The sequence below is a fragment of the Aythya ferina genome (assembly GCF_964211825.1).
Source record: "Aythya ferina genome assembly, chromosome: W".
NCBI classification, from domain to species: Eukaryota; Metazoa; Chordata; class Aves; order Anseriformes; family Anatidae; genus Aythya; species Aythya ferina.
Genome location: NC_140313.1, coordinates 12,502,846 through 13,079,561, shown reverse-complemented (window position 1 = coordinate 13,079,561; position 576,716 = coordinate 12,502,846). Strand labels below are relative to the sequence as shown.

General features: G+C 44.5%; 1 protein-coding gene across 12 annotated transcripts; it reads right to left on the bottom strand.

Moving 5' to 3' along the window:
- Nucleotides 1-104,884: 104,884 nt before the first annotated feature.
- Nucleotides 104,885-508,756, bottom strand: LOC311426258 (SET-binding protein-like). Of its 12 annotated transcripts, XR_014686642.1 has the most exons (9): nt 495,559-495,640; nt 494,203-494,354; nt 492,663-493,323; nt 440,196-440,279; nt 339,467-339,538; nt 247,373-250,838; nt 115,763-115,930; nt 107,848-108,592; nt 104,885-104,932 (listed from the first exon to the last, which is right to left on the bottom strand). XR_014686642.1 is itself a non-coding variant. In XM_084502482.1 (7 exons), the coding sequence occupies exons 2-7, from the start codon at nt 493,152-493,154 to the stop codon at nt 108,051-108,053; spliced, it is 4,824 nt and encodes a 1,607-aa protein (XP_084358608.1). In that variant the 5' UTR covers nt 493,155-493,323; nt 494,196-494,255; the 3' UTR covers nt 107,856-108,050. The 12 variants fall into 12 exon arrangements, 3 of the variants coding, with proteins under 3 accessions (XP_084358608.1, XP_084358607.1, XP_084358609.1); XR_014686636.1 differs by lacking the exons at nt 494,203-494,354; nt 495,559-495,640 and adding an exon at nt 508,553-508,756; XR_014686637.1 differs by lacking the exons at nt 494,203-494,354; nt 495,559-495,640 and adding an exon at nt 507,961-508,243.
- Between the last annotated feature and the right edge of the window lie 67,960 nt (nt 508,757-576,716).

The following is a 576,716-nucleotide window of genomic DNA, read 5'->3' as shown; positions in this document are numbered from 1 at the left end:
TAATAACTTGCATTTAATACTACATTCTGTTAATCCTTATTCTGCAAAACATCATGGCTCTGCTGTTGTTTAGTATTTTTCTTCAGGTAGTTAATATGTTGTTTGTTTTTTTTTCTTATGGTGCCCAAGGCTTTTGCAGTCTTTTATTTACCTTTGTATATGGAAATCACATAATGTTAGGAGACAGGTTCTGTGGCTGGAGGACATAACTTAGGGAGAGGGGGAGATGCATAGATTATATCCTGAGGGAACTGGGGAAATCCAGGGAAATTCCACCTTGCTTTTTTTTTTTTTTTTTTTTTTTTTTTTTTTTTTTTTTCTCTTTTTCCCATTTTGCTGCCTGTCTCAAACTGTTGTGAAGCCAAGGTGTGGTGTTGGGTCTGTCTGGGATGGCGTCACCTTTCCACACAGTGCTGTGCTCTGCACTTGTAGCTGGAACAGCACTGATATCACTCCAGTGTTGTCTATTGCTGCATAGTGCTGGCACAACATCAGGACTCCTTCCAAGCCCCCAAGAGCCAGCAGGCTGGGGGTGGGCAAGTGACGGGGAGGGGACATCGCCAGGGCATCTGACCTAAACCAATCAAAGGGATATTCCATAACACCTGATGTCACACTCAGCAATAAAAAGGGGGGCTCTTGTGGAGGAGGGGGCTGTCCTCCTGAACAACCACTACGCGTTTTGAGGCCCTGCTTCCCAGGACGTGGCCGAACATCGCTAGTTGATGGGAAGTAGAAAATTATTTTTTTTTCCTTTTCTCTGTGCTTCTGTTCGGCCTTATTGTTTCTTTTGTTTCTTTTTCTCCCCATTCCCTTTCCCATTCCCATTCTGATCTCAAACTTTGAGCTCTTTGTGTTGTATTTTCTCCCCCTTCCTCTTTGAAGTTGTGGTGGAGCTCAACTGCCCACCTGAGTAAAACCACCACAGTCCTTTTTGGCACCCAACGTGGGGCTCGAGGGTTGAGATAACAGTAGAATTTGTTAAAGTATTTACAACTAATATACTGCTAGTCGCAATGTTTGGTTTTCTGTTAATATTTTTCTTTGTGACTATGTTGTATGTAGACTGTTATCTGTTCTCTTTTTTCCTCTACCTTCCTTATCATGTTGTGCTATAACATGCTGGCCTTCAGTTTCGTCTGGTACTCAGGCCCTTCTTCTTTTCTCCCTGTGGGCTAATTGCAGCAGCCTTTGAGCATTTTGGATACCCTTGGTTGGATGTTATCCTCCTATTACTAGTTCTAGTGTTTGTCTTCCTCCCTAAGGTCAAACAATTTATTAAGAATATCATCCAAGGACCTCCCTGAGACAAAGTAGTTGTGGGTGGCAAGGTGTGTGTGGGGATATGGACAAGTACCTGTCACGGTTTTCTCCGCCAATAGTTTTTCACTTCACCCCTGAACAAGTGCAAAATCAAAAAAAAATAATAAAATAAAAGGTAGAATATTTGAAAGACATGTGCCCTGACTCTGGCAATACCAGAGAACTCCACCAGCTTGCTGCACTCTGCTGGGGTCTGGCTTATGCCTATCAAATGGTAATTGACACCACCCAGCACCCTCAAGGGGATGGGGAAGTATTTGAATTTGATGACCAGATAACAGACTGTGACCACCTCAGGGGACCAACCATCCATGGTATCAGTCGCCCACATAGTCAAGACAAAACAATGGAAAGTCAGCTCATTTAGTAAGGAAAGAAGCTCCTCCTAAGGATGAGGGAGAAGAGGAAAAGGCTCTAAAGCAGCATCATCATGGCAACATCACGGAGAAGAGACTGAAATCATAGATCAATCAGAGACTACTCGATCTCTATCCTTGAGTGAGCTGAGAGAAATACAAAAGGATTTCAGTCACCATGCAGGTGAGCACATCCTCACCTGGCTGCTTCGATGCTGGGACACTGGGACCAATAGCCAACAACTAGAAGGCAATGAAGCCAAGCAGCTGGGATCCCTCTCTAGAGAAAGGCTCATTGACAGAGTAATTGGGAGAGATGCACAGGTTCTCAGCCTCTGGAGGCGACTCCTAACAGCTGTGAAAGAAAGGTATCCCCACAAGGAAGATATTGTATATCAAACAGGCAAGTGGACCACTATGGATAAAGGTCTCCAGCACCTGCGGGAATTAGCTGTGCTGGAGATGATTTATAGTGATTTGAACAATGCCCAGACACCTAAAGACCCTGATGAAGTCCAGTGCACAACATCCATGTGGCAGAAGTTTCTACAGGCTGCACCCTCATCACATGCCAGCACACTGGCAGCAATGGATTGGGAGGAGAGGATGGGGCCAACTGTGGATAATGTGTCCAATCAGCTTCATAAATATGAAGAAAATCTCTATGCCCCAGTACGGGCCTGCATTTCAGCTGTGGAAAAACTGTCCCAACGGTTAGAAGAACACATAACTTCCTCCTCACATAGATGGAGGAATCTTTCAGCCATTAAGTGCCAGCATTCTCACTCACCCTTTAATAGTCCTATATGGCCAGTGCGAAAGTCTAATGGCGAGTGGAGGCCAACAGTGGACTATTGAGGCCTGAAGGAAGTCACGCCACCTCTGAGTGCTGCAGTGCCAGACATGCTAGAACTCCAGTATGAATTAGAGTCAAAGGCAGCCAAGTGATATGCCACAACATATCGCTAATGCATTTTTCTCCATCCCTCTGGCAGTAGCATGCAGGCCACAGTTTGCTTCCACTTGGAGGGGCATTCAGTATACTTGGAATCGACTGCCCCAGGGGTGGAAACACAGCCCTACCATTTGCCATGGGCTGATCCAGACAACACTGGAACAGGTGAACGCTCCTGAACACCTGCAGGACATCGATGATATCATCATGTGGGGCAACAGAGAAGAAGAAGTTTTTTGAGAAAGGGAAGAAAATAATTCAAATTCTCCTGAAAGCTCCACAGGATGGATGTCGCCACATTCCAGTGGATGTGAGCAACAAAATAGCTGCTATGTCTCCGCCAACTAGCAAAAAAGAAACACAAGCTTTCCTAGGCCTTGTGGGATTCTGGAGAATGCATGTTCCAGACTATAGTCAGCTTGTGAGTCCTCTATATCGAGTGACTCGAAAGAGGAAGTGCATGACACAAAGGGGAACTGCAGGATGAGGGAGGAGGCTCCAGGTTTTCTGAGATCAGAGAAAACTGATCAACACATTGCAGTGCAGGATCCCTGGAAGGGCTTCCTGCTAAGAGTTCAGGAAGTCAGATAGGCAAGGGAGAGGCACAAAAGCATGCCAGGGACTGAAAGCTGGGTGTAACTTTTAGAGAATGGGGCTTAGATTAAATTGAGTCAGGACTCTTTTTACCAGATGTTTGGGTGCAGTTTTTCTTTGGATAGGACATTTGGTGAAGAAGCAGAGAAAAGAAAAAAAAGAAACTGTAAACTGTGTGTGGGGGAAGTTTGTACTGTATGAGAGGTGAAGCCAAAAATATGCAGAGAGGATGGGTGGACAATACTGTCCATGGACAGCATAGGTGTGGCAAAATGACCACACGGACACCAGGGTTCTTTTAGGATCAGTAATTGCTACTTTATTGATGACATGACTTCAACTCTCTCTTATCGAGGGCATAACTTCATCTTCCTTATTGAGGACAGGCTCCCTTCTTATACCCTTCCTCCCGGATCAAAGGGAAACAGATCCGGCTCCTTTTCAGGGCCTATAGGGCCTGGATCAAAAGGAATGTCCAGGTCACCAGGGGGCGTAACAGCAAAGGCCTGCTATGGCTGTAGTGGGGGGGGGGGGGAGGGATGGCATAGCAAGTGGATCAGTAAACGATCCTGCAGCTCCCTCACTATTTGGCAAACCACAGGTTTCTAATTGTGGTCCCACATAGCTCTTAAAGGCCTCAGAGACTACTGCTTGCCAGGTGCCGAGCAATCCCACTGCAACCTTGTCGTTTTTAGTAGCAGAGTCCCACACCTTGACCTCAATTTGGTCCCATATTTCAGGATCATATACTGTCTGATTCGTAATAAAGGGAATAAGCTGTAAGGTTACCAGGACAGTCTTTGTTTCTAAGGCCATATGATTCCCCATGGTGCGCAACTGCTTACCTTCGGCCAGTGAGGGGCAGTTGTGTGCGCGGGTCCGCTTCTCTCAGCTTGAGCTTCCTTCCAGCTCGGGTGTGCTTCCTTCCAGCGACTTTCAGTACGAGCTTCTTTCCAGCTCCAGTGCACTTCTTTCAGTGACTTGTATGTCAGAAGCTCAGTATGAGCTTCTCTGAACGGTTTGCTGAGTTTGGCCGAACCTATCTTCATGAGGCGATCGGTGTCCCTGTTCCTGTCCTGGTCCCTGTTCTGCTAGCCTGTCCCTGTTCATTCCTTTTTTGTTTTCATCCCTGTTCTGTAAGCTAGTCCCTGCTCTTCAGGTTGTCCCTGTTCGTTTTCTTCAAGTCCCTGTTCGGGCGCCATTTGTGGCGTAGTATTCTTCACGCCCCACATTGGGCGCCATTTGTGGCAAAATGACCACACGGACACCAGGGTTCTTTTAGGATCAGTAATTGCTACTTTATTGATGACATAACTTCAACTCTCTCTTATCGAGGGCATAACTTCATCTTATTGAGGACAGGCTCCCTTCTTATACCATTTGCCCCACAGCAGTACTTTTCCACTAGTTTTTCATTGGTCAAACAACTTTGCCCGGCAACCAGCAAACCCCCAGTAACTTCCATGCCTTAACTGGTGGAGAACAAGCAACCCGAGACAGCAAGGGGTCTCCTGAATCACCCTTCTTTGTTCCTTCTAAACTCTTTACATTCCTGATGGCCTCATCCTTAAGAGTCCGATGTTATCACCAACCATGGGGCTTGTCGACCCCCATGGCCACACTCCCACACATAGGGACAGCAGTTGTCAACCTGGTTACTGTGGAGAGGAGTGAAAAGGGATCATAAAACCACCAGCTGTTGTTGCAAGGAGGCAGGCAAGTTAGAAAGCTGGAGAGATTCTGGACAGCTGGAAAGTCCTGAAGGTGGAGTTTATTTAAGAAAACCTAGATACTCTTCCTAATGTGTGACCGACGTGCTGTGAGACCTTTTAGCTGTGATACATATTGGTTCCTAATAATTGCAGAATTCAGATTGCTCACAACAAGTAGAAAAGTGAGGTAAAACTATGCCTTTTTACAGGGCCATAACCAAGGGCCACAGACGCCAGTGCCCAGAACCAGGAGCACTTCCCAGGTGCAGGTTGAGGTGTGCCCCCCAACATTATCTCCCCTCCAAAATCTCATTCTTATTTAAGTGAAAATAAATCACAGCACAGAAAAGCAATATGCATTAGAGATTCAGTATCTTCAAAGGTCTGTTGGCACTTTTTATTTATGTGGTTTAATTTGAATAAAGATGGTGAACACCAGTGGCTCAGCATTCCTTAAGGCTCAGCTGACAACTCCTAAAAACATACATAGATTGAGGATAAGTTTCTTATAAATGGAGTGGTAATTCCAAGTGTCAGTGTAGAGACGAATCTCCAACTGAATGGTTAGACAGGCTGAGAAAAAGCCTTCAGATGTACTCGGGTATAGATCCTGATTCCCCTGCAGGAGGGGCACTGTTGAGAACCCAGTTTGTAGCAAAATCCTGGGAAGACATCCGAAAGAAATTGGAGAAACTTGATGATTGGCATGAAAAAGGATTAGAAGAATTATTGAGGGAAGCACAAAAGGTCTATCTGAGGAGAGATGGGGAAAAACAGAAGGCGAAAGAAAATGTTTTTATGGCAGCAATAAGGGAAAGTCAAAAACCAAGTGGACAGGAAAGCAGGGAAGGATCAAGGAAAAAACAGGGTGAAAGAGAACCCATGGATAAATGGAAAGGACAACAAGATAGAATCCCTATCTGTTACTATTGTGGCAAAAAGGGGCATCTTCAGAGGAACTGTAGAAAAAAGAAACAAACACAGGATGAAGAAATGTTTAAGGAAGACTAGGGGTGTCAGGGGCTATATCTTTTGGGGACCCGAACATCGAATGAGCCCTTGATAAAATTATTAATAGCTCCCCAGAGGGAAGAGGTGTATTCTTTGGTAGATACTGGAGCAGAGAAATCAACTATTAGAAAATTACCAAAAGGGGTTAAGGAAGGAAAGAGGAATACCACGGTTATAAGAGCGGAAGGGGAGCTCTTTAAGGTTCCTATATTGGAAAATGTAGAAATAGAATCAGAAAAGAAACTGTGTCTCAATGACCTATTGCTGGTGCCTGAAGCTGAGCACAATCTATTAGGAAGGGACTTAATAGTAAGATTAGGGTTGGAAATCAAGAGCCGGGGGGAGAATTAAAAATTCAGCGATATACCCTAACCCAAGAAGATGAGGGAGAAATAGACCCACAGGTATGGTATCAAGAGGGAGATTCAGGAAAATTAGATATGGAACCCTTGGTAGTAGAAATAGTGGATCCACAACAACCAATAAGGATTAGGCAATATCCCCATTAGGCAATATCCCCATTGGAGGGGAGAAGAGGACTCAAACCAGTTATAGACAGGTTGCTCCAAAAAGGAATGCTGGAACCGTGTATGTCCCCACATAGTACCCCCATTTTGCCAGTAAAAAAGGCTGATGGATCATATAGGTTGGTTCAGGATCTTAGGGCTGTGAATCAGCGAACCATAACCAAATTTCCAGTGGTGGCTAACCCATATACTTTATTAAACCACCTAACACCTCAGCATAAATGGTATAGTGTAATAGATTTGAAGGATGCTTTCTGGGCCTGCCCATTAAGTGAAGGGTCTCGGAATTACAGTTCATGGAAAAGGAAGTAAGGTACTTAGGACATTGGCTTAGCCAAGGAAAGAAAAAATTGGATCCTGACAGGGTATCTGGGATTTTAGCCCTGTCATCACCCAAAACGAAGAAGGAAGTGAGGCAACTGCTCGGGCTCTTGGGATATTGTAGGTCCTGGATTGAAGGGTTTAGTGAAAAGGCAAAATTTTTATATGAAAAACTGACTGGAGAAAAAATTAAGTGGAATGAGGAAGATGAGGAAAAGTTGAGGTTGATCAAGAAAACGTTAATAGAAGCTCCAGTGCTGAGCCTCCCAGATTTAGAAAGACCCTTTTATTTATTTGTAAATGTTTCTAAGAAAACTGCATATGGAGTACTAACTCAAGAATGGGCAGGAATCAAAAAACCTGTGGGATATTGTTCCAAGCTATTAGACCCTGTGAGTAGGGGGTGGCCAGTGTGCTTACAGGCAATTGTGGCTACTGCCTTACTGATTGAGGAAGCTAGAAAAGTCACTTTTAGGGCACCTCTGAAGGTATATACTCCACATAATGTTAGGGGAGTACTCCAGCAAAAGGCTGAGAAATGGTTAACTGATAGTAGGATGCTGAAGTATGAGGCCATCCTGATCGACTACCCTGATTTAGAACTAAAAGTAACTGCTGCACAGAGTCCTGCACAATTTCTATATGGGGAACCCCTAACAGAACTACAACATAACTGCGTGGAAGTGATTGAATTGCAAACCAAAATCTGACCCGATCTCGAGGAGACAGAATTAGAGACAGGAATAATTTTTTATTGATGGATCGTCCAGAGCAGTAGATGGAAAAAGAAGATCAGGGTATGCCATCGTAAATGGGGATATGGTCCTAATAGAATCGGGACCACTCAGCGCTGCCTGGTCCGCTCAAGCGTGTGAACTTTATGCGTTATTACGAGCCCTGGAACTATTGAAAGGAAAAAGTGGCACTATTTATACAGACTCTAAATATGCCTATGGAATAGTCCACACATTTGGGAAAATTTGGGAAGAAAGGGGACTCATAGGCACCCAGAGAAAAGGGCTGATTCACCAAACTTTAGTTACTCAAATATTGCAGGCATTGAGAGGACCTAGGGAGATTGCTGTGGTACATGTCAGAGGACATCAAAAGGGAACTGGCTTCCACATAAGAGGGAATAACCTAGCGGACAGAGAAGCTAGGGAAGCAGCTCTTAGGAAGCATGATGTAGTCCTAAACCTACAAGAAACGGATAACGGAAAAGGGATACAAAAGTATACAGAAGCAGAAATAAAAATTATAAAGACCATAGGAGCAGAACTGAAAGAAGGAAAATGGATTCTGCCTGATGGAAGAGAAATACTGCCAAAGGAACAAACTAGGCGTCTACTTTTACGGCTACACTGGGGAACAAAAGCATTGAGTGATCAATTTCTAAAATTTTATGGGTGTGTAGGAATATATGAGATAGTCAAACAAACCGTCCAATGATGCTTAACGTGTCAAAAGGTAAATAAGAAGGTGATTAGGCAAGCACCTGCTGGAGGAAGAAGAATTGCATATCGACCATTTGAGAGAATACAGGTGGACTTTACTGAACTACCAAAGGTAGGACGATATAAATATCTGTTGGTAATCGTGTATCAACTAACACATTGGGTAGAGGCTTATCCTGCAGCACGAGCCACCACTGCAGTGGTAGCTAAAAACCTGTTGGAGAATGTTATTCCTCACTTTGGTTTAATCGGGAGCATTGATTCTGATCAGGGGACACACTTTACTTCAAAGGTTTTAAAGGCTTTAACTGTGGCCCCGGGCATTAAATGGGAATATCATACGCCATGGCATCCTCAAAGTTCTGGATGAGTCAAGAGAATGAATCAGACAATTAAACACCAATTGACCAAATTGATGATTGAGACTCAATTATCATGGGTAAAATGCTTACCAATGGCATTGCTAAACATAAGAATCATGCCACATGGGGAGACTGGAGTATCACCTTATGAGATGCTTTACTGCATGCCGTATTCCCAAGGAATGCCCTTAGATCATTCTCTGCTAGAAGACTATGAGACCCAGAAATATGTGATAACTCTGGGAAAACAATTGAATGAACTTCGGGAGAAGGGGATGTTGGCTCAAAATGTGCCCTTGGGGTTCACAATTCATAAAATACAGCCTGGAGATAAAGTGTTGATAAAAACTTGGAAAGAAGAATCGTTGTCTCCACATTGGGAAGGTCCTTATCTTGTCTTGCTTACTACAGAGACAGCTATAAGAACGGTGGAAAAGGGGCAATCACATGCATCACGAGTAAAGGGACCCGTAACAGGAACCTGGAAGGTTGAGTCTACTCCTGGACATCTGAAAGTTAAGCTTAAAAGAACTTGAAGTATATCAGGGCATACCTACCCTTTGGATGCTAATTGTATGTATATTAAATCTTGTATTTATTAGAATATTAGCAATCATTGGAAACTCATATAAAGGCCCTAATAGAAGGATTTGGGGACCCCAAAATCCCATAGGGGGAGTACCACCTCCAGTAGAGATACCCACAACATCTTGAATTACCTGAAAATTTTAAAATAATAGGTGGGAAAATTTACCTATATGATTGGTTATCTGCTTTGAATCGAGCCCCCACTAACTCGTGGAAAAGTTGAACTCAAATAGAAGAACCATCGGGTGTGTAAGTCTGGACCATTTCCTAAGAAGCATCAGGGAGAGGGCAAGACCGGAGAAGGGACCAGTACTGCGGCTCAAGAAGGTTTACCAAGGGCTGCAACCCCTTAGGGTAATAACCACCGGGTAACATGGCCTTTACCAGACCTCTCCTAATTGCATGCTATTGGTCCCAGAATTGTAGTGAATGTATTGTTAACACCTGGAGGGGAAGAATTCAGGAACAAACACTACTATGCCTGTTAAACCTATGCTATGGAAACCAGAGTATGCTCAATGTAATGAAAGCAATAAGATAACCAGTTATGAGCCGAAAGAGGCCCCCTATCAATGGTGGATAGAGGTAAGAGCTAATAATGAAGGAGGGTTGATTGGGAAAAGTACAATTATTATACACCCTGCGGAATCATGAAATTGAAACATGAGCTAAATATGGGATTCCAACCATTGCTAAAAACTTGTTTATAAATCTTATTGTGAAAGCATTCTTTTATGGTTCAATTGGCTTTGGCCAAAATCGAAGCCAAGACACGAATTAATGACATTCAAAAGAAGAGGAGGGATTGTTATATATGGAGTGGTAATACGTGTCGAGAAAAATGGTTGATATTAATAAAGAAGGGGGAGATTTGGGAATGTGGCAATGGGGGTCGGAAAGCCTCCTGGTTGGTGATAACATCAGACTCTTTAACAATGAGGTCATCAGGAATGTAAAGAGTTTAGAGGAAATAAAGAAGGGTGATTGAGGCAACGCCCTGCCGTCTGGGGTTGCTTGTTTTCCCCTCTGTTAAGGCATGGAAGTTGCGGGGGGGGGTTGCTGGTTAGAACTGTTAACATTTATTGTTTAATGTTATATGATAATAATATTATTAGTGTGATTTCAAGGGTTAATGAAATGCCGGAAAAGCAATCACGTTTTGTTGCTTTCGGGAACCTTGTGGTGGGCAGAGCATGTGCAGAAGAAGAGGGAGACAGTCGAAGCCGCTCTTGCAGTCTGGAACAAAAGGTTGCTAATGGTGATGGGGAAACCGTGAGCCTTTCACCCACAACGACCACCACAAAGAGAATTATAATATGAAGCGGGGATAGGATATCCATATGTATAGGCGTACTTGGGTTTCTTGTAAATATGTAACAGCAATGTCCTATATATATTTGGAAAGTTCGACGGGTGCGTGTGCGTGTTGGTAGAGCATAGACTCCCCGCGCACCCAGCGCTGTTTACTTGCCTTTTATAAATATTCTTTTATGTTACTAAATTCAGAGTGAGTTGAGACTTCATTTATAACAAGTTCTTAACTTAATTGTCTTGTTCTCAACCAGTCTTTGCCTCATGTGTTCCAGCACAACTTCGCACCACTATTTGTTACTGTTTGCTTCAAATTCAGCAGATCCAGATGACTTTGTTCAGTAAACATCAAGAGAGATGTGGCCTAGTTGAAAACAGTCCAGAGCAGATCAGGAAGAATGATTAGAGGTCTTGAAAGTATGATTTACAAAGGGGGACTGAAAAACTGGGGTTGCTTAATTCAGAGAAAACTGAAACCATAAAACAATCACAAATAACGTAAAAGACTGTAGCAAAAAATAAAGATTTATAAAATAAAAGTTCTTCATTCCCCCTGTGCACAGAGCAAGTAACAGTGGGCTAAAAATGCAGCAAGGGAAATTTCATCTAGTCACTAGGTGAGGCAGTCATCTCCTTTAGGTGTTGGTGCCCAGCCTGATGATTTCAGTAAGTGGATGACTGACTGACTGAGCTGCAAAGACCCAGATAGCCTCCTCTCCCACCAGTGCTTCTGCAAAACTGGAGAGGGACCGGCAGGGTACTGGCAGGGAAGGCTCCCGTGTCTTTGCTGAATAATCTATGGCCTTTCAATACACTTAAGAGTATATCACCAGCTATTAGTGTAAACCAAGAACTGCACCTAAAATACATGCAAATGTTAGTGGTTAGGAAAGCGAGACAGATGAGTACTTTATACTACTGCGGGAATTCAATAGCTAGAAAAAATCAAGCATTTACTTCTAGACTCCAGCAGAGAACATTTTGCTTGCCCATTGTTTTGAAAATACTGCTTCCTTTTGTGTATCTTCATTCTCCATTGCTTCAACACAAACTTCTTTCTGCGAAGGCTTTTTATGTTATAACGCCACCATGTACAATATATCTTTGTATATAACCAGTAAGGTTGTTCCTTACTCTCTCCTGCTTGCAATGCCAGAGGTAAGACATTTTTTATTAAATTTTACAAGCAAGATATTTTTTTCTCACGTTCTAACAGTGCATGGAAAGCATTCCTTGAAAACTTCCTCAGAAACTGCTCTGTTCTTTCCTAAAAATTCTCCCATGATGTGACATCTGAACAAAAAAAGGTTGTGCTTACTAACATGTGATTTTTACTTTGCCTGTGGCTAATCATACATCTCAGAAACAAATCAATGTAATCATGCATAACATCTCATGTTTGTAGTGCTTTTTGAATGATTTCTTGAGTACCATTGATTGTCTTTTGGGCAGGTTTACTCTCACAAAATAATAGTTGTCTTTAGCAGTTCTTTCTCTGAACCGATTGTCTAGATTTCCTCTGTAATCAGTTACCGGAAACAGGCACTTTTAGGATAAAGCCCTTCTAGCCTGAATTAGCTAGGTCACCTGGAACACCATTTGGTGGTGATTTTCTCTCAGTTGTATCCAAAGGGATTTCATAATGAGTAGCTTAGATCAGTCCACAGTCAATATCTAAAGATTTCTGAGTTTAATTCTTACTTATATGCCTGTTATATTCAGGTCCCCAAAGGAACCTCTAGGAAGAGCTACAGAACAAATTATAATGACAGCTTGTAGAAAATTTCACCAGTATAATACTATAATTAAAACACTATTGGGAAAACAAAACAAAACAAAACAAACAAACAAAAAACAACCCACACTCTATGTCAATAATTTAGTGTCCACAAGTTGTAAGAAAATTATTTTGGCAAATGACATCTATAATGTTCTTTGACTTGCTGCCAACTGTTATTGCTACCTTATAATCAGGTGTTTTTTTTCAGACAGACTGTGCCTGATTCCTTGACGATAAGCAGTGTGTATATATTAACAGAAGTTACTAATAGATAGATCTGTAGAATGGGCAGGGTAAGAAAAGAATTGAACAGTTATATACATTTGTGTAACACTTATAACTGGCTTCCAGAAAGAGGGTTTGCTAGTCTTTAGGGGTGGAGGCAATAGTGTATGTAATTAGCTGCAGGAAAGGGAAAGAGCTTGGGAGTTGGAATGACCTTTAGGGTGGAGAAGGAGGGGTACTGCTGAAAGAGGCACAGATGTCAATAAATCTCCCTAAAGGTCAGCCAATGGACAGTGAAGGTAATTTAAAATAATTATAAGAGGATAAAAGATAAGATGAGGGGAAATGGCCTCAAGTTGTGCTAGGGGAGATTTAGGTTGGATATTAGGAGACATTTATTTACTGAAAGACTTGTGTGGCATTGGAATAGGCTGCTGCCCAGGGAAGTGGTTGAGTGACCATCCCTGGAGGGCTTCAAGAAACATGTAGATTGAGAACACTGTATCATGGTTTAGTGGTGGACTTTAGTTCTAGGTTAAAGGTTGGACCAAATGATCTTAGAAGTCTTTTCTAGCCTGAATGATTCTATGATTCTATGAAAATTTTACTCAAAAATACTAAGGTCTATATAAAATTTTATTCCGAGGTATTATAAATAAGCTTAGTGTGGCAAAGGAGAGGCTTGGAGATTTTGACATAGAGAAGATACAGATACACAGATATAAATGAGAGAGAGATATAGAGATGTAATTTTTTTTTTTTCATCTTTAGCCCCTCTGGCTTTGGAGGTTCCTCTATAAGCATGGATTTCAGAAAATTGTCTGAAGTTTTATTTACTTATATCACAATTTTAATTTTTGCTTTACAGAGCAAAATATTGCATGTCTTGAACATCTACTCCAAAGAATAAGGCAGTAGCTAAACAATATAGCAGTGGTTTTGTGGGGTCAACAACTACAACTGCAGGTTAATTTGTGTAAACCCCAAAGCCTTGGATTTACAAAAAGCAACCTCTTACTGATTATAAACTTACTGACTCAGTTAGCGCTTACTGACTCAGTTAGCGCTTACTGACTCAGTTAGCTTACTGACTCAGTGCGGCAGTTAGCACGGCAGTTAGTGCAGGCAGTTAGCACAGGCAGGGCGAGCAGGAAGGGCAGAGAGCGTTCCCCCCCCCGCCCATACAAACAACTCCTGTAACGGTGGTCTACCTCGATCTAAACTGCAATGGTCTCCACCAGGCACAGTGCTCTCTCTAGGAAGTCTGTACACACCCAGACTGACTACCCGCTCAAAAATGCAGCAGTTAAGGTCTCCAGATGCAGGGAGTGCCTCAGCCTGTTGCTACCACCTGCGGGGGGCAGAGAGACTGTGTGCGTGAGGTGCGAGCAGGTGGATGACCTGGTCCGCCTGGTGGCAGAACTCAAGGAGGAGGTTGAGAGGTTGAGGGATATCAGGGAGTGTGAGCGGGAGATAGACTTGTGGAGCAACTCCCTGAAGAGCCTGAAGGACAGGTACCAGGGTGAGACACCCCAAATAGGGGTGGACCCCCTGCCCTGTTGCTGTCGGGCAGAGGCAGGGGACCTAGGAGTTGAGGAGGAATGGAAACAGGTCCCTGCTTGACATCGCAGGTGATGCTCCCCCCCACCAGCCCTACCTTCCCAGGTGCCCTTACACAAAAGATTTGAGGCCCTGAAGCTTGAGAGAGCGGTAGCTGAGGAAGAGGTCGAAAGTGTACCCAGGAGGATGCCTAGGGCAAGGAAGTCGACTCCACACCTCAGGACTGCATCCACTAAGAAAGAAAGAAGGGTAATTATTGTAGTAAACATCAATCCTATGCCTTAGGATCGGCGGGAAGACCAACAAGGCAGGCATCCTGGTGGGGGTCTGTTACAGACTGCCAAACCAGGATGAGGAGACGGATGAGGAATTCTACAGGCAGCTGACAGAAGTTGCGAAATCATCAGCGCTTGTTCTCATGGGGGACTTCAACTTCCCTGACATATCCTGGAAGCACAACACAGCCCTGAGAAAGCAGTCTAGGAGGTTTCTGGAGAGCGTGGAAGATAGCTTCCTGACGCAGCTGGTTAGAGAGCCTACCGGGGTAATGCCCCGCTAGACCTTCTGTTCACAAACAGAGAAGGACTGGTGGGAGATGTGGTGGTCGGGAGCTGTCTTGGGCAGAGTGACCACAAAATGGTGGAGTTCTCTATTCTTGGCGAGGCCAGGAAGGGGACCAGTAAAACCGCTGTATTGGACTTCCGGAGGGCTGACTTTGAGCTGTTCAGGACACTGGTTGGTAGAGTCCCTTGGGAGGCGGTTCTGAAGGGCAGAGGAGTCCAGGAAGGCTGGGCGCTCTTCAAGAAGGAAATCTTAATGGTGCAGGAGCAGTCTGTCCCCACGTGCCCAAAGACGAGCCGGCATGGAAGAAGACCGGCCTGGCTCAACAGAGTTGCAGCTTGAGCTTAGGAGAAAAAAGAGGGTTTATAATCTTTGGAAAAGTGGGCAGGCCACTCGGAAGGACTATAAGGATGTTGCGAGGCAGCGCAGGGACAAAATCAGAAAGGCCAAAGCTCATCTAGAGCTCAATCTGGCTACTGCCGTTAAAGACAACAGAATATATTTTTTTATAAATCCATTAACACGAAAAGGAGGACTAAGAAGAATCTCCATCCTTTACTGGATGCGGGGGGAAACTTAGTGACGAGAGATGAGGAAAAGGTTGAGGTGCTTAATGCCTTCTTTGTCTCAGTCTTTAGCAGCAAAACTAGTTGCTCTCTAGATACCCAGTACCCTGAGCTGGTGGGAAGGGATGGGGAGCAGAATGTGGCCCTCACTATCCATGAGGAAATGGTTGGCGACCTGCTACGGCACTTGGATGTATGCAAGTCGGTGGGGCCGGATGGGATCCACCCGAGGGTACTGAGAGAACTGGCGGAGGAGCTGGCCAAGCCGCTTTCCATCATTTATCAGCAGTCCTGGCTATCGGGGGAGGTCCCAGTTGACTGGCGGCTAGCAAACGTGACGCCCATCTACAAGAAGGGCAGGAGGGCAGACCTGGAGAACTATAGGTCTGTTAGCTTGACCTCAGTGCCAGGGAAACTCATGGAGCAGATTATCTTGAGTGTCATCACGTGGCACTTGCAGGGCAAGCAGGCGATCAGGCCCAGTCAGCATGGGTTTATGAAAGGCAGGTCCTGCTTGACAAACCTAATCTCCTTCTATGACAAAGTAATGCGCTGGGTGGATGAGGTCTGTGGATGTGGTCTACCTTGAGTTCAGCAAGGCTTTTGACACCGTTTCCCACAGCATTCTCCTCAAGAAACTGGCTGCTCTTGGCTTGGACTGGTGTACGCTTTGTTGGGTTAGAAACTGGCTGGGTAGCCGGGCCCAAAGAGTCGTGGTGAATGGAGTCAAATCCAGTTGGAGGCAAGTCACTAGTAGAATCCCCCAGGGCTCAGTACTAGGGTCAGCCCTCTTTAATATCTTCATCGATGATCTGGATGAGGGGATCGAGTGCACCCTCAGTAAGTTCGCAGATGACACCAAGTTAGGTGCGTGTGTCTATCTGCTCGAGGGTAGGAAGGCTCTGCAGGAGGATCTGGATAGGCTGGACTGCCGGGTCCTGCACCTGGGGCACAATAACCCCAAGCAGAGCTACAGGCTGGGAGATGAGTGGGCGGAAAGCTGCCTGGCAGAGAAGGACCTGGGAGTATTGGTGGATAGTCGGCTGAATATGAGCCAGCAGTGTGCTCAGGTGGCCAAGAAGGCCAACGGCATCCTGGCTTGTATAAGAAACAGTGTGGCCAGCAGGGCTAGGGAAGTGATTGTCCCCCTGTACTCGGCTCTGGTGAGGCCCCACCTCGAGTACTGTGTTCAGTTTTGGGCCCCTCACTACAGGAAGGACATGGAGGTGCTTGAGTGAGTCCAGAGAAGGGCGATGAAGCTGGTGAGAGGCCTGGAGAACAAGTCCTACGAGGAGCAGCTGAGGGAGCTGGGGTTGTTCAGACTGGAGAAAAGAAGGCTCAGGGGCGACCTCACTGCACCCTACAACTTCCTGAAGGAAAGTTGTGATAAGGAGGGGGTCGGCCTCTTCTCTCAGATAACTAATGGTCGGACTTGAGGAAATTTATTTATATGTATTTATTAAAGATATAAAAGGCAAGTAAACAGTGCTGGGTGTGCAGGGAGTCTACGCTCCACCAACATGCACACACGAACATCAAACTTTCTGAATATACAGAGCATTGCTTTTACATACTAAACCCGAGTACACCTACACATATGTACAATCAGAAAAGGTAACAAACAATTCTTTAAGTTCCATGACTTAACAGTCTCCATTTTCCATTCCTTTTCTTGATTACAAGCAAGTCTCCATTTTCCATTCCTTTTGAACAATATGTCTTGCTTTAAGTTGTCAAGCAACTCAGCCTTCGGGCCTTATGTATCCTAATCTTCCCGGATCGAAGAAAGGCCTCTTTAAGGCCTCAGAGATTGCTCGCCAGGTGCCAAGCAATCCCACTGCAACCTTGTCATTTTTAGTTGCAGAGTCCCACACCTTGACCGCAGTTTGGTTCCATATTTCAGGCTCATAAACTGTCTGATTGTTAAAAAGGAGAATAAGCTGTAAGGTTACCAGGACAGTCTTTGTTTCTAAGGACGTATGATTCCCCATAATGCACAACTGCTTACCAGAGAGGGGCAGTTGTGTGCGCGGGTCTGCTTCTCTTAGCTTGAGCTTCTTTCCAGCTCCAGTGCACCCATTTCCAGCAACTTTCTGTACGAGCTTCTCTGAGCAGTTTGCTGAATTTGGCTGAACCTATCTTCTTGAGACAATCAATGTGCCTGTTCCCGTCCTGGTCTCCGTTCTGCTAGCCTGTTCCTTTTCATTCCTTCTTTCTACTTCTTTATTGATGACATAACTTCATCACATCGTGTTTCCTTTTTTTTTTTTTTTTATCTTGAGGGCAGGCTCCCCTCTTATACCTTTCTCTCCACAGCAGTTCTTTTCAAAACAACTTTTCATTGGTCAAACGACTCTGAATATAACAACAACAGCAAACACCCAGAAACTTCCATGCCTTAATGGCTGGAGAACAAGCAACCCTAGACTGCATGGAGTCTCCTGAATCACCCTTCTTTGTTCCCCCTAAACTCTTTTATATTCCTGATGGCCTCATCATTAAGAGTCTGATGTTATCATCAACCATGGGGCTTTCCAACCCCCATGGCCACATTCCCAAATCTCCCCCTTCTTTATTAATATCAACCATCTTCTTAACATGAATTACCACTCCATATATAACAACTCATTTGGAGAAACTTGAAAAGGCTTTGCCTGTTTATTCCTTTAGTTCCTTTTCATACTGAGAATGGAAGGCAGAGATCATTACCGATAACAGGAAATGCCAATTAACAAGTGCCAGTGTCTAAGGAGGAGTAAAGTCACTACCCCACTCCCACTGTTCTTCTGAGGTTGGATAAGTATTATCTTGGCACAACAAAGAATGGTCTGGTGTCCTGGTTTCACTTAGGATATTTTTCCTCTTAGTAGCTGGTATGGTGCTGTGTTTTAGATTTAGGATGACAATAATGTTGAAAACACCCTGATGTTTTAATTGTTGCAGAGCAGTGCTTACACAAGGACTTTTCAGCTTCTCACACTGTCCTGCCAGCGGGCAGGCTAGGGGTGCAGCAGGAGCTGGGAAAGGACAGACCCAGGACAGCTGTCCTAAACTGGCCAAAGGGGTATTCCATCCCATCTGAAGTCATGCTGAAAAATATATAGGGGTGGCTAGCAGGGGTGGGGGGGCTGGCTGCTCAGGGATAAGCTGGGCATCGGTCAGCGGGTGGTGAGCAATTGCATTGTGCATCACTTGTTTCGTACACATTATTCATAGTAGTACTATTATCATTATTATTATTATTGTTATTATTATTTTCCTGTCTTAATAAACTGTCTTTATCTCAGCCCACAGGCTTCAGTTTCCTTATTCTCTCCCCCATCCCAGAGAGGGAGGGGGGAGGGTGAGCGAATGTCTGTGTGGTGTTTAGCTGCCTGCCAGGTTACAGCACAACACCTGGCATTAGGTCTTTACAAGGAGAATTTGTTGGCCAATAGTCTGAGGAACAGCACTGAAGATTTTGAGTGATAAGAAATTACCTGGCCTGTGGAGCAATCTTCCCCTCTGAACTGGAAATCATCGCGCTGCTGGAGGCTGAGAGCAGCCTCACTGTACAGCCCTTCAAATGATGAATGGAAAGTTATTCTTTCTCCACAGCTTAAAAAAAAAAAAAAAAAAAAAAAAAATTTGTGAGGTTTATATACTGTCTGCTATCTCTTTCCCTATAAATTAAAAAAAAAATTGCAAGTTTCCCTCACCATTCATGTTAGAGCTATTTTTAGCTCATCTGTATGGATTTTCTGCTGTGTAGCTAAGGACATTTACAACAGATATAAATTTCATTATTGGGGTGTAATTGCATTTGTTTTGCCCTGCTTTGATGTTAAATATAAAGAACCCTGAGGCTACTTCATCTAACATAGGGTGTTAGCAATGACTCCTGCTCAGGGACGGCAGAGGACTGTATATAGTCTAATCTGGAGTGACTATGTATATCAGCTGAACGAGTTCCTAAATGAAAGCCCCACTCATGGGTTTATGTACTGATAGTTGTTATAAAAGCCAAAAGTTGTTTGTACTTATCAAAACAGAATTTATTAAAGCAAGCGGTCAAGCAGGCAAAACAGCACTGGGCAGCCGGGGAGTCTCTTGCTCCACCAATGGTGTGCCTTACCCCTGCCAGGGTCCCCTTTTATTGTCTAGTGGTCCCGGGTTGAGTGGCACATCCTGGTTTCTTCTGTGGTTGCGCAACCAGTTGCTAGGGGATCGTCATGGGCTCTCTGGTGGTCACAGGGATGAAGGTCATAGTCTTCTTCTGCCTTGCGGATTGATTGTCCTTTCCTTATTTGGGCATTTCAGTTATTGCAATTATTATCTTGCAGCAGGTAGTTATCACAATTGTCTCCTCAACAGGAAGTGGCGGTTGGACATAATCAAGTTACAGAGGTTAAACAGCTTATCCGGTTACCTGCACCGGTTTGATAGACAAATTCCTTATACAGTCTTTATTACAATACTGGTAACACATACGCCCCAGGATCTCCAAGCTCTTCAAATAAATCTGCACAGGGTAAAATGAGTGCATTTCCGTTCTGCCTCATTGCTTATTTAAAAATTACATCTCCTAGCAAAGTCAGTGGAGAAGCAAAATTGCTATTTCTTATGATTTTAATGATGGTGTTATACATGTATATGGAGTGGTAATTCGTATTGAGAAAATGGTGCTAATGGTAAGTGCTAATGGTAAGCATTTCGTTCAGGGCATTTGTGTCTCAATCATTAATTTAGCCAATTGCTGTTTTATTGTTTGATTCATTCTCTCTACTTTCCCTGAGCTTTGTGGGTGCCACGGAGTATGGTATTCCCACTGAATACCTAATGATTGACATAATAATTTTATTATTTTAGAAGTAAGGTGTGTGCCCTGATCAGAATCAATGTACTGGATTATCCCATATTTAGGTATCAGGTGTTCTAATAGAATTTTTACCACCATTTGTGCTGTAGCTCGTGCTACGGGATAAGCTTCTACCCATTGTGTTAAATGATCTACTATTAACAATAGATATTTTATCCTCTCTACTTTGGGCAATTCAGTGAAATCAACTTGTACTTTCTCAAAAGCCCTATAAGCTGTTTTGTTTTGTTTCTCCCTCCCGTGGCTGCTTGTTGAAACACTTTCTTTTTTATCTTCTGACAAGTTAAGCAACGGTTATGTAATTTGCTTTGCTATTTCAAAAAAAAAACAACAATGCAACCAAATTGTTTTAGTAAATGATCACTTAATGCCTTTGTACCCCAATGTGTTTGTGCATGCAAACGTCCCAATATTTGCTTCACATAAGCTTTTGGCAATATCTGTCGCCTGTCTGGCAGTGTCCATTTTCCTTCTTCTAATTTAGCCCCTATTTTCTCCAGTTTCGTTTGTTTGTTTTGTTTTGTTTTCCATTGCATTTCATAGTCGGTCTGTCCAAAAATTCCATAGGGGTTTCTTTTGGATCTTGTTGGAACAGATTCTCCATTCCCAATTTAACCAGATTTTGGTATTTACCGTTCATTATTTCCGGGGTGACTATAGTCTCAGTGTGGCGTTGGTCAGGGGAATGCAATCGTCAACAGTTCCCTGAGTGGTCCCATTGGCAATCTGAGCTCACTCATAAACTCAGGTTGTTTTAAGGGTTAACTGCTTTTCTGTTTCCATGACAACTCTCTCGGACCCATCATGGTCCCTCTGCCCCAAAGGGCTCACACCAGTGATTTTTGGATCACAGCCTCCTGTTGAGGCAGAACTATTAACATTCCTACATCCTCTTCCCTTGCTCATTCAACTTCAAACAGCTCTGTTAAATACTACATGCCACACCTTCAACAACCCTTTTAACCCTTCCTTTATCTGTCTCCAGCCTGTACTTTTCTCATGCCAACACCAAAGGCTTAGTCAGGGGCCAACTTAATTCCACTCTTTTCCTCTAAGATGCTGAAACAACAAATCAGTATGAGACATTTAATCCTATTTTCCTTCTCTCCTCAAAAACAACATTAATTGCAAGATAGTGTTATAGTCGATTGATCCATAAAGTGGCCATTTAGTTTATATAGTGGCCACCACTGACTGCAATACTTAGTGAAAGTCCTCTTGCTTTCTGTGCCCCCAGTTCTAACAATATCCTTCGAATGTGCCAATATGCACCCAAGGAGGCTTTCTTTAAAACGTCTTTGTTTTGGATATTACACATTTCCTTGATTTCCCATTCCCTTTTATTTGTTTATTTATTTATTACTATTCCTTACTAGTTACTGTCCTTTGTTTCGATTTCCATGTAAACCTTTTTACTGCAGGTTTTTACTATATTTTCCTAATCTTCTTCCCAAATGTCCCAATTCTCTGGGATTAAACTCTTCTTCCCACATACAAACTTTACTATTTCAAATACTAATGAGCCCCGTTTCAATCATAAATCCACGGAACTTTAGGAAAACAGCTGAAGCTCGCAGCCTCCAGTCTTCTAGACAAACATTACCACCTTTTCCACAAAAATTTACATTTCAACAGGACTGAATTTCAAGCCGAATGCCAATTTTTCTCATGCACTTTGTTAGTAAGCCCATACAAAACAAGGAATTACTCCTGTGTATCCGTCAATATGGGGGTTTAAAAGGTATTGATGCCTAAATAAACTCGCTCTCCCCCTTCTTACCAAATTCCCAGGGCTCAAGCCTGAACCACCAAAGAAATGACTCTCTCTGTTCTGCTTTGATAATCAGTCAGCCCCCTTCCTCCCCCCGCCAGTACTTGGGAAACTGACCAAACACTGCAGCAAATACACCAACACTTCTCAACTGTTAGTTACTTAGATAATGCTCCAGCCTTTTTCTTGTCACACTCAAAGCATTTAAGAGCAAAAACAGGATCACAAGATACACCGCCAGGCCTATATATTAGGCACCACCACTCAAAACTTGGATGAAACAGCACTTCTTTTCGGTCTGTCACGCACTTCGTTCATCTCCGCCCAGTCCCCTCGCGGAGAATACGGAACTGCGGATTAGAATTCCTCACTCGTTTTGCAGCCACGCTGCGTCTCACTCACACAGCACAATCATGCAATCACACAGAGAGGCCTCTAGCACATCTCATTCATACCACAAGAATATAATTTAGAATGATAATCAACCAAACAAGTATTGTCTCTGACTGTGTTCTTCATGAAGTGACTTGCACACTTTTTTTCAAACCCTTACACTTACACAAATACTTTCAACACAAAATACCTGGACATTTAAGAATAACACATACAATTATTAACACTCCAGTTAGTATCCCTCCAGCAGCTGAAAACATACCGTTTGTCTGCAGCTTCAGGAGGTCTTTGTCTGCTCCTGCGGTGAGCAGCTGAGAGTGGAGTCCCCTCCGAGCAAAACGCTCAGGGTGCACCTAAAAGCGTCCGCACCACAGACGATCCTGCAGCCGAGCAGAGTGTCTCCTGCCAGGCTCACCAAAATGACTCACAGAAAGCTGACTCCACAATCAGTAAGATTGTAAAGTAGGTATGTTTACTCAGCTCTGGGCGGCACGGGAGGGGGGGAGGGGGGAGGGGGGGGTAGTCCCCCCAAAGTTGTGCACGCCTAATGTGGCAACTTGCTTTGGTTATATCTAGTAAAGAGTTACATATACACGAAGTTTCCCAACATTCCTATACATATGCATAACCTGTCCCTTTGTGAACAGTCCTCCTTATCTCAGACCCCTTGATTAAAGTCTGAACCATGAGGTTGTTTTTGACCTGGTTCTCGGGGTCCGAGAGGCTCCTGTTATCTGGAGGTATAAGTGCAGCACAGGCACAGTACATCACAAATGTAGCACATATTCATTCTTAATTAATTGCTCTCTAATTTCTAATTCCAATGTTTCAGCTACAGCATACTTGCTCTCTTCCGGATCCACGGGTATTCTACTATTAACATTAATGTTCAAAGCCTGACAGACCCCGTCCTCCATGGACCCAAATATCAACCAAAATACATGGGGTCTTAAGGGTTCTTTTGGTCATTTTATCATATAATACTGGACCATTTTTAATTTACTCTTTCATTTTCTGGGGCCCCTATTGTTCCAATTTCTAATCATTATTCCTAATGGACTTTCTGGTATTTCGCTCCCTTTCTTCTGGTCCTTGGTCTTTGATTTTGACTGACCCATCTAGGAATTTTACTTATGGCAATTCCCACAGCCCTTGGTTACCTTAGTAAGAGTGTCTTGCAGGGGGTTTAGGACCTATCACCCACCCACGAATCCATGAATCCTATAGGAACCACTCTATAGGAATCACTCCCTTCACTGGCCAAGTCCCCCACAGGAGATTGGAACCCCTGTGAGAAAACGAGAAGACCTCCACACTGACTTTGGAAGTCTCAGTTATACTCTCACACACACACAGGCAACAGAACCCCACCCAACCCAGCGGCATATGCCTTAAACACTTACGATTCCGTTGTCTTTGTCCGGATCTTCGCGCGCAGAATTATGGGCAAAAAAAACAACAATGCTGCAGCCGGCAAGGGAGCTCATAAAAAAATCAAAATCTTTGCTTACCTTTATTCAGGTTCAAGATGGCATTAGTCCCGACCTGACTCAAACAGGGGCCACCAAATGGTGGGTAGCCTCTCCTAGATCAAATCGGAATTCAGGAACCAAAGCCATCCCAGACAAGCCCCCAAATTGTTATAAATTGCTCAGTCCCAAAATAGGATTATAACCAAAGTTTATAATTTATTAAAAGAATAGAGGTAAGCAAACAGCGCTGGGTGCGTCGGGAGTCTCCGCTCCACCTAGACACACACCAGTTACATCAAGTAGCTGATTTTTATGCTCCTAGGCTAATACATATTCATTACTACTTCTAAAAAAAAAACGGGTTATTATAATTAGCTTCCAGGATCCAAACACTCCTACTGGAGCATGAGCATCAGTCTCCTCTGGGGGTCTCTTCTGGGGGTCTGATAAATTGACTATAATGAGGGGGAGACTGGGACACTGGGAGGAAAGGGAAGAAACCACATCTGTGGAAGAATTAAATTGCCAGTGCAGGACCCAGAGACAGACAGAACTGCTCTCTATTGACACGAATCAGATGAACATATATCACAGACTCTTAAGGATGAGGCCATCAGGAATGTAAAAGAGTTTAGAGGGAACAAAGAAGGGTGATTCAGGAGACTCCCTGCAGTCTAGGGTTGCTTGTTCTCCAGCCATTAAGGCATGGAAGTTTCTGGGTGTTTGCTGTTGTTGTTATATTCAAAGTTGTTTGACCAATGAAAAGTTGTTTTGAAGAGAACTGCTGTGGAGAGAAAGGTATAAGAGGGGAGCCTGCCCTCAAGATAATAAAGGCAACACAATGAAGTTATGATGAAGTTACGTCATCAATAAAGAAGCAGGAAAAAGGAGTGAAAAGGAACAGGCTAGCAGAACAGAGACCAGGATAGGAACAGGCACATTGATCGCCTCATGAAAATAAGGTTCAGCCAAACTCAGCAAACTGCTCAGAGAAGCTCGTACAGAAAGTTGCTGGAAATGGGTGCACTGGAGCTGGAAAGAAGCTCAAGCTAAGAGAAGCGGACCCGTGCACACAGCTGCCCCTCGCTGGTAAGCAGTTGCGCATTATAGGGAATCATACATCCTTAGAAACAAAGACTGTCCTGGTAACCTTACAGCTTATTCTCCTTTTTAACAATCAGACAGTTTATGAGCCTGAAATATGGAACCAAACTGCGGTCAAGGTGTGGGACTCTGCAACTAAAAATGACAAGGTTGCAGTGGGATTGCTTGGCACCTGGCAAGCAGTCTCTGAGGCCTTAAAGAGACATGTGGGGCCACAATCACAAACGTGTGGCTTGCCAGACAGTGAGGGAGCTGTGGGCTCCTTTACTGATCCGAATGCTATGCCATGGGCCCCTTTGCTGCCACAGCCATCGAAGGCTTTTGCTGTTACTCCCCCTGGTGACCTGGACGTGCCTTTTGACCCAGGCCCTATTTGCCTTGAAAAGGAGATGGATATGCTTTTCTTCGATCCAGGAGGAACGGGATACATAAGGCCTGAAGACCGAGTTGCTTGACAACTTGAAGCAAGACATATTGCTCAAAAGGAATGGAAAATGGAGACTGTTGTTTGTAATCAAGAAAAGGAATGGAAAATGGAGACTGTTAAGTCATGGAACTTCACAGAATCACAGAATCACAGAATTTTCTAGGTTGGAAGAGACCTCAAGATCATCGAGTCCAACCTCTGACCTAATGCTAACAGTCCCCACTAAACCATTTCCCTAAGCTCTACATCTAAACGTCTTTTGAAGACTTCCAGGGATGGTGACTCCACCACTTCCCTGGGCAGCCCGTTCCAGTGCCTCACAACCCTTTCAGTGAAGAAGTTCTTCCTAACATCTAACCTAAAACTCCCCTGGCTCAACTTAAGCCCATTCCCCCTCGTCCTGTCACCAGGCACGTGGGAGAATAGACCAACCCCCACCTTGCTACAGCCTCCCTTGAGGTACCCATAGAGAGCAATAAGGTCGCTCCTGAGCCTCCTCTTCTCCAGGCTGAACAAGCCCAGCTCTCTCAGCCGCTCCTCGTAGGACTTGTTCTCCAGGCCCCTCACCAGCTTTGTTGCCCTTCTCTGAACCCGCTCAAGCATCTCCATGTCCTTCTTGTAGCGAGGGGCCCAAAACTGAACACAGTACTCGAGGTGTAGCCTCACCAGAGCCGAGTACAGGGGGACGATCACCTCCCTAGCCCTGCTGGTCACACTGTTTCTTATACAAGCCAGGATGCCGTTGGCCTTCTTGGCCACCTGAGCACACTGCTGGCTCATATTCAGCCGACTATCCACCATCACTCCCAGGTCCTTCTCTGCCTGGCAGGTCTCCAACCATTCCTCTCCCAGCCTGTAGCTCTGCTTGGGGTTATTGCGCCCCAGGTGCAGGACCCGGCACTTGGCCTTGTTGAACTTCATGCAGTTGACCTCAGCCCATCGGTGCAGCCTATCCAGATCCTCCTGCAGAGCTTTCCTACCCTCAAGCAGATCGACACACGCACCTAACTTGGTGTCATCTGCGAACTTACTGAGGGTGTACTCAATGCCCTCGTCCAGATCATCGATGAAGATATTAAAGGAACTTAAAGGATTGTTTGTTACCTTTTCTGATTGTACATATGTGTAGGCGTACTAGGGTTTAGTATGTAAAAGCAATGTTCTATATATTTAGAATGTTTGATGTTCGTGTGTGCATGTTGGTGGAGCGTAGACTCCCTGCACACCCAGCGCTGCTTACTTGCCTTTTATACTTTTTATGAATATTACTTTTATAAATATTACTAAATTCAGATTGAGTTGAGACTTCATTTATAACAATGGCCTAGCTTATGGAGATAGCAAGATAACTTTGATGTATTCTCCCTGCCATCTCCTTTCTCTAGGGCAATTCTAAACTTCTTGGTTACAAACCCTAAATGCTCCAAAGCTGTATAAATATACAAATAAGGAAAACTCTTAACTGTGTTCTTGTAAACTATACATGAAGAGGTTAGATTTTTTTTCCCCTCATCAAACATACAAAATTATTAGGGAAGTGCTTTGCATGGATAAAAATAAAGAAAGATTTGAACATACCTTTCAAAGGAGATACATAGGCCTGTCTCAAGAATCAAAGTACCAAGGAAGGAGAAAATATTTTTAAAAGGCATTGAAAGCAGAATGGAAGATATCTACCAATATCTCATTCAATCTGTGATCTGAATCTCATCTTAATTAATTATACTAAGATTGATTGGAAAACTGGACTTCTCATGCAAGTAAGAGTTACAAGTAGGAACATACAGAGATTTATGTCTTGCAACATGATGCTTTTCATATCAAATAGTATCTGAGTCATAGAATGGGTACAAGAGATAAAGCAGAACAAAGAGAATGTGTGAGGTCTATGTGTCTGGTTTTGGAAAATGGATTTTGCATTGATACTGTCTAACTTATTTATTTGCATTGTGAGATATGGACATTCAAAGGGACAGAAGTAGCTAGGCAAGAAGTAAATAATTAAGACAGCTCAAAAATCAGGATAAAGGAAAATGCTCATATTGGTTTAAAAAAAAAGGGAGAAGCAAAACAGGAAGTCGTTGTCTACAGTCATCTATCAACGTATTCTTTAAAGGGAATAAAAGTCATATTTTCTATGAATATTTTGGAAATTTTCTATAAAACTTTGGTTTTCCATTGGAAAACAAAAATAAGGAAGATCAAACATTACAATATTATTTCAGAAAAATTTAAGGTTATTTCCACCAAATGAAAGATAACTTTGTTTTTCATATGGACTTGGGGAACTCCCCTCACCTCTAAAATAATTAAAACTAAGGATCTTGGTCTTTCAAAAAAGAGTTTTCTGTTTCTTGGACAGTTTTACTGGTCAGTAATTTTGCCATGCTGTTTTGCCAGTACTGTCATACTGCAAAAGGTGAAACATGATTTATAATTATAATCATTAAGTGCTACTGTTGGGGAAGGAATAGCTAGATTCCCCCAGATCATAATGTTCCCTATATGTGACATGTCCTGTCCCTCTGGCTTCTCTACAACAGTTATGAACAGGTTATTTTTAGTCTTATTATTTCTTGCTGTCTGTGCTTTCAAGTTTCCCCCTTACTTTAATTAAAGTGTCCTTACATTTGTGTGTGTAAAAAGCTAACAAGTTCACGCAATCAAGATCTTTTATAATTACAGAGCAAAGTAGGAGTTCAAGTGGGGAGAATATCAAGCAATTTTTATGTGACATATGAGAAGTTGACACAGTATTTTGACAGACCTGTTGCAGAATACATGATGCCACTAAAATACATTTTATAAGCAATATCCCAGTTTATACGTCAGCCACAAAACAAGCTGGTGGTGTAGAGAGCAAGCTGTACAACATGCTGTATATAGAAAAAGACAGTGTGTCCTGGTTTCAGTTAGAACAGAATTAATTTTCTTCCTAGTTTCTAGTGGAATGCTGTGTTTTGGCTTAGGATGAGAAGAGTGCTGATAACATGCTGATGTTTTAATTGTTGCAGAGCAGTGCTTACACCAAACCAAGGACTTTTCAGCTTCTCGATCTGTCCTGCCAGCAGGCAGGCTGGGGGTGCAGCAGGAGCTGGGAGGGGACAGACCCAGGACAGGTGACCCAAACTAGTCAAAGGGGTATTCCATACCATCTGACATCATGCTAAACAATATATAGGGGTGGCTAGCCGGGGGGAGGGGGCCGGACTGCTCAGTTAGGATGGGCATCGGTCAGCGGGTGGTGAGCAATTGCATTGTGCATCACTTGTTTGTACATATTATTATTATTTTCATTTTATCACCATTGTATTATTATTATTATTATTGTTATTATTACTTTTGTTATTATTATTTTCCTGTCTTATTAAACTGTCTTTATCTCAACTCACGGGCTTCACTTTCCATTTCTCTCCCCCGTCCCAGAGAGGGAGGGGGAGGGTGAGCGAACGGCTGCGTGGTGTTTAGCTGCCGGCCGGGTTAAACCACGACACAGTGTTTGTGTGGTGGTTTTACTCAGGTGGGCAGCCGAGCTCCACCACAACCGCTCTCTCACTCCCCCTCTGCTCAAAGAGGAAGGGGGAGAAAATACAACACAGAGAGCTCGAGAATGAGCAGAATGGAAGATATCTACCAAATTACACCTTAGAGAAAAGTTTTGCAAAAATCAACAATTTATAAAGAAGAAAAGGGGGGAATTGTGGGAATAAAAATGTTGTTTTTGCAGAGTTATATTGTTTAGGGGGAAGGAATGTGGTATTGAGATATGCTTGCAGTGATAAGAAAGCTTAACAGACAACCTTGTAAAATGCAACCAGAATCCTTAGAGCAATTAGGCAGAAATCACGGAGTAAAAAACATTACCACCTCAAAGAGTCTGTGAATCACCAGATTGTGAACCTGGATTACCCACTCAGTGGGGAAACAGGGGAGGGTCCTGGTCGTGGAGAAAAGTATATAAACTGTGTTATGGAACTAGTAGGTGTGCTCTCCTCCTTATGGGAATCCCGCCATTGCAATCGCGAATAAATTACTACTTCACTGAGATCCTCGCCTGAGCCTAAGTTATTGGCTACAGAGTGTTTCTCGCAATTTGAGGGCTCATCCAGGATCCAGTCACCTACCGGGGAGCCCCGCTGCCGCATCAGCAGGAAGGCATGCCCTGCTGATTTCAGCAGTCCTGTAATAAATATTGTATAATAAGTTTGTTAATCAAACCGGTGGGAAAACTTGTGGGGGCTGTGACAACCCTGTATGGCTGGAAAGTTTCCATCTGACCATCCCGATAAGAACATGTATAGTGCTTGCTCAGCAAGATCGCAACCCGCAATGCAGAGGAAGACTACGGCCTTCATCCTCACAACCACCAGGAGGTCCGAGACGACCCCCTAGCAACAATACGCGCAACCGCAGGACATACCAGGATATGCCATGTTGTTGAGGGATTTTTGAAACAGTAAGGAGGCCATGACTTGCTGCAGCTGAGCAAACCAAGCTACCAGGGCAACTGTGAGAAGTTCCCATGACAGTGTTCCCACATTGCCCAATTGAGGAATTTAGAAAAATATTGTTACCAGTAGCTGGCTTCAAGGACGGGATCTACGTGACTGCTAATCACAAGGGGGTTGTTTTCTTGCAGGTGGGGTTGTTTTCTTGGAGTTGTTTGTCTGAGTGCTTTTGACCAATAATCTTGTGTGAGACACTATCCACCCCTGTTAAGTTCACTATAAAAGTTAGGCTATTCGGGCAATAAAATGGAGCATGATCTGACTCTACTGGTGTCTGTCGTGCTTTCGGCCGTGCTTCCTGCAACACCATGTACACCCAGAACAACCAAGCTATAAAAGAGGGACTCTGGTGGGGGTGAGGTGCGCGCCGTTGGTGGAGCGGAGACTCCCCAGCCGCCCAGCGCTGTTTTGCCTGCTTGAATGCTTGCTTAATAAATTTGGCTCTGATAAAGATTATTCTGAGAGTGGTTTTGTTCCAACCACTTATCACAGTCCTGTGCATCAAAGGTGGCGGTTCTGCGGAGAGCTGACAGAGGGCCCGAGACTGATTAAAGAGGCAGGATCCGTGAAGTAGTGGGGAAAGGAAGAAGGTAGGCACTCAGGGTTTAAGAATTGATCTGGTAACTCTGTGCACAGACCAAGGTAAGAAATATTAAGTATTGCCTTGGGAGTCGGGTGAGACTCTGTGTGACATGTGATTGAGACGTACTTTTGTACGAAGCGAGGGTGGAGTCCTGATCCGCGGCTCCATGGTGCGCAAGGATCTCCGCAAGGGGCATGGCTGGAGATGGAAGAAGCATGAGATAAAGAGAAAGGAAGAGTCTCGGGAAATTTGGTGTACGGTAAGCCTTTGCACAGGGAAGTGCTTGGAAGTACACCAGGGAATCTGGTAAACTCATAGGTGTGTAGTAGCCCTTGCACAGTGAAGTGCTTGGCAGTACACCCCCATTTTCCAGAATCGTAACGTTAGTGTGTGGTACCCTGCAGGAGGGAAATTTCTGTAGCAGCACACTGACAAGGGCTAGGAAAAATGGGAAATATGGGTTCCAGGGGATGGGGAGATATCCCTGGGGGAGTGCCTACCAAGAGTTCTTTCTGAAGGATGATAAGAAATTGGAAAAACAATCCCAAAATTAGAGGAGATGATAAAAGAAAAAAAAAAAAGTTAAATATTGTGTATCAGTCTGGACAAAAGAACCAAATAAGGAAACAGGAGTATTTTGGCCAAAATACGGGTCTGATGAAAATTCAGGCTTTAAGTTTATATGTAAACAATAAGATTGTTTCCTTTTTCAGAGAAGGAGCCAAGTTATGCTCCCTATAATCCTAATATTGCACCGGTGGCAGCAGCAGTTGCTCCAGGAAGGGAGACAGAAGACTTGTTGTAAGTTGAAATCGAAGAGAAAAATCTCATAGTGGACTCTGAGCAGGATAAGAGCTTACAATTGTAAAGTAACCTTTTATTTTCACAGGTAACTAATGAGCGTGGCTTGCAAGTGAGAGAAAGGACTGGCCTATAGCAAATCAAAGTGCTCCCAAGGGTTTTTTTTCTAGTACTACATATATCTTATTCTTTGTATTGATAATTATTTGTAAACCTAAGGTTTAAAGATAATTATAGGGAAAAATCAATTATTAATTTTGTTTCTGGTAATTGTAGGCCTCAGAGAAGGCCTTGGTCAATTGGAAACGTGGAAAAGATTTGACCAGATGATAGCAAAGACAGGGTATCCTGTTAAAATATGGGTGAATGTGTCAGAGAGTTATGAACCACAATCCATCACGTTTGATGCTTGTGAGGTGGTAACTTGTTGAGATTTAAATGCTCAACAACAGTTCAGCAAAGAGCACAAATATCTCTGTCCTGACTAACAGTATGTTTGAAGGACAAAATAGCATGGGCTGATGTATGGTGGACGACCAGTCCTAAAGGGTGGTCACATACATGAGAGGTTGACACAGTATTTTGACAGACCTGTTGCAGAATACATGATGCCACTAAAATACATTTTATAAGTAATATCCCAGTTTATACGTCAGCCACAAAACAAGCCGGTGGTGTAGAGAGCAAGCTGTACAACATGCTGTATATAGAAAAAGACAGTGTTTGTGTGGTGGTTTTACTCAGGTGGGCAGCCGAGCTCCACCACAACCGCTCTCTCACTCCCCCTCTCCTCAAAGAGGAAGGAGGAGAAAATACAACACAGAGAGCTCGAGGTGTGAGATGAGAAAGGTTTAATTAAAGGGAAAGGGAATGGGGAGAAAAAGAAACAAAAGAAACAATAAAGTCGCGCGGAAGCACAGAGAGAAGGGAAAAAAAATATTCTCTACTTCCCATCAATGAGCGATGTTCGGCCACGTCCTGGGAAGCAGGGCCTCAAAACGCGTAGTGGTTGTTCAGGAGGAACAGCCCCCACAAGAGTCCCCCTTTTTATTGCTGAGTGTGACATCAGGTGTTATGGAATATCCCTTTGGTTGGTTTAGGTCAGCTGCCCCGGCAATGTCCCCTCCCCATCACTTGCCCACCCCCAGCCTGCTGGCTCTTGGGGGCTTGGAAGGAGCCCTGATGCTGTGCCAGCACTATGCAGCAATAGACACAACACTGGAGTGATATCAGTGCTGTTCCAGCTACGAGTGCAGAGCACAGCGCTGTGTGAGCTGCTGCAGGGAAAAGGTGACTCCAGCTCAGACAGACCCAACACAGTTTGGTGTATTATTAATGTGTTATATAAACAGTGGTAAGATCCAGAACACTATGACTTCTGATTTGGCTTTTTCTTTATGATGGTATTTATAGATGAACCAAATCTATAGGGCATTTCTTCAAATCTAGGTGCCTTCAGAGTGGCTGCTTGATGAAAGATTAAGCAGTGGACCTTCAGCACTAGCAAACACAATCTGCCAAAGCACTAGCTAAACAGTGAAGCTTTTCCAGGCAGGACCAGAGTGTAACAACAGTGTTGGTTTTTTTCTGGCACAAAAGCAAAGCTGTAGTACAATCTTATTACACTAGGACTCTGTGCCCCAAAATACATGATTTTCACCCCAATTGCCTTCATGATAGCTGTAAAATGTAGGCTCACACTGCAGGTGCCTAGAAAGCCAGGCTCTGTGTCCAGCCATACTTTCAGGCAGCAGATCATCCAACCTGGATTGAAATGAGTCATGCCAAGAAGTTTCATTTTTCCTACTTCTTGTAAGAGGAGCCAAAGGTGACTAGCTTAGATGTCAACATTGCAAGCATCTGCATTTAGTCACACCTGTGTACAAATCCCTCTGTATTTTCTATGTTCCCTCTTGCAGTTTTAGCTCTCCAAGTTAGCATATAGTATGCAAATTAGTTGAGGAAGAAGACAAGCTGGGAGTGGGAGACAGGAAAGGTTTGATATGATTAATATGTGTTACCAGAGCCAAAACAAACAGACATTTTGTACTGAGAGTGTTTTTCTTTCCATGGAACATTTGTTGCTGTTGCTAAAGTTGGAATTTTATTGGAAAATATACTGTTTGGTTGAAGTTTTGAAATATTGCAAAAAAGATTGAGGAACAACACAAGATGTATGAAGAAAGTGTCAGTGAAAAGTATGCGAGGTTAATTTCCTGACCTTCAGCTCTAGTCATAACTCACCATCGTCAGCATTGCCGTGAGCACCCTACAGTCGGAGCTGGCACTACTGTAGCGGGAATGGGTGAGTCAAGTCCTGTGGGAGTGCAGATGACTGTACAGGACTCCTGCATGACGAGTACCTTTTATTTCACAACTCATGGTGCCACTCAGAACTCAACAGTGACCTATGCAGTTGCAAAATCAATACTCTGAATGAGAAGAGGCAGAGGATGGAGGAATGTGAGATAGATAAAGAGCAGAAACACATTGCAGGACAGAGAAGGGAAGTGAAGGAGTGGAATCCACAGTGTGAAAAGGACACCATTTTTTGTTTGTTTTGTTTGTGTTGTCTTTTTTTTTTAATTATTTTTTTGCCCCCTAATAATCGCACAGAGCTGATCACACAACTTTTTGGTCAAGGATAACACTTCTGAGAGATTCCCATAACATCACAGCTGCAATTTCTGCCTTTCGTTGTCGAGATGAATGCAATGTTAATAGCAACATTATTTCATAAATTATATCACAGTGTGAATATTTAAAGCAGACTAACTGCAGAACATCTGAACTGCCAAACAGCTCCTCATCTGAGCAAAATTTAGGACTGAACAGCAGAGGTATTATGTATTGTCTCACAATTCTGGCAAAAAGGAGGCAAAACCACCAAAATTTGCTTTCTGCTCATCCCTGTCTGAGGAAAGCAATTATTTCCTCAGAATTGGATGCAAGCACAAAATATGTTTGAAGGCAAAATAATGTGCAGAGACTAGAAACACAGTTAGAGCTATTAGAGCTCTAACTATCCACTATTAGAGCTGCATTTACCTGAATGTATTTCATTGTGAGTTGTCTTGTAAGGAGTACATGTAGACAGTGTTGTAGTTATCATAACAGCCACAGGGCCTGCCTGAATGGCATGGCACAACATACTGTACTTAATGTTGACACTTCAGTGAAACAATTATCACAATCAATTTGACTTCTAATGCAACTTCTCTTGTAAATCTCTGGGTCATTAACCTTAACAACATCAATGTACTGTCAGTATCCAATTCCATCAAATTAGTGTCCGAGGTAATAGGAGAAGGAATGTATTAATGCATTATTGGTGACTAATAAAGATGGTAACACTCTAATGTGCTATGAAGAACAGCTGAAGCATGCAAGGGAAGAGGAAGCAGGCAAAGTCAGGGCAACAGACACACTTGGTGGTATACATCAGGTCATCTGATTAGGTGTTAAACAGCTTAACCTCTTTACCACAGACTCGGGAGGACCAGGGATGGGACTGGCTCCACAGCATATGACAAATGAAGAACACATTGTATTTTGTGCTGATCAAAAGAGCCTTTGTTCATAAAGTATCACTCCATGTTCCAGAAGTTGAAGAGCACAATCAGGTACTCCTCATTATGAACAGATTTAATTTTATTAGCCCTCATTATGCTCCAAAGCATAGCTTGAACTTCACAGAACTGAAGTTACGCTGGGCTGATATAAATAGTTCTTTGCATCAGTGCCATCCAATTTATCTTCCAGCTGGAAGGCTCTAAGTAATGTCTTCTGATATTGTTTGAGACAGCAATTTACTGAGCTGATAGGTGCCACAGCCCATCACATCCACCACTGTGAAAGGAACACTGAGTGCTGACAGCACAGCAGAAAAGGTGCACCAAGGCTCTGGACGGAGCAATCAAGTGAGTGTTGGGAATCCCACTGACATCCAAGTGTTGGGAGAGCGCCATGTTTGGAGTTGACTCCTGCCAGCTTGCATTAGTGAAGAGAGTTGTGGTGGGTGAACGTGGCATGACACAGGCAGGATTTAGATCCCCTTTAATGCCCTGCAACATCAATCTTTACCTGTAATTACTGAGTGGCTATAAATTTCTCATCCAAGAAAAGTCATATTCAGATAGTTGATATAGCACAGAATAATGCTTCAACAGACATCCCTCAATAATAATAAAGAAAAGCTGAAATAACATATTTTCTTCCCCAAGTTCCCAAAGACCTTTATAGTTTATAATCCAAAATCACCAACTCAACACCAAAACAAATATCCTGTAAAATCAACCCTTTAGAGAAGAAGAGAGAGACATGAAGAATTAGTGACAAGTTTAATCGTGAGGCAACCTATCTTGAAAAAAATAGATTAGGCACTTCATTTAGAGATTGGCAGGATCAAAGAGTCAATAACTTTTCCTATAGAAAAAGTGCCATAGGATTTTAAAGTTTATCCTATAATTACAATTCCTGTCTTAGGACTGCAAATATCATTCTGTGTTCTGGTAGGGCACTGCTCCTGATGCTAATTTCTCTTCTCCAAATCCATAAAAAAGGTAAAGAAAATCAATACCAAGCAAACAAAGTAATCCTTATATTTGGATTACTTTTGGATTACAAAGATCACAAGTTCTCAAAACATAAGAAAGGAGAAAAAAAAAAAAGGAAAAAGGAGAAATTAAAGGGTTGAAGAAAAATAATTGTACATATATGAAGCGTTGAGTAGCTTGTGAACCAGTACTACTCAGCCAATGAGGAAACAGGGGAGGTCATCAGGTGTTGGGTAATAGGGAATAAAAGGTTATGATTTGTTTACTAAAATGCGTTCCTAATTGGCAGGATGCCCACCATTGCATTCACGAATAAAATAGCTTCACAGAAGATCCTGTCTGAAGAAAATTATTGATATTTTTCTCACAGTTTGGGGGCTCATCTGGGATCCTGTCGCCTACTGAAGAGTTCTTGCCACCACAGACAGGAAGGTGCACCCCACTGATTCCAGTGGTCCCATTGGGGGTGGTGGGTTGTCTCCGTACGGCCGGCAAAGGACCGTTAATCTGAAGACAGGCTCTGCGAAGCTCTGGGGAGAAGGAATGCCAGCACTGACATACCATAGACACAGACCAGACACAGACCAGACCAGGTACAGGCACAGGGATTACTGCTGATAACCCGGACCGGGAAGCCGTGCACGGACCAAGGTAAGGGAAACTTTACCGTATACGGCCTCGGGGTAGGTTCGGGGAGACTCTTGTGTGGAGTGTGAATGAGACGCACTTTTAGTGCAAAGTGAGTATGGAGTCCCAATCCAAAAGGTTCTGTAGTCCCGCGAGGGGACAAAGTCCCCTCAGATGGAGAGGGATGAAGCGAAAGAGAGTCTCGGGAGTTTGGGCCCTTAGGTGTACAGTACCCCGAGCACGGTGAAGTGAGGTGCTCGGCAGTACACCCTGCCTCAGTCCTAATCCTAGGTGAAGGCTTGTGGTACCCCGTGGGTGGTAAAGTCCACAGCAGCATGTCAGGAAGAGATGGGGATTAAGGGTTCCAAGAGTCAGCAGGGTGGGGGTAGAGACCCCGGGACTGTGCCTAAGGATAGTCCTTTGGAGAGAATGATAAGGATTTGGAAAAACAACCCAAAAAACAGGGGAAAAGAATTAAAATAAATAAATAAATAAATAAAGGTTTGATATTGTGTAATTGTCTGTCTTAAAAAGCTAATAAGAGGAACTTCAGTATTTTGGCCAAAATACGGGTACGATGGAAATTTAGGCTTTAAATTTATATGTAAACAATAAGGTTCTGTTTTCGGAGGAGGAATCAAGATATGCTCCCTACAATCCTAATATTGCACCGAAGGCAGCGGCAGCTGCTCCAGGAGGGGAGACAGGGACTGCAATTGATGCTGTCCCTGGAGAAGTTGCAACCGGGAGCACAGAGTGGCAGGAGCAGAGGCAGGGGGGCGGTCCCGGTGGGGCCTTGGGGCCGTGCAGGGCCGAGGCGGGGCCAGTGCCACTCCCCCCTTACCATCAGAGAGTTTTAAGAAGGAAATGAAGTCTTTAATTGAGGGCCTAGCAGAACAGTCAAACCCATTTTTAAGGCCTAATTTGTATTTCTGGGGGTGAAATGTGAATCTTGTCTATGTTGAAAAGAATGTTTGGGGGGGTGGGAAGATTTGCCAGGCAGCTATGCATGAATGGGAAAGAACTAACACAGCCCCCCCCCCCCCGGACCAAGAGTAATTCTGATAGAGCAGAAATATCTGCTTATCCAACTGAAATAATAACAGCCCACAACATAGAAATCCTATGAGAGACTCGGGGTCAGAATTAGAAAGTACTTGGGGATGAATATGAGGACCTGGTAGCCCAAGGTCTCTTGAAAGTTCATTTTGTGATTAAAGTCTGGCCAGATATGCAGAAAAAGCTCCAGAAGGTGGGAGGATGGAGTGAACAGTGTGGTAGTATGAAGGTGTATGCCAGGAGGGGAGATGAGAAGGAAAAGCAGAGAGCGAAACAAATGGCATTCGCAGCATACTGGGTAGTGAGGCAGAGGGGGAGATAGAGGGACTTTCAGGATGGACTGGGACTTTTGGGCCCAAGATGGAAAGGAGAGGAAAAGAGAGTGTTATAAATGGCTCAGGATTCAAATTAGGATTAAATAAAAAAAATAGGATTTATTAAAAGAATATAAAGGAATAGAGGTAAGCAAACAGCGCTGGGTGCACCGGGAGTCTGCGCTCCACCAGGACGCACACCAGTTACATCAAGCAGCTGATTTTTATGCTCCTAGACTAATACATATTCATTACTACTTCTAAAAAAATAGATTATTATAATTAACTTCCGGGGTCCAGTCCCTCCTACTGGAGCATGCGCATCAGTCTCCTCTGGGGGTCTCTTCTGGGGGTCTCTAGGGGTCTTTCATGCTGAAGGCTCGTAGTCTTCCTCTCCCCCTTTGTACTTACTTGGCACCATACCAAGTTTATAGAACATTCTCTTCAAGTCTTGTCTCCCAGCCGTCCTTCAGCTTCTTTCTCCTTCCTCTTTATCTCTCGGCCCCCCTAACCAGATACCAAAGATCCGCATAGTATCCCATAACAGTCACTAGTTGTTATCAGTTGTTCTGAAACTCCCAGACATCAAACACAAACAGCTTCACGAGTAATTAAAACATTCTTCCCCAGCCATTCACAGACACATCTATAGCAGTGTTAGAAATAGAAGTCCGGAATAACAAAAGCAAACAGGTTCATAAATTTAAGGAGTGATAAATTGACTAGAATGAGGGGGAGACTGGGACACACTGCATCTGTGGTTCAAGAATTGAATTGCCAGTGCAGGGCCCAGAGGCAGACAGCATTCAAACAGAATTGTTCTTTATGGACACGAATTGTTAAAACATTCCTCACAATCCCTTATCTTCTTTTTAATATCCCCAATTCGTGTCTCTTCTGTTATTAATAATTGGATTTCATCAGTTTGTTCTTGGAGGGTCCAATTCTTAAGCATCATAATTGACATATTCCCTTCTTTTTTTAATGAAGTTATTACCAATGTACTATTTATCACCTGGTGTATTAATAATGTAAGACAAGGTATCATACAAGGTATAAACAATAACATCATTACACCACATAACAATAAAAATAACACTCTTTTAACCCATGGTCCACCAGGCAGCCATGAAAATAAATCCCATTCCATATCCTTCCAGGTTTGTGTTTGCTTGCTCACCTCCCCCCCCTCCTTCTCTGGGATGGGAGAGAGAAATGGGAAAGTGAAGCCTGTGAGTTGAGATAAAAACAAGAAGATAATAACAATAATGATGATAATAGTACTACTAGTAATAATGTGTACGAAACAAGTGATGCACCATGCAATTGCTCACCACCTGCTGTCCGATGCCCAACCTAACCCCGAGCAGTCCGGCCCTCCTCCCAGCCTGCCTGCTGACAGGACAGTGAGAAGCTGAATTTGGCTTGGTCCTTGGCTTGGTGTAAGCACTGCTCTGTAACAATTAAAAACAATTAAAACATCATCATATTATTAACATTCTTCTCATCCTAAACCAGAACATAACATTCTATCAGCTACTAGGAAGAAACACCCTTTTTATCAATCTTTAAACAGCAATTACTAAAGCTAAATTTTCCACAGACTTCTCCTTCTTGTGCTAGTAAATAATCCAAAGCTAGGCAATTTTGATACAAAGCAGTTCTCATCTTTATAACTCATTTAGATCAGTTCTCATCATTTATAACTAGAAGAAGGAATGTCAGTCAAGGAAAGCTACCTGTGTTGTAGCCTAAATCCTAGCAGGGACAGGCTTTGAGAAGATGTTTTAAGTGTGGCCAAGCCAGCCACTTCAAATAGGAATATCTGGAGTGGAAGAAGGAGGAGAGATTGCTGTTATAAATTCAGAATAGGGGAGTCGGGGCTTTTTGGAAAGCTAGGTCCTTGATAAATGAAAAAGCGTACCTCAAGGGCTCCTCAAGTGTACCTCAGTGGGGATCACTCTACAATTATTGTTACCGGCAAAACAGACTTAGCATAGGAAGATTAATAAAATTTATTACCTATTGCTGACGGGCTGGAGTGGTGAGAAACAAAGAAACAAGCTGGGGGCACCTTCCCCTATCCACTCTCTTCCAACTCTTCCCTGCTCTGAGTGGCATGGGGCGGGGGGGGGGGGGGGGGGGCAGGAGTGGGGAAGGAGCGCAGTAGTTTTCTTTTCCTTTTCTTGGATGTGCTCTCACAGAGGCACAAACTATGTTGCTTATGGCTTGGCTCTGGGCAGCAGTGGGCCCCTTTGGATATGGCTGAAACTGGCCCTTATCTAACATGGGGCAGCTGCTGGATTCTTCTCACAGGGGCTACCACTGCAGCCCACTCCGCTACCAGAACCTTGCCATGTGAACCCAATACACTGAGACAGCTAGGTCATTACTGGCCTGTAAATTATCAGGGCTTAAATTAACTAATGAAACCCTAAATGTGATGAGGGTAGAAGGGACTGGGATAACAGTGCCACTTTTGGGGGACACCAAGCTGAGACTAGGGATAGAATGATCACTGGGCAATTATTGTATGCACCTGAGGCAGGGACTAACTTGTTGGGAAAGGATTTGATAATGAAATTGTGCATTCAAATAGTAAATTGTTAGACTGGAATAACCATATTATTAATGGGATGCTCTCAGACCCTGGGAGCAAAGATATATTTGCCTTTGAGTGGAAAGACCCTGAAATGGGGTGGAAGCAGCAATACAGATGGACAATTTTACCTCAGGGGTTTACAGGGCCACCAATTTATTTGGGCAAGTTCTAGAAGAAATTTTGGAGCACTTGTACTGTGTAAAACCACCACAGCAATTCCAACCTCCAAAGGAGGTGTTAGTGTTACAATATGTGAATGATCTTTGATTGTCAGGACAGGAGAAAACAGCTGTGAAGGAAGACACTAAGAAGCTATTCGACTTTCTGGAAAACAGGGCTTGAAAATATTGGAAAATACATTAAAATTTGTAGAAAGAGAAGTCAAGTATTTAGGGCATCTAGTGTCTGAGGGGGAATGAAGGATAAATCCAGACAGGATTCAGGGAACTGTTGAGCTACCCCTACACAAAACTAAAAGCAAGCAAAAGTTTTAAGAGAAAGAGGTTTTTAAGGAATGAGGAGTCACGAAGTCCAAAAGAAAATAGATACTCCCTGACGGGAGAGAAATGCTGAATAAAGTGCTAATGAGGCAAATATTAAGTGTTTTGCATCAAGAGGGTCATTGAGGAATTCAAGCAACGTGTGACGCTGTGCTATGGAAATATGTATGTGTAGGAATATATATACTTGGGCTGAACGAGTTTGCAGGAGTTGTGTAGTATGTCAAAAGGTAAATAGGAAAATTATTTGCAGTCAGAACAAGGAGGGTGAGAACCAGGAATTCAATGCTTCCAAAATGTACAGGTAGATTTTACAGAACTTCTTAGAGTAGGTAGATTTAAATACTTATTAGTCTTGGTAGATCATTTGTCAGGGTGGGTGGAAGCTTTCCCTTCAGTATCTGCTACTGTGAACGTAGTAACTAAGGTAATTCTAGAACAAATAACTCCCAGGTATGGAATTGTTGAAAATATTGACTCTGATCAAGAAAATCACTTTATGGCAGAAATATCGCAAGGGAAAATGTGGACTCCAGGAATTAAGTGGAAATTTCACACTCCTTGGCATCCTTCCTCTTCTGGAAGGGTGGAACGGATCAGACAGTAAAGAAGCAACTTGACTAAGTTCTGGAAACTCAGCTTCCCCAAACAAAGTGCTTACCTTTGGCACTTCTCCGAATTCAAACTGCACCAAGAAAAGATGTGGGAGCTGAATAATATATGAAATATTATATGAAATATTATTTGGATAGCTGTACATGGACAAAGAGAATGGATTACCTCAGTTTGAGACAAAAGATGCTTTTCTTAAGAACTTGTGGTGGTTTTACTCGTGTGGACGACGGAGCTCCACCACAACCGCTCTCTCACTCCCCCTCCTCAAAGAGGAATGGGGAGAAAATACGATGAAAAGGGCTCAAGGGTTGAGATAAGGACAGGGAGATCACGCAGTAATTATTGTGACGGGCAAAACAGACTCAGCATAGGGAGATAGTAAGATCTATTGCCTATTATTAACAAGCTAGAGAAGTGAGAAACAAAGGAAAGAAACCAAAAGCACCTTCCCCCCCCATCCACCCTCTTCCACCTCAACCCCCCGAGCGGCGCAGGGGAATGGGGGTTATGATCAGTCTATAGCGCTTCTTCGCCGCCACTCCTTCTCGGTCACTCTTGTCCCCTGTGCTGTGGGGTCCCACCCACGGGATGCAGTCCTTGATGAACTGATCCGGCGTGGGCTTCCCACAGGCAGCAGCTCTTCCAGAACTGCTCCAGATATGGGTCCGTACCACGGGGTCCATCCCTCAGGAGAAAACTGCTCCAACCTGGCTCCCCTACGGGCAGCAGCTCCTGCTGGGTCACCTGCTCCTGCGTGGGCTCCTCTCCACGGGCTACAGGTCCGGCCCGGAATCTGCTCCGGCAGGGGTCTTCTACAGGCGGCAGCCTCCATCGGTGCAGGTCCACCTGCTCCACCGTGGTCTCCTCCACGGGCTGCAGCGTGGAATCCTGTTCCACCGTGGTACTCCATGGGCTGCAGGGGGACAGCCTGCTTCACCATGGTCCTCACCACAGGCCGCAGGGGACTTCTGCTCCTGTGCCTGGAGCACCTCTCCCCCTCCTTCTGCACTGACCTTGGTGCCTGCAAGGCCATTCCTCACTGCTCTCACTCTCCCAGCTTCTGTGTGTGTCACAGCATTTTTTTTCCCTTACTTAAATATGTTCTCACAGAAGCGCAAAGAGCATCACTTATTGGCTCAGCTCTGGTCAGCAGTGGGGCCCTTACCTAACATGGGGCAGCTTCTAGATCCTTCTCACAGAAGCCAACCCTATGACCCCCTGCTACCAAAACCTTGCCACGTAAACCCACTACAGAACTATATACTCGGGCTGTCATCCTCTTTGTCATTTCTCAGGACCCATGGACTGTTAGCTCAAACCCCACCCTTGGAAGTCAAGGCGACTGAGAAGAAAAGGATCATACTTGGTTTTGAAATGACGTGAAGAAGCAGAGTGAATTTTCAGCGTGTATACAGATTATTTGTTTCATATTTCTGTCATTTAGACAAAACAGTTGTATTTTGTTCCATGAAAATATATAGCATGTTTTATTAATGCAACTGTTGGATTGGATTAATTGTTATTCCAAATGTCATAAATAATCCCTAATATCTGATAGCACTTTCCTTCAGTGTAATACTTCATGAACATTGGGTGTCATTTTTGCTGGATATTTAGGCTCTGCATTCAGGAGGTGCAAAAAGACCTGAAGCCATTAAAAACAACCAAATAATGCAAAACAGTAGGTTTGTAAATGCCAGTCTAAACTGGCATAAACCAACACTGCTGTTGAAAGAAGCAGTAACATCTCCCATCATTTATTCTTGCCCAGGACATATAATCCAGCCAACAAAAACCCAAACACTGAATGGATTAGTTTTGAATCATCTCTCTTAACCTGCTTGGTGTGTGGTTGCACAATGTTTGTGTTGGCACATAGAAGGAGGTGCTGTAGGAACAGAGGAGGATGAAGGCTCATTCTTTTATTGCGACGTTAGCTCATGCTGGCTTGAAGTTGAACATGAAACTATGACTGAAGATCACCTACAGAGAGAGATCCACCAATAGTGGGCACTACACTTCCATATATGATATGGATTTAGCACTGGGAAAGAGATTCAGCTGAGAACTTCTTCCACGCTATATATTGGCCAAGTTGCAAATTTGTTGTCTGTTCAGAAAAGAATTGGTCTCTCCCAGTACTGAATCTTCAGTGTCAAGGGTTCTAGTGAAAGAACTACATTAGTCAAACACAATTTATTAGACTCCATGCAGTGGTAACTGAATACTTTTTGATTGCCTGTATTATGCGAGAGTTCAGACTCAATGAGATAATCCTCCTTTATGGCCTTAATGTGTATAAAAACAGATAAAATTAATCCAGTAGACACTTTTGTGTCTCTAGATGGCTAGCAAGATATCTGCTCTATCTGACTTTTGGTATGTGGGGTAATTCTAATTCATGGGTTGTTACTTCTCTTCTATTATTGGATTTTCTGTCTTTTCAGCTCCCAGTCTTTATGGGTTCATAAGCAGAAACAATGAATGAGTAATGTGAAGAACATCTTTGCTCTCCTTGCCAACCTGGACCATAGTCACAGTCTTCTCAGTTTTAAGGGGTTTTAATGTTCTATAGCCATGAAGAATGTCATAACATCTCCTGAGCAGTAAGTTCTGTGAGTCTGCAACTCACAGGTCAGAAACCATTGCTCTCTGGCTTCTCTGGAAGAGGGGTCACTTGTAGGTATCAAGTCCATCTTTCCCATCTTGGACTAACAAGAAGGAGAAATTTTCATCTCTGTCATGGTTCAAAGAAGTCTGAAGGGTCAGGTCTGAGACAACTGTGTCCCCGGGAAAAGGCTGAAAGGCATTGCCTTGAGACTTCTTAAGTTATTTCCATTTCCACACAGAAAAGACATGTTTAATCATAAAGGCGTTTTTCCGTTTGTTTGTTTGCTTGTTTTTTAACATGTACTGAATTTAATATTTTGTTATATAGTTGTGCCTCATCACAGTAGCATTCAACAATAATGTTTCCTGACAGGTATTAGTAATTTTTACTTTGCAGCTCCCAGGGGACATGAACAAGTGCTTTTTTTTTTTCTTTTTTTTTTTTTTTCTTTTTCTCCTGGTATGGAAATGAAGGGATAAGTGTCTTGTCTCATAGTATACATTAAGTCAGTGACAGAGTTGGGAACCAACCATACATGAACTTGAATCCCTGTCTGGATCTGTAATCAAAGCACCAACTGTCAGTAAATTAAAATCTTAATGAAATCAACAGATGTGAAAAACATACATGTATAAAGATGGATGAAGCAAAATTTATCTTGAAGTTTCTGCACTTTTTAAAAAAAAAATCTTTCATCCAGAAATGCATGACCTGTTTCCTAAGTACAAAAAGAAATGTGGAGAGTCAATGAATACCAACTCATCAAAATAAACAGGAGAGGAGTCTTGGCTCTCAATTACACAGATCCTTTGTCACAGCTCAAGTGTGTTCTTTTGGCCTGAAACTAAGATGGTTTTCTCACTAAGTCATACACTGGCAGAGTTTTTATCTTCATCATTTTAACAGAGCAAGCCCATTATTTGATGAATTAATTTCAGAAAGGGGGCCAAGTTTGGAAAGATTAACTGCCAGATAAAGAAACAAAGCTTTCATGATTTCCTGCATATCTTGCTGGGGGGGGCGGGGGGGGGGTGTTAATTGATGCAGCTTTCTATGCGTATGCTCATTTCCAAGTGCCTTCATGAGACATGGCGTGACAAAGGCTGCCAAGTGTTTAGCACAATAAATGGAATCACATTTTAAACACAATAAAAACGTAATGAAACCAGCCTCTTTTAAACCTCCCACCTTTAGCACAACACATTAGAGGTTTTGTAAGAGAAAAGCAAAAGGAAACAATAAAAGACATTTCTTCTTATTAAAAAACAAAACAAACAAACAAAAAAAACCCACAACCCTCCATATATGCAAACAAACACGGGACCCTGAGTGGAAATAATAAGACCAGCAGATTTAAAGATATTGCTAAAAAGGCAGCAGTGTTAGTAGAAGATGTGTTCTCAAGGGAAGTGATCTCCACAGTGGAGCCAAAGATCTTGTGGAAGGACAAGGCAGCACCTGAAGGTGAGCCGTAGCCCTAGAAGAAGTATGGAGAGTCAGATTGGCGATCACCTCATTGGCAACAGAAGCCAATATTAGCCAATATTAAATGCTTACAAAGCAGCAAGGGAAGTCAGATATAGCCTCCCCCTCTGGACACTGTTTGGACTGGTCGAGCCTAGCATAGCTTCTCTTCACTCTCAACAGAGCTGGGTGTGTGGATATGGAAGGAGGGATAGGAGGAAAATTACATGAGAGAATAGGGTGAGATGGTCTTGAAGGGGGCTCTTCTAAGAGTATTTGGAGTCTTTGGATGGCACATTGTTGGGTTTAGCACCAGTTAGATGGTGGGCAGTGGCCTGAAGGAGCAGTGCTCCTGATGCTCATGGTTTTCACCAGAAATGAGGGGCAGGTATAATAACAGGAAGTTCCCAAAAGCTGTGGTGGGCTAGGAAAATTTAACTGATCACTGTCTCATTTCCTTCAGGTAGAATTACCTGAAAGCTGACTCAAGAAGCTAGAAATGTTCTGATCACTTCTGTCACTGATCAGAGGAGTGATGTCACTTCTCTGATCTTACCTTCAGCTAAAGGGGAAGGAGAGATGCTGCTGAGAACAGTACATTTGTCTTGATCTTCTACTAGTGAAAGGTTTCTCAGGGAAACTTAGAAACAATTTTGTGAGTTAAAATAGCTCCTATGCAACTCTAACATGATGCTGACGGCCCAGATTGGAGAGTCTTCTCCCACATGTCCAAAAGAGTGCAGGAAAGCTCTGAGGCACCTATTAAAAGCTTTGAAGATTATGTGGCTTCTAAAAAGAAGTACTGCTCCAGAATATGGCACAGAGTTTTGTGGTGAAGAAATGGCTTCATATATTCACAGTGAAGAAATGCATTAAAGTTTTTTAAAGCTGCCCTCCCTATACCTCCCTCTCAGGGGGCACAAGGAAGCAAATCAGGCCAGTGGGTGTACTCAGGCACTCTCCTCTCAGTAATTTCCATTGAATGCTGGCTTCAGAGCTCAGAGAGCAGAGGAAAATGTCTTTATTTGGGTGTCAAGTTTTTCCTTGCATCATATGCAAAAGGAATTAGTCAAATAACATGTAAGCCTGACTCCTAACCAGAAGATGTGATGATGATTTTGTCTGCTTTTTCTTCTTTTGCGGTAACCTATTTTTGTGTGGCCTGAGGGAAGCAGTAAGCAGTTAGCTCTCCACAGAAGCTTGTGATACATCAGAAGTTCCCAGACTGACAGACAGCTTCAGTCACATTCCTTTTGGTTTAGTGACAATGACATTTTTTGTTGTTGTTGAGGTAGCTCTAGCTTTATTCTTTTCAGAAGAACCAATTTCTTGGAAAGGACCAGGTTGAAAATAAATATAAATATAAATATAAATATAAATATAAATATAAATATAAATATAAATATAAATATAAATATAAATATAAATATAAAAAAAGAGTCCAAATATAATCACAGCACAGGGGACAAGAGTGACCGAGAAGGAGTGGCGGCGAAGAAGCGCTATAGACTGATCATAACCCCCATTCCCCTGCGCCGCTCGGGGGGTTGAGGTGGAAGAGGGTGGATGGGGGGGGAAGGTGCTTTTGGTTTCTTTCCTTTGTTTCTCACTTCTCTAGCTTGTTAATAATAGGCAATAGATCTTACTATCTCCCTATGCTGAGTCTGTTTTGCCCGTCACAATAATTACTGCGTGATCTCCCTGTCCTTATCTCAACCCTTGAGCCCTTTTCATCGTATTTTCTCCCCATTCCTCTTTGAGGAGGGGGAGTGAGAGAGCGGTTGTGGTGGAGCTCCGTCGTCCACATGAGTAAAACCACCACAAGTTCTTAAGAAAAGCATCTTTTGTCTCAAACTGAGGTAATCCATTCTCTTTGTCCATGTACAGCTATCCAAATAATATTTCATATAATATTTCATATATTATTCAGCTCCCACATCTTTTCTTGGTGCAGTTTGAATTCGGAGAAGTGCCAAAGGTAAGCACTTTGTTTGGGGAAGCTGAGTTTCCAGAACTTAGTCAAGTTGCTTCTTTACTGTCTGATCCGTTCCACCCTTCCAGAAGAGGAAGGATGCCAAGGAGTGTGAAATTTCCACTTAATTCCTGGAGTCCACATTTTCCCTTGCGATATTTCTGCCATAAAGTGATTTTCTTGATCAGAGTCAATATTTTCAACAATTCCATACCTGGGAGTTATTTGTTCTAGAATTACCTTAGTTACTACGTTCACAGTAGCAGATACTGAAGGGAAAGCTTCCACCCACCCTGACAAATGATCTACCAAGACTAATAAGTATTTAAATCTACCTACTCTAAGAAGTTCTGTAAAATCTACCTGTACATTTTGGAAGCATTGAATTCCTGGTTCTCACCCTCCTTGTTCTGACTGCAAATAATTTTCCTATTTACCTTTTGACATACTACACAACTCCTGCAAACTCGTTCAGCCCAAGTATATATATTCCTACACATACATATTTCCATAGCACAGCGTCACACGTTGCTTGAATTCCTCAATGACCCTCTTGATGCAAAACACTTAATATTTGCCTCATTAGCACTTTATTCAGCATTTCTCTCCCGTCAGGGAGTATCTATTTTCTTTTGGACTTCGTGACTCCTCATTCCTTAAAAACCTCTTTCTCTTAAAACTTTTGCTTGCTTTTAGTTTTGTGTAGGGGTAGCTCAACAGTTCCCTGAATCCTGTCTGGATTTATCCTTCATTCCCCCTCAGACACTAGATGCCCTAAATACTTGACTTCTCTTTCTACAAATTTTAATGTATTTTCCAATATTTTCAAGCCCTGTTTTCCAGAAAGTCGAATAGCTTCTTAGTGTCTTCCTTCACAGCTGTTTTCTCCTGTCCTGACAATCAAAGATCATTCACATATTGTAACACTAACACCTCCTTTGGAGGTTGGAATTGCTGTGGTGGTTTTACACAGTACAAGTGCTCCAAAATTTCTTCTAGAACTTGCCCAAATAAATTGGTGGCCCTGTAAACCCCTGAGGTAAAATTGTCCATCTGTATTGCTGCTTCCACCCCATTTCAGGGTCTTTCCACTCAAAGGCAAATATATCTTTGCTCCCAGGGTCTGAGAGCATCCCATTAATAATATGGTTATTCCAGTCTAACAATTTACTATTTGAATGCACAATTTCATTATCAAATCCTTTCCCAACAAGTTAGTCCCTGCCTCAGGTGCATACAATAATTGCCCAGTGATCATTCTATCCCTAGTCTCAGCTTGGTGTCCCCCAAAAGTGGCACTGTTATCCCAGTCCCTTCTACCCTCATCACATTTAGGGTTTCATTAGTTAATTTAAGCCCTGATAATTTACAGGCCAGTAATGACCTAGCTGTCTCAGTGTATTGGGTTCACATGGCAAGGTTCTGGTAGCGGAGTGGGCTGCAGTGGTAGCCCCTGTGAGAAGAATCCAGCAGCTGCCCCATGTTAGATAAGGGCCAGTTTCAGCCATATCCAAAGGGGCCCACTGCTGCCCAGAGCCAAGCCATAAGCAACATAGTTTGTGCCTCTGTGAGAGCACATCCAAGAAAAGGAAAAGAAAACTACTGCGCTCCTTCCCCACTCCTGCCCCCCCCCCCCCCCCCCCGCCCCATGCCACTCAGAGCAGGGAAGAGTTGGAAGAGAGTGGATAGGGGAAGGTGCCCCCAGCTTGTTTCTTTGTTTCTCACCACTCCAGCCCGTCAGCAATAGGTAATAAATTTTATTAATCTTCCTATGCTAAGTCTGTTTTGCCGGTAACAATAATTGTAGAGTGATCCCCACTGAGGTACACTTGAGGAGCCCTTGAGGTACGCTTTTTCATTTATCAAGGACCTAGCTTTCCAAAAAGCCCCGACTCCCCTATTCTGAATTTATAACAGCAATCTCTCCTCCTTCTTCCACTCCAGATATTCCTATTTGAAGTGGCTGGCTTGGCCACACTTAAAACATCTTCTCAAAGCCTGTCCCTGCTAGGATTTAGGCTACAACACAGGTAGCTTTCCTTGACTGACATTCCTTCTTCTAGTTATAAATGATGAGAACTGATCTAAATGAGTTATAAAGATGAGAACTGCTTTGTATCAAAATTGCCTAGCTTTGGATTATTTACTAGCACAAGAAGGAGAAGTCTGTGGAAAATTTAGCTTTAGTAATTGCTGTTTAAAGATTGATAAAAAGGGTGTTTCTTCCTAGTAGCTGATAGAATGTTATGTTCTGGTTTAGGATGAGAAGAATGTTAATAATATGATGATGTTTTAATTGTTTTTAATTGTTACAGAGCAGTGCTTACACCAAGCCAAGGACCAAGCCAAATTCAGCTTCTCACTGTCCTGTCAGCAGGCAGGCTGGGAGGAGGGCCGGACTGCTCGGGGTTAGGTTGGGCATCGGACAGCAGGTGGTGAGCAATTGCATGGTGCATCACTTGTTTCGTACACATTATTACTAGTAGTACTATTATCATCATTATTGTTATTATCTTCTTGTTTTTATCTCAACTCACAGGCTTCACTTTCCCATTTCTCTCTCCCATCCCAGAGAAGGAGGGGGGGGAGGTGAGCAAGCAAACACAAACCTGGAAGGATATGGAATGGGATTTATTTTCATGGCTGCCTGGTGGACCATGGGTTAAAAGAGTGTTATTTTTATTGTTATGTGGTGTAATGATGTTATTGTTTATACCTTGTATGATACCTTGTCTTACATTATTAATACACCAGGTGATAAATAGTACATTGGTAATAACTTCATTAAAAAAAGAAGGGAATATGTCAATTATGATGCTTAAGAATTGGACCCTCCAAGAACAAACTGATGAAATCCAATTATTAACAACAGAAGAGACACGAATTGGGGATATTAAAAAGAAGATAAGGGATTGTGAGGAATGTTTTAACAATTCGTGTCCATAAAGAACAATTCTGTTTGAATGCTGTCTGCCTCTGGGCCCTGCACTGGCAATTCAATTCTTGAACCACAGATGCAGTGTGTCCCAGTCTCCCCCTCATTCTAGTCAATTTATCACTCCTTAAATTTATGAACCTGTTTGCTTTTGTTATTCCGGACTTCTATTTCTAACACTGCTATAGATGTGTCTGTGAATGGCTGGGGAAGAATGTTTTAATTACTCGTGAAGCTGTTTGTGTTTGATGTCTGGGAGTTTCAGAACAACTGATAACAACTAGTGACTGTTATGGGATACTATGCGGATCTTTGGTATCTGGTTAGGGGGGCCGAGAGATAAAGAGGAAGGAGAAAGAAGCTGAAGGACGGCTGGGAGACAAGACTTGAAGAGAATGTTCTATAAACTTGGTATGGTGCCAAGTAAGTACAAAGGGGGAGAGGAAGACTACGAGCCTTCAGCATGAAAGACCCCTAGAGACCCCCAGAAGAGACCCCCAGAGGAGACTGATGCGCATGCTCCAGTAGGAGGGACTGGACCCCGGAAGTTAATTATAATAATCTATTTTTTTAGAAGTAGTAATGAATATGTATTAGTCTAGGAGCATAAAAATCAGCTGCTTGATGTAACTGGTGTGCGTCCTGGTGGAGCGCAGACTCCCGGTGCACCCAGCGCTGTTTGCTTACCTCTATTCCTTTATATTCTTTTAATAAATCCTATTTTTTTTATTTAATCCTAATTTGAATCCTGAGCCATTTATAACACTCTCTTTTCCTCTCCTTTCCATCTTGGGCCCAAAAGTCCCAGTCCATCCTGAAAGTCCCTCTATCTCCCCCTCTGCCTCACTACCCAGTATGCTGCGAATGCCATTTGTTTCGCTCTCTGCTTTTCCTTCTCATCTCCCCTCCTGGCATACACCTTCATACTACCACACTGTTCACTCCATCCTCCCACCTTCTGGAGCTTTTTCTGCATATCTGGCCAGACTTTAATCACAAAATGAACTTTCAAGAGACCTTGGGCTACCAGGTCCTCATATTCATCCCCAAGTACTTTCTAATTCTGACCCCGAGTCTCTCATAGGATTTCTATGTTGTGGGCTGTTATTATTTCAGTTGGATAAGCAGATATTTCTGCTCTATCAGAATTACTCTTGGTCCGGGGGGGGGGGGGCTGTGTTAGTTCTTTCCCATTCATGCATAGCTGCCTGGCAAATCTTCCCACCCCCCCAAACATTCTTTTCAACATAGACAAGATTCACATTTCACCCCCAGAAATACAAATTAGGCCTTAAAAAATGGGTTTGACTGTTCTGCTAGGCCCTCAATTAAAGACTTCATTTCCTTCTTAAAACTCTCTGATGGTAAGGGGGGAGTGGCACTGGCCCCGCCTCGGCCCTGCACGGCCCCAAGGCCCCACCGGGACCGCCCCCCTGCCTCTGCTCCTGCCACTCTGTGCTCCCGGTTGCAACTTCTCCAGGGACAGCATCAATTGCAGTCCCTGTCTCCCCTCCTGGAGCAGCTGCCGCTGCCTTCGGTGCAATATTAGGATTGTAGGGAGCATATCTTGATTCCTCCTCCGAAAACAGAACCTTATTGTTTACATATAAATTTAAAGCCTAAATTTCCATCGTACCCGTATTTTGGCCAAAATACTGAAGTTCCTCTTATTAGCTTTTTAAGACAGACAATTACACAATATCAAACCTTTATTTATTTATTTATTTATTTTAATTCTTTTCCCCTGTTTTTTGGGTTGTTTTTCCAAATCCTTATCATTCTCTCCAAAGGACTATCCTTAGGCACAGTCCCGGGGTCTCTACCCCCACCCTGCTGACTCTTGGAACCCTTAATCCCCATCTCTTCCTGACATGCTGCTGTGGACTTTACCACCCACGGGGTACCACAAGCCTTCACCTAGGATTAGGACTGAGGCAGGGTGTACTGCCGAGCACCTCACTTCACCGTGCTCGGGGTACTGTACACCTAAGGGCCCAAACTCCCGAGACTCTCTTTCGCTTCATCCCTCTCCATCTGAGGGGACTTTGTCCCCTCGCGGGACTACAGAACCTTTTGGATTGGGACTCCATACTCACTTTGCACTAAAAGTGCGTCTCATTCACACTCCACACAAGAGTCTCCCCGAACCTACCCCGAGGCCGTATACGGTAAAGTTTCCCTTACCTTGGTCCGTGCACGGCTTCCCGGTCCGGGTTATCAGCAGTAATCCCTGTGCCTGTACCTGGTCTGGTCTGTGTCTGGTCTGTGTCTATGGTATGTCAGTGCTGGCATTCCTTCTCCCCAGAGCTTCGCAGAGCCTGTCTTCAGATTAACGGTCCTTTGCCGGCCGTACGGAGACAACCCACCACCCCCAATGGGACCACTGGAATCAGTGGGGTGCACCTTCCTGTCTGTGGTGGCAAGAACTCTTCAGTAGGCGACAGGATCCCAGATGAGCCCCCAAACTGTGAGAAAAATATCAATAATTTTCTTCAGACAGGATCTTCTGTGAAGCTATTTTATTCGTGAATGCAATGGTGGGCATCCTGCCAATTAGGAACGCATTTTAGTAAACAAATCATAACCTTTTATTCCCTATTACCCAACACCTGATGACCTCCCCTGTTTCCTCATTGGCTGAGTAGTACTGGTTCACAAGCTACTCAACGCTTCATATATGTACAATTATTTTTCTTCAACCCTTTAATTTCTCCTTTTTCCTTTTTTTTTTTTCTCCTTTCTTATGTTTTGAGAACTTGTGATCTTTGTAATCCAAAAGTAATCCAAATATAAGGATTACTTTGTTTGCTTGGTATTGATTTTCTTTACCTTTTTTATGGATTTGGAGAAGAGAAATTAGCATCAGGAGCAGTGCCCTACCAGAACACAGAATGATATTTGCAGTCCTAAGACAGGAATTGTAATTATAGGATAAACTTTAAAATCCTATGGCACTTTTTCTATAGGAAAAGTTATTGACTCTTTGATCCTGCCAATCTCTAAATGAAGTGCCTAATCTATTTTTTTCAAGATAGGTTGCCTCACGATTAAACTTGTCACTAATTCTTCATGTCTCTCTCTTCTTCTCTAAAGGGTTGATTTTACAGGATATTTGTTTTGGTGTTGAGTTGGTGATTTTGGATTATAAACTATAAAGGTCTTTGGGAACTTGGGGAAGAAAATATGTTATTTCAGCTTTTCTTTATTATTATTGAGGGATGTCTGTTGAAGCATTATTCTGTGCTATATCAACTATCTGAATATGACTTTTCTTGGATGAGAAATTTATAGCCACTCAGTAATTACAGGTAAAGATTGATGTTGCAGGGCATTAAAGGGGATCTAAATCCTGCCTGTGTCATGCCACGTTCACCCACCACAACTCTCTTCACTAATGCAAGCTGGCAGGAGTCAACTCCAAACATGGCGCTCTCCCAACACTTGGATGTCAGTGGGATTCCCAACACTCACTTGATTGCTCCGTCCAGAGCCTTGGTGCACCTTTTCTGCTGTGCTGTCAGCACTCAGTGTTCCTTTCACAGTGGTGGATGTGATGGGCTGTGGCACCTATCAGCTCAGTAAATTGCTGTCTCAAACAATATCAGAAGACATTACTTAGAGCCTTCCAGCTGGAAGATAAATTGGATGGCACTGATGCAAAGAACTATTTATATCAGCCCAGCGTAACTTCAGTTCTGTGAAGTTCAAGCTATGCTTTGGAGCATAATGAGGGCTAATAAAATTAAATCTGTTCATAATGAGGAGTACCTGATTGTGCTCTTCAACTTCTGGAACATGGAGTGATACTTTATGAACAAAGGCTCTTTTGATCAGCACAAAATACAATGTGTTCTTCATTTGTCATATGCTGTGGAGCCAGTCCCATCCCTGGTCCTCCCGAGTCTGTGGTAAAGAGGTTAAGCTGTTTAACACCTAATCAGATGACCTGATGTATACCACCAAGTGTGTCTGTTGCCCTGACTTTGCCTGCTTCCTCTTCCCTTGCATGCTTCAGCTGTTCTTCATAGCACATTAGAGTGTTACCATCTTTATTAGTCACCAATAATGCATTAATACATTCCTTCTCCTATTACCTCGGACACTAATTTGATGGAATTGGATACTGACAGTACATTGATGTTGTTAAGGTTAATGACCCAGAGATTTACAAGAGAAGTTGCATTAGAAGTCAAATTGATTGTGATAATTGTTTCACTGAAGTGTCAACATTAAGTACAGTATGTTGTGCCATGCCATTCAGGCAGGCCCTGTGGCTGTTATGATAACTACAACACTGTCTACATGTACTCCTTACAAGACAACTCACAATGAAATACATTCAGGTAAATGCAGCTCTAATAGTGGATAGTTAGAGCTCTAATAGCTCTAACTGTGTTTCTAGTCTCTGCACATTATTTTGCCTTCAAACATATTTTGTGCTTGCATCCAATTCTGAGGAAATAATTGCTTTCCTCAGACAGGGATGAGCAGAAAGCAAATTTTGGTGGTTTTGCCTCCTTTTTGCCAGAATTGTGAGACAATACATAATACCTCTGCTGTTCAGTCCTAAATTTTGCTCAGATGAGGAGCTGTTTGGCAGTTCAGATGTTCTGCAGTTAGTCTGCTTTAAATATTCACACTGTGATATAATTTATGAAATAATGTTGCTATTAACATTGCATTCATCTCGACAACGAAAGGCAGAAATTGCAGCTGTGATGTTATGGGAATCTCTCAGAAGTGTTATCCTTGACCAAAAAGTTGTGTGATCAGCTCTGTGCGATTATTAGGGGGCAAAAAAATAATTAAAAAAAAAAGACAACACAAACAAAACAAACAAAAAATGGTGTCCTTTTCACACTGTGGATTCCACTCCTTCACTTCCCTTCTCTGTCCTGCAATGTGTTTCTGCTCTTTATCTATCTCACATTCCTCCATCCTCTGCCTCTTCTCATTCAGAGTATTGATTTTGCAACTGCATAGGTCACTGTTGAGTTCTGAGTGGCACCATGAGTTGTGAAATAAAAGGTACTCGTCATGCAGGAGTCCTGTACAGTCATCTGCACTCCCACAGGACTTGACTCACCCATTCCCGCTACAGTAGTGCCAGCTCCGACTGTAGGGTGCTCACGGCAATGCTGACGATGGTGAGTTATGACTAGAGCTGAAGGTCAGGAAATTAACCTCGCATACTTTTCACTGACACTTTCTTCATACATCTTGTGTTGTTCCTCAATCTTTTTTGCAATATTTCAAAACTTCAACCAAACAGTATATTTTCCAATAAAATTCCAACTTTAGCAACAGCAACAAATGTTCCATGGAAAGAAAAACACTCTCAGTACAAAATGTCTGTTTGTTTTGGCTCTGGTAACACATATTAATCATATCAAACCTTTCCTGTCTCCCACTCCCAGCTTGTCTTCTTCCTCAACTAATTTGCATACTATATGCTAACTTGGAGAGCTAAAACTGCAAGAGGGAACATAGAAAATACAGAGGGATTTGTACACAGGTGTGACTAAATGCAGATGCTTGCAATGTTGACATCTAAGCTAGTCACCTTTGGCTCCTCTTACAAGAAGTAGGAAAAATGAAACTTCTTGGCATGACTCATTTCAATCCAGGTTGGATGATCTGCTGCCTGAAAGTATGGCTGGACACAGAGCCTGGCTTTCTAGGCACCTGCAGTGTGAGCCTACATTTTACAGCTATCATGAAGGCAATTGGGGTGAAAATCATGTATTTTGGGGCACAGAGTCCTAGTGTAATAAGATTGTACTACAGCTTTGCTTTTGTGCCAGAAAAAAACCAACACTGTTGTTACACTCTGGTCCTGCCTGGAAAAGCTTCACTGTTTAGCTAGTGCTTTGGCAGATTGTGTTTGCTAGTGCTGAAGGTCCACTGCTTAATCTTTCATCAAGCAGCCACTCTGAAGGCACCTAGATTTGAAGAAATGCCCTATAGATTTGGTTCATCTATAAATACCATCATAAAGAAAAAGCCAAATCAGAAGTCATAGTGTTCTGGATCTTACCACTGTTTATATAACACATTAATAATACACCAAACTGTGTTGGGTCTGTCTGAGCTGGAGTCACCTTTTCCCTGCAGCAGCTCACACAGCGCTGTGCTCTGCACTCGTAGCTGGAACAGCACTGATATCACTCCAGTGTTGTGTCTATTGCTGCATAGTGCTGGCACAGCATCAGGGCTCCTTCCAAGCCCCCAAGAGCCAGCAGGCTGGGGGTGGGCAAGTGATGGGGAGGGGACATTGCCGGGGCAGCTGACCTAAACCAACCAAAGGGATATTCCATAACACCTGATGTCACACTCAGCAATAAAAAGGGGGACTCTTGTGGGGGCTGTTCCTCCTGAACAACCACTACGCGTTTTGAGGCCCTGCTTCCCAGGACGTGGCCGAACATCGCTCATTGATGGGAAGTAGAGAATATTTTTTTTCCCTTCTCTCTGTGCTTCCGCGCGACTTTATTGTTTCTTTTGTTTCTTTTTCTCCCCATTCCCTTTCCCTTTAATTAAACCTTTCTCATCTCACACCTCGAGCTCTCTGTGTTGTATTTTCTCCTCCTTCCTCTTTGAGGAGAGGGGGAGTGAGAGAGCGGTTGTGGTGGAGCTCGGCTGCCCACCTGAGTAAAACCACCACACAAACACTGTCTTTTTCTATATACAGCATGTTGTACAGCTTGCTCTCTACACCACCGGCTTGTTTTGTGGCTGACGTATAAACTGGGATATTACTTATAAAATGTATTTTAGTGGCATCATGTATTCTGCAACAGGTCTGTCAAAATACTGTGTCAACCTCTCATGTATGTGACCACCCTTTAGGACTGGTCGTCCACCATACATCAGCCCATGCTATTTTGTCCTTCAAACATACTGTTAGTCAGGACAGAGATATTTGTGCTCTTTGCTGAACTGTTGTTGAGCATTTAAATCTCAACAAGTTACCACCTCACAAGCATCAAACGTGATGGATTGTGGTTCATAACTCTCTGACACATTCACCCATATTTTAACAGGATACCCTGTCTTTGCTATCATCTGGTCAAATCTTTTCCACGTTTCCAATTGACCAAGGCCTTCTCTGAGGCCTACAATTACCAGAAACAAAATTAATAATTGATTTTTCCCTATAATTATCTTTAAACCTTAGGTTTACAAATAATTATCAATACAAAGAATAAGATATATGTAGTACTAGAAAAAAAACCCTTGGGAGCACTTTGATTTGCTATAGGCCAGTCCTTTCTCTCACTTGCAAGCCACGCTCATTAGTTACCTGTGAAAATAAAAGGTTACTTTACAATTGTAAGCTCTTATCCTGCTCAGAGTCCACTATGAGATTTTTCTCTTCGATTTCAACTTACAACAAGTCTTCTGTCTCCCTTCCTGGAGCAACTGCTGCTGCCACCGGTGCAATATTAGGATTATAGGGAGCATAACTTGGCTCCTTCTCTGAAAAAGGAAACAATCTTATTGTTTACATATAAACTTAAAGCCTGAATTTTCATCAGACCCGTATTTTGGCCAAAATACTCCTGTTTCCTTATTTGGTTCTTTTGTCCAGACTGATACACAATATTTAACTTTTTTTTTTTTCTTTTATCATCTCCTCTAATTTTGGGATTGTTTTTCCAATTTCTTATCATCCTTCAGAAAGAACTCTTGGTAGGCACTCCCCCAGGGATATCTCCCCATCCCCTGGAACCCATATTTCCCATTTTTCCTAGCCCTTGTCAGTGTGCTGCTACAGAAATTTCCCTCCTGCAGGGTACCACACACTAACGTTACGATTCTGGAAAATGGGGGTGTACTGCCAAGCACTTCACTGTGCAAGGGCTACTACACACCTATGAGTTTACCAGATTCCCTGGTGTACTTCCAAGCACTTCCCTGTGCAAAGGCTTACCGTACACCAAATTTCCCGAGACTCTTCCTTTCTCTTTATCTCATGCTTCTTCCATCTCCAGCCATGCCCCTTGCGGAGATCCTTGCGCACCATGGAGCCGCGGATCAGGACTCCACCCTCGCTTCGTACAAAAGTACGTCTCAATCACATGTCACACAGAGTCTCACCCGACTCCCAAGGCAATACTTAATATTTCTTACCTTGGTCTGTGCACAGAGTTACCAGATCAATTCTTAAACCCTGAGTGCCTACCTTCTTCCTTTCCCCACTACTTCACGGATCCTGCCTCTTTAATCAGTCTCGGGCCCTCTGTCAGCTCTCCGCAGAACCGCCACCTTTGATGCACAGGACTGTGATAAGTGGTTGGAACAAAACCACTCTCAGAATAATCTTTATCAGAGCCAAATTTATTAAGCAAGCATTCAAGCAGGCAAAACAGCGCTGGGCGGCTGGGGAGTCTCCGCTCCACCAACGGCGCGCACCTCACCCCCACCAGAGTCCCTCTTTTATAGCTTGGTTGTTCTGGGTGTACATGGTGTTGCAGGAAGCACGGCCGAAAGCACGACAGACACCAGTAGAGTCAGATCATGCTCCATTTTATTGCCCGAATAGCCTAACTTTTATAGTGAACTTAACAGGGGTGGATAGTGTCTCACACAAGATTATTGGTCAAAAGCACTCAGACAAACAACTCCAAGAAAACAACCCCACCTGCAAGAAAACAACCCCCTTGTGATTAGCAGTCACGTAGATCCCGTCCTTGAAGCCAGCTACTGGTAACAATATTTTTCTAAATTCCTCAATTGGGCAATGTGGGAACACTGTCATGGGAACTTCTCACAGTTGCCCTGGTAGCTTGGTTTGCTCAGCTGCAGCAAGTCATGGCCTCCTTACTGTTTCAAAAATCCCTCAACAACATGGCATATCCTGGTATGTCCTGCGGTTGCGCGTATTGTTGCTAGGGGGTCGTCTCGGACCTCCTGGTGGTTGTGAGGATGAAGGCCGTAGTCTTCCTCTGCATTGCGGGTTGCGATCTTGCTGAGCAAGCACTATACATGTTCTTATCGGGATGGTCAGATGGAAACTTTCCAGCCATACAGGGTTGTCACAGCCCCCACAAGTTTTCCCACCGGTTTGATTAACAAACTTATTATACAATATTTATTACAGGACTGCTGAAATCAGCAGGGCATGCCTTCCTGCTGATGCGGCAGCGGGGCTCCCCGGTAGGTGACTGGATCCTGGATGAGCCCTCAAATTGCGAGAAACACTCTGTAGCCAATAACTTAGGCTCAGGCGAGGATCTCAGTGAAGTAGTAATTTATTCGCGATTGCAATGGCGGGATTCCCATAAGGAGGAGAGCACACCTACTAGTTCCATAACACAGTTTATATACTTTTCTCCACGACCAGGACCCTCCCCTGTTTCCCCACTGAGTGGGTAATCCAGGTTCACAATCTGGTGATTCACAGACTCTTTGAGGTGGTAATGTTTTTTACTCCGTGATTTCTGCCTAATTGCTCTAAGGATTCTGGTTGCATTTTACAAGGTTGTCTGTTAAGCTTTCTTATCACTGCAAGCATATCTCAATACCACATTCCTTCCCCCTAAACAATATAACTCTGCAAAAACAACATTTTTATTCCCACAATTCCCCCCTTTTCTTCTTTATAAATTGTTGATTTTTGCAAAACTTTTCTCTAAGGTGTAATTTGGTAGATATCTTCCATTCTGCTCATTCTCGAGCTCTCTGTGTTGTATTTTCTCCCCCTTCCTCTTTGAGCAGAGGGGGAGTGAGAGAGCGGTTGTGGTGGAGCTCGGCTGCCCACCTGAGTAAAACCACCACACAAACACTGTGTCGTGGTTTAACCCGGCCGGCAGCTAAACACCACGCAGCCGTTCGCTCACCCTCCCCCTCCCTCTCTGGGACGGGGGAGAGAAATGGAAAGTGAAGCCCGTGAGTTGAGATAAAGACAGTTTAATAAGACAGGAAAATAATAATAACAAAAGTAATAATAACAATAATAATAATAATAATACAATGGTGATAAAATGAAAATAATAATAATATGTACAAACAAGTGATGCACAATGCAATTGCTCACCACCCGCTGACCGATGCCCATCCTAACTGAGCAGTCCGGCCCCCTCCCCCCGGCTAGCCACCCCTATATATTGTTTAGCATGATGTCAGATGGTATGGAATACCCCTTTGACTAGTTTGGGTCACCTGTCCTGGGTCTGTCCCCTCCCAGCTCCTGCTGCACCCCCAGCCTGCCTGCTGGCAGGACAGATCGAGAAGCTGAAAAGTCCTTGGTTTGGTGTAAGCACTGCTCTGCAACAATTAAAACATCAGCATGTTATCAGCACTCTTCTCATCCTAAGCCAAAACACAGCATTCCACTAGAAACTAGGAAGAAAATTAATTCTGTTCTAACTGAAACCAGGACACACTGTCTTTTTCTATATACAGCATGTTGTACAGCTTGCTCTCTACACCACCAGCTTGTTTTGTGGCTGACGTATAAACTGGGATATTGCTTATAAAATGTATTTTAGTGGCATCATGTATTCTGCAACAGGTCTGTCAAAATACTGTGTCAACTTCTCATATGTCACATAAAAATTGCTTGATATTCTCCCCACTTGAACTCCTACTTTGCTCTGTAATTATAAAAGATCTTGATTGCGTGAACTTGTTAGCTTTTTACACACACAAATGTAAGGACACTTTAATTAAAGTAAGGGGGAAACTTGAAAGCACAGACAGCAAGAAATAATAAGACTAAAAATAACCTGTTCATAACTGTTGTAGAGAAGCCAGAGGGACAGGACATGTCACATATAGGGAACATTATGATCTGGGGGAATCTAGCTATTCCTTCCCCAACAGTAGCACTTAATGATTATAATTATAAATCATGTTTCACCTTTTGCAGTATGACAGTACTGGCAAAACAGCATGGCAAAATTACTGACCAGTAAAACTGTCCAAGAAACAGAAAACTCTTTTTTGAAAGACCAAGATCCTTAGTTTTAATTATTTTAGAGGTGAGGGGAGTTCCCCAAGTCCATATGAAAAACAAAGTTATCTTTCATTTGGTGGAAATAACCTTAAATTTTTCTGAAATAATATTGTAATGTTTGATCTTCCTTATTTTTGTTTTCCAATGGAAAACCAAAGTTTTATAGAAAATTTCCAAAATATTCATAGAAAATATGACTTTTATTCCCTTTAAAGAATACGTTGATAGATGACTGTAGACAACGACTTCCTGTTTTGCTTCTCCCTTTTTTTTTAAACCAATATGAGCATTTTCCTTTATCCTGATTTTTGAGCTGTCTTAATTATTTACTTCTTGCCTAGCTACTTCTGTCCCTTTGAATGTCCATATCTCACAATGCAAATAAATAAGTTAGACAGTATCAATGCAAAATCCATTTTCCAAAACCAGACACATAGACCTCACACATTCTCTTTGTTCTGCTTTATCTCTTGTACCCATTCTATGACTCAGATACTATTTGATATGAAAAGCATCATGTTGCAAGACATAAATCTCTGTATGTTCCTACTTGTAACTCTTACTTGCATGAGAAGTCCAGTTTTCCAATCAATCTTAGTATAATTAATTAAGATGAGATTCAGATCACAGATTGAATGAGACACCTACATTTAGCTGTCTACAAATGAGATAATTGTTATCTCTGTACAATCCAAAACTCAGTTCTGTTGACTAAATGTAGGTACCAGGTGCTGAGATTTTCTAGAATATAACATAGTCTCTAACTTTTGATTGAGAGGAGCATGTGCCTCCTGTAGGTCCTGGGTCACATCTGCCAACTCCAGGCAAATGTCTCAAACAATATAGGGCATCTCAGATGGCATTGTACTGGGTCTGACTGGGATGGAGTTAACTTCTAGGCAGAGTAGAGCCAATAAGCCATGTTGTTTGCACCTCTGTGAGAGCAGATTTAAGGAAAAAAAAATGCTGTATCACAGCAGCTGGGAGAGCAAAGAGTGAGAACCAGCCCTACAGCCACCCAGGTCAGTACAGAAGGAGGGCAGGAGGTGCTCCAGGCACAGAGCAGAAGTTTCACTGCGGCCTGTGGAGAGGCCCCTGATGGAGCAAGCTGTCCCCTTGCAGCCCGTGGGTCCCACGGCAGAGCATATCTCCACGCTGCAGACTATGGAGGAGCCCCCAGTGGAGCAGGTGATCGATGGGGGACCCATGCTGGAGCAGTTTGCTCCTGGGGAATGGACCCAGTGGTACGGACCCATGTTGAAGCACTTCTTGAAGAGCTGCTGCCTGTGGGCAGCCCCCACAGGATCATTTCAGGAAGGATGGCATTCCATGGGAAGGACCCCTGTGGGCAGCTCCCACAGGATCAATTCAGGAAGGATGGCATTCCATGGGAAGGACCCCACATGGAGGAGAGGCAGAGAGTGACCATGAAAGAGTGGCAGAGATGAAGCATCAGGGACTGACTGCAGCCCCCATTCCCTGTTCCCCTGTGTTGCTTGGGGGGAGAAGGTAGAAGGTGGATAGGGGGAAGCTGTTTTTAGACTGTTTTTAGTTTTTCACTGCTGTAGCTTGTTAGCAATAAGTAATAAATCATATTAATCTCTCTATGCTGAGTCTGTTTTGCCTGTGATTATAATTGTTGAGTGATCTCCCTGTCCTTATCTCAACCCTTGGACCCTTCCTGTTGTACTTTCTCTCCCTTTCCCTTTGAGGAAGGGGACTGAGAGAGCAGTAGTGGTGGAGCTCAGCTGTCCAGCTGAGTAAAACCACCACAACGTTTCTGTCTCCACTCTGTAGTTGCACACCTCTTCTAAGAGCAAATATCTTTCTTTTACAGCTCATTCTTTTACACCGTGCATGTAGTAAGAGTTAAATCTGCTTACTTGCAGACCTCAGCAGGTACAGGTTGAGCTGTTTGTTTTCATCTGCTGTGTCCTGACTTGTTTAGAACTAGTTTTGGTTTGCAAGTTCAGGATTCATTTCCCTTTTATTTCTCTAAAATTCTCACTGGGGACATGTTTTAGCTCTTAGTCTCTTTGCCTTCAGAGGCAGTGTGACAGAAGCTGTGGCAGGTCTGTGGTGTAAATGCCTGAAGTAACTAGGAAAATAAAACTAACATTCACATTTTTAAGGAAAAGGTACAGCATTGAAGAGGTTTTCAGGGTAGGGCATAACTGCATTATCTGAGCGTTCCCTAGGCTCCCAACCTTTGATGCTATCGCACTGGGGAAACTTGGTGTGCTAGCTCTAAGGAACATCACGGAGCGTAGAGTGGAGTGGAGACACCACGGCTAGGCTCTGTAATCAGATGGGACCTCGATTGTTCTTGTGCACAAAGCTGCACTTTTTGTCACCCTGAGCCAAAGACCTGTCATTTTTTGACAAATGCTGTACCCTAGTGTACTTTTTGCTCATTATAATATCATTATAATACCAAAACACACCTCCATCCCAAAAGCTACCCGCCTCCAAGGTGCGACCACCCCTCACTGAGCATGCGCTCTGAATTTCTTGGAGCCTATTACTTTAAACGGAGACGGGAGAACTTTACACCAATCATAACTAAGATATGCTTGACTAGAGCCACTCAAGCTCCACCTAAAAGATAGAAAATAATATAAATTGGCCCGAGAGAGGGGATGTTAGGGAAGATACCACCGTCAGGGGAGATACCATCCCGAGGACAACATCCTTAGGACCTCCTGACTCCTGGGATCAGTTGACGGGCTGAGCCTCTCTTCCCCCCCCTATTGGGACGCCTTTGGGTGAGATCTGAATACTTGCTTATAAATCCCTATAGAGTCTTTGATCTTTTTAACGCGTTTATTTCTAGGCTGCACACCTGTGACACCTGTAAACACCTGTAACATCTATAACATCTATAACATCTATAACACCTGTAACATCTGTAACATCTATAAACACCTGTAACATCTGTAACACCTACAACACCTATAACACCTGTAACATCTGTAACACCTATAACACCTATGTATTTTATGCATACTAGCTTGCTTTTGCAGACAGTCACTATTGCCAGCAATCCAAAAGAACCTGATTATCTGTTGCTGTAATAAACCATACTTGATTGCATTGTGATAACTCTCATTAAGTGCAACAAGGGTGAGGGTGGTTATCCGTGATAGTTCTGTGTTCTGAATATAACCAGACCCCCAGGCGGTTAATGCATTTTTGGTGAATGTCCGAACAGACCCCCAGATGGTTAATGCGTTTTTGGTGAATGTCTGAACAGACCCCCAGACGGTTAATGCGTTTTTGGTGAATGTCTGAACGGACCCCCAGGCCGTTAATGCGTTGATGGTGAATGTCTGACTGGACCCCCAGACGGTTAATGTGTTTTTGGTGAATGTCCGACTGGTTCAGTACCCTGAATCTGACCGGGCCCGTAACGGTTAATCAGCTACACCCCTTAACGCGACAAGGTCACAATCCCAATCCCATCTGTTCACAAGAAAAAGTAACTGAATACATTCTGAGAGTACAAACAAAATGAAGACAAGGTTGCAACTGGCTGAAATACAATGGATTAAATACTTAATATGCTTTATCTGCTTTAATGATTTCCAGTACTTTCAAAAATATATTTTTATAGCAAATATCCACACAGAAATAGATTTAAATGGTTATTATTGTTATGTTTTATAAATTAAATGACTTCTAAGCTTCTCAAATGTCTTTTAATCCTTCATACCTCAACTCAATAATGGTCCTCCTTAAAATGATTACTTCATTCAGCTATTGTATATCTCAAAAAAACTGCTAGCCACCTATCTATGCTGAGAAGATGATATAGAGAAAGAGACTATACAGAGTGGCATAAATAAAGCATGGCTTACAGCATCAAGGAACCACAGAACATATGTTAAGCTTTGCATGAATGTTACTATGACCAACAGGAAGGTGTGCTCTTTTTTCAGGGAAGGGGAATTGTTTGAAGAAAATGGTTAAAATCCATTTTCAGCATGAGTGCAATGCATATTACTGAGCCAGAAGTGTCACATGCAATGAAATGAGAAACATAAAGTTGGCTTCTTATCCAGAAAATGCTGCACATTGAAAATATGAAAGTAAACTAGCATATGAGATTCTCAACTGGAGGAAACTAAAAAATAAAATAAAATAAAATAAAATAAAATAAAATAAAAACATGAAAAGATATGGAAATCCTCATATTTCCTTTTTTTTTTTTTTTTTGTCATTTCGAAGGCAAGTAAAAGATTTGGTGGTTATCTACCAGGAAACATATCCAGCTGTCAATGTACTATTCTGTTAGAATTGACAGTCACACAGAAGGCTAAGTCAGCTCTCAGAAATGTTGGAAGCATCACGGTGGGTGAATAAAAGACACATAGTACTATCACAGATGTAGTCACTTGAATTATAACACTGATCACTGAAAGCAGAAGCTATCTAAGGAATCCACAACAGAAGTCTACAAAAACAGTATCTTGTCCAAATATGTCCAAGGACATGAGAGACCTGGTGTGGTGGTTTTACTGTGCTAGGCAGCTGAACACCACAGCGGCTCTCTCACTCCCCCTCCTTAGAAGAGGAGGGGAAGAAATAAAGGAAAGAACAACTCACAGGTTGAGAGAAGGATAATTTAATTAAAGAGAAAAAAATAATTATTAAGTAAAGATAATTATTAATCAAACAATTTAACTAAAGGGAATAAAGGGAAAGGGGAAAGGGAGGGAGAAAGGGGAAAAAAAAACAACAACAACAACAACAAAAAACAGAACAAGTAAAGGCTATGTGGAAGTGCAGAGGAAAGAAATTACTCTCTACTTCCCACAAATGAGTGATGCTTGACCACATCCTTGAAGCAGGGCCTCAATGCACGTAGTCGGTATTCAGGAGGAGGACCGACATTTTCACAATGATAGCCCACCCCTCCCCTCTTCTTCCTGTTTCCACCTTTTATTGCTGAGTGTGACATCATACGGTATGGAATATCCCTTTGGTTGGTTTACGTCAGCTGCCCTGGTGATGTTTCTCTTCTCACTTTTTGCCCATCCCCTAGGAGGGTTAGAGCAAGTCCTGATGCTGTGCCAGCACTGCTCAGCAGCAGACACAACCCTGGTGTGATACCACTGCTGTTCCAGCTACAAGTGCAGAGCACAGCACTGTATGGGCTGCTGCAGGGAAAGTTAACATCCCAGCCAGACCCAGTGCAACCTCCACCCCTTATTCCATACCATTTGTGTCACTCTCAGATCCCACATACTTTAGAATATAAGTATTCTCATCACCATTATTCCTTGTCTTTTAACAGATTGATAGGTGATATATCTTTTCATTCTATAGGTGTTTCTCAAAAAATGTTCATAAGAACTGTTGACGATTTAGTCTTCATCTGCCAAAGTGGTCACTCAGGGCAGGCAGAGTTGGATGTCTGGACGCCAGCACCAGCTTAGCTCAAGTCCTTGTTGAATTTGCCCAGTTCGTGGAAAAGTTGACCTGTCGTTGATCCTGCAGCGTCTTCCTACAACATATAACTTAGATTATAGATTAGTTTTCTCTCAAGGTTAAACCTCCTTGAGGCACACACTTGATATCCCCATTCTTTTGCATGACCCACCATGTATACCCTGGTCCTTGGGTGAAGACAAGCCCACGAGTGGGTTTGCTTTTTCCCGAGGCAGGGGCAACCCACAACGCCTTCCCCATCCACTTTGCTACAGGCACTATTGCTTCTGGTAAATTTATGTCCCATTGTTTCCATGTCCCAGCACCTTATGCTCTTAACATAGTTTTTAACAGTCCATTGTACCTCTGAACCTTCCCAGAGGCTTGTGGGTGATAAGGGATGTGATACACACACGCAATGCCATGCCTTTTGGCCAGGAGGTGACAAGATTGTTTCAGAAATGACTCCCACTGCCAGACTCAATTCTCTCTGGTGTACCATGACACCATAGCACTTGCCTTTCCAGGCCCAAGGTAGCGTACTGGGCCGTGGCATAGTTTATGGGGTATGTTTCCAGCCACCCAGTAGTTGCTTCTACCATGATGAGTATGTACCGTTTGCCTTGGTGGGTTTATGGGAGCAGTCCGATGTAGTCAATTTGCCAGGCCTCACCATATTGAAACCCTAGCTACCTCCCCCTGTTCCAGGGAGATTTTACCTTCATGGCTTTCTTGACTGCAGCACAAGTCTCACACTGATGGGTAACCTGTGTGATGGCCTCAATGGTCAGGTCCACCCCTTGATCACGAGCCCATCTGTAAGTGGCATCCCTCCCCAGATGTCCTGATGTTTCATGGGCCCATTGAGCTACAAACACCTCACCCTTATGTTCCCAGTCCAGGACCAGCTGAGCCACTTCATTTTTTGAAGCTCGATCCACTTCTTCATTGTTCTGATGTTCTTCAGTATGTGATAGATGTTCATCTGATTCGTGTCAGTATGGAACAGTGCTAGGGCCGCATGGTATGATGAATGTGACCTTCTGTCTTACATACCCTTGTATAACCACAAGTCTAAGAAAAACAGAATGGTTAATGTATATAGTTCTTGTACCTTGCAAAGGAATATTTTAACATTTCGTGTCAATAGAGAGCAGTTCTGTCTGTCTCTGGGTCCTGCACTGGCAATTTAATTCTTCCACAGATGTGGTTTCTTCCCTTTCCTCCCAGTGTCCCAGTCTCCCCCTCATTATAGTCAATTTATCAAATCTTCAGAAGTATTCCTCAAATCCATGAGCCTATTTGCTTTTGTTTTTCCGAACTCTTATTCCTAACAGTTACAGCCTTTTTGCCTTCTTTGTGGTTGATTTAGCACTGCTACAGATGTGACTGGAGTGTCCCTGTGAATGGCCTGTGAGGAATGTTTTAACCACTCGTGAAGTGTCAATAGAGAGCTATTTGTGTTTGTATGTTCTTTCTTTGAAGTCTCTGATGTCTGGGGGTTTCAGAACAACTGCTAACAACTAGTAACTGTTATGGCTTCTGAATGGGACACTATGCAAGCCCCTGATATCTGGCCAGGTGGCCAGGAGATTAAAGAGAAGAAAGAAAGAAGCTGAAGGACAGCTAGAAGACAAAACTTGTAGGGGATGCTGTGTAAGCTTTTGACATGCTGCCAAGGAGTACAAAGGGGAAGGACAAGAAAAAAAAACTGAGAGGAAAACTACGAGCCTTCAGCATGAAAGACCCCCAGAGACCCCCAGGGGGACCACCGGAGACTGATGCTCATGCTCCAGTAGGAGTGTTTGGATCCCGGAAGCTAATTATAATAACCCGTTTTTTTTTTAGAAGTAGTAATGAATATGTATTAGCCTAGGAGCATAAAAATCAGCTACTTGATGTAACTGGTGTGCGTCCTGGTGGAGCGGAGACTCCCGACGCACCCAGCGCTGTTTGCTTACCTCTATTCTTTTAATAAATTGTAAACTTTGATTATAATCCTATTTTGGGACTGAGCGATTTATAACAAGTAGTGTGACTCTTGGGCATGTGGGCACATACAAAACGTACTTTCACATCCAGGTTTTCTACCTGGGCAGCAATATCTTGCCACAGGACAGCAGCCCAGATAGGTTTACCTCTGCGCTGCCAGTTGCTCTGTTTCCATTGCTGCAGACACCCCCATAGAGCATTTGCAACCATCCATGAGTCAGTGTAGAGATACAGTACCGGCCATTTTTCTCTTTTGGCAATCTCTAGGGCTAGTTGTATGGCTTTTACTTCTGCATACCAAGTCGACACGCCTTCTCCTTCCATGGCCTCCACAACTTGTTGTGTGGGACTCCACACAGCAGCTTTCCATTTCCGATGGCTCCCTACCACATGGCAGGATCTGTCAGTGAACAACACATACTGCTTTCTGTCTTCTGGTAACTCATTGTATGGTGGTGCCTCTTCAGCACGAGTTACTTCTTCTGTTGGTGCTCCGAAATCCCTGCCCTCTGGCCAGTCCATAATCTCTTCCAGGATTCCCGGGCAGCTGGGTCTCCCCATTTGAGCCCGCTGTGTAATTAACGCTACCCACTTACTCCATGTAGCATCAGTTGCATGGTGTGTAGTGGGAATTTTCCCTTTGAACATCCAATGTAACTCAGGTAGCCGCGGTGCCAAGAGGAGCTGTGCCTCTGTACCCACAACTTCTGAAGCAGCTCGAACACCCTCATATGATGTTAATGTTTCCTTTTCAGTTGAGGTGTAATTGGCTTCTGATCCTCGATAGCCCCGGCTCCAGAACCCCAGAGATCAAAATCGAGTTTCTCTTGGGGTTTTCTGCCAGAGGCTCCAGGTGAGGCCATGCTCCCCAGCTGCAGTGTAAAGTATGTTTTTCACAGCTGGTCTGGTACGGACAGGCCCAAGGGCCACTGCATGAGCTATTTCTTGTTTGATTTGTTCAAAGGCCTGTTGTTGCTTCAAGTCAGTTGATACAGAGGACTCACAAGCTGACTATAGCCTGGCACATGCATTCTCCAGAATCCCACGAGGCCTAGGAAAGCTTGCTTTTCTTTTTTGCTAGTTGGAGGAGACATTGCCATTATTTTACTGATCACATCCATTGGAATATTGTGACGTCCATCCTGCCATTTTACCCCCAAGAACTGGATTTCCTGTGCAGGCCCCTTGACCTTACTCTGTTTAATGGCAAAACCAGCTTTCAGGAGAATTTGGATTGCTTTCTTCACTTTCTCAAAAACTTCTTCTGCTGTGTTGCCCCACACGAGGATGTCGTCAATGTACTGAAGGTGCTCAGGAGCTCCCCCTTGCTCCAGTGCAGACTGGATCAGTCCATGGCAAATGGTAGGGCTGTGTTTCCACCGATTCCAGGTGTACTGGATGCCCCTCCAAGTGAAAGAAAACTGCGGCCTGCATCCTGCTGCCAAAGGGATGGAGAAAAATGCATTAGCAATATCAATTGTGGCGTACCACTTGGCTGCCTTTGACTCTAGTTCATACTGGAGTTCTAGCATGTCTGGCACTGCAGCACTCAGTGGTGGCGTGACTTCATTTGGCCCCCGATAGCACACTGTTAGCCTCCACTCGCCATTAGACTTTCACACTGGCCATATAGGACTATTAAAAGGTGAATGAGTCTTGCTGATCACTCCTTGGCTCTCCAGATGGTGAACTAACTCATGGATAGGAATCAGGGAGTCTCAGTTGGTGCAATATTGCCACCGGTGCTGAGTTGTAGTCACAATTGGCACTTGCTGTTCTCCAATCCTCAGCAATCCTACAGCAGAAGGGTCTTCTGAGAGACCGGGCAGGGCAGACAGCTGCTTAATCTTCTCTGTGCTCAAGGCAGCTATGCCAAAAGACCACCGGTACCCTTTTGGATCCTTGAAGTACCCTCTCTTGAGGTAGTCTATGCCGAGGATGCATGGAGCCTCTGGGCCAGTCACAATGGGGTGCTTTTGCCACTCATTCCCAGTTAGACTCACTTCAGCTTCCAATAAAGTTAGCTCTTGGGATTCCACAGTCACTTCAGAGATAGAGATGAGTTCTGCCCCTTGGTGGCCTGACAGCATTAGGGTACACTGTGCCTGTGTCCACTAAAGCTTTATATTTCTGCGGTTCCAGTGTGCCAGGCCATTGGATCCACACAGTCCAATAAATCCAGTTATCCCTCTCCTCTACCTGGCCAGAGGCAGGGCCCCACTAGCCCTGGTTGGAGCATCTATCAATTAATTCTTCCAAATGTGAAGCAGAGGTCTCTTCATCAGGGTCAAGAATAACATCAGCTCTTCTTCTGCCTGTGGGGAACAGCCCAACAGAATCTAGAGCAGCATTTTTCAAGAAGAGGAGTCCCTCTTCTTGCTGCTGTATTTCCTTTCAGTTCACATACCTGAGCAGCTAGGGTTGAAGTAGGTACACCATCCTATTTCCTTATATCTTCCCTGTGGTCACGTAAATAAAACCACAAGGTGCCACGTGGTGCGCGTCTTGGGTACTCTCTCTCGCGAGCAGGAAAATACTGATTCTTAGTGGCTGAAATATCACTCCATCTAGATGAGGAGGGATATGCTCGTTCTACAAGGTGTTCAAGTCTTTCGGACAGTTTCTTCACAGCTGAGACACAGGTCCATAGCAGAGCAGAGAGATTGTCTTCATATTTTTGAAGCTGGCAGGACAGATTATACACTGTTGGTCCCATACCCTCATCCCAGTTAATTACTGCCAGCGTACTGGCATGTGCTAATAGTGCACTCCGCACAAAGTTACGCCACATGGATGTTGTGCACTGGACTTCATCGGGATCTTGAGGTCTCTGTGTTTTAACTAAATTATTAGTTCAATTTAAATCACTATAATTATTCAAAGATTGAGGCTATGCCAATAAATCTTTGCAATATCTACTCCTTTTTAACAATGGCTACAGATGCAAAACTCATGTCTGAATCTGTATCTTATGTAGCCAGCCCTAAAATGCTTCCATGTCATTCCTCTCCAATACTAATATTTTAGTAAGGTGATTTATCCCTTTGTAACATTACATATTAAATATTATCACATTGTTGTTTAGATTATAAAGCAATACACTTATTTCTCAACCTCTCTCTAAAATGTTTAAAAAAGAATCACATTGACAAAGCTAGGCCTGAACTTAAAGCACAATCACAAAACTAAAAAACACCACAAATGAAATGATTCTTCTAGTCCTTCTTTAAGTCATCCCTTACTTGAATTCTCTTCAGAGCATATGCCATGTCAAATGTCCTGGAGGACAATGTGCTTATTATCTATCAGGCTTTCAAGCTTTTTTATCAGTTCTTTCAAGCTCTAAGGATAGGAAGGGCTGTCAGCTGAGAAGATCCCAAATTGTCCAGGTACACAGAGCAGGAATGAATTTCCCTACATTACCTAGTGGGATATTAATATATTTTTATATTTGTTTTCCATAGCATTAACATTTTATGTACCTCATAAAAATAGTTTGAAATGGGTCAGACTCTTCATCTGAATCTATTAATTCATATACCACTTTGGACACCAAGCATTGTCACTCAGCCATAATACAGATTAATTTGTTCAGAGACAGCTCAGAGTAATTTCACCCATCTATAAAGCAGAGATGAATGGGAAGAGACAGTAGTTTAGGACAAAAAAGCCAAATATCTAGAGCTCAGCAAATATCAAGCTCAGCAAAACATTGCAAATTTAAGCACCTGCACAGTCAAGGCCTAAGTAGCAAATATAAATGTTTAGCTAAAGAATTTGAAAATCTCAGATTTTAGGACATAAGATGAGCTTCTTAGGAGGGAGATATGAATCATATCTATGTAACAGCACTTTCAAACACTGCAATCATTGTTCCTAGTAGAAAAATGCTTCTTAATTTGAGGCAGATGTTGAAAATTTTGAGTTATATGAAAATGTCACAAGCCAAGTGTCTCAGTGAAAATAATAGGTTACTTGTTGGACTCTCTCTCTTTAGAAATAAAGAAATATAGAATTGATAAAATTACACTGAAAATTTATATTTATTTTCTGTATTCAGTAATGTTTGTTGCTTTAAGCTAGGCTGAAATAGAAGTCAAGAGTATAAGATTAAATGTAGTTTTGGCATATCTGGAAATCCTCTCTTGAAAACATTAATTTTATAACCAACTGAAAAACTGAAATGGACACCCACAAAAAGCAGTTTCTCTCTAATGCCTTATTCTTTTACCACATTAAATCCATACTGAGTGCTCCCCTTTGCAAGATAAAATAAAATAAAATAAAATAAAATAAAATAAAATAAAATAAAATAAAATAAAAATATTAATTTAAAAATCTATACATCTCTCCCACATGGTCTTTGCAGATCTGGCCACTTCTGTTTGAATGTAGTAAAGTGCTGCAGCCCTGGAGCAGTCCCTTCGGAAGAGATTGCTCAGGTTTTCACTTTCTCTCTCTCTTACCAGTAACACCTTTAGCCCCCTTTCCCCCCCCCCTCTTTTCCCCCAGGAAATAACCTCCTAGTTTTTAGAGTTCTTTAGATGAACTTAACAGAAAAGCAAAGAACTCTTTCTAGGGTCCTATTGAGATAATGTGTAATGCAACCAGTGCATAGTGTGATGTCATTGTCTTCATAGCATGACATCCTTACGTGACAGAATCTCTTAAACTATAGTCTAATGCAAATGCCATGGCTTATCCAACAAGGAGGTATTTAAACCTGTTTTACAACACTGAGATGTTAATGTACAGCAGCTCTGAAAGACAATGTCTCCCCTGCACCTGCATCAACAGAACAGCAATCCCTCATTCCTGCTTCTCCCTTTCAAATGTTTGGGTATCCCTAAATTTCATATATAAATGACTAGCATGAGAGATCACACTCTTCTCCCTACCTGCATGATCTATTGATACTGATTTGCTTAAACTCTGTACTATGTATTATGTCTCCAAACTATATGCAAAAGACTGTACTATGTGTCAATTTCGGTATCTGTAGGTACAGTTTCTTAGAAGTGCTTTATTTATGTGCAGTTGCGTACAAAGAGTGACTGTGAATTGATCTGGACATAGCAGGCACTGCTGGAGCTGGGGTATCTCCAGGACCATCTAAAATCCCCAGCTGGAGAGCTGCTGCACCAATTAGTCACTTTGCTGTGAAGATGCTAAGAGATGGCTAAGAGCTCAGTAAACAACCTTGTCCCCAGTCAGTCCATCACCTCAAACTAGTCTGTTGTCTACCTATGCAAAGACAAGCTGGGGACCTCCAGGGGAGGGGATTCATGACAAAGTACATGTGGTGTGCTCAGAGGCACACCCCCGAAGCCCTGCTATAATTATAGGGCAAGGCAAGAGCTTTTCCTTCATTTTTTTCTATGGAGCTGTTCTCCCTAAGTTAGTATTTAGCATACAAAGGACAAAGAAATCAGTACTAACTTTTGCAATCTATTTGCCTCCCATTCAGGCTCCATTTCTAAGCAAAGCATTCTGCTTTGGCAATATATGGGAAAATCTTCTCAGTATTCTTCTCCTCTAACAAATTAACCAGGCTCATGAGTGCCAGACAGGCAGTGGGAAACCTTTGTTTGGGTATTGAGATTGCTCTCTTGTACAAATGCTAGCCAAATATTTCCTTTGCCACTTCTGTGTCTAGACCAAAAGATTCTTATGTTACAAGAGGAAGTATTTGTGGTAAATTCAAGTCAATCTTTCAAGTCCTTTAAAGTCTTGCTAGCAAAATTGCCAACTTCAGCTAGTGAAATATCACCTTATGCCTGACATCTGATGCTCAAATAATAAGTGCCCTGATTCCCTGATGGCATTATCTCCAGGGAAATTAAGCCTAGGCACAGACCAGTGTGTTACTTAGAGGAAGAAACACAAGACTTCCCAAGATGACCAAGTCCATCTCTTTCCACAAACCTACCATGTAGTAGCCAGAAATGTCCATACCTGTGAAAGCTTCTTATTGATCCTGTATTTCTATTGGTATAATTTGCAACAAATGATAACATCACAGTGTTTCTGATATACTCTGGTGGTCTCCACAGAAGTACAGGTTAGAGTATAAAGATCTTCAAAAAATGTGTGTGACTGAGTATCTCTGTGCACTTTGATTCTAAAAAGCCCTGAGTGGAGTGGAGGATGCCACAGAATGAAAGCTGTGTGTGAACTATTACATGTTTTACTTCTGACTCTGAAACCATTTATCTATTATCTACTTTTCCTACTAGTAGGAGGTCATATGGCTACTTTTTAATAAAATAAATAAATAAATAGAATAAGAAAGTTTTTTTTTTTTCTTCTCAATTCATCAAAATTGAAGACTTCTTCAGGAACAAGATGGCAACAGTACAGGTCCTCCTGTTCTCAAAAGACAGAGAGGGGCTTCGTTAAAGAAGGCCTGAATCTGAAGTGCCTTCTCAAAGCTTTATATGAAAAAAGGATACTCCCTTCTGTTCTCTGAGGACTAACAGTAATACAACAAAAATCTCTCTGAGTGCAGGAGCTATTCTAAAGGGATTAAATAAGCATCTTCTGCAGCATACATGATGTAAACAGCAGCTCCAAAGGAACCAACCTCCACTTCAGTGCTCTCTCAGCTGTTTATTTCCTTTGCCTACTGATCTGAATTATCTCACTTGAAGTGAGAAGACAGCTGTATTCCTGTTTTTCTCATGAGCCTCTGTAGTTAGTGGATGCAGGAACAGAATGGCAAATAGAAAGAGATGTGTTTGTTCTAATTTTCTGCAAAGTGTTTGCACAGATTTCCTGACTGCAGTCTCTCACTCTAATTGATAGTTCTTCTCCAGCTTAATGACGATAGCTACCTCTCTTGTTTTACACACAGAAAATGTAGGCAGAGGGAAGCAAGCCATTGCAGTACTATCCACATAACAAGTACCTGTGATACAGCAAGGTTCCAGGGCCCCCTACTATAAACTCTCCATCCTTCCTTACAGTCAAGAATAATACTCCAGTCCCCAAAGTCAAAGCTGCTAAAATAGTCCATAAGGATTCTGCTAGAGCCTGAGCAGAAAACAAAACACTGCTGGTGCCAGACTCCTGGCCATGAAGCCGAGACAGACACCAACCAGATTCATCAAATTGTGAACTCAGAATTTTAAATCTGAAAGATCTTTAGTTAAAGACAGACAGGTGAGTTGTTTGTCTTAAGGCAGGTGAAGTCTGGTTTTGCTCCTTAGAATCCTCTATTCTTGTATGCATGTAATATCAGTACTATGAGAGAGTTAATGAAAAATTAAGGAAAAAGAGCTGGATACACATTTGTCTGATCACCAAAATACAATTTTTTTTCCTGAAAATTGCAGACAGATGGTGGAATTTAGTTCACTGCCATGTTTTAGCAAAGCCTATTTCAAGCACCATACATATTTAATTTCTATTCATGTTGCATAAGGAGGAAAAATGTATTGATCTTTCAAATGGAAAAGAAAGTTTTTTATTCACCCTCAGTATATAGACACTACTTTTGCCTACTATTTTTAGCTGAAAAATCACTGACAAATACTGAAAGGCACACTCATATGTGGCTCCCAGAAAAGCAGGCTGTTTTTCTGTTACAGTGCTAAGCTCCATGTCTTTAAGGCTCATATTTCAGCAAAAGGATTTTGGTGCTGGAAGTGGAATTGCAAGGTGAGGAGGGCCACTGTGAAGCTGCTGAAAGCCAGAGATACATTAACTTTGTGTTTGTACATTTAGGCTACTTCCTAGCTGTAAGACTTGTGTTAAAGTCTTTGAGTTTAGACACAGGGCAGCTAGAAAACTTGCATGAAAAATAGCAAGCCAGGTGGATAAAACCTTGTCACAGCAAGTGCAGAACAAATTGTTTAATGCCAACTACTCTTTAAATAGCAGTATTTCTACAGAAAGAAAGACATGCAGTGAGAGATGTGTGAAACATTTCCCTCGCAGTGGCAGTGATTTGGAGATGAACCCTTGCTGTGGGGACCATGTTGCTGGAAGGCAGGAGGAAGTATTTAATATTTCCTGGCCCTGTCTACTGATCCCACAGTGAACATTCCTTCACTTTGTTTTATAGAGAATAAAGGAATCCTTCTCACAGGAGGCATAGGAGTGTCAGCGTGTTACATTTCTTACAGTTTGGAGCTGCCTCTCTGCCTGCCAGGAGCCTGCAGAACTGAGAAACCTGCATTTTCCTCTGCTGCCTGCAACCTTCTGTGTTGGGTCTGTCTGAGCTGGAGTCACCTTTTCCCTGCAGCAGCCCACACAGTGCTGTGCTCTGCACTCGTAGCTGGAACAGCACTGATATTGCTCCAGTGTTGTGTCCATTGCTGCACAATGCTGGCACAGCATCAGGACTCCTTCCAAGCCCCCAAGAGCCAGCAGGCTGGGGGTGGGCAAGTGATGGGGAGGGGACATCGCCAGGGCAGCTGACCTAAACCAACCAAAGGGATATTCCATAACACCTGATGTCACACAGCAATAAAAAGGGGGGCTCTCGTGGGGGAGGGGGCTGTTCCTCCTGAACTACCACTACGCGTTTTGAGGCCCTGCTTCCCAGGACGTGGCCGAATATCACTTGTTGATGGGAAGTAGAGAATATTTTTTCCCTTCTCTCTGTGCTTCCGCGCGGACTTATTTTTTCTGTTGTTTCTTTTTCTCCCCATTCCCTTTCCCTTTAATTAAACCTTTATCATCTCACACCTTGAGTTCTCTGTGTTGTATTTTCTCCCCCTTCCTCTTTGAGGAGAGGGGGATTGAGAGAGAGGTTGTGGCGGAGCTCGGCTGCCCACCTGAGTAGAACCACCACACCTTCCCCCAAGGTTTCTCGCTGACAGCTGTTCAGCTCAGGCAACTGGGCATGAAAGAAACATGTATGCATTTTGTTTCTTTTCCCTGGAACTGACTGGCCCCAACAAACAGAGGAACCGAGACCAGGCTTCTAATCTGGGTCTCATTGTGACCCATCTCACTTGGCTTCCTCTATTCCACCCAGCACAACCCGTAGCACTGCAGCTATAGCCCTGGCTGTGGGGGATTTGGACAAAGTTATGGTCATGACAGCACAGAAGTTCAGAGCATTCAGACCACATGTGCCCTAAAGGACCACAAATCTGTTGCAGTCACTGAAAACTGCCCCCAAGGCTGTCCTCACTGGACAGCCCTTCTGCTGTCTGGAGAATGTCTTTCAACTTGTCATGGATTGGCATCCTTGGCTTCTTTCTTTTCAGATTGGGGCTGAGAGGAGCCATGTGAGATCTACAGGCTGGTCCTCCTGCAGAAATAGAGGACTGCACTCTTGCTGGTGAGAATGTAAGTACAGGGAGTGGCTTTGATGGGAAAAAAAAAGTCAGGGAGCTCATGAAGGATTTGAGTCTCCTTTTCACATAGACATGATTTAAAATCCCTGATGTCTTGGAAGAGACCTAAGGAATGGGGCTCAGGCAAAAATGATTCCCTTTTGTTTTATTCCAGAAGGCTATTTCTCTCTATCTCCTTTTTTGGAATGTGTAAATGCAGCCACAAGTATGTCCATCTTTCTGACCCAAGCTCTAAAACAGCTTTCGGTGTTTTTCAAAAATGGCACACATTTCCTCCCTTCTAGACAAAGATCTTGTCCATATAATTTTTTCATGGTATGGACAGCATCAGACCTAGGAGCACATCTTGTCTTGCATGTCACTTGCTGAAAGAGCTTGTGGGGATGATGGCATCTGATGAAATGGAGACTGGTTGGGCCTCTGAGGCAGAGAACTCTGCTGCAATACATATTTCTTTCTACATTTTTTATTTTTTGCCAAAGTTAATGACCTATTTTCATAGTTGATGTGAAATACATGATGAATATATCTTTTGCATATAAAATTAACAACCTAGATGAGGGTTTTGATTCTTTTGTTCACCATAACGGAGGAATCAAAATGGGTTTTCATCTTGACTTCAAGTTTTCTGTGTGTCTGTTCTATGAAGTCAGTCATATCTGATGCTGGTCAAATTTGTGCACAGGATCTTGAAAAGAAGTAGGGTATAAAGTCAGGTTGATTTCCGAGGTGACAGGTCTCCTTTGGGTGGCAATAGATTTCAGGGTAGATGAGATCAAAAGTTCTACAACAGCCAGAAATAAGCCATCTGAAAGTCAAATTTACCAATTTCTGAGCTACTCCAGTGGGATAATCCTGACTTTGTGTCTGTGGCCAGACTTGAAGGATGCTGGTTTTAGCTTTTGTTCTAGTCTACACTAAACAAACTGCTGTGTGAACTCACTTCCTTTCCCTGTCCCTCTTTTTAACATCTCATCCCTAAGAACATCATACCTTTGTGTGAATTAATCTCTGGGATATGTGCAATGATGTCTTACCTTCAAGGCACGTGTGGTAACCTGCCTCCTGTTGGGACACATATTCACTGCTGAGCTGGAAAGGATCTTAAGGATCTTTATTTCCTTTACTTTGTCAAACAGCAAATGCATAAAAATGGATCAATGAAGACTGGAAGAATAGAGGGATTTTATATTATTCTTTCTAACGTAAATAAAAGTAAAATGGAAAAAAAAAACATTGTTACATGGAAAGGTCTTTTGTAGGTTACCATCAAATTGCATTTTTAGAAGTTTTTTTTGTTTTTGTTTTTGTTTTTGTTTTTTTTTCCTCCCAAAGGAATTCTGTTCACGTTTGAGCTTAGCAACTTTTACCTTTCTTATTCTCTTTCTCCTTCTCTCCTGCTCTGTGGTTCAACTTCTCTGTGGTTCTTCTTCTTTATGCCTGTATACCAATGCACGGAGCATGGGAAATAAACAGGATGAGCTCGAGATCTGTGTTCAGTCACGGGGCAATGATCTCGTTGTGATCACTGAGACGTGGTGGGACAGCTCGCATGACTGGAATGCTGTCATTGAGGGCTATGTCCTTTTTAGGAAAGACAGGCTGGGGAAGTGAGGGGGTGGGGTTGCCCTTTATGTGAGGGAGCAATTAGAGTGTACCCAGCTCCAGCTGGGGGAGGGTGAAGGACAAGTGGAGAGCTTATGGGTGAGAATTAAGGGGTGGGCTGGTATGGGAGATACGGTGGTGGGGGTCTACTACAGGTCTCCAGATCAGGAGGAGGAAGTTGATGAGGCCTTCTACAAGCAGCTGCTAGTAGCCTCACAATCACGAGCGCTGGTCCTCATGGGGGACTCCAATTACCCAGACATCTGCTGGGTAACCAACTTGGCCAGGCACAAGCAGTTCAAACGGTTCCTACAATGCGTTGAGGACAATTTTCTGACGCAGGTGGTAGAGGAGACGATGAGGAAGGGGGTGCTCCTGGACCTCGTTCTTACCAACAGGGATGGCCTTGTTAGGGATGTGAAGGTCAGGGGCAGCTTGGGATGCAGCGACCATGAGATGGTGGAGTTCAAGATGGAACTTGGTGGAAGAAGTAAGGCTAAAAGCAGGATTGCTACCTTGGGCTTTCAGAGAGCTAACTTTGACCTCTTCTGGGTTCTGCTCGGGAGTATCTATGGGATAGGTTGCTAGAAGGCAAGGGTGCTTGTGAGACCTGGGCTACATTTAAGCAGCACTTCTTCCATGCTCAGTATTGGTGCATCCCTAAGAGTAGGAAATCGGGGAAGGAGGGCAGGAAACCTGCATGGATGAGCAAGGAGCTCATTGATAAGATCAAAAGGGAGAGGAAGGTCTATGAAATGTGGGAAAAGGGCCTGTCCTCTTGGGAGGAGTATAGAAGGGTTGTCAGGGCCTGCAGGGACGTGACGAGGAAGGCTAAAGCCCACCTAGAGATGAGGCTTGCAAAAGAGATAAAGGATAATAAGAAAGGTTTTTTTTAAGTATGTAAACAGCAAGAGGAAGACTAGGGATAATGTAGGTCCCTTGCTGAACCAGGGGGGTGTCCTGGTCACGGGAGATGCTGAGAAGGCAGAGATACTGAATGCTTTCTTTGCTTCAGTCTTTGCTTCAAGGACACTCCCCCAGGACTCCTCGACCCTGGCAATAGGACAAAGGGTCTGGGAAATGGAGGGCTCCCCCCGGTGGACGTGAGAGTGGTTTGGGAGCATCTGAGTGCGCTCAACACACACAAATCCATGGGTCCCGATGGGATGCATCCGCGTGTGCTAAGGGAGCTGGCAGATGTGATCGCCGAACTGCTCTCTATCATCTTTGAAAGGCCCTGGAGAAGGGGTGAGGTGCCTGAAGACTGGAGGATAGCCAATGTCACTCCGGTCTTTGAGAAGGGCAGGAAGGAGGATCCAGGAAACTACAGGCCAGTCAGTCTCACCTCTGTCCATGGAAAGGTGTTGGAACAGCTTGTTCTGGATGCCATCTCCAAGCAATTGGAAGAGAAGGTTATGAGGAGTAGTCAGCATGGATTCACCAAGGGAAAGTTGTGCTCGACCAACCTCGTTGCCTTCTGTGATGGCATCACCAGCTGGGTAGATGAGAGGAGAGCAGTGGATGTCATCTTCCTTGACTTTAGCAAGGCTTTTGATACTGTCTCCCAGGACATCCTACTAGCAAAGCTGAGAAAGTGTGGGATAGAGGAGTGGACGGCAAGGTGGGTTGAGAACTGGCTGACTGGCCGAGCTCAGAGGGTGGTGATCGGCAGAGCAGAGTCTGGCTGGAGGCCTGTGACTAGCGGTGTTCCCCAGGGGTCGGTGCTGGGTCCGGTCTTGTTCAACATCTTCATTGACGACCTTGATGAGGGAATAGTGTCCACCCTCCGCAAGTACGCTGATGACACAAAGCTGGGAGGAGTGGCTGACACGCCAGAAGGCTGTGCTGCCTTTCAGCAAGACCTGGACCAACTGGAGAGCTGGGCAGGAAGAAACCAAATGAGGTTTAATAAGGGCAAGTGTAGAGTCCTGCACCTGGGAAGGGACAACCCAAAGTATCAGTACAGGCTGGAGGACGACCTGCTGGAGGGGAGCTCTGAGGAGAAGGACCTGGGGGCCCTGGTGAACGACAGGTTGACCATGAGCCAGCACTGTGCCCTTGTGGCCAAGAGGGTCAGTGGAATCCTGGCTTGCATTAAAAGGAGCGTGGCCAGCAGGTCAAGGGAGGTGATCCTCCCCCTCTACTCGGCCCTGGTCAGGCCTCACCTGGAGTACTGTGTCCAGTTCTGGGCTCCCCAGTCCCAAAAAGACAGAGATCTCTTGGAAAGAGTCCAGTGGAGGGCCACAAAGATGATACGGGGCCTGGAGCATCTTCCCTATGAGGAAAGGCTGAGACCTGGGTCTGTTCAGCCTGGAGAAAAGACTGAGAGGGGATCTCATCAATGTGCATAAATACCTGAGGTATGGGAGACAGAGGGATTTGGCCAACCTCTTTTCAGTGGTTTGCGGGGACAGGACAAGGAGTAATGGTCACAAGATAGAGCACAGGACGTTCCGCACCAACATGTGAAAGAACTTCTTCACGGTGAGGATGACAGAGCAATGGAACAGGCTGCCCAGGAAGGTTGTGGAGTCTCCTTCCCTGGATATATTCAAGGCCCGTCTGGACGCCTACCTGGGCAGCCTGCTCTAAGGAGCCTGCTTTGGCAGGGGGGTTGGACCCGATGATCTTTCGAGGTCCTTTCCAACCCCTTCAATTTTGTGATTCTGTGTGATTCTGTGATATGTAAGTACTTAGAAAAATATTGTGTAAATGCGCAGTCAAATAGAATAGAGGAGTCTAGGACATCTTCCTCAGTAGGTTGAGACCTGGGTCTGTTCAGCCTGGAGAAAAGACTGAGAGGGGATATCCTCGGTGTATATAAATATCTGAGGGGTGGGGGACAGAAGGATGTAGCCAACCTTTTCCCAGTGGTTTGTGGGGATAGGACTAGGGGCAATGGCTGCAAGTTAGAGCACAGGAAGTTCTGCACCAACATGCGAAAGAACTTCTTCACAGTGAGGGTGACGGGGCATTGGAACAGGCTGTCTAGGGAGGTTGTGGAGTCTCCTTCTCTGGAGATATTCAAGGCCTGTCTGGATGCCTACCTGGGCAGCCTGCTCTGAGGAACCTGCTTTGGCAGGGGGGTTGGACCCGATGATCTTTCGAGGTCCCTTCCAACCCCTACAGTTCTGTGATTCTATCCTCACGAGGCGATCAATGTGCCTGTTCCCGGCCTGGTCTCCATTCTGCTAGCGGGTCCCCATTCATTCCTTTTTCCTGCTTCTTTACTGATGACATAACTTCATCATGTTGCCTTTTTTTATCTTGAGGACAGGCTCCCCTCTTATACCCTTCTCCCCACTGCAGTTCTTTTCAAAACAACTTTTCATTGGTCAAACAACTTTGCAAATAACAACAGCAAACACCCAGAAACTTCCATGCCTTAACCGCTGAGAACAAGAAACCCAAGACTGCATGGAGTCTCCTGAATCACCCTTCTTTGTTCCCTCTAAACTCTTTTACGTTCCTGATGGCCTCATCATTAAGAGTCTAATGTTATCATTAACCACGGGGCTTTCCGACCCCCATGGCCACACTCCCACATCTCCCCCTTCTTTATTAATATCAACCAACTTCTCAACATGAATTGCCACTCCATATATAACAAGTGTGTTATTAGCACTCTTCTCATCTTAATCCAAATCATACCAGCTACTAGGATGAAAATCGAACTCTGTCCGAACTGAAACCAGGACATATGCTCTGGTAAAGGAGGATAAAAACCAACCCTACTGGAAGAGATGTACAGAACCAGATGGACTCTTCCATCACAGTCCTACCTCTGTGACCTTACATTTTCTGTCAATTCATTTATGGTTTCTGGGTTTACTCCTGTTTTCTTTTTCTGCATGAGATCTCTTAGAACTCTTTCTTTCAAACTTTAGAGAAACAGCTGGGGCTGCTCAGGTTTAAGATCTGGTAAGGAAAGGTACATTCAGTCAGGGGCAGTTGAAGCACCAGGATATCCAGAATATGTGCAAAACTATTTCAAATCTTCTGAAATAATTAGATTTATTTTATTATTTTTCTGTGATCTCACGCAACACTGAGGTACTGCTGTGACAGGGAACATGCAGAAATGCTCCTGGATTATATTATATTCTAACCAGAGAAGGCAGGCAGTAAGTTAGAGGCAGCAGAAATACAATCAGAGTGATGAAGCAGCCCAGTATAGTTGGCACTGCATAACAGTGATGTGGGAGTGTGGCCATGGGGGTCGACAAGCCCCTTGGTTGGTGGTAACATCAGACTCTTAATGATGAGGCCATCAGAAATGTAAAGAGTTTAGAAGGAACAAAGAAGGGTGATTCAGGAGACGCCTTGCTGTCTCGGGTTGCTTGTTCTCCACCAGTTAAGGCATGGAAGTTGCTGGGGGTTTCCTGGTTGCTGGGCAAAGTTGTTGACCAAAGACTAGTTAGTGGAAAAGTATTGCTGTGGGGCAAATGGTATAAGAAGGGAGCCTGTCCTCAAGATGAGGAGGCAACAAGGATAATGAAGTTATGCCCTCAATATGAGAGATGAAGTTAGACCCTCAGTAAGAGAGAAATGAAGTTATGCCATCAATAAAGAAGCAGCAGTTACTGAGCCTAAAAGAACCCTGGTGTCTGTGTGGTCCTTGCAACACACAGTGACATAGCTGGGTACACAGTTTCAGTTTCATGAAGGGCTCCATAGTCCTTTGTCAACTATCCTTGGTCCTTAGTCAATTATCACTCCATTACATTATTTTACTAGCAAATTTTAGAGCAACTTTCCGATATAAAATCCAGATCCAGGGAAAGAAGTTCTCTGCTCACTCTTTTGGGGAGACAAAGAAGAATGTAGTAACTGGCACCTCTTATACAGGTAACAAGCAACTGCAATGTAGTTTCCCCCAAACTGAACTTTTAGAGCTTGCCACTGGAGAAATCATGATTTCCAGAGGCACTAAACATGATGTCCAAAGCAATTTGATTCAACAAGGAAGCAACTGCATTCTGCTTGCAAATCCATATAAAAGTCTATGAGATGTTCATGGCAGGAATCTTCTTGAGAAAAGACCTATCATGGATGAGAGAGGGATATCTAATTGTGGTAAAATCCTTGATACAAGAAAAGCAGGATTTTCATTTGTAGCTGGAGACAGGGATAATGCTCCAGTTAGAACTGGAGATAAATTTCTTGGAGAAATTCAATGGAAATGCATCATGCATCGTAGTTGGATGAAATGGTGGCAGTATCAAAAAAGTTCATCAGCATCAGCTGGGAGTTTGACATCATGGCTAAAGTTGATTTTTAAATTTAATAAATCATCTGTCAGGAAAGTACCTTCAGCAGTGTTTTACTTTTCTCTCTAACAATGAGGAGAAAAAAAAGGTAATCAGCATTCCTTTTTCTCCCAAAAGTTTCTTTTTAAATCTTTACAAAAGTGTATCAGAATGGGATTGGAAGGAGCATAAAGTAGCCCTGCAATACTGACTCAAAAGTCACACTTGTCCATTGCTTCGATGAAAAAAAAAGATAGTAGCCAATGCACTGAATTTTCTTAGCAGTACTGGTTTGCATATTTATGATTACAACAACAATAGGTACTGTAGATGATTTTTGAATTTGTTGACATTAACCCACAAAATGAGTTGTCATTACTTCTAATTTACCCATCTAGTCGATCAAGGGAAACCAGCTGATGTGATCATTTTGTACTTCAGCAAGGCTTTTGACACGGTTTCCCATAGGATCCTACTGGACAAAATGTCCAGCATAGAACTTAACAAAAACATCATACGATGGTTGAGCAATTGGCTGACGGGCAGGGCTCAAAGTGTTGTGGTAAATGGGGCCACATCAGGCTGGTGGACGGTCACTAGTGGGGTCCCTCAAGGCTCCATTTTAGGGCCAGTCCTCTTCACTGTTTTTATAAACGATTTGGAGGTAGGACTAGAAGGTGTTCTGAGCAAATTTGCCGACGACACCAAACTTGGAGGAGTTGTGGACTCAGATGAGGGTGGAAAGGCCTTGCAGAGAGATCTGGACAGATTGGAGAGCTGGGCAGTTACCAACCGCATGAAGTTTAACAAAGGCAAGTGCTGGGTCCCGCACCTGGGATGGGACAACCCTGACTATACGTACAGACTGGGCGATGAGATGCTGGAGAGCAGCCCTGCAGAGCGGGATCTGGGGGTTGTGGTTGACAGCAAGTTGAATATGAGCCAGCAGTGTGCCCTGGCAACCAGGACGAACCGTATCCTGGGGTGCATCAAGCACAGCATTGCTAGTCGGTCGAGGGAGGTAATTGTCCTTCTCCACTCTGCGCTGGTCCGGCCTCACCTCGAGTACTGTGTGCAGTTCTGGGCACCACAGTACAAGAAGGACATTAAACTGTTGGAGAGTGTCCAGAGGAGGGCAACAAAGATGGTGAAGGGCCTAGAGGGGAAGATGTATTAGGAGCGGCTGAGGTCACTTTTCCTGTTCAGCCTGGAGAAGAGGAGGCTGAGGGGGGACCTCATTGCAGTCTACAACTTCCTTGCGAGGGGGAGTGGAGAGAAAGGTGACCTAATCTCTATGAACACCAGTGATAGGACCTGCGGGAATGGTGTTAAGCTGAGGCAGGGGAAGTTTAGGCTGGACATCAGGAAGAGGTTCTTCACTGAGAGGGTGGTTGCACACTGGAACAGGCTCCCCAGTGAAGTAGTCACTGCACCAAGCCTGTCTGAATTTAAAAAGCGATTGGACTGTGCACTTAGTCACATGGTCTAAACTTTTGGATGTAGGACTAGAAGGTGTTCTGAGCAAATTTGCCGATGACACCAAACTTGGAGGAGTTGTGGACTCGGATGAGGGTGGAAAGGCCTTGCAGAGAGACCTGGACAGACCGGACAGCTGGGCAATTACTGTTATATATGGAGTGGTAATTTGTGTCGAGAAGCTGGTTGACATTAATAAAGAAGGGGAAGATGTGGGAGTGTGGCCATGGGGGTTGGAAAGCCCCGTGGTTAATGGTAACATTAGACTCTTAATGATGAGGCCATCAGGAACATAAAAGAGTTTAGAGGGAACAAAGAAGGGTGATTCAGGAGACTCCACGCAGTCTTGGGTTTCTTGTTCTCAGCGGTTAAGGCATGGAAGTTTCTGGGTGTTTGCTGTTGTTATTTGCACAGTTGTTTGACCAATGAAAAGTTGTTTTGAAAAGAACTGCAGTGGGGAGAAGGGTATAAGAGGGGAGCCTGTCCTCGAGATTAAAATAAAAGAAGGCAACACAATGAAGTTCTGTCATCAGTAAAGAAGTAGAAAGAAGGAATGAAAAGGAACAGGCTAGCAGGACGGAGACCAGGATGGGAACAGGAACATTAATTGCCTCATGAAGATAGGTTCGGCCACACTCAGCAAACTGCTCAGAGAAGCTCATACTGAAAGTCGCTGGAAATAGGTGCACCAGAGCTGGGAAGAAGCTGGAGCTGAGAGAAGCGGACCTGCACACACAACTGCCCCTCGCTGGTAAGCAGTTGTGCATTACGGGGAATCATATGTCCTTAGAAACAAAGACTGTCCTGGTAACCTTACAGCTTATTCTCCTTATTAACAACCAGACAGTTTATGAGCCTGAAATATGGGACCAAACTGAGGTCAAGGTGTGTGACTCTGCAACTAAAAACGACAAGGTTGCAGTGGGATTGCTTGGCACCTGGCAAACAGTCTCTGAGGCCTTAAAGAGCCGTGTGGGACCACAGTCAGAAACGTGTGGTTTGCCAGATAGTGAGGGATCTGCGGGCTCCTTTATTGATCCGACTGCTACACCATCGGCCCCTCTGCCACTACTGCCATCGAAGGCCTTTGCTGTCACGCCCCCTGGTGACCTGGACGTGCCTTTTGAACCAGGCCCTATTGGCCTTGAAGAGGAGATGGATATGCTTTTCTTCGATCCGGGAAGAACGGGATACATAAGGCCCGAAGGGCTTTTTCTTTGGAAAAGTGGGCGGGCCACTGAGGAGGACTATAAGGATGTTGCAAGGCTGTGCAGGGACAAAATTAGGAAGGCTAAAGCTCATCTGGAGCTCAATCTGTCTACTGCTGTTAAAGATAACAAAAAATGTTTTTATAAGTACATCAACACAAAAAGGAGGACTAAGGAGAATCTCCATCCTTTACTGGATGCGGGGGGAAACTTAGTTACAAGAGATGAGGAAAAGGCGGAGGTGCTCAATGCCTTCTTTGCCTCAGTCTTTAGCGGCAATACCGGTTGTTCTCTGGATACCCAGTACCCTGAGCTGGTGGAAGGGGATAAGGAGCAGGATGTGGCCCTCACTATCCACGAAGAACTGGTTGGTGACCTGGTACGGCACTTGGATGTGCACAAGTCGATGGGGCCGGATGGGATCCACCTAAGGGTACTGAGGGAACTGGCAGAGGAGCTGGCCAAGCCGCTTACCATCATTTATCAGCAGTCCTGGCTATCGGGGGAGGTCCCAGTTGACTGGCGGCTAGCAAACGTGATGCCCATCTACAAGAAGGCTGGAGGGCAGACCCGGGAAACTACAGGCCTGTCAGTTTGACCTCAGTGCCAGGGAAGATCATGGAGCAGATCCTCCTGAGAGTCATCATGCAGCACTTGCAGGGCAAGCAGGCGATCAGGCCCAGTCAGCATGGGTTTATGAAAGGCAGGTCCTGCTTGACGAACCTGATCTCCTTCTATGACAAAGTGACACACTTAGTGAATGAGGGAAAGGCTGTGGATGTGGTCTACCTTGACTTCAGCAAGGCTTTTGACACCGTCTCCCACAGCATTCTCCTCAAGAAACTGGCTGCTCTTGGCTTGGACTGGCGCACGCTTCGTTGGGTTAGAAACTGGCTGGATAGCCGGGCCCAAAGAGTCGTGGTGAATGGAGCCAAGTCCAGTTGGAGGCCAGTCACTAGTGGCGTCCCCCAGGGCTCGGTGCTGGGGCCGGTCCTCTTTAATATCTTCATCGATGATCTGGACGAGGGCATCGAGTGCACCCTCAGTAAGTTCGCAGATGACACCAAGTTAGGTGCGTGTGTCGATCTGCTTGAGGGTAGGAAAGCTCTGCAGGAGGATCTGGATAGGCTGCACCGATGGGCTGAGGTCAACTGCATGAAGTTCAACAAGGCCAAGTGCTGGGTCCTGCACCTGGGGCGCAATAACCCCAAGCAGAGCTACAGGCTGGGAGATGAGTGGTTGGAGAGCTACACCAAGGTGGATTTGGGTTGACACTGGCTTTGAGATACTTTGACACTTGTGGTTCAACAAACCTACATATATAACATGGAAGCTGACTTCAGAGTTGGTGTTTTTTTTTTTTTTCCTTAGTTTATATCTAACACTAAACTGAAACTAGGGGGGTCGTGATATAAATATATTCTTACAGCACGCCATTGTTCCCCAGTACTCTTAATTTCACTTCTTACCTCTTATCTACATTTATTCCACAAGACCAGTCTTATCAACAGCTCTTGCCCTTTCTTTCCATTCCTCTTACCAGCTCTAATTATTTGTTTAAATTAGTTCTCTGTAGTATTTGTGAAATATGCTGCAAAACAAGAGCAATCTGTTGCTCCCTGTGGTGTAGTGACCACACGGACACCAGGGTTCTTTACAGTTCCGTAACTTCTACTTTACTGAGGGCATAACTTCAACTCTTTTATTGACAACAGGCTTCCTTCTTATACCATTTGCCCCACAGCAATACTTTTCCACTAACTAGTCTTTGGTCAACAACTTTGCCCAGCAACCAGGAAACCCCCAGCAACTTCCATGCCTTAACTGGTGGAGAACAAGCAACCCGAGACAGCAAGGCGTCTCCTGAATCACCCTTCTTTGTTCCTTCTAAACTCTTTACATTCCTGATGGCCTCATCATTAAGAGTCTGATGTTACCACCAACCAAGGGGCTTGTCGACCCCCATGGCAATACTCCCACAGCTTCCTTGCTCTGGCACACAAGGTGAGTTTAAGCTAAGCAAAGAAAGGTGTTTATCTGCTATAGCTGATGCCCAAATTATCTCATTTGGTTCCTCTCTTCCATTTCTATAAGCAGGTTAAATTGGTAGTAGCATTTTTATAGGAATAAACATAATGCTATTTGGGGGAATAATTTATGACCTTTGAGAATACTTTCTTCCTTTCTTGTATTTTGAAGGAAAAAATGAGGGATTGTTGAGGGATTTTTGAAACCGTAAGGAGGCCATGACTTGCTGCAGCTGAGCAAACCAAGCTACCAGGGCAACTACGAGAAGTTCCCATGACAGTGTTCCCACATCGCCCAATTGAGGAATTTAGAAAAATATTGTTGCCAGCAGCTGGCTTCAAGGACGGGATCTACGTGACTGCTAATCACAAGGGGATTGTTTTCTTGCAGGTGGGGTTGTTTTCTTGTAGTTGTTTGTCTGAGTGCTTTTGACCAATAATCTTGTGTGAGACACTATCCGCCCCTGTTAAGTTTGCTATAAAAGTCAGGCTATTTGGGTAATAAAGGAGAGCATGATCTGACCATACTAGTGTCTGTCGTGTTTTTGGCTGTGCTTCCTGCAACATATGGCACACGAACAGGATGAGACCCGCAGACGCTGAGAGACCTGAGAGACGCTGAGACACGCTGAGAGACCTGAGAGACACGGAGACGCTGAGAGACCTGAGAGAGCTGAGAGACACTGAGACCTGACAGACGCTGAAAGACCTGAGAGACGCTGAGAGACTCCAAGCAGAGACCCGGACAGAGGTATCGCAGTGAGACACGGAGATAGAGAGATCCCATTGAGACGCGGAGACAGAGATCGCGGTGAGACTTGGAGACAGGATTGCGGTGAGACGCAGAGACAGAGAATCGCGGTGGAATGCAGAGCAGAACCGCGGTGAGACGCAGAAGAGTGAAGTATTGTGGTGAGACGTGGGACATCCGGAGTTGAGTTGCTACGGGAGATAGGAGGCGTCAGTGGAAACGGCAGATAACCGCCACCGTGTGGCGAGTTGGCACATAGCAGAGGGGTGGAGATCACGACCCTGCGGCTCATCTGACATAACCACGGAGGAGGAAGCGGCTATCCAGCTTCTCTCTAGTATTCTCTCTAAGACAGGTGTATCTTCCAATGTAAAAAAAAAAAAAAAAGATCAAATCCTTGGTGCACTAGGCTCAGAAGGAGGGTTTTCTGAAGGGAATCCCTCTAATGTTTAGTCCAGCTGAGTGGCGGCACGTAGCAGATCGCTTATGGGATAAAGCCATCTCAAGTGGACAGTTAGATAACGATGTAAGTGGGACGTTGCACACAGTGATTAACGTGCTGTGTGGTATGAAAACTGAACAGCAGCTTACTATGACAGCGGCGCAAGCTTTGTCAGTACCATCTGGGACTGACAGAACACCGAGTACAAAACCTGAGACCTCAGGAATGCGGCTGACACAATCTTTTTCGTCGGTTCCTGCACCCACCCCAGTTCGGGGTATGACCTCTCCAATAAAGCAATCAGCGGCAGAAATAACTAAGGGACTATCAGAGCAGAGTGCTGATGGGGAGTGGGGGTTGCCCTCCCCACCCCCCACACTGGAAAATCTTGATGAAGCTGTGCTGCCTGAATCTGTGCCGCTGCCAGGCAGCAATAAATCCACTCGGGATGCTTCGCCAATGAGAGGTGCAGCAGCAGCTTGCGAAAATCAACCTTCACTGGAGGAGCAGTTGCAAGAACTGCTAGAGAAATTGGAGAACTTAAAAATTACGGATTCGGAGGAGCTTCCTCTCTTGTCTGCCCCACCGGAGCCAACTCCCTCATTGTCCGTCGCTACACCACCGTTGGCACCAAGGAAGGACAGGTACTCCGACGTCATACGTCATGCCATCATAGAAGGGCATAGGCATGCTACATCCTTGGCCTGCCCTATTCTTATCGACCCTGTGCAAGGCACTGGGTTGTGGCAGCCGCATGATTGGAAGCTTTTACAACAAGCATGAAAAAATATTTTGGAATATGGCTTACAATCCCAGGCGACTCGACAGATAATTCAATGGATTTTCCAGGCAGAACTAATGTGTCCACTTGACTGTCAAAACTTGGCACGCTTACTGTTAACGTCTTCCCAATTGTTATTGTTTGAAAGGAAATGGTCGCGGTCAGCACAGTGGGAAGTGGGTCGACTGCGTCAACCAGGGGACCCTCTGTATGGGATTACTGCAGAGATGTTAACGGGGACGGGTCCTTATCTCAATACCCAGATTCAGTTGCAGTTCCCTGCTATTATTCACCAAACAGCTGCACAGCTCGCACTGAGGGCTCTTCTTAGTCTCCCAGTGGAAAAGAAAGCACCTCCATTCGCATTTGTAGTACAGGCCCCTGGGGAACCATATGCTAAATTTATCAACCGGCTGTGGGCAGCAATCCCTGACCATCCTGATATAACAGCGGAGTCTAAAAGCAGTGTGTTTAAAATGCTTGCGTTTGATAAAGCAAACCCAAAAACTCAAAACATCTTAGTTACACTGCCGAGAACCGTTCCGGTAGAGGACATGTTGGTACAGAGAGCTGATCAGTCCAGGCAACCAGATGTGATGGCACAGGACTGTCAGAGATTTCTTTTATGGTACCCTCCATTAACAAACAAGCCCCGGCAAAGCGCTATGAATGGCTAGTGCTTCTGCAGGGGATGAGGAATTCCCCTACATTATGTCAATTATATGTGGCCTGGGCATTACAACCAATTTGGACAGCGTGGTGTGACGTAATTATTTACCATTATATGGATAACATTCGGTTTTGTAGGCCAGAATGCTTCCAAGATTCTGATTTAAAGTTTATTCAGGAAATTTTGGAAGCAGAAGGGTTGAAGATAGCCCCAGAGAAGGTTCGACGGAAGCAGCCATGGCTATACTTGGGATGGAAAATATCAGACCCTATTATTCGTCCACAGAAAGGTGATATAACTATGCTGTTACATAATTTGATAAATGTACAGATGTTCCTGGATAATATTCAGTGGAGTTGCCACATTGTATGGATTACTAATAACGACTTTGCTATATTACTACCTTTATTGCGGTGCAGGAGTGCAGAGCCGCAGATTACACTAACAAATAACCAAAAGCAGGCTCTTTCACAAATAGCTTCTAAGGTTGCAGCTGTCTCTGCCTGCAGATGTATAGCACAAGTTGCACTCTCCTTCCTAATTAGCAATTATGTGTCTCCTCCAATTGAGGTGCTTGGTCAGTGGCAAAAAGAAAAGGGGAAGAGTAAGGGGCGACAAAGACAGAAAAAGTATCAGGAAGATGCCACTGACATTAACAGCATGGATAATAGGAATAGCATAAATGAAATAGATGATAGCAAGGGTGGAATGATAGGGCAGCATTTTTGAGTCCTGGAATGGATTTTCCTACAGATTCAGCCAAAAACGAGTATTCAAACATGGGCAGAACCTATTACAGAGATTGTACGTGAGGGTTGCTCTCTGAGTATTGAGATCAGAAGGAACCAGGAGATATTAGTCTGCCAATGACTCAGGATCTTTTGGAATGGTGTTTACAGCAATCCATACCACTACAAGAAGCTGTGTTAGATTACCCAGGATTGGTACATTCCCGAACTCCAAAGGGGCCTCTCTGGCAAGTTATAAGATCATATAAATGGCAGGTAGTACCACGGCTTTAGTCCCGACCAGTGGTGGGTCTCACTGTATACACTGATGCAGGTGCGGCAAGTAGGAAGGCTGTGTGTGTGTGGTACGAGAACGGAAGTTGGGAGAAATACATAATTCTGGGGGAGACAGGGGATTCATTACAAACACTGGCATTGTCTGTAGTTGTTTGGGCTTGTCAGTGCTGGATGTATGAGCCGATTAATATCGTCTCAGGCTCTCTGTATGTTGTCAACGTGGTAAAATGGATAGAGGATGCCTTGATACGGCACCCTAAGAGGGACAGATTATTTCTGCAGCTGCGAGATGCCATTCAGGGGAGAACTGCACCTTACCGTGTTACCCATATACGTAGTCGTCAGTTCTCGATTGGGTTAGCAGAAGGTAATTCACAAGCAGACAAATTGGTGAGTATAGTCACAAAGAGGCCTGAGAGTGATTTTGCACATGTGCGAGTGTCCCACGAAACGTTCCATGAGAATGAAAAGGGTCTTTGGAGAATGCTTGGATTTACTTGGGCAGAGGCAAAAGGAATAGTAAGAGTGTGCCCTTCCTGTAGTCATTATGGACCAGGGTTAGGTTTGGGTATTAATCCACGGGGTGTTAAGGCACTTGAGGTATGGCAAATGGATGTAACACATGTGCCGGAATTTGGTACTAAAAGATATGTGCGTGTGAGTATTGGTACTTTTTCAAGATTCATATGGGCAACGGTGCAGGGGGGATAAAAAGCACACCTTGTGTGTAGACATCTGATGGTGTGTGTTGCCATTATGAGGGTGCCACAGCAGATCAAGATGAACGATGGTCCAGCGTATGTTAGCGAAAGGGTTAGAAAATTTATGAAAATGTGGGCAGTAAAGCATATCACAGGTATTCCATGTTTTCCCACAGGCAAAGCGATGGTCGAACGATCACACCAGGTTTTAAAGGAACAATTAGTGAGATTAAAAGAGATCAAGAACATCGATGAGCGATTGTCTGAGGCATTGGTTGTCTTGAATCACTTATGTTTGTCTAGTGACCGAGAAGACCCTCCTGCGAGTATTCATTTTCAAACAATAAATATAGCAGCACCAAATGTGTTACTACAAATAAGAATGAATTATTGAGATCCTGCTACAGGAACTTGGAAAGGGCCATACGGGTACAGAAATACAAATAACACCTGTGGTTACAATGACACTGCTACGCAGGGTTAGGGGCTTATGGCACGGAGACAAGGGGTAACAACTATAGCGTTTGGAACAATTGTACAGCTATGGCCTTACCTCCTGATGTTTTTATGATTTGCAGGGATAGGGACTGGCAAGGTATCCCTGCAAATGCTATTGGAGGTCCATGTTACTTAGATATATTTACTATATTTGCTCCTAGCTTGTCACAGTTGTGTGAGATCAACAGACATAAATGGGCATTGCTCGCACCAGATTGCAATGATAACGTTGAGTTGCTTGGTGTTGCAGCTAGAGCGGCATTGGCAATTTTCGTGCCAGGAGTGGCATCTGCGGCCGCACTTAACAACTTAGAAAATTTGGTATGCTGGGCCGAGAAGCAAGCCCATGCCACGACAGAGATACTTGAGGAGATGTTACCAGATCAAAATAGTCTGCGACATGTGCTCTTACAGGATCAAGCTGCTATTGACTTCTTGCTTTTGGCTCATGGGTGTGAGGGCTTTGAGGGAATGTGCTGTTTAAACCTTTCTGATCATAGTGAGTCAATTCACAAATACATTACTTTCCTGAAAGAGCACATGAGAAAGATTCAATATGATATCAATCCTTTCAATCAATGGCTCACTGATTTGTTTGAAACGATGCATAGATGGTTACTGGGATTAGTCAAAGAGGGGTTAAGGATTCTGTTTGTTGTGGTGTTAATCATCATTGCGTGTTGTATTGTAATAACTGTGGTTAAAGGGTTACTTGCAAAACTGTTACATCGGGCTTGGTTTGCTCAAAAAGAAAAAGGGGGAATTGTTGAGGGATTTTTGAAACAGCAAAGATCCCACGGCTTGCTGCAGCTGAGCAAACCAAGCTACCAGGACGACTATTAGAAGTTCCCATGACAGTGTTCCCACATCACCCAATTGAGGAATTTAGAGAAATATTGTTGCCAGCAGCTGGCTTCAAGGGCAAGGTCTAGTTGTTTGTCTGAGTGCTTTTGACCAATAATCTTGTGTGAGACACTATCCACCCCTGTTAAGTTTGCTATAAAAGCTAGGCTATTCGGGTAATAAATGGAGCATGATCTGACCATACTGGTGTCTGTTGTGCTTTTGGCCCTTCTTCCTGCAACATCCCTTCTTTATTAATATCAACCATCTTCTTGAAGATAGGTTCGGCCAAACTCAGCAAACTGCTCAGAGAAGCTCGTACAGAAAGTCACTGGAAATAGGCACACCAGAGCTGGGAAGAAGCTCAAGATGAGAGAAGCGGTCCCGCACACACAACTGCCCCTCGCTGGTAAGCAGTTGCGCATTATGGGGAATCATATGTCCTTAGAAACAAAGACTGTGCTGGTAACCTTACAGCTTATTCTCCTTATTAACAACCAGACAGTTTATGAGCCTGAAATATGGGACCAAACTGAGGTCAAGGTGTGTGACTCTGCAACTAAAAACGACAAGGTTGCAGTGGGATTGCTCGGCACCTGGCAAACAATCTCTGAGGCCTTAAAGAGCCGTGTGGGACCACAGTCAGAAACGTGTGGTTTGCCAGACAGTGAGGGAGCTGCGGGCTCGTCCACCATGGCCACCATAGCCAGCATGGGTTTGTGAAGGGCAGGTCCTGCCTAACTAACCTGATTTCCTTTTATGATAAGATCACCCGTATGGTGGACCAAGGGAAATCAGCTGATGTGATTTTTTTGGACTTCAGCAAGGCTTTTGACACGGTTTCCCATAGGATCCTACTGGACAAAATGTCCACCATACAGCTAAATAAAAACATCATACGATGGGTGAGCAATTGGCTAACGGGCAGGGCCCAAAGGGTTATGGTAAATGGGGCTGCGTCAGGCTGGCGGGCGGTCACCAGTGGGGTCCCTCAAGGCTCCATTTTAGGGCCGGTACTTTTCAATATTTTTATAAACGATCTGGATGTAGGAATAGAAGGTATTTTGAGCAAGTTTGCTGATGACACCAAACTTGGAGGAGTTGTGGACTCGAATGAGGGTGGAAAGGCCTTGCAGAGGGATCTGGATAGGTTGGAGAGCTGGGCGATCACCAACCGCATGAAGTTCGATAAGAGCAAGTGCCGGGTCCTGCACCTGGGACGGGGAAACCCTGGCTGCACGTACAGACTGGGTGATGAGACGCTGGAGAGCAGCCTAGAAGAGAGGGATCTGGGGGTCGTGGTAGACAGCAAATTGAATATGAGCCAGCAGTGTGCCCTGGCAGCCAGGAGGGCCAACCGTGTCCTGGGGTGCATCAAGCACGGCATCGCTAGTAGGTCAAGGGAGGTGATTGTCCCGCTCTACTCTGCGCTGGTGCAGCCTCACCTTGAGTACTGTGTGCAGTTCTGGGCACCACAGTATAAAAAGGACATGAAACTGTTGGAGAGTGTCCAGAGGAGGGCTACGAAGATGGTGAAAGGCCTGGAGGGGAAGACGTACGAAGAACGGCTGAGGTCACTGGGCCTGTTCAGCCTGGAGAAGAGGAGGCTGAGGGGAGACCTCATCACAGTCTACAACTTCCTCGTAAGGGGGAGTCGAGAGGCAGGAGACCTTTTCTCCATTAACACCAGTGACAGGACCCGCGGGAACGGGGTTAAGCTGAGGCAGGGGAAATTTAGGCTTGACGTCAGGAGGGGGTTCTTCACAGAGAGGGTGGTTGCACACTGGAACAGGCTCCCCAGGGAAGTGGTCACTGCACCGAGCCTGTCTGAATTTAAGAAGAGATTGGACTGTGCACTTAGTCACATGGTCTGAACTTTTGGGTAGACCTGTGCAGTGTCAAGAGTTGGACTTGATGATCCTTAAGGGTCCCTTCCAACTCAGGATATTCTATGATTCTATGATTCTATGACCCATCCTTCTGCTACACCATCGGCCCCTCTGCCACTACTGCCATCGAAGGCCTTTGCTGTCACGCCCCCTGGTGACCTGGATGTGCCTTTTGACCCAGGCCCTATTGGCCTTGAAAAGGAGATGGATATGCTTTTCTTTGATCCGGGAAGAATAGGATACATAAGGCCCAAAGGCTGAGTTGCCTAACAACTTAAAGTGAGACATATTGTTCCCATGACTAGCCCTGGAATTCTCCGGTGTTTGTAATCAAGAAAAGGAATGGAAAATGGAGACTGTTATATGATATGAGAAAAATTAATGAAGTCATGGAAGGTATGGGAGCACTTCAACCAGGATTACCAACTCCAACTATGTTCCCCCAGTCATGGACATTAATAGTAATAGACTTAAAGGACTGTTTGCTAGAATTCGGAAAACTTTGCCATGTTTATGTTTCAATTGATACCTTTTCTGATTGTACATTTGTATAGGCGTACTCGGGTTTCTTATGAATTTGTAAAAGCAATGTTCTGTATATTTAGAAAGTTTGATATTATTGTATGCGTGTTGGTAGAGCGTAGACTCCCCATGCACCCAGCGCTGTTTACTTGCCTTTTATAAATATTACTAAATTCAGATTGAGTTGTATCTTCATTTATAAGAATGGTCACTAAGAATGCCGTGATGGTAGCTGTTTAATGAGTGCTGTGTCAGCTTAAAAAGCAGCAATAAAGTCATAGTAAGCAAGCAGGCTGCCTCCTCTGTCTTCTCTTGCAAGCTCCATTTTTATACTCTCTCCATGACCTAAATCTTCATATCCTCCAGCGTCTCCCTCTCCACCTCCCTCCTTCCAGTGAATGTCCTTTTGTGTTTCTGTGCTCATTGCTTCCCTTTCAAGTATGCTGCTTTTTTTTCTTTCTTCCAGAAAACTAAGCAGTGCCTTCCTTTGTCATTATCTTCATTACAGCTCTGCCACATCATCATTTGCTTCCTTCAGAGATCACTTTTCATCCCTTTTCTAATTGTGCTCTTGTACAATGCTCACCCACAGATGTTCTTCATGTTCTCTCTTCCTTGCCTTTACCTTGCAGAGGCTTTCACAATTTGTCCTTTTTTATTATTTCTCTGCTTGAAATACTTGTACTTTCAGTATATAAACAGAATATTGGGTGAGGCAACTAGAAGGCATTAAAAGGTATTTGAGGTCACAGATAATAGTATTGTGGCAAGCTAAATCAGGGAGATGCTTCAGGGAATTTTGTTCCCTTTGTGTTGATGACAAAACTTCTATTGATTTAATTGGAGTATTATTTACCAATAACATCTGTGGGGAGTTCAGGAACTGCCAGATATGAGCATAGGTGGGAGTAGAATGGAGAAAGACATTTTATTGTCTTTTCAAAGATACTCAAGGCCAATCAAATAATGATACCTCTCACTTTTCCCTTCTTCTGGAACAGGTTACCTGGAAAATGATGGAGAGATGACAGGGTCCCTGTTCTGAGCTTTGAATTGCTGGCTGGGGAGGGATTTTAGAAGGGGATAAATCCCTCCAAGCAAACAGATACCACACAAACCACATCTGTTTCAAGCACTACGGAAGAAACACTGTGCTTCCTCCAAGCTTGATTTATGCAGGGCTGATGTACTACATGATACCTAGGGCTTGGAGAATTTTTTAAGAATTTTTTTGAAGCACAGAAGGGTCCCAAGAAGAACTAGATCTCAGTACTTAAATATCTTCCTGCTTCATCCTTTTCCCAAGGACTTTCCACTTCTTTTCCCCACTTCTTTCAAGCACAGCTCTTATAAAACCATAGTGGTCTGACTACTACTGTTGCTGAACAAGTTTTCCAAACATTTGTTTTTTAGTACATTTTCAATATGACATTTCTTACAGGCAACAAACAACAGTAGTTTACATTACATCATATTACTAGAGGCACTCCAAAGCCACTTTGGGATGAATTGTTTCCATGAGGAACAGATCTTTTTCTCTTGCAAATTGCTTTAACACATTTGAAATGGATAGTGCTGATCTGCACAGGCTGAGAATGTGAAACACAGGGTCCTGCTCTGTGTTACAGAGAAAGTTAATTATTGTAATGAAATGACTTATGATGGCACTAACATTCTGTTCAACTCCTCTTACAGCTCCTGTGGTGGTTTCATGCCAGTTGTTCCTGTAGCTCACAGTAAAAATGCATAGATCGTTTGATACACCACACTTCACTGTGATTTCTGTACTTCCTATTAGCTAGGAACCCTCTATGTTACTGCAGTAATGATGCAGGTCATTAATTCATTAATTACTAATAAAAGGCCAAACATATATATTTTTTAGGTTATCTATGCTTTCCTTTGCTTTCTAGAACTTGCAGGATGATATGTACTGAAGAACCTTGCACAGGATCCTGTCATCCATCCCCTCAAAGTCACTGGAAAATTCTACTTGGTAACAGAAGAGTTGTTCTAAAATTATGTGCATGCTCCATATTACAGAATAGCAAATAACGCTGTCATGAGCTCACACAACTTGTATACAAGTTGCAGGCATCTCCACCAATTAAACTTCCCTTCACACAACGTAAGTTTGACAGATGAGATAGCCACGGAGTCCGGTGGGAAATGGCACCATGGGGGAGATCAAGGCTTGTCTCTGCCAACTGAGGCTGAGGGAAGGTCACCTTGGTCATCCTACTTGTCCTGGAGGACATGAATAACCTCCACTCTCAAAAGTGAATTAAGATACTTTGACCCTAGGGATACTTCTCATGTCCTTATCCATACCTTGTGGGTGGAGTGAGAAATTCCTTCCTAAGTTCAAACTCCAGTAATATGGAGGATGACCAAAGAAGGTTTGAACAGAGCTTCACTAATTCTGTGAGCAAAGGATGCTCAGAAAAATAAAAGGAGGATAATCAGGAAATAACATTGTTTCTAATGACAGTTATTTCTGACACACTTGGTGTTTTCATTATTTTTTATTATTTCAGGCAGAGATTAATAATGAAAGTATTAAAGTAAATTGGGAAAGCACTGGACTCAAGAAAAATATAGACATGAGAATAATACTTCAGTAAACAAAAGCTACCTAAAAAAAGCAACAACCTACCAAAGCCTGTGATTTTCCTAAGCTTTTTTTCCTAAGGTTTTCAATGTTTTTTGTTTGTTTGTTTGTTTTTCCTCAGAGGAAAGAAGCGACAATACTGGAGTAATTACCAGTGATGAAACAGCCGGGATAAACAGAGAGATCCTAGCAAAAGCCTGATTTTACCTTGAGAAAACCAACAAGGCTGTTGAACAAGGACTCCTTCCAGCCCAGGAGGAGACCAGAGAGGAGTATGGTGCTCTGACACTGTACATGGTGTCAGCAGTCTGGTAAAAAAAAGAGATAAGAGGCATGTATGCATGAAAAACTGACAGACAGAGGCCCTCATCCCTTGCCACACACACACAATGACAGAAACCGAACATCTCTCTCCCAGCAGATGCTCTCCCTGCCTTCTCCATCACCCCTGCAAGGTGATACCATGAAAGCACAGGTAGATCTCAGAAAAGAGCTTGTGGGAGGGGAGATCAGTACTCAGATACTACAGCAGCAAGCACAAAACTTGACAGTTCACAGATGCTTCTGAAGAAGTCTTACCACAGGCCTTTTACAAAAATGTGGTTACAGAGACCAGTGGCTTATACATCACAGAGCCCAATAAAAACAGTGAATAAAAATGTCAGCGCTTTTGCAAACTGTTGTCAAATGCTGGGGCTGTGCATATGTTAAAGATACAAAGAAGAGAAAGAAAAAAGACCCATTAAAATGAGATCTTTGGAGCAGCTCTACATGAAGTTGGACATAACCCTGGGGGGAAGCAATAGCTGTATAAGCAGCAGAGGGGTTGTCCTAGTGGTTAGATGAGTTTGTCCCATCAAGACAACCCATCCCAAAAAACTGAAGGGCAGAACATGAGAGGACACTGTCACCTATCCCACCTGAGCATCACTGCCTTCTTCAGGGAGTGGAATTTGCTTTCCATGCAAAGGTTGATGAGCCACTGGGGAAGGTGGTGGAGCCCCTGGGACTCCTCACCCTGAAGGAGTCTGGAGGCGATGCTCCATCTGCTTCAGGAGTGGGAGTCCCACCTGTGTGGCAGGTACCACTGTGCTTGTGCCTGGGGACACAGTTTGGACCATAGATGTTTCTGCTCATTTGATGATACACACAGCCTCAATGTGGGAAGCTCCCTTTTGTCCATGGGGACCAATGGCACAGTCCATTTTTAACTTTTAAGGATATTCTGGGAAAAAGGAAAGGGGAAAAAAAAAAAAAAAAAAGAAGAAGGGAAAAAAGAAACAGAATCAAAGCATGTTTTTTTCCATTACCATAAAGAGGGCTTGTGAATTCATGGTATTAGTATCCCAAAAGTTATTAAACTCCTTAGTGATGGGAAACAGATGGAAAATAAGACAAAAGAATTCACAACTCATGTTAGACTGAATTGAATTCCTTTAATTTCACACAATGAATAACACATGAATAGGATTAACTTTTTTTTCCCTTTTTTTAATTTATTTTTTAGTTAAGTGCTCTATACTGTGCTAACCTGATTTGGTAGTGAAAAGACTGAGCTCTGTTTTAGAAAAAAATGTTTAAAAACCAACATCTAAGATCGTGAAGGAGCATGACATTAAAGCATGCCAGATGTATCTAAGTCTCAAAGAACAGCAAGTCCATATCCATTTTTAAATGTACAAAAATGCTTCATGAATAAAAACTGTTACAAAAAAGAACATTTCAAACAATGTACAAGTTTTTTTTTTCTTGCCTTTATATTCAATAAAATACAAATGCATTTTTTGCTCTAAAATATGTGTACATACAATCAAAGTAGAACATGCAAATTACACTTTAAAAAAGGCTTTTAAAAAACACTTATGAACACAAACTAAAAATTAACCAGCACGACTTATAGAACAACCTTGTGCCCCATTTGTTTGATTTTTTTTTGAAATACAGTATATACATATTTAACTCTTAATGTGCACTTATTATTTAAGAAATAGCTTAAAAAATAAAGAAAAAGAAAAGTAAAACAAACCAACATGGGATTGAACTGCTTCTCCATGTTATCCAATTGGCAGCTCTTTTCATGCTTTTACATTTTTTTTCTTTTTCTTTTTTTTTTTTTTTTCTATGTAGTGGTTTATACAACCTACACAGGCATCTTAAGCAGATCTCAAATATGTGTCCTTTGTTGAAATGTGCTTCTAATTGTCTCAAAAGTGCTGCACCCCAGTTTTTGCATGATATGGAAGGAAGAGGTATTGCAAGGGCATGATGTTTGTTTTCTGAATTCAGAAAACTTTTTTTTTTTTCCTGTGATTTTTTTTCTCAGGATACTATTTAAATGCACTTAAGTCCTTAATCAGGGCACATGAAATTAAGAGTTGGGGAAATCCTTGTGTATGGAACAGATTACTGCTTATTCATCATATTGCTGTAGTGCTTAGAAACCCCTGTGATGAACCAGCACCTCATCAGACCAGACTGCCCCAAAAATGTGAGAACACAAACTGAATATTCTACATGGATGGTCTAAAGCATTGCTGTCAAGTGGAGAGGCATGGGCCATGCTGTAGGATACCCTAGTAGCTGATTACTACTATCACTTTTTTCTTTTTCCCACAGTTACCCAAAAACATGCAAGGTGCTTCACAGAAAATTTAATAATGAAGTGCTCAAGAAACTGACAGTATGAAGCTCTTGGAGACACAAGTGATCATTTATTTGTTTTTCCTTTCTTCCTGCACATTTGTCCCCTTTCTTTTTATACCGGGATGAAGAATACAGTACCCATGGAGAGGATGCAAACCTGTGGCCTCACTTCATATGGCTGCTTGCCATGTGATTTTGTTTTGCGTTTTTATTGAAGCATGCTAAGATGTGTTAATCTGTGACACGATGGACATGTTTGAAAAATATTTTTGATCTTAATAAGCAAAAGGGCTTTTGCCCCAGTTTTATACAGTCCTTGGAAATATGTGGAGAGAATTTAGAGAGTTCCTCAGTAAATCTTCCTAGTGGTAGAGAAAGAAAAAAAAATCAGAAAGCTCATTACTGGAATATTGTTGGGTAATAAACTGCAGGAGTGGGATTTTAGCCTTAAGCCCTAAAACTAAATCCTTTATGATCTGCATGCAGTACATCGCCTTATAATATTATTCTGTCAGCAACTTGCTTATTGTATTTATAGACTATGCAATATGCAGAACACAAATTATGAGTGCCATCTAACAGTATTTTCAGCCTGCTTTCACACAAGTTAACAAGCTAATCTTCCTGCCATCCAGGACTGGCTGCACCAGCTGGTGTTCAGACAAACAGCCCGGGCAGTACCGCAGTGCCATGCTCTCCCAGCACCTTCTCACTGAGAAAAACAAACCTTGGGCACCCAGGGTAGAGCCCATCCTAACTGGACAGCTTGCAGTTACCAAGTTTTGAATGCTACCCTTAGTTTCTTAACTTAGTTTCAAAAGTGCCTTTTTATTTTTTTCGCCATATGCAAAATGCTCAGTGAAGGGTATATGGGGTTGTGCTTTCCAAGTGGAGGCTTTGCCTCTAGCAGCATCTTGAATAGCACATTTCATAGAATCATAGAATCATTTATGTGCCCTTACTGGCACTCTGTAAGACCTGATGCATCTTGAAACCTCAACAGGCATTCAGTGACAGAATCTGGTCCTTTCAGACCTTTGTTCCACTTGCTACGTGTCGAAATGCCCTTCAAGGCTAATAAAGAGATCACTGAAGATGAAGCTAAGGATAGATGGCTTAGTTTCAGCTTATAGGCTACCTGGAATACAAAACCTTTTTTTTTCTTTTTCTTGCATTTTAAGAGATGCTGTCAGCTACTTGCAGGCCCAAGGGAAAGATGGAAATCCAAAGGTTTCTGAATCATCTAAAATTCCGTCCAATGCTTTTTAAGGAAGAAAGGAGGAGCTGGGGGAGGCATAAGCATTTTTTTTTCCTGCAGGCCTACAGCTTCAGTCAGTAACACTGCACTGATTCAAGAGAAATGAAAAGCAAAGTTGGTTGTAACAGAAGCAGCAACCAGTCGGTTTATTTCTAAGCTGCATTAATTGGAAAACAAAAAGCACAAATGAGTATGATGAATGATGCAAAACAAATCGGAAACAAAATTCTGCGATCCACCTTATGGTGGAGATAGGATCTCAACATTTGTTCCAGCCTTAAAAATATAAATTAAAAAAAAAAAACAAAAAACACAAAAAACCCTCTCCCAGCCCCCCAACCCCAGTCCAAACTCCAAATGCATTCAGTTTTAATAAGCTAAGGTGCTATCACAGAAGAAAAATCAGTCTCTAAGAATAATGAGCTGTATGTTTACAGTGTCCCTTTAACACCATAGTCTTGATATGATTTTTGTAAATAAATAACAGAATAAAAAAGCTTTTTCTTTTTTTTTTGGTGGGGACTTCTCTTCTCTTCTCTTCTCTTCTCTTCTCTTCTCTTCTCTTCTCTTCTCTTCTCTTCTCTTCTCTTCTCTTCTCTTCTCTTCTCTTCTCTTCTCTTCTCTTCTCTTCTCTTCTCTTCTCTTCTCTTCTCTTTACTGTCATGCTATGTCATGGGAATAACAGTTTACTTATGAATCATTGAATAATTCCACTCCCCACTCCCTTACCGGAATTTTCCCTCCCCCCTCCCAATTTTAATATCCATCTTGCCATGTCAGGTGTTGGGTGTACTGAAGGACTTTAAAAAGAAATAAAATAAGATGTACCTATTTCCCTATTTCAAATTTCAACAACCGACTTTTTTTTATTATTTTTTTAAAGCGTTGTTACAGTGGAACAGCTTCATGTTCAGTCTTTGAGTTAAACATTTTGATTGGGCTGTGGAAATGGAGCTCAGGTGTTTTACCCAAGTTAGATCAATGGTTAACGTACAACTCGAGAAATGTACAATTGGAACTGACCATTTAAAGAGACGATTTTTCACACACAGTTTGCATCCATGCAGACTGAGAGCTTTATAATTACATTATGTACAAAAAAAAATAATTTTTAGTTTATTAAGGCAACCACAACTTGGAGAACATGTCCAAAGTGGCATTAATACAATTGCAGCATTGATACCTTTGAACATTTTATTTTTATTTTCATTACTTTATTTTATTTTTATTTTCAGATAAGAACACTTATTCCTTTTCTTTTTTAAGAAATAATTGCCGAGAAAGAACCTATTTTCCATAGGGTTTTGTTCTCTATCTTCTTAAGACAATCTACTTTATCGATTTTCTTTAAAAGAACATATCAAGGCATTGCTATCCAATGCAAATAATTCGGATCCTGGGTTTCCCATAATTTGACTGGGAATTGCAGGTGGTAAGAACTGGTAGGGTTGGGCCCTATCTTTTTACTCTATTTTTTCTGTCCTACTTTTTTCTTTTCACTTTTTTATTCTTTTCTTTTTTTTTTTTTTTTGTGATTTTGTCCATGTTTACTATAACTCTATTCCCCAGAAGTGTCTTGCTGTTCTCTACTCATATGTACCGAGCATCAAAACAACTTTGTTGATGGATGACCCATTTTTCACATGCCATTGGAAATGCCAAGTTGCTTCATAGAAACATGCTATCATAACTGAATATCCATGTACACCTTATTTGAAATGCTGTGATATTCCGTCGTTCCTTGGGATAGCACTCAGAATGAGAGTGTGCACATGTAAGGCTCTACTTTTCTATTGTCTATATTGCAACTAGTTGTAACTAGGCAAGTAAATGAGAAAAATATATATCACAGAATCACAGAATTTCTAGGTTGGAAGAGACCTCAAGATCATCAAGTCCAACTTCTGACCTAACACTAACAAGTCCTCCACTAAACCATATCACTAAGCTCTACATCTAAACGTCTTTTGAAGACTTCCAGGGAAGGTGACTCCACCACTTCCCTGGGCAGCCTGTTCCAATGCCTAACAACCCTTTCGGTAAAGAAGTTCTTCCTAAGATCCAACCTAAAACTCCCCTGGTGCAACTTAAGCCCATTCCCCCTCATCCTGTTACCAGGCACATGGGAGAATAGACCAACCCCCACCTCACTACAGCCTCCTTTAAGGTACCTGTAGAGAGCAATAAGGTCACCCCTGAGCCTCCTTTTCTCCAGGCTGAACAAGCCCAGCTCCCTCAGCCGCTCCTCGTAGGACTTGTTCTCCAGGCCCCTCACCAGCTTCGTCACCCTTCTCTGGACTCGCTCGAGCACCTCCATGTCCTTCTTGTAGCTAGGGGCCCAAAACTGAACACAGTCCTCGAGGTGTGGCCTCACCAGAGCCGAGTACAGGGGGACGATCACCTCCCTAGCCCTGCTGGCCACACTGTTTCTTATGCAAGCCAGGATGCCGTTGGCCTTCTTGGCCACCTGAGCACACTGCTGGCTCATGTTCAGCTAACTATCAAACATCACTCCCAGGTCCTTCTCTGCCTGGCAGCTCTCCACTCATCTCCCAGCCTGTAGATCTGCTTGGGGCTATTGCACCCCAGGTGCAGGACCCAGCACTTGGCCTTGTTGAACTTCATACAGTTGGCCTCAGCCCATCGGTCCAGCCTATCCAGATCCTCCTGCAGAGCCTTCCTACCCTCAAGCAGATCGACACATGCACCTAACTTGGTGTCATCTGCAAACTTACTGAGGGTGCACTCGATGCCCTCATCCAGATCATCGATGAAGATATTAAAGAGGACCAGCCCCAGCACCGAGCCCTGGGGAACACCACTAGTGACCGGCCTGCAACTGGACTTGACTCCATTCACCACGACTCTTTGGGCCCGGCTACCCAGCCAGTTTCTAACCCAACGAAGCGTGCGCCAGTCCAAGCCATGAGCAGCCAGTTTCTTGAGGAGAATGCTGTGGGAGACGGTGTCAAAAGCCTTGCTGAAGTCAAGGTAGACCACATCCACAGCCTTTCCCTCGTCCACCCAGCACGTCACTTTGTCATAGAAGGAGATCAGGTTCGTCAAGCAGGACCTGCCTTTCATAAACCCATGCTGACTGGGCCTGATCGCCTGCTTGCCCTGCAAGTGCTGCGTGATGACTCTCAAGATAATAAATATATATAGTTCTATCAGGAGTCAGGCATTTGGGGTTATGCTGCCCCAAAACCTGGTAGGTACATAAAACCAAAAAAAAAAAAAGAAAAATTCAAACAGATTATAACCAAGATCACAGTTGAGAAAATTACACTATTTTTTTTGTTCTTTTTTTTTTTATTATTTTTTTTTCCTTTTTTTTACAGTGATTTCTACTATGGTATGGTTACTCGTAGTTTCACATGGCCTGCCAAACAGAATTGGAGTCGAGCATGCAGCCCTAGTGACAACGTTCAGCTCTCTGTGAGGATGACCTCCCACCTCTGGGTACGGTGTGAGCACAGCAATGCTGAGATGCTGATTAGTTTTGGAAACTCTGCAAAGTAGACAGTCTCCCCAACTTTGAAACCCCACCCCCCTCGCCCCCAACTTTCCAGCCCCTCACCCTTTCCCCCTCTTTCCTGAGGGGCCGGGGCCGAAGCGATGAAGATGTGAACCCCAGCTGGCACAGCTCTCCATGATGGGTTTCGGCTGCCCGAGGGACAAGTCCGGTGCTGTCGTGGGGGCAAAGCAGACTGCGTGCCTCCAGTCCGCCAGTCCCGGCATGCCCTGCTACCGGCACCCGACATCCAACAGGGTGTGCTGGCCTTATGGGAGGCCTTTGCTTTCACTTCCCCTGCCTTTCCGGTGCCGCTTCATTTTTACGTTCTCCTCCTCCTCCTGTGGGGACTTACTTTTCCTTTTCCCAAACCGGGGCGTCCGGGGCGGAGGGAGAGGGGGTGGCAGGGGGTGAGGAGGGAGTGGCGTCTCTCGAGCCATGTGTATTACAGCCTCGATGGTGGCCATGATCGTGTCTTGGGTGGCTGCTTGCTCCAATATCAACGGATTCAGTGCTGGTCTCTGACCTCTTTTGCTGGGAAGGTCAATGCATTTTTCCAGAATGGGCATTTGGTCTCTGGAGTCTTTGTCAAAGGAGAGGGGTTGCTTCCGGGGACGCCCCCTCCGCTTCTTGACGAAGTTATTGCCTGTCTTTGATTGTCTCTGCAGCCGCTTGGCTTTCAGGATCTTGTTCACGTGATCCAGATTCTTCTTTGTGGACAGGATCTTGGTGTAGTTGCACATCTTGCTCACCTCACACTGGATTGCTTCGATTTCATGGCGCTTGAACCTTTTTTTCAGTGGTGGGCTGGCTGTTGGGAGACAAGGACAGAAACAGGGCTGGGTCAAACAACAGTGAATGGAAACCCTCCTTTGTCTGCTTTCAGTATCATGAAGACTAGGGGTTTTCAAGACTGAGAGGCTGAATGTGACTACTGAAGAAGCAGTGGCTGTGAGAAAGGACTTTGCATAGACAAGCAATTAAAGAAAATAAAAATATAATTATTACACAGAATTATTACAGTCCCAGAAGAATTGCTGTTACCTCCTCTTTTACTGTTCTAAATGAAAACACAACTTTGTTAAGTTGTTCTCAGTGATCTCTCTCCAGTTCTCTTCTAAAGCAGCAAAACTTTCCTACATCAGTGCTTTACTGTAGGTTTGCTTCAGTCTCATTCCTAAGCCTCCAGGGGGAGGGAAGAAAGGGCTGCTTAGCACAGGTGTCATATTGGTCCACCGTAACTATTAAACTTTGTATACCCCAAACACATACTCCTGATGTCTTCACACTGGTCTTTAATGCTTACCTTGGATGTCAGATAGTATGAAAAGTGTTTGTTACTGAAAATAGTGGGCACTTGAAAGTTCTGTGGCTCACTTCACCTGTGGTAAATTCGTTAGTCCCACTTGGATTTCTTTACTATCATCTCTGCAGAAACTAGCTGAAACTATCAGTTGTATAATTGACATTAATGGCCCCTGAAGTAAGCTTACTCCTGCCTGGTTCAGATCACTTACTTTAGATCTGAATGAAGTCCAAAGTAGTTAAGTCTCTTGCCAAGGTCACATTGTGAGTCACTGTCAGAGCTGGAAAGAGAACCCAGCATTTCTTGGCTCTTGGGCCTTTGCTTAGGACACGAGACCTTGCTTGTTTTTTTTTGTCTTAAATTGTTTCATTGTCCTTTAACAAATGCGGCATTTGTTCTTAGTTCAAGATTTGCATGTGGATTATAAGTAACTATCCCTTTGTGAGTGAAACTGTATGTATTAATTCTGCTATTGCAATAACTGGTGCTCCCTTTCACTCCTAACATATCTATTCTGCACTGCTGGAAAAGAAATGATTGAGTTAGTGATTTCTTTTCAGTAAAGAATAAAACATCCCACTAAATTAACTTCAGCCCACATCTACTTGCAAACTTAATTTACACCTGACTATCAAGCAGTCATTTGGGTTTGAAATCTTTGAAGTTTCCAGAGTGGCCAAGATTTTGAGAAAAGTTCATTTGGGGGTTTTCATTCCCTTCATGGCTAACAGGGCAATTCTCTAGCTGTAGTACAAAATAAAGTTGCTGTTGTAGCATTTTCTGTAGATAAACAGAAGCTGTCAAGTGGCAGAATCTTCCCTTGCTCACTATGACAGATTCAGCATACAAACATCACTTACAGTCCTCCCCTCTTGGACAACATAAATTATTGGCTCTTATACCACCACGTTGTTTGGATTCAGCAAAGAGCTTGCATAAACAAATCCAAGTTACAATGCAAGAAGTAGGAGTGAGTCATAAACAAAACACAGACATATGCTCTCTTATAAATACAGACCTGGATGGCCAACTTCCCAAAGTCTGGTTTTCATTAATTGCAAAACAAAATACATTTTCCATATGTAACCCACTCCCCATACAAAAAAAAAAAAAAAAAAAAAAAAGAAAAAAAAAAAGAAAAAGAAAACCCACTTACAGTTTGTGATTCACAAAGGACAAAAGAAAAGAGAAATGCACTCATTTTGGTAGCAAAGAAAAAGAGAAAGGAAATGAAATGTCCAAACTACTAGGGAAAATCTAATTAGTTGCACAAAATTCCTCTCAAGTAGGTCACCCCTAAAAAGGGTGGGTATAAGAGCCCTAAGTGCAAATGGCCGCAAGCTCCTTCTCAGACAACTGATAAAAAAAATTAGATCCCTGTCACACAAAGCCATTACTCTGTGGCCTCACTGATGACCAACGTATAAAGTCCCAATATTTTCAGTCCTAAGCATTCAACTCTTTGGGGTTTCTCCTAGATTCTGAGAGTAGCTTCAGGTAAGAGGATTTAAGAAATCAAACGCTTTGCACAGCCTTCATATTTGCTATCCACATTTTGCCTTTTATCACTATTGCCAGGGCCCATTTTCAAGACTTTTTGAAAACACCTATGTTCAAGATGCATTTTTTTCCTCCCAGACAGTAAAGTTTAAATTTTTCAGTTGGTGATGGAAATCTTGTAGATGGGAATTTTAGTGAAAATACAGGAAAAATTGCAAGGTCCATGGTGAAATCTGAAGATTTGGCATTATTCTCATCTTTAATTGGAAAGACAGCAAGACAAAGGGCAGGAAATTAATTTGAAAAGAAGAATCTGCAAGATTTTATATCTATTAGTATCTGTTATTTCTGCATCTAGTATTAATAACCCATCGCTGTCAATGGTGATCTGCTCCATATAGTCAGTAGAGGATGTATTCCTACTCTTCTGTTTTTAAAATGGGAGTTTAATGCCTTTTGAGATGACCATGGACATCCTTCTGATCCCCAGATACTGAATAAGTAGGATGCAGGTCTCCTGGTGGTCCTGCCAGCCCTGATGGGTGTTTTAGTCACCCAAGGCAACCAGGACACCCAGGCTTAGAGATGGAATGGAGCTCAATGGCATGTAGACAGGGACTGAGTGGAGGAAAGGCAGGCATTTGCTTTCTGCCAAACTGCCTAGTTTTCTAAAATCAACTGATACACAGACAGTTAGTGGTAGATACCTAAACTTATATGTAAATCTGTGAGCTGTATACCCAATGACTTCCTTCATGTTGTTGAGATGACTTTCTTGCCATCCTAAAACTTTGCAAGCTGACAGACCCTTTCCTTTTGAACTGTAAGTCATTCTCTCTTAATAAAATAATGAAATGAAATGAAATGAAATGAAATGAAATGAAATGAAATAAAATAAAAGTTGTTCTGTGCTGGCTTACTGTAGTAATTTTTCTTTCATAAATGCTTTGGGGTATTTATGACTTTCCCAGGAAGCTTGTTAGAAGCTACTAACAATGCTTTTGCTTTTCTCCCTAGCAAGCCGCTGAACTTGCACGCTTTAGAAAATATTTGAATTGTGTTACATAATCTGCCAATAGTCAGAATACACGTCTTGAATAAGTAATATCCTTTCAAGTCAGGCTTTTTAAAGGCGATATTAGGAATCACACAGAATCACAGAATCACAGAATTTTCTAGGTTGGAAGAGACCTCAAGATCATCGAGTCCAACCTCTGACCTAACGCTAACAGTCCCCACTAAACCATTTCCCTAAGCTCTACATCTAAACGTCTTTTGAAGACTTCCAGGGATGGTGACTCCACCACTTCCCTGGGCAGCCTGTTCCAATGCCTCACAACCCTTTCAGTGAAGAAGTTCTTCCTAACATCTAACCTAAAACTCCCCTGGCTCAACTTAAGCCCATTCCCCCTCGTCCTGTCACCAGGCACGTGGGAGAACAGGCCAACCCCCACCTTGCTACAGCCTCCCTTGAGGTACCCATAGAGAGCGATAAGGTCGCCCCTGAGCCTCCTCTTCTCCAGGCTGAACAAGCCCAGCTCCCTCAGCCGCTCCTCGTAGGACTTGTTCTCCAGGCCCCTCACCAGCTTCGTTGCCCTTCTCTGCACCCGCTCAAGCACCTCGATGTCCTTCTTGTAGCGAGGGGCCCAAAACTGAACACAGTACTCGAGGTGTGGCCTCACCAGAGCCGAGTACAGGGGGACGATCACCTCCCTAGCCCTGCTGGTCACACTGTTCCTGATACAAGCCAGGATGCCGTTGGCCTTCTTGGCCACCTGAGCGCACTGCTGGCTCATATTCAGCCGACTATCCACCATCACTCCCAGGTCCTTCTCTGCCTGGCAGCTCTCCAACCATTCCTCTCCCAGCCTGTAGCTCTGCTTGGGGTTATTGCGCCCCAGGTGCAGGACCCGGCACTTGGCCTTGTTGAACTTCATGCAGTTGACCTCAGCCCATCGGTGCAGCCTATCCAGATCCTCCTGCAGAGCTTTCCTACCCTCAAGCAGATCGACACACGCACCTAACTTGGTGTCATCTGCGAACTTACTGAGGGTGCACTCGATGCCCTCGTCCAGATCATCGATGAAGATATTAAAGAGGACCGGTCCCAGCACCGAGCCCCGGGGGACGCCACTAGTGACTGGCCTCCAACTGGACTTGGCTCCATTCACCACGACTCTTTGGGCCTGGCTATCCAGCCAGTTTCTAACCCAACGAAGCGTGCGCCAGTCCAAGCCAAGAGCAGCCAGTTTCTTGAGGAGAATGCTGTGGGAGACGGTGTCAAAAGCCTTGCTGAAGTCAAGGTAGACCACATCCACAGCCTTTCCCTCGTCCACCCAGCGCGTCACTTTGTCATAGAAATAGGAAACAATATTATTTTGACTGTTGAGAGTCAGGGACATCTGATTCTACATTTGAAGAAGGCAGGCTATGTGGAAAGGAGTCTGATGGGTCTGCAGGGGGAAGATTTGATGAGATGTGCATATGACAAAATATCAGGGAGATCTGCCAAAATAAACCACTACTGAAGTGAGAGCCATTAAGTGTTTTCAACTCATCTGGAAGCTCTTGGTGAGCAATCTTTGATATAAAATATTTTGCTATATTGCCATGTGATATACTGCTCTGCTGAAAACCAAAGCTAAGTACTAATCTTTTCCATTTTATCCAGACAGACCCCTGCCCAACCCTGGACCCAAGTTGGTCTGCATTGTTTTTAGGCTTTGTTGTTTTCTTCCTGCACATAATTTACCGTTTGCACATGGAAACATTGCTCTGGGAGGAAGACGTTCCCCTATCTCTATTAGGTGAAATTCATCTTAAAAGGGATGAAGAGGAGGTTGGGAATAGTAACGCAGTGTCTGTATATGACATAGGAAGAAGGGAATATGTCTCTGAAGAGATGATTGCAACCTCCAGGTGATGGAGTACCAGGAAGAGGACTTTGCTGCTTGGGCATAGTTATCTCCCTTCACCTTCCCAGGCTGCAGGGCCACATGCTGCCTCTGTGAAGCCCTGAAGCTATTTGGCACAGTCTAGCCCAAAGTGGTCAGAAGCTAGAAATATATGTACTTGATGCAAAAGGCTGGCAGAAGAAGGAAAGTGACCTGATTTTTCCCTTACTCCATGGGGAGGACCTATTACGGAGGAAATCCTTCTTTCAGAGAGATCGCTAGAGAGCAATAGGAGAGAGAAGCAGTTTGGCCTCCCGAGACACAGGTAATTCAGATAAGCACCAGCATTTCTGGACTTCTGTCTGAAAATGGATGTCTGAGGCTTTCCACATGCTATCCAAGACAGGCACGCTGCAGTGTCCCCTGCAAACACTCTGTCTCAAATGCAGGCTATGAAAACAAACTGCAAAGTTACACATTGCTTCTGCACATTGCTGCTGCTTTCCGTCCAATCAAACTTTTATACTTTTCCTCCATCCCTTCCCTACTTTCCAGAAACAAACAACCTACCTAACTGCATCAAACAAGCGAGAAGCAGTGTTTGCATTAAAAACAAACACCTCTGCACGTTTAAAATAAGTCACACCGAGGCCGTGCATTTCTCCCCTCCCCGTGGTATGCAGATGTAGTGTGGCTCTGTCTCACAGGCAGAGACAAATCAAAATGAGTGCTGGCAAAGCTGGGAAGTCACAGAGGACTGATATAGCTGGAAATAGCTTCTGAGGCAATAAGAGAAATGTCTACCAAAAAATATGTGTTTCCAAAGGTAGCTTAAAGGAGGCTGAACAACCCACTCCACCATGGTGGTGTTGAACAAGGATATATCAGACATCTTGGAAGTTCTCCATTGCTCCTCTGACTTTATTCTGGACAGCTTTGGTATGTCTGCAGCACTAAAGATCAATCTTATAGCCTGTCATTCTCCATCCCTTCAGAGTTGCCTGAGGCCACTTGCAAGAACACAGCACAGAGAAGACTGTTTGCTCAACAGCTGAGCTCAATTTATTGACTTCACTTGAATGAAGGAATTTTGAAAGAGCTCTCCATTAATTACAGGAAACCCATAGCACTGTCCTATTTTCCCATTAACACAGTTTCTTTCAGTTTTCACTAAATTATTTCAACATCTGGGCTACAGATAAACCAACAATTTAATTAGACTTCTGAAAATGGAAAGAATGAACTATGCAGTTAAGCATACACTTTCATCTTGAAACTGATGATAAAATATTTGTGTGCTTTCAGTCTCCATTGCATTAAAAATCTATCCTTAGTTTATATATAGGAAAGTATTAAAGACTAAACAGAGACTCTTGATTTTTTTTTTTTTTACATAAAAGTTTATCTTTATAGAGGCCATGTTACAGCATGGTTCCCTTGTTTTCACTATTTATTCAGGAAACTAGAGGAAAATCAAAAAGAGTGCACTGAAACACCACCTTCAATTGCATATGTTATCATTCCATAACTCAGTGATACAAATACCTTTTTGTGAATATGGAATCAGAGGTTTGACAAGACTAAGAAACTCCTAATGGCTGCATGTAGGGTAATGTACTGTGGGCATTCACTGGAAATTAAGACACAGTGCAAGATTAACTTCTCTATCCATACCCCCAAAAGGCATGATGATGACTGAATGGCTTGGCTCAATTTTTGACTGTATAAAGCTATCACCTTCCAATCTGATTCCAAATAGAAGCACAAAATATAAGTTGATTGAAAAAAATGCTACTACTGCTTATTTATTTCCATATATTTTAAATTACTGTTCATTGCCCCAGACGATTTCACATTTGCAAGACAGAATATTATGTTAAAATCATTGAAATATGCAGAAAGAAATCTTAGTTTCTCCTTAGCTATTCACTGTGTATTCAGCATGTTCATACTACAGGGATGGGAACATTCAAATAAATGAACAACAGGGCTGAGAAAGCAACCCAAGAGCCTTGCTTCAGAGTCCCCTGTTAGACCATATGGGCTGGTGCTACTTGTATTCTCATTATTGCACAAGTGGTGGTATGTGAATAAAAGAGATTTGATATGCCAAGATATGATCATGATAAGAAAGTGTTAGAAAAAATTACAGCCTGATTATCATATCAGATATGCATATTTGCAACTACTACTCAAATCAAGAAGTACAAGCACATAGGGTTCAGTGCAGGGAGGAAGAAGGTGAAGAAGAAATAGAGGGAACGGAGAAAAACAACTTCACCTGCTTCAGATGCTGCTTCTGTTGAAGGTAAGAGAGATAATACTGGAGTTGGCATTGCAACACTGTCAACAGCTGCTGGTTTCCTTCTGGTCATCATGTTACAGGTAGAACTTTCCATTTTACTGTGAAGTAAAGTCTGGTCTGCTTTTAAGTGGGGTCCTACAGTTCCTGGGGAAGGAAACAAAATTTGGATGAACATTGATGAATTAATTGAATCAGACTGGGGAATATCTGGAGATGAGTACTCAGCTGCTGTCTTTGCTACAGCAATATATTTTCATATTTCCCTGTACATATGGTCTTCATACTAGCAAGGATCAAGATTTTTGTTAATTTCTAATACTCTTGCTTCAGAAGGTGCTATCAGTGATCTCTATAAACAGTGGGAAACCAGAATAATAATTCCACATTGTTACTCTTTGTTCTGCAAGCAAATACACACATGTATACATGTTTAAAGACAGACACACTTCATATCTCTATTCAGTGAGATTGTCTATTTGTCATTCTCTGTGTAGTATATTCTCCACACAAAGTTATGTACTTCTCTTCTGTAATGACTTGACTCAATGTGTGTTTCGTCTGAGTAAGGAGCAGGCATCAGTAACAGCTTCAGCATATAATTCCCTGTCTAAAGCACATTTCACTTCTACATATTTTTAGGAATCCCCTTACTAATAAAAATCTACCTTACAACTCCTCAAAGAGGTGTAAGTTAAAAAAAAAAGAGTACTTTGTCATACATTTTTCTACCAAAAGATTCTGATGGCATCAGAGTTACACATATAGCAATTACAAAATGGAATAAATGAATGGTAAAAATATACCAAGCTGGTCAAATGTTCCAAGAAAATAAAAGCTATGTAAGCAAGGCTGGTAGATTCCTCCCTTAGCAATGTTTCTCAAACTCTCTTACAATTTGAATCCATTTTTTTGTTTGTTTGTTTGTAAATGCATAAAATTTAAACTGCTGGTTTTGAAATCTTACATATTAGATATCTTCCTGACTAATATATCTGAATATATATTGTTGCGGTTTAACCCGGCCGGCAGCTAAACACCACACAGCCGTTCACTCACCCTCCCCCCTCCCTCTCTGGGATGGGGGAGAGAAATGGGAAAGTGAAGACTGTGAGTTGAGTTTATTAAGACAGGAAAATAATTATAATGATGATAATAGTACTACTACTACTAATGTGTACGAAACAAGTGATGCACAATGCAATTGCTCACCACCCGATGACTGATGCCCAGCCTAGCCCCGAGCAGCCAGCCCCCTCACCCCAGCTAGCCACCCCTATATATTGTGTAGCACGACATCAGATGGGATGGAATACCCCTTTGGCCAGTTTGGGTCAGCTGTCCTGGGTCTGTCCCCTCCCAGCTCCTGCTGCACCCCTGTCCTGCCTGCTTGCAGTACAGAGTGAGAAGCTGAGAAGTCCTTGGCTTGGTGTAAGCACTGCTCTGCAACAATTAAAATATCAGCATGTTATCAACACTCTTCTCATCCTAATCCAACACATAGCACCCTACCAGCTACTAGCAGGAAAATTAACTCTATCCTAGCTGAAACCAGGACAATATCCACCCATTTATATATAATATTTGTGTGAGTTTGTGTATGTGTATACACACCACATTTACATCTGTAAGTATATGAAAAAAAGAAGAAAAAAAATAAAATAAATTTATCAAGTGGGAAGTCAGCTAAAATGTCTTAGTTTTTTACAGTGAGAGTTTTTGCTGATTTTAGAAAACTCCTAGCAGTTGCTGTTTTATAAAAAAGCAGTAATTCTGCTCTCATGAGACTGGAGCAAAAGTCTGGTAGGATGAGGAGCTGGTGTTGTGTCTCTGCTAACTTATGAAAACCTCCCAGTCTCTGCAGTGCTGGGCTTCAACATATTCAGGGCAGACTCATTTTTCAAAGGGAGCCTTTAAATCACTTCTTTTTCCAAATTTCAGCCTGTACACGGACCAAAGGGAAAATACATTATATTTTGGCAATTAAATGACACGACAATTCATAAAGTCAGAGAAGTGCTGAGGCCAGAAGGGACCTCTGGAGATCATGTAATCCAATCCCCTTCTTAAGCAGGCTCAGTTACAGCAGTTTGTCCAGGACCATGTCCAGTCAGATTTTGAATATCTCCAAAAATGGAGACTCCACAGCCTCTTTGGGGAAAGATCAACATCAGGTTGGTCAGGCATGAGTTCTGCTCCATAAATCTAAGTTGACCGTTCCTGAGCATCATCTTATATCCTTCATATGCTTGGAAATGATTTCCAGGATTATTTGTTCCATCAGCTTCCCAGGGATCAAGATGAGGCTGACCAGCCTGTAGCTCACTGGATCTTTTTTCTTGTACTTATTGGAGTGACACTTGATTTCTTCTAGTCCTCAGGATCCTCTCCTGATTACCACCATCTTTCAAAAACAATTGAGAGTTCCCTTATGATAACACTGGACAGATCTGTGAGTATCTTTGGGTGTATCCTGTCAGGTCCCGTGGAATTATGTATGTCTATTTATCTGTTCCCACATTTTCCCTAGTCTTCTTTTTTTCTGCTGATGTACCTGCAGAAACATTTTGTGTTGTCCTTCTGCACTCACTAGATTAAACTCCACATAGGTTTTGGCTTTCATGAGCCCATCCCTTCATGCTCAGACATTTTCTCTATATTCCTCTAGATCACCTGTCCCTGTTTTCCCCTCTTTTTTTTTTTTTTTTTGCTTCCTTTTCAAGTCTGACGTTAGTCAGTAGCTCCTTGCTCATTCATGCAAGTCTCCTGATACCTTTGCTTGATTTGATGCTCATTATGGTGGATCATTCTTGAGTTTGGAGGAGGTGATTCTTGAAAATCAACCAGCTCTCCTGGATCTCAGTTTTCTCCAGGGCCATATCCCATGATCCGATAAGATTTCTCCAAGAAGACTGTGGTCCTCCCTTTTGCCTTGTTCCTTCTGTTACACTGAGGTGAACATAAGATTTCTCTCTGTCTAAGAAAAGCCTTAACTCCTTTCTGATCTGGTGTTCTATAGCATACACCCACTGCAACATTGCCCACGTTTGTCTGCTCATGAATGCTTATGCTCAGACCCATAAGCTCTGAACTGGTTCATCACACATCCTTAGGCATTGCTCCATGCCTTGCTGCTGCTTTCTTATATCACCCTGCAACCTCTTCTTGACAGCTTGGTCTACCAATTCCTCACTTGATTGTGGGTCAGCATTTCTTTTCCCTGACATTTGTAGTTTAAAGCACCCTGCACCAGCTTGGCCAGGCTGTTGAAAAATATGTTTTTACTCCATTTACTCAGGCGGACCTCTTCTCTCCGTTGTGGTTCTCTAACCTCGAAGAGGGTCTCATGGTCATGAAAAAACAAATCCGTTTCCAACGCTAGCTACACATTGAGTTTCTGACATGCAGAACTTGTCCAATCTTCTTCAAGCACTTCCATCTCACTTGCAGGATTGAGGAGAAAACAACCTGCATTCCCATGGTCTTGATCTCAGTCCCCAGAGACACTTACACATGCCTGACATGCTCCTAGACTCCACAACAGTACTTCTGGTACCCATGTGGAAGAGCAGTAGTATTATCAGTCCAAGGGGTGGACAAGCCTTGGATATCTCTTCACAAAGTTCCTGATCCATGCTCCAGGCAAAGAGAAAACCTCCCTGGACAGCAGGTCAGGTCAGAAGACTGGTGCCTTCATCCTCTGCAGCAGCTGGCAACCACTGCTCTTCTTGGTTGCACCTGGATAACATCTAAAAGAGTACCTCACAGAGTTCCCAGAAGTCACCTAATGACCTTGGAAGATCTCAGAAGATCATAGAATCATAGAATCATAGAATATGCACATAGAACACTGCACAGGTATACCCAAAAGTTTAGACCATGTGATTAAGTGCACAGTCCAATCGCTTCTTAAATTCAGACAGGCTTGGTGCAGTGACTACATCCCCGAGAAGCCCGTTCCAGTGCATGACAAAACTCTCAGTGAAGAACCTCTTCCTGATATCCAGCCTAAACTTCCCCTGCCTCAGCTTAACACCATTCCCATGGGTCCTATCTCCGGAGTTTACGGAGAATAGGTCACCTGCCTCTCTACTCCCCCTCATGAGGAAGTTGTAGACTGCAATGAGGTCCCCCCTCAGCCTCCTCTTCTCCAGGCTGAACAGGAAAAGTGACCTCAGCCGCTCCTAATACATCTTTCCCTCTAGGCCCTTCACCATCTTTGTCGCCCTCCTCTGGACACTCTCCAACAGTTTAATGTCCTTTTTGTACTGTGGTGCCCAGAACTGCACACAGTACTCGAGGTGAGGCCAGACCAGTGCAGAGTAGAGTGGGACAAGGCTGCCCAGAGAGGTTGTGGAGTCTCCTTCTCTGGAGATATTCAAAACCTGCCTGGATGCCATCCTGTGTAATGCGCTCTGTGTGACCCTGCTGGGCAGGGGGTTGGACTGGACAATCTTCAGAGGTCCTTTTCAACCTCGGCCATTCAGTGATTCTGTACGCAACACCACTACCACAACACCAGCTGTGCTGGACAGGCCGCGATCGCCATATGGTGGTTTGGAGGTGTAGTGGTTTTACTCAGGTGGGCAGCCGAGTTCCACTACAACCGCTCTCTCATTCCCCCCTCCTCAAGAGGAAGGGGGATAAAATACAACACAAAGAGCTCGATGTTTGAGATCATAATGATTTAATTAAAGGGAAAGGGAATGTGGAAAATAAAAACAAAACAAAACAAAACAAAACAAAACAAAACAAAACAAAAAAACAAAAAACAAAAAACAAAAAACAAGGCTGTGTGGAAGCACAGAAAGAAAGGGAAAAAAAAGTTATTGTCTACTTCCCATCAATGAGCGATGTTTGGCCACGTCCTGGGAAAGCAGGGCCTCAAAACGCGTAACAGTTGTTTGGGAGAACAGCCCCCTCCCCTACAAGAGCCCCCTTTTTATTGCTGAGTGTGACATCAGGTGTTATGGAATATCCCTTTGGTTGGTTTAGGTCAGCTGCCCTGGCGATGTCCCCTCCCTATCACTTGCCCACCCCCAGCCTGATGGCTCTTGGGGGCTTGGAGGGAGTTCTGATGTTGTGCCAGTGCTATGCAGTAATAGACACAATACTAGAGTGATACCTGTTCCAGGTACGAATGCATAGCACAGCACTGTGTGGGCTGCTGCAGGGAAAGGTGACTCCATCCCAGACAGACCCAGCACAGGAGGCCGCAGCGGGCACTACCTGCCAGCCGCAGCAGCAACTCATGCAATCCAAGCAGAAAAGATCTGTGCTTCTGCTGGTACATTTTGGTAGGTTAATATCAACTAACTGAACCCTTACTGTCACTGAATGAGACCTTACTGTGGGTGGAGAAGAGCGCATTATTCCTAGGATGTGGCATTGTGGCAACCCGTAGCATTGACTTGGTGCCGGCTCTGGAGAAGATGCAGGATCTACTGAATCTCTACCCATCTGAGTCGCAACCCTCACTCCTCAGTGGTGTATTTTCAAGTTAATTGTGGGGCTTCGCTTTACTAAGCATGTGATAAATTAAAGGCATGAAGGGAAAAAAAGAATCTGGGTTTGAGTAGGAGAGTTAATAGGAGAGCGCTGAAGGAGAGCGCCTCACAGGCTTGGAGATATTAATTACTGATTAGGGATTTGCACTTCCTAACTGTTAAATATATCTGATTAGACACAAAGAATGTTTCTGGTAGAACATGGCAGCTCCTGCTTTCCCTCAGAAGAAACAGCCAGCAAGCTCACAAGAACTGAGAATAACACATAGAATCATAGAATCATAGAATATCCCGAGTTGGAAGGGACCCATAGGGATCATCAAGTCCAACTCCTGGCACCACACAGGTCTACCCAAAAATTCAGACCATGTGAATAAGTGCACAGTCCAAACGCTTCTTAAACTCCAACACGCTTGGTGCAGTGACTACGTCCCCGGGGAGCCCGTTCCAGTGCATGACAACCCTCTCAGTGAAGAACCTCTTCCTGATATCCAGCCTGAACCTCCCCTGTCGCAGATTGACCCCATTCCCATGGATCTTATCACTGGTCACTAAAGAGAATAGATCGGTGCTTGCCCCTCCACTCTGTGAAATGTGTTCGTCTGATTCGTGTCAACATGGAACAATGCTAGGGCCGCATGGTATGATGAATGTGACCTTCTGTCATACATACCCTTGTATAACCACAAGTCTAAGAAAAACAGAGGGGTTAATGTATATAGTTCTTGTATCTTGCAAAGGAATGTTTTAGCAATTCGTGTCAATAGGGAGCTTGAAGGGAAATGTACTTGTAGGCTTTTTCCTTGAAGTCTCTGATATCTGGGAGGGGTTCAGAATAACTGCTAACTATTATGACTGTTGCATGGGACACTATGCAAGTCTCTGATATATGGCCAGGAGATTAAGGAGACAGGGAAAGCTGAAGAACGACTAAAAGACAAAACTTGCAGGGGAAGCTGCACAAGTCTCTGACATACAGCCAAGTTGGACAAAGAAGGACAAGAGGGAGAAAGACTATGAGCCTTCGGCACGAGAGACCCCCAGAGGGACCACCGGAGACTGATATGCATGCTCCAGTAGGAGGGTTTGTATTCCGGAAACTAATTATAATAACCCTGTGGTTTTTTAGAAGTAGTAATGAATATGTATTAGCCTAGGAGCATAAAAATCAGCTGCTTGATGTAACTGGTGTGTGTCTAGGTGGAGCAGAGACTCCCGACGCTCCCAGCGCTGTTTGCTTACCTCTATTCTTTTAATAAATTATAAACTTTGGTTATAATCCTATTTTGGGACTGAGCAATTTGTAACAATTTGAGGGCTTGTCTGGGATGGCTTTGGTTCCTGAATTCCGATTTGATCTAGGAGAGGGTACCCACCATTTGGTGGCCCCTGTTCGAGTCAGGTCAGGACTAATGCCATCTTGAACCTGAATAAAGGTAAGCAAAGATTTTGATTTTTTTATGAGCTCCCTTGCCGGCTGCAGCACTGTATTTTGCCCGTAATTCTGTGCGCAAAGATCTGAACAAAGATGATGGCGTCGTAAGTGTTTAAGGAGTATACCGTTCAGTTGGGTGGGATTCGGTTGCCTGTGTGTGTAAGAGTGTGACTGAGATGGAAGTTAGTTCCGAAGTGAGTGTGGAGGTCTTCTAACCGTGGTTCCAATCTCCCGCGAGGGACTTGGCCGGTGAAGGACCGAAGTGATTCCTATAGGATTTGTGGGTGGGTGATAGGTCCTAAACCCCCTGCAAGACACTCTTACTAAAGTAACCAAGGGCTGTGGGAATTGCCATAGTAAAATTCCTAGATGGGTCAGGCAAAATCGAAGACCAGGGACCAGAAGAAAGGGAGCAAATTACCAGAAAGTCCATTAGGAATAATGATTAGAAATTAGAATGATAGGGGCCCCAGAAAATGAAAGAGTAAAATAAAAACGGTCCAGTATTATATGATAAAATGACCAAAAGAAGCCATAAGACCCCAAGTATTTTGGCCGATATTTGGGTCCACGGAGGACTGGGTCTGTCAGGCTTTGACCATTAATGTTAATAGTAGAACACCTGTGGATCTGGAAGAGAGCAAGTATGCTGCAGCTGAAACATGGAATTAGAAATTACAGAGCAATTGATTAAGAATGAATATGGGACACATTTGCAATGTACTGTGCCTGTGGTGTGCTTAGACCTCCAGATAACAGGAGCCCCTTGGACCCCGAGAACCAGATCAAAACAACCTCATGGTTCGGACTTTAACCAAGGGGTCTGAGATAAGGAGGACTGTTCACAAAGGGACAGGTTATGCATATGTATAGGAATGTTGGGAAACTTCATGTATATGTAACTCTTCCTCGTAAGGGGGTGTCGAGAGGCAGGAGACCTTTTCTCCATTAACACCAGTGACAGGACCCGCGGGAACGAGGTTAAGTTGAGGCAGGGGCAATATAGGCTTGACATCAGGAGGGGGTTCTTCACAGAGAGGGTGGTTGCACACTGGAACAGGCTCCCTGCAGTGGTCACTGCACCAAGCCTGTCTGAATTTAAGAAGAGATTGGACTGTGCACTTAGTCACATGGTCTGAACTTTTGGGTAGACCTGTGCGGTGTCAAGAGTTGGACTTGATAATCCTTGAGGGTCCCTTCCAACTCAGGATATTCTATGATTCTATGATTCTATGATTCTCTTTACTGGCTATAACCAAAGCAAGTTGCCACGTTAGGGACTACCCCCCCATTGCCCCTGTGCCACCCAGCGCTGAGTAAACATACCTACTTTACAATCTTACTGATTGTGGAGTCAGCTTTCTGTGAGTCATTTTGGTGAGCCTGGCAGGAGACACTCTGCTCGGCTGCGGGATCGGCTGCGGAGAGGACGCCCCTAGGTGCACCCTGAGTGTTTTGCTTGGAGGGGACTCCACTCTCAGCTGCTCACCGCAGGAGCAAAGACCTCCTGAAGCTGCAGACAAATGGTATGTTTTCAGCTGCTGGAGGGATACTAACTGGAGTGTTAATAATTGTATGTCTTATTCTTAAATGTCCAGGTATTTTGTGTTGAAAGTATTTGTGTAAGTGTAAGGGTTTGAAACAAAGTGGAACAAGTCACTCCACGAAGAACACAGTCACAGACAACACTTATTTGGATTGGTTATTATTCTAAATTATATTCTTGTGGTATGAATGAGATGTGCTAGAGGCCTCTCTGTGTGATTGCATGATTGTGCTGTGTGAGTGAGACGCAGCGTCGCTGCAAAACGAGTGCAGAGTTCCGATCAGCGGTTCCGTATTCTCCGCGAGGGGAGTGGACGGAGACGATGTCTCCCCAGATGTTTCTGGGTGTTTGCTGTTGCTGTTACATTCAAATTTGTTTGACCAATGAAAAGTTGTTTTGAAAAGAACTGCTGTGGAGAGAAGGGTATAAGAGGGGAGCCTGGCCTCAAGATAAAAAAAAGGCAACATGATGAAGTTACGTCATCAATAAAGAAGTAGAAAGAAGGAATGAAGAGGAACAGGCTAGCAGAACGGAGACCAGGACGGGAACAGGCACATTGATCGCCCCATGAGGATGGGTTAGGCAAAACTCAGCAAACTGCTCAGAAAAGGTTGTACAGAAAGTCGCCGGAAATGGGCGCACCAGAGCTGGGAAGAAGCTCAAGATGAGAGAAGCGGACCCGCGCACATAACTGCCCCTTGCTGGTAAGCAGCCGGACATTATGGGGAATCATACGTCCTTAGAAACAAAGACTGTACTGGTAACCTTACAGCTTATTCTCCTTATTAACAATCGGACAGTTTATGAGCCTGAAATATGGGACCAAATTTAGGTCAAGGTGTGGGACTCTGCAACTAAAAATGACAAGGTTGCGGTGGGATTGCTCAGCACCTGGCGAGTAGTCTCTGAGGCCTTAAAGAGCCGTGTGGGACCACAGTCAGAAACGTGTGGTTTGCCAGACAGTGAGGGAGCTGCGGGCTCCTTTACTGATCCGACTGCTACGCCATCGACCCCCCCACCGCTACTGCCATCGAAGGCTTTTGCTGTTACACCCCCTGTTGACCTGGACGTGCCTTTTGACCCAGGCCCTATTGGCCTTGAAAAGGAGATGGATATGCTTTTCTTCGATCTGGGAAGAACGGGATACATAAGGCCTGAAGACCAAGTTGCTTGACAACTTAAAGCAAGACATATTGTTCAAAAGGAATGGAAAATGGAGACTGTTAAGTCATGGAACTTAAAGGATTGTTTGTTACCTTTCCTAATTGTACGTATGTATAGGCATACTCTGGTTTAGTATGTAAAAACAATGTTCTATATTTTTAGAACGTTTGATGTTCGTGTGTGCATGTTGGTGGAGCCTAGACTCCCCACACACCCAGCGCTGTTTATTTGCCTTTTATACCTTTTATAGCTTTTATAGCTTTTATGTACTTTTTTTGTACTGGGTCTGGCTGGAATGTTAACTTTCCCGGCAGCAGCCCATACAGTGCCGTACTCTGTACTTGTAGCTGGAACAGCAGTGTTATCACACCAGTGTTGTGTCTACTGCTGAGCAGCATTCATTTATTTTGTTTGTTTGTTTTCCTCCCTTCTTTTTATTTTTCCTTTTCCCCTCCCTTTTCCCCTTTCCCTTTTTATTTCCCCTTAGTTAAATTGTTTAGTTCATGGTAGTCTTTATTTCATTATTATAATTATTTCCCTTTAATTAAAGTATCCTTATCTCAACCCGTGAGTTGTTCTTTGCTTTACTTCTCCCCCTCCTCATCTAAAGGAGGGGGAGTGAGAGAGCGGTTGTGGGGTTTAGCTGCCCAGCACGGTAAAACCACCACAGTCCTTTTTGGCTCCCAACGTGGGGCTCGAAGGGTTGAGATAACAATAGAATTGATTAAATGCATACAACTAACACACTTGCTTGCTAGTAACCATGTCCATTGCCCTGTTAATAATAATAGCTTTGTTCATATATCATGCAATCCGTGTCATATTCTCCTTTCTCCTATATATCCGATCCGACAAAGTGCTACAATCTGTGTTCACTTTTTTTAATTCGCTGTGCTGCCAAGCACTGACCTTGGTTTTAATCTGGAATTCAGGCTCTGCGCTGTTATCATTTGGGTCCCATGGAAACTGTCTTTCAGGGAATATTCAGAACTAAACTGCCTTCCTTTTCTCATCTGGACACCAGTTTATTAATAATATTAGGAATGGTACCTTTCCCTTCTTTCACAGTGGGCTAATTACAACAGTTTGAGAATATTTTGAAGATCCATCTATAACCCATGTATTGCTATTTCTAGTTCTGAATAACAGGTTTCATTTTCTCTCTAAGATTAGTCGACTGTTTAGAAAACTTATTTGTGAATCTGTCCCGAAACAGTCTTGTGGTGAGTGGCAAGGTGTGTGGGATGATGTTGGCAGATACCTGTCACGAGTGTCTCCTCCAATAGTTTTGAACTTCACCCCTGAGCAAGTGCTAAATCCTAAAAACTTGGTAGAATGTTTGAGAGTTGCATGTCCTGACCCTGATAATGCCGGAGAACAACAGCTTGCAGCATTGTGCTGGGTCCTGGCTTATTCCTATCAAACACTGTTTAACATCATCCAGCAACTTGAAGAGGGGGAGGAAGTCTCTGAATCTGATGACCAAGTAACACATGCTGTGGCTGACCCAGAGGACCAACCAACTATGGTATCAGTCGCCCCCATAGTCAAGTCAAAACAATGGAAACGGAGGTCAGCTCGTTTAGTAAGGGAAGAAGGCTCTCCTAAGAAGGAGGGAGAAGGGGAAATGGCAGGCACCTCTAAAGCAGAGCCATCACAAAAACAGCAGGAAGATGAGACGGAAATCATAAAGGAATCAGAAATCACTCGATCCTTATCCCTGAGTGAGTTGCGAGAAATACGAAAGGATTATGGTCGACGCCCAGGTGAACACATCCTCACCTGGCTGCTTCGATGCTGGGATGCTGGGGCCAATAGCCTACAATTAGAAGGCAATGAAGCCAAGCAGCTGGGATCCCTCTCTAGAGAAAGGGTAATCGACAAAGTAATCGGGAGAGGAGCACAGGCCCTCAGCCTCTGGAGACGACTCCTGGCAGCTATCAAAGAAAGATATCCCCATAAGGAAGATATTGTATATCACATAGGCAAGTGGACCACTGTGGATAAAGGTCTCCAGCATCTGCAGGAATTAGCTGTGCGGGAGATGATTTATAGTGATTTGGACAATGCCCAGACACCTCAAGACCCCGATGAAGTCCAGTGCACAACATCCATGTGGCGTAAATTTGTGCGGAGTGCACCATCAGCACATGCCAGTACCCTGGCAGCAATTCGCTGGGAGGAGGGGATGGGACCAACAATGTATGATGTCTCCTGCCAGCTTCAACAATATGAAGACAATCTCTCTGCTCCGCTACAGTCCTGTGTCTCAGCTGTGGAGAAACTGTCTAAAGGACTTGACAAGCTCGTGGAACAAGTATATTCCCCCTCATTTAGATGGAGTGATACTTCAGCCACTAAGAATCAGCATTCGCCTGCTCAAGAGAGAGAGTACCCAAGACGTACACCACGTGGCACCTTGTGGTTTTATCTGCGTGACCATGGGGAAGATATGAGGAAATGGGATGGTGTACCTACTTCAACCCTAGCTGCTCGGGTACGTGAACTGAAAGGAAATGCAGCAGCAAGAAGAGGGGCTCCTAAGAGAAATGCTGCTCCAGTTTCTATTGGGCAGTACCCCAGAGGCAGTAGAAGAGCTGATGTTGTTCCTGACTCTGATGAATGGACCTCTACCTCTCATTTGCAAGAATTAAGTGGCAGACGCTCCAGCCAGGACTAGAGGGGCCCTGCCTCTGGCCAGGTAGAGGAGAGGGATAACCGGATTTATTGGACTGTGTGGATCCGATGGCCTGGCACATCAGAACCACAAGAATACAAAGCTTTAGTGGACACTGGCGCACAATGTACCTTAATGCCATCAGGCTACCAAGGGACAGAACTCACCTGTATCTCTGGAGTGACAGGGGGATCCCAACAACTATCTGTACTGGAAGCTGAAGTGAGTCTAACTGGGAATGAGTGACAAAAGCATCCCATTGTGACTGGCCCAGAGGCTCCGTGCATCCTTGGCATAGACTATCTCAAGAGAGGGTACTTCAAGGATCCAAAAGGATACCGGTGGGCTTTTGGCATAGCTGCTTTGAGCACAGAGAAGATTAGGCAGCTGTCTACCCTGCCTGGCCTTTCAGAAGACCCTTCTGGTGGAGGATTGCTGAAGGTTGAAGAACAACAGGTACCAATTGCTACTACAACGGTGCACCGACGGCAATATCGCACCAACCGAGACTCCCTGATTCCCATCCATGAGTTGGTTCACCGACTGGAGAGTCAGGGAGTAATCAGCAAGACTCGCTCACCCTTTAATAGTCCTATATGGCCAGTACGAAAGTCTAATGGCGAGTGGAGGCTAACAGTGGACTATCGAGGCCTGAACGAAGTCACGCCACCACTGAGTGCTGCAGTGCCAGACATGCTAGAACTCCAGTACGAACTAGAGTCAAAGGCAGCCAAGTGGTACACCACAATTGATATTGCTAATGCATTTTTCTCCATCCCTTTGGCAGCAGCATGCAGACCGCAGTTTGCTTTCACTTGGAGGGGCATCCAATACACCTGGAATCGGCTGCCCCAGGGGTGGAAACACAGCCCTACCATTTGCCATGGACTGATCCAGTGTGCACTGGAGCAAGGGGGAGCTCCTGAGCACCTTCAGTACATTGACGACATCCTCGTGTGGGGCAACACAGCAGAAGAAGTTTTTGAGAAAGGGAAGAAAATAATCCAAATTCTCCTGAAAGCTTGTTTTGCCATTAAAAAGAGCAAGGTCAAGGGGCCTACACAGGAAATCCAGTTCTTGGGGGTAAAATGGCAGGATGGACGTCGCCATATTCCAATGGATGTGATCAATAAAATAACAGCAATGTCTCCGCCAACTAGCAAAAAGGAAACGCAAGCTTTCCTAGGCCTCGTGGGATTCTGGAGAATGCATGTGCCAGGCTATAGTCAGCTTGTGAGTCCTCTATATCGAGTGACTCGAAAGAGAAACTATTTTGAGTGGGGCCCTGAGCAACAACAGGCATTTGAACAAACCAAACAAGAAATAGCTCATGCAGTAGCCCTTGGGCCTGTCCATACTGGACCAGCTGTGCAAAATATACTGTACACTGCAGCTGGGGAGCATGGCCTCACCTGGAGCCTTTGGCAGAAAACCCCAGAAGAAACTCGAGGTCGACCTCTGGGCTTCTGGAGTCAGGGCTATCGAGGATCAGAAGCCAATTACACCCCAACTGAAAAAGAAATACTCACAGCATATGAGGGTGTTCGAGCTGCTTCAGAAGTTGTGGGTACAGAGGCACAGCTCCTCTTGGCACCGCGGCTACCTGTGTTACATTGGATGTTCAAAGAGAAAATTCCCACTACACACCATGCAACTGATGCTACATGGAGTAAGTGGATAGCGTTAATTACACAGCGGGCTCGAATGGGAAAACCCAATTGCCCAGGAATCCTGGAAGAGATTATGGACTGGCCGGAAGGCAGAGATTTCAGAGTGCCAACAGAAGAGGTAACCTGTGCTGAAGAGGCACCACCATACAATGAGTTGCCAGAAGACAGAAAGCAGTATGCGTTGTTTACTGACGGATCCTGCCGTCTGATAGGGAGCCATCAGAAATGGAAAGCTGCTGTGTGGAATCCCATACGACGACTTGTGGAAGCCATGGAAGGGGAAGGTGAGTCGAGTCAGAATGCAGAAGTAAAAGCCATACAACTAGCCCTAGATATCGTCGAAAGAGAAAATTCGCCAGTATTGTATCTTTATACTGACTCATGGATGGTGGCAAATGCTCTGTGGGGGTGGCTGCAGCAATGGAAAGAGAGCAACTGGCAGCGCAGAGGTAAACCTATCTGGGCTGCTACCCTGTGGCAAGATATTGCTGCCCGGGTAGAAAACCTGGATGTAAAAGTACGTCATGTAGATGCCCACATGCCCAAGAGTCGCGCTACTGAAGAACATCAGAACAACAAAGAAGTGGATCGAGCTTCGAAAATCGAAGTGGCTCAGGTGGACCTAGACTGGGAACGTAAGGGTGAGCTGTTTGTAGCTCGATGGGCCCATGAAACATCAGGACATCTGGGGAGGGATGCCACATACAGATGGGCTCGTGATCGAGGGGTGGACTTGACCATTGAGGCCATCACACAGGTTACCCATGAGTGTGAGACCTGTGCTGCAATCAAGAAAGCCATGAAGGTAAAATCTCCCTGGAACAGGGGGAGATGGCTAGGGTTTCAATATGGTGAGGCCTGGCAAATTGACTATATCGGACCACTCCCAAAAACTCGCCAAGGCAAAAGGTACATACTCACCATGGTAGAAGCAACTACTGGGTGGCTGGAAACATACCCTGTAAACCATGCCACCGCCCGAAACACTATCTTGGGTCTGGAAAGACAAGTATTGTGGCATCACGGTACACCAGAGAGAATTGAGTCTGACAATGGGAGTCATTTCCGAAACAATCTTGTTACCTCCTGGGCAAAGAGGCACATCCCTTATCACCCACAAGCCTCTGGGAAGGTTGAGAGTACAATGGACTGTTAAAGACTATGTTACGAGCATTAGGTGCTGGGATGTGGAAACAATGGGACACAAATCTACCAGAAGCCACTTGTCTAGTTAACAATAGGGGGTCTGACAGCCGTGCTGGTCCTGCCGAAACAAAACCCCTACACACTGTGAAAAGAGCTAAAGTTCCCGTAGTGCATATAGGAAGGTGGATGGGGAAGGCAGTGTGGGTTGCTCCTGCCTCGGGAAAAAGCAAACCCACTCGTGGGATTGTCTTCGCCCAAGGACCAGGGTATACCTGGTGGGTCATGCAAAAGAATGGGGATATCAAGTGTGTGCCTCAAGGAGATTTAACCTTGAGAGAAAACTAATCTATAATCTAAGTTATATGTTGTAGGAAGATGTTGTAGAATAACGACAGGTCAACTTTGCAAGGAGCCGGGCAGTGCAACAAGGACTTGAACTAAGCTGGTGCTGGTGTCCAGACATCCAACTCCGCCTGCCTTGAGTGGGCACTTTGGCAGATGAAGACCTAATCATCAACAGTTCTTATGAACATTTTCCAAGAAAGACCTATGGAATGAAAAGATACACCTGCCTATTAATCCTGTCCTGTTAAATCCTTGTCCTGTTAAACGACAAGGAATAATGATGAGAATGCTTGTATGCTAAAATATGGGGATCTGAGTGTGACACAAATGTTATGGAATAAGGGGTGGAGGTTGTACTGGGTCTGGCTGGAATGTTAACTTTCCTGGCATCAGCCCATACAGTGCCATACTCTGTACTTGTAGCTGGAACAGCAGTGTTATCACACCAGTGTTGTGTCTACTGCTGAGCAGCAGTGGCACAGCATTGGGCCTTTCTCTAACCCTCTTAGGGGGTGGGCAAAAAGTGAGGAGAGAAACATCACTAGGGCAGCTGACCTAAACCAATCAAAGGGATATTCCATACCATGTGATGTCACACTCAGCAATAAAAGGTGGAAACAGGAAGAAGAGGGGAGGGGTGGGCTCTCGTTGGGAAAACGTCGGTCCTCCTCTCGAACACCGGCTGCATGCGTTGAGGCCTTGCTTCAAGGACGTGGTCAATCATCGCTCATGTGTGGGAAGTAGAGAGTAATTTCTTTCCTCTGCACTTCCATATAGCCTTCATTTATTTTGTTTGTTTTCCTCCCTTCTTTTTATTTTTCCTTTTCCCCTCCCTTTTCCCCTTTCCCTTTTTATTTCCCCTTAGTTAAATTGTTTAGTTCATGGTAGTCTTTATTTAATTATTATAATTATTTCCCTTCAATTAAAGTATCCTTATCTCAACCCGTGAGTTGTTCTTTGCTTTACTTCTCCCCCTCCTCATCTAAAGGAGGGGGAGTGAGAGAGCGGTTGTGGGATTTAGCTGCCCAGCATGGTAAAACCACCACAATCTTTAATAAATATTTGTTTTATAAATATTACAAAATTCAGATTGAGTTGAGACTTCATTTATAAGAATACCTTTTTGAACTCCCATATTGACGAATACACAGGAGTGATTCCTTGTTTTATATGGGCTTACTAACAAAGTGCATGAGAAAAATTGGCATTCGGCTTGAAATTCGGTCCTGTTGAAATGTAAATTTTTGTGGAAAAGGTGGTAATGTTTGTCTAGAAGATGGAAGGCTGAGTGCTTCAGCTGTTTTCCTGAAGTTCCGTGGATTAACGATTAGAACGGGGCTCATTAATAATCTGAAATAGTAAAGTTTGTATGTGGGAAGAAGTGTTTAATCCCAGAGAATTGGGACATTTGGGAAGAAGATTAGGAAAATATAGTAAAAACCTGCAGTAAAAAGGTTTGCATGGAAATTGAAACAAAGGACAGTAACTAGCAAGGAATAGTAATAAATAAATAAATAAACAAATAAAACGGAATGGGAAAACAAGGAAATGGGTAATATCCAAAACAAAGACGTTTTAAAGAAAGCCTCCTTGGATGCATATTGGCACATTGGAAGGATATTGTTAGAACTGGGGGCACAGAAAGCAAGAGGACAATTTATATCAGCTCTCCCTCTTGAGGAAGCTGTAGACCACGATGAAGTCTCCCCTCAGCCTCCTCTTCTCCAAGCTGAACAGGAAAAGTGACCTCAGCTGCTCCTCATACATCTTCCCCTCTAGGCCCTTCACCATCTTCGTAGCCCGTCTCTGGACACTCTCTGACAGTTTCACGTCTTTTTTGTACTGTGGTGCCCAGAACTGCACACAGTACTCGAGGTGAGGCTGCACCAGCACAGAGTAGAGCAGGACAATCACTTCCCTTGACCAACTAGTGATGCCGTGCTTCATGCACCCCAGGATACGGTTCATCCTCCTGGCTGCCAGGGCACACTGCTGGCTCATATTCAGCTTGCTATCAACAACAATCCCCAGATCCCACTCTGCGGGGCTGCTCTCCAGCATCTCATCGCCCAGTCTGTACGTATAGTCAGGGTTGTCCCGTCCCAGGTGCGGGACCTGGCACTTGCTTTTTTTTAAACTTCATGCGGTTGGTGATTGCCCAGCTCTCCAATCTATCCAGGTCTCTCTGCAAGGCCTTTCCACCCTCATCCGAGTCCACAACTCCTCCAAGTTTGGTGTCGTCGGCAAATTTGCTCAGAACACCTTCTAGTCCTACCTCCAAATCATTTATAAAAACAGTGAAGAGGACTGGCCCTAAAATGGAGCCTTGAGGGACCCCACTAATGACCGGTTACCAGCCTGATGTGGCCCCATTTACCACAACCCTTTGAGCCCTGCCCATCAGCCAATTGCTCACCCATTGTATGATGGTTTTGTTAAGTTGTATGCTGGACATTTTGTCCAGTAGGATCCTGTGGGAAACTGTGTCAAAAGCCTTGCTGAAGTCCAAAAAGATCACATCAGCTGGTTTCCCTTGATCAAATAGAGGGGTAATCTTATCTTTTAGCTCCAGTAGAAGATCCTTAGTCATCCAGGCTGGCCTTCTGCCCCACCTGCTTGACTTCCAGTGTTTTGGAATTGCCTGATCCTGTGCTTTTAAGAGGCAGTGCTTAAAGACTCACCGGCACTGATGGGCGTCAATGCCTTCAAAAGCAGTTTCCCAGGGGACCTTGCTGACTAGTTCCCTGAGCAGCCTGAAGTCTGCTTTCCCCATATCCAGGGCTGAAGTGTTGGTGGCATTTTCCCTTCTGTCACCATAAATTATAAACTCAATCACTTCATGTTCACTATGACCGAGACAGCCGCCAATTGCCACGTCCCCCACAAGACCCTCTCTGTTCTCCAGCAACAGTTCTAGGAGGACACCTTTCCTAGTTGGCTCCCTTAGCACCTGCACCAAGAAGTTAACATCTAGGTGCTTTAGGAACCTCCTGGACTTGGTCGTGTCAGCCGTGTGGTGATCCCAGTTGACATCTGGCAAGTCAAAATCCCCCATAAGTACAAGGGGAGTTGATTTCGAGGCATCTCTTAGTTCTACAAAGAATAATTCATCGGTGTTGTCGTCCTGGCCTGGTGGTCTGTAATAGACTTCCACAACGACATCCCCTTTATTTGTTCATCCCTTAATCCTTACCCAGAGGCTCTCAATTTTGCCATCGCCAACTTGAAGTTCCACACAGTCCAGCCCATGCTTCACATATATCGCTACCCCGCCATCTCGCCTACCCTGTCTGTCCCTCCTGAAGAGCCTGTAACCATCCCTTGCAGCACACCAACCACAGGACTCATCCCACCAGGTTTCGCTTATGCCAACGATGTCGTAGCTGTGGGACTGGGCCAAGGCTTCTAGCTCATCCATTCTATTCCTTGTGCTGCGTGCGTTTGTGTAGAAGCACTTCAAATGCGCCTCCCTACACGCAGCACCTTGTGGAGCAGACTAAAGGACCTCACCAGCACACAGTCCCTCTGATTCTAGGGCACCATCCCTTAGCTCATCATCGGCATGCCTGGTTTTATCCCCTTCCCCCTTCGACTCTAGTTTAAAGCCCTGTCTATCAGCCCTGCCAACTCCTGAGCAAAAATCCTTACCCCTCTTAGAAAGAGGCGCATCCCATCTGGTGCCAGCGGGCCTGCTGTCACGTAGGCCTTCCTGTGATCGAAAAACCCAAAGTTCTGCTGGTTGCACCAGTCCCGAAGCCATGTGTTAATGTGATGAGCCCGCTTATCAGCATCGATCCCCCCTATTGGAAGGACAGAGGCAAACACAACCTGTGCCCCTGATCCTTTAAGTAGTCGCCCCAAAGCCCTAAAGTCCCTTTTGATCACTCTTGGACTTCTCGTTGCTACCTCGTCATTACTAGCCTGAAAGACCAGTAGCGGGTAGTAGTCGGTGGGCCGTACCAGGCGCTCAATTTTCTTAGCAATGTCTCTCACCCAAGCCCCAGGGAGGCAACAGACCTCCCTGTGGGTTGGGTCTGGACTACTATTTCAGTATTTTTGGTTGTACACACAAGCATTCAGGGGCCCAAACAGATGTTTTTATGAATGTAATTGTATTTGCAAATAATGGGATTTTGTAAAGCTCCGATGCTGGGTTTTATGGGCCAGATGGTATAAACACTCACTCTGTAACTGTACACGGCCTGTCCCTCTGCACCCAACACAAGGGGAGGGAACAACCCCCCACTGGCACTGGGACTGGAAAACTGTTGAAGCTGCCTGAAGCTGTGTAGGGGCCTGGGGTGTCAGAGGAAACCACTGGCAGAAGCCAAGCTGGGAAGAGGAAGGGTGACTAGTACTCCACACGTCCCTGGCAAGTGAAGTTCGCACCTGGCTCTTCTCCCATCCACTTCAAGTACTCATCATGACACTCTGCACCAGGATACTGCTTTTATCCCCCTTTTCCAGACAGATGCTGAGGTTTAATCCTGTTTAGATATTTTCTGGAGTCACATGAGAAAACTACGATACGTAAGATAGGTCTCCAAACCCCACTCCACACATCAGTCCACCTCCACGTCTATGCACGCACTATCACATGTCACCTAGGTGCCACTGGGTCAAATCTTGCTACTGAAGAAAGGAAGGCGACTTATGCATGTGTTTGAATCGATATCCAATGAAATTTGTTCATTCCCCTAATTGTCCTTTCTCCCCGGTTGTCCCAGTATGTAAAGGTGCATCCATGAGCATACACACAAGACCTGGTCAGGATAGACATTCATAGTGTGTCTCTGGGATGGTCAAATGAGAAAACTTTCATCAAATATAGTGTTGGACCCATTTCCACTATTCCTGAAATATATTCACTACAGAATAATGAACCAACCCTGTAACTCTGGATCTTTACAGATAAAATATATTTTATCTATTTATTATTATTATTATTTATGATTTACATTTATCATATCATCATATAATAATCATTATGTCTATTATATCATTACATAATATTTATTATTATTATTTATATTTTATTTATATATTTTTAAATATTATTAATGGAAAATAATATACAAATATAATACAAATACGAATAATATACAAATATCAGCAAAGTTTGATTACTAAGGCAGTTGACTACTCTTATTTGTCTGGGTCTTCCCTATACATTCAGAAGAAGAAATAATTTTACTCACTACTGAAAAGTAGTAAAACTTTGGGTGATTAAAACTTCATGATAATAGTCTAGAAGTGCATATGCTGTTTCTGAAACAACAAAACCCTTGCGGTGGCTTTGCCAATATTTCACCATGTTTGTTTTTGCTCATAGCAAGTCCTGTTTTAAATCACAATAACACATTTGACTTCTGAGAGAGGATGACCAGAGATTTATTCTGTGCTGCATGGAAATGGCCCGTTCCAGCAGAAAACTGAGCCATGGAGGGGAGTTTTGTCAGGGAAGAAAGCTCATCTGGATAAATGGCACTCCTCAGCAGCGCATGGTTGCTTATGTTTGTACTGACATCAGATGAATGCTGTTCAACCACTTGATTGTCACTTCTCCCCTGTTCCAGCATTCCTCCTACTCTTCCTTTGGAAGGTTTAATCAACCAACGTAAGGCTTTTTAACAGGAACAAGGACACTTTCAAGATAAAGACATTAAAACCAACTTTAAGCAATCACAGCGAAGAGTTGTGCATTTACTGAATGTGGTTTGGTATGTACGCATGTACACGTGGCACAGCCTCTCTTCCCCCCTCCAGTCTTAGGGCCAAACACTACTCACTGTGTGATGCCCATCCTTCACCTAAAGCTGGTGAAGCTTCAGTATTTCCTAAAGCTGGTAAAGCTTCAGTATTTCCTTCAGACTTAAACCAGCACCATACAGACTAGCTGAGAAGGAAAGGTCAAGTCAGAAGAAATTCATTCACTGCTGGACCTTAGGGGTGGAGTGGGTGGGGGGGCTTGTAGGGAAGTTAAACATTAACTTGTAAAGCATGTTTGTCATGCTAACTATCCAGCATTCAGAGACTGATGGTTACTACCTTTCTAATAGCTGCATAGGATTAACTTTATATTCCTGGAAATTTACTGTGCATGTTATCTGTGCTATATCTGATGAAACCCATGTACTTATTACCTGATCTTTCAGCCATGATGCCTAACATGCAAGCAAGACACCCTTTGTTTGTATACCTTTACCAATGACACAGACAGTGGGATCAAGTGCACCCTCAGCAAGTTTGCAGATGACACCAAGCTGAGTGCTGCAGTGATACAACAGAAGGAAGGGATGCCATCCAAAGGGACCTGGGCAAGGTTGAGAACTAGGCCCGTGTGAACCTAATGAGGTTCAACAAGTGCAAGGTGCCAGCAGTGTGGGCTTGCAGCCCAGAAGGCTGACAATTCCTACTCTTTCCCAAGGCACAAGTTATAGCATTAAGACTGCTCATCAGCAGTTCAAGCCTCTTCTTCAGCACCACGTATGAAAGAGAAGCAGGCTGACATGCCAGGAAGCTGAGGAATTTGCCATGAGGACCTCTTTCAAACACAGCTCTGCTCTCAGTCTCCCCAGACCAGCTGTGTCACCAATCTGTGGCCTCTCCCTTGATCCCTCACCTGGGGTTTTAGCATCAACTGGTGAGCAGATGAAAGGCTCAGCCATCTAGCTGTGCACAGTGCCTCAGGTCATGGAGTGCCAGAGGGGCCCCCATGTGTTGCAAATGCATGAGGTGCACCTCTGGCTGTGCAGAGCAGAGGGAGAGAGTCAACTCCAAGGCTTAGTGCACAACTGTGGTAGTTTTACTGTGCTGGGCAGCTAAACACCACAACCGCTCTCTCACTCCCCCTCTTTTTAGATGAGGAGGGGAAGAAGTAAAGCAAAGAACAACTCACGGGTTGAGATAAGGATACTTTAATTGAAGGGAAATAATAATAATAATAATACTTAAAGAAAGATTATTATGAACTAAACAATTTAACTAAAGGGGAAAAAAAAAGGAAAGGGGAAAAGGGAGGGGGAAAGGGAAAAAAAAGGGAGGGAAACAAACAAACAAAACAAACGAAGGCTATGTGGAAGTGCAGAGGAAAGAAATTACTCTCTACTTCCCACAAATGAGCGATGATTGACCACGTCCTTAAAGCAGGGCCTCAACGCACGTAGCCGGTGTTCGGGAGGAGGACCGACGTTTTCACAACGAGAGCCCACTCCTCCCGTCTTCTTCCTGTTTCCACCTTTTATTGCTGAGTGTGACATCACATGGTATGGAATATCCCTTTGATTGGTTTAGGTCAGCTGCCCTGGTGATGTTTCTCTTCTCACTTTTTGCCCACCCCCTAGGAGGGTTAGAGAGAGGCCCGATGCTGTGCCAGTACTGCTCAGCAGTAGACACAACCCTGGTGTGATAACACTGATGTTCTAGCTACAAGTGCACAGCACAGCACTGTATGGGCTACTGCAGGGAAAGTTAACGTTCCAGCCAGACCCAGTACAACAACACAGCTGGAAAGAGCTCTTTACAAATGTGCCTGAGTGACAGTACAGGCTGTGGCAGGGCAGGGTCTGAAGCATCTGCTTCATCCTTGCCTACAGGCATGACCAATGCCACAAAGTAGTCATTTGTAGCAGCCAAATAAACATTTAGGTACCATTAACCAGTCTTTTTAAATACGGGAAGGTTGGGTGAGCACAAGGAATCTTGAAAAAAACCTCTGAAAAATGCAATAGGAAGAAACAGGTCACGGGGAAAGTATGGGAAGGAAGGGGAAGAGTTATTAACCAGTGTTTATGGAAAGGATCTCCAGAGCGATGGTGGAGAAACAGGCAGTGCACGTGGAAAACAGCCACCTGCAGTTACACTGCACTTTTAACTTCAACAGGTTCCAAGATGTACCAAATGAGACAGAGCTCACAAGGTCCTCTCTAGAGAATGCCCAGGGACAGCCCAAGCTGGTGCTGTTCAGGGAATGGGACAAGCCTGCTGCAGCCAAGCAAGGTGGCTAGTGGCACTCCCTGCGTGGGACCTGGCCCTCTTGCAGAGATTTCCAGCTCCTACAGAAAGAAAGAAAGATGGCTTATCCTAACATTTCTAGATCACAAAATTATACACAGGCTTCAGGGTTATATGGCAGGGCTATTTGCTACCATATGCATTACCAATGCATAGCATCAGGGGATGCTGTTTTTTTTCAGAAATGGCTAAGTGCTGTTATAACACAGGTAATAATGATAAAAATAGCAGCAATACAATGACACCTGCACCAGCACACTACAACAAAGCTAACTGCAAAGCCTAAATGCTGAAGAGCACTAAATGGTCCTCTCATAGCTCTTGTCACAGATATCTTTACACAGGGTGGGTGGGTTTTGCTCCATATTTCATCTCCAACAACATGCCATGAAGTTGCAAATGGCATTCCTGAGCATGCCAAAATGCCCATGCAGTACAGATAAACACTGAAATGATTATATAAATCTATTTTCAGCTTTCATCTAAATATTTAGGATGTCTCCTCTTATCTCTGTTACTTATTTTATATTGTGAAACCAATTGTGAAAGATGACAAATATAGGATGGCAGGAACAATCAGGCTATGGAATTCTCTCTTGGGACAGAGCCGTGTTCTCATGCGGTGCCTTTTTTTCCCCCCCCTTCCTTTTACCTTTTATTTTTATGATTAGACAACCACTGTTTAGCCACCTCAGGGAAATGCAAGGTGAATTAGGAGAATATTGCCAAGGTTATCATGGAAAAGTTTAATCCCTCCTCAGTGGAAACCAGTTAATAGCTACGGCTAGACTGAAGTATGGACCTCTGTTGGGAATCCCAGTGAAGGTCAAAGGCAGAGAGGAAAAAAGCTGCATGGAGATCTTAGACAGTCATAAGCAGACAGATGTTCCTAGGCTTTAATGGGCAGTCTTGGCTCCAGGCATTTCTTGGCAGAGTTGTTTAGTTTTAGTATTTTTCCTTGTAGTGCAAGGTATGGCTCTGGTTAGCTGGCTCTGGTTAGTTAACTGCTGATGATTTTTCCATCTAAATAATAGTTTGACAATGAAGAAACCAGTTCATAATCTGTGACATGATGGATTAGGTCATAGGGAATGTTGTGCAGTTGTAATCATGAAGAACAAAAAATAAATAAAAATAATAATTCTGGTTTAAATGAGAACCAGTTTTACAAGTTTAAACAGCAAATCTGATGAAGCTCCTATTGCAAGTTCTACCACTCCATCTTATGTTTTTATTGTCATGGACAATAAACAGAAGGAAAATGACAGGAAATAGACTTTTTCTTGACAAATTATATTTCCAAATCAGCCTGGTGGGGATTATGCCCCTAATTTGGAAACTCTTTTGAGTTCACCAGTGCTGAGAATTTTTTCTTGACAATCTGCTGTGCTTAAGTGAAATAAGTTACATTGGGAAAATAGGCTCAGCAAACATCTTCTTCTCAGAAGGGAAAGAGGCTACAAATCCAACTGTTATCAGACTGTGAAATCAGTGACTTTCAGTGGACAACTGCAAAAAAGCCCCATCAAAAATTCTGAAGACTTTTAACCCTTGTTTGCTGGGACACAGCTTCCTTACTGCAATAGCTACCACATCGCTTGCCGGAGAAGAATTTTGTTATTTGACAGGCATGCAGCAACCCTGACGTAGCCAGGGACTGAATTCAGTCTCTTCCTATGTTTCAAAGTGTCTAATTTCTGGGTGTCACAACTCGTCTGATATAATGTGATATTGTGAATGGGAATGTTTCCATAGGATAAGCTCTCATTTTAGACTGCTTTTCATTAGAATAGCACAGACCCTGGTCTCAGTGAAGGAAATGGAAATGTCTAGGTGGCTTAAGTATGAGCAAACCTTGGATCTCAATCTAATACAAGTCAATAAAAAAATTAAGAGCCTCACATTGGCAGGTTATACAAATTCCCTGCTCCCTCTGTGTTCTCTGTTGATTCTCTTTTATTTTTGGAGGCTATGAATTATGTTTCTTTGAAGCTCTTTTTTAGCACATCAGAATCCCATCCATTGTTGGTTGGTACAGTAAAGCTCACCCTTTTCCAGAACCAAGTGTGAAATCTGCTTTGTGATAAATATCTGATGGTGCAGGAGCTCTGGGCTTGCTCCTGTGAGGAATGTTTTAACAATTCGTGTCCATAAAGAACAATTCTGTTTGAATCCTGTCTGCCTCTGGGCCCTGCACTGGCAATTTAATTCTTGAACCACAGATGCAGTGTGTCCCAGTCTCCCCCTCATTCTAGTCAATTTATCACTTCTTAAATTTATGAACCTGTTTGCTTTTGTTATTCCGGACTTCTATTTCTAACACTGCTATAGATGTGTCTTTGAATGGCTGGGGAAGAATGTTTTAATTACTCGTGTGTCAGGGATTTTCAGAACAACTGATAACAACTAGTGACTGTTATGGGATACTATGTGGATCTTTGGTATCTGGTTAGGGGGGGCCGAGAGATAAAGAGGAAGGAGAAAGAAGCTGAAGGACGGCTGGGAGACAAGACTTGAAGAGGATGTTCTATAAACTTGGTATGGTGCCCAGTAAGTACAAAGGGGGAGAGGAAGACTACGAGCCTTCAGCATGAAAGACCCCTAGAGACCCCCAGAAGAGACCCCAGAGGAGACTGCGCATGCTCCAGTAGGAGGGACTGCACCCCGGAAGCTAATTTTAATAATCTATTTTTTTTTAGAAGTAGTAATGAATATGTATTAGTCTAGGAGCATAAAAATCAGCTGCTTGATGTAACTGGTGTGCGTCCTGGTGGAGCGGAGACTCCCGGTGCACCCAGCGCTGTTTGCTTACCTCTATTCCTTTATATTCTTTCAATAAATCCTATTTTTTTATTTAATCCTAATTTGAATCCTGAGCCATTTATAACACTCCCAAGCTAAATTCATTTATATTGCAGCAAAACACCTGCCTCTGTGCCATCACAAATGCAGCTCCCTACTGTAATGTACAATTCAGTCTTTCAGACAAGATTCAGATTCACGGAATCACAGAATCATCTAGGTTGGAAGAGACCTCCACAATCACCTAGTCCAACCTCTGACCTAACACTAACAAGTCCTCCACTAAACCATATCACCAAGCTCTACATCTAAACATCTTTTAAAGACCTCCAGGGATGGTGACAGCCACTTCCCTGGGCAGCCCATTCCAGTGCCTATCAACCCTTTCGGTAAAGAAGTTCTTCCAAATATCCAACCTAAAACTCCCCTGGTGCAACTTGAGCCCATTCCCCCTCGTCCTGTCACCAGGCACATGGGAGAACAGACCAACCCCCACCTCACTACAGCCTCCTTTAAGGTATCTATAGAGAGCAATAAGGTCGCCCCTGAGCCTCCTTTTCTCCAGGCTGAACAAACTCAGCTCCCTCAGCCACTCCTCGTAAGACTTGTTCTCTTCTCATGTTCTAGACCCTCATAAATGTTATATAAGGGTAGACGGGAAGGTGAGGTAGGCAGGGACAGGGCTCGCCTACCACCCTGAACAGGATCCTGCCTCCATTGGCCTAGGTCTCCTCCTACTGCCTGGTGGGATGAGGGAACTTTTGTCTTCTGTGTAGCAGGAGACACTTGTGACAGTCTTGTGAGTCTGTCTCAGAGAAGGTAGAGTACACCTCCACCAGTTAATTTCCCTCTCTGACTCCCCGATGCTCCTGAACCTGCTCACTTCAAGAAGATCTCGAAGCAGAGCCCAGAAAATGCTGTTCAATCTTCTGTGTCTGTTTGGCTGCCTCTGCTGACTGTACCCAGCCTCGCCAGGCACCAACTAACATTTCCTTGCATTTGCAGTCGGAGCTGCTATGAGCGTCCCTACCTTTGGCATTACACGTGAAATGAGAAATATTAGGAAACCTACAGGTGGTCCCAGAAACTGTGGAAGAGATCTCCATCAGACTCAGACAGAAACAGTGCACTGGTGAGGGGAGGCTGAGAGATGAGGGACTAGAGTGGGCAAGTCTGGGAGAGGAGTCCAGATGAAAAACCTGCAGACTTAATGCAGCAGAATGGGTCTGAAAGCATAAACAGTCAGGACAGAGAATCACAGTCAGAGGTCATGGCTTGGTAAAGATATACTGAGGAGTTTTTGAGTACTAAGTCACACATTCTTCCAGAGCCCCAAATCGAGTATTAAGCATCTCAAATTGCATCCATTCAACTTCAATCTCTCTCTGCTCAGTTTCTCTATTGCAAATGAGAACAATAATATACCCCTCATCTCAAGAGCAGTGCTGTGAAAATAAGATTATCAACATTCATGAAACATTCATCTATTCATAGCAAGGCTTAGAAATGTGGAATGAATGACACATGAGGTCACACACTGAATAACGAGAGGAAAATCCAACTACGAAATAGCTGTTCATTAGGTGAGTGCCATACACTGAATAAAGTAATATCCCATAGAAAAAAACGAGGTATTTGACCAGGTAATTATGCCTGTGGGATCCCAGGACTATGGAACTGTGCATATGCAAAACTAAGGTTTTACCAGTCTTCAGTGCTTGAGTTTGAGGCTTAACATTATTTTTTCATAAATGCAGTTTGTGGGCAAAAAATGTGCATATGTGGATGTATGTATGAATACACGTACACATATATGCATGTGCATATGGTACATAATAATGCTAACAACCTTATAAATTCAACATCTGGTTCTAATGAAACTGAAGGGCTTATATAAAGAGCCGTATGAAAACATGCAGCTGTAACCTGTTGACCTCTATTGAAAAAAAAAGTCTCTGTGAAGCTTTGCTTCAACATATCAAGGGACAGTCATTCATTTTTCGAAGGTAATCCCTCACAAACCACTCAGCCTCTCAAATCTCTACCTGCACACGGTGTTTGCATTAGGGACCTTGATTTATGGATTCCCACTCCTTGGATGGAGGGGCCAACTTCCTGTTGCCGTGGTTACTTGGATCTTGGTTCAAGGTTGAACTACTCCCAAATCAAAATCAGTGGCAGGCACGGCTTCTAACAGCCAGATTATTGACTATCCTAGGATGCTTAAAGGTCGAAGACCAAAGTGCTGCTTACTGCCTTTGGGGTGAATCAATATTTTCAATATTTTTATTCTGTTTCTTCTGAAGAAGTTGCTGCTCAATTATCACCTATCTGGGTTTAGCAAGGTCATACAAATCATTGAGGAAAATCCCCCCTCTACAGAAGAGATATTAATGTAATGAATTACTTCAAAGTCTACATGGCCCAATTGCAGCTCACTGCTGGTGAATCATGGGTTCAGCCATCTGTCTTTTGTTTTATGCACTTGGTTTCTTCAGCCTGTATCACTCACCTCACTGAAATTCACCTCTGAATTCAGGAATGGGAATAATTTATGGATTTGGAACAGCCAATAAGGAAGAATCATTGTGTTTCTTTGCCAGATACCAAAATGCAAACTGAGAATTGGAAGCACCGTTGGAAAGCCATATGGTTTCTCACAAGGCTATGATTCATGCTGCAGAATGGAAGGTCTATACCTCAAGCAGACCAACCCACTGACGTGGCATCATCACCTTTCATTGGACTATTTCTTTCCATTTGGGATGCCCTGTTTAGGAGGCCTGACTATGAGATCCACCCCAGTTCAACCTATAATTGAATCAAGCAAAAATAAATCTTCCATAACACCCATCCAGAGAAGGGTGACGAAGCTGGTGAGGGGTCTGGTGAGGGGTCTGGAGAACAAGTCCTACGAGGAGCGGCTGAAGGAGCTGGGCTTGTTCAGCCTGGAGAAAAGGAGGCTCAGGAGTGACGTTATCTCTCTCTATAAGTACATTAAAGGAGGCTGTAACGAGGTGGGGATTGGTCTATTCTCCCACGTGCCTGGCGACAGGACGAGGGGGAATGGGCTAAAGTTGCACCAGGGGAGGTTTAGGTTGGATCTTAGGAAGAACTTCTTTACCGAAAGGGTTGTTAGGCATTGGAATAGGCTGCCCAGGGAAGTGGTGGAGTCACCATCCCTGGAGGTCTTTAAAAGATGTTTAGATGTAGAGCTTAGTGATATGGTTTAGTGGAGGACTTGTTAGTGTTAGGTCAGAAGTTGGACTTGATGATCTTGAGGTCTCTTCCAACCTAGACAATTCTGTGATTCTGTGATTTTACACTCCCCACAGATTTCTGGAAATCCAGGGCTGTATTTAAATTGCATCCGACCACTGTTATCAGAAAATTCTTACATTTTTTCTCCCGGTCTCTTTGCACGATGTAGATACACAGTGCAGTTGTACAGAAATGCGCATCTAAACAGCTGGTAACTGCTCAATTTTGAATAAAGAACCAGAAGAAGCCTCGTATCTGGGTGAATCTTTTCTTAAGGCTGATTTTAAATAAATCAGTCAAAAGTTTGGCATTTCATCAGATTCCAGAAGGGAAAACTGAATTACTATGTGATAAATGTAGTTAAGGAAAGTAATTATTCTTCTTAAAGTAATGTTATTACCTTTCTAACTTATGAAATTCATTTTCCTGGCTTCTATTTGACATGTATTATCATTTAAAAATAACTGTACTTTCAATGTACAGCACTGCTTTATGGCTTCAGGTCCTTTTATCTTCCTTCTTTTTCCACCATCACATTAGAAAGTTCAAATTCCACCTCTTCTATGAAGGATTTTCTGTTCTACAAGATGTGTTCCCCTGAACAAAACCAAGTTCCTGTAGAATTAAAAAAAAAAGAAATTACTCTCATTGCCAACAGGCAAAAATTTAAGACACGGAGACTGCCTTATGTCATTCCAGCTATTTTCTTACTTCTTTATTATTAGTAGTAGTATTATTATTTAAATCAGGATATCTTTAGAGAAAGAGAGAGGGAGACCAAGAAAGCCATCATTAGATAGATCTGATCTTTATCTGCAGTAGCATAGTCAGAAGAGCTAATGCTATGATGATAGCTTTGAAATCTCTTAGGAATTGGATAAAGAGAAGCGATAGTAATGAACTCCCAGCTAATAAACAGAGTGCTTATTTCTGCAGAATGGTCAATTTCCAGATGTCCTGAGGCTTGTGTGATACAGTTGATTTACTCATTCTCCCTTACTTCACTAATAAAGCTCAAGTTCAACATCAGATTAGAGAAGAGCCAGATTTCTTAAAGGGGCAGGGGGATGGCTGGCATCATGGCATGCAAATGGCACACTAATCTCCTCTGCCTCCTCCCGTAACCACCAAGCTGTCTTAAACAGCTGCCTTCCTCTGCTGAAATCATACACTTTATCTGCTTTGGGTTAGTACAGTAATACAGACAATTAATTTTTTATCTTGTTAGTGGAAATTTAACGCAATGATCTAAAAGAACTCTTACATATTGTGATAAACTTATGTTTATCAAAAGTGCCTCGCAAGGCATCCCTTAAGCAAGCAGAGCAGCTGCTATTGCTATATGCAGCTGTGGGGATGTCTGTAGAGGCTTCAATTCATCTTCCAGGTTTGAGAGGTGGGTCCCAGGACTGAGGGAAGCTGCAATGGCATTCAACGTTTGAAAAAGATGTAGCTGTTGTCATTAGTCATGCAAGAACTAAACCCAAGGAGGAAAGGCTAAGAAAGCCTTATTTTGCTCATCGTCAGGATGAGTCACAAATCCCCTTTGCCCCTCCAGCTAAGAGGATGACCAGCTGTAATTTGATTTAAAAGGCTGATCTCCCACCTGTTTCAAACCTACATTAGGCTTCCTAGGAGACAGTCTCAAGCATTGCCTTTTCTGTTGTTTTTTTGTTTGTTTTGTTTTGTTTTGTTTTTTCCCTCTCATACTTGTACAAAGAATACCCACAAATCCTCAATCTCATTCTCTTCCATCCTCATCTGCAGGTTTCCGGCAGGAAAACAGAGTCAACAGACTGCAGAGTAAAGGATGTGCAGCCTTGGTCATGGAAGATGAAGCGATGTGCGCTAGCAAGTTCAGTCCTTCACAGACTGAACAATGATAGTTTAAATGAAGTTGGTGGAAGTAGTTCTGATGCCAAGAGAGTACAGGACAGTGGCCCAAGGGGCCTGTGAGTGTGCTCATGCTTGGTCTCCTCTGCATGCCCTTCCCAGCAGCCCAGTCCGTCAAGCAGGGTGGAACGGGGGGCTGAAAATTTGTCATGCAGAAAGGAATAAACACATGACACAAGGATTTCCAACAGAACTTGGGGCAGGTGACAACAATCAATAAATAATGAGAGAAAAAGCCAAGGAAAAAAAAAAGAAAAGGCTAATTCAGAGTCAGAGGCTCCAGGATCCCAGGCCTTGAGGACATGGGTTTAAGCAGCAGGAGCTTGTCAATGGGTTCAGAGTCAAAGCTTTTCCTGCCCAGAGCCTGAAACTTTAGGTTGCGCAAATTTTTGTCCATAAAATGGACAAAAAATCTTTGAAAGAAGTGAAGTAAAAAAAGCATTTAAGCATTTGAGGAAGTACGGGAGGCTGGGGTGGAAGAAGAGAGAGCTAAAGGGCTGGTTTTTAAGGCATAAAAAGCCAGGGACAGAAATAAAATAATATTAATAATAATAATAAGACAAAAAAACTGAAGGTAGGAGCAAGAACCTGCTTAGAGATGAATAGTCAAACTGAAATGAACTGTCATAGTGGATGAGGATATGCTCACTGGGGAGGAAGGAAACATGAGATAGGTTTTCTTTCTCAAGAACACAGCTAAGGAAAGACAGATGGGGGAATTTCAGTCTGTAAGTAATGAGAAAAGTCAGGGGTGGTGTTTTCAGTTGTTGTTTTTCTTAACAACAGGAATGATCATTTTAAAATGTGGCAGATAGAGCTGATATCCCCTAGGCAAGTGGAGTTGGGAGCAGTTTGTATTTATCACAGATTAAATGGGACAGTGACAGCTTTGGTAGGACAGTGCTGGCATGAAGCATGTGCAGAAGAGTCAAGTTGCTGGTGGGGGGGAGGATGAATGAGGCACCAGGACCAAGCTGGTGTAATGATGGAATCATTTTTCAGGCACATCTAGTGTAGAAAAGGTGATGAAAGCGATGAGAAGTTAGCAAAATAATTAGCAAAAATCTTGCTGAACAAGTTCAATTAGAATACCTCCACTGAGAAAAAGCACAACTTTCCTCCAGAAATGGGCTTAGGTTACCCTGCATATGCATGGAGTAAAAGGCAGTATCTGGATAATGCACAAACTTAGCTGATATTTTTCCTTTGCAACTGACATGTCATATTTGCATTACAACAATTTAAGTAGTCCTGTGGTGATGTCTGTGTTCGAAAAGTAAACAGTTCCAGGGGTGTTGCTGGAACCCAACTGCTCATACCATTGCACAAAAGGAAAACAAAAGAACCAGGTGAGCACCTACACCATCTGACGTAGTCCAGAAATATACAAACTGTTCTTTGGAGAGATCCCCACCTGGCAATCAAAGGCAGTTATGTCATGGTGGTAGGCACAGGTGGGAAGAGGATGGGCTGAAACATTTTTCCTGAAGTCAGGCATGAAGCTGATAAGGGAATCCAAGACTGGTGACATCCCAGTTAGCATTCTTCCTACTGGGCAGCCTGGTCATTTAATTTTTCTTCTTTATCTGTAATAAGCTATGCCCCACTTCATACAATGAGAAAAGCTAAGAGCATGCCATGAATTTGAAGTAAAGTCTCAGCATTTAATGGAACTCAACCGTATACCCTACAGTCTAGGAGACTAATGGAGGAGTTTTGTTTTTTTGTTTGTTTGTTTTGAGAAGGTTTTGTGCTGGCTTTGTTTTAGTATCTGAGTCCATTTATCCCACTTTAATGATGATTTATCACTAAAATGAGTGCTTGCTTTATCAGCACTGGAGATGAAAAATAATATACGCTGGGAGCACATACATCGTTCTCCTCTCACCCTTTCTGTATTTCAGATCAATAGATATGGATATTTTGTAGATATAGATCAATAGATATGGATATTTTTTACCTTTCATTCTGAAAACCACGGTAATTGACTGCAATATGAAAACTAAAATTTATTTAAATAGATGCAGAGGTAAGATCATAAGTGTTATTGCCAATTAACCTCAGTGACAAAAGTTCAATAATTAGCTAACATTATGGTATATAGTTCTTTATTTGTTGCTCTATTCTAATGGCATTCTGAAGAAAAAAAAATTGAAAGTGATTTAATGGAGTAAAATGTTCAGCTTTATTTTAATAGTTCAGGGTTGCTGTAACTGGACCAAAAACAATCTAGAATTTAGGATTTTTCCTGAAGTTCATCATTTCTTTTCTATCCTACTAAAAACCTCAGGGATAACTGTTGACCTGGGACAAACTTTACTGTAAAACATTTGGATTTTACTTTTTTTTTTTCAAAGGAAAATGATGATAGGAAATACTTTATTGAGAGTGGTTTTCATTAAAATTATTGATGGAGACTGCTTCCTTGAGCAGTGTAAGAAGGATGGCAGAGAGACCATGTGTAATGAGGTCAGAGATTGCCTTCATGGAGTGTGTAGACACAAGAAGGGATCTGACTGATGAAGAAGAGGTTAAAGAGGTGAAGAGTGCAAAGTGGAATGAAATAGGGAAATAGATGGAAATGGGAGACAAAGAATTGATTGGAAAGAAGCTGGAGGAGGAAAATCACTTATTACAGACATGTGAAAAGCAGACTGACAAGAACCAGAGTAAAGAGCATACTGGAAAAACCCTAAATGCTTTTAACCACTGACATCTGGAGTTATGCTATCAACTTGAATGCTGCACATCTATGTGGAAAACACTCCAAATTTCCAGAGTGCTCTTCTGCATAATCTTGGTGTAAGCTTGTCTTCAGTTTTCACATTTCATGGTGCCTAAACAAGATGTTTTAGGTTCTTCCCCAATGAACTTACCTCCTGATAAACACATAGGCTTGTATTACAGCATCAGTCAGACAAAATACCAGGTATAGAAGACCAGACCAGGTATATCAGGATGGGAATATGTTCCCTTTAAGCATCTAGAGAACTCTGAGAGAGCATCATGATGGAACAAAGATGATACAAGCTGTTTTTCTTTAATTGTGATCCCTTTGCTGGGGTGGTAGAATTTTATTATCACAACGGAAAGATTTAACAGTGGCAGAATCTGCTGAAATTCTGAACCTGGCTGAGGTTTTTGTCAGGCCGGCCACCGGACAATAGAAAAAAAATAACATCAAGAAATTGCCAAGCACAGGCTCTCCAAATGAAAATGCTTGAAATGAAGTTGATAGTGTACTTTATTTGCTCAGCACTCCACGTCCCAGTAGGGATTTACCTGAGGATAGGTCCTAGTTTCAGACAATTGTTTGCAACATCTGGCCTTGCGAATTTTGCAGAAAAACTGGGAGGAAGAAATCAAAAGGGATTTTATTTAGCAGTTTGGGCAAGAAAAGCCACTTAAGGTGACCTTGTTTTCTCCTACTGGGACAACTGTCCAGTAAAACTGCTCAATCACATCCAATATTTTGAGTTTTGCCTACAAAACCAAATCTTTGGATTTTTAGTTGTGCCCTCCTGATGTTCTTTATTAACATATGAGAAGAGAAGGGGTTCATCTTATCTAACTTTAAATGGCCATAGTCCAGGTTTCTACATGAGAGCTATATATCCAAGCTTCTGTTACAGAGATCAAATTAATAGTCAAAACATTGGAGTGGGTGATTCATCTGAAAAAGTAGGAGTCTTCTCTATTTCAAGACAAATTATTCTCCAGGCTCCACTGGCTAAACTTTCACTGACTATAATGAAAGTGGAGACACCTAACTCACATAGCTATCTTCTGCTGTAGATACACAGATCTCTGTGAGAGGATCCAACCCCCCTCCCCCCCGAAACTTCATGGCCAAATGTCAGCCTCTCAGGTTTAAATTCCTCCTGCTCAAAAGGAGAGGCTCAAATATGGCTGGTGCATCCCTGGGCCAGGAGTGTAAGCTCTATACCGGCACCTGGTTGTATTTGAAATGCCCTGAGGTATTTGAAACATCCAAGGGTCACTGCCAGATATGATAAAGGGCTTCAGGCAAGACCTCTGCCCTTCTGCAAGAGCAGCTGGAGGCCAGGCAGGATATCCTAGGCATCTCAAAGGACAGTTGACAACTACATATGGGCAAATGAATTGAACCCTGAACCTTCATCTTTGCTTGTCCCAAAGGCTCTTGTGGGTAGGGAAATATCTCATCATTGCAAATATCCCCTTGTCACCAATGAAGGGGCAGCACAAACATGCCCTGTCAACTCCTTCCTGAATGGGAAGTAAAATGGCTGCAGTGCAAGGCATAAAAGTATGTGTGCTATAAATTAAAAAAAAAAAAAAAACAAGCGTGGAAATTTCCCATGTTTTGTTAGGATGGATTTGTTACCTGGTGAGAAAATTAGATTTTATTTTTTTTTTTCTGTCCCATGACAAGGGTCTTTTACTTGACATGGCAAAGAAGAGATTACAATATTTTTTTCTTTCTCCTAGTAAGCACAGCATTAAAAAAAAAAATCCAACAGCCCTGCAGTTCAAAACTACAGGTGAGAGAAAACCATGGGAACTTACAGAACACAGCTCTGTTATTTCTTGCACATACAGAAGGAATCAATGAAATAAATATAGCCTATCCAGTAGATACAAGTAGAAGTCACCCCAAGTGCATAATTCGCTTCATCTGTGTCTGAAGCTAGCACATAGCAAAGAGGGCAAAATGTCTCAGACTGATTAGACAACTAAGCTTAACATTTCCTCTCCGTTCTTGTTTATCGATTCTTCATTGTTCATTTAGTGATGCAAAAAGGTTCTGGAAGCCAAACTGTTGAGATGGTTTATACACATGTATCACTTAAATCCAGCTCAACCTCTCTCAAAAAAAAAAGCCTCTAAAGGCAGCCTACGTTATGGTTAGGTCTTAAGCCGGGCTCCTCCACAGGAATTTAACTCCTCCCCACAAACATAAGAGACATTTCACCTAAAGATGTGAATCCTCAGATATGGGGGAAAAAAAAGGCAAAATGCCAATGATGCATCAGTAAAATATCACCATTAATGTAGATTAACTGTTTCAATTAAAAAAAAAATGTTTAGCAACTGCTGGGTATTTCCAAGGATTGCTGTGCTATTTCTGTATAGCTCTGCGGCTGCTTCTCATTCCAGAGGTTTAAAAAAAAAAGTCTTCTGTTTTTTTAAATGATCTGGAACCACTTGGCATGTGACTTCTAAAGTGTTTAACACAGTCTTACAAAAACATCATGAAAATTTATCAGCTTAGGGCCTACATCTACTTGCCTGCCTTGTATCATCAGTCATCATGCTAATGAAAATACTAATGACATTTCAATTGTGTTTCAAGAGAAATAAGCTGCTTCAGCTGAACAGGAATTAGAAAAAAAATAAATTTTTGCAAGAAGAGTATATCACTCTCCCTTTTTATTATTATGAATTAGATGAAGGACTTGGCTTCACCAAAGTCTGGGGTCCCACTATAGCAGTCACGGTACACATAAAAAGTGAGAAACAGGCCACGTTGCTAAACAGAGAAAGGTCTCCAAGCTTTCCTCCTCTGGTCTCTAACCCAATTCCCTAGGGCAGCCACCACCTGAGGGTTATTGCTAGGATGAGTGCAAGAAGAGCATTTCTCTGGGGCATAGGGGCTGGAGAAATTAATAGGTTCAGCTCCCCAGGTGGGACCACATAGACTTGTATTGCCAGGAAGGAGACAGAAAGAGACCCCCAGCAGATGAAGGTGTCAGTAGGTGGTGCTGATGCCCAAGGGGTGCAAGCCCTGATTTCACTGCAGTAATCACAGAATCACAGAATTTCTAGGTTGGAAGAGACCTCAAGATCATCGAGTCCAACCTCTGACCTAACGCTAGCAGTCCCCACTAAACCATATCCCTAAGCTCTACATCTAAACGTCTTTTGAAGACTTCCAGGGATGGTGACTCCACCACTTCCCTGGGCAGCCTGTTCCAATGCCTGCACCTGGACTGCGTGCAGTATCTGTGCCGTTGCACTATAATTCATCGCTGGAACACATGCTGCCCTATCTCAACACAAGAGCTGTTCTTGCTTCCTGCCAACCCACTTTATGAATGTTAAATCAGTGCACAGAAATACCTCCCTGACAAAACTCTTCAGAAAACTTTGGAGACCAAAGCCTGTAACTTTTGTTTCCCTTATGGAACTGGAGAAAATTATGACTTGTGCCTCGTTCTGTTCAAATGGTCCTTTCTCTTTTAAGCAAACAAACAAATGAACAGCAAATGGCCTATTCCCACCTGGCATTAGTGCAATGGTACGTTTGAGACTTTAAAAACATAAAAGTCAAGCCATTCAAAATGATGGGTCCTGTAGCAAATGTAATATCATCCCAAGGGTACCTATGTAGTGCATGGTATTGCTGCACATGGTATTAACTTTTATGCCTTTTTCTATATGTGCAGTGTGGCTCATTTATAGTTGCTCTGGGAACCACTATGTTTACATAAATTTTAATTTCCTGTCTTTTGTTTGTTCTCTTTATCACCTTTCTAAAACAAAATTTACCTTGTGAATTTTAGTGCTCAACCAATTATCCACAGATGGAGGCAAAGGAGAAATGACATCCTCTGATTTTTCCATGTGGCCCTGGAAATATGCCTCCACGTCAGTTTGGACCCATTAGACGCCATGGAGCTCCAGCAGTGGCACTGTTTCTACTAAAGCAGACTTTTTCCCATAGGTCGTGGTGATTTTGGTCTGTTGTCATCTGGGTCCTGGCCAAAACCTTCCTTTTGAGTTCACATGGACCATATTTACTGTATCATAACTCATTTTCCGTGTTTTGTTTTCCTCTTAAGTGCATGCAGCTTGTGAACTGAATGAATCTGGTGCCAGGCTTCATAGAACCCCACTTGAGTTATATGCCTCCAGATTTTGGCACGAAAGCCCTTTGCTACCTGCTCTAATAATTAAATCAAGGTGTTTACAGTTGCTTGAAATGTATCTGTTGTTCAAGCTCACAAAACTAGTGCTTCAGTCAGGTGAGATCTGCCCGTACCTTGTTACGAAAAATTACTGTAAAAGATTGAAACCTTAGAGATGCTAGCTGTACAGAAAAAATAACGCAGTGGTCCAGCTATGGATTAATGCAGTGAACTTCATGAACAGTTAATTAAAATTCAGTATTGATAGGACCAAGGCTTGCTACTATTTTTTAAGGAAAACAAGAATAACAGATAAAGCTAAATTATAATAGGTCAGTGCAGAAAAACAATGAAATATATGGCAGTTCTCAGCAGCTGTGATGGGAATCCTACCTCGTCTTGAATAATAAAGGCTTTTGCTAATTTTAACCAGATCCAAATCTGAAAAACCTGCAGTCACATGTGACTCAGAGAGCCTGAAGGGAACAGGAGGTGGAGGGAATCGTGTGTGTGCGTGTATGTCTGTGTGTATAATCTAACAGTGCCCAGAGCTTTTGCGATCCTGGACCATTTCAATCACAAATACCAGATTCATTAAAAAAAACTGGCTACATTCCAGCAGTTAAAATTGAAGCAGCATATTTCATAGAATCACAGAATCACAGAATTGAAGGGGTTGGAAGGAACCTCAAGAGATCATCGGGTCCAACCCCCCTGCCAAAGCAGGATCCTTAGAGCAGGCTGCCCAAATAGGCGTTCAGACGGGCCTTGAATATCTCCAAGGAAGGAGACTCCACAACCTCCCTGGGCAGCCTGTTCCAGTGCTCCGTCACCCTCTCCGTGAAGAAGTTCTTTTGCATGTTGGTGCGGAACTTCCTGTGCTCCATTTTACGGCCATTGCCCCATGCCCTGTCCCCACAAACGACTGAAAAGAGGTTGGCCAAATCCCTCTGTCTCCCACACTTGAAGGTCTTTATACACATTGATGAGATCCCCTCTCAGTCTTCTTTTCTCCAAGCTGAACAGACACAGGTCTCTCAGCCTTTCCTCATAGGGAAGATGCTCCAGGCCCCATATCATCTTTGTGGCCCTCCACTGGACTCTTTCCAGGAGATCCCTGTCTTTTTGGGACTGGGGAGCCCAGAACTGGATACAGTACTCCAGGTGAGGCCTGACCAGGGCCGAGTAGAGGGGGAGGATCACCTCCCTTGACCTGCTGGCCACGCTCCTTTTAATGCACGCCAGGATCCCATTGACCCTCTTGGCCATGAGGGCACACTGCTGGCTCATGGTCAACCTGGACCCCCAGGTCCTTCTCCTCAGAGCTCCCCTCCAGTAGGTCATCCTCCAGCCTGTACTGATACTTCGGGTTGTTCCTTCCCAGGTGCAGGACTCTACACTTGCTCTTGTTAAACCTCATTTGGTTTCTTCCTGCCCATCTTTCCAGCCTGTCCAGGTCTTGCTGAATGGCAGCACAGCCTTCTGGCGTGTCAGCAACTCCTCCCAGCTTTGTGTCATCAGCGTACTTGCGGAGGGTGGACACTATTCCCTCATCAAGGTCGTCAATGAAGATGTTGAACAAGACCGGACCCAGCACCGACCCCTGGGGAACACCGCTAGTCACAGGTCTCCAGCCAGACTCTGTGCTGCCGATCACTACCCTCTGAGCTCGGCCAGTCAGCCAGTTTTCAGCCCACCTTACTGTCCACTCCTCTATCCCACACTTTCTCAGCTTTGCTAGTAGGATGTCCTGGGAGACAGTATCAAAAGCCTTGCTAAAGTCAAGGAAGATGACATCCACTGCTCTCCCCTTGTTGAGGGATTTTTGAAACAGCAAGGAGGCCATGACTTGCTTCAGCTGAGCAAGCCAAGCTACCAGAACAACTATGAGAAGTTCCCATGACAGTGTTCCCACATCACCCAATTGAGGAATTAAAAAATATTGTTGCCAGCAGCTGGCTTCAAGGACGGGATCTACGTGACTGCTAATCACAAGGGGTCTGTTTTCTTGCAGGTGGGGTTGATTTCTTGCAGTTGTTTGTCTGAGTGCTTTTGACCAATAATCTTGTGTGAGACACTATCCGCCCCTGTTAAATTTGCTATAAAAGTCAGGCTATTCAAGTAATAAAGGGAGAGCATGATCTAACCATACTGGTGTCTGTCATGTTTTCGGACGTTCTTTCTGCAACAAATGGCGCCCGAACAGTCTGAGACCCGGCGAGACACGGAGTGACGCAGAGAGACCCGAGACGCTGAGAGACGCTGAGAGACCTGAGAGACCTGAGACGTGGAGAGACCCACAGAGATGCGGGACGTAGAGGAACTTGGAGAGATGCAGAGAGACGCAGAGAGACTAGGAACAGAGACACAGTAACGCGCGGGACATGGAGAGACTCAGAGCACAGACCCAGACAGACGCGGACAGTCGCGGTGAGACGTGGAGAAGTGTTGCATTGAGACGTGGAATAGTGATGTAGAGAGACGCGGGCATCCGGGGCCGAGTTTCTACGGGAGATCGGAGGCGTCAGTGCAGGCGGCAGACGAGCACCACTGTGAGGCCAGTTGGCACACAGCAGAGGGGTTGAGATCATGACCCTGCAGCTCGTCCAACGTAACCATGGAGGAGGAAGCAGCTATCCAGATTCTCTCTAGTATTCTCTCTAAGACAGGTGTATCTTGCAATGTAAAAAAGATAAAATCCTTGGTGCACTGAGCTCCAGAGGGCTTTCTGAAGGAAATCCCTCTAATGTTTAGCCCAGATGAGTGGTGGCATGTAGGAGATTGCTTATGGGATAAAGCCATCTCAAGTGGAAAGTTGGCCAAAGATGTAAGTGAGATGTAGTGCACAGTGATTAATACGCTGTGTGGAATGAAAAAAGAACAGCAGCTGCCGATGCCAGCGGCGCAAGCTTTGTCAGTACCATCTGGAAATGACAGAACACCGAGTACAAAATCTGAGACCTCAGGAATGTGGCTGGCATGATTCTTTTAACCAGTTCCTGCACCCACCCCGGTTTGGGGTATGACCTCTTCAATAAATCAATCAGCGGCAGAAATAACTAAGGGACTATCGGAGCAGAGTGCTGATGGGGAGTGGGGGTTGCCCTCCCCACCCCCCACACTGGAAAATCTTGATGAAGCTGTGCTGCCTGCATCTGTGCCGCTGCCAGGCAGCAATAAATCCACTCGGGATGCTTCGCCAATGAGAGGTGCAGCAGCAGCTTGCGAAAATCGACCTTCACTGGAGGAGCAGTTGCAAGAACTGCTAGAGAAATTGGAGAACTTAAAAATTACGGATTCGGAGGAGCTTCCTCTCTTGTCTGCCCCACCGGAGCCAACTCCCTCATTATCTGTTGCTACAACACCATCGGCACCAAGGAGGGACAGGGGCTCCGACGTCATACGCCATGCCATCATAGAAGGGCATAGGCATGCTACATCCTTGGCCTGCCCTATTCTTATCGACCCTGTGCAAGGCACCGGGTCGTGGCAGCCGCATGATTGGAAGCTTTTACAACAAGCGTGAAAAACTGTTTTGGACTACGGGTTACAATCCCAGGCGTCTCGACAGATAATTCAATGGATTTTCCAGGCAGAACTAATGTGTCCACTTGACTGTCAAAACTTGGTGCGCTTATTGTTAACTCCTTCCCAATTGTTATTGTTTGAAAGGCAATGGTCGCAGTTAGCACAGGTGGAAGCGGGTTGACTGCGTCAACCAGGGGACCCTCTGTATGGGATTACTGCAGAGTTAACGGGGACGGGTCCTTATCTCAATACCCAGATTCAGTTGCAGTTCCCTGCTATTATTCACCAAACAGCTGCACAGCTCGCACTGAGGGCTCTTCTTAGTCTCCCAGTGGAAAAGAAAGCACCTCCATTCGCATTTGTAGTACAGGCCCCTGGGGAACCATATGCTAAATTTATTGACCAGCTGTGGGCAGCAATTCCTGATCATCCTGATCTAACAGCGTAGTCTAAAAGCAGTGTGTTTAAAATGCTTGCATTTGATAATGCAAACCCAAAAAGTCAAAACATGTTAGTTACACTGCCAAGAACCGCACCAGTAGAGGATATGTTGGAAAGGGTACAGAGAGCTGATCAGTCCAGGCAACCATATATGGTGGCACAGGCTGTAAAGGACTGTCAGAGATTTGCTTTTATGGTACCCTCCATTAACAAACAGGCCCCGGCAAAGCGCTATGAATGACTAATGCTTCCTTACGGGATGAGGAATTCCCCTACATTATGTCAATTATGTCAAAAAATTTGCTATTAAAGTCAGGCTATTTGGGTAATAAAGAGAGGGCATGATCTGACCGTACTGGCGTCTGTCGTGTTTTCGGCCGTTCTTCCTGCAACATCCCCTCGTCTACCCAGCTGGTGATGCCATCACAGAAGGCAACGAGGTTGGTCGAGCACAACTTCCCCTTGGTGAATCCATGCTGACTACTCCTCATAACCTTCTTCTCTTCCAATTGCTTGGAGATGGCATCCAGAACAAGCTGTTCCAACACCTTTCCAGGGACAGAGGTGAGACTGACTGGCCTGTAGTTTCCCGGATCCTCCTTCTTGCCCTTCTCGAAGACCGGAGTGATATTGGCTATCCTCCAATCTTCAGGCACCTCTCCTGTTCTCCAGGACCATTCAAAGATGATAGAGAGTGGTTCGACAATCACATCTGCCAGCTCCCTTAGCACACGTGGATGCATCCCATCGGGACCCATGGATTTGTGTGCGTTGAGCCCACTCATGCTTCCAAACCACTCTCATGTCCACCGGGGGGGAGCCCTCCATTACCCAAACCCTTTGTCCTCCTGCCAGGGTTGAGGACTCCTGGGGGGGAGTCCCTGAAGCAAAGACTGAAGCAAAGAAAGCATTCAGTATCTCTGCCTTCTCGGTGTCTCCCGTTACCAGGACACCCCCCTCATTCAGCAAGGGACCTACATTATCCCTAGTCTTCCTTATACTGTTTACTGTTTTTTACATACTTAAAAAAAAAAAACACTTCTTATTATCCTTTATCTCTTTTGCAACCCTCATCTCTAGGTGGGCTTTAGCCTTCCTTGTCGCATCCCTGCAGGCCCTGACAACCCTTCTATACTCCTCCCAAGAGGACAGGCCCTTTTCCCACATTTCATAGACCTTCCTCTTCCTTTTGATCTTATCAATGAGTTCCTTGCTCATCCATGCAGGTTTCCTGCCCCCCCTTCCCCGATTTCCTACTCTTAGGGATGCACCGATCCTGAGCTTGGAAGAAGTGCTGCTTAAATGTAGCCCAGCTCTCACAAGCACCCTTGCCTTCTAGCAAGCTATCCCATGAGATACTCCCAAGCAGGTCCCAGAAGAGGTCGAAGTTGGCTCTCCAAAAGTCCAGGGCTGCAATCCTGCTTTTAGCCTTACTTCTTCCACCAAGTTCCATCTTGAACTCCACCATCTCATGGTCGCTGCATCCCAAGCTGCCCTTGACCTTCACATCCCTAACAAGGCCATCCCTAACAAGGTCCAGGAGCACCCCCTTCCTCATTGTCTCTTCCACCACCTGCGTCAGAAAATTGTCTTCAACACACTGTAGGAACCATATATTTATTGCATTTTGCTCAAATAAATCTGGAAAAGTGTGAATCTCACCCTTGGAGAGATGGGGAGAAGAAGTAAACAATCTTGGGCTCGGGCTTGGGAGCAGGGTATGAGGAAGAACAAAGATGCAGGAGAGTCATCTCTCAGGGAGCTGCAGGATGCTGGTCGAGTTGGAGGTTTGGGGAGGCTCCGGTGCCATTTTCTAGCCTGGCCTCAGATCTTTTGTTTAGTTTTCTCTATTTTATTTACACCTGTGCCTACACACACGCGCATATATTTTAAAGAGCTTCTTATCTTATGCAACTCCATTCTGCGCTTCTCTGCGGTTTTCCAGATGGTTTTCCTGACGCTGGCACCTCACCCGAATTGCAGCTGGGATTCAATTACAGCCTGTCTTGCAAAGGCAGATTATTTTTTTAAAAGATAACATATTTTGGGAAGAGATTTTTTTTTCCTCCCCAAAAGCCATTTTTATTAAGAAAGGAGAAGCATGACTTGCAGCTTGATCTTGCCAGGTGCTGAATGCCTCCAGACAGGTCCCCAGCATCCTCAGTATCGTTTTACTTCATCCCATTTTAGCATACAGCACCCTGCAGGGGTAGATTCTGCCAGATTAAAGTGCTGGCAGAGCAGGATCCAAGCCTGCTGCTCCCCAGTGAAAGCTTTCTGTCACAAACAGCACATCGATAACAGTTTATTTCAGAACTGATTTTGCAAACCAGCAAACCTAATTACTGATATTTTTTTGGCCATCCCTCCCCCACCCCCTGAAAATATTGGGAAGGGAGGGTAGAGAGGCATTATTATCAATATTTCTCCAAGGTATTCTCTGCACCGTGGCCCTTTCTCTTCCTGAGGAAGCCCTCCCTAGGTGATGCTGTGCAGGGAGGAGCTCTGCAGCTTGGCTGGGTGGGATGCAGGAGACATGGAGGTGAAGGGGGAGTCACTGCTGATCCCTGGCTGCTCAGTGTGGCTGCACTACAAGCAAGGCAGCAGGGGAGGGACTAGTTTGCAGATTTCAATGGACTCAGAGAAAAATGCTTTGGGATTAAGAGCTGAGCCTGGGAGCACAAGGGCTGTAGGAAACCTGGATGACAGGTTTTAAGCCTCCAGTCCTTGTTTTCTCTTAACCACATTTTCCTATTCAATTATTGGTTGCACTAATGAACCCCAATTAGCAATGTTATTGCTTCCATCCAGCTTTGGATGGGGTTCAAAGAGGCTGAACACAGGATGCAGACACTTGTTTCTTGAGAAATCAAACAGAATGAAGCCAGACATCACCTATTTCTGATATTAGTCAACAAAATTAGTAGCCTGACTTTTGGGGATGCCAGTTGCCATGGTGTCTGGTGAAATCTTCAGGAGCAAATGACAGGAGGGACTTTGGCATCCCAGGGAATAAAAAGTAGCATTTCGTTGACTAATAGTGTGCAGCCCCTTTGGCGAGTGTTGCTCTACACGCTCCCACCCCAGCTTCCCCTATCTGTAATAGGAGCAGAACACTTCTTATCTCAGCTATGGGGCTGGCAAAAGCAGTAAGTAATATGCAGGTGAAAAAAAAATTGCTCATTGTAAAGAAACAGTGTTTATTAAATGAAAGCATGCTGAGGCCATTTGCTCTTTTTGGATCAGACAGGGAGACAATAATAGCCTTATTTATTACTCATGTGCAGCTCTAGTTTTCCTCAGTCCTTCTATACATTATTTATCTGCATGCCATCAAATCCGATTGCCCTTTAAAGAGACCTACTGAAGCCTGTTAGTCGAAGTGGAAGCAACGCAAAGGAAGAAAACAGATCTGGGAAATACAAGTCTGCATGACTTTGACGGAGAAATGTCTTTGAATTAATAAAAACTGACAGGTAAGGCAGGCAGAGCAGCAAGGCGAGTGATGCAGGCGTGGTGCAACAGCAGCCAACCTCAATATGCATCCTCTGTGCCACCAAAGTGCAGACAGAGCGCTGCTCTTTCACAGGTGTCTCCCTGCCTATTTGACATATTTAGCTGCAGTGGGGAAGCAGTCATGGAGAAACCACTCTGCTCTAAGGGTGGAAGAAACCCAAGGTGGCTTGCAGCTGGGAGCAGCTCTGCACAGCTTCTCTGAGCCCAGCTGGGGAGACCTTTCCGCCCCAGGAGTAGGCAGCGAGATGACAGAAAAGCAGGTTGGTTTTGCTTTGCAAAACTTCAGCTCAGGATGTGGGTTTGGGAAACAGCATCCATCAGCAATTCAGAATGAGCTCCTGTTTCATCTGAATCTGAGAGTTTAGTAAGAGGTTCGCATGTGTCTCATAGTGCCTTTGCTCGAGCAGTGCAAAACATTTTTATATATAATAACAAATTTGGCTACTCAGTACCCCTGGGAGAGAGAAACATGATCCCTACTTCCTAGTGAATGAAACTAAGCAATCCCATTGATTTTGTATCATGATTTTGCTTGAGTTTTAGTGGGGAGGCATGCATTGTATCTAAAGGCAGGTTTTCTGCATTATAACTAGAATTTCTATGGGCATTTGAGATAAAAACAAAATGTTTAATTCACACAATATTTTCCTTTTGTAATTAGTGAATCTGAAGATGCAAAGTGTAATTGAAAGTCCATTCAGCTAGTCACAGGAAAGCATCCTCACCATAGCAATGGGATGCTGACATGAGATTATAGCACAGACACCAGAGAATGAATGTTGGAATCAGAACATCCACCTGGTCTTTTTTTTTTTTTTTTTGTAAAAATAATATTAACCAAAAAAAACAAACAACACCCAATCCTAAACCAAAAAAACAGAACACAGGAAACAAGTCCCTGCTTGTGTTGATGGGGAGGAATTTAGGGTAGGTAAGGAAACGTTGTCTAAATATTGGCCCATCTGACTTCTGGAATGTGTTTAATAAAGACATTTTTCATGATGGCACAGTCCAATGTCCACTAAAGCCATGACTGGATTTCTATTGACTGCAGTGTACTTTGGATTGGGCCTTAAATTAATAAAATGAAATAAACATCTACAGCTTGATACATGTACATTTAGTTGAAAGGTTTCCACTAAATGGAGAGTTGTGAAGTTAACTCCCCAGGCATGACATCAAAGATGTGTCAGGAGAAACATATTTATTAAAGCTAAGCAGGACTTCAGCGAGTGCAGTTTAAAAATAAACGCAAGGGTCTCGAAATGAAGTGCCAGCTCTCTGCTAATTTGTTCCTCCCTCATCACATATATTTTCCTTTAAGGAAAAACAAAATCTCACAGACCATTTGTGTGGCATGTTAGTTGCTGTCTGCAAATAGAAACAGGCATGTTGCAGACCTCTGAAAAATGCCGTTTATAACTGTAAGGCCAACTGACCCTCAACTGCAGTGGCACTTTGTGACCCCCACATGCAAACAATCCTCTATTGATTTCCCAGCCTCCAGCTTGAAGCACACTTTGTTTTTGAGAGGCAGGCAAGATACTGTCATTGCTAATTCTCCCTGCCCCCAGGCTGCTCAGTATTTCTGCTGCTCACTTGAAGTGTTATCAAAATAATGACCATAATAACCACCACTGCCAGGTTTCCCAGGGCAAATTTCAGTGAATCAAAGGCCATCGAGGAAAGCTGCTTAAGCCCTCTGTATTCTCTGTAAGCCCATTACTGTATGTGTGCCACAAACAAATCCGCTTTACAAACTATGGGAAGTCGGGGGGGACCCTAAAGATTGCAATGTGAAAAGAATTAAGGAAACACCCTCAAATCATATCTCAGATCTTCGTTAGGTCAGCAACAATTTGCATTTCCCTTGCTCAATTCAAAGCCCTTTGCAGTGGCTACAGATGCTCAGGTGGCTCTGGTACAGCACTGAAGCGCCGTGGCCCAGGAGGGCGGTGTGTACCTGGAGGATTGTATCCAGTTCTGGATTCCTCAGTACAAGAGGGACATGGAATTACTGGAGCAAGTCCAGAGGAGGGATATGAAGATGATCAGAGGACTGGAGCACCTGTTGTACAAGGACAGACTGAGAGAACAGGGCCTGTTTAGCCTGGAAAAGAGAAGACTGAGAGAAGACCTCATTAATGTGTATAAATATCTGAGGGAAAAGTGTCAAGAGGATGGAGCCGCTCTATTTTCAGTTGTGTCAAGTGACAGGACAAGAAGCAATGGGCACAAACTGAAGCACAGGAGGTTCCGGCTCAGTATGAGGGGGCACTTCTGTACTGTGAGGTGACAGAGCACTGGGACAGGGCTGCCCAGAGAGGTTGTGGAGTCTCCTTCTTTGGAGATATTCAAAACCTGCCTGGATGCCATCCTGTGTAATGCGCTCTGTGTGACCCTGCTGGGCAGGGGGTTGGACTGGACAATCTTCAGAGGTCCTTTTCAACCTCGGCCATTCGGTGATTCTGTACGCAACACCACTACCACAACACCAGCTGTGCTGGACAGGCCGCGATCGCCATATGGTGGTTTGGAGGTGTAGTGGTTTTACTCAGGTGGGCAGCCGAGTTCCACTACAACCGCTCTCTCATTCCCCCCTCCTCAAGAGGAAGGGGGATAAAATACAACACAAAGAGCTAGATGTTTGAGATCATAATGATTTAATTAAAGGGAAAGGGAATGCGGAAAATAAAAACAAAACAAACAAACAAACAAAAAAAAATAAAAATTAAAAAAAAAAAAAAACAAGGCTGTGTGGAAGCACAGAAAGAAAGGGAAAAAAAAGTTATTGTCTACTTCCCATCAATGAGCGATGTTCAGCCACGTCCTGGGAAAGCAGGGCCTCAAAACGCGTAACAGTTGTTTGGGAGAACAGCCCCCTCCCCTACAAGAGCCCCCTTTTTATTGCTGAGTGTGACATCAGGTGTTATGGAATATCCCTTTGGTTGGTTTAGGTCAGCTGCCCTGGCGATGTCCCCTCCCTATCACTTGCCCACCCCCAGCCTACTGGCTCTTGGGGGCTTGGAGGGAGTTCTGATGTTGTGCCAGTGCTATGCAGTAATAGACACAATACTAGAGTGATACCTGTTCCAGGTATGAATGCATAGCACAGCACTGTGTGGGCTGCTGCAGGGAAAGGTGACTCCATCCCAGACAGACCCAGCACAGGAGGCCGCAGCGGGCACTACCTGCCAGCCGCAGCAGCAACTCATGCAATCCAAGCAGAAAGGATCTGTGCTTCTGCTGGTACATTTTGGTAGGTTAATATCAACTAACTGAACCCTTACTGTCACTGAATGAGACCTTACTGTGGGTGGAGAAGAGCGCATTATTCCTAGGATGTGGCATTGTGGCAACCCGTAGCATTGACTTGGTGCCGGCTCTGGAGAAGATGCAGGATCTACTGAATCTCTACCCATCTGAGTCGCAACCCTCACTCCTCAGTGGTGTATTTTCAAGTTAATTGTGGGGCTTCGCTTTACTAAGCATGTGATAAATTAAAGGCATGAAGGGAAAAAAAGAATCTGGGTTTGAGTAGGAGAGTTAATAGGAGAGCGCTGAAGGAGAGCGCCTCACAGGCTTGGAGATATTAATTACTGATTAGGGATTTGCACTTCCTAACTGTTAAATATATCTGATTAGACACAAAGAATGTTTCTGGTAGAACATGGCAGCTCCTGCTTTCCCTCAGAAGAAACAGCCAGCAAGCTCACAAGAACTGAGAATAACACATAGAATCATAGAATCATAGAATATCCCGAGTTGGAAGGGACCCATAGGGATCATCAAGTCCAACTCCTGGCACCACACAGGTCTACCCAAAAATTCAGACCATGTGAATAAGTGCACAGTCCAAACGCTTCTTAAACTCCAACACGCTTGGTGCAGTGACTACGTCCCCGGGGAGCCCGTTCCAGTGCATGACAACCCTCTCAGTGAAGAACCTCTTCCTGATATCCAGCCTGAACCTCCCCTGTCGCAGATTGACCCCATTCCCATGGATCTTATCACTGGTCACTAAAGAGAATAGATCGGTGCTTGCCCTTCCACTCTGTGAAATGTGTTCGTCTGATTCGTGTCAACATGGAACAATGCTAGGGCCGCATGGTATGATGAATGTGACCTTCTGTCATACATACCCTTGTATAACCACAAGTCTAAGAAAAACAGAGGGGTTAATGTATATAGTTCTTGTATCTTGCAAAGGAATGTTTTAGCAATTCGTGTCAATAGGGAGCTTGAAGGGAAATGAACTTGTAGGCTTTTCCTTGAAGTCTCTGATATCTTGGGGGTTTCAGAATAACTGATAACTATTATGACTGTTGCATGGGACACTATGCAAGTCTCTGATATATGGCCAGGAAATTAAGAAGACAGGGAAAGCTGAAGAACGACTAAAAGACAAAACTTGCAGGGGACGCTGCACAAGTCTCTGACATACAGCCAAGTTGGACAAAGAAGGACAAGAGGGAGGAAGACTATGAGCCTTCGGCACGAGAGACCCCCAGAGGGACCACTGGAGACTGGAGGGTTTGTATTCCGGAAACTAATTATAATAACCCTGTGGTTTTTTAGAAGTAGTAATGAATATGTATTAGCCTAGGAGCATAAAAACCAGCCGCTTGATGTAACTTGTGTGCGTCCTGGTGGAGCAGAGACTCCCGGCGCACCCAGCGCTGTTTGCTTACCTCTATTCCTTTAATAAATTGTAAACTTTGATTATAGTCCTATTTTGAAGAATGAGCCATTTATTACAAATGGGGGCTCGTCCGGGATGGCTTTGGTTCCTGAATTCTGATTTGATCTAGGAGAGGCGCCCCACAATTTGGTGGCTCCTGTTCGAGTCAGGTCAGGACTAATGCCATCTTGAACCTGAATAAAGGTAAGCAAAGATTTTGATTTTTTTATGAGCTCCCTTGCCGGCTGCAGCACTGTATTTTGCCCGTAATTCTGTGCGCAAAGATCCGAACAAAGATGATGGAGTCGTAAGTGTTTAAGGAGTATACCGTTCAGTTGGGTGAGATTCGGTTGCCTGTGTGTGTAAGAGTGTGACTAAGACGGAAGTTAGTTCCGAAGTGAGTGTGGAGGTCTTCTAACCGTGGTTCCAATCTCCCACGAGGGACTTGGCCGGTGAAGGACCGAAGTGATTCCTATAGGATTTGTGGGTGGGTGATAGGTCCTAAACCCCCTGCAAGACACTCTTACTAAGGTAACCAAGGGCTGTGGCCATAGTAAAATTCCTAGATGGGTCAGGCAAAATCGAAGACCAGGGACCAGAAGAAAGGGAGCAAATTACCAGAAAGTCCATTAGGAATAATGATTAGAAATTAGAATGATAGGGGCCCCAGAAAATGAAAGAGTAAATTAAAAACGGTCCAGTATTATATGATAAAATGACCAAAAGAAGCCATAAGACCCCAAGTATTTTGGCCGATATTTGGGTCCACGGAGGACCGGGTCTGTCAGGCTTTGACCATTAATGTTAATAGTAGAACACCTGTGGATCTGGAAGAGAGCAAGTATGCTGCAGCTGAAACATGGAATTAGAAATTACAGAGCAATTGATTAAGAATGAATATGGGACACATTTGCAATGTACTGTGCCTGTGGTGTGCTTAGACCTCCAGATAACAGGAGCCCCTTGGACCCCGAGAACCAGATCAAAACAACCTCATGGTTCGGACTTTAACCAAGGGGTCTGAGATAAGGAGGACTGTTCACAAAGGGACAGGTTATGCATACATATAGGAGTGTTGGGAAACTTCATGTATATGTAACTCTTTACTGGCTATAACCAAAGCAAGTTGCCACGTTAGGGACTACCCCCCCATTGCCCCTGTGCCACCCAGCGCTGAGTAAACATACCTACTTTACAATCTTACTGATTGTGGAGTCAGCTTTCTGTGAGTCATTTTGGTGAGCCTGGCAGGAGACACTCTGCTCGGCTGCGGGATCGGCTGCGGAGAGGACGCCCCTAGGTGCACCCTGAGTGTTTTGCTTGGAGGGGACTCCACTCTCAGCTGCTCACCGCAGGAGCAAAGACCTCCTGAAGCTGCAGACAAATGGTATGTTTTCAGCTGCTGGAGGGATACTAACTGGAGTGTTAATAATTGTATGTCTTATTCTTAAATGTCCAGGTATTTTGTGTTGAAAGTATTTGTGTAAGTGTAAGGGTTTGAAACAAAGTGTTACAAGTCACTCCATGAAGAACACAGTCACAGACAACACTTATTTGGATTGGTTATTATTCTAAATTATATTCTTGTGGTATGAATGAGATGTGCTAGAGGCCTCTCTGTGTGATTGCATGATTGTGCTGTGTGAGTGAGACGCAGCGTCGCTGCAAAACGAGTGCAGAGTTCCGATCAGCGGTTCCGTATTCTCCGCGAGGGGAGTGGACGGAGACGATGTCTCCCCAGATGTTTCTGGGTGTTTGCTGTTGCTGTTACATTCAAATTTGTTTGACCAATGAAAAGTTGTTTTGAAAAGAACTGCTGTGGAGAGAAGGGTATAAGAGGGGAGCCTGGCCTCAAGATAAAAAAAAGGCAACATGATGAAGTTACGTCATCAATAAAGAAGTAGAAAGAAGGAATGAAGAGGAACAGGCTAGCAGAACGGAGACCAGGACGGGAACAGGCACATTGATCGCCCCATGAGGATGGGTTCGGCCAGACTCAGCAAACTGCTCAGAGAAGGTTGTACAGAAAGTCGCCGGAAATGGGCGCACTGGAGCTGGGAAGAAGCTCAAGCTGAGAGAAGCGGACCCGCGCACATAACTGCCCCTTGCTGGTAAGCAGCCGGGCATTATGGGGAATCATACGTCCTTAGAAACAAAGACTGTGCTGGTAACCTTACAGCTTATTCTCCTTATTAACAATCGGACAGTTTATGAGCCTGAAATTTGGGACCAAATTGAGGTCAAGGTGTGGGACTCTGCAACTAAAAATGACAAGGTTGCGGTGGGATTGCTCAGCACCTGGCGAGTAGTCTCTGAGGCCTTAAAGAGCCGTGTGGGACCACAGTCAGAAACGTGTGGTTTGCCAGACAGTGAGGGAGCTGCGGGCTCCTTTACTAATCCGACTGCTACTCTATGGGCCCCTCTGCTGCTACAGCCATCGAAGGCTTTTGCTGTTACACCCCCTGTTGACCTGGACGTGCCTTTTGACCCAGGCCCTATTGGCCTTGAAAAGGAGATGGATATGCTTTTCTTCGATCTGGGAAGAACGGGATACATAAGGCCTGAAGACCAAGTTGCTTGACAACTTAAAGCAAGACATATTGTTCAAAAGGAATGGAAAATGGAGACTGTTAAGTCATGGAACTTAAAGGATTGTTTGTTACCTTTCCTAATTGTACGTATGTATAGGCATACTCTGGTTTAGTATGTAAAAACAATGTTCTATATATTTAGAATATTTGATGTTTGTGTGTGCATGTTGATGGAGCCTAGACTCCCCACACACCCAGCGCTGTTTATTTGCCTTTTATACCTTTTATAGGTTTTATAGCTTTTATATCTTTAATAAATATTTATTTTATAAATATTACAAAATTCAGATTGAGTTGAGACTTCATTTATAAGAATACCTTTTTGAACCCCCATATTGACGAATACACAGGAGTGATTCCTTGTTTTATATGGGCTTACTAACAAAGTGCATGAGAAAAATTGGCATTCGGCTTGAAATTCGGTCCTGTTGAAATGTAAATTTTTGTGGAAAAGGTGGTAATGTTTGTCTAGAAGATGGAAGGCTGAGTGCTTCAGCTGTTTTCCTGAAGTTCCGTGGATTAACGATTAGAACGGGGCTCATTAATAATCTGAAATAGTAAAGTTTGTATGTGGGAAGAAGTGTTTAATCCCAGAGAATTGGGACATTTGGGAAGAAGATTAGGAAAATATAGTAAAAACCTGCAGTAAAAAGGTTTGCATGGAAATTGAAACAAAGGACAGTAACTAGCAAGGAATAGTAATAAATAAATAAATAAACAAATAAAACGGAATGGGAAAACAAGGAAATGGGTAATATCCAAAACAAAGACGTTTTAAAGAAAGCCTCCTTGGATGCATATTGGCACATTGGAAGGATATTGTTAGAACTGGGGGCACAGAAAGCAAGAGGACAATTTATATCAGCTCTCCCTCTTGAGGAAGCTGTAGACCACGATGAAGTCTCCCCTCAGCCTCCTCTTCTCCAAGCTGAACAGGAAAAGTGACCTCAGCTGCTCCTCATACATCTTCCCCTCTAGGCCCTTCACCATCTTCGTAGCCCGTCTCTGGACACTTTCTGACAGTTTCACGTCTTTTTTGTACTGTGGTGCCCAGAACTGCACACAGTACTCGAGGTGAGGCTGCACCAGCACAGAGTAGAGCAGGACAATCACTTCCCTTGACCAACTAGTGATGCCGTGCTTCATGCACCCCAGGATACGGTTCATCCTCCTGGCTGCCAGGGCACACTGCTGGCTCATATTCAGCTTGCTATCAACAACAATCCCCAGATCCCACTCTGCAGGGCTGCTCTCCAGCATCTCATCGCCCAGTCTGTACGTATAGTCAGGGTTGTCCCGTCCCAGGTGCGGGACCTGGCACTTGCTTTTTTTTAAACTTCATGCGGTTGGTGATTGCCCAGCTCTCCAATCTATCCAGGTCTCTCTGCAAGGCCTTTCCACCCTCATCCGAGTCCACAACTCCTCCAAGTTTGGTGTCGTCGGCAAATTTGCTCAGAACACCTTCTAGTCCTACCTCCAAATCGTTTATAAAAACAGTGAAGAGGACTGGCCCTAAAATGGAGCCTTGAGGGACCCCACTAGTGACCGTCCACCAGCCTGATGTGGCCCCATTTACCACAACCCTTTGAGCCCTGCCCGTCAGCCAATTGCTCACCCATTGTATGATGTTTTTATTAAGTTGTATGCTGGACATTTTGTCCAGTAGGATCCTGTGGGAAACTGTGTCAAAAGCTTTGCTGAAGTCCAAAAAGATCACATCAGCTGGTTTCCCTTGGTCAACTAGATGGGTGATAAAATAATTTTTCCTTCATAAAAGGAAATTACATTAGTCAAACAAGACCTACCCCTCGTGAACCCATGCTGGCTGGGACCAATGACTGCATTTGTCCCCAGGTGCGCTTCAATAACTTCAAGAATCACCTTCTCCATAATTTTACCAGGCACTGATGTGAGACTGACAGGCCTGTAATTGCAATGGTCTTCCTTCTTACCCTTCTTGAAAATTGGCACAACTTTTGCCAGCTTCCAGTTGACTCCAGATTCCCAAGACCTTTGAAAAATAATTGAGAGGTCCCATGATGACGTCAGCCAGCTCTTTAAGCACACTGGGATTAATCCCATCTGGACCCATGGACTTGTATGGATCCAGGTGGAGCAGCAAATCCCGCACATGTTCAGGGTTGGTTGGGAGTTTGTCATTCCCACCGTCATGGTGCTCAAGTGCAGGGCACCCTGGGTCCCAAAGCCCATCATTGGTGTTGAAGACGGAGGCAAAGAAGGCATTAAATGTTTACTTATGTCATTGTCTGTGAGGTGACCTTCCCCATCAAGTAGTGGACCTATGTTTTCTTTGGTCCTCCTTTTTCTGTTCACATATCTAAAAAAATCTTTTTTTATTGTCTCCCATAGACAATGGCCAGCTTTAACTCTAGCTGGGCTTTGGCCACACAAATTTTCTCCCTGCAAACTCGAACAGTGTCCCTGTATTCCTTCCATGTTGCCTGACCCTGCTTCCATCAGCCATATGCTTTCTTTTTCTGCCTAAGCTCCAGAAGAAGATCCCCGGTCAGCCAGGCTGGCCTTCTGCCCCACCTGCTTGACTTCCAGTGTTTTGGAATTGCCTGATCTTGTGCTTTTAGGAGGCAGTGCTTAAAGACTGACCGGCACTAATGGGCGTCAATGCCCTCAAAGGCAGTTTCCCAGGGGACCTTGCTGACTAGTTCCCTGAGCAGCCTGAAATCCGCTTTCCCCATACCCAGGGCTGAAGTGTTGGTGGCAGTTTTCCTTCTGTCACCATAAATTATAAACTCAACCGCTTTATGGTCACTATGACCGAGACAGCCACCAATTGCCACGTCCCCCACAAGACCCTTTCTGTTCTCCAGCAACAGTTCTAGGAGGACACCTTTCCTAGTTGGCTCCCTTAGCACCTGCACCAAGAAGTTATCATCTAGGTGCTTTAGGAACCTCCTGGACCTGCTCTTGTTGGCCGTGTGGTGATCCCAGTTGATATCTGGCAATCTTAAGTCCCCCATAAGGACAACAGCAGTTGATCTTGAGGTATCTCTTAGTTCCTCAAAGAATAATTCATCGGTGTTGTCATCCTGGACGGGTGATCTGAAATAGACTCCCACAACAACATCCCCTTTATTTGTTCATCCCTTAATCCTTACCCAGAGGCTCTCAACTTTGCCATCGCCAACTTCAAGTTCCAGTCAACAGCAGGGTTGCTGTGGTTACACACACAGGAATGTCCACAAGAGAATGTGCTCATTTGTTTGGGTGAATATTACTGTATTAATAACAACTTGACAAAGATGTCAAGGGAAGTCCTGGCAGTAATCTGAGCATCCTGTTCTGACCAGCATGCAACTAGACCCTGGAAAGACAGAAGCTACATAAACTGCCAGCTACTGCCACTTCTTCAACTCTTGTAATTATACCATGTTTTTCTTAAAAGTGGAAATTGCTTGAGTCAAGTGATGAATGCATGTCAATTATCTTTAAAAAACAAAGTTACTTGCGATGGTGATGAGAGAAAATACTTCCTGCGTCTTGACAATAATACATGAAATAACAAGTTGAATCCAATGGAAACTGACTTATTTGTAAATATTAAAAAGAATTGAGTTATTCATCAAATTGCTGGTGCCTGAGACATGATGTTAGAGTGTTTGGCATATAAGTAAGTCTTCAGGCAAGGAGATGGGCTTCCCTCTCTTGTCCTGTTTTCAGGGTATGATTCACAGATGAAGCCTCAGTGAAATGTTTTACTGACAGCCCCTATAGCCTGCTATAGGAGGGGAACTGCTTGACTGAGCCTGAGGTCTGGACCTTCTTCCCTGGGGTGGGCTCAGGGTATCATCAGGCTGGCAAAGGCCAGGAAGAAAAATCCTGCTTTGCTGTAGTTACTCATGGAGGGACAGGGGTAGGAGTTTTACCCTTTCTGCACTCAGGAGGAGGCAGAGGTGTTGGGGACAAATTACTGTTAACATTAGTGGGGTAAGGAGATATAGTTGATTGCTCTCATAAATAAGCATGGTATAAGCCTCTTCCCAAAAATCAGCCTACGAGGGTCAGAAAGTAGAAAAACTGTCAACATGAAGAACCAAACCTTGCTCTAGATGAAATGGTGGCTTTGCTGTTTCAGCTACATGGGCCTATACAAAAGGTACATATGGACTGATTTTCGAGCTTAGCAGCTCAAAAAAAAAAAAAAAGGACAAAAGGACTTTCACAGATTTTGGGTGATACATAGGCTAATCCTCTCCAATGTGACAGTTGCCCCACCCTTGAACTAAAATGTAGTTAAAATCTTTTAGGTGAACACCTGACATCTTTCCCCCAGAGACTTCCCAGGGACCTTCTCCTCCATCCCAGTGTTGTGGTTTAACCCTGCCAGAAGCTAAGCACCACACAGCAATTCGCTCACCCTCCCCCCTCCCTCTCTGGGATGGGGGAGAGAATTAGAAAGAAATGAAAGCCTGTGGGTTAAGATAAAGACAGTTTATTAGGACAGAAAATAAAGGAAAATAATGATAATAATGATAATAGTACTACTAATAATAATGTGTACAAAACAAGTGATGCACAATGCAATTGCTCACCACCCGATGACCAATGCCCAGCCAATCCCTGAGCAGTCAGTCCCCTCACCCCGGCCAGCCCCCCCATATTAATTGTTCAGCATGACATCAGATGGTATGGAATACCCCTTTCCTGGGTCTGTCCCCTCCCAGCTCCTGCTGCACCCCCAGCCTGCCCACTGGCAGGACAGTGTGAGAAGCTGAAAAGTCCTTGGCTTAGTGTAAGCGCTGATCTGCAACAATTAAAACATCAGTGTGATATCAACATTATTCTCATCCTAATCCCAAACACAGCACCATACCAGCTATTAGCAGGAAAATTAACTCTATTGTAGCTGAAACCAGGACACCCAGATTTCAGTTTTCTACTAAAGTCCCACTCCAGGTCTGACCTTGTCTGTACTCAGCTCTGAGGGGAGCAATTACAGAAGATTTCAGTTCATTTCCCACACGGTGCTGATTTTCACATCCCTGTGCTCTTTTTCCCTTTAGGAAATGAGGTACAGAAGGCAGACTGTGACCAGCCTTACATGCTACTAGGGATCATCTAGCTTCCTCTCTACAGAAGACTTGCTTTCCTCTCATAACAGCTTTCTCACTCCATATCACTGGTTCCTGAAATCATTGACTGCTTGTGTCGAATGGATATTTTGCCAAATTTCTGACATTGGATCTCTGCTCGACACTCAGCTTTTGATGGGCGCATTTCACTGTAACTGAGTGCTGGAATCCTACAGCACTTTTTCCCTGGAAGGATCCCATCTCATCCCTGCAGCTAAAGTGACACAAATTGTACAGTTTATGTATTCTTAAAGCCCAAATTTCAGAAGGGAAGAATGATGAAACTATTAGAAGAAAGATCTTCTTTCCCCCAAATAATTTAGGTTACAGAAAGTGAAATGTAAATATACAAATAAGTACATATATATTTAGGCTTAGAAGCCTTCACATCCTGAACAATCACCACAGAAATTATGCAATACTTTATTTACTAGGACTCCACAGACCATGACAAGTGGGAGGAAAAAACAAGTTATGTCTGAACATTAATATCCATGTTTCTAACTCAAAGCTTATTTTTCCTGTTTGGAGCGATATTTGTCATCTACCTGAAACATTGATCTTTGAGCACTTTCCTTTTAGTGGTCCTTCCATATTTTTTTCTTTTCTTTCTTGAACTATATTTCCCAAGTTCCCAAACAAGATGACATTAGTTCAGAAACAGGAGGCCTAAGCCCTTGCTACTTTTGGAGAGCAAAGTGTTTTAGCACAGAAGTTGGAGAGGGAAGAAGACAAAAAGCCACAACTGAATGTCCAGGGATCCTGTGGTTATGACTTGTCTGCCTACTAAAAACACTGTATCTCATTTTCTGGTGTGTTCCTTGAAAGCATATCTGCCTGCATTGTTGGGTCTCAACAGTCCGAATTTAAGTCAGATATATTAGAAATGGAAAAGCCATATTAGCTCAGCTAGCCCAAGCTTCCAGCTGTCCCATAATAGGCCAATTCATTCAGCCTTAAACAACAGGACTTCCCCAACTTCCCTGGGGGACACTATTTCAAAGTCCGATAGGCTTTCCTTGTATGAGCCTCGCCCGATGATAGATTAATTTAGTTTTGGTTACTGAAGGGGAGGGCTGAAAAGCCATCGTCTGATGTGGGAAGGACAGTGCTGAGGGTGTTCAGTTTGACAGAAGAGATTTTTCTCAAGGTGCCAAGCATCTGCAGAAGATAACTTTTAAAGGATCATCAACCGGGCAAGTAAGATACTAGGCACTTTTCAGAGGTTATATGTGTAAATGGGCATACACATGTACATATATATGTACATCTGATATATAAATTATGGGTTTTTACAAGCCAATATCGAGGAAGAACTTATGCTGAACTGCTTGTCTGTGATGTTTTTGATCGGCCATCTCCCCTGTCCTTCTACCACAGGTTTGCCACTGCTTACAGGGTGGCAAACAGGCTTACAGATGAACCAGTCCCTGAAGTAGGACTGAACATGACACTTCGCTGCAAATAAATGAGTTACATAGCCTCTTGTATGTTCTTTAATATTATGCAGTAAGACTTAGCTGTGGGAAGAGCTCTCCACAGCTATGATGAGCACCCTTCCAGGCTGTACATACGTGATGACCTAGATTATCCAACTATTGCCTGTGTATGAGAATAATAGCTTTAATTATAACAGCACAAAACTGTCTTCTCAAGCTGTGCGGTGCTCGCTGCAGTGAAAGCAGACGTGCTCCTGAGATTGGGAAGATGCTAGAGGACGCGGGAGGAGCAGGCTGGCTTTGGCACTGACCCATTAAGAGCAACAGCCTTTCAGGAAAGTGTTCTGAAAAAAGTTTAGCAACATTGCTGTGTAGCCCACATTACCACAGCATATTATCAGCAAGACTCATTCACCTTTTAATAGTCCTATATGGCCAGTGTGAAAGTCTAATGGAGAGTGGAGGCTAACAGTGGACTATCGTGGCCTGAACGAAGGCACACCACCGCTGAGTGCTGCAGTGCCGGACATGCTAGAACTCCAGTAGGAAATAGAGTCAAAGGCAGCCAAGTGGTATGCCACAATTAATAATGCTAATGCATTTTTCTTCATCCCTTTGGCAGCAGCATGCAGACCGCAGTTTGCTTTCACTTGGAGGGGCATCCAATACACCTGGAATCGGCTGCCCCAGGGGTGGAAACACAGCCCTACCATTTGCCATGGACTGATCCAGATGACACTGGAACAGGGGGAAGCTCCTGAATACCTACAGTACACTGACGACATCCTCGTGTGGGGCAACACAGCAGAAGTTTTTGAGAAAGGGAAGAAGGTAATTCAAATTCTCCTGAAAGCTGTTTTTGCCATTAAACAGAGTAAGGTCAAGGGACCTGCACAGGAAATCCAGTTCTTGGGAGTAAAATGGCAGGATGGACATCACCATATTCTGATAGATGTGGTCAACAAAATAACGGTTATATCTCCGCCAACTAGCAAAAAAGAAACGCAAGCTTTCCTAGGCCTTGTGGGATTCTGGAGAATGCATGTGCCAGGCTATAGTCAGCTTGTGAGTCCTCTATATCGAGTGACTCGAAAGAGGAACTTTTTGAGTGGGGACCCGAGCAACAACAGGCCTTTGAACAATCAAACAAGAAATAACTTGTGCAGTGGACCTTGGGCCTGTTCCTTCCGGACCAGCTGTGCAAAACATACTTTACACTGCAGCTGGGGAGCATGGCTTCACCTGGAGCCTCTGGCAGAAAACGCCAGAAGAAACTCGAGGTTGACTTCTGGGTTTCTGGAGCCGGGGCTATCGAGGATCAGAAGCCCAACTGAAAAAGAAATACTCATGGCATATGAGGGTGTTCGAGCTGCTTCAGAAGTTGTGGGTACAGAGGCACAACTCTTCTTGGCCCCACAGCTACCTGTGTTACATTGGATGTTCAAAGGGAAAATTCCCACTAAACACCATGCGACTGATGCTACATGGAGTAAGTGGATAGCGTTAATTACACAACAGGCTCCAATGAGAAAACCTAATCACCAAGGAATCCTGGAAGATGTCATGGACTGGCCAGAGGGCAGAGATTTAGGAGTGCCGACAAAGGAGGTAACCCGTGCTGAAGAGGCACCACCATAGAATAAGTTGCCAGAAGACAGAAAGCAGTGTGTTTTTCACTGACGGATCCTGCCGTGTGGTAGGGAGCCATCGGAAATGGAAAGCTGCTGTGTGGAGCTCCACAGGACAAGTTGTGAAGGCCATGGAATGGGAAGGCGAGTCAAATCAGTATGAAGAAGTAAAAGCCATACAACTAGCCCTAGAGATTGCCGAAAGAGAAAAATGGTGGCAAATGCTCTGTGGTGGTGGCTGCAACAATGGAAACAGAACAACTGGCAGCGCAGAGGTAAACCTATCTGGGCTGCTACCCTGTGGCAAGATATTGCTGCCCGGGTGGAAAACCTGGCTGTAAAGGTACGTCATGTAAATGCTCACATGGCCAAGAATCGCACTACTGAAGAACATCAGAACAACGAAGAAGTAGATCGAGCTTCAAAAATTGAAGTGGCTCAGGTGGACCTGGACTGGAGACATAAGGGTGAGCTGTTTGTAGCTCAATGGGCCCATGAAACATCAGGACATCTGGGGAGGGATTGATGGGTGGACCTGACCATTGAGGCCATCACACAGGTTACCCATGAGTGTGAGACCTGTGCTGCAGTCAAATGAGCCATGAAGGTAAAATCTCCCTGGCACAGGGGGAGATGGCTAGGGTTTCAATATGGTGAGGCCTGGCAAATTGACTATATCGGAGTGCTCCCATAAACCCACCAAGGCAAATGGTACACACAATGGTAGAAGCAACTACCGGGTGGCTGGAAACATACCCCGTAAACCATGCCACGGCCCGAAACACTATCTTGGGCCTAGAAAGGCAAGTGCTATGGCGTCATGGTACACCAGAGAGAATTGAGTCTGACAATGGGAGTCATTTCTGAAACAATCTTGTTACCTCCTAGCTAAGAGGCATGGTATTGAGTGGGTGTATCACATCCCTTATCACCCACAAGCCTCTGGGAAGGTTGAGAGGTACAATGGACTGTTAAAGACTATGTTACGAGCATTGGGTGCTGGGACATGGAAACAATGGGACATAAATCTACCAGAAGCCACTTGGCTAGTTAACAATAGGGAGTCTGACAGCTGTGCTGGTCCAGCCGAAACAAAACCCCTACACACAGTGAAAGGAGCTAAAGTCCCTGTAGTGCATGTAGGAAAGTGGATGGGGAAGGCAGTGTGGGTTGCTCCTGCCTCGGGAAAAGGCAAACCCACTCATGGGATTGTCTTCGCCCAAGGACCGGGATATACCTGGTGGGTCATGCAAAAGAATGGGGATATCAAGTGTGTGCCTCAAGGAGATTAAACCTTGGGAGAAAACTAATCTGTAATCTAAGTTATATGTTTTAGGAAGATGCTGCAGGATCAACGACAGGTCAATTTTGCAAGGAACCGGGCAAGTTCAACAAGGACTTGAGCTAAGCTGGTGCTGGCGTCCAGACATCCAACTCCACCTGCCCTGAGTGGCCACTTTGGCAGATGAAGACTAAATTGTCAACAGTTCTTATGAACATTTTTTGAGAAACACCTATAGAATGAAAAGATATACCTACCTATCAATCCAAGGACAAGGAACAATGGTGATGAGAATACTTATATTCTAAAGTATGTGGGATCTGAGAGTGACACAAATGGTATGGAATAAGGGGTGGAGGTTGCACTGGGTCTGGCTGGGATGTTAACTTTCCCTGCAGCAGCCCATACCGTGCTGTGCTCTGCACTTGTAGCTAGAACAGCACTAGTATCACTCCAGTGTTGTGTCTACTGCTGAGCAGTGGTGGCACAGCATCAAGACTCTCTCTAAGCCTCCTAGGGGGTGGGCAAAAAAGTGAGAAAGAAACATCACCAGGGCAGCTGATCTAAACCAACCAAAGGGATATTCCATACCATGTGATGTCACACTCAGCAATAAAAGGTGGAAACAGGAAGAAGAGGGGAGGGGTGGGCTCTCATTGTGAAAATGTCTGTCCTCCTGAACACCGACTATGTGCATTGAGGCCCTGCTTCAAGGACGTGGTCGAGCATCGTTCATTTGTGGGAAGTAGACAGTAATTTCTTGTCTCTGCACTTCCACACAGCCTTTACTTGTTTTGTTTTTTCCTTCCCCCCTCCTTTTTCCCCTTTCCCTTTTTTTCCCTTTAGTTAAATTGATTAATTAATAATAATCTCTCCTTAATAATTATTTTTTCCCTTTAATTAAATTATCCTTATCTCAACCCGAGAGTTGTTCTTTACTTTACTTCTTCCCCTCCTCTTCTAAAGAGGGGAAGTGAGAGTGCAGTTGTGGTGGAGTTCAACTGCCTAGCATGGTAAAACCACCACACTCGCTCATCAGAGATGCCCTCAGCACCCCGGGACCAGCTTGATCCCGACCATACACAGCTCTCTGTGTGATCTCTGCAGACAAGTGTTAATATTATGCTAAGAGCCCATGTATTCAGCAGATTTGCCATTGCTGTGGATGAACCAAACTCGAAGCTGTTAATTTTACAGATGCTGCTAAACCAAGACCTGAGTTATGAGAATCTGTAAATGTTAGCATAGCTGCATGCTTTTTGCCCAGTCTTTCCAAATATCCCCTCTCTTTTTAATGGACTAGTAGGGGGTTCAGAGCCCACATTCAAGTCAGGGGCTTCAGCAGGATTCCAGACTATTTTATGTAAAAAGGATTTAAATGATACAATATGGATTTTTTTCCTTATAATTTCTTTCCAGCCTACATCCTCTGGTCTGGGTGGCACACAGACTTTCCCAAACACTTTAGCTCTCACTTGACAATTTACTTACAAATGTTTAGAATATACTAATGGCTTTTGAGACAGAAAATGTAATCAAAACAGACCATAACCCATAATAGCAAAAAATCAAGTGTCTTTAGCTTAAATATTTGTTTCCCCAGAAAAGTTGGGAAGAAGACGCTCTGGCACTTTTAAGTCACTGATGGAGAATTACCACTTACTACAGCACAGGGAAAGAGTCATAACATATCTAATACATTATCCCTGACCAGCACATTATGGCTAATTAGTCAGAACATAAACAGTTGAAGTTAAAATGCCAAAGACAGGCTTTAACTGCATAGAGTTCAAACCACACTGACATGTTTCAAAGAGCTTTGAAGCAATAAGGATTGAAGCAAAACAAACATTTTGTTGTCCTATAGAGGAGGGGTGGGAGCAGAAAATGGCTGGTGATTATGACTTTGCAGTTGACTTGTAGTCAGAATTTTTAACATATCAGGAAACCTCCTGATTTCAGTAAATTTCTACTGATTAAAGGAGCAACAAATATATCAAAAGTGCAAGCCACCAGTTCATTAAACAGAAGTTGGGTTCATCCAAGCCCTGGTTTCAAAGGTAAGTTGCTCTCTCTCTGCATAATAGCAAGCAAAGACTCCTTTTTATTGAGAACCTAACACAAGTTTATGACAGCACTAAACAGATACAACTGTGTTCTTATTTTATAGAAAAAAAGGGTGCCTGCTGAAATAATCACATTACTGGGCAGCTACTGTGTTTCCACAAAGCATTAAAGTTCAGATCAGCGCCATGCCAATAATGAGTCAATAGTAGTCATAGAAAAGCAGAGATAATCAGGAGAACAGGTAGACAGATAACGGTAAACTTTTATGGCCCTCTTCATTCAAACATAGGTAAACTGTAATGATTACAGAGAATCACATTAACAGTTAAAGAAGAGAATAGAAATTCTCAGGCTACTACAGGGGCTTTGCTGCCACTCAGCTGCTTCTCAGCTCCTGGAGCAAATTGCTCCATCACCATGCCTCAGCTTCTCTCCTGCAGCAGGACGCCCCAAGCTCCAGTGATGCTTGGCCCCTCCTGTAAGGACTTCCCCTAGCATAAATGCTGAGCAAGGGCAAGAGAAGCCACCAGCAGTGCTGAGGAGCAGGGGCTGGTGCTCCCAGAGAGGCTGCTGTCTCCACCTTACCTGGTAGGGTGCAGAGAAAAGCACCTACAAATCTCAGTTCCTCCGTACCAACCAGCCACAACAAAACAGGGAGCACAAAGGTCCATCCAGACTCCAATCCATCCTCTGGCACTGTCACCCACTTCAAAGCCTCTTTAGCACCTATGTTGCCAGCACCTGTTCCCCCATAAATGCAGGGGAAGCATACTGCTGGTATCCCAGCATTTACGGCTTGGCAGTTAGCGCAGGCAGTTTGTGCGGGGCAGTTCGGGCAGGGCAGGGAGGAGTGCGAGGAGGATCATCTCCTCCCTTTCCCACCTCCCTTTCTCTTCCCCTCCTCTCCTCGGGGAACTCTGCCTCTTTGCACCTAGAATTCACCATGGTGGGCACCCGTCACAGTGGCTGGTCTGAGGCAGCAACCCAAACGGAGGAGATACTGCCTCTCTGGGCTCATGTGGGCACTCAGGTGGATCCTCCAAGGGGGGGAGTGGCAGTCCAGACAGGTGACTGTGCGGAGCTCTGGAATCTGGAGACCCACCTGGGTCCTGAGGGAAGAGAGGGCTGTCATGGGTACAGGTGTGCCCTGCTTAAGGAACTCCTCTAGCAGGTGGCTGGGCTGCAGAGAGAAATTGGCAGCCTGAGGGAGTCTCTGAGGGTGACAGATAGGAGGTGTCAGCCTGCCCCTGCTGATGACCAGCAGCCCCCTCCTAAGTCCCTGCAAGGGATGGTAGCTGACCCAGCTGATCACATGCAGGACAGAGGGCTTGACCGCCCGCAAGAGGAAAGGGGCTGGACCCTCGTCTCAGCTCAAAGCAGAAAAAGACGTTTGCCCCCAACACCCACGGTGCCACTAACCCCCACGGTGTCCCTGGGTAATAGATTTGAGGCTCTCAGGGAGGAAAAGGAAGAGGTTGAGGGTCTAGACAGTAGTCCGAACCCGGGAAGCAACCCTGAGAAACGTGTCAAGACTGGAGGAAGTACTGAGCACAGGGATCAGGGCTGGACAGAGCACTGCATCACAACCAGTGCCACAAAAAAAGAATGGAGAGTCTTAGTGATCAGAGACTCCTTGCTGAGGGGCACTGAAGCTTCCATTTGTCGCCCAGATAGCCTGTCCAGAGAGGTGTGCTGTCTTCCTGGGGCACGTGTCAGAGACGTTAGGAAGGCTGTGCCACAGCTCATTAAACCAGAGGATTACTATCCTCTTGTTGTCATTCAGGTTGGATCCCAGGAAGCTGCAACTCAACTAGAAAAATGAGGAATATTAAAAAGGACTTTGCATCCCTGGGAAGGTTGTTGAAGGGATCGGAGGTGCAGGTAGTGTTCTCCTCTGTCCTCCTGCTGGGTGACCGGGACCCAGAAAGAAGGAGGAGAACGGGACAGGTGAATTGACTGGATGAGGGGATGGTGTCTGGACCAGGAAATTGGGTATTTTGATCTTGTGCAGTCCTTTGAGAAGCCGGGTATGTGGGTTGCTGACCGACTCCAACTCAGCAAGTGGGGCACAAGTGTGTTGGGGAGCAAGCTCTCTGGGCTGATTACCAGGGCTTTAAACTAGGTTTGATGGGGGAAGGGAGGGGAGCTAAAACTGACAGAGAAGTGCTGGAGGAAGTTGTCACTGCTGTCACTGTTGAAGATAGTAGGGAAAAACCTCTGAGTTGTCCCATAGGATCGTCCGAGGGCTCCTCAGAGAAGGTAACGATACCGATACCCTGTCCGGAATCTTCTTCTTGCATCCCTCCAGGGGTAACTGCACCTGCTGCTTCCCTAAAGTGCCTGTATACCAATGCACAGAGCATGGGAAATAAACAGGATGAGCTCGAGATCTGTGTTCGGTCACAGGGCCATGATCTTGTTGCAATCACAGAGACATGGTGGGACAGCTCACATGACTGGAACGCTGTCATGGAGAGCTATGTCCTTTTTAGGAAAGACAGGCTGGGGAAGCGAGGGGGTGGGGTTGCTCCTTATGTGAGGGAGCAATTAGAGTGTACCCAGCTCCAGCTGGGGGAAGGTGAAGGACAAGTGGAGAGCTTGTGGGTAAGAATTAAGGGGTGGGCTGGTATGGGGGACACTGTTGTGAGGGTGTACTACAGGTTACCAGATCAGGAGGAGGTCGATGAGGCCTTCTAGAAGCATCTGGTAGTAGCCTCATGATCACGGGCGGTGGTTCTCATGGGGGACTTCAATTATCCAGACATCTGTTGGGTAAGCAACTCGGCCAGGCACAAGGAGTCCAAATGGTTCCTACAATGCGTTGAGGACAATTTTCTGACGCAGGTGGTGGAAGAGACAATGAGGAAGGGGGTGCTCCTGGACCTCGTTCTTACCAACAGGGATGGCCTTGTTAGGGATGTGAAGGTCAAGGGCAGCTTGGGATGCAGTGACCATGAGATGGTGGAGTTCAAGATGGAACTTGGTGGAAGAAGTAAGGCTAAAAGCAGAATTGCAACCCTGGACTTTTGGAGAGCCAACTTCGACCTCTTCTGGGACCTGCTTGGGAGTATCTCATGGGATAGCTTGCTAGAAGGCAAGGGTGCTTGTGAGAGCTGGGCTACATTTAAGCAGCACTTCTTCCAAGCTCAGGATCGGTGCATCCCTAAGAGTAGGAAATCGGGAAAGGGGGGGCAGGAAACCTGCGTGGATGAGCAAGGAGCTCATTGATAAGATCAAAAGGAAGAGGAAGGTCTATGAAATGGGGAAAAAGGGCCTGTCCTCTTGGGAGGAGTATAGAAGGTTTGTCAGGGCCTGCAGGGATGCGACAAGGAAGGCTAAAGCCCACCTAGAGATGAGGGTTGCAAAAGAGATAAAGGTTAATAAGAAGTGGTTTTTTTAAGTATGAAAAAAAACAGTAAACAGTAAAAGGAAGACTAGGGATAATGTAGGTCCCTTGGTGAACGAGGGGGTGTAGTGGTTTAAGACGGCAGGCAGCTAAACACCACACAGCCATTCGCTCACCTCCCTCTCTGGGATGGGGGAGAGAAACGGGAAAGTGAAGCCTGTGAGTTGAGATAAAGACAGTTTATTAAGACAGGAAAATAATAATAACAGTAATAATAATAATAACAATAATAATAATAACAACAATGACAATAATAGTACTACTATTAATAATGTGTAAAAACAAGTGATGCACAATGCAATTGCTCACCACCCGCTGACCAATGCCCAGCCTATCCCTGAGCAGTCTGGCCCCCCTTCCCCAGCTAGCCACCCCTATATATTGTTTAGCATGATGTCAGATGGTATGGAATACCCCTTTGGCTAGTTTGGGTCACCTGAACTGGGTCTGTCCCCTCCCAGCTCCTGCTACACCCCCAGCCTGCCCATTGGCAGGACAGAGCAAGAAGCAGAGACGTCCTTGGCTTGGTGTAAGCACCGCCCTGCAACAATTAAAACATCGGGGTGTTATCAGCACTCTTCTCATCCTAAGCCAAAACATAGTATTCTACCAGCTACTAGGAAGAAAATTAACTCTGTCCTAACTGAAACCAGGACAGGTGGGTGTCCTGGTAATGGGAGACACCGAGAAGGCAGAGATACTGAATGCTTTCTTTGCTTCAGTCTTTGCTTCAGGGACTCCCCCCCAGGACTCCTCGACCCAGGCAATAGGACAAAGGGTCTGGGAAATGGAGGGCTCCCCCCGGTGGACGTGGGAGTGGTTTGGAAGCATCTGAGTGCGCTCAACGCACACAAATCCATGGGTCCCGATGGGATGCATCCGCGTGTGCTAAGGGAGCTGGCAGATGTGATTGTCGAACCACTCTCTATCATCTTTGAATGGTCCTGGAGAACAGGAGAGGTGCCTGAAGATTGGAGGATAGCCAATGTCACTCCGGTCTTCGAGAAGGGCAAGAAGGAGGATCCGGGAAACTACAGGCCAGTCAGTCTACACTTGTCCCTGGAAAGGTGTTGGAACAGCTTGTTCTGGATGCCATCTCCAAGCAATTGGAAGAGAAGAAGGTTATGAGGAGTAGTCAGCATAGATTCAACAAAGGGGAAGTTGTGCAGGATCAACCTCATTGCCTTCTATGATGGCATCACCAGCTGGGTAGATGAGGGGAGAGCAGTGGATGTCATCTTCCTTGACTTTAGCAAGGCTTTTGATACTGTCTCCCAGGACATCCTACTAGCAAAGCTGAGAAAGTGTGGAATAGAGGAGTGGACAGTAAGGTGGGCTGAGAACTGGCTGACTGGCCGAGCTTAGAGGGTGGTGATCGGCAGCACAGAGTCTGGCTGGAGACCTGTGACTAGCGGTGTTCCCCAGGGGTCGGTGCTGGGTCCGGTCTTGTTCAACATCTTCATTGACGACCTTGATGAGGGAATAGTGTCCACCCTCCGCAAGTACGCTGATGACACAAAGCTGGGAGGAGTTGCTGACACGCCAGAAGGCTGTGCTGCCATTCAGCAAGACCTGGACAGGCTGGAAAGATGGGCAGGAAGAAACCAAATGAGGTTTAACAAGAGCAAGTGTAGAGTCCTGCACCTGGGAAGGAACAACCCGAAGTATCAGTACAGGCTGGAGGATGACCTACTGGAGGGGAGCTCTGAGGAGAAGGACCTGGGGGTCCAGGTTGACCATGAGCCAGCAGTGTGCCCTCATGGCCAAGAGGGTCAATGGGATCCTGGCGTGCATTAAAAGGAGCGTGGCCAGCAGGTCAAGGGAGGTGATCCTCCCCCTCTACTCGGCCCTGGTCAGGCCTCACCTGGAGTACTGTATCCAGTTCTGGGCTCCCCAGTCCCAAAAAGACAGGGATCTCCTGGAAAGAGTCCAGTGGAGGGCCACAAAGATGATATGGGGCCTGGAGCATTTTCCCTATGAGGAAAGGCTGAGAGACCTGTGTCTGTTCAGCCTGGAGAAAAGAAGACTGAGAGGGGATCTCATCAATGTGTATAAAGACCTGAAGTGTGGGAGACAGGGATTTGGCCAACCTCTTTTCAGTCGTTTGTGGGGACAGGGCATGGGGCAATGGCCGTAAAATGGAGCACAGGAAGTTCCGCACCAACATGCGAAAGAACTTCTTCACGGGGAGGGTGACGGAGCACTGGAACAGGCTGCCCAGGGAGGTTGTGGAGTCTCCTTCTCTGGAGATATTCAAGGCCCGTCTGGATGCCTATCTGGGCAGCCTGCTCTAAGGATCCTGCTTTGGCAGGGGGGTTGGACCCGATGATCTCTTGAGGTTCCTTCCAACCCCTTCAATTCTGTGATTCTGTGATCTGGTAAATGAAAGGCCCCTTGCTGGCAGTGAAGCACAAACTCTCTGAGCCCTGAAACAAATTGGAACGAGGCAACTCAGACAAGCATGGGCAGCATCCTGTTATACATGCTTCTATAATTATAGCATAGGTGTGTATGTGTATACACGTTTCTGGTCAGAAAACATCCAGTATCTACAGTCTCTCTGACTTAAAGATATACTGTGTTTTTTTTGCTTTGAAATTAACATTCAAAACTAATTTTGACATGGTGATACTATAGACCAAATATGTGCATGCATATTTACATAAAGAAATGCAATCTTTAGAAACCCCAAGAAGTGGGGTTTCGATTCTGTGATATCCACCAATAGGAACCTAAAGCTTAACCCATCCTCAACATGGGAGTCCCACTCCTGCCACCTCCCAGGGCGCTGCTCAGAGCATGCAGTGAGTTTTGTCCGTGCTCTGCCTGCACTTACGGGCGGGTAGATGTAAGGGTAATGTTGTGTAATGGAAATTTCACTGAATGCACAGAACAAGGAGCACTCACCCCATCCTCAAACACCTCCCTCAGCCCGCACTCAGCTGGCTGAGTCTGGGTTTGGGGGTGGTTTGGGGTTCAAGCCTGCTGGCACAGTGCAGCCTCACTGTGTGCTGCACTTTAGGCTGGTCAGGGCTTGGTGATGCAATTGGTCATCGCTCACACATGACCTTCAGCAGAAACACGTGGGACGAATAAATTTGACAGAATCCTTCATCCTCTCACCTGTACCACCTATTCAGGGGTGCTCACATCACACCCCTTCCTCGCGTTTGTGCCAGCTACAAATTTACAGCACTTGGGGGAGGACGACACTGTCTCTGCTCCTCGCTTCCTCTTCCCTGTGCCTGTTGCAATCAATGTGCAGTATTTACCTCATACTCCCCGTATGCAGCAGAGAGCACAGCAGGGCTTGGGATATGCTGCAGCAGCCTATAGGAATGTCTTTTTTATTTAAAAAAGTTTGACAGAGAATGAAGGTTGGATCCTCATCTCCACTGCTGTAGCATAAAGTGGGAGTAACTCCCTTGCAACCAGGGGGATGAGATGAAAACAAGCCTTGGAGACTGGGGCTGCCTGCCTGATTGATTTACTGCATCAAAATTTAAGCTTTCAAAGTTTTTTTCTTTGCCCTTCATTTTTGGTTTTATCTGCTTAAAGTGTAGTCAGTCCAGACTAAAATAATCATAATCATCATAAGAGGAGTCAAGCTGCTTCTCCCCTAAATGAGTTCATTTTCTTGGATTCCTCTCTTATAGTAGGAGGATTGAAAAAGGAAAGGGCAAATAAAAGATGGAGGCTGTGAACAGAGAGGGTAAAGCCACCCACACATTGTAATAACAACCAGTATTTTAAATCTGGCACTGCCTTTGGAAACATTTACGGTCTTAAAACATGATTATAAAGATACAAGGGTGGGGGGGTGGGGGAAGAAAGACACACACACACTGAAAAGAAAAATGAGTGAAACAACTGTTTAATTTCTTACTGTCATTAATACCAGAGTATTAAATAAAATCTCCCAGATTAATAAAATGACTCTGTTGAGACAAAAACAAAATTCCACTGGACAGCCCCTGGCTTTTGCAAATAGCAATATGTGTATGCAAAGGAATTCCTTGTCCCTGAAAATGTTTACAACTCAGAAATAACTGAAATCAGAAACCAGTCCTTTCCACAAAAAAGGGGCTTTTTTTTTCTCATTTGTTTTTTTCCTACTCTTTCTCCCTCTCTCTCACCCTCTCTCCTTCTGAAAGTAAGGCTCACTGCAACGTTAAACCATTCTGGCTCACATTGAGGCAAAGGGCAGAGTTGCCTTATACATGTGTCGTGGTTTAACCCGGCCAGCAGCTAAACACCACACAGCCATTCGCTCACCTCCCTCTCTGGGATGGGGGAGAGAAACGGGAAAGTGAAGCCCGTGAGTTGAGATAAAGACAGTTTATTAAGACAGGAAAATAATAATAACAATAATAATAAAAACAATGATGATAATAGTACTACTACTAATAATGTGTACAAACAAGTGATGCACAATGCAATTGCTCACCACCCACTGACCAATGCCCAGCCTAACCCCGAGAAGTCCGGCCTCCCTTCCCCCCGGCTAGCCACCCCTATATATTGTTTAGCATGATGTCAGATGGGATGGAATACCCCTTTGGCTAGTTTGGGTCACCTGTCCTGGGTCTGTCCCCTCCCAGCTCCTGCTACACCCCCAGCCTGCCCGTTGGCAGGACAGAGAAAGAAGCTGAGACGTCCTTGGCTTGGTGTAAGCACCGCTCTGCAACAATTAAAACATCGGGGTGTTATCAGCACTCTTCTCATCCTAAGCCAAAACACGGCATTCCACCAGCTACTAGGAAGAAAATTAACTCTGTCCTAACTAAAACCAGGACAATGTGCCAACTTTTCCCCAACAAATTCAACAATAACAAACCTCTCTGTCTATGTCAATTGCCATTATTATTTTGTGTTTGTCACACAATGACCTCCAAGCATTTTATAGATTTTAGTGAATCAAACCTCAAAGGGCCTCTGCAAGAGAGGAAAGTACCAGCATTCCCCATCTGCAGTTGTTGCAACCACTTCTTTACAGACAATAATTAGATAGAAGCAATTGTAAGGTATATTGTTCAGGGATTTTTTGAAACAGCAAAAATCCCATGGCTTGCTGCAGCTGAGCAAACCAAGCTACCAGGGCAACTATGAGAAGTTCCCATGACAGTGTTCCCACATCGCCCAATTGAGGAATTTAGAAAAATATTGTTGCCAGCAGCTGGCTTCAAGGACAAGGTCTGTGTGACTGCTAATCACAAGGGGGTTGTTTTCTTGCAGGTGGGGTTGTTTTCTTGTAGTTGTTTGTCTGAGTGCTTTTGACCAATAATCTTGTGTGAGACATTATCCGCCCCTGTTAAATTTGCTATAAAAGTCAGGCTATTCAAGTAATAAAGGGAGAGCATGATCTGACTGTACTGGTGTCTGTCATGTTTTCGGCCGTCCTTCCTGAAACAAAGCAGGACAGCCTAACTCATACATTTTGGGGTCTTGGGATTGCTCAGAGACTCACTGTTCATATGCTGGAATAAGGCAGCATATTTTATTTTTCATTAAACTTGCTTCCTTACCTCTTTAACTTCTTTTCAGGCATATATGTTTTCTATTGAAAACTTTAATTTATGTATATTTTTTCACATTTTTAATTGGAAGACACTTTCTTTTCAGATAAAGAAACATAACTTTTGGCCTGCAGCAAGCCCTAGGAGATTTTGTGCAGAACCAGTTGCTCCATTTATTAAGCTGCTTAGATATATTCCTAAGAAAATACATTGTCTGTTTTCAGATTTTTAGAGGCATGCTACAGAAAATAGAGTGCTATGTAACCAAATATTAATTTTTATGTACACTGAAGCTTTTAGTTTGCACAACTAGGAGAGAAGGAGCCTCTTCCAGACTTTTTCTTCTATGTAATTTCCTCTGGTGCTTGAAAGTGAATAGCAAAGATGGGCAAATGAAGATGTTTTGTTCTAGTTCTTCCTCAGCAACTGCTCAAGTAACTAGAAAGGTAATATCAGCCGTACTTTCCTCTGCTCCTTGGCGGGAAGCAATAGAAGAAGGCAGGCAATCAAAGCCATTCTTGGAGATGCTTTCCATCACCTTGCTTCTCTGACATCCAGGAACCACCACAGGTTTTTACTGCAGATAGACTTTAACTGCCTCAAAAGGGAAGTCTCTCAAACCACCTATTGGTTCAGAGAAACAGCAGCATCTGTGCCCTAATCAGCCATCGAGCAGAACAAGGCAAAGGGATATTGGCACCACTGGATGCAATGCCATGAAGAAGTATTTAATAAAGTCAACACTGTAAAAACAATCATTTATGGACTGAGTTGTCCAGGTATAAGACTATGTCTTCCATCTATGGCAGAAGACAACTTTCCTAATAGAATGGATCCCTGTCTGATGTACCAAGAACCTGCATGCCATGCATGTTATGTGTGTTGGCCATTTTACTGATAGCACAAGAACAAATGCTGCTTTGTGGACTGCCTTCATGAAGCTTTTTACTGTGTCTTGGAAAGTATCTCCATTTGGTGACTATTCTTCAAATCTCAGGAAGAGGCATTTTTCATATTTTCAGTAACTTTGGACTGCACACTTATCCAGTTTCATAATTTACATAGGACATCTTTTTGATCTGGGAAGACTGCAGTGATGTTTTGTGATCTTTTTCACAGTAGTCCTTTAAACACTAGTTCAAATTATAATAATCATTTGGTGAAATCAGTTTGTCTGGAAATGTAGAGGGGGATAAAAGCCACTGGCACTTCTTCCTTCTTGCTTTATGTGAGGACATTTCTCACTTTGCCTATGATGGGAGCCACCTCTCATTGCCAGTTACAACTGGACCCTGAACCTTGACTGCCCCATCTGCAAGCTGCCCAGATGTGGTCTTCATGGGTGGGAAGAAAGCATGGATGATGACTTGGGGGGCAATCTGGAACTGAGCATGGCTTCGGGGCGAGACCCAGTGCCAAGAACAGTAGCTGGGTTGGGGGGGGAGAGGTCTCTGACAATCTGCATACACACAACTAGGAAGTCAAAGCAGACCCAACAACTCCAGAATATCCAAGATGTCAGAATTACCACACCACTTTTGGGGTATTTTAATTAATCAACTATAAAAGTCAATTAAATAGTAACTACAAAACAATGGCAGCTGGAAAGGGACACCATACAAGTACATACTAGACTGTGATTTGTTCTGATTCAGTCTGGTTTCAGGGCATCTGAGATTTTCCAATCTCATGCATGTCTTTGTCCATGAAGATTGAGAGTGGCAGTACAGCAGCAAAGCAGCAGCCTGTTTTAACATCTGTGTCGCTCTGTGTCATAAGAATGTACTAAGAACTGCTTAAGATGAGGTGAATTTGCAGTGAGAAAATGCAAGACTACAGGTCTGTGGATTTCCTTCACCCATCTTGAACTACATTCAACACTTACCAACTGCTTACCTTTAAATTGCTACATACAACTAAATGTGCTGGGTCTGTCCGGGATGGAGTCACCTTTCCCTGCAGCAGTCCACACAGTGCTGTGCTTTGCACTCATAGATGGAACAGCACTGGTCTCACTCCAGTGTTGTGTCTATTGCTGCGTAGTGCTGGCACAGCATCAGGACTCCTTCCAAGCCCCCAAGAGCCAGCAGGCTGGGGGTGGGCAAGTGATGGGGAGGGGACATTGCTGGGGTAGCTGACCTAAACCAACCAAAGGGACATTCCATAACACCTGATGTCACACTCAGCAATAAAAAGGGGGGCTCTCGTGGGGGAGGGGGCTGTTCCTTCTGAACAACCACTATGTGTTTTGAGGCCCTGCTTCATAGGACGTGGCCGAACATCGCTAGTTGATGGAAAGTAGAGAATAATTTTTTTTCCTTCTCTCTGTGCTTCCGCGCGGACTTATTGTTTCTTTTGTTTCTTTTTTCCTCCCCATTCCCTTTCCCTTTAATTAAACCTTTCTCATCTCACACCTCGAGTTCTCTGTGTTGTATTTTCTCCCCTTTCCTCTTTGAGGAGAGGGGGAGTGAGAGAGCGGTTGTGGTGGAGCTCGGCTGCCCACCTGAGTAAAACCACCACAGTCCTTTTTGGCACCCAACGTGGGGCTTGAGGGTTGAGATAACAATAGCATTGGTTGAAGTATTTACAACTAACATACTGGTAGTCATAATGTTCGGTTTTCTGGTAATATTTTTCTGCGTGGCTATGTTGTATGTAGTCCACTCTCTGTTTTCTTTTTTCCTCTACATCCGATCGGAGAAAGTGTTGAAGTCTATGTTTGGTTTCTTTATCATGTTCTGCTGTAACATGCTGGCCTTCAGTTTTGTCTGGTACTCAGGCCCTACATTGTTATCATTCTGGTCTCATGGAGATTACCTTTTGGAAATATTAAGAATTACACCGCCTTCTTTTTTTCCCCTAGCAGTCAATCTGTGAATAATATCGGGGGTAGTGCCTTCTTCTTTTCTCCCTGTGGGCTAATTGCAGCAGCCTTTCAGTATCTTGGATACCCTTGGTCGGATATTATCATCCTATTACTAGTTCTAGTATTTGTCTTCCTCCCTAAGGTCAAACAATTTGTTAAGAATATCATCCAAGGACCTGCCCCAAGACAAAGTAGTTGTGGGTGGCAAGGCGTGTGGGGGGATTTGGGCAGGTACCTGTCACGGTTTTCTCTGCCAATAGTTTTTTACTTCACCCCTGAACAAGTGCAAAATCCAAGAAAACTGGTAGAATGTTTGAAAGATGTATGCCCTGACCCTGGTAATACCAGAGAACTCCACCAGCTTCCTGCACTCTGCTGGGGTCTGGCTTACACCTATCAAATGTCAATTAACATTGACCAGCACCCTCAAGGGGATAGGGAAGTTCTTGAATTTGATGATGAGATAGCACACACTGTGACCACCCCAGAGGACCAACCCTCCATGGTATCAGTCGCCCCTATAGTGAAGACAAAACAATGGAAACGGAAGTCAGACCGTTTAGTAAGGGAAGAAGCTCCTTCTACGGATGAGGGAGAAGAGGAAAAGGCAGGCAGCTCTAAAGCAGTGTCATCATAGCAACATCAGGGAGAAGAGACCGAAATCATAAATGAATCAGAAGCTACTCGATCTCTATCCTTGAGTGAGCTGTGAGAAATACAAAAGGATTTCAGTCACCATGCAGGTGAGCTCATCCTCACCTGGCTGCTTCGATGCTGGGACATTGGGGCCAATAGCCAACAGCTAGAAGGCAATGAAGCCAAGCAGCTGGGATCCCTCTCAAGAGAAAAGCTCATTGGTAGAGTAATTGGGAGAGAGGCACAGGTTCTCAGCCTCTGGAGGCGACTCCTATCAGCTGTGAAAGAAAGGTATCCCCACAAGGAAGATATTGTATATCAAACAGGCAAGTGGACCACTATGGATAAAGGTCTCCAGCACCTGCGGGAATTAGCTGTGCTGGAGATGATTTATAGTAATTTGAACAATGCCCAGACACCTAAAGACCCTGATGAAGTCCAATGCACAGCGTCCATGTGGCGGAAGTTTCTACGGGCTGCACCCTCATCACATGCCAGCACGCTGGCAGCAATGGATTGGGAGGCGGGGATGGGGCTGACTGTGGATAAGTGTGTTGGGTCTGTCTGAGCTGGAGTCACCTTTTCCCTGCAGCAGCCCACACAGTGCTGTACTCTGCACTTGTAGCTGGAACAGCACTGATATCACTCCAGTGTTGTGTCTATTGCTGCATAGTGCTGGCACAGCATCAGGACTCCTTCCAAGCCCCCAAGAGCCAGCAGACTGGGGGTGGGCAAGTGATGGGGAGGGGACATTGCTGGGGCAGCTGACCTAAACCAACCAAAGGGATATTCCATAACACCTGATGTCACACTCAGCAATAAAAGGGGGGGCTCTCGTGGGGGAGGGGGCTGTTCCTCCTGAACAACCACTACGCGTTTGGGGCCCTGCTTCCCAGGATGTGGCCGAACATCGCTCATTGATGGGAAGTAGAGAATAATTCTTTTTTCTCTCTCTGTGCTTCCGCGCGGACTGATTGCTTCTTTTGTCTCTGTTTTTTTCCTCCCATTCCCTTTCCCTTTAATTAAACCTTTCTTATCTCAAACCTCGAGTTCTCTGTGTTGTATTTTCTCCCCCTTCCTCTTTGAGGAGAGGGGGAGTGAGAGAGCGGTTGTGGTGGAGCTCGGCTGCCCACCTGAGTAAAACCACCACAGTCCTTTTTGGCGCCCAACGTGGGGCTCGAGGGTTGAGATAACAATAGCATTGATTGAAGTATTTACAACTAACATATTGGTAGTCATAATGCTCGGTTTTCTGGTAATACTTTTCTGTGTGGATATGTTGTATATAGCCCACTCTCTGTTTTCTTTTTTCCTTTACATCCGATCGGAGAAAGTGTTGAAGTCTGTGCTTGTTTTTTTTTATCATGTTATGCTGTAACATACTGGCCTTCAGTTTTGTTTGGTATTCAAACCCGGCATTGTTATCCTCCGGGTCTCCTGGAGATTATCTTATTGGGAATTACAGTGCCTTCTACTTTTCTCCCTGTGGGCTAATTACAGCAGCCTTTCAGTATCTTGGATACCCCTGGTCAGATATTATCCTCCTATCACTAGGTCTAGTGTTTGTCATCTTCCCCAAAGTAAAGCAATTTATTAAGAATATTATTCAAGGACCTGTCCCCAGACAAAGTTGTGGGTGGCAAGGTGTGTGGGGGGATTTGGGCAGGTACCTATCACGGTTTTCTCCTCCAATGGTTCTAAATTTCACCCCTGAACAAGTACAAAATCCAAGAAAACTGGTGGAATGTTTGAAAGACGTATGCCCTGACCCTGGCAATACTAGAGAACTCCACCAGCTGGCTGCACTCTGCTGGGGTCTGGCTTACGCCTATCAGATGTCAATTAACATTGCCCAGCACCCTCAAGGGGATAGGGAGGTTCCTGAATTTGATAATGAGACAGCACACACTGTGACCACCCTAGAGGACCGACCATCTATGGTATCAGTCGCCCCTGTAGTAAAGACGAAACAGTGGAAACGGAGATCAGGTCGTTTAGTAAGGGAAGAAGCTCCTTCTACGGATGAGGGAGAAGAGGAAAAGGCAAGTGGCTCTAAAGCAGCGTTATCACGGCAACATCGCGAAGAAGAGACTGAAATCATAGATGAATCAGAAACTACTCGGTCTCTATCTCTGAGTGAGCTGCGAGAAATACGGAAAGACTTCAGTCGTCATCCAGGTGAGCACATCCTCACTTGGCTGCTTTGATGCTGGGATAGCGGGGCCAATACCCAACAGCTAGAAGGCAACGAAGCCAAGCAGCTGGGATCCCTTTCTAGAGAAAGACTCATTGATAGAGTAATTGGAAGAGAGGCACAAGTTATCAGCCTCTGGAGGCGAATCCTAACAGCAGTGAAAGAAAGGTATCCCCACAAAGAGGATATTGTCTACCAAGTAAACAAATGGACCACTATGGATAAGGGCCTCCAGCAGCTGCGGGAATTAGCTGTGCTGGAGATGCTTTATAGTGATTTAAACAACGCCCAGGCACCTAAAGACCCCGATGAAGTGCAATGCACAGCGTCCATGTGGCGGAAGTTTGTACGAGCTGCACCCCCAACACATACCAGCACACTGGCAGTCATGGGTTGGGACGAGGGGATGGGGCCAACTGTGGATACCGTGTCCAACCAGCTTCATAAATATGAAGAAAATCTCTCTCCCCCAGTACGGGGCTGCATTTCAGCTCTGGAGAGACTGTCCCAACGGTTAGATGAACACATAGCTTCGTCCTCACCTAAACGGAAAAATCTTTCGGCCATCAAGCGCCAGCAGTCCCCGGCTCAAACAAGGGAGAATCCGGGACGCACACCGCGAGGTACCTTGTGGTTTTATTTACGTGACCACAGGGAAGATATGAGGAAGTGGGATGGTGAACCGACTTCGGCCCTAGCTGCTCGGGTACGTGAGCTACGGAAAGATACAACAGCAACAAAGAGGGCCCCTAGGAAGATTGCTGCCCCAGTTTCTGTTGAACAGTCCCCCAGAGGCAGTAGAAGGAATAGTATTACTCCTGACCCTGATGAAGAGATTTCTGCTTCACGTTTGGAAGAAATAATTGATAGATACTCCGACCAGGATTAGTGGGGCCCTGCCTCTGGCCAGGTAGAGGAGAGGGACAACCGGATTTACTGGACTGTGTGGATTCGATGGCCTGGCACACCGGAACCGCAAAAATATAAAGCTTTAGTGGACACAGGCGCACAGTGTACCCTAATGCCGTCAGGCCACCAAGGGGCAGAACCCATCTCTATCTCCGGAGTGACGGGGGGATCCCAAGAGCTAACCATATTGGAAGCTGAAGTGAGTCTAACTGGGAATGAGTGGCAAAAGCACCCCATCGTGACTGGCCCAGAGGCTCCGTGCATCCTTGGCATAGACTACCTCAAGAGAGGGTACTTCAAGGATCCAAAAGGGTACCGGTGGGCTTTTGGCATAGCTGCCTTGAGCACAGAGAAGATTAAGCAGCTGTCTACCCTGCCTGGTCTCTCACAAGACCCTTCTGCTGTAGGATTGCTGAGGATTGAAGAACAGCAAGTGCCAATTGCGACTACAACTGTGCACCGGCGGCAATATCGCACCAACCGAGACTCCCTGATTCCTATCCATGAGTTAGTTCACCATCTGGAGAGCCAAGGAGTGATCAGCAAGACTCATTCACCTTTTACCAGTCCTATATGGCCAGTGCGGAAGTCCAATGGCGAGTGGAGGCTAACGGTGGACTATCACGGACTGAATGAAGTCACACCACCACTAAGTGCAGCAGTGCCAGACATGCTAGAACTCCAGTACGAACTAGAGTCAAAGGCAGCTAAGTGGTATGCTACAATTGATATTGCTAATGCATTTTTCTCTATCCCTCTAGCAGCAGCATGCAGGCCACAATTCGCTTTCACTTGGAGGGGCATTCAGTATACTTGGAATCGACTGCCCCAGGGGTGGAAACATAGCCCTACCATCTGCCATGGACTGATCCAGACGACACTGGAACAGGGGAACGCTCCTGAACACCTGCAGTATATCGATGATATCATCGTATGGGGTAACACAGCAGAAGAAGTTTTTGGGAAAGGGAAGAAAATAATTCAAATTCTTCTGAAAGCTGGATTTGCCATTAAACAGAATAAAGTCAAGGGACCTGCACAGGAAATCCAGTTCTTGGGGGTAAAATGGCAGGATGGACGTCACCACATTCCGACGCATATGATCAACAAAATAACAGTTATGTCTCCGCCAACTAGCAAAAAAGAAACACAAGCTTTCCTAGGTCTTGTGGGATTTTGGAGAATGCATGTGCCAGGCTATAGTCAGCTTGTGAGTCCTCTATATCGAGTGACTCGAAAGAGGAACTCTTTCGAGTGGGGCCCCGAGCAACAACAGGCCTTTGAACAACTCAAACAAGAAATAGCTCGTGCAGTAGCCCTTGGGCCTGTCCGTACTGGACCAGCTGTGCAAAACATACTGTACACTGCAGCTGGGGAGCATGGGCTCACCTGGAGCCTCTGGCAGAAGACCCCAGGAGAAACTCGAGGCCGACCTTTGGGGTTCTGGAGCCGGGCCTATCGAGGATCAGAAGCCAATTACACCCCAACTGAAAAGGAAATATTAACAGCATATGAGGGGATTAGAGCAGCTTCAGAAGTTGTTGGTACAGAAGCACAACTTCTCTTGGCCCCACGGCTACCTGTGTTACATTGGATGTTCAAAGAGAAAATCCCCACTACACATCATGCAACCGATGCTACGTGGAGTAAATGGGTAGCGTTAATTACACAGCGGGCTCGAATGGGGAAACCCAATCGCCCGGGAATCCTGGAAGAGATTATGGACTGGCCAGAGGGCAGGGATTTCGGAGCACCGACAGAAGAAGTAACACGTGCTGAAGAGGCACCACCATACAATGAGTTGCCAGAAGACAGAAAGCAATATGTGTTGTTCACTGATGGATCCTGCCGTGTGGTAGGGAGCCATCGGAAGTGGAAAGCTGCTGTGTGGAGTCCCACACGACAAGTTGTGGAGGCCAAGGAAGGGGAAGGTGAATCAAGTCAGTATGCAGAAGTGAAAGCTATACAACTGGCCCTAGAAATTGCTGAAAGAGAAAAGTGGCCGGTACTGTATCTCTACACTGACTCATGGATGGTGGCAAATGCGCTATGGGGGTGGCTGCGACAATGGAAACAGAGCAACTGGCAGTGCAGAGGTAAACCTATCTGGGCTGCTACCCTGTGGCAAGATATTGCTGCCCGGGTAGAAAACCTGGCTGTAAAGGTACGTCATGTAGATGCCCATATGCCTAAGAATCGTGCTACCGAAGAACATCAGAACAACGAAGAAGTAGATCGAGCTTCGAAAATTGAAATAGCTCAGGTGGACCTGGACTGGGGACGTAAGGGTGAACTGTTTGTAGCTCGATGGGCTCATGAAACATCAGGACATCTGGGGAGGGACGCCACATATATATGGGCTTGTGATCGAGGGGTGGACCTGACCATTGAGGCCATCACACAGGTTACCCATCAGTGTGAGACCTGTGCTGCAATTAAACGAGCCATGAGGGTAAAGTCTCCCTGGAACAGGGGGAGATGGCTTGGATTTCGATATGGTGAGGCCTGGCAGATTGACTACATCGGACCACTTCCACAAACCCGCCAAGGCAAACGGTACATACTCACCATGGTAGAAGCAACTACTGGGTGGCTGGAAACATACCCTGTAAACCATGCCACGGCCCGAAACACTATCTTGGGCCTGGAAAGGCAAGTGCTGTGGCGACATGGTACACCGGAGAGAATAGAGTCCGACAATGGGAGTCACTTCCGAAAAAATTTGATCTCTTCCTGGGCCAGGAGACATGGCATTGAATGGGTGTATCACATCCCTTATCACCCACAAGCCTCTGGGAAGGTTGAGAGGTACAATGGACTGTTAAAAACTATGCTGCGAGCATTGGGTGCTGGGACGTGGAAACAATGGGACATAAATCTACCAGAGGCCACTTGGCTAGTTAACAACAGGGGGCTTGACAGCCGTCCTGGTCCTGCTGAAACAAAACCCCTACACACTGTGGGAGAAGCTAAAGTCCCTGTAGTGCATGTGGGAAAGTGGATGGGGAAGGCAGGGTTGCCCCTGCCATGGAAAAGGCAAACCCACTCGTGGGATTGTCTTCACCCAAGGACCAGGGTATACCTGATGGGTAATGCAGAAAATGGGGTTATCAAGTGTGTGCCTCAAGGAGATTTAACACTGGGAGAAAATTAATCTGTAATCCAAGTTATGTGTTGTAGGAGGACACTGCAGAACCAACAACAGGTCAACTTCGCAAGGAATCAGGCAAGTGCAACAGTGATGTGAGCTAAGGTGGTGCTGGTGTCAAGAAAACCAACTTCGCCTGCCCTGAGTGACCACTTTGACAGATGAAGGCGAAACCATCAACAGTTTTTATGAGCATTTTGGGAAAAGACCTATAGAATAAAGAGAAGTACAGACATAAAAATGCTTCAATGTACAGAAAACAATGGTGATGAGAACATCTATATACTAAACTGTACCTGACTGTGACACAAATGTTATGGAATAAGGGGTGGAAGTTGTGTTGGGTCTGTCTGAGCTGGAGTCACCTTTTCCCTGCAGCAGCCCACACAGTGCTGTACTCTGCACTCGTAGCTGGAACAGCACTGATATCACTCCATTGTTGTGTCTATTGCTGCATAGTGCTGGCACAGCATCAGGACTCCTTCCAAGCCCCCGAGAGCCAGCAGACTGGGGGTGGGCAAGTGATGGGGAGGGGACATTGCTGGGGCAGCTGACCTAAACCAACCAAAGGGATATTCCATAACACCTGATGTCACACTCAGCAATAAAAGGGGGGGCTCTCGTGGGGGAGGGGGCTGTTCCTCCTGAACAACCACTACGCGTTTGGGGCCCTGCTTCCCAGGACGTGGCCGAACACCGCTCGCTGATGGGAAGTAGAGAATAATTTTTCCTCTCTCTGTGCTTCCGCGCGGACTGATTGCTTCTTTTGTCTCTGTTTTTTTCCTCCCATTCCCTTTCCCTTTAATTAAACCTTTCTTATCTCAAACCTCGAGTTCTCTGTGTTGTATTTTCTCCCCCTTCCTCTTTGAGGAGAGGGGGAGTGAGAGAGCGGTTGTGGTGGAGCTCGGCTGCCCACCTGAGTAAAACCACCACAATAAGGTATCCAACCAGCTTCATAAATATGAAGAAAATCTCTCTGCCCCCGTACGGGACTGCATTTCAGCTGTGGAGAGACTGTCACAACGGTTAGATGAACACATAGCTTCCTCAGCACCTAGATGGAAGAATCTTTCAGCCATTAAGTGCCAGCATTCTCCGGCTCAAGCAAAGGAGAATCCGGGACGCACACCGCAGAGTACCTTGTGGTTTTATTTACGTGACCACAGGGAAGATATGAGGAAGTGGGACGGTGAACCGACCTCGGCCCTAGCTGCTCGGGTATGTGAGCTGCGGAAAGATACAGCAGCAAGAAAAGGGGCCCCTAGGAAGATTGCTGCCCCAGTTTCTGTTGGGCAGTCCCCCAGAGGCAGTAGAAGGGCTAGTATTACTCCTGACCCTGACGAAGAGACCTCTGCTTCACATTTGGAAGAATTAATTGATAGATGCTCCAACCAGGACTAGTGGGGCCCTGCCTCTGGCCATGTAGAGGAGAGGGACAACCGGATTTACTGGACTGTGTGGATTCAATGGCCTGGCACACTGGAACCGCAGAAATATAAACCTTTAGTGGACACAGGCACACAGTGTACCCTAATGCCATTAGGCACCCAAGGGGCAAAACTCATCTCTATCTCTAGAATGACAGTGGGATCCCAAGAGCTAACCATATTGGAAGCTGAAGTGAGTCTAACTGGGAATGAGTGGCAAAAGCACCCCATCGTGACTGGCCCAGAGGCTCCGTGCATCCTCGGCATAGACTACCTCAAGAGAGGGTACTTCAAGGATCCAAAAGGGTACTGGTGGTCTTTTGGCATAGCTGCCTTGAGCACAGAGAAGATTAAGCAGCTGTCTACCCTGCCTGGTCTCTCACAAGACCCTTCTGTGCCAATTGCGACTACAGCTGTGCACTGGCGGCAATATTGCACCAACCGAGACTCCCTGATTCCCATCCATAAGCTAATTCGTCAATTGGAGAGCCAAGGAGTGATCAGCAAGACTCATTCACCTTTGAACAGTCCTATATGGCCAGTGTGAAAGTCTAATGGCGAGTGGAGGCTAACGGTGGACTATCGTGGACTGAATGAAGTCATGCCGCCACTGAGTGCTGCAGTGCCAGACATGCTAGAACTCCAGTAGGAAATAGAGTCAAAGGCAGCCAAGTGGTATGCCACAATTGATATCGCTAATGCATTTTTCTCCATCCCTCTGGCAGCAGCATGAAGGCCACAGTTTGCTTTCACTTGGAGGGGCATTCAGTATACTTGGAATTGACTGCCCCAGGGGTGGAAACACAGCCCTACCATTTGCCATGGACTGATCCAGACGACACTGGAACAGGGGAATGCTCCTGAACACCTGCAGTACGATGATGACTTCCTTGTGTGGGGTAACACAGCAAAAGAAGTTTTTGAGAAAGGGATGAAAATATTTCAAATTCTCCTGAAAGCTGGCTTTGCTATTAAACAGAATAAGGTCAAGGGACCCGCACAGGAAATCCAGCTCTTGGGGGTAAAATGGCAGGATGGACGTCACCACATTCCGACGCATATGATCAACAAAATAACGGTTATATCTCCGCCAACTAGCAAAAAAGAAACGCAAGCTTTCCTAGGCCTTGTGGGATTCTGGAGAAGGCATGTGCCAGGCTACAGTCAGCTTGTGAGTCCTCTATATCGAGTGACTCGAAAGAGGAACTTTTTGAGTGGGGCTCCGAGCAACAACAGGCCTTTGAACAAATCAAACAAGAAATAACTTGTGCAGTGGACCTTGGGCCTGTTCCTTCCGGACCACCTGTGAAAAATGTACTTTACACTGAAACTGGGGAGCATGGGCTTACCTGGAGCCTCTGGCAGAAGACCCCAGGAGAAACTTGAGTTCGACCTCTGGGGTTCTGGAGCTGGGGCTATCGAGGATCACAGGCCAATTACACCTCAACTGAAAAGGAAACATTAACATCATATGAGGGGATTCGAGTTGCTTCAGAAGTTGTGGGTACAGAAGCACAACTCTTCTTGGCCCCATGGCTACCAGTTACATTGGATGTTCAAAGGGAAAATCCCCACTACACATCATGCAACTGACACTACGTGGAGTAAGTGGTTAGCGTTAATTACACAGCAGGCTCGAATGGGGAAACCCAACCTCCCAGGAATCGTGGAAGAGATTATGGGCTAGCCAGAGGGCAGGAATTTGGAGTACTGACAGAAGAGGTAACTCGTGCTGAAGAAGGACCACCATACAGTGAGATGCCAGACAAAAAGCAGTATGTGTTGTTCACTGACGGATCCTGCCATGAGGTAGGGAGCCATCAGAAATGGAAAGCTGCTGTGTGGAGTCCCACACGACTAGTTGTGGAGGCCATGTGTGAAATGTGTTCATGTGATTCGTGTCAACATGGAACAATGCTAGGGCCGCATGGTATGATGAATGTGACCTTCTGTCATACATACCCTTGTATAACCACAAGTCTAAGAAAAACAGAGGGGTTAATGTATATAGTTCTTGTATCTTGCAAAGGAATGTTTTAGCAATTCGTGTCAATAGAGAGCTTGAAGGGAAATGAACTTGTAGGCTTTTCCTTGAAGTCTCTGATATCTTGGGGGTTTCAGAATAACTGCTAACTATTATGACTATTGCATGGGACACTATGCAAGTCTCTGATATATGGCCAGGAGATTAAGGAGACAGGGAAGAACAACTAAAAGACAAAGCTTGCAGAGGATGCTGCACAATCCTCTGACATATAGCCAAGTTGGACAAAGAAGGACAAGAGGGAGGAAGACTATGAGCCTTCGGCACGAGAGACCCCCAGAGGGACCACTGGAGACTGGAGGGTTTGTAACCAGAAACTAATTATAATAACCCTGTGTTTTTTTTTAGAAGTAGTAATGAATATGTATTAGCCTAGGAGCATAAAAACCAGCCGCTTGATGTAACTTGTGTGCGTCCTGGTGGAGCAGAGACTCCCGGTGCACCCAGCGCTGTTTGCTTACCTCTATTCCTTTAATAAATTGTAAACTTTGATTATAGTCCTATTTTGAAGAATGAGCCATTTATTACAAATGGGGGCTCGTCCGGGATGGCTTTGGTTCCTGAATTCTGATTTGATCTAGGAGAGGCGCCCCACAATTTGGTGGCTCCTGTTCGAGTCAGGTCAGGACTAATGCCATCTTGAACCTGAATAAAGGTAAGCAAAGATTTTGATTTTTTTATGAGCTCCCTTGCCGGCTGCAGCACTGTATTTTGCCCGTAATTCTGTGCGCAAAGATCCGAACAAAGATGATGGAGTCGTAAGTGTTTAAGGAGTATACCGTTCGGTTGGGTGGGATTCGGTTGCCTGTGTGTGTAAGAGTGTGACTGAGACGGAAGTTAGTTCCGAAGTGAGTGTGGAGGTCTTCTAACCGTGGTTCCAATCTCCCGCGAGGGACTTGGCCGGTGAAGGACCGAAGTGATTCCTATAGGATTTGTGGGTGGGTGATAGGTCCTAAACCCCCTGCAAGACACTCTTACTAAGGTAACCAAGGGCTGTGGGAATTGCCATAGTAAAATTCCTAGATGGGTCAGGCAAAATCGAAGACCAGGGACCAGAAGAAAGGGAGCAAATTACCAGAAAGTCCATTAGGAATAATGATTAGAAATTAGAATGATAGGGGCCCCAGAAAATGAAAGAGTAAATTAAAAACGGTCCAGTATTATATGATAAAATGACCAAAAGAAGCCATAAGACCCCAAGTATTTTGGCCGATATTTGGGTCCACGGAGGACTGGGTCTGTCAGGCTTTGACCATTAATGTTAATAGTAGAACACCTGTGGATCTGGAAGAGAGCAAGTATGCTGCAGCTGAAACATGGAATTAGAAATTACAGAGCAATTGATTAAGAATGAATATGGGACACATTTGCAATGTACTGTGCCTGTGGTGTGCTTAGACCTCCAGATAACAGGAGCCCCTTGGACCCCGAGAACCAGATCAAAACAACCTCATGGTTCGGACTTTAACCAAGGGGTCTGAGATAAGGAGGACTGTTCACAAAGGGTCAGGTTATGCATACATATAGGAGTGTTGGGAAACTTCATGTATATGTAACTCTTTACTGGCTATAACCAAAGCAAGTTGCCACGTTAGGGACTACCCCCCCATTGCCCCTGTGCCACCCAGCGCTGAGTAAACATACCTACTTTACAATCTTACTGATTGTGGAGTCAGCTTTCTGTGAGTCATTTTGGTGAGCTTGGCAGGAGACACTCTGCTCGGCTGCGGGATCGGCTGCGGAGAGGACGCCCCTAGGTGCACCCTGAGTGTTTTGCTCGGAGGGGACTCCACTCTCAGCTGCTCACCGCAGGAGCAGACAAATACCTCCTGAAGCTGCGGACAAATGGTATGTTTTCAGCTGCTGGAGGGATACTAACTGGAGTGTTAATAATTGTATGTCTTATTCTTAAATGTCCAGGTATTTTGTGTTGAAAGTATTTGTGTAAGTGTAAGGGTTTGAAACAAAGTGGAATAAGTCACTCCACGAAGAACACAGTCACAGACAACACTTATTTGGATTGGTTATTATTCTAAATTATATTCTTGTGGTATGAATGAGATGTGCTAGAGGCCTCTTTGTGTGATAGCATGATTGTGCTGTGTGAGTGAGACACAGCGTCGCTGCAAAGCGAATGCAGAGTTCCGATCAGCGGTTCCATATTCTCCGCGAGGGGAGTGGGAGGAGACGAACGAAGTGCGTGACAGACCGAAAAGAAGTGGTGTTTTATCCAAGTGTTGATTGGTGGTGCCTAATATATGGGCCTGGCGGTGTAACTTGTGATCCTATTTTTGCTCTTAAATGCTTTGAGTGTGACAAGAAAAAAGGCGGGAGCATTATCTAAGTAACTAAAAGTTTAGAAGTGTTGGTGTACTTGTTTGTGTTTGGTCACTTTCCCAAGTACTGGGGGGGAGGGGGCTGACTGATTATCAAAGCAGTAGAACGGAGAGAGTCATTTCTTTGGTTGTTCGGGCTTGAGCCCTGGGAATTTGGTAAGAAGGGGGAGAGCGAATTTATTTAGGCCTCAATACCTTTTTAAACCCCCATATTGACGGATACACAGGAGTGATTCCTTGTTTTATATGGGTTTACTAACAAAGTGCATGAGAAAAATTGGCATTTGGCTTGAAATTCGGTCCTGTTGAAATGTAAATTTTTGTGGAAAAGGTGTGGCATGTAGTATTTAACAGAGATGTTTGAAGTTGAATGAGCAGGGAAAGAGCATGTAGGAATGTTAATAGTACTGCCTCAACCCCAGGCTGAGATTTCAAAATCACCTGTGTGAGCCCTCTGGGGCAGAGGGACCATGATGGGTCTGAGAGTGAGTTGTCATGGAAACAGAAAAGCAGCTAACTCTTAAAACAATCTGAGTTTATGAGTGAGCTCAGATTGCCAATGGGACCGCTCAGGGAACTTTTGACGATTGCATTCCCCTGACCGACCCCACACTGAGACTATAGTCACCCCGGAAATAATGAACGGTAAATACCAAAATCTGGTTAAATTGCAAATTGAGAATCTGTTCCAACAAGATCCAAAAGAAACCCCTATGGAATTTTTGGACTGACTATGAAATGCAATGGAAAACAAAACAAAACAAACAAACAAAACTGGAGAAAATAGGGGCTAAGTTAGAACAAGGAAAATGGACACTGCCAGACAGGCGAGAGATATTGCCAAAAGCTTATGTGAAGCAAATATTGGGACGTTTGCATGCACAAACACATTGGGGCACAAAGGCGTTAAGTGATCATTTACTAAAACTATTTGGTTGCATTGGGTTTTTTGAAATAGCAAAGCAAATTACACAAGGTTGCTTAACTTGTCAGAAGATAAATAAGAAAGTGTTTAGACAAGCAGCCACCAGAGGGAGAAAAAAAAAAACACAACATATTATAGGGCTTTTGAGAAAGTACAAGTTGATTTCACTGAATTGCCCAAGGTAGGGAGGATAAAATATCTATTGGTAATAGTCGATCATTTAACACAATGGGTAGAAGCTTATCCCGTAGCACGAGCTACGGCACAAATGGTGGTAAAAATTCAATTAGAACACCTGATACCTAGATATGGGATAATCCAGTACATTGATTCTGGTCAGGGCACACACCATACTTCTAAAATAATAAAATAATTATGTCAATCATTAGGTACTCAGTGCAAATACCATACTCCGTGGCACCCACAAAGCTCAGGGAAAGTACAGAGAATGAATCAAACAATAAAACAACAATTGGCTGAATTAATGATCGAGACACAAATGCCCTGAACGAAATGTGTTAGAGGAAGTACGGCCGAAATCACGACAGACACCAGCAGAGTCAGATCATGCTCCATCTTATTGCCCGAATAGCCTAACTTTTATAGTGAGCTTAACAGGGGCAGACAGTGTTTCACACAAGATTATTGGTCAAAAGCACTCAGATAAACAACTAGAAGAAAACAACCCCACCTGCAAGAAAACAACCCCCCTTGTGATTAGCAGTCAAGAAAACAACCCCCTTGTGATTAGCAGTCACGTAGATCTTGTCCTTGAAGCCAGCTGCTGGTAACAATATTTTTCTGAATTCCTCAATTGGGCGATGTGGGAATCATTGTCGTGGGAGCTTCTCATAGTTATTCTGGTAGCTTGGTTTGCTCAGCTACAGCAGGCCATGAGATTTTCTAAGGCCTACTCCTGGTTGCTTAAGGCAAGCTCAGATCGAACAATTGTTCCACGGACTCATGTCCACGCCCTGTATGCCAATTCCAAACAGAAATGCTTACCATTGGCACTTTTAAACATAAGAACTAAACCACACAGTGAGACTGGATTATCACCATATGAAATGTTATATGGTATGCCTTATTCTCAAGGGATGCCTCCAAGGAACAATGTAGTTGAGGATCGTAGCATCCAGAAATATGTAATTACTATTGGAAGGAGATTACAAGAGCTAAGAGAAATTGGAATGATGGCTCAAACACCACCTTTAGGATTTGCTATTCATAAGATACAACCGGGAGACAAGGTCTTAATAAAAACCTGGAGGGAAGAATCACTGAACCCCCGATGTGAGGGACTGTACCTTGTTTTACTGACTACTGAAACAGCTGTGAGAACAGCACAAAGGGGTTGGACCCACGAATCCAGAATAAAAGGACCAGTAACTACCGAAACTTGGAGGGTTGAGTCCGCTCCTGGGGAACTGAAACTAAAGCTAAAAAAGAACTAATATTCTGGCAACGAGGCTCTGCATGAATTAAGGATGCCAAATAAAGGGGACAAGCCTGAAGGGAGGAAAGGGAGAAGGCAAGACCGGGGCAGGACCCTCCACTGCGGTGTGTATGGTCTACCGAGGGAGGCAACCCCTATGGGTATTGACTGCCGAGTGAGAGGGCCTCGACCGGACTTCTCCCACACTAAGGTCAGGTTGTCCTGAGAAAATAACATAAGAACCTTTTTTTTAAACCTATATAAAATTGTGATTCGTTTTCCAGGAGCTGGATCACCCCAACAGGCTGAATGGTAACACAAGCCCAAATCGACCCTGAAAGTGGGCCCAACCCCTTGATTGAAGGCGTTTGCCTATTATGATCCAGCTACGTGGGCAGAAGATGGATCCTGGGGCTATAGGATCCCAATATATATGCTTAATAGAATAATTAGGTTACAAGCTGTAATAGAAATAGTTGTAAATAAAACCGGAGATGCACTTGGATTAATTGTAAGCAAAATACCAAGATGAGTACTGCTTTGTATCAAAATCGCTTAGCTTTGGATTATTTACTAGCACAAGAAGGAGGAGTCTGTGGAAAATTTAACCTTAGTAATTGCTGTTTAGAGATTGATGATGAAGGTGTTTCTTCCTAGTAGCTGATAGAATGCTATGTTTTGGCTTAGGACGAGAAGAGTGCTGATAACATGCTGATGTTTTAATTGTTGCAGACCAGTGCTTACAACAAGCCAAGGACGTTTCAGCTTCTCACTCTGTCCTGCCAGCGGGCAAGCTGGGGATGCAGCAAGAGCTGGGAGGAGGGCCGGACTGCTTGGGATTAGGCTGGGCATCGGACAGTGGGTGGTGAGCAATTGCATTGTGCATCTCTTGTTTCGTACACATTATTACTAGTAGTACTATTATCATCATTATTGTGATTATTATTGATGTTATTATTATTTTCTTGTCTTTATCTCAACTCACAGGCTTCATTTTCCCATTTCTCTCCCCCATCCCAGAGAGGGAGGGGGGGAGGTGAGCGCACGGCCGTGTGGTGTTTAGCTGCCCACTGGGTTAAACCACAACAGAAAGAAAAGCTGTAAATGAACTTGTAAAGGAAATGAAGAAAATTGCACATGTCCCAGTACAAACTTGGAATGGAATCGATCTAAGAGGATTATGAGAGGGGGCTTTATGGGTGGTGATTGGTTTGCTAAAATAATAGATGGTTGTATTGGGGATATGGGGAGGATTGTTAATAATTCCACGTTTAATACCTTGTATTACCAGACTAATACACTCGATTATACAAGGAATGCAAATATCTGCGGTACCTGTTGACCCAGAACCAGGGAAAGTGAAAACCCATTCCCTGATGATAATAAAAAAAAACAAAGATCCAAAATTGGTATCAATTCAGCAAGTATTGACTCGATTAGAAAGGAAAACACGAATCAATGCCATGAAAAAGGAGATGGGGGATTGTGAAATGTGTTCATCTGATTCGTGTCAACATGGAACAATGCTAGGGCCGCATGGTATGATGAATGTGACCTTCTGTCATACATACCCTTGTATAACCACAAGTCTAAGAAAAACAGAGGGGTTAATGTATATAGTTCTTGTATCTTGCAAAGGAATGTTTTAGCAATTCGTGTCAATAGAGAGCTTGAAGGGAAATGAACTTGTAGGCTTTTCCTTGAAGTCTCTGATATCTTGGGGGTTTCAGAATAACTGCTAACTATTATGACTATTGCATGGGACACTATGCAAGTCTCTGATATCTGGCCAGGAGATTAAGGAGACAGGGAGAGCTGAAGAACAACTAAAAGACAAAGCTTGCAGAGGATGCTGCACAATCCTCTGACATATAGCCAAGATGGACAAAGGAGAAGGACAAGAGGGAGGAAGACTATGAGCCTTCAGCATGAGAGACCTCCAGAGGGACCACTGGAGACTGGAGGGTTTGTATTCCGGAAACTAATTATAATAACCCTGTGGTTTTTTAGAAGTAGTAATGAATATGTATTAGCCTAGGAGCATAAAAACCAGCCGCTTGATGTAACTTGTGTGCATCTCGGTGGAGCAGAGACTCCCGGCACACCCAGCGCTGTTTGCTTACCTCTATTCCTTTAAATTGTAAACTTTGATTATAGTCCTATTTTGAAGACTGAGCCATTTATTGCACATGGAAGGGGAAGGCGAGTCGAGTCAGTATGCAGAAGTGAAAGCTATACAACTAGCCCTAGAGACTGCTGAAAGAGAAAAATGGCCAGTACTGTATCTCTACACTGACTCATGGATGGTGGCAAATGCTGTATGGGGGTGGCTGTGGCAATGGAAACAGAACAACTGGCAGCATAGACGTAAACCTATCTGGGCTGCTACCCTGTGGCAAGACATTGCTGCCCGGGTAGAAAACCTGGCTGTAAAAGTACGTCATGTAGATGCCCATTTGCCTAAGAATCGTGCTACCGAAGAACATCAGAACAACGAAGAAGTGGATTGAGCTTCGAAAATTGAAGTAGCTCAGGTGGACCTAGACTGGGGACGTAAGGGTGAGCTGTTTGTAGCTCGATGGGCCCATAAAACATAAGGACATCTGGGGAGGGATGCCACTTACAGATGGGCTCGTGATCGAGGGGTGGACCTGAGCATTGAGGCCATCACACAGGTTACCCATCAGTGTGAGACCTGTGCTGCAATCAAATAAGCCATGAGGGTAAAGTCTCCCTGGAATAGGGGGAGATGGCTTGGATTTCGATATGGTGAGGCCTGGCAGATTGACTATATTGGACCACTCCCACAAACTCACCAAGGCAAACGGTACATACTTACCATGGTAGAAGCAACTACTGGGTGGCTGGAAACATACCCTGTAAACCATGCCACGGCCCGAAACACTATCTTGGGCCTGGAAAGACAAGTGCTGTGGTGACATGGTACACCAGAGAGAATTGAGTCCAACAATGGGAGTCACTTCCGAAACAATTTGGTCACCTCCTGGGCCAAGAGGCATGGTATTGAGTGGGTGTATCACATCCCTTATCACCCACAAGCCTCTGGGAAGGTTGAGAGGTACAATGGACTGTTAAAAACTATGCTGCGAGCATTGGGTGCTGGGACGTGGAAACAATGGGACATAAATCTACCAGAGGCCACTTGGCTAGTTAACAACAGGGGGCTTGACAGCCGTCCTGGTCCTGCTGAAACAAAACCCCTACACACTGTGGGAGAAGCTAAAGTCCCTGTAGTGCATGTGGGAAAGTGGATGGGGAAGGCAGGGTTGCCCCTGCCATGGAAAAGGCAAACCCACTCGTGGGATTGTCTTCACCCAAGGACCAGGGTATACCTGATGGGTAATGCAGAAAATGGGGTTATCAAGTGTGTGCCTCAAGGAGATTTAACACTGGGAGAAAATTAATCTGTAATCCAAGTTATGTGTTGTAGGAGGACACTGCAGAACCAACAACAGGTCAACTTCGCAAGGAATCAGGCAAGTGCAACAGTGATGTGAGCTAAGGTGGTGCTGGTGTCAAGAAAACCACCTTCGCCTGCCCTGAGTGACCACTTTGACAGATGAAGCTGAAACCTTCAACAGTTTTTATAGACATTTTGAAAAAAGACCTATGGAATGAAAGGAAGTACAGACGTATAAATACTTCAATGGACAGAGAACAATAGTGATAAGAGCATCTATTTACTAAACTGTGGTACCTGAGTGTGACACAAATGTTATGGAATAAGGGGGGGAGGTTGTGTTGGGTCTGTCTGGGATGGAGTCACCTTTCCCTGCAGCAGCCCACACAGTGCTGTGCTCTGCACTCATAGCTGGAACAGCACTGGTCTCACTGCAGTGTTGTGTCTATTGCTGCGTAGTGCTGGCACAGCATCAGGACTCCTTCCAAGCCCCCAAGAGCCAGCAGGCTGGGGGTGGGCAAGTGATGGGAAGGGGACATAACTAGGGCAGCTGACCTAAACCAATCAAAGGGATATTCCATAACACCTGATATCACACTCAGCAATAAAAAGGGGGGCTCTCGTGGGGGAGAGGGCTGTCCTCCTGAACAACCACTACGCATTTTGAGGCCCTGCTTCATAGGACGTGGCCGAACATCGCTTGTTGATGGGAAGTAGATAATAATTTTTTCCCTTCTCTCTGCTTCCGCGCGGACTTATTGTTTCTTTTGTTTCTTTTCCTCCCTATTCCCTTTCCCTTTAATTAAACCTTTCTCATCTCAAACCTCGAACTCTCTGTGTTGTATTTTCTCCCCTTTCCTCTTTGAGGAGAGGGGGAGTGAGAGAGCGGTTGTGGTGGAGCTCAGCTGCCCACCTGAGTAAAACCACCACAACGGCATATAGCCACATATATATTTTTGGCATCATTAAACATCATATAGCAATTTCAATCTGTTAAATAGGGCTGGGATCTGCAAGGATGCTGGCATCTAGATTGCTGCCCACTTCTGAAAGTGAAATGGTGCTAATGATACCCAAAACAGCATTGGAAAATATGTGCTATTTTATGACACAGTCACCGACAGACAAGAATGACCTTCAGCTGTAATGACTGTATATTTGAGTACCTACATTGCCCCAGATGTTTGCTCCAAATAACAACAGACATTAAGACAGGGTCAGAATGGGCAGAACAGAAAAAGTAATGTATTTAGCATACAGTCTTGAGGCGTATGTGTGACGTTTCAGCCATATCTGATAATGCCCTACAATACCCAGCTGAGGTCTCTGCCTAGTCTCCTCGATCTGCAAAAATCCCTATCTAACATCCCTTTAGGTAGCCTTTTCTGCTGAAAAGCCTGCCTCCAAAATGTGGTGCTAATTAATGTGAACCAAGTTACAATATGTGCTAAAGATTCCAGCTTTGTTACTTATTTAATGAGCTTCGTGCGATTTGAACATGAGGCTCAAAGTAGCAGGGGAAACCTCATAATTAGTTTCAATTAGAAGAAGTTCCTACGCATTACAACTATTTGATAAACTGCAGAGGGAAAAAGAACTACTGAACAGATACAAATCACTAGCTTTGTTTCATTTGTTATTATACGTATTTTCTTCTTAATTAGTGCTGACTGGCTTATGATCCTAATTAATGCAAAGGAATTTGGAATGGTATACAGTAGTATGGCTTAGAAGATGCCAGAGTGTACAACTGCTAAATTATTGCTAATTGCTATTTATGCGAGAATGGGAAGACTAAGTAATGTGCTGCCTAATTAAGATTAAAGATACGGTTTCCATTTCCAAATTAAACGAAGGCAAAAAGGGATAAAATCATTATGGTTACTAAAAAAACAAAACAAAACCCTAATCCTTCTCTCTGAAACTCAATAGTTGTGTTGCCAACAGATTTTTAAAAAGAAACAAACAAAACCCAGTCAAGAAATAAAAGACATTCAAGAAAAAGTAGATCACTAATCCAAAGTGGACACTGTTAAAACCTTTTCAGCTGCCACTTGAACATGTTTATTGGTTAAATCTGTTACGGGGATATATTACTAACAGCAAGCACCGTGCCAATCTAAATTAGGGAGGACTGTATTGATTTTAGTTACAACAGGTGTGCCCAGCCTATAGAATTGTTCTGCTCCAGTGGCTGCAAAGAGCTGGCATCTTCATTTACTCCTTTCAGAGCTATGTGGGGAAATGTCCAACCCTGAAACACCAGAAAACTCAGGCAAAATTCCTGCATTTTATCCTGGCTCTGCCACTGACTCACTGGCTGGCCCTCCTAGTCACTTCACCTCGGCTTTGTCTTCCACTGAGACAAAGCAAGAGCAATAAATCCATTGGCACTGATAAAGCACTTGTCAATATAGCAATTTTACACTCATTTCACAGGTGCTCTGCAAGAATCACTTAATTCTTTGAATACATAAAATGCCATGTCAGTGTCACCATAATTTTATCCCTTTAGTTTTTAAACACTCAACGTTGGAAACAAGATAAAATGTCTTGTGTGGTGTAATTGCCTAAAGTAACTAGGGAAATAAAACTAATGTTCACATTTTAAAGAAAATGTACAGCATTGAAGAGGCTTTCAGGGTAGGGTGTAGCTGCATTACCTGAGCATTCCCTGGGCTTCCAACCTTAGATGCTATCGCGCAGGGGAAATTTGGTGTGCTAGCCCTAAGGAACAGTACGGAGCATAGAGTGGAATGGAGACACCACGGCTAGGCTCTGTGACCAGGTGGGGACTCTATTGTTCTTGTGCACACCGAAACCGATAAGCTGCACTTTTTGCTACCCTGAGCCAAGGACCTGTCATGTTTTGACAAATGCTGTACCCTAGTGTACTTTTTGCTCATTATAATATCATTATAATACCAAAACACACCTCCATCCCAAAAGCTACCCACCTCCAAGGTGCGACCACCCCTCACTGAGCATGCACTCTGAATTTCTCGGAGCCTATTACTTTAAATGGAGACGGGAGAACTTTTCACCAATCATAACTAAGATATGCTTGACTAGAGTCACTCAAGCTCCACCTAAAAGATAGAAAATAATATAAATTGGCCTAAGAGAGAGGGGATGTGAGGAAAGATACCGCTGTCAGGGGAGATACCATCCCGAGGAAATACAACATCCTTAGGACCTCCTGACTCCTGGGACCAGTCGACGGGCTGAGCCTCTCTTCCCCCCCCCCATTGGGACGCCTTTGGGTGAGATCTGAATACTTGGTTATAAATCTCTATAGAGTCTTTGATCCTTTTAATGTGTTTATTTCTAGGCTGCACACCTGTAACACCTGTAATACCTGTAACACCTGAATATTTCATGCATGCTAGCTTGCTTTTGCAGACAGTCACTATCGCTGGCAATCCAAAAGAACCTGGTTATCTGTTGCTGTAATAAACCATACTTGATTGCATTGTTATAGCTCTCATTAAGTGCAACTAGGGTAAGGGTGGTTATCCGTGACCGTGATAGTTCAGTGTTCTGAATCCAACTGGACCCCCAGACGGTTAACGCGTTATTGGTGAATGTCCGACCGGACCCCCAAATGGTTATCCGACTGGTTCAGTACCCTGAATCCGACCGGGCCCATAATGGTTAATCAGCTACACCCCTTAACGCAACAGTCTTGACATTAAGGTTTATGGAAAATTTGTTATGTGAGAAAGGAAAAGCCCAAGGCATTGAAACGAAGTTCCAAATTCTTTTTTTTTTTTTCCCCTTACATCAGTTTTGATGTGTCTCAAACAATATAAAGTGTAGTGGTTGTTGCAGAACTTTTGTTTGCACTGTGATTTCATCAGAAAAAGCCTTTTTATAGCTTTAATGCTTTTTTGTTTGTTTCTTTTTTTTCTCTCCTGTACCTCAGTGCCAAGAGAATGGCCACGATGACCTAATAGGTCTTTTCTATCTCTAATTTCCATGATTTGATGAAAATCTATATTCTGCAAACTTCTCAGCCCCATATACAAACATTATTCTTGGCCACTAGTCTGTGTTTAAGGATGTCATTCATTTCTCGGGGTTTCTAAAGATTGCATTTCTTTATGTAAATATGCACGCACATATTTGGTCTATAGTATCACCATGTCAAAATTAGTTTTGAATGTTAATTTCAAAGCAAAAAAAAAACCAGTATATCTTTAAGTCAGAGAGACTGTAGATACTGGATGTTTTCTGACCAGAAACGTGTATACACATACACACCTATGCTATAATTATAGAAGCATGTATAACAGGATGCTGCCCATGCTTGTCTGAGTTGCCTCGTTCCAATTTGTTTCAGGGCTCAGAGAGTTTGTGCTTCACTGCCAGCAAGGGGCCTTTCATTTACCAGATCACAGAATCACAGAATTGAAGGGGTTGGAAGGAACCTCAAGAGATCATTGGGTCCAACCCCCCTGCCAAAGCAGACTCCTTAGAGCAGGCTGCCCAGATAGGCATCCAGACGGGCCTTGAATATCTCCAGAGAAGGAGACTCCACAACCTCCCTGGGCAGCCTGTTCCAGTGCTCCGTCACCCTCCCCATGAAGAAGTTCTTTCGCATGTTGGTGCGGAACTTCCTGTGCTCCATTTTACGGCCATTGCCCCATGCCCTGTCCCCACAAACGACTGAAAAGAGGTTGGCCAAATCCCTCTGTCTCCCACACTTCAGGTCTTTATACACATTGATGAGATCCCCTCTCAGTCTTCTTTTCTCCAGGCTGAACAGACACAGGTCTCTCAGCCTTTCCTCATAGGGAAGGAGCTCCAGGCCCCATATCATCTTTGTTGCCCTCCGCTGGACTCTTTCCAGGAGATCCCTGTCTTTTTGGGACTGGGGAGCCCAGAACTGGATACAGTACTCCAGGTGAGGCCTGACCAGGGCCGAGTAGAGGGGGAGGATCACCTCCCTTGACCTGCTGGTCAATGCAGATAACTCAACACAGCCCTGCAGTATTACCAAATATTTATCTCTGCAGCACAGTAAAGTGGTTCATGCAGGGAAAATGTCTGAAATGAGAGATGATGGCCAAGAAAGGATGCAGTGGGCAATACGCTGTTGTCTTTCCACATGGATCCTCAGCCGTGTGTATCTAGTGACAGACACATTGCTGGTGTCACCCACCAGTGCCACGCACCCATGCTGGGATGGCAGGTAGTAGATGTTGTGGGTGCAAGAGGGAGACAGGTAGCTGGGCAGGGTGGGCAGAGCCAGTCTCCTGGAAGGAAGGAGCTGTGTGAGTGCGGGCACTATGGGTTGAGATACGGTGGTGACAGAAGACCTAAAACACCATTCCAGACAAACATGGACACTTTTAAAGGCTTCAGCAAGCACACTGAGCACAAAGCCAACAAGGGCACGTAAATGGTATCAGTAAAGGCTGGGAGCTGAGTTCCCATTTCCAGTGTTATATATGGAGTGGTAATTCCTGTCGAGAAAATGGTTGATATTAATAAAGAAGGGGGAGATTTGGGAATGTGGCCATGGGGGTTGGAAAGCCCCATGGTTGAGATAACATTAGACTCTTAACGATGAGGCCATCAGGAATATAAAAGAGTTTAGAGGGAACAAAGAAGGGTGATTCAGGAGACTCCATGCAGTCTCAGGTTGCATGTTCTCCAGCCATTAAGGCATGGAATTTTATGGGTGTTTGCTGTTGTTGTTATATGCAAAGTTGTTTGACCAATGAAAAGTTGTTTTGAAAAGAACTGCTGTGGAGAGAAGGGTATAAGAGGGGAGCCTGCCCTCAAGATAAAAAAGGCAACATGATGAAGTTATATCATCAATAAAGAAGCAGGAAAAAGAAGTGAAGAGGAACAGGCTGGCAGAATGGAGACCAGGATGGGAACAGGCACATTGATTGCCTCATGAAGATAGGTTTGGCCAAACTCAGCAAACTGCTCAGAGAAGCTCATAGAGAAATGGGCGCACCGGAGCTGGGAAGAAGCTCAAGCTGAGAGAAGTGGACCCGTGCACACAACTGCCCCTCATACATCCTTAGAAACAAAGACTGTCCTGGTAACCTTACAGCTTATTCTCCTTATTAACAATTGGACAGTTTATGATCCTGAAATACAGGACCAAATTGAGGTCAAGGTGTGGGACTCTGCAACTAAAAACAACAAGGTTGTGGTGGGATTGCTTGGCACCTGGTGAGCAGTCTCTGAGGCCTTAAAGAGCCGTGTGGGACCACAATCAGAAACCTGTGGTTTGCCAGACAGTGAGGGAGCTGCGGGCTCCTTTACTGATCCGACTGTTACGCCATGGGCCCCTCTGCTGCTACAGCCATCGAAGGCTTTTGCTGTTACGCCCCCTGGTGACCTGGACTTGCCTTTTGATCCAGGCCCTATTGGTCTTGAAAAGGAGATGGATATGCTTTTCTTCGATATGGGAAGATTAGGATATATAAGTCCCGAAGGCCGAGTTGCTCGAGAACTTAAAGCAAGACATATTGTTCCCACGACTAGTCCTGGAATTCTCCGGTGTTTGTAATCAAGAAAAGGAATGGAAAATGGAGACTGTTAAGTCATGGAACTTAAAGGATTGTTTGTTACCTTTTCTGATTGTACGTATGTATAGGTGTACTCGGGTTTAGTATGTAAAAGCAATGTTCTGTATATTTAGAATGTTTGATGTTCGTGTGTGCATGTTGATGGAGCGTAGACTCCCCACGCACCCAGCGCTGTTTACTTGCCTTTTATAAATATTCCTTTTATAAATATTACTAAATTCAGATTGAGTTGAGACTTCATTTATAACAACTTATTGGCTGGGGGTAGAAAAAAAGGCTCAGGAATTTGTATTAAAGGAGACATTCAACTTTGAGGGACTTTTCCTGAATATTGCAAGAAATTTATATAAGGTCACTTTCAAGAACTCCTTAAATATATAGCTTTCAAATCATTTGTACCTCTCAAATGACATGCTGACAACATTAATTAAACTCAGCGGCTGTGAACTAAAATCAGTGTCTGCCTCAAACTTATGAATTTTCAATTCACAGTGCACTAGAAGTGGATAGCTTGCTGGACTTGATGCCTTAAGCTAAAAATCAACTTCACGTTTCCTCTCCCAGGCTGCTACAGTTATCATAAAGTTTTTCCCATTCAATAACTACAAAGCAGCCTCTGGAAAATGAGAATATTGCCATTCCTGTCGCTAGTGGAGATGATCCTGTTACAAGAGCAGCATGAAATAGGCACTAATTCTTCAAACTTTTTTTCTCAGACCTTGAAGTTTGAGGCAGGCTGGCTGCAGAGTACAGCAGCTGCTTGTTCTTTTGTGAATTTACTGTCCTTGAGAAGAGAAAATAAAAGACTTATTTTTTTTTAGACTATCACATCCGATGCTTTTCTTCTCATCATTAAACTCAATTACCTTTTTGATAAACACACAGGAAAGCCTTGGAAGGGGCCACTTGAATTTGCACTTAGGAATTTATGTTGGGTAGAAGAGATGTGAATAGACTGAACAGCTACTTATATTTTATCAAACAACATGATTTTAAAAAAAAGGTATCATAAAAGTACTGTTTTTATAGGGATTGGTTGACCTTGTGTGGAGCAATTGTTGAGGATTCAGTTCACCACTGCAAAACTGGGTGACTGGATCAGCACAGTTTATTATCCTGGTAAATAAAGGGAAGATCTGAACTCAAACCTCTAGACCTGCTGGGTGCTTTGTTTCCTACATTAGCAGCTCTGAGGAAGGCCAGCCATTCTTGGCAAAGCGTAGAGGCAAAAGAGAAGGACGTGCAATAGGAAGCAGCTTTGGAGATGTACGAGAGGAAGCAGTAACTCCACCACAGCCTGGCAATTTTAGACCTTTCTGGACTATCTTCTCCCATTCAATACCCAGCTAAGAGGGTTCATGGAGACAGTAACCAAGAACCACTCCTGTGCTAGAGTAGTTGGGTGAGTGGTTTGGTTGTGCTTTGCAGCAGGTCACTACAATGATCCTAAAATACTCTTCTGTCTACAGACCTCAGACCCAGATGCCCTGAAGACAACCCCAGCAGTGAATGTTCAGCTTGATGCTTTCTCATAAATAACATCAAGCTTAACTGAAGTTACATGTGTGAACACTGAAACAACAGAATGCAAGCAATGACATAAACATGAAGTTCTTGATCAGTAGTAATTATTAATATATATTCTCAGACAGGGACCTGGGCCAGCTGTGACCGAGTCTGTATAGACACATTTACACCTTTCCACCTCCAAGGAAATATAATAAAACACGCAGTGGAAAGACACAAGGGAAGAACCAGTTGATTTCAGACTGATGGCAAACCAAAATCTACATAACCACTGTCTATGAAAGAATGCAATATATTCCTTGGAGAAAGGACTTCTGACAAAAGTGTCAGCCCCCCATGAGCACATGCTCTTAGTCCTTGTGTATGATCAGGAGTAATGAGGCATTTAAGAGAAAAGCTCCAGCAAACCTACTCGTGAAAAGAAAGCAGCAATACAATAGTATATACATACACATACACACAGAGGTGGTGTATTTAAGAAACACATTAAAAAAAAAAAGAAGTAGAAACATGCACAACATATACCAGCCTTGACTCATAATGCACAAGGTCCTCAAGATCTACAGAGAGGAAGTGATACAGCAGAAAAAAGTCTCATTTTATTACCACGATTATTGATCCAATGAGTGCTTTTTTTAAAGCAGCACATGGCCATTTTCATCTTTATCTGGTAACCAAATCTCTCTCCTCCCTCTTACCCTTACTGTTTTACTGTTACTGGCTTTAAATTAAGATGTTATTTTTTGCAGCCTAACTGGTTAAATGTTGAAACATAAAATGAACGGTGTCAAATCATATTCTCAAAGCTGAAAGGGACAGAGGGCCCAATATGCCGACCAGACCCAACCCAACCCAACCCAACCCACAGGGAAGTCTGTTGCCTCCCTGGGGCTCGGGTGAGAGACATTGCTAAGAAAGTCAAGCGCCTGATATGGTCCACTGACTACTACCTGCTACTGGTCTTTCAGGCTGGTAATGACGAGGTAGCGATGAGAAGTCCAAGAGCGATCAAAAGGGACTTTAGGGCTTTGGGGTGACTACTTAAAGGATCAGGGGCACAGGTTGTGTTTGCCTCTGTCCTTCCAATAGGGGGGATCGATGCTGATAAGCGGGCTCATCACATTAACACATGGCTTCGGGACTGGTGCAACCAGCAGAACTTTGGGTTTTTAAATCACAGGAAGGCCCACATGACAATTTTTGGTCTAAAATTTTGGGTAGACCTGTGTGGTGCCAGGAGTTGGACTCAATGATCCTTATGGGTCCCTTCCAACTCGGGATATCCTATGATTCTATGATAATCCTGCAGAAGCTAAATATGGATTACCAAAGCAATTACTGAAAATTCATAACCTTGCTAAAAAGGCATTTTAATTGAGTTCTGCATCACACTGTACTTAAAGGCTGTTTACTTTTTTAAAACAATTTGCAGCTTAATGTGTGGAAACATGTCCTTATATAAGCTTGATTCATTTCTGAATACAAAATTGTTTGGGGCTGTTGAGAGCTCTCTCCTGGTATCTGAGACCACTACAGTGTTTTGGCTATCACTGTCTGATATTGGACCAACTCTTACTCATATTATGTTCTCATTATACATCTTTTACAGTTTAAAAAGGTTTGAAATCTATTTCATTCCTAATTTAAGGCCATTTCATACTATATGTTACTCTAGGGTTATACTATATGTTACTCTAGAGGCTGGTTGCATTAAGGCTTGTATGTTTAAGCCTGCCTACTACAAAGACTTTATTTACCACCATTAAACCCTATCACCAGTGATAATCTAATGAGCAAGAATCTGGCAGTTTTAAAGCACAGTTTCTAAATAATATACACGAATATAGCAATTATGAAACACTGTCCATAACCTCATTTAATATAGATTTAACATTATTTTCAGTGGCAGTTAAATCTGTGTTAAGCTTTGGCAAATTCTTGTATTGGCAACTTGATATAACTGTAATTCTCACCAGATATTAGTGGTTTAAGCTCCCTTTTCCATGCCTGAGCTCAGATGGAAAGAGAACATAATCTCCCAGCTTCAGAAATGTATAAAAAATGGAAGGCGACTGGGTAAGTACTCTGAATTTTGCTGACTTTTCTGGCAAAACAACTCTGTTGACAACAGACGAGAATTATGAATGTTGCTACAGCAGGCTGTTGCTGTCTTCCTGCCTGAAGTTCACTTTTTCTGGACTGAAGGTTTGGGTTTACTTTTTTTTTTCTTTTTTTTTTTTCTCCTGATAATAATAGTAAAAATTGGTAATTGGGACTTCACAGTATTTTAAGTGGTATTTTAAGTTCTTAAAGATTTGTTCAATACATGAGATGCTATAGTGGCAGGCTTTTTTTCTTATCATCTCCACTTAATCTTGAGAAACAGTAAAAATGAATGAGATTAATCCATGCGTGATGAAAATAGTGCTTTAGTTCACCTTATAACATTCCTTGGTAAGAGCATTAGTGGATGGACGCAGAGGGATTAAACAATTTGATCTGAAGTTTGGTTAAGGTTAATACATTCTACTGTTCCTCCTAGTGACTTGAAGGTAAATGGGATACATTTGCAAGTTTTGAAATCAGATGCCTCGATTATTTTTCCATTTCCTGGTAAGGGGAATGTTACTCTATATATGGGGGAAACTGATTACAAAGGTACAAATACTTTGCCCTTATCTAACATCACTCCATGGATGTACTATTGAAACATGATCCCTCTATATAAGCCTGATAATATCAAAGCAAACAAGAAAGAAATAAGCTGATAAAACCATTCTTCCTGTAACAACAAACGAATTTCATGAATCATATACTTATGTGTCCTGGTTTCAGTTAGAACAGAGTTAATTTTCTTCCTAGTAGCTGGTGGAATGCTGTGTTTTGGCTTAGGATGAGAAGAGTGCTGATAACACCCCAATGTTTTCATTGTTGCAGAGCAGTGCTTATACCAAGCCAAGGACATCCCAGCTTCTTGCTCTGTCCTGCCAACGGGCAGGCTGGGGGTGCAGTAAGAGCTGGGAGGGGACAGACCCAGGACAGGTGACCCAAACTAGCCAAAGGGGTATTCCATACCATCTGACGTCATGCTAAACAATATATAGGGGTGGCTAGCCAGGGGAGGGGGCCAGACTGCTCGGGGTTAGGCTGGGCATCGGTCAGCGGGTGGTGAGCAATTGCGTTATGCATAACTTGTTTGTACATATTATTAGTAGTAGTACTATTATCATCATTGTATTATTATTATTATTATTATTATTATTATTATTATTATTATTATTTTCCTGTCTTATTAAACTGTCTTTATCTCAACTCACGGGCTTCACTTTCCATTTCTCTCCCCCATCCCAGAGAGGGAGGGGGGAGGGTGTGCGAACGGCTGTGTGGTGTTTAGCTGCCGGCCGGGTTAAACCACGACATTATGAAAAAAAAAGAGCTGTCCTAAGGTATTTATTTTCACACTTGCTGCACTCTCCTACTGCCCACTGGATGCAATTACATACTCCTGGTGGGTCGGGTTGGTGGTGCCAGTCCTACCAGAAACCACAATGACAAATGAGCTCTTTGCTCACCATCCGGATTCCCAAGAAGATCTGCCACTAATAATAACCTTCAATACAGGCTCTAGAGAGAAATAGGGAAGATCCCAAACTGCCCTCCTTTAGCAAGATCTGTGTTTCTTTCTACACTTTTCCAAAGGCACTGTTCACTTTGAGACCTAAGGAGTTACTGTCGCCTCCTACTCTTTTCAGCCTGTATTCAGTCTCTGCTAAACAGAAGATGCAAATATAATGAAGTTAAAAAAGCAAAATTAGATTTTTTCCAGCCTGCTGATATATTTCCTCAAAAGAGTTATCCTTTGTGTGTGCCTGCTGAGAAAAGAGAAAAGGCTTTTAATTATATCTGAACAGGATTACCCGTCTCTACAGAAGGGCCCTTGACATTTTTTGAAGACTAGACATCTTCTGTTTCACTAGCAATAGCACGTCTATGACAGAAACAGTGTTGCTTTTCTTCATTGGTAAAATGACTCATACTGCTAATGGCAAAGCCCTCAAAGCTTTCTGTTTAGCAGGATCCTACACAAATACAGATCAATAACTTCAATTTGATTCTCACTAGTCCATCTGTAAAAACAGTATTATTCATGTCTGCTGTTAATACAATCACTCTCCTCTATCCAAACAGTTTTGAATTAGATCTTTCTCCTATTTTTTTTAATAAAAAACTTTGTACATTCAGATTAATAAGAAAAAGTGACTCTTTTTCAAAAATCTCTCTGCTTCATAATACTTTTGCCCTATCTTCTCTGCAGTAAAGAGCAGCTATCACTCAGAAAGTGAATAGCTCTTCCTTTTCTTTTGCAAAAAATGTATGGAGTGACTTTGAATGAATCCTTCAATAATAGTGACTGTAAACTAAATAGTAGATAGATAGATTTTAATACAGAATCTGTGTACTTCTTCTGGGTGGTGAGAGCACTCTTTGCTATACTTAAAAGATGTTTAAGGAGAAAAAAACACAGGAAGAATGATGGAAATTTTGATCTGCAGGGAAACATTACACTAATTACATAAGCCCAAGTAAATGATGACTAAAAGTAGACATGATAACAATCTGCAGGTGTTTGATAGAGACAAATATAAAGGATGAAGAGGTTTTACTTAGGGTCATCCAAAGGGTAAAAGTAGCAGCAATCCAAGAAGGACAAGATAAATTAATAGGTTTTCTCCACCTCTAATGACTACGATTCTATTACATTAAAACAGAGGAAAATCTACAGAGAAATACTGAACCCATTTCTAAACCAGACCTTCTTTGACAGATTAAATAGTACAGTAGATCTCAATTTCTTCTTTGTAGTCAAATGTTAATTAGATTCCTTGCAGCTGTCTGTATATCCTTCTGAGTTGGCTGAAGAGCACATTAACAACGTGAACTGATTCAAGAGTAGAGTGAAACTTCCTTCTGAAGGATAATGACACATTTGAAGCATAGACTGGTCCCACCAAAATACAAAACTGACAAGCATGGAGTGGTGCTGTTGCATATTTTATACCACGTGCACTTGGCTTTGCTACCCTGGTAAAGGCAAGCTCCAAATACCCTGTAAGTTTGGTTATTATCCCACGGTCCTCAGCTCCTCCACCAATGCAGCTATTGAGCATCAACCTGAGAAACAGAAAGCTAATAGATATTTCTTCCATCTTTTCTAACTAGTCATAGGAAAATCAAACCACTTGACACTTCTAAGCCTTCCTCATTGTCCTGGTTTCAGTTAGGATAGAGTTAAATTTCCTCCTAGTAGCTGGTAGGGTGCTATGTGTTGGATTAGGATGAGAAGAGTGTTGATAATACACCAATGTTTTAATTCTTGCAGAGCAGTGCTTACACCAAGCCAAGGATGTCTCAGCTTCTCACTCTGTCCTGCCAGTGGGCAGGCTGGGGGTGCAGCAGGAGCTGGGAGGGGACAGACCCAGAGCAGCTGACCCAAAGTGGCCAAAGGGGTATTCCATACCATCTGACGTCATGTTAAACAATATATAGGGGTGGCTAGCCGGGGTGAGGGGGGTGGCTGCTCTGAGATAGGCTGGGCATCGGTCAGCGGGTGGTGAGCAATTGCATTGTGCATCACTTGTTTCATACACATTATTATTAGTAGTACTAATATCATTATTATTATTATTGCTATTATTATTTTCCTGTCTTAATAAACTCTCTTTATCTCAACTCACAGGCCTCACTTTCCCATTTCTCTCCTCTATCCGAGAGAGGGAGGGGGGACGGTGAGTGAATGGCTGTGTGGTGTTTAGCTCCTGCAGCCACTCCAGCCCCTGCAGCCACTCCAGCTCCTGCTGCTCCAGGTCCTGCAGCCGTTCTAGCTATTGCAGCCGCTCCAGCTCCAGCAGCTGATCCAACACCTGTGATGGGCCCAGCGTGTATTCCAACCCCTGTGGCAGGCCCTGTAACAAGGTCAGAGAAACGAGCTGTAGCAGTGCAAGTTGCCCCTGTAAAGAAGGTGAAAAAATGGTACAGAGATTCAGGTCGTTTAGAACACAGAGAGTCTTCTGCTAAGTCTAGGTATAGAGACGACGATTCTGGGCCATCAGGGATTCAGGAGGAGGAAGATGAGGATGCCGAAAAATCAACAGTAACTATCTTAAACCTATACCAGCGTGAGCTACGAGATGTGCAAAAAGATTTTGGTCGCTGCATAGGTGAGCAGCTTGTCACCTGGCTGCTCCGGTGCTGGGACACCGGAGCCAATTGTGTGGAATTAGAGGGCAGGGAAGCCAGGCAGCTGGGATCCCTTCCTAGAGATGCAGGCATTGACAAAGCAATTGGAGATTGTTATAAATGAAGTCTCAATCTGAATTTAGTAATATTTATAAAAGGAATATTTATAAAAGGTATAAAAGGCAAGTAAACAGCGCTGGGTGTGCGGGGAGTCTACGCTCCACCAACATGCACACACAAACATCAAATATTCTAAATATATAGAACATCGCTTTTACATACTAATCGCGAGTATGCCTATACATATGTACAATCAGAAAAGGTAACAAACAATCCTCTAAGTTCCATGACTTAATTAACTCGAGTACGCCTATACATATGTACGATCAGAAAAGGTAACAAACAATCCTTTAAATTCCATGACTTAGCAGTCTCCATTTTCCATTCCTTTTGAACAATATGTCTTGCTTTAAGTTGTCAAGCAACTCGGTCTTCAGGCCTTATGTATCCCGTTCTTCCCGGATCAAAGAAAAGCATATCCATCTCCTTTTCAAGGCCAATAGGCCTGGATCAAAAGGCAAGTCCAGGTCACCAGGGGGCGTAACAGCAAAAGCCTTCGATGGCTGTAGCAGCAGAGGGGGCCCATGGCGTAGCAGTCGGATTAGTAAAGGAGCTCGCAGCTCCCTCACTGTCTGGCAAACCACACGTTTGTGATTGTGGTCCCACATGGCTCTTCAAGGCCTCAGAGATTACTCGCCAGGTACTGAACAATCCCACCGCAACCTTGTCATTTTTAGTTGCAGAGTCCCACACCTTGACCTCAATTTGGTCCCATATTTCAGGATCATAATCTGTCTGATTGTTAATAAGGAGAATAAGGTATAAGGTTACCAGCACAGTCTTTGTTCCTAAGGACGTATGATTCCCCATAAAGCGCAACTGCTTACCAGCAAGGGGCAGTTTTTGCAGGTCCACTTCTCTCAGCTTGAGCTTCTTCCCAGCTCCGGTGCGCCCATTTCCAGTGACTTTCTCTATGAGCTTCTCTGAGCAGTTTGCTGAGTTTGGCCAAACCTATCTTCATGAGGCAATCAAAGTGCCTGTTCCCGTCCTGGTCTCCATTCTGCCAGCCTGTTCCTCTTCACTTCTTTTTCCTGCTTCTTTATTGATGATATAACTTCATCATGTTGCCTTTTTTATCTTGAGGGCAGGCTCCCCTCTTATACCTTTCTCTCCACAGCAGTTCTTTTCATAACAACTTTTCATTGGTCAAACAACTTTGCATATAACAGCAACAGCAAACACCCAGAAAATTCCATGCTTTAATGGCTGGAGAACAAGAAACCCCAGACTGCATGGAGTCTCCTGAATCACCCTTCTTTGTTCCCTCTAAACTCTTTTATATTCCTGATGGCCTCATCGTTAAGAGTCTAATGTTATCTCAACCATGGGGCTTTCCAACCCCCATGGCCACACTCCCAAATCTCCCCCTTCTTTATTAATATCAACCATTTTCTCGACACGAATTACCACTACATATATAACAATCCCTCCTCTTCTTTTGAATGTCATTAATTCATGTCTTGGCTTCAAATTTGGTCAAGGCCAATTGAACCATAAGAGAATGACTTCACAATATTCTCTGCAAGATTTATAAACAAGTTTTTAGCAATGATTGGAATCCCATATATAGAATATTTCACCCAACTCATTGTTCCACAGGTTGTATAAGAATCATCACTAGCAGCATCACACACATCAAATTTCATTGATCAAAGTAGATAACCAATCCTCTAGGTATATTTCCCACCTATTATTTCAATCACTACAATTAGTATCCAGCGGGGATAGCTTTATCAAGTTCTTTTAAACCAACGTTCAAATATCCAGGAATAGACTCAATCTTCCAATTCTTCCGGAGCCAATTGTGTGGAATTAGAGGGCAGGGAAGCAAGGTGGATGGGATCCCTTGCTAGAGATGCAGGCATTGACAAGACAATTGGAGATGGAGCACGATCTTACAGCCTCTGGAGGTGTCTCCTGTGGAGAAACTTTCTGAAGAGTTCCACCAACTTAAAGAGAATTTATCTTCCTCCCCACCTGAACAAACCAGTGTCCACCAACTAAAAGAGAATACTTGGGAGAAATTGTCTGTAAAGTTCCACCAACTTGAAGAGAGATTATTTTCCTTCCCACCTGTACAAAGCAGTGTCTCAGCTATCAGGGATAAGTGTTCATCCGCACAAAGAAGACAATATGGTGGGTAGATACCCCGTGCCACCCTGTGGTTTTATCTACGTGACCATGGAGAGGACATGAGAAAATTGAATGGAAAATCTACCTCAAACCTAGAGGCACAAGTACGTGAATTGCAAAAGAAAACAATTGGGAAAAAGGGATTCTCTGAAAAGCTTGCTGCTGCAGCTTCCAGCAGGCAGTCCTTCAAACACACAAACAAAGAAGATTCTGACCAGGATTAGAGGGGCCCTGCCCCCAGCCAGGGGGAGGAAAGGGACAATCGGGTTTATTGGACTGTGTGGATTTGATGGCCTGGCATGTCAGACGCACAGAAGTATAAGGCTTTAGTAGACACCAGTGCACAGTCTACTGTAATGTCATCAAGCTATAAAGGGCCAGAGCCCATCTGTATTTATGGGGTGATGGGTAGATCCTAGCAGTTAACTGTATTGGAGGCTGAAGTGAGTCTAACTGAGAATGAGTGGCAAAAGCACCATAATTGTGACTGGCCCAGATGCTCCGTGCATCCTTGGCATAGACTTGGCACAGCAGGTGCAAATCGCTACCATAACTGTGCACCGGTGGCAATATCGCACCAACCGAGACTCCCTGATTCCCATCCATAAGCTAATTCGTCAATTGGAGAGCCAAGGAGTGATCAGCAAGACTCATTCACCTTTTAATAGTCCTATATGGCCAGTGCGAAAGTCTACTGGTGAGTGGAGGCTAACAGTGGACTATCATGGTCTGAACGAAGTCACACCACCACTGAGTGCTGCAGTGCCGGACATGCTGGAACTCCAGTACGAACTTGAATCAAAGGCAGCCAAGTGGTACGCCACAATTGATATTGCTAATGCATTTCTCTCCATCCCTTTAGCAGCAGAGTGCAGGCCACAGTTTGCTTTCACTTGGAGGGGAGTCCAATATACTTGGAATCGGCTGCCCCAGGGGTGGAAACACAGCCCTACCATTTGCCATGGACTGATCCAGTCTGCACTGGAACAGGGGGAAGCTCCTGAACACCTGCAGTACATGTAGTTCATGGAGTAGCCCTTGGGCCAGTCCGAACAGGACCAGATGTAAAGAATGTGCTCTACACTGCAGCCGGGGAGAATGGCCCCACCTGGAGCCTCTGGCAGAAAGAACCTGGGGAAACTCGAAGTCGACCACTAGGGTTTTGGAGTTGAGGATACAGAGGATCTGAGGCCTGCTACACTCCAACTGAAAAGGAGATATTGGCAGCATAAGAAGGAGTTTGATCTGCTTCGGAAGTGGTCTGTACTGAAGCGTAGCTCCTCCTGGCACCCCGACTGCCAGTACTAGGCTGGATGTTCAAAGGAAGGGTCCCCTCTACACATCATGCAACTGATGCTACATGGAGCAAGTGGGTTGCACTGATTACTCAGCGGGCTCGAATAGGAAACCCCAGTCATCCAGGAATCTTGGACGTTATTACGGACTGGCCAGAAGGCAAATACTTTGGGATATCACCAGAGGAGGAGGTGGCCTGTGCTGAAGAAGCCCCACTGTACAACAAGCTACCAGAAAATGAGAAGAAATATGCCGTGTTCACTGATGGGTCCTGTCGTATTGTGGGAAAGCATCGGAGATGGAAGGCTGCTGTATGGAGTCCTACACGACGAGTTGCAGAAGCTGCTGAGGGAGAAGGTGAATCGAGTCAGTTTGCAGAAGTGAAAGCCATCCAGCTGGCTTTATATACATGTATATTTATATATTTATATATATTTTCCTGTCTTAATAAACTGTCTTTATCTCAGCTTACAGGCTTCACTTTCCCGTTTCTCTCCTCCATCCCAGAGAGGGAGGGGGGAGGGTGAGCGAACGGCTGTGTGGTGCTTAGCTGCTGGCCGGGTTAAACCACAACAGCAAAGGAGTTCAAGGGCAAACTATAGCCAACTCAGTATCCACAGTTTCTTTGGAAGCAGCATGGAAGATTTGGCCAGATGAAACGGTGCCAACTATACAGTGCAAAGCCTATACTTTAATTTGCAAAAGCAAAAAGCTGTAATTTATACCTCTGAAAGGAAGAAGTAAAAAAAAAAACAAAAAACAAACAACAAAACAACAACTGATAGATCTAACAGTACATTCTGTGTAGGTTTATTTTTTTGCCAACAGTTTGTGGGTTGGATGATGAGGTACTTTCCTGAAGATTAGACATCACCATTTTTTAAAAAAAAAAAAAAAAACAGCAGGAAAAATCAAAATTCCCCTAAAGCAGAGTCGGTCCTTGCGAAAGTTCAGAGCAATTGGGGATCTCCCTTGGCTCCTTTTTTAAAAAAGAAAATTCATCAACCAATAGAATTAATCAGCTCTGGCTCACAGACAGTGTTTTTGCTTCCAGTTGAGGACAATTAGAGGCACAGTGTCAACTGGTCATTTATTAGGTTGTGTAAAGCTCTGTGGATACACACTGGTTTTGTGACATTAAAAAATTCTCATGAAAAATAGCGCTGTTACATGCAGACATCCCCTTGTTTCTTCTCATTTTAAACTCAACAGATTTACTAGTTCAAGGGAAACTCAGAAGTGCTTATGAGAAGAAATGCACGCTGAAAGCAAGCAGTATTGCTCCAGGAACAAAATCAACTGGTAAGTGAAAATCAGGCAGGGTAAATGATGACCTTTCGGTCCATTCTTTTTTGCCTGATTGTATCCTTTGTAGTACAGATATGGGAAAGGGGTCTTTATGTGTAGACAAGTGCTAAGAATAAGAACGTTTAAGAAAATGAAGATTCAGTCCTTTATAGTTATTGTGACTATATTGGCATCACATTATTGTCCAACATCATTTCTTCAGCCCTCTTAAACCATCAGAACCCCCTCAATGAATGTCCCTAGTAGGTGATCCACAAACATATTCATGATAGACCCTCAAGAAATCACTCAAAATTTGGCCAGATGTTATGTTTAAAAATGGAATATTGTTTTTCAGAGAAGATTCTTTTTCATTGCCATGACTTCTCCCAGCCACCAAAGGCCTATTCTGACTGCAAATTAACAGTCAAAATAAATATATCATTATTACACAATAAGAGCTCTGACAAAAAAAAAAAAAAAAAAAAAAAGTACATGAAAACCCAAAGGATGAAACAATATCATTCTGCAGACTGAAAAATATCACTTATTGCTGAAAAAAGTACTCATACGTTGCACATTGTTAGAAAATTCTTCCGAATTTCTTGGCAGTCAACCTGGAAAATCTCTCTTTAAACTTGCCTTTAAAGCATCTTATATAATCCTAGTAAGAACAAGAAAGATCTGGGAAACAAGAAACTACATTTAGGGTAATTCCAGGTACCTGTTGTAATACTCACAGTCTTCCAGTCCCTAAAATTTGTGTGTGATTTCAGAGCACCACTACCCAACTCTCCATCTCCTCCTTAGATGTAGGTGCACGTTAATGGATAAACATAAAAACAAAACAAAACAAAACAAAACAAAACAAACATCAAAAAAAGTGTAAACTTCATCTCCTCTGGCAACACTCAGAGCAGAAGGCATTCAGGCAGTGTAAAGGTACATTTTACCTGGTACAAATCAGGATGCATTTTTACTGCAGTCTTAGTCCTGCCCTCAGTTTCTATTCACTGAGCCTCATATCTTATGAATCATCGTTATTACTCTGGGGCTGGTTTCCATGAGGGCTTTCATCTTTAATGTTTTTGTTTCTAACAGACTGGTCTTATTTCAACTTTCACTTCCTGTGGCAGGATATATTTGAAATATTATAAAGTTAAAAATAAACAAAAGGAGATGAGTTTCTGAAGTGCAGATGGTAAGAATATTTACTCTTACACTGGGAGAGAAATGAAGGAATATAATTTTGAATCACAAGGACAAAAGCCAATCTGTTAATTGGGGGAAGGAGGAAGATGTGCATTCCACAGACCCAGTGTGACATTTTCTTCTTCTATGTGCCTTCTTTTCAATGTTCTTCAGATGGGATTCTAGATGAGGTAGATACAGTATGGCAATTACTATGTTCTTATGAAATGTGGTAATTGAATAAAACACAGAAGTGTAGTACATCAAGCTGACACATGCTTATAGAAATACATGTGGCTTATCAGCCTTCATGGCAACCGGATTTTTCTTGTTTGTGTGAATTTCACAAACCACATTTAAAAAAAAAATCTTGCTCCTCCTTTTCTTTTATTCTTCTTCTTCCCATCCCCCTATTCAATTTTGTACTATTTTCTAGGATCTTTTAAACCAAGATTATACCCCACTGGCAAATTTTCCTATAGGAGTGTGATAGTCATCAAGAGAACAATATCATTTGAATGAATTAAGACTCCCTAAGGAATCCCTGTAAGAGCTAGAAAATCTATAAAGTTCTTACTGAAAGGTAATCCAGCTTGTGCTTTGGTCTTTTAGAGTAAAATATTATGGTTGCTTTAGAGATTTGGAGTATTTCTAGTCATGGAAAAGGGAGCATCACTGCTTTCTTAGGCTATCAATATATATTTGTGAGGCAACAATAATTCTTCCAGTGTATTTCATGTTCCCATTCAAATGTCTTTACTTGTTTTAAACAAGGCAAGAATTAAAAAATGATACTACACTGACAACTAAAAATAAAGTAACTTGACAACTGAGTTAAAATAAGCACTGCTGCTAGCTTGATGTAAATAGGAGGTAGACCATATCCTAAAAATGACTTCTACTGCTTCTGGGCATAGCCACCCAGGGGAAGAAATGGCACCTGCCCTTCTTTAGTCATTTACTGGTTCTGGGGGAAAAAATCTCTGGAGAGCAAATCCCTATCTGTAGAGAAAAGGTCAGTCCTGCTCTATTTCTGCCTTTGGTAACTCTGCATAACTTCATGGTTGACGTTGCAGTAAGAATTACTGACGCTCATACGCGATGCATTAAAGTCTGTTGCAATTAGCCGTTTCTTGCTCTGACACTGACCTTCTGGCATTAGCCCTCCCTGCACCTTGGTTTATCTGCCCATAAATGAGGGTAAAGATACTGACCTCTCTTGTAAAACCAGTCTGAGATTTACTGCGGAGAAGCACCCTGGACAAGCTAGGTAGAATAACACCCAGTAGCATGTGTTCAGCCAGCACAAACTCCACTGTCTTGGCAACTCTGGTTGAGAGATGCAGTCTTGTGAGATTCGCTTTTGTCTGAACTTGACTCAGAAAAGCCAGTTTACATAAGATACCATTGGCCGCCAGACAGTTTACATCAGTACAATTTTACTTGGCTTCAAAGCATCTCCTATCCCCTGAATTAGCAATTGCTCTTGGGGGAAACAGTATATCATATCTTTGATGAGGACATAAGACATAAGGATGATAATAAGATAAGTGATGATGCTTCTTAGTTACACTTATGGCTTGGAAAAAGGAGTATTCTTCTGGCCATGGCCAAAGGTCATTAGTTTGGTCCAATTTAGTGAACCAAAGACAGGCCAATGCCAGGGGGCCAGATGGCAATGCCAGGACCCCTCTTGCACTGTGAGGAGCAAGAGCAGCTGCCCAGAACTCTGTTAAGCACATGAAAAGAGCTGCCCCTGGTGTAGGAGACCTGATGACAGGGCCATAGCAGCCACCTGGATGGCCATCCAGCCTCCTTCTCCTGAGTTCATCTATTTCTGTTGGCTAGCTAAACAGCAGCATCCCTTGGGTGTTCAGTGGCATCACCCAGACTTATACTGTTTTGACGTAAATATTCTCCTCTCTTCTCTCCTCCTCCCCCTCTTAGCTGTGAAGCATCAACCTGTGTTTCACTTACCAGTGAAGGCAAAGTGCTTAGCAAGTAAGTTTATAGCATTCTTCATGAAGAATTTACATATAGATAAAATTAAATTTGACTTGCAATCTAATGAGCTATTTTGTAATTTAATCAAATGGTGTGACCTACCAAGGGACTTGGTCCAAAGAGTTTTGTGTGCTAATCCGATGCTAGGCACATGGGAGGACTTTGGGGATACCAACTTCTCTTCTTGGACTTCAGCAAGGCTTTTGACACGGTTTCCCATAGGATCCTACTGGACAAAATGTCCACCATACAGCTAAATAAAAACATTATACGATGGGTGAGCAATTGGCTAACGGTCAGGGCCCAAAGGGTTATGGTAAATGGGGCTGCGTCAGGCTGGCGGGCGGTCACCAGTGGGGTCCCTCAAGGCTCCATTTTAGGGCCGGTACTTTTCAATATTTTTATAAACGATCTGGATGTAGGAATAGAAGGTATTTTGAGCAAGTTTGCTGATGACACCAAACTTGGAGGAGTTGTGGACTCGAATGAGGGCGTAAAGGCCTTGCAGAGGGATCTGGACAGGTTGGAGAGCTGGGCGATCACCAACCGCATGAAGTTCAATAAGAGCAAGTGCCGGGTCCTGCACCTGGGACGGGGAAACCCTGGCTGCATGTACAGACTGGGCGATGAGATGCTGGAGAGCAGCCTAGAAGAGAGGGATCTGGGGGTCGTGGTAGACAGCAAGTTGAATATGAGCCAGCAGTGTGCCCTGGCAGCCAGGAGGGCCAATCGTGTCCTGGGGTGCATCAAGCACGGCATCGCTAGTAGGTCAAGGGAGGTGATTGTCCCGCTCTACTCTGCGCTGGTGCGGCCTCACCTTGAGTACTGTGTGCAGTTCTGGGCACCACAGTATAAAAAGGACATGAAACTGTTGGAGAGTGTCCAGAGGAGGGCTACGAAGATGGTGAAAGGCCTGGAGGGGAAGACGTACGAAGAACGGCTGAGGTCACTGGGCCTGTTCAGCCTGGAGAAGAGGAGGCTGAGGGGAGACCTCATCACAGTCTACAACTTCCTCGTAAGGGGGTGTCGAGAGGCAGGAGACCTTTTCTCCATTAACACTAGTGACAGGACCCACGGGAACGGGGTTAAGCTGAGGCAGGGGAAATTTAGGCTTGACGTCAGGAGGGGGTTCTTCACAGAGAGGGTGGTTGCACACTGGAACAGGCTCCCCAGGGAAGTGGTCACTGCACCGAGCCTGTCTGAATTTAAGAAGAGATTGGACTGTGCACTTAGTCACATGGTCTTTTGGGTAGACCTGTGCGGTGTCAAGAGTTGGACTTGATGATCCTTAAGGGTCCCTTCCAACTCAGGATATTCTATGATTCTATGATTCTCTTGGGTGTCTTGCCCACCACTGAAACTGCAGTGCTATAATTAACACCAGTCATACAAGTGAAATGGAAGACCAAAAGCTACCTGGGGGAGTATAGTGCTCAGGATGAGCACCAGTGCCAGCCAGAACTATCACTGGGGAGTAATTAGGTCTTCTGCAAATCCTAGCAGGACCATCACATCTCCAGCCACCTTCTGGCACATTGCACTTAAACGCTGAGTGCTGAGTAACTGAGGACTCCAGTATAGATGGGGTAACATTGAGAAAAAGGGGGAAAAAAGAGAGAGAGAGCAGCACTCTTGGAATGAGAAGCAATGTCTCTTCCTCAGAACATTTTACCCTGTGTAAATATATCAATACAATTTGCATTTTAAGTAAGCTTCTGCATGATTCACAGTGAATCAGAGGAAGCAGCTGCCCCGCTCTGTGTCCAGGTATGGTGTGAAACTAAAGCAGAAGTGCCATCTAGTCATAATAATACATTTCATTTCCAACATCTCAAAGCCTTTCAAGCATTAATTAAGTAAAATCTTGCTACTGCCCTTTGAGTTAGGCAAGTACTATTATATCATTATATTTGTAGGTAAACGTGGAGACCCTGGAGGCTAGATTGAGACTGTCTGCTTTAGGCACTCAATTTAGATGTTGCAACACCTAAAAGAAATAGGTGCTTGGCTCCAGCAGAATGATTCACATCACTTAGGTCAGGTGCCTACGCAAACTACACAAGCAATGCAGGCTTGGATACCTCTGAAGCAGCACCCAAGCAAAACTCACACGTTTCACCCCTGACTGGTGGTGAGCTGTGGTGCCTCCATGGGATGACTTGGCGTGGCTGCACACAGACATGTAGGTGGAGGCACTGGGAAACATTATTTTCAGGGCTGCGGCTGGGTAAGGACTTAATGCGAAGCTCAACAGTGTGCATGCTTGCCTATGTGGGATTCAAAATGCAAATTCCCCTCTGAAAGGCAAGCACCTGTGCCATGGGGTAAGTGGGAAGAGGAAACACAAGATATTAAAGGTTTGAGCACTAATATGGAAACTGGAAAAGTAGAGATGTAGGCTGTCCTGCCCAAGGGGGCTCACCCCTTGCCAGGGCAATACCAGGCTACAGGTGGGGCTGGGGTGGTGGCGCTGACCCCTCCTGCCACAGCCCAACTGCTCAGCAGCCAGAAAGGTAAGATGCGGAGGCTAGAGAGTGTCAGCCCAGTGGGAGGGGAGGTCTTTTGCCTGAAAATCTTCTATTTTAGAGCTCTGACAGATGAAAGGCATGAGAACAGCTAGGTCAGGGGACAGGTAGTCCCTCATGTCCCAGGCTTAGCTGACACTTAGGAATGCCCAGGTGTTCCCACACTGCTAAACAGACTTTTTCCTTGTCCCTCTCCTATATCCTGATATCCAGATCCTCAATGCTCTGTACTTGTTAGCTGGCCATTAGGGAGCCTTTTGTTTAATCTGAGAGGAAAGCTGGCCATGGGCAAGCGGACAGTGTGCTCCAGGTACAGTACAGACATGCACCGCGCAACCTTGGCTCTCACCTGGTGCAACATTGCAATGCTAGCCTAAAGTCTCCAAACCCCAGAATCCCTCTAGTCACTTCCCAGAGCACAAAGGAAGCAGGTGGCTGCAAACAGCCCCCATTCTGGCATCTATTTTAGAGTCAAATAAATAAACAAATAAATAAAATTGAAAAGAGACATTGCCCAGTGGAGATCAGGATTGAGCACTGCACAGTGTAGGTTGGTCTGTCCACGCCAGGCACTCCCAGCTCTCAGCTGTGTGAATGCAAGCCAGCCTGTAACAAGAAAACCAGAGGCAAAGAATCTCTTTCTGATTTGGCCCACAAAAACAGTATAAATATGCCCCAAATTTGTCTTGTTGAAGTGTTTCATGCTAGCTGAATGTCACCTAAAACCAGTGGTTTTGGTCGGACTATGACTTAACGAAGTGGGCTCTTTTCAACACCTGGGGAAATACTAGCTCTGCACCATCATGACTCACAGGTCTGACTGCTGGTAGCTACACACCTAGTTGCTTTGAGCTTTCAATCACTGAACACATGTGAAACCATATGCTTATGTGCTTAAGGTACTCTTAAGTCTGAAATGCACGGCCCAGATTCATACACATGCACAGTTTCTCTGGGATGTAAGTGCTACTTCAGATGAAACAGACATTCCCTGGGACTTAGACACTCCAATTCACTCACGTGTTGACTTCAGTAGACTCATGGATGGTCTCAATCACATCCACTGACTTATTCAGACTCTGCAGCATCTGAGAAGCAGAGCTGAGGAAAAGACTCAAGAGTCCTTAATCTGGGCTTGAGACTGATTTATAATCATTTTTACCTGCTAGGGGTTTCTTTAATCTCAGCAAGACTCTCTCCCAATTAGCAGGAGAGATGGAGAATTTGGGTTAACTGCTCTACCTAGTCCTTAACAGAAGAGTGGCTCCTATTAGTGTTTTAGCAGTTGTCCTTTTATGCAAGGACTTGCAGAGCTGACTTGACTAAACTTTTAATGGGTATGCTTCTAGTATGGGAGGAAACGTTAAGCACTGCTTATTGTTACTTAGAAATACACACCCAAATGCCATAGCTCTACCCAGAGTTCCCAAGCATCTAGCTACTTGATTATCTACCACAGCACACCATATCACACCTACAATCTTCCTTACCACCTAAAGTCATGTCATGATGCACAGTAGGAGCCAAAGAATGCTGGGTGTGCAAAATGCATGCATTGCTTCAGATTGCAGCGAATTCATTTAACAGGAGATCAGGCTACAACCAGTAATTTCAGTGCGGCAGATTTATCTGCTCTTCTTATTTACCAAGATGCTGTCTCGCCAGATCAAATCAATGAAATTGCAACAGATCGCCCAGTGCACCAACAGCAGCCAATGTCTGACGAGCATCGCGGATAGGCAGCCCATTAAAAAATGTTCTGCCACATCTCTAGCGCTCAGTCTGTCCTGTTGGAAATAGTGAAGTTAAAGTTTTCCAGTGTACTTGGCTGAGTCAGAAGCACTTTTTGGCAGTCATGCACAGGCGCACGTATTAACTGCCCTGGTAGCAGCAATTTTGGCCCCACCGTGCCAAGGGAGATGTGCTATTGTCCTTGGGTGCACTTCCTGAGGCCACGTGTGGGGTGTACACAGCTCCATCCTCAGCTGAGGTGGGAAACTTGTTCAAAGTGGTTTTGAGGTTTTGTTAAGAAGCAAAACAGGAAATGTGCATGAATCTGGAGTTTAACTATTTTTTGAACTACTTGCTCTCCCAGAGTATTTTTTTTTTAATACAAAATAAACAAACATCAAAATGACAAATATACTGCAACTCAACACATCCCAGGCCTTGGATAAGCCCAAGCATTTATCAGTCCAGACTGGACTTCAGGCAGCAAAGAGATCCTAGAATAGTCCAAGGAATTTTTCTTTTCTTTTTTAAGCAAACCAAGCATCTCAAACTTACTTAAGTGCTCTTATGCCAAGTAATCAGAGCTGGCACAGAAAACAACACTGACTGTTGCTCCCTTCCCTGCCTACACTGGAAGCAAGAAAGGCCGAAGACGCAGAGCTGAAATGTCAGCTTGTGCCCTCTGCAGAGGCCTCGTACCCTCAGAGGAAGGACCACTGAGGGGCTCCTAAGAAATCAGTGAAAAGGACAACAAGCACATCAGTGGGGTAGAAGCTAAGGTGATCTTTCAGTCAGAGAAAGAGTTAATTCGAGAGCTACAGGCACTGTTCAGTTGATGGCATGGGTGAGTAAAGTCTCCTTTATCCTGAAGCAAGGAGCACAAGCCTGACTGTCACAGTGTGCCGAGCCCTACGCACATTCCTGCTACCAATGCTGAGGGTACCTGCTGTCCTTGCACTGCCCTTGTCCCTTTGGTCCCCAACCAAAGAGACGAGACAGGCAGCCCAGGAGTGGCAAAGCCTTTCCATCACTGCTGGCCGCAGAATGGGACCTAACGCTAAAATCCTCCATCACAGGAGCTGCAGGCTGCCCTGCTCCTCTCCTCACTGGCATGCTGCTGATTCACGTACCGTGATATCACTGGGGAAAGTCTACCTAGATGCCTTCACCACTGTTTTTAGTGGTGTATAACATTGTATTTGGGTTGCAGTTTGTGATCAGATATGCTGATGTCATTCACATGCAACCTCACTAAGACCTGCGAGTTGCTCATTGTCCTGGTTTCAGTTAGCACAGAATTAATTTTCTTCCTAGTAGCTGGTGGAATGCTGTGTTTTGGCTTAGAATGAGAAGAGTGCTGATAACACCCCGATGCTTTAATTGTTGCAGAGCAGTGCTTATACTAAGCCAAGGACATCTCAGCCTTTGCTCTGTCCTGCCAACGGGCAGGCTGGGGGGTGCAGTAAGAGCTGGGAGGGGACAGACCCAGGACAGGTGACCCAAACTAGCCAAAGGGGTATTCCATACCATCTGACGTCATGCTAAACAATATATAGGGGTGGCTAGCCGGGGGGAGGGGGCCGGACTGCTCGGGGTTAGGCTGGGCATCGGTCAGCGGGTGGTGAGCAATTGCATTGTGCATCACTTGTTTGTACATACTATTATTACTTTCGTATTATCACCATTGTATCATCATTATTATTATTGTTATTATTATTTTGTTATTTTTTTTTCCTGTCTTATTAAACTGTCTTTATCTCAACTCACGGGCTTCACTTTCCATTTCTCTCCCCCGTCCCAGAGAGGGAGGGGGGAGGGTGAGCGAACGGCTGCGTGGTGTTTAGCTGCCGGTCGGGTTAAACCACGACACTCATAGATAGAATAAACCTTGTCTGTTCTGTATCTTGCCTTTGGGATCAGCCAGGCGAGTTCCTCACAGTTTGCTCCCGGTTTATTTAAACTGTCTGTGTGCTGCAGGAGGCATCAGCTGCCTGAAGCTGTGTAGGGGCCTGGGGTGTCAGAGGAAACCACTGGCAGAAGCCAAGCTGGGAAGAGGAAGGGTGACGAGTGCTCCACACATCCCTGGCAAGTGAAGTTCGCACCTGGCTCTTCTCCCATCCACTTCAAGTACTCATCATGGCTCTCTGCACCAGGATACTGCTTTTATCCCCCTTTTCCAGACAGATGCTGAGGTTTAATCCTGTTTAGATATTTTCTGGAGTCACATGAGAAAACTACGATGCGTAAGATAGATCTCCAAACCCCACTCCACACATCAGTCCACCTCCACGTCTATGCACGCACTATCACATGTCACCTAGGTGCCACTGGGTCAAATCTTGCTACTGAAGAAAGGAAGGCGACTTATGCATGTGTTTGAATCGATATCCAATGAAATTTGTTCATTCCCCTAATTGTCCTTTCTCCCCGGTTGTCCCAGTATGTAAAGGTGCATCCATGAGCATACACACAAGACCTGGTCAGGATAGACATTCATAGTGTGTCTCTGGGATGGTCAAATGAGAAAACTTTCATCAAATATAGTGTTGGACCCATTTCCACTATTCCTGAAATATATTCACTACAGAATAATGAACCAACCCTGTAACTCTGGATCTTTACAGATAAAATATATTTTATCTATTTATTATTATTATTATTTATGATTTACATTTATCATATCATCATATAATAATCATTATGTCTATTATATCATTACATAATATTTATTATTATTATTTATATTTTATTTATATATTTTTAAATATTATTAATGGAAAATAATATACAAATATAATACAAATACGAATAATATACAAATATCAGCAAAGTTTGATTACTAAGGCAGTTGACTACTCTTATTTGTCTGGGTCTTCCCTATACATTCAGAAGAAGAAATAATTTTACTCACTACTGAAAAGTAGTAAAACTTTGGGTGATTAAAACTTCATGATAATAGTCTAGAAGTGCATATGCTGTTTCTGAAACAACAAAACCCTTGCGGTGGCTTTGCCAATATTTCACCATGTTTGTTTTTGCTCATAGCAAGTCCTGTTTTAAATCACAATAACACATTTGACTTCTGAGAGAGGATGACCAGAGATTTATTCTGTGCTGCATGGAAATGGCCCGTTCCAGCAGAAAACTGAGCCATGGAGGGGAGTTTTGTCAGGGAAGAAAGCTCATCTGGATAAATGGCACTCCTCAGCAGCGCATGGTTGCTTATGTTTGTACTGACATCAGATGAATGCTGTTCAACCACTTGATTGTCACTTCTCCCCTGTTCCAGCATTCCTCCTACTCTTCCTTTGGAAGGTTTAATCAACCAACGTAAGGCTTTTTAACAGGAACAAGGACACTTTCAAGATAAAGACATTAAAACCAACTTTAAGCAATCACAGCGAAGAGTTGTGCATTTACTGAATGTGGTTTGGTATGTACGCATGTACACGTGGCACAGCCTCTCTTCCCCCCTCCAGTCTTAGGGCCAAACACTACTCACTGTGTGATGCCCATCCTTCACCTAAAGCTGGTGAAGCTTCAGTATTTCCTAAAGCTGGTAAAGCTTCAGTATTTCCTTCAGACTTAAACCAGCACCATACAGACTAGCTGAGAAGGAAAGGTCAAGTCAGAAGAAATTCATTCACTGCTGGACCTTAGGGGTGGAGTGGGTGGGGGGGCTTGTAGGGAAGTTAAACATTAACTTGTAAAGCATGTTTGTCATGCTAACTATCCAGCATTCAGAGACTGATGGTTACTACCTTTCTAATAGCTGCATAGGATTAACTTTATATTCCTGGAAATTTACTGTGCATGTTATCTGTGCTATATCTGATGAAACCCATGTACTTATTACCTGATCTTTCAGCCATGATGCCTAACATGCAAGCAAGACACCCTTTGTTTGTATACCTTTACCAATGACACAGACAGTGGGATCAAGTGCACCCTCAGCAAGTTTGCAGATGACACCAAGCTGAGTGCTGCAGTGATACAACAGAAGGAAGGGATGCCATCCAAAGGGACCTGGGCAAGGTTGAGAACTAGGCCCGTGTGAACCTAATGAGGTTCAACAAGTGCAAGGTGCCAGCAGTGTGGGCTTGCAGCCCAGAAGGCTGACAATTCCTACTCTTTCCCAAGGCACAAGTTATAGCATTAAGACTGCTCATCAGCAGTTCAAGCCTCTTCTTCAGCACCACGTATGAAAGAGAAGCAGGCTGACATGCCAGGAAGCTGAGGAATTTGCCATGAGGACCTCTTTCAAACACAGCTCTGCTCTCAGTCTCCCCAGACCAGCTGTGTCACCAATCTGTGGCCTCTCCCTTGATCCCTCACCTGGGGTTTTAGCATCAACTGGTGAGCAGATGAAAGGCTCAGCCATCTAGCTGTGCACAGTGCCTCAGGTCATGGAGTGCCAGAGGGGCCCCCATGTGTTGCAAATGCATGAGGTGCACCTCTGGCTGTGCAGAGCAGAGGGAGAGAGTCAACTCCAAGGCTTAGTGCACAACTGTGGTAGTTTTACCGTGCTGGGCAGCTAAACACCACAACCGCTCTCTCACTCCCCCTCTTTTTAGATGAGGAGGGGAAGAAGTAAAGCAAAGAACAACTCACGGGTTGAGATAAGGATACTTTAATTGAAGGGAAATAATAATAATAATAATACTTAAAGAAAGATTATTATGAACTAAACAATTTAACTAAAGGGGAAAAAAAAAAGGAAAGGGGAAAAGGGAGGGGGAAAGGGAAAAAAAAGGGAGGGAAACAAACAAACAAAACAAACGAAGGCTATGTGGAAGTGCAGAGGAAAGAAATTACTCTCTACTTCCCACAAATGAGCGATGATTGACCACGTCCTTAAAGCAGGGCCTCAACGCACGTAGCCGGTGTTCGGGAGGAGGACCGACGTTTTCACAACGAGAGCCCACTCCTCCCGTCTTCTTCCTGTTTCCACCTTTTATTGCTGAGTGTGACATCACATGGTATGGAATATCCCTTTGGTTGGTTTAGGTCAGCTGCCCTAGTGATGTTTCTCTTCTCACTTTTTGCCCACCCCCTAGGAGGGTTAGAGAGAGGCCCGATGCTGTGCCAGTACTGCTCAGCAGTAGACACAACCCTGGTGTGATAACACTGATGTTCTAGCTACAAGTGCACAGCACAGCACTGTATGGGCTACTGCAGGGAAAGTTAACGTTCCAGCCAGACCCAGTACAACAACACAGCTGGAAAGAGCTCTTTACAAATGTGCCTGAGTGACAGTACAGGCTGTGGCAGGGCAGGGTCTGAAGCATCTGCTTCATCCTTGCCTACAGGCATGACCAATGCCACAAAGTAGTCATTTGTAGCAGCCAAATAAACATTTAGGTACCATTAACCAGTCTTTTTAAATACGGGAAGGTTGGGTGAGCACAAGGAATCTTGAAAAAAACCTCTGAAAAATGCAATAGGAAGAAACAGGTCACGGGGAAAGTATGGGAAGGAAGGGGAAGAGTTATTAACCAGTGTTTATGGAAAGGATCTCCAGAGCGATGGTGGAGAAACAGGCAGTGCACGTGGAAAACAGCCACCTGCAGTTACACTGCACTTTTAACTTCAACAGGTTCCAAGATGTACCAAATGAGACAGAGCTCACAAGGTCCTCTCTAGAGAATGCCCAGGGACAGCCCAAGCTGGTGCTGTTCAGGGAATGGGACAAGCCTGCTGCAGCCAAGCAAGGTGGCTAGTGGCACTCCCTGCGTGGGACCTGGCCCTCTTGCAGAGATTTCCAGCTCCTACAGAAAGAAAGAAAGATGGCTTATCCTAACATTTCTAGATCACAAAATTATACACAGGCTTCAGGGTTATATGGCAGGGCTATTTGCTACCATATGCATTACCAATGCATAGCATCAGGGGATGCTGGTTTTTTTCAGAAATGGCTAAGTGCTGTTATAACACAGGTAATAATGATAAAAATAGCAGCAATACAATGACACCTGCACCAGCACACTACAACAAAGCTAACTGCAAAGCCTAAATGCTGAAGAGCACTAAATGGTCCTCTCATAGCTCTTGTCACAGATATCTTTACACAGGGTGGGTGGGTTTTGCTCCATATTTCATCTCCAACAACATGCCATGAAGTTGCAAATGGCATTCCTGAGCATGCCAAAATGCCCATGCAGTACAGATAAACACTGAAATGATTATATAAATCTATTTTCAGCTTTCATCTAAATATTTAGGATGTCTCCTCTTATCTCTGTTACTTATTACTTTTATATTGTGAAACCAATTGTGAAAGATGACAAATATAGGATGGCAGGAACAATCAGGCTATGGAATTCTCTCTTGGGACAGAGCCGTGTTCTCATGCAGTGCCTTTTTTTCCCCCCCCTTCCTTTTACCTTTTATTTTTATGATTAGACAACCACTGTTTAGCCACCTCAGGGAAATGCAAGGTGAATTAGGAGAATATTGCCAAGGTTATCATGGAAAAGTTTAATCCCTCCTCAGTGGAAACCAGTTAATAGCTACGGCTAGACTGAAGTATGGACCTCTGTTGGGAATCCCAGTGAAGGTCAAAGGCAGAGAGGAAAAAAGCTGCATGGAGATCTTAGACAGTCATAAGCAGACAGATGTTCCTAGGCTTTAATGGGCAGTCTTGGCTCCAGGCATTTCTTGGCAGAGTTGTTTAGTTTTAGTATTTTTCCTTGTAGTGCAAGGTATGGCTCTGGTTAGCTGGCTCTGGTTAGTTAACTGCTGATGATTTTTCCATCTAAATAATAGTTTGACAATGAAGAAACCAGTTCATAATCTGTGACATGATGGATTAGGTCATGGGGAATGTTGTGCAGTTGTAATCATGAAGAACAAAAAATAAATAAAAATAATAATTCTGGTTTAAATGAGAACCAGTTTTACAAGTTTAAACAGCAAATCTGATGAAGCTCCTATTGCAAGTTCTACCGCTCCATCTTATGTTTTTATTGTCATGGACAATAAACAGAAGGAAAATGACAGGAAATAGACTTTTTCTTGACAAATTATATTTCCAAATCAGCCTGGTGGGGATTATGCCCCTAATTTGGAAACTCTTTTGAGTTCACCAGTGCTGAGAATTTTTTCTTGACAATCTGCTGTGCTTAAGTGAAATAAGTTACATTGGGAAAATAGGCTCAGCAAACATCTTCTTCTCAGAAGGGAAAGAGGCTACAAATCCAACTGTTATCAGACTGTGAAATCAGTGACTTTCAGTGGACAACTGCAAAAAAGCCCCATCAAAAATTCTGAAGACTTTTAACCCTTGTTTGCTGGGACACAGCTTCCTTACTGCAATAGCTACCACATCGCTTGCCGGAGAAGAATTTTGTTATTTGACAGGCATGTAGCAACCCTGACGTAGCCAGGGACTGAATTCAGTCTCTTCCTATGTTTCAAAGTGTCTAATTTCTGGGTGTCACAACTCGTCTGATATAATGTGATATTGTGAATGGGAATGTTTCCATAGGATAAGCTCTCATTTTAGACTGCTTTTCATTAGAATAGCACAGACCCTGGTCTCAGTGAAGGAAATGGAAATGTCTAGGTGGCTTAAGTATGAGCAAACCTTGGATCTCAATCTAATACAAGTCAATAAAAAAATTAAGAGCCTCACATTGGCAGGTTATACAAATTCCCTGCTCCCTCTGTGTTCTCTGTTGATTCTCTTTTATTTTTGGAGGCTATGAATTATGTTTCTTTGAAGCTCTTTTTTAGCACATCAGAATCCCATCCATTGTTGGTTGGTACAGTAAAGCTCACCCTTTTCCAGAACCAAGTGTGAAACCTGCTTTTTGATAAATATCTGATGGTGCAGGAGCTCTGGGCTTGCTCCCAAGCTAAATTCATTTATATTGCAGCAAAACACCTGCCTCTGTGCCATCACAAATGCAGCTCCCTACTGTAAAGTACAATTCAGTCTTTCAGACAAGATTCAGATTCACGGAATCACAGAATCATCTAGGTTGGAAGAGACCTCCAAGATCACCTAGTCCAACCTCTGACCTAACACTAACAAGTCCTCCACTAAACCATATCACCAAGCTCTACATCTAAACGTCTTTTAAAGACCTCCAGGGACAGTGACTCAACCACTTCCCTGGGCAGCCCATTCCAGTGCCTATCAACCCTTTCGGTAAAGAAGTTCTTCCAAATATCCAACCTAAAACTCCCCTGGTGCAACTTTAGCCCATTCCCCCTCGTCCTGTCACCAGGCACATGGGAGAACAGACCAACCCCCACCTCACTACAGCCTCCTTTAAGGTATCTGTAGAGAGCAATAAGGTCGCCCCTGAGCCTCCTCTTCTCCAGGCTGAACAAACCCAGCTCCCTCAGCCACTCCTTGTAGGACTTGTTCTCCAGACCCCTCACCAGCTTTGTTGCCCTTCTCTAGACTCTCTCAAGCACCTCCATGTCCTTCTTATAGTGAGGAGCCCAAAACTGAACACAGTACTCGAGGTGCGACCTCACCAGAGCCGAGTACAGGGGGACAATCACTTCCCTAGACCTGCTGGCCACACTGTTTCTAATACAAGCCAGGATGCTGTTGGCCTTCTTGGCCACCTGAGCACACTGCTGGCTCATATTCAGACAACTATCAACCATCACTCCCAGGTCCTTCTCCGCCAGGCAGCTTTCTAACCACTCATCTCCCAGCCTGTAGCTCTGCTTGGGGTTGTTGTGCCCCAGGTGCAGGACCCGGCACTTGGCCTTGTTGAACTTCATACAGTTGGCCTCAACCCATCGGTGCAGCCTATCCAGATCCTCCTGCAGAGCCTTCCTACCCTCGAGCAGATCAACACTTGCACCTAACTCCATTTAACTCCATTCACCACAACTCTATGGGCCCGGCTACCTAGCCAGTTTTTAACCCAACGAAGCGTACACCAGTCCAAGCCAAGAGCAGCCAGTTTCTTGAGGAGAATGTTGTGGGGAATGGTGTCAAAAGCCTTACTGAAGTCAAGGTAGACCACATCCATAGCCTTTCCCTCATCCACCCAGCGTGTCACTTTGTCATAGAAGGAGATCAGGTTCCTCAAGCAGGACCTGCCTTTCATAAACCCATGCTGACTGGGCCTGATCACCTGGTTGCCCTGCAAGTGCCACGTGATGACACTCAAGATAATCTGCTCCATGAGCTTCCTTTTCACGGAGGTCAAACTGACAGGCCTATAGTTCCCCGGGTCTACCTTCCGGCCCTTCTTGTAGATGGGTGTCACGTTTGCTAGCCGCCAGTCAACTGGGACCTCCCCTGGTAGCCAGGACTGCTGATAAATGATGGAAAGCGGCTTGGCCAGCTCTTCTGCCAGTTCTCTCAGTACCCTCAGGTGGATCCCATCTGGCCCTATCGACTTGAGCACATCCAAGTGCCATAGCAGGTCGCCAACCATTTCTTCATGGATAGTGAGGGCCACAGTCTGCTCCCCATCCCCTTCCGCCATCTCAGGGTACTGGGTATCTAGAGAACAACTGGTCTTGCCGCTAAAGCCTGAGGCAAAGAATTCCTTTCCCTAACACTGCAGGAGAGGAACAGATGTCGTTAACATCCAAAAGAGCTTCCTCCCTTCCTATATAGCCAGCTTGCATTTGCAAGTCATGTGTCCTCAAACTCTTCAGAGTCACAATTGGCTAGGGTTTGTTTTCATGACACCAATCCCTCCCACACTTTTGTACACTTTGTGGACCAGAGTGAAGACTGCTCAGTACCGTGGCTGTACTCCCAAAGGCTGGGCAATGATAATCACCCCAAGACATCAGATCCCAGTAGGAGGGATGCCTACTTTTCCAACAGGCATTGCAATTGCTACTGTTGCAGAACACAATGGCCAGATTTTTGGAGGATTTTTGGTCCAAACAAGGATAAATATGCAAAGGCAAGAGAAATATTTATGAAAATTCTGGGTAACAACTCAAATACTTCTAAAAGGTTTCAGCTTAACACATGACCAAAATGGGATGTGACTGCAAAAAGCCAAATAAGTTAGTGACTCAAACATAGTTGTTGGAAACAGCAAGTCCCTCTGTTCAGCATTAAAATTAAAATGCAGTAAGGTAAAATAGAATAAAATGGAGCTTACCTGAAGAGGACAAAGAATCGTAAGTGCTTCTGTCCTTCCTATTTGTCCTGAAGGGCTGAATGTCTTTTTCCCTGTAAGTTCCAAACCCTTCAAAGCTTCTTCTTTTATTCCCACTTGCATAATTGTCCCGTTTCTCACTTGAGGAATTCATTTCACCAAACGTGTCCAGAGACTCTGATCTTACATTACTCTCAGTATTACCAGAGTATCTTTTTGTGCAAGAGTCAATGGGATCATTGCTTGAGTCACTTTTTTCTTTACTCTGTGTCCACTGCTGGGCATCAGAAAATGATAACGTAGACAGTGTATCCACTTCGAAATTACTTTTTGAGCCTTTGTGCCCAGTTTCACAATGCTGGTGATTCTGCTTCTCCTTATGCTTGCTTTTCTCATTGAGCAAGGACAGATCTTTATCTGAGCCACTTAGCCTTTCATTGATCGCATGGCTGGAGACGCCAGTGGACTTGCTATCAAAGATATCATTCAGACCTTCATGCATCCCCAATATCCACTCATCCTTATGCTTGTGCTTATGTTTGTGTTTCCTTTTGTGAAGTCGGCCACTTGAAAAGCTTGTTCCTCCAACCTTTGGAGGGACCAAAGAGGACTGCATGTCTCCAAGGCCCATTCCCACAGATGTTTGTAAGTGCACTGCATGTTTTGTTTTATGCTTGGCAGTGGTGGACATCTTCATATGAGAGCTCACATGGAATTGGGGTGGGGGCACAGTAGGTCTCATAAATGGGGAAGCTGCTCCGAGTGTGTGAGACAGGTACAAAGGAGCTGGATACTGACCATAGTAACCAAGATTCATCATAGGCATTGATGTGTAAGGCATTCCATAGGGTGCATAGTAACTCCCACTGGGAATAGGGTAACCAAACCCTTGTAAAAAAGGCACCTTTGTCATGGTGTCATTGGTTTTGGCAGGTCTACCACGCTTCTTCTTAGATTTCATGTCAGAGGTCCTGTGAAGATAGAGCAATGGGTCATACTGGATATATGGCACAGGACAGTAGTGATCAAAATTAATCCTGAAGATGCTGGGATATGGATTTTCATGATAAAATGTGTAACTTCGATGGGAAATCCTGAACACTTGAAACTTATTGATGAGTTCCTCAAGGTCTGCCAGAAACTGGAGGTCATCTCTATTCTGCAGGCTTTTCCTTTTCCTCTTGTGCTTTGGCTTTTTAATGCTCTCATGAGAGAGAAAGTTATCCGCAATTAGATGCTTCTGCCGGTGACCATGCCTGTTCTTTGTGCTGGTGTCAGATGGGATAGCCTCTGGATTGTCCAGGCTGCAGAAATCAAAGGAGTATCTCCGGCGAGATTCTGAACTTTTCTCAGCTTGGTCAGAAGTGCTGTTGTTGTCTGTACCTATTCCACTGTCGCTTGGTATGGTTTCCTCGCTGTGAGACTCACTCACTGGTGATAGCGTGACTTCTTTCAGAGAACCTATTTCACAGAGGTGGGAAGGTGAATTAGCCATTAACCTGGGTGGAGACAGCTTCCAAGTTCCACTGAGCATTCCTTTCTGGGTTTTTGTAGGAAGAGCACTGATAGGTTGAAGATTTGGCATAGTTTTTAACTCTGAAAAATTTGTTTCAGTACTTGCAGGGCTAAGGTTGCCATTAGTCCCCACTAACTGTGTCGAAAGCTGATGAATAGTTGCTGGTGACGATGCCACAAGTGATTGCAAGTTGGAAGGCACTGCTGGGTTTTCTGGCTGGCTAGGAACAGGCCTTGAGTGCTTGATGGCTGTCTTAGGTTCTTCTGGTTGAGGCTGCAGCTCTGCTCTTGGCTTCCTGCCCCGTTTTTTACCAATGTAGATAGTCCCCCTCTTGCTGACATTGATCTGCTTCCCTAGCCTGGCATCAATGGTTGTTGGCTCAGCACTAGATGGTGGCTGGACTTTTGCTTTCAGAGCTATGCTGCTGGAACAGGAGGACAAGATCTGATTGAGAATATTCTTCCTCTTGAGGGTCTTCATCTTGTTAATGGTCTTGATAGTCTTCTTATCCAAGACCCCAAGCTTCCCAACCTTTTTGTGAAACTTGAGTTCACCGATGGACTTGTCTTCTCCTGGGATCATCTGGGCTAACTTGGCCAGATTCCGTCTCCTCTTCCTTTTCTTTGTTCCTGGAAATTCATGATTGATTGGACTCACTGGGCTGGTAGAGGTTCCCTCATGAATGGTTTCAACAGTGAGCAAAGGCTGTTTCTTTGGTCGTCCTCTTTTTTTCTTGACAGGTGTGATCACAGTAAGACTGTCTGTATTGGTATACAGAGGGCTGGATGGTGTGATGGGATAGGCTGAAGGAGGCTCCACCATCAGCTTCTCAGATGCTGTCATGGAAATCTCCTGAAGGATAGATTTAGGTTTGCTGCAGGTCCATCGCCTCTTAGCTGCAAGTTTGGGGTGCTGGACCTCAGATAATTTGCTAGCTGTGGGAAGATTGGTGGATAGGAGAGTGGATGTCACAGTTACAGATTTTCTGAGTCTGGTGACACTGTTGAGGGAAGCTTTGTCAGTAAGCACACTGCTGTCAACAGCTACTAAGGGGGACTCATTTTCAATCACTTTCCCTGGCTTTGTGGCTCGAAGATCTTTTTTACTCCCCTCTGACTGAAAACTAGTCCTGTTTGCTACTTCACTGCTCATAGCAAGTGCAGAAGGCAGGCTTTTCTCCTGGATAGTTTTCTCCATGGAAGATTTTGTAGATTGCCTTTTTTTCCTTTTGTGGCCAGATGTATCTGCTGTCAGAGACTTTATTGGGATAGCAATTTGTACATGACTAGTGTCACTTTCACAACTGCTAGCAGAAGTGGGATTCTGCATCGAGGGTGATGCATCCAACACAGTGTCCATCGAGTAAGACTCCTTTTTTCCTTCCATGCTGTCATGGGATTTACTATCAAATGCTTTCTGAGCACTCTTCACCCATTCAATGTCTGCAGTTTGGATGGTTTGACTTATCAAGTCCTTTTTGCTGGACTTCTTCTTTGTACTCCCAGCAGGCTGATCGGGGGCCTCCAGCTGCACTCCTCCCTCTTGATTACCAAGAGGCAACAGCCCATTGCACTCAGAAGCGCTGCTTGGCTGGGCAGACACACTAATGTTGTTGGGTGATGGGACTGTACTGCATATGGCAAGCTCTTTGCTGCTGGCCGACAGCTGCCCCCATGTGCTACTGGCACAGGACTTCTTTGCTTGGGATTTGCTGAAGGAAACTCCTGGCTCTGGAGTGGTGACCTTGGTGGAACTAACTGCTTCTAGACTGGGTTCTGTGTTGATGAAGCAACTTTGAGAAGTGGATACAGTGTCTGAGCTTGCTAACCAGTCAAGATGGTGCTGGTTGCTACTTTTCTGATGTTGCTTTGATTTTAAGGTGTCACCAGTGATGTCTTGTTGGAGGCCTGGATCATAGTGCAGAGCAGAATGTTTTTGTGGCCTGTCATATACCTGGAAGGTAGAAGAAAAAAATAGGAAAAAAGTTAGTTTATCAGTCCAGTCATAACCACTGGCTGCAGCTCTTTCATTGTACAGTGAATAACAGCTCCTCTAAGCTGAGGTCCTCATAAGGGTTAGGAGCCTTTATAAAATACTTCAGTCAAATTTGTTTTTAGATTCATGCACTGTAAACAAGTTTTGTTTTCCCATTCTAAAAACAATAGAAATACTTCTAGAAATAGAAACAATAGAAATACTTCTATAAATGCTAATTTGCTGAGGAAACATCTTCTATTGATTTTTAATTTAAAAAACAAGTAAAATATTCCTTTTCAATGGATGAATGGTGTAACTCGGCCTCCTGGTGAGAATCACTTTTTCCTTAAACATAATCCCTTGCAGAACTTGATGATCAGAATTAAGCCCATTGTAAACAACAAGAATGCAGAATTATCTAGGAAGTTACAACAAGAGGAAAACCCATGAGTTCACTTCCCCATGAAGCCAAAATCTGCAAAAATATACTTGCTTTAATTTTCACTTAGAAGTCATCCCCACAAAATCAGTGCTTAAAAGCGAGAAGCATAGCATCAAGTGTGTTGGGTATGCTTGTTAGGTTCAAGATTTGCATTATTCTTTTTCAATTTTAATAATCTGCTATTTGCATTGTTGGTAAGAGATATTTTCAATATGATTTCTAATCCAACAGAAGCCTTTCAAACTGCAGGGGTAACTGTAAGGGCAGAATTACACCGAAAACTTATAGAGTAAAAGAAAGTCTGCATTTTTTCTTGGTAGGTATCCTTCAGATAAAAAAAATTATACTTGTTACATCTGTAACTTTTTCTAAAATGTCTTAAAATAAACAAATAAACCTACATTTTACTTTCCATAACTGACCTCTTCTAGTCATTTGTTTTCTCCTGTGACATTTAGGTGCTATATTTTCTAAAGTTCTGGACCAAACTGTGCAACTGATTTTGTACACCTAGTACTACAAACAAACTGTTCTTAGCAAACTGTAATGACACCATTCTGAATTCCAAATAAATGATGAGAGACTTAAAATAAATGCGTAACCAATGAAAGAACAATAGAAAGTAATTGCTTAGCATCTCATGTTCCTGCAAACACGCTGTTACAATTAAGTTTCTATCAGCTGCCCTACATTAGATCCCTGCTTGGGGTGTTTGCCAGAGACTTTGGGGTCAGCATAACAGGGCTCTGAGGTCCTTCAGACTTAGTTTTCTGGGAAACAATGTGTCCCTAGTTTTGGGCAACTCTGGAGGAATTTGAAAGTTGCTATACAGTTGAAGCCCACAGTACTTTATTTAGTGACCAATAAACATGCATGTTATCATCAAATTGATAATGTGATATTCTTAGTGTGCATATAAAAATGGGCATGTGGCCTTTCTGGAATAGGCAGCAATGATGAAGCTGTTCTAGTCCATCATCTGAGGAGTAATCGGGGACTCTTAAATCCTGTGGATAGCTCAGCTGTCATTCATATGGACCAGCTATGCTTGGGGATAGCAGAGACTTCCAGGAATTGTGGAGTGAGAAAATGAAAGCACACAGCTGCGGTGGAGCTGCAGATGTCGCAAGCAAGTGATACTGTTTTTTTTCAGCCTGAGAAAAAAGACAAAAGCATAAACAGACCTGTAGTGGGTTTACGTGGCAAGGTTTTGGTAGCAGGGGGACATAGGGGTGGCTTCTGTGAGAAGAATCCAGAAGCTGTCCCATGTAAGGTAAGGGCCCCGCTGCTGGCCAGAGCCAGGCCAGTAAGTGATGTTGTTTGCGCCTCTGTGGGAGCATATTTAAGACGGGAAATACTGCTGCGGTAGAGCATCTGGGAGAGAGAGAGAGGAGTGAGAAACAGCCTTGCAGGTGCCAATGTCAGTGAAGAAGGAGGGGGAGAAGTGCTCCAGGCGCTGGAGCAGAAGTCCCCTGTGGCCTGTGGTGAGGACCATGGTGAAGCAGGATGTCCCCCTGCAGCCCATGGAGTACCACGGTGGATCAGGGTTCTACGCTGCAGCCTGTGAAGGAGACCACAGTGGAGCAGGTGGACCTGCACTGATGGAGGCTGCGGCCTGTGGAGGACCCTTGCTGGAGCAGATTCCGGGCCAGATCTGTAGCCCGTGGAGAGGAGCCCACGCAGGAGCAGGTGACCTGGCAGGAGCTGCTGCCTGTGGGGGACCCAGGTTGGAGCAGCATGCTCCTGATGGATGGACCCTGTGGTACGGACCCATATCTGGAGCAGTTCTGGAAGAGCTATTGCTTGTGGGAAGCCCACGCCAGATCAGTTCAGGAAGGACTACATCCTGTGGGAGGGACCCCACAGTGCAGGGGCAGAGTGACCGAGAAGGAGCGGCAGAGACGAGGTGCTGTAGACTGACCATAACCCCCATTCTTCCGTTCCCCTGCACCAGTCGGGGGGAGGATGTGGAAGAGGGTGGATGGGGGGGGAAGGTGCTTTTGGTTTCTTTTCTTTGTTTCTCACTTCTCTAGCTTCTTAGTAATAGGCAATAAATCTTACTATCTCCCTACTCTGAGTCTGTTTTGCCTGTCACGATAATTGTTGAGCGATCTCCCCATCCTTATCTCAACCCTTGAGTCCTTTGTGTCGTATTTTCTCCCCCTTCCCCTTTAAAAAGGGGAAGTGAGAGAGCGGCTGTGGTGGAACTTGGCTGCCCAACCGAATAAAACCACCACAAGACCTCGGGGAATGAATCAGTTCATCCTCCTCGCAGTGGCCTCCCACGCATGAGCCACACAGCGCACAGTGGCCCAGGGCCACGCGGCTCCTGAAGCACGATACCAATGTCTGCCTTGGTAAAATACGAGAGAAAATGCAGTCCACCCACTTCCACATCCTCGGGATGAGGTTTAATAGCTTGCTGTGCCTCACAGAAAACATCCTTTCTCCAATGTACCATGATTTCTGACTTGGAAAAAGCCTGGAAATGGGCAGCAGAGGCCTCTCCTGGCCTGCACCGAGGCAGGACTAGATTGCTTCTGCGGAGATCCCAGCCTTGTGGCTGCCATCAAAACAACTCCTTCCCCTCACGTTATTTCCAAAATGCAAAGCTGCAAAACTATATGACCTGAAGAATTTCATTTGTAAGAGAGGCTTACAGCAGTGAGTGAAAACATCACAAGCTGGCAACACCTTGGTCCCTCCGAGCACACTGTACACACAGAGATCTCTGGTTTAAAAGAAGCATTACTCTCTGATCTATGTTTAAAGGCAGTTAATAAGGGCTCAGAACTGAGAGGCCAGTTGTATATCAGAGATGAGTGCTGATATATCAGTTGGCTCCTCCAGCATCATTTCCTTGTCCTGCACATTAAAAAATGCTTATGCAACTTCCAACATATCCCTAATGATAGCCTTGTCATCACTGCAGCACCACAGGCCACCACAACATCCATCGTACAACTCATGAGAAAGATATGCCCCTGTCATCAAAGGTGCCAATTCTAGAGGCATTTAACCACACTGATAATCACTCCAAATTCAACAGGGCTTCAAAACAATAACTAGTCTATGGGATCAGGGGACTTCATTTCCTAAGCAGGATGTCAAAATTACATATCTGCTGAAGCACATAACAGTCCACTGGGTCTCTATGCTACTTCTTCCAGTATAAGGTTTCCTATTTGCTCTCCGCTGCCAGACATATCCACGTCATCCCAAAATAATTCTTCTGCAGCATGGTAACCAGAGATCATGCGGCTGCAGCAGCTTGTGTTTCACTGGCTGGAATGAATAGTGGGGACTGTCTACTTAAAAGCATGGGCAATTTGGTTGAAAGTAATGCAGCAAAATCTCTTTTAATCATTGTGTGTCTGTCCTGGTTTCAGTTAGGACAGAGTTAATTTTCCTCCTAGTAGCTGGTAAGGTGCTATGTTTTGGATTAGGATGAGAAGAGTGCTGATAAGAGGATGATAAGAGTCCTGAAAAGCAAGTCTTATGGTGACATGGCACCCCAGAAAGAATAGAGTCAGACAATGGGACTCATTTCCGAAACAACCTTATAGACACTTGGGCCAAAGAACATGGTATTGAGTGGGTGTATCACATCCCCTATCATGCACCAGCCTCCAGGAAAGTTGAACGATACAATAGACTGTTAAAGACTACATTGAAAGCAATGGGCGCTGGGACATTCAAAAATTGGGATACTCATTTGGCAAAGGCCACCTGGTTAGTCAACACTAGGGGATCTGCCAACCGAGTTGGACCTGCCCAATCCAACCTGTTACGTACTGTAGAAGGGGATAAAGTTCCTGTAGTTCACGCAAGAAATATGCTGGGTAAAACAGTCTGGGCTACTCCTGCCTCAGGAAAAGGCAAACCCATTTGTGGGATTGCTTTTGCTCAGGGACCTGGATGCACTTGGTGGGTAATACAAAAAAATGGGGAGGTCCAGTGTGTACCTCAAGGAGATTTAATACTGGGTGAGAGTAGCCCATGAGTTGAATTGTATCATGTTAATTACTATATAATACTGTATGTCATCACTACCATGATTGCTATATACCATAGATGAAAATGGTGATTAATTAGAATGTATGGGAAAGAGTGTAACCTGAGCATGACATAAATGGTATGGAATAAGGGGTGGATAGATGTCCTGGTTTCAGTTAGGACAGAGTTAATTTCCCTCCTAGTAGCTGGTTGGGTGCTATGTTTTGGATTAGGATGAGAAGAGTGCTGATAACACACTGATTTTCCAATTGTTGCAGAGCAGTGCTTACACCAAACCAAGGGCTTTTCAGCTTCTCACCCTGTCCTGCCAGTGGGCAGGAAAGGGGTGCAGCAGGAGCTGGGAGGGGGCAGACCCAGGACAGCTGACCCAAACTGGCCAAAGAGGTATTCCATCCCATCTGACGTCATGCTAAACAATATATAGGGGTGACTAGCTGCTCAGGGATAGGCTGGGCATCAGTCAGCAGGTGGTGAGCAATTGCATTGTGCATCACTTGTTTTGTACACATTATTAGTAGTAGTACTATTACCATTATTATTATTATTTTCCTGTCTTAATAGACTGTCTTTATCTCAACCCACAGGCTTCACTTTCCCATTTCTCTCCCCCATCCCAGAGAGGGAGGGGGAAGGAGGAGTGAACAGCTGTGTGGTGTTTAGCTGCCAACCAGGTTAAACCACAACAGCGTCTTCCTAGGTTGCTATCTGATCCCATTGGTCCTAACATTTAAGCTTCAACTTGCCCTGCTGGGTAAGCACCTCCCTAAGAGACAAATAAGCCCCAGTTCAGCATACTTAACTCCTGAGGTGCTATCAGAAGATACCAGAAGCCTGTATCTCGCTGCCTTTCACATAAATTTGTTATTTTATTCAGTTGGGAAAATGTAATATACTACAGCTCTATAGGTCTTGACAAGGGGCAGTTGACTTGAACAGAGTTTCTATGGAAGCAGAACTGAGACCAGCACCAAGAATAGCAGGCCTTTTCAAGAAAGGAAAGATTTACCTTCATTTACTTTATTTGTTTATAATACCCTAAAATTACTTCAGGCTTCATGCCTGACTGGATTTGTAGCTTGCCCCTTTTTTTTTTAAGAGATATATTCTTCAGCACCTAGCCGTTCTGGACTGAGACCCTGCTCTGTTGTCTGTTAGTAGAAGTGTAACTTAACTGTGTTATTTTATCACTTCTCACCAAACTTGAATAACTTTTATCTTGACATTCAGTTTACAGGAAGTGCTCAGTGAGTAATAATCCCCTCTTTTCTTAACAAAAAGAAAAACCACCACACACACACAGAAGCTAACAGTTTTTTTTTAAAGGAGTTTGAGCAACATAATCCAGTACATGCAAAGCTGTAGACTAAAAAAAGAAAAAAAAAAAAAGCATGAATCCTCTTATCATTAGTGAAATGGTTTTAGTAACAAGCTCATGAGTTTCATTCCTCAAGCTTAGGCAATTGTAGGTAGGCCTACAAGCAGGATACATCCCATTTACCAGCAGTTGAAGTTCACTGGCCAGAGAACAGAGGAGATGGCACTCTGTGTTTTCACCTGCCTTGTCAGACCTGTGCATCCCCACACTTGCAGATGCTTACTCCTCCTTACAGTTTTATTCTAGCATGCAGTCCTTGCACATGAAAAGGATAAGCGTATTATGTCAGTCCCCTGACAAATAGCACCCTACTCTGCAAGCAGTACCCAAATGCAAAATTCATCCCTTCAGGATGCTTTTAATTTAACTACTAGATGTCTCACTCTGCCTCCCCATTCCCTCTAAGCTTCTCTCCCAATTTATACCCTGTTTCCAGCCCCAAGGTAGGATGAAATACCATAATCACAGAATCACAGAATTTCTAGGTTGGAAGAGACCTCAAGATCATCGAGTCCAACCACTGACCTAACGCTAGCAGTCCCCACTAAACCATATCCCTAAGCTCTACATCTAAACGTCTTTTAAAGACCTCCAGGGATGGTGACTCCACCACTTCCCTGGGCAGCCTGTTCCAATGCCTCACAACCCTTTCAGTAAAGAAGTTTTTCCTAAAATCTAACCTAAAACTCCCCTGGCTCAACTTAAGCCCATTCCCCCTCGTCCTGTCACCAGGCACATGGGAGAACAGACCAACCCCCACCTCGCTACAGCCTCCCTTGAGGTACCTATAGAGAGCAATAAGGTCGCCCCTGAGCCTCCTCTTCTCCAAATAATCAGACCAAGCGCTTAATAAAATAACAATAAAAACTCAAGCTAATCTATAGAAAAAATAAAATAGCTAAAAAAAAAAAAAAAAAAAAAAAAAAAAAAAAAGAGAAACCCACCACTTCAAAAAAATCCAGTTGCTTATAGGGTTGCGGTATACTCATGATCTAAATACATCTTTATTCCAGAGGTAACCCCAACCCCCCCCAAATCAAGAAGTTGGCTTGCAAATCAAAGCTAATACTAGAACACCCCCCTCTTTAAATCATTTGCAGATCCATCTGTGTAATGGCTCTTCAACTGTAATTCCCTATTAAGAGGCTTTATCTGGAGAGATAAGCAGCTGGCTCCCATGTCACTAATTGCTGTGATTTTGTCTGCTGTGATTTTAAAACATCTGCACCATTGTGCTCTTCATTTTCATATTCTAATCACCCTGAAACTTGAAAAAGGTACATCTTTGATTGTTTCTTTGGGTTAATTAGTACACAGTCTCCTTGTAGAGACAATTTAAAGACAGTCAGAACCTCAATCAGCAAGTTTGTTTTAAAAATTAATAAAATTTGGAGCATCTGTGGGGATTGTCATCCACAGTGACACATCAGAGCATGCTCCGGAGACATACCATCTTTTGTTATCTTCTTCATAGACTGGAAATAAAATTAAAAAAAAAAAAAAAAAAAAAAAAAAAGAAGAGGAAAGGCTTTCCTAAATGAATAATATCATTCAGAATCAGAGTCTTGGGAAGCGTTTACTTTTATCTCAGGGCCACCCCTGCCTCTCCAGCAAGCAAGAATCTCAGTGAAACATTGCTCAATAACTCTGTGTGATCTAGAAACCTGTAAGGCATTTTTGGTAGCAAATTGGGCAACAAGGAGCTGACATCTCATTGGAAATCAATGGGGTGAGGCTGTGAGTGCTTCAATGTGTAGGCATGTGTTCTGCTTGTCACCTGGGTTGGCTAGATGCTGGGACACAAGGTTGTTTCCAAGCTATGCAGAGAAGGGTATTTAGCTCAGGCACAGCACTCTGCTAAGGTAGCTGTACTGTATGCAAACTGGACCTTTCTTGCACCTAGCTAGCTTAGCTTAGTTTAGAGCAAAGGTAGGTAGGGTCTAGTGAAAGGTCAGGCTGAGATTTTCAAGACTGAGTAAATTAATTTGGTTGCACTGGGGATAAGTTGCAAATGTCATGGGCACCTGTTTTCTGAAACAAACAAACAGAGTCTGCTTTTGTCCTTTACATGGAGTTCTAAAAAACAGGAGGAACTTCAGGTAAGCTGCTCCTCTTAAAAAGCTTTCTCTTCAGTTTCGGCTTCCTAGACATGTATGAAAACATCTTACTGGAAAATGAAACTATTTGAGAGGAGGAAAAAACTGGAGATATTCTTCTCCAATGCATGAATAAATAATCCTAGCTCAGTTCATACTTTCACTCAAAACTGAAACTGAGCATTTCCTCCTATGTCCCAATGGGACAGCTGAAAACTGCTCACTTGAGCCCATAATTTGAACTCCAGGTTAGAGAGATTTCTCATCTTCTGGTGAGCGCACTGAGCCTTTCTGGGGTAGCATTACTTTGTAAATAAAAGATGGTAAGTGTAGGAGACTCTAGATTCAGGAGAACTTAACTCTGGCATGATGACTTATCGCTTGAGCAGTCATTGTGATCAATTTATGGCAGGGGACTCTGATCAAGTCAGGCCAGTTTGTAATAGCAAGTGTCTGAAGTGGTTTCAGGAAGTCCTTTAGGTCCTTGGTGATTCTAACCAGCGAGGAAGTATCACAAACTGGTGTAGAAGGGCAAACAGCAGTAGTGTCTTGTAAGATACTTCACTGAAGGTAGTTCAAAACTGATGCAGGGGTTTTAATTCCTATTGACACATTTTCCATTCATATTTCAACAGGCGCTAACCTGAAATTCATCATTATCGTCCCAAAGAAAGGGGATTTCTCAGAGCAGTGTGTCAAATTCATTGCTCCTAGAGTTCACTCCTTCCCCGAAACCCTGAGCCTTCAACAGTGCAAAGCTCAAACACCACCACACTCACAGGAGCGAGGATCATTCATCAGAAATTGACAGAGAGACAGGAATTAACACAAAGCTGCAGGGGGACTACTTGAGAGCAAGACAGAGCATGAAGTATTTGCTGCTGTGCCATAGGCACCTTGTTGTTCATGCTGTGGGCATCGTCAAGATGAATGAATAAAAATATCAATAAAACAGATAGTGTTGCAAAGGCTTTTGCATTATGTATCCTTAAGGAAAAGATAAAGCAACACACAGAGATTACTGAATACTCCAAAGATGCTCACACAGTTGCAAATCCTATCTTTTCATGCATTCCTGCTAAAGCATCATGATTTGCTAAATAACTTGCAAATTTCACAGTTATTCCAAATTAATTTTGCTACTGCTTTGAACTGGATGATTTGCACACTATTTCAGTCTTCAGCTGAATTTAAGACACTTCCAATTTCCAAACCCAGGGACTGAGGATTTTTGGGGGGAAAATTGCAACAGCATGGTTAATTTATAAAGGTAGGATTTGGATCTGCAGGCTGATCCACTCCTTACTCACGGGATAGGCCCATCTCTACACATATTTTCTTTATCAAATGTTTAAACAATTCTGCTCTTTTCAGGGCTTTGTATTAAGCACCAAGTTTGGGAAAACTCTAAACAGTGGTATTTTTCTGTCATCTCCAACAAAGAGCACACCACCACTGACATAACAATGCAGTTTAAATATTGTGTATAAGCATAACACAGGTTGCCACCCCAGTTTAGGCAGAGAGAACAATTGGGAGAACAGCTAAGGTGGACTACAATGTAACGAATACAGTTTTGACAAGATAACCCTGGTTTGGTCCTTGCTTGGCCTCATGCCAATGCAGAGTTTTAAGTGAGCATTTCAACTGAACATTATGTCCACGAAGCCAGGGCTCACGGTGAAAAATGCCTTGCTAAGCTGCTTTGCTTTCATTTGTCCAAAAGCCTTGTTAAATTAACTTAATAGCATCAGTGATATAAAAGCTTTATTTTTTATATACAAGAAATATATATGTATATATTTTAGATTTTATATATTTATATTTTGCTATATAAAATGTGTTTCCATCCCTTCGGAAGTGCCATAGCCACCTACTCATACCTAGTTTTCTACCTCAGTCTGCTCTTCCCTTCAAGCCTTTGAGGGCAATGTAAACCTCTACAGTGACTTGGCCAAAATCAAACAGCAGAAGGATCCCAGGATAGATGGTGCCCTGTTGGCCCTGTGGAAACACGAGCAGTAAGAAGTATTCATCACTGAAAGGTCTGTGGTGGTGTCCAGGACGATAATGCTTCAGCATGTCTCAGCTTACTAGATTGGAAATAAGGATGTGAGCAGCTGTGCGCTGTAATTTTCTGCTATATTTGTTTTAAAGTCTGCAGTGCTTAGTTTGCATGGAAAGATTTCTTTTATCCTTCATTTTTTATAGGAATTGCAGTTTTACCCTGAATACTTTTTATTTATTTATTTCCAAGGGGTGGGGGAATTATAGATGGCTTTTCCATTGAGGCCAGTGCTTCTTTCCACTAGAGTTAAATAATTTGATTATAAATTGAGTCCAAATGACACAAATGTTTTGGTGGCAATGTTAGGGTGATGATGAGCAACACCATACATGTATGTTTTGGAGGGTATTGCTGTGCTTTTTCACATCAACACGCATCTCTGCTTTGATTTTCATCTCTCAGCTCTCCTTCTTCCCCTCCCTCCCCAGCTATGGCAAAATCACCTTTACTAATAAATCTCCAGCTTGAATAGCAGGTTTTATTTAGTGTGCTGTACAAACAGTCATTTCTCTGATCATAAAAGGGGCTCAACTGAACCACATCATTTTGCTGAAGTGAGTTTTCTGGTGGAGCGATTCTCCCTTCTAAACGCCACAGTTCCCCACTACCAGTATTTATGTACCAAAATGAAATGCAAATTTCTGTATTTTATTAAGTGTGAATCTCCAGTGGAAACCCATTTGGGAGCTGAACCAAAGATTTAATTGTCCCTTGATTTTATACTTTCAAGACTTTCTTAGCTGTTTTCACAACAGCTCCAGACTAACTACGCTTTTATTGAGGTATAGCAGCATTCTTTAAAGGCTCTGGCCAAGCGTAGATTTGGTTTCTACAAATATAAATCAACAGCAGCACAGGCTGAAAAAAAAGAGAGGGCAGAGAACAGTGGTCTAGAAAAGAGGCTTGCAAGGCACCCCAAGCATGACTTTGTGCTTAAATGGCCTCCCAAACTTCTCTGGCACCTCCCCTAAGAAATCAGGGATAAAATTCAGCCCATTGAGTCCTCAGCCTTTCATCCAGGAGTTTGAATGGACAAGTGGAAAGTCTTTTAATGCAGATTCAGCATCCAGAACAGCAAAGCTTGTAGCTCTCGCGACTCAGGGTTTGCCTTATCATAGAATCATAGAATGGCTTGGGTTGGAAGGGACCTTAAAGACCACCCAGCTCCAACCCCCCTGCCATGAGCAGGGATGCCACCCACTAGATCAGGTTGCCCAGGGCCTCATCCAGCCTGGCCTTGAACACCTCCAGGGATGGGACATCTACAGCTTCTCTGGGCAGCCTGTGCTAGTGACTCACCACCCTCTGAGTGATTAATTTTCTTCTAACCTCTAATCTAAATCTACCTCCTTTAGTTTAAAACCATTCCCCCTTGTCCTGTCATTATCTGCCTGAGCAACACTATCTTGTGCAGAAGACCTGGGCTGCAGAAACCCTTCAATTCTTGAACCTATAAAAAATGTAGTGATTTCTCTTTACATGCTCTGTTTAAGAGTGGAGCTGTTGAGATTAAACAGAGTGATGGTATGGTACCGCCAGCACTTCAGAACATTGCTCTTTTAATTGCCCTTGTTCTACAAAATCACCTAAATACATTTCTTCACTCTATCCATGTTGATGAAGCAGAACCATTCCCAGCCCTGTTATTAATTCCTCTTAAGTGCTGACTGCGTGCTCAGGTTGAGTAATTCTATAAAAATACTGACACCGAAGATACAATCCCCTATCCAAGCATCCTGGTGCACAGAGTTAATAAGAGGCAGGCAATATGTGTTTCACACATCAAAATGGCTTTGTCCACTGCTCCATTGCTGAGGGAGCAAAGTTATGTCTCTCTCTCTCTCTTTTTTTTTTTTTTTTTCCCAAAAAATGTAGCTTATTCTGAAGGATTGGCATTGGCAGAGTTAGTAGAAGATAAGTGTTTCCAAGAGGTAGTGGAGGCGAGAGGGAGATGAACTAAAGCCCAGGTAATAGTTATGCTATAAGCATCTGAGATGCACAACAAAGGGACTTAAAATACATGGGGGCAAGAGTGCTACAGAAGATCCTTCAGCTTAGCAGACAGATGCAGGGTTTGAAGCCAAAGCTACCAACACTGAAATGGAAAAATGGCTCACATTTTTAATAGGGAGCATAAATAACCATGAGAACAGCTTATCATAGCAATGGATTCTCAATTACTGAAGTTTCTTGTAAATCAAGGCTGGGTGTTTTTCAAACAGATATTAGTGCTTGACAGTTATTGGATTTGTAACAGGAATACATTTAGGCAAATCCCCTGGTATGAGTCATGCAGGAGGTTTGACTAAGCGATCACAATAGCTCTTTCTACCCTTAAAAATCTGTGACCATATATCCTCTCTATATCCTCCAGTATTTTGTCTAACCAAGTGTTAAACAATTCCAGCAATGTGTCTTCAAGCCCTTCTTCTGGGAGGCTATATCCCAGTGTAATAAATCTCACTGCTCAGAGACTCTTCTTTCTTCCCCTGGAATCATTTCTATCCCTAGACACACCTCAGTTCTGGATTCATCCTCATCCTTGGCACCAAAAAGAATATTTCACATTTTTTAACAATTCATTTCACTTGCCATATTCCCTGCTGCTTTAAAGTGGCGTGTCCCACTGATACAGCAGAGCTGATTTACTAGGAAGGCCCTTTACATCTTGACAAGCACAGGGAGATGCTGTTCCCCCCAGAGTGAGGACGAGCAGTGTTGGACTGCACATGGCTCTGCAAGCATGAGCGAAGCAAACACCTTGCTCTTGATGCACTCAGGCTATCAACGTGGCACAGGGAAAGCTGTGGTAATGCCTCCAGCGATTCCACTGTGTTGGCTGAGCATGGGCATGTGTGGACTTTTGAGAGGCACATAAATGTGCAATATGCCTCCAGATTGACCCTGTCCTCACCAATAGGGCTGAGCCAAGATTTGGCCCTGAGCCTCAAGAGCAGGCACCAAGCATGATACCCAGTCTGGATGTAAGTCTCACAGACATCATTAAAACAGCTCAAAATCAAAACATCACGAAGACAAGGAATGCTGGAGTCAGTTTTAGGCATCAGCTGCTTTTTTTTTCCTTTTCCTTTTTTTTTTTTTTTCCTTAATACAGAAGAATGTATTGATTTGGCTTAAATTTCTCTGCTGTTCTGTATGCAGCATCACAGTCTCAAACAAGAGCCCAAATGCAACCCCCTGATCTGCTGGAGGTCTCTGCCTGTGTCCAAATGTCACACTCAGTGTGCAGTGGTGTTTTTTGGGGGAAGTGGGGGGACAAAAAAGAGCAAAAGCTAAATCTAAAACCACTGAATGAAAAGGTTGCATACACTGAACTCGTTGGTACAGGGACTATTCAGTGAATGCTTTAAACATACTTCAGGTCAGAAAAAAGATCTCTTTCACCCAAGATGAAGTATTTACTTATTATTTTCAGTTAAGATTTCTTTTCCTCTTCTTTTTTTTTTCCTTTGTTCTGTTTTTCACTAGGCAATGCACTTATTCCTGTATATTCTGCCTTTAAGGATTTCTCTCAAGGATTCACGTGTATCTATTTTCTGCAACCAGACAGAAAAACCTTCTGAAATCAGTGCAGATTCATCACCCACCCTGTGCACGACCTTATCATCAGTTGCGATGGGTGGCCCCTGTGGAATACTATGGAAAGGGCAAATCTGGAAAATGTGCACTTTAAAGTGCCAGAGACTTTAGATTAGTGTGCAGCGCTTGTAATTTCTGCTGCAGACTGCTTTGATTGTCATGGATATCTGAGAATTTGGGCTTTCCCTGACTGCAGTTCATGAGATTTATTACAGTGATTTTTTTTCTTCTTTTTTTTTTTTTTTTCCTCCTGGAATAGGTAAGGCACAATTGATAGTACCAAATTCCTGCATGTATAACATCTGCAGCGACAAAGAGAGGAAAGAAACAAGGCTTCCTGGCAATCTCTTCCTGACATGTAACGTATTTTGGATGTGCTTTTACTGACCAAGTGTTTATTTAAAGAGAAGAGAGTGCTGTATACAAAGACTAGGCTTCAGTAGATGATGTATAATGAAAAAAAATATCCTAAATCCTTTCTGCCCCATCCAGAAACACACTTAGGTTTGTCATCAGTGGAGACTGACAAGGACTCATGTGGATGGACTGCACCAATGGGTATTAAAAATAAGGTTTCTAGTCTCATTAACATACATGTTCACATCTGGGAGCAAATATATAATTGCAAATATATACAGAATAGGTAATATTTACTACTGGCCTGCATGCCCTTCTCTGTCAGGAACAGCTGATGGACTCTTTGTAAAAATACTACTTCACTGAGTAAGAACATTGTGTTACGGGTGGGAGGGGGGATATAAAGCAATGAATAAATGAGTTACAAAAGTTTATTGCATGAATTTTCACAGAATCATGAAATTTCTAGGTTGGAAGAGACCTCAAGATCATCGAGTCCAATCTCTGACCTAACACTAACAATCCTCCACTAAACCATATCTGTAAGCTCTACATCTAAACGTCTTTTAAAGACCTCCAGGGATGGTGACTCCACCACTTCCCTGGGCAGCCCGTTCCAATGCCTCACAACCCTTTCGGTAAAGAAGTTCTTCCTAAGATCCAACCTAAAACTCCCCTGGTGCAACTTTAGCCCATTCACCCTCATCCTGCCACCAGGCACGTGGGAGAATAGACCAACCCCCACCTCGCTACAGCCTCCTTCAAGGTATCTGTAGGGAGCAATAAGGTCGCCCCTGAGCCTCCTTTTCTCCAGGCTGAGCAAGCCCAGCTCCCTCAGCTGCTCCTCGTAGGACTTGTTCTCCAGACCCCTCACCAGCTTGGTTGGCTTTCTCTGGACTCGCTCAAGCACCTCCATGTCCTTCTTGTAGCGAGGGGCCCAAAACTGAACACAGTACTAGAGGTGCAGCCTCACCAGAGCCAAGTACAGGGGAACAATCACTTCCCTAGACCTGCTGGCCACACTGCTTCTTATACAAGCCAGGATGTCGTTGGCATTCTTCGCCACCTGAGCACACTGCTGGCTCATATTCAGCTGACTATCAACCAATACTCTCAGGTCCTTCTCCACCTGGCAGCTCTCCAACCATTCCTCTCCCAGCCTGTAGCTCTGCTTGGGGTTATTGCGCCCCAGGTGCAGGACCCAGCACTTGGCCTTGTTGAACTTCATGCAGTTGACCTCAGCCCATCGGTCCAGCCTATCCAGATCCTCCTGCAGAGCCTTCCTACCCTCGAGCAGATCAACACACGCACCTAACTTGGTGTCATCTGCAAACTTACTGAGGGTGCACTCAATGCCCTCGTCCAGATCATCGATGAAGATATTAAAGAGGACCGGCCCCAGCACCGAGCCCTGGGGAACACCACTAGTGACTGGCCTCCAGCTGTATTTGACTCCATTCACCACGACTCTTTGGGCCCGGCTATCCAGCCAGTTTCTAACCCAATGAAGCGTACGCCAGTCCAAGCCAAGAGCAGCCAGTTTCTTGAGGAGAATGCTGTGGGAAACAGTGTCAAAAGCCTTGCTGAAGTCAAGGTAGACCACATCCACAGCCTTTCCCTCATCCACCCAGCGCGTCACTTTGTCATATAAGGAGATCAGGTTCGTCAAGCAGGACCTGCCTTTCATAAACCCATGCTGACTGGGCCTGATCACCTGATTGCCGTGCAAGTGCCATGTGATGACTCTTAAGAGGATCTGCTCCATGAGCTTCCCAGGCACTGAGATCAAATTGACAGGCCTATAGTTCCCCGGGTCTGCCCTCCGGCCCTTCTTGTAGATGGGCGTCACGTTTGCTAGCCGCCAGTCAACTGGGACCTCCCCCGATAGCCAGGACTGCTGATAAATGATGGATAGTGGCTTGGCCAGCTCCTCTGCCAGTTCTCTCAGTACCCTCAGGTGGATCCCATCTGGCCCCATCGACTTGCGCACATCCAAGTGCCGTAGGAGGTCACCAACCATTTCTTCGTGGATAGTGAGGGCCACATCCTGCTCCCCATCCCCTTCCACCAGCTCAGGGTACTGGGTATCCACAGAACAACTGGTATTGCCGCTAAAGACTGAGGCAAAGAAGGCATTAAGCACCTCCGCCTTTTCCTCATCTTTTGTAACAAGGTTTCCCCCCGCATCCAGTAAAGAATGGAGATTCTCCTTAGTCCTCCGTTTTGCATCGATGTATTTGTAAAAAGATTTTTTGTTATCTTTAACGGCAGTAGCCAGATTGAGCTCCAGATGAGCTTTGGCCTTTCTTATTATGTCCCTGCACAGCCTCGTAACATCCTTATAGTCCTCCTCAGTGGCCCACCCTTTTTTCCAAAGATTAGAAACCCTCTTTTTTCTCCTAAGCTCAAGCTGCAACTCTCTGTTGAGCCAGGCCGGTCTTCTTCCACGTCGGCTCATCTTTGGGCACGTGGGGACAGACTGCTCCTGCGCCATTAAGATTTCCTTCTTGAAGAGCGCCCAGCCTTCCTGGACTCCTCTGCCCTTCAGAAACGCCTCCCAAGGGACTCTACCAACCAGTAGTGTCCTGAGCAGCTCAAAGTCAGCCCTCCGGAAGTCCAATACAGTGTTTTTACTGGTCCCCTTCCTGGCTTCGCCAAGAATAGAGAACTCCACCATTACTTGGTCACTCTGCCCAAGACAGCTCCCGACCACCACATCTCCCACCAGTCCTTCTCTGTTTGTGAAGAGAAGGTCTAGCGTGGCACCTCCCCTGGTAGGCTCACTAATCAGCTGCGTCAGGAAGCTATCTTCCACGCTCTCCAGAAACTTCCTAGACTGCTTTCTCTGGGCTGTGTTGTGCTTCCAGGATATGTCAGGGAAGTTGAAGTCCCCCACGAGTACAAGCGCCAACAATTTCGCAACTTCTGTCAGCTGCCTGTAGAGTTCCTCATCCGTCTCCTCATCCTGGTTCGGCAGTCTATAGCAGACCCTGACCAGGACACTAGCCTTGTTGTCCCTGCCGATCCTAACCCAAAGGGACTCAACCTTGTCATTCCCAGCCTCGAGTTCCACAACCTCGAAAGATTCTCTAATATAGAGAGCCACACCACCACCCCTTCTGTGCTGCCTGTCCCTTCTAAAGAGCTTATAGGCAGTCATTGCAGCATTCCAGTCATGAGAGTGGTCCCACCATGTCTCCGTGATGGCAACCAAGTCATTGCCTGCTGCACGATGGCTTCCAGCTCCTCCTGTTTGTTACCCATGCTGCGTGCATTGGTGTAGATGCACTTCAGCTGGGCCATTGCCTTATCCCCTGGCCTTGCCATTGTTCCCCCTGGCACAGCTCCAACAAGCCTTGTTTCAGCCCCATCCCCCATCTTACCTAGTTTAAAGCCCTCTCAATGAGCCCCGCCAGCTCCTGGCCCAGGATCCTTTTTCCCCTTAGAGATAGGGACCCGTCTGCAGCCATCAGGCCGGGTGCCGAGTAAAGCGCCCCATGGTCAAAAAAAACAAGATTTCTGTGCTGGCACCAGCCCCTGAGCCATGTTTTTATCAGGTGGGCTTTTTGTGTCCTGTCTGTACCTCTCCCTGCCACAGTAGGGATAGACGAAAACACCACCTGTACTCCCCCTCCCTCCACTAATCGTCCCAGCCCCCTAAAGTCCCGTTTGATAGCCTTGAGGCTTCTCTCTTCAACGTGGTCACTGCCAGCCTGGACTATCAAAAGAGGATAATAGTCAGAGGGGCGAACCAGGTTGGGAAGCTTCCTGGCAACGTCCCTGACCCTGGCCCCAGGGAGGCAGCAGACTTCCCTACGGGTAGGGTCAGGCTGACAAATAGGGCCCTCTGTTCCCCTGAGAAGAGAGTCTCCCACAACAATCACCCTTCTTTCTTTCTTGGTGGAGGCAGTCCTGAGGCGTGGAGTTGACTTCCTTGCCCTAGGCATCCTCCTGGGTACACTTTCTACCTTTTCCTCAGCTACCAGTCTCTCAATCTCCAGGGCCTCAAACCTGTTGCGTAAGGGCACCTGGGAAGGTGGGGCCGGTGGGGGAGGGCATCGCCTGCGAGGTCGAACAGGGACCTGTCTCCATTCCTGCTCAAATCCCAGGTCCCCTCCCTCTGCCCGACAGCGACAGGGCAGGGGGTCCACCCCCATTTGGGGTGTCTCACCCCGGTACCTCTCCTTGAGGCCCTGCAGGGAGTTGCTTCACCAGTCTATCTCCCGCTCGCACTCCCTGATATCCCTCAACCTCTCCACCTCCTCCTTGAGCTCCGCCACCATGCGAACCAGGTCATCCACCTTCTCACACCTCACGCATGTAGTTTCTTTGCCTCCCGCTGATGGCAGCAACAGGCTCAGACACTCCCTGCATCCGGTGACCTGAACTGCTGCAGTTTTGAATGGGTAGTCGGTCTGGGTGTGTACCGTCTTTCTGGAGAGCGCACCGTGCCTGGTGGAGACCATTGCAGCCTAGCTAACGGCTGTCGTTAAGGAAGACTTATATGTTAGAAGACTATATTTTCCATTATAGTCTTCAGAATGACATCCAACACATCATTTGCAGGAAGCAAAAAGACCTTGTTGTTATCTAAAGTTAGGTGCCAAAGAACCTCAAGGAAGAAATATGATTATTCTGAGCACTACGGATAGAAATACTTAGGCACAGTGATTTGCCAAATGTCTTTCCATATTCTTCAGAATAATTTAGTTTTCCTGACCCTCACTTTTTTCAGTGCCCATGGAGATTCCCAAGACCAAGTTCCCAAGTCCACATTCCCAAGGCACTTCACAATCTAGATGAATGCGACTTCAAATAAATGAACGTCTAGCTGGACAAAGAGAATAAGATGGACCTTCCACTACCAGCATGAGATAAGCAATACTATGTCAATTAAAACTGTAAGAAAAAAAGTAAACTGGAATTCCAGTGCCGGTGTTTCATGTATGCTGTGTATTTCTTTTCTGGTTTATAGGCAAATGAGTGGGAAAAGGTTTTTAAATATTGAAAATATATTTAAAAATGCACTTGTGGGGCAAATATGGTCCACGTGTGTTTGCACTTTTTTATATGTTATCACAAAAATCATGCCGCTCTGGCAAGGAGATCAAGTGCAAACAGTTCCTTTGCTATGGGATCTGTGTGTGTAAGTGTGGTTGGGAAAATCGAAAGGCTCTGAGCTGGCTGCACTGATGCCTTTCTGTCAGGAGTGACCATTGGTATCACAGCCGCAACTGCAATCACTGATCTGCAAAGCAGAACAAAAGTGGGGCTGTGCGTCAGTGTAGCACACAGCCTTTCACAGCCAGCCCATGGGGATTCGTGGATGTCTCAGATGTACAGGGCTATCATTTCTATGCTGCAAACATTACCCACGAGCGATGGTTTTTAAGTCCTTTAGCTTTGTGGTGATATTAAAATGGATTATTCCGGCATCCGCAATCACAGCACACATGCAGTGTTCTACCTGCCTACCTGTGCGCATGTGTCTGTGCATGTGTGTGTGTTCGTGGGTGTGTAATTTTAAGATGGACATTTTTCTCAATGAAACAAACTGCAGGCTTTGGGGAAGATCTCCAGTTGTCCACCTTAGAGGTAATTATACCAGGAAAAGCTATCAGGTCTATCCACTTCTCATCAAGCAAAGGACACAGTCACAGGCAAGAAGTGACCTCGTGTTTCTGCTGCTCAAACTCCCAGCAACCCACAGCAACTTAAATTAGAACATGTGCAATGAAATTAGATTTCCTTCCCTTGCAGCCTTGTCGTACTTCTCCAGTTTGAAAAGGAGGGGACACTTCAGGCAGAGCTCAGCAGATCTGGCTGCTGCTCACTGGGGTTTTAGAGGAAAGAAGGAAAAAGGTTGTGATTAAAGCAAAGCCTTTGTGCTTTCAGCTCCCATCCTCCAGAAACAGTTTCCAGTTAGGAACCCAAACAAATAAATAATGAGAGAAAATGAAATAAAATAAGTAATTTGGGTCAGGATCCAAACCCAGGTTTCCCCCCCCCCCAGGACTGAGTTGTTTGTTACCAAGGCTATTTCTTGGACCAACCCAGTGAGATGTCAGGTCAGGCTTGGGATGACACCCATTAACTTTCTGCAAGAATTGACTCTCTTCCTGCTCCTTGGGCAGGGCAGGGAACTGTGAGCACAGCTCTGGCCACTGAACCTCGACCGCCACCTGACTGAGCAGTCTGGGTGCCCCACACTACCAGCCAGGCCTCCAGAGAGGCAATCAGCGTGCTAAATCACCCCACTGACTATATAGGGCACCTGAGCAGCTAATTCAGGCGCCTAAATTAGGCACTGAAAGGGAGGCAGGGTGAATATAGCCCCAATTACGTTGGTGCCTTTAACCTCTTTCCTGCTGCTCCATGCCAGGGCTGAACCATACCTTGACAAAAGTCTTTCTGAAACATTTCTCAACCAGTCAAAGGCACAGAGGCCCAAATTGTTCCTGACAAAGCTTTCAAGATTTCCACCTATCATTACTATTTTTCATAGGGATCCTTGCAGTTCTTTGAAACTGTGTTTTGAATATTGTCAGCTATGAATCTTTGGGGGCTTCCTGACGCCATCCCTCCTGCCTGAAGCAGAGGATTTTTCATTCCCCGCAGTCAGGCTATATCATTACAAGGTCTTAATTTGAATTATTCTTGAATGTAAGACTTCTCTTTCCTTTTTGAGGTAAACCATGGAAGAGCAAACAGATAATCTCGGATACACCACAGTCTCTGTGCCTTTTCTCTACTGTTCCCAGGCAAATAATAGCATTCTGAAAACAAAGAACAAACTTATGCATGTAATTCAGATTTAAACCCAGCCTTCTTCAAAGTTAGCAGAGGCTAACATTTCCTTGTTCCCTCCCTGCAAATTCCACATTATACAAATAGGCATTTAAAAACAGCAAAATCTGGTACCAGGATTCACATTGGTTGCACCGTTCGAATGCCCATGCTTCTAGCTTCTTATTAAAACTTGAATTCAGTCTTTTGAGGTTTGCTCATCAGTAAACTTGCATTATGCATATTCTTTTACCGCAGGGCACAGCAGCTAGGCACAGGAAGAATGCAATGGAACCGAGTGCCTGCTGCCCAAGGAGCAGCAGCATCTCCTGCTTTGGGCATCCTTTGCTCCTGCTCTTCCTGTAGGTTATTTCCAACAAGGGCACCTCTGCTACATTTGTGGTGCTCCCAGAGAGGTTTCATCTCATCACCACACCTTTAATAAGCAGTGCCTTGCTCAGCCCTCCCAGCCAATGGCTTGCAAGGCTCTGCTTTGGTTAAATGAGGTTTGAGATAGACATTTCCTGCTCTGCCTGAGTTTTTGGTCACCATTCACCAGGCCTAAGGGTTCAACAGAGAAAAAAAACAAAAAACAAAAAACAAACAAACAAACAAACAAAAACCACAAAAACTTATCATTATTAGATGTCTAAGCTAGGCACAGGGAGTAGGAGTCTTGCCACCTGCATGGCCTGGGGTTCTCACCCCCATGATGATGGACCAAGCCTTGGCCTCTGCTTGGGGTATCCTTTGGAAGGCTCATGTCCCCTCTCTTTCTTTCAATTGTGTTTTTTTATTCTTATCACCTCTAGCTATTTTACTGGACACACACCTGCCCACACAGCTGTGGAAGTAAGCATGGTCTAGCTGGCCTAGGAGTTTGGAGATCAACATTATGTTGCCATGCCTACCATAACTTCAGCGTATCCTGGTCTTTGAAATGTCCAGAGATAGTCTACTGTGGTATGATTATAAGGCAAAACTAAAACCTAAATTTGGCAGAGGCTCCTAACTACTAGCATCATATAAATAATCATTTTAGTAAAAAAAAAAAAAAAAAAAAAAAAAAAGCTTTTTTCTTTTTTCCAATTCTAGGTTAGAATTTTTCCAGTTCAGCACTTTTCTGCAGAAGTGAGGGTACGTGCATTATTTCCTCAAAGGAACACAGGACAAAAAATAGCAAATTAGAAGAAAAAAGCAGAGGGTGAAACTCAGTAAGTTGTGACCATCTTAGCTCATCACCTCACCTCACCTGAAGGCCTTGTGCCATCACAAAACGCACAACTTAGTGAAAAACCCTTCCCAAGAAAACAAGGGGAATGGTGCATCCAACCACTCTGATGTGTGATCTAGGTTCCAGCGATGTGATTTCTGCTCCCACTGGGGCAGCAGCCCCAGAACCTGGATGAGACATCTTTCCCTGCAAACCCTAGTGGGTTTACCCAGCACCAGCAGGCCTGGCCAGTAGACAGGCCACAGATTTTAACCAAAGTATGTGCTGTGCCTACTCGCTTGTTGTGCAAACAGCAAGAGCTACTACAGTAGTGATTTCCATTGGTGAACTGAAGCCAAGAGCTGATTTCTCCCTTCCAACCAATATATCCTGATGGGAAGCCAGTAAAGTTTGTCCTTTCAGGAGAGCAGGGCTTAATGCAGAGTTAGTGAGGGAGCCTAAGATGCATCAGAGCAGCACAAAACCCTCACTGAAGCACACAAGAGGGGTCATAGGTGCCTGTTTAAATTTTCTACCCACGCTACAGTAACACGGGCAGCAAACAAAGCCAGGCTGCTGTCTAACAATCTCATCTCAGAACCAGCCATGGTTTGGGGAAAATAATTGCAAAGCTATGGTGTAACTCAAATGAAGGTTACTAGGGATATGAGCCGACTCATGGAGTAATTAAATAACCAACAGGCACACACACCCACACATGCAGCCCTCATTTACTCAAATCCCCGACAGATGTTTATTGACAAGTAGGTGTTGACAGTTCACTTGTCTTGGATGGATTTCTCCCGGAATAAACACCAGTGCTTTCAAAATGCCTGATCCCATTTTCTTTTTTAAAAAAATAGAAATAAAAAAATCAGGCAGACACTATATACAGAGCAGAGTGCCTATCATTACTGCTGTGTGCTGGAGAGAGGGAACTCCATGTGTGGGAAAGATTGAGCTGCAAGAGTGTTTTGGAAAACGAAGTTATTTCGCAATAGGCAATGACATCTCCCTTGGAGAAAACTTGCTCAGATTCTGCAGATTACTTTGCAGATGGAAAAGGGACAACGTCTGATTGCAGTATAATCCCAGATAAAGTCAAGTTTGACTTGATCCAGAAACATTCCCTCCCCAGGGGGACCACACTGTGCATTTAAGGCATCTATCTTCCTTTAAGCTGATCTTTATATTCAAACGCAGGTGTAATTGGTAACATTGGTGTAGTCTCCCTTGTAAAACCGAGCCCACCAAATGCCAAGAGGCTGAGCAAAACTCCCCCTCGCAGTCACCGCACTGGCCTATCAGCAGCTGAAGAGATGGCTGGCTTTCCACAACACAAATAGGAGGAAAGGGATGAAATGAAAGGAAATTCAGGCTTAATATTAGAACCTGCTGACAGCAAGATGTACTAAGTAATAGTGCAGCCTACAAATACAACAGGAAACCCAGTTTTTGTACACATAAGACTAGACAAAATAATAGGGATGGAGAAAATGCTACAGGGAACAGTTGTGCAAGGATAAGAAGAGAGACACTGAAGTGACCTATCTACATTTTTTCCATTCTTCCTTTCCATGTTTCCACAGTAATCCCAGAGTTTCTGCTGTTTGCAGAATCTTAATGCACATAATCAGAACTAGGCTGCTCTGATACAGGTCTGGCAAAATGTCTTCCAGGATGGTCTCTGATGGTCAAGAAGGGCAAAAGCAAGGATATGTAAAGTTGAGCAAGGATGGATTTCAGTAACCACATGGAGCTGCTGGACCAGCACTTCAATGTGCATTCAAGCTCACTTTTACAAGTCTCTGACAGAGATAAGGATTGCACTTCTGACTTTCCTTGCATTAGAAATGCAGGCATTTTAACCCAGGGCATGGTCTATGTCTGCATTACCAAAGCCTGCAGCAAGGATCAATCCTAAACAGCATCATTAAATAGAAGCACTTCTGTGGTTCTTCTCTCCTGTTCTTTCGCTTGGTTTCAAGTACATTTAAAACTGCTCCTATCCATACACCATGTTCATGCATTAGGAAACCCACCTGAAGATATATCTTATGACGGTGTAATTAAAACCTTGCACATAATAAAATTAAATGTCTATGTTTCTCGTACAACAGAGATCTACAAAATTTGTAGAGATATGAAAGCCATGCAAAATCTATCCCGATCCTCTGCACTAAGGGCAGCCTGTTTGCACTGATTTCCACACCAGAAAAGGTATAAGACATTGAAAGACTTGACCAAGGACGGGTATTCAAGGTCTCTGTGACACACGGGAAGACTGGACTAGGAGTTCAGGCCTTCAGTTCTATACTTTCTTTTGATAATTTAAAAGAATTGTTGTAGATATATGTATTCATTATTTGCACTGTGATTATCTGGACACTCAAACAGGAACATATGTGTCCGGCTGCAACAGCACCAAAATGAAGTAAAAAATCTGTCCTAAATTCATTGCATTCAAATAATGAGGGCACAATGGAGAAAAGGGAAGATGCGGAAGCAGAGGAGAGGTCAAAATACCACCCAACACAGAAGCCGCACCCAAGACAGGTCTGAAACCATTTTGCCAGGGTGGAGGTAGGTTCACCATGCTCCCTGACTTACTGGTCAAAGCAATCAGGCAAATAACCCATTCGCCATTTCCCGAGGCGATCGGCTCCGGGGCAGACGCGTTCTGCAGCGGAGCGGGGGATCGGGCCAGGCAGGACTCATTTTTCTGGCATCGAGCCTACTTGAGGGAGCCGCCAGGACCCGGCAGCCCTCGTAAGGGAGGCTGACGAGGCGAAGGCGGAGCCAGCAGCGCCCCCTCCCCAGCCGTTCAAAAGCTGCCCCTAGGGAGCGCGAGCGACCAGGGCAGGCAAACAGGGCGTGGCACGTCAGAAGGGAGTGGCGCGGCAGTTCGCCCAGGAAGGGCAGAGCGCTCCCCCTACACACAAACAACACCTCCTTAACAACAGCTGTAGCTAGGTGATAATGGTCTCCACCAGGCACGGTGCGCTCTCCAGAAAGACGGTACACACCCAGACCGACTACCAGTTAAAAAATGCCGCAGTTCAGGTCACCGGATGCAGGGAGTGTCTGAGCCTGTTGCTGCCATCGGCGGGAGGCAGAGAAACTGCGTGCGTGAGGTGCGAGCAGGTGGATGACCTGGTTCGCATGGTGGCGGAGCTCAAGGAGGAGGTGGAGAGGTTGAGGGCCATCAGGGAGTGTGAGCGAGAGATAGACTTCTGGAGTAACTCCCTGCAGGGCCTCAAGGGGAGGTACCGAGGTGAGACTCCTCAAATGGGGGTGGACCCCCTGCCCTGTAGCCGTCGGGCAGAGGGAGGGGATCTGGGAACTGAGGAGGAATGGAAACAGGTCCCTGCTCGACCTCGCAGGCAACGCCCTCCCCTTCCGGCCCCACATTCCCAGGTGCCCTTACACAACAGGTTTGAGGCCCTGGAGCTCGACAGACCAGTAGCTGAGGAAAAGGTAGCAAGTGTTCTCAGGAGGATGCCTAGGGCGAGGAGGTCGACTCCATGCCTCAGGACTGCCTCCACCAAGAAAGACAGGAGGGTTATTGTTGTTGGAGACTCTATTCTTAGGGGAACAGAGGGCCCTATTTGTCGGCCTGACCCTACCCGTAGGGAAGTCTGCTGTCTCCCTGGGGCCAGGGTCAGGGACGTTGCCAGGAAGCTTCCCAACCTGGTTCGCCCCTCTGACTATTATCCTCTTTTGATAGTCCAGGCGGGCAGTGATAACATCGAAGAGAGAAGCCTCAAGGCTATCAAAAGAGACTTTAGGGGACTGGGTCGGTTAGTGGATGGAGCGGGAGTGTAGGTGGTGTTTTCGTCCATCCCTACAGTGGCAGGGAGGGGTACAGAGAGGACACGGAAAGCCCACCTGTTAAACACGTGGCTCCGGGGCTGGTGCCAACGCAGAAATCTTGTTTATTTTGACCATGGGACGCTTTACTCAGCACCTGGCCTGATGGCCGCAGACGGGTCCCTATCTCTAAGGGGAAAAAGGATCCTGGGCCAGGAGCTGGCAGGGCTCATTGAGAGGGCTTTAAACTAGGTAGGAAGGGGGATGGGGCTGAGGCTAGGATTGTTGGGGCTGAGCCAGGGGGAATGATGGTAAGGCCGGAGGATAAGGCAATGGCGCAGCTGAAGTGCATCTACACCAATGCACACAGCATGGGTAACAAACAGGAGGAGCTGGAAGCCATCGTGCAGCAGGCAGGCTACGACTTGGTTGCCATCACGGAGACGTGGTGGGACCACTCTCATGACTGGAGTGCTGCAATGCCTGGCTATAAGCTCTTTAGAAGGGACAGGCAGCATAGAAGGGGTGGTGGTGTGGCTCTCTATATTAGAGGATCTTTCGAGGTTGTGGAACTCGAGGCTGGGAATGACAAGGTTGAGTCCCTTTGGGTTAGGATCGGCAGGGACAACAAGGCTAGTGTCCTGGTCGGGGTCTGCTATAGACCGCCGAACCAGGATGAGGAGACGGATGAGGAACTCTACAGGCAGCTGACAGAAGTTGCGAAATTGTTGGCGCTTGTACTCGTGGGGGACTTCAACTTCCCTGACATATCCTGGAAGCACAACACAGCCCAGAGAAAGGTCTAGGAAGTTTCTGGAGAGCGTGGAAGATAGCTTCCTGACGCAGCTGATTAGTGAGCCTACCAGGGGAGGTGCCCCGCTAGACCTTCTCTTCACAAACAGAGAAGGACTAGTGGAGGATGTGATTGTCGGGAGCTGTCTTGGGCAGAGTGACCAAGTAATGGTGGAGTTCATTATTCTTGGTGAGGCCAGGAAGGGGACCAGTAAAACCGCTGTATCGGACTTTCGGAGGGCTGACTTTGAGCTGCTCAGGACACTGGTTGGTGGAGTCCCTTGGGAGGCGGTTCTGAAGGGCAGAAGGGTCCAGGAAGGCTGGGCACTCTTCAAGAAGGAAATCTTAATGGCGCAGGAAAGGTCTGTCCCCACGTGCCCAAAGACGAGCTGGCGGGGAAGAAGACCAGCCTGGCTCAACAGAGAATTGTGGCTTGATCTTAGGAGAAAAAAGAGGGTTTATAAGCTTTGGAAAAGTGGGCAGGCCACTAGGGAGGTCTTTAAGGATGTTGTGAGGCTGTGCAGGGACAAAATTAGGAAGGCCAAAGCTCATCTGGAGCTCAATCTGGCTACTGCTGTTAAAGATAACAAAAAATGTTTCTATAAATACATCAACACAAAAAGGAGGACTGAGGACAATCACCATCCTTTACTGGATGTGGGGGGAAACTTAGTTACAAGAGATGAGGAAAAGGCTGGGGTGCTCAATGCCTTCTTTGCCTCAGTCTTTAGCGGCAATACCGGTTGTTCTCTGGATACTCAGTACCCTGAGCAGGTGGAAGGGGATGGGGAGCAGGATGTGGCCCTCACTATCCATGAAGAACTGGTTGGTGACCTGCTACGGCACTTAGATGTGTACAAGTCGATGGGGCCGGATGGGATCCACCTGAGGGTACTGAGAGAACTGGCAGAGGAGCTGGCCAAGCCACTGTCCATCATTTATCAGCAGTCCTGGCGATCGGGGGAGGTCCCAGTTGACTGGAGGCTAGCAAATGTGACGCCCATCTACAAGAAGGGCCAGAGGGCAGACCCGGGAAACTACAGGCCTGTCAGTTTGACCTCAGTGCCAGGGAAGATCATGGAGCAGATCCTCCTGAGAGTCATCACACAGCACTTGCAGGGCAAGCAGGCGATCAGGCCCAGTCAGCATGGGTTTATGAAAGGCAGGTCCTGCTTGACGAACCTGATCTCCTTCTATGACAAAGTGACGCGCTGGGTGGATGAGGGAAAGGCTGTGGATGTGGTCTACCTTGACTTCAGCAAGGCTTTTGACACCGTCTCCCACAGCATTCTCCTCAAGAAACTGGCTGCTCTTGGATTGGACTGGCGCACGCTTCGTTGGGTTAGAAACTGGCTGGATAGCCGGGCCCAAAGAGTCATGGTGAATGGAGCCAAGTCCAGTTGGAGGCCAGTCACTAGTGGCGTCCCCCGGGGCTCGGTGCTGGGGCCGGTCCTCTTTAATATCTTCATCGATGATCTGGACGAGGGCATCGAGTGCACCCTCAGTAAGTTCACAGATGACACCAAGTTAGGTGCGTGTGTCGATCTGCTTGAGGGTAGGAAAGCTCTGCAGGAGGATCTGGATAGGCTGCACCGATGGGCTGAGGTCAACTGCATGAAGTTCAACAAGGCCAAGTGCTGGGTCCTGCACCTGGGGCACAATAACCCCAAGCAGAGCTACAGGCTGGGAGAGGAATGGTTGGAGAGCTGCCAGGCAGAGAAGGACCTGGGAGTATTGGTGGATAGTCGTCTGAATATGAGCCAGCAGTGTGCTCAGGTGGCCAAGAAGGCCAACGGCATCCTGGCTTGTATCAGGAACAGTGTGACCAGCAGGGCTAGGGAGGTGATCGTCCCCCTGTACTCAGCTCTGGTGAGGCCACACCTCGAGTACTGTGTTCAGTTTTGGGCCCCTCGCTACAAGAAGGACATCGAGGTGCTTGAGCGGGTGCAGAGAAGGGCGACGAAGCTGGTGAGGGGCCTGGAGAACAAGTCTTACGAGGAGCAGCTGAGGGAGCTGGGCTTGTTCAGCCTGGAGAAGAGGAGGCTCAGGGGCGACCTTATCGCTCTCTATAGGTACCTCAAGGGAGGCTGTAGCGAGGTGGGGGTTGGTCTGTTCTCCCACGTGCCTGGTGACAGGACGAGGGGGAATGGGCTTAAGTTGAGCCAGGGGAGTTTTAGGTTAGATATTAGGAAGAACTTCTTTACTGAAAGGGTTGTGAGGCATTGGAACAGGCTGCCCAGGGAAGTGGTGGAGTCACCATCCCTGGAAGTCTTCAAAAGACGTTTAGATGTAGAGCTTAGGGATATGGTTTAGTGGGGACTGCTAGCGTTAGGTCAGAGGTTGGACTTGATGATCTTGAGGTCTCTTCCAACCTAGAAATTCTGTGATTCTGTGATCTGGACACTCAAACAGGAACATATGTGTCTGGCTGCAACAGCACCAAAATGAAGTAAAAAATCTGTCCTAAATTCATTGCATTCAAATAATGAGGGCACAATGGAGAAAAGGGAAGATGCGGAAGCAGAGGAAAGAGGCCAAAATACCACCCAACACAGAAGCCGCACCCAAGACAGGTCTGAAACCATTTTGCCAGGGTGGAGGTAGGTTCACCATGCTCCCTGACTTACTGGTCAAAGCAATCAGGCAAATAACCCATCTCGCACACACGTTTAAACAAGCCTTACACACTTGCTGCACGCACTCTCCAGGGGCCCTTTACCTACTGCTTTGTGCACAGTGCAGGGTGTGCTTTCAGGGGTGTCAAATATAATGGTTAGTGCCACGGCAAAAGTTCTAAATGATGAAAAAACAGCTCAGGATGCATAAATAATTAAACAGTTTGCATTTAAAATGTGAACCATTAAAAACAGCTTTTGTATAAAAAAAAAAAAAAAAAAAAAACAAGAAACAAAAGAAGCTGTGGGATGCAAGTTAATCTTTCATGTCAGACCTTCAGATGGTTGCTTCTTCACAGACTCTTCACAGCGCTCTGTTTCCTTTTGAACGAAGCGTTAGTACAAAAAAGCATTTTGACAGTCCCACTAGGATGCTCATCCTCTGTGTTTGGAGAGAGATTTATAAAGTTCACAAGGCAGGATTGTGAATATAATGATCCTAGGGATTAGCCTTTCTTCTGAGTATGGTAGGGCAGTCCTTTGCACCTATCTGAAATCAGAGAGAGGTCTCTTGACTGTGAGCCAGTGTATGGCTTTCTTCTCATTACGTGTTCCTTCCCCACCTTCTCTCATGTGCCTGCAACACTTTAAATATTTTAAAGTTTAAAGCAGTCATATGTTAGCTATTGACCTCCCCATTAAAGGAAAATGGAGGAATCTCCATTAAAAGTCAGTGAACTGTTGCTCCTTGTCAGAGTGGATCTACTACTGGGAAGTGCTGATAAAGTATTGATACGGAGCATATTTAACCTACTGGAAAATCAAGCCCGAAAGACAAGAAAAAGCTCATTATATTCAAAGGACAAGAAAAACCTCTAAAAGAGGGATTTATGATAATGACACTGGATAGGGATTTCAAAGACCTCTTATTTCCTCTTACTCTCATATCCGCTTTGACTTTGGGCAAGGAACTTGATCATTACTGGCCAACATTTCAAATGAGGCCAGCTCCTATTTAGGCATTTCCAAGTGGATTTACTAGGGACTGGGCTTATTCCCTTCCCAGTTAAGATTCCTGCTTTAGGAACATAGTCTCCCAGAGGCATTTCTGTGGTCATTAAGAGAGAAAGAGAAGTCCTTCCACAGGTGACTGGGCCAACGAAAAATCTAACGTGTGTTCTGGAGGTCCATGGACTATGGCTGGAGGATGAAAACACCGTTCTCAGAAGATGCCGAGTATTTTGGAAAATGTCACTCTCTCTAAAAAGGAGAGAAATAATAATCTTTTCCTTCTCTTGCTGCAGACCCTTGTTTTGGCTTTAGCCTGCAAACTTCATGGAGCAAGACCTGTCCTTTACATTGCCTGCTACAACAGGGGGCTGGTTTGGCTCAGGTCTTCTCAGGCTACCTGAATATAGTGGGGAGACACACCATCTACTGTGTTTAACTGAATCAACTGCTTTCTTCTCTTGCCCCTGAGGAGTAAAGAGGCATGAGTAGCTGATACATTTTGACCCATACAAGAAGAGCAAAGTTTCTCAGGCATGAGGAACTGCATTAACTTGTCAACATTTCCATGCATTTTTATGCATACAAACTTTAAGTAATCTCATTGGTTCATATAACTTATATAATAAGTCTATATAATAAATGATATAAAAACTTGTTGGGAAAAGAAAAAAGAACACAAAAGCCCTATGTGATATATGTTCATCTGATTCGTGTCAGTATGGAACAGTGCTAGGGCCGCATGGTATGATGAATATGACCTTCTGTCTTACATACCCTTGTATAACCACAAGTCTAAGAAAAATAGAATGGTTAATGTATATAGTTCTTGTACCTTGCAAAGGAATATTTTAACAATTCGTGTCAATAGAGAGCAGTTCTGTCTGTCTCTGGGTCCTGCACTGGCAATTTAATTCTTCCACAGATGTGGTTTCTTCCCTTTCCTCCCAGTGTCCCAGTCTCCCCCTCATTATAGTCAATTTATCAAATCTTCAGAAATATTCCTCAAATCCATGAGCCTATTTGCTTTTGTTTTTCCGAACTCTTATTCCTAACAGTTACAGCCTTTTTGCCTTCTTTGTGGTTGATTTAGCACTGCTACAGATGTGACTGGAGTGTCCCTGTGAATGGCCTGTGAGGAATGTTTTAACAACTCGTGAAGTGTCAATAGAGAGCTATTTGTATTTGTATGTTCTTTCTTTGAAGTCTCTGATGTCTGGGGGTTTCAGAACAACTGCTAACAACTAGTAACTGTTATGGCTTCTGAATGGGACACTATGCAAGCCCCTGATATCTGGCCAGGTGGCCAGGAGATTAAGGAGAAGAAAGAAAGAAGCTGAAGGACAGCTATAAGACAAAACTTGCAGGGGATGCTGTGTAAGCTTTTGACATGCTGCCAAGGAGTACAAAGGGGAAGGACAAGGAAAAAAAACTGAGAGCAAGACTACGAGCCTTCAGCATGAAAGACCCCCAGAGACCCCCATGGGGACCACCGGAGACTGATGCGCATGCTCCAGTAGGAGGGTTTGGATCCCGGAAGCTAATTATAATAACCCCGTTTTTTTTAGAAGTAGTAATGAATATGTATTAGTCTAGGAGCATAAAAATCAGCTACTTGATGTAACTGGTGTGTGTCTAGGTGGAGCAGAGACTCCCGACGCTCCCAGCGCTGTTTGCTTACCTCTATTCTTTTAATAAATTGTAAACCTTGATTATAATCCTATTTTGAAGACTGAGCCATTTATAACACCTACAACTGGCAAAGATAAGAACCTGAAAGATCTCATGACTCATTGAGTTTGCGAGCATAACCTCAATTCAGCCCATTTGTGCAAACAGATTAGTGGCACAGACTTTAATTACATGGTCACATACTGCTCTTTTACTGAAGGGACTCTGCTTCACCATATGCATGTGAGAGGTTTTCATTCCTGTAACTTTATAGCACATAAATCATGGGTGATGAGGCCATGAATCAGTTATGCAAGTCATCCCAAATACGTACTGATGAAACCTGTAAACCACCACCTAACACCCATATTCCGATTATCCACCTATGTTACAGATGAACTATTTTTGGTATGTTTCAAACATCTCTGAGGACATTTAGGGCTTTTTCAGTAGCATGAGGATATCTGACCCACCATCCCTATAATGCCATGTGCCTCAGTTAGATCATTTGTGAAGGGCTCAATAAGGAAAAATATGATGGTCCAGTATTTAATGCCTTCAGTGGTGACCTACAGCAGCCTTCTTTATATAAAAAAAAAAAAAAAAAAAACACCCTACCATAGTATCTTTAGATACACATTGCATTGAATGATGAAATGTAGACAGCCCTTTACATGGCGTTACAAAGCCCTTAACTTTGTGATCCATTAAAAAAAAAAAAAAAAAAAAAAAAAAAAAGCTCTGTGACAGGTTAATATGTTTTAAAAAATCTCATTTGTACAGGGCAGAATGTTGCACATACTGCAATTTTACATTTATATGTGTACAAACGGGATGGTCAAGATTTGGAGGGTATTTCTTTCTTTCCTTTTTTTTTTTTTTTAACATCTGATGCTGGTTAAAAGGGTCTCTTTCTAGGAATAGCAGATGAAGTAATAAAAAAGCCAAAGACAAGTAGATTTATTGTATTTCATTCCTATTCATCATAGAGACATATACAAGCTGTTGCAACTGTCAATGTTATCCCTACTTGTTAGTGCCTTGGAATCCACCACTCACTGGATCATAAACATCCCATTTGGAAAAACCTTTTAGGCCATTCCAGCCATCCTTTTGCAATAGGTACAATAGTCCGTACTGAACATTCACAACCATAATTGAGTTTCACCATTGGAAGAGTCATTTTTCTTCTAATTACTATGGAAATAATGCAATGGACCACTAGTTCTTCATCATAAGAGATATTTTAATTTAGAATATAATCCAATATAGGCAAAAAGTATATTGTACTTGCTTACTTAGTTCACTGCTAAAATAATTCCAGTCATGACTATGTTGGGCAGTAAACCCTGCTGCTAGCCTAAACTTTCAAACATGAAAAATCTTCCTGTGCTTTAAAGTGAAATTTGAAAATGTATAGGGAACTAATTGCAGCTTTTCTTTGAAGATAATCAATATTTAGAGTAATTTTCTTTAAAAATAAAATTTGTTTTCCTAGGATTTTACAGGAGAAAGAAATAAGAAACAATGGCTTTGAAGTAATTCATCTCAGAGAAATAAATTAGATCAGGGTTCATATTTTGCTGTGATTTACATCTTGTGCAACCCCATTACATTTAATGGGACTACTGAAGGTCTATGTCAACATGGAATGTGACTCTTCATGCCTACATGCCATGATTCATGGACTAGGTTACAGTGGTCAGTGTTTTTAGGATAAAACTTTATGTCCAGGGACTACTGATAGAGACTTCAGTTTTATTTCATTGGGGTTTTGCTTTTCCTTTGTTTGCTTCCTTAGGAATATTCGAGGGGACTAGCCAGTCAGTCAGATGCCCATATTTCACAAATTTTCCTGTCCACAATTACTCTAAAGGGAGTAGCTTCTCTCCTGGCATGTATACTACCATATTCTTGATGGCACCTCACTTCATTATTGATCATATAGAATATGTAGCACTCAGAAAGGACCAGTACTGCCTGCAAGCAAAATGTCAAGGCCAAAGCCAAGACAGGCATTATTTTATGTATATGTATGGTGATATTCTGCCGCTTAACTTCTATTTGATTTCTTGCTTTTTCTTTTTTTTTTCATACTGCAAGGACCTGAAGTAAGTATATGTGGGCTTATATATACATTTTTTTTGGTAAAGATTTAGAGTATTAAATTACTATCATGGATGAAACAGAGTTGCTATGAGGGTCCTGTGCTGTTGTGTTGCTACACAGTTTTTGATGTTAATGAAGCAACAGATTGCATGCATATATGTGAGAAGTTACTGAATGTTTTGGTGCCTTTTGCCATCCTTCAGGAGGGTTGTAAGAGTATTATGAATATTTAATATTTCTATTATATTTTTATTAGATTTTGTAGCACTTTGTAAACTACAGGAAGAACTTACTGCTTTGTCCCATGCACTTTTTGAGACTGGGACTATAAGCTGCTATACAGCATTTAGAAACCAACCCAAAGAGAGAAAAACACTGTAGCAAAATTACCCCCATTTACTAAACTACTGCAAGCTATATAAATAATTCTGTAGGATATTTCATAACTACAGTTTCTAAGGAGGGCTGAAAGCACATTTCTCACCTGAAATACAACACTTGGGGCCCATCCCATGCAGGAGTTTCCCCTCAGAAGGAAAATGCTATCTATAAAATCACTTGTGTCTTGTACAGAAACTAATGCATGCAAGAAACAGAGACAGACATGTAACTCTCCCACCAGTTTATTCTGTCATGGCTGGAGAACTTTCAGTGGGATATTCCAAAGGAAACTTTCTGGAGTCACACCGGAGCAGAAGCAATTCCCATTTTATCCTATCCCGGCAGCTGCTGGAAGCACATGGCCTTTCTCTCAGCGTAGTGACTCTGTGGGAGTGGGATGAAGTCTAATCTGGGAAACTGTAAATTAAGACATGCCTACACTTGGTGCTTAGCCTATTCTTTTAAATTTTTTTTTGTTCATCTACAACTGCTATCATGCAAAATCCTATTTTATGAAAGCTTAGTTGTACTTTGAGCTTGCAGTCCCTTGCCCAGAAGAGAACATACATTTAAGTATTACCTTTTCGGTGTACCACACCAGAAAACCATGGGTATTGCCTCTCAAGTGGCACTGACACCTTATTGCCTTCACAACAGGTAAGATATTGCAGGCGTTAAGGAGAGACTGTTTTACTCCCCCAAACTGGAGGTCGCCTCATTAAAATCTGCAACAATAGACTACCGTCAACAACAGAATAAATGCAAAAGAACCCTAAACCAAAACCAGAGTCCTGAATCATTACCACATCCCTTCCCATTTCTAACTGCAAGTGGGTGCTTTTGATCATGCCACAGCATTCACCTCCCTCCTAAATTCGCATAAAAAGATCTTCAAGGATCAGTTTGAATCTCTTGCTCTCTAATGGGGCAGAGGACCAGCGTTTGCTACTCTGCAGGTTGCTTCATACATCCTTTATTAATGATTTGCCTTTCTCTCCTGATACTTCTCAGCATGAACCCAGGAAGCCCAGCAGCTCTGTGACCTTTGCAGAGGCAAAGAGGGGGAAGAGGGAAGAAGAGAGTCTGGAGGTGGGTTTGATCCCCACCACAAACACTGACCACACTGTGAAACAACCAGCTGCAAGAAAAGACATAGGTCTGAGAATGGAAACCAAGATATCCTGAAAGCTAGGAGGGGTTGAAGGTGATGAAAAGCCACAGCAGCTGATGGGGAGGGAGCTGGGAGTGGGAGAAGGGAACCCTCTGTCACATGCATTTGGCATATTATTATTTTTCAATACTCACGTTAAGAACAACTAAACCACAAAGTTTCATAACTTGTCATTTAGCTTAGGGGAAGAATTAAAACAAAACAAAACAAAATAGTTAAAATACAAATAATAAAAACAACTCTGAACCACAGAGAACTGCATGGTGACCTTCAAACAGGATCTGGGGTGAGTAACCCATCTCTTGCCTTCAGATGTCGTTTCTTAGCTCTCTCTTTTCAAAGGCAGGATGAAAGAATTTCTTGAGACTGCTGCAGGAAGACGAACAGAACAAGGACTTTCTGTTTGTACTTCTGTGTTCCTCTTTTTGAAATAATAACAGTGAAGAGTCTGATCAGAAGTGACTGCCTGGGGGATTTTTTCTTTCAGCACTTAGTGCACTTCTCTCGCTGCTAGTGAAGGATCCACACAAATAAGCGGAGGGTTTGCAGGGAAGAGACTGCACAGGGGAAACAGCCAAATTGATTGCACACCCATCAGTTTGCACACAAGCACTGCCAAGTGCCTGAAGTACACAATCCAAAAGAAGAGAACAGCACACTGTGTTCTCTTGAACTGGTTTAACTTTTTGCTATCTTAGGCACTCCTTGTAATAATTACTTACATTTAAGATACAAGAATGATTTTATTTTATTTTTTTTTCACTTAACCTTCCCTTGCAGTTCTATCACAGTTTGTGTTCATAGACCTTAGAAATCTCACAGGTGTCAGGACCTGTGATGGCATTTAGGTGGGGAAGTGGAGGTACAGAAAGATGATGTCATTTGGTCACTGTCCACCAGAGGGGATAATCCTGCCATCTCACTCAGACCTCCCAAATTCTAGACCCTTCCTTTGCAAATTACTAGCACTTTAAAATAAATATGCACGTGTAAGAAGATATAAACTGTCATGTCTCAGGATATACACCAAACACTGAGCTGGGCAGTAGATAAGGAGCTGTTTTTCTTATGAGCAAATTGTAACTACTATTGTCTAGTACGTGGTTTCTTGCACTCTCCTTTGAAGCATCTGGTGTTGGGCACAGTTGGTAATTGAAAGCTCGTAATAAGAAAATAATGAGACTTTGACTGGTGTAATGGCTCCTAGGTTCCAATATTTAATAAATCTTGAGAGTTACAAAACAACTCATTTACTCAGTATTAGCATCTAGGAAGCTTTCCTAAGTGAATGAAGGCCAGCTTTTGTGTAATTTGAGCGTTCATTAGCAGGAACAGAAAAGGGTTTAGATCCTTACATCCTCATTTATAAGCGTTAGCTTTCTAAACATGAACCCATTCATTTAATGATGAAAGAAAATCATCCATGTTTCCCTGCACAGCTCCCACTGCTGTCCTCCAGCTATAGCAGAGGCTCTGGATGTAAGGCACTCAGCTGGCAACCATGATGCAGCATTAAGCACCTCCTGGACCACAAAAGATGTTCTGCATCTCCCAAAATGGCATTAGCACCTCACAGAGCTTGCCTATCAACATCACCACATGATAAAACCTATTATTATCCCTTAGTAAATTATTCCCACAGTACAGGAGCAAAGATTCACCTCTTTCAGAAGAGCAGTTAGCAGAAAGCATCTTGAGTCATAAACTAGTCTGGTGTGTGTCTCCATGAGGTTGTTGGTATCTCCAAGATATCAACTCCTTCAACTACTTCTTGAAGAGCAGCAGTGATGCTTGCTAAGACACTTTCGTATACTCAAGAAAACTAACTTCTCCAGTTTTGCTTTTAGTGGGAGAAGGGTGCAATCTCAGAGAGTTAAAAATCAGAATGATCCTAGTTTAAAACCAAACAAAATTAAGAGAAAAAAAAAAAAAGATTTTAGGGTAACAAATTAACAAATATAAAGAGGTTTCCATATTTCCCTGTACTTCTCATGATCTATCAGACCATAGTGAGTTCTGGCAAAGTGGGAAAAATAAATGTCACTTCAGAGGTTTCACAGGTCACCCTAAATGCTTCAGTGTTTGTTTCCTGCTGGAGAGACCCCTTAGGTGTTTTCTGTACCTGCACGGCCAGTGAAGCTGCTGTTGATGTCAGTTGGAGTCAGTCATGAAGGTGAGAAAACTGCACTAAAAAAAAGTGAAAACTGGCTCTGCTAAATGTGAAATTTTACAAGAAGTAAGAAAGTGTAAGATCCCAAAGTGAAAAGTTTCTTCCATATCCACAGTTCAGGGCAGTGTACGGTGGTTTTCCCTTGGGCAACCTTTGCACAGAAGGCTCAGTCACAGCAAGACTTGTGCCTCCAGGGAAAGCAGCAGGCTAACACCCACCTCAGCCACTGTATTACCACGGGATCACCCTGGGAGGAGCTGCTACAGACAGAAAATTCAGTGGTGGCTGAGGAAGTGCACATACCATCATGTCAGCAACAGTTGGATGTGGCAAGAGTGTCATTTCCCCCATCATCAGAGAGGATCCGATTTCTCTGTAGCAGTGAGTGGGAATGGGAGAATGGCTAAACAGCATCAGGACAGTCTGAAAACTGCATAGCCAAAAAATCAGAGAGTCACCTAGTAATGGCAATCCTGACCCTTCCTGTGCCATCTGATTGCACTGTTACTGCTCCATACATTGGACTGTGCAAGAACTGTGTTAGATGCAACATATTGCTATCTTTGGGATCAGTGATGTACAGCCCCAGTCTGTGCATGGCTTCTGCAGCGACATGTTTACACAGCCCCCCTACTTCACAGACCTTCCTGAATTCAAATTTATTCAGACCAGTGAGGTATGCCAGGATCACTCTGCCATTGCTTAGTTGGGCAGCAGCAGATGCTGTGCTTTCAAAAGTAACTTTCCAGGAAGGTAATGGGCCAGGAGAAGGTGGCCTGATGACAGGCAGCTGGCAGGGACAGAGACTAGCTGTATGGCCATACATAAGCACTACTTGACCTTTCTGCATTTATATGAAGAGTGATAAACTCACTCTCCCTTGGCAGTCCTCTGTCTTCTCACCGATGCACTACAGAGCTTCTTAACTGGTTTGTGATCCAAGGTCAACCAGCACCACGAGCCCAAGCCATCCTGCAGTGGGAATGTGCCTGAAGCATCTAGGTCACATCTTCCTCTCTTCTGTTCACAGAAAGACAACAACAGACTTTGCTGGGCTGAGGAGCCTGCCAGAGGTGCCCATATCTTCCCTGGATGACGAAGGATGTGTAAGGTGGTCATGCCCCTACATTAAACACAGCCGCTGACATCAGACGTGGGCTGAGTATTGCTCCAAGCAGCTCACAGCGCATGATGACAGGCTTGTCATCTTGAGCGACAGGGCAAGACTCAAGGAATTTGGATACACTACACAGGAGATTGCTATTAACAGAATCCACAAGAGGCACAGGTCTAAACCAAACAACACCAAGTGATGAAGTGAATTTCGAGGAGCACCAGGAAGACTACAAGACAGGAAAAAATGAACGATGAAAGTGTTTTTAACACTGTGTCTCCACATGCTCAACAAGGATTTTCTCAGAAGTCTTTGCTTTATAAATGCTCTGTGATATATTGAATTTTTTCCAGATCTGTCATTCATTCAATCATTGCTTGCAGGAGAAGAATCAAATTGCTGTGGCGGTTAGATTAATCCTTTAAAAATGGCTCATTTCTCCTTTTATTCTTAATGGTTAAAGCATGGTAATTCCACTGAAACCTGTGAGATTGGTGGGACTATATACAAGGGTAAATAAGAAAAGGATCTGGCCCACCTTTACTCACATCCATGTCCCTAAAGAAAGGGAGTCATGTTCTCAGGTCCTCATCTTAAAATACAAAATGCTTCATCAATGTGGGAATAAGACTCAAATAGTAACTAACTCGTAAATAATGCAAAGTACTACCACCAAACAGGTCTCAGCCCTATAAATTAAAGGCTGCTGTTCCACAGATCCTAGGTGTCCCACAGAGGGACATGTCTTTCCTCAGGCATCTCAGAACGAGATGCCTGAATGTGAACGAGTCACTGTAGGCTTCCTTGACAGTCAATGGAGAGGAACAGGTACCCCAGAGGACAATTTGCCTAGCTCTGAAACATGCATCCATGTCAAACAGATTGTTCCCTGGAGATGCCTATTTCTTACTAAAAAGGGATCCCAAGGTGACCAGTTCAGCCTTAGGCATCTACCTTTAGACATCTAAAGTTGTGTGAAATGAATCATACCTGTAGAGGGACTAGTAGATCATCTATCTTTTATATGTCATAGAGCTTTAATTTTTACCCAGTTACTCTTCTATTGAGCCCAATAATTTTTGTTTAAAATGTTTCCTCCAGAGAGGCCTTCAGTCTTGAAGACTTCAAAAGATGAAGAATTCATCACTTCCCCTGGCCCCTTGTTTTAATGATTAACCACTATCACTGCGAAAAACACTGCTGGTTCCAATTTGCCCTTGGTTAATATTGTGTTTCCTTCTGCTATTTTGAAGAGTGCTGTATTTCCTCTCTGGAAGCACTGATGCTATTTCAAATCACCAGATCTGAAGGACAAATGGTCCAGCCTTTCCTCCCTTTCAAACCTAAAGATCTTTGTACAAACTTCTACCCATCTAGCAGAAAAAATGGTTTCATTTTTAAGTTGAACTATGACATTCTTTACTAATAGTGATCCATATCCCAGCTTCCTAGGTATCTGGAATAATGCTGCAAATACTAATAAATTATGTCTCAGCACCTCTTCAAATAAATATTGCTACATGTCCATCAGGAACAGAGAAACTAAAGGGCAGAGAGAACAAGTAAGTGACTCAACTCCAGAACAGAGATGGGAGCCAATCTGCTCTTTCCTCGTTTATAACAATGTCTTTTAAGCACTGGATTTCAGTTAGGACTCTGCCACAAAGTGAAAGAATATCATTGAAAATACCTCCATATAAAAAAAATCCCACAGCTACATATAGATGCTAGATGGAGTTAATCTTATCATGCAGATAACATGTTCCTATGATCAGCTTCCAGATACACCTAGAAACAACAGGGTTCCTGCCAACTTTGCTCTTTCAAGATATTTCATAATGGACATTAGCAGGAGACATCTGTAAGTATAAATATCTCTCCTGCTCTTCATTTTTCTTATCTTTATCTTACAGTACTCTCTTCATCTCATAATTATTGCAACCATGTGCTTTGTTTTAGCTTTTTGAAACTGCATGCTCCTTAAGGAAGAAGTCAGGAACTTTAACACATCTTGTTATCAGTGTACATGTCTAGGGCAGAGTATGCTGTTGTAAATGGTCACCACCCACAATTCAGATGATTCAGTGACCCGAGAAATCTGTGATCAGAGTTAGTGTAAGAAGATATAGTTGTACATATACACAAATTTCCAATCACATATTCTTATTATTTTAAAATATGCACATATTTTATTTAGCATGTTTATTTTTTGATTATCTGGCATAAATGGATAGTGAAATTGTTGAGCACCAACAAGACACAGCTGGAACTTCATTGGGTTTGCTTTTATACCAATCATGCCACAACCTGACCCTCAAATCCTGTGCAAATTACTTTTTCCAAGCTGTCCAACTGAAACATAGATTTAGAAATGTCCACATACCCTCCCAGAGTGTTTAGCATGCATTAGATGAAGGTCATAATAAAAGTACTAGTTTTATTATTCGACAGTTTCAGCAGATGGTCTAAACTATTAAAAATCAATTTGAGCCTATTAGGAATATCATTGATTCTATTTCCAGGCAAAATCACAGCAGTTCAACCTCATTATTTATCTGTCACTGTGAGAAGTAGCTGAATCTTCATCCAACACATTCACCTACTTTTTGCCCAGAATTCTTGATTTTGCTAAGATTTCTTTGTTACTAAACTATTATTCTCCTCCAAGTTCTATGGCAATGCAGGCATCCGTTTCCAATCCTCCCGCTCTCTTCCCTCCCAAGATATATATATATACATGTATGAAGAATATCTAGTCTTCATCTGGCATGTTTTTCCAAGAATCTCAACGTAGATCTCAAAGGATGAATGTGTCATTAGACCCATTACTTAGATGAAACATCAAAGCTGTGCAGTGATTTTTCTATAGAATTTTTAAAAATGTTGTGATCTCTGAAGGTAAATTGAGAAATCAATGCTGACACAGCACAAGCTTCAGTTTTGAAATCATATGGGCTCCCAAAATTTCCAGAACTACTGTCAACTCATTTGTCCAGTTGCTTCTTTAGCTTCTTAAGCCAATTGTTTTTTAAATAATTTCCAATATTTTTTCCTCTTTCTTTTTCTTTCTATATATACTCTTCTAGACTATATATTTTATTTTGTTCAAGGTTTGAGTGGTGCTTCATGCTGCATATTAATTAGCAAAGTCAGTAGTTACTTATTCCTGTGTTTTGAAAAACCCAGTTTGATCTTTGGAGGTCTTGTTTTGGAGGCTTTGGAGGCTTGAGATTCAGATACATATTACATACTCACATCTTTTTTCTTTTTTTTTTAAATAAAATTAGCCACAATCTAGATAACTGCAATTTGACTATAAGCAAGATTTAAAACTTAAAAAGCTATCCAGCTACATTTATTTTATTAATCATGTCTATACTAATCACACCTTAATCACATCTAGCACTGAAATAAGACTATTACCAACAACCATGACTACCATATTTATTCATTCTTCTGGATACATGAGATGTAACCACTAAAGGTACAGGCATTCAACATATCCTTGTGACTGTAGCTATGATATATTTTCTTGCATAAATTTAGAGAGGAAAAGGAAAATTTTGACTGTGATAACTCAATCACATTTGAGGAGAAGTATGTAATACATCTATCTATTTTTATATGACAACATAGAAATTGAGAAAAAAAATGATGCTTTGAATTCACTAAAGAGATGCATTTGCTGATCTCTAATACAACTGACACTTCAGGGGAATGTGGTGTGTTTTTTTTCCTATCACAGAGAATATTTGGAAACACAAGAAGCATCAATCAATATCTTCAGTTGGTTGAGAAGCAGCATTAAACAAGAGAAAGACCAATTCTTTTTCTGCTATGTTCTACTATGAGTGTCTACACAGAAGGCCTATGTTCAAGCCAAGGTAATTAAAGATTAATGCAAAGCAGACATGGCTTGTTTAGAGAAAGTGTGTGTGTGGGGGAATGAAACTAAGCACTGCATGAAGGCTTCGTTAAAAAGGAAAAGGCAGAGCATCAGCCTGGAGGAAAAATAAGTCTGAAGCCTTCCTCTGCACTCCTTGAACTTCCATCTATCCAGCAGGTTGCTCAACCTTTTTAACCTTTTTCCTACAGCGTTTGATGGTCTACATGGAAGGAAAGACCTTCACCAGGTAGTGATCTGGAGAGAAATTGCCAGTTTATGGTGGTCCGTGGTTCTTCAAATCACTGAGTCATCTGGGTTGGAGAGGGCTTTGGGCTTGACCACTTAATCCACTCCCCAAGCTGTGGTTGCAGCCACCCTCACAGTTAGCATCCTTGACACGCTGTGACTGGAGTACGGCATGCACCAGAGGTAGCTCCCAGCTTGACACCTGCTTCTACTGCTTGTAAGATCTTAAGAGCTGTACATGTTTAAATAATATTTACTCTCTTTCAACTTATGGGCTGGATTTTGTCTTTTGTAGCCAGCTGGAGGGGCAGTGCAGCAGTGGAAAGCACAGGAGAAATTTGGGCTGGCTTGGCCAGGCTCCTGCTTGGGATCCTGATGGGCTGCAGCTTTTGCTGAGGGACTCAAGCTAGCCCCATAAGGTATCTCTTAGAAACAAGAGAGTGATATACTTTATTTTTAGATCTGCTCTCTGTGGTGACATTCATCCTCTCCTAGTTTCTTTGTGCTTTGTCTAGTGCCTATGGCATCTAATGTCAGCCACTGCACTGAGTAAAAAGCCACCTTGGCTACTCAATGGGAAGCTGATAAAGCTTCCATCTTCCTGGAAACACTACAAAAAATACCCGATGAAGGGCTGAACTGCTCAGAATTGACCCAGTTGAGATCTACAGCTTGGGCTCTTCACCTAAGGCAAGACGGTTTCAATCGTTTTTTTGAAGAACTAAGCAAGGTTGTCCCCTTTGCAAGCTCAGCCAAAGAGATGACACCCTTTCCCCTCTTACACCAGGGCTGCTAGCTAGATCACACAGATGAGCCATGCTGAAGCTCTTTCTCTCTATCCACATCTCACACCTCACTGGATAAAGCCTTAAGGCCACCGATGGCTCTTAGCAGCAGACATTCACCCATCTAGGCTGCTGAAACTGTGCCAGATGAAATCAATGGGACTGAAAGCATTTAAACAGGAATTACTACTGCTCAACCAGCTAAAAACATCCTTTCTCAGACACAGCCCCATCTGCATCCCTTTGCTTGAGCTATAAACAAAATGCATCAAACTTGAGGTAGCATCAGTCTATGTGCAGGTAGCAACCTCTGCTCCTTGCCTCCTCAAGGTAAGAGCCATTACAAAAGAAAAAGGAAGAAGTATGGTTTACTGCACATAGTTCTCACAGTTCTGGAAATTATATCACTACCATACCCATCTGACAGGGATGTTCTGAGAAATGGCCACGTGATGAAGGGCTTTGAGATCTCTGTGTTAAAAGGAGACACAGCAATGTTACCACAATTTAATTCATGCACGCATGCACTTCAACCCAGACTAATTCCTTGGGGTCAAAATGAAATAGAGTTTAAATCTAACAAGGATAGGAACTTGTAACCAATTCCTAGGTTCTCAAAAAGAATATCAAATGACATGAAATTCTTAACTGCCCTGAATGAGACAGACATCTGAAAGAGTTACTTGTTTCCTATCAGAAAATTGAAATGAAGCTCACTTTTAACATCTTTCTGCTACTCCTAGAAAATAAAAATTGTTAAAGTATAAAAATAGATTAAGCTTTACTAAAACCAAGTGTAGTTTTTAAGCACCTACTTGAAAAAGGACAAAATGTTTGCACAACTAATATGATATTAGGAAACTTTAGACATTTCTTTCACAACTGACAAGGAACTGAATGCATTAGACAGGCCTGTTTCACATCAGAAATCACAAAGGCTCCAAAGTCCATATTCCTTTGGATATTTTTCTGAACTCCATTGTTTGTGGTTAAAAAAAGAAAAGGGTCTGACCCATTTTAAAAGAAGGAAATCATATTTCTTAGTCTGCAAATGATACTCACTGATAGCAGAAAAACAACTGGAGCTTAATCCTCCCGAAGAAAGGAAATGTATCAGGTCAAAGTCACAACACATAATACCCCCCAAAAAGAGGGAAAAAAATACACCAGGTCCAGGTTGGTGGTGCAGAACCACATAGCACTTGCAATGGTTACAAATGGCTCTGTCAAGCCCTGCAGAATTACACTCAACAAAGCAGCAAGATTTTTTGGTGTAAGGATAGCATCACTTTTGGGCAAGGCAGAATTGTACCTTTATTCTCATATTGCTTCACGGTGGGAAGTGTTGTACACGGTAATAAAAAGCAATAATCTATCTTCAAAGTCCTTTTGAAAGGTCTAACTCATTCCAGTTCCTCAGGGTAAGGCAAGACAAAGCTAAGTATTGCCTCGTGATTGTGTCCATTTCACAAATGGGAAAGATGAGGCAAGAAAGTGAAGGATTAAATCGGGAGATGGGAGGATGACTTCCCTTTTGGATGTTCAGATTGCAGGTACAGTCAATCCTTCTTTTTGCATTTGCATTCAACTCGAGAGTAAACATTTCTGCGCTTTCTACCAATGGAGCATATGAGATCACTACATCTGAAATTCATTGTGCAGCCTGAGTGCACCAATAGGCCTGAACATCAGAGAAATAAGCCCACAAGTTTGGAAGAATCTCTGGATTTTTGCCAAGCACGCAGAGATCTTGTTGCTTAGAATAATTACTGAATTAACCTCTTTGCAGGGAGAAGAAGAAATTACAGGAGCCTTTTTTTTTTTTTTTTGTCAAGCTTTAGCACAAGAACTCAGGACATCCTGGGTCTCTCCCCTGCTCAGATCCTTAGGTTTCCTCTATGTTCCAGAAATTCTCAATGCTAATGGATTTAGCAGTGAGAAAGACACATATGGAAGTAGGGATTTTTTCCTGCTGCTGAAGGAAGGAGAAACAAAGACTTAGCATGACTACAGACAATCTCGTGCTGAAATTGTGGACTGCTCATTTTCCCTTGGAAACTCAAGTTAATCACTTTCTCTTTTCTTGGTATTCCACAATGAGCTGCTCTCTGAGGCACTGACCCTGTTACTACTGACTACCAACCCTAACACTTATTATCATGACAAATCTCATTGGTTAAAGCAGCCATCTAATGGTTTTCACATACACTTTACAGCCTGGCATAACTCACCACTGCCTCATCCCAATGCAAAAGATCATTGAAAAACTGACATTTTATTTACATAGTGCATGGATTTCCTGTAGTGCCAATATTTCTGAGTTGTAGGGCAATAGCCACTAAGACCTCAATTTGTTGGCCAAATTGAGGTTGAGAGATTACCGGAACAGGTCTCTGGTGATCATAGACCAAAGGTAAAGCAAGTCAGTCTTCATTTACCCTTACTGCCGATATATTACAGACCACACAATTACCCTGGTTACTCACAGAATCACAGAATCACAGAATTTCTAGGTTGGAAGAGACCTCCAAGATCACCTAGTCCAACCTCTGACCTAACACTAACCAGTCCTCCACTAAACCATATCACCAAGCTCTACATCTAAACGTCTTTTAAAGACCTCCAGGGATGGTGACTCCACCACTTTCCTGGGCAGCCCATTCCAGTGCCTATCAACCCTCTCAGTAAAGAAGTTCTTCCTAAGATCCAACCTAAAACTCCCCTGGTGCAACTTTAGCCCATTCCCCCTCGTCCTGTCACCAGGCATGTGGGAGAAAAGACCAATCCCCACCTCGCTACAGCTTCCTTTAATGTACTTATAAAGAGCGAAAAGGTCGCCCCTGAGCCTCCTCTTCTCCAGGCTGAACAAGCCCAGCTCCCTCAGCCGCTCCTCGTAGGACTTGTTCTCCAGACCCCTCACCAGCTTTGTTGCCCTTCTCTGGACTCTCTCAAGCACCTCGATGTCCTTCTTGTAGCGAGGAGCCCAAAACTGAACACAGTACTCAAGGTGTGGCCTCACCAGAGCAGAGTACAGGGGGACGATCACTTCCCTAGCCCTGCTGGCCACACTGTTTCTGATACAAGCCAGGATGCCGTTGGCCTTCTTGGCCACCTGAGCACACTGCTGGCTCATATTCAGCCAACTATTAACCAATACTCCCACGTCCTTCTCCACCAGGCAGCTTTCTAACCACTCATCTCCCAGCCTGTAGCTCTGCTTGGGGTTGTTGTGCCCCAGGTGCAGGACCCGGCACTTGGCCTTGTTGAACTTCATGCAGTTGACTTCAGCCCATCGGTCCAGCCTATCCAGATCCTCCTGCAGAGCCTTCCTACCCTCGCACAGATCAACACACGCACCTAACTTGGTGTCATCTGCAAACTTACTGAGGGTGCACTCGATCCCCTCATCCAGATCATCGATGAAGATATTAAAGAGGACTGGCCCCAGTAACAAACCCTGGGGAACGCCACTAGTGACCGGCCTCCAGCTGGATTTGACTCCATTCACCTGTACTGGGTCTGGCTGGAATGTTAACTTTCCCGGCAGCAGCCCATACAGTGCCGTACTCTGTACTTGTAGCTGGAACAGCAGTGTTATCACACCAGGGTTGTGTCTACTGGTGAGCAGCAGTGGCATAGCATCGGGCCTTTCTCTAACCCTCCTAGGGGGTGGGCAAAAAGTGAGGAGAAAAACATCACTAGGGCAGCTGATGTAAACCAATCAAAGGGATATTCCATACCATGTGATGTCACACTCAGCAATAAAAGGTGGAAACAGGAAGAAGAGGGGAGGGGTGGGCTCTCGTTGGGAAAACGTCGGTCCTCCTCTCGAACACCGGCTGCATGCGTTGAGGCCTTGCTTCAAGGACGTGGTCAAGCATCGCTCATTTGTGGGAAGTAGAGAGTAATTTCTTTCCTCTGCACTTCCATATAGCCTTCATTTATTTTGTTTGTTTGTTTTCCTCCCTTCTTTTTATTTTTCCCTTTTCCCCTCCCTTTTCCCCTTTCCCTTTTAATTTCCCTTTAGTTAAATTGTTTAGTTCATAGTAGTCTTTATTTAATTGTTATTATTATTTCCCTTTAATTAAATGATCCTTATCTCAACCCGTGAGTTGTTCTTTGCTTTACTTCTCCCCCTCCTCATCTAAAGGAGGGGGAGTGAGAGAGCGGTTGTGGGGTTTAGCTGCCCAGCACGGTAAAACCACCACATCACCACCACTCTTTGGGCCTGGCTATCCAGCCACTTTTTAACCCAATGAAGCATACACCAGTCGAAGCCACGAGCAGCCAGTTTCCTGAGGAGAATGCTGTGGGAAACAGTGTCAAAAGCCTTGCTGAAGTCAAGGTAGACCGCATCCACAGCCTTTCCCTCATCCACCAAGTGCGTCACTTCGTCATAGAAGGAGATCAGGTTCGTCAAGCAGGACCTGCCTTTCATAAACCCATGTTGACTGGGCGTGATCGCCTGATTGCCGTGCAAGTGCCTCGTGATGACTCTCAAGAGGATCTGCTCCATGAGCTTCCTTGTCACTGAGGTCAAACTGACAGGCCTATAGTTCCCCGGGTCTGCCCTCCGGCCCTTCTTGTAGATGGGTTTCATGTTTACTAGCCTCCAGTCAACTGGGACCTCCCCTGATAGCCAGGACTGCTGATAAATGATGGAAAGAGGCTTGGCCATCTCCTCCGCCAGTTCTCTCAGTACCCTCAGGTGGATCCCATCCGGCCCCATTGACTTGCGTACATCCAAGTGCTGTAGCAGGTCGCCAACCATTTCCTCATGGATTATGAGGGCCACATTCTGCTCCCCATCCCCTTCCACCAGCTCAGGGTACTGGGAATCAATAGAACAACTGGTATTGCCGCTAAAGACTGAGACAAAGAAGGCATTAAGCACCCCAGCCTTTTCCTCATCTTTTGTAACAAGGTTTCCCCCCTCATCCAGTAAAGGATGGAGATTCTCCTTAGTCCTCCTTTTTGCATTAATGTATTTGTGAAAATATTTTTTGTTGTCTTTAACAGCAGTAGCCAGATTGAGCTCCAGATGAGCTTTGGCCTTTCTAATTTTGTCCCTGCACAGCCTTGAAACATCCTTATAGTCCTCCTCAGTGGCCCGCCCTTTTTTCCAAAGATTATAAACCCTCTTTTTTCTCCTAAGATCAAGCCACAATTCTCTGTTTAGCCAGGCCGGTCTTCTTCCATGCTGGCTCGTCTTTGGGCACGTGGGGACAGACCGCTCCTGTGCCACTAAGATTTCCTTCTTGAAGAGCGCCCAGCCTTCCTGGACTCCTCTACCCTTCAGAAACGCCTCCCAAGGGACTCTACCAACCAGTGTCCTGAACAGTTCAAAGTCAGCCCTCCGAAAGTCCAATACAGCGTTTTTTCTGGTCCCCTTCCTGGCTTCTCCAGGAATAGAGAACTCCACCATTACTTGGTCACTCTGCCCAAGACAGCTCCCGACCATCACATCTCCCACCAGTCCTTCTGTGTTTGTGAAGAGAAGGTCTAGCAGGGCACCTCCCCTGGTAGGCTCACTAATCAGCTGCGTCAGGAAGCTGTCTTCCACGCTCTCCAGAAACCTCCTAGACTGCTTTCTCTGGGCTGTGTTGTGCTTCCAGGATATGTCAGGGAAGTTGAAGTCCCCCACGAGAACAAGCACCAACGATTTCGCAACTTCTGTCAGCTGCCTGTAGAAATCCTCATCCGTCTCCTCATCCTGGTTCGGCGGTCTATAACAGACCACCACCAGGATGCTTGCCTTGTTTGCCTTCCCGCTGATCCTAACCCAAAGGGACTCAACCTTGTCATTCCCAGCCTCAAGTTCCACGACATCAAAACACTCTCTGATATAGAGAGCCACACCACCACCCCTTCCATGCTGCCTGTCCCTTCTGAAGGGCTTATAGGCAGTCATTGCAGCACTCCAGTCATGGGAGTGGTCCCACCACGTTTCTGTGATGGCAACCAAGTCATAGCCTGCCTGCTGCACGATGGCTTCCAGCTCCTCCTGTTTGTTACCCATGCTGTGTGCATTAGTGTAGATGCACTTCAGTTGGGCCATTGCCTTTTCCCCCGGCCTTGCCATTGTTCCCCCAGCACAGCTCCAACAAGACTTGTTTCAGCCCCTTGCATCCTTGAGTCCAGTAAAGTTTAACCAAATCATATATTCTGAAAAACCCTCCTATCATATCACAAGGCAGCAAATCCTCAGGAATCAACTTGGCTTAATCTGTTAAACTTTTGCCCCTTTTCTGTAATTTGCACTTGTCCGGTTTTAACTTCTGGTCATGCGTTTTGGTCTGTTTTGTCATTGTGGAGGGTACTTTCCATGGGTAATTTCTTTGTATAAAGAACTCCATGACTCGCACTTTATTGGATGACACTCCAAGCTGCCTGGCAAGTGAATCTGTTTCAGTGTCCGTTGTCATGAAAAAGCAATCTGTCCAGGAGAAGAAATTACAAAAAGGATGTGAAATCATGACAGCTCAGGTAATTTCCTTTCCAGCTATAGCTCTGTTGACATTAACTACAACATTAGCAGCTATGAATTAAGTTTTTCATGTACATTCCATGGAAAGCAGAAAACAAATGGAAAAGGTCAATATTTACTCTCTGTCAGCTTATTTTCTGCAAGTCTATTTTTTACCTGAATTTCTCCAAAACCATCCCAAACCATTTTGCCAAGGAAACTGCTATTTGCAGATCAGGTGACCATGTTTGCTTAAGCACATTGTGGAGCAAAATTAAAATAAAAATAAAATAAACAAAAATAATAAAAAAATCTTTCAACCATTCCTCATCCACTATTTTATAAACAACAATTGTAAGGGTAAAAAATTACCTACTCTGTTAATCTCTATGGCATCAGGACTCTAAAGCTTACTTTCTACTTAGTCCTGCTAACTTTCAGCACATAGTGATGTTGTGTGGCACCATGCAAAGCAGACTGGAATGTGATTTTTTTTTTTAAATGGCAACTTGGTCAAATCATGCTTTAGATTTTTAACAAATACTGTGCCCTAGGGTCATCTCGAACTTTCCGCTATATGCTTGAGGTGACTGAATGATAAACAAAAGATAAATGGGAAATTTTGATGCTGGCATATGCCGTCTGGTTAGCTTTTAGGAGGAAGTGAGAAGATGTGTGGTTGACTTGCCAGAGTAGTTGAAAGGAAAATAAGAGAAAAAAGTACAATGTTTCAGATTTCACTTTCTTATGTAGATACGTATAATTAGACTTTTACTTGTATGGAGCAGTGCCAAAATAAACAGGACTTACTTTCAGAGCATTCATTAGCTTCTATTTGGGTACTCAGTGTGCTAAGGATCATTGCAAGAAAGTTTACTTTTAAGTGCCTAAAAAAGATTGAAGTGACTGTCTAGGAAACAGTCATCCTGATTTGGACATTTCTGGCAAGGCAAAAGCACAAGGATAATGGGATGTCTGAAACTGATTCATTTCCTGGCTAGATCAAATTCCAGACTGATTTAATATAAGTGGCCAAAGCATAGAGAAATGAACTAATGTGGTACTGTTCATAAGAAATAATGTAATTAAACTGGGGTGAAGGAAATTTAAATGAGACATTGAAAGAAACCAGCAAATGGTAAGGATTGTTGCATGTTGGTGCAGGTCACCTGAAGGACTTGCCGTTGCTGGATGTGTGTAAGAGCAAATTAGATTAATGTGTGTTGAGTGGTTTGAGGTAGAGTTGATCCTGCCTTAAGGAGGATGGATGCAGTGACCTCTCCAGCTTGATCTGTTCAGACATCTGTCATAGGTAGCTCTAGAGAGAAAGTGCCCTCTAAAGGTGACCAGTCACTGGTACCAGACTGATGTCTCACTCTCCAGATGGCCATGCTTTTGGTACTTCTATGACCTTGTATTCTTAGTGTGGATAATAAGATAACTTGGAAAGGAGAGGAGAGGAGAGGAGAGGAGAGGAGAGGAGAGGAGAGGAGAGGAGAGGAGAGGAGAGGAGAGGAGAGGAGAGGAGAGGAGAGGAGAGGAGAGGAGAGGAGAGGAGAGGAGAGGAGAGGAGAGGAGAGGAGAGGAGAGGAGAGGAGAGGAGAGGAGAGGAGAGGAGAGGAGAGGAGAGGAGAGGAGAGGAGAGGAGGTAATCTTTCCCCTCAACTTTGTGAAAGTTTCTAAATAAAAAGACAGTACAAGACAAGTATCATCTTTCTCTGTGTGATTATATGGAACCTTTCGTGTTAAGATCTCAAAGCACTTTTCAACCGTTAATTAAACCTTGCATTCTCCAGGGATTGAGGGGGATATTATTAATCTGCTCATTTGTAAAATATAAATGGAGCTAACAAGGTGAGACGCCCTGCCTTAGGCAGTATGGCAGAGCAAGAGCAAAGACAGGCACAACCTTGGAGCAAGGTTTTCTCTAAAGTCAGGAGTTTTCCTTCTGCAGGACTGCTGAAAATAGGAAAACACAACATGGGTAACACAGGGAAATCCAATTCCAGATTTGATGCAAAATGGCAAAAAATCCCACAGCTTCATGATTTTCAAATCCCCTTTGGATCCCTTCCTCTACTAGACCTGCCATTATGACCATTGTCAGCACTTGCACTGCCCAAAAGAAAAGCCATAATAAAGTGAAGACCTCTGCATAGAGCAATATATATGGGCAAACACTCACAGAGCATTGAGGTGGTCATGATGCAGTATTACAGAACTCAGGACACACTGGCTTTTCTAGACACCTGGTGTCTAGAACATAATGAACTCTTAATTAATGGCTAAATAATGATCTCTTACAATTAAGCCATCAGAGGACAGAGCAAAGAATAATGGTAAGTACAATTCCCTGTTTATAGTACGAGTCCCTCCCATTTTTTATGACCTGGACACTCGTCCTATCCACCTGTCTTGCCCAGGCTTTTACTTTCCTATTTTGCTTGCACAAAAGAAATGCAGTTTTGGTCACAAATAAGCCTTTCTTGGGAAATTAGGAACATCTCTTTCTGCATTCAGGTTGGGGGGCAGAAAGGGAAGAACAGTTCACCTGAAATTTTAACAGTGTGGAAATACCCACATATGAACTCCAGGCCCTTGTTTTTTCAGCCACAGCAAAGTTACCCTGCTGGGAAACCCTTGGGCCAGTCCATCTGCCATACAGTATGGTGAATACCACTACAATGGCACTTTAACAATAACTGTGCTCTTTTGAACCTCCCCATTCAAGTCACTCCACTGATTACTTGGAAGAATGCAGTCTTATGTTATTTGATAGACACATATACTCTGAGCATGTAATCCCCTCAAATATTTTTCAATAATTTCCTTTAATTACAAGGAAAACACGTCTAGTGATGCATGCATTGAAGAGCTTCCCCTCATGTCTCCTTTTTTCTTTTTTTTTTTTTTTCCTGTTTAATGAAGAATTTGAATCACTTTTCAGATTCTTAATCCTATAATCCTGGAAGGAATTTGCTCTCTTCCAAACCCTGGGGGTGGCAGGCTTATGCTTAGTACAGTACACCCCAGAGATCTTTCAGCAGGGTCTTTCCAGAGAAGTCCCAAATACCGGCATTCCTCAACTATGCTACTGGAGCTAGAGCCATGTGGCCAGCAGGTAACCCAGCCCCACCAAAAACACCTTGTTTGAGTGATTCAGGGACTGACATCTTTGTGAGGTGCAGGGACAACACACCGTGGTAACCACAAGGTGTTCAGAGAGGTGAGCTTTGCCAGGAGGAATGGGTGCACAGGACCAACACCTTTATTAACTCTGATGAATTCATTTTTTTGGAGGACACAGAAAGGCAGGGCAGGGCTACCTTGCTAGAGCTGCATCCTTTCCTCCTGCTGCCTCCCAGTCCCCATTGAGGCTGAGGAACAAAGGACAGGTCTACTCTTCTTGGAAAGGTTGGCCTGAACCTGCTGGCTGTGTGGTCTGCCTGAAACAGGGCTGGGTGCATTTGCAGCATGCGACACTCTCCCCACTGAGCACGGTGTGCTCGTAGCACAACAACTTCAGACTTGTCTAGCTTTGTTCAAAGCAAAAATTTTGTTGCTACAAGAAAATATCTCTTTGTGCAATGCAACTAAGATCCACGACTCTCCTCCTACCAGTTTTCCTATGGTACCAAGGAACTCCAGTGACACATGAAGTGAAAATTTTCCACCTTGTCTTTCCTGGCTGTTTCTCAAGGGGTGGCCTGTGGATCTTTAGGGATCCATAAAATGCCAAAAAATGGTGCATGGAACAACTGCAAATAAGTAAAACCACAGTAACCTGTACCTCGTAATTCCATATGTGCCAGCAAGCAGACGGGGGAAAGGAAAGCTGTACATACTTTCAAAGTTATGCAGCATTTTTAGCTGGTTGTAAATCAAACACCTTGGGGCTCCCCTGAACAGAGCAGGTCTTGGCTTACTCGCCAAATGCCAAAATGTTCTTTCGCTACGAGCAGCAGAGGAACGCCGCTGCAAAAGCATCTGTTAATCCCTCCTCTCCTGTTCTAGGTCACGCTCTTTCGTTTGCTTGCTTTTTCTCATGCTTATTACTTCATGTAACCACTGTGTTGTACTGGTTAGTTATCTCATCCCATTACACGTTTCCATCATCATTGCATTTTGTGCTAAGAAATGACTGGAAAACCTGCACAACCCAAAGCGTATCTCTTCAGTGCCTTGCTGAAATGAGAGGCCACTACAAGGCTCAATGGAAACGTGGTTAGAGGAGCACATAGGACACATTGATGTTAAGGTGGACACAGCATGGACATGCAGGGCACAGGGGGCTGCCTGCACCTCCTCCGAGGCCCCCATTGAGGGAGTGGAAACTCGAAGGCCAATATTACACTGCTGGAGCGGCCTGAAAGCCTGGCTTTCTTTCAAAGGTTTGCACATTTTTGTGCAACTCTGACAATCAGTTTTATGACCTGACAATTGACAAACTTACTAACACCTTCATCACAGCTCAGCTGGCAGAAGATGATGAAAAATTATGTTATGCAGTGATGTATGACTGCAGTTTTCCACTCACATGACAGACTCCAGTACCTATTTCATACCCAAATAGCCCATCTCAGGTTGTTCTACAGGGGCAATGGCTTGGGTGCCTGCCTGGCTGAAGCACTGTATAATAAGCAGCAGCATAAATTAGAGACTGTCGGTGATGCAAAGTAATTGACTCGCATATTCCAAAATTCTTCACCAATTTTACCAGAAACTTGCATTAAGGAAACACAATTTTGCTATTTTCAGGAGAGAGCTGGGTGTAGCTGCCATAAAACTAACTGAAGAATTGTACCTCTAGGAATATTTTGCAGCATATAGAGCAAGCTGCTCGTATATGACAGTAGTGGATGGGATACATATCCTCTCTAGGAGAAAAGTCTCATTAGAGTGAACAGGAATGACAGTTTCTCTCCAGACTTTGCATGTTTGTAGTGCTGCCCTCATCTCGAGCTCGGAAAGAAGCCGGGAAAGTTTAATGAATGAAGCCCGTTAAAACCCTCAGTGATAGAAGGTTTGCAGAAGGGTGAACCAAGTCTCAGGGATGCTGTCACTCGCTGCAGGTCACACGTCAATTCAGGACTGGAGATAGATACAAAATTTAGGAAAAGAGCCAAGGGAACCATATATTTTGGGGGAAAAGTCTATGTAAAATAGATCAGGAAGTATATTTGCTCATATTTGCTCATATTCTAAGGGAAAAAGAAATGTCTGGTTCTTTTCACAGTCTCATTTATGTTTTCCCACTTCCTCCTCTCTTTTCCATGTTTCTCTGTTTCTCAGTAGAAAGCATGCCTTTCAAAAAGAAAATTTAAAACATTACCTTGAGAAATAACAGAACTTTGTGGTTTTTTTTTCTAGATTTCTTATCTCCATTTTTTGAGTCAAAATTATTGGGTGAATTTAGTCCCAGTGTATGGACTGTTTGTTTGAGCAACACATGGCCATACCTCTCTTCCAGTGCTCACAGACTTTGTCCTTGTAATAGTTGTGCTATCAGCCATGCCCCCACGCTCACATGGCACTGCAAAGCACTGTAAGGACTATTATCCCCTTTCAAAGGGGAGAATGAAGTGAAATTCATTGCACAGAGGAATCGCTGAGATTGTGGTGGGACAAAACAAACTCTAAAGGAAATGGACCCCCACTGGGATGACTCACCTCAAGCAAGGAAGACTGAGGGCTTTTTTTTTTTTTTTTTTTTTTTTGTAGAAAAAGGAGTTTTTTGCTCAAAGAGCCACACCCAGCAAAGATAACTTGGGAAGGCAGCATTGCTGCAGCCATAATCCCGCTGGGACACACTGGAGCCTTCGGATCATGAGCATATTGCTTCTGGAGGGTACTTGAAGACAAGACATGGGGGGCACAGAGGGGTCCAACCGCAGTGTCTGCATTTGGAGCTGGTACTGTGCACAGGAGGAAAGAGGAGGGGACAGAACCCACCAAATCTCTGCTCTCTGCAGCTCACAGATGGGCGAATTAATAAGAAGAAAGGAGTTCAGCTACTGAAACTGCCCTTCTCCACGCTTGACATGTTGAAACACTCCCTATTATAAGATCCCAGGTGTGCTAAATAATAATAAAAATCCTAACCATTCTTATAAACACAGGTTATTCTTATTTTTCGTTTAAGACAAAAGCGAGGGAGCTACCAGCAATCCCTCTGTGAGCCCCAGCATCCTCCCTCCCCAGCCAGCAGGACCACTAGGAGCAAAGGAGAGGGAGCAATGCCTGAGGGCACTGGCAGGGCACAGCAGTCACCTTGTCACTGGGATAATCTGATTAAAGGAGGAGGCCAGGGCATAATTAAATATCCTAGCCTGAAGTCCTAATAGAGCAGCTGGAAGACCTGATGCTCTCCCCATAATAAACGGTAGCTCATTTATTACTGCTTTGCATGTGTATCTAGAAATGAGTTCAGCCTGAAGCCCTGGCTTTTCCCACTCTCTATTACCAGGGATACCAACCTTCTGTTTGCAGATTTTTGTTGTGACTCTGACACTTTTATCTCCATCTGAGAAGCCACAAAAAGATGCAAGGAGATTTTATTTCATGTTTTACTGCAGAAGCCTCAAAGCCATGCATGGCAAAACCTTCTTACAAAGTCTTTGCAAGGTTGCAAAAAGAAGAGCTAGTCTTTGAGACCACTTTTCTATGGTTTTGCTGCCACATTATCAGTGAAGATGCCTTGAGTTCCCAAGCATCCTTTAGCAATTCAGCAGGATGAGGAGCAACCAGCTGGGACTCACACAGCAACTGGGTGCTGGGCTCCTCAAATTGGAGGAAAACTTCTCTTGGCTTCTGTGAGTCTAGCAAGACAGACAGGATTCACTTGATGTCTACTGAAGTATCAGAGATTTAATACCAGGGAGATAAGCAAGTTGTTTAAGCTCATTTGCACACTGTTAGCATGAGAGACGAAGGCATGAATAAATTAAGACTATAACCTGGAAGAAGCAGAGGTGACAAGAAACCAAACTAAGGATGAGGTAGGACTTAATAGATTTGTATTAAGGGGCTTACAGGACATGGGATGGATGTGATGAGCCAAAAGACACCATCCGGCTTTACATTGAAATGGGACCTGATACAACCTTTGCACAACTCCTGTTTAGAGATGATGATGATAATGGTGATCAGGATGTTCAGTGTGCCTGGCTCTTGCTGGTGCCCAGAGCTCCATTTTGGCTGTACAGGGTGCCTGGAAGCCCAGCTAGGACTTTTTAGATGGGTAATGGTAGGATGATAATTGCACCCTTTGTCATCCTGTTTTCTCCTGCATATATTTCCTCATCGTTCTGGAGTTGAATGGGTTTCCTCATCCTTTGGCACCAGCTATTTTTGGTTCCTCCACAAGGTGAAATTGAATTTCCTGATGATGTAAAGCAGGATAGCTCCACTTCGGCCATGGAGCTATGTGACTATAAAATTGTCAGGAGATCAGTCAGACCTTCAGATACAGCAGACATTAACAACTGAAGTTCATTCAAATACTGTAGCTTCCACTTGGATTATCTTACCCTTTTGTCAGGTTAATCAAAATATGCCTGGCTGCCTTATTCCTGATGCTCAAAGAACACATCATATACGCTTGACCTTTTGCAACATGCAAGAGGTCTATATTTCACATGCCAGCTATTAATCGGGAAGAATGGGTAAACCTAATGGCTTCCTGCAAGAATGCTATTTTTATAGAGATAAAGAGAAAAACAAGCTAATAAAAACACTGTCTTAGAGAACAGCTATCATTTTCTTCTGAAAATAAATATATTTTTGTTGGTAAGATACATCAAGTCTGCCTTGCAGATTTCCACCCCTCCAACTGAACAGAAGCAGCTGCAAGGTAAATAAAGTGATAATTTTCAGGGGGTTGGAATTTGGAAAGGAGTAGACATTTTTTAGGACTCATTCTTAAGCAGACGTAGTGGCATGCACCTTTAACGTTCGTATGCCAAGCTGTCAGCAAGCGACTTCAACACTGCCTTTATCTCTCCTCTTTTCTATTTATACATTACACAAAGCTATTTTTTCCTGGGTTTAATTGCACATCAAAGGCCCAACTGAATGGATTGGTTTGGGAGGTTGCTGATAGCAATGCTGGGGAATTCTGCAAATATAGGTCTAAAATTTCTGTTCTTTCCATTGGTATGTTGGAAATATGAGGAAAGCTAGTGAAATACTTAGCAAGCAAAAGCACCCTGGTTGTGTCTTTATTATTTGCAGGTTCAAGTTGGACATAAAGAAGATAAAATAACCATTTACTACATTAACTCCCTCCCTCTAACCCCACACTTTTAACCTAAAGACACAATGACACCGATGACAATGCTCATTTCAGTCTTTCAGAACCAGAGTATAAGACCTTTGAAGGCATTCATGTGCCTGAGTCCACCAACATATCCTGGAAAATTGAGTTTAGTCTACTATTCATTCAGAGATAAGTAAAATGCTTCCATTGCCCAGTTACTTTTAGGCTAAATAACATGTTTTCATGTTTGATTACTTTGGCAAATTTGGATTTAAAAGGACTTTTTCAGGATTACAGGAACACCAAAAAATCATGACATTAAAATTGATTGTATTGGATATAGGCATTGGACTGAATGTGTCCCTGCCTTGGTGAGAGCATGGAAGTCCCTACTCCTCTATATTCTGGCCATAACAGAGATGTGACCACCATGAAGCACCTCAGCTTGCTTAAAACTATTTTCTCAGCACTGAGCTGAACTCTGAGCTTCATGCACAAGAAAAGTGACTGGACTACCTGCTTCAAAACCTGTGCTGACACCACCGTTTGCAGCGATGTGAAACACAAGAAAATGAAATGGAGCAGTCCTGGCAGTTTCAAATCCTTTCAAAGCCCATGAGAGCAGGAGCAGAACAAACATTTCAGGTATGGAAGAAAAGAAGAACTTGCAGGGGAAACCATCAGCAAAATCCTACAGAATGACATTTCACAGCTGATGTTGGGCAGAGCAAGAACCGGTTGGATAAAACACGCTGTCTGTAAACAAGCACAACTCCAGTCTAAGTTGCACAGCTGCTTTTGACACATTGACTTGATTATTTTTGTCTTCTTCCCCCAGCTTTCCAGCTCATACTGACTTAGCTCTCTCAGATGAAACCTCTGGCAAAGCTGCTGGTGATTCAAGATCCTTAAAACTCTTTTGAATGTCTCAATGTCAATTATTGCTTATTTATGAAAGGAAAGGAAAGGAAAGGAAAGGAAAGGAAAGGAAAGGAAAGGAAAGGAAAGGAAAGGAAAGGAAAGGAAAGGAAAGGAAAGGAAAGGAAAGGAAAGGAAAGGAAAGGAAAGGAAAGGAAAGGAAAGGAAAGGAAAGGAAAGGAAAGGAAAGGAAAGGAAAGGAAAAGCAAAACAGACAAACTCAGACTCAGGAAATAATGAATAGAAAGATTTCCAGATTCATAAATAGGACAACATACTTCCTATAGCTCTTACATAATGTTAAAGGGATGCTTTGCTTTAAAACCAGCACCATTTTAGTAGGTCTTTTTGTTCTACTACTGTTGTGCTACTTTTAAGTGAGAGAGGTGTTTGACAAGTGAATCTTCAGTAATGACAGCCTCAGCGTTTTTTGACTTTGTTGCAAATACTGAGCTAACTCAGTATTACTGAGCTCAGCAGAACCTGCGAGCATAAACTAAAACAATATGTGACTGGTGCACAGTGCACAATAATTTATTTAGAGTTTAACCCAGCAGAAACCAATGGCCAAGACTAGGGACACTTAAATGCTGTTGGAAAACCTTTTCCCTCCCTGGATTGAACATTATCCACCTCTAAGCTTTGCTCCACTGCACACACACACACGTCTAAGTTACTATAATAATTTATAATAGCGTACACATTTGTAATAGGGATGGTTTCTGTTCCCTTGCAGACAGGTGACTTTCTGAAGAGCACAGCCATGGGAGCAGGCTTGGGGTGAGGAAGAAGAGCTGGAAGACCACTCAGCCCTGGTTGCCTCTGCTTCCCTATGCCACTCTGGTCTCTGTGGGCCAGTCCCACGAGGAATGCCTCCAAATAGCTTTAGAGAGCCTACCTGGTTGCAGATATGGAAAACTAATTATATGGAGCCAAGTCCCAATGAAAATAATAATAATAATAATAATTACAATGTTCCAAACAGTGCCCATCTGTGAATCTCAATTAGCTTCACAAACAGTAATTAATTTAGCTTCTTAACTCTCTGCAAGATAGAGAATTACTAATGTTCCCATTTCATGGATGGGGATATAAACATGCAGAAATGTCTACAAGGCAGTATCTGGAGCTAGGCAGCACATCTTCTCATTGTCCATTCTCTGAATTGGGCTGTCTCCCACCTTATCAGCTGGTATTTCCCCTGTCTTTTTATGCAAAACTGTATTCTGCGGTTTTGGACCAAAGAAAAAGCAAGTCTTCAAAGTCCCCACAGGTTTGACATAAGTAAAGTCTGCAGTGCTGAGCATGAGACCTGCACTAATACCACTGCTTGTCTTCCTCTTTGCTATGATGGAAAATGTACCCAGAGGGGAACCCACTGGATTTTACTTAGTAACCCAACAGTGAAGTCTCCCTAATGAGACCGATGACAAACTTGCCTTTATTTCCTTTACTGACCACTACTGTTTTCCATCAGATGGTCCCACAAAAAAGCCAGGTTAGCCAGCAGCAGACAGACCTGCCTGGATGGCCAGCCAATGCCCACCTCCAACCTCGGATGTAGGGCACGAAGTGATGGGGCTCCAGGGGCACCACCCCAGCGCAGTGACATAGCCTCTCCTTCCCTAAAATAAACACCAAGCCAGCCTGTCCTGGTTTCAGTTAGAACAGAATTTTCTTCCTAGTAGCTGGTGGAATGCTGTGTTTTGGCTTAGGATGAGAAGAGTGCTGATAACACCCCGATGTTTTAATTGTTGCAGAGCAGTGCTTATACCAAGCCAAGGACATCTCAGCCTTTTGCTCTGTCTTGCCAACAGGCAGGCTGGGGGTGCAGCAAGAGCTGGGAGGGGACAGACCCAGGACAGGTGACCCAAACTAGCCAAAGGGGTATTCCATACCATCTGACGTCATGCTAAACAATATATAGGGGTGGCTAGCTGGGGGGAAGGGAGGCCGGACTGCTTGGGGTTAGGCTGGGCATCGGTCAGCAGGTGGTGAGCAATTGCATTGTGCATCACTTGTTTTGTACACATTATTAGTAGTAGTACTATTATCATCATTATTGTTATTATTATTATTGTTATTATTATTTTCCTGTCTTAATAATCTGTCTTTATCTCAACTCACAGGCTTCACTTTCCCGTTTCTCTCCCCCACCCCAGAGAGGGAGGGGGGAGGGTGAGCGAACGGCTGTGTGGTGTTTAGCTGCCAACCAGGTTAAACCACAACAGTCCTTTTTGGCGCCCAACGTGGGGCTCAAAGGGTTGAGATAACGACAGGTCTGACCAGAGTGTGTTAAACTAAAATTGGTATAAGTATTAGACCTGCTTAATAGTTGATAGTCATAATGCTGATTGCTTAAATCTCAACTCTGCTGTGCCTGTTTTCCAAATTGAGTATTATAGCACATTACTTTCTGTATGTGCTCTCTGTCATGTTTTTTATCCTCTCTGGGCCCTGGTTTAAGATCGTTATGGTACTGTGTGTTGTAACAGTGGCTTATGAGATGATGAAATATCTGGTCATGACTCTAACTTGGTATTTGTACTCAGCAACATCATCGACTCTGTACTTTGGAAACCATATCTCGGAAACTATTAACAATTACACCTATTGCCTTTTTTCATCAGGGAGTCAATCTGTGGAGGGGAAAGGGGAAGATATTTTTTCTTACTCATTCACTCTCCCTTTCTCCTTCACCACCCTCTTATTCTCCGAGCTTGTTACAATAGCTCTCCAAGATATTGAATATCTTGTTGTTATGTCTCCTGAATGCGCTTCAGATTTTGTTTAAAGTTAAACAGCTACTCAGGAAACTCATCCAGAGATCTGTCCTGAGGCGGGATAGTTGTGAGTAGCAGGGAATGTGGGAGGATATGGGCAGGTTTCTAGAGCAGTGGGCACCTCCAGTGTTTTGGAAATTCACCCCTGAACAACGGCAAAATCCTAAAAAACTGGTAGAATGCTTGAAAAAGGGTGTCATGACTCTGGCAGTTCCAAAGTGATACAAATCACTGTAGTGTGCTGCGGTCTGTCTCATGCCTATCAAGGTGCAATTGATGCTACTATAAACCTAGTGGCAGACCCTGCGGCCACTCCAAGTCCTGTGACAGACCCAACAGCCACTCCAACCCCTACGATGGAGCCTGCAGCCACTCCAATTCCAGCTCCTGCAGCCTCTCCAGTTCCTGCAGCCACTCCAGTTCCTGCAGCCGCTCCAGCTCCTGCTCCTGCGGCTGCTCCAGCTCCAGCTCCTGCAGCCACTCCAGCTCCTGTAGCTCGGTCAATTAAATGAGCTGTAGCCGTGCAAGTTGCCCCTGCAGAGGGTATTCCAACCGCTATGGCAGACCCTGTAGCTGGGTCAGAGAAAAGAGCTGTAGCAGTGCAAGTTGCCCCTGTAGAGAAGGTGAAAAAATGGTATAAAGATTCAGGTCATTTACAATGCGAAGAGTCTTCTGCTAAGTCTAGGTATAGACAAGACGATGCTGGGACATCAGGGATTCAGGAGAAGGAAGATGAGGATGTTGAGGAATTCTTGAAACAACAAGGAGGCCATGACTTGCTGCAGCTGAGCAAACCAAACTGCCAGGACGACTACGAGGAGTTGCCATGACGATGTTCTTCTATCACCCGATTGAGGAATTAAAAATACTGTTACAAGCAGCTGACACTTTCTTCAAGGACAAGATCTACGTGACTGCTAACCACAAGGAGGTTGTTGTCTTGCAGGTGGGGTTGTTTTCTTGCAGTTGTTTGTCTGAGTGCTTTCGACCAATAATCTTGTGTGAGATGCTATCCGCCTCTGCTAGATTGCTATAAGAATCAGGCTATTCGGGTAATAAAGGAAGCATGATTTAACCATAGTGGTGTATGTCATGACTTCGGCCGTCCTTCCTACAACAAATGGTGCCCGAACAGGGACCCTAGAAGCAGTAAGACACGGAACAGAGACATGGTGAGATGCGGGACGTGGAGAGACGCGGAACAGAGACTCGGAGAGATGCGGAGAGACGTGTCAAAAGAAAAAGAAAAACCTAGTACCTTTGAATATTGTATCAGACTCGCAGTATGCTGTAGGTGTCGCTCAGTGCATTGAGAGGGCACATTTGAGACATATCCCAAAGGTAAACTTGATTCTAAAATTTAAGGAGTTGTTATTTTTGGTAGAGCAGTGGGTGCACCCATATTTTATTATTCACATGCAGAGCCACAGGAACTAGATATCCTGGGAAGTGTAACAGCAACAGCATGTATAAGGTTTACTTGCTCACGAAAAAAAAACAAACCATGAAACAAATCGTCAACGCCACACTTGCTCCTTATTGCAATGCATCTCTTTGGTGTAATTATACAAAACTATAATAGCATCATTCCTTGTGCCAGGAGCTGTTCTGCTCAGCTGTGGGATCAACTGTGGAGCGGACACCCCTAGGTGCACCCCAAGCATTTTCCTCGGAGGGGTCTCCACTCTCAGCTGCTCACCACAGAAGTAGACAAGGACTTCCTGAAGCCGTGGACAAATTATTTTAAGTGATATTTTCTTGTGGTATGAATGAGAAGTGTAAGAGGCCTCTTTGTGTGACTGTGTGATTATGCTATTTAAGTGAGATGCAGCATAGCTGAGAAGCAAAAGGGTTAAAGATAGCCCCAGAGAAGGTTCAACGGAAACAGCCATGGCTATATTTAGGATGGAAAATATCAGACCTTACCATTCATGCACGGACAGTTGATATGTCTATGGTGTTACATAATTTGACAGATGTACAAATGTTCCTGGGTAATATTCAGTGGGTTCGGAACATTATAGGGATTACGAATGACGATTTAGCTATACTATTACCTTTATTGAGAGGAAGAAGCGCAGAGCAGGAGATTAAACTGACAAATGAGCAATGGCAGGCTCTTTTGCAAATAGCTTCTAAGGTTGCAGCTGGTGCCGCTCGCAGACATATAGCAGCAGTTGCACTCTCCTTACTAGTTAGCAATCGTGTCTCATTCGTTTGCAGTGCTTGGTCAGTGGCAAAAAAAAAAAAAAAAAAGAAAAGAAAAGGGGGAGAGTAAGGGGCGACAAAGTCAGAAACAGTACCAGGAGGATGCCACTGACACTAACAGCACTGGGAATAGGAATAGCATAAGTGAAACAGGAGATAGCAAGAGTGCAATGATAGGACAGCATTTTTGAGTCCTGGAGTGGATTTTCCTACAGATTCAGCCAAAAGTGAGTGTTCAAACACAGGCGGAAGCTATCGCGCAGTTAGTACTTAAGAGTCGGTCTCGGAGTAATGAAATCAGCGGGCAGGAACCAGGAGATATTAGTCTGCCGATGACTCAGGATCATTTGGAATGGTGTTTACAGCAATCCATACCACTACAAGAAGCTGTGTTAGGTTACCCGGGATTGGTACATTCCCGAACTCCAAAGGGGCCTCTCTGGCAGGTTATAAGGTCATATAAATGGCAGGTAGTACCACGACTCTCATCCCGACCAGTGGTGGGTCGCACTGTATACACTGATGCAGGTGCAGCAAGTAGGAGGGCTGCGTGTGTGTGGTACGAGAATGGAAATTGGGAGAAATTCATAATCCCAGGGGAGACGGGATTCATTACAGACATTGGTATTGTCTGCAGTTGTTTGGGCTTGTCAGTGCTGGATGCATGAGCCGATCAATATCGTCTCAGACTCTCTGTATGTAGTCAACATGGTAAACCAGATAGAGTATGCCTTGATATGTCACACTAAGAGGGACAGATTGTTGTCATTATTTCTGCAGCTGTGAGATGCCATTCAAGGGAGAACTGCACCTTATTGTGTTATCCATATCTGTAGTCATCAGTTCTCGATTGGGTTAGCGGAAGGTAATGCACTAGCAGATAAGTTGGTGAGTATGGTCACAGCGGGGCCTGAGAGTGATTTTGCACGTGCATGAGTGTCGCACGAAATGTTCCATCAGAATGCAAAGGGTCTTCGGAGGCTGTTTGGACTTACCTGGACAGAGGCGAAAGAAATAGTAAGAGCGTGCCCTTCTTGTAGTCATCATGGACCAGGGTTAGGTTTGGGTATTAATCCACGGGGTATTAAAGCACTTGAGGTATGGCAAATGGATGCAATGCATGTACCGGAATTTGGTACTAAAAGGTATGTGCATGTGAGTATTGATACCTTTTCAAGATTCATATAGGCAACTGCGCGGGGGTAGAAAAAGCACTCCATGTGTGTAGACATCTGACGGTGTGTTTTGCTGTTATGGGAGTGCCGCAGCAGATCAAAATGGACAATGATACAGCGTATGTTAGCGAAAAAGTTAGAAAATTTATGAAAATGTGGGGAGTAAAGCATGTCACAGGTATTCCATATTCTCCTACGGGCCAGGCAATTGTCAAACGATCACATCAGGTTCTGTTGAAGAATGGCTCAAAGAGCAAGGGCACGGGTCCCTAGAGGAGTTGTACAAGCAAGGCAAAGAAAATGCTGAGTTTATAGCCATGGAGTAGGCCGGATGAGAAGCATTCTTGTGAAAATATGCAAGGAGTAGTCTGTCCTTGAGAGAGAGATAAACAGGTGGATCTGAGGCCTGGGAAAATAAGTTACAGCTTATGCGCTGTAACTGCAAGTAGGAGAAACAGTATTTTTTGTAACACTTTTAGGCTTAGCCAATAGGATAGTGACCAGTAGGCATAATTATAGCTGTGTGTATAAATATATGGATATCTGCGCAATAAAGTTGAAGCTTGTATTACCACTCATATTGAGTCGATCACTTGCTTCCCTGCGCCGTTAATCGGAAGGTTTCACACCCGCAAGGTTCTAAAGGAACAATTAGTGAAGTTAAAAGAAATCAAGGACATTGATGAGCAATAGTCCAAGGCATTGTTTGTCTTGAATCATTTATGTTTGACTGGTGATCGAGAAGACCCTCTCGCGAATATTCATTTTCAAACAATAAACAGAGCAGCACCAAATGTGCTACCAGAAATGAGTGAATTACCGAGATCCTGCTACAGGAATCTGGAAAGGGCCAGCTCCAGTCCTGTTCATTGGCTGGGGGTATTTTTGTGTCTCTATGGGAGCAGGACCAGTGTGGGTGTCAAGCCTATTTGTGAAGGCCGCCCAAGATGTCTCAAGGGACGAGGAAGTTGCTGATGGTGATTCTAATACTGCCAGCAGGGCTTGCGCTTGTGACCAAGATCGAGCCGTGACAAAATCTGTGGGTGACATGGGCTAATCAGACTGGTATATCAGAATTTTGTCTGTTCATGGCATCGTCCACGGATCTGTTTAGGACTTGCCTCATAGGTATACCCTTCTGAGTTTGGCCAGTACGCTACCAACAATTGCTGCAATGCCTCATCTGTAGCTGCGTGTTCAGAGAAATTGATACATTTGCTTAATGTCTCGTTACCCTGGGATCCACAAGAGTTACAGTTACTTGGGTCTCAGAGGATAGGAAACACATCACAGAACTGGATTCAAACATGTTTTGTGTTCGGAAATTTACAGCAAAGATTAAATCCTTTCAAAAAACACAATCTAACAGGGTGGACAAATGTGACTTGAGAAGGGCCATACAGGTACAGAAATACAAATAACACCTGCGGTTGCAATGACACTGCTAGGCAGGGTTTGGGGCCTATGGCACGGAGACAAGGGGTAACAACTATAGTATTTGGAATAATCGTACAGCTATGGCATTACCTCATGATGTTTTTCTGATTTGCGGGGAAAGGCCTGGCAAGGTATCCCTGCAAATGCCATCTGAGGTCCATGTTACTTAGGTAAACTTACTATGTTCACTCCTAGCTTGTCACAGTTGCATAATATCATTAGACATAAATGGGCATTGCTCACACCAGATTGCAATGATAATGTTGAGTTGCTAGGTGTTGCGGCTAGAACAGCATTAGCACTTTTTGTGCCAGGAGCAGCAGCTGTGAACGCACTTAATAATTTAGAAAAATTGGGATGCTGGGCCAAGAAGCAAGCCAATGCCAAGACAAAAATATGTGAGGAAATGCTACTAGATCAAAATAGTCTGCAACATGCGCTTTTACAGGATCGAGCTGCTATTGACTTCTTGCTTTTGGCTCAAGGGCATGGGTGTGAGGACTTTGAGGGAATGTGCTATTTGAACCTTTCTGATCATAATGAGTCAATTCACAGATCCATTGCCTTCCTGAAAGAGCACATGAGAAAGATTTAATAAGATATTAATCCTTTCGACCAATGGCTCACTGATTTGTTTGGGATGATGCCTAGATGGTTACAGGGATTAATCAAAGAAGAATTAAGGCTTCTGCTTATTGTGGTGTTAATCATCATTGCGTGCTGTATTATGATAAATGTGGTTTAAAATTTACTTGCAAAACTGTTACGTGACGCTTGGATTCCTCAGAAAAAAGAAAAAGGGGGAATTGTTGAGGAATTTTTGAAACGGCAAGGAGGCCATGACTTGCTGCAGCTGAGCAAACCAAACTACCAGGACAACTATGAGGAGTTGCCATGACAATAATCTTCTATCGCCCGACTGAGGAATTAAAAATATTGTTACAAGCAGCTGGCACTTCCTTCAAGGACAAGATCTATGTGACTGCTAACCACAAGGGGGTTGTTGTCTTGCAGGTGGGGTTGTTTTCTTGCAGTTGTTTGTCTGAGTGCTTTCGACCAATAATCTTGTGTGAGATGCTATCCGCCTCTGCTAGATTGCTATAAGATTCAGGCTATTCGGATAATAAAGGAAGCATGATTTAACCATAGTGGTGTATGTCATGACTTTGGCCATCCTTCCTACAACATGAGGATGCCGAAAAATCAACAGTAACTACCTGAAACCTATACCAGCATGAGCTACGAGATCTGCAAAAAGATTTTGGTCGCTGCATAGGTGAGCAGCTTGTCACCTGGCTGCTCCGGTGCTGGGACACCGGAGCCAATTGTGTGGAATTAGAGGGCAGGGAAGCCAGACCGCTGGGATCCCTTGCTAGAAATGCAGACACTGACAAAGCAATTGCAGATGGAGCACAATGGAGCACAGCCTCTGGAGGCGTCTCCTCTCAGCTGTGAGGGAAAGGTATCCCTTCAAGGAAGAACTTGTATGTCTACCAGGCAAGTGGACCACTATGGAGAAGGGAATCCAGTACCTGAGGGAATTAGCCATACGGGAGGTGATTTATGAGGACCCAGACCTCGGACAAACATCCATAGATCCAGATGAAGTCAGGTGTACACGACCCATGTGGCAGACGTTTGTACAGAGTGCACCATCATCATATGCCAGCTCATTGGCAATAATGGCCTGGAAAGAAGATGAGGAACCCACAGTGGATGAAATAGCTGAACAACTCCGGCAGTACAAAGAAAGTCTCTCCTCTTCCTTACAGGCCTGCATTTCAGCTGTGGAGAAACTTTCTGAAGAATTCCACCAACTTAAAGAGAATTTATCTTCCTCCCCACCTGAACAAACCAGTGTCCAACTAAAAGAGAATACTTTGCAGAAATTGTCAGAAAAGTTCCACCAACTTGAAGAGAGATTATTTTCCTCCGCACGTGTACAAAGCAATGTCTCAGCTATCAGGGGTAAGCGTTCATCTACACAAGGAAGATGATATGGTGGGTACTCACCCCGTGCCACCCTGTGGTTTTATTTATGAGACCATGGAGAGGACATGAGAAAATGGGATGGAAAATCTACCGCGACCCCAGAGGCACGGGTACATGAGCTGCAAAAGAAAACAATCGGGAAAAAGGGATTCTCTGAAAAGTTTGCTGCTCCAACTTCCAGCAGTCAGTCCTTCAAACACAGAAACGAAGAAGATTCTGACCAGGATTAGGGGGGCCCTGCCTCCAGCCAGGGGGAGGAAAGGGACAATCGAGTTTATTGGACTGTGTGGATTCGATGGCCTGGCACGTCAGATGCACAGAAGAGCCCATCTGTATTTATGGAGTGACGGGGGGGATCTCAGCAGATAACTGTATTGGAGGCTGAAGTGAGTCTGACTGGGAATGAATGGCAAAAGCACCATATTGTGACTGGCCTGGATGCTCCAAAATCCTCCGTAGCCTTTGTCTCTGGGGATGGTGCTATTGTGGCTTTGTTCTTTCTCCTTGCTGGTGGTGCTCTCCAGGCACCTGCACGCAGGAGCTGGCTGTGAAGGCAAGCCAAGAGGCACAAGCACAGGCCACTTCCTCTCCTTGTGGCCAAACAAAACCACATGAAGCAGCTGGGAGAAAGAATGGTACATGCAAAATGCACTGTCACCAAGGATGCAGAGGGAGGAGGAAAATTGCAGGTGAAGATGTTCTGCACCTGGCAGATGAAGGCACCCTTTGGCATCTCAGGCAGGGGGACAGAGGAGGGAATGTCATCCAGCCCTCCACAGCCCTGGCCTGAGTCAGGGAAGGGAATTCAAGCAGCTTCTGAAATCCCTGGTAGATATCACAGTGGTTCACCTTCAACTTGTCAGTTAGGCAGATGCACTCCTTAAATGTCCCTGATTAGCTCTCTTCCCCAGTTAGCAGGAGAAGAATCACAACTCTTGTGCAAAGTGGCTATGGAGACACCCATTAATTTCCATGGCCTTGAATGTAAACAGTAATGAAAAGCTCTCGCTAACTTTCCAGGGAGACTCACTTCACATGCAGACATGTGTGTGCTCATGTGCCTTTGCCCTCTGGAGAGACATGAGACCTCTCCCTGAAACAAGTGACAGCCCCAGAGCCACTGCCCCCAGCAGACTCCAGCTGCCCACTCCCTGACAAGTTGCTTTGCTTCTTGGGAGGATTTTTTGTTTTTTAAAGGTGGTGGCAGAGGGGGGTGAGGAAGGTCATCGCTGCACTCACCAAGTAGCTGGGAAGAGCAGCAGCATCTCTTGCTTCCCAAAAATCCCTCAGCGATGCCTGCCCTGGCTGACAATGAACACAGGGGCAGGAGGATGATTCGGGGCTTCACCTGGGCCCAGGGGAAAGGAGAAGCATGAGAAAACCAAAGAGAGAATCACTGCAAATGAACAGTCAGCATAAACAAAGCCTATCAGACCAGGCAAGAGGCTGAAGCATTGCTGCACTAAACAAATCACGGTGGAATCAGCAATTGGCAAAGTAATTACAGCTGATGGGAAATTTCTGATGCTGCCCATGTTCGCTTTTGAAACACTGCTCAGACATTTAATTTGCTTGGTTCTTTTGTAGCTGATTGCTCTTTTTTTTTTTCCTTCTGGAGTGTATCAGGTAACTATCTACAGACAGAAACTTTGGGATGCTCTTCCCTGGCTCTGTCCACCTGCTAGAGAGGAGGGGATGCAGCTTTGCATGAACTGAGCAATGGGGGAGAAATGCACGGAAGAAACAAATCTGACATGGGAAGCTGAGTCATTTCAGTCTCTTCTTCACCCCAGTTCCTCCTCAGCTCAGCTCTAGCACTACCAAACAGCTTTAGGCTTGCAGCACCTAAAATACTGTGAGATAAATGCAGAGATGAAAAATGCAAGGTTTTACTCACCGTGCAGGTAAATTTACCCTCTCACAGACACATGCTCACGTGAGATGGCCAAAGACAATTTTGAACCACTGCATGGCTGGAAGGACGTGCGATCCCTCAAAGTCTGCAGTAAGGCCAGCACGGCCATCTGTAGCACAGAAGGGCAATTTAGGAACACCACAGGTTCCTGATCTAGAGACCAGGAAGATGTCTTCAGGATCAAGCCCCTGCTCTGGAGATTTTAGGACCCCCACAGAAACACATGGTTGGGGAAAAGGATCCTTTTAAGCAAGTGGATGCTTTTCCACCCCAAACAGCTGGCTCATTACAGGTGATCTAGTGTCACAATAAGCTTTCATGGGGAATTACAGCATTTTTCCTCATGCCTTGGTGCCTCCCATGTCACTGCCACCACCAGACCCCAACAAGGGGAGTGAACCCCAACAAAGGGTCTGGTGAATCCCACAAAGCTTCAGGAGAAGACTGAACCCAAGCTGCTTTCAAAGCATGTTTGAGACCAGAAGGTGACAAAGAGGCAAGTTCAAGGCAGGGAAGATCATCTCTTCCCTTCTCTGTGACAAATGGGACTTAAAGAAATTCCCTCCACAAAGAGCCAACAGGTGATGGCCAATGATAAAAATGGAAGAAAAACATAGGCAGCCTCGCACTATTTCTCTACCAAAGTGATTTTTCTCATGCTGTTTGCAATTCTCAGTGCTTGACTCCGTCAGGGAAGATTATTTGTCTGCAACCCAGGGCCCCAAGAAGCCAATGGGATGATACCCACTCCTTTTACCCCACTTTAGTGCAAGATTTAGATTCACACCCTGACTTGAGCCTGTCTACAAGCAGGTAAAGCCTGCTATTGGAGATGCAGTGCACTCCTGGGATGGGATTTAAGAAGATTGGGGTCTCCTCCCAGCAGTGATTTTGACCTGCTCTGTGGCCACAATGAAGTCGCCTCACCAAGTGCTTTTTCTGTTCTCTAAAACTGGTATAGTGTCCTGCTCTGCCTTGTGAAACCCTGAGATTTTTGTGCGAAAAGCATGACATAAAAAATAAGTATTGTCACATAAAGCAAGATGAAGATATAAAAAGAAGCCCAGGTAATGTGGGTGCCATTAAAATCCTGACACTGAGTGCTAGAAGTGGCTTAAATTTGCTGCAGTCCTCCTGCTGTTCCCTTTTATTAAGCACAGGGAAATATTGTCTTGCAGATAAACATTGTGATGTGGTAAATGTCCAGAATTTAATGGAGTCATTATAATCAATGAAAATGTACCTTTCATTATTTTATGAATGCCTTATTCATATATTTATTTAAAAAAAAAAATCCAGAAAGAATGTTTTCCCTATGCAATTGCCAAGTCAGAGGGTAAACAATTTCTGCTAATGTACCTTCATCTCCTCTCCAAGGCTGTCTCTCTTGCAGAGGGAAGGATCTCGTTACACTTCCAAACATCTCCCAGTGAGATGCAGACAGCCCAGTAACAGCTGGCCACAGCTGGCTGCATCTAGAGGCACCCAAAAGCCTTTTCCCACTGCTACCTGCCTGCCCATACATCCATTTCCATCATAACCTTTTAATGTCATGCAGTCTTTGAGCCAGGAACAATCTCACATTTGCTTTATGATGCTCTGACTGTGGCAGGGATTTTAATGGACTACCACAATATTGTCTTCTTAGCTGTGGACATGCTGCTGATTAAAGGAGTCACGTTGGTAGCGAGAAGATCTATGATGTCTTTATTTGTTCACAGGAAGGATGCACTGTGAGTTCAAGTTTCTCCCTCCAGCCCCAGCTTTGATCCCAACCACCTTCAAGAATAAAAGGAGAATTTAGCTCTTCAATGTGATTCGACTACCGGTGTCTCAGTTAACACCATCCATAAAAACATCAGTTTCTTTGTTCCACGGGACAAGGCTGAGACCACAGAGTTGAAATAGGAGTAGTGTGGAAAAAAAAAAAAGTATATTTTTAGCTAAAAAGGGCCAATCATTATCTATGTAAATAAATGAGGGGCTATTGAGTTATAATAACACACTGTTTTGTTACTCATTCATGAAGAGGGATGAGGCTTCAAAAAGCTTTTTTTTTTTAATTAGGGAATTACGCAACGTGGTGCTTCAGGACCATGAACACCTGCTGACAGTATGATTGCAAAACAGGACATTCTTGAGGCTGCAAGAAAATGGACACAAAAAAGAGAATCCTGTTATCAAGAAAAATATCTGGAGACTGTGGTCGAGCATGTGTTTCTTCTCTGACTTTTAAAAGCGTCACATCCTCAAATTCAAACAAGCAGATGGCTGCCAGAAATGCTCTGAAACCAGCAAGCTGCTTGCGTTGGACACATCATTTTGGTGTCTTGGCCTCTTGACTCACACATTGATTTTTATTTCATTTGGTTTTGATCCAAGGCAATTGGAGAGGATTTTAAAGTCACCAATGACCTCTAAACTTCAGTGATGGTATTTTGGGGCATTTTATCTACAAGAGAAGATAAGGGCAGAAATGGCCACTCATTCACCTTCCAATGAAAAAAAGATATAATGACATCATTTGTGGTTTCAGTTTCAGCAACTGAAGCAAGCTGATGAGGCTGTATAGAGAAGAGGTGATGCTGCTGGAAGAGAAAAAAATGTTTTGAAGAGTGTGCAGCGATGGCATTGACTCTTTTTTTATTATTTTTGACAGCACACAGCCACAGCTGATGACGACCTCCTCTCTGACTCCACGTATCACACAGTAGCAGTCACGAGCTGTAAGTCATACCACTTCCAGCTGGCTGAGGGTCTGAATTGTTGTTTCTTCCCTATCTGAACAAGTGCAGAAATTTAATTTCTAATATGAAGACAGGTTTTAGGAAACTCCAGTAGATGCAGAGCATCGCGTTGTGTCTCATCTGCAACTCAGACTGCTCTGAGAACACCAAATCTGACCTTGATTCCTCCCAGAAAGATAAAATATGCATCTCTTGCTCCTCACATAAACTTCCCAAGGCATTATCTTGAGCCTCATCTCCCAGGTGCTAAATAGCTTGCCATACAGGAGATAACCTGAAGCTCTTGGATGGAGGATAAGGCTGATAACTTGGGAACAAGGTGACCTCTGATGATGTGGTAAATGTCACCAGCAAGACAGAACCAAGCAAGCAACATCAAAGAACCTCGAGCTGGATGTCCTGTGGTGCACATACCTCCTGCAGAGGGGAGGAAGATGGCCACCAGTTGTGATGTCCCCCCACATTGCTTCCTGCTTCTTGGGCCTCCCAGGGACAGCCGAGCAGAGGAAGCCGCGTTAGCAGAGTCACCAAGACTTGGACAGGTCCATGTCAGGGCCAGGTGGTTGCTGCTGCTCCTGATGTAGGGTGGGCTCCGCCTGCTCTCATTAGCTGATTCCTCAGGGGAATTACGGCTTGGTGGAGCCATATTCCTCTTCCAAATGCCTACATCTCTTTTCTGAGCCACAATAAGGTTATGCCCTGCTCACATCTGGGTTTCTCCTTCCCCAGCACTCCTGTAGTTCACGCAGAGCTCCTCATGAAGAAATGCTATCAGTATCATAATGCAGTTCCTGCTTAAATACAAGGGACTAGAACAATATTATACCTGTGTGGGGATCACTGTGCCAACTAATTTTAGTGGCATACAGATAAAATACTGATTTAATTTATCTGGATCTAGTAAAATCTGGAAAGAGCTTATAGGAAATCATGCTTCTGTCTTAAGTTAATTAAATTCTGGTCTGGTTCTGGGAAGACTGACAGTCGTAAAATCAATATGCCAAACTTTCATTCACGACTGCAATGCGAAGCTGCTAGAGATAGGGCACGGCGCGCCAAACCCGCAGGGGTGTGTGTGAGCCCAGGCAGCAGCGCAGAGCACCGCTTTTCCTTCCTCCCAGCCGATACCAGGGCCGATGCCTCTGGATTTTGCCAACAGCTGCTTCGCTGCACCCAGCATCCGCATAAGGCTGAAATGAAACCCCATGCACCATATTTGCAGGTCGTGTTTGCTGATATGCTTGTGCTCACATTTGTGCAGGCACGGAAGGAGGGAGCAGCTGTCGTGATTTTCAACCTAGCTGCTCTGCAAACAAAACCCAAGGGTGCTAGCAAGTAATGACTGCAGAGGTCGATGCCTTGATTTCTGCTGCGTGGATCGATGTTAACAGTAATGTTATATTTCCAGGGCATACTCAACTGACAGAACTATTGATTATTTGGTATGTAGCGGTGCACTGATACTTGAAAGCAAACTGGGACACCAAAACAATAAATGTGGAGCTGTTAACAAGCAACACAGGGCACTGAGTTTCAGTAATATAGCTGGAATATCACTTTCTTTGTCTAAAAAGGAATATCTTTAACATGTCAAAAATATAATTTTCTTATCTGACTTGCTGAAACACTTGGGGAAAATATGTTCATCGCTGAAACCTGCAGATTAAGGTCATGCTTCCAAATAAGTGCCAGATTCAGTCAATAACTTCATCCCCACTGTGACCAAACACTTGAGGTATTCTTGAAGGGAAAATGTTTTGTTTGATATGTTTAAACAAAACGTTTCCATTTATTGTATCAGACCACCTTGTGAATGAACAGATTTCAATGAATGAAAAGATAACAACACATTATACTCCGGTTGCAGTAGTCAAGCCAAAATTATTTCTTCATCTAGGTTTCTGGTTCAGTGTGAAAAAATCCATCCATATATTTGGATAGCTTGAAACAGAACTTTCTTTATCAAACAAAGAGTTTTATACTTAAAAGACATAACGCCATATCCTTCCATGAGCTATTTTATTATATCTAAGCCAACTGACAGCTTTTTGTCTAAGACAATTGTCTCCTATGGACACATTTAACTATCAGCCACCAAACCATTAAAATGAAATTACACAGAACACCAGTCTCGTGGCTGGAACCTGTTGAAAAAGGAGCCTCCACATGATGAGGGAGAAGGAAACTTCCTGCGAAGGAAAATGGCCCTTGCTGATTCAGGAAAGAAAACTCAGTGACTTAAAACTTCTCTGAGCTCAGAGAGACAGCAGAACATGTGCCTGTACTATAGCTGTTATGGGGCCAATATGGACTTTTTTCCTCTGTCGGCGTGTTGAGCCCTGTAGGCTCAGCAGCCTCAGCCTCTGCCTACAGTCTGGAGAAGTCAAGACGACAGGAAGCTGAATCAGCCCCTGATGGTGGCTCCCTTCTCTGTCCTGCTGCTGACAAATGGAGTTTAGGATGATGGAGTCCAGTTTCTCAGATGGGTCTGAGCCTCTTCAGCCACTAGCAAGTTAAATGTGCCCAGAAATATTCCTAGACACCACAGCCAGCTGGCACACAACAGGTCATATCTCTGGTCACAACCATGTCTTAGCTTCCCTAACACAGCAGCTAAATGCAAACAGCTCACTGGGATGAGCCCTTGTTTTGGGTCTGTCTGAGATAGAGTCACCTTTCCCTGCAGCAGCCCACACAGTGCTCTGCACTCATAGCTGAAACAGCACTGATATCACTCCAGTGTTCTGTCTATTGCTGCATAGTGCTGGCACAGCATCAGGACTCCTTCCAAGGCCCCAAGAGCCAGCAGGCTGGGGGCGGGCAAGTGATGGGGAGGGGACATTGCCAGGGCAGCTGACCTAAACCAACCAAAGGGATATTCCATAACACCTGATGTCACACTCAGCAATAAAAAGGGGGCTCTCGTGGGGGAGAGGGCTGTCCTCCTGAACAACCACTATGCGTTTTGAGGCCCTGCTTCATAGGACGTGACCGAACATCGCTTATTGATGGTGTGAAATGTGTTCATCTGATTCGTGTCAATATGGAACAATGCTAGGGCCGCATGGTATGATGAATGTGACCTTCTGTCTTACATACCCTTGTATAACCACAAGTCTAAGAAAAACAGAGTGGTTGTGTTGGGTCTGTCTGAGCTGGAGTCACCTTTTCCCTGCAGCAGCCCGCACAGTGCTGTGCTCTGCACTCGTAGCTGGAACAGCACTGATATCACTCCAGTGTTCTGTCTATTGCTGCATAGTGCTGGCACAGCATCAGGACTCCTTCCAAGGCCTCAAGAGCCAGCAGGCTGGGGGTGGGCAAGTGATGGGAAGGGGACATTGCCGGGGCAGCTGACCTAAACCAACCAAAGGGATATTCCATAACACCTGATGTCACACTCAGCAATGAAAGGGGGGGCTCTCGTGGGGGAGGGGGCTGTTCCTCCTGAACAACCACTACGCGTTTGAGGCCCTGCTTTCCCAGGACGTGGCCGAACACCGCTCACTGATGGGAAGTAGAGAATAATTTTTTCTCTCTCTGTGCTTCCGCGCGGACTGATTGTTTCTTCTATTTCTGTTTTTCCTCCCCATTCCCTTTCCCTTTAATTAAACCCTTCTCATCTCAAACCTCGAGTTCTCTGTGTTGTATTTTCTCCCCCTTCCTCTTTGAGGAGAGGGGAGTGAGAGAGCGGTTGTGGTGGAGCTCGGCTGCCCACCTGAATAAAACCACCACAGTGGTTAATGTATATGGTTCCTGTATCTTGCAAAGGAATGTTTTAGCAATTTGTGTCAATAGAGAGCTTGAAGTGAAATGAACTTGTAGGCTTTTCCTTGAAGTCTCTGATATCTGGGGGGTTTCAGAATAACTGCTAACTATTATGACTATTGCATGGGACACTATGCAAGTCTCTGATATCTGGCCAGGAGATTAAGGAGAAGGGGAAAGCTGAAGAACAACTAAAAGACAAAGCTTGCAGGGGACGCTGCACAAGTCTCTGACATACAGCCAAGTTGGACAAAGGAGAAGGACAAGAGGGAGGAAGACTATGAGCCTTCAGCATGAGAGACCCCCAGAGACCCCCAGAGGGACCACCAGAGACTGATATGCATGCTCCAGTAGGAGGGTTTGGATTCTGGAAACTAATTATAATAACCCTGTGGTTTTTTAGAAGTAGTAATGAATATGTATTAGCCTAGGAGCATAAAAATCAGCTGCTTGATGTAACTGGTGTGCGTCTTGGTGGAGCAGAGACTCCCGGCGCACCCAGCGCTGTTTGCTTACCTCTGTTCCTTTAATAAATTGTAAACTTTGATTATAATCCTATTTTGAAGACTGAGCCATTTATAACAATGGGAAGTAGAGAATATTTTTTTTTCCTTCTCTCTGTGCTTCCACGCGGATTTATTGTTTCTGTTGTTTCTTTTTCTCCCCATTACATTTCCCTTTAATTAAACCATTCTCATCTCAAACCTTGAGCTCTCTGTGTTGTATTTTCTCCCCTTTCCTCTTTGAGGAGAGGAGGAGTGAGAGAGCGGTTGTGGTGGAGCTCGGCTGCCCACCTGAGTAAAACTACCACAGTCCTTTTTGGCGCCCAACGTGGGGCTCGAGGTTTGAGATAACAGTAGAATTGATTAAAGTATTTACAACTAACATACTGCTAGTCACAATGTTCGTTTTTCTGTTAATATTTTTCTGTGTGACTATGTTGTATGTAGTCTGTTCTCTGTTCTCTTTTTTCCTCTACATCCGATTGGAGAAAGTGTTTAAGTCTGTGTTTGGTTTCTTTATCATGCTGTGCTGTAACATGCTGGCCTTCAGTTTCATCTGGTACTCAGGCCCTGCATTGTTATCATTCTGGTCTCCTGGAGATTATCTTTTTGGAAATATTAAGAATTACACCGCCTTCTTTTTCTCCCCTAGCAGTCAATCTGTGAATAATATTGGGGGTGATGTCTTCTTCTTCTCTCCCTGTGGGCTAATTGCAACAGCCTTTGAGTATTTTCAATACCCTTGGTCGGATGTTATCCTCCTATTACTAGTTCTAGTGTTTGTCTTCCTCCCTAAGGTCAAACAATTTATTAAGAATATCATCCAAGGACCTGCCCCGAGACAAAGTAGTTGTGGGTGGCAACCATCTATGGTATCAGTCGCCCCTATAGTCAAGACAAAACAATGGAAAGTCACCTCATTTAGTAAGGAAAGAAGCTCCTCCTAAGGATGAGGGAGAAGAGGAAAAGGCAGGCAGCTCTAAAGCGGCGCCATCATGGCAACATCAAGGAGAAGAGAATGAAATCATAAATGAATCAGAAACCACTCGAACTCTATCCTTGAGTGAGCTGCGAGAAATACAAAAGGATTTCAGTCATCATCCAGGTGAGCTCATCCTCACCTGGCTGCTTCGATGCTGGGATACTGGGGCCAATAGCCAACAGCTAGAAGGCAGTGAAGCCAAGCAGCTGGGATCCGTCATAAAGGCTCATTGATAGAGTAATTGGGAGAGAGGCACAGGTTCTCAGCCTCTGGAGGCGACTCCTATCAGCTGTGAAAGAAAGGTATCCCCACAAGGAAGATATTGTATATCAAACAGGCAAGTGGACCACTATGGATAAAGGTCTCCAGCACCTGCGGGAATTAGCTGTGCTGGAGATGATTTATAGTAATTTGAACAATGCCCAGACACCTAAAGACCCTGATGAAGTCCAGTGCAAAACATCCATGTGGTGGAAGTTTCTACAGGCTGCACCCTCATCACATGCCAGCACACTGGCAGCAATGGATTGGGAGGAGGGGATGGGGCCGACTGTGGATAAGATGTCCAACCAGCTTCATAAATATGAAGAAAATCTCTCTGCCCCAGTACAGGACTGCATTTCAGCTCTGGAGAGACTGTCCCAATGGTTAGATGAACACATAGCTTCCTTCTCACCTAGATGGAAGAATCTTTCAGCTATCAAGTGCAAGCATTCTCTGGCTCAAGCAAGGGAGAATCCGGGACGCACACCACAGAGTACCTTGTGGTTTTATTTACGTGACCACAGGGAAGATATGAGGAAGTGGGACGGTGAACCAACCTCGGCCCTAGCTGCTCGGGTATGTGAGCTGCGGAAAGATACAGCAGCAAGAAAAGGGGCCCCTAGGAGGATTGCTGCCCCAGTTTCTGTTGGGCAGTCCCCCAGAGGCAGTAGAAGGGCTAGTATTACTCCTGACCCTGACGAAGAGACCTCTGCTTCACATTTGGAAGAATTAATTGATAGATGCTCCAACCAGGACTAGTGGGGCCCTGCCTCTGGCCAGGTAGAGGAGAGGGACAACCGGATTTACTGGACTGTGTGGATTCAATGGCCTGGCACACCGGAACCACAGAAATATAAAGCTTTAGTGGACACAGGCACACAGTGTACCCTAATGCCATTAGGCACCCAAGGGGCAAAACTCATCTCTATCTCTAGAATGACACTGGGATCCCAAGAGCTAACTGTATTGGAAGCTGAAGTGAGTCTAACTGGGAATGAGTGGCAAAAGCACCCCATCGTGACTGGCCCAGAGGCTCCGTGCATCCTCGGCATAGACTACCTCAAGAAAGGGTACTTCAAGGATCCAAAAGGGTACCGGTGGTCTTTTGGCATAGCTGCCTTGAGCACAGAGAAGATTAAGCAGCTGTCTACCCTGCCTGTTCTCTCAGAAGACCCTTCTGCTGTAGGATTGCTGAGGATTGGAGAACAGCAAGTGCCAATTGCAACTACAACTGTGCACCGGCAGCAATATTGCACCAACCGAGACTCCCTGATTCCCATCCATGAGTTAGTTCACCATCTGGAGAGCCAAGGAGTGATCAGCAAGACTCATTCACCTTTGAACAGTCCTATATGGCCAGTGTGAAAGTCTAATGGCGAGTGGAGGCTAACGGTGGACTATCGTGGACTGAATGAAGTCATGCCACCACTGAGTGCTGCAGTGCCAGACATGCTAGAACTCCAGTAGGAAATAGAGTCAAAGGCAGCTAAGTGGTATGCTACAATGGATATCGCTAATGCATTTTTCTCCATCTCTCTGGCAGCAGCATGAAGGCCACAGTTTGCTTTCACTTGGAGGGGCATTCAGTATACTTGGAATCGACTGCCCCAGGGGTGGAAACACAGCCCTACCATTTGCCATGGGCTGATCCAGACAACACTGGAAGAGGGGAACGCTACAGAACACGTGCAGTACATCAGTGATATCATCGTGTTGGGTAACACAGCAGAAGCTTTTGAGAAAGGGAAGAAAATATTTCAAATTCTCCTGAAAGCTGACTTTGCTATTAAACAGAATAAGGTCAAGGGACCCGCACAGGAAATCCAGTTCTTGGGGGTAAAATGGCAAGATGGACGTCACCGCATTCCGACGGATGTGATCAATAAAATAACGGTTATGTCTCCGCCAACTAGCAAAAAAGAAACACAAGCTTTCCTAGGCCTTGTGGGATTCTGGAGAATGCATGTGCCAGGCTATAGTCAGCTTGTGAGTCCTCTATATCGAGTGACTTGAATGAGAAGCTATTTCGAGTGGGGCCCCGAGCAACAACAGGCCTTTGAACAACTCAAACAAGAAATAGCTTGTTCAGTAGCCCTTGCACCTGTCCGTACCAGACCAGCTGTGCAAAACACACTTTATATTGCAGCTGGGGAGCATGGGCTCACCTGGAGCCTCTGGCAGAAGACCCCAGGAGAAACTCGAGGTCGACCTCTGGGGTTCTGGAGCTGGGGCTATCGAGGATCAGAAGCAAAACTCCTCTTGGCCCCATGGCTACCTGTGTTACATTGGATGTTCAAAGGGAAAATCCCCACTACACATCATGCAACTGATACTACGTGGAGTAAGTGAGTAGCGTTAATTACACAGCGGGCTCGAATGGGGAAACCCAACTGCCTGGGAATCCTGGAAGAGATCGTGGACTGGCCGGAGGGCAGGGATTTCGGAGTACCGCCAGAAGAGATAACTCGTGCTGAAGAAGCACCACCATACAATGAGTTGCCAGAAGACAGAAAGCAGTATGTGTTGTTCACTGACGGATCCTGCCATGTGGTAGGGAGCCATCGGAAGTGGAAAGCTGCTGTGTGGAGCTCCACACGATGAGTTGTGGAGGCCATGGAAGGGGAAGGTGAGTCGAGTCAGTATGCAGAAGTGAAAACTATACAACTGGCCCTAGAGATTGCTGAAAGAGAAAAATGGCCAGTATTGTATCTCTACACTGACTCATGGATGGTGGCAAATGCTCTGTGGGGGTAGCTGCGGCAATGGGAACAGAACAACCGGCAACACAGAGGTAAAACTATCTGGGCTGCTACCCTGTGGCAAGATATTGCTGCTCGGGTAGAAAACCTGGCTGTAAAGGTACATCATGTAGATGCTCACATGCCTAAGAATCATGCCACCAAAGAACATCAGAACAACAAAGAAGTGGATCGAGCTTCGAAAATTGAAGTGGTTCAGGTGGTCCTGGACTGGGGACGTAAGGGTGAGATGTTTGTAGCTCGATGGGCCCATGAAACATCAGGACATCTGGGGAGGGATGCCACATACAGATGGGCTCGTGATCAAGGGGTGGACCTGACCACTGAGGCCATCACACAGGTTAGGTTACCCATCAGTGTGAGTGCTGTGCTGCAATCAAATAAGCCATGAGGGTAAAGTCTCCCTGGAATAGGGGGAGATGGCTTGGATTTCGATATGGTGAGGCCTGGCAAACTGATTACATTGGACCTCTCCCACAAACCTGTCAAGGGTTTTACATACTTACCATGGTAGAAGCAACTACTGGGTGGCTGGAAACATACCCTGTAAACCATGCCACGGCCCGAAACGCTATCTTGGGCCTGGAAAGACAAGTGCTGTGGTGACATGGTACACCAGAAAGAATTGAGTCCGACAATGGGAGTCACTTCCGAAACAATCTTGTCACCTCCTGGACCAAGAGACATGGTATTGAGTGGGTGTATCACATCCCTTATCACCCACAAGCCTCTGGGAAGGTTGAGAGGTACAATGGATTGTTAAAAACTATGCTGCGAGCATTGGGTGCTGGGACGTGGAAACATTGGGACATAAATCTACCAGAGGCCACTTGGCTAGTTAACAACAGGGGGCTTGACAGCCATCCTGGTCCTACTGAAACAAACCCCCTACACACTGTGGGAGAAGCTAAAGTCCCCGTAGTGCATGTGGGAAAGTGGATGGGGAAGGCGGTGTGGGTTGCCCCTGCCATGGGAAAAGGCAAACCCACTTGTGGGATTGTCTTTGCCCAAGGACCAAGGTATATCTTGTGGGTAACGCAGAAAGATGGGGATATCAGGTGCGTGCCTCAAGGAGATTTAACCTTGGGAGAAAAATAATCTGTTATCCAAGTTATGTGTTGTAGGAGGACACTGCAGAACCAACGACAGGTTAACTTTGACTCCATCCCAGGTCTGGGATGGAGTCACCTTTCCCTGCAGCAGCCCACACAGTGCTGTACTCTGCACTTGTAGCTGGAACAGCACTGATATCACTCCAGTGTTCTGTCTATTGCTGCATAGTGCTGGCACAGCATCAGGACTCCTTCCAAGGCCCCAAGAGCCAGCAGGCTGGGGGTGGGCAAGTGATGGGAAGGGGACATAACCAGGGCAGCTGACCTAAACCAATCAAAGGGATATTCCATAACACCTGATGTCACACTCAGCAATAAAAAGGGGGCTCTCATGGGGGAGGGGGCTGTTCCTCCTGAACAACCACTACGCGTTTTGAGGCCCTGCTTTCCCAGGATGTGGCTGAACACCGCTCGCTGATGGGAAGTAGATAATAATTTTTTTTCCTTTTCTCTGTGCTTCCATGCAGACTTATTGTTTCTTTTGTTTCTTTTTCTCCCCGTTCCCTTTCCCTTTAATTAAACCATTCTCATCTCAAACCTCGAGCTCTTTGTGTTGTATTTTCTCCCCCTTCCTCTTTGAGGAGAGGGGAGTGAGAGAGCGGTTGTGGTGGAGTTTGGCTGCCCACCCGAGTAAAACCACCACAGCCCTGATCCATGCTTAGGAATGATTTAAAAATTTGCTAGTTTTCATGGACCAAAAGAATGCCAAGGTCTATTAGTTTGAATATACCCATATATATTCATTCCCGTGCGCAGCAACGTTCCCAGATGCCACTTCATTTGCTTAAGACAGATGCAGCCTAAGGCACTGGTATGACATAAATGTCATTCTTCCCCTTCTCCTGCCCAAGATCACCACTTTCCAGTAAGGTGAAGGGAGATGTATGGCTCTAAATTTGGTTATAACAATAACCTTTGTTGGTTCGTGATACCACTCTTACTCAGTGAGATACTAGAGATCTCTGGTGTCTAATAATTGTAAGGAACCAGATGTTCTCTGTTTAAAATGCCAAAGATGTTATACACAGGCAGCTTAACTCCAGAAACAAACCGCTGTTCTCTTTGCCTCATCCTACACCACTGTCATCTGCCTGGCACTACAACTTCAACACTTGTCGCTTTAAATCGCATGCCCCCAACAAAGCATCCTACCTCCAGTAGTTACCATATGCTCTAACCATACTACTCTGGAGGACTGTAAGATGTTCTCTATGAGCTTCTGTGCTGACCTGAAGCCCAGTGAGCCTGTTTCCATGGGTCCCTCTGAGCTACAAGAAGCTGAACACAAGAGTTCGCCTTTAGAAGAACTGAGTATTTCGAGACAGGGGCCATCTGGCAGAAGACCCAGTGGCACTAAGCCAATCCCACACCAAGAAAGAAGATCTTGGTACGGTGTGACCCAAGCCTGGACAAGCTCCTGCTCCCCACAGGGACCCAAGCACTAGAAGGTGGAAGCATTTCATACCTACACTTTCATCACCACGCACACCACAAAGCCTTCTTGGTGGCAAGGTTTCCAAGCTACCAGAAGAAGCTGCTACTCTCAGACAGGCACCTTTCCGAGGAACCCACCTCTTCGAACAGCTTTGCTTGCGGTGCTCCAGAACTCGTCCACGTATTTATTATATTATGTCCATGTATTTATATGTATTATTGTCCATGTATACTTGTCCAGCTGTATTTCAGCAGCAGCACTTTTTCGGTGTTGCACCCACCTTCTGCAGCACCCATAGGAAAGGTGGTGGAGACTGGTGTCAGGGAACTGGTGCCTCCTTGCAGTTCCTGCTTGGACACCTCTGTAGCCCTGGCAGCTGCAGTTCAAAGCCCAATGTAGGCTCATAGTATCCATGTTTCGCTGCGGCTCCCTGACTTGGGGAGCTATACTGCCAGGAGGATGGTGGATGAGTTAATGCCAACAAATAATGCCTTATGATCCTATGATCTACTGCTAAAGGCAGGAGGAGTGGGAAGCCCAGCAGGCACCTGATTGAAGAGGCTGGGGGAAATAAGAGGAGATGGTGCCCTGCTGTGTATTTCCTCCACCTCCATAACCTTCTCATTTTCAAAGAGTTTCCTTAGGGCTGTGGCAGCTATTGTTTTCCAGACCTGGTGCCTCAGCATCCCCACTACACTGAGAGTAGCTCAGGATTCTTGCACTGCCAGCCCTTCTCTCTCCCTTTGGGGAAACAAGCAGATCATTCGGCTCAAGAAGAAACAACACTTGCACAACTCAGACATCCCCACTCTAGCACGTGCAGGACTATGCTGCAGACTCCATAACCAGCAGGGCCTACCTGTGCACGACTCACGTAGACCAGAAAACATTCGGACTTCACCAGCGCCTGTCCTTCCTCACCAGAAGTGGCCTTGGCAGCCAGATCAAACTTGGGCACAACCATTCCCGATGTGCAGAGTCAGCAGGGAATGAGCATTCTTCTTCATGAGTAGTTATCCAGGATGCTGAATATTAATATTGGCCATTAAGATAAAAAGGAGGCTAATTTAAACCTACCACAAAGTTTAAGGAAAAATCCTGAGCAGGAAGTAAGCAAGACTGATGTAAAAGTTATTCTCATTTGTCTCTGGTTCCATTAAAAGAAAAACACTAGCAGGGCTATAAATTTTTAAAACCTACATTTTTTTCTAAATAGGGTTGAAATAGGTTTAAGCATTACCTTTATTATCTCAAAAATGACAGGGAGACATTTCCATGTGAGTGCTTCCCTTCAGTGTCAGATATCCGTATTCACAATGTGCATCCCTTGGATTTGGGGACTGCAGCTCCCTGCAGTCCAAGGACTCAGGGTCCATTTTGTGTAGATTTTCCTGCCAAAATGGGGTTATTAATGACAGCAAATGTTGCAACGTCACCCACGCTTGATAGAAACAGGAGGGTAGAAGAATATTAGGGAGAAACTGTAAGCTGTAATATCCAACTGGAGTTGGCAAACTCGAGTGTGTTTGGATCACCTGTTCCAATATTTCACTCCCCTGTTTTCAAATGATGGTCCTGGCTCCAGTGATTAACCACCTGAATATAACAAAGAAGGATATTCACAGAAAGGGTCTCACAATAAAAAGGCTATTCCTGGCCCTCTTTCCATCACATCATAATCTTTCCACTAACATGGCTTGAGATCTCAGCTGAGGTCATAAGATGTTACCGCTAAGTATCACTCGGTCTGTTCAGCCAAAGGCATTTTTACTCCTTACAGCAGGCAGGGAAATGCAATAGCAAAGCCTCAAATCTGTTTGTATAATAGATGAAGTCTTTGCTATGTGGTATTTATCTTCCTTCAGGGAGTGACACCTGATAGATAAATCTTGAGTTGCCAGTAAATTTAAATAAAACAAAGGCAAATCATATCCCTGCACGCTGTCAGTACATAGCTGCAGAGAACACAAGTTCCCACTGTCCCACCATTTCCTCTGCTACAAAAGCTAAAAAGCACTGACCATCTTCAACTCCTGCCATGACCAAGGGAGTCCAGCTCTCTGAGAACATAAAGAGCATGGTGACAACACAGGAGGGACTGAAAAATACATCACTCATTTAGACTAATGAAATGCTATAAACTGTCATATTGCTTTTTTAAGTTAGCAAAAAGCAAAAGCCAAAGAAAGAGGTTATTAGCATATCAATGGGAGTAATGAAGTGAAAATGAGGGGGATTCTACTAAATGGTGAGATGCCTCTCCCAGTGAAAAACACTAGGGTGAGCAATTTTCTACATGTCCTGGGATAGAGAAAACACCGAGAGACTTCCCACCATGGCACTGGCCAGTCAGTCACCACCGCAGTGCCGCATGCAGGTGGCAGCGGGTCCGTTAGTCCATTGCTGAGCCCATCCCTGGATGCTGTCCATCACCTCCAGCCATCGCCGCAAACAGCAGCCTCTCCTCTGGCCATCCGCGGCCAAGCAGCTTGACACAGGCAGAACCACAGATAGCTGCCCAAAACAGCAGGGAGAGAAGGTGCCACTGCCAAGCACCGCCTGACACCTGGAGCCCTTGTCTGGCAGGTCTGCAGAGCTCGGGGGGTGGGGAGTGCTGCAGTTGGAAAAAGCACTGCCTTGTGTCTCCTGCACATGTAAAGAGTTGTCACAGATGCATTAAAATGCTGTGCTCCCCAGACTGTCTCTCTATCCCTGCTCTCCAGAAGCAGAGCTTTACACCCCGATAGACAGACAGTGCCTTTAACTGCAACTGGCAGTCATTTTGCTCCTCTCTGTGCTTTCAAACCTGAGAGCCATCAAAAATTAGCTGAAAAGTCATGACTATTTTTCCCTAAGAAGCTGCACTGGTAATAGGCTTTAGGAAAAATCCTCCTAAATCCAAGTGATAAGCGTAGACTGTGTGAAGGATGACAGGTCTGATTATAATTATCACCATAAGGGGACCAACACTAACCTCCCTTCTGGAAGGCAACGGCAGTTGTTGGAAGGGAACATGCAACTGAGTTATCATAAACAAAATCATTGCATGTGGAACTGACTTACACCAGGAAATGAAATAAGATCCTGATGAGGAGAGCAGAGCAGAGAAGACAACACTTTGAGCAGTCATTAAAGTTCATCCCTATGGAAAATGGCACCCCATCATATGCTTAAGTTTTGCTACCTTCAGGGTGATGGGAATAAAAGAATGAAGGATGGGGTGGAGTCATGCATGTAAGAGGAGTTTGGAAATAAAGGATATCTTCTGAAACTATATTTAAAGAACACACTTTGCAAAATTATGTGAGCAGAGGGCCCCAGAATGTGTTGTTCCAGATTGAGCTAAATATTCAAAACTAGGACAAAACTTAAGCAGCCTTGAACCAACCTTTCCCCCTTAATAACATCCTGGAAGGAAGAAATCCAAACAGAACCAGCTTAGAACTCTTTAAATGGGACCTGTACTTCCGCTGAAAAAACAAGGACATTAGTCCTCATCAGGTTTTTAGGAGCCCTAGTTATGGTGGATAGTATGCCTTCGAGATCAGCCTGTCCTAACCTTCCTTGTGCTTTCTCTGACAGCATTACATTTTTTCACAGGCTGTCTGTGGGTTGTTTGGCTGTTTCTCATTCTATTTCCATTGGAAACTGGGAAATAGAAAAACTTGTCTGATCTGGAATAAGGGTAGCAGTACAGTCGCTTTTTCTTTCTGAACAAAGGGAAATAGATATTATCTTCTTAATAGTGGCCTCTAACTGCAGAGGAGATGAAGAAGAGAGCCTCAGAGTCAAAGGAAGTTTGAGGAGTTTCATTCTCATTATATCTCAATGGAGTGAAGCAAATAAATTGCACAAGGAGACATATGGAAGCTCACTATGCAAATGGCCTATTTAAGGCTCTTACTTTCTAATTAGGTCCTGGTGTCAGGAGGCTGATAACAATTACTCACCCGTAGATAATTTGGAAACAATACAAACCCAAACCATCATAATGGCATGCATTAAAAAGAAGCCCTATTTAGCTTGATCTTTTTAGGCTCTTTCACTTAGCACTTGGAATATCAGTTCCTGTGCTACACACATCCTACATTTCATGTCTAATGCTTCAATAACAGGTTTGGAAGGGGAAAAGGAAGCAACAAAACCCTTCACAGCCACAACCCCTTGCTCTTACCTTGTTCACAGATTTCATCATTGGATTCTGCACAGGGAACCCACACTCTCTTCCCAAATTCTTCATCTGTCTCTATGGCGTTTCCCAGAGCAAAGAGAAAAGAGAGAATCTTCATTCTGTTATATATGGAGTGGTAATTCGTGTCGAGAAAATGGTTGATATTAATAAAGAAGGGGGAGATTTGGGAATGTGGCCATGGGGGTTGGAAACCCCGTGGTTAAGATAACATCAGACTCTTAAAGATCACAGAATCACAGAATCACAGAATTTCTAGGTTGGAAGAGACCTCAAGATCATCGAGTCCAAACTCTGACCTAACGCTAGCAGTCCCCACTAAACCATATCCCTAAGCTCTACATCTAAACGTCGGCCATCAGGAATGTAAAAGAGTTTAGAGGGAACAAAGAAGGGTGATTCAGGAGACTCCATGCAGTATGGGGTTTCTTGTTCTCCAGCCATTAAGGCATGGATGTTTCTGGGTGTTTGCTGTTGTTGTTACATTAGAAGTTGTTTGACCAAAGTTGTTTTGAAAAGAACTGCTGTGGGGAGAAGGGTATAAGAGGGAAGCCTGTCCTCAGGAAAAAAAAACAAACAAAACAAAAAAAAAAAAGCAACACGATGTGATGAAGTTAGGTCATCAATAAAGAATCAGAAAGAAGGAATGAAAAGGAACAGGCAAGCAGAACAGAGACCAGGACGGGAACAGGCACATTGATCGCCCCATGAAGACAGGTTCGGTCAAACTCAGCAAACTGCTCAGAGAAGCTCGTAGAGAAAGTCACTGGAAATGGGCGCACCGGAGCTGGGAAGAAGCTCAAGCTGAGAGAAGCGGACCCGCGCACATAACTGCCTCTCGCTGGTAAGCAGTTGCGCATTATGGGGAATCATACGTCCTTAGAAACAAAGACTGTCCTGGTAACCTTACAGCTTATTCTCCTTATTAACAATTGGACAGTTTATGAGCCTGAAATATGGGACCAAATTGAGGTCAAGGTGTGGGACTCTGCAACTAAAAATGACAAGGTTGCAGTGGAATTGCTCGGCACCAGGCAAGAAGTCTCTGAGGCCTTAAAGAGCCGTGTGGGACCACAGTCAAAAACGTGTAGTTTGCCAGACAGTGAGGGAGCTGCGGGCTCCTTTACTGATCCGACTGCTACGCCATGGGCCCCTCTGCTGCTACAGCCATCGAAGGCTATTGCTGTTACGCCCCCTGCTGACCTGGACGTGCCTTTTGACTCAGGCCTCATTGGCCTAGAAAAGGAGATGGATATGCTTTTCTTTGTTCTGGGAAGAACGGGATACATAAAGCCTGAAGACCAAGTTGCTTAAAAAATTAAAGCGAGACATATTGTTCAAAAGGAATGGAAAATGGAGACTTGTTTCACAGAATCACAGGATTACAGAATTTCTAGGTTGGAAGAGACCTCAAGATCACCTAGTCTGACCTCTGACCTAACACTAACAGTCCTCCACTAAACCATATCCCTAAAATCTACATCTAAACGCCTTTTAAAGACCTCCAGGGATGGTGACTCAACCACTTCCCTGGGCAGCCCATTCCAATGCCTAACAACCCTTTCAGTAAAGAAGTTCTTCCTAATATCCAACCTAAAACTCCCCTGGTGCAACTTTAGCCCGTTCCCCCTTGTCCTGTCACCAGGCACGTGGGAGAACAGACCAACCCCCACCTCGCTACAGCCTCCTTTAAGGTATCTGTAGAGAGCAATAAGGTCGCCCCTGAGCCTCCTCTTCTCTAGGCTGAACAAGCCCAGCTCCCTCAGCCGCTCCTCGTAGGACTTGTTCTCCAGACCCCTCACCAACTTTGTTGCCCTTCTCTGGACTCACTCAAGCACCTCCATGTCCTTCTTATAGTGAGGAGCCCAAAACTGAACACAGTACTCGAGGTGCGGCCTCACCAGAGCCGAGTACAGGGGGACGATCACTTCCCTAGACCTGCTGGCCACACTGCTTCTTATACAAGCCAGGATGCTGTTGGCCTTTTTGGCCACCTGAGCACACTGCTGGCTCATATTCAGACGACTATCCACCATCACTCCCAGGTCCTTCTCCGCCAGGCAGCTTTCCAGCCACTCCTCTCCCAGCCTGTAGCTCTGCTTGGGGTTGTTGTGCCCCAGGTGCAGGACCCGGCACTTGGCCTTGTTGAACTTCATGCAGTTGACCTCAGCCCATCGGTCCAGCCTATCCAGATCCTCCTGCAGAGCTTTCCTACCCTCAAGCAGATCGACACACGCACCTAACTTGGTGTCATCTGCAAACTTACTGAGGGTGCACTCAGTGCCCTCATCCAGATCATCAATAAAGATATTAAAGAGGACTGGCCCGAGTACCGAGCCCTGGGGAACGCCACTAGTGACCGGCCTGCAACTGGATTTGACTCCATTCACCACGACTCTTTGGGCCCGGCTACCCAGCCAGTTTCTAACCCAACGAAGTGTACGCCAGTCCAAGCCAAGAGCAGCCAGTTTCTTGAGAAGAATGCTGTGGGAAACAGTGTCAAAAGCCTTGCTGAAGTCAAGGTAGACCACATCCACAGCCTTTCCCTCGTCCACTAAGCGCGTCACTTTGTCATAGAAGGAGATCAGGTTCGTCAAGCAGGATCTGCCTTTCATAAACCCATGCTGACTGGGCCTGATCGCCTGATTGCCCTGCAAGTGCTGCGTGATGACTCTCAAGAGGACCGGCTCCATGAGCTTCCCTGGCACTGAGGTCAAACTGACAGGCCTATAGTTCCCCGGGTCTGCCCTCTGGCCCTTCTTGTAGATGGGCGTCACGTTTGCTAGCTGCCAGTCAACTGGGACCTCCCCTGATACCAGGACTGTTGATAAATGATGGAAAGCGGCTTGGCCAGCTCCTCCGCCAGTTCTCTCAGTACCCTCAGGTGGATCCCATCCGGCCCCATTGACTTGCGCACATCCAAGTGCCGTAGGAGGTCACCAACCATTTCTTCGTGGATAGTGAGGGCCACATTCTGCTCCCCATCCCCTTCCACCAGCTCAGGGTACTGGGTATCCACAGAACAACTGGTATTGCCGCTAAAGACTGAGGCAAAGAAGGCATTAAGCACCTCCGCCTTTTCCTCATCTTTTGTAACAAGGTTTCCCCCCGCATCCAGTAAAGGATGGAGATTTTCCTTAATCCTCCGTTTTGCATCGATGTATTTGTAAAAAGATTTTTTGTTGTCTTTAACAGCAGTAGCCAGATTGAGCTCCAGATGAGCTTTGGCCTTCCTAATTTTGTCCCTGCACAGCCTCGCAACATCCTTATAGTCCTCCTCAGTGGCCCGCCCTTTTTTCCAAAGATTAGAAACCCTCTTTTTTCTCCTAAGCTCAAGCTGCAACTCTCTGTTGAGCCAGGCCAGTCTTCTTCCATGTCGGCTCATCTTTGGGCACGTGGGGACAGACTGCTCCTGCGCCATTAAGATTTCCTTCTTGAAGAGCGCCCAGCCTTCCTGGACTCCTCTGCCCTTCAGAACCGCCTCCCAAGGGACTCCACCAACTAGTGTCCTGAGCAGCTCAAAGTCAGCCCTCCGAAAGTCCAATACAGCGTTTTTTCTGGTCCCCTTCCTGGCCTCACCAAGAATAGAGAACTCCACCATTTCGTGGTCACTCTGCCCAAGACAGCTTCCGACCACCACATCTCCCACCAGTCCTTCTCCGTTTGTGAAGAGAAGGTCTAGCGTGGCACCTCCCCTGGTAGGCTCACTAATCAGCTGCGTCAGGAAGCTATCTTCCACGCTCTCCAGAAACCTCCTAGACTGCTTTCTCTGGGCTGTGTTGTGCTTCCAGGATATGTCAGGGAAGTTGAAGTCCCCCACGAGAACAAGCGCCGACGATTTTGTAACTTCTGTCAGCTGCCTGTAGAACTCCTCATCCGTCTCCTCATCCTGGTTTGGCGGTCTGTAAAAGAGCCCGACCAGGATGCTAGCCTTGTTGGCCTTCCCGCCGATCCTAACCCAAAGGGACTCAACCTTGTCATTCCCAGCCTCGAGTTCCACAACCTCGAAAGACTCTCTAATATAGAGAGCCACACCACCACCCCTTCCATGCTGCCTGTCCCTTCTGAAGAGCCTATAGCCAGACATTGCAGCACTCCAGTCACGAGAGTGGTCCCACCACGTCTCCGTGATGGCAACCAAGTCATAGCCTGCCTGCTGCACGATGGCTTCCAGCTCCTCCAGTTTGTTACCCATGCTATGTGCATTAGTGTAGATGCACTTCAGCTGGGCCATTGCCTTATCCCCTGGCCTTGCCATTGTTCCCCCTGGCACAGCTCCAACAAGCCTTGTTTCAGCCCCATCCCCCATCTTACCTAGTTTAAAGCCCTCTCAATGAGCCCCGCCAGCTCCTGGCCCAGGATCCTTTTTCCCCTTAGAGATAGGGACCTGTCTTCGGCCATCAGGCCGGGTGCCGAGTAAAGCGCCCCATGGTCAAAAAAAACAAGATTTCTTTGCTGGCACCAGCCCCTGAGCCATGTGTTTATCAGGTGGGCTTTTTGTGTCCTGTCTGTACCTCTCCCTGCCACCGTAGGGATAGACGAAAACACCACCTGTACTCTTGCTCCCTCCACTAATCACCCCAGCCCCCTAAAGTCCCGTTTGATAGCCTTGAGGCTTCTCTCTTCAACGTGGTCACTGCCAGCCTGGACTATCAAAAGAGGATAATAGTCGGAGGGGCGAACCAGGTTGGGAAGCTTCCTGGCAACGTCCCTGACCCTGGCCCCAGGGAGGCAGCAGACTTCCCTACAGGTAGGGTCAGGCCGACAAATAGGGCCCTCTGTTCCCCTGAGAAGAGAGTCTCCCACAACAATCACCCTTCTTTCTTTCTTGGTGGAGGCAGTCCTGAGGCATGGAGTTGACTTCCTTGCCCTAGGCATCCTCCTGAGTACACTTTCTACCTTTTCCTCAGCTACCAGTCTCTCAATCTCCAGGGCCTCAAACCTGTTGCGTAAGGGCACCTGGGAAGGTGGGGCCGGTGGGGGAGGGCATCGCCTGCGAGGTGGAGCAGGGACCTGTCTCCATTCCTCCTCAACTCCCAGGTCCCCTCCCTCTGCCTGACAGCAACAGGGCAGGGGGTCCACCCCTATTTGGGGTGTCTCACCCCGGTACCTCTCCTTGAGGCCCTGCAGGGAGTTGCTCCACCAGTCTATCTCCCGCTCGCACTCCCTGTTATCCCTCAACCTCTCCACGTCCTCCTTGAGTTCCACCAGCATGCGGACCAGGTCATCCACCTGCTCACACCTCACGCTCGCAGTTTCTTTCTTTGTCTCCCGCCAATGGCAGCAACAGGCTCAGACACTCCCTGCATCCGGTGACCTGAACTGCATTTTCGAACGGGTAGTCGGTCTGGGTGTGTAATCAAGAAAAGGAATGGAAAATGGAGACTTTTAAGTCATGGAACTTAAAGGATTTTTTGTTACCTTTTCTGATTGTACATATGTATAGGTGTACTCGAGTTTAGTAAGTCATGGAACTTAAAGGATTGTTCTTTCCTGATTGTACGTATGTGTAGGCATACTTGGGTTTAGTATGTAAAGCAATGTTCTGTATATTTAGAATGTTTGATGTTCATGTGTGCGTGTTGGAGCGTAGATTCCCCACACACCCAGTGCTGTTTACTTGCCTTTTATACCTTTTAGAAATATTTGTTTTATAAATATTACAAAATTCAGATTGAGTTGAGACTTCATTTATAACAATTGTGGGCATGACTGTGTGGAAAATAGTCAAAAGTATCCAAAATTTTGCTCTTCTCCAATTCAGTACATCTTTCTGTGTGCCGACCACCCCCTGAGCACATGGTGCTAGGGTTCACCCCCGGCTGCCTCATCCCTGCTCGGTTCTGGTAGGTCCCCCAGGCTTCTCCTTAACCCATGCAGACAGGCAGATTTCTCCTCTGGGTAGCCCAGGGAAACACGGAGTTAAAGCAGGGAGCCAAAGCCAATGATTACCACATTGCAAAACCATTTAAAACAGGATAAGTGGTTGTGAGTCAACATCATGACTGTGGCAAACCCACTCTGTCCTGTGCCCCTGTGCTTCCGCACTTCTGGTACAAAAATTATATCTTCCCTTCTTCCCCTCGTGCCTCCTCTCCCATTTGTCTACCTCTCAAGCTCTTCACATGAAGGTAAAATATTTCACATTTTCACCTGTGGTAATGCAGATGAGAGCATTTGCTTTGCTTTTCACTGATTTTGCCCAAGGCATCCTTTTAAGCGGCAGCCTGTGCAAAGATAATAGGTGGCACAATTCTGTGTAACTGGAATCAGCAACAAATCAGCCATCTGCCACTCCAGGTGTCTGAGATTAACCCAGCTACTGGACCATGACTGCAAAGCATTTGCACGTTTAGATTACGGAAATGCGAGGCTACCAGTCCAAAAAAAATAACACTGGGAGTGGGGAAGGTGTGGGGAGAAGGGGTGCAAGACAGCCTTGGAAGAGTCCTCTGGATTAACCCTTCCAGATCCAAGGCATCTCATAACAACTCCAAGCAAGCAATGTTTCAGTATAAAGTGTTATAAGGAAAAGAGGTTTGAAGTAAGCAACTGGAGAGTATTCATGAGATATCATGTTTCAGGGAAATACATCCAGAGACACCTCTGATACAGGGAGGAATAAAGACAAAGACATTCAGCTGCATTGTCACTGCATTGCAACACTCAGTAGGAGGCTATGGCCAGATGGTTTACCTGGACCATTTGGTAGGAGAAACATTTCTGCACCAAGATGGACAAGCTCCCTTACAAAAGTTCCCTTACTCCAGAGCACTGTCAAGACACTGAAGAAATAGAAGAGATCTGTGCTCTGAAATATAAAGCTTTAGGAAGGTCTCTTCATTTGCTGTCCTCAGTTTACCTTCCCGAATGACACACAATACAATGTTACTTTGTGCACATGGTCTACATTAATGTTTTGTCCATACATTTGAGATCCTGTCAATAAATCCGTTAGGTAATTGTTATTTGTTAAGTGGAGTATTAAGAGATGTAACTATGTAGGAAATACAAGCTGTTGCACATCTAGAAGTGTGAGCCATACTTTCTGCAGGTGCATGAGGCTTAGGAATGCTGCCAGGGTCTCCTTTGCTCAATTTGATGTGGGCTTTAATCCTCAATGGTGCCATTTGCTTTTGCAGGTTGGCATCCCATGGTGAGGGATCTCAGGTTAAAAAGAGGGGGCTGTGACCAGAGAAAGGGGAGCAGCACCAGCCAGAAACATCAGCAAAGGAAATTCAGGCAAGATCTGCATGGTATGTACCCTTGGTGAGGATGGTAGCTTAACTACAAGGCTCATCTCATTGAGTCTGAACATGCAACTGAAAAGCAAACAGCAAGCCCATGTCCGCATACCCAAACACGTACTTTCATGTGTGTACCTTATTCACTAAGACCAGGTGGGATCTGATGGAAGGTATGCTGACTTTTCCCATGTTTTTTTTCACCCAGTCCAATGTTTCCTGGCCAAGCACTGCAAACCCCTCACTTGTGCCAAAGAGCAAAGAGCATGAAGAGGCAATGGCATCGCCTTTGCTCAAGACCAGGCTGCAGCAACCATGTCAGACAAGGTCAAAGAACAGCTGGGAGGAAGAATGAAGAGAGACGTCATTCAGTGCAGATGTCCTGCTCCCCACAACGCTGGCGAGTGTTGTCCCAGAAATGAGTGCCCATCCTAGCAGTGTCAGTTTGGGACTGAGCCTGGAGAAGAGGAGGATGAGGAGAGCGGGCTGGATAACAACTTTAAGTCACACTGAGTTCCCCTCCATTTATCACACTGTTTCCAAAAGGCATTATCTGAGCAGAATCAGGTGCTCCAAACCCAAGCCTACATGTCCAAAAACAAATGTGAGATTTTAAGTGGTTTGGATATGTATTAGGGCAGGATTTTCAGGTGAGGGAGAGGTCACGGGGATCATCCCATACCTGGGACCATGAACTGGGCCAAGCTAACCACCCTCAGGCTCCTGAGATGTGGCAAACTAATGAGCCTCTGCCCATGCTTTGGAAAACCCTCCTTGAACCTGACCTTCTGGCTGTGTCAGTGATGCAGCTGCTGGTAAAACAGCATCTGCAGGATCTGGACCTGTTTTCAAACCCAAAGGCAGGGGTTTCTTTTTCCCCAGTCTCTGATTTCTGCAAAACCAACCAAATCCCAGCACGAGCCAGAAAGAAATGTGTGGTGGTGAGACAGATCTTTGCGTTCGGTTTCAAATACTGGGCTTCTACAAGAATGCTCGTGCTGGTAACAATTTTAAAATGGTTTAAAAATATTAAAAAAAAAAGTCCCTCCCTAAAAATGCTATTTGCATGTACCTTTCCCTAGCTTGTGAATGAAGGGAAGATGGGAGCCACAGGGCAAAACGTTTTCTTTCAGACAAAAGTCACAGCAAAACTCCAGCCCAGCCCCTGTGAATCAACCAACCTTACAAATTGCTGTCAAAGTTTCAGCCCCATATGATTATTACTGTTTTTTTTTCTGCCCAGGCAGACTTGCAGGAAGGGGTTTTGGCACCAGAAACCCCTCAATGGCATGAAGCAGGGGCCCAGCAGAGCCAGGTGCCTGCATCAGGCAGCCTGGAAGCTGCCTCGTCCCTTGGCAAATGAGAAGCACCGGGGAGCAGCGATGCAGGCGATGCTGAACCTTGCATAGCTTTGCATGTCCTACAAGTAACCTTGCAGCATGATACAGAACAGCGAGAGCAGCCTTATGGGTACTGATAGAGGAGGAGGATAGTGACGAGGAGGGGAAGGAGTGGCAACGGGAAAACAATCAGAAAACTTCCAGGGAATCAAGTCTTCTCTTCCTTGCTAGGAAAAATACATGAAAATTAAAAAACCCTCTACATAGGGATTGCAGGAGAGGTGGGCAGGAGGGGATTCATTCCTCCTTCTCGGTTACTCACTTATAATCCTATACTCGAGAGCTTGATAATGCACACACCCAGGCTGGAAATGGGGGGAAAACCCAGCATTTCTGCCCAGTGCTTGCCATGCTGTGCCCAGGGGCAGTGCTGCTGGGGGTGCTGGGGACTGCCCAGCTCCCTGCCACCCCCCTGCTGTACCTGGACCTGTGCAAAGCCAAGGACAAGGATCCTTAAATCCTGCTGAGGGTGGACAGGGAAGGAAGAGAGTCGTGTTTAAAAGGCAAAGGAGGAAAAGGCTCCTGAAGCTTGCTGGCAGCCCCGTGCCGCGGCCATTCTCATTCCTGGCATGTTTTGCCGCTCTCGAAAGCAGCCCTGCTTGGAAATATTAGTGCGGCACAGAGCGCCAGTTTCGAGTTGCTGCAGCTCCTTCTTGGCACTGGTTCAGCTTTTTGTCTTTTCTCCTCCGAGCGCCCAGCGGAGGGAGGAGGAGAGAAAGGACAAAAACAAGGCGCTCTGCTCTGCCGCCGCCTGCCTCCCCAGCCCCATCCGGCATCACCTCACATCCCCAGCCCTCTCCCAACCGTCCCCACTCAGCAAACCAAAAGCTATTCCCACAGCAGCCAGTTCGTAGCCTCCTTCCCCTTTCCTGCCACTCCTTTTCATTGATCTCTTCTTTGTACTCTAAATTTTTCCATCCAAGTGTTGCAACCTTCCATCCCCCCTCCTTTCTCCTCCACCCCAGCCCTCCCACCCTTTCCATTGGAAAAAAAAAAAATAATAATCACGCCATGCTTGCCAATGTCCTGGCATCTCTTCACAGCTGCAACAGCAGCTTCCCTGTGCACCCCCAGCCCCCCTGGGTGCCTGAGAGCTGGCGGAACCCCGGGCACTCACGTGCACACCTACATTCGCATCAGTAGACATTCTCTGTCTGCCTCCCTCAACATCGTTTTAAATACAAATTTTCTGCAAGCCCGCCTTTGACAGCTGAATCCCTCCTTGTGCTCACGGGGCGGGTGAGAAACAGAAGCGGCATAGGAAGGGAAGGGAGGGAGGGTGTATTTTTTTAAGCAACCCAAACATGTCACAGAGCTCTTCCACTAACTTTTTCCCAGCCTGCTACGCTGGTAGCCAGCTGCTGGTTCCAGCCTAGCACCAGTTTCAATTTGTTTTTCTCTGCTCTTAACCCCCCTCCTCCCAAATATTTATCTCCCCCCCCTCCTTTTTTTTTTTCTCTTTTTTTTTTAATTTGTTTTCCTTCTTAGCGTGCCCACCAGAGGGGCTCCCTCCTGCTCCCACCCACAAATCCAAAGCAGCACATGTGTAAGGAGCAGCAACGGGAGTGAAACATGATGCAACACTCAATGGACTAAGAGGGAGGGGGGAGAAAACCCCATATGTACAAACAACATATGTATGCTCTTCTCCAAGGAAGAAAGAGGGAGGGAGAGATGCCCTGAAAGCAGGCAGAGAAACCCTCACACATACCAGGATGAGAAAGTGCCAGTCCCTCTCCATGGGGGAGGTTTGGCTGGGGGAGCAAAATGTGTTTTCCCCATGGGAAAGGTCCCAAGAGAGCCAACTTTTAGCCAGCAACGTGACTCCAGTTAAACCAGAGTTTGAAACACATGATAGGGATAACGTGGTGTAAAGGGCACCTCATCTGGTGCCTGGAGGAACAAGAGATTTAGGAAGAAAATCACAGTAATGATATTACTGATGCTGCAGGGAGGGGAGAAGATGCACTGAGGATTTCAGCACAGCAAAAGCAGTGCCATGAGCACATCAAGCTGTAAGCCAGGCTGGAGATCCGGAGCAGAGTCTCCCACGTGCCCAGTGATAGAATGAGGGGAAATGGGCTAAAGTTGCACCAGGAGACGTTTAGGTTGGATATTAGGAAAAACTTCTTTACCAAAAGGGTTGTTACGCATTGGAATAGGCTGCCCAGGGAAGTGGTTGAGTCACCATCCCTGGAGGTCTTTAAAAGACGTTTAGATGTAGAGCTTAGTGATATGGTTTAGTGGAGGACTTGTTAGTGTTAGGTCAGAGGTCAGACTAGGTGATCTTGGAGGTCTCTTCCGACCTAGAAGATTCTGTGATTCTGTGATTCAGAGTACGGCCCCGTGAGCAGTCAGTGGTGTTGGGGGGCTTCTGATGAGCCTGGCTGGGCTCCCTTGTCCACTGAGACACATCAGAAATAGCTCCTTGGAAGCTGGGGCAGGAGGAGAGCTCTTTGACAGACGGGCACAAGCTGCATTCCAGCCCTGATGCCTCCGCTCCCCTCAGCACTGAGTCCTTTGGGACATGCATAAAGGCACCTGGCTGCTTCTCCCTGACCACGCTCTGGCCACCCGGGGGAACAGGAAAGGAACCATCTCGAAAGCAGAGTCGCGGAGACAGAGACAGACAGCATGCTCGGGGTGATAAAGACAAAACAGCAGTGTCCTGAGCAGCTGCCTAATATGTATCTTGGCAAAATCTCACCTGGCAGTGGATGAAGCAGAAATCGCAGGCTGGAATCGTAAACCCGTCAGTTGGTCTGACTTTTGCTTCCCTGGCCTGCACATCTAATGCAGCAAGAAAGTAGAGGGCTGGTGGCACCCTGTCTCTGCCAGGAGCCACATGGAGGAGCTGAGCCTTTGGCCACTGCCAGATGCGTATAGAGCAGCTGATGGGCAGGCACTGGAGGGGATGTAAAATAAGTAGGCACCTATAAGTGCACCTATAAGGCACCTAAGTAGGCACAGCATCGCTGTGCCGCACTCATTAAGGGATACGTATGAGTGCACACTTAGAGCCCATCCCCATGCCCTTAGGGGCATCTCCACCACTGGGCCATATCCCCTGCGCAGGGTCGTTGGAGCTTTCTCCAGCATGGCTGGTGCTTGCTGGGTTGGATGAAGCGCTGCCCAGATAAGGCCACCAAATGCCTTCTTCTGAGCTGTGGCTTCGCTGTCTGAGGTCTTTGCACAAAGATATCGCCCAGCACTGGAAATAGCTCATCCCAACATCTGCTTCCAGAGTTATCATCAATCTAAGTCCTCTACCAGCAAACTCACCGGATGATTTTCTCTCTCTGCTATTCCTTGGGCTTAGGGTGGGTGTCTGCCCTTCCCTCCGTCCCTGAGGATCCAGTGATGGTGTCTGGCAAGGCAGATAAGTCCCTCATGTGCCTCCATGGTGAAGGAGACCCTGGAACCTCAGTCAGAGGCCACCACAGAGAAGCATCCCTGCCTGGAGGTATCTGTAGCTCGTTGAAGGGACTCCCAGACAGAGGCACTTTCTGATCCTTTTGAGTGGAAAGGCACTATAAATAAAACATATTACAGACTAACAAGTTCTCATCTGCAAACCGAAGTGGGAAAGAATATTTTAGCATCCTCTTCTAGGCACATTAACTATTGGCAGACATGATAATTCAGGTCTTCAGAGCTGAAAACTTCACATGGCATGCAGCATGTTGAGTCCACACACTCCATCTCTGGTTTCAACAGCTCTAAAATCTACACTGACCTACGTTACACACTCCGTGCACAGATAGCATCCAAATACTGTGTCACTTTGGGGGTTAAGACAGTAAACATACACTCCATGGTGATCTTTTCCAGGATAAACTGGGGGCCATTGCTGCTGTAAGCTCACAGTAGATGGTGTCTAAGCATTTTTATTAACTGGCTTCTGATGTTTTCCTTCCCAGAGTGAGCAAGCACTTTGTATCAATCTGGCTTGCTTTAGTGCAGTGACCCAGCGCTGTGCTCTGCTGCGGAAAGTTCAGGTCCCAGCTGCGGGGCTAAACTCTTGCTGACACTGTGCTGATTTCTCTGCCTCTGTCACCCATGCTACCAGGGAGAGGGGAATGTTGTTTTTTTCCAGGCTGAGAAAGAGAGAAAAAATGCAGAGATGAGACAAAGGAGAAGGGGGAGAAAGCGACACTGATGTGTGCTGTTAGGCTGAGGACAGGAAATCCTTCGGACATCATGGGGCACTTCATTACTGTCCTGGTTTCAGCTAACATAGCTGAATAGCATAATTTTCCTCCTAGTAGCTGGTAGGGTGCTGTGTTTGGGATTTAGGATGAGAATAATGTTGATATCACACTGATGTTTTAATCGTTGCAGAGCAGTGCATACACCAAGCCAAGGACTTTAAAGCTTCTCACTCTGTCCTGCCAGCAGGCAGACTGGGGGTGCAGCAAGAGCTGGGAGGGGACAGACCCAGGACAGGTGACCCAAACTAGCCAAAGGGGTATTTAATACCATCTGACGTCATGCTAAACAATATATAGGGGTGGCTAGCCAGGGTGGGGAGGCCAGACTGCTCGGGGTTAGGCTGGGCATCGGTCAGCGGGTTGTAAGCAATTGCATTGTGCATCACTTGTTTTGTACACATTATTAGTAGTAATACTATTATCATTATTATTATTATTTTCCCTTTTTTTCTGTCCTAATAAACTGTCTGTATCTCAACCCACAGGCTTCATTTTCCTGTTTCTTTCCCCCATCCCAGAGAGGGAGGGGGGAACGTGAGCGAACGGCTGTATGGTGCTTAGCTGCTGGCTGAGTTAAACCACAACAATTGCTTTCTTCTTTTTCTTTCTCCTGCCAAGGCAAAGATCTTGCTGGAGAGGCAATGAAAATGTTACAGGCAAGGAAAAGCATCCACTTTTAGGATGCTGCCTTGAAGAACTTTTGTGTGTGTGCAAGCACACAGGGAGACATGCACGGGGGGGGGGGTATCCATATTAGCAGTGGGTGAACTACAAAATGTTCAGTGGTTTGTTTTGAATAAGGATCCCCACATGAAGATGCTTATCTAAAGCCCTCAGTCTTCAGAGCAGGACTAGAAATGTCATAAGAACAGACCTTTCTTGAATGATTTCTAGTATGTCTCAAAGCAGTCGCTGATGCCAAAAATACAATTAAAACAGCTTTTTTTTTTTTTTTTTTTTTTTTTTTCCTTCTTTTATGTAGTGTTTTGGCTCTTCTGCTTCTGGTTTCAAGCAAAAACAAAAACTGAAAAGCCTTTGACTTTGGTTGAACTTATTTAATTTCAGGCCATCCTGGTTCTCATGACTGCACACAAATGAGGGAAATAAGGAAAAATGATCCTGTGATTCCATGGAAAACTTTAAGAGAAGACTGCCTGAAAGCTGGCAATAAAACAAGCTGGCTTCCCTAAGAGAACTGCAAGCCTTGGTTTCCCTGAAGCAGAGTACTTACTTATCTGTAAACTGGCTATTCTGGCCACAGATAATGTTCAGGATTACAGCACTCCCAATTCAAATGTGCCTGTTAGCCTTGTGTGTAAATACTGTCTGTAAATACTATTGAATCAATAAACAAAATAAGAACTTTGAAGAGAGTCTTATTTCCCCAACCAATCTCAAAACTCATCAGATCTGCAGTGGTCGTAATTTGACAGAGAAGGAAGAAAGAAAACAGTTTGAACATGATACGGTGCTCTCCAGTTTTCTTAAATCAGGATGTAATTGAGGTAAAATAGCCCAGGGATGGTGCTGTTGGGATGAAAGCCGTATGTTTTGCTTAAGTCCTCTTGTTGGTGCAGGGCTGGTTTTAATCTTTGGCTGGATTTACATCAGGATATCTCAACTAATGTTGCTCAATGTGTAAGGCAGATCAGAATCAGGCCAATGTTCTTTTAAGGATGTTGCCAGCTATCCTATGTCCCTGGACTATTCACTCTGGGAAGGTTAAAAGCACACCCATTCACTGCATGTATAGCAAAGAATGAATGTCTACTGAAGACCAGGTGATGTTCTTGCTAAATGGTTTATTGTAGTCTTTTCTTTTTCTGTCTTTCCTATTATTTATTAATTACTCAAGCCATGGTTTTCAGCCAAGTGGTTTGGGGACCAAGACTCAGGTCTTTAGATTGTACAAATCAGGATAACAATCCAAGTCAGCAGAAATGATGGACAAAGTCAGAGGAGATGTGACCAACAGTTTATACCACGCAGCCTTCCAAAGCAGAGGCTTGGCCTTCCATTCAGCACAGTGCATACCATCTGAGTATCTCCTCACTGAAGTTTTGGCACTTCTTGTGGGCGACCAAGAGAGACAGGGGAGGCCCAAGTCCCCGTTCATGTGGACCGGGAGCAGCTCTGTTTCATGCTGCGTGCTGATCTCTTTGCAAAATCCGTTCATCACGTCCTGATAAGAGTGGCAGGATGTTGATCATTTTTTGTCAAAAGTTGGCTCCTCTTTCGCTTCTTAGTTTAACTGGTGGGAGGAAGGGATGAGTTTAACTTTTGGCTTAAAGAAAAGAAAGTAAAAAAATCTGGACCCTCTCAAGAGTTGAGAAATCTGACCCTAAGCTTTTTTGAAAAAGAGACCCAATCTGTCTAGTCATTACCCTTTTCTCTGCCTGTTACTAACACAGAGATTGATATTTCCTTGCACGGAAACATTGGTGAGGGATCGGGGTTCCCATTCACTTGTGCTGTTTACTGCTCCCGTGAGACCTCAGGCTTCAGCAACAATTGAGCAGACCGCTCTGTAGGTGCACAGTTTATGCACCAAAATGAGCTATAAATCAGAGCAGAGGAAGAAAGGGCTGTAACAGTGCTTGTTTGTAGAAGCGACCTCTGGAAAGGGATGCTGACCATGTTCCTTTTACAGGTCTGATCTCCTAAACCTGCCCTTCCTCACTCTGTTCCCGAGGGATTGGGTCCCAAGTTGGAAATCTAAGGAGCATACCAATAATTTGCTAGAGATTACACACATGGTGAACTTGTCCCTGATCTCCATTATTGGGTTTCAAAAACAGGAATTCTCATATCATTTTGGACAGATGGCTGAACCTATTACATCTTATGTTAGATTTCCCATTGAGGCTTGTCCTGGTTTCATTTAGGACAAAGTTAATTTTCTTCCTAGTAGCTGGTGGAATGCTATGTTTTGGCTTATGATGAGAAGAGTGCTGATAACACCCCGATGTTTTAATTGTTGCAGAGCAGTGCTTACACCAAGCCAAGGACGTCTCAGCTTCTTGCTCTGTCCTGCCAACGGGCAGGCTGGGGGTGCAGGAAGAGCTGGGAGGGGACAGACCCAGGACAGGTGACCCAAACTAGCCAAAGGGGTATTCCATACCATCTGACGTCATGCTAAACAATATATAGGGGTGGCTAGCTGGGGGGAAGGGAGGCCAGACTGCTCGGGAGTTAGGCTGGGCATCGGTCAGTGGGTGGTGAGCAATTGCATTGTGCATCACTTGTTTTGTACACATTATTATTACTAGTACTATTATCATCATTATTGTTATTATCATTATTGTTATTATTATTTTCCTGTCTTAATAATCTGTCTTTATCTTAAGCCACGGGCTTCACTTTCCTGTTTCTCTCCCCCACCCCAGAGAGGGAGGGGGAGGGGGAGTGAACGGCTGTGTGGTGTTTAGCTGCCGGCTGGGTTAAACCACGACAGTCCTTTTGGCGCCCAATGTGGGGCACAAAAGGTTGAGATAACGGCAGATCTGACCAGAGTGTGTTAAACTAAAATTGGTATAAGTATTAGACCTGTTTAATAGTTACTTGTCATAATGCTGATTGCTTAAATCTCAAATCTGCTGTTTTCCGAATTGAGTTTTATAGCACATTATTTTCCATATGTGCTCTCTGTCATGTTTTTTATCCTCTCTGGGCCCTGGTCTCAGATCATTATGGTACTGTGTGTTGTAACAGTGGCTTATGAGACGATGAGATATCTGGTCATGACTCTAACTTGGTATTTGTACTCAGCAACATCATCGACTCTATACTTAGGAAACTGTATCTCGGAAACTATTAGCAATTATACCTATTGCCTTTTTTCATCAGGGAGTCAATCTGTGGAGGGGAAAGGGGAAGATATTTTTTCTTACTCGTTCACTCTCCCTTTCTCCTTCACCACCCCTGTATCCTCCTTGATCACTCTCCCTTCCTCCTTCACCACCCTCTTACCCTCCGAGCTTGCTACAATAGCTCTCCAAGATATTGAATATCCTTGGGATACTCAGACCAGCATGGTCTTGTTGTTCTGCCACCTGAATGTGCTTCAGCTTTGCTTAAAGTTAAACAACTACTTAGGAATATCATCCTGAGATTTGCCTGGAGGCAAGATAGTTGTGAGTGGCAGGGAGTATGGGAGGATATAGGCAGGCATCTAGAGCAGTTGGCACCCCCAGTGTTTTGGAAATTCACCCCTGAACAACGGCAAAATCCTAAAAAACTGGTAGAATGCTTGAAAAAGGGTGTCATAACTCTGGCAGGTCCAAAGTGACACAGATCATTGTAACATGCTGGGGCCTGGCTCATGCCTATCGAGCTGCGATTGATACTACTATCAACTTAGTGACAGACCCTGCGGCCACTCCAAGTCCTGTGACAGATCCAATGGCCACTCCAACCCCTACGATGGACTCTGCAGCTGCTCCAGTACCTGCAGCCGCTCCAGCTCGAGCTCCTGCAGCTGCTCCAGTTCCAGCTCCTGCAGCCACTCCAGTTCCAGTGGCTGGGTCAGAGAAACGAGCTGTAGCAGTGCAAGTTGACCCTGCAGAGGGTATTCCAACCCCTGTGGCAGACCCTGTAACGGGGTCAGAGAAACGAGCTGTAGCAGTGCAAGTTGCCTCTGTAGAGAAGGTGAAAAGATGCAATAGGGATTCAGGTCATTTAGAACGCAAAGAATCTTCTGCCAAGTCTAGGTATAGAGATGACGATGCTGGGCCATAAGGGATTCAGGAGGAGGAAGATGAGGATGCTGAAAAATCAACAGTAACTACCTGAAACCTATACCAGCATGAGCTACGAGATCTGCGAAAAGATTTTGGTCGTTACATAGGTGAGCAGCTTGTCACCTGGCTGCTCCGGTGCTGGGACACAAGAACCAAATGTGTGGAATTAGAGGGCAGGGAAGCCAGACCGCTGGGATCCCTTGCTAGAAATGCAGACACTGACAAAGCAATTGCAGATGGAGCACAATCTCACAGCCTCTGGAGGCGTCTCCTCTCAGCTGTGAGGGAAAGGTATCCCTTCAAGGAAGAACTTGTATGTCTACCAGGCAAGTGGACCACTATGGAGAAGGGAATCCAGTACCTGAGGGAATTAGCCATACGGGAGGTGATTTATGAGGACCCAGACCTCAGACAAACATCCATAGATCCAGATGAAGTCAGGTGTACATGACCCATGTGGCGGAAGTTTGTACGGAGTGCACCATCATCATAAGCCAGCTCATTGGCAATAATGGCCTGGAAAGAAGATGAGGAACCCACAGTGGATGAAGTGGCTAAATAACTTCATTAGTACAAAGAAAGTCTCTCCTCTTCCTTACAGGCCTGCGTCTCAGCTGTGGAGAAACTTTCTGAAGAGTTCCACCAACAAATTTATCTTCCTCCCCACCTGAACACACCGGTGTCCACCAACTAAAAGAGAATACTTTGCAGAAATTGTCAGAAAAGTTCCACCAACTTGAAGAGAGATTATTTTCCTCCGCACGTGTACAAAGCAGTGTCTCAGCTATTAAGGGTAAGCGTTCATCCGCACAAGGAAGATGATATGGTGGGTACTCACCCCGTGCCACCCTGTGGTTTTATTTACGAGACCATGGAGAGGACATGAGAAAATGGGATGGAAAATCTACCGCGACCCCAGAGGCACAGGTACGTGAGTTGCAAAAGAAAACAATCGGGAAAAAGGGATTCTCTGAAAAGTTTGCTGCTCCAACTTCCAGCAGTCAGTCCTTCAAACACAGAAACGAAGAAGATTCTGACCAGGATTAGGGGGGCCCTGCCTCCAGCCAGGGGGAGGAAAGGGACAATCGAGTTTATTGGACTGTGTGGATTCGATGGCCTGGCATGTCAGACGCACAGAAGTATAAGGCTTTAGTAGACACCGGTGCACAATGTACTGTAATGCCATTGAGCTATAAAGGGCCAGAGCCCATCTGTATTTGTGGAGTGACAGGGGGATCTCAGCAGTTAACTGTATAGGAGGCTGAAGTGAGTCTGACTGGGAATGAGTGGGAAAAGCACCGCATTGTGACTGGCCCGGATGCTCCGTGTATCCTTGGCATAGACTATCTTAGAAGAGGATATTGCAAAGACCCAAAAGGGTTCCGGTGGGCTTTTGGTATAGCTGCCTGTCGTGGTTTAACCCGGCTGGCAGCTAAATACCACGCAGCCGTTCGCTCACCCTCCCCCCTCCCTCTCTAGGACAGGGGAGAGAAATGGAAAGTAAACCCCGTGAGTTGAGATAAAGACAGTTTAATAAGACAGTAAAATAATAACAAAATAATAATAATAATAACAATAATAATAATAATAATAATACAATGGTGATAATAGGAAAATAATAATAATATGTACAAACAAGTGATGCACAATGTAATTGCTCACCACCCGCTGACCGATGCCCAGCCTAACCCCGAGCAGTCCGGCCCCCTTCCCCTGGCTAGCCACCCCTATATATTGTTTAGCATGACGTCAGATGGTATGGAATATCCCTTTGGCTAGTTTGGGTCACCTGTCCTGGGTCTGTCCCCTCCCAGCTCTTCCTGCACCCCCAGCCTGCCTGTTGGCAGGACAGAGCAAAAGGCTGAGATGTCCTTGGCTTGGTATAAGCACTGCTCTGCAACAATTAAAACATCGGGGTGTTATCAGCACTCTTCTCATCCTAAGCCAAAACACAGCATTCCACCAGCTACTAGGAAGAAAATTAATTCTGTTCTAACTGAAACCAGGACACTGCCTTAGAGACAGAGGGCATTAAACAATTATCTACCTTGCCTGGTCTCTCAGAGGACCCTTCTGTTGTGAGGTTGCTGAGGGTCGAAGAACAGCAAGTGCCAATTGCTACCACAACTGTGCACCGGCGGCAATATCTCACCAACTGAGACTCCCTGATTCCCATCCATAAGCTAATTCGTCAATTGGAGAGCCAAGGAGTGTTCATCAAGACTCATTCACCTTTCAATAGTCCCATATGGCCAGTGTGAAAGTCTAATGGTGAGTGGAGACTAACAGTGGACTATCGTGGGCTGAATGAAGTCATGCCACCACTGAGTGCTGCAGTGCCGGACATGCTGGAACTCCAGTATGAACTGAAATCGAAGGCAGCCAAGTGGTATGCCACAAATGATATCGCTAATGCATTTTTCTCCATCCCTCTAGCAGCAGAGTGCAGGCCACAATTTGCCTTCACTTGGAGGGGAGTCCAATATACTTGGAATCGGCTGCCCCAGGGGTGGAAACACAGCCCTACTATTTGCCATGAGCTGATCCAGTCTGCGCTAGAGCAGGGGGAAGCTCCTGAACACCTGCAGTACATCGATGACATTATTGTGTGGGGTGACACAGCAGAGGAAGTTTTTGAGAAAGGGAAGAAAATAGTCCAAATCCTTCTGAAAGCCGGTTTTGCCATAAAACAAAATAAAGTCAAAGGACCTGCACGAGAGATCCAGTTTTTAGGAATAAAATGGCAAGATGGACGTCGTCAAATCCCAATGGATGCGATCAACAAAATAACAGCTATGTCTCCACCAACTAGCAAAAAAGAAACACAGACTTTCCTAGGCGTTGTGGGGTTTTGGAGAAAGCACATCCCAAATTACAGTCTGATTGTAAATCCGCTCTACCAAGTAACCCGTAAGAAGAATGAGTTTGAATGGGGCCCTGAGCAACGACAAGCCTTTGAACAAATGAAACAGGAAATACTTCATGCAATAGCCCTTGGGCCAGTTCAAACAGGACCAGATGTAAAGAATGTGCTGTACACCACAGCCGGGGAGAACCGCCCCACCTGGAGCCTCTGGCAGAAAGAACCTGGGGAAACTCGAGGCCGACCCCTGGGGTTTTGGAGTCGGGGATACAGAGGATCTGAGGCCCGCTACACTCCAACTGAAAAGGAGATATTGGCAGCATATGAAGGAGTTCGATCTGCTTCGGAGGTGGTCGGTACTGAAGCTCAGCTCCTCCTGGCACCCCGACTGCCAGTACTAGGCTGGATGTTCAAGGGAAGGGTCTCTTCTACGCATCATGCAACTGATGCTACATGGAGCAAGTGGGTTGCACTGATTACTCAGCGGGCTCGAATAGGAAACCCCAGTCACCCAGGAATATTGGAAGTGATTATGGACTGGCCAGAAGGCAAATACTTTGGCATATCATCAGAGGAGGAGGTGGGTCGTGCTGAAGAAGCCCCACTGTACAACCAGTTACCAGAGAAGGAGAAGAAATATGCCCTGTTCACTGATGGGTCCTGTCGTATTGTGGGGAAGCATCGGAGATGGAAGGCTGCTGTATGGAGTCCTACACGACGAGTTGCAGAAGCTGCTGAGGGAGAAGGTGAATCGAGTCAGTTTGCAGAAGTGAAGGCCATTCAGCTGGCTTTAGATATTGCTGAACGAGAAAAGTGGCCAGTTCTCTATCTCTACACTGATTCATGGATGGTAGCAAATGCCCTGTGGGGGTGGTTACAGCAATGGAAGCAGAACAACTGGCAGCACAGGGGCAAACCCATCTGGGCTGCTGCATTGTGGCAAGATATTGCTGCCCAGGTAGAGAACCTGGCTGTAAAGGTACGCCACATAGATGCTCATGTGCCCAAGAATCGGGCTAGCGAAGAACATCAAAACAACCAGCAGGTGGATCAGGCTGCTAAGATTGAAGTGGCTCAGGTGGACCTGCACTGATAACATAAGGGTGAATTATTTATAGCCCGATGGCCCTGTGACACCTCAGACCATCAAGGTAGAGATGCAACATACAGATGGGCTTGTGATCGAGGGGTGGACCTGACCATGGACGCTATAGCACAGGTTATTCATGACTGTGAAACATGTGCTGCAATCAAGCAAGCCAAACAGTGAAAGCCTCTTTGGTATGGAGGACAATGGCTGAAATATAAATATGGAGAGGCCTGGCAGATTGATTACATCACACTCCCTCAAACTCGCAACAGCAAGCGCCATGTACTGACAGTGGTGGAAGCAACCACCGGATGGCTGGAAACATATCCTGTGTCTCATGCCACCGCCCGGAACACTATCCTGGGCCTTGAAAAGCAAGTCCTGTGGCGACATGGCACCCCAGAAAGAATAGAGTCAGACAATGGAACTCATTTCCGAAACAACCTTATAGACACTTGGGCCAAAGAACATGGTATTGAGTGGGTGTATCACGTCCCCTATCATGCACCAGCCTCTGGGAAAGTTGAACGATATAATGGACTGTTAAAGACTACACTGAAAGCAATGGGCGCTGGGACATTCAAGCATTGGGATACGCATTTGGCAAAGACTACCTGGTTAGTCAATACTAGGGGATCTGCCAACCGAGCTGGACCTGCCCAATCCAACCTGTTACGTACTGTAGAAGGGGATAAAGTTCCTGTAGTGCATGTAAGAAATATGCTGGGTAAAACAGTCTGGGCTACTCCTGCCTCAGGAAAAGGCAAACCCATTTGTGGAATTGCTTTTGCTCAGGGACCTGGATGCACTTGGTGGGTGATGCAAAAGAACGGAGAGGTCCGTTGTGTACCTCAAGGAGATTTAATACTGGGTGAGAATAGCCCATGAATTGAATTGTATCATGCTAATTACTATACAATACTGTATGTCATCACTACCATGACTACTATATACCCTAGATGAAAATGGTGATTAATTAGAATGTATGGGAAAGAGTGTAACCTGAGCATGACATAAATGGTATGGAATAAGGGGTGGATAGATGTCCTGGTTTCATTTAGGACAAAGTTAATTTTCTTCCTAGTAGCTGGTAGAATGCTGTGTTTTGGCTTGGGATGAGAAGAGTGCTGATAACACCCCGATGTTTTAATTGTTGCAGAGCAGTGCTTACACCAAGCCAAAGACGTCTCAGCCTTTTGCTCTGTCCTGCTAACGGGCAGGCTGGAGGTGCAGTAAGAGCTGGGAGGGGACAGACCCAGGACAGGTGACCCAAACTAGCCAAAGGGATATTCCATACCATCTGACGTCATGCTAAACAATAAATAGGGGTGGCTAGCCGGGGGAGGGGGACCGGACTGCTCGGGGTTAGGCTGGGCATCGGTCAGCGGGTGGTGAGCAATTGCATTGTGCATCACTTGTTTTGTACACATTATTAGTAGTAGTACTATTATCATCATTGTTGTTATTATTATTATTGTTGTTATTATTTTCCTGTCTTAATAATCTGTCTTTATCTTAACCCACGGGCTTTACTTTCCCGTTTCTCTCCCCCACCCCAGAGAGGGAGGGGGGAGGCTGAGCGAATGGCTGTGTGGTGTTTAGCTGTCGGCTGGGTTAAACAACTACAATCTAAGGAGCATACCAGTAATTTGCTAGAGATTACACACATGGTGAACTTGTTCCTGATCTCCGTTTTTGAGTTTCAAAAACAGGAATTCTCATACCATTTTGGACAGATGGCTGGTCCTATTACTTCTTATGTTAGATTTCCCATTGAGGCTGAAAGCAAATCCACGTTCAAGATGAAAGTAAACAACCTGCAAATTCAAAAGGCATTAACTCTAACTTCCAAAGCGTTTGCTGCATATGCCGCAGATGTCAAATAGACAGTTTCCCACAGCACTGAGCCTAGACACATAGCTAAGCTACACAGCAAAATCTTTCACCCAGACTGAAAACCCATCCTGTGCAAAACTCACTTCCCTTGCTGGCATTCTAGGGCTGGAGCCTCAGCTGGAGCGAAATAATAGCATTGCCCTGATTAGAACAGAGCTCTGCCAATTTATACCAGCTGTGGATTTCACCCTTTGGAGGATTACTGGGAAATGGCTACCCACTAATATTTATTTACTTTTTTTAACACTGTGAAAAAATAAAAGGTGGTGTATTTTAAAAAGTGAAGAGCACTTTCTGTGTCCTTAATTTCTAAAGGAACCTATCACAGATCTTGGTCCTATGGGATCAGGCTTTACAGAAAAATGCATACAAATAACAAAATATATATAAATACAAACAACAGAAGTTACACAACTTATTTTCATTCCTGATGCCTCCCAAAATGCCAACAAAAAGTTAACTGGGAACCCAACCACGACATTACTGTGGTATTGCAGGGAACTCAGAAAGGGGAAAGGACTGAATAAGACGGTCTCTGTTGTTCCCTGCCAGAGCTGAAAGAAGAGGACAAAAACCATGAAACCAAACCACGTAAACAAAAAAACCCTACCCATATGCTCTGAAATGCTCTGAACATTAGTACATTAGTATCACAGTTTGCTTCTTAGCTGTAAAGATGTGCAAAATTGTTTTTCTGATGCATTTTGCTGTAAACCCTGAACACAATCACTGATGTCATGTTCTGCAAACCAGAATTCATTCCATTTACATCAGTGCAACCTCATGGTGTAAATTCAGGAAAGGTCACCCAAATTAGGCCTATGATTTATTCTTTAGCATAGGAGGCCTGATTCTCAGACTCAGATGTGCCTTGATTTTCCCCAAAGTAAACTGGAGGTCAAATATTGCACCAATCTAAACAACTGGAGATTTTTAAGATAATGGCAATGGGAAGTCAGACCGCTAAACTGTTTAACTTAAAGACACTAAACTGATGCATCTCATCACAAATTTCGTGTCTTCCTTCCTTCCAGCCATCCTTGTTTTCCCTTTAGTAGTTAGTGTAAGCTGGCAATTAGTAATACTTTGCCTGTTTATAGAACCTTCCATCTGAGGATCTAGAAACACTTTGTAAACGCTAATGAACTAAGCTTCTTAGCACCCCCTGTGAGACCGATACTGCTATCTCCCTCGTGCAGATCAGGGAAGAGGTACAGCTTTGCTGTGGGTTGGAGCCGGGCAGTGGCAGAGCTGGGAACAGGCTCTGGACCCCGAACCCAACACTTCCCTGTGCTTGCAGCTCAAATAGACAGCTCAAATACACACGTCCTTGGGGACGTGTCTGGCAATTTGTGAAGCTGGTAATTATCTCTTGGGTCTGCTGGTGTGTGCTGCTTTGTGGCAGGATGGAAGCACAGAGGGTTGAGCTTGTCCCCATGCAGAGGACTTCAGTCCTGCTTGCTCACTGACAGAAACAGAACAGAGATGCCATCCATTTTCACTCAAAATAACCACTCACAAGATCCTCTACAAAAATATGATTTCCCTCTGAAAAGGAGGGAAAATTGGGAATGCGCTTGTCTTGACTCATTTTTTAATAATATCACCAATCCTGGACAAAACAACAAAAAGGTCCATGAGGGTTGCTTTACTTTTATTTGCCTTTGTAATTGTCCTTATCTTTTTCTCATGTAGAGGAATGGTAAAATGTTCAATCCTGCTCGTGAGTCACAATGACAAAGGGAACTTAAGAGCCCTTAAAACCTAAAGGTTTTGCTTCTAAAACTACAAGGAATGCTTAGATCCTAGGCAAGCCTTAGGACAAGATAGGCATTGGCCAGACAAGTTTTTGCTGTTGTTATTGATTCTTTTTTCTAAAGCACAGTCTCATTGATTTAAGAACAGCTAATGTCTGGTACCTATTTGAAGAATATTTCCACATAGCCCTTCTCCAACTGCGTGGCAATTGGACAATTTCCATGATGATTCTTCTGTCTAAAAATACACATCTCCCCCTCTCTTCAATTTATCACTGAGCCAGTCAGCCTGTTTATTGTTGAAGTTTTGCCCATTTAATAGTGCACTTAGGAAAGCTTAATACAAACATCGACCAATTCAACACTGTCACAAAAAGAAAAGCCTTAGAAATCATTCATCTAAGCAGGAGTCAAGAGCAAGAGTCTCTTATTTAGAGATGAGTCAATAAAAAACAATGTTATGGAAGCTATTCTAAGCAGAACAGATTTAAGAATAAATAAATAAATATTTTCTTCACTGAGAGAAACTGAGGAGAATAACAAATAAACTATTTGGTTTTACTTTCAAAATTTGCTGGTGAACTTAAATCCAAGAAATGGGGCACTGCAGAAGAGACAGGCATTTGACATATTCAGAGTGTTGATTTGTGAACTAGTAGCAGATTGCTATTTGCCTAAAAATACGTATTTGAAATTCCTGTCTAAATACTCTTCTTGATCTCTTCCCAGTTCATAAGCTGTTACATGTCTGTTTGACACAGTGGCGATGTTTGTCTCTTGAACAGAGGGACATTACAATCCCTAGAAGCAGGTTTCCAGTGGGAATATTAAAAGCACTATTCAGGAATATTCTACAGAATTCACAGCCTCCACAAACACTTCCGGCCCAAAAACATGTTTGCTGGAATATTTGTCAAGAGCAAACATGACAGGATGGTGGGAGAAAGTGTACAAAGTCCAATCAAGGTTATAAAAATCCAGCAGCTAATGAATACTTGTGGAAAATGTCTTAGGTTATTTCCTCAGCTGCAGATGCTAATTAGGAAAGCCTATAAAGCTAAAACTCTTTTGCTGTCTACCTCCTCGTCTGCTCCAGAACTGAAAGCCACTTCCACGGGTCTCTTTATAACACTCATCCCCTTTACATATGCTTTAACGAAAGTTGCTGCCTGATTATTTTATTCTCATTCAAGCTCCAGATTTGGGAGCTAGCATTTTCCTGAGAAACATGAGTGAGAAATGGGGAATGGGAATCTTGAACAGCTCATAACTCAGCCAGAACGGAGGGGAGTTTCATGGGAGAAGGGAAAGGCATGTCTACAGCTGCAGAGCTTTTGTCCCTGCCAAAATTCAAAGGCTCTTTTTCAAATAATGGAGAAATTACAGCTTTGTTAAAAAAAAAATAAATAAATAAGTCATGAGAACCTTTAATAATGGAAAACATTGGGAACGTAAAAACACTTGTCTTCATAGGCAAGAAAACAAGGTGGTCTCCCAAACTGGGAAAGTTTAAATAACCTACACATGAGAGTCACTGCCACTGCCCTGCCATACACACCCTACTAACTGCTCCTGCAGTTTATTCAGGAGAAGGACAAATAACACCAACCCTTTCTGTTTCTCCCCAAGTAAATTCATCTCATGGCCCTGCGCACAGTTTGGCTCAGTTCTCACCATGTTCCTTCTTCCTCCCCATCCCTGTACATTAACTCTGACACCCAGACATGGCCCCGAGTCGCTCCTCTCTGGCTCCCTCTTTCACCTCCCTGTCACTGTGTGCTGCTGGTTTGCCCTCTTCGGTGCCCACATTTGTACTCTCCCTTCTCGCTTTTCCTTCACTCCCCTCACTCTGGTTTTCTGTTTTTCACCCATAACTTTGGATGGGTCCATATATCTGCAGAAACGTGCACGGCTAACATACTTTTTTATTCTCTCCTTGCTCTCCAAATGTCTGAATAATTCAGCAGCCAATATTTTAGGCTGGTTGCTTGGTATCAACAGTCTAATAGTATCACCTCTTCAGCTAGCTCAGAAGAATATAGCACCTTGCTATATGTATGAAGCACCACCAGAGTGTCACGCAAGGGCAAGCTCAGCATAGCTTGTCTGAGTGCTTGGCAGAGATGTTATTCCTGCTCTTCAATGCCTACTTCTTTCTGCTAGCTAAAGTCAAGACAGTCTTGGTTCAAAGTCCTCAATTAGTAATGCAGAAGTAAGGCAAATGGAGACATCCATAAGATATCCATCCTGGTTTCTAGCAAGAAGGCAACATGCAGACAACTGAAAACATGTATTTTATTCCATGTATGCAAAATTCTAATTTTCTTATTTGATAACCATGTATTTTCCCCTCTTCAACTAAACCCAAAGAGGTAAAACAGAAAATAACCAGAAACTGAAAAATAACTACATGTTAAGGGAAAATAAATAAAACTCCTCATGAACAATCTCTCTTTTTGTATTCTGCTATCAATTCTGTTTAAGAAGCTGAAAATATTGTACTTCTGCAGGACCAACTAAAACAAACATATAGAGCAAATAGAAAGTCCCTCAGCAACTCAGAAAATGCATTTTCTACAGTCCTGAGAACAAAAACATTAAACATATCCTTAGATAAATAAGTTCTTCCTAGAATAGGTTGTTGGAACAAGCTAAATAATACTAAAACTGGAAGGTATTTACCATCACACTGAGATGGGTGGGCATTCCCCCAACACTCCTGCCAATCTCAGTGGCCTAAAACCCACCTGGAAAGTCCATGAATGTGTACAGAGTGCTGTGTGTAAAGCAAAAAAAAAGGATTCTCAAAAACATGATAAATGTGGCACTCCCAAAGCTGGGTTATGTAGGCAGGTGTTGCTGGCCCCCATCACTACAGCAGAGGTAGCAAGAAGGGAAAAGTAATACTATTTTTCTGAATAAATAAATAGCAGGATAGCATGGATAGCAGAGGAAGGATGAGTCTCTGCTGCAGTGAGAGCAAATAAGCCCTTCCCTGGTGATGTGGCACAGGTAGCTCTGCTCCTCTCTGGCCACCCGTCTCCAGCAGGGCTGCTCTCCACCATCATACAGCCCTTTCCTTCAGCCCTGACTCAGACTCCTCAGTTAGAGAAAGGATTCGTGGCCACCATGACAGCCGGGCTGCCTGGGGTAGGCAGGGAACAGGAGGAAGCCTCCCTATTCTTCTTGTTCACTGAAAGCCCACGCCTCCAGCTACCATCTTTCAGGAATGCCTCTTCCATCCTTGAAAGCTGTAAACTTGCACTTGTTTGCTCACAAACAGGGAACTCTGCCAGCAGCCTCACAGCCTGCAGATTTTGATTGCATTAATTTGTCCCGAAGCGGGTTTTCCTCTTGAGCCTGGAGTAGAAGGAAATTAATTAAGACCCATTCCCCCCCCCCCATTGGATTAAAACAAAATAAATGGCAGCAGTAGGACAGCCTTGCCTGGGATAGGGATTTTTTGGAGAAGCAGGGCTTTCTCTCTCCTCCTAATGGGAAGCTGGCTGAGTTACCTTGCTCAGTGGAGCTTGGATCGTCTGTAACAGGTGCCCTACGTGTTAGTCCACAGCACTGAAAATCCCACTGCCACTTCTGAGACTCAGGAACCCAACTGCAAACCAAGGTGAAGAAACACGCTTTCTCCCCAGCCACTTCCATTACAGCTAATGCACACCATGCTGGGAATTGACTGAAAACAGCACCATGTACAGAAAAGCTCCTCCTTAATCAGCAGGTGACACCATGTTAAGGAGCCAAAAGCCACCAGTGCTCTTCCGAGCCCACTCTCCTCCTTGCTGGTGAGGGATGGGAGAGAAGAAGCCTCTGTGTACTCTGTGTAGCCTTTCAGATGCCACGTCCTCCTGCCATGAAGCCTCGCTGGCCCAGTGAGACAGTCACAGCTGAGCAGGTGGGATGAGGAATTTCTGGGAAACTAGCAATAGGCAACTCTGTCAGTTAAGTAAGAACACCAAAGGCACTTCATATTTGAGCTACTCTTTGTAGAGGGTTAGAAGAAAGAAATAATTCACCTCTTCCACGACCATTTTCTGTTGTGTTCTCTATAATTCCAACTAGATATTGAACCGAAGGTCCTTTATCTCATCCTCTTTCCTGCCTGAGTCTCCAGTCCTGCCCAGGTTGAAGATCATGGTGATACTTCAACCCAAACCCATCACGCAGCTTCCAAATACTTTATGTGTTACCTGGAAATTAGGCTCAGTTCTCACAGCAGCAGCTTAACCTGCTTCAACTGGAGACCGGAGGAAATCCTCTGGGAATGCCTACTGCTCCAGAAGCACCATGCTAAGCCAAGGAAGCAAGTTTAGGACCAGTCCCCAGCAGAGCCTTTACCCCAGCGGTGTTGCCAATGTCTGCACTGCTGCTGGACTTCACCCTTGGGGAAGCCTCCACGGTAGGGGAATGCTGTTCCTCTGTTCCCACCACAACTTTAAAGCAAGAGATAGAAAAGTGAAAACAGTAACAACAACAAAAGATTCTCCTTCTAATTGAAAACACAGTACGAGCTTAATGGTCTTTGAAGTGTGTGTGTGTGTTTTGTGGGGGAAGGGGAAGGAATGGATTGCTGTAACCAACAACACCCCAAAGGACTATAAATCAAACAGCATACAGCTGTTGGTATCAAATATAACTCCTTTCGCACTACATCAAAAAGCTTTAATTAATAACTAATTTATTCAAGTGGAAAAAAAAAATCCCTTGCACCAAATAATTGTATTATAACTTGGGGACTAGTCTGAAGGGATGCAAGACATGGACTCCTGATGGCTCTTGAACAGGAGACCTTTATTGCCCTTGTTCACTACTACATATACTTTCCCCGTAGCCCCACACACTGTCCACGCGCCCGAATCTGTCATACAATTGGTTAGAGACCCTCAGACACACACCTCAAGCCAGCTGGCAATTGGCCACTGCCCAAAGCTCATCTTTAACACTGTAGCCCAGTTACTTTATCTCAACCTTGCTCAAGTTTTTGTTTCTACCACTTGTTTCCTCATTATCTCTAATTCAGGGACGTGTGAAACAGCGTGGAGCCACCTGCAAATTCCTTTCCCACACTAGTCTGTGTATTTTCCCCCTCTCTAAAGCATGACAGGAGAGGAAATTGAGCCTTTAGAGAACAGCTAAGCAGAAAAATAGATCAAAGATTCAGAGGGCTTGTTGATTGGCTTTTCGAGTCAGCAGAGACCAAATCAGCCTGTTTAATGAAAAAAAAAAAACCACGTGGCAAAGTCTGTAGGATCTAATTTTAATAAAACTGCGTGTAAAGATAAATGGCAGCAGCCCCATCCAGGCATGGTGCAGAGAGGTGCTGCACTAACCTCCCCGCGCAGCGGTGTCCAACCTGCTCCATGCCCTGCGTGTGCCAGCAGCAGATGGGTCCCGTGGCGCAGGCTGCGGAGCGGGCTTTGAGCATCACAGTGCTCTCTGTGCAGCACCAAATGTTGGCTGACATCTCCAACAGTGCTTGCTTGGGATCCAAACCAGACCTGGACGCAACACGTGAAAGGCAGGGATGCTGCCGTCCCACTGCCCTGGGCCACCTTCTCACCTGCTGCAAGCAGAAGACAAGAATGGGAGGGATGGGATGCTCCTTTGGGATGCTCCTTTTTTTTTTTTATATTCATCCAGAGCACTGTGTTAGTGATGACTACCTAATCTCTGGTGGGGTAAGGTAAGTGCCATTAGTCTGCTCTAATGGCTAATGAAAACGAAGCCAAGTAAGTAATTTACTGGCTGTCTTGTCTTTGAGGTCCCATCAGGCATGTTTTACTGTTCCTCTGAGTGCACTGAAGTTCCCCATTAATGCTGCCATTGATTACAGTGTACAGTCTTCGGGGCAGGGACTGTGAGTTTATTTTCATTTGCTTAATGAAAAGCACTCTGCCTTTTAATTCCTTTGGCTTCGCTTGCTTAGGCGCTGGGTGGGAGCCCCAAAGGCAGCGCAGAGGGGTGCAGCTGTGGACCAGCTGAGGCTGATGGAGAAGACCTGGGGCTGAGGCTTCAAAGCTTTTCTCTGAGCTCAGCCCCTTCTCCATGGCCGTGCCTGGGTGGCAGAGGTCCTCTGCTGTGCGCAGTGCTCCTCTGAAGCCTCTGCGAGGATGTGCAAAGCCTGATCAGGTTGGGAGATGAACAGTTTTCAGTAGAAAGGGTCACAAAGAAAGTGTTGGGTTTGCTGCTGTGAGCACCAAACCAACAGTGCAATGCATAAACACTGTCCATCTCAGAGGACATTAATAATGGCAGACTGGTAAACTGGTTATTTGAAATGTAAGATTTAATCGTTGTGTACAGCATTTGTCTGTGCGTATCTGGCATCACGCTGCGGGAATGTCTTGAAAGGCAGGCAAGATTTGTTTTGCCTGATGTTGTGATAGCTTAAAATAAAAAATAAAATCACAATAATTTATAAAGAACACTCCAAAAAGATGAAGTGCTTAAAAAGTGATTAGCTTAAATCTTTTAACTGTGTTTCAAACATACAGGTATATGCTAAAATGCCTTTGCTGTACAGATTTGGGAGGTAACTTTCACAAGTGACATTCAAACTTCTAAATCACGACCTAAAAGCTTTTGCACTTGTAAAACTCTGAAAAAGATCTGTATTAGTGCTACAGGCAGATGCTATTAAGTCCTTGCTTGATTAGTTTAATTTGGTGGCCCATACCCCTGAACATCAGTTCCATGAGCAGAATAGCTGCCAACACAAAACTAAGTATCCCAGTCCTCATCTCCCTGCAATCAATAATTATGCCATTAAAGACTTGAACATGTTAGATACATTCCCCAGTACAGTTCCCAGCCATTCATATGGATCAACACTGGTTGCTTAAGAGAAGGAAGTGGATTGATGGTCAGACACCCACCTGGGCTCACGTTCTGACTCTCTCAGTGACTACAAACACGAACAACACTTCTTTGGAATTCTCATGGTTAAAACAAAGACATTCATCTCCCTGTGAAATTCAGTGGGCTGCGATGCTCAGGTTCCTTTGGGCATTACAAATTATGAAAAAAATATAATTTTCCAAGAACAACCTTCCTACTTGCTTCCATCAATAATCAATTTAAGCCTAGCACATAAAATCTGACAGCTCTATGCTGGGCTTAAGTATCTTTTATTGCTGACTGTAAATTGTCTACCTCCTTAGAAAACTAGTTACAGAATATAAATATACTCGTGAAATGTCTCCTTGAAATTAAGTAAAAAAACAGCATGCAACTGTAAGACCCAAGCTGAAAGAAAACTTGCTAGCATATGGAAGTCTTTTGTATTATTATTACTGTGAAAACCGAGCGCTAAATTCCTGTTCCCCCGACATGGGGAGCCCGCTTCCTTTCTAGCCAGCTGGGCAAAAAGCAAAATAAATGAATTCTGGCAAAAAACTGATGCAAGTGGAAAGCGTGTACATTGTCTGAGGACTGCACAGCAGAGCTGGGAGACTGTGGTCAAGAGTTTAAGGATGATGCTGTGCTGCTCTTAGCTGGAGGCTGGCTGGAGTCACTGTCAAGCTGTTGCCCTCTCCCCCAGTATCAGTGAGAAAGGCCGTGAAGACATCTCCAAAAAATATTGCCCCTCACAGGAAGGAACTGGGGTGCTGGGGTTGCTGGGGAAGTTTCCCAAGCTAGCAATATTGATAACGTATTGCGATGTGGGTATGATTTAATCACATTTTGAAAAGAGGAGATAAATGCCTTGTAGAGCAAATAGACCTTTCCACTGCCATGTGTCTTCTCATGGCCTCAGGGAGGTTTCTCTGCACAGAGCCCTCTCCTGCCAGCGGAGGTTGCTCCAAGGAGATGACCATGAGATGCAGAGAAGAGGGCACATTTCAGGCTGGAGAGGCTCCAAACATGGCAACATCCTTCATTTCTTCATCACCCTTTGGCATTTCCCACCCTCCTTCCATTTCCTGTTTGCTTCTACTTCTTACCTTTCTTGCCCCCAAACAACAAAAGCTCAATGGTATTGCAAATGCAGCTCTCCATTTAAAATCTGAGCCAAGAAGGCAGTGTGTCACCCATATTTATGAGCTCTAAATGGCTTTTATCAAAGTGGGGTTGCACTAAATCACCCCCAAGCTGTCATAAATACAAATGACTTGACATAGTCTGCAACAAGCCTTCGGGGGAAAATTATATGATCTGCTATTACAGTTACAGTGTATCACAGAGCTTGCTCATATATTTCCACTGGCAAGGTAACCTGATACTTCAGAGGACACTAATAGGTGAAAGGGAGACACGAGAAATAGTGAATCAAGCAGTGTGTGCCTATGTATGTGCATGCACCTCAGAGCTAACCCCAGGCTCCTCTCCTGGACCAAAGAAGTCCTTGAGGCTTGGGTTGGGAGGTTTTCCCTGTCTGTCCAAGCACATCATGGAAGTTGCTAGCCATGGGAGGAAGATCCAGGGGTACATTTTAAATGATCCATCTGAAGGCATGAAAGTTATTAAGATATGAACCAGAGCAATCCAGATTCCAAAGACTGGACCACTTTAAGCAAATTAGAGGAGCCATTCCTCCATCTCAGCTGGTGAAGCTCAGGATTGTAGCAAAGTCTACCACAGGATAAAAGGAGATCCTTATAAAGAGGGCATGAACTGGACAGTAGAGAAAATCAGCATGAACTCCTGAGATAACGAGCACTAATTAGTTTTCTTCATTAACCTCTCTTTTATATATTAAGTGCTCTTCATACATGCACATGCACAGACACAAACACAGAAACACACACGAATACGTAAAAGAGGAGGAATACTGATCAGATACCACATAATCCATGTAGGCAGTGGCAATAATTTGTAGGAGCATCCGGAGGAGGAGTTTAGGCCAGTCCATTGTGCATAGTTCCCAGTTGGCTCCCTGCGACAGCCTTGCACGATTTGACATGAGCGTGTAGGCTTGCATTCAACAGCCCTTCCTACAGTCACGCTATGCTGTTGCATCAGTTTACATACAAAATAAGTCAAATCCAATGAGCATTGTTTCATTATTTTTTTTATATCTGGGATAAAGACAGTGTCTGCTTGGCAAACCATTACAATAATAAGTCAGTTTGGTTTTGCTATCTTTAATGTAATAGAGGCAATATGCCAATTTCAGCAATCCAGGTTGGATGTGGGCATTTATAATGGTACCCTTCTTGGAGAATGAGGTCTCTAACATTAAATTATGCATTTTAATTAAAAGCTGAACTTAGAGAGCTTGAGCTACTAAACTTGATTTTCAGCATACATGAGCCTGGTGGGAAGCAAGTGGCCAGCGCTGGCATTTTCCACTGTTGAGCTGTTCACAATCACCCTGCTCAGAAAAACCTGCTCACTTCAGAGCTGAAAAGACAGCCCAACGAAGATGCACACTTGTGCGATTTACCAAAAGCACACCACAGAGGACGATAGAAGTAAAGCAGCCAGAAATCCTGTGCTGAACTCCTTCTGCCGTGATGTTTCCCCCAGGTGGATCATCTCACACAGGCGTTGGGGGAAAGACAGGCTGCTCTGAAGCTGGGGGACAGGGGTTATCAGCTATGTCCAGCCTGCTGGGAAGCCTGAAGTCAAATGGGAAAAGACCAAGAAGTGTGTGAGCTAAACACACTGCCTGAACTAGTTCACTGTGTTTCAGAAAGGAACTTCACCATCTTCCACAGCTGGTCTCCTGGCACGAGTTAGCGCTGCTCAGCTTCATGGGTACAGAAGGAAAAAAAGACACAAGGCGTTCTTGCAACACAATGAGGTGGTGGCAGGCTGACCTGTGCTGACAGGTCAAGCACAAGGCTCACCATCTGAGCAATAGCACCTGGAAGACGTCCAGCCGTCTGTCCGATGTGATTAAAAGCAAAATATGAAATGCTTCAGAAGAGGAAGAAATGGGATAGCAGGTCTGGGTTGCATAACATCATGCTTTTGTGTAACCAGTCTAAACAGTGTGTGAGTCAACCAGATGTTTTTCATTTCAGTGTGCAGCACAGCTGAGCAAACCAGAAACCAACAAGCGCCAAACACAATGGTGGCTTTGCCAGCACTGTTGTAATCAAAGCTTGACAAAGGACACTGTCAGCCCCAGTCTCTATGCAGGCAGGTCAGCCTCCTGGCTGCTTAAAGAAGCTGGCCCACTCTTTACGCTCAATACCTAAGCTAAGTATTAGTAGTAGCTAGTAAACATGGCGTCAGGGCTCAGCTCTTGAGCCAGCCATCATCAGGAAAAGAGCTAGCAGTGATGCGTATAAAATTTTATCCCTTCTGGGAAGGGGCCAACATATTTATTTAGATAGAGCTGGATACCAACTTTGCGAAACAAAATCATCCCATCTGAATATGTGGAACGAAAGTTGATCATATGCCCTCCTTTATAATTATAGCTCCATTCTGGTTTGGAAACACTCACCTCTGTTCGAGGACCGGTATCCTCCACCTCTAACAGAGGAAGTACGTTTGGTCAATGCTCTGATGGGGTGACCAAATTTCAGTGCTAGGGGCCACTCATTCCCACATAGGCATTGCATAGAGCTGTAGATGAATTCATAAACCTTAGACATATGCAATCTGGGTCTCTATTCCCTTCCACACACACAACAATGTACTTAGTGGCTTGACTCACTGACCACCCTGGCACCATACAAACAACACACTGGGAAAGCTAACATGGCCTCGAGACACTAACCGGTTGTCTTTGTCTTAAACTTATGTAGATTAGAATTAGTCACCACGCAGAAACTGCACCACTCTTACTACATGGATAGAATTACATCAGGGTAAACAGGCTTCTAGAGTGCAGTTATGTGAGAATGGGAAAAATATCTTTACAGGCATCCTAATTAGCAGAACTGTGCACAAGCCAGATATTACATGACTTACTGTAGTTATACTATGTTGATAAAAGCGGGGAGTGCTGCCCTAGCACAAAATGTGTGCTGGTCTATATAGACCAGCCCTCCAAGCAGTACCTGTGAAAAACACTACTGTGTGCTTTAAAAGTTTGACATCAAATGGCTAAAATAAGTGAATTTTTAAAGATAAGGTGCCTTTTCCGAATGCTCTCCTCATTCTTCCCACTTATATTTATTTATAATATTGAGAAAAATATAAAGCTAGAGCTGTACAAAAGGGACGTGGCCAGAAAGCCTGGAGGCTGAAATCCTCTTCCAGATCCATAGCAGGTGGTACAGCACAGCTGGGCAAGCCACGGCAAGGTGCTTACCAACTTCCCACTTCAATAGCTCCAATATCTTTTCTCATGTCCATTCAAAATAGAAGCAAACCCAAATTTTAAAATCTTGTTCATTGGGAGTGAGGTAGCAGGGGGAACCAGAGTCTGAGTCTCCCTTTAACACAGCACCAAGGAGGGATGCTCTGTTAATAACCCTGATGTGCATATCCCTGTGTTCTAATACAAATTGTCCCCCACCAACCTGATTTTCATAGTCACAGAATCACAATTTTACCCACAAAAATAATAAAACTGGCAAAACCTGATGGAACAATTTTCATAACTTCTATGGAAGTGAAGCTAACGGTCCTAAAAGCTCCCTTGTGATGATGGCTAGGAGAAATGGAGGACAGATTTGCCTTGGAGGAACAGTTTGAGTTGGAACTTTTCAGAGCCCAAGCCTTCATCCTCTTAAGTCTTTTATCTGTTCCTTTGACTCACAGGTCTCCCAGGTTTTCTAGTCCAGCCCTTGGACTCAATTGGCCATAACTGTCCCAGTTTGCTGGGAACAGAAGCAGTATTTCCTACAGCTATTCCAGTTTACAACACTTAAAAGCCATACTTTTGGCCTTCTTAAATATTACCCACCGACATCTGGCCAATATCTGGCTTATCTGGATCTGCACATCCAATGTGCTTCTCTTGATAAAGATTCCCAATAGCACCATAACTGGCAATTTGTTTTTAAAGTTTTGACTTTTTATTTTGAAGCTCAACTGCATTTCAGTGGTGCAAAACATGAACTGATTTGAACGCCTAATTGAATCTTTTGTTACCAAGCAAGGGTTGTTATGCTGAAGATGAATGAAACAACTGAATCAGTACACCTGTGCAAGCCTCAGCAGAGGCTAGATGCAGTCAAAACATAACTATTGTCTTCCACTAGTTCTTTTTAAGCCACTGCATCCCAATGCAAAATAATAATAATGATTGTTACAGACTTGAACCCACTTTGCTCACCTTTCCTTTTCAAGATTAGCTCCTTCCAGCTTAGTTTAGGGGTTAGAGCAACTTACTCAGGAAAGAATTAAACCAGTGTTTGTTCTATGCAATCAAAATGTTATATTTTAAACTGCTCTGGGTATACCTCTGTTTATTTGTTTCTTGAAGTGGGAGGAAGGATACCCTCCATTTCCAGTAGACTGATTTAACTATGCTTTGTAGCAACAAAAAATATTTTTAGTTACTGTAAGTGAGTGACGATGATAATGATTACAACAAATGGACCAAACATACTTTTGGGTCTTCTTCTCACTAAAATCTCAGGAGAAAATTTCTACCTTTAAGCAGGCTTGTAGTAGCCACTGCCTTTAAAAAACACAACTTGAAACTTGCAGGGAAGCTTTGGTAGTAGACAACTGAGGCATTTTTTGGACCAAAAGACAATGTGATGAAGAGTGAGGTGATTAAACACTGAGTGGAGCCATCACAGCTGATCAAACTTCAGTTTTGGATCTAGCCAGAATCAGCCTCCAGATAATGTGGACTTTCAGTGAGTTAATCAGTCAGCACATTTACCAAAGACGTATCATTTAAGAAATCTGTGTATTGTACTGGCATAAATGGCTGTCCTTGCTATTACGTGAAAGGAGGAAAGTTCATCCATAGAAAGGCTGCAAGAACCTGCTTCAGGTGTGATTCACTTTCAGGTAAGCTTCAAGAAGCTGAACTCATAACCAGAGCCACTGGGTTTGGGAAAGACATTCACAGAGGCACCTTGTGGTGATTTACCTAAGGTGCATAAGATGCTATGCAGGCCTTTTAGCAAATTCAGAGTAATTCACAGATGCATAGCTCTTAAGGCCAGCAGAGACTGAGACGATGAAACAAACTTCTTTGGCTGAAGGGAGCACGAGGAAGGGGTTACTGCTACTGCTGCTTCTCTCTTTTGCTTTTCTCTTCTGTCCAGCTTCTGCTTCTCTCTTTTGAACAAGGCTTGCTGCTGGCCCAGTTTTGCTGGTGGCCTCGTAATCTGAATGAGTCCTAGCCCACATCTGTATTCCAGCAGGGCTAGGGATCAATTGGATGAGGAGCCTAACTGAAAGAGGTGAGAGACTGACATCCTGAAACCATGGGGGCTGAGAAGCTGCAGGAACAAGCCATCCAGAGAGCGACCTGTAGATCCCAGGTCTGTTGCAGACAGAGCAGTTTATCTGACCTTTTGTCTGGGTTATTCAAGCTGACCACACAATTTTGCCCATATACACTCTGAATCGTGCTCAGAAATTGCCTGTCTCACTGAATCTTTCAGAAAGTCACGCAACCTTGCCTGGAGACATGAGATGGAGAGAGCCCACGATGAGTTTTGCTCAAATAATTGTCTCGCCCTCGCTGTTCAAAACGTGTTTACCAGCCCTGATGCACCCCGCCTGGTTACAACTTACATCCGCTCGGGTACCTGCCTCTTCGAGGCAATACAGAGGAAGATTCAGGAGATGACAAGCTGCCTGGCGCAGCCCAACGAAGAGGTCTCGCTGCTATGTGATAAGGAGCCAGTGGTTGAAATGTATGGCAGGAGAAAGAAGCAAAAAGACAAACACACACACACACGGTGCCGTTCTGGTGTCCCCCCACAGACCTTCTTTGTCTGCCTGGCCGCGATGGCCCCCCATAGCCCACACTCCCCTCCATCATCCCGACCCCTCCTCTTGCCCCATTCATTCTTCCAGAATTTATCCCGCTTCTTTAACTCAGCATGTGTCTGGGCAGATGTCCAAAAAACCTCCCTTCGGCAACAGGGGGGAGGAAATTCCTCCAATTCAGCTCAGGCTCTCTGTCCCCCCTCCACTCCCTGCCTTCGCTCTCCCTCTTTTTCTTGCTCCCTCTTCTCTTTTAACACTCTAAGTGTTAAACAGCATCTGCTGCCCCGTAGGGAAAGCAGCTCTCCTAGACGGTGGGATGCTGGGGACCCCCTTTGGTTCTTTTCACAACTTAAATAAATAAAAGGGAAGGGGAGAGAAGGGCAGGGGAGTCTGCAAAGGGTTGAAGGGAGCGGGAAAGGGATTGGCTAGCAAAAGCCCTTGATTAGAACAGGTCCAAACCAAACAATATGCTGAGATGGAGAAGCCCCGAGGAAGTTAGAGAAGACTGGGTGAAAAGGAAGGGCTGTTACCCCCATTTAAGAGGAGTTTGGAGAAGAACCAACTTTTGAAGACAAGGATTAATGTTATCAAACTTAGACATCCAAATGTCTGCTGGTCCCAGGCTCCATCTATAGCCACCAAAGCACCATCTCCAGAGAGCTGTCTAGGAAAGACCTGGAGTGACTGTCTCAGATGTGACATGACCTGGGGATACGTAAGGCCATACCATTTGAATCCAGCCAACACCACTCAGAAAGTCTCTGGCAGGGCTGAGATTTTGGTCCACGTATCTTATCCCCTAGGCCAGCCCCTAGCACAGGGAGGAAAAAAAAATCTCCTCCTCTCAGCAATGCTACCTGTCTTCTCAGGAACAGAAAATTGCTCTTTCAAGCCAGGAAAAACAGATAGCATAAACTCTTTATATTTTATTAATCAAGATACTGAGTTTTGAGGCTCTGCCTGAAAATGAAAGGGAGGTTTCCATGACATGATAACTCAAAGTAACATAAACAAGTCGCTGGCATTTAAAAGAAGTTACATTTAAAACTTAATAAGATGAAAACAAAACAGAATCATTTGCAAAAGGATTTTATTTATTTATTTATTTATTTTTAAATCGAGGCAAAAGACCATCGCGTCAATACTACCTTGGAACTCTGTGTTGAATATTTATTCCTTCTTAGCTCTTTAAACTCTCAGGGACCCTGCAGTAAGTGATCTCCCTCTCCTGGGCCTGGAGGACACTTGACGTTACTGGGTAAGTAGCAATCTATCTGCTGCAAGCTGCTGACTACCTCATCAGGGTCCGGGGGAGATAAGTCCTCTTTTATTTATTTGAAACAACTATCAAGTGCTACTGGGAGATTTCAGATGTATTTCCTTGTCAAATGTGTCCATACTCAAGGTCTCCTAATGCAAAGCTGATAATTACCAGAGGTGAAATATCCAACACTAATACCCAGGCAACCAGCCTGGCACACACCTGGCATCACCAAATGACACATCCCATGAAAATAATAAACCATTTTTCAAATAAATTTCCTGACAGAAGGCTTGCTTCCCTTGGAGGTAAGTGCTAATGTTGTCCCACAAATCCAACGTGACCTTCACAAGTAATTCATTGGTACCTGAAGCCCGACCATGTAACAACTAGCAAACTCAATTGTTTTGAGATAAAACAGTAGGCCCCTGATTTCTGAGTTCCCCAAAGATCACAGGAGCCTGAGGATAGCCTTGGTGAGGACATTATCTTTAAGTTCCTGAAAATATCCAAGATGCAGAACTGCTCATGTCCTGTCTCAAAACGCAGCATGGCATCAACTGACAATCACTTGCTCTTTTTTCCCCTCTTCATTTGTTATATGGCACTTGTTGGTTTCATACCACAAAACACGAGGTAAGAGCATGCCGAGGAGCGGAATTCATCCCTGAGTGGGTGACTGCTGAATGAACTCCACATGTTGTGCTGGGAGAGATGCATCCTCGATCTGTGGTATCTGTCAAAGTTCTCTTGTTCTCCTGCAGACAGGCACTGTTTCAGGGACTGAGCCTGGCTACCACTGCAATAAAACCCAGCCAATTCAGTGTTTTCTTGGATGACAGAGACATGGCCTGAGCCTTGTGCACAGGGCTGGGAGAGGTGTCTGCTTTTTAACCAAGCATGCAGATCAGTCCTCATTCTTGACTTAGGTTCAGATGCAAATTCACCCAAAGTACAACTTGAGATCAGCCCTCTGGCCCCAGACTGATGCCATCTCTCCTGCACAACACACCCCATCCCATTAGGACTGTCACGGTCACCCAAATCCCACTGACATTGCTCTGCTCCACATACACAGGGCAGGAGGAGCTGCCCCGAGCGTGCAGCCACGATGCTGGGGAATGCTCTGTGGGGACAGCTGGCAGGGTTTCAAAAATGTATAGGGCTTCATTAGCCTCCAGTTGTGCCAAAGGTGAGGGGCATCACCCCTGTGATTAATTTAAGTGCTGTTCTTTGAGGATGCAGCTTTCTTATTTCGGTATCCCAAGAGTAAACCTGGGTACTACACTCTGTCAATGGTGTATATGTGTAAGGGCTTCTTTGAGCCACTGGTGAATGAAGGTGGAGAAGTGACTGTAAACACCCTGGGGTCAGTTCTCCTTCCTCTCCTTGTGCTCCAGTCATACGTACAATCTTTCTTTGTATTTAGGAGCCAAAATTTCTGATTTTTTAACTTGTTGGAATCATTGGAATCACCCCCAGGAAAAAAAAAAGGGGGGAGGGGGGAACAGGATATAAGGATGTATTTATCAAAATCTATGCCCATAAAAATGACTTTGAGTTTTGCTGTGAATGGACCCAGTAGGTTTTAAACCATTTTGCAAACACTAGTGGCTAAGGAGCCATAATATCAGTCTCATTTGTCATGGGTGCAGGGAGTAATAAATGGCCATTACCAATGATTTGTTTATGATTCCACAGAGAATGCAAAACAGAAAAAAGAGGAGGCAGTGGGAGGTATAGGCATTTCTTCCCATTTATTGAGTTGCTTGAGATACTTACTTTTGAACAAAACATAATTGGTCATTGATATGTGGCAGCAGAGCTATGAAGCAAAGGAAAGTCAAGATAGTAGTGTGTTGAAAGGTGGGTTAACATGACAAGAGCACGATGAGGCAGAAAGGGAACTATAACAAACATGGAAGGCAGAAAATCTTAATAATTAGTAGCATGGCATCATCTGTAGGCCTTGCTCTGCTGTGCCAAGATATGAGACTCCAAGCCTCTTGAACTTCATGCCTTTGGCTTCTGGTTTCATGTATGGTATAAGATACACTAAAATGAATATGAATATCCACAGCTATATCTTTATTTATATCTGTATCTATATCTATAATTTCTGTATCTATCAATACCTATATATATCTATATCTACATCTATTTTAGGACCCTGATTTTCATCTAAAAGTTCTCAGAAGGCAAACAGAAAATGTCTGCCTGAAGGACAGCACAGAAAGTTAGAAGAAAAAATGTGATAAAAAGAAACAGATGAAAGATTATGCATCCCTGCATCGTCCTCTTCCAAACCAGCTTCTAAATGACTGTTTATGACCAAAGTTGGTCTGTGTCCCACTGGCCCCGAGTTCAGTGAAATCTCCTGGTTTTCTCCATGTAACATATGAATTTAACCTGAAAGGTAACATTATCACCTGACCCACAAGAGAGGAAGCCCCAAAGATCATCAATTCCCTTAAATTGGAGTCCCAGCCAGTCCTTTAATGCGTCCCCGTCAGCTCGAAATAAGATTTACAGTTTAGTAGGTCAAAGTGAAAAGGGGAGGATGGGGAGGGGGAAAAAAAGACAGACTGATTGCAGCAGCAATTAAAAAAAAAAAAAAAAGAGGAAACACTCCTCAGTGAAAGCAAAGCATTGTCAAAAATATATGTACATGGGGAGGAGCAATTTTACAACCTCCTGTAACCCAGTGGTCCTGAGGTATTGCTTTCACTGTCTACCCAGGAACAGGCCTCCAAGAGGTTGTATAAACACCATATATTATTCCCAGAGACCGAGGAATTGTCTGGAGGGGTTCTTGTGCCGATGCTTTTTCTGCACCAAGAGACGTTGCTCTCAGTACGGGCTGCCCATGCACGCACAGCAAAGCCTTGGATGTGGTGTCCCTTCCAGATGGGAGGAAAACTGGGTGCCTGTCCCCCTCCATCTCTTGCTCTGCAGAGTCCCCTCACCACTCACAGGGAACCCACAGCTGCAGCAGGTCCTGTCTGCCCCATCAGAGATGGAGGCAGAGATGCACTGGGAGGTAACGTGCATTCCTTCCACTCCATCACCCCACTCTCTGTCCAAATTGGCTTTGCCAGACTTGTTTGTCCTCTCCCCATATATCCCATATATGCCTTGCTGCTCTTTGATCACTTCTTTTCTCCCCATTAATTCTCTGCAGTGAATTTCTTTTTTTCTTTTTCTTTTTCTTTTTCTTTTTCTTTTTTTTTTTCTTTTTCTTTTTCTTTTTCTTTTTCTTTTTCTTTTTCTTTTTCTTTTTCTTTTTCTTTTTCTTTTTCTTTTTCTTTTTCTTTTTCTTTTTCTTTTTCTCTTTTTCTTTTTCTTTTTCTTTTTCTTTTTCTTTTTCTTTTTCTTTTTCTTTTTCTTTTTTTCTTTTTCAACTATCTATGCAAATGATTGCAAGTGATTCATTTCCTGCTTTTTTTTTCTTTCTTTCTTTCTTTCTTTCTGAGGGACCAGTGGGTGCTGCGGAAACCCAACCAGAGCAAGGTGGTACTGACATCCCCACCTACTGCCTGTCTCCAGGGCTGCTGTCCTTCTGCTCCTCAAGCACCATAGGGTGCTACCAAACAGTTTTTATGGCCATAAATGTCGCATTTCTGTTTTTTATCCACCACCATACCGTAAGAGTGAAGGGTTTGGATATAACATTTGGCTTTGGGTCAAGGCCAAAGCAGGACATGTGGATTTACCTGCACTCCCTGTTCCTCCTGTTTGAATGGCATTTCAGGTTCATCTTTACAGGAATATTTTCCCCCCTAGTTTTCATGCCCACAGGCCCAGGTATTGTGCATACCCGTCATACCATCCACACCCATCAGTGTCTCCATTTTAAGGGGTTTGCTTCCTTCCAGAGCAGGACACAACCCTGAACAGCCTGGTGCAAGAAGCCAGGCATAGCTGCCATGGGTGGCTGCCCCATTTCCCACCTCCTGTTTGGTCCTACTTCTCCCTTTTTCTTCCCCCAAAGGCATTTTTGCAACACAACGGTTGTCCTTGCAGGTGCAGTGCCTACACCCCTACTTCTCAAAAACTTGGTGGCAACTGAAAGCACTTGGCATTTTGGGGTCTGTGCTGGTGTCCAGGTGCCTCCTGCATTGCTGGTGTCCTCAGTCTCCTGGTCCCCAGGTGACTTAAGCCACCTGATACCTCGAGACAGAGGTGGGGGTAAGGGGGGGACCTGCCTCCTGCAAGTCCTGTTTACACAGTAATGAATACCTCTTAGCCAAATCTATTGCAATAAGTATTACATTATCAAACAGGACCTCAGCACTCCACCAGGCACTAAAGTGTGACTGAGTGTCCAGACCCTTGCTATAAGGAGATGGGTGAAATTTACAGCCTGGCCTCCTTGGCCAGGTCTTTGGAGAACAAAGAGCTGCTCCCCACTGCCCCACGGCATGGGCACTGCTTCTTGTCTGCCCTCATAATGGCCAGAGGTCCCTAGGCAGAAGAAAGCTGAGCACAGCTCTGGAGAACCCCAACCACACAGCATGAACTGACCGTGGGTGCAGGATGGAGGAAAAGGAGGGCTGGGAAGGGGCTGAGGGACACAGAAGTGGCCAAACGTCATGGTGATGGAGAGGGATGTCCTGCCAGTGCCCCCCTGGCTCTCTTTGGTGGCTGGTTAGTCACTATTTGTCAAGAAGGGGAGCAAAAGGGCTCCCATGATCCCACAGTCCTGTTTCCCAAATATAAAAGGTTATTTTGAGGTGCAAGGGGGGTCAGTGAGAGCCCCCTTCCAATGGCAGCAGCGGGAACTTCTCCTCCAGTGAGCACAAAGCACTTCGCATGCAGAGCTTTTGCCAGGATATCAGGGAGAGCACCCATGCGCTTATGCTGCCCTTTTCCAGCTAGGGGGCTAAAAATATCTCTGAAGTCATGCTGTTTCCAAAGTGCTGGGAATCTGGATGCAATGCAGGGGAGCAGGGCTCCAGCAAGGTGCATGAAACAGCAAGCAGGATTGCTTTCCCTTCCCAGGGAACTGCAGCAAAGGGAGCAGCCTCATACAGCCCAGCCTGGAGCAGATGATCTGATGCCCTTCCTTTATGATATAACCTCTGCGGTGCTGTATTTCACGCATCTCAAGAAGCACTCAAGGTACAACTCCAGCAACTTGATTCTCTCTGTTCTACACAAAGTCTGTCTTAAGCGTGAGCTTCATTTATTTGCTTGGGCAGCAGCTTTTGTCTTCTTCTTGTCTCAGATCACAGCATTACCCGGTATACCACTTGTGCCACTTAATCCTAAGTTTCTTCTCCTCTCTTCTGAGCCCTTTTTCCACATCACTTCTTAAGACATCCTAATGTAAGAATACTTGATATAATTACTTCAAAGCATCCAGCACGGATTCAGCCAGATTAGCAGAACTGCTATCAGTGAGTGATCTAGGCATTGAAACATTTGTAAAGTATGACCAAATAATTGATTTATCAATGCATCCAGTATCTTTAAAATTCAAGCAGGATATAAACACAGCAGCCAACAGGCTACTTGTGAGCTATCTGCTCTGACCTTGATTATCTATGACAAATGATCATGTAAAACCAGAGAGCTTTCTTCTTCCTTCCTGAAGCTCTTTGTACACAAACCAGCACCTACAGACATTTTATGTATCACCACCTATGTATGCTTATGATCTGCATTTCCCCAGAGACCAACTATTTCCTCCTTTTCACCTATACAAAATACTCAGTTCCAAACCATTTCAAAACCAGAAGAGGATAATTGCTGAGCTAAAATTCAGAATTCATTAGGATGTCTGGAAATCCTTTCTCCAGCTCCTCCTGCCTAGCCCAGCTCTATGAGAGAATGGTGACTGGGAACCATTCCCAGAAGCTGAAACAAATCAAACAGGGAAAAACAAACAAATGACCTGGGACAGTTGAAATGTAGTATAATTTGTCTCAAGGAACTCTTTCTGTTCCCTAAAAGAATTAAATCTCAAGACACTGAAGTCCTTTGCCCTGTAATTTTCCAGCTTGAACCATAGTGAATGAAGCATGGGGAGGCAATCAAAGGGATAATAGAGCGCACTAAATATATAAGTATAACATCTACTCTTCCATCCCAGAGGGAAAAAAAGAGAAAAAAAGAAAAAAAAAGAAGCCTCCTCAAAGGAAACTATAAAGCCCAATAAAATGAAAAAGATAGAATTTTATGGGCCCAATTACATAACTGTGGAGCCAAGTGCATGCAAGGCACCCATTTCCAAACACACAAAACCCCATCTGCCAGTAAAATCCAGCTGTTTACTGATATGCTGTCTGCTGTTTGGCCTTTCCTGGACTGTCCACTTGTTAAACTCTGTAAAGTACTATTATGATTTCACACCACCCAGTAGCTTCCTCTGTAACCCACAGCTACGGTACAGAAATGTTGCATGTGCTGAAATATCCAAGCTGTATATAGTCATATGGAATTGTTTGAACATGATCCTACTCCTACAAGAGAAGACACCCTATATATCTGATAGCACAGAGAGGCAATGTGACAGTATTACTATGATTATTATATATCGCATTCATTTCCTTTCTTATCATTGATAAGATCACAAAATCACAAGTTAGTTTATTGATGCTGTCATTTGATCCAGCATATCAGGATACAATCCCAGCAATCCCCCACAAAGAGGAAATGCAGATCTCGATTTAAGGAAATGCTTTCCAGCTTGGGCCCATCTCTGAAACTTCTGTGTCTAATTAGACATCCTTGATATATAATTGCACGTCTGCCAGCACTATAAGAGGGGCTGGGTTGCTTTCAGCTACAGCAGCAGCCCCTTGCTTCTGGGGAAGCCCACCTAAGGGCTGGGCATCCACCTCTGGAGGTGCCCCCAGGCAAGGACAATTTTGGGGAAAGTGGGAATTGTCTCCCACCAGCATGCCGAGTTAAACACTTCCCAAGTCAGACAGCCACTGCCTGTGATCACCCACCTCCCATTTTAGCTAACAGAGTGATACACAGCCCCTGGGGTGCCTACCAGAGGGCATTCAGCTTAGAAAACACTAATGCATCAAAACATCTGCAGCCTATGTGAATGACAATATACATTTTTAATTTGAATAATATGCAGCGTTTACCATAATTAGACAGTGCATTAACATGATTAAACCAGCACCACGGATCAGAGTAACACGGCACCTGACTCGAGCCTGGAGCCCTGGCTGTCGGGAGCCATGTATTGCACCTGGCCACAGAGCTCCTGCCTCCCTGCCCTTTTGCAGTGCGAGTTTGAAGCTGTCATTGCAGGGGGAAAAATTTTCCTTGACAAGCAAACAAATCTATTAACATGTTAAAAGGTTTTGCACGGACATGGGGAAAATATTAAGCACGCCAACACAAAAGCTCAGTTAGGAAGATCATATTTATTCCAAGATAACAAAATGTCCGAGTTGTGCGCCGGGAGAGCAGGCGGTGGGCTTTTACCTATCCCGAAAGACAAGAATGGTATTGATTTCCAATAGCGGTTAAAATAACAGAAATAGGAATCAGCAGAAATCTCTGCTATTTATAGCTGCTAGCCTGTTGATCTCTAACTTTAGCATCCACTAAATGGCTGCAATTACATTGCTCTATGCGATCACTTTGTGCACATCCTCCCCATACTCCAAATCACATCCCACACTCCTGCTCGGCTCTGGGAGCTTTGCCATCGACTTCCATCAGGCCAGAACTTCATCCTTGCTTCATTCAGCCAGCAGAAATCCTGGCACCATGCTTTCTCTGAAGAAAGTCAAACATGGGAAGTGGAAATGATGGCAAACGGACACAAAGTCTGTGTACCCACAGCCCACGCATCTCCAAGTGGGAACACAATGCTGCGGAGAGCTTTGGTGGGGAGGGTTGCTGTGGTTATTTAATTCCGAGCACTGAATGAATGCGAGCATCGATAGCTTTAAAAAGACAGCAACTGGACACATAGGAAACAAAAAAACACACTGAAACAGTAAGTAAAAATGGACCATGATTCACAGTCTCTTCCTTTTCATGCTTTCACTTGCAATATTTGGTATCTCCCTGTGCATCAGACAAGTGCCCTTGCTTTTATTCATGAAGGAATTCAGCAACAAGAGCTATTCCGAAACAGAGCAGCTGCAGAACATTAAGGGTGCTCTAACCATTAAGGGGCATCTGGAACATCTCAAAATTAGTATTACATCAGGCCACAGATATTTCCATAGAGTGGGCACACTTCAGCTCACTCCAGCTCTAGATATGTCCCAGAAGGATGTTCGGTGTTGAGGACTGGGAAAGCCCTGGTGAACTGCAAAGGTTTTGCCGTTGTCCGTGAATGATTTTCAGTACATAATCTGCAAAGCAACCCACAAGAAAAAAGTAAGAACATAATTTTTACTAATGCTTTTCTTATTACACAGCTGCCTAAAGGCACTGAAATGTCCTTTTGAGCAAGGTGCAATAAAGATTTGCAGAGCATCTTACAGCACGCACTTTGAAAGCCTGGAGTAGGCACGAGGAAGGGCTGAGATGCAGCATGTAAGTAGGATGAACACCACGATAGCTGTAAATCTTACATTATTCCCTGATGTCTTGGTCCCATTCAGCCTAGTTTAACACTGGGGTTATCTGAGAAAGGGATCAGTGGGAAGAGAAGACAAAGAAAAGGAGAACAGTCAGAACTGAACCACAAGAGCATCCTGGTGACATCAGCATCACTTAGGGGCCCCTGTTCAAGCCCCTTCCTTTCTCCTTTTCTTACAGCATGGGTTTTAGCCAGCTCTTTGCTCTGTTTTTCTTTCCAAATGGGTACATGGCCTGGGACCAGGGGAGCTGGGGTGAAACAATACAGGAGAGGAAAAGAGAAAGAGTTCGTGTGTGGTGCTGGGAATAGTGGAGGGTGTAACTAGGAGCTTTATACCCAGTCATTGCTGTGGTGAAGGGTGTTGATGCAAATTAAGAAGTATCTGTTAGATAATCTTGCCCAAGGGTTAGGTTTGGGAAGAGGAAGAAAAGAGCAGGATATTCAGTAGTGTCCTGCTCCCACAGCCAGGCGACACGGGAGCTCTGCTGCTTCCTTCTGTAGTAGCAATGCCGAGCATGTCTGAAAATGTCACTCCATGGGAACAGAAAAAAAAACTTAGAAGGCTGAAAAAAAAATCCTGTGATTTTTTTTCTGCCTTAAACCTTCTCTGGCAATTCCTAAAAACCCAAATGTAATCCTTTCACTAAAATTCAAGGGAATACAGGAGCTGAGCTCTGCTGGTCTCTTTTGAAGCCCTTTGATAATAGTGATAATAGAATGTTAAGAGCAACATTAGAGAGATGGGGAAAGAAATACAGATCACAGGATAAGTACAACTTCTGCAAGGAAAGGACTCTTTGTAATACTTTCTCATGTCTCAGGACACCTGACAAAAGTAAGCAAAAATCACTCTGTATCTAGTAACAAATTCAAACTTTTCACCTCTGTCCTGGTTTCAGTTAGAACAGAGTTAATTTTCTTCCTACTAGCAGGTAGAATGCTACGTTTTGGCTTAGGATGAGAAGAGTGCTGATAACACCCCGATGTTTTAATTGTTGCAGAGCAGTGCTTATACCAAGCCAAGGACATCTCAGCCTTTTGCTCTGTCCTGCCAACAGGCAGGCTGGGGGTGCAGGAAGAGCTGGGAGGGGACAGACCCAGGACAGGTGACCCAAACTAGCCAAAGGGGTATTCCATACCATCTGACGTCATGCTAAACAATATATAGGGGTGGCTAGCCGGGGTGGGGAGGCCGGACTGCTTGGGGACAGGCTGGGCATCGGTCAGCGGGTGGTGAGCAATTGCATTGTGCATCACTTGTTTGTACACATTAGTAGTAGTAGTACTATTATCATCATTGTATTATTATTATTATTATTATTATTTTGTCTTATTTAACTGTCTTTATCTCAACTCACGGGCTTCACTTTCCATCTCTCTTCCCCGTCCCAGAGAGGGAGGGGGGAGGGTGAGCGAACGGCTGTGTGGTGTTTAGCTGCCGGCCGGGTTAAACCGCGACAACCTCGTTTCCTCCAATTCCATGTCTAACTTGTGTTTTCCCTGCTTCCAGGAGTAAGAAAAGTTCCAATCTAGAGGTTATTGGTGTCCTCCCACAAAATACAGGGCTGGGGCATGTGAGGATTGGTCCTGATGGGGCTCGGGTTTGCAAAAGCCAAATGATTTCAGCAGGAGGTGAAGATGTTCAATACCCTATGTCTGATACCTGTTGGTGCTTTCAAGCCTCAGAGTACTTGCTGACTTGTCACAGTGCTGAAAGATCCCCCCGGCACAGCATGGAGGGGCATGGGGCTCGCTCTCCCCAGCAGCCTGACTACAGGATTCCAGCAGGGCTTCCCACAGCCTGCCTTCAGCTCCTGGAAGAGGAGGAAAGCTGCATTTTGCCTCTGAACCGAACAGCTCAAACTCCACATTTGGTGGTTCAAAGCGTACCTCACCACAGCTGACTGAGCAGATCTGAAAACTCCCAGGTCAAGCTACTAAGCGGCTACACTTGGAGGCTCAGCTGGAGGTCCAAGCTGGCAGCAGGGTGGCGGGTGGCATAGTGCCTTGCACAGACAAGCTCCCAGTCCTGCTCCGTGGTGCTGAAATAACACCGAGAGTAACACCACTGGAGAAGCACCACATCTCCCTGCTCTTATAAAAGCCAGCAGAGAGAGGTGAGATGTCCCCAACAGGACCAGCCAGGGCACTGGGACTTGGAACCATCAATTCCCGCTGTCAGTGCTGGATCAGTTTCCAAGAGACAATGTCCCTCCCGATCCTGCCCTCCCTGAGGCATGGTGCAACACCACTGCTTAATGATTGGCTCGGGTCTGCACTGCATTTGCATCCCAGTTTGATTTGAGACACACTAGGATATATATTTCATATTTGTCCCCCAAGGCCCTGAAGTATAGATCATTTTTAGAGTGGCTAAGAGTTGTGACCTCTCTCCTGGGCTATAAATCTAAGAGGACAATGTACTCATTCTGCGTTACTCCTCATACTCTGAACCAAAAATGATTGTCCAAAGACTGAAGGGGAAGGGAATGTGCACTTTTTCTCTGTAAGCAATGAGAAGCGGGTGTCAAAAATACCTAATCTGTAATGCTAAAAGCATCATGAAAGGGTGTAGTGGGTTTACCTGGCAAGGTTTTGGTAACAGGGCCATAGGGGTGGTTTCTGTGAGAAGGATCTAGAAGCTGCCCCATGTTTGGTAAGGGCCCCATTGTTGACCCGAGCCGAGCCAATAAGCGATGTTGTTTTGCGCCTCTGTGAGAGCATATTTAAGACAGGGAAAAAAAAGCTGCAACACACAGCAGCTGGGAGAGTGAAAGGAGTGAGGAACGGCCTTGCAGGCGCCAAGGTCAGTGTAGAAGGAGGGGGAGAGGTGCTCCAGGTGCCGGAGCAGAAGTCCCCTGAGGCCTGTGGTGAGGACCATGGTGAAGCAGGATGTCCCCCTGCAGCCCATGGAGTACCACGGTGGAGCAGGGTTCCATGCTGCAGCCCGTGGAGGAGACCACGGTGGAGCAGGTGGACCTGCACCGACCGAGGCTGCCGCCTGTGGAAGACCCCTGCCGGAGCAGATTCCGGGCCGGACCTGTAGCCCGTGGAGTGGAGCCCATGCAGGAGCAGGTGACCTGGCAGGAGCTGCTGCCCATGGGGGACCCAGGTTGGAGCAGTTTTCTCCTGAGGGATGGACCCCGTGGTACGGACCCATATCTGGAGCAGTTCTGGAAGAGCTGCTGCCTGTGGGAAGCCCACGCCGGATCAGTTCATCAAGGACTGCATCCCATGGGTGGGACCCCACAGCACAGGGGACGAGAGTGACTGAGAAGGAGCGGCAGAGAAGAAGCGCTGTAGACTGACCATAACCCCCATTCCCTGTTCCCCTGTGCCACTCGGGGGGAGGAGGTGGAAGAGGGTGGATGGGGGGGAAGGTGCTTTCGGTTTCTTTCCTTTGTTTCTCACTTCTCTAGCTTGTTAGTAATAGGCAATAAATCTTACTATCTCCGTATGCTGAGTCTGTTTTGCCCGTTACAATAATTACTGAGTGATTTTCTTGTCCTTATCTCAACCTTTGAGCCCTTTTCACATATTTTCTCCCCATTCCTCTTTGAGGAGGGGGAGTGAGAGAGTGGCTGTGGTGGAGCTCGGCTGCCCACTCGAGCAGAACCACGACAGTCCTTTTTGGCACCCAACGTGGGGCTCGAGGAATTTGAGATAAGGATGATAGTTGATAGAAGTAACGGGCAAAATATGGACAGGATGATTGTTATGAATGTACAAGTTATGAAGAATTTAAGAAAGCAGTAATTGTGAGACAGTAGTGTGGTGAAGGGACGAGGGGTGGTGTGTGTGTAAAATGTCCACCTTGTCGGTGCTGTGATGATTTTATGTTTATTTTGGTGTGGTGAATTCTTTTTCTTTTTGATGTAAGTGAAGTTTGTGAAAGTTGTGATAATTGTAAAGTAAGAGTATATTGTGATTAATCTTAAATATGCTTTTAACAGGGGCGAGGGGTGGAATGTAGTAGGTTTACCTGGCAAGGTTTTGGTAACGGGGCCATAGGGGTGGAACCACGACAAAGGGCTGGAAACTAGAAAACACCAAATGGAATAACACGGACAGTCCTTTCCTACACAGCCATGGTTTGTTTGGTTATGTGCTCAGTGAATGTGGAAGGATGAGAAGTAAGAGAGAAAGCAAAGGTAAAATATTCTAAATCTATTACAGATGGCAAAGGAGAAAGCAAACAGACAACTAGTACTGGGACCATTCCCTGCCTTGTGATGCTGGAGGAATCATTATGACCTCAAAATCTTTAAATGGACATTTTTCATTAAAAAAAATATTGTTTCCTCTTAACCACTGCACATATGACTAGATGACGTTCCATAGCTTGTGTTCTGGAGAAAGGTAGCATTGAAAAAGGAAGAAGGTCTGCCTTAATGGTTTGTGCATCCATAAATCATTTGGGACACTGCACAGGTCCTGGCTCTGCACATTTGCTAAAGACTAGACTGAAATCCACAGGAGCACACAGCTACAAGGGGATATACATTCTCCTTTCTCTCAAAGAATCACAAATATAGTGCATTTGGACTATCAAGTCTGCTTCACTTCAAAACTGTCACTTCTAATGATACAAGAGCCTTGGGCTTTCCTTCCCAGGGAGGAAAATAAAAGGCTGTCTGAACTTCTGGGCACCTTGGGCATTGCTTTCGGCATCCTCACGGCTTGCCAAGTCTTCAGAGTTCCTTAATGTCACTGCACTGAGATGCACGGCAGAGCCTGCACATCCCTTTCAACACTAGTGCTCTCCTGGCTTAAAAATAGCAGTCAAGGCTGGGAAGAGGAAGATTAAAAAAAAAAAAAAGATTCAAATCCAATTACCTTGGAAGGCTTCATCCTCTTTCAGAACAATAGCAAGAACAGGCTCCATTCTGTGCGGGGCTCTCAGAAAATGCCTGTTCAGCCCTGGAGAACTGAGAAAAAGTCTCAGAGGTGACTGTTCCTTCTCCATGAAAGTGAGAAGAGGAACAGACCCTCCTGTTGAGGACACAGACAACAAGGCGCACGTGGACCATCTCTTCTTGGTCCAGGCTGGAAAGGGACCTCTGAAGAACGCTGCTGGAAATGCAAATTTTGTCTTCAAAAGCATGGCTCTGGTGGAGTGAGCAGCAATACACACTGGTACTTTAGGTAGCAGCTGTGCTTTGGTCCTCTCTTTTTCACCATGACCTCCGCAGATGGCTCCTGTGCAAATCTCTCCAGGTGTCCACACTCCTGATTTTTCTCCTTTGCTTGTATGCAACTTGGAGGGAAAGCAGCTAAAACGCATCCTTCCTTCTCCTGTCTCAAACTTCAAACTGCACATAAGAAACTTTAAAGGATTGAGGGAGAGGAGGGGTCAATGGAGGAAGACCAGCAGCAAAATACCTGAAGTACTGATATGCCTCCCAGCAATCAGCCCCTCATTGGGTATAAATCAGCACACCACCACTGAGCTGGGGGCAGCTACGTCGACAGGCACTGGCAGAAGACCTGTGTCCAGACCAGCCCCATGTCTCTCATGGGCTGGATCCACAGCCTACAGAGGCCGGTGGCAGGATTTCCACTAGCGGAGATGCTTGCAAGGGAACAGGAGGGCAAAAGAGCACAAGAGAGCTCCCTGACCTAAAAGGAGCAAAAGCAGATTCCAGCATCTGTCTGTCAAGCAGCACATTCTGTCCTGGCTGTCAGACGCAGCCCTGTGTACATTGCTGTCCAATCTATAATTAGTCCCTGATATAACTAAAGTTAGTAGTATCCCGTTAGGGCAGCTGGTACCAACTCCTGAATAGGTTTTCCTATGTGAGCTCTACCTACGCATGTCAAAAATGTGGACATATACAGCTACAAAACCTCCACGTGTTTATATACAAAGAGGAACAGTTTTGAATAGAAAATATATGGCTGTTAGCATAGCTGAATGGTCTGCTATATAACACTGCGGCATTTTTAAAGGAGATGTTGATTCTTCTTGTCCAGGGGTGAGTTTAAAGGCCTTAAGCTTCACTGCAAGGAAATACTGGCCTTTCTCTTTTTAGGTTATGTTTCTGCATTGGAGCATTCCTTATCTCTGTTGCTGGTGGCAGTTAGTGGAGGGTTTTGTAGAGTTTTATGGGAAGAAAAACATGCATAGAAAAAAGAAGAATCACATTGCAAATATGACACAAGCCTGTAAGAAGTATATGTCTTGTGTTTCGTATTGCTTAATGACTTTCACAATGCACCATATGAATATTCCTATTTGATTGATTGCTTTTCCAAAGTAAAAATCCAAAATAGCAAAAATACTTTAAAGCTAACAAACAGAGTCTTTTACTAGAAACAGGCTTCAAGAAATGTTCAGGTTTACACCTGGAGTTAGCATTGCCTGTGTTCAGTCCCTTGACCTCTACTGCATGTGCTAGAAGGGCACAGAGAGCTTCTGTTAGCATTTCTGGATAAATATAAACGTTTCTTCCAATGGTAAGGTGCATTCAGAAGCACAAAACGATGACTCAGAAGTCTGTACACATTGCCATTTAGACCGGTGATTAATGCCAAGCCAACCAGCTAAAGCCTATTACCAACCAATAGCTATCTAATGGTTTTAAAGGATATTTCTTAATTTCTAAATATAAAAATTAAAATCAAACACTATAAAGGATGCAAATTAGCCAGGCTTTAGTGCATTCAGAGAGCTCAGGGGTTTAATGGCAAAGTTTCCTTAACCATGTGGTGCTGAACATGAACAGCAGAATGGATGAAGTGACAGCCATGTATGACACTGAAGTGCTGGGGCACAGCAAGTCATGCTTGATTTCGAACACCATCAATGAGCTGCAGAAACAGTCTCATCTCTACAGGCCCAAAACTCACCTGGGGCAGTGGCTGGTGGAACAGCACCCTGTGGAAACCAGGCTGAAATCAAGCACTACCTGAACATCACAGGTCACACTGAAAGTCCCAGAATTCATCTCCCAAAGGTGCTGGTTGCTCTTTACAAAGAGATGGAGACAAAACACTCACAAGCATTGGTCTTTGAGACTTGTTTGAGACTTGCACCTTGGTAAGGACACACCAGAAGGGCTTGCCTTTCCTTCTACCCCCATGACCCCAAGTAGAATGGATATGATGGAGAAAAGCCATCTCCAGTGATGATACCTGTGTGTGCTTCTCCATACCTGGGATGAGCAGTTTCCTGCCTTCCCAGGAACAGTACAGAAATCATCACTTCACACTGCTGTTTCCTCAAGAGCCATGCCACCAGCCATCTGATCCATGGACAAGTCTCCTGGGGATGCAGAATAACTCCACATGACCCACCTGAGGTCTCAGAAGATGGGGTGATGCTGGAAACCCTTGGCATGAAACTGCAAGGTGCAGATTATCTCAGTTAGATCAGCTCAGAAAATCAAATCAGTTCAAACTCCTCAAAATGATTCTTTAGAAATTCATTAGCATGAAGAAAACCCCTTGTGATGTAGATACTATCTGGGGAAAGAGATCAGCCTTAAAACAGAGAAAACCTATATTTTTTTCTGGAAGACCATTTTTGTGTTGTTGTTTTTGTTTGTTTGTTTGTTTGTTTGCTTGTTTTTTCCCAAAAAGAAGAGTATCTTATCTAATCCTTTTAGAAGTCCACAGTTTTCAGGTTTAAAAATTCAGGGGCAAAGCAGGTGCTTATGGTGATGGTTGCAGTAGAAGAACAACATAAAAGGAGAGAAACTCTATTTTCTTTATTCAGGTAAGTGCCTCATTAAAAATCAGTAGGCCTAATTTATCCCTGATAACATTCTGTTGAAGTCTGTACGTTTATCCTAGGATTAATTTAGCCTAATAGGTCTTCATGCACAAACAACATAGGCAAGGTTTGCTTCTTGGAAGTTACAGTACAGCAAATGCTACTACAGGACTTGATCCTAGCACTTGCAGAGACAGAGTGGGATGAAGCATCTGATAGACTCAAAACCCTTGAATTATCTCCAAACAGAGCTTGTGGTGAATAAATGTTTTATGGCCAATCATATGCCACTATGAAACAACTTTTTTATTGATGCTGCTAATCAGAAAATGAAAGCATGGATCAATTTATATATTTTAGAAGAAAAAAGAGACATGAGATCTTCCATCCTGTGTGGACCCTGGCAAAAGTGAGTCATCCTGACCTGTGGTAACCCTTGCAAGGGGATATTTTTCTCCACTCCCAGGAAATGGACAACATTCGCCTTGCAAGACTCTGCTCTTGGAAAAAAACAATACATTGTGAAGAAGACTATCTGAGTGCTAAAGAGCCTGATCTCACTGCGAATACGTGACAGTGAATTAATGGTCTTCGGGTGTCAGCATACAGGCCAGTGAATTAAATTAAGCTCTTTGCTTCTGTTCTAATGTAACAGAACTAATGCAGTCACGGCTCAACACTGCAGCTTCTTAAATGTGGGCACTGCTGCTACAGGGAAAGGAACCTGGTTTCCATCCCCCAGGGACACTGGCTGGAGTCAGCAGGCCACCCCAAGCAAGTGACATAATGTCCGAAGACCCAGGCAGGAAGAGGACTAGGCAGTAGAGGCAGCTCCAATTCCAGTCTTAATGCCATTAGGGGGGAAATCAAGCCCAGTGGCTTTTAAACACAGTCTGAGGGAGCATCATGCTAGGAGTCCAAAAAAATCCCCAACAACACCAACAAAATCCCAACTGGGCAGCAGTGACCCTATCACTTTCACTTCCCCGGGCAGCAAAAGGCAATGCTCAGGAGTCTGGAGAAGGCATGGGAAAAAAACTTCTGTAAACTGAGGTTGCCTCAAGGCCAAAAAGAGAAGCACTTGGCTTTGGAAAATCAAGACAAACCTTAGAGAACTACTAGTGGAAGCACCATGGAAACATTTGTCTTGGGGGGGGGGGGGGAAAAGGGGAAAAAAAAAAAACAGAGTGTTTCTGAAGACGTGGTGTTCCCATACATTTTGTACTTCTCTGACTGTATCTTTCACTTCCCTGCACCCGCCCTTCCCATCACCCTGGCTGCACAGTAGCAAACGGGGTAAATATTAACCATGATAAGAAATGATTAATGAATTTTCAATTGCAATCAGATTGCATAATGCAAACAGCTGGAGAGTAAGGAAAAGTACTGGCTGCTGTGACTATGTTATTATAGTGGGGAGAAGCTGAAGGCAGAAAGTAAATTAGAAGGCTGGTTGGTCTGCGACGGAACTGAAAGGGATCCCACGATACGCCAGGCACCTCTTTGTAGAGCAGGGCATAAATACTCATGCAAAAATTCATGCTTGATTTGCATGAACAGTTAAGATGGCACATATAAAATCCCTTTTTGCCCATGCAAATTAAAGGGTAGAAGTGCTATCAGCAACTGCTCATGCAAAGCCAGGCTGTATCTGCACCCACTTGAAGAGAAGTAGAAGCGGGGCTTCCAGGGCTCCATCCACATTCATCACCAATGTCTCCAGTGGGTTAACAAATAAATAAATGCTCTGAAACTTTCTTGTGAGGTAGTTGAGGTATTTTTGCTAGTAATAGTCCATTCAAATGGGCTTGCCTAAAATATCCACCAAAGCCCATAATAATCAAGACAACCACTAATTTGGATGACTCCATTGGATGTAACTACACGGCTTGAAACGTTAATGTCTGAAAACATCAACCTTACCAACTGCTCATGGTTAAAGAGCATTTAAGCAGCAGATGCGTGCTGGTTTCCAGACCTAGCCACTAAAAACAAAGCGTAAAAAAAGGATGAAATAAGAGAGTTTGCAGGTCCAACTCCTTGAGGGGGGCTGGGGAAGGGCTGGGACTGATGCTGAAGGCAATTGGAGAAGCATGGAAACCCATCTGCATTGAGGTGTTTCCAGCCAGCGCTGTAAAAGGGATCGGCTCTACCTGGCCTTTCTTGCTGCCTCTGGGAACACGAGCACGCCGGTAGCTCAGCCTCTGACTTCTTTTACATTCGGACGTAGATGACATTGAGTGGCGTATCTCTAACAGCTCTTGCTTTTCTAGTTAAGTATTAATGTTTAATGAGATCAGCCTGCAGTTGCTTGTTAGTGTGCAGTGCTCCAGCTAATTAATACATCACCAGGAGAGCTGGCCTGTGAAAGAAGAGCAAGCAAATGCATTCCAGAGGCATTTCTCAGCCTTCAGAAGAAAATAAAAATAAGAAAATATGGGCAAAAGGTTCTTCAGAGCAGGGAAAAAAAAGAGTCGAGTCATCTGTTTGTGCAGAAATGCCCAGCTGACTTTCCATGAAGTGGCTGTCTCTCACTAAGCAAACATCCTCTTGATAAAAGATGGTGACAGAGAGGCAGCTCGAATGGCACGATAGCACAGCAGTCCTACAGTCACACGTCTTCCAAGCATGAAGAAACAACCCAACTGCCTTCTCCCCTGTCCCTGCTGCCTTCTCTTCCCAGCTCTCCTCCTGCTACAGAGGTCACCAGCAGATCGGGGAAACCTCAAATTTTCCCACGATTTTTCAATTTATTGTTCCTACACTCCCACTGCCTGTGTCAAGTCATTTGGCCATTTGCTGAGGCGATCGGCTCCGGGGCAGACGTGTTCTGCAGCGGAGCAGGGGACCGAGGCGGGCAGGGCTTTTTGTCCGGCATCGAGGCCACTCGGGGGAGCCGCCGGGACCCGGCAGTCCTCGCGAGGGAGGCTGACGAGGCGAGGGCGGAGCCAGCAGCGCCCCCTCCCAGGCTGTTTAAAAGTTGCCCCTAGGGAGTGCGAGCAACCAGGAGCGCGGCGAACAGGACGGGCAAACAGGGCGTGGCGCGTCGAAGGGCGTGGCGTGGCAGTTGGCGTGAGCAGGGCGAGTGGGGGGCCCATCGTCGCTCTGTTGCAGCTGCCTCTCCCTTCGGTGCTTGTAACCTGCTTGCATAGAACCTGACCATGGTATCAACCAGGCAGAAAACCGTGGCCTCCGCATCTCGTGCGGCATCTCCAGCCATGGTCACCAGTGTGGCTACTCAGATGGAGGGCTCGGGGAAACATGCAGCCGTCCAGGTCCTGGGCTGCAGAGTGTGCCCCAGCCTTCTGTCGGTCTCCGACAGCAGTGGTGGGTATGCCTGTGGGAGGTGTGCCCAGGTTGAAGAACTGCTCAGCCAGGTAGCGGAGCTCCGGGAGGAGGTGAACAGGCTCAGGAGCATCAGGGAATCAGAGATGGAAATTGACTGGTGGAGGTGCACTCTACCCTCTCTGAGGCAGGCTCACGAGCCTGCCACAGCACAGGCGTCTCCTGTTATGCAGAAGACGGAGGTTCCCTCCTCCTGCCAGGCAGTGGGAAGAGACCTAGATCAAGGGGGGGAATGGAGGCAGGTGCCTATTCGGGGTGGTAGGCGAGCCCTCTCTCTGCCCACCTCACCTTCTCATCTACCCTTAAATAATCGATATGAAGGACTAGAACAAGACAATCTGAATGACAAAGTAGATAAAAACCCGTCCCAGTTGGAGGGGGCGCCTAAGACAAGGCGACCTACACATCGCATTGCCACATCATCCTTCAAAAAAGAAAGAAGGGCTATTGTTATGGGGGGCTCCCTCCTGAAAGGGACAGAGGGACCAATATGCTGACCGGACCCAACCCGCAGAGAAGTCTGTTGCCTCCCTGGGGCTCGGGTGAGAGACTTTGCCAAGAAAGTCAAGCGCCTGGTACGGCCCACTGACTACTACCCGCTACTGGTCTTTCAGGCTGGTAGCGATGAAGTAGCAACGAGAAGTCCGAAGGCGATCAAAAGAGACTTTAGGGATTTGGGGCGACTACTTAGAGGATCAGGGGCGCAGGTTGTGTTTGCCTCTGTCCTTCCGATAGGGGGGATCGAAGCTGAAAGGCGTGCTGTTCACATAAACTCGTGGCTTCGAGACTGGTGTGACCGGCAGAACTTTGGGTTCTTTGATCACGGGAAGGTCTATGCTACACCGGGCCTGATGGTACCGGATGGGATGCGCCTTTCTCGGAGAGGGGTAAGGATCTTTGGTCAGGAGTTGGCAGGGCTGATAGATAGGGCTTTAAACTAGAGTCGAAGGGGGAAGGGGCTAAAACCAGGCACGCCGGTGAAGACCTAAGGGATGGTACGCTAGAATCAGAGGGGCTGTGTGCCACTGAGGTCCTTTGGTCAGATCCACAAGGTGCTGAGTGTAAGGAGACGCACCTGAAGTGCTTCTACACGAACGCACGCAGTACGAGGAATAAAATGGATGAGCTAGAAGTCCTGGCCCAGTCCCGCAACTACGACATCATCGGCATAAGTGAAACCTGGTGGGATGAGTCCTGTGACTGGGGTGTTGCGATAGATGGTTACAGGCTCTTCAGGAGGGACAGGCAGGGTAGGTGAGGTGGTGGGGTGGCGATGTATGTGAAGCAGGGGCTGGACTGTGTGGAACTTCAGGTCGGCAATGGCAAAGTTGAGAGCCTCTGGGTAAGGATCAAGGGACGAACGAATAAAGGGGATGTCGTTGTGGGAGTCTATCACAGACCGCCTGGCCAGGACGATAGCGCCGATAAATTATTCTTTACAGAACTAAGAGAGGCCTCGAGATTAACTCCCCTTGTCCTTATGGGGGACTTCAACTTGCCAGACGTTAACTGGGAGTGCCACACGGCTGACACGAGCAAGTCCAGGAGGTTCATGAAGCACCTAGATGATAACTTCTTGGTGCAGGTGCTAACGGAGCCAACTAGGAAAGGTGCCCTCCTAGACCTGTTGCTAGAAAACAGAGAGGATCTGGTGGGAGATGTGGTGATTGGTGGCCGCCTTGGTCATAGCGACCATGAAGTGGTTGAGTTCAAAATTTACGCTGACAGAAGGAAAAGTGCCACCAAAACCTCATCCCTAGATATGGGGAAAGCGGACTTCAGGCTGCTCAGGGAACTAGTCAGCAAGGTCCCCTGGGAAACTGCTCTTGAAGGCCTCGATGTCCACCAGTGCTGGTCATTCTTTAAGCGATGCCTCCTAGAAGCACAAGATCAGGCAATTCCTAAATATCGCAAGTCAGGCAGGCGGGGCAGGAGGCCGGCGTGGCTGACCAGGAACATTCTAATGGAGATTAGGCGGAAACAGAGAGTGTTTCGCTACTGGAAGGAGGGCCAGGTGTCATGGAAAGAATACAGGGATGCTGTTCGTGTTTGTAGGGAGAAAATTCTTGTGGCCAAAGCACACCTAGAGTTGAAGCTGGCTGTGTCTGTGAGAGAAAATAAAAAGGTTTTTTTTAGATATGTGAATGGAAAAAGGAGAACTAAAGAATACATAGGGCCGCTCCTTGATAGGGAAGGTCTCCTCACAGACGATGACATAGGCAAAGCAGAGACACTTAACGCCTTCTTTGCCTCTGTCTTCAATGCCGATGATGGGCTTCGGGACCCAGGGTACCCTGAGCTGGAGGACCGGGACGGTGGGGATGACAAACTCCCAACCGACCCTGAACGTGTGCGGGATTTGCTACTCCACCTGGATCCCTACAAGTCCATGGGTCCGGATGGGATTCATCCCCGGGTGCTGAAAGAGCTGGCGGACGTCATCGCAGAACCTCTCTCAACTATTTTTCAACGATCCTGGGAATTTGGAGAGGATCCGGTAGACTGGAAGCTGGCAAATGTTGTGCCGATTTTCAAGAAGGGTCAGAAAGAAGACCCTAGCAATTACAGGCCTGTCAGTCTCACGTCAGTGCCTGGTAAAATCATGGAGAAGATGGTTCTCGAACTTATTGAGGCGCACCTGGGGGACAAAGCAGTCATTGGTCCCAGCCAGCATGGGTTTGTGAAGGGTAGGTCCTGCCTAACTAACCTGATTTCCTTTTATGATAAGATCACCCGTATGGTGGACCAAGGGAAATCAGCTGATGTGATTTTTTTGGACTTCAGCAAGGCTTTTGACACGGTTTCCCATAGGATCCTACTGGACAAAATGTCCACCATACAGCTAAATAAAAACATCATACGATGGGTGAGCAATTGGCTAACGGGCAGGGCCCAAAGGGTTATGGTAAATGGGGCTGCGTCAGGCTGGCGGGCGGTCACCAGTGGGGTCCCTCAAGGCTCCATTTTAGGGCCGGTACTTTTCAATATTTTTATAAACGATCTGGATGTAGGAATAGAAGGTATTTTGAGCAAGTTTGCTGATGACACCAAACTTGGAGGAGTTGTGGACTCGAATGAGGGTGGAAAGGCCTTGCAGAGGGATCTGGATAGGTTGGAGAGCTGGGCGATCACCAACCGCATGAAGTTCAATAAGAGCAAGTGCCGGGTCCTGCACCTGGGACGGGGAAACCCTGGCTGCACGTACAGACTGGGCGATGAGACGCTGGAGAGCAGCCTAGAAGAGAGGGATCTGGGGGTCGTGGTAGACAGCAAGTTGAATATGAGCCAGCAGTGTGCCCTGGTAGCCAGGAGGGCCAACCGTGTCCTGGGATGCATCAAGCACGGCATCGCTAGTAGGTCAAGGGAGGTGATTGTCCCGCTCTACTCTGCGCTGGTGCGGCCTCACCTCGAGTACTGTGTGCAGTTCTGGGCACCACAGTATAAAAAGGACATGAAACTGTTGGAGAGTGTCCAGAGGAGGGCTACGAAGATGGTGAAAGGCCTGGAGGGGAAGACGTACGAGGAACGGCTGAGGTCACTGGGCCTGTTCAGCCTGGAGAAGAGGAGGCTGAGGGGAGACCTCATCACAGTCTACAACTTCCTCGTAAGGGGGTGTCGAGAGGCAGGAGACCTTTTCTCCATTAACACCAGTGACAGGACCCGCGGGAACGGGGTTAAGCTGAGGCAGGGGAAATTTAGGCTTGACATCAGGAGGGGGTTCTTCACAGAGAGGGTGGTTGCACGCTGGAACAGGCTCCCCAGGGAAGTGGTCACTGCACCGAGCCTGTCTGAATTTAAGAAGAGATTGGACTGTGCACTTAGTCACATGGTCTGAACTTTTGGGTAGACCTGTGCGGTGTCAAGAGTTGGACTTGATGATCCTTAAGGGTCCCTTCCAACTCAGGATATTCTATGATTCTATGATTCTATAAGTGATATTTTGCCAGCCTTGCTGCTGAAGATAAAATCTTTAAAACACAACTCCAGATTTTTCTAGCATTTCAGAAGCCAGCAAGCAACCTGAAAGACCTTTCTGTTTTCCATCAGTTCAAACTTCAGGCTGATTTTTAAACCAATTAAGTAGTTTTGGAGCCACTGAATGAAAACATTTTAAAAATCCAGTGTCTTTACTACTGCACATAGCATTGTAGAGCTTAGTATTCATTTCTTACAGCTATTTTAGAACATAAAAATGAAAAATCGTCTCATTTCATGGGAAAAAGCAGTCACAGGGTGTAACCCCCCTATTTGTATGTAATGCAAAAGAGTAGGTGGGACCATAAGAATCAGCATAAAAGTTTTTGTCATTTCATTTTCGACCTCCAGTCTTGGGAGTGCTGTCAGGAGGCAGAGGAATGGGCCAATAAACCTCACACTGAATTAAAAAGAGGATCCATATTTTACAAGGCAAGTGTGCTGGAGCTGCCAACATGGAAGTGTGAGTTCCTTGGTGGTGAATCACACCCACTTTAAGATTAAAGATCATACCTATACTTGAGCCACTATCAGCACAGTTATCATTGGAATTGCTAATACTACTAAAGTCAAAACATTTGAAGACTGTGGGCCCAGCTCCTTAAAAACACTGAATTAGCTTCAACATGGTACAAAAGAGATCCTATGTATGTGCCTTCTGAGCTACACAGCACACTTTACATCATATCATTCTTAAAAATCAGAAGAACTGGCTATGTCGGTCCCAAAGAAAAACTCAGCTCACGCAAACCAGCCGTCCTTCCACTCCTGGTTCCAGCTGAGTGCTAAGTGTATAACATACGTAGGAGGTAAAGGTTCAAATGTTGATCCTCGAGCAAACTGAAATGAATCAGCAAAGTTGGGAACCTTGGCATGGCAAGACTGAAAGCTTTTCATTGCTGCATACTGAGTCTGTGGAGGCTAAATGAAAACTGTTTTCCACCACCTTTTTCATTACTGGGTAAATGACAGCTGATGCAGAAGGACAGTTTGCTACTGTTGCCTGAGATGAAGCGAAGAAGGGAAGTGAGAGGGGAAGAAAAGTGCATTGTACAATAGGGAACAGCTGAGAATGATGCTTTAGAGGTAAATGGGACTCTCCAGTATGAGATGTGATCTTTCTTTAAGCTATGCTGTGAGCATCCTTGTCATAACAGCAAATACAATATTGGGAGAAGGAAATTCTAACTGGAGAGAAAGCACTCATTAAAAAATTCAAGACCAACTTTGCTATTTAAGAGAATGATCTAAATTAATTTGTCTTTAGTCTTACATCTTACAGTCACACTCATGTAGATATGTAAACATATCCAGATGTAGATGCAAACTATTTTCAATAGTTTTACAGCCTGAATTATTAGAATAACTATAATCTGTCACCAGGATTGCATGTCTCCTGGCACCAGTTTCTGACATGAAAAAGTTACACCACCCCCATTTTCAGATGAGAGAACTGAGTGAGAGACAAGCTCCAGGGTGACCTGGCAAGGCAGGAGATTAAGAATGCTCCCACATGATTTTCAGTGGGCCAGGAAAGACTTGATGTAAGCAGGGAACAATCTGTCTAATAATCTTGGGCAGATGAGGTAAAATGAAAATAAGCATGAAATAAATTATGTCATTACTATTAAGGAAGAAACTTAAGGGCCCTAGTTAAGCTGAGATGCCACTGTAGTAGGTCTTGAAGAAACACAGGAGATGAGTATTGGAGGAGCTGAAGACTTAGAAACAGTAATTTACTTCTCTCTAACTCCCAGAATTATGTGTTAGCAGGTGGTGTGCACACAGCATCAGAGAACACATCATGGCTGAAGTTGAAGCACAAGCAATGCAGTACTGATTGGCTGCTATTCAGCCACTGAACATCTCCGGAATGATCAGACCTGTCCATGGGGCTAGGGATTCACTTCTCTGGCAATTAATTGTTAATGAATTGCCAACATCTGACAGAAGACAAATAGGCAATTCACTCTCCAAGAAAATTCATCTGAAAGCCTGTTCTCCTCATTACACGAAAGCTCTGGAAAAGAAAGGGAAACCTAAATGCATATCTAGCAGTACTTCACTGAGACCTGGGACAGTCTGTGAACTTCACAACACATGAAGGCAAAGCCTTCATCTCCACTGACGTCCTCATGTTGCAGCTCGTTTGATGCCTTCCCCACATGTTCATTTTCTCTCTGTGATCTTTCTGTTTGTGGAAAGGCAGCTTCATCTCAGAGCTTCCTGTCCCTTTTAAGGGCAGGTAGATGCTGGTGCAATCAGAATGGCTTGGGCACAGTATGAATTAAACAAAAGAAGAAGAAAAAGTCAGAATCACCTCCCCAAACGATAAAGAGCAGCGTGGTTGTAGCGATACACTGAAAACCACCCTCCTCTGGCATGAACGTGGTGAAAGGCAGACATGCAGCCAAGGAACCTTGAGTCCAGCCCAACCAATGGCATCGGGGACTTGTCCTGGGAAGTGACAGGCAATTCAGCTATAAACAAGGTCATCAGCTCCATCTAAATGCTTTCTTTGAAATATATCTACAGGGAAATAAAAACAGGATGGCCAATGCTTCAAGACTAAATACTCTGACATATCCTGCAATACCCTTTGCACTCTCTTTTTGACTCCAGGAAAAGCTGGGAAGCTGAGTAGCAGCCCCATTTCTGCTCCCTTTTCACCTCCCCTCAAGAAAAGCAACTTTTAACCTTATTTATATTACCCCTGCATCTGTACTGAGGCACCACACAAACATGCGATTGGAGGGAAGGACCTGCTCCAAGAAGCAAGTGTCAGACCGGGAGCTGAAGCGTCCTGCTGCACCCCACGAGGCAGCCCAAGGCCAGCTCCCCCCAGCCTCAGTGTGGTGACTCCAAACCCTTCCTGCGGGGACCCCAAGTGCTACACACCCATCTCCCTACACCCCACAGTGCCAGTAGTCCATCTTGCTGCCCATCAAGGGAGGTCAAGCACGGAAGAGGTGAGCGCATTCCCCGGCCACATCCTGTTCTGCTGGGGTAGATGCACTTAGCTGTAGTCATTAGAGCACCTTCTGTGCCTTTGTTAGAGCCATTCCCCCCTCCACCAAAGCCTGTCCTGGGGATGGGGACATGCTCTGCTTCACCAGGGTCTTAGCAAGGGCAGCTGGTGCTCAGTAAAATAAAGACCAATTCCAACCTGAGAAGTGTCTTTAATAATAATTTTATCTTTTTATCTCTCCCCCAGTTTTTCCCTTTATAGGTATCTCTGCTGTCCTGGAGGGGCCCACAGGCTGCAAACCTTTCATCCATCTGCAGCTATAAAGCAGCAAGATGTTTATTTTCTTCCTCTTTTCTCAGCTTTAATGAAAGCCTTTAAACACAAATGGCTGGAGATTCACACCTCACATCCTGAGGATATCTGAATTCACTAAAAGCTCTTAGGTTTCCTGTCACCCAGTGAACATAAAGCCCACAAACAACCACTACCCCCTTGGAAACTATGAAAACACAGAAAGAGCTAAAACTAGCATTGCAGATGGTTGACAGGTTGGATAACACACACATGTGCACACATGCATGCACGCACACCCCTACCTTGCTCACGAGGCAGACCCTACCTCGGAATGTGTAATCCAAGCACAGCAGCTGCCTATTGATATAGTATAAACTCACTTTAGGATAGAATAAAGCTTGTGAAATGATATTGTATAAACTTACTTTAGGATAGAATGGAACTTGTGATTAAAAGTTAGCAAGGACAAAGTAAACAACATCTTGTTATCCATAGACCTTCTGTTACGTTTAAGCATTTTGTTATTTGAAAACACCCCATTATCCGTTAACACTCAGTCAGGCTGAGACTTGAGATAACTTGAGTCAACTGTCTGTTATGTCCTGTTAACTGAGACATCCTGTTATCCGCCGACCCCCAGTTAAACCGAAAGACAACTCAGCATTTTTACAGCCTGGAAAACAACTGATTAAGAAAGTGCATTACGAGGAAGACCTACGGCCTTCCTCCCAAAGACCACTGCCCACATCCTGGAGACCCTGGCCCACAATTCTTGGAAGGCTTTGCGCAAGCGCAAGGACGGATAAGCTAATTAGCATACGAAGCGAGGGTAGGCGGGGTTAGGTAATGAATATGTATAGGTGCTGATTGAATATTCATTGTTTCGCTGTATAAATACGAGATAGTTTGTCACTTCAAACATGCACGATAGGCGGAAGGATCCCCCGTGCATCCAGTGCTGCGATAAAGAATATACCACTTAAGGAAATTCGGCTTTGATCTTTAAATCAATTTGGCACCCCAGATGGGACAACCTCTCTGCCGGTCCGCAGGACCCGCTGGGGACAGGACTTCCTAGGGTACCCCCGGGATTTCCTGGAGGGACTCCTCGACTCACTGGATCACTGCGGAGGCAGACAAGGACCCCATCATTGTAAGTGAGTATATTCTTTATTCTGGTTTGGTTTTCTGGTAGACCGGTCGTCTGGAACTGTCCGATAAGTCGGAAGGTGATCTTCTGCAGGACAGTGTTTGGTATATACTTTGTGGATAGTACCACAAGTATATCTGGGGACCTTGAGGTCCATCTGGATCTGGAACTGTCTGTAAGTCGGAAGGTGATCTTCTGCAAGGCAGTATTTGGTATATACTTTGTGGTAAGAACCATAAGTATATTTGGGGACCTTAAGGAAAGAGCTCGCTTTAAGGTCCATCTGGAATTGTGTTGCCTATTTTGGTTTTCTGACTCATGGATTGTGTTATTTAACTCTGGTTATTGTTACTGCGATTTTGGCTATTTTCTTGGTGATAATAATAAGTTTCGTGACGTTGTTATAAGAAAGATATCATTACAGTGTTACATATTTCGGTTTTCTGACCTATCGCATATGGAATTTGACTCTGATTATTGTTATTGTGACTTTGGCAATATCTCCTGGTAATAATAGTAGTTTTGTGACATCGCTATTGAAAGATACCTGCGTGCCCACATTTTTGTAAGTGATACATATATGCTGAAATTGTGAATTAGAAAATGGGGGGGCAAGAAAGCAGTGAAATTCCTAAGAAAAGTACGTTGGGCTGTATTTTAAGTCATTGGAAGGATATAGGAGGGGTCCCGGGTGGAGGTGAAAATAAGAAAACCCTGATAAAATATTGTTATCAATGGTGGCTGCTTTATAAGTTGTAATATGGAAAAAAGTGGCCTTTTAATGGAGCCTTAAACCATAATACGTTGCTACAGTCAATGTTGTTTTTGAGAAGGAAAATAGAATGGAATGTTGTCAGCGTCTTGGAGGGAAAAGGTACGGAATTAAGTTGGTCCCTGACTGAGCCTTTGGTGCTGGCATTAGAAAAGTACAGGCTGGAGAAAGATAAAGGAAGTGTTAAAAGGGTTGTTGAAGGTGGTAAAGGTTGTGTGGCATGTAGTATTTGACAGAGCTGTTTGAAGTTGAATGAGCAGGGAAAGAGGATGTAGGAATGTTAACAGTTCTGCCTCAGCCCAGGGCTGAGATCTTAAAATCTTGGGTGTTAGCCCTCTGGGGCAAAGGGATCATGATGGGTCCCAGAGAGTTGTCACAGAAACAGAAAAGCAGTTAACTCTTAAAACAACCTGAGTTCATGTGTGAGCTCAGATTGCCGATGGGATCGCTCAGGGAACTGTGGACATTGCATTTCCCTGACCGACCCCCACTAAAACCCTAATCATCCTGAAAATTATGAACAGTTAAGTAAATACTAAAATCTGGACGAATTGGGAATTGAGAATATGCTTCCAATAAGGTCTAAAAGAAACCCCTGTGGAATTTTTGAACCAACTCTGAAATATAATGGGGAAGGAAAAAAAAAAACAAAAAAAAAAAAAACGGTTTGGACCTGGCTTCGGACGACAAATTGACTAGCCTGTTTCTAGGGTAATCATCGGCCCCTGATTTCAACAGGTCTAAGGGGGACCTGGGGTATCTACCCTAGCAGATCCTCCACTGATTATAATGAAGTTAGGAGAGGAACAGAAGTGAAATTTTTTTATTGATATGGGGCAACGTATTCAGTTCTAAATCAAGCATTAATGCCTTTACGGAATGATTATGTTAGGGCAAAAGGGTGCAACCAAAAAGGCTTATTTTCGTGAACCTTTGAAGTACAATTTTGGGAAATGCTATATATGGAGTGGTAATTCGTGTCGAGAAAATGGTTGATATTAACAAAGAAGGGTGATTCAAGAGACTCCATGCAGTCTCCGGTTTCTTGTTCTCCAGCTGGTTCTCTTGTTCTCCAGTCCATAAGGCATGGATGTTTCTGGGTGTTTGCTGTTGTTGTTACATTCAAAGTTGTTTGACCAATAAAAAAGCTGTTTTGAAAAGAACTGCTGTGGAGAGAAGGGTATAAGAGGGGAGCCTGCCCTCAAAGGAAAAAAAAAAAAAAAAAAGCAACACTATGAAGTTACATCAGTAAAGAAGCAGGAAAAAGAACTGAAGAGGAACAGGCTGGGAGAATAGGGACTGTTAAGTTATGGAACTTAAAGGATTGTTTGTTACCTATCCTGATTGTATGTATGTATAGTCATACTCGGGTTATTATGTAAAGCAATATATAATGTATAATATGTGATGTATAATATATAATATATAATTATATATATATGTATGTGATTGTATATTGTATATTATATGATATATATATATTATATAATAATAATCTGCAATAATAATATATAATATATAAGCAATATAATATATATAATATATATAATATATTGTAATAATAATATATAATATATAATATCTGTATACTCTGTATACATGTATTTAGAACGTTTGATGTTTGTGTGTGCGTGTTGGTGGAGCATAGACTCCCTGCACACCCAGCACTGTTTACTTGCCTTTTATATACCTTTTAGAAATATTTGTTTTATAAATATTACAAAATTCAGACCTCATTTATAACAGGAAACAAATGGGGATACATAGGTTTTTATATCCACCTGGATCTCCAAAATCTCTATTAGGTTGAGATTTGTTAGAACAATTAGAAGCAGAAATTATCTTTGAAAAAGGGAAAATGGAATTAAGGATAGGAGAAGAACAACTAATAAATGTGTTAAGCCTGGCACTAATATAAACAGACCTTAAAAGTGAAATACCCTTAGAGATCATAAATAAAGTATATCCAGGAGTTTGGGCCACTGAAGTTCCTGGAAGAGCTAAAAATGTGACCCCAATAATTGTTAAATTAAAGCCAGGAGAGAAACCCGTTAAGGTTAATCAATATCCTTTGAGGATAGAAGATAGGAAAGGAATTAAAGAGATAATTGATAGATTTATACAGTATGGATTATTGATTGAATGCGAATCAGAGTATAGTACACCCATATTGCCAATTAAAAAGGCAGATGGAAAAAGATATAGGCTAGTTCAGGATCTGAGGGCCATAAATAAGATCACTGAGGATATACATCCAGTAGTGGCAAACCCTTATACTTTGCTGACTAAATTAAGGAATAGTCAAGTCTGGTTTACCGTACTGGATTTAAAAGATGCCTTCTTCTTCCTACCTTTAGCCACTGAAAGCCAAAATCTATTTGCCTTTGAATGGGAAAACCCTGACTCAGGCAGAAAGACGCAGCTAACAATGGACAGTGCTACCTCAAGGATTCAAGAATAGCCCCACTATTTTTGGAAACCAATTAGCAAAGGAACTTGAAACTTGGATACCTCCGGACACTGAAGGGGCTTTGTTACAATACGTAGATGATCTCTTAATAGCTACCGACACTAAAGAGAGTTGTATTCAATGGACTATAAGTCTCCTTAATTTTCTGGGTTTAAATGGATATCGAGCCTCTCAACAGAAAGTCCAGCTGGTTCAACAACATGTGACCTACTTGGGATTTGGAATTTCAGGAGGTCAGCGAGAACTAGGAACTGAACGTAAGGAAGTCATTTGCCGGACTCCAGAACCTCAAACGGTAAAGGAGCTACGAACCTTTCTAGGAATGACAGGTTGGTGTCGCCTTTGGATTTATAATTATGGACTAATGGTAAAGCCTCTATATGAATTGATAAAGAGTAATCAGTCAAAGTTAGTCTGGACTGGAGAAGCACGAAATGCCTTTAAACAACTTAAACGAGAATTGATGCAAGCTCCGGCTTTGGGATTACCGGATCTCTCGAAACCCTTTTGGTTGTTTTCTCATGAGAGACAAGGGATAGCTTTGGGAGTACTAGCACAAAGATTGGGTCCCTATAAACGAGGAGTAGCTTACTTCTCTAAACAATTAGATGAAGTAAGTAAAGGATGGCCCGGATGCCTTCGAGCTGTTGCAGCTGTTGTTATCAATATACAAGAAGCTCGGAAGTTTACAATGGGACAGAAAATGACAGTGTTAGTCTCCCATACGGTCTCAGCAGTTTTGGAACAAAAAGGAAATCATTGGCTTTCACCACAAAGATTTTTAAAATATCAAGCAATATTAGTAGAACAAGATGATGTGGAAATTGTGGTCACTAACATCGTAAATCCAGCTTCTTTCCTTAGCGGAACTCTGGATGAACCTATAACTCATGATTGTATAGAAACAATGGAGACTGTGTATTCTAGTCGACCCGATCTTAAGGAAGAACCTTTAGAAGATGCTGATGAATCTTGGTATACTGATGGGAGCAGCTTTGTAAAACAAGGACAACGTAAGGCAGGATATGCTGTTACAACTGCTCAACAGGTAATCGAATCTAAACCATTACCCCCTGGGACATCCGCCCAGAAAGCAGAGATAATTGCTCTTACACGAGCACTGGAACTAGCAGCAGGAAGGAAAATAAATATTTGGACAGACTCTAAATATGCATTCGGCGTGGTACATGCTCATGGAGCAATTTGGAAAGAAAGTGGATTGCTGACCGCTCAGGGAAAACAGAAAAAAAAAACATGCTAAAGAAATTTTAAAATTGTTAGAGGCTGTAAAACAATCAGAAAAGGTAGCTATCATGCATTGTCAAGGACACCAAAAGGGAACGCTGACTTTGAAATTGGAAATCGATTGGCAGATCAGGAGGCTAAACAGGCAGCTGAAATAACTGAGGTGAAGACATCGTCTTTAATACCAGATGGTAAAATCCAAACTATATACATGAACATTTGAAAGGTAAAATGAAACCAGATAGATGAGTATATTTAAAAGATAACTGTGTAATAATACCCTCTAATTTGACATGGCCCATAGTTCTTACGGAACACAATAAAACACATTGGGGAAAACAAGTAACTCAACAATGTAGCATCTGTTTATTTAATAACCCCAATACCAGGAATAGAATAAAATTTGGAATAATCAGTAAAGGAAATTTATCTGGGACAACAGTGGTAAATTGATTTTTTCAAAACTCCCTAGAAAAGGGGGGTATTGTTATTTTCTGGTTCTGACTGACACGTTTTCAGGATGGCCCGAAACTTTTCCTTGTCGAACAAACAAAGCAAGAGAAGTGGTTAATGTCTTGTTAAATGAAATAATATCATGCTTTGGGATTTCAGTAGCAATGTCTTCTGAGAGAGGTTCACATTTTTGTGTGCAAGTGGTACAACAGATAAGTAAGATTCTAAAGACAGATTGGCAATTGCATACTCCTTATAGACCACAGGCAAGTGGACAGGTAGAAAAATGAACCATTTGATTAAACAACAAATAGCTGAAATCGGACAAGAAGCTAATTTGTTATGGCTTCAATCCTTTCCTTTAGCATTACTCAGAATTAGAGTTAAACCTAGAGTAAAAGAGAATTTGAGCCCCTTTGAAATTTTGTATGGAAGGCCATATCAATTTCTATTTAGTGGAGAGGATCTAATGCAGCTGGGATCAGAATATTTATATACTTATATAACTGAACTTCAAAATCAATTAAATAAAGTACATAAATTTGTGTTAGGGACCAGGGTTAGAGGGCTGGATCAACCAATCCACCCCTTTAAGCCTGGGGAATATATATATAAAGACTTTTTCAGGACAACCCCTCGAGGAAAAATGGAATGGACTATATCAAGTGTTGCTGACAACTTACACTGCTATCAAGATTAAAGAACAAGCCACTTGGATCCACTATTCCCAAGTGAAGAAGGCTCCAGGAGCTCCTTGGAAAGTAACACTAGGTGACGATGAACTGAAACTAAAGCTTAGTCGAACGAAATGAGGACATTATGGTCGGGAGTATTTGGTAATATGGTTGGCAGAAAATTTGTTCATAGAATTGTTTTGTTTTTATGGCTTATAGTTGTAATTGTGATTCAAGAAGGTGCCTCTGTGATAATAGAGAATGGAGGGTAGCCTTGAACTAAAGCCGTAACAACAGAGGATAAGAACTTTAATGGAAAGTTAGCAGTTATGGTCATCTGGCAAACAAATGGTAACTATTTATGTAAACCATCAGAATGGCAAAAATTAGGAGCACAAGACAATGTATCCTTAGCTCTTAGTTGTATGCAAGCACAGTTATGGTTACAGGCAACGGCTGCCTTGATCATTAGGGAAGGAAGTGAAAGCATTTTTCCAGCTGAAGTCCGAAAGGCAGTCTGGGACAATACCAATGATTTTGAAAAGAAGTTCCAGTCTTGGTGGACCCTGGTGAATTTTACTTATGATCCCGTTGTTAACATGGCTACTGCCTTCGTGCTTACTATACGTAATGCTACAGTTCATGTTATTCACCCGATCCTTGCACTAGGATTAAACCATGAGAAGACAGTGCTTTATCCTTCGGAGCATAGAACATGGGCATGAATGGAGAATGGGAAATGGCAGTCTGTAAATCTAGAATCATGTGTTACACGGGAACAACAAGGATTTATTTGTGAAAGTAATACAATTGATGCTCAGGATGTATGTTTTGACACCAAGCAAAGTATCTGTCACTTTGAAATTCATCCAAATACTAGTCAAAAGACTGCGCTTGTATATGTTAGTCAAGGGTGTGCGTGTTTAAGAACTGCTTGTGATTTTGTAGAAGTAGATAAGGAGAATATAACTCTCCATAGCAAAAATCATTCTAATTTTTGTATTTGTAACTTTGTTAGAATCGTTGGGTGTGATTTTCTATATTTGGCACCAGTGGTATCCCACCAGCTGATCAAGTCTAACAACACAATGTATCATAAGTTACTACCTACACTTATTGGGATGAACCTCACACTAGTGAAGCAACTAGTTAAACACCAAGACCTGATTAAAATTTTAAAAAAGGCATTCAAGAAAATGGAGAGAAGACTCTAATTACTGTCCATCATGATACAAAGGAAATAAGCAGAGTTTTGCAAAGAGTAAAACGAGACACAAGTCACAACTGGTGGGATACACTTTTTGGATGGTCGCCAACTGTAACTGGAATTTTGAACACATTGAGTCACCCAATTATTGTTTTATTGATATTAGTTGGTATAAGTTTAATATTGTCTTTTATATTACTTGCTTGGAATTGGAAATTGTTACGACGAATGTCCATGTTAACCTCCTTGACAAATGTGCATGGTAAGGTATTGAGGGGTACATATCATAAAGACTGGGAAAAAAATTTTCGTATTAAGTAAAAGGATTTACTAGATTTTCCAAGAAAAGGGGGGAATGATATAGTATAAACTCACTTTAGGATAGAATAAAGCTTGTGGATTGATATTGTATAAACTTACTTTAGGATAGAATAAAACTTGTGAAATGATATTGTATAAACTTACTTTAGGATAGAATGGAACTTGTGATTAAAAGTTAGCAAGGACAAAGTAAACAACATCTTGTTATCCATAGACCTTCTGTTACGTTTAAGCATTTTGTTATTTGAAAACACCCCATTATCCGTTAACACTCAGTCAGGCTGAGACTTGAGATAACTTGAGTCAACTGTCTGTTATGTCCTGTTAACTGAGACATCCTGTTATCCGCCGACCCCCAGTTAAACCGAAAGACAACTCAGCATTTTTACAGCCTGGAAAACAACTGATTAAGAAAGTGCATTACGAGGAAGACCTACGGCCTTCCTCCCAAAGACCACTGCCCACATCCTGGAGACCCTGGCCCACAATTCTTGGAAGGCTTTGCGCAAGCGCAAGGACGGATAAGCTAATTAGCATACGAAGCGAGGGTAGGCGGGGTTAGGTAATGAATATGTATAGGTGCTGATTGAATATTCATTGTTTCGCTGTATAAATACGAGATAGTTTGTCACTTCAAACATGCACGATAGGCGGAAGGATCCCCCGTGCATCCAGCGCTGCAATAAAGAATATACCACTTAAGGAAATTCGGCTTTGATCTTTAAATCACTGTATCACTAATCTAAGGAAAAGTTCAAAGGAAGGTATGTATCCAGCATTTGCTTTGAAATGCTCTATTGTCCTGGTTTCAGTTAGGACAGAGTTAATTTTCTTCCTAGTAGCTGGTAGAATGCTATGTTTTGGCTTAGGATAAGAAGAGTGCTGATAACACCCCGATGTTTTAATTGTTGCAGAGCAGTGCTTACACCAAGCCAAGGACGTCTCAGCTTCTCACTCTGTCCTGCCAGCGGGCAGGCTGGGGGTGCAGCAAGAGCTGGGAGGGGACAGACCCAGGACAGGTGACCCAAACTAGCCAAAGGGGTATTCCATACCATCTGACATCACGCTAAATAATATATAGGGTGGCTAGCTGGGTTGGGGAGGCCGGACTGCTCGGGGACAGGCTGGGCATCGGTCAGCGGGTGGTGGGCAATTGCATTGTGCATCACTTGTTTTGTACACATTATTAGTAGTAATACTATTATCATCATTATTGTTATTATTATTATTGTTATTATTATTTTCCTGTCTTAATAATCTGTCCGTATCTCAACTCACAGGCTTCACTTTCCCATTTCTCTCCCCCATCCCAGAGAGGGACGGGGGAGGGTGAGTGAATGGCTGTGTGGTGTTTAGCTGCCGGCCAGGTTAAACCACAACATCCATAAAGACAGTGTGCTTTTTTTTTTTTTTTTTCCCTCCTTACTGTTGCTTTTCCCATAATTTTCCATGCCCTTTCATATTTATGTCACTAGGATAATCAAACAGGGTTACCTTTGTTATTAAAGATCACTTACATAGTTTTCTTTTTCAGCGATTAAGGAGGAAGGAAGGTATAGTTTGTTCAGGGGAGGGAGTTGCTTACATATTGCTCTGCAGTGAAATATGGTTGCAGCTGCTAGTGAGGATTTTGAAGGAGGAAGAGATGAACTTTTTGATATTTCAAGCTGGAATATATTTTGATATTTCAAGCTGGATATTTCAATGGAATCACGCAATGGGAAAAAAAATAAAAACGTACACTTTTCCTTTAATGCAATTTTAAGATTAGTGCTCTGCACAGCAATCCTCCCCACTGACACTGCCCCACTGTGAGACAGCATTGGTCAAAAACTTCCAAAGCTAACAACCCCGCAGCAACTATGCTGGTGAAAGTGAGGCAGAGCATGGCTTTCCTGTGCTTAGTTTCTTTGTGAAAATAGCAATCTTTATAATTCACATATTGATATCAAAATATTTAACATCTAAACCCCAAGAAGAATATAGTAAATTCCCAGGAATTACTCTGTGAATTTGCCTCAAAAGGATTCCTTCTCCTACCATTATTATATTTTTGGTGGGTGGTAGATTATTTTTCTTATAGGATTAACATTACCCTCTTGGTTTCTGTGTAAATGGGTGAGTTCACCTTGCCATAAAAACTGTTTCGTCTGGAACAGAGGAAAGAGATTTAAATTCTTGAAGTTTTTGTTTGTTTTGTGTGGTTTTGTGTGTGGCGGGTTTTTTTTTTTGTTTGTTTGTTTGTTTGTTTTGTTTTTTAAGTCTCCTGATGGGTTATTCTTCCCCATAAATAGAGGGGTTCATATTGACATCCCTCCTGACAGAAACATTCTTGAGAAGGGCTGTTCCAGATCCAACCAAAATTCAAGGAAAAGGTCTTGAAAGACCTCAATAGGCCACAAACTCTTGCCTTGATATACAAAAAAAGCATACTTGGGGCTCAGCACTGCCAGAAAGCTGCTTGCATAGGCTGACCAGACCCCCCCTCGCTCTTTTCCTTTAGGGGGTGTTGCCTTTTGTATCCCAATGCCCCCAGAAATGGCTTCATTTCCACACCAACACAAAGGCAGAAGAGTCCTTCAGGATAAAAGCTAAGCTAAGAAAAGCAACTTATTCCATCAAGTCAAAGTGCAGCTCTTCCAGAGGAGGAAAGCCATTTGCATGCCATTTGGGTGCATGGGCAGAGATGCCTCTAGTCCTCTCCCATCCCTGCCTCCTGCTCCGGAGTGAATTTGGGGCTGAAGAGGAGGCTAAATTACACTCCAGGCGCGTTGCTGCTCTGCACCATCAGAATAAACCTGAAAGCAGTTTGAAGTCTGTAAACTGATTCCTAGGTAACTACTTCAACTTTCTCCCTTCCCCATACACCAAACAGTTTTTCATTTGATGTTCTGGTGCAGAGCTAATCTGAGAAAGGATCAGAAACTCGAAGCTACCAACAGTAGTGACAGGAGTGTCTCAGTGTGACAGCTGATTGAGCCTGTCTCGCATTTCACTGACAAACTCAATTGCTCCAGTAAATTGAGTGAAAGTCAATAAAGGCAGCTCCTCCTCAGCCTTGTGTGTGTGCCCCCGTCCTCCAGCCCTTGTGGGGTCCCCCATGGTTGCAGCCCCTTCCAGGACCCAGCTGAGGACCCCATCAACACCTGTGATGGGACCAGGACCTGGGCACCTCCACGGGGGCACCATGGGCAGCAACGCAGCACTCACCCTACTGCTCAAAAGCTTTCTTGCTTATACCTCTGCCCCTGTACCGCCTTCCTTCTTTTTTTTTGATCACTAATAGAGACTTGCAAGTCTGCCTAATTGCCTCAGCCCAGGCAGCGTTCAGGGTGCAGGAGCACCCATGGCCAGCTGGCTCCCAGCAGTGCCCATGGGGCAGTGCTATTTGAGGATAAGAAAAGGAAATGTGGGTCTGTCTCTGGTGCAAATCAGCTTTAAAAACAGGCTGAGGGGCAAAAAAAGTGAAGCTAGTCAGAGAAAAGATCAGGCCCATTGCAGATGGCAACCTTGTGCTGGCAGTGAGTGCCAGGCAATTAAGTCAGTGACTTAACAGGCTTTTTCCATACTCTAATTGCGAAGCAGGCATCTCCCCCTTAGCCCAGGGTGTCTGTGGCTCAAAGCAAGCAAACCCCAAAGCAGACCGAGCAACAGGCACAGAGAACCTGAAGCTGTGCAGAAAACGGCGCAGGGATAAGGACCGCATGGTAAGGAACATATGCGGGTTACTGTTTGCAAATGGAAATGAAATAGGTTGTCATTACCAATAATAAAGTGTGAGGTTGGTGTGGTTTCTGTCTCTCAGATTTCAGCATGGTTTATTTTTATAGAGGCAGCTTCTTCGTGCAAAGTGTTGGCAAACCTGCTGCTGGCAGGGAGGCAGGCGGGGGGAGCGGGGAGGATGGGGACTGCTTGCGGAGGGTGCAGGAGCCTTCCCCACCTGCTAGGATGCAGCAGCAATCGGCGGAGATGGAGCTCCAGGAGAGGAAAGTGAAGTTTCTTTGAGACAAATGGCTAAGCTATTAATTTTGTTGACAAGACAAGCAAGAGAAGATGCAGAAGTGGAGGGAGGGGAAAAGAAAGTGCTGAGCAGGTTATCAGGTGCTGAGAGGGCAAGGGTTAAAGATGGCAAGCTGAAAGCCCTGCAGATGACATTGGCTCTCTGCCCTGTGGAGTCACATAAAAGTAACTGCAGGCACCCTGCCAAAGCATATTCCCCCATCCCCAAATTCCTGGAGCACGTCGAGCACTGCCTCCACTCACCCTACCCAGCAAGCAGCTGAGGATACAAAAGCCACACTATCCTGCCTGCCTCAAAAGAAATGAACTTAAACATTACAACACCTCCACCCCAATGCCATGTTCCAATGCCAGGATCAACACTTCGATGGGCTGCCAGCCATGCCTGCTCCCACTGCCGCTCCCTGGTGGCTCGGCACCTCGGAGCCAAAGCATCCCACAGGCTTCCCTCCCTCCTGGCCCTGCACAGACGTGCTCCCCACCAAATGACCTCATCTGGACTAGATTGAGCCTCCCAAGTCAAAATAAATACAGCACGTTGGAACTGGCAGTGATTTTCAAAGGTTTAAGTTGGGTCTCTCTCAATTTTCACTCAGCACTTTATCCATTTTATCTGCTACAGAATGGGAGCATTTTATATTCCCAGCTCTGATATGTATTTTATGAACCTTCAAAATAGTTGCCTCCTGTGCAGTTAATATTTCAGTTCCAAAGTTAACTGGTTAAAACATGTATTAACAGATTGGGCATGGGGGAAAAAAAAAAAAAAGGCAGGTGAGAAATTCTGGAGGAAGAAAAATAGCAGCAATGTTTGGAATGGCTCTGCAGCCAAAAAGGCAAACCTGGTCTTCTTAATGGGACCACCCAAGTGGGAGAGACCTTAAGCTCTTACTCACATATGCTATGTTCACTGCAGCATAATTCAAAGTCCAGAGGGGAGTTAGAGAAGTAGTGGTGGGGTTTAATAAGGGCATAGCAGATGAGAGAAAGTACTGGGTTCCCAACAAAGTTCATTCCCAAACTTGCCAGCAGAATATCATGTGTTCTCAAGTCCAGCTCAATAAAGATGGGAGCAGGGAGACGGTGCTGCTGGAACAAGCTGTCGTTGCCTGGGCTTGTCAGAAGTCAACTGCTGTGCATCAGCTTCTCCTGCTTATACTGCTGTAGGAGTTTTCTGGAGGTGAGTAATGCCACCTCCTCTAAGGCCACCTAACAGAATAGCATTTGACCCTGGGGTATTTTTTCCAGCAACAACAACAGCAGCCTATACAGGAAGCCTTTCTCATTTCCAAGCCCATTAGTTAATTCAACACCAATCCTTTATGTGTTATGAAAAGTTCAGCTGGGTTGGCTGAGTCAGGTCTGAGGTTCATTTCCAGGTCACAATTAAAAATACTGCCATTTGAGGCAAGTGCATGTGTAATGCTGTATATGTCACGAGAATACAAAGCGAGAAGTAATAAATGAAAGAGAAATTTAGGAAGCCACCTAAAAGAGAAGTGGATGGAGATACAACACATCACCTAACGATCGCAGAGCTGAGTTTTTAGATTACCGTCCCCACTGCTTTCTTCAGCCTAGCTGAAACACAGCCATCAGCAAAAGCCTGTTGTTAGACCAGCGATGGCATCTAGGAGGACAGAGCAGTAATCGTGTGCAAGATTGGCTCTATCAGCATCCTTTCACTCTGGGATTACACTGCTTGTATTCTAGCCTCTAGAAAAGTGGATGATTGATGTATAACAGCAGAGGAGAGAGGAGGGGAACAAATGGAAGGGGGAGAAGACAGTAGAATCTGGTGCCCAACGTAAAGCATTTAAGCCCTAAACTTCTGTGGAGATATGATCCTACCCTGCAGTGTTGTTATTTTTTTGCCATGGAACTAAAAAGGAGGACTTTTCCTGGTGTCACCGCAGGCCACAGAGGATAAATCCAAATGACAGGGCTTAAGTTATGAATATGGGGAATTAGAGATGAGAAACAAAGCAGCTTATAATGACTCTCCCATTTGCTCTTTGGAATACAAGCTTCAGTATTGATTTTGAAATGCCTTGTCTTCATCCTAGCAGCTTCTTGAAAACGATGCTTTTGAGTTTTGTCACACTGCAGCCTCTTCAGCATAATTTGACAATAATAAAAAGAGAATATAAAAGTTTCTGCGGGCTGTTATTCATCAGGAATCATTCCCTTGTCTTCCAAGTACAACCACTGACCTCTAGGGAGGGTGTTGAGAGAGAGAGATTTCAACCAACCTCCATGTGAACATAGCCATGGTTCAACTCAGAGCCTCCGTTCCCTAGCACCTGCATCCAAATGGAGACTTTAACACCACCTCAACATCATGTTTTCCCATGGCTGCTCCATAGCAGGTAAATGATCAGACAGCCCAGGGCACGTTGAGAAGGCTGTTGGGTTGGGACAGTTAATTTTATCACTTTTCCTGACCCCAGCTTTTGGGGTCAGGCAAGCACTTCCCACTGGGTTCCAAAATATTTTGAGCTCGTTATAAAGAGCTTGGCATCGACTACCAAAATATTCACAATGGGTATCCTTCGTGGGAGAAAACACAAGGCCTTGTCCCACATAGCTTGTCCCTTGCTCGGTATCAGTGTCTCGTAGGTAGAGACTAACCCATTGCAACAACAGAGTGAAATAACTTCCCTGACAAACAACTCACATCCTTGAGCAGATAAGACTATGAGGGAAAAGTAAGGTGAAATAACTTGGCTAAGTTTGTAGAACAGATCAGCGTTGGAAAATGAGAGCCGATTTCCTGGTCGCCTATACCAATACTCAGCTGCCAGACTGATTCAGCTGCCCTCCAAAAATACTAAACTACTTGTGGAAGGACAGTGTGGTTTCCTGTGGTTTTTCATTTTCCTCTCCTTCTTTTCCCAACAAAAGAAAAGCCATGAATATTCGATCATTCCTGCATGTAAGATGCAGTTGCTAAAATGGTTTTGCACTTAACAGCCTCCAGTTGTAGACTAAACTGATGATACTTAAAGTGTGCCCATGAGCCACAGCAGAACGATCCCATTACACTGCTCTAGCAATGTTGTCTCGGTTTTGAGGGTTTATATAGCCCAGTTGTGAATACATTCTCTAGGCTGAAACCAGTTGCAGTGGAATTTACTCATACAGTGAATCATATGGCTTTTTCCCCCTTGTACTTCAGATCAGATTTGTGTCTGGTTCTTTTAAAGATACAACACTGAAAAAGAAGAATAAGACATCCCTCTGTTGTGATGCTATTAGGAACCATGCTATATTTCAAGCTGGTGCTAACCTATCTCAGGTAAGGCCTATGTCACTGTAATATCTGAGTACTTACTACAGTCTTTAACCTGAATGGTTCATGTGCTGCTTTCCCTGCTTTACAAAGACAGCTGAGGTCTTGAGGGAATTAAATCACGTCTACCTGTGGTAGATGGCAGGACTGGAGAAGCATTTCCGAAGGGTAAGCTGAGTCAGTAGACACCAAACCACTTCTCCCACCTGCTGTAAAAAACTTTCAAAGTATAGCTTGAGTGATTTCTCCCCTGCACAAGGGATTTTTTTCTTCTTCTACAAAGACCACTTTGGTTATAGCTTTATTTGACAGAGTTTTCTGAGTGGCTTCCAGAAGGTATTGTTTTCAAAACTGCTTTTGACCTACATATTGAAACTTTAAAGCCAAGGTATATATATACACCTTAGGCTGTTGTTGTCTCTCACCAATCCAGACACGTACGCTCAAACAAGAAACTCACTAAATGGGATATAACAAAGAGCAGAAGGATATAACAAACAAAAGGGTGTTTAGATGGAGCAATGCAAAAAATGTTTCTATCAGTATGGTCAACTCAATAGCAGAACGGGCTCCCATGAGAAAATCTGGAATAGCCATCACATGAGATGCTAAGAAAACTCAAGTGAACAAGTTTTGTGTGAATAACTGATGTCATGACTGGATATTTGCTGAATGCAGAACCACCATACTAGATACAATTCCAGAGACATGATCTGCTGAGATTTAGGAGGACCTCAATTTCATCTTGTCTTGACATTGAATCTGATACAATGAGAGTAAAAAGGGGGGGTGCAAACTGCCACCATTCTGCTCGGGTAGCATTTTGCACCCACGCCGCAACGAGCATGAAGTGCTCCACAAAGCTGCCAGCATAATGCCCTAAGCAATGAGTAGGTCTTTCTCTCCATCTGCCACCCTCTGCGAAGCCTTTGCACTTTCCTTGCACCTCAGCCTCACAGCTCTCAACAGCTCTGTGCAGGACGTTCAGCTTGCATGAACCTCCAAGGAGATGAGATATGGATTCACATGGCAGCTGTCATCCTAAAGGTGGCTGACTGACACTGACCCTGCCATGGTGTCTTCACACGTTGGCATCCACTAAAGGGAAATGGGAACAAAACGGAGTGGGAAAGGCAGCAAATGCAAGCAGAGTAACAAAGACTGACGTGGAAAGATAGTCCTGAGTCAACTGCAATCAAACGGATCAGCCCAAACCTTCACTTGCACCTTTTCCCAATTCACCTGCCTGTGTTCCCTGCCCTGATTGCATCTCCTCTTAGCTTCTACCGGGAGGGATGGGACCACTTGGAGAGGTTCAGCAGTGCAGTCTCTCACTTCCAACTCTCTCCATCTCCGTTCATATAGAAAGATTAATGAAGGCAACAAAATAGTTATTAATGCTCCCTTGGATTGCAAGCCTGAAATTACACGGAGACAATGTTTTCTTTGGCTGCTTTAGTTCTCTTTTAGCACACTCCATGTTTGCATTTGACAAGTATAAATGACCCTTTCACATTTCAGGATTTGAGTCTGATGGTAACAATTGATAACACTCATTTTTTCACGTGTGAAGCACTTTCCATTCAGAGGGCTCTCAAATTGCTTTTCAAAACCGCATAGCTTCCCTTCAGCCACCACTGAACCGCCCCTAACTCCAAGCTGGAACAAAGGACCCATCAATGCAAGGTGGCAGTACACAGCAATTGAAGGCAGGAAACAAAGAATAATGTATACCACCGAAGGCGCGGAGTCAAGTCAAGTTGGCAAACACATTTCTTGAATTAGAACCTGGACAAAATCTCAGCGCCAGGACTCTCATACTCCAGTTCAGGCAGGAAAGTGCCATGGGGTCAGTACTCACTAGAGGAGGTCAGAGCCCTAAGTTTTACATCTCAAGCAAGGGCCGGATACTGTGTTAGAGGATGCATTCAGAACTGCCTCAGAAGGAATAAAAAGCAATTTGCTGTCTGTCATTTCTGAAGTCTTTCTTGCAAAAGGGCACTACATGTTTTTTGGTCCTCCCCCCTCCTTTCCTGTAGAAAGGAAAGGCTCTTGAACTTCAGGCTACACTGTGGTACAGGAAGCCCAACCCATTTTGAAATGAACATGAACTGTAAGAGGAGACCATGAGGTAGGAAACTCTTAAACTAAGTAGAAGACTATTCATAAAGTGAGTGAGAAAAGGAAATAGGTGATTATAAAAGGTCATTAGAAATGTCAGCTTACCAATGGCATTGTATGGAGGGAGGTATAACCCGCTGCAACACAAGCCTATTACGGCTGAACTTGTAAAGGACACCCATAACCTCTTTTGTTCAGAGGCTGACATTTAGGAAGTTTCTTTTATAACACTATCCCTCCTTAACCTACATAAATTTGAAAAATGGGGATTTAACCATCCAACTTCCATTTCACAACTACTTTCACTCCACACAACAGATGAACGAAAGCAAAAAACTTCCACAGCCACCAGGAACGCAGGTGCTTAGCACTAGATCCAGCAATTACCAAAGCACAACTGCTCTGGAAATCTAGAAGGTCCAGAGAAATCAGAGGTGGTGAGTCTTTCATTCAAATACTTCTCGTTTCAGGTCAGATGCCACTAAGAGGAAGAAATTATCAGTTAAAAAACTATATTTGAGTAAATTTTCTCCAGCATTTTGGTTCACTGAGTGGGCCTGTTTCCTCCCTACAGCACGGCCAGTAACAAGAGAATTGTGATGGGTGAATGGAAAAGGAAAGTCAGCCCACCTGGCTGAGACTAATGCTCATATCATTAGGGGTAAAAAGACCTAATCCAGTGGCAGGAACAAGATGCAGTGATTATGTGAGTATTTTGGAAAGTAAAAGACTAATGGTGGGATGAGTGTAGTGACAGAGCTATGAGGATTACTTCTGATAATTGCATTTTAACCAGTGCCAAAAGGGATGTGTTAATCAGTGGTATAACATGGAAGTTGCCTGAGATCTCAAAGGACTGGATGATCCTGTAAAGTTTCCTATAGTCCTAAGTTTCTTATAGGATCACCTAGCCTGCTTCATTCAATAAATGAAATATTTTTAAGGGTGCTTTACTGCCCAGACACCTCAGACAATTAATGTCCTCTCTCTTTGTTTTTTACTTCTTATTTTTTTCTTTTTATAACCCATGCAGAATCCAATGATTTTTCAAGAAGAGATTAAATCTCTGCCATTAACTCAGAGCAGGAGACATAGGCTTACCTTTACTCCCCCAGTTCTCTCCTTTCTTCCACCTGTGTATTTCCAACTGTTAGCCAATGCTTTCATTTATTTTTACTGCTCTTATTCCTTTTAGCGGAGAGAAATATTAATCATGGGGGTGTGATCCAGACTTGCTCAGATGGAGTATGGCAGTGGGAGCCTTTGCACTCCCTCGTTTTGTGCTTCAGCACATTTCTTGCTGACAAGTGGACGAATGCAAGGTAGAGCCACTGAAGCTAAGGCAGATTCCCCAAACCTGGTCTCAGCCCCCTGCTATACCCTCAACAGACTTGGCAGTGCCAGCTGTCAAAGGAACTTAGCTCTGACAGTTTAGGCCAGGCCAGTTAGCTATTTAAAGAGGTAGGTTTATTTATATACTTTTTACCCTCCTTTCCTCCCCTTGAGCTTCCCCCCATGTTTTTTAAGATGGGAAATTACCAGTAGCCCTGAGTATATAAAATCTGATAGCAGTTTACCAGATAATTTGTATTGGGCCCTTTGACTTTGCTGTTACTTTTATTCTTCAATAAATTTCTTCAACCATTAAACAATGCTACTCCCACAACAACATTGGCAGAGATCAAAAGAGTGTGGCAGGTTTGCTCCACGTTCCTACTGCTACCCTCCAGATACCAAAGAGCTAGACAGACAAAGGATGTTCTTTCCCTGCTCTCTTCTAAAGGCTTTTGTCCTGGATTTAAGAAGTAAGGTGACTTTGGGGGGCGTGGGGGTTGGGAAGATGATTAGTTTCAATACAATATTTCAATCATTGTCCTTTTGCTGAAATTCTGATGACAGCCACTCATAGCAGTGCCTTACCTTACTGAAAAGAACTTGTAGTGCTAGGAAAGCCAGAATAAACATGAATTAAATTACTGTCATATATCTGACAGAGCAGATCTCTGGTGTCGCGATCAGTAAGGATGGATATACGTATCTGAACTTCTCACCACTTTGCGTCCAACATGAACCTGACCACACACCTCAACAGTGAACTGTTTCTTCAAAGAATCCAGAAATCCTCAAAAAGGTGTCTGTTTTGTGGACTGTTTGGGATGAGCTTCGTCCCAGAGCTGAAACCTGCTGCAGCCACTAGTTTAGACATTAAAATCTTATCCTTGGTAATAGACCACAAGGATCTGGCCTCCACATGCTTTAGATTGCACTGGGATCTACCCAAATTTAAAACTAAAAACAACAAAAATCAGAGCAGGCAAAATATATATATATATAAATATATATATTAAAAAAGAACAAACAAACAAACAAAAAAGAAAGAGATTATTTCATCCCCAGCACTAAATTCCACCTTTGGAAGGAGGTAAACTCTCAGGAGGCTTTGAAGGAAAGGAAAGGAAAGGAAAGGAAAGGAAAGGAAAGGAAAGGAAAGGAAAGGAAAGGAAAGGAAAGGAAAGGAAAGGAAAGGAAAGGAAAGGAAAGGAAAGGAAAGGAAAGGAAAGGAAAGGAAAGGAAAGGAAAGGAAAGGAAAGGAAAGGAAAGGAAAGGAAAGGAAAGGAAAGGAAAGGAAAGGAAAGGAAAGGAAAGGAAAGGAAAGGAAAGGAGGACGCTCAGATGAGGCAAAGAAGCCCAAGGGAAGCTGCCTATTTCATTTCTGGAGTGTGGGCTGGGTGCAGCTATTTTTGATTTTGAACCGAGTTCCTCTGCCCCCTGCCAGCAGTCCTGAGCCCTGTGCTGTTGCAGTGAGAGCAGAGGCCCAACCATCCCTTAACAGACATTACTTCTTAATACAGAACAGCACTTGGGCAAGGGATGAGGTTACTGTCAGAGGGGTCACGATTAATAATGATTAATCTGATCCTTGCCAACATGAACTGGATCCACTCACTAAATAATTACTTTGCAGCATGGATACTGTTTCCAGAGGACACATGAATTTGTCATATTAAAACCAAAAACACACACACAGAACGACAAGGAGGACCAAAGCTTTCAGTAATACTTGAACTCACACAAGCCACCAGAAAAGTTAAGCAAAAAAGAAAAATAAAATCAAAGGATAAGAGCAGTTAAACACTGATGAGCTGCCTAATATTTGGGAGAAGCAGGGAAAAATAAATAAAAGTAAACCCCACAAAGGCAAAGCTGCATGTGTTGAGAATATGGAGCTCTTTGCTACTTCTGGTTCTCAGCCTTGTGTGTACCCTTAATACAAACACTATTTGTCATCCCACACAGTTTTCCCCTGTTCTTAAATGATGTTTTGCTTTCCTTAGAAAGTACAGAAGTGACACAGACAAAATCATTCCCCAGGAACCATTTTTCCTTCTTTATGTTAATATACTGTTTCGCACAAGAAAAACCAAGTCCAGGATTGCCATTCTTATGCAACAACGCACCTCAAATAATAAGCAACAGTATAATAATTTACGGGGAGGCATAAATTACTGGGAAACTAATAATCACTCTGAAGAGCATATATGAACCTTACAATTACAGTAGGATGTCTGTGGTGCAGAGATTTGGTTCTGGGCCTTGGAGCACAGATGAATTTCACTCCCACAAAACACACAGACTACTGGAAGTGGTGCCAATGGCAGCCAAGGACACTGGGGTTTTGCTGCCAAGAGGTAGCCTTATTTTGGGACTTCTCTCAGTCATCCCATTCCACCAACCCAATGCTTCATCAAGACCATCCATGGCACAGAAGGAAAATAGAGGATGGGAATCCAGTGCTTTAGTGTGCTCAGCTGTATTCCTTTGGAAGTTACCAAAGGTTTTGTGGTATTTATATTACTCTGCTTAGCTTTTCATCTCTGCTTGTAGGGTTTCATTTGGGAGGCCATGCAACTTAGTGTGGGAGTGTGGCCATGGGGGTCAAGCCCCATGGTTGGTTGTTGCAGGAAGAATGGCCAAAAGCACGACAGACACCAGTATGGTCAGATCATGCTCTCCCTTTATTACCCAAATAGCCTGACTTTTATAGTGAACTTAACAGGGGTGGATAGTGTCTCACACAAGATTATTGGTCAAAAGCACTCAGACAAACAACTACAAGAAAACAACCCCACCTGCAAGAAAACAACCCCCTTGTGATTAGCAGTCACGTAGATCCCGTCCTTGAAGCTAGCTGCTGGCAACAATATTTCTCTAAATTCCTCAATTGGGTGATGTGGGAACACTGTCATGGGAACTTCTCATAGTCGTCCTGGTAGCTTGGTTTGCTCAGCTGCAGCAAGCCAGGGGATCTTTGCTGTTTCAAAAATCCCTCAACAGTTGGTGATAACATTGGACTCTTAACAATGAGGCCATCAGGAACGTAAAGAGTTTAGAGGGAACAAAGAATAGTGATTCAGGAGACACCTTGTTATCTCAGATTGCTTGTTCTCCATCCTTGTTCTCCATCTGTTAAGACATGGAACTTGCTGGGTGTTTGCTATTGCCGGGCAAAGTTGTTGACCAATGAATAGTTAGTTAGTACTGCTGCGGGGTGAATGGTATAAGAAGGGAGCCTGTCCTCAATAAGGAAGATGAAGTTATGCCCTCAATAAGAGTTAGGGATGAAGTTATGCCCTCAATAAGAGAGAGTTGAATTTATGTCATCAATAAAGTAGTAGCAGTTACTGACCCTAAAAGAACCCTGGTGTCTATGTCGTCATTACACCACAACTCAGACCACTGGTCCCTCTCCTGCCCTGGTGAAAATCCAACTTTAGAGCTGAGCTCCTTGTGACTATTGGGAAATCCCAGCCCTACGTGAGCCTGTTTGGGCTTCTACCCTCCACGATGACAAGGTTGGGATTTACTCATTGGTGACTGGCACCCTGGAAACCACCATACAGATAGGTGCTTCTGGATGTCAGGCCCAGGGATGCAGACCATAAGTCAAGGAGTTTAAGGTGTCTTCCCTTCCAGAGGCACATTGGAGAAATAGCAGTAAATGAAATCATCAGCAACAGAGCTCTCCAAAACTTCAGCCAGAATGTAGGTGGCTAGTCCCAATCCTTTATATAGCTCATGGTATAAAAACCACACACCTGTTTATGTTTACATTCAAGAAAATGAAAATAAAGTTTAATTTTCACAGAAAGTTGCAATGGCATTAAGAGAAAACACAAAGCAAGACCAAAAAAAAAAGTAATAAAGAAAAGAAAAAGATCCCAAATGTGGGAAAGGAATTCGCAGGTGGCTTCGCACTGTTTCACACATCCCTGAATTAGAGATAATGAGGAAACAAGCAGTAGAAACAAAAACCTGAGCAAGGTTGAGATAAAGTAACTGGGCTACAATGTTAAAGATGAACTTTGGGCAGTGGCCAATTGCTGTTTCCTGTGAGAGCCACAGATCTCAGCAGTGAAAACAATAAACTCAATAAATCCCAGCAGCTGAAAAAAGTTTTCAAAGAATATGGTGCTGTAGGGGTTTCATTCCATGTTGGAATTTCATCAGTATCTAGGAATCTCCTACCTGGCTGTGTCAAGTGGTGTGGATATGACTGCAGTTCTCTTCAAACTTGGTTTCAGGGAATCATCGCTACAATCTAAAAGGGCTGCTGGTACAGGTACATTTCTGTTGGCATATGCTATTCACAAATTGTTTGCTCCAGTACAATCAGCATTACTATAGTTTCTGTGCCATTTATTGTCCAATACTGCTGGAAGATTGGTTTCTCTAAACCTCCTACTCCAAATCCATGATAACTTCTTATGTTTTTTACTCGCCCAACATGAGGCTCAAGGAATTTGAGATAAGGATGATAGTTGAGAGAAGTAACGGGCAAAACATGGACTGGATTTTTTTTTATGAATGTAATAGTTGTGAAGAATTTAAGAAAGCAGCAATTGTGAAGAATATATTTCATGTTAGTGTGGTAAAGGAACGAGGGGTGGTGTGTGTGTAAATTGTCCACCTCGTCGGTGTTGTGATGATGTTATGTTTACTTTGGTGTGAGGAATTCTTTTTCTTTTTGAATGTAAGTGAAGTTTGTGAAGATTATGATGACTGTAAAGTAGGAGTATGTTGTGATTATTCTTAAATATGCTTTTCACAGAGGCAAGGGGGGGGATGTAGCAGGTTTACGTGGCAAGGTTTTGGTAGCAGGGGGCCATAGGAGTGGCTTCTGTGAAAAGAATCTAGAAGCTGCCCCAAGAAAGAAAAAAAAAAAAACAACAAAAAAAAAAAACGCTGCGCTTCATAGCAACTGGGAGAGTGAGAGGAGTGAGGAACAGCCTTGCAGGCACCGAGGTCAGTGAAGAAGGAGGGGGAGAGGTGATCCAGATGCTGGAGCAGAGGTCCCCTGCGGCCTTACGCAACAGGTTTGAGGCCCTAGAGATTGAGAGGCCGGTGTGTGAGGAAGAGGTAGCAAATGTTCCCAGGAGGATGCCTGGGGCGAGGAGGTCAACTCCGCGCCTCAGGACTGCCTCCACCAAGAAAGAAAGAAGGGTGATTGTTGTTGGTGACTCGATTCTTAGGGGAACAGAGGGCCCTCTTTGTCGGCCTGACCCTACCCGTAGGGAAGTCTGCTGTCTCCCTGGGGCCAGGGTCAGGGACGTTGCCAGGAAGCTTCCTAACCTGGTACGCCCCTCTGACTATTACCCCTTTTTGATAGTCCAGGCGGGCAGTGATAACATCGAAGAGAGAAGCCTCAAGGCTATCAAAAGAGACTTTAGGGGACTGGGTCGGTTAGTGGATGGAGCGGGAGTGCAGGTGGTGTTTTCGTCCATCCCTATGGTGGCAGGGAGGGGTTCAGAGAGGACACGGAAAGCCCACCTGTTAAACACGTGGCTCCGGGACTGGTGCCAACGCAGAAATCTTGGGTTTTTTGATCATGGGGCACTTTACTCAGCACCTGGCCTGATGGCCGCAGACGGGTCCCTATCTCTAAGGGGAAAAAGGATCCTGGGCCAGGAGCTGGCAGGGCTCATTGAGAGGGCTTTAAACTAGGTAGGAAGGGGGATGGGGCTGAGGCTAGGATTGTTGGGGCTGTGCTAGGGGGAACAATGGCAAGGCCGGAGGATAAGGCAATGGCCCAGCTGAAATGCATCTACACCAATGCACGCAGCATGGGTAACAAACAGGAGGAGCTGGAAGCCATCGTGCGGCAGGCAGGCTACGACTTGGTTGCCATCACAGAGACGTGGTGGGACCAGTCTCATGACTGGAGTGCTGCAATGCCTGGCTATAAGCTCTATAGAAGGGACAGGCAGCATAGAAGGGGTGGTGGTGTGGCTCTCTATATTAGAGAGTCTTTCGAGGTTGTAGAACTCGAGGCTGGGAATGACAAGGTTGAGTCCCTTTGGGTTAGGATCAGCAGGGACAACAAGGCTAGTGTCCTGGTCGGGGTCTGCTATAGACCGCCGAACCAGGATGAGGAGACGGATGAGGAATTCTACAGGCAGCTGACAGAGGTTGCAAAATCGTCAGCTCTTGTACTCGTGGGGGACTTCAACTTCCCTGACATATCCTGGAAGCACAACACAGCCCTGAGAAAGCAGTCTAGGAGGTTTCTGGAGAGCGTGGAAGATAGCTTCCTGACGCAGCTGGTTAGTGAACCTACCAGGGGTGGTGCCCCGCTAGACCTTCTCTTCACAAACAGAGAAGGACTGGTGGAGGATGTGATTGTCGGGAGCTGTCTTGGGCAGAGTGACCACGCAATGGTGGAGTTCTCTATTCTTGGCGAGGCCAGGAAGGGGACCAGTAAAAACACTGTATTGGACTTTCGGAGGGCTGACTTTGAGCTGCTCAGGACACTGGATGGTGGAGTCTCTTGGGAGGCGGTTCTGAAGGGCAGAGGAGTCCAGGAAGGCTGGGCGCTCTTCAAGAGGGAAGTCTTAATGGCGCAGGAACGGTCTGTCCCCACGTGCCCAAAGACGAGTTGGCGGGGAAGAAGACCGGCCTGGCTCAACAGAGAATTGTGGCTTGATCTTAGGAGGAAAAAGAGGGTTTATAAGCTTTGGAAAAGTGGGCAGGCCACTAAGGAGGACTTTAAAGAAGTAGCGAGGCTGTGCAGGGACAAAATTAGGAAGGCCAAAGCTCATCTGGAGCTCAATCTGGCTACTGCCGTTAAAGATAACAAAAAACGTTTCTATAAATACATCAACACAAAAAGGAGGACTAAGGAGAATCTCCATCCTTTACTGGATGCGGGGGGAAACCTTGTTACAAAAGATGAGGAAAAGGCGGAGGTGCTTAATGCCTTCTTTGCCTCAGTCTTTAGCGGCAATACCGGTTGTTCTCTGGATACTCAGTACCCTGAGCTGGTGGAAGGGGATGGGGAGCAGGATGTGGCCCTCATTATCCATGAAGAACTGGTTGGTGACCTGCTACGGCACTTGGATGTGCACAAGTCGATGGGGCCGGATGGGATCCACACAAGGGTACTGAGGGAACTGGCAGAGGAGCTGGCCAAGCCACTATCCATCATTTATCAGCAGTCCTGGCTATCGGGGGAGGTCCCAATCGACTGGCAGCTAGCAAACGTGACGCCCATCTACAAGAAGGGCAGGAGGGCAGACCCGGGAAACTACAGGCCTGTCAGTTTGACCTCAGTGCCAGGAAAGCTCATGGAGCAGATCCTCCTGAGAGTCATCATGCAGCACTTGCAGGGGAAGCAGGCGATCAGGCCCAGTCAGCATGGCTTTATGAAAGGCAGGTCATGCCTGACGAACCTGATCTCCTTCTATGACAAAGTGACGCGCTGGGTGGACGAGGGAAAGGCTGTGGATGTGGTCTACCTTGACTTCAGCAAGGCTTTTGACACCGTCTCCCACAGCATTCTCCTCAAGAAACTGGCTGCTCTTGGATTGGACTGGCGCACGCTTCGTTGGGTTAGAAACTGGCTGGATAGCCGGGCCCAAAGAGTCGTGGTGAATGGAGCCAAGTCCAGTTGGAGGCCAGTCACTAGTGGCGTCCCCCAGGGCTCGGTGCTGGGGCCGGTCCTCTTTAATATCTTCATCGATGATCTGGACGAGGGCATCGAGTGCACCCTCAGTAAGTTCGCAGATGACACCAAGTTAGGTGCGTGTGTCGATCTGCTTGAGGGTAGGAAAGCTCTGCAGGAGGATCTGGATAGGCTGCACCGATGGGCTGAGGTCAACTGCATGAAGTTTAACAAGGCCAAGTGCCGGGTCCTGCACCTGGGGCGCAATAACCCCAAGCAGAGCTACAGGCTGGGAGAGGAATGGTTGGAGAGCTGCCAGGCAGAGAAGGACCTGGGAGTGATGGTGGATAGTCGTCTGAATATGAGCCAGCAGTGTGCTCAGGTGGCCAAGAAGGCCAACGGCATCCTGGCTTGTATCAGGAACAGTGTGACCAGCAGGGCTAGGGAGGTGATCGTCCCCCTGTACTCAGCTCTGGTGAGGCCGCACCTCGAGTACTGTGTTCAGTTTTGGGCCCCTCGCTACAAGAAGGACATGGAGGTGCTTGAGCGGGTGCAGAGAAGGGCGACGAAGCTGGTGAGGGGCCTGGAGAACAAGTCCTACGAGGAGCGGCTGAGGGAGCTGGGCTTGTTCAGCCTGGAGAAGAGGAGGCTCAGGGGCGACCTTATCGCTCTCTATGGGTACCTCAAGGGAGGCTGTAGCGAGGTGGGGGTTGGCCTGTTCTCCTACATGCCTGGTGACAGGACGAGGGGGAATGGGCTTAAGTTGAGCCAGGGGAGTTTTAGGTTAGATGTTAGGAAGAACTTCTTCACTGAAAGGGTTGTGAGGCACTGGAACAGGCTGCCCAGGGAAGTGGTGGAGTCACCATCCCTGGAAGTCTTCAAAAGACGTTTAGATGTAGAGCTTAGGGAAATGGTTTAGTGGGGACTGTTAGTGTTAGGTCAGAGGTTGGACTCAATGATCTTGAGGTCTCTTCCAACCTAGAAAATTCTGTGATTCTGTGATTCTGTGGTGAGGACCATGGTGAAGCAGGCTGTCCCCCTGCAGTCCATGGAGTACCACTGTAGAGTAGAGTTCCGCACTGCAGCCCCGCTGCCACGGTTATCACCGTGGACACCCTCTCAGCAAGAACCAGAAGGAGTGCCGGAGTGGATGTCTCCACAGTAACAGATGCCATGTTATGGGGTACTCACATTCATAAAATTCCATTGAACGTCAAAGGACCAATTGGGAATGACTATAGTGTATTCCTAGGATGATCAAGTACAACTTTGACCAGATTATTTGTTTTGTCAGGGATAATTGATGCCGATTAAAATGGACAAATCCAAGCTATGGCTTGGACACGGCCTCCACCACTGTCAATACCAAAGGGAACTAGAATTGCTCAATTGATTCTTTTCCGAGCAGTAGTCTGCAGGACTTTGTTCAAGAACAACTCCAACAAGGACATATTGTTCCAACAAACAGCCTATGGAATTCACCAGTGTTTCTTATCAAGAAGAAGAGTGGGAAATGGAGATTACTGCATGATTTTCAACAAATCAATGCAGTGGTCAAGGACATGGGCTCCTTGCAGCCAGAAAACAAAAAAAAAGAAAAAAGAAAAAAAGAGAGAGAGAAAAGAGAGGAAGAAAAAAAAAAAAGAAAGGAGGAAAGAAAGAAAAACCTAGTACCTTTGAATATTGTATCAGACTCGCAGCATGCTGTGGGTGTCGCTCAGCGCATTGAGAGGGCACATTTGAGACATATCCCAAAGGAAAACTTGTTTCTTAAATTTAAGGAGCTGTTATTTTTGGTAGAGCAGTGAGCGCACCCATATTTTATTATTCACATGCAGAGCCACACCATGTTACCTGGTATTTCTGCAGAGGGTAATGCACGCACTGACCAGCTAACTAATATGACCCTGACCGCCCTGGTGCCTAAGATGCTGGAGCAAGCACAGTTATCCCATGCCTTTTTCAATCAATCCGCCAAAGTCTTGGCAAAAAAAAACACTATATCAATCACTGACGCCAAATTGATTTCCAAACATGTCCTGACTGTCAACAACATGTTTCGACCCTGTCTTTAACAGTAAACCCTAGAGGTCTACTGTCCCTACAGTTACGGCAGACCAATGTAATGCATATTCCAGAATTTGGTTGCTTAAAATATGTTCACATGTCGGTAGATACTTTCACTCATGCTATTTGGGTGACAGCTGCAGCGGGTGAAACTAGTCACCATGTCCAGGCTCACTGCCATGTCACTTTCGCAGCGCTAGGCATCCCAAAGGAAATAAAAACCGACAATGGCCCCGCCTATGGTAGTCACTCTCTTCAAACCTTTTTTTCAAACTTGGAGTATCCGACACATCACAGGCATTCCTCATTCCCCCACAGGGTCAAGCCACTGTTGAGCACACACATTGCACCTTGAAAACACTGCTAAATAAACAAAAAGGGGGAGACACCCAGGAAACACCACAGAACAGGTTGGGAAAGGCACTTCACCTATCATTAACCTTTCCTCACAAAGAGGTACCGCCCATAATAAAACATTACAAAAGTATGAATTCCATGCTGTCACGGGTGCCACAATCAGAGCAAGCCTTAATTATGGTAAAAAATTTAAATACAGGTCTTTGGGAGGGACCCCATCCTCTAATAACTTGGGGTCAAGGGTATGCTTGTGTCTCCACAGGTCACGGACCAAGATGGGTACCAGCAAGGGGGGTAAGGCCACGGTTGGCCTCCCCCTCACAATCTCAGCTGTCACCGGTTATTGTCAGCCCCGGGTCTCCATCCAACCACGCTGCAACATCTGGGTCACCCTTGCCAACATGACAGGACAAGAATCGATGTGCCTGTCCCTGGCCAGTGCTAATGACCTGTTCGCAAAATGTCTGGTGGGGAACCCAGCAGATAACAAAAACTGTACTGTCTACTTGCTGCAAGCGCCCCTAGAACCACAGGAATTACATATCCTGGGATGTGTAACAGCAACAGCATGTGTAAGGTTTAATTGCTCGGGCAAACACCAAATCATGAAACAAATGGTCAACACCACACTTGCTCCTTATTGCAATGCATCTCTTTGGTGTAATTACACAAAACGATAATAGCATCATTCTTTGTGCCAGGAGCCACTCTGCTCGACTATGGAGCGGATACCCCTAGGTGCACCCAGAGCATTTTCCTTGGAGGGGTCTCCACTCTCAGCCACTCACCACGGGAGTAGACAAGGACCTCCTGAAGACACGGAAAAATTATTTTAAGTGATATTTTCTTGTGGTATGAATGAGAAGTGCAAGAGGCCTCTTTGCGTGATTGTGCTGTGCAAGTGAGATGCAGCATTGCTGCAAAGCAACGTCCCTAGCACTTAGTGGCTTCTTGACTGATGTAGATTCTAGTAGGCATGCTACTTTACAATTGTAATTTTGCTTGTGATTTTCACCCTGTTGCTTATTGTACTTTGCTTATTGCAATGTCTGCGGTGCTTGATAAAAAAATCTATAGAAAGCATTTGGTTGGTTGAAAATAAAAAAGGGGGAATTGTGGGAAAGGAATTCGCAGGTGGCTTCGCGCTGTTTCACACATCCCTGAATTAGAGATAATGAGGAAACAAGCGGTAGAAACAAAAACTTGATCAAGGTTGAAATAAAGTAACTTGGCTACAGTGTTAAAGATGAGCTTTGGGCAGTGGCTGGCTTGAGGCGTGTGTCTGAGGGTCTCTAACCAATTGTATGACAGATTCGGGCGCGTGGACAGTGTGTGGGGCTATGGGGAAAATATATGTAGTAGTGAACAAAGGCAATAAAGGTCTCCTGTTCAAGAGCCATCAGGAGTCCGTGTCTTGCATCCCTTCACCCAACAATTATGAAGGTAAATCTTTAAAATCTGAGACTGTGGGCAGGGAGGGAAAGACCTCAGCAAACAAAACTAAATCCAGTGCAGTGTTTTTCCACTTCACAAAGTGAAACAATCTGTTCCTAAAATAAGGCCTCCTTGGTTTTCTGGCAATTAGTGCCCTGAAAGATTAGCCTACAATCCTTGGCAAACGTTTGCCTTTTCCAACCAATGTCACCATAGAAATCTGTGTTTACCTACAAGGCCCAGGGGATAATTTATAAGCTGAGCTGAGGTCCTGCATTCACAGACAAATGTTCCACGCTGCCACCCACTCTCCTGTACAAACTTCCTCCCTATCCACCCACCTCCTGTCCCCTGAAGTCCTGGCAGCATCCTGCCAGAGGCATGATGGATGCACTTCGCAGCCTCTGCATTAAGCATTTGCCCAATAGTTTATGCTGATGTAGGAAAAAAAAAAAAATTTACTGAGGTGGACAACACATCATTAAGCATCTGAAGTTAGATTTCAGAAATTAACCAAATGCAAAGATTACTGTCCCACATTATGAGACTGAGATTATTTCTCCCTTCAAAAATCTATTGCATGCTCTATAATTAAATTATTGTGGTCAATGAGATTTAGGTCCTACGCTCAGGATTTGTTAGAGATTATGTTTTGTAAACCTCTCCTACAATCGAGATGTTCCCTTCTCATTTTTTCACCTCCACTGGAAGAGGTTTGAAACTACTCTAGCCCTGTTGTAAATCGAGTGATTCAGCCAGTGTACATCAGAACACAAGAGTAAAATTGGTGAAAGTGTTTCATTTCTAAATTAATTTTCTCCTTATGCATTAGAACTTCAACATGAGAATATTAAGCTTGTATTTGTGAGAGTGGGAAGCTATGCTTTTAAAATTCATATGAATCCTTGTCTCAATGGTGAACTGATAGTATGGTGCATGACAATGAATTCATTATTTAAAAATACTACTAAAAAAAAGACTCAGTCTTCCAAAGCATTTATAAGTGTGTCCAGCATTCCTTACAACACAGCCTACCGCAGGATAGACAGATCAATTCTCAGATCTTCTTAGGTATTAACAAAACGAGGCTCAGGAACACCATTATTAATTAGGGTTGAAGAACATGCATGTTGAAAAATGAAACATTTTCCCTCATAAGAACTCAGCCTTTTTCCCATTGACAAATTATCTGGAGCTCCTGGAGCTTTGTGGATACTGAATTTGCTTCAGGTCTATACCTCGTCACAGTTGTTCACAAGCTGCACCAGAGAACCCACCACCAGTTACCTGTTATTTGAGATCAGCTGCTTCCCTCTACCACACTGAATATTGGATGACACAGTATTTATGAAATACTTCTGCTCAAACCACTTTTTGTTTCATCTTTGGAACAAATGATCTCTGGATTCAAACCTCTCTTTAGTTACAAAGCCAGAAGGCAATAGCCACCAGAAACTTTGACTGGGACAAAACTCAGCTGGTCTGAAGACGTGCAAACCAGTCAGAAGAGCCCATCAGCTGGCTGTCATCCAGAGCGCAGCCCACCTCACTTCCAATGGCTGGTCCCTGCAAGTTGCCCCACTGACATCAATTAGACCAATTTTAGAATAAGGGGCCAAGCAATGAATAATGGAACCTAGCCATCAGTTTTCAGTTTGTGAACAAGTTTTTACATGTCTATCATGAGTAACCTCAATAAGAAATGTTCTTTTAATGGTGTCACTTTGGAACAAAAGCATGCAACAAATGGCATGTTTCTCTAGCGCGTTCTCTGTAACAATCACACGTCCAGGCAGCTACACTTTGAGACCAAAGGTTGCGTGCATTTAGCCAGCAAGGAAGTGCAACAATGTTTAAGAAAGGCATTGCCCGGAGTGTATCATTATAAAGAAATAGAATTCATGAATAAACAAACCAGATGGAAATAAGCCAGATGAATAAACATGAATAAATAAACCAGATGGAAATTTCATCCCTAGAGTTCTTTAAAAGACATTTAGATGTAGAGCTTAATGATATGGTTTAATGGAGGACTGGTTAGTGTTAGGTCAGAGGTTGGACTAGGTGATCTTGAAGGTCTCTTCCAACCTAGACAATTCTGTGATTCTGTGAAGTCAAGCTAGGGCATTCACAGCTCCTAGTGCAATGAAACCCTGATCTTGCTCAAAAGTTTTTTTCTTACAAATAACAAATGCAAAAACATTAACATTGTATCATTGTCAACTGTGAAACGTGTTCATCTGATTCGTGTCAATATGGAACAATGCTAGGGCCGCATGGTATGATGAATGTGACCTTCTGTCTTACATACCCTTGTATAACCACAAGTCTAAGAAAAACAGAGTGGTTAATGTATATAGTTCTTGTATCTTGCAAAGGAATGTTTTAGCAATTTGTGTCAATAGAGAGCTTGAAGGGAAATGTAGGCTTTTCCTTGAAGTCTCTGATATCTGGGGGGGTTCAGAATAACTGCTAACTATTATGACTATTGCATGGGACACTATGCAAGTCTCTGATATCTGGCCAGGAGATTAAGGAGAAGGGGAAAGCTGAAGAATGACTAAAAGACAAAGCTTACAGAGGATGCTGCACAAGTCTCTGACATACAGCCAAGTTGGACAAAGGAGAAGGACAAGAGGGAGGAAGACTATGAGCCTTCAGCACGAGAGACCCCCAGAGGGACCACCGGAGACTGATATGCATGCTCCAGTAGGAGGGTTTGGATTCCAGAAACTAATTATAATAACCCTGGGTTTTTTTAGAAGTAGTAGTGAATATGTATTAGCCTAGGAGCATAAAAATCAGCTGCTTGATGTAACTGGTGTGCGTCTTGGTGGAGCAGAGACTCCCGGCGCACTCAGCGCTGTTTGCTTACCTCTATTCCTTTAATAAATTGTAAACTTTGATTATAGTCCTATTTTGAAGACTGAGCCATTTATAACACAACCATGCCAGAGTCCATTTGCATACAAAAACCCCAATATGCAATAGTACAGTTCAAATCAAATATTAACATATTGTTTTATTTCTCTACTAGTTAAAGTACAGATTGACTGACCTGCTCCGAGTCTTTCACTTGAGCATTTTTCCCTTTTCTGCAACCACAACTCATGAGCAGTTTCACATCTCTGATGTCTTTTCCCTACAAGAGAGAAGGCAAGAAAAATATCACCACAATCTGAACAACCGAAGAACAAGATGTTTTATGATGAGAAGCATGGCAAGAAAGGGCATTAGGAAAACCTGTGGACTCATCCTGCACTGCTGGTAGATGCCCTTTCATGAGACAGTAGCTCCCAAGCTGCTAAGGAGACTTCTCCAATCACTGCATCAGGAAAGTCACACAGGGGCAGAAGGAAACCAAGGTGTGTAGAAGAACACAATGGGAATATGCACAAACCAGGCTGAAAAGGAAAAGGTTATTTTAGCCCAATGTTATCTATGTTATCATAAACATACACGAACAGGAACAAATCAATCATGTTCAGGGAGCACAACTGCCAAACTGGAATGGCTTGAGGCAAAGCTCATATACCAGCATTCATGTTCCTCAGATAGTGCTAATTTGCTTCTAGTGTAGCTAGCTTTGGCAAAATGAAGACCTACAGGTATAACTTACCCACATTTGGGCAACTGGTCCATATAACCACCAGCAAATACTTGCCAGGAATTCAACAACCCACCCGCAATATTTCCATCTGCATCCACAACATCCATACTGCACTTTGTCCAGGGGAGATCTCCAGAGAAACAGAGTCCCCTCAGCCTCCCTTTGCCTACAGCCAGCAGTTTGGGAAATAAGCTGAGTCCAGCCAACTCCTTTTCACTGCCAACCCATCAGGTTGATTGAGCACAGTCTGAGCAGCGGGGTCCTCACGATACCCTGGTTCTTTTCTAGCAATCATTTGGATCACTTCAGATCTTCACCAAAGTTTTTTTGGGGCTTATCAGGACCTCATAAAACTTGATAAGTCCCCATGGCAGAAAGGGGCTGAGATTCTAGGTTTGGACACAATGCTGCTTGAGCTCAAACAATAACACAGACAACTGAGTCCCCATAAACCCATCATATTTACACACTTTCTCACAGACATGCACCAAGACATCACCTTCCCCCCCCCCCCCCCCCAACTTTTGCTGTCTGCAGCTGAAAAATAAACACTCTCAGCATCTGCTGGGCAACAGAGGGAGAGTCACAAGATTTCATCAGGATTACTTTATATGGAAAAGAAGACCACAACATTAAAGTGGTTAATGAGTTTAGCCAAGTGGAAGCGCTCTGCCCTAAATGATGAGGAAGGGAAAGGGCATGATTAGAAGAAATTGCAGCCATTGTTCAACACCAGGGCACAGCAGAGAGCTGACCCTCAGTGGCAAGAATTACAAACAGGCAGATAAACTTCAGGACACCTTGGGAGGGCCAGGTGTGGTGGGGTCTCTCACTCAGTGACCTCAGTATCCCATAAGCTCCAGGAAGACCAGATGATATGCAAAAGTTACCCTTCCTCCTCTTCCCCAAAAATACACTGAAAAATACGACGCAGAAAAGGCTGTGCCTACTCCTTCGGTGATTCAGTATTAAGCATCTTAAATTCTAAAAGTGTTCTCAAGAAAGAAACAAACTAAAATTTAAAGCAATTGTATTAAATCATTACATTAGAAATGGGAAGCCAAGGTACAGGGAGAGACTCTTTTGTCCAAGCAAAGGAGCCTTTTTAGACACCTGGAGTATCTGAGACAAGTTAGAGACAACAGGACCTAAGGGAGACCCAACACTTTTCCTGAAAGACAGCTGATAGATGGGCAGGATACCTCAGGGTGCCAACAGCAAAGCACATACCTGTGTTTAGGCACTGGATCCATACATCACTAGCTGTTGGTCACCTTGTCCCAGTACCCACTGCAAAGTCACTACACAGGAAAAGATTCTCTAGCCCTTTTTATAACATAACCCAAAGAAAAAGTCCCATTTTTAGACCCTTCTCTGGCTCCTGGGATACACACCCAACCAGCCTAATTTCATGGCAAACCAATGTTTTCCTGTAAGGTTGGAAGTATCACCAGCTTTATTTAACAGAGAGAAATCACAAGATGCTGATCACAATCACTTAGACAATCAAGACCTTAGGGGGAATATTAACCCAAAAATTGACAGTGCGTTTGGATTTTTTTTCTTGACAATACAAGAATTCAGGGGCTTTTCCAGTCCCTAAAAAAGCAATCAAAAAACATCTCACTGGCTGAATAATCCCATCTCCTTCCCCATCTGCAGATGCACCTCTCTTAATGGGCATCGCCTGAGTTAGCTACTACCTCCACCTTTTTAGGAAAACCTTTTATGAACAGATGCTTAATTTGGGGATAGGTGCCTAACATTAGGCAACTAAGTTGAAAGGCAACAACAACAAAAAAAAAGGGGAAGGACATTTGCAGCCAGTCACAATTCCATTTAAGAGCAGATAGAGGCCTTGTCATTCAGGGGTTTCCTCGCATACACCAGGCAGTTCAGTGGGGATAGGGAAAGGGGCTTCTGTTTGGATGCTTCTGTCTGGAACCAGATTAGAAGAAAGCATGCTTTCCGCAGCACATGCCTTGTGTTACATTAAACATGCATATGCAACTTCAGCTTTTATTCAGCAATCTGAAACAGAGCCCTCCAGGGTGCTAAGGGTCAGCGAGTTTTTGTTTATTTGTGTGTTATTTTAAAGTTTCTAGTGTACAAGGAGTTTGTTAGGAGGGCTATCCTGCAGTGGTTGTTGCCTCCTAAGATATCCCTCCCTGCTCCGTCCAGCAGCACAGCCCTGTGCTCCTGATGCTTGCAGGGGAGGGAGAAGAGCTTCATCTCACCAGGTGCTACAGACATTTGCTTTTAATTTATGGAGCACCATTCCCACGTTCCATGGCCTTTTAATAACAGGACTGGGGAGGAGCACAATGATCTCGAAAGCTCACAGATGCATTGTTACTCCGTGTTCCTCTGCTGCTTGCTCTTAATGCGATGCTGTGGCTTAGAAGCAGGTAGGCACAATGATTTCTAGAGGAGGAGTTCGCTTTGGCTTCTGCTGGCTCCCACTTTTTAATCAGACATCCCCTTCTCAAGGCAAGGAGCAAGAAGACTGATGGGTGAGCACAGAAGAGGAGAGCACACGGGTCCTGTCATCCCACCTCTGATAGCTCTGCCATGGGAAGACCCGCTGGCTTCACCATCCTCCTCGCACCACGGGCTCCAGCAGTTGGCCAAAGTTTGCAGGGGAAAAAAAGGGGGGGGGAGGGAAATAATAATAGGGTTAATTATCTCAGCTTCACAGGTGACAGGAACTGATCTATCACCAGTTTTAACAGCCTGTGGTCGAGACACACTGAACTGCGTCACCCAGAAGTGAAACAAGGGCCAGTCACAACTCACTTCATGCCAGTGGCCCCGGAGCACACATGGCTCCCCAGCGGTGCCAGCCCCATTTAAAAGAGTCAGACACAATGAGCTTGGTTTCACTTGGTGGCAAGCACCCAGTTCACGTGCTCCAAGCCCCACAACACGAGCACCCAAAGCTGACCCTTCTGAGAGGTGACAAAGTCACACAAAGCAGGTTTTACACATCTCAGGGTTCAGCAAGCTGCATTAGGGTTGTCCTCCCACTCTCCCAAGTCTGTGGCCAGACGGGTGGGCCCAGATCAGCAGCACCATGTCACTCGCCTTGCAGCCACCAGCAAGCCTGCCTGGGCTTTACAACTATCGGGACTCTACCTACTTGGTTCACATCAGATTTCGCTGCGTTTGAGCAACAGCCACTGAAAATACTGGCAGCAGCCTCACCCCCAAGGCACTAGCGCAGCCCTTCTCTTGCACCTCCAAAGACCTCTGAGCAACAAAGCTACAAATCCTTCCAGAAAGGGGACAGTGCCAGCAGCTGCCAAGGTCCGGCACACACAGCATTACCTTTAAATGCCCACAGCTTTGCTCCTGCCTCACCAGCCAGGGCCAGGCACACACACAGCCATGCCTCACACTTCCCTGGAATGACATGGGGTTGGGGTTTCTCCGTCTCTACAGCTTTGCAATGCCCTTAGAACATCCCCCAGATGAAAACAGGATGTACAGCAAGGGTCACTGAGACTTGGGCCCTGGAAACCTGTGGAAGGACAAAGCTTCCAACGTGGGCTTTCTTTTAATCTTCCTGCTGCAGCAGCCTTGTTCTTCTCAGAGAAGCACTTCTCTGAGAGCTCTTGGTGGAGATGAGCTCAGCAGCACTTCACAGCCTCTGTGCTGTTCTTCTTCTCCTGCCTTGCACCACCAACAGAGCTTTCCCACGATACCCACATGCCCACAGCAATTGTCATCCCTGAGCAGGCATGACAAGTATGTAAGGGAGGTGACACCATCCTTCTGACTCCTTCGCCATCCATTCAAATATCCCAGCATTTTCAGACCAGGAGAGAGCTTTTTTTAGCAGAACTTCTTCCATGCTCAGGATCGGTGCATCCCGAGGAATAGGAAATCGGGGAAGGGGGGCAGGAAACCCGCATGGATGAGCAAGGAGCTCATCGATAAGATCAAAAGGAAGAGGATGGTCTATGAAATGTGGAAAAAGGGCCTGTCCTCTTGGGAGGAGTATAGAAGGGTTGTCAGGGCCTGCAGGGACGCGACGAGGAAGGCTAAAGCCCACCTAGAGATGAGGCTTGCAAAAGAGATAAAGGATAATAAGAAGGTTTTTTTCAAGTATGTAAACAGCAAGAGGAAGACTAGGGATAATGTGGGTCCCTTGCTGAATGAGGGGGGTGTCCTGGTCACGGGAGATGCTGAGAAGGCAGAGATACTGAATGCTTTCTTTGCTTCAGTCTTTGCTTCAAGGACACTCCCCCAGGACTCCTCGACCCTGGCAATAGGACAAAGGGTTTGGGAAATGGAGGGCTCCCCCCTGGTGGACGTGGGAGTGGTTCGGGAGCGTCTGAGTGCACTCAACGCACACAAATCCATGGGTCCCGATGGGATGCATCCACGTGTGCTAAAGGAGCTGGCAGATGTGATCACCGAACCGCTCTCTATCATCTTTGAAAGGTTCTGGAGAACGGGTGAGGTGCCTGAAGACTGGAGGACAGACAATGTCACTCCGGTCTTCAAGAAGGGCAGGAAGGAGGATCTGGGAAACTACAGGCCAGTCAGTCTCACCTCTGTCCCTGGAAAGGCATTGCAGCAGCTTGTTCTGGATGCCGTCTCCAAGCAATTGGAACAGAAGTTTATGAGGAATAGTCAGCATGGATTCACTGAGGGGAAGTCGTGAGTGACCGACCTCGTTGCCTTCTGTGATGGCATCACCAGCTGGGTAGATGGGGGGAGAGCAGTGGATGTCATCTACCTTGACTTTAGCAAGGCTTTTGATACTGTCTCCCAGGACATCCTACTAGCAAAGCTGAGAAAGTGTGGGATAGAGGAGTGGACGGCAAGGTGGGTTGAGAACTGGCTGACTGGCCGAGCTCAGAGGGTGGTGATCGGCGGAGCAGAGTCCGGCTGGAGGCTTGTGACTAGCGGTGTTCCCCAGGGGGCGGTGCTGGGTCCGGTCTTGTTCAACATCTTCATTGACGACCTTGATGAGGGAATAGTGTCCACCCTCCGCAAGTACGCTGATGACACAAAGCTGGGAGGAGTTGCTGACACGCCAGAAGGCTGTGCTGCCATTCAGTGAGACCTGGACCGGCTGGAGAGATGGGCAGTAAGAAACCAAATGAGGTTTAATAAGGTGTCGTGGTTTAACCCGGCCGGAAGCTAAACACCACACAGCCGTTCGCTCACCCTCCCCCCTCCCTCTCTGGGACGGGGGAGAGAAATGGAAAGTGAAGCCCGTGAGTTGAGATAAAGACAGTTTAATAAGACAGGAAAATAATAATAACAAAATAATAATAACAATAATAATAATAATGATACAATGGTGATAATAGGAAAGTAATAATAATATGTACAAACAAGTGATGCACAATGCAATTGCTCACCACCCGCTGACCGATGCCCAGCCTAACCCCGAGCAGTCTGGCCCCCTCCCCCCGGCTAGCCACCCCTATATATTGTTTAGCATGACGTCAGATGGTATGGAATACCCCTTTGGCTAGTTTGGGTCACCTGTCCTGGGTCTGTCCCCTCCCAGCTCTTGCTGCACCCCCAGCCTGCCTGTTGGCAGGACAGAGCAAAAGGCTGAGGTGTCCTTGGCTCGGTATAAGCACTGCTCTGCAACAATTAAAACATCGGGGTGTTATCAGCACTCTTCTCATCCTAAGCCAAAACACAGCATTCCACCAGCTACTAGGAAGAAAATTAATTCTGTTCTAACTGAAACCAGGACATCTATCCACCCCTTATTCCATACCATTTATGTCATGCTCAGGTTACACTCTTTCCCATACATTCTAATTAGTCACCTATAGTAGTCATAGTAGTGATAACATACAGTATTATATAGTAATTAACATGGTACAATTCAGTTCATGGGCTATTCTCACCCAGTATTAAATCTCCTTGAGGTACACACCGGACCTCTCCGTTCTTTTGCATCACCCACCAAGTGTATCCAGGTCCCTGAGCGAAAACAATTCCACGAATAGGTTTGCCTTTTCCTGAGGCAGGAGTAGCCCAGACTGTTTTACCCAGCATATTTCTTACATGCACTACAGGAACTTTATCCCCTTCTATAGTATGTAACAGGTTTGATTGGGCAGGTCCAGCTCAGTTGGCAGATCCCCTAGTATTGACTAACCAGGTGGCCTTTGCCAAATGCGTATCCCAATGCTTGAATGTCCCAGCGCCCATTGCTTTCAGTGTAGTCTTTAACAGTCCATTATATCGTTCAACTTTCCCAGAGGCTGGTGCATGATAGGGGACGTGATACACCCACTCAATACCATGTTCTTTGGCCCAAGTGTCTATAAGGTTGTTTCGGAAATGAGTCCCATTGTCTGACTCTATTCTTTCTGGGGTACCATGTCGCCATAGGACTTGCTTTTCAAGGCCCAGGATAGTGTTCCGGGCGGTGGCATGAGGCACAGGATATGTTTCCAGCCATCCGGTGGTTGCTTCCACCATTGTAAGTACGTGGCACTTGCCATTGCGAGTTTGAGGGAGTGTGATGTAATCAATCTGCCAGGCCTCTCCATATTTATATTTCAGCCATCGTCCTCCATACCAAAGAGGCTTTGACCGTTTGGCTTGCTTGATTGCAGCACATGTTTCACAGTCATGAATAACCTGTGCTATAGCGTCCATGGTCAGGTCCACCCCTCGATCACGAGCCCATCTGTATGTTGCATCTCTACCTTGATGGCCTGAGGTGTCATGGGCCCATCGGGCTATAAATAATTCACCTTTATGCTGCCAATCCAGGTCCACCTGAGCTACTTCAACCTTAGCAGCCTGATCCACCTGCTGGTTGTTTTGATGTACTTCAGTAGCCCGATTCTTGGGCACATGAGCATCTACATGACGTACTTTCACAGCCAGGTTCTCTACCCGAGCAGCAATGTCTTGCCACAAAGCAGCAGCCCAGATGGGTTTGCCCCTACGCTGCCAGTTGTTTTGCTTCCATTGCTGTAACCATCCCCACAGGGCATTTGCTACCATCCATGAATCTGTGTAGAGATAGAGAACTGGCCATTTTTCTCGTTCAGCAATGTCTAAAGCCAGCTGAATGGCTTTCACTTCTGCAAACTGACTCGATTCACCTTCTCCCTCAGCAGCTTCTGCAACTCGTCCTGTAGGACTCCATACAGCAGCCTTCCATCTCCGATGCTTCCCCACAATACGACAGGACCCATCAGTGAACAGGACATATTTCTTCTCATTCTCTGGTAACTGGTTGTACAGTGGGGCTTCTTCAGCACGACCCACCTCCTCCTCGGATGATATCCCAAAGTATTTGCCTTCTGGCCAGTCCATAATCACTTCCAATATTCCTGGGCGACTGGGGTTTCCTATTCGAGCCCGCTGAGTAATCAGTGCAACCCACTTGCTCCATGTAGCATCAGTTGCATGATGCGTAGACGAGACCCTTCCCTTGAACATCCAGCCTAGTACCGGCAATCGGGGTGCTAGGAGGAGCTGCGCTTCAGTACCGACCACCTCCAAAGCAGATCGAACTCCTTCATATGCTGCCAATATCTCCTTTTCAGTTGGAGTATAGCGGGCCTCAGACCCTCTGTATCCCCGACTCCAAAACCCCAGGGGCCGACCTCAAGTTTCCCCAGGTTCTTTCTGCCAGAGGCTCCAGGTGGGGCCGTTCTCCCCGGCTGCAGTGTAGAGCACATTCTTTACATCTGGTCCTGTTCGAACTGGCCCAAGGGCTACTGCATGGACTATTTCCTGCTTGATTTGTTCAAAGGCTTGTCGTTGTTCAGGGCCCCATTCAAACTCATTCTTCTTACGGGTTACTTGGTAGAGCGGGTTTACAATCAGACTGTAATTTGGGATGTGCATTCTCCAAAACCCCACAACACCTAGGAAGGTCTGTGTTTCTTTTTTGCTAGTTGGTGGAGACATAGCTGTTATTTTGTTGATCACATCCATTGGGATTTGACGACGTCCATCTTGCCATTTTATTCCTAAAAACTGGATCTCTCGTGCAGGTCCTTTGACTTTATTTTGTTTTATGGCAAAACCGGCTTTCAGAAGGATTTGGACTATTTTCTTCCCTTTCTCAAAAACTTCCTCTGCTGTGTCACCCCACACAATAATGTCATCGATGTATTGCAGGTGTTCAGGAGCTTCCCCCTGCTCTAGCGCAGACTGGATCAGTCCATGGCAAATGGTAGGGCTGTGTTTCCACCCCTGGGGCAGCCGATTCCAAGTATATTGGACTCCCCTCCAAGTGAAGGCAAATTGTGGCCTGCACTCTGCTGCTAGAGGGATGGAGAAAAATGCATTAGCGATATCAATTGTGGCGTACCACTTGGCTGCCTTCGATTCAAGTTCGTACTGAAGTTCCAGCATGTCCGGCACTGCAGCACTCAGTGGTGGCGTCACTTCGTTCAGGCCACGATAGTCCACTGTTAGTCTCCACTCGCCATTAGACTTTCGCACTGGCCATATGGGACTATTGAAAGGTGAATGAGTCTTGCTGATCACTCCTTGGCTCTCCAATTGACGAATTAGCTTATGGATGGGAATCAGGGAGTCTCGGTTAGTGCGATATTGCCGCCGGTGCACAGTTGTGGTAGCGATTGGCACTTGCTGTTCTTCGACCCTCAGCAACCCCACAACAGAGGGGTCCTCTGAGAGGGCAGGCAAGGTAGATAATTGTTTAATGCCTTCTGTCTCTAAGGCAGCTATACCAAAAGCCCACCGGAACCCTTTTGGGTCCTTGCAATATCCTCTTCTAAGATAGTCTATGCCAAGGATACATGGAGCATCCGGGCCATTCACAATGCGGTGCTTTTCCCACTCATTCCCAGTCAGACTCACTTCAGCCTCCAATACAGTCAATTGCTGAGATCCCCCTGTCACTCCACAAATACAGATGGGCTCTGGTCCTTTATATCTCGATGGCATTATAGTGCATTGTGCACCGGTGTCTACTAAAGCCTTATACTTCTGAGCGTCTGACGTGCCAGGCCATCGAATCCACACAGTCCAATAAACTCGATTGTCCCTTTCTTCCCCCTGGCTGGAGGCAGGGCCCCCCTAATCCTGGTCAGAATCTTCTTCGTTTCTGTGTTTGAAGGACTGTCTGCTGGAAGTTGGAGCAGCAAACTTTTCAGAGAATCCCTTTTTCCCGATTGTTTTCTTTTGCAACTCACGTACCCGTGCCTCTAGGGTCGCGGTAGATTTTCCATCCCATTTTCTCATGTCCTCTCCATGGTCTCGTAAGTAAAACCACAGGGTGGCACGGGTTGAGTACCCACCATATCATCTTCCTTGTGTGGATGAACGCCTACCCCTGATAGCTGAGACATTGCTTTGTACAGGTGCGGAGGAGAATAATCTCTCTTCAAGTTGGTGAACCTTTTCAGAAAGTTTCTCCACAGTGTTCTCTTTTGGTCGGTGGACACTGGTTGGTTCAGGTGGGGATGAAGATAGATTCTCTTTAAGTTGGTGAACCTTTTCAGAAAGTTTCTCCACAGCTGAGACGCAGGCCTGTAAGGAAGAGGAGAGACTTTCTTCGTACTGCCGGAGTTGTTTGGCCACTTCATCCACTGTGGGTTCCTCATCCTCTTTCCAGGCCATTATTGCCAATGAGCTGGCATATGATGATGGTGCACTCCGTACAAACTTCCTCCACATGGGTCGTGTACACCTGACTTCATCTGGATCTTTGGATGTTTGTCTGAGGTCTGGATCCTCATAAATCACTTCCCGTAGGGCTAATTCTCTCAGGTACTGGATTCCCTTCTCCATAGTGGTCCACTTGCCTGGTAGACATACAAGTTCTTCCTTGAAGGGATACCTTTCCCTCACAGCTGAGAGGAGACGCCTCCAGAGGCTGTGAGATTGTGCTCCATCTGCAATTGCTTTGTCAATGCCTGCGTCTCTAGCAAGGGATCCCAGTCGCTTGGCTTCCCTGCCGTCTAATTCCACACAATTGGCTCCAGTGTCCCAGCATCGGAGCAGCCAGGTGACAAGCTGCTCACCTATACAGCGACCAAAATCTTTTCGCACATCTCCTAACTCACGCTCGTTTAGGCTTCGGGTAGTTACTGTTGATTTTTCGGCATCCTCATCTTCCTCCTCCTGAACCCTTGATGGCCCAGCGTCATCGTCGTCTCCGTCGTCTCTATACCTAGATTTGGCAGAAGACTCTCTGCGTTCTAAACGACCTGAATCTCTATACCATTTTTTCACCTTCTCTACAGGGGCAGCTTGCACTGCTACTGCTCGTTTCTCTGACCCCGTTACAGGGTCTGCCACAGGGGTTGGAATACCCTCTGCAGGGTCAACTTGCACTGCTACAGCTCGTTTCTCTGACCCAGCCACAGGAGCTGGAGCGGCTACAGGAGCTGGAGCAGCTGCAGGAACTGGAGCTGGAGCGGCTGCAGGAACTGGAGTTGGAGCAGTTGCAGGAGCTGGGACTGGAGTAGCGGCAGGAGCTGGGACTGGAGCAGTTGCAGGAACCGGAGCTGGAGCAGTTGCAGGAGCTGGAACCGGAGCAGCTGCAGGAGCTGGGACTGGAATGGCTGCAGGAGCTGGAACTGGAGTAGCTGCAGGAGCTGGGACTGGAGCAGCTGCAGGAGCTGGGACTGGAGTGGCTGCAGGAGCTGGGACTGGAGCTGATAGCAGTATCAATGGCAGCTCGATAGGCATGAGCCAGGCCCCAGCATGTTACAATGATTTGTGTTACTTTGGAACTGCCAGAATCATGACAACTTTTTCTCAAGCATTCTGCCAGTTTTTGAGGATTTTGCAGTTGTTCAGGGGTGAATTTCCAAAACACTGGGGGTGCCAACTGCTCTAGATGCCTGCCCATATCCTCCCATACTCCCTGCCACCCACAACTATACTGCCTCCGGGCAGATCTCCGGATGAGCTTCCTAAGTAGTTGTTTAACTTTAAGCAGAATCTGAAGTGCATTCAGGAGGCAGAACAAGAAGACCATGCTGGTCTGAGTATGCCAAGGATATTCAATATCTTGGAGAGCTATTGTAGCAAGCTCGGAGGGTAAGAGGGTGGTGAAGGAGGAAGGCAGAGTAATCAAGTAAGAAAAAATATCTTCCCCTTTCCCCTCCACAGATTGACTCCCTAATGGAAAAAAAAACAATAGGTATAATTGCTAATAGTTTCCAAAATACAGTTTCCAAAATACAGAGTTGACGATGTTACTGAGTACAAATACCAAGTTAGAGTCATGACCAGATATCTCATCGTCTCATAAGCCATTGCTACAACACACAGTACAATAATGATCTGAAACCAGGGCCCGGAGAGGATAAACAACATGACAGAGCAAATACGGAAAATAATGTACTATAATACTCAATTTGGAAAACAGGCGCAGCAGATTTGAGATTAAAGCAATCAGCATTATGACAAGTGACTATTAAGCAGGTCTAATACTTACACCAATTTTAGTTTAACACACTCTGGTCAGATCTGCCGTTATCTCAACCTTTCGAGCCCCACATTGGGCGCCAAAAAGACTGTCGTGGTTTAACTCGGCCGGAAGCTAAACACCACGCAGCCGTTCGCTCACCCTCCCCCCTCCCTCTCTGGGACGGGGGAGAGAAATGGAAAGTGAAGCCCGTGAGTTGAGATAAAGACAGTTTAATAAGACAGGAAAATAATAATAACAAAATAATAATAACAATAATAATAATAATGATACAATGGTGATAATAGGAAAGTAATAATAATATGTACAAACAAGTGATGCACAATGCAATTGCTCACCACCCGCTGACCGATGCCCAGCCTAACCCCGAGCAGTCTGGCCCCCTCCCCCCGGCTAGCCACCCCTATATATTGTTTAGCATGACGTCAGATGGTATGGAATACCCCTTTGGCTAGTTTGGGTCACCTGTCCTGGGTCTGTCCCCTCCCAGCTCTTCCTGCACCCCCAGCCTGCCTGTTGGCAGGACAGAGCAAAAGGCTGAGGTGTCCTTGGCTCGGTATAAGCACTGCTCTGCAACAATTAAAACATCGGGGTGTTATCAGCACTCTTCTCATCCTAAGCCAAAACACAGCATTCCACCAGCTACTAGGAAGAAAATTAATTCTGTTCTAACTGAAACCAGGACATAAGGGCAAGTGTAGAGTCCTGCACCTGGACAGGAACAACCCGAAGTATCAGTACAGGCTGGGGGATGACCTGCTGGAGGGGAGCTCTGAGGAGAAGGACCTGGGGGTCCTGGTGGACGACAGGTTGACCATGAGCCAGCAGTGTCAAGGGAGGTGATCCTCCCCATCTACACTGCCCTGGTCAGGCCTCACCTGGAGTACTGTGTCCAGTCCTGTGCTCCCCGGTACAAGAAAGAGATCTCCTGGAAAGAATCTAGCAGAGGGCCACAAAGATGATACGGGGCCTGGAGCATCTTCCCTATGAGGAAAGGCTGAGAGACCTGGGTCTGTTCAGCCTGGAGAAGAGAAGACTGAGAGGGGATCTCCTCAGTGTATATAAATATCTGAGGGGTGGGGGACAGAAGGATGTAGCCAACTTCTTCTCAGTGATTTGTGGTGATAGGACAAGGGGCAATGGCTGCAAGTTAGAGCACAGGAAGTTCTGCACGAACATGCGAAAGAACTTCTTCACGGTGAGGGTGACGGGGCATTGGAACAGGCTAGGGAGGTTGTGGAGTCTCCTCTGGAGATATTCAAGGCCTGTCTGGATGCCTACCTGGGCAGCCTGCTCTAAGGAGCCTGCTTTGGCAGGGGGGTTGGACTCGATGATCTTTCGAGGTCCCTTCCAACCCCTACAGTTCTGTGATTTTGTGATTTTGTGGCCACCTTTGCTATCACCCTGCACGAGGTAGGGCATGCCATGCATCCTGCAGTGGTGCTGCTGAGCTTCATAGCTACTTATAAACTGAAATCACTGCTGTTTTGCACTACTTTTGCCTACTAAGTAACAAGCCCTGGGGGACATAGCAATTTTATTTTTTCTAGAGCCATAGTTCACTCTTTAACCAAGAAGAAAATGCATATAGCACCACAATGGTGAACCCTTAAAAAAAAGGAAGTGGGGGTGCATAAGTGACATTGAAAAGAACAACATATTCAGCATTTAAGGTTTTTATGCTGTTCTGCAAGTGTGATGAAAAGTCTTGAGGAAATGTCTTGGTTTCAGTTAGAACAGAATTTTCTTCCTAGTAGCTGGTGGAATGCTGTGTTTTGGCTTGGGATGAGAAGAGTGCTGATAACACCCCGATGTTTTAATTGTTGCAGAGCAGTGCTTATACCAAGCCAAGGACACCTCAGCCTTTTGCTCTGTCTTGCCAACAGGCAGGCTGGGGGTGCAGCAAGAGCTGGGAGGGGACAGACCCAGGACAGCTGACCCAAACTAGCCAAAGGGGTATTCCATACCATCTGACGTCATGCTAAACAATATATAGGGGTGGCTAGCTGGGGGAGGGGGCCGGACTGCTCGGGATTAGGCTGGGCTTCGGTCAGCGGGTGGTAAGCAATTGCATTGTGCATCACTTGTTTGTACATATTATTAGTAGTAGTACTATTATCACCATTGTATTATTATTATTGTTATTGTTATTATTATTTTCCTGTCTTATTAAACTGTCTTTATCTCAACTCACGGGCTTCACTTTCCATTTCTCTCCCCCACCCCAGAGAGGGAGGGGGAGGGGGAGCGAACGGCTGTGTGGTGTTTAGCTGCCGGCCGGGTTAAACCACGACAGGAAACTATGCCCAAGAGCCCACAGAGGAACGCAGTAGAGGGGGAGAGCAAAAGTGGGGAACGGAGGGAAATGGGAACTGAACCCAAGGTGGAGGCAAGCAGTAGTACAACAGACAGCTGGTGTTTGGGTTGTGGTAAATCACCCTGAAATGAGCCTCTTCCCTCAGCTCAATGAGGCCTAAACAACAAAGGAAGGCACAGCTTGCAGCCGGACAGCCTGGTAGCCAACCACAGACACACATGACAGCTTCATTCAGAAGCCTGGAATCAATACAAAAGCTTCAAAATCAATCCGACATCCTGTGACCTCAAACAACGCACCAAATCTTCTCAGAACTGGAGTCCCAAATGAGGGGGAGCAGCATTCAAGGGAGATCAAACAGCAGGGCTGGCATTGAAAGGGACTAAAAAGGAGAAGAATGTTCCCAGTTTATTAATGGTGGGGTCTGGCCGGCTGCATCCCAGCCGCCATAGGTTACATTCATTGAAGGGCAGTCTTGAGCCTGAAAAGCATAAAAGAACACAGGCAGGCTGTTTCCCAGGAAAAAAAAAAAAGCCCAGCCTTTCCCATCTGAGTAATCCCCCTTCCCTCCTGGCCATGCTTTTAGCTCTCTCACACACAATCTACTACAAAAGGCTGAAGAATTACAGATGGTTGCCACTGTGGACAGAGTTGATTGCTCCATAAACACTTGCATGCACTTAGGAGCTGTAAAGGACCCAGTCCCACATAACAGCAAAGCCCCAAAGTACAGAAATAGAAAAAAGAAGGACTTCAGTCCTGTGAGCTGCCCCCTCCAGATGGCATTGGCCCCTCTAAGGTAATTTCACCTGCAACATCTGTCACACAGCACCACATAAAAACGGCGCCCTTGCCCTATGCATGTGGCACCAGCAAAAAAAAGGCCAAGCAAATCCTTTTTATCAGCTTACCTTTGAAGGCAGGTGGATATGTAGAATATAGACACAGACACAAAAAGAGAAGAGGATAAATACCATTTGCAAAAGTACTGTTTGGATTTCCCTGTCCTAATCATCTTCTTTTCAGCTGCCACATATTTAAAAGAGTCAGACCTTGCAAGTTTTCCCCTCCTCAGCTGCAGAGCCCAAGCCAGAGCACTTGCATTAGGAGGTCAGACTTGAAAAACACTCCTTTTTTGTGCTGAAATGGGAGTAGATGAAGAAGTGTCAACGTCCAATCAATTTTGCTTTTAAAGCATCACACTGATCTCATATTCAGAACAGATACGACTGTAGGAGCTAGTAATCTCTATCAGAACTGGAGAAACTTGTACTGAAACTGAAAACAACAATAAACATTCCCTATGTTATATATGGAGTGGTAATTCGTGTCGAGAAAATGGTTGATATTAATAAAGAAGGGGGAGATTTGGGAATGTGGCCATGGGGGTTGGAAAGCCCCATGGTTGAGATAACATTTGACTCTTAACGACCAGGCCATCAGGAATATAAAAGAGTTTAGAGGGAACAAAGAAGGGTGATTCAGGAGACTCCATGCAGTCTCCGGTTTCTTGTTCTCCAGATGGTTCTCTTGTTCTCCAGCCCTTAAGGCATGGATGTTTCTGGGTGTTTGCTGTTGTTGTTACATTCATAGTTGTTTGACCAATGAAAAGTTGTTTTGAAAAGAACTGCTGTGGAGAGAAGGGTATAAGAGGGGAGCCTGCCCTCAAGATAAAGAAAAAGGCAACACGATGAAGTTACATCAATAAAGAAGCAGGAAAAAGAAGTGAAGAGGAACAGGCTGGCAGAATGGAGACCAGGACGGGAACAGGCATTCTGATTGCCTCATGAAGATGGGTTCGGCCAAACTCAGCAAAATGCTCAGAGAAACTCGTACAGAAAGTCACTGGAAATAGGCGCACTGGAGCTGGAGAGAAGCTTGAACTGAGAGAAGCGGACCTGTGCACACAACTGCCCTTTGCTGGTAAGCAGTTGCGCATTATGGGGAATCACACATCCTTAGGAACAAAGACTGTCCTGGTAACCTTACAGCTTATTCTCCTTATTAACAATTGGACAGTTTATGAGCCTCAAATATGGGACCAAATTGAGGTCAAGGTGTGGGACTCTGCAACTAAAAACGACAAGGTTGCAGTGGAATTGCTCGGCACCTGGCGAGCAGTCTCTGAGGTCTTAAAGAGCCATGTGGAGCCACAATCACAAACATGTGGCTTGCCAGATAGTGAGGGAGCTGCAGGCTCCTTTACTGATCCGACTGCTACGCCATCGCCATGGGCCCCTCTGCTGCTACAGTCATCGAAGGCTATTGCTGTTACGCCCCCTGTTGACCTGGACGTGCCTTTTGACACAGGCCTATTGGCCTTGAAAAGGAGACAACTTAAAGCAAGACATATTGTTCAAAAGGAATGGAAAATGGAGACTGTTAAGTCATGGAACTTAAAGGATTGTTTGTTACCTTTCCTGATCGTACGTATGTATAGGCATACTCGGGTTATTATGTAAAGCAATGTTCTGTATACATGTATTTAGAATGTTTGATGTGTGTGTGTGCATGTTGGTGGAGCGTAGACTCCCTGCCCACCCAGCGCTGTTTACTTGCCTTTTATACCTTTTATAGCTTTTAGAAATATTTGTTTTATAAATATTACAAAATTCAGATTGAATTGAGACCTCATTTATAACACCTAGGACCTTATTTCAACAGGTGTTTTTTTTCCTCAAAAGACGGAAAACTTAGTACTAAGGCTCCACAAACAAAAAAAAAAAAAAACAAACCAAAAAAAAAAAAAAAAAAAAACAAGACAAGATGAGGTGATATTCAAACCCCACGCAGGAAGACTGGAGAGGTCCCCACCTGTTTTAACAGCAAAACAAAAAGCCTTTCTATTATCATTCATATAAAGAGGAAAACTGCAGCCAGCTTGGGCAGGTGCTGTGCTGAGTCTGGCTGGGATGTTAACTTTCCCTGCAGCAGCCCATACAGTGCTGTGCTCTGCACTTGTAGCTAGAACAGCACTGGTATCACTTCAGTGTTGTGTCTATTGCTGCACAATGCTGGCACATTGCTGCCAGGGCAGCTGACCTAAACCGACCAAAGGGATATTCCATACCATATGGTGTCACACGCAGAAATAAAAAGTGGAAAAGGGGAAGGTGCAGGAACTCTCAGGGTTAAAGTGTCTATCCTCCCAAACAACCATTACACGTATTGAGGCCCTGCTTCCCAGGACATGGCCAAACATTGCTCACTGATGAGAAGTAGAGAGTAACTGCCTTTTTTTTTTTTTTTCCCTCCTCTGTGCTTCTGCACAGACTTTGCTTTTTTTTTTTTTTTCCCCTTCTTTCCCCCCCCCCCTCCCTTTTCCCTTTAATGAAAACATCCTTATCTCAAACCTTGAGCTGTCTGTGTCATATTTTCTCTGCCTTCCTCTTTGAGGAGGGAGAGTGAGAGAGCAGCTGTGGTGGAACTCAGCTGTCCACCTGAGTAAAACCACCACAGGTGCCCAAAGATGTGGTAGTTGAGAGGTTGGAAATGATGGAGGGCTGCAACAATTTGTAGCAATGCCAAAGGAACAGAGTCTGCAGGGATCAGATGGTGAAAGATTCAAGGTTAAGTTTGATGGTGGGATAAACAAGGCTGAAGTCTTTCATTTTCAAATGTGTTTTTCTTCTCATTACAGAATTGTCTAGGTTGGAAGAGACCTCAAGATCATCGAGTCCAATCTCTGACCTAACACTAACAAGTCCCCCACTAAACCATATCGCTAAGTTAACATCTAAACATCTTTTAAGACCTCCAGGGATGGTGACTCAACCACTTCCCTGGGCAGCCTGTTCCAATGCCTAATAACCCTCTCAGTGAAGAAGTTCTTCCTAATATCCAACCTAAAACACCCCTAGCGCAACTTTAGCCCATTCCCCCCTCATCCTGTCACCAGGCACGTGGGAGAACAGACCAACCCCCACCTCGCTACAGCCTCCTTTAAGGCACCTGTAGAGAGCAATAAGGTCGCCCCTGAGCCTCCTCTTCTCCAGGCTGAACAAACCCAGCTCCCTCAGCCGCTCCTCGTAGGACTTGTTCTCCAGACCCCTCACCAACTTCGTTGCCCTTCTCTGGACCCGCTCAAGCACCTCCATGTCCTTGTAGCGAGGGGCCAAAAACTGAACACAGTACTCGAGGTGCGACCTCACCAGGGCCAAGTACATGGGGACAATCACTTCCCTAGCCCTGCTGGTCACACTGCTTCTTATACAAGCCAGGATTCTGTTGGCCTTCTTGGCCACCTGAGCACACTGCTGGCTCATATTCAGCCGACTATCAATCGATACTCCCAGGTCCTTCTCCACCTGGCAGCTTTCCAACCACTCATCTCCTAGCCTGATGTCATAGAAAAAGTTCTTTGTGCAGGCATGGAGCACAACCGTGGTCCAGGGCTGTCTATGTTCTGCCAACAGATCTTGATATTTTCAGACCTAATTGGTTTGTAGAGGTTTCCAACCCCACCAAGGGCAAGCATGGAGCTCACAGCTGAATCCCATCCACAGGCATGCAGAGCCAGGGTCCTACTCCACCACTCCGGATGCTGACAGGACAGTTTTCAGAGATGGAAGCAGGTACCAAGGAACCCTAAACTTCACTGAACATCAACAGGAATAAAACTTCGAGTTCCCAAACACATTTGGCAACTACATCTCAATGCATTTTTGATGCAAAATTAACACATTTATAAAAACTAAGAAAAATCAACCACCGCCAGCCCATCTCCAAAACTCACAATTCATCAAAATGAAGCCAGTAAGCTTCACACAAACACAATTTAGTTCAATTAAGTGTAATTTTGTCCCTAAATCACTGAGATACATTCAGGGCAAGGCCCACTGTGGTGTCCCTCAGAAAAACCCAAAGCGCATGACCTGTGTGAACAGACAGCAAGAAGTTCATAGCTAACATTTTAAATTAAAGAAGTAAAACAGGAGAAAATGAACACCAAAAGACGAGGGAAAGTGAACAACTGCAAAATACAGCACTAGTAAGCTGCCTTTCATTTTGTTTTGTGTCAATTTGTTTTTTTTTAACAAAACCTACAGATCAATGCCTTTTCCCCCAAAGAAGCCCACAGTGATCTGCCATCAGCAGTGTATAAGCATGACGCACCTGCAGATGCAGAGGCAAGCACACTCCTGCATGCCTACACAAACAGATGCACAAAGGAAAACCACTATGGGCCTACACAAACAGATGCACAAAGAAAAACCACTATGGGCGATGTGATTCTTTTGCAGCTGGGAGGACTTCTCCCTGTCCCACCTCCCAGTGGCAGTGAGCTTGCCTGCGGGAGGGCAGTGAGGTGGAAATCGGACCCTCCTCCTCCTCATCATTCGAGGACAGATATCTCCATCTTTCCTCCCTGTCTGCAGCTGAAAAGACTTCCTAGACAAGCTGACACAGAAACAGCTAATTTACGGCTTTGTATCAGGAATGCGGCCAGGGCTTCAAGCCCTCTGCACCCCAACTCCCTCAGCTGGGCTGCTTCATCCCCAAAAGGGTCGCCCCTTCTTCCTGCTCCTCCCCTCCTTTTATAACTTATCTCCCTTCAAGCGACTTCCCAACAGGAGCCAAAATTAAACAGTCTGCCCATATGCCATGGCTCACTTGTCTGTTCTTGTCTGTTCTCCTCGCTGCCATTTGGCCTATTTGTTCAGCCGGGGGGGGGGGGGGGGGGGGATATAACGTGTAGGAGGGAAGAAGAGGGATAAAGCCAGACACAATGAGAACGAGGAGGGAGGTGATGATACTGTCTCTCACATCTGCTCCTTGGCCAGACTCCCTGATAGATCAGTAATGGAGAGCAGCAGAGCCAGCAACAATTAACCCAAACACACTCCTGTTTATTTAACCTGTTCAGAGGGATCAGCTTATGTACTGCTCCCCTGGCACCGTGCTCCAGCAAGGAGCTTCCCACTGAGAAATCCCAGCCAGAGGAGGCAAATGGAGAGCTCCTCTCCAGACCCAGGCTGGAAAAGAAAAAAAAACAAACAACACACACACACAAAAAAAACCAAACAACTGCAGAATACAAGTGTGCTGAGGCTTTTTTTTTTCTTTCAATACAGCAACACAAGCAGATAAGCAAGGATGTAATTGGGTGTGGGGGGAGTTGCAGGTCTGCCCTGGTTTTGATACATACCAGTATCAAAATCAGAAGAAAAAAGAGATACCAAAAAAGAAAAATCAAAATGATCCTGAAACACCCAGTTATTTCTGCATTGCTTTCCTAAACACACACAAGTTTCAAACCTTACAAATTGTTGAGTGCAGAGATAATTTTAGCAGAAAAAAGTAAAGAGGGAAGCTCAAGAAACTGCATGGCCAACCATCAAAGATTTGTGCCAGGCTGGGGAGAAAGCAAAGCTGTGGGATAGCAGAAATTTCATGTTTTCCAAGCAGAAATGACAACCTACAGATTAAAAAGGACAAAACTTAACTTGAAAAATAATTAAAAAAAAATAAAACTGCAAAGCTATTTTCTGAAAAGGGGGTAAGAAAACTGCATTTGCAACCCCTTTTACTGCTATTTTTTCTTAATTTGCAATGACACATTGCTTACAATTGAAAAGGCTGGTGCATGCGGTGATAAGAAATTTAATTGCATTCCAGTCCTTTTACCTAGTTGCATGTATATTTACCTACAAGAAACAGAAACAGAATTCAGAATTGTGTTTGGCTGCAGAGTGCAAACTGCGAGTAGTAGAGAAGAGTGTGTGCAAAAACATGTGCCTCTCACTGAGATGGGTATCAAAAGCCATATGCTTGGTTCATCTCAAAGCAGGCACCATGAGATGACGATAATTACCATTATTCCTCCATGAGATTATGGTGGGGAAGCCCCTCCGGGGAGAGGCAGCTTGGGAGGAAGAGCAGACCTCTTCCCGAGGCAGCAGGGTTTGCATGCAGGCACAGAGAAGCCCCAGGTGCTTCCCAGAAGGAAAGGTGTCACTGCAGAAACCATTAGGGAAAGAGCCCTTCCATTACCAGCGTGCTTACACCTGAGTCCTCCACAGAAAAGAGATGCTCCTGCCTGCTGATGGTACCTTCTGATTCATGCTTATGTTTTCACATTGCAGCCTGACTCTACAGCTGAGCAGGGTGATTTTTCTCCATCTGTGATCATTCCTCTGCCTGCAACTACTGAACAAAAAGAGCCTGTCTTAGACTCCTCATTTTTCTACTTCATCTGCACATGTACGTGTATGTAGGTAACATGCATAGTGTGGCACCAGGTGCTCCAAAGCAAAGGCTACATTGATTTTTCCAGCAATTGCGTTTGTAGTTCCTACTAATACAAAATGATTCTTTCCTCATCCAAGAAGCCTACTTGCAGCTTTTAAAAAGGAAAAGATGCTTTGTGAATGCAAAATGCTTTGTGATAGTGGAAATAGAAAGCAGAAGATTGCCTAAAAAGGAAACAAAGCAACGTTTCCGTCTTTAACACTGCTGCAGCCACTCCACAGCAGGGCTTCCAGCTTTGGGAACCAATCCATTAAAAGCAGCAGCAACAACAGTCAGAGAAGTCCTCTCCCACTGATATAGTATAAACTCACTTTAGGATAGAATAAAGCTTGTGAAATGATATTGTATAAACTTACTTTAGGATAGAATAGAACTTGTGATTAAAAGTTAGCAAGGACAAAGTAAACAACATCTTGTTATCTGTAGACCTTCTGTTACGTTTAAGCATTTTGTTATTTGAAAACACCCCATTATCCGTTAACACTCAGTCAGGCTGAGACTTGAGATAACTTGAGTCAACTGTCTGTTATGTCTTGTTAACTGAGACATCCTGTTATCCGCCTACCCCCAGTTAAACCGAAAGACAACTCAGCATTTTTACAGCCTGGAAAACAACTGATTAAGAAAGTGCATTACGAGGAAGACCTACGGCCTTCCTCCCAAAGACCACTGCCCACATCCTGGAGACCCTGGCCCACAATTCTTGGAAGGCTTTGCGCAAGGACTGATAAGCTAATTAGCATACGAAGCGAGGGTAGGCGGGGTTAGGCAATGAATATGTATAGGTGCTAATTGAATATTCATTGTTTCGCTGTATAAATACGAGATAGTTTGTCACTTCAAACATGCACGATAGGCGGAAGGATCCCCCGTGCATCCAGCGCTGCAATAAAGAATATACCACTTAAAGAAATTTCGGCTTTGATCTTTAAATCACCACCCCAGAGACAAATTCCACTGCAGGTTTCGGCTGACATCACCAGCTGATCCACATGCTGCTCTTGTGGCTTATGACCTCACCACGAAGCACCTCTGTGGACTCATTCCCTTGTACCTTACTGCATCCTCTACCTAATTGCTTCTACAGTGTGGCTGCAACAGAAATTTCTCCTACAGCTGAACATTCGTATTCCTAAGAGTTAGCACCTGCCACCAGGTCAAGTTCCAAAGTCTTTACATTTGATTTTACTATACAATGGGAAGATGTTTCAGTGAACAGAAAAGCACACAGAGCCAGCAATTAATCTGATTCCTCCACTGGATTTTCTTTTAAACAGAAGGGGACTTGCCAAAGATCATCTCACATTATTCTGTGAAAACAGCATGGAAGGAAAGGAGAATGGTTTCAAGCACAATCTGTCCAATATACCATTAAATCAGAATTCCCCAGTTAATAACAATGAACTGAAACGTTCATGAACTGGTGTGTCTGGCTGGCCAAGGAAGCCCAACCACATGGCCAGTACAATGCATGAAAGATGTGAGAGCAGCCTGAAGGCCCGAGTCCCTCTGCCCTGTGAGTCCCACCTGACCGCCACCATGCCACCAGGCACTGGGGCTTGGCAGCAGCACTCACCTGAGCCAGCAGATCTCATTTTACTCCCTTCGGCAGTTTGAAGGCCCTTTGTCCTACCTCAAATCCTTGTAACAGCTGCTCTGGCATCCAGTTTGGAAATTCAGAGGGAAAAATAAATAAACAAGGCTTTGAGTTGCAGTAGGCTGCAAATTCAGTGTGAGAGGTGGCCAGCCAGGACCTGAGCATCCACGCCAGCAGTGAATGGCAAGAAAAGCCACAGGACTTTTGCCTCATATCTCCACAAGAGCCAGACCTAAAACTGCCAGAATCAGGGCAGTTACAGGCAAGTCAGTGGCAAGTGCGCACAGAAGGCCAGCAGCCAGCCTAACTTGTGACAACAGACACCAATCACAGCTAAAAGTCCCTGAATCCCTGGGGGGGTGGGGGGTCAGCCATTACGGTTAGGCCTCAAAGGCTTCAAAGGCCCCAAGTCAAACCCACCAGAGGAATCCAAACCCTTATAAATCTTCCAGTTTGGACTGGGTTTCCAGTGCTGTTGGATTAAAAAAAAAATAAAAAATAACCCAATGCTCACTCAGATCAAGTTAAAAAAAAAAAAAAAAAAGCCACTTTATTTTCATATGAAATTTCTGAAAACAATGTAGATTTTCCTGTGGATGTCTGACACCTGAAAAATGCTGATTTCTGCGCTTTTCATTTTTTGTAAAAAGAATTATAATTTTTTGGGGAAGACAAAGATGACTTATTTCATTCAAAGTCTGGGGGAGATCTTCCCAACCAAACTTCAAACATTTTCTTTTCTTCAATTGCCGCCCATGTTACTTCACTCTATTTTTAATGCATAATATTCACCTACACTCTTCCATCATATATGCTTCACATGTAACAAATACCATGGGGGAAGGATAAAGCATATTTACAATTTCTAAAATATCCCAAATAAATGTCCTGTAGGAAACAGGAATGGATAAGCCACTACTCTAGCTGCAAAAGGCTACAGAAATGAGCAAGCAACTGAATTAATAATATCGCAGTACATATCCCTTACCGTAAAACACCATCACTCCTTTTGGCCCCAGAACTAGACTGTAAATTGTGAAATTTAGGCTTTTTGAAACAGCAATATACTGTACAAATAGCCTCTAGAAACTCAGGTTAAAGCTCTGAGCCTCAGTTTCCCTTGAAACTGATTTCCAGAGTGGTCTGTCTCTCCACACAAAAAAACTCTAAGAAAAGATACTGATATTATGGGTGTCATTTTAAAAAGCAAAACCTCTGATGGGGAGCAGACTTACCATTCCCCTGAGGAAGGCTCTTCTGTTTCTACTGCATGAATTACAGTTCTCCACACCAGGTTTAGCTCAAGCTTCATATCATCACAGCTGAAGGCACCCCAGCAAAGCTCAGATTTTCCATTTGTCTTGGGCCTCTTCAAGTCTCCTTTTTAATTTCAATTTGTATTTCCTGTTTCCTCCCCCCCCCTTTCATTTTGTGTCTTCAAATTCAAACAAAAAACAAAGGCATTGCTGACTCAAGATCCTTTGTATTTCTCTAGTTTTGACTAGAAACTAGAGCAGACCAAACAAAATGAAACAAGACATCACTTCAGTGTTCAAAGTGACGATAGATCTTAAAAACTACCTCCTTTTTCATAGAGGATGACCTGTGCTATCATATCCCTGATTTGCAGAGAAGGAAATCAAAACAGAGGAACGTTAATGGCTTAATATTTTCAATTTAAGCACAAAACCCATATGTTTACGGTTTTATGGTTTGCATACTGGATGCACGTGGGCTTTGAGGTCCAAACCCCTTTGGAGTTTAAGATACACACCATATGCAAATATAATGCAGTGTGCAAAAAAAGAAAGAAAAAAAGTTTTTTTTTTTGTTAGCTAATTTTGATTGACTTTTCAGTTGTTTTTTTTTCTCCCTGTTCTTTAGCAATTGCAACTAGAGCTATTAAAGCTCTCTTGTTCCCTACTCCATTAGGAGCACAGAGGAGTGCTCACATTTCTCCTAATTTCAGCACCTAGGAATTATTCCCTGTGTCCTGCAATTTTGACCTCTTTTCCTTTCAGTGCCACTTGCACTCAGAAAGCAAAATTCAGTCCCAGGAGAATATACAGGATGTTTTCACAGGACAACACTCTCAGCACTTCATTTTGGGACTGAAAAAGCAGGCACGACAATCACCTGCTTGAGTGAGCTCTTTGGACAAGGCAAACAAGTATTACTTTGTTCTCACTCGTGCAACCCGGGCAGCAACCAAGAGGGGTGCAGGAAGGTCAAGACAGACCCACGATTTAAAGACAAGAGGATGGCTGGGTAACTGAATGAGCTGGGGCTTCACTTCATGTTAATTGAAACCTTCTCAGGACATCATCAGCTTTAGCAGGAGCATTTGGGTAATGGTGAGGCAGAAGGCTTAGGGCAGAGGGGATGTGAGTGATTAAATCACCCCTTGGAGAAAGATGTCAGGGTGTGAAATGCCAATGGAGTACCTTTGGCCACACCTGGATAGAATTCCTTTCTCCCAAGTGCCACCAAAGCCTCCCGTGTCTGAGAGCAAGCAAGAGAGACTTCAGTGCTGACCTGAAGCAGGAGTTGGTGCAGCTGATCAGTGACGCACCAAACAAAATTTCTCTCTTTGCTTGGACTCTGTTTCCTGCTGCAGAGCAACGTGCTAGCTGTGCCACGCTTTCACAATGACTATGATGACTGTGCCCATATGCAGGCATCATGCAAGTGCTGCTACAGGGTCCCTCACTGCTAGCAGCAAAAAGCAAGTGAGTGCATCTCCATCAGCACCAGCTTTGACTTTATGACTGTATAAGCAACAGCTGAAACTGATGCCACCACCCTTACCACCAGGAGAAACACAACTAAGGGGTACGGTCACCATGAAGTCCCTTTGGTTCCATCTTGAGCTACCCCTGAGGAGAAATGCTGCTCCCAATCCCTTTCACCCTGCGTAATCTCATTTTAGATTGAGAAAGTTATTGAAGAATGTTTCATTTTTCTGACTTCAATATTGTCTACATGGAGTTGATGTACTCAAGGGTTGAATGATTGTCATGTTTTACTGACACAATTAGATCTCATCCACATTGTTGCGGTGGTTTTACTCAGGTGGGCAGCCGAGTTCCACCACAGCCGCTCTCTCACTCCTCTCTCCTCGAAGAGGAAGGGGGAGAAAATACAACACAAAGAGCTCAAAGTTTGAGATCAGAATGGTTTAATTAAAGGGAAAGGGAATGGAGAGAAGAAAAAAAAAAAAAAAAAGGAACAAGGCCGCACAGAAGCACAGAGAGAAAGGAAAAAAAATATATTCTCTACTTCCCATCAACGAGAGATGTTCGGCCACGTCCTGGGAAGCAGGGCCTCAAAACGCGTAATGGTTGTTCAGGAGGACAGCCCCCTCCCCCACGAGAGCCCCCCTTTTTATTGCTGAGTGTGATATCAGGTGTTATGGAATATCCCTTTGGTTGGTTTAGGTCAGCTGCCCTGGCAATGTCCCCTCCCCATCACTTGCCCACCCCGAGCCTGCTGGCTCTTGGGAGCTTGGAAGGAGTCCTGATGCTGTGCCAGCATTGTGCAGCAATAGACACAACACTGGGGTGATATCAGTGCTGTTCCAGCTACGAGTGCAGAGCACAGCACTGATGAGAATAATTAACATATTTAAAAAAAAAGGGGGGGAGGGGGGAAGCCTCCTTCATCTTGTCCCTCCTCCGCATGGCCCACAGCATCCCAAGGCAGGTATCCAATCATCTCCTGAGCCTTTGTTCTGCTTTTCCCACCTTGACCACTCTTCTCCCCATCTTATGTGTCACCGAGATTAATAGCTAACAATCCCGCTGTCAAAAGTGCATGTGATGAAAATAATGCCCAGAGCACAGCCTGTCATCCTCAAAAGTGCCTGCTCAACTTCGACAGCGAAACTGCAGACAGCCCAGAAAGCCCACATCGGCCCTGCTGCCCCCCCAAGCATCCTGCACCGCTCTCCTGGGGTCGTACCCAGCTGCCCACTCTGAGAAACCGATGAACCTTCCGTCACATGGGTGCTTTAATTATTCACATCAGTATTTTGTTTCTCCCTACTGTAAACAGTCTTATCTTTCATATGTAATTAATTGTGTTATCTCTTGGCTCATCAGAAACAAACCCCTCTCTTCTCCTCCCCCAGCCAAGTAACAGTGTACATTATTTAGGTTAAATCATGTTTAAGTAACTACATAAATAGTAGGTCTAGTTTGCCTTTTGTCTAGGCTGCAGCTGTAGCTTGGCTCTGTTCTCAGTGTGCCAGACCAGGCAAGCCCTTATCGCTGGAAGCTCCCCAAAGGGAAGCCCTGCCAGGGGCTGTGAGCACAGCACAGGGGAAGGCAGTGCCATCCACCCACCAAAAGGAAGGCTGGGGCAGTGGGTAACAAGAGTGAGCTACCAAACGTTATAAGGCAGGCATACAAGTCAGTGCCACAGAGCACAATCCTGCAAAATCCAGTGAAATGCACTTCAAATGACATCACACATCTTGGGTCACCTGCTACCATACCATCCATGCAGGCCTCTCCTGGAGCTAGCACTCAGATGCGATGCAACTGGCAGACTTCTGAGTTTTTACTCAATTAAAAACGAAATGAGACTGTCTGAAGTGGGTTCCCTCAGTGCAGTGGTTAACAGAAAATAACTGAGGATGTGGGTATACAGGTTCAAGCAACCTAAAAACCAACATGAATCATCACCTTGAACTCAAAACCTGAACCGAACTGTCTTACAGGGCCAGGGTAATTCAGCTAAGCCTGAGAAGTCCACTTGCTCACATTTCTGCATTTCTTAGGCCAAAACTTAAAATCCTTGTAGAGAATGTGGGAATATAAATGTTGTTTTTGCAGAGTTACATTGTTTAGAGGGAAGGAATGTGGTACTGAGATATGCTTACAGTGATAAGAAGGCTTAGCAGGCGAACTTGTAAAATGCAGACAACCAGACTCCTTAGGACAATTAGGTGAAAATCGCGGTGTTAAGTCAAGTCAGATAAGTGAAAAAACATTACCACTTCAAACAGTAAAAAGAAAATTGAAATTTAACAGGCCGGCAACTGAAGGCCATGCACTGTTTGTGAAGCATCAGATAGATTGTGAACCTGGATTACCCACTCAGTGGGGAAACAGGGGAGGGTCCTGTCATCAAAAAGTATATAAACTGTGTTTTGGAACTAGTAGATGCGCTCTCTCCTGCTTGTGGGGTGCCCGCCATTGCAATCGCGAGTAAATTACTACTTCACTGAGATCCTCGCCTGAGCCTAAGTTATTGGCTACGGAGTGTTTCTCACAATTTGGGGGCTCGTCCGGGATCCAGTCACCTACTGGGGAGCTCCACCGCCGCAACAGCAGGAAGGCATGCCCCGCTGATTTCAGCGGTCCTGTGCATCGACGGTGGCGGTTCTGCGGAAAGCTGACAGAGGGCCCGAGACTGGTTAAAGAGGCAGGATCCGTGAAGTAGTGGGGAAGGGAAGAAGGTAGGCACTCCGGGTTTTTAAGAATCAATCCGGTAACTCTGTACACAGACCAAGGTAAGAAATATTAAGTATTGCCTTGGGGGTCGAGTGAGACTCTGTGTGAAGAGTCTTGGGAAATCTGGTGTATGGTAAGCCCTCGCACAGGGAAGTGCTGGCACTACACGAGGGAAATTTGGTGTACGGTAACCCTTTCACGGGAAAGTGCTGGGTAGTACACCAGGGAATCTGGTAAACTCATAGGTGTGCGGTAACCCTTGCACGGGGAAGTGCTTAGCAGTACACCCCCATTTTCCAGAATCAGAACGTTAGTGTGTGGTACACATCAGAAGGGAAATTTGTGTAGCAACATACTGACGAGGGCTACGAAAAATGGGAAATATGAGTTCCAGGGGACAGGGAGATATCCCTGGGGGAGTGCCTACCAACAGTTCTTCCTGAAGAATGATAAGAAATTGGAAACATAATCCCAAAATTAGAGGGATTGTAAAAGAAAAAATAAATTTTAAAAAAAAGTTAAATATTGTGTATCAGTCTGGACAAAAGAACCAATTAAGGAAACAGCAGTATTTTGGCCAAAATACGGCTCTGATGAAAATTCAGGCTTTAAATTTATGTGTAAACAATAAGATTCCTTTTTCGGAGAAGGAGCCAAGTTATGCTCCCTATAATCCTAATATTGTACCCGTGGCAGCAGCAGTCACTCCAGGAAGGGAGACAGGGACTGTAATTAACACTGTCCCTAAAGAAGGATCGTACTCTAGGCTCTGGCAAGAATTAGAACAAGGTAGAAGATATATTGAGAATTTTGCCTTCCCTGATACTAACAGTACTAACACTAACTGTGTATCCTCTTAGGTGAACTACCCCCTCCTCCTTACCAGCAGAGAGGTTAGGACTTTTAAGAAGGAGAGGAAGTCTTTATTTGAGGACCCCAACTGCCTAGCTGAACAATTAGACCAGTTCCTACGACTTGACATATTATACTCTTGGGGGAGGGAATTGTGTCTATAACTACATTGTTTACAGGGAAAGAAATGGGAATGATCAGGAGGAGAGCTGCTATACAAGAATGGGAAAGAGCTCATCCTCCAGGACCAGGGGTAATACCGGCAGGGCAGAAATATCCCAATAATAATAGTGTGCAACACAGAAATCATATGAGAGACTTGGGGTCAGAATGAGAAAGTACTCGGGGATGAGTCCCGAGGACCCGGTATCCCAAGGGCTCTTGAAAGTTCATTGTGTGATTAAAGCCTGGCAAGATACACAGAAAATGCTCCAGAAGGTGGGGGGATGTAGTGAACAGTCACTGGGGGACCCTCCTGCGGGAGGCCCTGGAGGTGTGTGTCCGGAGGGGAGATGAGAAGGAAAAGCAGAGAGCGAAACTAATGGTATTGACACTGCAGCAGGTAGTGAGGCAGAGGGTTGGAGAAAGAGGAAGAAAATCTTCAGGGGGAGTCAGGGCTAGGATGGAAAGGAGAGGAAGAGAGATGAAGGAATGGCAGGCAAAGAAGGCTGCCTGTGTTGTGGCCTGAATCCTAGCAGGGACAGGCTTTGATAAGATGTTTTAAGCGTGGCCAGGCTGGCCCCTTCGAATAGGAATATCTGGAGTGGAAGAAGGAGGAAAGAAGGAAAATGGGATGAAATATGGTATATTGATTGATATGTTGTTTCAGTATCTTGGAGGGAAAAGGTATGGAATTAAGTTGGACCCTGACTGAGCCTTTGGTGCTGGTATTAGAAAAGTACAGGCTGGAGAAAGATAAAGGAAGTGTTAAAAGGGTTGCTGAAGGTGTTAAAGGTGTGGCATGTAATATTTAACAGAGCTGTTTGAAGTTGAATGAGCAGGGAAAGGGAATGTAGGTGTTACTTATCTAAGTAATTATCTTAGATGTTACTTATCTAAGTAACAGTCTAGAAATTTTGCTGTGTGGTGTTTGATCAGTTTCCCAAGTATGGGGAAGAGGAGAGACGGGGGGGGGGGGGGGGGGGGGGGGGGGGGGGGGGGACGACAGCCTGCTCCACCAGGAGCCACAGGCCGCAGGGAGGCTTCGGCTCCAGCGCCTGGAGCGCCTCCTCCCTCTCCTTCTGCGCTGACTTTGATGTCTGCGGGGAGGTTTCTTGCTCCTTGCTCTCCCAGCTGCTGTTGAGCAGCAGGTTTTTGTTTGTTTCTTTGTTTGTTTGTTTTCGTGGATGTGCTCTCACAGAGGCACTGACTGTGTTGTTCATGACTTGGCTCTGGGCAGCAGTGGGCCCCTTTGGCACCAGATGAAATTGTCCCTTATCTGCCAAGGGGAGGCTTCTGTGTGTTTTTTTGTTTGTTTGTTTGTATTTTTTGTTTGTTTTTTCCACGGGGGCTGCCACTGCAGTTTCCCACAACCACCCCCCACGCACCCCCCAAACCTTGCCATCAAACCCAATACACTGGGGCAGCTAGGTCATTACTGACTTGTAAAGAATCAGGGATTAAATTAACTAATGAAACCCTAAAAAGTGATGGGGGTAGAAGGGGCTGGGATAACAGTGCTGCTTTTGGGGGATACCAAGCTGAGACTAGTGGATAAAATGATCACTGGGCAATTATTGTATGTACCCAAGGCAGGGACTAACTTGTTGGGAAGGGATTTGATGATTAAATTGGGCATTCAAATAGTAAATTGTTAGACTGGAATAACAGTGTTATTAATGGAGTGCTCTCAGGCCCTGAGAGCAAACATATATTCACCTCTGACTGGAAAGACCCTTTAATGGGGGCGGAAGCAACAATATAGGTGGACAATTTTACCTCAGGGGTTTATAGGGCCACCTATCTATTTGGGTAAGTTCTAAAAAAGATTTTGGAGCAATTACAACCTCCCGAGGAGGTATTAATGTTACAAATATGTGGATCATTTTCTATTGTCAGGACAGGAGAAAACAGTTGTAAAGGAAGCTACTAACAAGCTATTCAACTTTCTGGGAAAGCAGGGTTTGGGAGTATTAAAACATAAATTACAATATGGAGAAAGAGAAGTCAGGTATTTAAGGCATCTAATGTCTGAGGGAAAATGAAGAATAAATCCAGAGAGGATTCAGGGAATTGTTGAAAATTAAGAAAGAACTAAAAAGTTTTAAAAGAAAGATTTTTTAAGGAATCAGGAGACATGAAGTCTGAAGGAAAATGGATACTCCCTGATGGGAGAGAAATGCTGAATAAAGTGATAATGAGGCAAATATTAACTGTTTTACATCAGAAGAGTCATTGGGAGGTGCAAGCAATGTGTGATGTTGTGCTAAGAAAGTATGTCTGTGTAGGAATATACACTTTAGCAAAGCACATATGCAGAGGATGTACCATATGTCAAAAGGTAAATAAAAAGGTCTTCTGTAACCCATCTAGAGGGGGACAGGAGCCAGGGATTTGACCTTTCCAAAGTATACAGGTAGATTTTACTGAGTTACTTGTTTGTCCTAATTGACCACATGACTGGATGGGTGTAAAGCTTTACTGCAAGGGTTAAAGCAGGCCTTAGAGATTGAGTGGGATTTTTACACCCCCTGGCACCCCTCCTCTTCTGGGAAGGTGAAGCGAATGAACCAGACATTAAAGAAGCAATTAACTAAATTAGTGTTAGAAACCCAACTTCCTTGGGTAAAATGCTTACTCCTACAGGTTTAAACAGCACCAAGAAAGGATATAGGAATTTCACCATATGAGATGCTGTTCAGATTGCCCTATCTGGGCAGAAGGGATGAGATACCACAATTCAAAACAAGAAAGTTTTCTTAAGAACTGTATTCTGGGGTTGTCCTCTTCTTTGTCATCTCTCAGGACCTGTGGGTTGTCGGCTCAAACCCCACCTTTGGAATTCCCCATTCACCACCATCACCCAGGAAACCGGGTCCTGATTCAGACCTGGAAAGAGTGAACTCTGGCCTGAATGGGAAGGACAACTACTAACCACTGAAACAGCTGTAAGAACTGCGGAAAAAGGTTGGACTCACTATACTCGAGTGAAGGCATCCGTCGACCCTAGTACCTGGGAAGCTGTTCCTACAGAAGACTTGTTGGAAGTTGAAATCGAAGAGAAAAATCTCATAGTGGACTCTGAGCAGGATAAGAGCTTACAATTGTAAACTAACCTTTTATTTTCACAGGTAACTAACAAGTGTGACTTGTGATTGAGAGAAAGGACAGACCTATAGCGAATTGCAGTGCTCCCAAGGGGGGGGTTGTTATAGTAGTAGTGTACATCTTATTCTTTGTATTGATAATTATTTGGAAACCTGTCCTGGTTTCAGTTAGAACAGAATTAATTTTCTTCCTAGTAGCTGGTGGAATGCTGTGTTTTGGCTTAGGATGAGAAGAGTGCTGATAACACCCCGATGTTTTAATTGTTGCAGAGCAGTGCTTACACCAAGCCAAGGACACCTCAGACTTTTGCTCTGTCCTGCCAACAGGCAGGCTGGGGGTGCAGTAAGAGCTGGGAGGGGACAGACCCAGGACAGGTGACCCGAACTAGCCAAAGGGGTATTCCATACCATCTGACGTCATGCTAAACAATATATAGGGGTGGCTAGCCGGGGGGAGGGGGCCGGACTGCTCGGGGTTAAGCTGGGCATCGGTCAGCGGGTGGTGAGCAATTGCATTGTGCATCACTTGTTTGTACATATTATTAGTAGTAGTACTATTATCATCATTGTATTATTATTATTATTATTATTATTTTCCTGTCTTATTAAACTGTCTTTATCTCAACTCACGGGCTTCACTTTCCATTTCTCTCCCCCGTCCCAGAGAGGGAGGGGGGAGGGTGAGCGAACGGCTGTGTGGTGTTTAGCTGCCAGCCGGGTTAAACCACGACAAAACCTAAGGTTTAAAAATAATGACAGGGAAAAATCGATTATTAATTTTGTTTTTAGTGATTCTAGGCCTCAGAGAAGGCTTTGGTCAATTAGCAACTTGGAAAAGGCATGACCAGATAATAGTAAGACGGGATACCCCGTCAAAATATGGGTGACTGTGACAGAGGGTTATGTACCACCATCCGTCACGTTTGATGCTTGTGAGGTGTTAGCTTGTGGAGATTTAAATGCCCAGGGACAACTGAGCAGAGAGAACAAATAACTGGGAGAGACCCAACAGCCAGATTGAGAATAGCTGTATGGAAACAATCCTCTATTGCCATCAGAGAAAGGGAGAAACTCAAGGAGAAAACAGGAGAGAAAACAGGAGGCCCTCTGAAATGTGGCAGTTCAAACATTTGAGATTCAAACAGGGTATGGGGATGTGAATGCCTGGATAGAATGGGTCAAATATACCGTCCAGAGTCTCAACCATAGCTACTGCTATGCTTGTGCCTCGGGATGACCAATTGCCCAGATAGTGCCCTTCCCATGGGGGTGGACCAAGGATTCCCAGGGGATGCAATGTATGATTACATTGTACCAAAAAAAAGACTGCCTGGGGAAATGAGGCCTGTAAGTCTCTCTTTGCTGTTCCTTGTGTGATAGCAATATCGCGGTTCCCCCTGCATTCTCTACAGCTATAGGTAACCATACAGCTTGCCTCTCACGGCAGGGTGTGAGTGCTACCCAGCATCTGGGAGAATTTGTCTTGTAATCCAAGGACTTGATGGGAAACTGCTCAAGACTTGAGATCCCCAGGGCAGATCTCTGGTGGTACGGTGGAGGGAAGATCTTATGGTCCACCCTACCATATAACTGGGGAGGCACTTGTGCGCTTGTTCAATTAGCTATACCCTTCACCCTGGCATTTGAAAGAGAAACATCACAAATACTCAGAAGAAGTTAAAGAAGCTTAGGAGTATCATTTGATGATAGAGTATACGTAGATTCTATTGGGGTGCCTAGAGGAGTTTCCGATGAACAGAAAGACAGAAATCAAATTGTTGCAGGGTTTGAGTCACTGTTCTGGTGGGTAACGATCAATAAGAATGTGGATTGGATTAATTATATTTATTCTAATCAGCAGAGAGTCATAAATTATACAAGGGATGCAATGAGAGAAATCGCTGAACAACTAGATGCCACCAGCAAAATGGCTTGGGAAAACAGAACATCATTAGATATGATGCTCGTGGAGGAAGGGGGGGGGGTGTGTGTGTGATACTGAGCAACCATTGTTGCACTCTTATACCCAACAATACTGTCCCAGATGGCTCAGTACCTAGAGCACTGCAAGGGCTTACCACCCTTGCCAGTGAATTGGCAGAAAAAGTAGGCATATTTACATCCTTGATCGTAGTTGTAGGAGTTTTGACAGCCATTGGTTGCTGCATTATTCCCTGTGTAAGAGGACCAGTACAGTGGTTAACTGAAACCCCACTATTGAAACAAATGACCATGGAGCCACCACCTTACTCAGATAAGGTGAGAATGAGGAGATAGAAAGCAAAGAAAGCGAAGAAGAAGAAGAAATCTACCAAATTACACCTTAGAGAAAGGTTTTGTTTTGCAAAAATCAACAGTTTATAAAGAAGAAAAGGGGGGAATTGTGGGAATAGAAATGTTGTTTTTGCAGAGTTACATTGTTTAGAGGGAAGGAATGTGGTACTGAGATATGCTTACAGTGATAAGAAGGCTTAGCAGGCGAACTTGTAAAATGCAGACAACCAGACTCCTTAGGACAATTAGGTGAAAATCGCGGTGTTAAGTCAAGTCAGATAAGTGAAGAAACATTACCACTTCAAACAGTAAAAGTGTCAAAAGAAAATTGAAATTTAACAGGCCGGCAACTGAAGGCCATGCACTGTTTGTGAAGCATCAGATAGATTGTGAACCTGGATTACCCACTCAGTGGGGAAACAGGGGAGGGTCCTGTCATCAAAAAGTATATAAACTGTGTTTTGGAACTAGTAGGTGAGCTCTCCTGCTTGTGGGGCGCCCTCCATTGCAATCGCGAGTGAATTACTACTTCACTGAGATCCTCGCCTGAGCCTAAATTATTGGCTATGGAGTGTTTCTCACACCCATAATGCGCAACTGCTTACCAGCGAGGGGCAGTTGTGTGCACGGGTCCACTTCTCTCAGCTTGAGCTTCTTCCCAGCTCCATTGCGCCTATTTCCAGTGACTTTCTGCTTTGAGCGGTTTGCTGAGTTTGGCCGAACCTATCTTCATAAGGCAATCAACGTCCCTGTTCCCGTCCTGGTCTCCGTTCTGCTAGCCTGTTCCTTTACATTCCTTCTTTCTGCTTCTTTATTGATGACATAAGTTCATTACATCGTGTTGCCTTTTTTTTTTTTTTTTTCTTCTCATCTCGAGGACAGGCTTCCCTCTTATACCCTTCTCCCCACAGCAGTTCTTTTCAAAACAACTTTTAATTGGTCAAACAACTTTGCATATAACAGCAACAGCAAACACCCAGCCTTAATGGCTGGAGAACAAGAAACCAGAGACTGCATGGAGTCTCCTGAATCACCCTTCTTTGTTCCCTCTAAACTCTTTTATATTCCTGATGGCCTCATCCTTAAGAGTCTGATGTTATCATCAACCATGGGGCTTTCCGAACCCCATGGCCACACTCCCACATCTTCCCGTTCTTTATTTATCAACCATTTATTTATCAGTGGTTGATATAATAATATCAAGCATCTTCTTGACACTAATTATTACTCCATATATCACAGATAGGAAGATATTTTTAAGAAAAAGCAGTCAAAATAATTTTTTCCACCTTTTTTCCCCTTTCAACCTCAGAACACCCTTTATGTTCATTTACGTTCACCCTTCAGAGCTGTGGCATCACACCTACTGATAAACTTCCTTTCTGAGCTTCTCAGGCCTCTGATTTATCCATCGTACCCTTCCTGGTGCTGCCTGCATGGCTGTTTCCATCTGGCAGAGCCCAAATCCTTTCTCCTTACCTCACTGTTTAAATTCCTCTCCCACTGGGCTGCCAGCTTTTCCTTGGGAACAAAGCACAGCCCCAGTGAGCAAACATTTCTATCTATCTGTGTCAGCAGCCACAAGAAAAACTGCTTCCCTTACTTGCAACCCTCCCCCCATTATTTTATCCCAGATCACACAACACACTCAACATCCTTTCCAACTCCTTCCTCATGCTCAAAAACTAGCGGTGCTTTGGCCAGTCTTTGGGTTTATTTGCTTATGGAGCTTTATGCTACCCATGCTTTTTATTGGAGTTTTTTAGTTGTGGGAATAGACACGTTGTTTTTGCAGTTACATTGTTTAGAGGGAAGGAATGTGGTATAGAGATATGCTTGAAGTGATAAGAAAGCTTGACAGACTACCTTGTAAAATGTAGACAGCCAGAATCCTTAGAGCAATTAGGCGGAAATCGCCGTGTATGAAACATTACCACCTCAAAGAGCATAAAAATCAAAAGAAATTTGACTTATAACAGGCCAGCATCTGAAAGCCATGTATTGTCTTTGAAGCACCGGATAGATTGTGAACCTGGATTACACAGTCAATGGGAAAACAGGGGAGGGTCCTGGTCCTCGAGGAAAAAAAAAAAAAAAAAAAAGTATATAAACTGTGTTATGGAACTAGTAGGAGTGCTCTTCTGCTTGTGGGGCGCCCGCCATTGTAATCGTGAATAAATTACTACTTCACTGAGATCCTCGCCTGAGCCTAAGTTATTGGCTTCAGAGCGTTTCTCACATAGTGAGCATGTTATCTGAATTTTCATATCATACATAAAAGTCACCTTTATACCCCCCCGGTCAATCTCAGGTTCTCTCAGTCTGTCCTTATGTTATAAATGAAGTCTCAACTCTGAATTTAGTAACATAAAAGAATATTTATAAAAGGCAAGTAAACAGCGCTGGGCGCGCGGGGAGTCTATGCTCTACCAACACACACACACACACACACACACACACACACACACACACACACGTCGAACTTTCCAAATATATATAGGACATTGCTGTTACATATTTACAAGAAACCCGAGTACGCCTATACATATGGATATCCTATCCCCGCTTCATATTATAATTCTCTTTGTGGTGGTCGTTGTGGGTGAAGGGCTCACGGTTTCCCCATCACCATTAGCAACCTTTTGCTCCAGACTGCAGGAGCGGCTTCGACTGTCTCCCTCTTCTTCTGCACATGCTCTGCCCACCACAAGGTTCCCGAAAGCAACAAAACGTGACTGCTTTTCCCGCGTTTCATTAACCCTTGAAATCACACTAATAATATTATTATCATATAACATTAAACAATAAATGTTAACAGTTCTAACCAGCAACCCCCCCAGCAACTTCCGTGCCTTAACAGAGGGGAAAACAAGCAACCCCAGACGGCAGGGCGTCGCCTCAATCACCCTTCTTTGTTTCCTCTAAACTCTTTACATTCCTGATGACCTCATCGAGTCTGATGTTATCACCAACCATGAGGCTTTCCGACCCCCATCGCTACATTCCCAAATCTCCCCCTTCTTTATTAATATCAACCATTTTTCTGACACGAATTACCACTCCATATATAACACTTATAACACCTCTTAGCTGCACAACATTGAAAGTCAGGTAGTGCATTTGTACCGTTAGCAATTACATGGTCCCAGGTACCTGCAATTTACTAAGAGACTGGGCTTAAAATACAGCGATTACCCAAACGAAGTGCAAGGACCATAGGCATGCAGCAAAGCTGCAGGAAAGCAGAAGCACAGGGGACAGGAAGGGGACCATAAAGCACTTGTGCTTCTTCTAACTAAGGATTAACATGGGTTTTAAACAAGGGGACTCCCTTCCCAGCTGACAGCAGCAGCTGCAGCTTTTGACTTGCTTGCAGAGTGGCAGGGAATCAAATCAAAAGAAGAAAGAGAATAACCCTTACTTGGGGAGTAGGAAACACAATATGAGCTATTATAAAAACCCCTGCAAACAGCGACTTGGTTTTAGGTCAGGCTCTCCTTCCCCCTTCTGTCCTGTTACCCTCCCCTCCTCTTGGAACAAAGGGAAATTGGTATTTTTCAAAATTCTTCTGAAAGCCAACCCAGCAGATGGTTCTTTTCATGCCAGGAAGGGAACAAGAAGAAAAACCTGCCAGGATACACATCACTGCGATGTGACAAAGAGAGGCATGGTGGATGGCCTCCAACCCAGGGATTTCACAGAGGCCTAATAAACCATGTGGCCAAGATGGACTGAGTCAACTTGTATCTCCAGCACACAGCTGCCATACCCCACAGGCTCATGCAGAGTTTTATTAGCTGAAGTCAGGTTAGGTAGACAGAAAAATAACAGGGTGATTTTAGATTTCCATCCCACCTTTTCAGCACTTCATGATGGTCCCACACACCATTGTTTTAGTAGGTGGAAGTGAAGTTCAGCAGCCAAATTCACAATAAAATAGTAAAAGACTTATTTAGACAGTAATTAGCATCTGTGCTACTTCCTCATTTTGCTGCAAAGAGATTCACAACTCAGAACCTGTGCAAAATCTTATGTACACATCAGCAATAGAAACACCTACAGATGCAAAAAAAAAAACAAAACCAAGGGTAAGTCACTCTCTTGTACTCGGGCTGAGGACTTGTCTGTCCATCACAAGCTAACCTCCCATTTCTTTGAAACCTTCTCTACCTTCTAGGTGACATCAACAGCCAAATTCCCATTATTTTCAATGGTGACCCAATCAGAACCAAGGGCTCCTCACCCAAGCACCCAAGCCTTGCATTGCCTCCAAGGATGAAGCACGACTTTGTCACATGCCATATCTGCCAACCAAAGCATGGGGAGCAGCAAAGGACACACTGCCCTCCCATGGAGCTGCCCCACACCTCCCAAATTCCCATTAAGCATGTTGGCAATTGCTGTCTCAGAGTGGCTAATAGCAGCTCCTGCCCATGCCCCGAGTCAGTGACCTAAGGACAGATCAATCCCTCCCATCACACTCTTCTTGTGACTCTTTTGCCATAGTCACAGAAGGAAACAGGCTCGGCTCCCCCCCCTTCAAATCAGGAATGTAGTTACAAATAATGCAGTGGAATTAAGACAAGAGAGAAAATACTGGAAGGAATTCATCCTAATGATTGCATGAATTATTGAAGGAAAATATTCCAGGAAAAGCGAGAGGCTGTCTTCAGAAAGAGCTGAGCACTGGGGAAAGCAGTATCAGCAAACAGGCAAGATGTTAATTATCCCCATCTAACCTGCACATACATAGGCTATAAGTAGCAAAGCACATCATCAATTCAGTAGCATCAGTTCCCTTGGAAGATGAGGCAAAACAAGTGCCTTCAAACTCCCTGCTAATACACCCTACACAGGATACCGATTTAGGTATTTTCCCTACAGATGAAGAGATTTTGGTAGGAGGCAGAAATGACAGCTGATCAAGCCTCTGATAGTGTTGCTGCTGCCCAGTGGGAAAATATCTGCTTCAGGTCTATTTTTATTAGCCTTAAGAGTGAGTTTTTAGTAAGTTACCCACCCGGAAATACAGCAAGTGAAGCTACCTGAGACAGGACAATATTTTAGCGTATACTGGGACGCAAGGAAGACTAACAACAAGTAAGTTTAGAAATTAGTGTTGACTCTGCATCAAAAGTACGAGGAAACCATTTCTCACATACCCTCCTTGGAAGTGTTTGCCAAGCATATTACAGAAGCACCTCTGCACGGAAGCACGTGGTTGGGAACAAGCAGCATTGCCCCCGCAGTAAAGCAAGAGCATGATCGTCAGTGACACATCTAAACATCCACTGCTTGGCCCTCCTCATCAGACAGAGCCAAGCAACCATCAAGGAGAGCTGGCTGTGGCCTCTGGCGTGGCTGCTTGTGCCACCACATTCCTCTCCCAGGAGCATTGGGCAAGGGAAAATTACCCGCACACCCCCTTGGAGCTGATTCTCATCTTTTAGCATGTGGATTAAGAGCAGCTCACACAAAGCTATAAGGCTGTGAAGCACTGAAAATCCTCAGTGAACCACCCAGGTTTATAGTGATGGAGTTATTGTAACACCGATGTCAATAAAAGATACCATCTCTCTCTAAAAACAGATGAGACAAAGCCATGAGAAACTGATGAGAAGATAAATAAGGAATATTTACTGGAGGACTCTTACCACATTTTAGGGTTGAGAGACCAGAAATAACCATTAAGAGCATCTAGATTGACCAACTGCAGGCATGCCTCAAAATTTCAATCCCCCCATTTCCACACCAAGCCCTAACTCTTCTTTGTGATAAATTTATCATTAAGCTACCAAAGATGCAGCGAGTTAATTTTGAAACAAATTCCCCATGTCAGTGACAAGATGATGACTGGCTCCCAGAAGCCAGCACTATAAGATCAGACCACCATCTGGGAGACTCAGTTGTGTTATGGTTAAGCAACCACAGTACAATGAAGAATGGCTAAACGTTACCCCAGCCTGTAACAGATTCCTTGACTGAGTCATTAATTTAATTAGTCTCTTTCGCACACTGTACTAAGAAACAAGATGTTTTTATTTCTTCTGCTTTAATTTTCACAGAGTTTGTGGGCTTCTTGCAGGAGGACAGTCTCTTCTGCTGCCTTCATACAGGGCCCACCATAGTAGACTTTGACTTGCAAGAGGAACACGATGCATCATCTTGAAATAAGCCTGGCAGAGACACACTTAGCTCTGCAAATGCAGCTGCAATTGACTGTTCATCTTGAATGACCACATCCTCATCTTCAGCAACTCTGGCTTCCACAAAGCCACAGTCCAGGCCACATCTTAAATAGGCAACCTCATTTCTGTAGTAAGACACCCACCCCGGCCCTTCTGCAAACCCATAGCTCTGGGGGGTGGTTTTGGGTGATACTACCCCAAAACATCCAAACTTTTCCCAGGTTGAGCAGCCTACTCAAAAGCAACATTCTGCTACTGGTGTGCACACCAGAGCTTGAGAATCCCTCTCCTGATAGCAACCGCCTGCAGCCCATCACAATATACAAATAATCACAATATACAAATAACACTCTGTGTCCTGAGATGAAGGAGCCAAGTGCCAATGGTCTAACTCACATTAGAGGTCATGGTAAGAAATGGAAAACACTGCTCTTATGAAAATACAGCTAACTGGATTTGTCCTCCAGGGTCACATATCAAATGGAATCATTTTAAAGTCTCAAGAGTTGGAAAAGTCTGAGTTAAAAAAAAAAATGCATGTTTGTTGCAGGAAGCACGGCCGAAAGCACAACAGACACCAGCAGAGTCAGATCATGCTCCTCCATTTTATTGCCCGAATAGCCTAACTTTTATAGTGAACTTAACAGGGGCGGACAGTGTTTCACACAAGATTATTGGTCAAAAGCACTCAGACAAACAACTACAAGAAAACAACCCCCTTGTGATTAGCAGTCAAGAAAACAACCCCCTTGTGATTAGCAGTCACGTAGATCTTGTCCTTGAAGCCAGCTGCTGGTAACAATATTTTTCTGAATTCCTCAATTGGGCGATGTGGGAACACTGTCATGGGAACTTCTCATAGTTGCCCTGGTAGCTCGGTTTGCTCAGCTACAGCAGGCCATGGGATTTGCTAAGGCCTACTCCTGGTTGCTTAAAGCAAGCTCAGATCGAGCAATTGTTCCACGGACGCATGTCCACGCCCTTTGTGCCAATTCCCAACACGTTTACTCTGGATATTTTTAGACTGGTTTCCTAAGAAAACAAGTCCAATGTGATCATACTGTTTTTGCATATGCAAACAGACACAGACTCCTTGGGCTGACTACATGACCCTCTGTGGTGGTTTTACTGTGCTGGGCAGCTAAACCCCACAACTGCTCTCTCACTCCCCCTCTTTTTAGATGAGGAGGGGGAGAAGTAAAGCAAAGAACAACTCACGGGTTGAGATAAGGATAATTTAATTAAAGGAAATAATAATAATAATAAAAGAAAGATTATTATAAACTAAACAATTTAACTAAAGGGAAATAAAAAGGGAGGGGGAAAGGGAAAATAAAAAGAAGGGAGGAAAACAAACAAATAAAATAAATGAAGGCTATGTGGAAGCGCAGAGGAAAGAAATTACTCTCTACTTCCCAAAAATGAGCGATGATTGACCACGTCCTTGAAGCAGGGCCTCAACGCACATAGCCAGTGTTCGGGAGTAGGACCGACGTTTTCACAATGAGAGCCCACCCCTCCCCTTTTCTTCCTGTTTCCACCTTTTATTGCTGAGTGTGTGTCGTGGTTCCGCTCGAGTGGGCAGCCGAGCTCCACCACAGCCACTCCCTCACTCCCCCTCCTCAAAGAGGAATGGGGAGAAAATATGTGAAAAAGGCTCAAGGGTTGAGATAAGGACGAGAAAATCACGCAATAATTATTGTAACGGGCAAAACAGACTCGGCATAAGGAGATAGTAAGATTTATTGCTTATTACTAACAAGCGAGAGAAGTGAGAAAACAAAGAAAAAAAGCAAACCAAAAGCACCTTCCCCCCCATCCACCCTCTTCCACCTCCTCCCCCCGAGCGGCGCAGGGGAACGGGGGAATGGGGGTTATGGTCAGTCTACAGCACTTCTTCTCTGCTGCTCCTTCTCAGTCACTCTCGTCCCCTGTGCTGTGGGGTCCCACCCACGGGATGCAGTCCTTGATGAACTGATCCGGCGTGGGCTTCCCACAGGCAGCAGCTCTTCCAGAACTGCTCCAGATATGGGTCCGTACCACGGGGTCCATCCCTCAGGAGAAAACTGCTCCAACCTGGGTCCCCTACGGGCAGCAGCTCCTGCCAGATCACCTGCTCCTGCGTGGGCTCCTCTCCACGGGCTACAGGTCTGGCCCGGAATCTGCTCCGGCAGGGGTCTTCCACAGGCGGTAGCCTCGGTCGGTGCAGGTCCACCTGCTCCACCGTGGTCTCCTCCACAGGCTGCAGCATGGAACCCTGCTCCACCATGGTACTCCATGGGCTGCAGGGGGACATCCTGCTTCACCATGGTCCTCACCACAGGCCGCAGGGGACTTTTGCTCCAGTGCCTGGAGCACCTCTCCCCCTCCTTCTACACTGACCTTGGCACCTGCAGGCTGTTTCTCACTCCCGGCTGCTATCTGGCGCAGCGTTTTTTCCCTGTCTTAAATATGCTCTCACAGAGGCGCAAGCAACATCGCTTATTGGCTCAGATCTGGAAAACAATGGGGCCCTTCCCAAACATGGGGCAGCTTCTAGATCTTTCTCACAGAAACCACCCCTATGGTCCCCTGCTACCAAAACCTTGCCACGTAAACCCACTACAGTGTGACATCACACGGTATGGAATATCCCTTTGGTTGGTTTAGGTCAGCTGCCCTGGTGATGTTTCTCTCCTCACTTTTTGCCCACCCCCTAGGAGGGTTAGAGAGAGGCCCGATGCTGTGCCACTGCTGCTCAGCAGTAGACACAACACTGGTGTGATAACACTGCTGTTCCAGCTACAAGTGCAGAGTACAGCACTGTATGGGCTGCTGCCGGGAAAGTTAACATTCCAGCCAGACCCAGTACACCCTCTCCTCAATGTTTTTAGGGTATTTTGACCAATTTTGGTCAAGTTCAACAAAAATCTTTAAGATATAATATTCCAAGAAGTTTTGTTCAAATTATCCAGACAGAAGTACCTCTGAGGGGCTCCCAAAAATGGAATAGCCAATAAGTTCACCATAGAAGCCACAGAAAAGGAACATGGTTAGAAACCAACTTTCACATACTTCAATGCTCACAGGAAAGGGGGGGGGGGGGAAGAGCATCAAATGAAGCCCCTCTTCTTCATTCAAATGAACTCAAGATGAGTCCATCATGCAGTCCCACTGACCATGCAGGGGGACATGGGCAGTGAGAAGCCCAGCTGGGAACGAAGTATGTGAAGGATTAGACCTGACCTGAGGGTGAATAGCTGGGCACGCATGCGTGTGAAAAAGAGAGTAAAGATGAAAAAAGCTGAAGGTCAATCAGAAGGTATTTGTGGTCAGGCATGCCTGGAAGGAGAGGAGGGGGAGCACTTAATGCAAAAGGAGATACTGGAAGAACATGAATGAATGCATTAAGGCCTGACACTCCTGTGCATCCCCAAACCTCTGCAAATGAGGACACAAGAAGCACAGAGATTCACTGCTCTGGATGCATATGCCAGTATGTCACATCTCCAGCACATCTCTTTTAGCCTGTAGGCCCTGGTGCTTTCAAAACACAACCAGCTTGCACTGACTTGGCCAGGCATTTACAAGGCTGCTGGGAGCAGCACCCATCCAGTCCTGCAGTTCAGCATGGAGGGAGCATGGGACCTCCAGCTGCCCTTCTTTGGTTCTTGTTCCTTCCCCATTAAAGCCCTGCAGCATCTCCTCAGTCCCCAAACTAGCAGAGGGGATATTTTTGTCATGGTTTGAAGAAAGAGGCACAGCACGAGGGAACAAGGAAATGTCACAGAGGGCCAGCAAAACTCTCCTGTGGGAGGGACTGCTACAAAACAAAACTGGTCCTTGACAGAGACAGCCTCCACAAGCCATGGTCATGTGGCAGCTATTCAAATACAGCAACTCCTTCTCATTTGGCACTCTGTGTTAAGCGGTAAAAGTCGCTCAGATTTCCCCAACCCATCCCTTTGCTGCCAGATGCATGCTTCTTAAATACTTGGCTACATGCAAAAAAGTCACAATTCTTTGGGAGCAGACAGACAATGAAGGATAGGGATTGGCTGGCTCAGGCAGAACACCAAGTTGGAAGAAAAGTTCTGCTCTATTACTGTCACAAGATATGAATAACATGATGTGAGGCAGACACTGCTTCAACAGGCTTTGGAAAAGGACTGGTGAGAGCTGGGATCCAGCACTCCCCACACTTCACAGTGAGGGCTGAACTATCTTCATGTGGGACTAGCCTCCCCTATTTGACTACATGAAGGCCCAAGAAGACTCAGTTCCTAGTCCAGGCATCTCAGGAATCTTCAAGGACCAAGATGAACCTGAGTGGTTCTCAGCTCACAGTGAAATAAGCCTCCTAAGCTCTGAAGTTTCTGCAAAGAAATTCATTCCTACTTTCTTTTGGGGAAGGAGCCCGGGGTGGTTGTGGTGGGAGGGCACCAAATCACAGCTGTTTCATTTGTGCCTTCAACAGCATGGTAGAAAGAAGCTGGTCAAAAAAAAAACTGGGATCAAAGAGCTGAGTTTGTCTAACTCTGCACCCCAATGCTTGTATAGAAAAATTAAAACCACCAGGTGCCTCATGCCTGTTAGAGCAGCTCTGAAGTGGTCTCTCCCCTGCTCAAAAGGCAGTTTTCCCTAAACACAACTCACAGAAGACTTCCCCACTGTACTGACATTTCTGGGTCTCTTCTACTAGCCCATGACCAGGGCAGAGGCTGAGATCCACACCCCTACTCCTTACCTCCCACTGCTGCTGTGCACCTCAGGGACCTGCCACCAGCATCATTTAGAGCAGCCTCAAGGTTTCCCTACACAAGGGTGGGAACCAACCCAGCACAGGAATACAAAGGGGCTACAGGGGCTTCATCCCTTGGAAAACAAAGAAGAAAAGCCATAAAATCAAATCCTAGCACTTCAAGCAGATGCACAAGCATCTCCATGCTAAGCCCTTTGCAGTGCAGGGAGCAAGTACTTACACCAACTCCCCAAGCCACGTTCAGTTTGCAATAGGAAGAGCTGACTCACACAGGGATGCCCTTAGCAAAGGGAAAATAACCATGCACTTTGAGCAACTGGATGATCATGTACCCAAGTCACCGGGGAGAGGAGTACAGCGCGGGGGTCATCCGGCAAGAGATGCGGATGCACACAAGAACCTGTAAGGAAAGTGCAACGTGCAGTCAGCAATGCAAAGAAGGGGAAGGAAGCAGGGGTGGAAGTGGTCATGATCTTGTGGAAGAAGGAAAGGTACAAAGGGAGAAAAAAGCACCACATAGAGTCCTCAAGGAGGGGGAACTGGAGAAGAAAGTTGCCCGTGTGAGGCTAAGCAGAGGAAAGGAAGAGGATGAATGGAATTTCAAGGGAAAAGGTGCTAGAACTGCTTCCCATGGAGAAAATGCATATACCTGCAGGCACGCAACTAGGGGGATTGCCAGAAAAACCAAGGACAGAGCTTCTTCTAACTGCCCACAAGGAAGCTTTACTTCCAACTTACTTACTGCCACTTGTTTCTCAGCAATGAAATGCGTTCACCCATCCCAAGCTCTCAAAAAATAAAAAGTTCAATAACAAATGAGTTAACATCCCCTGAAGCAGGACATTGCACGTATGATGGAAACTCCAAAGAGTTTCTTTATTAGGTTATGTTTAAAGAAAGGAGTGGGGTATGAGGGTGGGAAATGAAGTGTTTGCAGACGCAGAAAACTAGACAGGGCAAATGGGGGGTGGGGGGGGGGGGAGGATAAAAACAAAACCTGGGAACCACTACTCATCTGGGGCTTGTTAAACACTACATGACAAGCAGGGAATGCTGATGGATTGCTTCTTTGCATTCGGTGCCACGGTTTCAGTGCCATTCCAAACTGACAGCATATTTGCCCTTAACCAAAGGAAGAGGCACTTCTAGGGATGTCAAGGGCTCTGGGCTTGATCAACCCTGCTGCAGGCAGGAAGAAAGCAGCAGCAAGAGCAGTGCCTGCAGGGCTCACAGCAGGCAGGCAGGTTACCCTTTGGGCTCTTGGCTTCCTCCTCACCAGAAGGGAAAAGCCTTTTGCCAGTCTAGAAGCAGCCATGGTTCAGCCCACTCCATCCCCAGGTGCAGAACAGTTAAAATCAGAGCAAACACTTGCAAACACCTCCACACTTTGCAATTGCTGCACAAACAGTGGCACGGACAGCCCAAGCTGCAATTCACCCACCAAGCAGCCCTGGAAGAGGGGCAGGAAGCTACCTTAGCTCTTAACCTCAAGAGGGGGAAGCTGATGTGAAACTTAGCAAAGCCACAATGGAAAAAACAAGAGTTCCTGGGTTGCAGCCAAGCATTGAGAACAGCAGAGGCTTTCAGCACTGGAGCTCTCCCATCCTGCTCAGGGCCAGGGCAACTACACCCAGCCCCATCCTCTCCTCAAGCACCTCCCCTCCCGTACACCATCACATAACATCCCCAGGGCAATTGCTCACACAGAAAAGCAACATAAGTGTTATATATGGAGTAGTAATTCGTGTCAAGAAAATGGTTGATATTAATAAAGAAGGGGGAGATTTGGGAATGTGGCCATGGGGGTTGGAAAGCCCCATGGTTGAGATAACATTTGACTCTTAACGACCAGGCCATCAGGAATATAAAAGAGTTTAGAGGGAACAAAGAAGGGTGATTCAGGAGACTCCATGCAGTCTCCGGTTTCTTGTTCTCCAGCCCTTAAGGCATAGATGTTTCTGGGTGTTTGCTGTTGTTGTTACATTCAAAGTTGTCTGACAATGAAAAGTTGTTTTGAAAAGAACTGCTGTGGAGAGAAGGGTATAAGAGGGGAGCCTGCCCTCAAGATAAAGAAAAAGGCAACACGATGAAGTTACATCAATAAAGAAGCAGGAAAAAGAAGTGAAGAGGAACAGGCTGGCAGAATGGAGAACAGGACGGGAACAGGCATTCTGATTGCCTCATGAAGATGGGTTCGGCCAAACTCAGCAAACTGCTCAGAGAAACTCGTACAGAAAGTCGCTGGAAACAGGCGCACTGGAGCTGCAGAGAAGCTCGAGCGGACCCGTGCACACAACTGCCTTTCGCTGGTAAGCAGTTGCGCATTATGGGGAATCATACCTCCTTAGAAACAAAGACTGTCCTGGTAACCTTACAGCTTATTCTCCTTATTAACAATTGGACAGTTTATGAGCCTCAAATATGGGACCAAATTGAGGTCAAGGTGTGGGACTCTGCAACTAAAAACGACAAGGTTGCAGTGGGATTGCTCGGCACCTGGCGAGCAGTCTCTGAGGCCTTAAAGAGCCATGTGGGAGCCACAATCACAAATGTGTGGCTTGCCAGATAGTGAGGGAGCTGCGGGCTCCTTTACTGATCCGACTGCTACGCCATAGCCATCGGCCTCTCTGCTGCTACAGCCATCAAATGCTTTTGCTGTTACGCCCCCTGTTGACCTGGACGTGCCTTTTGACCCAGGCCTATTGGCCTTGAAAAGGAGATGGATATGCTTTTCTTCAATCTAGGAAGGACGGGATACATAAGACCTGAAGACCGAGTTGCTTGACAACTTAAAGCGAGACATATTGTTCAAAAGGAATGGAAAATGGAGACTTGTTAGTAATCAAGAAAAGGAATGGAAAATGGAGACTGTTAAGTCATGGAACTTAAAGGATTGTTTGTTACCTTTCCTGATTTTATGTATGTATAGGCATACTTGTGTTTAGTATGTAAAGCAATGTTCTGTATATTTAGAATGTTTGATGTTCCTTTGTGCACGTTGGTGGAGCATAGACTCCCCGCACACCCAGCACTGTTTATTTGCCTTTTATACCTTTTAGAAATATTTGTTTTATAAATATTACAAAATTCAGATTGAGTTGAGACCTCATTTATAACAATAAGTATATTAAAAGATGTAAACATACATTAAATAGCATAGCAGCTGGAATCAAAGGAGGGGAAGAAAAATCAGGCCCTACCACATGAGCAGCACACCTCTGCAGAGCCCCCTTCTAGTCACCACCACACCCCATACCACAGTTTTGGAAATCAGGCTCTGGACCCTATTGCCTAATTAGCAGAACAGCGCAAAGCTTTGGAACAGGCTTATCTTCTTCCTCCTTAAGTGGCCACTGAATAAGTACTATATCCCCGATTCACAGCCCCTTTTTATATTGCTGACATTACCAGTCCTTTGCATACCCACACACTGTTACTTAAATTGCTTCCATGTTTTCATTACTTTCCCTCTGTGTTGTGTGTATTTCAAGAATGCTGAAGCAGTGTTTCAAAGCACTGGGGACTACTGGAGATGTGGCTGAAATTATGCAATCTTAAATGATTTTTCAAGTCCTAGTAAAGTTTGCTCCTCCTTACAGAGGAGGATAGTTTCACTGTAGGACAAGCCATACCCAAGACACAAGCATGGTCGTTGGAGAGCTGAGTGTAATCCAAGCTGCATCCCATCCATAAGCAAGGAGGTAAACTCAAATAATGACACTGTGCCCATGTACAAGGGAAATATATACATAGGGCCAAACTCTCATGACAAAAATCCAGAGGACAGTGAAACAATGGCAGCTGCATATCTGCCCCACCAGTTTAAGTGTATTTGTCCCCTGCTGCTGCAAAGTAGGGTTTTTTTTTTTTTTTTTTTTGACTTTTTTTTTCCCCCCTGGAGTTTGTGTTGATTAAAGCAACAGGCAAACAGCCTAACTCTGTAGCAGCACGTGACTGCAAGATCAAAACTACCAGAATCATTTAAACGTGGCAATTACACTGTAACCACTACTGCAGCTTTCAGCATTTCTGCAAGTATCTGCAGAAGCTACCTGTATGCTCCTCTCTCAGGAAAGCCCACAGATGGGCATTTCGAGTTGCAACTTCCTCTGAACTCTATCTTCACAAAAAAATCTCTGTAACTGCCACGAGACACACAGCAGCCATTAGAGCAGTCACGCTGCCAGTGCTTAAGCCCTTCTCCAACCAATTTCCAGCTTGCCTTCCACCACCCCCTTGATGCGAGATGCTGATCCTATAACCCAAGCGCTAAGAGCCAACTGCATTGCAAAATCCTGTCTGACTACAGGGGTGCAGGATGCTCACCACCCCAGGGATGCTGGGTACAGGTCTCTAGGCATCAAACTCCTCAAGATCACAGCTCTGTGGTCCTCCAAATCCCTGCTGGGGACTCCTCTCTGCCACGCTGCCTCCAGCCTGCCCAGCTCCAGCTCAGCAGCTGCTGTGCAGCAGCCGTTGGGTGTTATGCTAATCAATTCACTGGTGCAGTGGGCCTCTCCCCATCTGCTCAGAGAATCCACCTGCTGTGTTTTCTCTATTTTTATTTTTGAAATGGTCAGATTAGGCCAGTGCTACCCCAAGCGCTCCCAGCCTGAGAGCATAGCACGAGCCAGCTTGGACCTCACAACACAAGCACAGGCTGGATGCAACCACACATATGGACTGTGATCTGCCTCTTTCCAACTCCTCATCTTTCAGCAATTAAAGTCTCACCCTAGACATCACCACACTACCCCCCCCCCCCCCCGTTTCATTACAGCTAGCTTTATTTATTTAACCTTTTTGAATAGCCACATCAAAGAATGAACATGCCTTCCCCAGCCATCTAACTGAGGAATAAACAGAAATGAAAGGTCTGATTTCTAAGCACCCATATTCTTCACAGTCCATGCACCCATGTGCGGTATGCAGTGGTTAGCAAGTCTTTTTTCTCCCTGCTTGGCCATAGAGGGATTGCTTGCAACACCTTTGCTGTCTCTGAGCTGAGTCTCACACAACCACTGTTTCTCTTGAGACTGCTGCAAGTACTCAGGGAATATAAGGAAATAGAAATAAGACACTGCTCAGTGCTAAGAATGCAGCCCATCCTTCTCAATAGGTGGGAAAAATCTATTCCCAGTGTATTACTGGACCAAAACTCCACTGTGCTATTTTTGGTGTGCAAGGAGTATGCCATTTACCAGGGTTCTAAGAAAAATTCCCCTTGATTTCTCCCCCACACAAGTTCAGCTTCCAATGCAAGTACCCTCAGTAACATTAACCTCCCTGGGCTCTGCCTCACATCAGTGGGAAATGTTGCTGCTTCAGAAACCGATTTAGAGTTGTCAACAGACTTTTGGTAAAGGTCAACCTGTGAAGGACACTGCCTCCTGAGAGGGCCACTGGCAAGTAGCCTCCTCCAGGTTTAAAGTAGCCCTTTGAGCATCCATCATGGGTATGAGGTACAGGAGAAGCAGGGACCTTCTGTACACAGCAAGGGATCAAAGTTACATTGAACAGTCATCCCCTGAGCTCTAGATTGGTGCAAGCCTATATCACAGATCCATTTCTCCAGGTTTTAGAGATATTTGAGTTATTTGAGTCTTTCATCAGACATAGACTTTGTGATGAGTTCAGACAGGAGTCCACACGTTGCTTAAGAGGTGGAAGTGAAGTATTTGTATTGTGATAAATCCTCAACCTGACCAAGGCTCCTTTGTCTGATTCCTAGGACAAAAAGAACTCCTACACCCAAAATAACATGAGTAGTCACAAGGTTTCATCCCCCCACCCACCCTCAGTGCTGCCTCAGAATTCAATTTCTTTTAAAAATATAAGTATAGGGCACATTACTGAAAATTAAACCAACAAGAAAACAGAAAGGGTTCTCCTGAAATCAGCTCATATAAATAAAATCTTTTCTTTATACCCTGTTCCTCTTCTTGACTGAATCATACACACACACCAAAAAGAAGAAAAATATAATTTTGACCCTAGCTTAAGCTACCAAAGAATTCTCTCCAGAAGGATATTTCAAGAAAACGATAAGCATCTGGAAGAATAAGACTTATAATAGAAGTATTTTCTGAAGCATATCCATAGTGTTGCTAGCACAATGCCATAATCAATAATAATGGAGCCATTTGCTTGGTATACAGGAATGAATTCAATTGTTCTCTATGCACATACCTGTATTTTAAAAATGTAATTGAAAGCTTTAACTGCCAAAAGGCTCAAGCATTAGTGCTCAGACACAAAGCAGTTTAGAAGTGGGCTCCTTCATTTATCATTCATGTAAAGATGAATCTTAAATCTCAATTACGCACAAAAAGAGAAGAGGCTCAGCTGAACTTCTGATCCCTTTCGAACTGGTGCACCTGAAGGACAGCTCAAGATCACCTTTGAAGCTCTCACAGCACCACAGGACAATACCAGCATGGTTTTGTCTCCTCTGTAGCCAAACAGGGTCTCATAAACTGCCTGAAGGTTGTGTCTCAGACACAAAGCACCCTCTCCCTCTGCCACTTGGTTCAAGGGGAAATACGGGAAAGCATAGTACTTACCTTCTTTTTGGAGCATGCTCTGTCCTCCTCCTTAGCTGCTTTGCTATTTTTCCCAGCTCTGGAAAGCTTCTGCTCCCCAGATTGCTTGATGGTGATTTTGATCTCAGGAGGGCAAATATAGTTCTCCAAGTTCTTTGGAGGCTTTTTAGCTCTCTTGGTGGTTTGGATCTTTAGTTTTAAACTCCCCTCTGTGAAGGTAGCTTCCTTGATAGAAAACTCTTGCTCTTCCAGCCCATCTCCTGGCACCCATTTCTCACTGTCTGCATTAGAAGTGGAATCCACATCTCTCCCATAACCCAGCTCATCCTCTTCTTCGGGCTCCATCCGCTTTCTGCTCACCAGGATCCCTTTCCCTGAGCCCGCCATGGGCAGCATCATCTCTCCTGTGCAGCCAGAGGCAGGTGGAGGCTTTGCAGAGGCGACAGTGGCCAGCAAAAAATCCACCTCACCTCCCCTTTGCCGGGAGCTGCCCAAAGTCTCCCTGGGCTCCATAGCAGTACCGCAACACACTGGAGTTTTATCAGAGGGAAGGAGAGCACAGGAAGGGAAGGGGAGAGAAAGGGCAGGTAGGATCCCAGGGAACGAATTGCAGCTGTCCGCCAAGTTCAATGTCCCAGTCACCTAGAGGCTGCAAGGAGCTCAGAAGAAATCAGATCTGCCACTGTCAAAAGAAAGGAGAAGAAAAAAGGAAGTTAACACATGCATATATATTGAATGCAGGTGTGGAAATGACTGAAACACAGAATGGCTGGGCTTCCCATGCAACTTTTCAAGGGTATTCCCTGATGCAAAGCGGGAACCAGCATTTCTGAGGGCTGGGTCTAGTACCCTAGAGCAGCCAAGCTGATTAACATAAGGATAACATAACGCAACATAACATAAGGATATCTCAGAGAGAAATTTGCCGCTATTTTACTACCCTGGAACAGCTCCCTGGTGGGTCAGAAGAAAATCCCTTCTAACATAGGGAAAAGAAAACAAGAAGGCACTGCCAGGAGTCAATGCTGGGGACACAGACCTACTCTCACAGCAGCAGCTCCCTACACTAGATAAGCTCTGCTACACTGCCAAACCCTACCCCTTGACCAACCGCAGGCAAGATCTGAGAACAACCAGGGATTTTCCAGGCCATTTTTAGTAGCAATAAATTGTAAAGGAAAAATAAAAAACTTGCTACCTATCACCAAATCATAACACGTGCTTAAGATACACATCTGGCAATAGGGAAGAGGCTCATTTCCCAGAGCTGCTGTCACTCTGGCCTCAATTAAGGTGATCTTGAAGAACTAACAGAGCTACAGTCTCTCACATGCCTGTCCTGACTCACCCTGTGGTCAGCAAGTCTCTCACTTTTACTACCAATGAAAGGATGATAATGCCTACCTTGTTCAGACTCATTGTAGGGTGGGTTAGTTAATGCCCTTACACAGTTCTGAACTTAAGTGTTTACCATGTGGTACTCGCTAATTACTAACACAATTAGTACATTAAAGCCACCCAATTGCAAGGAGCTGCTCCACCTAATTGACTGACCTCGCACCTTGCCTCTCCTTTGTGCCTATGGAGGTGACAGCAGTCAGGGTTACCTTCCTCTTCCAACCGGTCCAATCAAAAAAAAGGCCATCCTATTTATCTGCCAGTTCACATTGCTAATCTCCTTGGAGATGGACACAACGTACACATGCTCCTGTGCTGCAACACAAACACAAGGTGGTAAAAGCTCAGCCGTGCAGCATTCCAGGGAGTTACTGCTCTGGTATGCACAAATGTACAATGAATACTCTGTGCTGACCTCTGCCCACAGGCTTTTAACCTCTCTCGATGCTGGTGAAAAAGAGCAGGCTTCTCACAGGAAGCATCTGCCTCAGCAGGATGCGGCCACCACACCCTCAGCCACCAAGGGTGTAGAGAAAAGACCACAGTATATGGCGTAAAGAACAAAACCTCTTGGGACCTTACGTCAAATGGGACATGAGATAAAGCTCCTGACTCTGTACCCAAAACACCCTTCCCAGCTCAGCGTTTTATGGAGGCCTCACCCAAAGCCAGGCTCCTGCCCCAAGGGGTCTCAGCACCTCAGGGTTAGTAGAAACCAGCAACATCTGAATAAAGGCACCACATTATACCAGCATCAGATAAGTTCACACTAAAACCAGCTTTAAAATATTAGCCTCCTATCATGCCAAGAGCCAGCAAATGATGATATCACCAGACCAACAGGTAGCAACAAAGAACCCTGCATTCAAACACTACACTGAATTAACTGGGTGATTTATTTTATTTTATTTTTTTTAAGGTATCTCCTTACTCTCCTTCAGGGTTAATAGTTAAATGACTCAGGTGCAGGAACACTATACTCATCTTTCTTGTTTGGGCAGGCTACAAGCACTTTGACTAATCAGGAAACCTCACTTCAGGCTCCTGAACGAGTAACCTCCTGGGCAAAGTCCCAACCTTCCCTTTCCTCAGCTTGGGGCACACTGCAGCTCTGCAAGAGGAGCTGTTCAGCCCCGTGCTTTCAACTGCAGTGGCAATAGCTTTTTTCTAGCATCTCCCCCAAAAGATATAGGGATCTGAGCTTCAAAACTAGGGAAAAAAACAATCCCCAAACTGCCCCTGCTGAAGTCACTGGGAAAACCTCAGGTTCTGATTCAGCTGCAGTTTCCTGGGCTTCTCCCTCTTCCTCATGTCCTGTATCTCCCCAGCTCTGGGCTGGCCTGCAAGCACAAGCAGTGAAGGGGAGGCAACAAACACTTGTCCTCCAGCAGCATTTCCACTTTAGCTGGCAAAGTGCAGACCTGGAAACAAGAATGCTGTTTTTTTTTTTTTTTTTTTTTTTTTCCCCAAGCTTCCTAGCTTTATTTTAAACAGCTAAGAGAGGCTTTTAAATGCCTACCCAAACTGCCCTCTCCCAGGCTCACAAGCATCAATTCCTGTTCAACAAGCAACTGCAGAGGTACTTCACCAGCCAAATTAAGCTCTCAGAGGAAAGCGTTACTGCTAGCAGGTTTCCTGCAGTCAAGTTAAATTTGAGGAGGATAATTCACAGGTGAATGATAACAAATTTCACAGAAGTTGGGATTAGCTCTTAATTAGGGAGAAATTCACACTTCCTCTGATAAGTACTGAGAAATAATCAAATACCTGTATGCTCAGCCTAGCTGCTCATATGTCTCTTATCAAACATACTCCTAGAGGTAAAGGCCTGAAGGAGAAGACCTCCCTTAAGATCATACTAGATGCCTGCCATTAAGGGCTCAAAATACACTCCCTTCTCCTGCCTTAGGCAACTGCTCACACTTGTATTAGGATACCAGGGCTGTTAAGTGATTAAACTGAAAATTTGCTAAGGATAAAAACAAAAAGTGAGAGCCTACTGCCTTGCTGGAGGGGGGGAGAGGAAGGAAGGGAGGAAGGGAGGAAGGAATCCACCATGTTTGGGATTATCCATGAAATGAAAGCAGGCATAATACTTGTCACAGCTTTTGCCCTGTGCCCAGTAACAATCGTGTTTGTAATAAGCAAACAGAAGTGCAGAGGCACCACTGCTTAGGTAAACACAAGCAAGCCAGGTTCAGCTGCCCAGCCTTTGTGCTGCTGCTCTGGCTGATTTGCTCAAACACATGAGCACCAGAAGAGAGCTCAAAGCAATTTTAAAAGATGTTACCCAAATCCCAGAGTACACTAATCTTAGGCATGACTGTAGCTACAGATTGCTTTTGTTTTAGCTATAGAGTCCAAAATGCCTTGCGAAGAAAATGAAAAAAAAATAAAAAAATCTATTGAACAGGTTCCGTTCAAACAAGGGGAAACTGAGGCACAAGTCTGAGAGCATCATACCAAAAGTGAAGTGGAGCCCCACATCTGTCATGTTGTCTTGGGGTCTCATATTCTGTCATGCAAAATACAGTTGCAAAATCCCTAATCTAATATCAGAAATCCTGGAAGCCTCTTTATGCACCATCTTTTTAAAACCATTCACCACAAAAAGCACTGGAGACTATACAGCAATATTTAATTATGACATATCACCTTTCACTCCAAAGACTCCTGGGTTGCTTCCTCGATTTTAAATGCCACTGCTGAAACACAGCTGCCTCTGGGGCAGAGGTCAGCAGACAACCTACATTACATCCAAGGGAAAGTTTTGGTCAGAAACCTGCTTTTATGAGAAGTATTAGTGAAACTTTAGAATCCATCATGGGAGATTAAAAAGAAAAAAAAAAAAAAGCCTGACATGCAGCAAGCTGTGCTGAACTCAGTTAACCTGCATTAGTAATACAAAAAGAGCCCCCAACCTAGTTCATCATTATTGCTTTGCAAAAAAAATCTATGAATTTCAAGCACAGTGCTGTGACCACACAGCTTATGGTACAGGGTCTGTGCACTGCCAGATTACTCAGCAGCACAAATTTGATGCAGACCAGGCACAGGAGCATGATCACACTTTTATCGAATGGACCAGAGTGCACAAGATGGAGGTCAAGGTTCCTTTGTGCAAATTTAAAAGCAGACCCAGAGGATGGGGACAACTTGTGAGTCATAAAGCCAGCATGGTGCAGGCAGGTGACACAGTCTGATGTAGTACAAAGCCTGCTGGGATGAAATTAAGCCACCACTATTTATTTATCAGATTTGAACCAGGCAAATGAGTTTATACAGGATCATTATCATGCACCAGCAGCATGTTTAATCTGCTGCTCAGAGCCTTGGGGCTAGATTCATCGCATCTTTGAACCTCAGCCTTAGTTACTTCCTGCGCCCCTGATACTCTGCAAGAGCAACCCAGCTTTGGCAGGGAGCTGGAAAAATGACTGTGGCAGCTATTTTCCATCCACACTGTAGATCCCACAGAAAACACCCTCTCTCTTGCACCTGCCTCATGTCAGTCTGTACAGAAACAAGGCAGAAAGACTTCCCCTTCAAGAAGAAAAAAAAAAATCTTTTATCAAAAAATTGGAGATGGTCTGGTGATGTTCAAATCCCAACCAAGCACAGCCCTGAGCATCCTGTCCTAGGTGACCCTGCGCTGAGCAACACAGTAGACTGGACAATCTCCAAAGGTCTTTCCAACCTCAGCCATTCTGTGCTTCCATGATATATTTTTTGCCCTTCATCTCCAACACTGGGTAAATTGGACTCATTACTGCATAACAATTTTAAATACACTGCTAAAACTCCCATCTATATGATAAGCTATCCATCTATGGATACAGACATGCATAAAATGTATGTGGATATACACCAGATACTGTACGAGATTCTCAACTCATAGGGATAATTGTGTTCAGAATGACCATATGTGAAGGCCTATAATCCACAGATTATCTACAAAGCCAACTAACTAACTAGGGCATATGATTCATTAATGGGGCGAGTTGATGCAGAGGGGGTTACACAGAAGAAAGGTGACTGCTCTCCATGTAGTCCCCTGCTCTCCATGGCATCCGCTGCTTTTGTTCCAGTCCTTCCACCTCTGCCTCTGATTTCTCGTTGGTTATGTGAGGATTATTTCTGAAAGGGTGCAAGCTATCTCAGGCGTGATCTATCCACATGAAAATAAGGTGCAAAGATTAATGACAGCTACCAGAACAACAGCAGAAATATAATCTTCACTCATTTCCTTTGGATTGCCCTGAGTCTAAATGCTACCAGCCCTCTGCACCTCCACCAGCATGACCAAGTAAAACTGACTGATGGTTCTGTCTCAGTGTGTCCAAACCCAGCAAAGGGAGCCAGGAAAAGCCACACTGGAGGGGAAAAGACAAGATAATCTGAAGATTTCTCACAACCAGATGAGGCTGCAAGCATCTCTCCCCAAGATAAAGAGAGAGAAATAAATGAGAGCCCAAGCATATCCATAATTAAGGAGGCATGTAAGTGTGCACATTACACATGTGTGTATCTGTCTTCTCAACATAGAGACATTAAGAGTAGATTATGGAATCATTTGACTCCATAACTAGGTTTGAGAGTCCATAATTAGATTAGATAGTCACCTTTCTATGTAAGTAACTATCGTGCCGCACTGAAGGGAGGGCCAACTGAATGATTAAACAACTGACACAGCCATAAATCATTAGGCCCATAAAAGCAATACTGCCCAAGGTACAGCTGTGGCAACAGCCAGCATAGCAAAGCACCCATCTGTGGTAGGAGGAGAGATGCCCATCATGTTGTTCAAGGACTTTTACGAGCTCCTGCCTAAGAACCGTGCCAAGGTTTTATAAATCTACTCACTCACAACCTGGAGCTACATCTGGGTGTGAGGGAAGGGAGTGTGGTCATCAGACCTGTAAACACCTCCTGCTGCTCAGTGCTGGTCTCTGAAGGACAAACCTCATCCCACTTGTGCCCTCTGAGGCCAATGCTGCTGCACGACTGCTGTAAAGCTGGGCTCAATTCACTGGATTTATACCTCTGAATCAAGGGATAGTGATGTCAGAGAGCATGTAATTTTTACCCATCACCCTTGTTAAGATTAGGCCTCTGGGACACTAAAAAGCAGAATGAGATGCCAACTGCGCTCCAGCTCATTACAACACAAAGAGCCAAGCCAGGAGATTTGCCTACATGGGGTCAACACCAGGTTGCTGAGCCTCTAGACTACGCATCATCACTCTCAGCATGATGTATATCCCAAGGTAGCTCCCGAGATTAACCAGCAGAATATCCTGAGCACTCTGCTGGGTGCAGCAGTGTGTGCTGCTACAAGGACAAAGCTTGTTCCATTAACAAGAGCCATAAAACTTGTTGAGAAAAAGTGGCAACATGCACAAGAAGACTTCAAGTGCTATTTCCATTCTACCTAGCTCTTGCCAAGTGCACCATCCTGGAGGCAGTGGAAGCCACTCCAAACTACAAATTGAAAGTTTTATGGGTATTTAGGGAAAGGATATTACCACAGAGACCAGCCAAAGAAAGCAAAACCCTGTACAATTCCATCATCTGTTACCAAACTTTTCTAGATTGCTTCTGCTCTTGGAAAGCTGCCATCAGACACAGTAGCCTCCTTCTAACACCATCGTGGTAGGGCAGTAATCTCTCCTTCTCCCTCTGATCAACCATTTCCCTCTGCTCTCTGAAATGTGTTGAAAATGATTCCTCTACATAAATCATTAACAAAAGCTTTGTTTTTGTTTACTGCCACTATCATGGGACTTCTTTCTCTTCTGTTTTCTCCCCTCCTCCATTATTTCATTTTCGCTTGCACAAGTGCCAAATACACCAGCTTTCCCTCCCTTCAGGAAAAACAAAGAAATAAATAAAATGAAACAACACATCTGATAGGGGATGCACCAGATCTTGGCTCAGCATCCATTCCTCAGAGCGATGGCACAAGGAGGACCAAAAAGGCTTTGGTCCAGGATCTATCCTGTGCCTAGTCTAGAGGCTGTACAAACAACACATCCCATGTTACCCAATTCCGCATGCTTCAGTGAGGCTAGGAATAAGAAAGGTTGGATTTTGTCCATGGACACTTAGCACTGTGGGTTTCTGTGATAAGTAAGAAGTGGTATCTTGCTTGGTGCTGTAAAATGTACCAAGAATCCCCAGCATCAAGAGGGGACTGTGGGAAAACAGAGCACATAAAAGGCATGCAAGAGGAAGAGCAATAATTTGGGGTATTTAGAGGAGGGCACTGAGACTGATTCCTTTCCTTGCAGAACATATCAGTCCTTTGGCTTTGAGGGAGGAGAGGATGTCTGGGACAGGAAAACAAGAAAGTCCCTTAGAGCCTCATGAACTGCAGGAGGCAAACGCAGAGCAGGACACAAGTGGACGTGGCTGGATGTGCACAAGGCAAAGAGCAGCCCACAGTGCCAGGACAGAGGAGTCAAGAGGCATAAACGTTAGACAGAGTGTGCCAGTGGAAGACCTGAGGACAGGAATAAAGGCAAGACAGCCGGCAGCTTCTGTGGGCAAAGGAAAGGAGTAGCCTCTATTGAGGTTGAAGAGGAAACAGTTACAGAAGTGCTGGGAGAAGTTGAGTCAGAGGGGAGATAAGAGTCTGCTGAGTCCCTGCACCCCCCAAAAGCCTCTCCAGCTGAACCACTTCATTGTGCTCTTTGAGAGGTGTTGCACATGTCTGGGTCCAGCTCCGTCCAAGGAGGCAAACAGGCAGGAAGCACTCAAATCCCCATCTGAGCAGGGACAGGACTTTGGGTCATTACTCCCTTGTAACACCACAGACTTCAGGAAGATATTAAGGGTCAAGATGGGGTCAGAATTTGGGGGTCAGCTCAGTTCTGGGTGCCCATTCTTTCCACTAATGACCTACAGGTCCCCGTGCTCCCAGTCCAAGTCCTTTGCTTAGGACTCTCAGGGCCTGAAGGGAGGCATCTGCCACTGCGCTCTTCTGTGGGAGAGGGGTGCCAGGAGACAAATGCAGATTTTCATAGGGTCCCAGTCCCCACCTTGAGCTATGATGCAGCTACTTGTTATTGTAATATTATATTATTTTTTGTTAGAGGTTTTCCTTTAGGCCCTGGAAGGTCTGAGTGAGGCCTTAACAAAATATTCTAGCCTGAAAGCCATGTGCGAAAGTTAGGATATTTTAAGAGCAGATGTGTCTTCAACTCCAATAAAAGGATGGAGGAGCAGGATCAGTGTTTCTGTGACTACCTCAATGACACAAAATTGGAATCTAATGTAAACCAGCACTTATAGCAAGTGACATTTATGGCACTTAGCAGGATTTGTAAGGAAGGTGCCTCACTGTTAAAGCCAACAGACTAAAAGATCTTGATTGACTTTAGGATGTCCACAATGACACTTTTAAATTGTCATAGCTTCAGAAGCCATGACCTTCATTTTTTTTGTTACCCTCAGACACTAAAAGAAGACATGGGCCTTCAACAAGCCCTATGTTTATATCCGTTTATTAGCTCAAAGTGCAGCAGGTTAGACTGTTGCCCTGTTTAAAAGCGTATGGTTAGAATAATTTAAAAGAGAAAAGTGTTTCCCCTTCTTCCCCCACCCTCACTTTTTCTGAATAAATTGGAAAAAAGAAAAAAAAAAAAAAAAAAGGAACAACTGACAGCTGTAGGGAATTCATTCAACCTTTCAGGAAGAAAATTGCCATCAAGCAAAGAGAAAGTATGACATTTTTCAGCCCATTAGGTGAAAGTTTATGGAAGTTACAAGGATGTGAATATATGGGTTAATATTTTAAACTGTTTTGCAACCTTGGGAATAATGGGCATGTATAATAACACTTTGCCCAGATGCCTGTTATAATACTTTGCATGTATACAATCCTGTTCAAACACTTACTAAACTCCCCTAGTTAAGCTTCACATCTCTGATCCCTTCTGAAAAAGAACTGAAGAATTCAGCAGAGAATTATTTCCCTGTACAAAATACTACTGAATCCACACTATAGAGCTCCATAGGAAGGTTTTAGAGAAAAAGGAAGAAGGAAGAAAAAAACTACAGGAAGGATTTCCTTTTCTAGCAAAATAATAGAATTTCAGAGGTGTTTCCAGTGGAAACCCCATTGCATTCTCCAAAGCCAAAAAATTAGCAAGATTCAAGGAGAGGTGGGTACGGATCACAGCATCACTCCAGAACACACTGAGTCTGGAAACACACAGGGAAGTTAGGCCAGTGTCCAAGTCTTAGAAATCACATCAGTAGGATACTCGGGATACGTGGATTCGTATGGAGGAAATACGTGCTTATAACACCTTGTAGCTTGACCTCTGGTTTGAGTATCATCATTTTCTCCCTTCCAACTTAAAACCAGCTTCCCCATCTGCTAAAATATAAGGAACAGGAACAGAATGATTCATTGTATACATATGTAGCTCTCAGTTTTAAAGGTTAAGGCTAACAAAAATTTCAAAGTAACATAAAACCTCAGGCTTCCGATCTTTAACCCATCTCTAATTTTGAGGTATTCAAGTGAGTCCTGGGTTGCCCCATGCCTGCCTACCACACATTCTTCTGAACAGCTTTCCCAAGCACTATTATAGGAGATACTGTACTAGAGTAGAGGAAACTGCTATCATTCACTGCTGCATTCATACGGTCCTTAACAACTCGGGACAGCAATGGGAACAACATCCCACTACTTTGGAGAAAGTAAGAGGCTGACTAAGGGTCTCCCCAGCCACAGTGTTTAGCCTCAACCCCAATACCCCTCTCCACCAGGCATTTCTATCCCAGTATATGACAGACTGCAGAGCAGAGTATTTGCCCACCCCATGCTCCTGTATTCACCAGGGCAGGTCAGGACCTCCCCGCCACCTTCTGACCTCAGGTTTGTACAGAAATTGGCCACCTCCTGCATGGTTTTTCCACACACTGAGCTTGCTTTCAGAAAAGTACATCAGACTCGTGAACCCTGCATGGGGAAGACAACTCAGGCTCATCCTCATTACTTGCACAAGCCCTTGTTTCCACACAAGACCCCTGTGCTGGATGCACACATACAAGAGCCCCACCACTGTCACTACTATTAAACAAGAGTATCTGGTCTGTGAGCAACACCAGTGACTGAGTACTTCTTTGGTGTCTTCCTGTTTTGTCACCTGTGCTTCAGCCCCATCACTTTCCCCTTCATATCTCAAGTCAACAGGGTCATCGCCACACACTGACAACAGCACATGGGTTCGGAGGACAGGCAACTGGTCAAAGATCATAGAGATACAGAGGTCTGGGACCTTGCAAAGTTCCCCAGCTGGGAAGTAAACTAGGGACAGAAAGATCAAAACCAAACCTGGATCAAGTCCTTTCTGTCTCCAAGATGTCTGAGGTCCAGAGTTTCAATTTGGCCTTTTGTAGAAAGAATTGACTAATCTGAGAACTCTTTGAAATGTTCAATTTCATAAGACAACAAAAGCCTAAATGAAATAATGTCAGAAGATTTCTTTTCATATCCAGCTGCCCCACAGTAAAAGCTCATCACTGTGTTTGGACAATCTGTGCTGCAAAGTAAATCCATCTCCAAAAGGGAAAAATTGCCCCGAACTCTGCTCACTCTCAAGAGCTGATAAACAGAAATCACCACCCCCTACTTCCTTCACACATTTCCCCAGCTCTGAAGGACAAGACGTCAAATTCTCTGACTGCTTTTATTCAGTTTAAGGAATGATGTAGCCTTCCTTTTTCAGCCCCAACTACGTATTCCCCTCACCTTGCTCTCCCTTCCAGTTAAACATGACCGCAGAACCCAGGGGGCTATGGGGGGAGCTGCGCTTGTTCACAGCACCTGATTGCTGAGCAGGTCTGAAGGTGCAATGAACTTTTGAAGCCACATCAAGTGAAGCTTTTACATGGGAGAAGGAGAAAGAAGCCATCTCTAAGGGTTTGAGAACATCTCAAAAGTAACTGTGCTAACTTGCAATGTGATTTCATATCAGAAGGCAAAGCAATCCCAACCTTGAAAGTTTGGAAATGATTTTCAGATCTGACAGTCCCCCCAGGCTAAAACCTGTAGTTGAGGGGTTTTAAAGCCTATCTTTAATCAAGATGACAATTTCCTAAAAGTATGAGTCATTTCATTTCCTCAACAATAATAACAGGAAAGGAAACTTTTTTTTTTTTCAAGTTGAAAAGAGAGAAAGTAACAAGAGCAGAACCTATAACAGCAGCAAAACCAGTCCCAGTAGAAACCACAAGCCCTGCAGCAAAACATTGGGAACCTTCTCTGCTGAAGTTGTCCCACAGATTCCCGCCTTTCTTGCTAGGCTTTGGACTAGCTCTAAACCTTGGATCACTGATGTCCTAAAATCGCCTGGATTTCCCAGCAACAAGTCAGCTGAGGCTAGGTTTTGCAATGGGTTTCATCTGACTACCCATTTTCTTCTCCATGCACAACCTAGCAGCACTTCTCCCCTTGTCAAACGCATGTTTAATTGCAGCACTTAAATGCTCAAAACCCAGTGTGCTCACATGTTATGGTAGGCAAAAATGTCAGGCTGAACTTTCTAAACGTAGCTTAAATCCATGCATCACAGAGCACATTTTGGCAGGCATTAATGCTTCTTTTCAACATCGTTGCAGACGCACAGATAACAGATACTCCAGAGATAGGTAGTTAAGAGGCAGCAAGAAAGACGCCTGGGCATATGGTTAAACAAATCAGTAATCAATTCACTGGGAGATCTTTCATTTCCAGCACAGCTATCTGTTGGATCCCAGAACTGTTTTTACGTGGTTCATTAGACAACAGTCTTTCTTGCTACTAGTTGGGTCAAGACTCAAAATTGCTGTGTAATTGCAAGTCTCCAAGCACAAGGCAAGAGTTTTTCAATCCTGTTGTCCAAAGAGGAAAGAAAACAGAAGGGAAAGATTACGTGTGAGCAATTAAGCCCTGCTGAGAGGGCAAAAAAACATCACTGAAACTGGGATTAGCCAAATCTTGTAATGGAAAACAAGTCTCCTGTTGGTAATCTGGCATTTACACCTAAGAAACATGTGTGCTGGGGAAAGGAGCTCAAAGGATGGGTTCAAAACAGACCAGAAGAGGAGATTAAGCAGCATCTGAAGCCAAAAAATGATGGTTGGACCTTTTCAAGCATTTAACTTCTTGTGTTAATTAAGCATGTGGCCATAGCAATTATTAAAGAACAGTTCCCAACTTAATCAAAGTACATTATTGGAAATGATACTGAGAAACCTCAGTAGAGAAACCCAGCAAGTATCAAGTCAAGCTAAATAGTTCAGTTACAATTATTATTAATAATAAATCATGGCCACTGTTTCTTTTATTTGCCAACAACTAGCATAGTTTATGGCTCTGCACTAACCTAACACACTATTTTATTGCATTTCAGAAAGTGCATCCTCCTAAAATGATAATGTGTTAATAATCTATGCTGGGCTTTTTGACAGGAACCAAAGAGCTCAAGCAACTTGAAATAATATCAGAAAAAAAAAAAAAAAGTATTTATTCCCCATCCCTAGTTGCAGAGAAAACAGAGGTTTTCTTGGCTTAGTTACTTCTCAATAGATTTCTGGTTTCAATTAGAACTTTGAGTCTGAGAGGTTAAAAAAAAAAAAAAAAAAAAAGCTAATAAGAGATGGAAGAGAAGTCTCCGTTCACTGTGTTTCTGCTTCCCCCCCTACTTTTACATAACCCTTCCGAGCTAAGAGCAGAGGCTAAAGCACAACTACATTGTTTGGAGGGTTTTTCCCCTTTCGGCTAAAAGGCAAATGGCCAAAACTGAATTTAAGAAAAACAAACAAACAAAAAAAAAAATGGGTGTCTCCCTTCACGCAGAAGGCTGGCGTGGGGGTTTGCACCCCGAGGTGTTTTCCCCCTGTGTTTCTGCAGGTTTGGGGCAATGCTCCCCAGTCGTCCCGGCCTGAGGCAGGCGGGTCGGGGGCTGCTGCCGCTTGGGGCCATGGCCCCCAACACTCCTTTTCCCACAGAGAGCCGCTGTCGCTGCCGAGGGGTGGCGATACGCTCCCTGGCAGTAGAGGGCTGGCAGCTCAGCGCTTCGCACACCTGACAGACAGACATTTCAGGCAGAGCCCCAACACCTCGGCCCCAGCAGCAGCCCGGGGTGGGGGCACCCCGTTGTTGTTTCACACCCCCCGGCATCGCCCCAGGGACCCAGAGGGGCCGGGGGACCCTGTCACCTCCAGCCCCGGGGCCGCTGCCGGTGGTGAGGTGCCCTTGGAACATCAGGCCCGAGATTATCAGCAGCGTTTATTGGAAGCGGAAACGAATCGGAAATCCTTCTCTCAGCGGCCTTTGTAGGGACAGGAATACGCACAGGCAGTGGCAAGCTGCGCCAAATACAGTGTGGCGGATGGTGCTAGGGTACTGCACGGACACACGGACACACACACTCACCGAATCCCACACTCACCCGCACACTGCACCCTGTGAGCAGGGCAGGAGGCAGCCACTGCTTCATGTCAGAGACCTGATTTCCCCATGTCCGTGGTGCGGGGGGACTGTGAGAGGGTAAGTGTGGGTGTCTGTGAGTGTGCGAGAGATTGTGTGTATGTGAGGGAGTGTGTGAGAGAGCGTGTGTGCATTTGTGTGCATGTGGGTGTGAGTGCATGTGTACATGCAGTTGTGCATGTATGTGCATGCATGCGTGTACACAAGTGTACATGCATGACTGTGTGGTGTGTGCAAGTATATGTGTGAGTGCATGTGATCATGTGTACATGTATAAGTGTGTCTCTCTGTGTGCATGTGCACATGAATGTGCATGCATATGTGTGTGTGAAAGAGTGTCGGTGTGCGTGTGTCTATGTGGGCAGGGAGCCTTGCACCAGGGCTGGGGCTGACAACAGCTGACCTCAGCTACAGCCTGGGTTGTGCCCCCCCCCCCGGCTCACACACATACAAACATACACACAGACAGACATACTCACTTACACTCACACAGACACACACACTCTCCCACACACACAAACACTCACACACTCCCCCGACACACTCATGCACACACACACTCACACAGTCACACACACAATCAATCACTCATACACACACATACACTCTCATACAAACTCACACAAATACTTGCAAACATATACACACTACTTTCCCCCCCGAGCTCACTGGGGGCGTTGCGCAGGGACTAATTACCCCCCAATTAACAACACACCTCACTCTGACAACGAGCGGGGGATCCCACACCTCTAAATACCCCCCAGCCCCGCTCCTGTCCAATGCCAGAGGGGTAGAGGAGCCGAGCCCCGGGGGGGGGGGTGCACGCCCACCCTCATGCCCACCTGCTCACACTCACGGATCCCAAAAAGGTTACAGAGTTGCTCTCTAGCTCCACTTAACCTGCAATTTACGAAGCCGGGGCGACTCTCCCCCCTGCTTTCCCCACACAGAGCTGCCACCTCCCCGCGACCCCTCTGGGGGAACACATACAGGCTAGCGAATTTGGGGGGGGAGGGGAGGTAAAAGGGGGCGACACATTATGCAAACTCCTAAAAAAATTGCAACCCCTTCCCAGCAGCACGCTCGTAACCCTCCCCGCCCCCCCCAAAAAAAAAAAAAAAAAAAAAAAAAAAAAAAAAAAAAAAAAAGCGCCCATGCAACCCCCGGCAGCTACAAAGCATGGGAAGGGGTCGAGGGAAGAGGGCTCGCAGGTGTCGCAGGGCAGAGAACATCCACCCCCCCCCCCCCCCAATAAAGCCCTTTCCGCGCCATTGCGAAGTCACAACACGAAAATAAAAGGAGACGACATTAACGGAAAGGAAAGGAAAAAGGATGAGACCCTCCCGCAATCCGGATCAGCAAGACAGACCTTTCCTCGATGCCTCCCGGTTTTTGTCGGGTTTTTTTGTTTGTTTTGTTTTGTTTTTTTTTACTAACCCATATCCCCCCAAAAAACGGCAGCGGGGGCTTCTTAGCAGCTTCCTCTTCTTCTTCTTTCTTCCTCCTCCCTCGGCTTTTCCCCTTCTTGTCTCTTCTCTTTTAGATCCCGGTTTCGAGCCCTCGCTACAGCCCCCAAAGGTGCTTTTGCTTGTGTTGCGGCAAACCCATGGCGGTGTTCATCTGTCAGATTAGGGGAGCGCACGGCCGCGCAGCACGCGCAGAGGGAGGAAGGCAGGGGGAGGAGGGAAAGCACCCGGGGAGAGGGAGATGGACGGACAGACAGCTGGAGAACTCGCTAGATAAATGATAGATAGATAAACAGAGTGAGAGAGAGCGGGGGGGGGGGGGGAAGAATGGCGTCTCGGAAGCCGGAATCCTAGAGTAAATCAAATTAACACGCAAGACTCAGAGAGCAATCCCGGCTAAATTTGGCAGGATCCAAAATAAAATGGAAAGGAAAAGGGGGGTTAGAAGGAGGATGGGGGGGGGGGGGGGGGGAAGAAAGGAGGAGGAAGGGAAGGAGGCAAAAAAGGGAAAAAAAAAAAAAAAAAAAAAAGGGAGAGCAAAAATAAAAAAAATAATAATGTACCGGATAAAATCCTGGATTTGAAATCGATGGAGCTTGTCTCTCTCTCTCGCTTCTCGCTTTTCCTTTTCTTTTCCTTCTTTGTTTTTGATTTTGGTTTTGAATGGGGGCTTTTTTTTTTTTTTGCTGCCTGTTCGTTGTTGCCGGTTGTTTTGGGGCCTCTTGCAGGGGGGCGCGGGGAGGGGAAGCGTTTTCGTTTTTGTTTTTTTTCCCGGCGAGGAGTTGAAGAAAAAAAAAAGGAGAAAAAGACTTTTTTTTTTTTTTTTTGTCGGCGAGGAAGCTGTTCCCTTTATTCCTGCTCTCTTTTCCAGAACGGACCCGGGTGCTGGTGCCGGAGGGCCGCACTGCCCCGCGCCGGGCCGGGGGAGGGCAAAGAGGAGGCGGGGGGATCCCCTCCAGCACCCCGAGTCTTTAATGGGCGCGCACCCGTTTCCACCTCCCGTCTCAGCAAGGGGGTGTTTTGGGGGCCGTTTTTTACTCCCCGCTGATTTATTTTTTTTTCCTCTGTCTTGTATTTTGTCTTTGGGTCTGGGTTTCCCCCTCCCTCCCTCTTCCTCTCTGAGGGGGGCAGTGATTTGTTTAAGCAGATCTGGGGGCTTCTGGGGGCTTCGGCTCTCTTTCCCCGGTTTCTGTCGCTCCCGGAGTCCTGCAGCACTGCCGGGGGGAGGGGGGGGGGAATAAATGGCACACAAGCACACACACGCTCACACTCGGTGTGGCTGCAATGCTCAGCCCTGGGTTAATGTACTCAACAGTGCCACTACTTGACACAACAGCAGCACTGATGGGGGGCAGGGGAGAAAAGGCAGAGAAGGTGAGTGACTGGGCTCAGAGCTACTCAGCCCACCCCGAAGTCTCCCCTCCCACTACCCCCTGCACATACCCTTGTGACACCGCAGCCCTTGCGGGCTCTTGCCCTGGGCAGGGGATTCTTAGGGTCCACTGACCACTGCTCAGACCTGACATGGTATTGGAGAGGGCAAGCAAAGACCTCGACAGCTTTGTGAAGGTGAGGATGAAACCTCCCCCTGTATTAATCAGTAGTAGTGCCCAAACCGTGCCCTGGGCCAGGGGATGCGAAGGCAGGAGACATGCAAAATCCAAACCCTTGGGTTTTTGCTTTCCCAGCCTTTCTCTTCCAGCAGTCTGGATGCCACTGCGGTTTGGGCTGCCAGCTTGGTAAACTGTTACTCACAGGTGTAAATTGTTGGCTTGCCTGACTAATCATGAGGATAACAAGGAGGAACCTCCAGAAAAGGAAGGGTTGTGGGATGGAGCTGTGCAAGTGTACTTACAGGTGGAGATGACGTTGGGAGGACCCTGCATGGGTCCCTCTGCACATTTGATCCCTGGCAGCGATGGTGCTGCTGCCTCCCGCTGCCATCCCAGCCCCAGAGAGTTTCAGGAGGCTCAAAGCACACAGAGTTTCTCCCCTTTGCTCTGGTACAAATGGTAACCACAGGCTGTCATCCGAGTGACCTGAATTCAGGGCCAGCTGATGCAAAGACTACCTGGGTTGACCCTCACCAGCCATGAAGGTAAATTCATATGACACAGCCCCTTAAATGTGCTGCAAGTCCTACATGTCCTTCAACATGTCCTTCTATAACACAGGTCCCAGTGTAGCTCCAGCTGGGTAGGAGGGCTCTGTATGGCCCAGGAGATGCCAGCATATACCTCACCACCCCACAGGAGACTCAACTAAATGGATAAGTATGTGCCCTTAGCCCCACTGTATTTTCTGGGAAAACGCTTTCTGGAAAAATCTCATAGATAAAAACCACCCTGAGCCATTTTTCCCTTTGGATTTCTCCATATGACTCATCTCTACTATGCTGCCTGCAACTCCTAAACTGATTAGATTGGTTAGAGGCAACAGGCTGTGTCTGTCCTTCTGTGGTCCTGTCCTCCCGCTTCTCTCCACCAACAGCAGAACACAAATAAACGAATCAATAAAATACACAAAAAACTATGACCAACAGATCAGCCCCACCTCCATCCCAAACAAATATGCAACCCAAAAACTTTTGAATCAGAAATGTCACACTGAAAATGTTGACATTTCTGATTGAAGCCAAACAAGAATTGTCATTTCAAATCAGCACTTTGACATGGAGTGGAGGCTTGTTTGTTTAAATCAAATCACCCAACTGGATCTACATTTTGTCATTTTCTATCTGAATACAATGAAGAGAAATAGTTTCAACATTTCTTGGCAGAGCTGAGAGTGACATTTTCCTGATTTTTTTTTTTTCCTGAAGAATTTTTTTCCTGAAGAATTGTGGTTTTGAAAACTTTTGGCAGGTAAACCTTCTGCATTGACCATTATCTTCCTCCTTGGAAGAAGACAAAACACAAGATTAGGAAATAATTGGCTTGATTGAATTAATGCAGAAAATCAAACTTTGGACCAAAATACTCCAACAAGAAAAAGAACAACAACATCAATTTTGATTTTCCTTTGTTAGAAAATTCTGTTTTGTTTATATTTAAGTTTTGGATAAAAAAACCACTCTTGAACTTTTGTTCTTTTTATCTTGTTTTTCTTTTCTCCTTGAGACTATACATATACATATGCATTTAAGCAGCCCCATTTAAATAATTTCAAACTGAGAAGTTCAATTTGGAAAGCAATCTAGATAATGACTTATTTAATGATCACTTGCTTTGAAGACATGGGGGAGTCTAAAACTAAAATGAAAAAAAAAAAAAGCTTCAAAACCATTACAGGAACTTTTTGACTGATCCAAAGTTATTTTTAGGTCTGTGTTACATATGACTTGCAAACACCAAAATATCACACCTAATTACCTGTAGACCACAAACTGAGAAAACCCATTGGACTAAATTTTGTAAGCAGAAAAAGAGCCATTCCTTCGAGTGATCACTCTGTATGTGTGAGCATAAATTGTTATGCACACAGGGTTGACTTCAAAGGATTTCTTACCTATAGTTTTGTTTTCTAAATCTAGAACATTTTGCTTTTTTAAAAAATCTCTCTCCCTGACACTGCAGTGTGCAGTGTGTACAATTTGAGTGGTTAATCTGCAGAAGGAAATTTACTTTTCTTTGTTCTTTTCACTTAAAAAACAGCATGGAATTCATACAGTCGGTTTGGTTCCTTCAGTGGACTTGAGATGCATTTCCTATTTGTGTATGACTTACAGATGTTTTATAATGAAGGCCATAAGCCTGTTATTTTTATATAAATAGTATATTGAGTTAAATATGTATACAAGCCTTTCTAGGTTCAAGGTATGAATTAATGTTAGGCAGAATTGTTGGGTGACATGTAAATTAATGTAAACAAAAAAGGGTATCTTGCAAGGCCCCAGTAAAACACTGGCAGTGCTTTATGTGCTTCAAAAAATAAAATAAATGATTAAAAAACACTATTTACAGTTGTTTTAACTGCTTAAAGCAGACCATTTTGTTTGTGTTTTAGCTTTTTAGCTCTCTAGTGCACTTCTGAGTTTTACGTAGAAGATATCTATCTACCTATCTACACACACATTGACTCTTAGGCATATGCTGCTTAGCAATTCATTGGATCTCATTGCAACACGAGATGAGAGATAATACTCCAAGACAGTTGAAAATAGGGGGAAATGTAAATGTATTTTCCATTTTCTGTTCAAGAATTGGAGAATCAGCTGTTTGAACAATTGGTCGAAATTAACAGTGATTTTAAAAGTTGCCCTTTTATTTTGCAAATCCCTCAGACGTGGTATTGAGTTTCAACATTGTTGCGTGAATAAAGACAAGCAAGAATCAAAATTCAAGGGTTGGAAACCAAGCACAAAGCTAATTTTAGTAGATATAAATACACTCTTTGGTTGTTTCTCCACTAGTATATTTACTCCCCAGCATCCCAAACCATTACTCTTGTTGAGTATTTTGATAATCAGCATCTCTTTGATAGGGACAAAAACTATGCCATGCTCATTACTATCTGAAAACAAAAGAAAAAGTTTTTGTCTTCTATTTCTCAACCAGGACAATTAGAAGAAGACCTTGGTAGCTTAACAACATTGTATTACAGCATGGGGGATGACCACATGGGAGGCTCAGGTTCAAGTCCAGACTTTCTTATCTACCAGATCTTTCCACAGCTGCCTTCCCATTACCAAACCAGTGACTAAACATTTCTCTGTAATCAGGCAGCACACAAAAGTTGCAGGGCTCAGTTATGCAGCATTTGCTGATATACCAGCAGAAGACTAGGATCTGCCCTTTGCACAGGCTGCTCAGACTTGCGAGTCCTTTTGAAAACCTTTGAATGTTTGCCTCCTGTAACTTTTTCAACATCCATTGATTTGTTACTACTCTTCCAATTGTGATTATATTTCGCAGCTTTTCCAGAGCAGACAAGTAACTCTGATCATGTAAGTGCATGAAATTCTTTCCCTCATAAATAACTTCAAAGAAACTAATTGCTACTAAGCATCAAAACACACCCTGGATTCTCATGTGCATTGTTGATCTAATATGCTGTGGATTTCAATAACAGTTTTCATGCTGATTGCAATTTTGCATATTATATAGAGAGAGACGTATATATATATATACACATACATATATATATTTAAGGCTTTATAAACTAATATAGAAGCAGGAACATGAATAAGAAACATAACACATTAGCAAAAATGTTACATCAGTCAATGAAGCCGGGTCTGGCAAGAAGGTAATTTAAAGCTACATAATTTAGGATGGGAAGTGAATGGAAATACTGGGTCTGTTTGGGAATTCTAGGTATAAAGAATTATTTAATCTAACTCTAAAAGAAAGTCATAAAAGGAACTGATAACTAGGAGTTGAAATCAGAAAGAAGATCACATTGCTATGAAAATGTACGTGGTTCATAGTGATTAATCATTCCAGAATTTTAGTAGGAAGATTGGTAAAAATCACCATCTCATGACATTTTCAGGTTGGAGACTGGATGACTTTCTATAAGATATTTTTTAGCCAGGCAAAAGTAATTGGGTTCAGGACAAGAGCAGACATAAAATGAGTTAAGAACTGCCTAACTGACAATTCCCTGAAAGTAATTATCAATGCAAAATTATTGTCGAAGAGGAGTGTTACTAGAGTTTTCCCCTATGCTATTCATCAGTGATCTGGAAGTAAATATAAAACTACTCCTGATGACATTTGTAGAAAACATTATGGTTGGCAAAATAGCAAAGAATAAGAGTCCAGGGTGGCCTGGTGAAAAAAGCTGCACCGCCTGGCTCAGGCAAACAAAATGCATTTTAATGCAATAAGATGCTAGTTCTGCTTCTTGGGAACTCAGACAAAAGCCCTGTAATGTGACCGACTGCAGCCTGGAGAAACACCACAGTGCCAGCTCAGAGCTGGACCCTCAAATCCCAAAGTGCTGATGTGATCCTTGGCTCTGCAGCCAGGTGACCTGCGGTATATGGCACTGGTAAGGGTGAACCTGAGAGGCTGTTTATGGGTCTGACAGCCACATTTCAAAACATATGGTGACAAAATTGGAGAGGGTACAGAAAAGAGCCACAAAAATGATTGAGGGCTGGAGAAAATGATTTGCAGGGCAAGCAGTGAAGAATTATGTTTAGCTATGAGAAACAGTTTTAATTTTGGGGAGAAAATGACTTGTAGGGGAGGAAATTACAAGGTAACAAAGGACTAGAAATAAGCACCTAATTTCTCATTGGAGCTGGCCTGGGACACTTTCTCCCTTCAGCATTTCCTACAAAATGTTTTAAGTGACCCCTACCCGCTGTAAATCCAACTAATCCCTAAGTCTGTCCAGGAACTGTAATGGAAAGACCTCAGTTAAAGCTTTGAGGTCTATTTTGTGGCTAGGTGTTTTATTTCCCCAGAGTAATTCTGGATTTGCCCAGGGATTCCTTTCTGGAAACAAAGGTTTATCTGAAAGAATTAAATTATTAATTAGCCTAAACCAAGGTGAAACACTGATATCCCTGACAGGCTGGAGACAGACTAGGTGACCTAGATGGTCCTTCCTGGCTTGACAGTCTTTGAAAATAAATTTGCATAAGAATCATGTAAATGTCCGTCCAACTTTGTCTGACAGCAATGTGTACATAGCCCAGCTCTCACAAAAAGTCCTATATAATTCTGATCAAATCCTACTACTCCTAGTTGAAAATATCAGACTGTAGAAACACCACCATAAGGTGAGTACAAATCATGACTTTTCCTAAGGAATTATAGAATGAGTGCAACTGGAAGTTTTTGCTTTGACTAACTGTGCTAAGGAAGATTTCTCCAATCCAGGATGGACTTGGCAGAGAAAGTGACAGTGTCACCTTCATGGCAAGATTTCTGTGGTAATGTGTGATATGACTTACATTTCCAGCCTATCCAAGTCAGAGCAGATACCTGAACCTCTTCTTCTAGATAAGTGCTCCACATGTGACACAGTTGGCTATTCTTGGATGGGTCTGCCATTGCATTTAGTGGGACTGATCTGTTAGGCATGAATAGCATTAACTGGATCAGGGATAATTGATTGTCTTTACCCATGGATGTCCTATGGAAAGGACAATTTTAATTAATTTATCTTTTCTTCTGAAAACAAACAAACAAACAAACAGAATAGCCTCAGTTTTATTAAAGTATGAACTGCACTCCCCTTACCACCTCCCCAAAAAAACTGTGCATCAAAAAAACTTGTGCACATCACTTGGATGTGCACAAGTTGATGGGGCCGGATGGGATCCACACAAGGGTACTGAGAAAACTGGCAGAGGAGCTGGCCAAGCCGCTTACCATAATTTATCAGCAGTCCTGGCTATCGGGGGAGGTCCCAGTTGACTGGCGGCTAGCAAACGTGACGCCCATCTACAAGAAGGGCCGGAGGGCAGACCCGGGAAACTACAGGCCTGTCAGTTTGACCTCAGTGCCAGGGAAGCTCATGGAGCAGATTCTCTTGAGAGTCATCACGCAGCACTTGCAGGGCAAGCAGGCGATCAGGCCCAGTCAGCATGGGTTTATGAAAGGCAGATCCTGCTTGACGAACCTGATCTCCTTCTATGACAAAGTGACGCGCTGGGTGAATGTCGTGGTTCCACTCGAGTGGGCAGCCGAGCTCCACCATAGCCGCTCTCTCACTCCCCCTCCTCAAAGAGGAATGGGGAGAAAATATGTGAAAAGGGCTCAAAGGTTGAGATAAGGACAAGAAAATCACTCAGTAATTATTGTAACGGGCAAAACAGACTCGGCATAGGAGATAGTAAGATTTATTGCCTATTACTAACAAGCGAGAGAAGTGAGAAAACAAAGGAAAGAAACCAAAAGCACCTTCCTCCCCATCCACCCTCTTCCACCTCCTCCCCCCGAGTGGCACAGGGGAACGGGGAATGGGGGTTATGGTCAGTCTACAGCGCTTCTCTGCCGCTCCTTCTCGGTCACTCTTGTCCCCTGTGCTGTGGGGTCCCACCCACGGGATGCAGTCCCTGATGAACTGATCCGGCGTGGGCTTCCCACAGGCAGCAGCTCTTCCAGAACTGCTCCAGATATGGGTCCGTACCACGGGGTCCATCCCTCAGGAGAAAACTGCTCCAACCTGGGTCCCCCATGGGCAGCAGCTCCTGCCAGGTCACCTGCTCCTGCGTGGACTCCTCTCCACGGGCTACAGGTCTGGCCTGGAATCTGCTCCGGCAGGGGTCTTCCACAGGCGGTAGCCTCGGTCGGTGCAGGTCCACCTGCTCCACCGTGGTCTCCTCCATGGGCTGCAGCGTGGAAACCTGCTCCACTGTGGTACTCCATGGGCTGCAGGGGGACATCCTGCTTCACCATGGTCCTTACCACAGGCCGCAGGGGACTTCTGCTCCGGTGCCTGGAGCACCTCTCCCCCTCCTTCTACACTGACCTTGGTGCCTGCAAGGCCGTTCCTCACTCTTTTCACTCTCCCAGCTGCTGTGTGGCGCAGCGTTTTTTATCCCTGTCTTAAATATGCTCTCACAGAGGCGCAAAACAACATCGCTTATTGGCTCAGCTCTGGAAAACAATGGGGCCCTTACCAAACATGGGGCAGATTCTAGAACCTTCTCACAGAAACCACCCCTATGGTCCCCTGCTACCAAAACCTTGCCACGTAAACCCACTACAGTGGATGAGGGAAAGGCTGTGGATGTGGTCTACTTTGACTTCAGCAAGGCTTTTGACACCATCTCCCACAGCATTCTCCTCAAGAAACTGGCTGCTCTTGGCTTGGACTGGTGCATGCTTCGTTGGGTTAGAAACTGGCTGGATAGCCGGGCCCAAAGAGTCGTGGTGAATGGAGCCAAGTCCAGTTGGAGGCCAGTCACTAGTGACGTTCCCCAGGGCTCGGTGCTGGGGCCGGTCCTCTTTAATATCTTCATCGATGATCTGGATGAGGGCATTGAGTGCACCCTCAGTAAGTGTTGAGGGATTTCTTGAAACAGCAAAAATCCCATGGCTTGCTGTAGCTGAGCAAACCAAGCTACCAGGGCAACTATGAGAAGTTCCCATGACAGTGTTCCCACATCGCCCAATTGAGGAATTCAGAAAAATATTGTTACCAGTAGCTGGCTTCAAGGACAAGGTCTATGTGACTGCTAATCACAAGGGGGTTGTTTTCTTGTAGTTGTTTGTCTGAGTGCTTTTGACCAATAATCTTGTGTGAAACACTGTCCGCCCCTGTTAAGTTCACTATAAAAGTTAGGCTATTCAGGCAATAAAATGGAGCATGATCTGACTCTACTGGTGTCTGTCGTGCTTTCGGCCATGCTTCCTGCAACAAGTAAATTTGCAGATGACACCAAGCTATGCGCGTGTGTTGATCTGCTTGAGGGTAGGAAGGCTCTGCAGGAGGATCTGGATAGGCTGCACCGATGGGCTGAGGTGCATGAAGTTCAACAAGGCCAAGTGCCGGGTCCTCCACCTGGGGTGCAATAACCCCAAGCAGAGCTACAGGCTGGGAGAGGAATGGTTGGAGAGCTGCCAGGCAGAGAAGGACCTGGGAGTGATGGTTGATAGTCGGCTGAATATGAGCCAGCAGTGTGCTCAGGTGGCCAAGAAGGCCAACGGCATCCTGGCTTGTATAAGAAACAGTGTGACCAGCAGGGCTAGGGAGGTGATCGTCCCCCTGTACTCGGCTCTGGTGAGGCCGCACCTTGAGTACTGTGTTCAGTTTTGGGCCCCTCGCTACAAGAAGGACATGGAGGTGCTTGAGCGGGTCCAGAGAAGGGCGACGAAGCTGGTGAGGGGCCTGGAGAACAAGTCCTACGAGGAGTGGCTGAGGGAGCTGGGCTTGTTCAGCCTGGAGAAAAGGAGGCTCAGGGGCGACCTTATTGCTCTCTACAGGTACCTTAAAGAAGGCTGTAGAGAGGTGGGGGTTGGTCTGTTCTCCCACGTGCCTGGTGACAGGACGAGGGGGAATGGGCTTAAGTTGCGCCAGGGGAATTTTAGGTTGGATCTTAGGAAGAACTTCTTTACTGAAAGGGTTGTGAGGCATTGGAACAGGCTGCCCAGGGAAGTGGTGGAGTCACCATCCCTGGAAGTCTTTAAAAGACGTTTAGATGTAGAGCTTAGGGATATGGTTTAGTGGGGACTGTTAGCGTTAGGTCAGAGGTTGGACTCGATGATCTTGAGGTCTCTTCCAACCTAGAAATTCTGTGATTCTGTGATTCTGTGTTATTCTGTGATCAAACTTCAGAGCATATGAAAACATCTTCCTTCTTTGCTCTGTGTGATTTTATCGGTCCAGTCACAAACAGGGAACTGTGGTGGTTTCACTCAGGTGGGCAGCCGAGTTCCACCACGGTCGCTCTCTCACTCCCCCTCCTCAAAGAGGAAGGGGGAGAAAAGATGACACAGAGAGCTCAAGGTTTGAGATAAGGATGTTTTCATTAAAGGGAAAAGGGAGAGGGGGAAAAAAAACAACAAAAGAGTAAAAAAAAAAAAAAAAAAAAAAAAAAGCAAAGGCCGTTCAGAAGCACAGAGAAGAGAAAAAATAAAAAGCAGTTACTCTCTACTTCCTATCAAGGAGTGATGTTCGGCCATGTCCTGGAAAGCAGGGCCTCAATACGTGTAGCGATTGTTCGGGAGGACAGAAACTTCCACCATGAGAGCCGCCCCCTCCCACCTCCGCCCCTCCCCCTTTTCCACTTTTTATTGCTGCGCGTGACACCATATGGTATGGAATATCCCTTTGGTCGGTTTAGGTCAGCTGCCCTGGTGATGTCCCCTCCCCGTCACTTACCCACCCCCAGCCTGCTGGCTCCTGGGGACTTGGAGGGAGTCCTGATGCGGTGCCAGCACTATGCAGCAATAGACACAACACTGGAGTGAGACCAGTGCTGTTCCAGCTACAAGTGCAGAGCACAGCACTTTATGGGCTGCTGCAGGGAAAGTTAACATCCCAGCCAGACCCAGCACAGGAACACAGACCTGAGATAATGTCAGCAGTTGGAGGATGCATTTCACAGTTTAGCTGAGACTGGATTCAAAACCATTTGTAGGAAAAAATGAGTGTGCTCACATGCTATTAGTGTTCTGTAATGTCTCTGAGGCAAAGTCGGCAATGAATAACATACAGTTCTCACTATCCATTGACCTTCTTTATCTGAAATGTAAGTCATTTTATCTGTTCCATTCCTTCCAGGACTTCACAAAACTTGATGCACGGGTGCTTTATGTGTTATTTTATGTGTAATTATTTACCATTGTTGTGGGACACCTGAAAGTTTTGAAGATGGAAACATGAGGATATAGGTGTACCGCATTTCAGCGTAAAGTTCTATTTGAATAATTGTTGTGGTTTAACCCTGTCGGCAGCTAAACACCACACAGCCGTTCGCTCACCCTCCCCCCTCCCTCTCTGGGATGGGGGAGAGAAACGGGAAAGTGAAGCCTGTGGGTTGAGATAGAGACAGTTTATTAAGACAGGATAATAATAATAATAATAATGTGTACAAAACAAGTGATGCACAATGCAATCGCTCACCACTCTCTGACCAATGCCCAGCCTATCCCTGAGCAGCCTGCCTCCCCACCCCGGCTAGCCACCCCTATATATTGTTTAGCATGACGTCAGATGGGATGGAATACCCCTTTGGCTAGTTTGGGTCACCTGTCCTGGGTCTGTCCCCTCCCAGCTCCTGCTGCACCCCCAGCCTGCCTGCTGGCAGGACAGATCGAGAAGCTGAAAAGTCCTTGGTTTGGTGTAAGCACTGCTCTGCAACAATTAAAACATCAGCATGTTATCAGCACTCTTCTCATCCTAAGCCAAAACATAGCATTCTACCAGCTACTAGGAAGAAAATTAACTCTGTCCTAACTGAAACCAGGACAATAATAGTGTGCAAACATAAGTAATATGTTGGGGTGTTTTGTCACCTCACATGGGCTCACCAGCTCATGTGAGGTGAGAAGGGGATCCTGCAAGGCCGGAGTGCAAAGTTCAGTAAGAATCACTGGTGTTAAACCTCTGTCATCTGCATTGGGTCTCATCCAAGGACAGCACCTCTCCCAGCCCAGCAGCTGTTGGCATCAGGCTGGTCCATGTGCCTGTGGGATGCTCGAGTCTATACCTCAGTAAGTAATAGCACCCTCAGCAGAGAGCAGATTATATTTTTGAATAACAGGGCTATAGCATAGCCTCAGGATACCTAATTCTGCCCTCCCTCCCCTCCCTGTTGGTTATCATTCCCTGATGGCTGCCAGCCTTGGATGATGAGCCCCCGACTCACCTGGAGCATCAATAATCTAAACTCGAGGGAGAACCAGGCAAAAATGCTTGGGCCACAGAACTGAGGGCTGATTGATTCTCCGTGCTCTGGGGAATGTGTGGTGCAAATTTAAATCCACACCAAAGTAATTTATCAATGTTTTCTTATCGCAGAGTTTCCTTATCAGCAAGCTGGCTGGAAAAAACTCAAAACTACCGTGAGCTTGGTATGTGGGGAGTGCGGGTAGGTTTTGCTCCACTGATGTCATACTCCCTCCCCTCTTGCACCTCAGCATCTTTTTTTTTCCTGACCCCTTTCCCACATACCTCTTATTTTTTCAGTTTTCGGTGGTTTTGGTTTAATAGACATGAAGTATTGCCCCCTGCCGGCAGGTCGCACACCTGGCTGCCGGCGCAGGGACGGATGTCTGCGTCTGTCTGCAAGGGTTCTTGCGGCGTTTCGCCTCGAAAGAGCATTAACAGCTCACAGATTTGCTGCTCCATGTTTAGGTTTTGGAAAAGAAAGGAGAGAAAAGTCAGAAAGAAATCAGCAGCACCAAAAGCATTACATGTGCTTGTAGAATTTAGTACATAAATAAGGTTTTGTGTTATTTCCCCCCCTTTTTTCTTTTGGTTTTGATTTAAAATGTTAACTGATGAAGCATTTCTTACTCCAGCTGCACAGCACTGTGCTCACATAGCAGCATCTGTGATTGAGAGAAACTCGCACAGTCCCCTTGTTCATTGGGAGTAAAATGCCGACTAACAGCATGGGTGGTAAAACGTCACCAACAATAAAATGTTATTTAAGAAGAGGATGCAGCTACCTTAGGTGCTTGCTCACCCCTTGATTATATAAGGATCTGAGCAGCTAATGGTTTCATACAAAATCGTTTATACTCACAATCTGCAGGACATGAAGGGACTGCATTTCAGACAAGGAGGGGAGACATAAAAAAATGAAAATTATGTACATCGGGTCACAGTGTGAGCCTTGGGCAGAAGGGCTTGAATTCACGTCTCATGCCCTAGGCTCTTCTGTCCTAGCCCACAGATAAGATTTCCTCACTCCAGAGTTTATGCCAGCTCTGTCCAGTTTAAGCTGCAAGGAGTTTAGGTAGCAGGATACGTTTTTAACTTTTTTCACTTTGACAGAACTCTGCATCTCAAATAAATTATATAATATAGAGCAGAAAACTTCTAGTGAGAGCAAGCTAAAAATACAAGATATTTTTTTCTCTCAGCTCCTGTTCCCAAATTGCACTTGCCTTGCTCAGAACAAATTGTCCTATGTAAATTGCAAGTTTCCCTTCTGATTGACAGCAATCCACAAAGATGGACTAATTCCAGAGGAAGTCAAGCAAAGACTGTGTCATAACTATTAACCCAATTTTAAAGATGTTCCAAATTGCTGCTGAGTTGCCAGTGTGTACTTTATGTAACAGAGCACGTAAATGCAAAGTGCAGGAGCCAGCCAGAATACACATGAGCAGGACATAGCCGGTTGCAGGCTGTATATGTGCACTTGACAAATACTGTCTTCTTGATTTTGCTCCCCTGGCTACTGCAGTCTGTGTGGCAGAGGGACAGCCACAGAGTCCTCACTCCCTTTTGGAGACTTTGATCTTGGAGACATGCAATGGGCAGTCAAGCATATGACTAGTTACATTCTTTCAGCCCGTTTTGGCTGCTGTTGTCCTTAAACCAAAACAAGTCATTAAGGGAGCAAGGACAATTATTTCTGAGATTTGTGTAAGGGAAAGCAAGAGGGAATATGGGCTGCTGGAAAATTGGTATTGTCACAAGCCTGATTTGATTGTGCCACTCCTTACCGCAGAGCTGTGACTGAGTTTATCGAGGTCTCCCTTTGCAAATGATAATAAACCTAATAGCTGCCCACAGCTTAATATTTTTTCTTGCACTACATATGTTCACTTTTGGTCCTTAGATTATTTTTTTCTTCCATCTCCATCTGTTCTTTTGCCTTTGAGGTACTTTAGTTACCATGGAAATGACAACATAATCTGGATGGGTGGAGCTTAGTGCAGTGTAAAGTTGGTTTCCTATATAAAGTCATTTGCAAGGTACAGGGATGGCTGACAAAAATGCAGCATTTTATGTGATAGCTTTTCATACTTTAGGTGTGCAACAGAGGTGTATCTATGTGTGCTTGTGAGTGCACAAGGCATGATGTGCATGTTCCAGGAGTGGGCACTTATATCATTTTTGCTCTGCCAGATGAAATCTTTCACTTGAGTCTTTCATGCCTGATTTCTTAAAACCTCTGCTTGAAAGTTGGCCTTTATATGCGATGGTCCTATTGTAAGACACTTTCTGAGTCCTATGATTGTCAGATGGGTCAGGCAAGGTGGAAAACTTGTTCCCTGGAGATGTGCATCTTTTGTCATAATTTCCGTGAAGAATAGGAGGAGTTAATTTAGTGGGAGGCTATCACATGGGCTTTGTTGTCTGGGTATGTGTGTGGTATTGTCTACTTGGTCTCTGGGACCTGTCTCATGCCTTCAACAAGTCTGCATGACAAATGATCTATGATCAATACAATCCTGAGATAAGATCACTCAAAACAATTGTACATGGACACGACACTTTTCATCTCAACAAATCTGGCAAATCCAGGACAGAGCCCTTGTTTATACCAAATCAAACCTTACTTCAGGAGTGACCCCATGAATTTTAACACAGTCCCAGAAGCTGTTGTCCACTATTAGCCCCTGTAGCACCTGGCAATATTAATTTCACAGCCTCGTGGAGATGAAGGTATTTTAGATGAATAATGACTTTATTTTTTTACTTTTGGCAAAGGCCAGATATATCAAAAAGATGAGACCTTGGCCTATTAATCTTAATATTAAGGCCTGTATGGTCTCCAGAATGCTTTTAGGTTAGTTCATATATTCAGTGGATGTCTCTTAAAGAACCTGAAGTGCTCTGTGCTTGTCTAATCAGGTGTGTGGATAGGGCCGGGGTATAAGTCACATAAAGTGTTTTAATGCTGTTAATGTTTTATTAACAGCATTATTAAACCAAAACCACCGAAAACTGAAAAATGTTTTAACTGGGACCAAAGAAACTAACAAGAGCTAATTTGTTAGAGCACATGCAAACATGGGTTCCTGACGCAGAGTGTATCTGGTTGGCTGGGAGAACATTCAGTCCTTTGAAAGTTTAGTGAGGAGAGGGTGAGGCTCCCACAAAATGACAGGGAGTCCCACGCAGAGTCCACGGAGTTTGCTGAAGACAGGAGTGGAATAAATGGCTAAGTCCCAAATAGGATTACAATCAAAGTTTGCAATTTATTAAATGAATAGAGGTAAGCAAACAGCACTGGGTGTGCTGGGAGTCTGCTCCACCAAGACGCACACAAGTTATATCAGATGGTTGGTTTTTATGCTCCTAGGCTAATACATATTCATTATTACTTCTACAAAAGGCAGGGTTATTATAATTAGTTCCCAGAATCCGAACCCTCCCACTGGCGCATGCGTATCAGTCTCTGGTGGTCCCTCCGGGGGTCTCTCATGCTGAAGGCTCGTAGTCTTCCTCCCAGGCTTTTTCCTTGTCCTTCTCCTTTGTCCATCTTGGCCAGATATCAGAGACTTGTGCAGCGTCCCCTGCAAGCTTTGTCTTTTAGTCGTCCTTCAGCTTTTTCCCTTCTCCTTAATCTCTTGGCCAGATATCAGAGACTTGCATAGTGTCCCATGCAATAGTCATAATAGTTAGCAATTATTCGGAAACCCCTTTGTTCTCTTATCCCCTATTGACACGAATTGCTGGACCATTCCTTTGCAAGATACAAGAACTATATACATTAACCACTCTGTTTTTCTTAGACTTGTGGTTATACAAGGGTATGTGAGACAGAAGGTCATATTCATCATACCATGCGGCCCTAGCATTGTTCCATATTGACACGAATCAGATGAACACATTTCACAGGAGTCTAAGGTCAAGTAATTAGAAGTTCTATCCTAAGTGTATTTTGTCACGTGTTTAGAATGATAGTATTTGTTTATTTCTATTACAATTATTTTTAGGTGCCTTAACTCCAGCTGCAGCCATTTCTTACCACAACAGTCCTTTCAAGAAACAACCTCCCCAGCAACACTGGAAAACTTTCCCATGGAAAAAAAAGAAACTATAACAACAAAAACAAAATCCAGACCTCAAGATCATCGAGTCCAACCTCTGACCTAACGCTAACAGTCCCCACTAAACCATATCCCTAAGCTCTACATCTAAACGTCTTTTAAAGACTTCCAGGGATGGTGACTCCAACACTTCCCTGGGCAGCCCGTTCCAATGCCTAATAACCCTCTCAGTGAAGAAGTTCTTCCTAAGATCCAACCTAAAACTCCCCTGGCTCAACTTAAGCCCATTCCCCCTCGTCCTGTCACCAGGCACGTGGGAGAACAGACCAACCCCCACCTCTCTACAGCCTTCTTTAAGGTACCTGTAGAGAGCAATAAGGTCGCCCCTGAGCCTCCTTTTCTCCAGGCTGAACAAGCCCAGCTCCCTCAGCCACTCCTCGTAGGACTTGTTCTCCAGGCCCCTCACCAGCTTCGTCGCCCTTCTCTGGACCCGCTCAAGCACCTCCATGTCCTTCTTGTAGCGAGGGGCCCAAAACTGAACACAGTACTCAAGGTGCGGCCTCACCAGAGCCGAGTACAGGGGGACGATCACCTCCCTAGCCCTGCTGGTCACACTGTTTCTTATACAAGCCAGGATGCCGTTGGCCTTCTTGGCCACCTGAGCACACTGCTGGCTCATATTCAGCCGACTATCAACCATCACTCCCAGGTCCTTCTCTGCCTGGCAGCTCTCCAACCATTCCTCTCCCAGCCTGTAGCTCTGCTTGGGGTTATTGCACCCCAGGTGGAGGACCCGGCACTTGGCCTTGTTGAACTTCATGCACCTCAGCCCATCGGTGCAGCCTATCCAGATCCTCCTGCAGAGCCTTCCTACCCTCAAGCAGATCAACACACGCGCATTGCTTGGTGTCATCTGCAAACTTACTGAGGGTGCACTCAATGCCCTCATCCAGATCATTGATGAAGATATTAAAGAGGACCAGCCCCAGCACCGAGCCCTGGGGAACGCCACTAGTGACTGGCCTCCAACTGGACTTGACTCCATTCACCACGACTCTTTGGGCCCGGCTATCCAGCCAGTTTCTAACCCAACGAAGCATGCGCCAGTCCAAGCCAAGAGCAGCCAGTTTCTTGAGGAGAATGCTGTGGGAGACGGTGTCAAAAGCCTTGCTGAAGTCAAGGTAGACCACATCCACAGCCTTTCCCTCATCCACCCAGCACGTCACTGTCATAGAAGTTGCTTAATGCCTTCTTAGGTGCTTAATGCCTTCTTTGCGTAGAGCTTAAGGATATGGTTTAGTGGGGACTGTTAGCGTTAGGTCAGAGGTTGGACTCGATGATCTTGAGGTCTCTTCCAACCTAGAAATTCTGTGATTCTGTGATTCTGTGAGATCAGGTTCGTCAAGCAGGATCTGCCTTTCATAAACCCATGCTGACTGGGCCTGATCGCCTGCTTGCCCTGCAAGTGCTGCGTGATGACTCTCAGGAGGATCTGCTCCATGAGCTTCCCAGGCACTGAGGTCAAACTGACAGGCCTGTAGTTTCCCGCGTCTGCCCTCCGGCCCTTCTTGTAGATGGGCGTCACGTTTGCTAGCCGCCAGTCAACTAGGACCTCCCCCGATAGCCAGGACTGCTGATAAATGATGGATAGTGGCTTGGCCAGCTCCTCTGCCAGTTCTCTCAGTACCCTTGGGTGGATCCCATCTGGCCCCATCGACTTGTGCACATCCAAGTGCCGTACCAGGTCACCAACCAGTTCTTCGTGGATAGTGAGGGCCACATCCTGCTCCCCATCCCCTTCCACCAGCTCAGGGTACTGGGTATCCAGAGAACAACCGGTATTGCCGCTAAAGACTGAGGCGAAGAAGACATTAAGCACCTCCACCTTTTCCTCATCTCTTGTATATGATACCATGTGGCCTGATTCTGTGGGAGGAAGGGTGGAATTTCCTATGGGTGCAGATGTGTCAAGAAAAAGGACATTTTTTAAGCCTGGACACTCTTCCTGTCTGTCCCAGGTTAGTGATGAATTGATCAGGATTTCAAGGCTTTGCACCTTTTCATTAGACTTTGCTAGTCATTTCTATTGTTTTTATTGTGTGTATTTATCTACTGATTGTAAAGGTACCATTGTGGTTTTGAAATGTGGTGGGAATCATTTCCACATATGATAGACCAGGGTTTTTTAATCTTCAGTTTACTAATTAGCTCTTTGCTACATCTGTTGCTTGTTCCCTTGTTTCTCACAATCCCATATCTGTCAGAATATGCTCTGAGCTTTAGTCATAGAAAGAAAAAAATCTTCAATCTTCATTTACGATGAAAAAGTGCACTTGTTTGCAGAAAGGCATTGGTATAGCAGCCATCCTGTTAAGGGCAGGTTATAAAGGTAGAACGAACATTGTTATTTCTTGATCTGGTATGTGCTGGGCAGTCCAGCCTCCAGGTTATCTTACATCCTATATGGCTTATCCATAACTGTGATGCAAAAACTTGTATGCTTGAATTCTTCAACAGTAGTTCACAGTCCAGAGGCATCAGATGATTTCCAAGCTATGTACCAATATCTCCTCTCCTTCCTCACACTCCTGTTCTGTCTCTTGCTGCCTGCATTTTTCACCCAGCCTGTCACCCTGATGGGAGCAGTAGCACAGCTGGTGGGAGAACTCGGCCTCTCTGTGCAGAGCCGTTGGAATGAATTTTGGCAGGAAGGATGTGACTCAATATCCAAGGCCAACACCTCCTGAAAAAGCAAGAAGAGATTTTGGAGCAGAAGCAAAGATGGGGTAATGACCCCAATCCACAGGTGTTGAATAATTTGCTGTTGCTAAATTCACATCATGGGAAAATCCTACTGAAACTCTTTTTGCCCCCCCCCCCCCCATGCTGCTTGTTCATGTGCTTGTGAGACTAAAGTGGTCCTTGGTTGCCTGGTACTTTACAGCCATGCACCCTGTGATGTAGCTAACCCCATGTCTCCTCCTGAGGCACAGCTGACATGCTTTGGGCAGCACCTTTCACACATGGACTGGGCCAAGGCTTTCTGGTGGGGATGGAAAGGGTTTATTGCATAAAACAGAATAGCGTTTTTCACAGACTACCACCAACTTTGGGCAGCTCTGTAAACAGCTTGTCCCCTTTCATGATAGACTCTGAAGCTGGTAGCAGCAGCATTTACCTTAGGCTCAGGCAGGGGTGTAGCATCATGAGAAGCAGAATAGTGCAGTGCAAGTTGGAAATATTTGCAAAGCTTGCCCTTCACATCACCCAGGAGACCAGTTACCCATGAGTACCTCATTTTTTGGTTTGAATTCTGGATACTTCTTCTGGCTTGTCGTTTCTTCCAATGCCTTGCATCCATTTTCTAGCCTTCCTTTATCTGCTTTTCTTGTCCTTTTAAATTTACTCTTGGTCTCACAGGAGCACCTTCAGTACATAATACACAATAAAGGCACTTTATGTAGTCTGAAATTTTCACCCTGGAACTTTGGTTGTTTTTCTAGAGAAAAGTATCTTGTTTCCCATACCCAATGGTAACTTTATACTTGATAGATAGAGCTGGTAAAAAAATACATTTCCTGTCCAGCAAGAAATTCTGATGTCTCAAATTTGCTCAGATTCAAAATTTCTCATTGTCGTGGTTTAACTCGGCCGGCAGCTAAACACCACACAGCCATTCCCTCCCCCTCCCCCCTCCCTCTCTGGGGTGGGGGAGAGAAATGGGAAAGTGAAGCTCGTGGGTTGAGATAAAGACAGTTTATTAGGACAGGAAAATAATAATAACAATAACAATAATGATGATAATAGTACTACTACTAATAATGTGTACAAACAAGTGATGCACAATGCAATTGCTCACCACCCACTGACCGATGCCCAGCCTAACCCCGAGCAGTCCGGCCCCCCTCCCCCGGCTACCCTCCCCTGTATATCGTCCAGCATGTCATTAGATGGTATGGAATATCCCTTTGGCCAGTTTGGGTCAGCTGTCCTGGGTCTGTCCCCTCCCAGCTCCTGCTGCACCCCCAGCCTGCCTGTTGGCAGGACAGAGCAAGAAGCTGAGACGTCCTTGGCTTGGTATAAGCACTGCTCTGCAACAATTAAAACATCAGCATGTTATCAGCACTCTTCTCATCCTAAGCCAAAACATAGCATTTTACCAGCTACTAGGAAGAAAATTAACTCTGTCCTAACTGAAACCAGGACACTCATGAAATGAAAATTCTGGAAAAAAGCTAGCACACATATAACAGCCCAAAATAACCAAAGGATTTTCATAGGCAGATTTCAGACTCTGTACGTTGTAAATGTGGTGTGACGGGTTCAGATTCAGTTACCCACATATGGATTTCCAATGCCCTTTGAAATGTTGGGGAGTGTTTGGGGTATCTCCAGGGTCCTGGAGAGTATGGTGCAGGATGTCTACCCTTTTAGAACAGCACATAGAAAGCTGGTAGGATTCTTCAGGTCATCTCCAGATGACAATGAATCAGGCACAAGTAGTGAAGCTGAGCTCTGACATTGTGGACACATCATTTCGGGGGACTTTGTGAGCTCAGTCCTACCTCTGCTTCTTTGCTGTAGTTTGATCTAATGAATCTCTCTCAAAATATCAGCACTGTGCTCACTTCAGCATGTGTGTCCATGTCTGAGAGGTGGTCCATTAAATATCCTGCATAGTAGTGTTTCCAGACCAGGGAACAAGGATGTAGATCAGTGAAGCTTGCTTGAGTGCTCAGTGCAAGTCTCGGAGTGTATATTTGGGTGCAGATCTTTTCTTAAATTAGAGCTCGTGTATCTGACTGCGTAGGCATTCCTTGTAACATTACTAACAATGAAAACTCTTGTGTCACAAAAGAAAATTTTAATGTATATCATGTTTCCCAAAACTTTGCAAACTTTGGGCCATACGGGCATCCTCAGTGCTGAATATATGCACTGTGATATCAGTATAAAAAAAAAAAAGAGGTACATAAAAAAGAGTAGAGCAGATTAAAATAAATTGGGTTACAGATGCTGGACTCACTTTTATTCACAGTCCAGCTCATCACTAACACTGCTTTGGTAGAGCTCCCCATCCCCCTTTTGACTTTCTCTTTTAGTCCAAGCTGGTGACCCTGGGTGATCCAGCTCACTTTATACCTTGGCCTAATTACAGCCAGATGAGCAGGGGGTGGAATATGATAACCATCCATATCTTTATCATAGATGAAAACAGGCCGAGTAATCATTTAGGGTGGCTGTAGTAGGTAAGGCTGGGAGTAATGAGATGGAAAGTTTAGATTGAATATCAAGATAAAATTACCCACAATACATTATTTTAGGCAAGGGGACATATTAAGCCTCAATTAGTGGCAGTATGATCTAATAGCACCACAGCTACTGACAGCATTATGGTCTCCTGGCCTATTAAATTATCTTTCAAAGAAACCGATGGAAGGCTGAACTGGACAAACCACACTGGTAACTGTAATATAAGGACTAATCCCATGATGGAGCCAGAGTGGACTAAATAGGCAATTTCCACGTGTCTTATGAGAAGACATTTTACCAGGTAATGATATTCACTAAGCTCTATGCCTGTGCAAAGATCTTTGATGTCATTTTCAAGACTGCCTAAGTGACTTAGGAGCCCTAATTCTCTTTTTCAAAATCAGCATGGTAATTTAGGCATATAAAACCTACTGTATCACCAAGTGAGAATAAAAATTGATAAAGCTCCTAAAGCTCCCTCTCTTAAAAGTCATTGGGTATCACACATATGTGTAGACACATATTAATATTTTTGTATTTTTGTGGAGTATTGCAAGCAGGCACAGACTTGCTCTGCCTGTTTGTTTTTTGTTTGTTTATTTGTTTGTTTTTTACAGCAGAGGACTAACAGAAAGCTCGGTGCAGGATAAATTAGGCAATTAGTGCAAGAAAACCCTAAACCATGCTGAAACTAGAATGGAGACTCCCTAAGTAGCACTTTGTGGTATGTTTCTTTCTGAATGTGTGTTCTGATGATACATGTACTACATGAATCAATGTATATCACCGCCAAATGTGATATATCTTCGATGTAGAAACAAGTTAGTGGCAGTTGAGCATCCAGCTCTGAATCTTCATGTCACTGCCACAAACCTCAATGCTATAGAAATCCAAAGCATCAAAGGTATTATTGCAATTTGCATAAGTAGAAAACACAGTGATTAAAAGTTATCAAAGAAAGCTATCGCTCATTTGCCAGCTCCACAAGCAGATTCCAGTGATGTCTTTCCAGCTCCTTCATAATAATCTCCATAAGTTCTTGCTAAGAGTTGCATTGAAGTAACCTGTCATTTACTCTGTCTTTCACCAATTCAGCTCAAAGAGATGCGCCAGCTGCGATCACTTGGAGTCAGAGCTTCTGTGTTGTGAGGCATCGCTGCAGCTGCAGGCAAAATGTACAGTTTGGGAGATCTGCCAAACCCAAAAGTCGTGGAAAAAGCAAAGCTTTACCACCCATAGCACCCTACCATTGCTGTAGGAGATACATCACCTTGGGAGAGGAGAGCTCACTCTCCAGTACATTTTGCATATGATGAACAGGGGCACTATGCAGGAAGATGCTCCATGTCCAAATGGCATGTTGTCTTCTTGTCTTATGGTTTCTGCTGGCTTCTGGTGTGAAAGCAGGGTGGGTAAGAGGCTGTGAAAACCAGCATGGGTCACACCTCCTGGTAGATCTGGAAAGCCTGATGTTTTGTTGTTGGGTAGGTCCTCATCTGACTCAATTTTCCCAATTTGTAAAGCTGAGTGCCACAAAATCAAGGAGGTGTTATAAAGCTCCCTCAGGCAAGGTGATGTTATTTCCAGCCTACATGTGCTTTGGAGGATAGAAAATGTCATTATCAGTCAAATATGACATTTCAAGGTAGAAAATAAAACACAATCATGGACTATTCTCAAGTGTTCATGGAATGTGTTTCAGGTTTGGTTTCAAGCCGCTTTTATTGTGACACACCAGTGTCAAACCTCATCCACAGGATAACTTGATTAGACTAAGGATTCTGGCTCAGTATAGTCAAAATCCTGAACTTAATTTAATTTGTTATATTGTTAACCTCTAAGCCCATTATGCCTAGAAGCATTTAAATCTTCATATACTAAGTGAATTGCAGGAGAGAAAAGAAAAAAAAAAAAAAAGAAAGTGTCTGAGACCTCTCAATGTGAGTGAATCTGAGTGGTTTTCTCCATATAACTGTGAAGTCCCTTGGAGTTTGGAAAGTCATGTGGTCAGACTTGCACTCAGATCTTTGAGCCTGACAAACTTATCTGGGTTCCATGGTGGCAGAACCCCCACTTTTATATTTAAACACATGTAGGTAAACACATTTTTTTCCCAGATAAAACATGGGGGCACAGAGAGCTAGATTCTGGATTAGCTCTTCTGGATTTGTCCATATCCAATAGCAAATCTGTGACGGAGACAGAAAATAATTCATGGAGGCTTTCTTCTCATCTGTCATTCATCTTTCTGCTATCAGCCCAGGATTCTGAAGATCCAAGCATTGCATGCAATGAACTACCTCTCTTTCCAGTAAACAAAACACAGTCACCCTGAGTTCATTCAGAGCAGGGCTAAAGCTTGGTGGGGTAATGCAGCCCAATTTTTCATTACCTCATATTTTGTCTTGGAGAGCGACATCATGTGGAGTTGCATACCAGCCCAGAGCAAGGCCCTGATGAGTTTCTTGGTGAACCCAGCCCTGTGCTGGGTTTGCAGCACAGCTCAAAAGAACCTGACTTTTGCTCTCGTCCTCAGTGTTTCCCACACCTCCCATGTTGACTCTGGCAACATGTACCTTCAGTGCACAAATGTTGTAAAACCTAAAGGTGGTCCCAAACCACATCACTTGGTTTTGGATGAAGATTTGTATTTCCAAGCATGTCTGAATCCAGGATTTCTATTTAGCTCGCCATAGATATGCAGTCACCCTAGAATTGTGCATCTAGAAAACATTTTCTGGTCATTCAGGAGAGGTTTTGAATTCATAGGTAGATCCACTTCTGCAGAGAGCAGAAACATTGATATTCCAGTATTTCAGTGGGTTTTCTAGGTCTTACTAGAGCACTAATAGGAACGAGGCCCCATTTTGCTCAGAGTTAAAACTGGTAATTGACCCAAAATGTTAAACAATCCAAACAGAGGAAAAAAATGCTCTTACATTACAGATAGGCTTGCTAACTTTTTTAAGGTTAGAAGACAATCTACCTTGAAACTGAGAGCAGAACCTATAATCCAATGTTTCATTAAGAGGGTGGAACATGTTAATAGAATAGAGGATATTGTCTGTTGGCAAATGCTATGAATCAATTTATTTTATGCCTGCATACATGTTCATGTGAAAATGAGCTAACTTTCCTCTCTGTCAAATATAATACATATGGTTCTAGCAACACCTGTTTTGTTTTGCTTGCTAGAGCTGTGGGACTCTAGACTCAATAAGGTCTTTCCAATTCAAAGAATAAAAGCTCCCAGGAAAGCTAGTCAGGAGCCCCTGTTGTTACAATAGATTGCATGGCTTGTTGCATTCCGTTCAGCCAAACATTTTTTTAATAGAATTTGAGAGCACTGTGTGAGCTAGGAGCTCTTATTTGATTTGATCTTGTCTCGGGTAAATAAAAGTAACAAAGTGGAAATGGCCTTTGACTCACTAATTAATCACTTGCTTCTGTTAACTATTCCTCCATCAATGTTATTAAGCGGCAGCTGATCTCTTGGTCTTATTGCCTTTTTTTTTTTTTTTTTTCCCAAGGAGGAGATTTGTGTGCAATATGATTACAATGCACAGCTGGCCAATTCTGCCCTAGTGCTGCAGCTGTTTGAAAGTGCTCAGCAATTGCAAGCAAGTGTGGTTACAGATGCACTGTTTATCTCTTGGTGATCAGAGTAATGAAGACAGCAATTTCTGTCACATGCAGAGCAGTGGTGATTAGCAATAGTTAATGTACATGTGGAATATTAGCAAGCACGTATTTACTCATATAGTCCTGACGAGGTCTTGTACTGAATACTCTTCCAAGAACAAGCCTGGAGGATATCTACCTAGTGGTACCCTTTCTGTTGGATCAGTTAGAGACATGGATCTGTCTCATTCATCATTCTCTTCTTATGCTGTACATTTTATCCTACACAAGCAATCAGATATATTTCCCACCCAGATGTAATTTTAAGTGGAAGAAAACAACAAAGGAAGATTTATTTTATCAATCCATCTCCAGGATGTGGGTGAATTGTTGCAGCCAGTGAGCTGAAGGACAGAGAACCTGGTCACTGATACTTGTAAATGCTTGTGTGAGATGATTGTACCCTCATTCACATCTCTAGTTGCATCTTACTCCCTAAAATACAATCTTCATATGGCTAGACGGATGCTTGTTTTCATGAGGTGGCCTGACACCAGTCTCACACTTCTGGTTTCTAGTTAATGTGTAAGGTCAGTTTTTGGGCAACCCACTACAGCATTGCTAGTAATAACAAGCATAGTCTGTGCTGGTAGAGGTGTAAAGAGTAAATTAGGCTATGTTCAAGACAGAAGAGCATGAATTTCAAAGTTCAGTGGGATGAGCAGGATTTCTTGTTTTGTAATGCCCATAACTTCATCTCTACAACTTTCTTTGTGCAGGTTTTCAACAAATAGAAGCCCAGGCACTCAAAATCATCATCTACTTCTTCTAACCCCATACGCTGGAGTTCTCTGATGAATGTATTTTCAGATTCTTGCTAAATGTGCTCCATGCTTAAAAATGCTGCAGCAAAATCTGATGCTGTAGTTGCATTTCAAATTACCTGTGTGAGCAATTCTCCCAGCTGATTTAGACACCTTCTAAATGAGTATCTGCCATATGAACAATTAAAAAAAATAAAGACACAATTGTATGTGCAATATATCCTGGGAAACGTTAGTCATAAGTACTGTGTAGAGGGTGTTAATATTTATTAATACTAAAACAGAGTTGGACAAGATTCTGACAACCTTCATATCTGTTGGTGGAGGTGGGATTTGCAGCATTTGGCAATTTCCAGGGCTATGGGCCCTGTGGTGGTTTTACCATGCTAGGCAGCTGAACTCCACCACAACTGCTCTCTCACTCCCCCTCCTTAGATGAGAAAGGGAAGAAGTAAAGAAAAGAACAACTCACGGGTTGAGATAAGGATAATTTAATTAAAGGGAAAAAATAATTATTAAGGAAGGATTATTATTAATTAAACTAAAGGGAAAAAAGGGAAGGGAGAAAAGGGAGGGGGAAAGGGGAAACAAAACAAAACAAGTAAAGGCTGTGTGGAAGTGCAGAGGAAAGAAATTACTCTCTACTTCCCACAAATGAGCGATGATTGACCACATCCTTGAAGCAGGGCCTCAATGCACATAGCCGGTGTTCGGGAGGACAGACGTTTTTGTAAAGAGAGCCCACCCCTCCCCTCTTCTTCCTGTTTCCACCTTTTATTGCTGAGTGTGACATCATATGGTATGGAATATCCCTTTGTTTGGTCTAGGTCAGCTGCCCTGGTGATGTGCCTTTCTCACTTTTTTGCCCACCCCCTAGGAGGGTTAGAGAGAGTCCTGATGCTGTGCCAGCACTGCTCATCAGCAGACACAACACTGGTGTGATACCACTGCTGTTCTAGCTACAAGTGCAGAGCACAGCATGATATGGGCTGCTGCAGGGAAAGTTAACATCCCAGCCAGACCTGTATCTTTTGAGATTAAACTGGACCCATGGATTGCAAGGGTCCAGCCATCATAAACCATTGTTTTTCTCAATGATTTTTATAGCCTTTAGGCTGGATTATTTTTGATCAGATCACTATTAAGTACCCAAAGTCCTTAAAAGAGTATAACCACTGATGTTTCTTTGCCACAAGGTATCTGCGGGTGGACTGTTTACAATCAAAGTATTTGCCATGCAGAAGTGAAAGGTAGTAAGAGTGGTGGAATTTCAGAGACTGGTAAAATGACCTTTGATTAAAAAGTGGTTTAGTAGAGTTGCAGTAATGTAACTGAGGTTATAGCCAGACTACCATGGCAAGGTCCTTCCCTCTACCTTGATGCATCAGAGAGCAGAACCTGGCCTAGAGCCTGTAATCACATTGAAAAATCTGTCAGGTGCTTTGGGATCTGGAGGTGAAAGGTGCTATGTAAATGTCAGTCATCATTTGCTGGAGCACTACATCCAGGCTGAGAAGCACAGCCTGCCAGAGACACTTCAACAGGGTGTTAGGAGTGATCTTCTTGTGAAACATATTGCACTAGATGTATGGATGTTTGTTGAGCATAATCATATAATTCTGGTTACTATAAATCACCTGATACACTTTCCTTTATCTCCCTATTTTATCTAATTTTCTCTCAAGTTTTCTTTATTATTTAAATAAATCAAACCAAATAGCCATGTACCAAGCTGTTTGTTTATACGAAAAAGGAATGGTCCCAGTTCTGTAAGGGTTTTTAATAGAAAATAACAGAGCTGAGTGAATCATTTAAGATGGACAGTTTATTTGGTTGTGGGTTGCTCTTTTTAGTTTGTGAAATGTTTATGAGCCAAACACAACATTCTCACATGTATTCCTTAATGAAAACAACCTGTGAAGTAATGAATAGCTCATACAGAGTCTAGGGAGGACATTCATTGCTGAGACCTCAAAACACTGCATCTATTACTTACACCAGTCACCTGGTTGTCTTGCTGCTTCCTGATTGAATTAGTCAATTAATTAAGAAACAGAGTGTGAATTTTGAGTATTGTACCCATGTATGTGGTTTGATGGTTGCTCTCAGGAATAATCAGTGTCTCAAAGGACTTGAATCTAGGCCCAGATAAACAAAGCAGCTCTAGGAAAGGGGACGGGCTATAAACAGCCTCCTATATGCATGTGATATTTTGTTCAGAGATTATTTGTGACTTGATGTTACAGGTTTCCTTTTCAATAGTCTGCAGCTTCCTAAAAGTGAGTACAAAAACAAAGAAGGGACTATCCTTGTATTTGGGCCATCTGTAGTACAAAACACATTTCTAGGAGAGAAACTGAACACAAGTTCACTTCTCTGAATGCTTGCAGGTTATTTTTCATGCCATACATCACAGATGAAGGAGCTCCCCTTTCTTTCTGTGGGGAGAATAGGCAGAGTGGTAGAAGAGGGAGATATGGGGTGGTTGTGCAGAAAGAGCACAGCAAGGCTCAGGAAGGATGGAAAGGAGCTTTTCTGCTTCAAGTCGCAACATGTGGGAAGGCCATGGGGGAGGTGAATGTCTATCTGGTGAGGGTACTGTCCCAGGCTCTCTCTGCATACCCCCTTCGACACAGATCCCCACAGAGAGCAGTTTGGACGTCTCTTGAGACTGTCCTAAGGAGGGGGCTGGGAAACCAGGCTCAAGAGAAACTTTGTGAAGATTTTCTTTCCTCTTGATAGTTGTCCTTGCCATTTCTGTGACCTGTTCTAGTCTTCTTGATCTCCATTTGGAAATGAGCATCTTCCTATTGCCTCTAGCTCCTACTTCATAACAACAAAAGCAAAATTAGGAGCTATTTGTGTTTTCCCCTTGGGTTTCAAAGGTGGAACATACAAAGTCCTTTCACCAGTGATACACAGTTTCAAGTTTTCTTTAACTAATAACATGATCACGGTATAATTTCATTTCTGAATTCCTGAAGTGAAGAATTTTTTCCTCCTCAATATTTTTATAGATCTTCATGACCTCGGACAAACATCCACAGATCCAGATGAAGTCAAATGTAAACAACCCATGTGGAGGGAGTTTGTACGGAGTGCACCATCATCATATGCCAGCTCATTGGCCGTAGTGGCCTGGAAAGAAGATGAGGAACCCACAGTGGATGAAGTGGCTGAACAACTCCAGAAGTACGAAGAAAGTCTCTCCTCTTCCCTACAGGACTGCATCTCAGCTGTGGAGAAACTTTCTGAAGAATTCCACCAACTTAAAGAGAATTTATCTTCCTCCCCACCTCTACAAACCAGTGTCTCAGCTATCAGGGGTAAGCGTTCATCCGCACAAGGAAGATGATATGGTGGGTACATACCCCGTGCCACCCTGTGGTTTTATCTATGTGACCATGGAGAGGACATGAGAAAATGGGATGGAAAATCTACCGCGACCCCAGAGGCACAGGTACGTGAACTGCAAAAGAAAACAATTGGGAAAAAGGGGTTCTCTGAAAAGTTTGCTGCTCCAACTTCCAGCAGGCAGTCCTTCAAACACAGAAACGAAGAAGATTCTGACCAGGATTAGGGGGGCCCTGCCTCCAGCCAGGGCGAGGAAAGGGACAATCGAGTTTATTGGACTGTGTGGATTCGATGGCCTGGCATGTCAGATGCACAGAAGTATAAGGCTTTAGTAGACACCGGTGCACAATGTACTCTAATGCCATCAAGCTATAAAGGGCCAGAGCCCATCTGTATTTATGGAGTGACGGGGAGATCCCAGCAGTTAACTGTATTGGAGGCTGAAGTGAGTCTGACTGGGAATGAGTGGGAAAAGCACCGTATTGTGACTGGCCCTGACGCTCCGTGCATCCTTGGCATAGATTATCTCAGAAGAGGATATTTCAAGGACCCAAAAAGGTTCCAGTGGGCTTTTGGCATAGCTGCCTAGAGAGAGAGGACATTAAACAGCTGTCTACCTTGCCCAGTCTCTCAGAGGACCCTTCTGTTGTGGGGTTGCTGAGGGTTGAAGAACAGCAAGTGTCAATTGCTACCACAACTGTGCACCGGCGGCAATATCTCACCAACCGAGACTCCCTGATTCCCATACATAAGCTAATTTGTCAACTGGAGACTAAGGAGAGATCAGCAAGACTCATTCACCTTTTAATAGTCCCATATGGCCAGTGCGAAAGTCTAATGGCGAGTGGAGGCTAACAGTGGACTATCGTGGCCTGAACGAAGTCACACCACTGCTGAGTGCTGCAGTGCCGGATATGCTAGAACTCCAGTACAAACTGGAATCAAAGGCAGACAAGTGGTATGCCACAAATGATATTGCTAATGCATTTTTCTCCATCCCTCTAGCAGCAGAGTGCAGGCCACAGTTTGCTTTCACTTGGAGGGGAGTCCAATACACCTGGAATCGGCTGCCCCAGGGGTGGAAACACAGCCCTACCATTTGCCATGGGCTGATCCAGTCTGCGCTAGAGCAGGGGGAAGCTCCTGAACACCTGCAGTACATCGATGACATTATTGTGTGGGGTGACACAGCAGAGGAAGTTTTCGAGAATGGGAAGAAAATAGTCCAAATCCTTCTGAAGGCCGGTTTTGCCATAAAACAAAATAAAGTCAAAGGACCTGCACGAGAGATCCAGTTTTTAGGAATAAAATGGCAAGATGGACGTCGTCAAATCCCAATGGATGTGATCAACAAAATAACAGCTATGTCTCCACCAACTAGCAAAAAAGAAACACAAACTTTCCTAGGTGTTGTGGGGTTTTGGAGAATGCACATCCCAAATTACAGTCTGATTGTAAACCCGCTCTACCAAGTAACCCGTAAGAAGTGTGAGGAATGTTTTAACAATTCGTGTCCATAAAGAACAATTCTGTTTGAATCCTGTCTGCCTCTGGGCCCTGCACTGGCAATTCAATTCTTGAACCACAGCTGCAGTGTGTCCCAGTCTCCCCCTCATTCTAGTCAATTTATCACTCCTTAAATTTATGAACCTGTTTGCTTTTGTTATTCCGGACTTCTATTTCTAACACTGCTATAGATGTGTCTGTGAATGGCTGGGGAAGAATGTTTTAATTACTTGTGAAGCTGTTTGTGTTTGATGTCTGGGAGTTTCAGAACAACTGATAACAACTAGTGACTGTTATGGGATACTATGCAGATCTTTGGTATCTGGTTAGGGGGGCCGAGAGATTAAGAGGAAGGAGAAAGAATCTGAAGGACGTCTGGGAGACAAGACTTGAAGAGAATGTTCTATAAACTTGGTATGGTGCCAAGTAAGTACAAAGGTGGAGAGGAAGACTACGAGCCTTCAGCATGAAAGACCCCTAGAGACCCCCAGAAGAGACCCCCAGAGGAGACTGCGCATGCTCCAGTAGGAGGGACTGGACCCCGGAAGCTAATTATAATAATCTATTTTTTTAGAAGTAGTAATGAATATGTATTAGTCTAGGAGCATAAAAATAAGCTGCTTGATGTAACTGGTGTGCGTCCTGGTGGAGCGGAGACTCCCGGTGCACCCAGCGCTGTTTGCTTACCTCTATTCCTTTATATTCTTTCAATAAATCCTATTTTTTTATTTAATCCTAATTTGAATCCTGAGCCATTTATAACAGAAGAATGAGTTTGAATGGGGCCCTGAGAAACAACAAGCCTTTGAACAAATCAAGCAGGAAATAGTTCATGCAGTAGCCCTTGGGCCAGTTCGAACAGGACCAGATGTAATGAATGTGCTCTACACTGCAGCCGGGGAGAACGGCCCCACCTGGAGCCTCTGGCAGAAAGAACCTGGGGAAACTCGAGGCCGACCCCTGGGGTTTTGGAGTTGGGGATACAGAGGATCTGAGGCCCGCTATACTCCAACTGAAAAGGAGATATTGGCAGCATATGAAGGAGTTCGATCTGCTTCGGAGGTGGTCAGTACTGAAGCGCAGCTCCTCCTGGCACCCCGATTGCTGGTACTAGGCTGGATGTTCAAAGGAAGGGTCTCTTCTACGCATCATGCAACTGATGCTACATGGAGCAAGTGGGTTGCACTGATTACTCAGCAGGCTCAAATAGGAAACCCCAGTCGCCCAGGAATATTGGAAGTGATTATGGACTGACCAGAAGGCAAATACTTTGGGATATCATCCGAGGAGGAGGTGGGTCATGCTGAAAAAGCCCCACTGTACAACCAGTTACCAGAGAATGAGAAGAAATATGTCCTGTTCACTGATGGGTCCTGCTGTATTATGGGGAAGCATCGGAGATGGAAGGCTGCTGTATGGAGTCCTACACGATGAGTTGCAGAAGCTGCTGAGGGCGAAGGTGAATCGAGTCAGTTTGCAGAAGTGAAGGCCATTCAGCTGGCTTTAGATATTGCTGAACGAGAAAAATGGCCAGTTCTCTATCTCTACACAGATTCATGGATGGTAGCAAATGCCCTGTGGGGATGGTTACAGCAATGGAAGCAAAACAACTGGCAGCGCAGGGGCAAACCCATCTGGGCTGCTGCATTGTGGCAAGATATTGCTGCTCGGGTGGAGAACCTGGCTGTAAAGGTACGCCACATAGATGCTCATGTGACCAAGAATCGTGCTACTGAAGAACATCAAAACAACCAGCAGGTGGATCAGGCTGCTAAGGTTGAAGTAGCTCAGGTGGACCTGGATTGGCAGAATAAAGGTGAATTATTTATAGCCCGATGGGCCCATGACACCTCAGGCCATCAAGGTAGAGATGCAACATACAGATGGGCTCGTGATCGAGGGGTGGACCTGACCATGGACGCTATAGCACAGGTTATTCATGACTGTGAAACATGTGCTGCAATCAAGCAAGCCAAACAGTGAAAATCTCTTTGGTATGGAGGACAATGGCTGAAATATAAATATGGAGAGGCCTGGCAGACTGATTACATCACACTCCCTCAAACTCGCAACGGCAAGTGCCATGTACTTATAATGGTGGAAGCAACCACCGGATGGCTGGAAACATATCCTGTGCTCCATGCCACTGCCCGGAACACTATCCTGGGCCTTGAAAAGCAAGTCCTGTGGCGACATGGTACCCCAGAAAGAATAGAGTCAGACAATGGGATTCATTTCCCAAACAACCTTATAGACACTTGGGCCAAAGAACATGGTATTGAGTGGGTGTATCACATCCCCTATCATGCACCAGCCTCTGGGAAAGTTGAACGATATAATGGACTGTTAAAGACTACACTGAAAGCAATGGGCGCTGGGACATTCAAGCATTGGGATACGCATTTGGCAAAGGCCACCTGGTTAGTCAATACTAGGGGATCTGCCAACCGAGCTGGACCTGCCCAATCAAACCTGTTACATACTGTAGAAGGGGATAAAGTTCCTGTAGTGCATGTAAGAAATATGCTGGGTAAAACAGTCTGGGCTACTCCTGCCTCAGGAAAAGGCAAACCCATTTGTGGAATTGCTTTTGCTCAGGGACCTGGATGCACTTGGTGGGTAATGCAAAAGACCGGAGAGGTCGGGTGTGTACCTCAAGGGGATTTAATACTGGGTGAGAATAGCCCATGAATTGAAATGTATCATGTTAATTACTATACAATACTGTACGTCATCACTGCCATGAGTACTATATACCCTAGATGAAAATGGTGATTAATTAGAATGTATGGGAAAGAGTGTAACCTGAGCATGACATAAATGGAATGGAATAAGGGGTGGATAGATGTCCTGGTTTCAGTTAGGACAGAGTTAATTTTCTTCCTAGTAGCTGGTAGAATGCCCCTGAACACTGTTGACAATGTCAGATTTCATTCACCTGTAATGGGAAACCAAACAACTTTACAGATAGCTATTGATGTCACAGATATCTTCAGTCAAGAGGGAGGAATCTTACCATAGCTTTTATTTGCCAGTGTTTTCCTGTAGTGTTTCTGGTGATTAAACAACTAGTGTTAACTGTGGGTTCAGTGAGCATAATGGAGAATAACCCAACATGAAGGTGATGAAGGCTTGTATTACACTGTCAATTTCACCCTCTAAAAGGAAGAGTTGATGTAATAGAGGAAAATATCCATGTTGGATAGCTCTGCAGTTTGTATGTTATATACAAGTATGAGTATATATCTTTATATATATGTATATATACAGATATACAGTATATATATGAGTATATATCAGAGTACCTAATCAGATCTTTTTTAACCATCAGTTCATTTTCTTCAAATCACTTCTTTGTTATGATCTTCTGATTGTTTACAAATGGTTTCTTATTCAAAGCTCTGTCTATAGATGATGCTGAAATAGCATTACCTTATTGCTCTGATAAGTCAGAAGCTGTTCTGGTCACATATAGGAAAAATGTTTACAGTATCAAGGTGTGGTTTACGCTTTCCACCTGGACTTCAAGTCAGGCATGCAAACGAGAGACATGGAAAAGGACTCCCTCAAAAGGCTTCTGCTGCTTCCTGTTTTAATGAAATGAGTGAATATATCTCTGTGGGATTCATGTGGAAGACTGCTGAGTCCAAATAAAATCTCCTATGGAAAATCTGAGCATAACCTATCAGACTTCTGCTGAAGTTCACAGCAGGTCTCAAAGAGACCTCGACAATTGTTTCTAATGGACACCATAATTGTAAAAACTTAGTCAAAAGAATCAGCAAGGATTTTGGTCTTTGTCCAAAGAGAGAGTGAGAGGTTTATTGGTGCCATTTCAACAACGGGATGAAAAGAAGAATTCTGGGTCCTGTTGGATAATTCTTCCCCATCACGATGTTATAATGACCTTGGGAAAAAAAAAGATAACAAAATGAACAACAGCTTGAATGCATTGCAATTTGAAAAACTTCATAGGGTTTACATTTTGGGTAATTACACTGTGCATCAGCTAGGACAAGGAGGAATGTTGTGCTCAGCTGTGGAAATAATTCTGGTCATTGAGAAGTATTTTGGCTAGGTCTCCCCCCCACAATCAGAAACTTTCATGTGCCAAGCTAACCACTCTTTTTTGTTGATAAATTCAAAGTATATGCAGATGAAGTAAAAAAAAGTGTGCATAGTATAAGCACAAAGATAAATTACTACACAGGAAAATTATATTGCAGTCACCATTGAACATCACTGACAATATCACCTTATGTTCAGAAGTAGTATAAAATGTCAATAAAATACTAGAAATTACTAGGAAAAATAATATATATATTAGTGCTATAAATCTATGGATTGTCTACATTTGAAATTAGTCTCAGAAGAGTATAGAAGAACAGTACAAAAAGTAGAGACTTCTATTTGAGGAGATGCTGTGGTCTTGACAGTTTTAAAATGAGACAAACAGGGTAGATGCTGGCTTGTGACTAATGTTCATAAAACCATGAATGTTCTATGGGGAAAGTACATAGTAAATAATATATTTTTTTTTTTCATGGTTGACAAATAACTATCGGAGGGCACTGAATGAAATTGTGTTGTGGTTTAACCCGGACAGCAGATAAGCACCACACAAGCGCACTAAGCTCACCCTACCCCCTCCCTCTCTGGGATGGGGGAGAGAATTACAAAAAAAATGAAAGCCTGTGGATTGAGATAAAGACAGTTTATTAGGACAGAAAAGAAAGGATGATGATGATGATGATGATGATGATGATGATGATGATGATGATAATAATAATAATAATGTGTACAAAAGAAGTGATGCACAATGCAATTGCTCACCACCCGCTGACCAATGCCCAGCCTATCCCTGAGCAGCCAGCCTCCCCACCCCGGCCAGTCCCCCATATTAATTGTTCAGCATGACGTCAGATGGGATGGAATACCCCTTTGGCCAGTTTGGGTCAGCTGCTCTGGGTCTGTCCCCTCCCAGCTCTTGCTGCACCCCCAGCCTGCCCGCTGACAGGACAGTGTGAGAAGCTGAAAAGTCCTTGTGTAAGCACTGCTCTGCAACAATTAAAACATCAGGGTGTTTTCAACATTATTCTCATCCTAAATCCCAAACACAGCACCCTACCAGCTACTAGGAGGAAAATTAACTGTATCCTAGCCAAAACCAGGACAATTGTCAGGCAGTAGGTTTAAAGCAAGTGTGATGATGAATCACCTTGTAATAAAATGCATGGTTAAACTATTAACTCTTTGCCAGAACATACTGTGGAGGTCAGATATTAATTGTTAAATATAGTCATCGAGACACAAGATGCTGCTTGGAAAGTTCATAGGAAAATAGTAAGAGAGGTTATACCAAGAGGAATGTGCTATTCTATCTCATTGCTCAGATATAAATCTCCTAAGCATCTGCTATAAATGCTAGTGCAGATAAGATAATGGGCTAGATAAGCCTTTGGTTTGACCTGTTATTCTTACATTTAATGCTGTGTTCTTTTGCCCTGTCTGTCAGATCTAGAAGTCCACTAAAAACAGGAAGAAAAAAAGAGTGTAGATATCCCAGAGCTGATTGTGTATATACCAAGCCATTATTTAACAGGTTGGATGTAAGGGGCTTCGAAAAACCATGTGGTGGGGCTGGTAGATGGATGCCAAGGGAGTGTAGTATGGTGGTAAAAGAGACCAAAACATGTTAGGATGAAGAGAGGGATCAGTAGGAACACCTTGAGCAAATAAAAGGGAAGATACTATTTCTCTCAGTTATTTTCATGACTTCTATGTGTTTGTATATTCTCATTTTGTTGTGGTTTAACCCAGACAGCTGCTAAGCACCATGTAGCCGTTCACTAACACCCCGTCCCCGGTAGGATGGAGGAGAGAATCAGGAAAAAAAAGTGAAAGCCTGTGGGTTGAGATGAAGACAGTTTATTAGAACAGAAAAGAAAGGAAAATAATAATAATAATGATAACAGTACTACTACTACTAATTATGCACAATGCAATTGCTCACCACCCACTGACCAATGCCCAGCCCATCCCTGAGCAGTGGTCCCCCCACCTGTGCCGAGTCTGTCTGGGAAGGAGTTAACTTTCCCTGCAGCAGCCCACACAGTGCTGTGTTCTGCACTCGTAGCTAGCACAGCACTGGTATCACTCCAGTGTTGTGTCTATTGCTGCATAATGCTGGCACAGCATCAGGACACCCTCCAAGCCCCCAAGAGCCAGCAAGCTGGGGGTGGGCAAGTGATGGGGAGGGGATATCACCAGGGCAGCTGACCTAAACCAACCAAAGGGATATTCCATACCACATGATGTTACACTCAGCAATAAAAAGGGGGGCTCTCGTGGGGGAGGGGGCTGTCCTCCCGAACAACTGTTACGCGTTTTGAGGGCCTGTTTTCCAGGACGTGGCCGAACATTGCTCGTTGATGGGAAGTAGAGAGTAACCTTTTTTTTTCTTTCCTTTATCTCTGTGCTTCCACGCGGCCTTTTTTTTTTTCCCTTTTCCCTTTAATTAAATCGTTCTCATCTCAAACCTTGAGCTCTTTTTGTCATATTTTCTCTGCCTTCCTCTTTGAGGAGGGGGGAGTGAGAGAGCAGCTGTGGTAGAACTCTGCTTGACTACAACTGTGCACTGGCGGCAATATCACACCAACCGAGACTCCCTGATTCCCATCCATGAGTTGGTTCATCATCTGGAGAGCCAAGGAGTAATCAGCAAGACTCATTCACCTTTTAATAGTCCCATATGGCCAGTGTGAAAGTCTAATGGCGAGTGGAGGCTAACGGTGGACTACTGGGGCCCGAATGAAGTCACGCCACTGCTGAGTGCTGCAGTGCCAGACATGCTAGAACTCCAGTACAAACTGGAATCAAAGGCAGACAAATGGTATGCCACAACTGATATTGCTAATGTATTTTTCTCGATCCCTCTGGCAGCAGCATGCAGTCGACAGTTTGCTTTCACTTGGAGGGGCATTCAGTATACTTGGAATCGACTGCCCCAGGGGTGGAAACACAGCCATGGATCAGCCCATTTGCCATGGACTGATCCAGATGACACTGGAGCAGGGGGAATCTCCTGAACACCTGCAGTATTCTGATGACATCCTCGTATGGGGCAACACAGCAGAAGTTTTTGAGAAAGGGAAGAAAATAGTCCAAATCCTTCTGAAAGCCAGTTTTGCTATTAAACAGAATAAGGTCAAAGGACCCACACAGAAAATCCAGTTATTGGGGGTAAAATGGCAGGATGGACATTGCCATGTTCCAATGGATGTGATCAACAAAATAACTGCTATGTCTCCGCCAACCAGCAAAAAGAAACACAAGCTTTCCTAGTGTGGTGGTTTTACCGTGCTAGGCAGCTGAACACCACAACCGCTCTCTCGCCTGGTGGGATTTTTGAGAATGCATGTTCCAGACTATAGTCAGCTTGTGAGTCCTCTATATCCAGTGACTCGAAAGAGGAACTATTTTGAATGGGGCCCTGAGAAAAACAGGCCTTTGAACAACTCAAACAAGACATAGCTCATGCAGTAGCCCTTGGGCCTGTCCGTACTGGACCAGCTGTGCAAAACATACTTTACACTGCAGCTGGGGAGCATGGGCTCACCTGGAGCCTCTGGCAGAAAATCGCAGGAGAAACTCGAGGTTGACCTCTGGGGTTCTGGAGCTGGAGCTATTGAGGATCAGAATCCAATTACACCCCAACTAAAAAGGAAATATTAACAGCATATGAGGGGATTCAAGCCGCTTCAGAAGTTGTTGGTACAGAAGCACAAATCCTCTTGGCCCCACGGCTACCTGTGTTACATTGGATGTTCAAAGGGAAAATCCCCACTACACACCATGCAACCAACACTATGCAGAGTAAGTGGGTAGCATTAATTATACAGTGGGCTCGAATGGGGAAACCCAGCTGTCCAGGAATCCTGGAAGAGATCATGGACTAGCCAGAGGGCAGGGATTTCGGAGTGTCGACAGAAGAGGTAACTCGTGCTGAAGAAGCACCACCATAAAATGAGTTGCCAGAAGACAGAAAGCAGTACATGTTGTTTACTGACAGATCCTGCCGGGAGCCATTGGAAATGGAAAGCTGCTGTGTGGAGTCCCACATGATAAGCTGTGGAGGCCATGGAAGGGGAAGGCGAGTCGAGTCAGTATGCAGAAGTGAAAGCCATACAACTGGCCCTAGAGCTTGCTGAAAAAGAAAAATGGCCAATATTGTATCTCTACACTGACTCATGGATGGAGGCAAATGCTCTGTGGGGGTGGCTGCAGCAATGGAAAGAGAGCAACTGGCAGCGCAGAGGTAAGCCTATCTGGGCTGCTACCCTGTGGCAAGATACTGCTGCCCGGGTAGAAAACCTGGATGTAAAAGTACGTCATGTAGATGCCCACATGCCCAAGAGTCGCGCTACTGAAGAACATCAGAACAACGAAGAAGTGGATTGAGCTTCGAAAATTGAAGTGGCTCAGGTGGACCTGGACTGGGGATGTAAGGGTGAGCTGTTTGTAGCTCGATGGGCCCATGAAACATCAGGACATCTGGGGAGGGATGCCACATACAGATGGGCTCGTGATCGAGGGGTGGACCATTGAGGCCATCACACAGGTTACTCCCTCCAAGCCCCCAAGAGCCAGCAAGCTGGGGGTGGGCAAGTGATGGGGAGGGGATATCACCAGGGCAGCTGACCTAAACCAACCAAAGGGATATTCCATACCACATGATGTTACACTCAGCAATAAAAAGGGGGGCTCTCGTGGGGGAGGGGGCTGTCCTCCCGAACAACTGTTACGCGTTTTGAGGGCCTGTTTTCCAGGACGTGGCCGAACATTGCTTGTTGATGGGAAGTAGAGTACCTTTTTTTTTTTTCTTTCCTTTCTCTCTGTGCTTCCAAGTGGCCTTTGTTCTTTTTCTTTTCTTTTTTTTTCCTTTCCCTTTTCCCTTTAATTAAATCATCCTTATCTCAAACCTTGAGCTCTTTGTGTTATATTTTCTCTGCCTTCCTCTTTGAGGAGGGGGGAGTGAGAGAGCGACCGAGGTGGAACTCAGCCGCCCACACGAGTAAAACCACCACACCACCCTGGCCAGACACCCCTATATATTTTTCAGCATGACACCATATGGTATGGAATACCACTTTGGCCAGCCTGGGCCAGGTATCCTGGCTCTGTCCCCTCCCAGCTCTTGCTGCACCCCCAGCCTGCCCGCTGGCAGGACAGTGTGAGAAGCCGAAAAATCCTTATGTAAGCACTGCTCTGCAACAATTAAAACATCAGGGTGTTTTCAACATTATCCTCATCCTAAATCCAAAACACAGCACCATACCAGCTACTAGGAGGAAAATTAACTCTATACTAGCCAAAACCAGGACACGTTTAGAGAAGACATCCCATGAATGTTTTTGAAACCTAAAGTAAGCTTTTAAGTAATTAGTCTTCTTTGGATGGTGCACCATTTCTTTGGATATAGTTTGATTAATGTATTTCACCCTCTTTAAGTGGAGCACAACCCCAAAGCATTTTTATTGTAATTTTGTTGAGTAAGCAAACATGCTAGGAATTTTGAGGAGCCTGGTCTTACCTGACAAGTCAAGACATAATAAGAATAGTTGAAGAACAAAACATCTAGCCTACTCTAATTGGATTATGCCATATTCTTTTTATGCAGCAAATATTTGATCTCCTATATCTTTTGATTGTGGTTACTAATTTACTGGCTTCTCATCTTTCTTTCATTCTAGTACAGACAAGAACAGCCACAGGAAACAGGATTCCATTGAATTCGGAGCAGAAGAACACAGAATTTTCATTGTAGGAATGCCAGAGAACATAGGGTGGATATGTATCAGAGAGACAAGTTTAGTAACAAAGTGCATTGTTGGCTCAGGAAATGGTGAACACTAAGATTATAGTAAGCTTAAGGGAATGCAAAATAATAAAAAGTGGTATTGAAGATTATTTAGCAGGGTGTTTGAGGAAATGTCTTGCTGGGGATATTCCTTTTTTGGAATACCTGGAAGGGAAAATATGGGACTGAGAGAAACCAGATATGAAAAGGAAAAAGTTATGAACTTCAAAAGTCATCAAAAAGGATGAAGCTGGGAATGTGAAGTTTCAGAAACAGGTATTTGGGTATTATCTTATGGCTTTTGCAAAGCTCTGTAAACAAAGAACTCATTTTTATTTATTTATCTATCTATTTTTAAATGTGTGCCTAACTAAACATTGTGTTAAAGATATCAGCTAAGGTATTGCTGATCATTGTGCAGGATGGGAAGCTATAAACAGAATGAAATTTTACTTTTGCACATTCTGTATGTTAAATAAGTAATAATATTTCACATCAGTTCAATACTCAAGTTTCTCAAAGAACTTCACACAGTAACTGTAGGACAACAACAACAAAAAAATCCACTCATGTCCCTGTATACTACTAAGGTGGCATGAAAATGGTCCATATTGCAAAGACCTCAAGCAAACACTATGTTTGTGTAAAAGGTCTGAATAATGTGTGGAAATCATACCTGAAAAATATTTAAGCTGTTACTGCCTACAGTTTTTCAACCTGCTGGGAGCCAAGGTTATCAACCCCCTAGCAGAAAGAGCAGAATGGTGAGTATACCTGCTGGGAGCCAAGGTTATCAACCCCCTAGCAGAAAGAGCAGAATGGTGAGTATGTCCACAGCTCACCTAAACAAGTCAGTGCCCCCTTTAAGAGATCATGAACACACAAGCAAAGAAAGAAGAAACAATAAATCTTTTCCTCTTTCAGTATGAACCAGCCTACTCATTTGGCTGCCAGGAAGGGACTTTCTTCTTATTTCCTCAGTTTTCAGTTCTCTTCTAGGCTTTGCCAACAATTTGTTGTTATTTGCAAAGATTATAAGTTTTTCTGACCTCCCATTAGCTTATATTTGAATAAATATAAAATATTTGGAGTGTGGTTTACTTATGGTTATCCATGATCAAGAGTGGTGATTTGTGTCCAAAATGCAGAGAAGGCCTTCAGGACTTGGGAAGGAACTGGGGGAGCTCTCAGAAAGAGGAACTGCTGAATGAGCAGAGATAAAATCTCATGGGATTACTCAGCCCAATACAAACATGGTGGCAGGGAAATGACTGCCGTCTCTAAGGAGCAAAGAAAGAGAACTGAAAGGACAACAGTTACACAGGAGATCTGTTATGAGCTAATCACATATAAAACTTTTCTGGAAACAACAGCAACTACAGATGAAAAAAGAGCTAAAGAGTACCCTTTAACAGGAGAAAGATGGACAGAAATTAGTACCCTTTAACAGGAGAAAGATGGACAGAAATTATCTTTGCTTTAAGTAGAACCCTCACATCCTCTTAGTTGGCACCAAGTCCATCAGTTGCTATTGCTTTAAGTGCTACTTTAAAAGCTACTGTTAATGTTGTATATCATTAAGCTAAACTTAGTAGAGTAGTAGAGAACCAGAACTTAAAGTTTCCATGTGGGACTAATTCTGAGCTCATGTGCAAATGACCTGTAAGTTTTAATTTATAAGTCCTTGTGCTTGCTCTTTTTTTTATTTATTTATTTTAATTCGTTACAACAGCAAGTTAGTCCCTTTTATACTTAATCACATGGCCTTGGCAGGCAACAATAACCATGTTTTCTTTTAAAATCTGGGAAAACTTTTTTTTTTTTTTTTTTTTTTTTTTTCCCATCAGAGATTCAATGTATATCTTCTTTGCTCTGTGTACATATGTATGTGTTCAAATAGAGGATTTGAGCAGCCCAGAAGGCCAGACTCTCACTTATTTTCAAGGAGGCTTACAATCTTGCTGCAGGTGCACCTGTTGTAGGTGACAATAGGGTAGGGAGCATGACAAGGCAGCCTCACAGGTCAAGTCTTCCCTGCTCTTGTGCATGCAGTCACAGAAAAAACTTTGCTGGTCATATACAATGAGTGTTATAGTTTACTATACCGAGGAGGTTCTCAGGGGAATACACTTCTGTCCCAAGAGGAAATTCTCATTGACAGATGCTTGTTCTCATGCTGGCTGCTGCTGTTGATCTTGGACTGGAATGAGCACAAAAAATTATTTATTTCCCCTTAAAACTGGATCATATGACAAGACCTGTATGGAAATAGGTCTATAAACAATGTACAATTCTAAGCAGCCAGCCGTAAAAAGTAATTAAAGAGGTAGTCTAAATCACAACAAAGTGGACAGAATTTTAAAAAGCCTGTCTAAGCATATTGCTGTACTTTAGCTATGTCATTCACAACCACTTGTCATTTTTTTAACTACATGTAAAAACTTGCCTTTACAGAGTAATACATATAAACACAGAGTTGAAATCCATTCCCTAAAAATTAATCGTTTTCAACTTTGTGAATGAGAAGAGACTGAAAATGACTGCGCTGCAACTTGACTTTTTATCCAAGCAAATCTTTCACCAGACACTGGGGCTTCAGGATGAAGGATAATCCTTTGCTCCTCTGAGAAAGCAGCCTCTGAAATGGTCTCTAAATTTTCCAGGCTCTGCCTTCTACCATCTCTTGGAGATACAGCTGCCATGCAGGTAGCCAGTGAGCTTAGAAATTAAGAAAGCCAGTGGTGTATTGAGGCTTTTGATGTGCTTCAGTGGTGCTTTCTGGGGCTCTTCTGATAGTAATGGAGGTGAGTCTTAACTTGAGAATTTCCACAGGGCCATGCACAGATGGTAGCTGGACTACTGGCAGATGTTGGTTCAAGCAATAAATTATCCTTTCATTTAGTAATACCACACTGTCTCTTATGAGTGAATAACTCATGGGCTGCCTTCAGCTACTGTGATTAACAAAGCTGTAAGCTGTAAACTTATATTTAGCAAATTTCTGTAAGCATCCATAGCTCTGAGGAGATACAAAAAGATGATGTATTGTCACCTCCTGCATGTGATTATCCTTGTTTTTGTTAATATTTTTGGTTAAGCTGGCTCCAATTTCACATCATTTTGTTTTAACTCACTGTACACCTTTTAACCACACATAGATGTCCTTTCAACCTACCTCTGCTCTGGCCACATTGGGGTTAATCTAGGCTGTTTTGATCAGACCATATTTGCCATAAAGCCTCCCCCAAAGTTTGCAGACATGGAACTGATATTTTTACAGTCAATGCTGAGTCTCCGCTGGTTGTAATCCACAGCAATGTACCTGGATGCAATTGCGCTTGGATAACTAAACCTGACTGATGTGTCTCACTTAGTGGGGACTCCATTTGTTTCATTGTAAAGATTAGAAAGTGATTCAACATTCATGAGAAAATGTGGCAATAAAAGGTTAGCTGAACAGTGCTAGGAATGGAGCCATATTGGGAGCAATTGAAGAAGGAAATCGTCTGGATTTATTGTCTGCATTAAAGATATTATGGGTCCCATGGATACCAGAAGTGTCATGGAGACACAGCTAATAGGATTTTTATTGTATTATTGTCAGGCTGTTGCACCTGCTTCTGAAGGGGACAATGCAGTCCCCTCATCACATCAAAATCACATCAAAAATGTGATTTTGATTACTGCCCTATTTCTGTTTTCTTAAGGTAACCTTTAGCAATACATTTTGTCTCTCATTTCACCTGTTCCTAGTGTGTTTGATAACAATACTTTCTTCTTCTGTAGCCTGCTTCAAAGCTCCTTTACCCTTGTCTCTAAGTATTACAAGATTTTGTTAAAGGTTCAATGTGAGTGGCCTTTGTGCCACATTTCAACCCATGCATATCTGACACGCAGTTTGCCTCTGCTTCACATTCAGCAAACCATTTCCCAACTCCCTGTTTTCTTTTATTTATTCAAAGCAATGAGGATATATTTTATCTAACAGAGATCTAAGCTGAGGGGGGAAAAAAGAGGGAGTATCCATCACTACTTAATTTTCTTTTTCATCACTGAATATCAAAGAAACTTGGAAGTTTTCTAAAACTAAATACATCTAGTGTGGATTTAAGAGTGTTTTATTAGATTATAAGTAGGTTTGGATAAATAATTTGTAAAAGGTGATCTCATGATTGTATCTCATTTCTTTCTTCAAGAGTTACTTGCAAAGGAAGACAAATTATTCCATCCAGGATCAAATTCTAAGCTTTCTGTAGCTAATGGAAGGAAACAAATGCTTTCTGGATTAGGACACAAAATACTCTTTTTTTCTTTTTTATTTTTAATAATATTCATCTTGTAATTCATTCACCTAAAATCATCTAGTCTCAGAAAAGATGTACTTTAATATATAAAGATGGCAATGTGCTCTCGCAGCCCAGAAAGCCAAACATATCCTGGGCTACACCAAAAGCAGTGTGGCCAGCAGGGCGAGGGAGGGATTCTCCCCCTCTACTCTCCCCTTGTGAGACCCCACCTGGAGCCCTGTGTTCAGCTCTGGGCCCCCAGCACAAGAAGGACATGGAAATATTAGAATGAATCCAGAGAACAGACACAAGGATTATCAGAGGGCTGGAGCACCTCTCCTATAGGGGCAGGCTGAGGAAGTTTGAGTTGTTCAGCCTGGAGAAGAGAACACTCCGGGGAGACCTTACAGAGGCCTTCCAGTACCTAAAATGGGTCTACAGGAAAGCTGGGGAGGGACTCTGTCAGGGGGTGGAGTGCCAGGACCAGGGGTAATGGCTTTTAAGTAGAAAACCAAAACTGTGAATCTTTGAAGTCTTTAACCCCTGCATGAATAATGAACTCTCATTTACAGTTAATACTGTCATCAAGGATTAGTCAGTGGCTTCTCCACATCTTTATTTTACTCCTTCCTTCTCTTTTTATTCTTTTTCATCAGCGATGCTGCTTACTTGCCTACAAACTAGTCTTTAAATCTAACAATTCAGCTAACTACAAGGGTATTTATAGCTAACTTCCTAATCTCACAAACTCCCTAATCAATCTTTCCTCTTTCATTGAACCATTTACTGTCTCAGCTCTCTATTGTCTTTTTTTTTTTTTTTGGTAGTCTTCTGGTCCATCATATTCTGCTCACTTTCTAGTAATCACTTCTCCAGATGCTATGTTTCTTTTTGATTTTTTTTGGCCATTGTTTCATTTTGTTTCATTCATTACTAGATCAGTGATCAACCTAGTCTGGCATGCTGTGCTTTCAGAATAACTAATTCCTGATTCTAATAATTAATTTAAAGAAAGCCTACAGATGATAGGGAAATCATGTGGTTTAAACCATGTTTTGTGTTGAAAGAGGTGACTTCAGTTGTGACCAGTCCCTCATCACCAAGAACTACACCATTATCAATAGTGTTTATATTATGTATATACATAATGTAATATATATGAGCTTAAATTAATAGTGAAAAGATGTTATAATAATTTGCCTAGACAATAAATCCTTTTCCAAAATCCTGAATACATTTTAACTTTGGTTTCTCATTGAATAATGAAACCTCTCTATAATACTGCTAATTCATGATAAACCAAGTCATTATTGAAATCTATACTGGTACACTGCTAAAATTTTCCCTGATGTGATATTGGCCAGTGTCAAAAAACAGTCCCAAGCACTTTCTCTGAAGAATTTGGGAATTAAAATATTCCGGGTCAATTCTTAAAAGGGAGCTGATGGTGTCCCTAGTTTTGGAAGGTAAAAGAGCTTAAAATAAGGGTGTAGGATCTTCATGGCATCTCTCCTTGCCAGAACATAGTTCTGACTGTTTTCTATTACAGTAAAAATCACACACCACTTACTGTGTTGTTGTCATATACAGTGGAGTTACCTTCACACAAACACTTGGCTTTCTCCACTTCTGCGAGCCACCTAGCAACATTACTATTCCTTTGTAATGGCTAGCAATAATAATAGCTAAAAATATCCCATCTACTTTATAATTTTGGCTTGTCTTAATCCTTGTGGATTAGGCTACATCTTCTTTAAGATATATTTCAGAAGTACCCTTTTGCACCTGAAGAATTATGGTGAATAAAATGTAACAGAAATGCTTTAGATGAGAAAGTGCCTACACTGAAATGCTTTCAAGGAATATAAGCTACCATCTCAGTTACACACTTGCTTTGATGACATTTTTATCTACACACACTATAGGTGTGTATTTACATTCTAGCAACATATTTTTATAATTAATAATTCGGAAAAAATTTGTATCAGAATAAGGTAGGTCAAATAACTTTCTGCAGCTGCCTTATGAATATAAACGTAGCCTAAAATTAGTAGCTCAGAGATCTAATTCTGAGATGTTTAAACTTAGGTAAGGCAAATTATAACTTAACATTTCTATATCTCAGTTCTTCTACCTTGAAAATGCAGAGAATCAGAAATCTACTCTCATTATCACACTAACATGCACATAATATTTAAGGGACAAGCTTGAAGATGTGATGGTAGAAAGCATTTCAGAGTTAATTACCTAAGCAAGAAATCTGTTCCCAGTTTGCTGGAGGAAAAGGAAATGTTGATTAGGTAAAAGGAGGAGGGCAAGGTAGTGAGTTATCCTGCATGTGATCTATCTGTTTAGGCTATGAGATGATTAGGATATGGTCTGTGCATTTTAATGTGCTACCTACCTCATTCAAAGCAGAACGAACAGAAAAGTTGGACACATTTAGACTGGAAATGTTGAAATATATTTGCAATTGCTCAATTAGATAGTTCTGGGACAAGATCTACTCACTCCTCATGGAGCTTCTTTACCACTGAGGATGTGTTTGCTAAGGTTAGCACTGGTGTAGAGATATATATACCTTTACTTCACTTTATCACTAAAGTGCACACACCCTCTGCCTCCAGGCACTTGCTGATGGTAGGTAGTACTAGGATAAGCTGCAAAGGGGAAGACAGAGATTTGTATCGCAATAATGAAAACTTGGCTCAAAAGACTTTAGAAAAGAGGGATTGCTGGTACTTCATGCAGTGACCAAGCTCTGATTGTGTGTGAAGTTAGCGCCTGTAAAATCTGACAGTTTAATATCTCTAGAGAACAGTTAGATTTACTTATTGGCCATTCTGGAATCTCCTATATCCTGCCAAAATGTCAGCTCTGGTCAGGGACAGGAGATCACAAGCTAAAAAAAACAATATTAGAGACATATTCATTGTGAACAACACAATTAAAATATTGATATAAACACAGTTAAAAATATAAATAAAAGTTCATTTTTGGTTAAAACTTTTCACAGGATCACAGAATCACAGAATTTCTAGGTTGGAAGAGACCTCAAGATCATCGAGTCCAACCTCTGACCTAACGCTAGCAGTCCCCACTAAACCATATCCCTAAGCTCTACATCTAAACGTCTTTTGAAGACTTCCAGGGAAGGTGACTCCACCACTTCCCTGGGCAGCCTGTTCCAATGCCTCACAACCCTTTCAGTAAAGAAGTTCTTCCTAACATCTAACCTAAAACTCCCCTGGCTCAATTTAAGCCCATTCCCCCTCGTCCTGTCACCAGGCACGTGGGAGAACAAACCAACCCCCACCTCGCTACAGCCTCCCTTGAGGTACCTATAGAGAGCGATAAGGTCGCCCCTGAGCCTCCTCTTCTCCAGGCTGAACAAGCCCAGCTCCCTCAGCTGCTCCTCGTAGGACTTGTTCTCCAGGCCCCTCACCAGCTTCGTCGCCCTTCTCTGCACCCGCTCAAGCACCTCCATGTCCTTCTTGTAGCGAGGGGCCCAAAACTGAACACAGTACTCGAGGTGCGGCCTCACCAGAGCCGAGTACAGGGGGATGATCACCTCCCTAGCCCTGCTGGTCACACTGTTCCTGATACAAGCCAGGATGCCGTTGGCCTTCTTGGCCACCTGAGCACACTGCTGGCTCATATTCAGCCGACTATCCACCATCACTCCCAGGTCCTTCTCTGCCTGGCAGCTCTCCAACCATTCCTCTCCCAGCCTGTAGCTCTGCTTGGGGTTATTGCGCCCCAGGTGCAGGACCCGGCACTTGGCCTTGTTGAACTTCATGCAGTTGACCTCAGCCCATCGGTGCAGCCTATCCAGATCCTCCTGCAGAGCCTTCCTACCCTCAAGCAGATCAACACACGCGCATAGCTTGGTGTCATCTGCAAACTTACTGAGGGTGCACTCAATGCCCTCATCCAGATCATCGATGAAGATAATAAAGAGGACCGGCCCCAGCACCGAGCCCTGGGGGACGCCACTAGTGACTGGCCTCCAACTGGACTTGGCTCCATTCACCACAACTCTTTGGGCCCGGCTATCCAGCCAGTTTCTAACCCAACGAAGCGTACGCCAGTCCAAGCCAAGAGCAGACAGTTTCTTGAGGAGAATGCTGTGGGAGACGGTGTCAAAAGCCTTGCTGAAGTCAAGGTAGACCACATCCACAGCCTTTCCCTCATCCACCCAGTGCATCACTTTGTCATAGAAGGAGATCAGGTTCGTCAAGCTGGACCTGCCTTTCATAAACCCATGCTGACTGGGCCTGATCGCCTGCTTGCCCTGCAAGTGCCACGTGATGACACTCAAGATAATCTGCTCCATGAGCTTCCCTGGCACTGAGGTCAAACTGACAGGCCTATAGTCCCTGGGTCTGCTTTCCGGCCCTTCTTGTAGATGGGCGTCACGTTTGCTAGCCGCCAGTCAACTGGGACCTCCCCCGCTAGCCAGGACTGATGGAAATGATGGAAAGCGGCTTGGCCAGCTCCTCTGCCAGTTCTCTCAGTATCCTCGGGTGGATCCCATCTGGCCCCATCGACTTGTGCACATCTAAGTGCCGTAGCAGGTCACCAACCAGTTCTTCGTGGATAGTGAGGGCCACATTCTGCTCCCCATCCCCTTCCACCAGCTCAGGGTACTGGGTATCCAGAGAACAACCGGTATTGCCGCTAAAGACTGAGGCAAAGAAGGCATTAAGCACCTCCGCCTGTTCCTCATCTTTTGTAACAAGGTTTCCCCCCGCATCCAGTAAAGGATGGAGATTCTCCTTAGTCCTCCGTTTTGCGTTGATGTATTTGTAAAAAGATTTTTTGTTGTCTTTAACGGCAGTAGCCAGATTGAGCTCCAGATGAGCTTTGGCCTTTCTAATTTTGTCCCTGCACAGCCTCGCAACATCCTTATAGTCCTCCTCAGTGGCCCGCCCTTTTTTCCAAAGATTATAAACCCTCTTTTTTCTCCTAAGCTCAAGCTGCAATTCTCTGTTGAGCCAGGCCGGTCTTCTTCCACGACGGCTCAGGTTTGGGCACGTGGGGGCAGACCGCTCCTGCGCCATTAAGATTTCCTTCTTGAAGAGTGCCCAGCTTTCCTGGACTACAGCGGTTTTACTGGTCCCCTTCCTGGCCTCGCCAAGAATAGAGAACTCTTCCATTTCGTGGTCACTCTGCCCAAGACAGCTTCCGACCACCACATCCTCCACCAGTCCTTCTCTGTTTGTGAAGAGAAGGTCTAGCGGGGCGCCACCCCTGGTAGGCTTACTAACCAGCTGCGTCAGGAAGCTATCTTCCACGCTCTCCAGAAACCTCCTAGACTGCTTTCTCTGGGCTGTGTTGTGCTTCCAGGATATGTCAGGGAAGTTGAAGTCCCCCACGAGTACAAGCGCCGATGATTTCGCAACTTCTGTCAGCTGCCTGTAGAACTCCTCGTCCATCTCCTCATCCTGGTTTGGCGGTCTATAAAAGAGCCCGACCAGGATGCTAGCCTTGTTGGCCTTCCCGCCGATCCTAACCCAAAGGGACTCAACCTTGTCATTCCCAGCCTCGAGTTCCATAACATCGAAAGACTCTCTAATACAGAGAGACACACCACCACCCCTTCTGTGCTGCCTGTCCCTTCTGAAGAGCTTATAGGCAGTCATTGCAGCACTCCAGTCACGAGAGTGGTCCCACCACGTCTCCGTGATGGCAACCAAGTTGTAGCCTGCCTGCTGCACGATGGCTTCCAGCTCCTCCAGTTTGTTACCCATGCTGCGTGCATTAGTGTAGATGCACTTCAGCCAGGCCATTGCCTTATCCCCCGGACTTGCCATTGTTCCCCCTGGCACAGCTCCAACAAGCCTTGTTTCAGCCCCATCCCCCATCTTACCTAGTTTAAAGCCCTCTCAATGAGCCCCGCCAGCTCCGGATCCCAGGATCCGTTTTCCCCTTAGAGATAGGGACCTGTCTTCAGCCATCAGGCCGGGTGCCGAGTAAAGCGCCCCATGGTCAAAAAACCCCAAATTTCTGTGCTGGCACCAGCCTCTGAGCCATGTGTTTATCAGGTGGGCTTTCCATGTTCTGTCTGTACCCTTCCCTGCCACAGTAGGGATAGACGAAAACACCACCTGTACTCCCCCTCCCTCCACTAATCGTCCCAGCCCCCTAAAGTCCCGTTTGATAGCCTTGAGGCTTCTCTCTTCAACGTGGTCACTGCCAGCCTGGACTATCAAAAGAGGATAATAGTCAGAGGGGCGAACCAGGTTGGGAAACTTCCTGGCAACGTCCCTGACCCTGGCCCCAGGGAGGCAGCAGACTTCCCTACGGGTAGGGTCAGGCTGACAAATAGGGCCCTCTGTTCCCCTGAGAAGAGAGTCTCCCACAACAATCACCCTTCTTTCTTTCTTGGTGGAGGCAGTCCTGAGGCATGGAGTTGACTTCCTCGCCCCAGGCATCCTCCTGGGTAGGCTTCCGTCGTCATCCTCACCCACAGGTGTCTCAAGCTCCAGGGCCTCAAACCTGTTGTATAAGGGCACCTGGGAAGGCGGGGCCGGAAGGGGAGGGCATCGCCTGTGAGGTTGAGCAGGGACCTGTCTCCATTCCTCCTCAACTCCCAGGTCCACTCCCTCTGCCTGACAGCAACAGGGCAGGGGGTCCACCCCCATTTGGGGTGTCTCACCCCGGTACCTCTCCTTGAGGGAGTTGCTCCACCAGTCTATCTCCCGCTCGCACTCCCTGATATCCCTCAACCTCTCCACCTCCTCCTTGAGCTCGGTCACCATGCGGACCAGGTCATCCACCTGCTCGCACCTCATGCACACAGTTTCTCTTCCTCCTGCCGATGGCAGCAACAGGCTCAGACACTCCCCACATCCAGTGAACTGAACTGCTGCATTTTTGGACGGGTAGTCGGTCTGGGTGTGTACTGTCTTCCTGGAGAGCACACCGTGACTGGTGGAGACCATTGCAGCCTAGCTAATGTGAGGCTGTCATTACAGGAGGTGTTCGTATGGGCAGGGTGGAATGATCTGCCCTTCCTGCTCGCCCTGCCTGTGCGAACTGCCGTGCCACTCCCTTCTGACGTGCCACGCCCTGTTTGCCCGCCCTGTTCGCCGTGCTCCTGGTTGCTCGCGCTCCCTAGGGGGAGCTTGGGGAGGGGGTGCTGCTGGCTCTGCCTGCGCCTCGTCAGCCTCCCTCACGAGGGCTGCCGGGTCCTGGCGGCTCCCTCAAGTAAGCTCGATGCTGGAAAAATTAGCCCTGCCTGTCCGATCCCCCGCTCCGCTACAGAACACGTCCGCCCTGGAGCCGATCACCTCGGCATCCTTAGATGAGGGGATTGAGTGTATCCTCAGTAAGTTTGCAGGTGAAACCAAATTGGGAGGTAGTGTCGATCTGCCTGAGGGTAGGATGGCCTTTCAGAGGGATCTGGATAGACTGGACTGCTGGTCTGAGGTGAATGGGATGAGGTTTAACAAGGCCAAGTACCGGGTCCTGCACTTTGGCCATGATAACCACATGCAGCGCTATAGGCTTGGGGCAGAGTGGCTAGAAGACTGTGAAGAGGAAAGGGACCTGGGAGTGTTGATCGATGATCCACTGACCATGATCCAGCAGTGAACTCTGGTGGCCAAGAAGGCCAATGGCATTCTGGGCTGTATTAGAAATAGTGTAGCCAGCAGGAGCAGGGAGGTGATCATCCCCCTGTACTCTGTTCTGATGAGGTCGCACCTCGAGTACTGTGTTCAGTTTTGGGACCCTCACTACAAGAAGGACATCGAGGCCCTGGAGCGTGTCCAGAGAAGGGCAACAAAACTGGTGAGGGGCTGTGGTGGTTTTACTGTGCTAGGCAGGTAAACGCTACAACCGCTCTTTCACTCCCCCTCCTTAGATGAGGAAGGGAAGAAGTAAAGTAAAGAACAACTCATGGGTTGAGATAAGGATAATTTAATTAAAGGGAAAAAAATAATGATTAAGGAAAGTTTATTATTAACTAAACAATTTAACTAAGGGGAAAAAAAAGGGAAAGGGGAAAAGGGAGGGGGAAAGGGAAAACAAAACAAAACAAAACAAAACAATTAAAATCTATGTGGAAGTGCAGAGGAAAGAAATTACTCTCTACTTCCCACAAATGAGCGATGCTTGACCACATCCTTGAAGCAGGGCCTCAACGCACATAGCCGGTGTTTGGGAGGAGGACCGACGTTTTCACAACGAGAGCCCACCCCCCCTCCCCTCTTCTTCCTGTTTCCACCTTTTATTGCTGAGTGTGACATCACATGGTATGGAATATCCCTTTGGTTGGTCTAGGTCAGCTGCCCTGGTGATGTTCCTTTCTCACTTTTTGCCTACCCCTTAGGAGGGTTAGAGGGAGACCCGATGCTGTGCCAGCACTGCTCAGCAGTAGACACAACACTGGTGTGATAACACTGCTGTTCCAGCTACAAGTGCAGAGTACAACACTGTATGGGCTTCTGCAGGGAAAGTTAATATTCCAGCCAGACCCAGTACACATTTGTGTCATTCTCAGATCCCCCATACTTTAGCATATAAGTATTATCATCACCATTATTCCTTGTCCTTTAACAGATTAATAGGCAGGTATATCTTTTCATTCTATAGGTCTTTCTCAGAAAATGTTCATAAGAACTGTTGACGATTTGGTCTTCAACTGCCAAAGTGGCCACTCAGGGCAGGTGGATTTGGATGTCTGGACACCAACACCAGCTTAGCTCAAGTCTTTGTTGCACTTGCCCAGCTCCTTGCAAAATTGACCTGTTGTTGATCCTGAAGCGTCTTCCTACAACACATAACTTAGATTACAGATTAGTTTTCTCTCAAGGTTAAATCTCCTTGAGGCACGCACCTGATATCCCCATTCTTTTGCATGACCCACCAGGTGTATCCTGGTCCTTGTGGGCAAGTGGGTTTGCCTTTTCCCAAGGCAGGAGCAACCCACACTGCCTTCCCCATTTTCTTTCCTACATGCTCTATGGGGAATTTAGCTCCTTTCACTGTGTGTAGGGGTTTTGTTTCGGTAGGACCAGCACGGCTGTCAGATCCCCTGTTGTTAACTAGCCAAGTGGCCTCTGGTAGATTTATGTCCCATTGTTTCCAAGTCCCAGCACCCAATGCTCCTAACATAGTCTTTAACAGTCCATTGTACCTCTCAACCTTCCCAGAGGCTTGTGGGTGATAAGGGATGTGGTACACCCACTCAATGCCATGTCTCCTGGCCCAGGAGGTGACAAGATTGTTTCAGAAATGACTCCCGTTGTCAGACTCAATTCTCTCTGGTGTACCATGACACCATAGCACTTGCCTTTCTAGGCCCAAGACAGCGTTTCGGGCCGTGGCATGGTTTACTGGATATGTTTCCAGCCACCCAGTAGTTGCTTCTACCATGGTGAGTATGTACCATTTGCTTTGGTGGGTTTGTGGGAGCAGTCCGATGTAGTCAATTTGCCAGGCCTCACCATATTGAAACCCTAGCCACCTTCCCCTGTGCCAGGGAGATTTTACCTTTATGGCTTTTTTGATTGCAGCACAGGTCTCACACTCATGGGTAACCTGTGTGATCGCCTCAATTGTCTAGTCCACCCCTCGATCACAAGCCCATCTGTAAGTGGCATCCCTCCCCAGATGTCCTTATGTTTCATGGGCCCATCGAGCTACAAACACCTCACCCTTGTTTCAGTGCAGACTGGATCAGTCCGTGGCAAATGGTAGGGCTGTGTTTCCACCCCTGGGGCAGTCGATTCCAGGTGTATTGGATACCCCTCCAAGTGAAAGCAAACTGCGGCCTGCATGCTGCTGCCAAAAGGATGGAGAAAAATGCATTAGCAATATCAATTATGGCATACCACTTGGCTGCCTTTGAGTCTAGTTCGTACTGAAGTTCTAGCATGTCTGGCACTGCAGCACTCAGTGGTGGCATGACTTCATTCAGGCCCCGATAGTCCACTGTTAGCCTCCACTCGCCATTAGACTTTCACACTGGCCATATAGGACTATTAAAGGGTGAATGAGTCTTGCTGATCACTCCTTGGCTCTCCAGATGATGAACCAACTCATGGATAGGAATCAGGGAGTCTCGGTTGGTGCAGTTGCAGCAGCTGGTGCACCGTTGTGGTAGCGATTGGTACCTGCTGTTCTTCAGCCTTCAGCAATCCTACAACAGAAGGGTCTTCTGAAAGGCCAGGCAGGGTAGACAGCTGTCTAATCTTCTCTGTGCTCAAAGCAGCTATGCCAAAAGCCCACCGGTACCCTTTTGGATCCTTGAAGTACTCTCTCTTGAGCACTGTATGGGCTGCTGCAGGAAAAGTTAACATCCCAGCCAGACCCAGTACAGGGGTCTGGAGCACAAGTGTTATGAGGAGCGGCTGAGGGAACTGGGGTTGTTTAGTATGGACAAGAGGAGTCTCAGGGGAGACCTCATTGCACTCTACAACTTCCTGAAGGGAAGTTATGATGAGGAGGGGGTAGGCCTCTTCTCTCAGGTAACTAATGATAGGACTTGAGGAAATGGCCACAAGTTGCACCTGGGGAGATTTAGATTAGATATCAGGAAAAACTTTTTCTCTAAAAGAGTGGTTAGGCGCTGGAATGGCCTGCCCAGGTAGGTGGTGGAGTCACCTTCCCTCGCAGTGTTCAAGAAGCACCTGGACATGGTGCTATGAGTTCCTTGTGTTTCCTGACTTTATTAAATCCATATTAAAAGGACAAGGCTTACAGAAACAGTGAAGTCATATATCCGAATGGAATGTCACCATAATCCATTTCTATCATGTTGTATTTTCCAAATCACAGCTCTTCTTGTAGATTGAAGGTTGTATTATTTTCTTTAGTTGACAGAAAAGAACTTCTACCAATTTTCCACCAGCAGTTCCTAAATCACTATAAACTTAAAGCTTACCTAGAACTTTGTGAATATACACTTTTTCATTTTAGGGGCCAATAGAAAAACAAAAAAAACCCAACACTTTCTTTTTAACTAAAATAAAATGTTTAACCTCACCCACACTATACAATTTTATTTTCTTTTTCATTTGTTTAATAGTAATATGCCATTTTGAAACAAAAGTATTAAAAATGTTTTGAAATTAATAAATGTTTTATGCAGAAATTTAGCACTTTCCAAACTGAACTACTAATTTTAAAACAGTAGAATTTATCATGAAGATGGAACCAGGCTCTTTATGGAGACGCATGATGAATGGATATCAGACAATGAGCACAAACTAAAACAAGGAAGGGTCTGCCTTGTTATAAATAAAATAATTCTCAGGAGAGCTGTCAGACATTGAAAAAGGTTGCTCAGAAAATTTATGCAGTCTCAGTTCTTGGAGATTTTCAAGATCAGACTGGACAAAGGCCTGATGAACTGGTCTAACTTAAAGGTTGACCCTACTTTGAGCAGGAACTAGAGGTCTCCTGAGGTTGTTTCCATCCTAAAAGATACTGTGATTCCATTAATTTGATGAAAGCAAATAATTTTGATTACCCATGATTTGCCTTGCTTAAGAAATAAATGCGTTCAACCAAGTACATATCATTTAAAGATAGTCAGCTATGCACCTATGACTTTAACCTGAATTACAACAAGGAACATTGCAACGAATTTGCTAGGTGGTGACAGCTCAGCAGGAGATACTATGTCAGAATTGTTAGGACTGAATTTGCTACTCTAATTTTTCTTTTGTTACATAATGTGAGAAAAATCTCAAATAATTTTCTTCAGACAGGATCTTCTGTGAAGCTATTTTATTTGCGATTGCAATGGGGGGCATCCTGTCAATCAGCAGCACATTTCTGTAAACAAATCATAACCTTTTATTCCCTATTACCCAACGCCTGATCACCTCCCCTGTTTCCTCATTGGTTGAATGCTACAGGTTCACAAGCTACTCGATGCTATACCATATATGTACAATTTTTCTTTTTTTCAACCCTTCAATTGCTCCATTCTTATGTTTTGAGAACTTGTGATCTTTGTTTTACTGTTCTCACACTGCTCATTCTGTTTTTCTCAAGCTTCTACCTTATTTTGGAACAGTGAGGCCTTCTACTGTCCACTTATCTACTTAGCATTTCTCCTTATTTTGAGTACACAACTACCTTGGAATACAGAAAAGTAATTCTCTACTGCAAAAACACAACTTTGTTTCTCATAATTTCCCCCTCTTCTTTTCTAACTCCTACTGTTGTTTTTACACCTCTTCGCATACCGCATTTTTGAGTTTTTCCAACATTAAGGTGCAATATTCTTCTTCGGATGTCATGGGGGATGACAGATACACAATGCCATTATTATTACAATACCAACAAATGGTTGTTTGAGCCAATTCTATTCAGATAGTCACGAAATTAGTTTCTCCCAAATGTTTCTAAATCCCCAGGAATTGTCATCTTGAGCTACTCTATATAGGATCTTGTTGTGTTTTTTTTTTTGTTTTTTTTTTTTTTTTGTTTTGTTTTGTTTTCCAGATCTTTTTCTTAGATCAGTCAAATTCATTCCATTTGATCTGCATATATACAGCAACTGGTATTAATTACAGTACATGCTCATCCTTATGAGGTTATTAATAAATCTAATGCCATTCGATTCTAGAGTACTATTTTTGCAAACTTATCTAACTTATTTTCTAGTTCTTCAATTATAGCTATTTACAATAGTGTTTTCTAATTCGCTCACCCCTAACCAAGGTAAAAAACACCTTGCAAAACTGTGAAATGCTTGAGAATTTTACTAGAGGATTATCTGGAGTCTGCTTAATTCTGTGTGTGGTCTCAAGGGGGCTTTGGCTTTGTGGGTCTTCAATAATAGTTACATTTGGAATTATTGCCTCTAGGGTGCAAGCTCCCTTCCATCCTAGCAGCAAAAACTTCCTGGCTTTATTGCCACATAGCCAGTACCACTCCTTGCCATTCAGGACAGGCCATCCGTTTACAGGATTCTCATGTTGTATCTGGTGTGCATATTCAGTACAGTACAGATTCTTCCCTTTTTCTTGGATATTTCCACACCCAGTAATATTGCCCCTTGAGTTTTCTATCAATGTTATTTAAAAGGCACCTTTGATAACACAGTATATTTGTGCCAGGACTATGTGTAGGGAACTCAACTTCAAAATCTATTCCTTCCTGGGACTGAGTATGATCTGTCATTTTTAGAAACCTAGAGAATCCAGACACAGTTGCTGCTGGAAATAGCAATCAGGGACAAGGCCTCTTCAGTCTCCCTAGGCATCTAAGTGCAAATCTAACAATTATTTCGATAGAACTCAAGAGATGTTCTGGATTAATTGGAAATGCTGATTTTTCCCTCCATCCTATCATTAATCCATTGAGAATAGGTATTACTAAGATAAACTTAAAACACATCGTTTCTATGTATATATACACCCCTCTAATAACTAAGAAATAATAATTAAGATAAACAATAAAAATCACAAACTAATAAGGATTCTTCTGGTGGGGACTGAATGCCCTTTCTTTTTCTCCCACTTCCAGAGAGTGTTCCCTGGAAACACGCCAATTCTGTGTAATTAAATCCCTTTTACTCATTAATTCATTAAGAATTCATATAAGGAGAAGTTAAAGGTTCACAATAGATAGTTTTAACAGTTTTAACCTTAAAAGTCTTTGTTAATGCAGTCTCTCAGGTATCAGGGTTAACTGATGCTTTTACCTAGGTATGAGTCCAACCTTTCTCAGCCATTCTTACTGTTGTCTCAGTAGTCAGGAGCACTTGGAACAGTCCGTCCCACTCAGGTTGCAGTTTCAATTCTCTCCACGTTTGTAGTTCTTTTCAAAACAACTTTTCATTGGTCAAACAACTTTGAATGTAACAACAGCAAACACACAGAAACTTCCATGCCTTAACAGCTGGAGAACAAGAAACCCCAGACTGCATGGAGTCTCCTGAATCACCCTTCTTTGTTCCCTCTAAACTCTTTTATATTCCTGATGGCCTGGTCGTTAAGAGTCTAATGTTATCTCAACCATGGGGCTTTCCAACCCCCATGGCCACATTCCCACATCTCCCCCTTCTTTATTAATATCAACTATCTTCTTGACACGAATTACCACTCCATATATAACAAATAGTGACACACTGTAGGAACTAACAACCTGAACAGCCATAAACTATGGCAGTAACTTCCACCCACACACCTCATTAGGCCTTTAACACATTTTCCTTTGCCTTTCCCCAGCACTACTAAGTGGCACAACTGTGAAGTTGCCCTTTCACATTATAATTGGAAGCAGTCTGCTAGTTTTATACTCTGAAATTTGGTAATTATATGGTCTGTCACTTACTGGACACTGGTCTGTCTGGTCATTTCAAGTTTTGGGTCTGTCCAGTAATCGTTAATCATAAAGGAGTCCTCAACAGCCCCTATGCCTTCTCTGTCCACAGCATCCCTTTAGTTCTGAACTCAGAAGACCTATATTCTACCCCAGGTTCATGATACTGAAATGCTGTAATTGCCCAGTTGGCATTATCCTGAATCTGATGTGTCCAAGCTATCTGACATGCTGCTGCTTACACTATGCAGAAGTTTGGAGGAATATTTACAAAAGCTAAAGTGAGATTTAGGTACCTGATTCTGCTAAGTTTAATGAGCATTTGCATACTGACTTGTCCTTTCTATGTCCTGCTTTTTCCTAACTGTTAACCCCAGCCAATTTAGTCTGTGTTCTTCTTTCATGGAGCTATTTCACTTTATGCACCTTTTCCCAAAGAATGGTCTCACAGGGTAAGCAAAGACACTGTTGTCAAATTTCCCGATTCTTCATGCCATTTTAATTTGCACTGTGAAATAAGGTACATCACTAGCCTATTTCTCAAAACATGCAATACTTTCCTAGTTCACTGGTGAGGTGAGGTTTAACAGGCGGTGAATCTGGATGGTGAATGCAAAGAAATTTAGATACATAATATTAGGAACCTATAAAAACACTTTAGGAGTTAAACAGGTATAATTGAATCTGACTTTGTGGCAGGTATTTAAAAAATATTGGACTGAAGAAAATGTAAGTTAAACAAGAAAAGATAAAATCCATGAAAGTGTCACAGGGGCAAATGGTGTGATAATGTTAATGTTTGTCCTTGGAGTTAGGAGTATAGCTATGGTGATAGTTAGGTAACAGTTATTGAACAAATAATAATAATAACAGTTATAAGATCCATACCACTAGGGTATGGATTCTGACAGTCATTTAAGTCAGAAGTGATGCTGTTGTTTTTTGCCAATCCATTTGCTTCAAGGGTTTCTATATTTCCACTCCATATTAACACTCCATATATAAAAAAGTGAAGCAGAACCTGTTATATATGGAGTGGTAATTCGTGTCGAGAAAATGGTTGATATTAATAAAGAAGGGGGAGATTTGGGAATGTGGCCATGGGGGTTGGAAAGCCCCATGGTTGAGATAACATTAGACTCTTAACGACCAGGCCATCAGGAATATAAAAGAGTTTAGAGGGAACAAAGAAGGGTGATTCAGGAGACTCCATGCAGTCTTGGGTCTCTTGTTCTCCAGATGAGTTGCTTGTTCTCCAGCCATTAAGGCATGGAAGTTTCTGAGTGTTTGCTGTTGTTACATTCATAGTTGTTTGACCAATGAAAAGTTGTTTTGAAAAGAAATGCTGTGGAGAGAAGGGTATACGAGGGGAGCCTGCCCTCAAGATTAAAAAAAAAAAAGAAGAAGAAAAAAGAAAAAGGCAGCACGATGAAGTTACATCAATAAAGAAGCAGGAAAAAGAAGTGAAGAGGAACAGGCTGGCAGAATGGAGACCAGGACGGGAACAGGCACATTGATTGCCTCATGAAGATAGGTTCGGCCAAACTCAGCAAAAACTGCTCAGAGAAACTCGTACAGAAAGTCACTGGAAACAGGCGCACTGGAGCTGGAGAGAAGCTCGATCTGAGAGAAGCGGACCCATGCACACAACTGCCTCTCGCTGGTAAGCAGTTGCACATTATGGTGAATCATACGTCCTTAGGAACAAAGACTGTCCTGGTAACCTTAAGTTAATAAGCTTATTCTCCTTATTAACAATCGGACAGATTATGAGACTGAAATATGGGACCCAACTGAGGTCAAGGTGTGGGACTCTGCAACTAAAAACGACAAGGTTGCAGTGGGATTGCTCGGCACCTGGCAAGCAGTCTCTGAGGTCTTAAAGAGCCATGTGGAGCCACAATCACAAACATCTGGTTTGCCAGACAGTGAGGGAGTTGTGGGCTCCTTTACTGATCCGACTGCTATGCCATGGGCCCCTCTGCTGCTACAGTCATCGAAGGCTATTGCTGTTACGCCCCCTGTTGACCTGGACGTGCCTTTTGACGCAGGCCTATTGGTCTTGAAAAGGAGATGGATATGTTTTTCTTCGATCCGGGAAGAATGGGATACATAAGGCCTGAAGACCGAGTTGCTTGACAACTTAAAGCGAGACATATTGTTCAAAAGGAATGGAAAATGGAGACTTGTTTGTAATCAAGAAAAGGAATGGAAAATGAAGACTGTTAAGTCATGGAACTTAAAGGATCGTTTGTTACCTTTTCTGATCATACATATGTATAGGTGTACTCGAGTTTAGTAAGTCATGGAACTTAGAGGATTGTTTGTTACCTTTCCTGATTTTATGTATGTATAGGCATACTTGTGTTTAGTATGTAAAGCAATGTTCTGTATATTTAGAATGTTTGATGTTCGTGTGTGCATGTTGGTGGAGCGTAGACTCCCCGCACACCCAGCACTGTTTACTTGCCTTTTATAGCTTTTAGAAATATTTGTTTTATAAATATTACAAAATTCAGATTGAGTTGAGACCTCATTTATAACACCCATAATGCGCAACTGCTTACCAGCGAGAAGCAGTTGTGTGCGCGGGTCCGCTTCTCTCAGCCTGAGCTTCTCTCCAGCTCCGGTGCACCTATTTCCAGCGACTTTCTCTATGAGCTTCTCTGAGAGGTTTGCTGAGTCTGGCTGAACCTATCTTCATGAGGCGATCAATGTGCCTGTTCCTGTCCTGGTCTCCGTTCCGCTAGCCTGTTCCTTTTCATTCCTCTTTCCTGCTTCTTTATTGATGACATAACTTCATGAGTTATGAGTCTGCTGAGATTTCTGTGTGCAAATTACAGAAAAGATGAAGAAATTACACAAAGGAACCTGGAGACTTTAGAAATATGAGCAGGAAAATGTGAAATGAGGTTCAGTCTGGAACAGTAGAAAAAAAAACATCATCTAATGAGCCATGTGGATCCACAATCACAAACATGTGGCTTGCCAGACAGTGAGGGAGCTGCAGGCTCCTTTACTGATCCGACTGCTACGCCGTGGGCCCCTCTGCTGCTACAGCCATCTAAGGCTTTTGCTGTTATGCCCCCTGTTGACCTGAACTTGCCTTTTGACCCAGACTTCTTTTTAGGCCACAAGCAAAAATATTTGGAAACAAGCTTTACTCTGTGTGATATAATTAGTAGCAACTATAACCAAAAAAAAAATCAAAAAAAGAAAAAGTAAAAAAAAATCATATTTCAAATTGTTCACAATTTCTTACTTATGGATTCTTCTGCAAGAATATTATTATATAAAAATATGTTGTAGAATGTTTCAATCACCCAGATATCTGCTGGGAAAGCTACACAGCAGGCAGTAAGCAATCCAGGAGACTCCTGGAGTGCATTGAGGACAACTTCCTCATCCAGGTATTAGACAAAACAACCAGAGAAGCGTTTCTGGATCTGGTGTTCACCGGTGTGGATGACCTCATTAAAGAGGTTAAGATTGGAGGCAGTCTGGGTTGCAGTAACCACACCCTGGTTGAGTTTGTGATCTCGAGGGATGTGGGCCTGGCAAAGAGCAAAGTCAGAACCCTCAACTTTAGAAGAGCAAACTCCCAGTTATTCAAAGAATTGGTGGATGAGATCCTGTGGGACACTGTCCTTAAGGAAAGAAGATCTGATCAGAGCTGGCAACTCTTTAAGGATATTTTTCTTAGAGCTCAAGAGCTCTCCATCCCCATGTGCAATAAATCAAGCAAGGAAGGCAGGAAACCAGCATGGCTGAGCAAGGACCTTCTGGTCAAACTTAGGCAAAAGAAGGAACTGCATAGGTATTGGAAACAGGGCCATGTGCCCTGGGAAGAGTACAGAAATGCTGTCGGGATGTGCAGGGATGGGACCAGGAAAGCCAAGGCACTGACAGAGCTAAACTTGACAAGGGATGCAAAAAATAACAAGAAGGGATTCTACAGGTACATTGGCCAGAAAGAAAGACTAAGGAGAGTGTACCACCTCTGAAAAATGTAGATGGAGGACTGGTAACAACAGACATGGAGAAGGCTGAGGTACTTAACAACTTCTTTGCCTCAGTCTTCACTGGCAATCAGGCTTCCCACATCTCTCAAGTCTTCAAACCTCTAGGTGCCTCTAGGTGGGGGCTGGGGGAGCAGAGTCCCTCCCACTGTAAGTGAAGAGCAGGTTTGGGACCTCCTGATACAACTGAACAGCTGCAAGTCTATGGGGACTGATGACATCCATCCCAGGGTTCTGAGGGAATTGGCTGATGTAGCTGTCAAACCACTCTCCATCATATTTGAAAAGTCATGGCAGTCAGGTGAAGTCCCCGGTGACTGGAAAAAGGGATACATCACTCCCATTTTTAAAAAGGGTAGGAAGGAAGACCCAGAGAACTACAGACCGGTGAGCCTCACCTCTGTGACTGGCAAGATCATGGAACAGATCCTCCTGGAAGCAATGTTAAGGCACATGCAAGACCAGGAGGTGATCCGAGACAGCTAGCATGGCTTCACCAAGGGCAAATCATGCCTGACCAATCTGGTGGCCTTCTGTGATGGAGTGACAGCATCATCAGTTGACAAAGGAAGACCAACTGATGTAATCTACCTGGACTTCTGTAAGGCTTTTGACACGGTCCCACATGACATCCTGATTTCTAAATTGAAGAGATATGGATTTGAAGGGTGGGCCATTTGGTGGATAAGGAATTGGCTTGAAGGTCGCACCCAAAGAATAGTGGTAAATGGCTCTATGTCCAGATGGAGGCCGGTGACAACCGGTGTCCCTCAGGGGTCTGTCTTGGGACCGGTGCTTTTCAATATTTTCATCAATGACCTAGATGATGGGATTGAGTGCGCCCTGAGCAAGTTTGCAGATGACACCAAGCTGAGTGGTGTAGTTAATACAACAGAAGGAAGGGATGCCATCCAAAGGGACTTGGATAAGCTTGAGAAGTGGGCCCATGTGAACCAAATAAGGTTCAACAAGTCCAAGTGCAGGGTGCTGAACCTGGGATGGGGCAATCCCAGGCATGAGTACAGACTGGGAGAAGAACCTATTGAGAGCAGCCCTACGGAGAGGGATTTAGGGGTTCTGATAGATGAGAAGCTGGACATGAGCCAGCAGTGTGTGCTTGCAGCCCAGAAGGCCAACTGTATCCTAGACTGCATCAGGAGAGACGTGGCCAACAGGTCAAGGGTGGTGATTGTCCCCCTCTGCCCTTGTGAGGCCCCACTTGGAGTACTGCGTCCAGGTCTGGGTCCCCGAGTACAAGAAAGATGTGGACCTGTTAGAATGCATCCAGAGGAGGGCCACAAAGATGATCAGAGGGCTGGAGCACCTCTCCTATGAAGAAAGGCTGAGAGAGCTGGGGATGTTCAGTCTGGAGAAGAGAAGGCTCTGGGGAGATCTCATTGCTGCCTTTCAATACTTAAAGGGGGCCTACAGGAAAGCTGAAATCAATAGATGTACTGGGTCTGGCTGGAATGTTAACTTTCCCGGCAGCAGCCCATACAGTGCCGTACTCTGCACTTGTAGCTGGAACAGCAGTGTTATCACACCAGTGTTGTGTCTACTGCTGAGCAGCAGTGGCACAGCATTGGGCCTTTCTCTAACCCTCCTAGGGGGTGGGCAAAAAGTGAGGAGAGAAACATCACTAGGGCAGCTGACCTAAACCAATCAAAGGGATATTCCATACCATGTGGTGTCACACTCAGCAATAAAAGGTGGAAACAGGAAGAAGAGGGGAGGGGTGGGCTCTCGTTGGGAAAACGTCGGTCCTCCTCTCGAACACCGGCTGCGTGCGTTGAGGCCTTGCTTCAAGGACATGGTCAATCATCGCTCATTTGTGGGAAGTAGAGAGTAATTTCTTTCCTCTGCACTTCCATATAGCCTTCATTTATTTTGTTTGCTTGTTTTCCTCCCTTCTTTTTATTTTTCCTTTTCCCCTCCCTTTTCCCCTTTCCCTTTTATTTCCCCTTACTTAAATTGTTTAGTTCATAGTAGTCTTTATTTAATTATTATTATTATTTCCCTTTAATTAAATGATCCTTATCTCAACCCGTGAGTTGTTCTTTGCTTTACTTCTCCCCCTCCTCATCTAAAGGAGGGGGAGTGAGAGAGCGGTTGTGGGGTTTAGCTGCCCAGCATGGTAAAACCACCACAATAGAACATTTTCCAGGGTGCTCTCTCTGCTTTTGAAAAGAGACCATTAATAACATGCTTACAGTAAAAGCAGCTGCTTGTTCAAAGTGCATTCAAGGGTGAGTTGAAAGGATGTCTCTCTCTCTCTACACAGCCTCCCCGGAGAGAGAGTTTGCAAAGATTTCAAAACCTGACCTCAGACTGTGGACAAAAGCCTTTCCTCAGCATTTTAAATATTCTTATCTAATATTAGGCTGTGAAGCCAAGGCTGAAATGCCTTCTAATATTTTGCTCCTTATGAAAGGCAATGTGGGTCAGTAAATGAGCTATAGGTCTGAAAACTACTTTACAGGCAAAATACTGCAGGACGTGTTTGTATCTCTGAGGACAGTAGGTGCCATACTAAAGCAAATTCATATGGTCCTCAACAGTGATGGGCAGCACTGCGGTGCATATACTTCTGCTTAAACGGGGCTGGATCAGTGCAGGCAAAAAATCAGAGTATCTTGAGACAAATCCAAGTTAAAGGTCTCTGATCTGACTCCTTCATTGTGAAACCTCAGCATAAAACAAGCAGGATGTTTCAAAACATACACTATAATGGCATATATTACTGTAAAACCAGAGACCATCACTGTCACATTTAGTAAATCTTTAATTCCTTTTTTTCGTGATCTCAGGCCTGCCATCTACAGTTCTGTGGATTTTGTAGTTTACATCAACAACTTTGGTGACATCGTTTATAGCAATGAATTCATGTTATAATAAGGATGCCAGATCTCATTGATTATTATATCTCTAAGTTTGTGTTCTAAGGAGATATTACTCATAATCTCATATAATCTGCTGGGTTCACATGCCTTTTAACCCAGGCCCTATTGGCCTTGAAAAGGAGATAGAGACATTTTTCTTCAATCCGGGAAGATTAGGATACATAAGGCCCGAAGACCGAGTTGCTTAACAACTTAAAGCGAGACATATTGTTCCCACAACTAGCTCTGGAATTCTCCGGTGTTTGTAATCAAGAAAAGGAATGGAAAATGGAGACTGTTATAAGTCATGGAAGATATGGGAGCACTTCAACCAGGCCACCTGTGCTCCCCCAGTCATGGACATTGATAGTAATAGACTTAAAGGATTGTTTGTTACCTTTTCTGATAGTATATATATGTCAACAAAGAAGGGTGATTCAGGAGACGCCTTGCTGTCTTGCTTGTTCTCCAGCTGTTTGCTTGTTCTCCAGCCGTTAAGGCATGGAAGTTGCTGGGTGTTTGCTGTTGCCAGGCAAAGTTGTTTGACCAATGAATGGTTAGTGGAAAAGTACTGCTGTGGGGTGAATTTTATAAGAAGGGAGTCTGTCCTCAATATGAGATATGAAGTTAGGTCCTCAGTAAGAGAGAGCTGATGTTATGGCTACTCTAATATTTTCTTCAAATACATTTTTATTATGAAACTAGCTGAAAAAAAATATATTCAATAACAAAATTCACTGAATGGTGAAGAAAAATAAGTCCATCAAATCATGAAAAAAAAAAGCAAACTTGAAAATGGGGCTATAATATAAACCCAAAACTGTTTAAATGGTCAGAACTTTTTTTTTTTTTTAATGTAATCATTCAGTTCCTCATGTAACACTGAGGCTGCCTGTAAAGAAATCCAATCCTAGATTGGTGTGATTCAAAATAAAAATTTGCAACAGCTGTTGTGTGAATATTACCATTCTGAGATTTGAGTTCCTAAGCTGATTACAGGCAAACATCTGGAAAACTGAATTGAATCAAAATCTACTAAAAATTACTATGTCTGTTAGTTTGTTGTGTTCACTTCAGGAAATAAGCAATTTTATCACAATTTAAGGAATTTCATTGCACGGTTGGTGGCATATACATTGAAAGAATGAAGCAATTTGTATTCCTTTGCTATGGAGAAGCCATTTCTTACAAAAGGGGAAACTGTAGCACTTGTATTTCCAGATATCACCATGAGATCCTTCTCACAGAGTTTGGGCAACCAAATGAAACCTCAAACCTTTGCTTACTGAAACGCAAACTTATTTATGTACATAAAAACACTTTCATTTAGACTTTTAACTTGTGAACTGAATCTTGCCTTTTAAGTTAAGATGAGCTGAAGCCTACAAAATAAGCATAGCATTGACTGATACTCAAATGTGAGCACAACTTTTGTACATTGTGGATGAAGGAAAAAGCAAAACAAAGCAACCTTTTGAAAAAAATCCAAGGACTTGATTTTGCAGATTTTTTTTTTTTTTATCTTTTAGATTTATAAATGTATAAATATTGAAGCCAAAAGTTCATTTCAACCATTAGAAAACATGTACAGAATGACCTATTATTGCTTGACAGCTTTATTTTTTCACTTTTAGAAGGAAAAAAAAGCTGTAAAATCATCAGGCATTTATAGTATTCATCAGTGTCACTTTCTTTTTTTCCTTTTTTTCCCCCCAGTGGAAAAACAAAACAAAACAAAACAAACAAACAAACAAAAAAACAGAAAGAAAAAGCACTGAGGCAGAAAATGCCACCCAGGTTTAGTTACAGCTGTATCTGAAAGTAAGAAATTAGATTCTGGGGAAAAGAATTAATCATTTTTAGCTTGGCTTTTTATATTTTCCTAATATCCTCATAAATATTCTATAAACACTTCAAAATTAAATACTACATTATGCCTGATATGAGGAGAACCTACCAGTATTATTATCAAAGAACTTTATTTTTCAGTAAAAAGTTAGAAATTTAAACTCAGGGTATTTCACTGTTAAGTAAAAAGTTGCAATCTTGTTTTCTAGTAATTATTTTATATTTGAACCTATTGACTATAACAAATATTTTTAATATTTAGAAAACATAATTTGACTATAGCTGTTCAAAAAGCTTGGTCTGAAAAAAGGCCATGCCATTCAGATGTGGAGTCCTATTTTAGTTGAGTTGCATCAGCGTACTTCCAGAAATATGAATGAAGTCAACACAATTTGCAAGAGACTATTGTATTCATATTAGGATAGTTCTTTAATAGATTAAAAAATCTTATAAATCCACAGTTGATCCTTAAGAATTAATTCAAAAGGCATAAGTCAATGAATGCTTAACTTTATCACCTACCCAACTGAGGACACTTCCTGAAAGGAATGTAAGGTGAAATTCTTCTTTAGGTGCAATAAATTGCTGGGGCAGATAAGGCAACACCATTAGAGTCACTGCAGTTCTG

Excerpts from the sequence above, each read along its gene's own strand:
- LOC311426258 (XM_084502482.1), bottom strand. The coding sequence starts at position 493,154 with ATGGAGCCCAGGGAGACTTTGGGCAGCTCCCGGCAAAGGGGAGGTGAG. Across the intron at positions 440,280-492,662 it reads GAGCATGCTCCAAAAAGAAG|GGAAAAGACATCAGAGATGT; the intron begins GTAAGTACTATG and ends TCTCTCTTGTAG. Across the intron at positions 339,539-440,195 it reads AAGTGAAAGACTCGGAGCAG|AGACAGATGAAGAATTTGGG; the intron begins GTCAGTCAATCT and ends GAAACGCCATAG.